Here is a 576,716-nt window from a genome sequence, read left to right as displayed (position 1 = left end):
ACTGCAGGTGAGTTTTTCTTGCCCTTGCTTCTGGTTGCAGGGAAGGAATTACTCAAGGCTGGTCTTGCCAATCAAGACAAGTCCATGGTTTCCCATCTCCCTTTGTTAATTATGTACCTGTAGAACCCTTTCTTGTTTCTTTTCACATGCCTTTCCAGATTCAACTCCAGGTTGTCCTTCACTTTCATAATCCTGTCCCTGTAAGATTAGAAAGCAACCTTACATTCCTTCTGGGTCACCTCTCCATGCTTCCACTCCTAGTACAATTGCTTTTTGTGTTTGAGCTCATTTAGGAGATTCTTGCTCATCCACACAGGCCTCCTGTAGCCTTTGCTTGACTTTCTGCTTGTTGAGCTGTATTTACTGACCCTGCAGGTGGTGATCCTTAAAGATACTCTAGTTCTCCTGGACTGCTCTTTCCTCCAAGGTGGTTTCCCGTGGATTCTTTCTTCCAAGCAGGTTTCTGAAGAGATTGAAGTCTGCTCAATCTGAAATCCATGGTTGTGGTCATGCTTTTTGTCCTGCTTCTGGTTATTAGGAGCCTGAGCTCCCACATACTGAAAGCATCTGTATGCATCCCTTGCTGTTAGATGCTTTTTTTTTTCCCTGAACGGCCTTATATAGGAAAAGCACTAAAGTTCACATACTGATTCCTGGAGTTCAGTTTTAAAGGTGTCTCAAAACTTACTTCTCTTTTGCCTTTCTATTGTCATCCCAAAGCATTCGGAAATAATCTTCTACTACTCTTCTCCTGATAATGGAAAATATTTATATCTCCTGTTTGGTTTATGCTTATCCTGTTAGTGCAAGAACTTGCCAAAACATATTTATCTTTTGGGGAGGGATACAGGTACCTGCTTCATTAGAATCTGGTTAGGTCTTAGAGAAATCTAGAGAAAAGTAGACAAGATATTCACTATTTTTTTTTTCTGTCATATCCTTGGTGGTAATTTCCACAGATCTTTTCCCAGCCATCTGTGTTTCGTGATCCACTGAAGAAGGAAGCAAAGCTGTCTTCTGTTTTTTTTCTTTCAGAATTACAGGGAAAATTAGTCCAGCCTGGGAATTAAAACTGTTCCAGCCTCCAGGTGTCCATCTGTATAAGGAACCAGATAACTCATTACACACTATTCCCTTTCTCAGTTTTGGTTCACTTTTCTGCTATTACAGCATCCTTCAGAATATATCAATGTTTTCTTACTCAGTTGTGAACAGTGACTACATTTCCTTGGGCAGCTCATACCCAGATTGCAGCTAGAGATGAGTTTTTCCAAAAGGCTTTATTCAGTTCTCATTCAGAACAATGAAAGTTTTCAACACCTGTGCAATGTTTTTATCTATTTTACGTACAGGGAAACTTAAATGTGCATACATCTAAAGGTAGAGATAATAAACTTAATTATATTCTTAAGGAAATAATGTCCAATTTTCAGTTAGGGTGCTAGCAACCTTGAATGTATTTTCAAAGCACAGTAAAATTTACTTGACTAGCTTGGGTAACACTGAATGGCTGTTTAACTAGAGTGATAGCTAAAGCAATCACTTCAAATGCTGTGTGAAGAGTGAATTGCATGATACGTGCTCTTGGCTTTAGTAGACACGAATAAAGTTATGGTGTAATTCATGACTGGTCTTCAAGTGCCTGTCAACAAAGATAAATATGCTATCTGAGTCAATAAAATAAATTAAAATTCTGTTAGAAAAAATAGGGGTTTTGAATTGAAAACTCCTCCTTTGTTTATATTGTATAATTACAAGAAAACTTAACATTTTGAAGATAAAGAGCCTGCTTCAATTAAAACAAAGGATAATATATTCTTGATGTTTGTAGCCTGTTTTAAAACTTTAGGAAGACAGTGTCTTAACAGCATTGTTCTTAACTGAGCTCATATAAAATGTTCAATGGGCTCTGAGTTAGTGGTTAGTTGCAGGTAATATTAAGCCAAGAAAGCCTTCCACATGGGGTGCTTATTTATAGAGAACATGTAAATTATTAAATCAAATTGCACATTGCTATTGGAAGACTTGTGCTTTCCAGTAATAGATGAGCAGGCTCTGTGCCAACGCTTCTGTCACTTCCTGCCTTCAGTGGATGTTGCATTAGACACAAGCTCTTTGCGTTAGATTTTGGGATTGCTCACTGTCACATCCATCAGGCTGTGAGATACATATATGTCCTGCTCAGCAGAGGAGCACAGCATATTTGTCATGGCTGAGTAGTTAGTGTTCACAGCATCCCATTAAACTTTTTCAAAATATTTTTGTTCTGGTCTTCCGATTGTCATGATTTTATATTTGTAGCAGGTGTTTGGTACAGAACTGTACAGCTTTGCCTTTATCCTGGGTAAAGAAGAAACCTGTACTTAATCCAAATATTTTTCGCCTTCTGGGAATAATTAGATATTTTGAATTGACTTTCAAGTCATGTGGAAGCAAAACTTTATGAGGAGAAAAGGGAGCAGGGAATTAAGTTTATGTTCCATATAGGCAAAAAGGTTCAAAATCAGGGACTACTTTTCTAAAGTCTTTCTTCTTGTGGGATAAATGATGTGATTAAAGTATTTGTATTGCGGTTTAGAGTAATAAATTCAAAGTAAAGCAGCATTATTTTATTAAGATCAGAATTTTATTTAAAATTTACATAGTTGTTTAAAGTAATCAGTCTGAAGAAAAGCAGCTACAACACTTGTTACAGGTTATTTCCAAGAGAAAAACCAATAAAGGCAGTTCACTGAAGTTAAATTGAAGATAGTCCTTAATTTGTCTTTCAGGCTTTCTGTGAAACTCTGGAGGAAACAAATTACCGCCTACAAAAAGAACTGCTTGAAAAACAAAGGGAGGTTGAATCACTGAAGAAATTATTAACTGAAAAGCAACTTCATATAGATGCTGTTGAAAGAAGAATTAGGTATGTAGAAATCGTATGGGTTTTAAGAGTTTTTCTTCATGAAATCATTTTCTGTCTAGTCACAGGCACCACCTTTAGCTGTATCTTGGAAACCATTTTTCCTACATAACCACATACAATGCAATATTTTCAGTAAGCTCTTTCTCATATGCTGGCTTAAACCGATTTAGTACAAATGACTGAGAAACTTGTCCTGTCTTCTCCCTCTAAAGTAACTGTGATTGTTTCCTAATCCTTTAAGTCTGTGAAGATAGAGCTAGATTCTGTTCTGCTTTTGAAATGTTGAAAATGGGAAATGCCCTGCTAGAGATGAGGGGAAAAATTGCTTTGAGTTATAAAAATCTGTCTGTACTCAAAGCTTTGACAGAGCATAGTGATCAAGCAATTATATGTCTGTAATAATGTCTTTAACTTTGTTCTGAATTGCTTGGAATGAGATGCTGCAGGTACCATTTAAATAGCATGGGAGATTTTGTCCATTTAAACCCAAGGGAGAAAATTGTGCCTATCTGCTGCATTTTGTAGCAGGAGCTGAGGAATTGATGTTGTGCTATCCAGTATCCCATTAAAGCTGCTGAGTCAGTATTGCAGCATTTTCTTAGCAAAAGAGTAAATTCCTATGGTCCCATTAGAGCTTCACAGAATTATTTAGGTTGGAAGGAACTGTAAAGATCATCCATTTCCCACTAGACCCAGTAGCTCAAGGCCCTGTCCAATGTGGCCTTGAACACTTCCAGGGATGGGGCATCCACAACTTCTCTGGCAGTGCCTCCCACCCTTACAGTAGAGAATTTCTTCCTCATACGAGTTCAGATGAAAAAACATCCCCTTTCTGTGTGTGTGTATGACCAGGAGCAGTGATGAATTTTCTTTTTCTAAATAAATTTTATTTTAATACTGCTTGGTTTGCTGAGTCCAGCATATCCAGGTTGACTAACAAATTGCACCTTACAAGGTTCAAGTGAAGTACCTTTGAAAAAGGATTTAAATGGAATTATTGTGGGTGACTGAAAATTCTGATCAGAATACCAGAAAATCAGAAAACATACTCAGTTTGTTGCTTAATCCTGAAGGCAAGTAAAATTACATTTGAAAGATGCTTTCCCTGTTTGATGAGAAAGTTATGCTGCTGGCTCAAATAGTGAAATAGTAAAAGTTAAAGAACTTGCATTTGGCTAAAACATCATGATAGGAAATTCTGCGTGACTAAAAATAAAAAGGTGGGAAATAGCAAAAGGGATTTTATTTTTTAGGGTTTTCCCTGAAGATAGGTAATGTTTTTTAAATACACAAACAAACTGCTAGTTTCCCAGGCATACAAAATTATTGAAAGTCAGCCAAGTAGTGTCTGAAGTCTTGATGGAAAATAACTTCTGTGACTTTTAGTTGTAAAAATTATCAAGTACACTTGTGATCTTGTTTAAGAACTTAAGGTTGTCTGATGGGAAATTAACCCAAAGGAAATGTCTGTCTTTGGCTTTGTTGAAGTAGAATTTTTATCTGATGAACTAACAAGAATTAAGCATCTACACACTCTAAAGGCAAGGTTCTTACAGTGTATGTGAGGTAGGAGGGGACAGTTAGACAAGTCATGAGACCTGTAGGCCTTTACATGTTGCTAGATTTGTCTCAAACATAGGCCAGTAGTCATGTTACAGAATACTGCTAAAACTTTACCTAAAATGCATGCATTAAAACAAAACAATAGAAACAGAAATTAGAGCAATTTTAAAAGAGAAAGTATAGTAGTATCCCTTTAAACACAAAATGGATCACAGGCTTTTTTTTCAATGCCAAATTGGTGTATGTTGTCCACATAGAGAAATGGTTTGGAAAAATGGATTTCTTTGGTCAATCTATATGACCATATTCCCATTTGTAGTCAAACTAGTTGGACCATTTTCTTGTGTTCCCATTAAGAAAAAAAAAATATCACTAATGGGAAAATTTATTGCTCTGAAACTTAGTGTGTCATTTTTTAAAGTTGCAGTGGAAAACTTGAGAAACTATTGAAGAAATCTATTTGTCATCCTGCCTGTCTTCCTTCTGACTATGTTTTGGTTATAATCCTTCTGCTGTTTGGGCAAGATGTGTGTGGCTTAGTCTGATTGTAATTTTTTACCTGAAGTCATACACAGTCCTCTGGGACTTGAATTTTTTAAAGCTACTAAATTGTCGTGCAACCAGAAAATGATAAAAGGGCCTGGCTTGGAAGGGACCTTAAAGATCATCTAATTCCAAAGCCCCTGCCATGAACAAGGACACCTTCCAATAGACCAGGTTGCTCAGAGCTCCATCCATCCTGGCCTTGAACGCTTCCAGGCATGGGGCATCCACAACTTGTCTGGGCAGCCTGTTCCAGTGCCTCAGCACCATGACAATAAACATTATTTTCCTAATATCCAATCTAAACCTACCCTCTTCCAGTTTGAAGCCATTCCCCCTTGGGTGGGGGTATAGTCCTGTCACTACAGGCTCTTCTAAAAAGTCTCTGCATCTTTCTTTCAGGTTCCCTTCAGGTACTAGATGGCCACAATTAGGTCGCCCCAAAGCCTTCTCTTTTCTAGGCTGAGCAATCCCAGTTCTCTGAGCCTTTCCTCATAGGAGAGGTGCTCCATCCCTCTAATCATCTTGGTGGCCCAGAGTTGTAGAGGACTGAATTTCGTTAAGGAATACACACCTGGAGCAAACTGTTTAAATAGCCACCCAGTGCAAGCCCTCCCATCTCTGTGCTAATGAAAGAAATGAGGCATGCAGGAGTGAGATTGAAAGGTTACTTTCAATCTTTTTGCACAAACTGCGAAGGTTAAAATGAAACAGTTCTTCAGTGACAAAATATTTGCTGTATGGAGTGGTGGTACTCTGTTCTTATCTGTTGTAGGGATTTATCTTTAGGAAAAATGACTCGTCAAATGTCAGGAGAAGAAAGTGAGTGCAGTGGTGAGGTGGAGTCTTCTGCAGTAGAAGCAGACCAGGGTACCCTGGGTGAGGACAGCTGGTAAATACTATTATTTTACTTATATTTTAGTTATTTTTAAAGTATGTTTTTTGAAATGCTTGGTCTTGCATAAATTCTGCACAGCTGAGAAATACAGCATTTTTACTGCACCTCTCTGCTGCCTAAAGGCCCTCAGGATAGATCATTTTAGATCTGGAATAAATTATAAGTTGAAAAAGCTTTGTAAATGTTTTGTGAATTGTCTGCATAAAACGGCTATAGAAAATCATACCAGTTTCCACTTATTGATCTGTCGTTGCAGCTCAGACAAAGAGAACCATGAGCCATGCTGGAGTGGCTCTTTGGCTGGAAATTCTGTCCCAGAAATTGAGGTTGCTGAAGTAGCCTATACTGCGGATGAAGAATAGCTGAGCAGCAGCTGCTGTTACCTGGGAAAGGTTCATGTTTGGGATGTATCTGTGGGTTGGAGCATGGAGCAGCTGTGAAGAATTGACAGCTAAGAGCAAGAATGCACATATTGAATGTTTACATAAATCCTTACAAATTATTAATGTAAGAAATATACCCAGTGCTGCTTTGATTTCAGTTTTTATCTAGCCTTTATATATTTAATATATTGAAGTTTAATAAGGGCTAAAATCAGCTAAAGTTTAGATAGTGTACATAGACAATTTGGCTGACTTTCTTAGCAGAATGACAGAAGTTTCACATTTAAATCGCAGAACACATCTAACTTGTATGTCATATATTGCCACTGTTGTGACACATTTGATGTGTTCATCTGTTTGGTATTTCTGTGTTCGTATTCTTATAGCCATAAAATAATGCTTGCTGAAGTAAAAATGGACTTGACTGTGTTTGAGAATGGAGAATGTATTGGTTTAAAATTCTAAAGCTGAAGAAAGTTTCTCTGGAAATTTTAATGCAATGCAATAGGAAAACTTCCAGTACCAAGAGAAAAGTACTTACAAAATGGGATCATAGTTGGACATTGTAAAATGGTCAATTTTGCTGAAGGAACTAATCTGAGACCCCCAAAACACTGTGTATTTTCATCCCAAGATAGCATGCTGTAATACTTTTTGTTCAGTAATGCTGCTTTGAAAATCTGGGATACCTTTGTTATATACCCATGTAATAATAAAACCTGTAAGTTTGCCTTTTACTCAGAACACTACCTCTTACCACCTTGCTAATGCATTCATGTTTGTTTAAAAATATTCCAGATTATATGGAGGTTATTGAAAGACTTGTAGAGAAGCCATATTTTTTCCTGCACAGTTCATAACTAGATTGAATCTAGTTGCAGTGTATTTTTGTTTCAATATATTGTACACATGGGGATGTTGGTACCTATGTTGTATAGCCTATTTTTCAAAATGTATTAAGACAGGAGATGCACTTTATAATTAAGACTCCATTGTGCCAAGTTCAGTTGGCTAATTGGTTGAGAAATGGGAGTTGCAGGGAGAGGATTATGTAGTGCCTTTTTGTATTTTACTTGTTCATTACTGCAGAATTTTGTTACAGTGCTCTGGGTCAGTTCTGTGGAATCTTTGATACAGCATGTTTCTGTTCTTTACTTATTTACTGAAAGTGCCTTGTTTTATTATGCTTTTTCAATAGGAAGAATGCTGTTTTGTTTTAAATTTTTTTTTGCCCTATACCACCCACATTGTTGTTTAATGTTGTCAATATGCAGTGTCTTTGTGCTGGAGTTTTCAAAGGGAGCTTTGTACTTCAGGCTGTGCATACAATGACCTTTATGCAGAACTGTATAAACCTTCCTGGTGAAATAAAACTATGGACAAAACACCTGTCTTCTTTTTTCACATTGTAGAAATAACCAAACATTTAATGCTTTGTATGGTAGAAGGATAAAATACTGCTAGAATGAGATATTTCTTCCCTCACTGATTTCCTGCATTTTCATTCAGATTTTGGTCTGAGTCCTCTTTGAACCAAAAATTGTCCGCATCAAAATGAATGCGACTGCTGTGACACCAGAAACCTTACTTGTGCTTTTGATGAAGATGAAAGTAAAAGTAAAAAAGGAACTGATTTTTTTTATCTTTATATCCTACATGAATCCTCATCGATGTTGAGTGAACTCAATAAAGTTTTGGCACATTATTGAAAATGCATAAAATCTTGTGTTAGATGTCACATATATTTGAAAAGACCAAACTTAGTTTATTGAAATATTGTTAGGTTTACAACTATAAGCATTTTAAAAATACTGAAAAGGTGCTTGGGTCATACATGCCAGGGATTTCTAAAGCACAGCAAGTAAATCTGCAAATCTAGACACTAAAGAAAGCATTAATATAATTTACAGTTTAGTCATGAGAGGGCAAAGGAATGAAAACTTAAAGATTTAAAAGGTATTCTGCTAACCCAAAATATTTAGTATCATATGAATCACATTTTTATTTAAGAGGACCTTGTTTTAACTAAACTGAGCTGAAAAAAGTGAATTTGTTCAGTGGCAGTGTGGTATCACTTTAGCTGTATTACTGGTAATGAAGGCTATCCCATGTAAAGGACATGCAGAATTTGAGGTGGACAACCCATCACAACCATGAACATCTTGCTTGAGGTGTATTCCAAGTCAATCCCATACTGAGATTTGGGGTTTTTTTCTGGTGCACTTGTGTCCATTCTGGCACTATTTTCCATGCATTTCCTTCTTTTTTGCACTCACTGCTGCAATTTCAGTACAGAAGGCAAGTTTCCATTGTTCCATTTGTAAGAATTTGACAGGAGTTCTGTGCTCTGTCCAGAGTGCAGATGAATATTCAAACTGGAATTGTAGCAGAATGAGCTAGTTACAAGAATTGCAACCAGTAACACATTGCTCTTTTCTGTTGTTGGTGATTGTCTTAATAGTTTAACTAGTGATTTACAACAGGGTGTTTTCCCCTTACTTTTAGATTTTAATATGTAGTGAATAATTTAATCTTATTGGTGTTGTTTGGGTTTTCTTTAATACTACATCTTTTAATCCTGCAAGATATTTCTTACCCTCCAAGGCACTTGCAGTCTGCCCACACCACTTCTTTGCTTTTGATTTGTGTACTGCAAAATCAGTTAAAATGCTGATTAGTATTGAATCAAGAATGAGTCTCTATAAAACTCCCACTCCATACTTTTCCCCCTGTGACAACCATAAGTTGGGTGTACAACACACAACACAACATTAGCTGTGAGTACAAAGGTCCCAATTGAACCAGCTTGAGGAGGGGAGGGAATTAATTCACTGAACTGCACCTGACAGTGGTAGGAAAGAGTAGCCTCTGTGGTGCACTTTCCAGTGGGCTGTTGTGCTCTCCTCTTTGTGTTAAGCGTCTTTGTTCTCAGGGGAAGGTCTTGGGGTCTTACAGTTGAAGTGAAAAGGGACAAGGAAAGCTCCTGTTCTAGGTGGCATGTCTGCCCCAGATTGTTTTTGCCCTCTGCATCTCATTAGAACACTAAGCAATTTGATTTTTGTCTCTGCAGTTTCTATTCCTTTTTTGAAGTATAGCTATGAATGAGCATCAATTATTCTGCTAGAAAAAATTCATTTTAAGTAGAACTTTCAATAGGAAATTTCATGTGGTTTGTTTGTGGAGGGCTTTTTGCTATGCTATGGCAGGCTCTGATGGGGAGGAGGGTGCAGGAATTCAAAAAGGTTACCTTCTGAAGTTGTTGCTGCAGGTTTTTTTAGAAATGTCAGATAACATAAATAAATAGACCAAGGTCACAAATCACCAAGGAATGGAAGAACCCTAGAGGAACCACTCTGGAATGCCAGGTCTAAAGGGCCTTTTTTCCTGTCATTCCTTTCTATATTTCAATTAAGTCTTTGTGCAAGAGATCAGAACATTCAGATTACTAGACAAGACCAACACTCCAATTTTATATTTCTCCTATAAAATGCAGGACTTGCTTTTAAGGGATGCTTGGGTAACTGAAATGTATCCTCACAACCATGTTGGTTTGAATCTGATAATGAATCTGAGAACTGACAATGCAGCCATCTCCAAAAGATGTCTCTTTTAAGTTTGGCTGAGCAGTCAGCTGACCAATGGAGTTGGTTGTTCTACATTTTTGTGATCTTTAACACATTGTTAATGCATCGGATCTTAACCTCCTGGAGCAAAGATGAGACAGAAGGGAAAAGGCAGAAGGGAGAGGGGATTGCCTTGTCCATAGTTTACACTTGGGCATTTTTTCCCTTTGAAAGTAAAAATTTGTTCACTCATTTGTTGACCAGAATTGCTTCTCCACTAAACGTTTGTTTCTATGTTGTGAGTGGTTTATATTCTGTGTTAATCATAACCCATTCAGGAATCTTTTTAAGGTTTCTTCTCCCATAGCACTGCTGTTACTTTGCCAGCCTCCTGGTGCTAACCTTTATCCCAGTCTTGTTTCAAAGGACAACCTTTTGTGTTCAGTCCTTCTCAGGTCGTGCATTGCAAGGAAAACACTGAGCCCAAGGCTTTTGTTCAGTCTTTTTGATCCGCCAAGATTTTAGTTACCTTTTGTTTCTGATGCAACTATACAGATTTGGTAGAGTGGAAAAATAGGACAAATGCAGTCCTTTACATTAAACAATAAAAAATTAATGCATCTTTATCTTGATATAATGTGTGTATATATATATATGTCATTTATATAGATATAAAGATATAAATTATATAAAGATATAAAGATATAGATATATGGATATAAATGATAAATTTATGTCATCCTCAGGGTAATAGTGACTGTTGTTCAGTTTACAGATGATTCTCCAGTTGGATAGCTTGAGTGTTATACTGGAATACAAAGTGTTTCTCTTGAAATTTCTCCTAAGGTTCATGAGTTCAGAACCATTCTGATGGTTGTTCTAGAGTCAGGAAAAGGTGGTCATGAGGTCATATCTAAGCATAACCCTGTGTCACATACAAAGCATCTTTTTTCTTCCAGTAGGCATATTCAAAAACCCCAAACTGCAGTTTGATCCAGCATCATCAAAACAAAGTGACTCTAGGAATGAAGAATCCTGCTTAGCAAGGGTCAGGCAGAGTTACAGTCAGGCTGCCCAGAGCACAGGATGTGCACAAGCGGGATGTTTCCAAGACAAGCATTTTTCACTGTCATGTAACAGGAAGGCTGAAGGAGCTCTGTAATTGGCTGAGTTCTCAAATGTAATTCTGCTTAGCTGGATAAATCAGAAAGCCTGATGGGTAGGCTGATGGGTAGGATGAGAATTTTTTACATTAAGTCTTTCTGCAACAGAACAGCACCTGACACTGAAATTAAAATTCAGGAAAGCTAGTGATGTTCTAACTCAACTGGCAAAGCTTTTTGTCCCTGTATACCTTTAAGCTCCACCTGACATTGAGAAAAGTAGTCTTCAGTGCATTTCTCTTGTGTATAACCCAGATCCTCACAGTCTTCCTGCCCTTGTTTGTATGATTTGTGCCTTTTCTGTCTCATTAATGATATCAGAGAATCCAGCCCAGGCTGGAATTCTGGTATGGCTTGTAAAGATTGCAAACTCCAAAGCAGGGCAGCATGGCTCTGGAGACAGAGGAGGCATGGACATGGGAGTGCTGAACTTGGAGTAATAATTTTAGTCCTCAGAAGTCACTGTTAGCCAGAGCTGAACCCTTCAGTTTTGGGAGACAGGGACATGCATCATCTATCATAGAAGAGATCACTCCCCACAGTGCCAAAGCCCTCAGCATGGTTGTTCCTTCCAGCAGGGGCTGAGGTTCATCTGCTTAAAGCACTGGCCTAATAACTGGGATTCTGGAATCAAATCTCAGCAGTAGCCAACTCTCATCTGTTTTGAGGGAAGTTAGCAGTTTCTGCACCTTAACCCTTTGCTAAGCCTTCAAAAGCACTCATCAATGTTTTCCCAGCTTTCAACACAATATTCATGGAGACCTTTCCCCTTTTTAGCCCTTTTAGGCTCTTCATGGAGACCTTCAAGGCTTGCTGATTCACACTCAGCCCTTCTTTGAGGATCACCAGAGTGCTCTCCAAACAAAGCTTGTCCCCAGTTTGTTTCTGAGAGATAGGTATTGTATTTCCCTCTGCTGTATAAATAAGGAACCTGAGGAAGAAAGCAATTACATGATTCACCCTAATTGCACAATAAGTCACTTGATGCAGTCCTAGTGTTACTGCTGATCCCCTTGACTTGTCAGAAGGTTAAAATTAGATGATTTGCTGATCCAGTGAGACTTTTGCCTGTACAGTACAGGAACTTTATTTTGGGATATCTCAACTGGATTTCAAGTAGATTTAAATATCCTTGCTTATAAATTATTAGCTGCTTCTAGATTTATAATATTCTTTTCTTCTACCAGTTCCAACTGAACACACTAGGACACTTGCAGTAATATGGTGGAGAAATAAGCTTCTGCTCTGTGAATCCCATGTGGATTAATGCTTTTCATCTAGAAGAAACCACAGCTGCCAGAGATGTTTTATGGAAATGTTGAGGGTGACTATGAAATGCTGCTTGGTTGTTTGTTTAGCAGTTAATATGGGTTTGTCAAGCATTGCTCATCTGGCAAGTGCCTACTGAGAGAAGATTGCACACTGACCTTTCAAGATCTCATTCTTGGTTTGCATGTCCAAAAAATGATAGATAGATAGATAGATAGACAGACAGACAGACAGATGATAGATAGATAGACAGATAGATAGATGATAGATAGATAGACAGATAGATAGATGATAGAAAGAAGCAGCTTAGGAAACAATTACAACATGTGGAAAAACTACAGGACCTCTCCCCCCAAATTTTCTGTAGCTCTTTTCTAGGCATTCTGGTAAGCAGGTTATGGGGTGGATTGTTTGTGGTGTGATGGAATTTCCCCCTCATTCTGCAGGATAAATACACCTCTTACAGGAATGAGCAGAGGCAATAGGCAAGAGCTCTACCCTATTATGGCAGCTGCTTTGTACATTTAGAAAGTCTTGCCCTGAGAAGTTTATTTTTTGTGTGTGGATGTGCAGTATTAATTTAAAAATCTTGCAGCATAGCTTGTAGGATAATTGTAAACTCAACCAAAAAATCAGGAGCTTCCTCTTAGATTTGAATTTGGCAAGGGGACAATAACTTGCATTGGAAAAAGCAGATGAGAAAACTGTCTCATTCGGTGTAATCTTTTAGGAAAAAAAGAGTAAGATTCAGTGAGATATTTAGGTGAGATATTTTTGCTCCTGTTTAGGTGTGCAAAAGCAGCCCAGAAAAATAAGTTTCTTGTGGAGATAAATGTGGAGAACACCAGTCAGATCTGACTTAGCTGTTCCTACCTAAACAGGTAATTAAAAAATACATTAAGAATGCAGCAAAATTAATGGACAAAGTCATATATTATGAAAGAGCATTAAACAGTCAAAAACTGAGCTCAACTTTGCTATGAATTAACATGAGAAACAGAACACATGCAAATAATTACTTTTATCTACTTTTGCTGTCAGCCTGCTGTAGTTCACTACTGGCATCTTCTGCAAGACAAGTTTCAGATCTGAATCTAGAAAACCACAGAAAGACCAACATCTTTCACTTTTCAAATGACGTGAGTTACACAAGACTCATGATTATCCAAAGGTCACAGCACAAGATCTCTCAACAAAGAGCCTTCTATGTTCTGCTCTGGTGAAGCAGCTGTTGGCTCAGATTTCAGTTTATTCAGACATAATATGTGCTCTAGACAGATTCTCAGGCTACATAAATTAATGTCTCAACTACTTATCATTTTCCCCCATCATTTTTTTTCTCCTATTGTCTTGTTTATAAAATAAAATGCTTTGTGTTCATCCACAAGTGTCTGATCCAATACAGATCTGTTCTCAGGTTAGTGCTATTACAAATCTTTTCCAGAACTACTTGGTGTCACATAGGGAGATTTTTTTTTCCCTAGCTCAGTAAACTGAGTTGACTAAAATATTTTGCTGACAGCTTGCAAAGCCTTGGGAGCGGAAGGTTTTAACCTGGAAAGTGCATGGGTCTCCAACCCATATTTATCTATGAACTTCTGAAACTGCATTACAGCCATAAGAAGGCATCAGTTCAGATGGAACTTCCTGTGCCAAATAAACCCTCTCCTTGGTAAAGTTATTTTTTAAGATCCAAATCCTCAATAAATCAAAGTGATTAATTTTACATATGAACATCTTCAACAGCTTCAAAACCAACAGCTGCAATACCTCCCCACAGGCATGTCCCACATGTTCCCACCTAAACCAAAGTAGCACTGACATTACCTCACAGTGACAGACATGCTCTGAACCCTCACAGGGGCTGAGAGACAGTTCAGTGTCCTCAGTGTGTTGCAATGACATCCAGCTTGCAGCCTGTCACTGCAAGGCACAGTTCACTGAATCAGTATTAAACTTCTTGAAAATGGGTACTTTTAACTGATTTAAAGCTTTGAAATTGGCCTTAGCTCTTTGCCCTGGCATGAGTGCATAGAGAAGGGGCTGGTGAACTGCTGCATGAAGATCTGCTTCTGAGCTCCTGCATCAGTCCAGAGCAGGGAATAAAGCTGGGTACCGAGGTGGCCAAACACAGGGGAAGGGAAGAAAACAGACAAAAGCCAGAAAAGCAGTCTAGAAGGTGAGCTAGTATTTAAATCAGAGCATTTTAGTGCTGAAAAAGTGGCGATTTGTGGGAGTGGGAACAGTGGGAGGGTTCCCCCTTGGTTTTTGAGCAGCACTTCCAGGCAGGCCTTTTCCTCCAGCACGAGCAATAGGAGTGAAATCAGGTCCTGTGAGAAAACTGCAGCCTTTCCAGCCTGCTGGAGTTTCTGCCGTACACTGAACCCAGAGCTCCTCCTGGAGGTCCACAGAGTCCCAGCCCTGCCACTGATGGAGCTCACCACTGCTGCTGGGAAGCAAAGCAGCTGCACCAGGCACTCTAACATCCCATAAACACACAGGGTACATACAATAGGTAGGTATAAGGTAATACAACAACCCTACACATGCCTATACACCCGCAGTCCTAGCTGAGTGTGGTTAGTTCAGCAGCTGCACCAAGGTCCCTTTAGTAAGCTGAGTTCGAAAGTAAAGCTAAGATATCTGGATATATTTATAAATTAAATATATCTGAACACTCACTTTACTCCTGAAGTGGATGTTTAATTTTTTGAGAAAAGCATGCTAAGCCCAGGGTAGAGTTGTGGTGTCTTGTGTAAATCCTCCCCATAAGACTTACATGGTGAAAGCTGTTGTCACAGCAATGGGAATGGGAGTTATTGACACTCATCACCTCCATGGGAGCAAACCACCAGCTCACACCATTGGCCTCCCACCTATTTTATTAAATTTAGCTCAAATTGCAGATCCTCAACCTGCCTTTCAGTCCTAGGAGAATCAGATGCCTGCCTTTGAGAAAGCCAGCTGAGGGGCACCTACCCTGCCCTGCTGCCCTAGAAACAGCCTGGGCGGCAGTGGCTGCTGAGACAGCACAGGCTGTGAGGGGCTGGGTGAGGGGCAAGCCCAAACTCCCCAAGATGGCATTTGCCCAAAGCATGTCTTGGTAAAGAGGAAGACGACAATCAACTGTAGTAAACACCAACCAGGGAATTATCATGAGACTTGTTGCAGGGGGAAAAGCCAGCCAAGCAGACATAAAGGCAAAAGACAAAAACACAAGGAAATGTAGTGTGCAGGAGAGGAGGGAAGCAGGGCAGCAGAGGGGCGAATGTGACCCTGCCAGACACAGCCATCCCAGGTATACAAGGCTGTTCAGAAATTTCTAGGCCTATATTAATATTTCATAACTATATCATCTAGTTTTATCTGCAGATACAGATCCTAAGTGTACAGTTCAGTGGTGACCACATAATTACACGCTGATAACAAAAGAATAAACCACTTAAACTATTATCAAAGTCACATCAACCAGCTATATTTGTCCTGCAATAAACACCTGACTGAACAGGGCTATGAAGGTGGGTCATGCCACAGTCTCTGCAATAGGGACAGATGCAAGAAAATATGACAGCTACGTAAGATTATACTACTTGTAATTTCTCAAAATGCTCAAAATAATCCCTGCTGCTAAATAATATTTGAGACTAAAGTTTACTCACGTTTCTTTAAAAAATACATCATTAATATAAGCTCTACATCATGAAAAATGGTGAGATTTTCTAAATATTTCCCACACACACTCACCCTGTCCTTCTACCCCACACCGCTATAGATACAGCCAGCATGTGTTTGTACCACAGCAGTTCCTTGGCATTTGGTGACAAAGCCTTTAGCAGCAAAGACAAGCTGCCCAAGCAATTCAGATCTTTCCACACCAGATAATGAATGGTGGTCCTCAATCACTGCTCCAGCACTTCATACAGACATGTGAATATAAGTGTGTGTACATAAAAGGTGAGACACCATGCACACACACACAGACTTAAAGAGATTCTAATAAGATGAATGAAAAAATGCATTTTATATTTGCCTCGCTTCATCCTTATCTATTGTATTTTTTTTTTCATTTTTAAAAGACCTGATCATTCTTCCCTTCAAATAAGGCCTGGAAAGTGAAAAACACATATTTCTGAAACAGTGATGAGATCTTTGGGTCACAGGGGAGGAGAGGGAGGTATTTTGGATATATTAAAATAAAAGAATCTCTTGCAACAGAATGGTTAAGTGTGAAGGAACACAGCTTACACTGGGGTGGGGTTTTTTGTTAGTTGTTTTTTTAAACCAAATCAACTTCAAAGAATTCTTGCATTCTAATTTGCTGCTGAAAGATTAATACATCAAAAAATGTTTCAAAATATTGTCACATCCTTTAAAAGAGTACTATATCCTAATGACAGTGTAAGGAGGGTACTTACAGTTCTGCCTGATAGGAAAAGAAATTTAGTACAATCATGTAACACAAACATTACACTAATGTATTTATTTACAGTGTGCATCTATATACATTGATGAATTATTTTTATTTTTTTAATATATTTTCCTTTTTAAAGTTATCCAAGTTAAAAATATCCAAGCCTGTTAGGAAAAAAAACTAATTTCAGAATAAATAAGCAACAAGAAAGTAAGTCAGTTATAGTACACCATCTGCTGCCACAGTCCTCCTGTAAAACGTTCCATTTAATAGGGTACATTTACAGTAACACGTTGACACTATTCACTCTTGACTGCTTACATACTAAACAAATACCATCTTGGCATGAAGAGAGACATATGTTGAAAAAAGAAAGAGCCATTTGTCCCAGTGATATCTGAATTTACACAGGAAAGAGCCACTCCCCCAGCTGATTTAAATCCCTACAACCTGTTTCCCTTTGAAGAAAACCAATACCCCAAACAAACACAGCAACAAGCACTCCAGTAATGGAGGTCCATGGTGAATTTTGGTATGTATACTATAATATTTCTGAGTACAGCTTCACCAACCACACATCCTGGCCTGTGAACTGGTACATGAATCTGTCCTTCAGGATCACCAGCCACAACATACAAGCTTTCAGAGCAGCTCACCCAAATATCCAGTTTCATTTTTTCACCTTTTGCAAATTCTGTTCCTAAAGTGCTTGGTCTGAGATCAATAAGCTGAAGACACCTGAAGCTTCCCAGGATAAACACTTGTCCAAAACATTGCTGGAGGTCAGCAGTCAAATGCTGGTTTGCAGAGAAGACCTTCTATAGGATTCTTTTCTCTCCTGTGAGGGGTATTCACATGGAAAGTTCTTACACAAAAACAGCAGGCATACATTTTCCAAAGCAGATTGAAAGTCACTTTAGTTTCCAAATGGAAGCTTAGAGACCTATTAGGTTGTAGAGCACTTCAAATTTGCCAAGTGCTACATAAGAGCCAAGCATTGTTAAGCTACTAATTTGACCAAGAACAGAGGCTAGAAGCCAGCTTTTCCAAGCTAACCATGGGACTGTGTTGTCATGGCCTCATATTTAGAAATTCCAAAAGTGTTGACAAGCACACTGCCAGCCTTGCACAGTCATGCAACCAGTGTGTGCTAATATGTTCTGTACCCAGTTCAGAGACTTGCAAAAATTGCTCACCTTAAACACAGGATTCAAGCCAGAAGAATTAGCAAATGGATTCAAAATAATTTAGAATATTTGCTATTTTACTAAATATTCCTGCTTTCAGCAAGCATCTTGTCCTGAATTTCAGCAAGCATTAAAACCAAGTAGTATTTTGCTAATATTTGGTTTCCTACTCCTTCAGAGTTCAAAATGTATTTTTAAATCTAAGGCATTTCTTTCTTTTTTTTTTCTGTTTTATTTTGTATTTAAAACAATAATTTAATAATTCCAGATTTTCTCTATACTCAACAAAGAGGGACATTTTTCTTGGTACCTCCAAATTTTAGGACAGAATTAACAAACTTCGTTTTTTCCAGTAAGAAATTTATCTGAAGTAAAGTGGCAAGGCTTGATTCAACTGTCATACAGATACAAACCAAAAGCAATTCCTCCACAGAGAATGAAAGATCTGAAAGAGTCAATGTCTCCACAGGGTTTATATGCTTTGGGTTTCATCCATGCGGCTCAACTTGAAATGTTCTGAACATGCCTTTAGAATAGAAACATGTATTTGCTTATGCTTAACCTAAAATCCATTAAGCTCAAGGCTATGGTAGCATGTCGAAGCTGAACACCCAGCAAATCACAGGCTAAGGCCTGCAGGAGAAAGGGTCAGTCTTCTGTTGCTGTAGATCTACAGAAACCAAGTCTCCCACTATTCCCCAGGTGGTTCAATCATCACTAAATTTAAATTAATTTGAAAACAAGAAACCTAATTACGGTCTCTGCTTCCTACACCCCAAAGAACTCCACAGTGTTTTACTATTTCCTTGTGATTGACAGCAGGTTACTAGCATAGAGCTTAAGTCTTATTTAATAAACTCTGTTAGTACAAAGCAGCCTATTTAAGGTTTGGTTTGTATTTGAACAGCAATTTCTCCATATATGTAGTAGTTTAGCACTCAAGAGTGGCATTTGTTCCTTAGGCGAAAAAGCCACCAGTTGGACAGTAACACGCCAACTTTACAAGTAATGCAGAATCAGTTTTTAACCAGGGTTAAAAAGGCACTGCAAATGAAACACACCCTGGTATTATTTTCATTTGCAAACTGAGTAAGAGAAAAAGAACCAAATGCTCAGAAATGGTAACTACTTTTAAATTGTGTAATTAAAAATGTATTGCTAATTCCTTTGAGGATGAGTATTATCATAGTAAGATTCAGCCTAGAAAGACAAGGTAGAGGAGAAGAACCCAGGAAGGTTAAATCTCTTCTGAATTTTTGACAGGGTTAATGGCAGTCAGTATTGTTCGGCAGGAATCCATAAGAACTTAGACACTCACTTTCCTTGATCACTGTAATTCTGTAAACAAGTCAGAAACAGTCCAAAATATAATTCAAGCTGACCTTTGGAAGTGCATGGGATATTTTGGCCAAAGTTAAAAAAAAGACAAATAACCTATCCCACTTCAAAAAGACTACAGAAGAGTTTCCTTTTAATATCTAGGACACCATAAGTTGCTCCAGGCAGACTGTTTGAATCTTCATGCCCAAATGAATAGTTACTAGCTCTTGGGCTCAAAGGAACTTGCAAGTCAGGACATGTACTAAGCTGTTTTGCTAATATTCAAACAGTCTGAACTAAATAGCCCTCTAGTTATAGGGCCCTGATGATTTATTTAACTTTCTCATTTCACAAATCAATCCAGCTTTGAGCGCAAGTGAGGCACACAGGTTTTACAAACCAACAGATACAGTAAGATAGTACCTAATAAAAACAGATACTAACATTAAAACAAATCTCTTGACAAGGCTGAAAAAAAATGATGCTTGAAGGTTTATGCAAGTACATTTTTTTGTTTGCTGGTTTTTAAGCTAGTTTTGTAATATGGCAGTAACACTAGTCTTAGCAAGAATTGCCATAAAAAACCCAGTCTGTATGAAATGTAACCACACTAAATCAGTAGTTATAAAACATCACTACAGCTCTTCCCATGTGCACTATAATGTTTGGCGTTACAAAAAGACCATGCTCTTATGAAGCCCAGGCAGCCAGCTTCTTCATTTCATCTTCATCCTCCGCTCTCTTCCTGGTCGATGCTGCAGACAAAGAGACAATAACGATCAACTAATGTAACAGTCAGAACCATTCTATCTGTTAGCACGAGGACTTGCTTTTCAGATCGAAGATTGCAGACCAATTTACTGAGTATGAAGCTCATAAGAGATGCAACTATTTTCCCCCATCATTAATTCCCATCGAACCCTAAAGTTCACAATATAGGTCTGATGCAATTCCTTCTGAAAGACTCACACAGAAAAAACATTTCATTTCTAAAGGTTGTCACAGCCAGAAAAAGCCCACAAGAGTGCTGTCAGTTCTCTCACCACAATGTAAACAGGGAAAAGTGACCTACCCTGGCCATTCTGCTACCTTTCTGCTACCTTTCCTTTCCTAAATAGTGCTGAGAGGTTCTGCACATGCAAGTCCAGTCTCTGAATGAACTCACCCCGTTTTAATGGGTGGTGTCATTAAAACAGAGAAAGAAATTCCTGAACTTTTTTGCTCAGGTGGCATCAGTTAACTGCTGTGTCCACAGCAATAGCAATTCCCAGCTTTGTATCAGGTCCTGCACACACTTCGTCCCTTTCTACCCAAATCTCCTATCACACATCATCTTCATTCACCAAACTAAAACCTCACTGAAATTGTCATTTGCTGCCCTACAGCCCAGCTTCAGCCTCAGGCTGCCTCCTCCATCTGTGGGCTGTGCATGCCAGGACTGGCATCCCTCCAGACGCCAATGAAACATTGTTACTGGGTGCAATACCTGTGTATGCATGTTTACAGCAGCCAGCTGCGGCAGCCGCAGGGCCAGGAGCCACCGCTTTGAGGGGTCAGCAACTACCACCTTCAGGGACCAAGGGTGGGAGAAGGACATGAGAGACCACAGCTTCAGTCCCTAGCCTGCAAGTGTCACTGGTTCACTGTGTGACTGGGGAAGGTCACTGTGCCTTGCTCCATTGCAGTTTCCTCATCTGCAAAATCAGGAGGGCAACATGCACCTCCAAGTAGAAGCATGATAGACCCATTAACTGTTCTGACTTTGCTGTTGCTGAGTAACAGTAAGCAGTGCATTTCAGAAAACATAAGCCAGCTTTGAACAGCCTTTAACTGTATAATTGTAACCAGCTCATTTTGCCTGAAGCAGCCATACAGACGGATGAAGTAGAAAATTTAAATAGTGAGAAGCACATGGATATGGTCTGGGTTTAATAAAAATGTCAACTGGCACAGCTGGATCTGGAAGACAATGTATGAACTAATCATAAATGGCCAGACTGAATTTTCAGTTTTTCTAAATCCCTTTTTTTTTTAAACTAGCTGTTCTGCAATTGACTTCAGTAGATGAGGCCATAGTCTCAGCTTGAACATTTTAAACTGCTTCTCAGGATTTAAGTGCCATCTGCCAAAACACATATAATAGTATCTGATTCTGCCCTAGGTAACCTGCTCTGCAACAGAAACCATAAACAACCTGTATCACATGTGTGTGTCCTTACCATCAAGTATTTATAACCTTTTACTAATGTCAGTACACAGTAAGTCTTTCAACTGACAATGAAAAGTGTAGTAGAAGTTGACTGCTTCTGGCTTAATTCAAAATGAACAGGCCAGAATTATAAAAAAGTAAAAGTACAGCTTAATACCAGGAATAAGCCTGTTCAGTATAAAGAAAGCAAAGGAATGAAAATATGTCTTCAAATATGCACTTCCTGCTGCCTCCTTCACTTCTAATTAAAATATCAGTGGAAAATATCAAACCACTGCCCTGCAAAGCTGGATCTTTATGACGTAAACATTTTGAATCTAGGTCAGACTCTAATTGAAAGAGACTAAGGATTTAATTGCCAAAAAGAAAAAAAAAAAAAAAGGCTTCCCATTCCTCAGTGATCTCACTACATTTCAGTAGGAGATTCATCAGTGTATGTGCAAGGTCAAGTTCCCTGAGTTTGTCTCCCCAAATCTACAGAGAATTTGGTCCTAAATGCTTTCATAGAGCAAAATGGAATTCCACTCTGCTTTTTCTCTTAAGCAGATACAAAAATAGGAAAAGGAATTTATAACATTTTTTAAATTAACAGAGTTAAATGCATATCTGAAGCCCTCTCTTCCTCTCCCCTTTCTCACAACATGGCTTAATCATGAGAAATGTACAATGGCAAGCAGGCATTTTACCAGGGTGAGAAGGCAGCGATGTGGATGGAACACTTGGCAACCTGACATCTCTCATTCCCTTGTTCAGTTCTTCCTGCTCCAGTTCTTCTAATTCTGCCATCAACTCATCCTAAATTCAAGGAAAACATTATTTACAAATACTGACAGTGATCACATGCAAGGGTACATTTAACCACCATGAAGCAAAGTACTACTGAAAAAACAGTTTACACCTGAAAGGACATATCAGGAAACAGTACATTAAAAGTGTGATTTTTACTAAGTATGGGCAATAACAGTAAAACTTATTTGAACATGGAAAATAGGACAATGGAAGTTAGAAACAGGACAAGGAATAAAATTGGAAAAAAAACTAACAGCAGTACAATACATGTCTAAAAGGCAAACACGGGAGTAAAAAGCCTCTCTGCTGTCCTCAGGTTTGTTCCAAATCTACGCCTGTACTCTTCAATGGATTCTAACTTTAATGTGCAATTTTTCCCATTTTCAAAACCAAACACCTTCCACTGACTATAAGGCAGACTGTCATTAAACATTATGCCTCAGCCCTATCACATAAGTCCAGGATTATATGTGATTTCAAAGCAGAACTGGAATCAAAACTGTCCTCCTGGGTCCTGCTATTCACTCTTGAAGCATGCAGCACTCCTGGCCTTTTAGGGGCAGAAGCTGATTTGGACAGATGACCTAATCCACTCGTACAATGCTAAAAATTAAAAGGCTGTACACTTTTTTAAAAAGCAAAGAACTTATTCCTTGGCTGAAGTTTCCCAAAGAAAGGAAGCTAAATGTCACATATTTGTAGAGAAGTGGACCTTTGCCACATCGATAAAATGGTTTAAAAAGAAACAATGGGCAAACACTGCTGGAGAGGGGCAGGGGAAGTGTCAAAAAAGTAGCAAAGTAAGAGCTGCTACCTATTGAAGTGGGCTTTGCCTACACATTTGTACTTTATCACCAATGCAGAAGTTAAAACAATAGTTGCATAACCAGCAGAGGACTTCACACCCAGATTTACTTTCTCATGGCTTTGTAATTTAAGGAAAATATACACTGTGGCAAAGCAGGGAGAAAAGAACCCTTATGTTTGTGCCTATCTGGAGTGAGAGAAATCACATGCTTCCATGGTCTCCTTACACCCATGGCACACATGTGACAAGAAAATGCATCCAAGTGCATGGAAAAAACATTCTTAAAAAAAAAAAAAGAAATACTACCCTCCAACATAAACCACCTTATATCTCAGCAGTTAAGCCATTGATTCTAGCACTCTGTAGCTGCGGTGGTCTGCAAACCAGGTTCCCCACTTACTGCCCAAGTGCTGTAAGTATTAGGCTCCTATGCAAAAGCTGGTACAATGATGCCCCAAATGACAGTGGCTTATTTCCCAAATAGGAACAAAGCACATCAGCTTCAACTAGTTTCTCTTAGGAACTGTCAGGTCAATCTACAACATGCTTACAAAGTCTAGACTCCAAAAAGTTAAGCACTGAAGAAAAGTAAGATACTGCACAGCTGTTTGGGATGGCAGTATGTTTTTCAATTGTTTGAAGCTCAGTTTACACTGAGCCAAATCCATTCTTTGTGCCAGTAATGACTAACCGTTTCTTGGAAAGTCTGTTTACACTTGAAGTGGAAAGACAGGAAAGTAGGTAATGGGAACAAAATAGAAAGAACCATTCTTAATTTCAACAAATTAGAACTGTTGAATGAAGCCTCCTCTTCATCCCAATCAAATAAATATGTGCAATATAATGTTTATATTTTTGTTTGTTGTCCATTTGGGCACATAAAAACAAATTAGTTGGGGACAGAGTGAATTGTGTGAGTATTCAGAACATTCTTCAAATGATCCTTGGTGCTTGAACATTGAAAATAGGACAACAGAAGTTAGAAACAGGACAAGGAATAAAATTAGGAAAAAAAGAACAAAATCAGAAACAAAAAAAAAAATGAAAAACAAAACCAAAACCAAAACTGTTGTGGTACTGAGCTTGATACCCATCTCTGCATTTCAGAGATTACAAGAATTTTGAGTATCCTTGACCTTTGAGTCCTCAACCATAGCTGGATCAGAAATAAGTAATACCCTGCTTAGATATACAAAAACAAATCTAGGGGCACTGGATGAAAGATTCTGAAAATTTGTTGCAGTAAGTCCTAAATGGGGGATTCAGAAAAAAAAAGAGCTCTAGGATGAAACCCCATTGCCTCCAACAGGTATCACTTCTAGCTAACAGATCTACTTCTGTGGAAAAACTGGACAACAGGAAAAGGACCTGCATCTCTGAGCACCAAAAAAGACCTTAAAAAATGGTCCAAATATTCTGAATTATGAACAGCAGCCTGTTCATGACATAGGGAAATGCACTTAGTCAGATGGATGTCTATTTGGAGCACAAAAGATTATATGTTTCAGTGTCCACTTGGAGTAGAACAAATTACATGTTTTAGTGACCTCCTTCTTCCGTGGCTCAAATGAGAAAAATAACTACAGGAGTGCAGCTAAAAATGCTTTTCTTAAAATTTATACAAAAATGAAAATAATTTTTATATTTTTACATGTAGAGATTTCTATTTTGTACATCATATTTTTTATATATTTTTAATTTAATTTTTATATTTATATTAAAATTATACAATTGTCCTAAATAGGGTATACTAGAACCAAGGAATTTCACATCCACACTTTTTGAGAAACAAACCACTGCCCTGCAAAATAACTATGGAGTTAAAACTCACAGGCCTGAAGCACTAACCTCATCAAACTCATCAGCAAAGCCGGCCCGGTTTGAGATAGCGTCTGAAATTTCCTGGGCAACATCTTGCTGTTCAGTGATATCTTGCATCAAATCATCAATTTTGTTCAAATCCCTGGCAAAGTAACATGGAAACATTTTTTTTAAAGATATATAATTCAAATCCAACAGAACAGGCTCAGTTGAACAGACCCTATTTTCTTTTTATGCCCATGACTCCATAAACAGCAGAATTCACAGGGAATAATGTTCCTCCCTACACCCAATCCAACTTCTTCTACATTGGGATTATAAAAGGTTAAACAGCAGCAAACTGCACAGTCCAACTGTGTCTCTCCCTCTCTGTGCTCCTCATACCTGTGCCAGCCAGTCAGACCCCTTTAGCTGATCCCCAAAGTCAGCATCTTTATAGGCCTTTTGGTACTTCAAGGGGGGTTACAAGAAAGATGGGGATAAACATTTTCATGGCTTGTTACAAAGGACAGAGGGTAATAGCTCTGACCTAAAGGAAGAAGCTCTTTACAAGGAGGGTGGGGAAACACTGGCACAGGTTGCCCAGAGATGGTGAATGTGCCAATCACTAGAAACATCCAAGGTTAGGTTGGACAGACTCTGAGCAACCTGATCTAGTTGAAGATGTTCCCATTCACTGCAGAGTGTTTGGACAAGATTACCTTTAAAGGTGCCTTTGAACCCAAACTATTCTATGATTTTATGGATCTTTTTTGATGTTAAGCTTTCACCAGAAGTGGGGGGAACTTAACAGAATTGTACCCCATTTAAAGGTTTCCCCTTATTGTGAACTTCATTATTGTTTCAGTTCCTGTTTACTTCTCCCAGAACAACCGTTCTGATTTAACTCTGTTTATTCAGGCAGAAAAACACCCTTTGTAACAATATAGGACATATAAAAAAAAAAAGGGGTAATTTTTTTATCCATGCAGGTGGGGGTGGGGGAGTTCAAGTCTAATTAGTATTTTGACTCCCACAGTCCAGCTTATGGACTCTGAGGAAAAGAGTACACTTAGTTTCTACAACTAAATTTTCTTCCTGACACACCAAGGGCAGAGGCTATGCTCCACTGCCAAGATAGACTTTAAAAAACAGATCTCACTAGTGAAGTGAACTTCCTTCCAGATTTATTGTTAAGAAAATATATTTTTCTGCCAAATATAATACTACAGCCCCAACAGCATTCCTGACATTGGATGCCCAAACCAAAAATGAAGTCAAAATTACCTAACTTAATACAACAGTCTGTAGTGATGGAACAACCTGAAAGTGGTTAACAAGTTAAACTTGGAAGCTATTAAAAAACACTTACATATTTTCATGTACTTTTTTCATAGCTTGTGCAGCATAACCCATATTCTTGAGCACTTCTGTGTTGGTATGGGAATTTTCCAATGCCTCTCTCTGAAACTCAATAGTTGAAAGTGTCCCATCAATTTGATTCAACTGTTTCTCATATCTCTTTTTCCTCTTCAGTGCTTGTAAGGCAGCTGGAATGGGAAGAGGCAAAGTGCACTGTGTATTTTCACAGCAAATTCAAGGACAAGTAGTTCAGCACCAAGCTGACCTGCAGAATTTGTAATTCTCACCCTCCTACCTTACTATTAGGGAGACAAACTTTGACCACACCAGATCAGCAGCCTGTTAATCACCAACATGCTGTTGCACGAACATGCTGGGAAGCCTCTTTTAGATTAACTCCTTTTAACACCACAGGGAAAAGCAGCTTCTTCCTCCACTGTGGGAGATCTTGAACTCCATCCTGTGCACACAGGCAAAGCAGGGAAGATGGGAAGCAAAAAGAAAAACATCAGAGAGAAGTCAGAAAGGATGAAACAGAAGAAAGAAGAAAAGAAGAAGCTGCGAAACATAAGTAAAACCTAAGGAAGATAGTGTAAGATCTGTCATGATAGCCACAACTCCACCAATCATGCTTTCTACACTTTGTCCCAGCAGTAACTGAAGTGCAACAGAGAGCCCAAAACGGCCCAGCCAGACAGGTGCATTGGATCAGAGGAGGATTTGCATTTCTGCAGCTTTTAGCTCATCTATTTCTTACAATCACTTAGAATTGTGATCACTGTGTTTAAAGATCACTGTGATCTTTAAACCTTAGAATTTGAAAACATACAGAACTTTGTAGACACAGGCACAGTCAAATCCAGCTACACCCCATTATCTTTGTAAATCGTCAAGATTATTCTTTTATATTCACTAAGTTATGAGCAGCATACTTTGCCCAGAGTAAATCATTACCAGAATAAAGGCACGTGACAAGCAGGAGGAGAAAATGACTTTTTCTTGGCCTCAGGGTGTGGAACACACACAATCTTGCCACAAGCATTTCCTGATGACTGTCCTTTCCAAACTACCCATGTGCCAGGCAAAAAAAACCCACCAAATAAAACCAAGAGACTGAGTTAACCCATTGCTTGAGTTTTTTCAATGCTATTAACACCCCTGTCCCCTCCTGTGTCTCCTACACTTGGTTTTTTAAATAGATTCAGAGCCTATAAGCACCAGCAGCCCTGCAGCCCCCCAAACTCAACCAACAGCAGCATCCTATTCAAATAATTGCCCATGTGCAATAACACTGAACCTTGACACTGGGGTACATAACTTTGCAAATGAAATTAGGATTGCCCCAAGGAGGGAGCATAGATTTATGGTGTGTAACAACACACTAAAAAATTAATGCTTTGTTGACATATGCTTGAATCAACATGATCAAAACTGGTCATCATGAGCTACACAAGGACAGGCATTCACACAGGCCTCCACCACCTGCAGTAAGATGTTTCAGGACAGCAAACTGCAATCACAACGAATTAACCATGGTACTCAAATTCAAGATTTTCCTAGGTTTTGGGGGACGGTCCAAAGATCATGCCTATTCTGAAGAAGATGCACATACACCAGATGATGTCATATGCCCAGCAAATGTTAGGTGTTAACACACTAGCCACTTCCTTTCTTAGCTTCCATTGAATCAGATTTGATCCTGGATTGTTAGGTTAGGAAGCTAGAGTTTCCAGACAAATATGAGTCTGAAACTGTGCATAACACCAGCTGTGCCAGAGAGGACTGTAAAGCCCTGTGGACTGAATAGCACTAACAAGCTGATGCAGAAAGCAGCTGGAGCAAGCACCTAACCACGGGGCAGTATTTCTAGTCAGTGTTATTCAGAAATGGGACTCTGCAATGGTGCTGTTATTATTGGCTGCTCACAAATGGATTTCCTCAGTTACACACAAAGCAGTTGTTTTCAAAATCCTGAAGACAATTTAATTAAACCACACCCAAATAAAGAAAACATAGGAGAAGCTAAACTCTCTGTGACTTCACCTATTCATAAACAGCTTTTCCTAATTATTGTAGTGTAACATATTATCTTCCTTCTGTTTAGTTTTACCAGTGACTTACAGAACAAAGCACTTCATAGGCAATTCATACTCCTTCCTTATCAACCAAGCCATTATAAAAATCTCACCCCACAGTATATTATTTTCCTGATTTGTATTAAATGAATGCCCTTTATTCCAGAGTACTTTGCTATAATAGCTCCTATAGCTAATTTATGAGAATTTCCTCATTATTTGAAATTTATTTTTCTGTGTTTTACAGGTTATCAACAGCTTTTAATGCTTGCAATGTGCAGTAGAAAAGCACTTTAAAAGTTGTGTGCATCTCCTAAGGATTGAAATACTACTTCTTTATAATGCTACTGCATTCGAATTACCAAATTGGAGAAGAACGTAGCTATTAAAATATAATGAAATTGAGCAGAGAACACAAACTTACTTCAATGAAGATCTAAGACCCCATTTCAAAGACCTCAAAGGAAGTCAGCCTGGGGAGGATGAGTTTGAGCAGAGGTAGAGTCTGAGGAAGTAAGTGTAAATAACACCAATTCATTCAGGAAGAGGTGGAAGGCTTCTCCAGGAAAAAAAAAAAAAAAAAAAAGAACCAAAAAACCAAAAGCAGTCTCATACACTTTTTCTGTTGTGCTCCAAAGAAGCCAATTCAACTCCTAAATTTCATAATGGTCATAACAGCACTTGGCTGGGCTTTAGCACCTTTCCTGTACTCCTGAGTCCAGTAATCAGGATACAGCTCATAGATTAAGAACCAATGCTTTTAATAAGAGTTTTTATTTTATAGTCAAGGTGTCTGGAACAACTGAAAACTATGATGTCAGTTTAAGTTTGCATATTAATGAACTACTATTATTAACATATAGAAGGGCACCTTTCCAATATGACTACAATGATGACACTTATTAAGGAAGCAGAAATGAACAGCTGGGCAGTAGGAACCCTGGCCACACTGACTATCCAGATTTCAAAAGGAGAAACAGAACTAATGACATAGCAAGAGTTGTGGCACCCTCCTCAGGGTTTCATGACAGATCAGAATGAAAAGAGACAATGCAGTAGTAACACCTTTACCTGTCAAGCCCACCACCAATACCCATCAGTACAGAAATCACCAATGATCTCGTCTTCTGAAGCAGAAATAAAAGGTTTGGCTGGTAATCGTTATAATCCCCAAGAGGAAACTGGTGAAGTAGGAAAAGAGTGTTTCTTCAGAAGACGTAACACCACTGTGAAAATAACAGATATTCTTGGATACAGTTCACAAACCTCCACCTCAGGCCTGTAAGAGATTGATGGACTTCTGATCTCCCTTACACCAGGGACAACCAAAGGCAATGAATGATGCTGAGCCCATAAAAAACATAGGACCCCAATTAGGCTCATTATTAGCATTCATAATCCTTAAAGCCCTGTGGAGGAAGCCCCATGCAGTTACAACTGAGGAGCTAAATCAAGTACAATAATGCACTGGACCAGTTATAAGTATTCCAGTTCATGGCAAGACAGTTGAAACGTGGGCATGCAAGTAAGAGAACAATCACTGTAAGTCGCAGAACAAAGATATACTAAGGGCTTCCTTTTATGACCCTGACAGAAACCCTCACTCCCAACCTGTCCCACAGCTTGCAGTAGACATGACTGGCATGTCCATCATAACACACAACTACCACATCGTTGTTTGGCTTCAACAGCCTTGTGGTTACACCTGCCTCACTACAAAGGAATGCTACATGGCTACATAAGCCCTGCCCAAACTTAACACACAGCACATTTAGCAGCATCTCCTTGTGAAACCCTCCCTGTTATTCCAACTTTTGTCCTCATTAGTACCATGTGGTTCTTTATGCTTAAGATTTATTCCTCTTCTAGATGGCTTATCTTAACTTTATTCTTTTTCTTAAGTTTTGGGGTTTTTTTAGGATTTGTGAAAGACACCAGGAGGAAACAACACACATTCATGTGTATGTTATTTTCACAATTACAGGCATACTTCAGAAAACACATTTCCTTTTAAACAAAGTTCTCAAATACTCAGTATCATTTCCTGTTCTTCAAATTTTTCTGTATGTCCTTCAAAATAATGGAGAAGGAAGCCCAGTTTGTAGATGGAGCTGGCAACTATGCACTGGCTGAAACTGAGATACCCCCAAAAAGTACAGCAAGAGATATAAAAAAGAGTGTGTGCTGGAATGGAGAGAGATTAGAAAGTCAGTGCTAATAGTGAAAAATTATTGCTTCTCATGACATAACCTCTGCAGGAGGAATTTCAGCAAACAAAAAACCCTGAAGCAGTCTAGCTACAATCAGATTTTAATGGGGAATGCTGGAAATGTATCACCTCAAAAGTATAGCTAATTTCAGATTAGGTACAGGAACTGCAGAGAGACTCACTTCATAAAGGAAAAGCCATGAGTATTTCAGCGATGTTTCACATCCATTGCATAGCTAATGCATTACAGCTTTTAAATCAAGTTAAGCCTACTGATGTCACCTGAAACCCATTCAAGAGTCATATGAAGTCATGAGAAATTGCTGCTGCTTAAATCTTCTATCTCTTGTGTTGTACAACTGACTCAGGCTCATGCACCTAAAAATCAAATGAGATCATGCTAATTTGGTGCATTTTCTATCCCTAGATACATATTACTCCAGTTGCAGACAGTCCCATTTTAGTTTCCATAGGCTTCTACACAGATGCAATTAAGAAAAAAACCCCAAAACATATTAAAAATTACCAGTTATGTTCCTCTGAAACATTCACTATAACAAGGCAAGGTAGATTAAAACCTTTATTCTCTCATTTGTGTGTATTTTTGCCTAATGTTACAAGAGATGCTGGTTAGCACAGATTTTCTCTGAGCTATACAGTACAGTACACCAGCTAATATGCTGTTATATCAACAGTAAATCAACAGTAATTAAACTGTAAAGCAATTGACATATCAAATGAAGACATATTATTGGGGATTTAAGTTCACTGACTATCCCGCTAAATTCAGGTACTTTGGCACAGCAAGGTTAGTTTAGGTTGTTTCTCCTCTGACTGTACTTACAGTATCCTATTTTGGTTTTAGATCCATTTTTGGCATGAGCAAAAACTGCCACACTGCATGTTTTGCCTTACCCTTGCCTCTTCACTGTCCTTAACGGCTGGTCTCTGAGCAAATGACAAAATAAAATGCAGTTATTTTTAACCACGGTCAGCTCAACAATCCAGTTTGCAATATGACTCCATAAACAATTTCACAGATAAAAGTAGGGTAATTGCACATTGAGCACTGCAGTGGAAACAACAATGTGGTAGAAAAGCTTCAGATACCCAATGCTGCATGCCTGAAGCAGAAGGCCAACAAACACCTGAAACTACCATCAACCAGCTGATTTAAAGGAGAAGCAGATCCACCTTTTCCCAAGAACTTCTCATTCCTGTCTCTGCACCACACTCTCCTTTGCAGGTGCATGAGCACTCATGCAGCTATCAGGTCAACTGGGTAAGTGGAACTTAAACTATCCTGGATATAAAAAATAACCCAGACAAAGAAAACCACAATATTTACAACATCCAGCTTTCTGAAACACGCCCGTCAGGGAGCTCTGCTAAGGGAAAGGAAGGGAGCAGCACAAGGGCAGGAGCAAAGCAGGAAATGTTTCTTCTTTCTGCAAATGTGCCAGCTTATAGTCCAGGTTTGGGATGAAGCTCCAGAGCAGCATGTCTGGATTTAACCAGGAATTGATACAGTCATAGGAACCAGCCTGTTTTCTTGCACCAGCCCTGCAGCTTGGGTTTTTGCACAATGAATTCACCCCCAGAAGCCACCTGGTCACTTTGTCCCACAGCAAATCGGCTTCCAGCTGGATCACCTTCCAGAACTAGCTCACTATGACAGCACAGAGGTGCCAGTACCTGGACAAGAGACCAAGAGACACTCCAGTTGAAGGCAGGGGAGTAGAAAGTGTGGAAGTGGGACAACCCTGACAGCTCCCATGCTCCAGAGCAGCTGGCTCAGTTGTGGTGCTCAGCTGGCTTTACTCCCTTTGAATGTGCCTTCAAATCTGTCCCATCCTGACCCATGATTTTAAATCCATTCTAATTAAAAGCTAGCTTAGTTAAACTGTCTTTTGCTAATAATCATTAAATGCTAAAGAATTACAAATATAGGGCTAACTAAAACACCTCTAACATGACACTCCTCACAACTTCTAAGTTACATGGCATTATTTCTTAAATTATTGAGTAACAGAAAGAGCAGGCAAAATACTGACTCTCTTGTTACATTACAAATATTTAATTCAAAACGTCCTTTTTCTGTTTTGAAGCATTTAAAGAAAAATACAGCTCAGAGTAGACAAACAGGTCTCCATGCGACTTCAGGAAGTAATTAACTTGTTTCTCTGAGACCTGTATATCCCCAAGACACTGGCTACCATCATTTGCTTCCCAGGGATGACATTAGCATACACAGGAGCCAGACCTTATAATCACTTAGCATCCTCTCCTTTGTAGCTAACAGCATCCCCAACTAGTAGTTACTAATGCTCTAAGCTATCATTCTTTTTTTGGTTGCACATATACTTCTTACATGATTTGGACAAATCATTGCATCATTTTGTTCCTCAGTTGTCAGCAATGGGGATAATGTGCATTTATTCATGAATATACAGAAGATCCTCACATCCTTTATTTCCATTGCCACCGGCCCAGCCATTACTGAGCCCCCAAACAGCAATTCCCTCCCCACACTGAACAGCAGCACTTTGCCCTCTATGTATCTAGCCAGTACCTGCATCGACTGTGGTGCAAAGCACGAACAGGAGCATCGCACAGGAAACCACAGACAGTACATTTGTGAGGAATAACAAATTCCCATCCCGCTACATGAAGCCACAGTTCATTAAACACTAATGGAAGCCGAAGACCCAAAACCACCATCCCGCCTCGCGTGCGGTGACACTTGCTCGGAGCTAATCACCCTGCACACCTGCGGAGCCAGGTGACCCGGCCCAGCCACAGCCCGGCGAGCCCGGCGTCCCCCCAGCACCCAGGGCGCTCCAGCCCCGGCATTTAGCCTGCGGGGCCCGCACTCACCTCGCTTGTTCTTGGTGCCGTGCTGCCGGGCTATCGCCAGCTCCCGCTCGATCCGCGTCTCCAGGTACTCCTGCTTCTTGCTGAGCATCTCCTCCGTCTCTCGCAGCCGGGCCAGCGCCTCCTGCGGCGAGGGACCCCCGCGGCCCTTGGAGGCGGCCGAGCCGCCCCCCTTGAAGAACTTGGAGATCTTGCTCATGGCGGCGATCCCGGCTCGGCACCCGCCGCCCGAAAGGTCTGGCTAGCCCGGTCCGCAGGAGCCTCCCCGCCCGGCACGCACCGTCACAGCACTCGCTGAGCTCACGGGCGGCGGCACCGCACCTGGCGGCGGGGCGGGACCGGGGGCGGCTCCGGGGAGGCCGAGCTGCCGCCGCTCTCCGCCAGCGCCGGGAGGAGTCGATGAGCTCGGCGGGGCAGCCGCAGGGTTCCGGGCCGGGCAGGCGCTGCGGAGACGGCTGCCGAGTTTGTGCTTTCCCCCTCTACTTTTTCCCCATGTCATAGAATCAGACAGAATGCACAGAATGCACAGTGGGTCACCTGGTCCAACCTCCCTGCTCAAGCAGAATCCTCCCAGGATCGCATCCAGGCGGTCCTTCAATATCTCCAGAGAGGGAGATTCCACAACCTCTCTGGGCAACCTGTTCGAGTGCGTGGTTACCCACACAGTAAAAAAGTTCTTTCTCATATTCAGGTGGAAATTCCTGTGCATCAGCTTCTGCTTGGCACGACTGAGAAGAGCCTGTCCCCAGCCTCTTGGCACCCTCCCCTCAGACGCCTACAGACATTGCTGAGGCCACCTCTCAGTCGTTTCTTCTCAAGGCTGAAGAGGCTCAACTCTCTCTGTCTCTCCTCCGAAGAGCGATGTTCCAGACCCTTGATCAGTTTTGTAGCTCTCTGCTGGATCCGCTCCAGGAGCTCAGTGTCTCTCTCGTCCTGAGAAGCTCAGAACTGGAGACATGCCGCAGGAAGGTGTTTTGGGAGGGCATCACCCTCGGGCACAGGCGTGCGCGCGGGTCAGGGCTGGGAAAGTAACACTAAATTCTGAAGGAACGTGGCTTTTTTATAAAAGCGGTGGGTGCGCCAAGGAAACCGCAGCGGCATCAACAGGTTACAGGGTGCACGAAGTGCTTCGGGAAACCTCCACACTGTCTGCGGGGACCGGCTCTGCACCGAGGGACGACGCAAATAGAGACACAAATAAGACACAAAACATGCCCTTTCCCCCCCTGTAACAGCCCAGGAGCACCAGCCGCGGCTCTGGGCCCGCTGAAGTCTGAGGCGTCTCTTGGGCCGTCAAGGGCTAGTCAGAGCATAGCCGACATAGCTGAGCCCGGTGTTGCAATGGCTCCCGCGAGCGCCCCGGCACCTCCGAGCCGGCGGGGCGGGGGCGGGCTCGGGCTCGGGCCCCGGCCCAGCCCGGCCCAGGCGGGTCCCCTCCGCCTCCGGCCCTGCCCGCCCCGGGGCGGACCCCGCCGGCCCCTCAGCAGCGCAGCCCCGCCCAGCCCTGTACGGCCCCGCCGCTTCTCCGCCTCCTGCGTACCGCGGCCATGGCGGAGCTGGAGGTGGGGCAGCACTGCGGGGTGCCCGACTGCCGCCAGCTCGGTAAGGGAGAGCGCGGCGGGTCCCGGCGATGGCGGGGCGGGGTTGCGAGGGGTGCCCCCCGCTCGGGGTGTCCTCCGTGCTGCTGCAGCCCTGCACGGTCCCGGGCCAGGGCCTGTCGCCTCGGCTGTGTCACTGGGTGGTTGATAGCTCCTTCCTCACACTTGCTTGCCTTCACTGATCTGGGAAAGTGTTACTAGAAATGTAGCCTCTGAGAAACAGGCAGCAGAACCGCCTGTACCGACAGCTTTCTGATGGGATCACTCAGATAAAGGGATCGTGATGATCATGACCTGAGCTCCGTGGTCCAGTTGCGTGGTGGTCTATTAACATAAAATCTGGAGGATGGAGAAGTGTAGTAATGGGTTGGAGCTGGCATTTGCTGCTCTTGGTGATGTGGTAGAGTTCGGCAGACAGCGAAGTGATTTTATCTGTAAGCATGTATGTGGTAGGCAGGGGATGTGTACAGAGGCTTAGGAAGTGTGTGAAGTTTAAATCACCCAAGGACAGTATGTATGATAAGATGTCAAGAAGGGGCAGGATCATCATGACTGTCCAATGGAGGAGGTGCTGTCCCTTCCAAAGAGACAGCATCTCCTCCAGTTGGCAACCCATAAAATAAAATGTAAGTTGTCCAGTGTCAGTAAACAGTGTTTTGAGTGGTCTCGCAATAAATTCAGTTTTTAACATAACTGGTAGTGTTGATGGCTAGACAAATGTTCCAGTGTCATAGTTTGATATTGAAAATAATTTGAATTTAAAGCCTAATTCAACTTCCGGAATGTAATTAAGTATAATTTAACTGGTCATATGTTTTTCTGTAACACTAATTAGGGGAGTTAACAAAATCCACTTAAGGTAAAGGATAGATGCATTTGCTAAGTTTTCTTATAAAGATACCTACCCTGTGATACCAGTAAGCAAAAGCTAATCATGTGAAAATTAAGCTAGAAATTATTAGTAAAACTACAACCATGTTGTTGTAACTGAAAACAAATCTCTTTGTTTCAGATTTTCTTCCCTTTGTATGTGATGGCTGTTCAGGTATCTTTTGGTAAGTTCATAGAATCACAGAGTATCTCAAGTTGAAAGGGTCCCACAAGGGTCAACAAGTCCAGCTCCCTACACCTCACAGGACTAAAACTAAAGCATACAACTAAGTGTTATTCAGACTCGCCCTGAACTCCAGCAGGCTTGGTGCCATGACTGCTTCCTCGGGGCAGACTGTTCCAGTGCCCAGCCACCTCTCTGAAGAACCTTGTCCTAATGCTCAGCCTGAGCTTCCCATGACGCAGCTTCTTTGCATTTCCTCATGTTGTATACTGGTCACCAGGATTTCCTCATCCCAGGTGAAGAATCCTGCACTTGCTCTTGTTAAATTTCATACACTTGGTGACTTGGTGACTGCCCAGCTCTCTAGTCTATCCAGAATCTCTTTGTATGACTTCTCCACCCTCAAAGGAGTCCACAGCTTCTCCTAGTTTATTATGATTGGCAAGCATAACATGTATCCAGTTCATTTATAAAAATATTAAAGAGCGCTGGCACTGATATTGTGCCCTCGGGAACTCCACTGGTGACTGGCCACCAGCCTGAAGCAATCACACTTCCTGTGACTCTCTGAGCCCAAACCATCAGCCAATTGCTCACCCATCGTACTATGGACTTGTCTAGCTGTGTGATGAACATTTTGTCCAGAAGTACACTCTGAGAGACAGTGTCGAAAGCTTTGCTAACATGCAAAACACCACATCTGCTGGCTTCCCAAAGTCAACTGAATGAGTGACCTTGTCATAAAAGGAGGTGGCTGCATATGTTTTCCTCTAGAAAAAAATTTGAAGTTTCTTGCAAGGTTGAAATTGGGGCCTGCACTTTGATTTACAGTTCAGATTAGCAGAGGGCAGCTGAGAAAAACTCAAAGAGATTGAGGGCAGATTTCGCTTCTAACATATCAGAAGCCTTCAAGGGATTTCTGCTGTTATAGAAGGTGATTGAAAATCTGTTATAACAGACAAACTCCAGTTGCTTTGAACTCTTAAGCATGCTAATATCTTCATTCTCATGAAATGGTTTGCTTATCTTGAGGCATAAGTGCTAAAAGCGAAATGTTTTAAATACTGAGAAAGAATATGATCTATCAATTCAAGATGTGAAATGCATAGGATAGAACAAACTGAGGAAAAGATTCATTATCTAATTCAAGTGTTCCCATGATAAAACTTTATCAGATTACTCTTTAAACACTTAAATGTTTTCACATACAGGTTTTTTTTTTTTCCCTGGAATGTTGATAACAGTGTGATATTTTCTTCTTTTTCCACAAAGCCTTCAGCACAGGAGTCGGGATGCTCATGGATGTTCTGAGGTAATTCAATAATATATGACTACCTTAAAATTAAAATTCATGCAACTTAGCTGTGTGTTTTCAGACAAGATGAATGCACATAGTATATAAGAATGAATTATTTAACTGAGAATGTGAAAAGCATAAAAAAATGAATCTACTCTTTTTCTGCCTCTCAGAAGTAAATCAACTTCAAGTAGAATGATGGTTCTTTTTCTACCTCTGAGCTAAACATAGCCATGGCAAAAGTAGGAGAGAATAGCTGGATCAGGTTTGCCCATAGAATCAAGAGCTAGCACAGATTTTTGAGAAAGTTGGGATGGTAACTTCTATCTGTAGTATCTCTTTATTTACACAAAATATTTTGTACTTATTCTAGGTGAATATAAGAAACAATGTTGTGAAACCTGATCAGCACAAGGCTTACCCATGCTCATACAAGGACTGCAATGGAAAGGAGCTTTTGCCAGTTTTATGTCCTTACTGTGAAAAACATTTTTGCCTCAGGTGAGTGGAACAGAGCATTTAAACATCAATATTCATTCATTAATGCATGGAAAAGGCAATAAAAGTTTTACATTGTTGCTTACAGACATCGTCATCAATCAGACCATGAATGTGAGAAGCTGGACACCCCAAAACCTCGAATGGCTGCCACACAGCAGCTCGTTCAACATATTATAGGCAAGTACAGAGGGCTATATATTCTTTTTCTTATATTTTCTTCAGAATGCTATTTGAGCTTCTGGCCTCCTTTGAAGGGTCAGGTTTGAACAAATAAGAAGACAGAATGGGGGTTTCTTGGTCAAATCGCCCCAAATTTACATGTCATCATTTAATACTGTTCATCTAAACTGAGACAAAACAACAGTATAAAAAAGAAACTGTAAAGAATAAATTAGGCACAGGGGATTTTTTTTAGCATTATTGCCTTGTTGTCATTCTACAAGTACTATAATATATTGAATTGTACTTAGTCATTATTACTTGCATATTAATTCGTGTGCAAAAATGCAGTTGTGTTGGATGTGCATGTCAGTCTGCTGGGATCACACTTACACAGACAAGACGGCCAGAAAAGTCTGATTCTACAATGTAATGTTTTGCAGATTTTAAACAAGCTTTAGGATGGGAAAGAGAGTAAACAGTACTGCCCAGTAGACAGTGGGGTTATATGTAGAAAGGAGGACCTGAAACTGTTGCCATATAAATGCTGTGATGGTCACAGGTGTAGAAACTTAAGAATTTGTATATATTTGGCTTTTGCAGGCTGTGTTCACATTATGATTGTGTTCATCTGTATTTCAGTGTAAAGGAATTCTGCTAGACCTGTAAAAATTCCAGATATTCTTGATTAGGAGTACCTGATACATAACCTTGGGAGGATATGAACAGACACAAAAGGGATAGGATCCTTGGAGATACAATGAGACCCAACAGACTAATTGGGTCTATGTCATATGATATACTCAGGAAACAGTCAGAATGATCACACTAACAGGAATAATATTGTTCTCAGATTCTAAAAAAAGTGAGGAAGCAAAAAGCAAAAAACGTAAAGGAGCAAAAAACAGTGAGACAGCAGCAAAAGTGGCATTAATGAAACTGAAAATGCACGCGTGTGGGGACAAGTCCTTGCCTCAGGTCAGTGATGTTTGTTTTCAATAACTGAATTCTCAAAGGAAATGGAAAGTTTTCTAAATTGCTTGATCTTCATCTAGTTCCCTCAACTTGGTTTTGGATTTAATTTTTCAAGATCATAGTCACTTAAATGTATATTTCAGCCTGGTACCCAAAAGCAATCTCACCAGTCTTAAGTCTGTTATAAGAGGTCTGTGTGGAGTTTGGAGCAGTCGAGTCAAATTCTATTATTTTATAGCAGAAATGTATTTGCCTGCCACATGGCTGTCACATAGCACTGCAGAGACAAACAGGGTCTTTTGGGGATTCTTGGCAGAATGATGACAGCACTAAGTTGTATTAAAGCTTATTATTTTAGCAGAATTTGGTGATCAGCAGTGCATAGAATTTTATTACTAGACTAGAACAGGATTTTTAGAATCGCTGCAGCACAATTTTGTGAGTAGTGCAGCACAGGATTTTATAGCACATCTTAGCTTGTGGTTCCTTTTCACTTGGACCATCTGCAGATTGTGTTAAATCTTAATACTTGCAATATCAATATTTCAGATCATATAGTCTTGAAACATGTAATTGCTTAGTTTTCACACGCAGGCTGAATTCATAAGTTGGGGCGTTGCAGTGGACAATGCAGTCTTATCATAAGAATGTGCCTTAAAACTTTGAGTTTGATAATTTGGAGGGTTGAGGGATGAGTATGCCATTTTAGATTGGTACCAAGATGTTTCAGGTGCAGGTTCATCTACTCACCCAGAATTAGTATCCGAAGATCAAGGGTTTTGTATATACAATACCATTTGTATGTGTAAAAAACCCATTTGAGAACTGATTTTCATAAACTGAATGACACGATTATCATCCCATTTGTGGAATAGGGAAGAAGGAGGTACAGACAAGGGTCAGTACAATACAGTGGGCATTGTGATAATCTTTTTACAGATGAGGTTTCTATGAAGGTAAAGTGATGATTCCTTGGGCACGCTCCAGGTTCCTTCAGTCCAAAGAATCTGGCTAAGTTTCACTCATCACCTGAAATGATAAGAAATTACTCATTCTTGGGAATTATCCCAACCTCAGTGAAAGGGAGTTCCCATTTAAAATCAGTTTTCCATGCGCCCTTAACTTAGGTAGTCAGTAAAGGGACAGGTATTTTAAACTTCATAGGGTAGTTAATAAGAACATTGTCACCCTGAGAAAAGAGAAGGGCTGACAATGGAGAGTTAATTAGAAATTTTACTGGCTGGAGAGCAGGAAAATGAGCTTGTTCCACTGGGGCATCTGCTGATTACTTGAAACATCAAACAACTTTAAGTAGGGCTTTACTCCATTTTTCCATGCGGAAACTTTGCCCTAGAGCTCACTTTAGTGGATCATTCCACTTCTTGACTGTGCCATTACTCTGAGGTTTGTAGGACAGGTGGAACATCCATTCAACTCCGTTATCTTCACACCATTCCTGGATTTTTTTTTTCATTTTAATGAATGCCATTGTCAGACTGCACAGCAGAGGGCATGGGAGTGTCAGCAAACCGTTGATTAAATGCTGACAGAGTGGTAAGACCATCAGCTTTACTACAAGCAAAAGTTTTCTCTAAGCCCTCCTTATTTTATCTTCAGTGAGAGTATAATGCCAGCCCTTGGGTATCCAAGGGAGAAGTCCAACATAATTAATTTGCCAAGTGGACCAGGAGGCTTATTTCCTGCCCACAATCCATTTGGTCCCCAGAAAAGGTGACCTCCTGTCTGGGGCTCTGACATTGTTTATTCATCAATTGTTTTAATAGCCTAGTTGGTGTTCCCCTGAATCCAGCTCACAGAATATCCATACTGAACGTATTTAGGTTTCCGGAGTGCATTTGCTGGTTTTGGGGTATGGAGGGAGACAAAAGGGAGTTCCAATTTTACCTTAACAACTGGATAAGAAACCACTGCTCAATTTACTCCAGTTACTATTTTCTGATGTTTCAGAGGAATAGTTCCAGGACATGATTCTGTTTGAATAATGACTAACTGTGCTGCAGTATCAATGAAAAAGTCACAATTTATGATTTACTACTGCCCAAAGGATGGGACTCAGTCCTCAAGTGGCAGAGGGTAGCGCCACTTTTACCTCTGCCAGTCTGATCCCCTTGCCTTGTTTACCTGATACTGCCCTCTATTTGGAGATAAATCAGGATGTTTTTGTGGTTTGAATGGGATGCCATTTATGGAAGGGTTACTAGGTAGGGATGTGAATAGTTTTTCCTCCTTCTCTCCTTCCTTCATTAGCAACTGTAGTTTTTTGTAAGCAAACTGTGAAGCCTTTAATTTCTTTGATTCTTGCAGTTTTTTACAGATTCCAAATTGCTTTTCACTGCCATGGCCAGTCACACCTGATGTTCAAGTCTTTTCCACTTACTAGGTTTAGAAATACCTTAATTCTTCCATCAAGTGTTTCACTTTAGATCTGCACTTATGCATTCTCTTAAAAGAACTGTTTTAAAATTACTTTTTCACCACATTGTTAAGTTGGAGCACACTAAGTTTAGGCTCTTACAATGATATTATAATATCTAAAACATTCTTTGTGATAGTATTATTTTAGGTTTTATCTTAGTATAGTACGTTTTGTAACATCATGGAATCATAGAACGCTTTGAATCGGAAGGGAGTTTAAAGATCATCTAGTTCCAACCCCCTTGCAAGCAGGGACACTTGCTACCATGCCAGGTTGCTCAGGGCCACACCCAGCCTGGCCTTGAACACTTCCAGATACTTTGGAATTCCAAATACACTGGAATTTAACTATTAAAAACAGCTACAGCTATTCCATTGTTGAGTCTTCTTATGAATTTTTCTTTATACTTGCTTAGAAACTAGATAACTCTGCTTAAGCAGTAGTCATAATACAAAGACCTGCTTGCAGCATTCTTCACAAATAGTATCACTGTAATAAATGTAGGTTAGGAGGAAAGTGAGTTATTTCAAATATTGTGGAACGGAATTTTAAAAACCCACCCTCAATACATATAAGAAAATTTTTAAAGTTGGTTTCTAATTCCTAAGCCAGTAAGCTCTCAATAGTGTAACACAAATCATTGTATGTGAATTTCTTTTACCAGTCATTTTCTCATTGGATATTAATTGATTAATCACCTAGGATAGCAATAAATCTCAGTGATAAATTGTCTGTTCACATTCAGCACATCTCTATTTAAGCATATCTCCTAGACCCCTTTTAGCCTTCTGCCCAGTTTGTTCCAGTTTGATGACAAATTTTTTAAATATGAGGTTTCTGGAATGCCTGTTAGGCATATTAGTTCACTTCATCACTGTGTAGAGAAGATTGACACATTTATCTCGGAGGTGCACAGCAAAAGGACAGGGGCAATAGGAACAGGCTGCAACTTGTGAAATTTCAATTAGGTAATAGGAAAAAAGATCACACAGTGAAGGTGGTCAGACTTTGGAACAAGCTGTTCTGAAAATTTGTGAAATCTACATCTGGGATGTTCAAGGTTGATCGAATCTGTCTTGGAGCAAACTGACATGCCTTTATAGTTAGGTCCAACTTTTAAATTCCCCCTACTTTGAGAATGATTTTGAACCATTTTGAACCTTTCTGATCTTTCTTATTCTATGTTCAGGAAAACCAGGATGTCTGAAAATATAATTTCTCTGGCCTCTTTTTTCCAATTAGCTTCTTTTGCCAATGACTGCTTCTTTCAGTGTCAGACTTGATGAGAGTTGTCCCTCTGGAGACTGACCAGCTCAAAACAGGAGGGCAATGCTGCAAAACACTGTTGTGTCCCTGAATGTATGGTGTTTTCTTAGATATGGCACAGAAATTCCAGGAGGCATATTCTCGCTATAGGCTCCATAGCTATAGGGATGCAACAGCAGAAAGTTTCCAACTTCACTTTTCCAAGCTGAACAACTCTCTCTAGTCATCCTGAGAACTGGAGGAGCAAGCATAGGAATGAGCTGGGATACTGACAGCAGTTGAGTTATGTTAGTATGTATCCATAATAGGGTGGCTGTTGGGTTAGCTGTCCTACAAGTTGTGGTCATTTACATATGAGGAAGACTCAGGTCCTGCTTCCTTGGCCCCTTTGTAATATTACTGGATGTTGAAGGTTTTCTTATGTGAGGATAACACTCAAATTTTGAGGAAAATGCGTAAGTTGAAATTCAGAGTCACTTTTATGAACATGGTTAAGGTAGTTCCATATGTTCCTAGGGAATACATAAATCAATCCTTTAAAAAGAAGATTTCTGTCTTGTTTGATAGTGTCTGGCTTTGACTCAGCAAGGATGATCCTAAATGATGAATATATAGCAGTCATACTTGCTATATTTTACCCCAGTCTCATTCAGATTCTCTCCCTCATAGATTACTCTTGACATAGATTATTCTTAAACAAATCTTCCAGTCTAGTAGAAAGAATGTTTAGTACATAAAAGGAGGATACAGTACAGTATAAAGGATTAGCTGGTCATGATCTGAATGTTGGTTTGGGAAGGAGGCATTTCTAGTACAGTGAACTGTTCTAACTGCTTTTGCATTCTAATTTGAGACACTGTACTGCTGCCAAAAACAAATACTGCTTATTCAAACTCACCTTTTTCTCCCAAGGGCAGATACCTTTTCATGTCTATCTATGTATAAGTGTAGCTGTGGGACTCATGGGAAAATATGTTCTCTCCACCATTAAGAACCTACTGTCCATCATACATGTGCCTGTAGCTGGAGAGGATTGGATTTTATGATCTTGGTTATTTGTATTTTGAGGTAAAATTGTCCTGATGGAATAAAACAAATTTCAGTTGGTAATTTTGGGGCTGAAGTTTGAAGTTTTTTTACTGAAAAACTGATAGATGCATATGACTGGAATGTGTTTCTTCTGTGGATAATTTTTTTGTTGTATTTTTCATGTTTTTCTAGACAGAAAGAATTTACTTGCAAGTATTTTTACCAAAAGGGAGCAAAGAGAAAAGCAAACCCATGTTCTTTTGCAGTAAGTGGAGTATTGGCAAAGTAGTAGATTTTGCAGCTTCCTTAGCAAGCCTTAAAAATGACAACAACAAATCAACGTCCCAGGTAAGTCAGCAATAACAAACATTTTCCAGGTTGTTGCATTTTGGTTTTAGTTTTCTTTAGCCTTTTGTCCCTCTCCCACCCCACTTCTTTCATCTTGGACAGGCAAATCTTGATGTTAATTTCTGTGCTATTTGTCTTACAGAAATTGAGGTTATGCCATACTGCCTCTGGAGAAGCCTTGCCATTTGAACACACACTGGAAACATGGCTATCTGATAAAGACTATCCACTGTACAATGGAGGGAATATAATTCTAGAGTATCTTGATAACAATGTTCTATTTATAGAAGATACAGAGTCCTACTTTAGTTAGTCAATAAATTATCACAAAACAAAAAAACCCGATATTTTTTAGAAGCATGGTATTCAAGCAAGTCCAGTTTTCTTTTAAAATCACTGGTATGCCAGAGTCTGTCTTCCATTGTAAAGACACACTTTCCATCAATTTCTCAGTTGCTCAACTGATGGAAGAACTATGTCCTGAAAGGAAAATTGTAATAACTAATATTACAGATATTGACATTCTCGGATAAATTCTTGCTCTATTGAGCTGTATAAAATCAAGAATGTTTTCTTAATTTTTTTATTTATTTTTGTGTAAATGGTGGGGACAGTATCTCTTAATAAACAATGAAAATGTAAACTTGCAGTGTGTCTCTGTTTTCTGAAGGAAAAAAGCAAATTACACCATCACAGCATCTCTTCTACATCTACAAGAACAGATTTGATTGAGTATGGAAACGAGCACTATCTACACACAAGGTCCACATTTTGTTCTTGTAATAGTTTAATGACATTTTGAAGGAAAGCTTTCTGGAGCAAAAGTGAATTCATACAGGTATCTTCCTGTTTGTAAATCTCGATGTGTGATTAGGTGAGGGATAAAAGAGAACTTGAAATAATTCTTATCTAATTCCTATGTAAAAGAAGAAGAAATATGGTAAGAGAGGAAGAAATACAGTTCAACTGGCAGGATAGCATTCAACAGCTTGCAGTTTCATCTGGGCATTTCCAACCTTAGGTAAATCTTTATTGTTTCCTCTTCAGCAGTCTGCAAGGTAGACTTACAAGTTTTAAAGTGGTTGTGTAAAGTGATTGTACATTAAAGAAGTTACACCTATAGGTGCATATGTCCTATACAATTGAAGACTTTCTCAGTTTTTGGTGTCTTGCTTAGCGCTTATTGAGAAGGTAACTCATAGTATCATTGGTTGGTAGACTCCAGAATTTGGATGTCTTTCAAAGCTGGATTGAAAATTCATAGCAAGGAAGAAACACAAGATTTTTTTATGAAAGATGAATTTTGATGTCTTTCAAAGCTGGATTGAAAATTCATAGCAAGGAAGAAACACAAGATTATGTTTATCACAGTTACAGCTGTTTTGAATTACTGAAACATAAAACTACAAATGTTAGAACCAGCACTCTCCTAACCATAAGTCCTGATTTATAACAAAGGAGCCTTGCTTTATCTGTCTGAACAGGCCTGTTAGAATCTAAAAACTCATAGTGCAGTGGCCTTTGAGCCTGTCTCAATTTAAGCTACAGGAGGAGAGCCCTTTCAAGACTCGTCCTTTGCTTTTACCTGTTGATGATTATTCAGTCAATGTCCTCCAATTAGGAGGTGGAAAAGCAATCCTGCAGTGACAGAAAGGATAGTGGATGAAGGGATGTGAACAGAGAGTGGAAGGCTCAAGCCTAAGCTTCATTTGCAAAGCTGTAGTGTGTTTCTGCTGCTCCATTGTGCTGTGCAGTGTGACTGAACTACTGAAGCAAACCTATTCATCAGATACTGCAGAGGCTTTAGCAAGATTTTCAGCTGAACCATGGAAGGTATGATCCATTGCTACCAAAATTACCTAATGGCTTGTGATTGGAGCACAGTATTCAGATCAAGTGGGAGAAATTTCTATCTCCCAGAGCCTGACTCACTGCTCAATGTATGACTCACCTTTCAGTAAGTTTGAAAAGGGAAGAGCTACCTTTCTTTTTCAGAAAATGAGGCCCTTTCGTTCAGGCAATTACCTTCATGTGCAGTTCTCATGTTTGCAAGGATGTTCCAGCTCTACGAGCACTGTGACTGAATGTACCCAGTAATGCTCAGAAATGTAACTGGGCCACAGGGAGACTGAATGTCTACACTGTTCAAAAATGTTATTATGATGCACTTCAGGGTCATTGTCCTGCCACTGCAAGACATACATGGAAATGGGGAGAAACCCTATGAAGAGGGTAGGGGGTATAAGGTTAAGAAATATTGGTAGTCCTGTGAGAAATGGACCTTTGGTTCAGAGAGCTGACATGAGGTGGAGAGATGTACTCAGACCTGCAAGTGGAGGTGCACAACACATCACAGTCACCTGAACATGCACAAATCTGGATTTGGTGTTTTGGCCCATTCAGCTACCACATTCAGTAACTGACAGTAAACTGTCAGGGTTTTTCTCCAGAGGGTGCTTGCCTAAAGGGAACCATTGTCCACTATCTGTAATATTAGATTGTGGTTCATTTGTCCCAGTTTGAAGACAGTCATGTGTGACATACCCATTCTAGGCACAGCTTCAATTAAAAAAAAAAAAAATCACAATGTAAGGGGGGTCTGCCTGGCATCTTCTTCAAAAGTACTCTCCATTGGCAGAATAGCAATGTGGTCTTGTTCAAGTGGCTGTAGGGTCAGAGTTTTCAGTACTGCTCAGTAATAGTTCCTTTGTAACAATTTAGGAATATATGTAGGATTACTAAGTATTGATTTGACTTGCATTCAACCCCAAAAAGAGCTCAGTAAGCCTGTCACTGTTGTTTCTTATTTTGCTTTATGGTACTCTTTACTGTAGCTTTAACATTACTTAGGTATGGATAAATTACTTTACTGGATGTGATGTGGACGTCACACAATGGAAGGTGGTTTTGGTTTCCATGAAGGAAAGAGTTTTCAGTGGTGGATATTTTGGATATCAACAAAAAGTACAGGAGGATCTTTCTGCTTTCCCCTGCCTGTCTCTCAGTTATCTTGCTTTCCAGTACACGAGGGACAGTCCTCTTTGCCCTTGTTATTAATTTTCCTCCCTTTCCTCTGCAATTGTCTATTCATCTTTCCTTTTATCTTACGCTACTCTGGTACAGAATATGCGGTAAGAGGCTAACCAACATTGTGGAACCAGTGAGCTGGGAAGAGCCTTACACAGAATTTGTTCCCCACACTGTTGCTACAAATATTAGTGAAAAATGCTGCTATGCAACAGGGTAATTTTCCTTTTTCAGCAGAAAATCCTCATTCTCTACTTACACCTTTCCTCTTGACTCTGATTTTTCTGCCCCAGCAGTTGCAGGCAAAATAATTGAAATAACTTTTTTTGTGGATAAAGAGAAAATAGACTTGGGATGCAGGAAATAAATCTTTGGGGAGACCTCAAAGGCTTTACCAGGGTGGTTGCTTTCATCAATCGCCAGTAATGGCTACGGGCTATCAGCCTGTAAATGACAGTACAAACATGGCAAGTCACAGTTCATAAGACTTCAAAAAGTTTTCACTATCATCTTATTCCAGGAATGTGTCTAGAATTGTACATAGAAGCTCATTCCATGTAGTTTTCAGAAACTGAGAATCAAAACCAAATTAAGCTAGTCTGACAGATAAATAATCGACAAGAGGTAAAAACTCCACCCTAATCAATGATAATAGGAACAAAAGCAGAAATTTTTCTGGATCTTCAGTATCTTGCCTAGGCTAGAATTGCTCTCATTTTACCTGTTTAGATTCAAACACATACTTACTAAGTATATATTTTTGGTGGGGTTTTTTTTTCTTAAACTTATTATCTTAGTACATTTTCATAGCGAAAGTTCAACAATTGTATTTGAAAAAAAAAAAACAACACTTTGGAGGAGTCACTTGGCATTTGAAACCACTGTTAATTTTACAGGCCTGTGTTTAGAAGGTGCTGAATTGTTTCACTTCGAAGTTAATAAATAAAATTTTAACCTCTAGTAGATGCAAAGAAAATGTATGTAAGATTATGCAAGTGAGAAGAGGAATTTATCAAGAGAAATACTTCCTGATTTTATAATAAACAGTGCTTCCAGCCAAACTACAAAAATAGGTGAATATCAAGCTTTTTGGTTGCTCTACCTGTAATTTTAGAGAATGTACAAACTCAAGGCTTTGCAAACATTTTGCTAGAGGCTCCTGGTAGCAGTTCCTGGCCTTGTTCCAGTTCAAACACTGCTACAAAGTTGCCTTGCACATATTTGTAATATATGCAACACAGTTTGGTAAGTGCTGTATTAACACCAGGGCTCAATTCTGCTTGGATACCTGACCTATTATATCAGCTGCGCAATGCTGTGTTAAATGAGAAATAATATATCACACTACAAAATCAGGCAGTAATCTCTTGTACTTTTATTTTCACCATTTGATGTTTCTGTGTCTGTTTTAGAAAAGTATGCATCCTGGGGTGTAATCAGTCTGGTTTGCAGACCTTTTTATCAATAGGTCATGTCTGTTCATCCAGTTTATCAGGTGACACATAAAAATACACCTTGCAGCTTAGTTCTCCTCCTAATAGCCTCATACATAAAACACAAAATTTCATTTCAACTGGAATAGAAATTGTGGTTTGGATAAGGGAAATTCTTATACTTGTTAGGAGAGAACTTCAGGCATTCCTGTTTTACTTCTGCTGATTTTAAGGTGAATGCAGAATTTGAAATCTCCTGTAAAACCCTGGCTGTGATGTTAAGTATACTATTAATGATGTCAAAGAAGCCATTTTTCATAACACTCATGCAGTCCTATATAGGTTGCACTAAGGCATGCTCAGCTGCTTGCCTCAACAAAAACCGAATCTGAGCCAAAGTGCCTCTTTCAACAGGCTGTATGCTTTTGGTATAACCTTGCAGAGAACAACTTGCAAAATAATCAGTAAAAGCACAGCTTATCATCTCTGTAGTTCTTTAACGACTGTAAACACTTTAAAAAGCAGGCTTATTCCTGTTTATGCGATTGGGAGGAGGAAATGTGGAATTGTACAGTGTTTTGTTTTACACAACAGGGTTGGTGAGAGTGGAAACTTTATCTTCATTGATGTGGAAAGGACACAACTAAGCCCATTCAGCCTATGTGTGGGCTGGATTGGCACTGGGGAAATGGGGTAAGACTGCTTCTTTTGGTGTTGTAGACATTTTATTATTATTTAAAGCATAAAGCAAATGGCAACCCTTGTCCTGTTTACCCAGATCACCATTTTATGTAAGACAGTAAATTTCATCAGTTGCAATTTGTGAGGACAAGCCAAGCCCTCAGTGTTTTGCCTTTACTCGATGACAGACAATACGCTCAAAAGACCACAGGGAAAAAAATTAAACTAGTGTCAGTCAGGCTTGGAAAGTTTTTTCCCTCTATATGATTTTAATTAATATTGAAAATGCATCAGTTGAACTGCAAATTGTTTTCAAAAACCTTTGAACTCCCGTGAGCTCTCGCTCCGTGAGGGTGGTGAGGCACTGACAGAGATAACGCAGCTGCCCCACCTCTGGAATGAACGCGGTCTGGCTGGATGGGCTCTGAGCAACCTGCTCTAGTGCGAGGTGTCCCTGGCCACGGCAGAGGGGCTCCTTATGACCTTTAAAGCTCTTTCCAACCCAAACCATCCTTTCAGTTCTATGATAAACTCCAATCGCGTGCTCCAGGGGAGAGCATTCACCGTATCTCCGCCCTGCCACGTCCAATTATCAACAAGAAGTCGACATCAAAGCCTGATTCCAACACTTCCCCTGCAAACCGACAGCGCCGGCCCCGGCACGGCGCGGGCTCCCTCACACGCAGGCGCGGCGGCACCGGGCGGCGGGGGCGGGCTCGGCTCGGGCTCGGGCTCGCGCTGGGGCCTCGCGCGGCGCCTGCGCCGGGGCGGGAGCGGCGCGGAGGCGGCGGTGAGTGCGGCTCGCGCCCCAGCCGCCATTTCGGGCGCCCTGAGGGGGCTGCGCGTGCCCGCGGCGCGCGGTGCGTGTCGTGCAGCCCGCGGCAGCGCGCAGCCTGGGCGGGGCGTGAGCGCAGCGCGTTTCCGCGTTCGGACCGTGCTTCAGAATTAACCGGGCAGCAAAAAATTTCCAGTTCGCCAAGAACCAAAAAACAAAGAAGCCATAGTAATTTTTCCGTGCACTTATCTCTCCTTTTGCTAGGCTGACTGTCTCGGAAAAGATGGCAGATCCCTGGCAAGAATGTATGGACTATGCAGTTGGTTTAGCAAGGAAAGCTGGGGAGGTATGTATAAGCTCTTTATAATAATAACAACATTATTTATTGAGTCTAATATGTATATAGCTTTTGAATGAGGTTGGTGTTGGAATTTCTTCTGGAGAATGTTTTGTCAAAAACCTAAATGGACATAGCAGTTTGTGGTGTTCAAGTGCAAGATTAGAGTGTCTTTCACGTTTGCAACTTGGTTAAATTAAGAAAACAACTCTGCACTTTTCTTTGGCCTGGGGTTCGATTAAAGACTAAGGAGTGGCCTTTGTTCCTTGAGTTTGGTTTAAAAAAATAGAATCGTGGTAAACAAAGAACATCTCAATTTTCCCCCTTAAACTTCTCCTGTCTACCTTATTATTTTACCCCCTGGAAGTTGGTGACAGTCTTTCTTGTGACCGCCTCAGTCGTCTTTATGCAGTGGCTTGTTGATGGCACACAGTATCGTATTTGTTCTCTCCATTCTTGGAAGTGTTCAAGGCCAGGTGGGATGGAGCTCTGGGTCTGGTCTAGTGAAAGATGTCCCTGCCCATGGCAACCAGATGGTCTTCAAGGCCCCTTCCAACCCAAACCACTCTGTGATTGTTTCTCTTCATGAAGACTGCTTTGCTTCTGCAAGAACCATCCCTTACAGTACTGATGTTTTGCCATTTGAGGCCTAAGATGGCTTAGAACAAGATGAAGTTTGTACATCTTGGCAAAGCCTTAGCAGGAGTGGTTACTGGATGTTCAGAAGCAGAAGCTTAGTAGTTCTGCTTGTTACATTTGAAGGCTGTGGCAGCCAGGCGAGATGGCACATGTGCTAATTCTGTCCCCTGGAGCTGCAGAATCTGGGGAACATTGTCTGTGCAACAACCTCATTAAAGTCTTCCCTCAGAAAATCTTTCTGAGTTATAGTAAAATAATTCCGTGGGCTGTGAAGCATGGATTCTTGCTTAAGCTGATGCTGGTAATTTTAAGATCGGATTTGAGTTAGGTGTTAGGTGTTTCGTTCAACTCTGGTATTTAAATTTGCAAATCTAAAACTTGTCCTAACAAAATGGACCCCAGTTTCATCTACCTGGAGATCTTCCTGTAGTACTTAGATTTAAGGCCATGTAAAACTTTGTACTGAGTAGAGACTAGAGATACAAGTCTTAGCTTCTGCAGTTAATTTCAGGTTATGTCACTGCTTGTGCTTGTGTTTGTGTGTGCAGTATAGAAAATGACTGTAAAAATGATTTTTTTTTAAACTAATATTTGCCATATTGTTAACAGTGAAAATTTTTTTTTCTTTTTGTTTTAACAGATAATCCGTGGAGCACTTAAGGAAGAAATATCTGTTATGACTAAAAGTTCACCTGTAGATCTAGTGACAGAAACTGATCAAAAAGTAGAAAACTTCATTATTTCTTTGATAAAAGAACAGTACCCTTCTCACAGGTATGGCTTTTTTACCAATATACTTTTGACAGAAGCAAAATTTAAAGTTAATGATTTTGCATGGTAAAATTTTATTACAGCTGGCATGCTGGAAAGTTGTAGCATTCTCTTTCACCTTCAATAAATTAAGTATTTTAGAGTACTAGTGGGTTGACATTTTGCCCGGAGCTGCTGTAGCAACAAAACAAGGTGTCCCCAGGTCTACTGACACAAGACAAAACTTAGGCTGAAAGTCACTTCCAGTTGAGCCAACTGTAAGAAACTTTTTGGTTATTGTGCTGGAAAACCAAAGCTGGCCCCAGGAGATCTGGAACCCAAATTTCTTGTTTGCTTTTGAAACTAGTGTGCCTTTGTTTTATTGGATAGGTCCTGTGGAACTGAGTGTGCCTTTGGCCAATTTCATACAGTTTGACAATATCAAACATCCTTGAAAGGAGACAGGATCCTCTTGTTCCATAAAATGGAAAGACTGGCATACAAAATACTGGTCTTAATTGCTCTTCCAGTTTTTTCCCTTCCCCTGACCATCTCTATAACTCTGTCCCCCACCCCCTGAAAAACATATTGTTGAAGGGTGATCTATATTATACTTAACATGGGTCTATCTTTACCATTTTGACATAATGGCTCAAGTTTGATACAGTTTCCTTAAAGTCAGTTTGCTATTTTTTTCTTTCATTTTCTTGGAGATTTTGCTATTGTAGCTGTAATGTGAGAAATCTGTGTAGAACTGGAACAGCTGAGTTGGTGCACAAGCTCAGTAACAATATTAGTATAAGCATACAGACTTGTGGAATGACCTTGAAATAACAGTTTCTGTGACACTGATTAACATTTTAGAATATTTTAGCTTCTTTTTATTTTAGGTAACCAATGTCACATTAGACATAACGGTGCTGAACTTCTCTTCCTAGTGAATTACTCATCCAGCTATATTCAGTCTCTTGTCTTTCTGAAGGTCTGCTGCATTTTGGAAGCATGCTGTTTCTTTCTGATTAGTCATCTTCACCTCTGTAGTTAATCATAAAACTCCTAATCAATATTAAAGGAACCATGTTGTTTCCTCTCAGCAGTTTTCATTTTACATGTTTGTGGAGGAAAGCATGTGTTTGCTGCAAACTTTTCATAGGTTGAGTAATGTGTGATAAATTGTGACAACCTGCAAAAGGCCTCCAAGAGAATTCCACCCACTTAGACTCATCCCAATAATTCTGCAGTCCAAAACAAACGCTTTCATGAGCTGCAAAAATGCAGAAATTTGGGGTGCTGTGGCACTGTGCCTTGTGTCCTTGTGGTTTAGTGCTGTGGTTGACCTTGTGCTCTTCTTCAGGAACTCTGGTTTGAATTTCATCCCTTTACCATGTTACCATTTTGTCATGCTTGCAAAACTGAAGTTGTAAGATTAACAACTTTCTGTCATATTTGGGTTGAAATCAGGTGTCAAATTTAACAGTTGTTGCAGAGTTCTAACCGGATATGTAAGACTACAAAGGCATTCTTCACTGAAAACAAAACCTAAAAAAATAATGTTGTGTAGCACAAATAAGCTAAAAGGCGTAAATAGCTATAGGTATTTTAAATAAAATTAGATGATGCTGTTACTGGAAAAAAATTATGAAAATGTCAGTGTTCTGAATGCTAAATTCTGGTATTACTCTAGTATATTCTGAATGCTAAATTCTGGTATTGTTTCTGTACTGAAACATAAAATTGTTTTTCCCCCTTTATTGTGCTTATCCTTGACATTATAAATATTGATATTGGTCAGATGTGGTTGGTGCTTTCTGGATAAATCATGTGTTTCTCAGCTTTTTGTGTATGATCATTGGTGGCACTCAAAACTTCATCTCGCGTCAAAGAATTTTAATGTCAAGGACAGTGTTGTAATTCAGACATTTTAAAGAATTTCTTTCTGTCTTTTAAATGTGTTTCTACTGTAGCTTTATCGGAGAAGAATCTGTTGCAGCTGGACAGGGCAGCATTCTGACAGATAACCCCACTTGGATTATAGACCCTATTGATGGAACTACCAACTTCGTACACAGGTCCACCTTTCATTTCTTTTATGTTAGCAACTCAACTGTTACCCTTTCGCTTTCTCCAGTTCTGTGAAAGTAAGGTTGTTTTGAATTTTTAAATTGCTTCAAAAGAGATTCTATGAACTTGTTAATAGTTACAGATTGCTACTTATTGAGAGCCATTGGGTAGTTTTTGTAAGCATTTTTATGTTCCTGTAAGTATAATAATAGCCTCACTCTGTTATCTGCATCAGTTGTTCCATAAGAGGCCCATATATAGCAGGGGTCAGCAGCTTTTGGCATAGATTCCAAAGGTAGGTGGGCAGATTTCACCAAAACAGATTTCAGCAATTAAGGAACAGGACTCAGAATCAGCAGTTGCAGCATCTTCAGAGAGGCAATCAGCTCCAGGTGCTGATTTCTAAGAAATTTCATATCCACTGCGATCTAGGAGCCCCAACTATAAAAGAAAGCAGGATATCACCAATAATTATCAGTGGCATTTTGCACTAAGATGAGGAGGGGACTTTCAGTGTAGTGCTGACAGCCTATTCCTTATGTCTTTGAAACGTGGTAGATTTTGTCCCTAGTGAACTTTCCTGAGTCTGTTTGATTTCAGTTTTGAAATGACTGCTGCTGTGTGTGCAATGGCTTTTAAACAGCTTCTGAATCCTGCTAAGTAACATGTTCAGAAAGTTATAAGACAATAACCCATTCTGCTGAATCTACAGGCTTAAAAGTTGGTATTTTTTGCAGATAGGAATAAAAGCAAATGTCTGGGAACTGGGGGAAAAAAGTAAAAAATAATTAAGTGGTTGATTGTTTCTAACTTAGACTGAGATGCAATCTACCACATCTTGTATTCTTCACTCTTCCTGCATTCTTCAATAACTGACTTTCTCATGGCTTTGATGGAGAAAGAGAAGGCTGGGGAGAGGTAACTTGGTTCTTTTCATGAGACCATTTTGACTAGCTTGTTCCTTCTAAGAAAGGTTAGTAGCATAGAGGCTTGGCTAAGAACAGCTGTAACAGGAGTGATAGTCCCTAGTGCATAGAAAGTTTGTGTTTCGAATCATTATCAGTGGTGTTGGCTTTATTTTCAACTAAACTGTGCAAATTCCAGAAAACTCTGTCCTATATAGTTAATTTTTGACATATACATTACATTTAACTGAACACTGTCTTTATTAAGAGTAAGAATGGTAATGAAAGACATTTAGTATCTGACCATAACATAGTAAAATGTTTTGTTTTGTAGGTTTCCATTTGTGGCAGTTTCAATTGGCTTTGTTGTAAACAAAAAGGTATACTTTTCTATTACTTAATATCTAATCAAACCCAAACTAATGGCTTGTTTCTAGATATCGTTAAGTTCTATTATTTCACAGTAGATAGGAAGAAAGGCAAAATCCCCTCTATGTATTTTTTCGTTTTCTTGCAGATAGAGTTTGGAATTGTATATAGTTGTATAGAAGACAAGATGTATACTGCCAGAAAAGGAAAAGGTGCATTTTGCAATGGTCAGAAACTTCAAGTATCGGGCCAAGAAGGTAAGCTGAACTGAGTAGCTTCTTTCTGATAATTACCAGATTGCAAATGAGACAGCAGAAGTTTCAGACCTGGATATATTGGTATTTCTTAGCTCATAATGTTGTTTTGCAAGACTTTCTTTGGCCATGGGCTGTTTAGTTTTGAGAAACATCTTTTATGTTCTCTTTCATGCATATGGTGTGATCTGTGCAAAACCAGGACTCAGCAGTTGAAGATACCATTCCCCATGTGTCTGTGTTGTGGTTTTGTTAGTTTGTTACTTTGCTTTTAATTCCCTTTATGTCTGTAATCTGTTTGAGATTGTTCTTTAGAGTGTAACAAATCTGCCAAACAATTCAGCTTCTCCCAGGTGTGATTTACTGGCTTAAATCAGTAGCACTCTTCCCTGCTCACGACCCTACATAAAGTAAAGTCCATGCTTCAAATGGGAAGTATCTCAGGACTGTTTTAATTTTTATAGCAATAGAATTTTACTTAGTACTGGCATTGATTAATGTGTATACACAGTTGAAGCAGATCATGCTTCTTTAATTGTATTTTATTTTTTGTCCCATTTTGCAAGTAATAATGTATTTTTCTGTTTGATACATGTAATATTTTATTAAGATGCCTCAGTTTTATTCAGTCTTGTAAGAAAGCAATGAAGTAAACTCTGCTAGCTACTATGACTTTTTACGTTGTGCTGTTGGAAGAGTGAGGTTTTGTTTCTTTTCCAGACATTACAAAATCCCTTTTAGTAACAGAATTGGGGTCAAATCGTGATCCAGAGGCTATAAAAATAATTCTTTCTAATATGGAAAGACTTCTCAGTATTCCTATTCATGGGTAAGATACTTTATATTTCTATATATCTGTTTATATGTAGTGACAGTGGCTAATATTGTAAATATGATGATTTTTAGAAAGCTTTGGGTGCATTGTATTTGGCACCTTAAATGTGAAATGTGATGTAAATGTTTCTGTCTAGTAGCTTCCACAGAGAAACTGTGTTAACATTTTCAAGCTGAGATATATAGAGGAGAACCCAAACAATCAGTAATGAGAAACAAATCATGTTTGGGCTTTTAGGACTACAAAGTGTTGTATTTACTAGTTAAAAAAATTAAATACAATTTTGTGCCTTTTTCCCCCCCTGGAAACACACAAGGAATAAAACTGGATGACCAGAAGCTATATTACATTTCTTAGTTTCCTTTTCTTGTAGCAATGAAACTTGTTGGTTTATATATATATATATATATATTTATACACCAGAAGATAAAAGTAGATCTTCCTTTCCTTTTTCAAAATCATACAGTTTTAACTTGTCCGAGTAGTTTAAATTGTCCATGAACTGCCCTTATTTTGGTTGCATTCCCTGCTTCCTCTCTTCCAGATAATCCAAAGTCTATATTTCCACAAACCATTTTGTATAAAGTTAGTTACAGTAGACAGTTTTTTGTTACTCAGCCATATTCATGTTTCTGATCTAACAAGTTTTATACTGAGATTCTCAGGATTCTTGTTTTGACACTTAACATGCAAATTTTTTTTCTACTTCCAAAAAGTCTTCTGATGTCGTTACAGAATATATGCTGAGATGTAAGTAGGGAATACATTTTAGGTGTGTTGTCAGTTCAGCTCTGGCATTTTATTTGTAAACAATAATTTGAGGTTGGAGTTTATGTAAGTTGCTTCTTGCAATAGTTTAGCTGCTATCAGTTATAATTTAGTGTACAGTTTACTGTTAATTGAAATAACTGCAGTTATTTGTACAAGTCATACTTACTGCTAAGTGCATTGACATTTCCAAAAGAAACTGGAATTTGTGATATGAGGATATGATGAAGTTACCCAGACCAAATGCATGCTGTATAATTTATTTTTTGTGATTATTATTATTAGAGGGTTTGGCAAGTCAGAGATGTTTACTGAGCATCACCTGAGAAACGGAAAAAAATGGCTTTTCTGCACTGAAAAGTGTACACTCTCCTTGAATTCTTGTATTCAAAGAGCAAAATAGACTATCTGTTACTGTTTCATGGGAAATATCTTCCAATAATATGTTTTAGTTTAAGAAATAATTTGATGTGTTTAAATCAAAATTGATTAACAGAATTTGTAAATACAATTTACAATACAATTTAGTTTTGTAAATACAGTTTACTGTGTCTGGAAAACTCTTCAAGCTACTTAAGCAATACTTCATTCTCTTTTTTTGTTTCACTGCAGCATTCCATCACACTTTCTCTTGCTCAGTTCACTTCCATCAATTTTTTCAATGCTTATTGTCATACCAACTTTTAATTTTCTCCATATATTAAACACTGTGTTTTCTGTGCAGTGTCACAGACACTAACTTTTTTGCAAGCTCTTCTCAGTTAAAACAACATCTTGTGTGTCCTTTAGGATTAGAGCTGTTGGTACAGCAGCTGTGAATATGTGCCTTGTGGCAACGGGTGGAGCTGATGCCTATTATGAAATGGGAATTCACTGCTGGGATATGGCAGGAGCTGGAATCATTATTACTGAAGCTGGTGGAGTACTGATGGATGTAACAGGTAAATACACAGGCCTGCATAATGCTCTTTTGTCCTTTTAAATGGCTAATAGGGAGCAAAATGTAACTGAAATGAGAAGGCAAGTTCTTTTCAGTCCTCTTTCCAGGCTACCACTACTGAACAGAATTCCCAACCCATTAATAGATGAAGAAAGGGTTAATTGTATGTTTATAAGCAACAAGACAACCTTTGCTTCCTTGGCTGGACACCTGGAAAAGTGAAAAAAGACAGCAAATGTACATTGAAGAGAATTTAAATGCAGCTCAAACAAGATACCTGTTGTGTTAAATGTATTTTTGTCCACAGGCCAAACTTGGTCCTAAATAGTAATGTATCATTTGCACTCAATTTTTTCAGCGCTTATTGTCATACCAACTTTTAATTTTCTCCATACATAAAACAGTTTTGTTTGCCATGATTTCTAGGTGGACCGTTTGATTTGATGTCTCGAAGAATAATCGCAGCAAGTAGTCGAGCTATCGGAGAGAGAATAGCCAAAGCACTTCAAGTAATTCCTCTGACAAGAGATGATGCCACCAACTGAACACCAAAGCTACACCATAAATGTAGTTGTCTAATGTTATCTCATATTTCCACGTGGTGGTTGTTCTACACCTTGAATAAATGGTAGTCTTTCAGTACTGGTGTGGCTGCTAAGTTGAGCTTTGAGACTGGAACAATGTTCTAAGTAAGCTTTAACTGTTAAGTATATTATTTAACGTTTTTATCAGATAAAAATCTAGAAAAAAGCAAATATATGCAGCTAGTATTTTCAAGTTTTATGCTACACTGGAACACATAGCAAGAGACTCTTTGATGTATAGATAAGTAAAAATCTCTAATTCTGTAAATGATAAAACAAAAACCACTGTCCTAACACCACGTCATCACATCTAATCCTGAGCCCAAAAAGATTAAGGCATTACTGTTTATCCAGTCTTAGTCTATCTGGTTTCCAGTGCATCCATTTCTTTACCCCATTGCAGTTTTTGTGGAGGTAGGTCACACATTTCTAAACTTACTAGTTGCTTTTGGCTACAGTTTAAAGCCTTCATTACTTCCCTGTCATTGTTTTTGTAGTCATCATTCTACCTTTCTTGTGGTAGACAGACACAGTCTTCTTTTTAGCTTCGTATGTGGCCAGTACACTTGCAAATCCATTACAATTTCAAAAGTAATAGTTACTGTGCCAGAAAATATATGAATCTCCCAAAATTAAGTTCTGATCACACCTATCATCAAATGTACTCACTCGGTATTAAGATGCAGTATGATCGGCATTTTATTAATTTTGTTTGGGTTTCTTCATGGATGAGTGTGTTTTGAAGTCTAAGGAATCACTAAATCCAAGAGAGTTTTCAGTTACTCAGCTGGCAAAAAAAAAGCTTATAGTCGATATTTTTTACATAATTTTCTGTAAGTTATGAAAGCTGTGACCAACCAGGCCCAGGTTTCCGTTGTGTAACAGAATGTAGACAGAAGAAGATACATACCTAAACGGTTTATGAATCTACGAAGTTTCAGTGATTTAACTCTAGGTGTCAGTTGTTGTAAGCTTTGAAAATTGTACTGGTTCTCTGCATTTTTGTATTTAAGATTGTTAAAAGCATCAGTGCACTGTTCAAATAATTAATGCACTTTAAAAAAGGATGTGACTCAGATTGGTTTTTAGACTGATTTTTTTTTTTTTTTTTTGTGTTCAAAAGAAAGTTGTCTCATTGATTGTTCAGTCAAGATACAGCAATGCTTTGGAAAGCCTGACTTTTTGTACTGCTGTCCCACTATTTTTATTTTAAAAAATGCTATAGCAAAGTTTCAACATATTGTATATTATAAATGTCAGGTTTTTATATCAGTTGATTTTTTTCAAATTTTCCAGAAATACTTAATTTGAAGATGTATGTAATGCCAGATGATTAATGTTAACAAGGTCAGCCTGCTATTTAAAGCCAGACTCACAATTATTTTAATTTTTAAATTCCTCTTGACAAGGATGGAAACTTTTGAGCATTTCACTGTAACTTTATTACTGTAAACAATGTGGGATCATGGTTATTTTTGAGATGTCTTCTTTCTCATTGCTGTATCTTTTGTATAACAAAATCTGCGTAACTTTATTTGTGAAATCAAGATATGTCTAAAAAATACTGAAGATGGGAGAACATTAGAAATAAATTCACTTTAGCAGCAGTGGCTTCAGCTGTGCTTCCTTTCTTAGCATTGATCAGGCTGCAGTGCTGTGACCCAGCAAGCTGGATCTGTGGGCCTCAAGTTGAACACTTGGCCTCTGATGTGCATAGATCATAACGGGTTGTGCCTTTAGATGTGGGATTTTCTATACACCTGCAGTTGGGTTTTGGAGTGAATATTTCAACCCCTTCCAGTGAGATCATGGTTCATTAATCATCTCCCACCTCAGACTCAAACTTTATGGATTATCTTACCTGTTTTTTGTGTTGGAGGTCCATCAAGTGGTTGAAGCATGTACCTTTCTCACTGTTAGCTTTCCTAATAATGCTGTCTGAGGAAAAATGTATATGAATTTCTTAACTTAGCCCTCTTCACTATTTTTGTTGGAGACTTGTAATTTTTTTTTACTCTAAATGGCAGTTTTTATCAACTGTCTGCTTTCTTTTTAATTTCAGCCACTGAGAAAGGAGTGGTCAAATAGATAACCCAAATCTATTTACACTCCAACCATCCTTATTTCTTTGATCTTTTATCCCTTCCACCAGCATGGCGCCCATCCAGGGCTGAAAGCTGGTAACAGTTCTGGCCTTGTGGATTCCCTTAATCTCATCAAGATAAGAGGGGGCAAAAGGAATCCGTTTGAAGCCAGCACAAGAAATCACTAATAATGTTAATGACTTATGAGAAGTAATTTGTATAACCACTCCTATTCTGGGGCATGTGATGAATATTCATGAATTTTACCTATAACACTGTGTGTTTGGAGGTGAGAATTCCCCCACACTCGGTGCACCGAATATAGCAAATACCCACTTCTCTGACTTGGTCTCTGAAGTGTCTCTGGGCTCAACTGGGGCGAATCACCATCTTTTCAGGAGGATGAGAAATCCTAGCTTGCCACTTCGCCAAGCATTATCTTCTCAGATACCTCTTTAATATGTGGCTGCTTCTTTTGTTATGTGAAAGGACACTGAAATGTAATTATTAATTTTAAAGACATCTTGTTTCTGTGCTAGCCTGCAATTTTGACAACTTTTTGTAATAAAACAGAAATCAAGATTGCTGTGTATTCAAAATGCTTTTGAGAGTTTATATATGAGGTAGCCACTGGATGTTCAAAGCTATAAAAAGTGTGGTTTTGTTGCTTTGAAAGATGGAGTGGCAGATTTAATCTGCTTAGAATTTTTTTCATAATTTAAGATAAAATTATACATTTACAAGATGGATTTTGCTGTGCAGTGAGACAATTGGGAAGAAAGGCCAGTTGCCACAGATTGAACAGACTGTCGGGGTTTGACCCTGACTAAACGCCAGGCATCTCAACTCTCTCTTGCTGCAAGGAAAAAAAAATTGTAAAAATACACACCAATCTCGTGAGTTAAATGAGATAGGACATTGCTAGAAGGATGCACGAAGAAAGGGCAAGCAGGCTCTAAACTTAAAGTTGATTAAGTGGGCAGAGTCAGCAATTGGAGCAAGTGAAAAAAATTTTTAAAAAATACTACTGGAAATTAAAGGACCATATGAGCAAATTTAACCAGTCCCTTTGCCTTTACTTTGACAATTTAAATGGTCAACATTGTTGCTATAGTTAGCACAGAGGCTACTGCTCCTCTTAACGAAAGCCTTTACAGTAGGGGACTGATTTTTAACCCAACACTAAAACAATTAGTGCTACAAAATAGGTAACGATGACTTCTAGCACTGATGTGTATGCAGGAGGGAAGGTAGCCTTTGTCTACCATGCTGGCTATCACCCATTACTGGCCCTCTTCATTTATGGATTTGCTGATAATTTGCAATTGTTTTATATGATGACTTGCAGAGCTTTATTTCAGCTGCAAAGCAGAGTATTCCAGTAGATTCAGTCCTGCAGAGCTTTTCAGAACATGAAATATTGCCAAAGTCACAAAAGGTTGCAGGCCCTTGTCCAGCGCTCTTCAGTAGTCCAGCAGAAAATCCTCCCTCCGCACACCCCCCTTATGGAATATGGACTATCCCTCTTAATATCTGTGACCTGAAGCTGTGGTTTAATTTTGCTTAGTCAAATGTCCGGATGTGAACTAGGCATTCTGACTAGATATAAAATGTCATACTGTGGCCTCGGTAATGAAGAATTTTAAATAAGGAACATCTCTCTTTTCCTGAGCTTCTTCCCATCCTCTCACAGCCAGCTGCTAATTCAGTTCTATTCATTACCTGCGAGGAAGGTAATTACTTTTTTCACAAGTCTGATCCTGTTGCTAAAGTGCTGGCAGGCAGCTCTCCAACAGCACACTGGTTTTGGATCTACAGCAGCTGGCATGGCTGCCTTTATTTGCACAAACTCCAAGCATCACAAGGATGTCAGTGATGTGACACCTCAGGAGTCAGCCACATCTCCTGGATGGCAAAATCTGTTTCATTTCTGGATTACTGCTTGCCCAGCACCAGAAACAACACTGAATGTAGTCTATCACATCGCTCTCCAGTTTGTACAATCTTCACACAAAAATCTGCAGCTTCCTAAAAATCAGCAGGAGTTTCTGAAATGTCCTCTGTGGTCACTATCTGCTGTCTGCCTGCTAAAACAACAGGGCAAAGAAAATTCGACACACTTCAAAGCCATGTGCAGCATTTGGAACAAACAAATTGGAGGACTGCGCTCAGCCGAGAGCACATTATGGCACTGTATGAAAGAGCTACAAACTCCTGCCTGTTTGAGGAGGAGAATGGATTAGAGAATGGAGTGCTCTCTCCCAAAGCAGAGCAGAATAAATCTTCTAGCACAATTCAAGCTATTAAGACGCTAAAAATAATGGTGAGTGTGCATCCTGTTCCAGAAGCTTATAGCCTCTGTTGGTGACTGGTACATTGGCTGCTTACACTGTGTCATGCTTCCTCCTGGCTTGCACAAATCCCAGTGATGATTTTTACACTGAGGTAATTCTCTCTATACAAAAGTTGCTGAGTTGGGAATTGGTCCTTCTGTACTCACATTAAAGTGGAAGGAAAAGAGGACGAAAATACAATAGCAATGGCTGTGCCACAGCAATAGGTAAGCCAACCCATCTTCCCCTTTTCATGCAGTGGAAGATTAAGGTTTATGTTTTGTTAGGTCTCTTCTTAGCTCAGTGAAGACTACGTTTACAGCCATGTGAAGCACTTTATTTAGAAGTGGTTGTACTGCAAATACTTGAGAAATAATTTCACAGGAGCTCTGCCTCAGGTTGCTGGGTTCCATCTTCCGCTGCTGGTGTCCCGGGAGAGGCAGGTCCGTGCTGTTTTATCCTGCCCGTGGACTCAGGCAGAGGGAGGTCTCCGGGAAGATGCAGAAACCCAAGGAGCCGCGCCCCTCACCGCTGCCGGCACAACGCTAGATGGCAGCCGGAGCCAGGGAAACGCCAGGAGGCTCAGGATTCCTGTGCTTCAGAGACCGTTCCCTTTTCCACGCCTCCGTTCCACCCTCCCTCTGCTCTGTATTTATTGTTGGATACAATAGCTGAGAACTATTCAGAAGAATTATGCCAAAATTATTTGAAGACTGGCTCTGTTTTTCTGTGACTTGAGAAGGAGTTTGAAACAGGACGGGTGCCAGCAGAGTTAATATTCCCTCCTTTTTAAAGTACGTTGAACATGGTGGTATCTATCACAAAAGATAGCAAGTCTGAATTCTAAAATAAGATAAAAACTGTACAATTCCTTACATTATACTGCATTTAAGACTGCAGTAATTTCCCCTGGATTTTTTGCTGTCATAAATTAGGACATGGCTTTTTAGAAGCTCTTTTTTAAAGCCTACCAGATAATCTTCTGGGCAAGCATGTATTAATCTGTATGCAGATACAACAGCCCTGGAACAACAAATCCAAACACAAATAAGTAGGTCTTTATGATTTTGGAGATGCAACTGGTTTATTTTCCAAAGAGAACACGAGCTCAATATTTTTCTTCCAAATGTGTTGGGATCGTGTAAAGGAACTTTAGTATCTGTGTCTCCACTCTCCCTGTACTGTATAGCATATTGAGACTATATTTGTCAAGATCTGCTGAAGCCCAGATAGGTAACTCATCCCCTTATTTCAAGGTTTCATGGGTCTCTGTGCTACATAATTTTAAAAGTTTATTTGTATTTATGACCTGAGCTACAAAGGCAGTGGCCTAGAGGTTAAGTGCCAATGCATTACTGACAAAAGGTTCACTCTGTCTCACTGTGGCTGTTGAGAGGTATTGACTGCCAGGAAAGGACTTTTCTCAGGAAAAGACCTTCCTGTCCTCCCTGTAATATATCTTGAGATGCCCTGCCAGGGCCCACAATGCAGAACATGCCCAGGATAAGGATGCTACCAAGCACATCTGCACAGGCTGTTGGGGAGGCCCTAAGATACTCTGCTTCCTAAAAGCAGGTGGCAAAAGGAGAGATATGTCCTGTAGTGTCTACAATGCCCTTTCAAAACAGGTCAGGGTGAATTAAAAGAGTCAATTACTCTAGTGGGGATCAGCATGGTGTATCTCTTTTCTACTATGACTTCTCTATGGTGTTGCAAGACAGCTGCACTCTCCTTCCTTCCTGAGTTGCAGATTCCCCTTTGGACAAGAGAAAAGTACCTAGTTCTGTTTCTAGAAGTGGGGTTCTATGACGAGGACAAATAGCTTCAGAAAGAGGGTCCCAGCTGAGATGTGTTGACCTGAGAATTGCTGAGCTGTGAGATCTTGGGGAAGACAGGAGAGGGTCTTGGCCAGAATAGGCTAACAGCAGCAGTGACAGGAGGTCCTAGTTTGGTACCAGTTTATGTTAGTACCTGCAGGGAAGCAGGGAATTTTTCTAGTTTTAGAAACATCATTCTTTTCCAGCTCTCATGACAAACAGGTATAATGACATCTATTCAGTCATATAGAAACCCTCTGTAGGGATTTTCAATATTCTATCGTTTTCCCAGAATTAAAACAGGTATGTTCAAGTGTAAAAGTTCACCAGGATGACTTTATTTATTATTAATGGCATAAACCTCGACTTTACTGGATGTTTGCATTGGCCTGTTGTAGGCAAACAATCACCTCACTACTGAAAGCTAAAAATAATAAAAACACCCTTTATTTCTGCTTCATTGTACTTGAAATTGTGGTTACAGTTCTCAGCAGTACTCCAGCAAAACACATTTAAAAGAGAGTAATGGTTAATGTTATTAGGAATTCCTGTTTCAATATTTATTTAGTTGTAATTAGCAATGTATTAGCTGTGTAAAAGTAAATTGTATCCCCCTTCATCTGTGCACCTTGTTCAGCTCACTGTGTTGAAATGGAATTCATAATGACAAACTGTCATAGCAGGGGGAGGCTAAAAGCTTTGATTCTGTAGGCACTTAGATGTTAATAGCAGTTTCCACTGAAAGGAAGTGCAAACCTGGGCATAATGATTCCCATCAGCAGTCATTTGTGACACTGAAAAACACTGCTATTCAGTCAGACGAATCAATTAGGAGAGAAAATATGTTTTCCACTAGTACACATTCCAGTTCACTTAATTGTGCCTATCTTTTATTTAAATATCATGGAATATTAATAACTAGTAGACTCTGTCAGAAGCATTTCTTTCTGCCTCTTGTACCTGCCAACTATTAAGCCTAATACCTGAGATTTTAGGAAATGCCATCCCAACTCTATACTCAAGTTAGTTCCTCCAGTTCAGCAGACTCTGTTACTAATGTTTATTTCTTCTTCCCAAAATTTTCATTGTAATCTTCAGTGCATCTCAGTTGAAGTCATGTGGATTATGTCTCCTTCTTAATCCAGAGTTGAGAGTTTACTACCTAGGGTTTTGTTTTGGTTTGGGGTTTTTTGTTTGTTTGTTTGTTTGTTTTTATTTAAATGAAAGAATTATGGACAAACCATGCAAAGGATGGGAAGCAGAGAGAAAAATCACAATCCAATTCTCTCTGTCAGGGAAAAATGTTCTTCACTGGAGTTCTTTAGGATGGGATATTCTCCTCTCTTCCCTTTTGGAATGACACAACTTCTAGAAGTGAAAGAAAAAAAAGACCACAAAAGTACATTTTTTATGTACTTGAAATGAGCACTAAATGCAGTTATTTCCAATTCCACACATGGCTCTACTCCAGAAGGGTCTGTACCTATGTGGAGCCCTGTGGATCTGATGTAATCCATAGCAAAATTTTTAGAGTGAGCTTTCTGGAAAACAGACACTTGCATCTATTTAAAAAATAATTTTACTTTAGCAGAACACCTAGGAAAATGAGTAATCAGTTGGTTTTTCCACAAATCCACAAATATTTAAAACTATTTAATTGGCTTAACTTTCACAAGAAAAGATACCATCTGCATAGAATACGGAACAGAAAATAAGAAAGCAGGAAAAAGTCAGTTACAGTTTTAACCCACAAAGAGACTAATGATTTTCTAAAAGTGGCATCAGTTACAATAAAAAACCCCAAATCAAATTATAGCTATTGAGATAATGTAGACAGTAAATCAAATAAAAGAAGATAGATTTTTCTGCTCTGTTCATCTTTATCTGAGCATGTTCATGAAAAATTTGTTCCATTTGAAGGTTTTTTTTCTCCCCACTTGCTTCATATCTTCCAACATATGTATGATGACACATGGAGGCAGTGTCTTGGATGTGTGACTCTTCCATTACAGTCCAGGAAAATTTATTCCTAGCATTTCCAAATGCAGTGCAGGAGCTGTAAATGCACTCCCACCCTGCCTGTTGCAATGTCTTCTATCAATGACTTCAGAGAGAGCATGAACTTAATGAACTCAGATGACAACATTATTGACAGGATGCATTTCATTTTGAAAAGGGCGTGTAAGGGGGGAACTGTCTTATGGTGGCAGAGATCTTGCAAGCTAATGGTAGAGAGGACAACTTCCAATAGCTTTCCACCAGAAGGAAGATATTTGGGTAAACAGAAGTTTCATGCAACAGAATTTGCTTGGTATGGTTTAATTTTGGCTCTTAGTTCACTGGTTTTTTAAAGCAGACACTTTCACAGCAGGTGTGTGGGTGGGCCTGAAGAGACATACAGCAGGTACTTTGTCACGTTAAACCAGATTGCAGCTGATGCAATTTGAGCTAATTAAGTAACTGGAGGCAGGGGAGGATACCTCGAGGGGCAAGGCAGCTCTGTGTGTAACTCTATTGATTTCATGCTGTCATATGCAGGAGCCACGGAAATGACTCCTTGGTAGCATGATGACAAAATGATATCTTAATCTACCAAATTCAATACATATATATTATACCTGTTTATTGCCTAGCCAGTGTCCACATATATAAAGAAAACAAAAATGGTTTGCAAAAGCTAAAATTCCTGTATAAATTAATGAATGATGGAGCTAAAATTTTTAAACTTTAATTTGCCAATTACTAATTTAACTTCTACCCATCAATTTGCTTTTTCCATAGCTAGGCTAGGAGACCTTGGGCCAAATACTTTCTGCTCATCACCACTGAAATACTTTACATCTCTGATCCTCCACTTTTAGAGTGAGAAACCAACACTGTGCCAGGGAGGAGGAGGTGGTTCTGGTAAACAGTCCCATTGCTCCAGGTTCTGAGGAGACAAGTGTTCAGAGCACCCACTTCGGACCTTGTGAGCGGCTGGGTGCTCAGCAGCTGAGCCCTGCAACAGCACAGATCTGAATGAAGAGAGCAGCCTATTCTCAAACATCTCCAGTGGATGACAAGCCATTTGATTCATGCAGCTCTATTTTGCCTTCTTTGAACCTCCTACGTGATCCTTTCTGTGGTGGGATGGTACTGATTTTTACAGCTTTAGCAAAACATTTTGTCACATGCTTACCTGTAGGGTCACTTGTATTCCCAATGGCACCATGGAGCATGCTTAAGAATCTAAGCACATGCCTGGGCATATGTCACAACCTAATGGGCTACCTGGCTTGTGGCTGCGTAGGGACATGACTGTGGTTTTTAGGATTCCATAATACACAAAGACACGGAGATGTTTGTCCACTAAATTTCTCTACCTTATTACAAATTAGCACAAATAGCACAAAAATCAACAACAGCAAGCTGATATGATTAATAAAGATATACATATATCAAGCTATTATAAATCAATCAATATTATAAAAGCAATCAATAACATGGTATCAATCATTAGTATGGGAGATAACATCAGCAGCCAGTTGTGTAGCAGCAACAAAGGAGTTATGTGTTATTACAGATTATTACAAACATAATTATTGAAGAAACTTATCAACAATATAGCAGCAGGTACACTTATAATAGATAACTTCAATGGGAATATAATACTGGCCAGTATCAAGTGAGTTAGACAGATTTCAGAAGGGGCCAAATCATCCCAAAGAAGAGGACAAACTGACCCTGGAGGGCTACCCAACCACTCCAGAGCTGGTAGGACAGCCCCCCAAAACTGTGCCCAAAGGGAGTCCAGTAAAATGATTATGCAGAGTTCTCACTTTGGAGATGCTTTGAGTCACTGAGCTTGGAGTCAGCCAAACATCCCTTGTGAGCATCCAAGTGCTTGTTGAAAGTTTGTGTGGGATTAAACCTGCTTGGGAAAGAAAAACAAATGAAGCATGAGAAATACTCAGAGAGTGGCTTCACTTTGGAGAAAAAGGCCTTTTAGATATAGAGGCATAAGGAGGTGTAGGACATCACCACCTCAAGCAGCCAATAGATGTCTGTTAATTTCCATTTTTTCACATGTAACAACAAACAGATGATGCTGTTTGCTGTTCCTGTAGAATCATTTCATTTTCCCAGAGTGTCTCCACTTTTTCAGACAATAAGTTTCTGTCACAGCTTCTTATTTCGGGGTCTATCAATAGTGTCTCAGGATGTCTCTGGTTTCTGGGTACCCAGCTGTACTTCAAAAATGTCAGCTGTTTTTCTCAAGCATGTTTCTCTTTCCCAAGCCTAGTATCCTGTATCACAGTCACAGGCTGTCAGGCTTTTCTCTGTCAGTATTTCTCAGCAGAACTTTTTCTTTTGCTCAGCAGTTTTCATCCTGCCACATTTATGGCTGTTCATATCAGGGCATGCAAAGACTTGAGGGTGTTGCTGCAACAGAGCCCTCCATCCCAGCAGGCAGCAGTGCACATGCTGAGTCTAAGGAGACAACACTGACATTTCTTTTTAGTAATTGGATCTCCTGAAGCTCTCTGTTATGTTCACTCATTGGAATTATTTTCTCCATGTTGCTGCTGCTTCTCTTGATAAATGCCTGCATTTCTATATAGCGCTTATTCTCCCACAACTCTTTTTTCTACTCTCTGCCATTAATGTTCATTCTTTAATTAACAGCACCAGAGACTATTAGGTGTCTCAGCTATGCCACAGCAAAGCAAGAAGCTTTAACATGAGCCACAACAGCAGTCCTGGAATTTAATTATGATTACAGCTGCTGGAAACAAAGATAAGATACAGATGAATAGTGATCTTCACATATATCACTGATATTTGATGTGATAGAGGCCTTGATTCTCAAAGCTGTGCAAGTGCATGACTCCATGAAGAGGATTCTTCTCTTTCTAGAGTTAGGAAAAATTATTTTTATTTTATTTCCAGTAAATTTTTTTTCTTTGAATGCTCCTAATCAAAGCAAAAAGAAGGGAGAGAAGAGTCAGAGTCAAATTCATCCCTGACAGATGTAGTGGCTTCAGTCTGAAAGAGAGTAGGTTTAGATTAGCTACAAGGAAGTGTTTTTCTTCCAGTTTCATCCTACCTGTGCCTCCTTAACATTCCTGTAAGAACATTGAAAGGGAGTGTTGAAAGCCCCTCTTAAAGGCAGGAGATGGCATATTACTTTTTCCTTAACCATAAGAAAAATTTTCCTTTTGAAGAAGAAAATGTTGAAATGACATAATTTGTTCTTGGCATCTAGTTTTGCAAGTAACAGAATTTTTTTTCTACACCCAGATATTTACAATTAGTTGTCCAATTGTGTAAGTAAGGCCCATTATTCCCTATCTCCCCTCCAGTTCTCTCCCTCCCTCCTAAGGGCAGGTGTTTTCACTAAACTTTTTTTCCCCTCCTGTATGTTCTCTACTGAGGTTGCGTCAGCCTGTCTTTAAATATCATACTGAACAATTTATCAGCCATGCTGAAGCCTCAAAGAATTTTACCTTCCAACATCTCCATATCCCATCCTTTACCTAGGCTGAAACCTTACACTTTTCTGACTGTTATTAATTATTACATACTTGCTCATCATTGAACTTTTTATGGAAAACAAAGTAAAAGAAAGAACAGAATATTTTGGCCTTCTCCACATCAAGCTGTTTTGCAAGTGAAGCAGAGGCCTTCCGCTTGCCTGATTCTTCCCTTACTAAGGCTGTTTGAAGCTAAATTTCTTGTTATTTGACATCTTCTACTCCTTGGTCTTTCGGATCCTGTCTGTAATTGCTCAAGCTCGTTCTTCTTTTCCTGTAACTATAAACATGACCTCCTTTTCATTTCTTTTTCCCCTTGAATTTGAGGGCAGTGGTGAAATGACAGAGAGGCAAGCTGCCTCTGTGTTCTGGTTGTTTCTGTATCTGTTCTTCCTATTGATCCTTTCTGAGTGACAGACATTCTTCTTAGCTTAACCTTCCCTCTCATCAACTTCCATGAAATTTTGATGATGCACTACCTTAATTTAGTCAAATCTGCCTTTTCAAGGTCTGTTGTTTTGCTTTCCTTATCTACCTTTTTCTTTGCCCCTTAATTGTGAATTCTCTTTCTTTTGTCCCCATTTATACAAGCTGATTTTAATATCAGATTCTCTCTATAGGTTGATGTTAATTTCCAGAATTAACTTCATGACAACAGAAATCAAAACAACAGAGATAAGAAACTCTGTGAGAATTAGGCTCTAAAATACTCCTGAATGGCTGAATTAGAAACATGCATCCTTAATTTATTCAGCACACCTAGCAATACCGCAGTCTGAAACTCCCTGGGGAAAAGTTTACAGTAAACTACTATAATTAGATAAAAATTATTTGATGAAGAGTAGTAAGAAGGTTACATTAATTAATTGGTGTCCTGATCTCTAAAACACAGGATAACAATTTTAAAAGCAGTCGACATCCTTTGAAACATTAGTGGTATAATAAGTTTCATTCACCAGGACATGAAAAATTTTCAGATTTATACTTTTCTTGTGCATTCTTAAGAAGACAATTTAAATTTAACTCCAGTTGTTTGCAGTAAATTTAACTCCAGTTGTTTAACCCTCAAGATCTGTGTTCATTAGTAATTCAGCATGAAGGAAGGTGGGTTTCTGCCATGGCCTTCATTCTGCAGCTCCATTTCTGGGCCCATTGGGATGGCTGAGCTGCCTGTCTGTCCCTCCAGACACTCCCCTGCCTGCCTTGTGGGCAGGCAAGGTCATGGTGAGCTCTCAGCCTTGGATCCACATGAAGCCCAATGGAAGCTGCTGTTTTCCTTCAAAATGCAGTAGGATGGAAAGTATTGAACATTCTGCAGCAATCACCGAGAACTGGGATACAGGGTTTGTTCTTCTTTTTGTGGGAAAGGATTAAAACCACCATTGCTCACCTTCCAAAGGGTGTGTAACCAAGGGCAGGGGAGTCTCTGCTTCACCTGCTGAACTTGTTCCACTGTGTGGAAAAGTTAAATGCTGAGTGAGTCACAGAAAGTAAGGATGATTCCTGAGAAAAGCAGTTAGGGGTGGAGGGTGATGCTTGCTCTTTGAGCCAAAGTTTGTGTTTGCATTTTGCATGAAATAAATATTGCATAAAATATTGATGCAATCCTTGTGGCCAGACCCCAACCAACTGTTCCAAGCTTCACTGTAAGAATCTAATTGCATGATTAAAAGTCACACTCTTGCTTTCCAGTACAATGAAACTTTTTTTCATGTCAAGCAGGGCATTGCAAAAGGGGAAAACTGTGAGCAATCTGAAGACAAGGCAACTGAGTGCAAATTATGTGTCAGGACTCATTAGGCAAAAGATGGCATTGAACCCAATTTTCCTCATCTTGCATGAGTGCTCCACAACAGAGTGATTTATAAAAAGAGTTTGTTCCTCCTGTGTTGAAGAAAGGGAGTGAGCTGTGCGTTTCCTGCCAAAGGAGATGCCCCAGGTGAAGGCTCAGAGCTGTGAAATCTGCATGGAGGGAAGCATCACTTCATAATACTGGCTAAGACATCGATGGCCCAGAGAGGGAGGAACTTTAGTAAAATGCCAGAGCTCAGCACTTCCAGCCACCTAGTTTGCATAACTCCCTCACAGTTCTGCTGCTGCCATGCTCAGATTCACGTACGTTTCTACACAGGTCTCTCTGGGTTAGTGCTTTCAAGATGTTTAAGTGTGTCACTCTCTTATTGCAGTTGTACTAGAGATAAATAGAAATATTACCTTTCTCTGATCATACTGCTTTCTTCTCTAAAGATAAGTTCTGCCCAAATTACACATTAGGAAAATGAGTGAGTGCAGTTAAGCACAGGAATAAATTGCCTGAGGAAATCTGTGAAAAGCTTTATCAGAGGAGACTTTTACCAAGACATTAGACAAATATCTGCCAGGAAAGTTGTAGGTAGAGTTTATCCAGTGTCTGGGTGGGAGTTAGAATGGCTGATCTGTGGAAGCTCTTTCCAGCCATAATTTTCTATGATTCAGACACCTCTGACTGTAAAGATTGCTTCACACTGTGTGTGCATAAAAGTCTCTCGATCTTGATAACAGCACTATTTCCAAGCCTATTATGTCATTTGCATTTTCACACTTCATAAACCTTTATTTAGTGAAAACAGCATCTAAAACCTTCCCAGCACAAGGAATTTATCCCTGTGTCCAGGCAGCAGATAAGTTGCACTGGAAAAAGTGAATATCTGTGGAGTTCTCAACAGTAGCTGTCTGCTGAATTGTCAGTGTAGGCAGAGGAATGCAGGCAATAAACATTTACAGGGAAGAGAACACATGAGGCAAATCCTGGGGGTGCTCTAAGCATTTCTCCCAGGTGACTGATTAAGCTGGCACTCAGTCTGCCTCACCAAGTGATTGCATGTCTCAGGAGCACAGGCATGGAACCAGCAGAAGCTCCTGCTTTGCTTTCTGGTAACAAAAAGAAAATATTCTGGTCATGGAGAAAATGTTCCAGGTAGTGTTTGAACACTTTTAACCAGATGAGTTTAGACTGAGCATTCAGTATGCTGTTCATACAGCTTCAAACAGCACCTTGTGTGTCTGCACGCTGCAACCCCCAAATCTCTCTGGTTATGACCATTAATGCTTCATTGGGAAACTCATTTCCCCAGATTCTGCTCATTTTCCTCATAAAGAACTTGTGTCTCTTTCTACACATAAATGGCTCATTAATTGCCTTTCCTCCTACTTGCAAGTCTGTACATGGAAGACTTTTGGAGCTCTTTACGCATAAATGTTGTTGTATTTCTGCCAGAAGGATGACTAAGAAAACAAAAGCCAAAGACTGTAACTATCCTTACAAGCTGGTTTTATACATCTCAGGATAAAAGTGTATTTTAAACTGGTTTCTGCAGAAGGACCAGCCACAGAGTCATATGAAATTTTTTTTGCTAGTCATTACTGAAAACTGTGCTAAGCATTGGCAGCAATAAAGAAGAAGCAAGTTAAAAAAGCTCATCTTACTGTGTTTGTCAGGGGAGGTCAGAAAAAGGCAACAGGAAGGATCAGGCACCTGAAAGACTTAGCCTATGAAGAAGGAAGATTGTTAAACAGAGATGAGAAAATTGGGGGCATATTTACATTACCTGAAATGGGCAAGCAGCTTCTGCAAAAAGTAAAAGAATAAACATTCAGTGAAGACAGGACAAGAAATCACAGATTTAAACTGCAGCAAGAAAGATTAGGTTTCACAAGAAAAAACATCTCAGAAAGAGTGGGAAATATCTACTTGCAAGTTGTCAAGAACATGTTATACATATACCCATGAAAAATGCAGTGTTAATGCTTATCCGTTCAGGGCCAAAGACCTCTCAAGGTCTTTTCCAGTCATATTGCCTGACTTCTATGATAAGATACAAATAAATGCAGATTTGACAAGAGAAATTAGCAACTGGAGGAAAATCCAGCTAAAAACTTTAGGAGGTTATTCTCCTTTGTTCCTTTGCCTCAGGACATTGAAAGTCCCTGAGACAGTGTCTGAATATAAAAAGCAAACAAACGTGGAAGCAGAAACCAAAACTTTTGCTTATACAATAAGTGCAAAGAGAGTTAGAAGTTGGAAACATTATCTACTTTCATTCCTCTTGGGCTTGCTGCAGAGTTGGAAGATGTATAAATATTTATAATAACAAGTAATAGTAGGTTTCTCATCTGCAGTGGCACCAGGAGGGAATGGAGAAGTTCTCTAATCATTGATGTGCAACACTACTACAGCAGTCAAGATTCCAACAGCTATTATGGCAGCACCACCAGGACCCTAGCTATCAATTCTGGAGTTAGTTAAACCTCCAACAAAATGGTAGAATTGAGGTCACATACAGAAAATACTGAATTTGAAAATGTGTGTTGCACCAAATGCAGTGACTTGATTTTTTTCCAGATGAAAGTGGGGAAAGTTGTTGTTAAGATATTAGTGACAGCAGCCAAAGGTGTCCCATTTTTTTCTGCAAGTTAGCTCATTGAGCTGCCAGATGTGAGCCACTGGGAAAAGAATGGAGCAGTTACACCACCTGGGCTCTGAAGTTTTTTCTTCTTTGTTGCTTCTCGCACACTCAGCAAAAAGCCTGTAGTGGATTCAACTGGCTTGTTAAAACAAGACCTGCTGATTTCTGATCTCAGGTTTTTGGATATTCTCCCTTTACTCTCAGCTACCTTTGCAGCAAAATGCATGTGGCCCAGCCCAGGCATTTTGTAATAAAACCAAACTCTCTACCTGTTATGCAATGCTGGAAAAATATAAAAAGATGCTCCTGTAAAATAAAAAAATAAAAAATTGTTCAGGGTCATGCTGACCTGAAAAAAAATTGAAACTGTAATTTTATAAGTATTCTGGAACAGCTGGATTGAACTAAAAGGGCTCAACTGGAGAATTAGGACCCAAGTTGCAAAGCAGGAACTGACATACACAGAAATACAGGTGCACACCTGAGCAGGATGTTGTGGTTCAGCCCCAGCCAGCAGCCAAGCCCCACACAGCCACTCACTCACACCAGAGATCAGGGACAGAATCAGAAGGTAGAAAACTCCTGGGTTGACATAAAGACAAAAAAGGCCAAAAGCCATGCACACAAGCAAGGCAAAACAAGGATGCAATTCACTGCTACCCTTGGGCAGGCAGCTGTTCAGCCATCTCCAGGAGAGCAGGGCTCCATCACTCATAACAGTGACTTGGGAAGACAAATGACCAGTCCAAATGTACCTTCCACCCCCCCTTCCTTCTTCTTCCCTCCATTTTATATACTGAGCAAGATGTCATGTGGTCTGGAATATCCCTTTGGTCAGTTGGGTTCACCTGTCCTGGCTGTGTCTCCTGCCAACCTCCCAAAAACCCCCAACTTCCTCGCCAGTGTGGCAGGAAGGAAAGCAGAAAAGGCCTTGGCTCTGTGCAAGCCCTGCTCAGCAATCAAAACATCTCTGTATTATCAGCCCTGTGTTCAGCACAAATCTAAACCACAGCCTCATACCAGCCACTGTGAAGAAAATTAGCTCTACCTCAGCCAAAATCAGCATACAGTGTGTCCCAACAGGCTCCAGGGACCCTGACTCCAGCTGCCTGGAGCTCACAGTGTCTTGTCTCAGGTCTCCCTCCTTTAGAAGTCAGCAGAGATGGTAGGGACAAAGAACAGGGGGAAAGGTAAGGCCATAGAGGTGGCACCCACAGGCAACTCAAAGTAGGCAAGGAGTGAAAGAATCCCCACACAGTTCGGATTTACCTGATTTTTAACCAGGTCAGGGAAAAGCTCATCCATCCAGTTAAATACTGATTCTTTTCTTGGAGTCAGATCATTTCTTGCTCATGCTAAAAAACAGCTAACAAGGAATCTTGGATAACCATATCTGACATAGATTGAAATGGGAAACCCAGGCTAAATTACTTTCTACCAAGGCCTCCTTTTAACACTGATGACCTAGTTGAAAAGCTGTAGGACATTGTGGAAGCCAGCTATCTCAGCCTACCTCTGTGATGATGATGTGCTGTGTATGAAGCACATTTTGGAGTGAAAAAGGAGAGCTAAAAATTACTGGGTAAGATCTTTGGGCCTCTGCTATTTTTAGGAAAATGTTTCTTCATAAAAATGCTGTTAAAATCTGTTGCTCCTAGCTACAAATGTTTTAATTACAAGTGACTGATACTGAGTGTGATGAATGCTCAGTAGTACTAGTATATAAGATGAAGGGAGAGATGCAGGTTTATAGGAATCTCCTGAGTTTAGACCCTTTGGTGCTTTTAAAACTAACCCACATCAGTAATTTCCAAAGGAAACCACACACAAGTTCACCTCTGTATGTGTGTTTGCCTGGATCAGACACTCCTGATCCAGCATGATGTGTGTTATTCAAGCTGTTTTAGAAGCCTTTCCTTGTCCAGGTATTTTGTAATTCATGCACAGTGAGCCAGGTCTTTTCTCTAGTGTTTCCTTTACTTTTTCTCCTTGTTTCTGATTTCCAGTTTGACAATAATATATGTCTTGTTTATCAAGATAAAATTTATTCCTGCCTAAACCGTCAGTCTGACAGCACCATTTGGCGTCATAAAAATTTGCTGCCTTCTTTTAATGGCTGCAGTACAGCAATGCTAATTGTATTGTTAACTGTACTGAGCTTATCTCAAGCTGAAGAATGTTTAATAAATTCTGTGCTTTCTTTCTTGGTTTTGAGGATTTTTTCCTTCTCAAAACCCAGTCAGAAGCCAAAAAATTGCACTTAAAACTTCAGTCTGAAGAATGTGCTTCTCACTCTCTTAGATGCGGAGAAATTCAGAATACTCTGAAGACACAGAGGTAAATGGAACAAAACCAAACTATAAAATGAAAATAGAGTTTATTTTAAGCTAATTTCATTTTAGGGGATGGTGAAAGAATATGGGAGGCAAGGGACTGGCTTTGAGTTTATTTTCTTCTGTTTGCTGAGTGCTCTGTCACTGTTTGTTTCCAAAGTCCAAAAATGCCTCCCCTTACTGGACAAAATTAGAGAGCAGTAGCTTGGGCTCTGTAGTTTTATTTTTCATGGAGTAACAAACAAAAGGCAAAGTTTAAAGAGCCTGGGAATTGGTTTTCAAATAAGCCACTTGGCTATTTGTGTATACATGCACAAATTTTGAAGATGAGAAATCCTTTCGAATCTGTCATTATGATGATATCAGAAAAGTATTGCTTTATCACCAGTAACTCTAAGGTTTCTTGGATAATGGGTCAGTAAGATTACAGGTCCTGTAGCTATAGCTTACCTTGTCTGCTCACCATCTTCCCATTGCCAGCTCACTGCATCTGCCTCTGAATCTGGGATCTGTCCTTGGGAGACGTCATTCTGCAGCAGAGGCTGCAGTGCCACCCGTGATGGGGCAGGGAGGGAGACACCATACACTGCTCACACTGCAAGTGCAAACAGGGAAAGCCAGGATGGGGAAAAGTCCAGAGTCATGACTACCCTGGCAATAATACACATAGCCAATGCTTATGGTACTGTTGGTCACTGTAGCTGCTCAGGATGACCACACTCCCTGTGGCTGGGAAGCTGTCCAGGTCTGGGAGTTGACACCTAATTCCCCTTGAATGAGCCACTGCCATGTCCAGCCCTAATGCCTGGTGGGAAGCTCTCCAGACACCAGTGAGCAACTCAGCTCACCAGGATCTTGATACAGCCTGCAGAGTTCATGGACACACTGAAAAAAATGCAAGGTTTGGAGCTGCTGTTAGGGTTCGTGTGATTTTAAGCAGAGGGCCTTTTGCCTCATGGGCAGTAGCCCACAGGGCTGAGGTACCTGTAGTCCTGTGCACATGAAAGACTGAAAATCAAAGACAACTTTGGGAGAGCTCATGGGATCAGAAGTTCATCCATTTTTTTTCCTACAGATCAGGTGGTCTGTAAACACAATTCTAACCCTTACAAACCCCAGCATTCTCTTACACATCTTTGTAGGTTTGTGTCAGCAGAAATTTATTTTCCTGATGCCACAAGACAGAGGAGACTATGTCAAACAACCAAAATTAGCAAAGACGTAGTCAGTCAGCCCTTCTATACCAAGCTCTTGACTAGTCACACTATGAATAAATAAATACGTATGTAAGAAAACTCAGTGTAGTCAGTACCCAACAGTAAAAAAAAAAACACAACAAACAATGGTGGCATCACATAGATAATTTAAAATATATGTATATTAAATCAATAAATTTGGTGGGGTTTTTTTTTTTCAAGTACACATCTTCAGTGGGGTTTTTTTGTTGTTTTTTTTTGTAGTCAGCAAAGCTATAAACTCAGATTTTGAATGAAAGCCTTTGTCTCCCATAGGACTTGAAGGCAGCTATGAAAGTTGAGAAACATGGGTAAACCCATCAGATGGAAACCACAGATAGCAGTGCAGAGATATTCTGTGCAGATAGTGTGGAGAATAACTCCAAAACTGGTGGAATCAGAAAATGGTCACATTTCTTAGAAAAAAAAAGTCTAAAGAAAGCTACAAGAAAGATCAGATTTAAAATAGTGCTTTGACTGTTTAGTGTTTGAAATGCATTCCAAAAAAGTTGATAATAGCATAGAATAACTCGTACTGAGAAAAATTAGCTGAATAACAGAAAGAATCAGCATCTGTTATAACAGAATTGCATATCTCCTTCTGTGAAGGCAAGAATGCTTGCTCTGATGTTGTTGTTGTACACAGCATGATAAAACATGTTTTGCTAGGGATGATAAATGGTAAGGTATTTTCTTTCAATCTTCTTTTTAAATTTTTTTTTTCCTTTTTACATTCACAGCTGGCCAATCTTAGCCGTGACAAGGCTTCCAGAGTGCTGTTATGCTCACCAAAGGTGAAGCCACCCAGCTACAGGCTATTTTCATCATCAGTTCTTGTCAGGGCTTTGGCACAGCTTGAATTGCTTTACTTAGCAAGGCACCTGCTGCATTTAAAAAACAAACAAACAAACAAAACTTAATTTCTCCGGAAAGAAAATGCTGTGGCAGCAATCTGCCAGCCTTGTTGGTAGAGCTGAGACTTTTATCAGCCAGCCCTGCCTGCACATGTTAGACTCCCATCAGGTACTGGAGGGTGCTTGTATTTTTCCAGATTTGTTCTCAAGGGCAAACTGCACATGTCTTGTGAAGATGTGGGAAGAGTGTTTGGACTGTTATGCCCTAATGGTGATAAACCCTCTGTCTAATGAGTCTCTTCTCTAAAAACAAGTTTTCACCACATTACAAAGATTTATCCATCACTGGGCAATATTCAGTGTTTTTTATACACAAAGTCTATGGCTCACTCGCTTCCCAGTTAAGGATTTCTTTTAAAACTTCAAACTCAGAGCAGTCTTCAATTTTGTCAGTACATTTCTACAGTTCCATACATTACATGATTGTCCAGGGTAGTGAGGAGAGCCCTTGGGGAAACATCAGCAGGTTGTCAAATTCCTTTTAATCCTATTCAGCAGAAGTAAACTAAATCTTAGTGACTTTCATATTTGTGAGATACCTTCATTTTTCTGTGTCTCAGCTCGTTGAAAAGATCAGTATTTTAATCTTGCTTTACCTGGTGCTACTCTCTCTCTTAAGAAATTGTTCAGAAAAAAATTTAGCAAAAAGAAGATTAGGGAAACGATGGAGAGCTTGGAGAGCTGCCCACCAGAAATAACACACTGGTAGCTTGAATAATTGGTCAGCATTAGCTGCAGTGGGATGCAGCTAATTGGGATCTCATTGGGATTAAGCTTTGATGCACCTGAGTTTCCCAGGTCCTTTCACAGAGACAACATTCACCTGGAAATACCAATCTTAGGACCTGTAATTGCTTGCATCACTCTTTGTTGCTTATATCACTTCCTGTTGGTTTGGCACAAGCCCTGTGTGTGTGTCCTGTCATTGCACAGTGCCCTGAGCAGAGGGCCACCCACCCTCACTGTCCCCAGGCAGGGGTCTAACAAAGCTTCCTGAATCTCCAGGGTGGTGGGTGGGCTGTGCCAAATTTTACAAAATGACAGGTTTGGACTGGCTAAAAAACTCTTCAACGTGACTCCCAAGCAAACAGTAGCTTTCAGCTGTGCTGTGGGATTATAAGTGACTCTGGAATCTGAATGTAACACACAGGGGAAAAAAGGTAATGTGGTAATACAGTCATCCAACAGTAAGAAATTCCTTTGAGAAAATCTTTGCTACCAAACCAACCTTAGTTTTTCCAATGGTTACATCTATTACAGATCTGAAGAAAAGTCTTATGAAAGTTGAAGTGTCCTTGTCTTTGTCCTCAATAATTTTAGTTGGTCTAGACTACCAAATAATAAAGATATTAAAGACATTACATCCCCATGGAAATAAGCCACTACAAAAACATGAAGCTTTTTGCCAAATTCTCAAGTAATTATTTGGTCAATTTCTTTGTTTTCATTCAGCAGACATTAAATATTAATTGATTTTAAAATGCTATGTGCCAGATGACCTACATTAAGTGAAATAGTTGGAAACCCAATCATGTGATGATAGTAAAAGCTCACAGAATGAGCTGCTGCCTCTAACACCAAGGAAGGACCTAAGCAATGGAAAGCACAAATTAGGTTTTCAGCACACCTCTGTACCCAGCAAACTTATTTGTTCTTCAGTTCTTCTATTGGAATCCTAGTCAGAGGTTAAATTATTCACCTTCTCAATGCCTATTGCAAAAAAGGCAACATTAACAAGTACTGTGGCACAAAATGCCTGGGATGAGCAAACAGGCTGATGGGACCTGCTGGTCTCCCTGCTCCAGCCCTTGTATGCCATAATGCAGAAGCAGGATCAAAAACATATAATGCCAGCAGAAGGCAAGGGCAGTTGTGTAGTTAATATTTAAACACGTATACAGCTTCCAGCGTTTGACAACAGTATCTCCATCAATTGCACGGAGAGCTCCTTGAATACTGCCTGGGTAACTCCCAACTCCTGTTCCTTCTGTGGATCTTTTAAGCTGTTTGGCAGGTTTTCCCCCAGCCACTCAGACTACTTGAGTTCTTAATGCTTGTTTTATTTTCGTTTCTGGTTGCTGCTAACATACAGAAGTGATTTCACCATTTCTCTATTTATAGCAGATCCCTGAATCTCCTCACCTCCTTTTCAATAGCAATCACTTCCTTGCCAGTGCCCCCAGATATTTCACCCCTGCTTTGTCTTTCAGATGTTCCAGAAAAAGTCTTTTGGCATTCTACAATCAAGTTCTCAAAGCTGCAAATTCTTATCTTTTGAACTCTCATTTCTTCCTCTGCTCTTTTCTTCAGCATCACTGTACATTAGCCTTAAGCCTTCCTCTGCCACATCTTAAACCCAGATGTATCCCCATGTCATGCAAGGTGACCCTCACTCCCTCCCTCTGACATTTCCTGCCAATTGCTGGTGCTCAGTCAAGGACCAGAGCACTGAACATCCATTGCCTCTGGGAAGCTGTACCAGCATCATCAGCCTCCCTCCAAAACTGCCAAGTCACCTATCAAGACTCGCCCTCTTATGCCTTTGAGAATGGAGCAGTGGAGTGGGAAGCAGATGAAGATTGTTAATGGGAATTCAGACTCAGCTGAATTGTTAATGGGAAAAGTGAAATACTGTGGGGTGAAGACAGAGATATGAGAGTAAAGGGCTTGTGGATTTGCTTCTGAGTCACTTTTGCTCATCAGCTCTGCCTAAGTAGCATGTGTCATCATTCACTAGAAAATTCTGGGCTTTATGTGTCACATGGATAGGGACACTTGGGGACAGATTGCAAATGAGTCTCCTTTTGGACCATGATAATGAAAAGGTTCTTTCTTTTTGTCCTTCACCTTATCCAGAAATGTCATCGATCATCTTTTGGGAACCTGAGATCAATCTCCTGCAAAAATTATTGCAATATATGAAAGAACTTGACAAGACATGGTTTTATGCATATTTTTCTATGCACACACACACACACACACACACACATATATATTTAAGTATAGAATATATGTGAGTGTCTGTATATATATGATATTATCTTTAAAAAAGCTCTTATCAACACCATTTAAAAATAGAAATAAGAGAAATAGGGATAGGAGAGAAAGGATGAAAGAGTTTCCTATCTTATTTGCAAGAATAAGGTGGCAATTATTATGAAGACATAGAATATCTACAAAATATCTTGAAGGGAAAGAAGGAATAATAGAAACAGCAAAAGCTGGAAATGAAACTGCAGGGAGTAACCTATTTTATGAGTAAACTGGCTGTATAATCTGCTTCACTTGGAAGAAACTCTCTGCTATTACATCCACTTACTAATAACCCATATGTCAGTCTTCTGACACAAGCAGTTTTGGTAAAAATTGTGTGTTTATCACAAAAATAGTGTTAAAAGATAAGCTAAGTTTTAATACCTTAAGAAAAATCTTTTTTTCATGAGAAAAAGTGGGAAATATTTTTGATGGGAAACATCAAAACCCTAATCAAAAGGATGAAATTTTGCATTTAGAAGGCAAAGAAACAATGTTTTAATGAAAATCCTTTTAAATACAAAGAACACTTAAAAGAGAGCCAACATTTGAAGGATATAGAAGATGAGAGCAGAGACACTTGTTCTTAATTTCTTAGAAATAAATAAATTACTTGGAAGGAGGGGGGGAGGCACTTGGGTTTAGTTGTTTTATTCTCTTTTGCAATGCTCCTGTAATCTAATATAGAGACATTTACAACTAATCTCAGACATCTATTCTATTTGGAGATATGTCTGTTCAACAATAGTTTTTCAAATCCACTTGGTTCTGGGAGGTGTTCCCTGAACACTGAGCTACTTCAGCTTAAGGGCACAGCTGCTTTTCATTCTTGAAAAATTTTGCTCTCCCAGAGGTGTAACAGAACATCCCTAGGGGATTGCAAGTAAGATCTTCCTGTGAGGGTCCTTCACTCAGACTTGTCTTTGTAAGGCATGAAGTTTGAAGAGTTATTTTGTCTCGGTTTTTATGAACTGTAAAGTCAGTGATATTTGCAGGAAAAAAATACTTGCAAAACTATTCTCTGTAAAACATTTTTGGCCAGCACTGAGCAAGCCAGACAGATAGAGCTCAGAACATACTAGCAATGCTCAGGAGAAGACCTAATCAAACAACAAACATAATGGCACTTGTCATAGCAGGAATTGTACATTATATATTTCATTTTTGCCCATCTCCCACTTTTGATAAACTAGTGCTGGAAATAAATGGAAATAAATAAAAGGCAGCAGTGATAGGCCAGGCTCTGGAGTAGGCTCCTAACAGTTTTCCACAAAGAGCACAGAGCTATAAATGTTGCAAATAGTTTTCTTTAGATTGATCAGCTGGAGTTGTTTCAGCTTGCTCAGTCTAATTAGCAGCTCTGGGAAATCCTGGATTTTTCCTTCAGGCTTGTGGTTCATCCCCAATCAGCTTGGGAGAGGTTTTGATTGCGCAGGTGCATGGCCAGGCAGATGCAGCCGTTTGCACAATGAAGTGCTGATGGGCAGGGACATCTCTGCAGGTGTGAACAGCCTCCAGTCTGCAGCACTGGTCACTGAGGGCCTCCTTGTCAGGGAGCATTCACAGCATTCACACATCTGTGACTACAGCATGCAGTGCATGGGATGTCTCTGTCTGTTTTCAGCTTTGGAACACCCAGGCATCTCGGATGTGACACCTTGGATGCAAGCTCAGGATAAAGTCTTCTGTTTCTTTTAACATCAGGCAAACTGGCAGTAGCTTACTTAGTATCAACCCCCAGAATTAGAAGGATGCTGCATTTTGCTCTTTCTCAGTACTTCATGGGTTCTACAGCCACTGTCCTTTTCTTCTGAGCACCAAATCTCTGTGAGACTCTGGCTTCTCTGACACAAGATCACAGAATCACAGAATTAGCTGAGTTAGAAGGGAAACACAAGGATCTTCGAGTCCAGCTCCTGGCCTTGCACAGGGCACCTCAAGTCACGCCATGTGCCCAAGAGCATTGTACAAATGTTTCTTGGACTCTGTCAGGCTTGGTGCTGTGGCCACTTCCCTGGGGCACCTGTTCTAATGACTAAACACACTGTATGTGAAAAACTTCACCCTGATATGCAACCTAAACCTCTGACACATCTTCAGGCCATTCCCTTGGATCCTGTCCCTGGTCACCACAGAGAAGAGATCAGTGTCTGCCCCTCCTCTTCCCCCCCATAAGGAAGTTGTAGACTGCAATGATGTCTGCCCTCAGACTCTTCCAGGCTGAACGACCAAGTGACCCCAGCCATTCCTCATATGGCTTCCCCCTTGAGGCCCTTCACCATCCTTGTGGCCCTCCTTTGGAGTCTGATAGTTAAACTCTCATAGTTTATTGTCTTTCTTAGATTGTGGCACCCAAAACTGCACACAGGACTCAAAGTGAGGCTGCCCCAGTGCAGAGCAGAGCGGGACAATCGCCTCCTTTGCCCGGCTGGTGATGTTGTGCTGGATGCACCCCAGGACACGGTTGTCCCATCTGGATTTTGTACTCCTTTCACATTTCAGTATGAAATTGGATGGGCTGCCTACAAGCTGCAGGTGAATACTGTACAGCAACAACATGTTTGCAAATTCATCTTTTCATGTAAGCAGCATCTCAGATAACAAGATTCAACTACTTGGCGTATTACATGATCATCTTTCTTTGGTTCTTTCCAGGCTCTAGAAGAGTGCTGTAGAAATGAGTCAATCTGCCTCTCACCTTGGCTTGTTTTCAGGCCTGTTGCTGGTTGGATGTTCAAATCCTCTATTTCAGCTTGCCTGGTCATAATCAGCTTTGGCAGTAAATGGAGCTGATGGGCAGAGTAAGTGTTACTATTCATGTGGTTTTCTTCACAGAGTCAGTACACATGTCAAAAGCATGTAGCCTTATGTGTGTCTGGTTCCCTGCTTAGTGCTCAGTTATTAGCACTATTTTATCCCTCTAGGAAAGCTGAAAAGGGGAATGCACTATTGCCCTTAACAATAATTCACATTATGCAGATGGTTTAATGTATGCCTTTACCCTAACCTCACGAAGTGCCTTCTGATCCCAACTGTAGGGTCAGTGTCACAGTTCAACATATGTGTAGAATATCCTACAAGACACTTCTAAGGCAGTTGTAAAAGACAGCAGTGGACTGCAGTGACCTGACAGTGATGGAAAATGTCTTTCCTACTTAGCAAATAAAAGTCACTGACTTTAATAAATGATAAATCACATCCTATCCTTGCCAGGAAATTGAATATTTCAGATGCTAAGAGCTCTTCAAGACTACATGCTGTTAAATGTTTGCATTGCCCATCAGTGCCATTTTTTTATTTACAAGACATTCAATTCCACAGGAGTTTGCTAATTTTTCTGGCAGAGATTACACAATTAGATTTTTTTTTCTTTATTTTTATTTTAGTTTTTGAGTGGTTTTATCCTCAAGGAAGCTAGTCAGGCTAGCCAAACCCAGCATGACAATCAGTGCTGAAAGGCATATGATCACCATCAAAACAAAAAATGCCTTCAAAGCAACACAATCGTCTTCATACTGGGTGAGAAGTTCAAACAAACCACACCACATGACTGTAAAACTGAAGTAAAAATGAAAAGTTTACACTAAATTTCCCATATTTCCAGAAAAGTAAGAAAAGACATGCAGCTTATCAGCAAAAACATTGCTAAAACCCAAGTGCTTTTGGAAAAAAATATGGAAATGGAAATAGGTATTCTATATCCAGGAACAGACATGACCATGGATTTTAATAAAACCATGAAAGGTATGTTTGCTGCATTAGATTCATAGAAGTTAAGGTATTCATCTGGCCAGATTTCTGTATTTCATAAATCATTCAACTTCACACAGTAGAGACTGCAAGTGGAATAGATAATTTGAATTTGACTAAAAAATATGTTCTGAAGACATGATGATGATGATGAAAATAACTGGTACTGACTTTTAAACAAGATACAGAGAAAATCTGTCAGGCTTTATTAACCTCAGTCGCTTAGGGAGTGTACCTAAATTCTATTTTTAATTTGTCCAGTTTCTGCTTTGAGACACAGGCTGTTGTTACGCCTTACGGTGAGGATCTATATCAACATAAGAGCAACTTTTTGCTGTGTGTTTGCAGTGAAGGCAAGATGACTATACTGCATTCAGCTTCCTTGTCAGTCTTTGTTTCTATATGCAACTCAAGCGCACATTTATCCAGGACACTCTCATCCACAGTATCAGCCAAACCACAGTAGTCGTAAAATACAAAATTATTAAGCTTTCTTTTACCAAGATTTAGGGTTAAATCCTCTATTTGACATAGGCTGGGGCCACCAGGACATAGTCCAAGTACAGATTGTTCTCTTGGTGGCCACAGAACAGATGGTGAATTGCCTATACTGCAGCTCAGCAAATTACAATCTTATGACTGAATTAAAGTCTTCTGCCTTTAATTATGACAGCTGAAGGTGAAGATCCAAGCCAACAACTCCTTCTGGTTTGCAGGTACATGCCACTACTCTGATACTGGGACATGCAGAAACAGGTGACTTACTGTGACATTTATTTCAGTGTTTTGAGAAATGGATTACTTAAAAGTCCAAATATTCTTGTGGATTGACCTTGGAGTTTAATTTTATCATGAGACTCTTTTATACATACTGGTTTATTGCAGCAATGTCACAACACAGAGCTTCCAGTAAGAATGTTAGGCACAAGCAAGTCACTCATCTTTTCCAGATGCCAGAAACTAAATACTGCTTTGAAGTAAATCCCTGGATAATCCCAAAAAAAACATTGCATTATAAAATGTAAGGAGTAAGAATATTCTTCCTTGTGCTTTAGAAATAGTTTTTCAGGGAACAGAAAAAGGCATGGGTGATTTTCTTGGTCCCTCTAGCTGGAAACACCTTCTACCATGTACTTGCTTCATTCCTTGGTGAGGTGAAAAAATCTGTGACATTTCCTTTACTCTCATGCCCCAGAAACCTAACCTGATTGTCAGGTTTTTCCTGAGAAGGGAAGCTGCTGCTTCCTCACCTATACTAAAAGAATTCTATAGAGTCAGGAAATGGGATAAAGCTATTTGAATTTGAAGGAAATTATATACCAAATTTGTAAAAGGCTTAATTTTACCATTCTGTTCAGAAAAAAAATAAAATTAGAATGTTCAGTAGCCTTGCCTTGCCTTGCCTTTATCCACCTTCATATGTTCACCCGATTATGTTCCTTATTTTATAGGCATGTGAAGGGAGGAAAAAAGTCACCACTACTTGAAAGAGAGATGCGAATATCTGGGCCTGAGGAAAGGCAGCAGAGACAAAGGCTCCAATACAAGGGTTTGAGTTTGGAGACCAGGAAGTGTAAGCAACTTTAAAAAGTATAAGCAACTTCATAGCACAAAAGGTTACGAATACACAGAGAGGAATAAATAGTGCAATGATTCTCTACTGTTTGGCCTTTGCCTTTTAACAAACTTGATTGAGAAACAATTAACTCAGTTTTCATCAGTCTCACTGATGTAGCTCTCTGGAGTCAATGCCTGCCATCCCATTCATGTTGATAGCATTAACAAGCCCTCATTTGAGAGTCACTTTCCTCTTTGAGCACTCTGGTTCCTGGCAGCATTCTGACCCTCTTGTTCACACTGTAAGGCAGGTTGTAGATGACCACAGACAGACACATCTTAAGTTCAACAACTGCCTTTTTTTTTTTTTCCAAAAGAGAAAGGTGTTGTCTGCCTGCTTTGTGGAATAGAGGAAAGAAAAGGAAAAGAGACAGAATCTTGTGTACTTTCTGCTTTTCAAAGAGGCTCATTAGTAGTGTAGTGTGACAGGCAGCAGAAACTAGGTTTTGAAGTGTGAGGGACATGCTTTCTGCAGAAGCTGTGTTAGGTATTAATTTAGCCCAGGTTGCCCAAACACAGACCACCCTCTTGCTTAAAAACAGATGGAAAACTTGGCCATCCAGCCACAGAGCTTTGAGTGAATAGTACTAACCCAAACAATCCAAAGAGATTTAGTTCAACCTTCAGAATTAATTTTTTCTATCAATGTGAAACATAACTTTTCCTATTCAAACATGTTCCTTTGAACAATAAAATCAAATTTGAAGATAGAAGGAAAGGTGAGGCAGGGGTCAGATCAACTTGCCTCTGATATGCACTAGAGAGAAATCTGAGACTGAAGTATTCTGGTTGCACTTGACACTCTCCCAGATGAATAGGAAAGTTGCCATTTCAGTATGAAGACTAAATTATGTAGTTGGTAACAGCTCTTGGCGGTTGTTGCACAAGAGCACTCAGTAAGGTGTTTCAACAGATTATTTTGGTCATTCAAGCAATATTCAATTTTGAGACTTCAGCTGAATGACATCACTGCAGACTCAAGTAACTAAAAGTCATTTTCTCTTCTTACACATTAAGCAAACCTTTCACCTGGAATTATCCTGGTGTGTGTGCTTGCAGACTCGAAACCCATTTATCTCAAATATGACATTAAATGACCTTTTTAGAATTAAATTTTTCTTTCAGTATGCAATGTTAATAAACTCACATTTGTCTTCATAATAGAAATATGGTACAAGGAGAATCATAGAATCACAGAATCATTAAGGTTGGAAAATGCATGTGAGATCATCAAGACCAAGTGGTAACTCAGCACCACCATGTTCACCACTAAACCATATCCCCAATGCCATATCCACATTTTTTTCTTGAACACTTAAGTAGAAACTAATCAGGATGGTGTTATCTGAATAACTTTAAAATAATGCTCTGCTAACCTACAGTATTCATATATTTAACATGTTGGTTTTTGTCATAGACACCAGAAAGTGAGGGAATCTCACAAATTTCAACTTATGTAAATGTGAATCCAAAGGCCACCTCTTCCTTTTCTGACTTATTCAGGTTGTTTATGAATGTAGGAATTTTAATCTAGATTCCACACTTGCCCAACTGTGTATGAAAGATACACACCTCTGGATAAGACTTTACTTACAGCTTCATCCCAATAACTTTGAAACAGGAGGGTCAGTCATGTCCTGGGGGGCATCAGGCACAGCATTACCAGTCAGTCAAGGGAGAGGATTGTCTTGCTCTGCTCTGCAGTCTCACCTTGAGTCCTGTGTGCAGTTTTGGGCACCACAATATTAAAAAACATTATGCTTTAGACAGTGTCCAAAGGAGAGCAAAGATGCTGAAGGGTCTGGACAGGAAGCTGAATGAGGAGCAGCTGAGGTTACTTGGTCTGTTCAGGCTGGAGGAGACTGAGGGGAGACCGCATTGCAATCTGCAACTTCCTCAAGTGAGGGGAAGACACTGATCTCTTCTGTCTGGTGACCAGTGATAGGATCCAAGGGAATGGCTTGAGACTATCTATGTCAGGGAAGGTTTAGGCTGTATATTAGAAAAACCTTTTCCACCCAGAGGGTGTTTGGGCACTGGAACAGCTCTCCAGGGAAGTGATCACAGCACCAAGCCTGACAGAGTTCAAGAAGTGAACTCTGTCATGTTCTCAGGCACATGTTGTGCCTCCTGGGGATGATGCTGTGCAGGGCCAGGAGTTGGACTCAATGATCCTTGTGGGTCCCTTCCAGCCCAGGATATTCTGTGATTCTGTAATTCTGTGAACAGCACTTTCAAGTGCCAGTGAGGATGCTGGGTTAAGGCTCTTCTGCTTTGATCCTAGAACTGCCTACCAAACAGAAAGATTTTTTTAAAACAGTTACCACAGTCAGGTTCTGTACCAGCAAATGTTCAGGAAACATATGGGTAATTTGCTGTACTAGTTGAGAAAGCAGTCTCCTATATTTTCTGCTTCACAAAGCAGATGATGTTATGCAGCTAGATTAGATCATATTAGGCACATAGTGTATTTGTGGTGCCAACCAGCTTGAGTTGTTTGGCTATAGAGAGCCATGCTCACCCAAGAATGAGCCAGTATGTTGACCTGGACTAGTCTGGATTTAGTTGCAGCTAAGCACTTCCAAGCACTTGACAGATGTGTACCACCACTTACCCTATGGAATCAGAGGGATGGTACGAGTTTTCTTAGTGGTGTCAATATGGTCTGCAAGACACAGTAGCTTCAGTCCTGTCCCAAATTGCACACCTTCTGACTAGCAGCAGGTAGTGTAAGTCTGATCATTATAATCCTAGACACTTGCTGGAACTGGCAAATAAATCTCTCTGTCTTGACTCTCCAAGATTGTGTTTTGCAGCCAAGTTCTTTTATTGCTAATGGGACCAAATGCTTAACACCATGTCGATGGAGAAACAGTTGTGAGGCAAGGCAAGAAGGATATTATGTTGTTTCCACTTCAGCAAATGTCTGTTTCTATAGGGGGTGAGATAGTAAAAATTAACTCTCTTCCTTTCTAAAGACAAAAAGAGTTCAGCCTAAGTAGATATCATGGTAATCAAGTAACCAAACCATGTAGTCTGCTAGGTTTGCAGCTGAAAATGCAGTCTTAGACTGAACTTGGATTGATGGGTTGAGGCCAGTGGTAGGAGGTTCAACAAGGCAAAGTTCCAGGTGCTGTACATTGTTTACAACAACCCCATGCAGTGTTACAGGCTGAGGGAAAAATGGCTGGAAAGCAGTCCAGTGGAAAAGGACCTGGGGGTGCTGGTCAATAGTAGCTGAACATGAGCCTGCAGTGCCCAGGTGGCCAGGAAGGCCAATGGCATCCTAGCTTGTGGCCAGCAAGATCAGGGCAGTGAGTGTCACCCTGTATTGGGCACTGGTGAGGCCACACCTCAAGTGCTGTGTTCAGTTTTGGGCCACACATAGCAAGGACACTGAGATGCTGGAGCATGGCCAGAGAAGGGCAATGGAGCTGGAGAAGGATCTGGAGCACAAGTCGTTTGAGGAGCAGCTGAGGGAGCTGGGGATGTTTAGCCTGGAGAAAAGGAGTCTCAGGGGAGACCTTATCACTCTTTACAAGGACCTGAAAGAAGGTTGTAGCCAGGTGGGGGTTGATCTCTTTTCCCAGGCAACCAGCGACAGGACAAGTTGACATGGCCTTGATCTGCATCAGGGGAGGTTCAGCTTGGACATCAGGAAAAATTTCTTCACAGGAAGGGTTGATAAACATTGGAATGGACTGCCCAGGGAGATGGTGGAGCCACCATCCCTGGAAAAATATCCAAGAATGGACATGGCACTTGGTGCTATGCTCTAAGTGAAGATCAGTCAAAAGTTGGACTCAATAATCTTAGAAGTCTCTTCCAATCTAAATGATTCTGTGATCTGTGGTTCTGTGAGGTGTTATATAGGCAGGGGACAACTGTATAACAACTTTAAGTAACCAAAACAGCTGAACAAAACTTCCCTATCTCCCACTCTCTGAGTATCGGGAGATGTAGCTCCAGCAGGCACTTCAGGCTGAGGGAATTCAAGCCTGCACACCCCACCTCCCACCAGCACACTCAATGTACCAGCTTTCTTGGGCAGGAGCTTCTTCACAGAGGATTTGGAGATTGTGCCAATGACTGGGCATAGTCCTGCCTTCATTGAGGTGAGCAGCTTGAAGGAGCAATAAGCCAGGCACTAAATTAAAAATTACAGAAGAGATTTTCAGATACTTTAGTACAATTTCAGCAAGTTAACACTGGCTTACCAGAAGTTCACGTTAACAAAGCTAATGCAGAAAATACCATTAGAACAGGGATACATACAACCTAAAGTCATATCAGACCATAAAAGCAATTAAGTTATGTTCAGCTTAAATAATTTTTCAGCAAGACTGAAATGATATCAGCGAATGAGCAGCCCATACCTGCAGGGGTTGAGGAAGAAACAGTTTCTGTTAGAATAGAGCATGAATCTAGCCTCATACCATGCATCTCCAATAGAGACATACAATTTCACATGCCTGCTAGCTGTGGTAGAATCCTTCAGAGTGGAAAAAGTAGAAGGCAGAGTGCATTTTAAAGTAATTTTTAGGCTCAGGGTAGCAGATTTAGAGACTGCGTATGAAAAATAAGGCTTGGATACAGTTAGGAATTTGGTCAAAAGAGCTGTAGGGACATTCCTTGCCCACATCTGCTGCAGATGTTGTTGGGAGGGATGCAGAACATGTAGAAGCAAACTCCAACCTCCCTGTGCAAACTGCCCTGTGCTTCCAGTCCCTCCACAGCATCTTAAACAAGGATCTGGATTGCAACCTTACATTAAGCAATGCATTTTACAGACACTCCCTTATTGGAGATGTGATGTGAGTTTTCACACGTTGAACATAAACAACATTGACTAGATCCTGGCAAGACAGCTGTCCAGAGCAGGAAGGGCAGGAATGATGGATGGATTGCTTTAGAAAACCTTAGCATTTCTTTCCTCAGAGATCCTTTTGATTTCCAACCTATAATATCTGGTATGAGATGAGATGAAACGAGATTGGCAGTGACAGTGAAATCCAACAGCAAGGCTGCAGTGAAAGCAGCTGCAGGAGAGCACTAGCCTAGGCAAGGTCAGTGGCTGGGCAGGAGCTGCTGGCTCCTTCTCCCTCCCTGCAGCTGGCAGCGGCCAGGGGCAGCAGCCAGCTGCAGAGGATTAGAGATCTGCTGTAGAGAACCAGAGAGCTGCCAGCCTGCACAGCCACCAGCTCCTCACCACGCTGGAGGGAGAGGGCTGCTCTCTGTCAGACTTCAGCTCAGAAGGGCTTTTTTTACTTTCCCTTACATAGAGCACTGGGTCTTTGGATGTGATCCAAATGCATCAGTAATAACAGATAGCCTTCTGGCAAATACAGAGAGGAGTTCACTGAAAGTTTCAGAGCAAGCTGTCAGATTGAAAGCATAGGAAGCCAGAAACTTCAGCATGCAGAAAGAAGACATGCATAAACACAGCAGCCAAACCCATATATATTTATTCAGAGTGCAGGTTCAGCAGAGCTTAAATGTTTTTAGTCTTGTTGAAATATTGCTCTACACTTTGTTCTCTCCTTGCTGTCTTAGAAACAAGTGAAATTCTGGAAGTGTTCTTGCTTCACAAGAGGGCAACTGCTAAGAGGACAACCACTGATAGGAATAGCTTAAACTTACAAACTTACAAGATATTACATTTTGCCTATATGCACTACCCTGTCATCTGTATTTGAAGATCTTTTTTACTCAGCTTGATAAAAAAAATATTTAAGGAGGAACAAAGAAACAAACCAGTGGAAGGATTCTAACTGCAGATCTGTGTGGAAATAAGACAGGTGGTATTGTATGAGCTGCAGTAACAAGGCAGAGCTGGGATGGAGACCTCTTGGGCAGTCCCAAAATGAATGTGACCAAGTCTTACTGCTTTGTTCAGATGGCGGCTTCATGGGAGGGTTTCAGCTGGATTATCTGGGATAATTCAGAAGAGCACCTGGGGGAGGAAAACAAAGGGATTTTCAGAACATTATTAGCAAGTCTAGTCTTCTGGCAAGTCTTCATATTGCTAGAAGAAACCCAGAAGTGCCTTGGGAAACATACTACTTTCTTCATTTGTAAGTCTGCCGCAATACCTACATTTAGAGAGAAGTTTAGGGATAAAGTAAGAACAGAAAAGCACATTTCTTTTTTGGGGGGTTGGGGGGAAGGTAGAGGGGAAGAACAACAAGGATTTATGTGCTCTGAGGGAAGTTCATGGACAAGACAAAGCAGGATTCAGAAAGAGGCTGAATTTCATTGTTCACCCTCAAGAGCAGAAGCCCTGATGTTAGATGCAAGATTTGTACAATACGTACAAAAGAGTTGGACAGATTTAAACATCAGAAATTTTAGACAACCTTAAATTTGTTATCAGGGAAATCCATAGGTAGTGAGAAACATGAAGCATCTACAGTGCCTACATTATAGCCAGCAAATCCAGATCATCTCTCATATAAACCTTCCTAAGTCATAAAGTTCAATTTATCACTAATCTCACTATGGCATTTGCTGAATACAGCATATGAGGTGGACCTCTGACATTTTGAATATTCTGGTCAAGAAATGTCAGCATTATGTTCTGGAAGCCTATCACCTGCATGTCTGTAGGAGCTAGTGTACCTTCATTTCTTCTCATTGTGATGAAATAAAACAACAAACTCAATGTGCAAGTACTCCTCCTTTCTTACTTTTCTGATATTCTGATATTCCTTTCAACTCACTCCCTGCAATTCATGGCATTCAGACTGCCAACTGCTTGCTCCAGGAATGAGTGACTTACATGTTAGAGGAGAGTTTGAGAAGTCCAGGTTTTCCTCAGGAATAGCACTCACCTGGTATGAGCCACAGATGTTTGAGAGCATGTATTATTGCCATGCCATCTGCTGAGAAAAGCCAGAATTTCATCTGTCTCTCAGGAGAAGGCAAGGGTCCAGAGGTTTGCTGTTCCCTCCAGACATACCTGCATTTTTTTCTTCATCTTTAAAGCAAGTTCAGAAAACATAATTATGCATATTTTAATTGCAAATTAATGGAGTCAACCACCAGGTTTTGTTTGGGGCTTGATCTTACTATGCCTCAAAGTTATGAGATTTCATTTCTGTTCTTAAAAGCTTTACCGCAACCTTAGCTTAGTGTTTCAGAAACACCTTAAAAATGTTTTCATTTTCATGGTCCTGCTTTCCGGAAACCTGTTGAAGGATGTGGAGACTCATCGGCTGGGCTAAAGTTCAGGAGGAAATAAAAGAACCCAGAATCACAAAAAGTAAAACACCAGGTTCTGGGGTGCATCAGCCTGGGGTGTCCAAATGTCACAGCCCAGCAGTGTGACTGGGTAGAGTGGTGCCAATGGCCACTTAAGGAAACAACAGTTCTGCTGTTGCTGGCAAATCTGACTTCTTCAATGAAATGACTATTTGCAACAATACCCTCAGTTCTGAGTGAGATCTGAAGCCACAATCACAAGCGTGGGAGCATCAGTTTGGAGCTGGGGACTGAGCACAGGGAAAAGGACCTGCATTTTCTCCTGTTCACCTCCTTCCCTGAAAGAGAGAAAAATAACACTGAAAACCTATTGGCCCCTTGAACTTTCAATCCAACAGAAGCCAGTATTTTGTAAAGTCAACGCCTCACATTATGAGCAGTGGAGCTTTATTCATACCTTTTCGTGACTAAGCAGAAGTACAAGGCAATTCACCTGTTTCAGATAGTAAACAGAAATAAAAGTAGCAACTTGGTAAGCAGAGACGGCCTTCCTTTACCTACTCCTGTCTGCTCTCCAGCATTAGATAACCTTTCTTGTAACTACCCTGGGGCCTTAGAACAGACTCCCAGTCTGGTACCCAGCCAGGCAATTTTTCTTAATACTTTTGCTTGATCTAAGGTGCAGCAGTACCAGGCAGTGTGACATGGCCCCTCATTCCTGACATGAGGGCTGTTGTAGCCCATCTTCTCAACAGGTGTTACTGTGCCTGAACAAGAAGCTTGCATCAAAGCCACAGTTCCTTCCCTGCTTAAGGAAAAATCCCCATTTTTATAGTTTTTGCATATTTTTTCTTACTATGAATATTGCCACCTGTGCCTCTACTGGCCATGTTTCTTTTAAAGAACTGTTCAACAGAAGTCATTGCCAATACCATCAGGCGTGGAGTTGAGCATGGATGCCTTTTCACACCTTTTCAGCTGTTGATTCAGAAAGTAACAGAGCTATGGAGACAAGTGCATAAGTAAAATACACTGCTGCTCATTGGTAGTCACCAGTTTGATAGCCAGAGCACTCAAAAGAGTTGTACTCTGTTGCCCTTCTGGGGCAAAGAAGAACTCAAAAAAGAAGCCTCCATTTAAGCAGTGTTGCTAGTAGTTTAGCAACTGTTAACTTATGTTTTCACATTCGAGAGTAAGATGTGTTTTCCCTTTGACAATTCCATACTTACATAAAATACCAGCGAAGGTTTAGCACAATTCTCAATTGAAAGGTCTCCTAAGTGGCAGATCTTCCCTACAGGAATAAACATCCTCTTTTCCTACATACTCCAGTGGAAGAGCGTCATTGCTCTGGCAAGCCCAAAAGAGTCAAAGGGAGGTTATTATTGTACTTATTTCTGTGAAAAGCCGTTTATCTCAAGTAGATCTCCACCACTGGTCTGTCTCACAGAGGAAGATTTTACCCATCATTGCTGCCTTCCCATCTACTGATTTCCCCTGCACAGCTGCTGCTTTGCTATTCCACTTCACAGAGCCACAGAATTCTGTCATCTGTGATCACGTCTGCATCTCCTGCATCAGGAACTACCCTCCCTCAAAGGTCACAGCACCTCAAGACCACATTGCAGACAGTGCATCATTGTTATTTGCAGACTTGAGCTGCATCAGTTCATATCAGGATTGAGATGAATTCCCTTTGCCAGTATTTCCTCACTGTGCTGGACCCTCACCAGCTTCCTTTTCTTGGTTTATCTCTTACCTGCTGTGGTTTCCTCAAAATTTCTGCTTATTTTGAAGGAGGTTTCTACACTTTCGAGGATGCCCTTGTTTTTGATGGTATTAGATCACATCAGTGCCAATAACCACAGGGCTGTTTAGCCAGATTGCCCAGATCTTGCTGTCAAGACATTTCTGCAAGTGACATGAATCACTTGCTTAAACTTCCAGGCTCAGAAGCCTCACTTATTTCTTCATGACCATTAAAAACTCCAGTCTTTATCAGCAGGTTGTATGCCTTTGCCCCAGAGAGCAGGCATGATTTGTGTTTGATGACATCAGTGCCACAAGTTTATCTCCTGCTACTGGAAGTGTCTCTGAGGGAAAGGATACTATTGGTAGGATACTTTCCAAGTGAGAGCCATAAGCATGCTCCCAGATAGTGCTTTCTTTGAAGTAAACATGTAAGTCAACCCACAAGCTGCCTTTCTTCTTGCATTTTTGAGTCATCACATTTGCAATGTATCTACAAATAGCTCAGATTTGCTTTAAATAAGTGCAAGTAATTGACTGCCTAGGGAGGGTGTACGTGTCTGCTCCAAATTGATTTGCATGGAAAGGAGCTTTGACTCCCCCCAAAAACTATTCCAATATCACAAGCATTGCAGAGAGCTGCTAACACCAAAGGAAGGCCAATTACCTCTCCCAGACTATAGTTTTGAAAACAAAAGCCCCATTTCTCCTCCAAACAAAGTAATTCTAATTCTAGTAAGCGATACACAGAACAGCTCCCAAAAGGCAAGAAAAGTACAAACAGGAACTGAGTTCATCCACATTGCATCCTTTCTATCTGGGCCACTGCAACAATCCTCACCTGGTACTTTCAGTTCTCAGCATTTAATTGCTGGATTTGAGTTTTCATGTTCTTACCATCTGCTCACACACAGTACAGTGTTTCTCAAGCCAATAATCCTATGTAAAAATACCTCAAGGTTATGACACAAACTTGAGGGACACTCAGAGTTTCCTTTTAAAGAACACTTGAGCATGTGACACTCTGACAAAACCAACCAGGAAGTTGTCAGCCACTTCATAACTAGAATAGTTTTATTTATTTTTAGATTAGGCCAAAGTCAGTGAGTATACAAAAAACCTCCAAAAAGAATAGGCCAAATCTAAGATTAGCTATTCTAGTCCCCGTAGACTGACGTCTTAAAGGCACAAGAGGGTAACTAACAACACATGTACAAATATGCTCAGCTCTCACGGCAATCCAGGCCAGGAACACACTGGCTAGAGAGAAGCCCTGCATAAAAGGCATTCAGGGTCCTGGTGGGCAGTGAGCTGAGACTTGGCATCAGAAGGGCCAAGAACATCCTGGGCTGTATCTTCAGAAGTGCAGCCAGTAGGTTGATGGAAGTGATTATTCCCCTCATCTCAGCACTCACTAGGCTGTATCCAGAGTACTGCATCCAGTTTTGGAATGAGTTCAACAGGATCCTTAGGAGTCTGGAGCACTTGCCCTGTGAGGAGAGGCTGTGAGACTGAAGTGGTTCATCCTGTTTAAGCTTTAGGAATGCTTACAATCAGCCTTCAACACATGCAGGAAAGTGAGTAAGGAGTTGGAGCCAGGCAGGGAATGGTGGGGGGATGAGAAACTGTGAAAAAAATCTGAAAGTAGAGAGGTTCAAAAGGAAGATAAGGACAGCCTTTGCCACTGGGGACAGCTGGGCAGGGGTGTGCGTTGCCCAGGGAAATGGCACTGGCTCCATCCTTGGAGTTTTCTGATCCACAAAAGCCCACAGCTCTAAGCAGCCTGATGTGAGCTGAGGTGATCTTGCCTGAGTGGAAGGATGCACTGGAGACCTCCTCAATTCACTTCCCTTACAAATATCCTTATGATCTTGCAATCCTATGTAAACAACTTTTCTGCTGCATTGTTACTTACGAAGGCAACAAGTACAAAATATGTAGTCCACAATACTTGATGCCTAGCAACAAGCAGAGTGATTCCTGGAAACCCACATGAAGAGAATTGCAGGGGCTGGACTATGCACTTATTAGCTGCTTTTTGCCATTGGAATAGTACATTGCAGACAAAGGAAGGTTTAAGAACTTGCTTGACTACTTTCTGATAGTTTTTTGTGAGCTGACATATGTCAGGGCTTAGATGAGCAGTCAAGATGGATCTCATTATGTCAGACCTGTACACAATTTGCCTCAAACAGATTGATGCCTGAACAGCACTAAGAGAAAACATATTAAGTGTCTAGTGACCTTTAGTGAGTTGATGCCTGAACAGCACAAACAGTAAACAAATGAATTGTTCAGGGACCTTTGGTGGGTCGATACTGGAGCCTAGCTTTATGCTGTAACTACTCATAATGTTAGTCATTGGGACATAGCTCTTCAAAAAGCAAGGGGGACAAATTCTCTGGGTTTTTTACTTTTCTTTTCACAGAGCCCCACATTCCCTCTCCATTACATAAAAGTATATTACAGACCTATTTTTCAATTGATTCAGGTGGTGCAATGACAAGGAGATCCCAATCAAGGAAGCGATTTTATTGCCTTAGCCTTCTATAACCCCAGCATTCTCTCTTTGTGCTCCAAGTCCACTTCTTCCTGCAATTCTGTATTTCTCTGGAGGAAATTTCTGACTGCAGGGGTGCAGAAAGGAAGCTAAATGATTCCAACGAGCCTTCTGGATCAGAAAGTCTAGGAACTGAGCTGTGTCCATTTCATATAGTGGACTGAAATGAAAGAGTATGGGAGAGAACATTAACCTTTGTGGGTTGAGCTTGAGCTTACCTTTTTATTCTGAAAGGTAATTTGATTTAATTATTTGCCTCTAAGGTAGAGTGTTCTTGAATGACAAAAATAATTAAATAAAAAACAAGACGGTGATCTTTGTGCTAGTAAGAGCATATGAATAATAGCACTATGACCTACTGGCAAAGGAGGGGTAGGGGAGGAAGAAAAACACTGGGCACTGGGACTCTGTCTTCATTGGTCATCCCAGAGCATCATGTGGCCATGGTTCCTTTTTAAAGATAAGTCCTCTTCTCCTGGAGCTCAGAATATCCTCTTGTCCTGCATTTCTGTTTGAACCTGTGGAAGACATCTATCAAGGCTGACAAAATGTGCGACCACTTTGTGGGCACCTGGAAGCTCCTTTCTAGCGAAAACTTTGAGGACTATATGAAAGAACTGGGTGAGATCAAGTTCTTGTATCTGGAACAGGGAAGGAATGTCAGCTTTTAACTTTATTCTTTACTTGCTTTTTCTGGCTGTTTATCAAGGGGGGGGGGTTAATGCACTGTTTTGATCAAGTGGTCTTAAACTGGAGAATATGTCTGTTTGAATTAGCGATGTTAAATTCCTATAAAGCAGAAAAACTTTGATAGATAGAAAAAATTCCAGGTAAGCTGCGTCTATGTATGCCTTATTAGCAGTGTTATAAATAGAGATAAAGCATATCACTGCAATATTTTGTGTGAATTAGCTTTTATCCTTGGACATGCAAATTGTTGTGATGCTAGAAAGCAGCAAGCTTTCTTATGTCTATAAGCAACACACCTAAACAACTTTATATTGCTACTGGATTAGGACACCACTTAATTGTCATGGCTATTACAGTGAATGTAACTCTGTAGCTGCCTCCAGTGAATTTTTACAAAGAAAATTCACGGTGGATTCATGCAGATACTTGCAAAGATTTGATGTGTAACACTTTTCTCTAGAGGTATAGACTTCTTGCTTAGAATTAAAACTGGGATTTAAAAGGCTTCAACATTCTGTTAGTGTGGGGGAAGCATGGGATAACTTGCACTGATTTAATTAGTATGTGCTAAAAAGCTGGGGGTTTATTTGCAGTTAAAGGGTAAAATACTTACTGTGACTTATCCTGACAGCTTTCAGTGAGTGAGACTCTTGCACTCCTAATCTTTACTCCAGATTTTACTCAGGACATAACCATTGCCAGCTATTTCTTAATCATTTCCTTATATTCAACACACCGACTGATAAATATAAAAAGTGCTTGCTTGTCTTCCCTTGTTTGTTTTGTTGCTTTTGTGGCTTGGAAACTGTCATATATTTATCTGCTTATTTACATTTAGACACAATTAGCATACCAGTTAGAGAACAAACTACCAGAGTTATTATGAACAAGTCTATGTGCAAATATTTGACATTAAAATCATCTCAGTCTTCAAAATATTGCTTTTATTATTTTGACAATGACAGGGTAGAGAATTTCCTTACATCAACCCATCCAGCTTGGTCTATAGCAGTACCAAGTGAGATTTTACAAAGTAATCTGTGTAACATAGAACTAATAACACTCAGAAAGCAATAAGGGAAAAAGCCCTGAGGATTTTGTTGTGTTTTTTTTCCAGCACGTAAGAGAAAATGATTGAGGAAAGATAAAAATTTCATAGTGCCCTATCTTATTTACAGGTGTGGGGTTTGCTACCAGGAAGATGGCTGGTGTGGCCAAGCCTAATGTAACTATCAGCATCAATGGTGATGTGATAACTATCAAAACAGAAAGTACTTTCAAAAATACAGAGATCTCTTTCAAGCTGGGTGAAGAGTTTGATGAGACCACAGCAGATGACAGAAAAACAAAGGTGAGTCTGGAAATGGCACTTTGCAAATACATATCTCAAAAGGGATGCAAGGGCAGAAGGGCAGAGTTGTGATTTTGACATCCAGTCCACGAATGCTGCCTCCACAGGTAGGACTGCTATGGATGCTTTGTCCTTAGTGCTCTTTGGACCTGGAGAGTCTTCTGTTCACACCAGAGCACTCTGATGAATTAGCCACACTTTGTTTTTTGTTTTTTTTTACTTTGGCAGAATGTCATAACCTTAGACAATGGTGTGCTGAACCAGGTGCAGAAGTGGGATGGAAAAGAGACTATCATAAAGAGAAAAGTGGTGGATGGGAATCTGGTGGTGGTGAGTTCATTTTTGTTACTTAACCACTGAATTCATTGTGAAGAATTCATGTTTGGCTGATGTATGACTTTGCATTCAAACATGGGGAGGGAAAGCATCTGAAAGGGCTCTGTGCACTTGGTGAGAAATCTCTCTGATTGAATCTGTAGTGTAGGTTAAAACTGAAGCGCTGTTAAACTTATGGAATGGTGTGGAGGTGCCTATTCTCCATTCATAACAAGACAAGGTTAGGAAAGTGTAGGAAGAAAAAAATTCAACATCCCTATGAGGGAGATTTTTTATATATCAGAATCTCGAAGTCCTAGACAGTACAGTGGAAGCATTAGCAAAGCTCACGTTAAATACATCCATTCTAGGCTGATGCAGAATACTCCTGTTCATCTTCAGCAGAGGCTTAACAGCCATCTGTGGGAACCCTGCTATGCATCACAAACAACTGTGTTAATAATATATTAGAGCAAAAAAGGAAACCTGTGTCCAACCTCTGCTGGTTGGTTTTATCTGGTCAGAGACTTTTGTGCTTGACTTGGTGCCAGTAAGGCCCACCTACAGTCTGGGGCTTCCCAGCTCTTCTCTACAGTTTTAGAAAACACACTTTGAAGAATCTAGGATAGGACTGAATCTATGTTCATAAAAGGCAGCTGGGATTCCTACATGCTGCAAAATACACACACACAAAATTCCTGAAGAGTTCTGCCCTCCCCTAGGGAAAAATAATATGTCCATAAATTTAATATTTAAATTTCTTTGGATAGAGACCAGAGGAGAAGAAATAGAAAGACTTTTTAATAACAACTTCATTAAGAAAGATTGAACAAAAACAGAGTTTGGTCTAACAGCAAGATAGATGAGGACAGAGCCTAACATGCAGAGGCTGACACTAGCAGCTGCAAGTCTGAAAGCTCTCTGTGTGTGCATGTGTTGTGCACACGTGTGGGAAGAACACAAGTCACAGCTGCAAAAGGTGAAAGAAAAAAAGGTTAATGCCCAGCTCCACGGTGCAGTCAGCATCCACAGAAGTCCTAGGAGCCTTCTTTTGAGATTTTTAGTAAAGATTAGAAATTCCTGGGGGTTGCTGGAGCAGTTCTTGAAAATGTCACTCCTGTGCTTGTTTTTTAGACTTCTGTTGCTGAAGGTCTCAAAACTGAGTTTCACTCTTTTGGCAATTGCCTTTAGAGGAGGAGAAAAGCAAATTTTTCTTTAACTGGTTCTCAGTAGATAAGTAATTCTCTACCTTCTGAATAACAAATATTTAGTGAGAGTTAAAAGCTGATTGAATTACCTTTTCTTTCCAGGAATGCACCATGAATAATGTTTCCTGCAAAAGGGTTTATGAAAAAGCATGAAGAAGCCACCTTCACACAGGATGAATGCTTAAAGCTGGAGTAAAACAACTTAACCAAAGGAGAAAAGCTCCACAGATCTGTTTTAAAGAGAACTGTACTTTTTTCAGATATATCCCAAAGCAGTTACACGCAGTTATTCTAATTTGTTGTGCCTAGTCAATAAAATGTTCTGCTTTCTACAATGTGTGCTTGTGCTGGAGTTTGTCAGGAAGGGGCTTGGGGGGATGCAGCGAGGGAAGGAATGCTGTGCAGGAAAGCATCCTATGAGATGCTCATCCTGTGAGATCCAATACCACACCCAGCAATGTGATCTCCCTGCAGAGAGAGCATCAGAAGCAGTCCAGTGAGTGGCACTTGTGTGACAGTGACAGATGCACACCTGAACACAGAAACATCCTCTGGTGAGGGCTGTGTGTAGGCAACCCACTGCAAGGAGTCTTGTGCACAGCTAGGGGAATAACGGGGCTGCTCTTCTCAGCTTCAAGTGGAGGTTGTTTTTCCCAGAACAGGGAGGAGGATAATTAGAGTGGATGCCCAGTGCTGGCTTCCAAACATGAGCAGGGTACCAGGCACCTCCTCTGTGCACAAATGCAGACCATTTTAAACCCAGGGGCCATTTGAAGTGCCTTGATCTTGTCCTTTTCCACCCCAAGTGTGAAATTATAGCTGTTGAAGCTTTCACCTGTGATTATTTTGACAATGTGCCTGTCTTGAACATCTCATTTTGTCCTAGATAGGCAAAAAGCATTGAATTAAGAATCATACATAGCTTAAAAAATACTCAAGTTTTCCAACAGCCTGTACAAGTGTGCTAGTGGTACAACCTCCTTTATTACCTACATGCATTTTCTCCTAACTCATAAGGCTTTATCAGTTTTGGGAACATGAGCCTTTCCACATGCAAAGCCCTCTGACACCATGTTTTTTTCAACTGCTTATTTTTGAACTACCATCCTTTACTACCCATAGGCCTGGTCTCCTATTTCAAAACTTATCATTTACAGAAGCCATGATTTCTGCACCCAGGAGCACTTAAATTGAGGACAAAAGAACAATTGAGATTTCTAGGGAAAACCTGGACAATAAGGATAAAAATATATGCCTTAACCATTAAATGGGGAAATGACCTTATCTCAAGCGATTAAGATCTGTGAACCAAATTCCATGTATTCCTGACATTCCTGAAGTCAGCTGTCAGAGGTGATGGTGCTGAGTCCCTAGTACTAGCAGCAGAGACCTCTCATACACTTGAACTTTCCTCTGCATAACTCAGATTGTTCCCAAGTTCTGCCACTATTTTTACAACCGGAGAGGGAAAAAGGAAGGATTTTTACATTCTACAAGAGCTGAGGAGTCATTTAAAAGCAATTCCAAAGACTATCAGTAAATTCTGCAGAAAATGTTTAAAAAGCCATGAACAAACAGCTCCTCTGTTTTAATCTTGGCTTCATTTCTTGTGAAATCTCACCAACTTAGAGAACGCTTCAGAGTACCCCATATACACAGTACTAAATCTACTTAGCACTTAACAAAACCAAACTTATTTATGAGAGTTAGGATACAACTACAGTTTAATGGTAGAAAATCTATATGAGAGTGATGGTTGTAAGAAGCAGAAACATTCACTTAAATAAACTACATTTAGACATTAAATATCAGCCCATAGTTAAATATATTCCATCATCCACAGATTTGGAAATACAATGTCTCAGAGGTAAAATTCACATATTCCAAAAATCATATAGCTTTAGACTATATATAGACTTTATTTTCCAGAAATCTTACATTCTTAATGTAGCCAGCAGTTACAATTCTAACATTCACGGCCTAATATTTCAAGAAATGGTAATCTCTTCTAAAAGCATTTATTTTAGTACCTGGTGAATGACTACAAACTTTATGAATGAATCAAGACACTTAAAACTTCAATATTTGGAAATTTCAATAAAGTGACATTCTATCCACAAACTTGAACAGGGATGGCACAACAACAAGGTATTAGTGATGCTTTTCTTAGGATATGAACATGTTTGGAATTCATTCTCTGAAGAAGGCCAAAATTTATTGTCTAAAAAAAAGGCAGCAGTCTAGTGACTGCTTGAATAAAGGGAGGTGATTCCTCTCTGGCAAGAAAAGGTGTGTGCTCTCAGACCTGGATGGAGGTGAGAGCACACATTTCTAAGGGCTAAAGTCAGAGCAGTGTCTTGTCCTTACCTGCAGAGCAGCACAGGTCTCCCTCTCTATTCTGTTGTGCTGAGCTATTCTCCAAAAATCAGTAACCACCCCAGAGCCTCCCTTTCTGCCAAAGAAGGATCTCACTAAACCCCTAGAAAGCCATGGGCAGCACACTTATCACAGCACACGCCTTGAGTGCTGACAGGAGGAGATCTCTGCCCCTTACCAAATTCACTCACTAGTCCTTTACAGGTTTCTTGAACAATAAGAAGGAAAGGCCATTCACACCCACAGATTTTTAGCAGTTCAGGAGAAAGATGAAAAGCATTGACCATTCAATTGTTCTTCTCCTTTTCTTTTAACTATTTGTTTCCACTGGAAAGAACTTGAAGGACTTTTGTGTCCTGGCCAGTCAAGTCCCTTGTGTGCAGTGCAGTCTGGACTCAGCCTGAGCCCACCTGTCCTGGTCTGGTCTTGTAGGATGCTCTAGCTAAGGAGACAAGAAGCTATTTGCACCCTCCAATGTAGCTTTTGGGAAGAGGCAGGCTGCTGGCCCCATGTTCAGAGTTGATCTTTCAGCTTCACAGAAGCAGTGCTAAAATATCCTTGGTGTCCTCACAGCAAGTTCCTCTCCGACCTCTGTTCTCCCCTTTTATTTTTGTTTTCTTTGTTGCTCTCCTGGGAATTTATTTAGACTTTTTTTGGCCCTAAATTTGCCCAGATCATCTTTCTTTTAGAGAAATTCACATAAATTTACTTTTTGTATTTCTTTAAATAGTATCTTTATTTCTAAATAATGTCTGAATTTTTAGTTCCTCATTTCTATCGAGTTTTAACTTTATCTCTTGTGCTGCTTCACAATCTCCAAGTTTAATGATTTCATATCCTGTTTTACACCAACCATAAGCAAAAATAGGGAATCAAGGCTACCCCTTATCATATGTACTCCCAGTCCTTGACACTTTTTTGCCCTTTAAACTTGAAGAAAAGCTTGGTTTCCACAATTAGTTCTACTGAGATATAATTCCCTGCTCTTGTTCTTTCTAAACTGTGTCCTTCAAATGAAAGTACTGATTTTTCTTAGTGACAAAGAGATAGATGGTAGCAATGTCAACATTGTTTGAGACTGCTTAAGACTGGGGTTTTGTCTGAATAAATAATTCTCTGTTAGTTTTGTTCTTAAGGTTACTGGTACTGCAGTGTAGCTGTTCTATTCTGACTAATTTGCTCTTCTTGAATTTCTTTGGGTCTGATTTTACAACATCCCAATCATCTTTTATTTCCCAAAGGCACCAGCCTTGTCTTGTTAAAGTGCCTTTATGTGGACAAGACAATTAAATAAAAGAACAAAGAATGCCTGAGGAGCAACGGTAGAATATTTTAATATTATTTCTTGAGAAATAATGGATAATTTCATTTAGGAGGAGTTTTCTGATTTCCAGAGACTGGATAAAAGACCTAACTATTCTTTACACAAAATGTGATACAATGCATCTCTGCTTTAGAAGAGTTTTGTGTGGACAACACCTTCAAAGACTGACATTTCTTTATGTATTACACAGCATCTGCTTCCTGCTGTGGTGGAGGAGGAGTTCTTTGCCTTGTGTTTGTTTTCAATCACTCCAGATTTATAGGTGCCATAACCCAGAAATTATAATCATATAAAAAAGGCAAACAGGTAACTATTGTTCAACCAAGTCAGAAAGAAGCCTCTAACATTTACGTGTAGCAAGCAATAATTTTCTCCAGAAAGATGGTTTAGGAAAGGGAAGGACAGAATTACATCTGATGTGGTTTTGCACTAAATAGTTTCAGATAGCTTGACATGTCTTGAATCACAACACATTGAATTCCTGTCTGTCACATACACTTGTGGTTCATGGATTTGTTCTTTGTGTCTGTTTTTTACTAACCATAAGACAATAGTTCTAATGTGGACTTATGAAAAAAACCGGTTTTGAATGTTGAAAAACTCAGATTTTTCAATCTTTCAATTTTGGCTTGGCAGAAAAGGTTCTGGCTGTCCTCGTGTACAGCAAGCTGAATATGAACCAGGAACATGTGTTGGCAGCAAAGGATGAGTGGTGTCCTGGGCTGCATTAGGAGTGTTTGAGGTTGAGGGAGATAATCCTTCCCCTCTACTCAGCACTGATCAGGCCACAGCTGGAATGCTGGGTCCAGTTCCTTCAGTACAAGCAAGACATAGACCTAAGAAGGTCATGGGACCTCTTCAAGGGAGCAGGGAAACATGAGAAAATCTGACAATTGTAGAACATATTTGAGTGCAATGCCTTACATGATTGTGCTGGTTTAAATCTTCCCTTTAGAGCAGACCAACTATCCATATGCCGAAACACAAAAAGAGAGCAGAATATACCCTCCTCCCAAGTCAGAAAAGCTTCTTGCCTCTCACTGAGTGACTTTGAACAAAGAATATGCACTTTAATGACTCGGCCTCTTTTCATGCCATCCACTGTCAAGCACAAGAGCTGATCTCCTCTGAGGTACTGACCTTCTGAATATGCCTGGATGTAAAAGGGAGCCAGTGAATGTTGGCTGCTTCTTCTTTTTGTGATCCTGCCTGGGATACATGCAGGGAAGAACACACAGCTTGGAATAATTTCTCTGGTGTAAAGGGAGAAAACAGAACAGTATAACTCAGTTCTGCCTTTAAATGATAAATGATACAGACCCTTTCCAGGATGGATCATGAAAGTAAACCCCAAACCCCCTCCCCCCAGACAGCTTTGCACATGATATTTTTGACAGTTCCTTCACAAAATCCACGTGGCTTTGATTTATCTGACTAGCACACAGATGGCAACAGTGGTAACACTCTACAGCTTCCTGAGGAGAAGTGGAAAAGGAGGTGCTGATCTCTTCTCTCTGGTATCCAGTGATAGGATGTGCAGCAATGGTTCAAAGCTGTGTCAAGGGAGGTTCAGATTTGTCATTAGGAAGCATTTCTTTAGTGGGAGAGTGGTCAAACACTGGAAGACTGGAAGCCAAACTCCATAGAGAGGTGGTCAAAGCCCCAGGCCCGCCAGTGTTTTAGAGGTATTTGAACAATGCCCTTAACAAGGTGCCTAAACTTTTGGTCAGCCCTGGACTGGTTAGGCAGCTGGATGAGATGGTTGTTATAGATTTCTATTCTACATAGTGATAGCAGGAGAGTGACACTGGGAGACAGTCAGAGCTGGGTTTTATAAGGCTGCAGTGCTGCTGTACTTGTCTCTGTGTTGCTGACACCCCACTGCAGTGTGCCCTGTGGGTGCAGCAGGAACGTCCCAGCCCCATCCCCATCCCCTGTGCCTCTCATGTCCTGCTGCACTCAGAGGAGGGAGCCAGGGCAGGCGTCACCCAGAGCCTTGGTACTGGCACGGCTGCCTTGGACAAGGTGCACATTGTCTCGCCTGGTACTGCCTCCTCTATTGGCCCATCCCGACTGCCACAGGGACTGCACCTCTTTAAAGGGAGACCACTGAACCCGAGCTGGGCACACAATCTCTCGGACTGTCACCAAGAGCTGCTGTGGCCACTGCCTGTCTCTGCAGGACCAGCGCCTCACAAAGCCTGTACGATGTGTAACCGATTTGTGGGAACCTGGAAGCTCATCTCCAGCGAAAATTTTGATGACTATATGAAAGAATTGGGTAAGAAATGTTCTGCGTTTGGGTTTTGTTTGTTGGTTGTTGATTTTTTTTTTTTTTTTTTTTTGTTAGTAAGTTTCCTTTGGGAATGCTTTGCTCATGGATAGTGCCTCCTTTCTGGCCAAAAAAGCACTTAATTACTTCTATGTCATATTTTAATTCTTTTCTTTACCATCTAAATTGGAAAAGGTAGGTGATGAATCACTATAATAAATCTACTTCTGTCTAAGTGATCTGAACTGATCTAATTTGTTTTGCTGTCATGAGAGTAATCTATGGAGCTGGAGATTTTTTTATGTTCCTCTTGATTGCACCATTAAACTCGTGACTTAGGATAATTTACAGTATATAATGGAGCTGATGTCTCATGACACGTTAGCTTCAGACATCTAAATACTATGAATGAATCTATCTGTTACTGAAGAATGCCAGGAATGTAATAAATTGGGCATTGTTTTTCATTTTAATGCTGGCTTCATTCCTACATAGCAAGTGCACAGAGAGTCAGCTACTGCATTGCTTTTGCTATATAAATGATTCACTGATTCTATTTATTTGAAATGTTAGACTGAATAGCAAAAGATTTGCAGTTAATTAATTAACCAGAGTGAACGTGGGATGAAAGTCCAGCTGCAGATATTTTTCTGAACATCTGAATGGAATTGTTTAGTACGGAATAATTACTGTAAATAGTGTTATACTTTGCAGACAACTTTATACCCATTTGTACAGATCTTTTCATCTGAGCATGGCATGAGCATTAACAAAGGCACTAACTACAGCTATCCCCTTTCTGCTTTACAAAGCAGTGATATATCACCAGTGGCTTCATTCCTACTTGCCCCAAGCCTCACAACCTGTAGACAATGAATTGGACTGGAAAGAACAAGGCAATACAAAAGGCTTTTGGCACGGGATTTTCCAGGAAGCTCTTTACAGCTCTTAATTCTTACACATTGACATTTTTTATACTTCATACTTGTATTTTTCACTGAGGTTCAGATGTAAGATCTTAAGGGATGTTAATAGCAACTTAGAAATTACCCAGTCTTCAGTATGTTTTAATGAACAAGCACAAGCATATTGGAGTTCAGTATCCAATGTCTTCCTTGTAACTATTAACAAGGGTGCAAATTCTCAAATTCATCAAGGATTTTTAAGAAGGATTTTTACACGTTTTTATGAGAAACAGACTCCTCCTCTGAATTTTTCTACCTATTTCATCTTTACAAAATCCATGCAGATTTGTAACAAACTATGTTTCTTCTTAGCTAAACATGAACAGATCTATAATTGTGTATACTTTTACTTCTTGCTGAAGGTGCACTCCATCAGATGGGGCTGCCTCAGCCCCTGAATGCTGAGGTCCCCATTTCTACCTCTGTCTCAGTAGTGTCTCAATAAATTTATAATTAGTGTTTCTTTTAAATCTGGCATTGAAGTATTCAAGAAGAAAGTCTTCCTTATTCTTCCATGGAAGAATCATGAGAGGATACTGAGTTTCTTTCTTCTAGAATATAATGATTGTTGTGTTTCTGATTTCTAGGAGTGGGCTTAGCTACCCGGAAACTAGGTGGCCTGGCAAGGCCTGATGTGATCATCAGTATGAAAGGGGACATAGTGACCATCAGGACTGAAAGCACCTTCAAAAATACAACCATCTCCTTCAAACTGGGCCAACAGTTTGATGAAACAACAGCAGATGACCGGAAAGTCAAGGTAAGGGGGCTTATGATCTTTGAGGAGTCTGAACATCTCCTAGAAGAACACCCGGAGAAATTTTACCTACTCCCTTAGTGCACCTCAAGTTTTCCAAACTATTTAAAGAAAGTACTGAAAGAAGAAACAGTATGGGGCTGAATATAATGTTACTGAGTATGTCATTATCCAAGAGCATGTATCTTGCTGAATGTGAATTGCTACTCTAATCTGCAAAGCTCAGACTGAAGATTGATTGAAACTCTTCTCTTGGACTTTGCAGAGTGTTGTAACCTTGGAGAAAGGGTCATTGGTGCAAGTGCAGAAGTGGAATGGCAAAGAGACCACGATAAAGAGAAGACTCGTTGATGGAAAGATGGTGGTGGTAAGATGGTGGTGGTATGCTGATAAAGGTCAGAAGGATGCAGCTTTCAGTACATTTCTGTCTAAACAGACTATCAATTTTTGCTTACTCCTTGAATTATGAGATAAATTTAAACGATAGGAAAGGGAACCAAGCTTAGAAAACAAGCTGAAAGGAAATAAATATTGTTCCATATAGTAACTTGTCTTTAAAGTGACTATATTGGCAGAGCTGCCATAAATTGACAGCATATTTTACTGCTCTCAACATTATCCTTCTAAAAAGGAATAAGGTTTAAAAATAAGAGAAACGTGCAAAACGTGAACAAAACCTTAAAGCTGGGTACTGCTGTCCCTGGAACAGCTCTTTCTTTTTTCCTATCTTGACCAAGCCAGGGAGATAACACATTTTAGGGACCCTAGTTATATAGGTCACTATTAAAATTAAGATTTCCCTTTGTTCATTAAAGTTTTTAAAGAGTGGAGTCAAACTAATTTTGGCAACTTGTTTGAAATAAGCAGCATTACACCTTTACATGTTAGCTTGTTCTGACTGTGTTTTGTTTTAAATTCTCACACATAGAATCATAGAATGGTTTGGGTTGAAATGAACCTTAGAAATCATCTGGTTCCAACCCACTGTCACGAACAGGTACACCTTCCACTAGATCAGGTCACCCAAAACCCCATCCAGTCTGGCCTTGAACATTTCCAGTGATGGGGCATTCATCCCTTCTCTGGAAAACCTGTTCCAGTACCTCACCATCTTCCTAGTAAAAAAATTATTCCTAATATCTAATCCAAACCTACCCTCTCTATGTGTAAAGCCATTCCCCCTTGTCCTGTCACTACATGCCCTTGTAAAAGTTCCATCTCCAGCTCACTTGAAGCTTCCCTTTAGGTAGGAAGTGTGATTTGCTTTTGCATCTCCTCATGGCTGCATTTCTGTGTAAGTTTTTTTCTAATTTTTAAACCCTCTCCATAAAGCAGAGAGGTAAGGTCCCTCTTCTGCTGGTGTCCTGCTCTCTGCCCCTTGTCTCACACAGGGTTGTAGAGGAGTCCTCATCTTTTTCAGGCGAAAGAAGTATTTTTTTAACATCCCGTCACCTTTGCCTCATGCATCCTATGGCTGTGAGTCATCAGCAGCCACTGAAGGCCACTGGGGTGAGAGGGTCAAGAGAAATATTTTGTGACTCAGAAGTGCAAAGTTTTTTAGGCCAGAAGACTGACTTATGAAGTACACAGGCTACTTCTTCTACTCAAAAAACCCCTCTACTTTGAAAATTTGAAAGTGTTGGTGGACCATGGTGTAAATACCTGGTGGGGCTAACATTTCTGACATGCCAGCAACAATACCAGGGAAGGTAAATTTGTTTGTGGAAGCTGAGCTTAATTTTGAAATCTCTTTGTCATTAAATGCCACTTAATGAAGTTTAAAGCTGTTAAAATAGAAGCAACTCTATTTGCAATATAAAAATAGCTTTGCTGTTTGCTCTAAAAGTTCTGTAAATATGTAGAGATATAAAACATGACATCTGGATTTTCATTGACTTCAGAGGTTACTGCAGCAGACACACCTGCTGTCAGCAAGAGGTTTACATTAATATTTTCCTTTATGCCTTAGGAATATGCCATGAAAGGGGTTGTCTGCACTAGAGTTTATGAAAGAGTGTGAAGAAGTTCCCTCTCTGCACTGGACCAGAACTGGTTCTAAAAACTCAGCTTAGTTCGGTGACCAAAGCCTCATGCACTGTGCTTCTTTATTTTATTTCCTTTTATTGGGAAAACGACGACACTGTAATTTGATATTTCAGAGCCATAGTGTAACTAATCCAAAATATTGTGGTTATCTAATAAAAGCATCTCAACACAGAAAACAGAGTGTTTGGCTCCACATGAATGACTTACATTTTCTTTCTTGATTGGCACTATGTTTTCTATTAATAGTGTCTGTACAGAAGGTCAGACTATTTCTGAGTAAAATGGTGAAACACAAGTAATCCATATCTGACTAACACTTCTTCTTTGACATGTGTAAAAAATATCATCTCCTGGACTCAATATTCCTTTCCTGCAAAAGATTTTATTGCTGAATAGCTCCTATAGGGAAAATTATCTTTACCACCAGAATTTTTCACTTTCAGTATGATTTATCATTGTAGCTTTATAGTCTTAGCACATCATTGTTTCATACTCATTCCCAAAAATTTATACTTCTTTCAGTACCAGGATTTATGTCATGGCATTTATTTGGAAGAAAATAGATACTGGAGGAAAAAAAATTGGAATATATTCCATATTTGTTTGCCAAAAGAGCAGATAAACCTGTGAAACAAAGTGTGGAGTAGGTGTGGATGAGCTCCAGAAGCCTTATGGCTATAAGGCTTCGTTTTAAAAGCACTCAGCAATCAAGCCTACTTCCAGCACAGTATTTAAGTGTATGCTTAATGTTAAGTACACAGAGAAGTTGACTTAGGTAGAGGTTCTGGCAAGCCTAACTGAGCATCCAAAGTGCTCATTCCTCCACTGCACTTACTCTGCTGTTATCTAAGGAAAAAACAGAAAAGATAAATCTAAACTTCTGGAAATATATATAACAAAAAAGCACCATAGCAGCTTATTAATATTTGCCTCCATTGGCCCATGTTCAGTATCACTGCTGCATTCACACTAACCACGTTATTTCATCCCCTGTGAGAGGCACACATGTTTATTTTGGCTCATTAGGAGCTGCAGAGCTGAGATGAACCTTTGCCTAGTGGTGTTACAGGCAAGAACACAAATTCTCAAGGTTAAGACAGATCCTGAACGTCAGAATCTAAACTGGGTTAGCCAAGCAGAGACTGAAGAGACAGATATCATGTGCAAATGAAGATAAAAAGGTCACCTTTCTTCTGTACCCACCACTGGAAAAGCTAGAATTTGGGCCCAGCTTTGGATACATTTTTATGTAGATGCAGTCTAAATGGAGGCAGCTGCCAGAAGGCAAACAGGACGAATCCAAGAAAATATGAGCAGTGAGAGAAAGCTGTGAGATTTATGGACAGCACTTTTAAGGAAAAATTTATCCTGGTCTCTAACCTAGATGGAAGGAAAAATGCCCCATCTTTAACCTTACCATTAAAACTCACCTCTGTCATTGTCAGAGTTTCTGTGACTCTCTCAGTGATTGTAACAAGGAATGGAGGCAGAATGATGCCTCTTGTATCCTCTTTTGCAAATGGAATTTAATCATGCATTTCAAGTGAAGATGTTCCACCAGGCTTCCGTAAGAACAGTCATACAGTGTGAACTCTTATTATACGTGGCCCTCCAGATTATTTTCCTAGTCTCTTAAGAGAGAGCCAAAGAGACATTTCTGACAGCTCAGAAACTGCCTGAAACAGACTTGTGAATCTGGAGTTTTGCTCTGCAGTTTCTTCATTCCCTTCCCTTGCAGTCCAACACGGTCCCAGTGAGGCTGCTGGAGCTGCTCACCCCAGCCTGGCTCTGGGAAGCTGGAACTTGTCCAGAGCCTTTTCAGCAGAGCTCACCTCCCACCCCTGAGCCACAGGCCAGGGAGAAGATACTGCTGCAAACAAGCTCTGTATTTCCTCGGTTTTTCCTGGCACCACATGTAAATGGTCCTTCCTAAAGCTTAAATGCAAAATTTTGTCTCCAATAGAATATTAGTTTTCAGCTTTTGATTTCCTTGGGCAAAGGAAATAAACACTCACTTCAGTACAAACCATAGTTTTTCCAGATCTGGAAACAGTAACAGAGTAAAAACAAAGGACTGCTCACCTGGTCTTCATTTATTTATTTACCATCATCTCCTTTTCTGCGACATAACCTATCTCTCTCTTCCTCTTCTTAAGAAACTTTTAGTTGCATTTATTTTTCCAGAGTTTTGGAATTAAAACTTTTTTTGTGGTTTTAAGTTACTAACTAAATGCAGATATGTTGTTTAGTAGCCCAGTATTTGGCACTTTCACTCTATGCAGAGGTCACTTAAAAATGTCATGAGACCTGGAGACTTTCCAAAACAGGAAAAGTGCAGCAGCACTGATAGTGTTGAAGGCAAAAACAATAGGGCAGGTGGTACAAATCCGCATAGAAATTGAGCACTTTGGGATGCTGCTGCCTGTGAAGCAATCCTTTGGGTCTCCAGGAGAATTTAGGGGGGATATGAATTTTTTAAACTCAAGATCTTTTTAATGTCTCACTGTAAATTAGTTTTTCTTCTTTCCTAAACCTTTTATACAGGCCAGATGCTTCTGGAATGTACATCTAGGCTGAGGTACAATGTCTGGGTCTTGAACTGTACTTTCACATTGACAAACAAGTCCCTTTGCTATTTTCCTAGCTTGCATATGTACTTAGCCTAGAAATACTGGCAGTCTGATGCTGGCATATAAACAACCTTATTTAAAGCAATCAGCTTGATCTAGCATGCACTCCAGGCAATGAAATCCTGTCTGATTTTAGAGTACCACACTCATACTCCTCTCCCATCGGTCACTCTTTCTGCAAGTGCTATAAGGCTCTGTCACACCTTGTTTCACCTGCATCTCTCAAGGCAGTTCAAATCACCTGCATGGGGTATTCATCTTCCAGTTTCTGCAGCCCTGCCAGCATTTCCTGCCTCTGCCCTCTCAGACGTCTGCTGGGGAAGGAGAAGCAAGCTGACACGGCGAGAGCTTCTCTCATCCCTGATCCTCCCACGGGGAGTGCTGAAATCAAATAAAAGCTGCACCTCGATTCCAGGTACCAAAGCTGTTTCCTTGGACTGAGCAGAATTTGGCAATTTGTGATAGAAAAGATCTCCTGGTGATGTATAGCTAAATCTGAAATACTGTACCCTGCATCCCAGTCCTTTCCATGTGGAGTGGAGCACAGAGTAAAGGCTCTCCAACAGCTTTGTACTTCCCTCATCCATTGCTCCGAAGTTCATTTTGGGAGTAACTGTATTCCTCTAAAGTGAATTCACACACAGCCCGGTGCCCAGTGCAAAGATTTGCTGCTGTTTTAAACAGAAACCTTGTCACCTGTTGGGACAGTTTGACTGGACATCAAACATGTAGATGGGCAGTTCTAGAAATGGCAAAGATTTGGGGAGGGGGATTGGGCTGTGTTATTAAAGCAATTGTGCTTCATAAGAAGTCCTCACACCACATTTTTTCTAAGAAGCAACTTGCTATGCTCGTAAACACTGTGCTGTTTAGAAATTGCTCAACTGTGCCTTTTAAGACACTGCTACCTTGCCTAATTTTAATTTTGCATTTAAGAAGTTCTGTTGCTGTCTGGGATACAAAAGAGTGAAAGGTTAGTGCTGAAGGGGTAATCAGTCGGAAACAAATAGGTTGATCCCATGAAAAAACTGCCCTCAGAAATCCTGGAATTTAGATGTAATCAAGGTCTTTGTTAGAGAGGCAATTAGAGCATATCCTCACCATTTCAATGAAAAATGTTCTGGCTGGCTATTGGCCATCTGCTGCAGATGAGAAACACAAGAAAATGTCATTGGGACTAAAGGGCACAACAACATTGGAAATAATACAGTGCCTGAGACACTGCAGAGAAGGAAAGTTGTGTTACCATTCATACAGTATTTTTAAAGGAAAGTAAGCTCTTTTTGCCTTACGAGTAGCAAATCAATATTTAAATATAATTTCCTCAGATGCTATGAAAAAATTTAAAACTAAAATTAGAACGAATGCAATCATTCAGAGATTAGGAAGGGTGGGGTGAATGAAAGGTTTACAGCTGGACTTGTTTTCACGTTCTCAGTGGAGAATTAATAAAAGTATTTAAAGATCTTTTTAATATTTGATATAATGTAATCACCAGTATCAATCATACTATTTGTGAGAAGCATAAGGAAAGAAGAAAGTTTATTATTTAATTTGAAATGAACATGCCCTCTAGCACACTCCCTTGTGGTTAAGACCTCCCAGAAGAGGCACCTGTGTTAGCAATGGGGTCAAAAACTCTGCAAGAATTCATCTTGTCTTTCAAGCTCATAGACATGGTGTCACAGCCAGAGCTTCATCAGGAGACATCTACAGTGGAGCTGTGGGACATGCCTGCTTCAAGTTTGACAGATCTTAGGGCTGCTTTGAGAAATTCGAAGATATAGTTATGGGGAAGGGAGATATTTAATGTGTCTAGCTACTGTACAATACCTATACATGCCAACAACAGTGTCATTTATCTCTCAGATAATAGTAAAATTTCCCGAGCTGAAATCTAATATAAATATGTAAGTTTTACTTGGAAGCTCTGCACACTTGAGATGAAAAAATCTGTGAGACAGCAAATGGGGGACCCTCAGTCTCCTTATATAATCTCTTAGCAGAGGTTCACAGCTTTGTATGGCATTGTGCCACCTTCTTGTATCTAGTACCATGTAGTGTTCAGAGTTTTGTAGCCTACTGACTCCTACGGATGTGAATAGGTAAATGCATTTGAAATTAATAGTAACTCCTTCACAAACCTCCTCTTCTTCTGAAGTGGGGAAGAAAAAAGACTACAAAGTAATTTGACACTGTAAGACATAACATTCCAGGCCCCTAATTACTCAGTCAACACAAATGTTTCCATTTAATTTATCAAGAGATAGTGCAGTCAGATTATGAAAGGCTAGGTACATAAATGTCTGTGCTTTCCAGATAGGAGCTAAGCCCTCTGGCCAAGAGCACAGGAACCAAGATTAGGACTCCCTGGTGCTTCCTCTTTCTGGGGATTTTGGTGTAATCACGAAGCATCACAACAGTTTATCCTGGCTCTGTCTCCAGTTGGGCAGAGAGCATGTTGTGAAATACAGAGGCAATCACTATGGTGTAAGTTAATGACTTCAGAAAACTAGTGTCAAGGAAGAAGATTTTTTTAAAGCACAGGGCCCATCTGGATAAGGCATTTCAAACCAATCTCATTTTCCTCTCACAGGGTAACAAGTCTTGCGGATGGAAAAAAACTTGTACTACTTGAAGTAGTACTCACCTATGTTGACTTCTGAAAGATTTTAACAACAAAACAGAAGACATCTGAAGCCTACAAGAAAATTGGAGAGAGACTTCTTTTTGCAAGGGCATGTAGTGACAGGACAAGGGAGAATGGCCTTAAAACGAAAGAGGGCAGCTTTAGACTGAACATAAGGAACAAATTCTTTACAGTGAGGGTGGTAAGGCACTGGCACAGCTTGTCCAGAGAAGCTGTGAATGTTCCATCCCTGGAAATGTTCGAGGCCACAATGGATGGGGCTTTGAGCAACTTGGTCTCATGGAAGGTGTCCCTACCCCTGGCAGGGGAGTTGGAACTGGATGACCTTCAGGGTCCCTTCAAAACCAAACAATTCTAGGATTTTATGTCCATAAAGGTGCTATAAATTAGGCCAGATAAAACTGCTGTTACAGAGAGGGTACAAACTGATGCAACAGCCATACTTCACCAGCCAGTGGTTCAAAGTGGAAGGATGTATCATGTGGACTTGGGGTGGTCCAGTCCTATTCAATCTCCTCCATAATAACCACGTTGTTATTTGTGGAGTGTACAGAGATGAGAGGAAGTGCAAGCATACCAGAGAGCAGGGTTCAAATTCAAATGATCTCAACAAACCCAGGAAATAGTTTGAAACACCAGGGGGACATTTAAGAGGGAAAAAATACACTAGCCAATATCACCAGAAGCACAAATACCAGATGGAGAACAAGCAAGAACTACAGCAAACACTGGGGCTCTACAGCAGATCACAGGCTGAATCTGAGTGGCAAATGTGGCCTTACCAAAAAAAGGCAAATGTCCTACTGGGAGGCACAGTCCAGAGGATAGCCAGCAAGCTGCAGCCATCCACATGCTCTGCTTGTCACTACTAAAACTCCTGGGATGCATTCTCAGTTCTGGACAATGCTGTGCAAAATTATTGGATCAATGGAGGGAGTTCAGAGAAAAGCAATGAGGCCAAAATACATCCTTTTAATCAAAATGTGAAATTACTAGGGAGTAATGTGAAATGGAAATGTGAAATTCAGGGAAGGGAGACTCATCAAGGGCACAGAAAGCTGTGTTGACACACCAAATTCCTTGGATAAGTAAGATGTACAATAAATGTAGATCTACACACATATAGATCTACCTATTAATACGGTTTTAGTCACATCCAGGGACACAGGACCAAGCTCCTGTTCTGACCTCTTAAACTGTCATGTAGTCAATGCAGCAGAGTCTAACTCACCTATGCAGTACCTGCTGTGAGAGTCACCCTTCAGTGCACATCTCCTCAGCTTCCCAAGTACATGTTCTCACAGGGAAACAGCTCAGCACATGAAGAAGAAGCAATTCGAACAAGAACTACAGCAAAAGAGTAGAATACTCAGAACACAAACAATACTTCTGATTTTCTCCTACTACTTACATTTTCTAACTGATTTGGCACAAAAAATAAGAGATTGAAGTTGCTTGTACCTGAAGCATATTGGCACAAGTTACTCCTTAGTCCAAGGCATATAAGCAGCTGGAGGTTAGACAGTTGAGAGGAAAAAAAGAAAAAGAACACAGAGAATCTGAAATTACCAAAAAAAATTTTGAAATTTCTCCTTGTTTCAGAACTGATGAAGTGCTTCCAAAGTAGAAGACACTGTATTTCCTGAAAAAACTGTGCATGCCACCCCGACACAGTTATGGATCAGGTGGTGATTAACTCAGTTGGTTAGTGCTTGGTGCTATTAACACCAAGGTTGTGGATTTGATCCCTGTATGGGTTATTCACTTAAGAGTTGGACTTGGTGATCCTTGTGGGTCCCTTCCAGCTTAGAATATTCTGTGATCTGGGAAGTGTCATCTTTCCAGTGTTTTTCTAGGATCAGGAAATAATTGTTGTATTGTTCTTTGATACAAGTTTCAGATTATTGATAGGAGCCTGTGAAAACAATTGCAGAATGTACCTTTGGACTTCATTTTAACTGTACTCCGAATGCAGTTCTTCCCTGAAATCCATAAGCCCTGAATTCTCAGAAGCTGCCTGTACAATACCTATGAGCACTTTGAGGTAGAAGATGTATATTGAACTAAATATATTCTCAAGCTCCACGTTAACAACAGCTCTTCCATCTAAAACCAGTTTGGAAACCCTCCTGACAGGTCCTGGTTGTCAACACAGGGGCATCAATATGATTTATATTTCTGATGTAAGGCTGAGGTCTCAGAATGAATATCTTAAAAAATAGTTAAAGTGATAAAGGAAATGGCCAAGATTATTTCTGATTGCTCAGAAAAGTTCAGTTACCTCTACTGTTGTCAACCACTACTGGGTATCTACTAAGCACCTGCTGGAGGCAGAGTTCAGAGGAGGGACTATCTCCAGACACTGGCAGAATACATAATTCCTAAAAAATACCCAGCATTGAAGATAGTGACTAGCCCAGTCCAAAATAACTCTCTGAAAAAAACCCTGTAGAGCTGAGGCTGAGCTGAGTGGATCAATACCCTCTGATCATGATGTGCACTGCTCCAGGTAGTGATCACAGGCAGTTTGCTTTCTCTGTGCCAGATCCTGCCCAGTACCTGCAGTACTTCACCTCTTATGGACAAAGGTCTGGGATGTGCCCACATTTAGGCTCAAAGTGCAGTTTCTGCTGCCTGACTCCATCCATACCTATCCAGGAAGGCTAGAGAGGGAGGGATTCAGCAGGGTTCCCCAGCAGCTTGCAGCATCCTGCTCTGGTGGAAACACCATCTTTGAATCTATTTTGCCAAAAAACCCCAAACCACCAAACAAAATAAATCCTTACAGAACATTTGGATGAGTAGCCATAAACACAAGGGGATTAAAGCACTTTTTTTCTCCTTTTTGCCTATAGCTTGTTCCTCCCAGCAACCACACTGCTCACAGTGCACTGTCCCAACATCTGTTTTTCCCAGACACACAGTTCACACCAGTTGTTCTCTGCCTCTTCTCCTAACTCCACATTTTTCATACCTGTTTAAATGACTGATTTAACTTAATGTCCCATTATGCACCTTCATTCTGGTCAGCAGGGAGGGAAACAGATCAGAACCTGCCCATGTTTGTGGGAGTGCTGAGCATTTCGCTCTGTGCTGGCCATGCATACAGGTGTATGCATAGCATGTTTGTGGCCACGTGTGCCTTTTGGCCAGACAAACTCTGTCTTGCTGCTGACTGTACCTGAGGCAGAGATCTGTGTCAGCCTCACCTTCGTGGGGTCACTGAATTCAGTAACCCCAGACAGACATCCTGTTCTGCCTCCTGTGACTCAGCCACGTCTTCCTGTATGTTGCCATCCCTCAGTCAAGTCCTGGTTTCACAATGAGTTTTAACATGTATATTACTTGATCTGGATCTAAGTGGATTGCTGAATTTAGCACTTCTCTCCTCTTGAATCCTGGCCTCCTCAACACAGTGTAGACATCTTCCCCCAGCCCACCATGGACATCAACATTTGAAATATATCCCTACTAAATCCTTGGAGAATGACAAAGACCTTTAGGAAATACTTTAGCTGATGTATTTTAAATTTCTTCTTTTGGAGATGAATAACAGCTTAGAAACATGCTTTCTTTTCACTGCCTGGTAAAGGATTTATTTTATTGTCTGATACTTGATGTAACAGCTCACTGAGCTGAAGATTTAGTAGCTCTCAACAGTATTATGGCTATCAGGTCTGCAGCTGAGGTCTCTCTGGTGTCAGAACTCTAAGGATCATACAGCTGGAGAGTGGTGGTGTGCTGCTGATGCAGTGAAAACTCTCACACATTTCTGACTGTGTGCCAATGACATACCCCAATATCCATCTGGGTAATTCAATCCATGTTCCCTAAACAAGATCAATTCTGTTAACAGGAGTGAAGATAATCTACTGAAGTGAGCAGAGAAGATGACCTGCTTCCTTCCGCACAGCTGTGAAAGCATGGTCCTGATCATATACAGGCATTTGTGGTTAAGTGTGGTGGTGGGTTTTTGCTCTGCTTTCCCGTGCTGTCTTGCTTGCTGCTGCCTCACATCCTGCTCTTTCAATGGCTTTGACAGCCTGTCCTGCCTCCTGGACTAAGTGGTTGGGCAGTACTGATGGCTATTTTCCAGCCAGTTTCCTATCCTAACTCAAAAGTAGCTTAATTTTGTTTTCAATTGTAATGTTAGGAAAATGTGTGGGAATCTGGGGAACTAGAAAGTCCTTCTTGACCAAATGAAATATGCTGTTGTATTGTTATAACCTAGTTTGGGCTCCCAGGAGACTCTCATGAATCTGACAAACACACAAAATACTGGAAGCAAAACTAACTTTGAATCTTTGTTCCTCATTTGTTTCTAAAAATACTGCAGTTTTTCTACTCATGTAGTAGTAACAAAAAATAGAAACAAGATTCTCAAGTTTCATTTCAGACCTTTCATCAGGAAATTACTCAGGACTCTCCCGAGAAGTCTTTGCATTGAGTTTCTCTTCTCTTCGAAGTCTGTGGAGAGAACTTTGAACCGATAGGAAAAAGGAGAAACATGGAAATGATGTTAGAGTTCAACAACAGCATATTGTTTATGTCCCAGAGAAAAGGGGAACATCACCTCAGGGACTTGAGCTGAGCATCCCCATTGTGATGACATGGTGGAACATTCAGATCCAAAGCCAGGCAATAGAAATGTGACCAGCGTCACTCCCAGGTGTGGTGCAAGGATGTACCACAGCCAAGAGGAAGGGAAGTCTTTTTTCAATAGCAGAAAATCCTCCAAGCACCATCTGGATTTGAATAGAAGTACTCGTTAAAGGAAATAACTTGTAAACGATTACACTACCCTTTGCAATTCACATGGCTTTCCACACACATCCTTTTCATAACACACAAACAAACACACAGACAGAGTTGATGTACTCCTACTGTTTACAAACCCAGTCTCTCAAACTGCGACAAAGAGAGGACATGGCCAAAAGACAAAAAACCTTAAGTATCTTCTCTAGCGTCTAAACATATGGTAGAAAGAGAGCATAAATCTGCTTTCCTTAGCTAACCCAAGCAATCTATTAGTTTTCCTCAGTTAACCCAAGCAATCCATTAGTTTTCCTTACTTAGCCTAAGAAATACATGAGCTTAAAATGCAGTAATTAGTGTGACTGCCTCCTGTGCAATGATTGATGGGGAAGAGGTGACCCTGAAGGCATAGCAAGACTATATCACTACATATCTTTAGTCTTTCCTTCCTCCTTTCCTTTAGTCCTTTCCTTCAGAGGCTACCCAGTCTTTGGTCTTACAAAAACCTTAAGAAGTCTCAAAATAGTGAGCTCAGTAAGAGTTTGTGGAAAAGTAAAAAGACTCAACAATATATATTGTTAATTCTTATAGTCTACAATGTAAATTGAAAATAACACTGCATTTTCTTTCCTTTTCTTGTGTATTTGACATCAGTCCATAGACTGTAAAACAGTTCTTCCTCTTTTTTGGGAACTTCATCTACAATTTCTATAGAAAAGATGCTCTTTTCCATCAAAATGTGTGAAGTTTTTTCTCTAAATATATTCTTATTTTTTTCTCCTGGATATGACAAGTCACTACACTAATAAGACAAAAAGTACAAGATGACAATATAAATAAACATTCCTGAAAAGGGTGCTTTGTCTGATGGAGTTATCTTGTGGCTAGTAATATGAAAGCAGACCAATTTGTTATCAGTTCTTCTGGCTAAATATAAGTGGAATTTGTAATCCAACTCCAATAAGATGAAACCAGGTCTAGCACCCTTTGCATTAAACTGTACTGACAGAGAGACAGTTTCTGTTCCAAGGAATTTATGGTACAAGGAGCTGGAGTATCATACATGTCTCTAAGAAGGCAGATATATTGCTATGTGACAACTAAATAGTAATGGAGAAAAAGTTGCTCCTTTTGTAACTGAGAGGGATTCTGAAGTAAATAAAAGCAATTTCCATAGGCTGGAGAATATTCACAAAGGTCAGGCTGCACACTTGTCTTTGCAAAACTGATTCCTTTCATCTTTTCAGAACTTATTCCTGTTGGGGTTTGTCCAACAGTGAGGGCCACTCCCTTGCTGGCACAGCCAAACTACAGCATCTTAGTGGAAGAATACCCAAAAATGTAACAAGCAACCACTGGTAGCTGCTAATCACAGCACCTGGGATGTGATGCTCATTTTGAAAAATGGCAGACTAGATTTGGCAGACAACATGTCCTCTCCCCTACCATCAGCACAAGATTTGCTGTTGTGCCATCATCTTGAGGGGCTCTGATCTGACTTTGTGTACCCATAGCAAGGCAAACTGGTTTTTACTGTCTTTTTCAGAATCAGACTCACAGAGGACAGTTGAGTCATAGTCTTAGAGGTGGAAACTGGAACAGGACAATTTGGTCACTACAAGTGAATGGTAGCTGTGGCAGACAGGTGAAAAGGATGGTGTGTCAAAATGCAGAGGGGAAAACTCTTTGGTATGTCATTTTGTAGAGAATCCATAATCAGAGTACCTTGAACTGACTTTTTTGTTGTTTGAACACACAGAAAACTCACTGCTTTTCTTTTCCACTTCAGTCAGCATGACAGTCTGTCTCCCAAGACACTTAACAAATTAGCTCTTAATCACATAAAAAAGTTGACATTGATTTCAAAGTGAAGGAAGAAAACCTCTTCAGTGAAAAGAATGAGTTTTTTCTATTTTTCCACTATTAATCCAAACAAAAGGATGTGCTCTGTAGTCTGGCTCTGTAGGTACTGGACCAGAAAGCACCTCAGATAATACTGGTCTTCAGCTTGGTAACTGAGTGTACATAGTCACCTGTGGCAGACAATAGCAGGAAATCTAGCCCTCAGGCAACGGAAGGCTCCAGCATTTAAAATCTAACATATTTATTATTTATTTCTACATTAGGCATGAAACACAAGATGGATGAATGGTGGAAGAGTAACTCTATGCAATGTTTGTAGGCAGGAAATAAAAGCTATTTATAAATGCTTAATAAGAACACTTTTTTTTTTTGGTTCAATATTAAAAGTTTCTGTGGTGAAATACTGGTGAAATACACCATACTGTTTTTGTCCTGTGAATGTTCTTTAATCTGAAAAAGAAAAATAATAATGAAAATTATGGCTGCATTTATTAAAAAGTATTACTGTTTAGACTGAAAATGCTCAGAGGAAAAAAACATTAATCAGCCATTTAAAACTACTCTTACTGAACAGGAAAAGGCAGAAAAGAATTCTCCTAGAGATCCCACTTCTGTTCAGTGCTAGTTTTACACTTTCCAACATATTTCACTTTAGAGTTTCATGCCAGTTTCTCCTTTGTCCAGGTAATGTACCCAAGCCCTTTCCCTCACTTGTGTACTGCCTTACTGCTGCATGTCATTCCTTGTCTCAGGTTTCCCTCTCACAGACTCTGAAGCTGACAAGTCTGGACATTGTGTTAAATGTTAAGGATTTCAGAGATTTCACTTGGATAGGACTTGATGTTTTATGTTGTATCATTTTGTAAGTTTTCCCACAGAACTCTCAGGTCAGAAATATGATCCAACATCTGGGACAGCTTCCTGTTCATATAGGTTTGCCTTCATTTTTGTGCAGGCCTTTTGGAGAGTGTGGAATGTCTTATGTGGTAGCTTATACACATGAATATTTAACAAAGACCTGTGAACTTTGGAGAGAATGGAGCAAATAAAGTGATTCCTTATTACTAGATTTTCCTGGAAGAAAGTAGTTTTGGATTAAATTGGAGAGGCCACAGACTCCAGAATATGGCAGCTTGAAGGTAAAATTCAGTGAAAAAAAATGAAAGAAATCTACACTACTAATAACTGAAAAAGGTAAAAATGCTTTGATGAAAATAAAAACAGTACTTGTAAAAGTCCATTTGCCTGGTCATGTTCAGCCTCTCTCATCAGCACCCCAAAGTCCTTCTCAGCAGGCCTGCTATCGATCTGTTCATCCACAGCCTGTGTTCATCCACAACCAGGGGCTGCCCTGACCCAGGTGCAGCACCTTGCACTTGGTTTTGTTAAACCTCATGAGGTTCCTATGGTCTCATTCCTGAAGCCTGCCCCAGTCCTTCTGGATGGCATCCCTTTCTTCTATCCAGTATAACATCCAGAGTCTGGTGCAATGAGTCTCAGGTAAGATGTCACCAGTGTTTTGTGGTCTCTTGACTGTGGTGTTGATATCTCTGAATGCTGCCCTGTCAGCACAGGACAAAGAGGACTGCTTTGTACACTATTATCTATAAGCAAACACCATCAAAATGTATTTAGGAGGTGATGAAGGTAATAATCTATGACAAACATTTGCTATCACTTGTAGAAAAAATGAAGACAATGCATATGACACATTGGTTGGTGGACATGGCGTTGCTATAACCAAAAGCAGGCAACACCAGTGGTCATTTGACAGAGTCCCTGCATAGCTCCACCTTATCAAATTACAAAATATTTTCATCCTCTTTACACAAAAATGTGCATAGACAGTCTTCATTCATACTCATATTTGTTTTAAAAGCTTCATTTCCTAGTTTGCTTTTGATGATTTTCTGAAGTTATCATCTTACTGTTTTGCTGTGTCTATTGGAAATTTTGTAAACTATTTTGAAAGACTTCTGAGACAACATGTTGTTGGAGGAAACTAGAATATTGTTCTCCAGCCGGATGTTTTAACACAGCTAGCTGCCTTTTATGTAGTACAGAGGCAGAGGAGGGTAATGACAGACCTGATGCCACCTTAGGGGAAGGAGAAGTTCCTGCAGTGCAGATCTAGCATGAGTTGCATGCCATTGCACAGAAACCCCAACTCTCAGAAGTGTTTAACTAGCCCTCATTAGTTCATTGTTATCAGCCCCAAACAAGAAAAACTCTAAGAAACTATCCAAAACCACTGTACTTCACAGCCCTTTCATTAGGTCCTTACTTTGCCAGTGATCACATTTTCAAGCTTTCTATGCTAATAGATTACTGATTATTTTGTTGTTTTTTACTAGTTATGTTGGTGTTTTTTTAAGAAATGGTGGCTCTCAGATATTAATATTATTCTGGGGGAGGCAGTTTAAAGAACAGAGGAGCAAAGTAATAAACATGTTTAAATCAAGTTAAAAGAAGATGTGCAAAGAAATCTGATTGACTCCATAGACACAAAAGCTAGACAAAGCCTACTTTTACATACATATAAATAAAGTGTTATGTGACAGCATTGATGGACTGTATGAATCTCACTGAACTGGAAGCTCTATTAAAAAAAGAACCCTGACATTTAATATTTTGTCTACTTTTTCTAGACAAGTCTTTCCGGGGCTCCTGAACCCACAGTGTGTATTGAAAGATCAACTATGCCTACCAGCATGACAAATCTAGGAATTCTCCTTTCTCTGTTTCTCTCTTTCTATTTACTGTGTGTGTTTGTGTATTTTGAAACAGTATTCATTGAGAGTGTATGGAAAGGCTCCCCAAGATGTGATATTCACAAAGTCTCACTGAAACACAGCAGTTTGGGAAAGGAAGTGAAAGAATTCGATTAAATAATAAAAATCAACAATAGCTTTTGGATGTAGAAGAACATTTTAAAAGCCATTAACAAGGTCAGCCCACGTGTTTTCTGAACATACTGCACATGCAGTGCTTGCCCCCAAATCTTCCTGACACAATGAGATTGAACACCTCTGAGGTAGTTTGCCATGAAAAGACAACAATTTGCAAAGTTGGATGTCCAACAGACATGCCTGTATCACTGTTCCATATAATATCTGTCTGGGATAAAAATCTCCTCAGGTCAGACTCGAGTGAGAAGTTGCACAGACACACTGATCCTAAAAACAGCCTTTGGAGGCTACATTAACCTTATCTGTCAGCACAGGACTTTGGTCTGTATTGCAAGGCAACTCCTGCATTTACAGACATTTTGTGTGCAATTCCCTTTCCCTGGGTGCCCAGGAAGATGGCATTTGCAGCTAGCAAAGCTGTCTGCAGGGCCTCCTAGGTGTGCAGTGCCACTGCCCTTTCACTGTGTGGAAGCCATTGGCACCTCCCTTCACTTCCACTACTACCCCTTCAATTACTTGGTTCTGTGAACAGAAGCATGTCACAAAGCATGTTAAAAACCTCAACATAATTCATGTGCAAATGCAAACCAGGGTGTTTCATATTCTGTCTTCATATATTCATTATTTTATAGCTATTTTTCTAGGAAAGCTTTGAACTGGTTTGCACTCTCCAGTTTAATGTGTGCTGGAAGGACCGGTATTGGGTGAAATCAGGGGGAAAAAAAAAAGTTTGGCATAAAATCAATCCCAGATTATAAAATTAATTTCCTGTCCATCAGTGAACAATGTCACAGAAGATCAGACAAAGCAGCTCCATGTATGAAGTGCTGGTTTTTTACTTGTACAAGAGAGGAAAATAGTAAATCAGTGATTACAAAGTCATGTACTTTTCTTGGTATTTTAAAAATGTATTAAATAATCATGTGAGTGCTTCAGTGCCCAGGATTAAGGCCTATGTTAAAAAGTCACATGCACCCTAAGCCAGGGACTGTTGATTGTAGTTATTCTTTTATTTTAAAGCTGTTTTGGGGAAGATGCAGTTAACGAAACAAAACTCACAAAGGCTTTGAAGCCAATAAACTGAATTACAGCATATTTCTATTGAATTTGTGTTGGTGGCTGATTAGAGAAACTTATATTCATCAAGAATCAGTGCTTTCCAACACTAACGATATGACTAACTGCCACACAGAGAGCTCAGCATGGTGCTAAGAAATGGGAGAAATTTCCTGATTCTGAGCAAGTTTATAGCTCAGCATCCCACAGGTACTACCTGTAATCAGACAGGCACACACATCAAGACCCTACATGACCCAAGACATCTAATACTTGCTTTTCAGCCTCCACTCTGAAGGTATCTGGAACTTGCAACAATATTTGCTGTTTTGAGACATATGTTCATTTTCACCCTGCCAGTTGCAACAGGGGCAAAAAAAAAACCCGGTCATGTGAAACACTTAGTTTGATGGGAAAGGAAGGAGTAGGATTTTGTTTATATACTCTTGAAAGTTTCAAATTACATGAGTAACCTATAAAGCAGTGGTAATGCATAACTTTATTTTCTTCCTCCATATCTTTTTATGTTAAATGACTGTCAAGGGCAAGAGGGCACTTAACTTTCTTCTAGATATAAATGCATAGTAGATAAGCATGAAGAAATGTGTAAGTTGACAAATAATTAAAAGAAAAAAAGGCCAGATTTTAGTGTTATCTTCATCACGCATCTATAATCCTCAGTGAACACTCTGAAGAATGTTTTTCAGCTAAAAAAACATTTTCTGAGTCATCACTCTCACTGACTGCATTGCACTGCTATTCTTAGTTATCCATGCGACAGCCTGACCTAATCAGTGCAGAGTGGGACAAATTTCCCCATATATGTTTTCTCTAAGTAAAAGTCATCACTGGCCTATTATTAGGATGCATATGCCTAATGAGACACCTAGTTCCTCTTACCACCCCTGGAAAGACATAGCAGATGATGCAAAACCTGGCACTATAGTAAGTCATACGGGAAATAGAAAATGTCCCTCAGTTCAGCCTCCTTCTGAGAGCTGATGATGAGAACAAGTCATCTGTGCTGGATTCCAGCTGGCAGGCCAGAAGTGCAAAGCCTACAGCTTACTTTCTGTGCCTTGAGTTATCTAGGCTTTATTAGGAGAGCAATGTATTGGTTATCCAGAGAGTGTTTTTAAACATTACAAAGAATGGTAAGAAGAAAATGGTCTGGAGTAGTGAGATTTTTGAACTGTTAGGACATGCTGGGATCTGCTTAATAAAAGTTCCACCACAGGTAGGGAGCTACAGGCACAGACTCAGCACAGCCACTGTGGCTGAAGTTGGGATGGGTGCTCTAGAGCCAGGTCTCACCAGACAGACCTTGGAAAACTGATTTCCTGGTCTGCCTGCATCAACACATGAGACCTTGCTCAGAGAAAACTGCAAGAAATGTCCCTAAAATTGTGACATCAAAATGGCAGTCGAAGAAATGTGGTTAGAGCACCTCCTTTCCTGCAGGAGACACCGGCCTGAGGCGAAGCAGTACCTTTCAAGAGGAACATTTTCACTGTCTCTCAGATATCACCTCTTCCAAAATACAACATATTTACTTGTGCAGTACTAAGAAGTCTGAAATTCAAGCACACAATCCTCCTTTCAGTACAATTCCTTTTCACAGTTGAAGTCTCCAGACAAAACAACCAAACAGTGCCAACACAGGAAAAGTGAAATACCTGCTTTTCTTTACCACAGCTGCCAACTCACTGATAAGCAGGACACCTTTTAAAATTAGAGAGCCCTGAGTCATCACTTTGTGCTTCATTCAAACATTCACAAGTTCACAGTCACCTTTTCTCTAGTCCCTAGGAAACAGTGCTGCTGCGTGCTCAGATGAGCCCAAAAATGTCAGCCATGGAAGCTGTGATTTCCCAGAGACAATGAAACATCATTACAGTTAGCAGACAGTGCATATTGGGTAAATGCCAGCATCCAAATCTGTCTTCCTGAGAGACCTGTATATCTGTTCCTCCATCTTTAAGTGAGGAAGTGAAACCACTGTGCATATAGGTAGGAGATACCCAGTAATATTTAATATCTATGGTGTTGGCTATTAAATGCTCATTCTTTTTTCCAACTGGGTTAATAAATATTCATGGACAGAAACTGATCTTTATTTTTGATACACTTTTATGGTCTTCCACAAAGAGTAGTCAGAAGAAGTAAAAACAACCCTCCAAATTTGATACCAATGGCAGTGTACTTGTACAGGCTCACGTCATTTTTAAGTTGCAAAGCAAAAATTACTGAAATCACCAAAGATGCATATCTTTGTTAAGAAACTCCCATAATTTCAGGGTTTTTGTTAAGTTAAGTGATATTTCAGTTTGTAAAAGGTACCTCTCACCTCCCATCTGGAGCATTGTGGAACAGTTTTGCATTTCAGAGCATCGGGAGCTCCTCTAAATCTCTGCATCTTCCCCACAAGCCACCTGGAAGCATCTCCCACAGGGATACCCCACACTGCACCTTCATCCAGCCCAGCCACAGGCCCTGTGATGGTCCCTGCCTGAGCTGCTGGAGAGTCCCTGGGACCAGCAGCAGCCCATGCTCCCTGCACTCATCCCCATGGCTGCACTGCAGTGTTCCAGAGACCACCTTCAGTCCAGGCCTCTTCCACACAGACTTGCAAGTCCAGCACAAACCCAGAGCACTGCTCAGTGTTGTGACACCTCACAGGAGTGCTGGCAAAAGGCAAGGAAGCCCGAAGCAAGGACGCTGGGATGTTAATGAGCCCACTTTCCTTTTCCAGGCTGTATTTTGCACAGGGTGGGGTGAAAGCAGCAGCTCTGGAAGGCAAAGGAAGCCAGTGAGCCCACCGCCCGCTCTCTTAGGACCGTTCACTGGGCTGGAGGTTAAAGCTGAACATCCTCATAGAAACCCTCAGTAAGTGGGGCCAGGACTGAAAGCCATTTCCTGAGCAGTTTGATAGCTTGTTCTAGCAGGGCAGAGCCTCCCTCCTCCATCTTTTCCCAGGGGTTTGGACCTGCCAAAGTGAGCCTGGCTCCTTGCCCCAGGGAAGCTGCTGTCAGCACCAAGAATGGGCTTCCTGCCCCGAGCCACACCAGTAGTGTTCCACTCCATTATGCCCCTATGTGGTTAATAAGCAGCTGTTCAGGTACTGTAAAAATGCAAGAAAAAGCAATTAAAATTCTTTATAAATAGATAACACCAATCAGCCTGGTTGGAAGCCTACTGAAGTCAATGGGAAGAGTTCTGCTGTCCTCAGTGGGCTTTGGATCATGCCCAAAGACTGTTAGGCATTAGATAAAGAGAGGTTTATGTCAGGACTATAAAACCTAATCTGTTTAGTAGCCAGATTAATTACACAATTAATTTTTCATTATTTATCTGAAATTGTCTTCCGTGATAGCTAGGATTAAATATTATGTCTTACAGTCTTACGGTCTGAAACAGTGAAGCATGTGCCTAACCTTGAAAATGCAAGTAGTACCCTGGAATTTGTGCCCTTGTTCCTATTTTAGAGAGCAGGAAGAGTTTGTAATGCTCTTGCCACTATGAACAATGGCTTTCACTGTTACAATACTAATTACAACACATAACTTGTCACTAGCATGCACACTCATGGTAGATGCCTATTTCTAGTGACCATGTAGTCATACTGGTCTTGCTGCTTGAAAAACAACAAGACTGAAAATATTGAATTTGAGGACAAACATGGGTGCAGGTGAAGGAAGGGAGAAGAGAACATTAAATAAACAAATGTTTAAAGAAGTGTCTGCCATTTCATTAACAGCCATTAAAAATGTTATAAAGTTCCTACTGAGAATATTTTTATTCTCTGACATAAAATTTGTCTGTTTATAGGGGTATCTCTATGGTTACTGACTGATGGTACTAGACAGAGAACAGAGCTTAAGAGACTAGGCAAAAATGGGAAGTTCTCTAACAAACAAATGAGGGAACTAATTTTCTGGGCTACTGATACCCACTAGGCTAAGAATGTAGTCAGTGGTGTAATACTCTTTGGGCAACTTCCAAACAATGCTGTGTTGTGGGAAGGAAGCTATAATGCAGTTGTGTCCCTGTCTTAAATTGACTTCTAGGTCAAACAAAGCCTGGAGTGATTTGGAATTCACTTGCTGTGCCACTGCTTACTGCAGCTAGTTTGTGAAGGGAGCTATTGTGGATGAAAGGGAGAAACAAAAAGCATTTGATCCTTACAGCCCTCATGAGACAGCTATGAATTTATGGCAATTTTTTTCTTTCCAGGCAGCAAAGGAACAGATAACTATCTGATTATAGATCAGCACTTTCACAAATGCTGAACAGCAAATGCTCCCTGGCATCGCTTACTAGGGATGTGAAAAGGAATTATTCAAATGACTTAGAAATTGCCTGACAGCACTTTTGAGATAAAGATGTATTAAAATAAATCTGTGTCTAGGCATTGCTTACCTAGAAATAACAAGATGGGAACTGCTGTACTGGTTCAGATTGAAAGTGCTTTTGAGACCTGATCTCTAGCAGTGGCTATCTATGGGTGATGAGAAAAGCATACAAGAGCAAGAAGGGCATGTACCCAGTGATCTTTTCCCCTCATACATCCCCCCAGACCTCAGACACCCTCAGATGAGGCACTGCTGGAGTTCACATACACATTCTAATGTTGAAGAGTCTGTTAATCTATAATCTACAAATCTACAAATTAATCTATACATGTGACCAACCCACCATTCTGGGACCTCAGTTTCCACCATATAAAAAATTTGAGTCACCACGTGAAAATCACAGTTATTTACTTATTTTTCACTGCTTGCCTGTTAGCTGTCTGAAATCCCTGAATTCTGCAAAAGGTGAAGAGAGAAAAACGACCATTCTCACTTTATGTTTGCCAGACCACAGATGACTTTGTAAGTATGCATCACATCTGACCTTGATTATTTTTTCACAAGATGGACTTTGAAAGATCAAATGACTAGTCAATCTTTCTATACCTCATTTTCTCCAATTAAAGAATAGGGTTTCTGACGTTGGACGCATTTCTAAGGTTTTATTGCCCCCTCCACCCCAATGTCCAGGAAAGCTCAGCTAAGAGAATGGTTTAAACTCTTCCTGATATTTTAGTAAACTTCCTGATATTGCAGGTTTAATGGAAACTACAGGATCCTCAGTTGCACTGAACACAGCAGTGTTGTACAGCAAATGCAACTGCTAACTGTCTTCACACAAGAAACTTTATAGATATGTTAGGGAGAAACAAACACCTGACTAAAAAAGAGCTCATGTTTTGATGTTCACTAAAATAGTGGAAAAAACTGCACAGAGATCACTCATTTACTTTTTTCAGCTTGTGTATCTGCGAAACAGAAAGCATGAATGGTCAGAAACACCTGTGTTAGATATAAACATATCAGCCATGTGCAGCAAAGGAATGAGAATGGCCTCTGCTGAGCTTAGTGAGCTAATCACTGGGAACGTGATCCTGTCTTCTTGATTCAGAGGCAAAATTCTTAGTTAAATTCCCAGGACAGTTTATGAATCTTAATGGGAAAACCATCCTTATAACAGGGGTGTGGTTTTATCTTTTTGAACGCCATCTTTCAAATTCCCTGTAGACTTCAGCAAAATTATTTTGACTTCTGAAATTTCACTTCCCCACAAGAACCTTCTCTAGTATGCTAACAGACTGCCTAGCCAGGCTGACTAAAACTTCAGCATCTCCCTCTCCAGAACCAGATGTGAAACCAAATAATTTGCTTTTTAACATAAATGGCAGAAGTTTCTTTAAAATAAAAAAAAAAGTATCTTGGCTCTCACCTTTCAATGAACTTCTATCTAATTATGACTTGTTACATTTCTTCAAACTCATAAAAATGCACCAAACAGCCCTGCCCCTTTACTTTAGTGAAATGGAAGCAGGCCGTCATTATTAGAAAATGACATGATTACCTATTGAAGGCTGAAGCATGTCCAGCAACAAAGGAAATCCCTGCCCAAAGCAGTAGGGAAGTACTTGACTTATGCCAGAAGACAGAACCATCAAACCTACTTATGTTTCCCTCTGTTGAGGTTGCTGTGACCTGAAACAGCTGAGGTCGCAGCAACCGTGGACTTCCTCATGTCTGAAAGCAGCCATTTCAGGACCTCTGCCTCATTTCAAATTCCCTTGTAAAATCTGGGACTATTTCCACCGAATTTATTTATTCCTCAGATTGATATTTAGACATATTACTTCAAATGTTTTGTTTAGGCAATAAATATGGGTCTGTATGTCCTTGCATTGCAAATAAAAAATTCTTACAAGCAATTGTTTTGCAGAAGTATTATTTGGATACTTGAAGAAAAGCACCAGTCCAAGACCGGAGTCTTTATTCTTGAATGCAAGAAGAATAGAGTAGGTGTAGGTTGAATGTTGCAAGTGTAACACTGTCGTGCACACCTTCTGTTTGCTCACAGCAGCATTACTGCACTCCCAGGGGTCATATTTGCCAGGAATGTGAAGATCCTGCAGGTCTATGGGTGGATGGAGGGAAGCATTTGCCAGAGTGTATACACCATTCTCCCTGACATGCTGAGCTTGCTCCCCAAAAACATCCCACCAGGGCACTGCAGGGCTGCTGCTCCTGAAGCATGCACAGGACGTAAAGCTGACAGCAGCTCTGCTTTGAAGTTACCTCCTGGCCACAGCATTTGAGGATTTAACCCTTAAGGAGATTGGGGTTATAATCATCGGCATGAGAATCCTAGATCCCTTCCAAGGACTCAATTAAATACGCCGCACAATAAAAGTGCATGCATAAGAGAGCGTTCGGGTTTGGCACCATGCATGGGACTGGAGTCTAATTAGGCCTTTATTGCTAACAATATCTGATTATAACACTGTCTGCATTTCACAACGACTGTTTTGCAAGGTCTCTCTGGGTTAGCTAACACCGGGATGCCTATGCCACAAAATGGTGCTTGATGCAGAAATCATCAAAGCAGCACTGACCAAAAACCGAATTGATGCACGAGTAAAAACCAGAGAGCTGTGATTCAGTTATGCCCACTGATATTAACAGTCCATGAAGTCTAATAACCAAAGAAGCTTTTGAGTCAGGTTGAAGGCACCAGTACTGTGGCCAATCTTGTGGTCAGATGAACTAATTAGTTTCTGAACTTTCACAGGGAATAAAAACATTTGGACCTTAGGTCACTTGGCACTGCCTGGGTTCTGAGAAAGGATGACTTAAAATCATTCAAAAGATGAACACATAATCTCACAATACTCTCACAGGGCCAAGTAGGCATGAACAAACTGGGAATTTTCTTTCAGGGCACATATTTCCCGCACAATTGATCACCTCAGATAAACTTTGCTTTCTCAAGATCATGAAAATTAATTTACAGGTTTCAGTCACACATAGCAAAATATTCTTGAAGGCTTATTTGTGTAGTTCCAAATAATTTAGCTTTATAGAAAGCAGCAGATATGGCATGCTTGACAGTCAGATCCTGCTGGGTACAGATTTAAATTGAGCCCTAGGGCTTTTGGCTTCTTACTGGTAACTGGAAGACTGGTAGTATTTGCCAAGTATAGCTTGAACTTAGGTGGTTGCTATTGAAACTAAGTGAGAATAGAGACATACAGTCAGACCAAGATAAAGTTTCATGCCCCATCAAAAAGAAGCAGATGCCTATTTTCACTCATTTATTTCTGAAATATTATTAAATGGCAAAAGAATTAAAAGAATTTTCAAGCTGGTACCATGGGAAAAGAATCATAAATTAGGAACTCTTTCTGAAGTGTGTCACCTGTGATTTTGTGGTAGTGCTTCTTCTATTGCTTTCCAGGTGGCACTTACTAGATGACTTTTTAATATCTACTATAATCCATTGTATTTTAATGAGATCTTAAACATTAATTTAATCTTTTATTTTAACTTTATTAATCTTTTGATAACAGCTTTTGCTTCATGTCACAAGGTAGTTGTAATTCCTTGATGGAAGCAGTTAAATGTCAAGCTTTTCAGAACCTGACAATCAATGTAACTACACTGATCTTACTCTAGCCCCAAGTATTTATTGGAGTCTTGAGATCATCAGCAAGTCAAACTACATAAATACTGCAAAAAAGGACTAAATGTTTGACAGGGGTATCCATTTATATGGAAACATTGTCTTTCTGGGAATGTTTTCTTAGTTTTTGTAAATCTACATAGCTTGAATGGCCTTACTGTGCACAGACTGGACTCTGAATTCTTTTCTTTTTTTTTTTAATGCATGGTACACACTCTTTTGATCAAGTCTACTTCTGAAACACAAAAACCAAAGACGGTTGAGGCCATATATTTAGTGAGCTTCAAAAAAAAATTTCAAACATTTCTATTAGGGCTTTATTTGTAATTCATATATTAAAGCAGCATAGATTTACACAAATATTGTGACTGCTCCCCTGAGACCAACTTATTCCTGGATTCTTTTAATCTATTGTATTCTTAATCTTCAAGCAGCGTAAAGACCATGAGGAATGTGTTTTACTTTCATGTGCTTATAATTTTCTCCATGTGAATACAAACATTGTAGTTACATGGGAATTTCACAGTGCAAAACACTCTTTGTATACTAGTAAAAAAGCCAGAAGGCTGACAATGGAAAATATGGTTAAGTTAGCTGAACCTATCTATTATAAATTGACTTACTACACAAAAATTGACCAGTTTGCAGGCCTTACATGTGTTTTCTAAACAGTGAAGACTATCTTAAATACTTCAAGAGGTTGTAAAGTTAAAAGTAAAGAACATTAACTTTTCATTTCTAATGACTTGCCTCATTTTGCAATAAAAATCCAATGCAACATAACCAAACAACTTTTTTTCCTTTGAACTCAAGCCCTCAGATTTTTTAAACAACATTTTATGAAAGACTAGTTTTAAATACTCTGGAATCCTTGCAGAAAGAGATGGGCAGCTGGATCACTTTAGGTATCATAGTGCAGGAGCTTTTAATTAGCGCTGTAAGAGGTGACCAGCTTCTGCTGTCTGAGATGTATTTTCTCATGAACGCCACCCAAGAAACAAATTTATGTATGCAATACACAGAGAAATGTATGTTCATTTTGGGAAAGGCAAGGTTAATGTCTGTGTTGTTGTCAAAGTAGAAACTGGATCTTAGCAAGTGTCTTTTGTTTCAAAGGAAGTCCATCCCACAGTTTGGAAACTGAGTATAAGAATGATTCTTATTGTCTAAATTGACAAAGGCTAAAGCCCTGTCTCAAGTGCAAATGATAAATTGTGGCTGTTCCCTTAATTTCACTGGGGGGTTGGGTTTTGTGGGGTTTTTTGCTTTTTTTAAGCTTATTTGCTAAATTCACCAGTCATTCTCTTAGCTTTAAAATTAGCCAGAATCATACTTTTAAAGGTCTCAAGGAATTTAATTTTAAATCAGAAAGCTTAACTTTTATTGCATCAATTCTTAAACATGTTATTTTGACTTTGTTCTGCTTGATAGTGCTCCTCTCCAGCCTTTCTAGAAATTAGTTTAACTACTACAAAATTATTGGGCCCTTGTTACTGAGTTCCTTCCTCAATCAGTATTGTTGCTGAGTTAACTGTCACTGAGAAAATTTACACCATGATTATACCAAATAGTTAACCACAAGAAACACAAATTCTGTGTTTAGAAATCCTTTTTGGAGTTTAGCTACATAATTAATCCAGTGTAATAACACTGACCTCTCTTTTTTAAAGCCGTAGAAACACTGCTTCAGAATTTGTAGACCACAGAGACAAAATTTTCTTGTATGTGACATATTTTTTGCGCAGACTGAGTAGAAGTCTTAAAAGCATCAAAAACTGCAGATGTGAGCTGGGGCAGACAGCCCAGACCAGAGTCAGTACACAGCATCTGGATGAGCAGGCTCTTTGAATATATCTCTTGCTAGTTATAAATCCATCTTCTAATTGATGACAACTGCCTCTGTTACAACATGGCAGCAGCCAAACCAAGCAATGCAAGAAGAGGCAATATGAGGAGTATAGGGAAAAGGAAATCAGAGATTGTATCTGTTGATTTTTGTCTAAATATGGAAATTCTTATACAATAGACCATCAAATGTAATTTCCTATGTCTTAGAGGACAAGCTGTGCATTTTTTAAAATAGTTCAAAAGGCTTACAAACTTGAGCTCAGGGTGTGGAAGTGGGAGGAGGGGGCCAGAGGAGCTCAAGAGAAAAAAATGGAGTACAGGATATCCCCCTCCTAAGCCTTTTTAAAAAATCCCTCAGTTTGAGATTTTTGTGTCCCAGACAGTCTGTCCACCTGACAGAACTGGGCCCACTGTGGATTGATAAGAGGGATATCTTTATATGGCAAAAGCAAGGGAAAGACACAATTTGTGCAAGGACAACTGAGAGATCCCTTGCTAGCTCCACATATGGGAGAAGACATTCAGTACCAGAGCTGCAGCACTTTCCTCATGCCATTCTGCATCATGTGCGGCAAAAAGGAGGAGCCAGTAATATCACAATAACTCTCTATCCTTTATTGTACTTTTTCTTCTCTGCTTGAAACTCCAGATGTGCTTTGGTCTGCCCCATCACAACCTTGCCCCTGCCTCACAGAACAGTGAGCTCACTGAGGGCCATAGCTCTGACCCTTTTTTTCACCAGGAGTGAATATAGCTAATCCTGATTCACTTCTTTTGCTATCTCATTTCCAAACACTTTTATCAAGTGAATTCAGAAAGCTGCCAGACTCTGCCTCATGGTTGCAAAACCTAGAAGAAACCACTGGGCAGTTTTAGGTCTTTGCTAGGTCAAAGAAGAAACAAAAAGGATTTCCAAAGAGCTAGAACAACCTTTCTCCCAGTACTGAAGAGTTGTGATTCTTTCTTGTCTGGTAATACTTGCTGAGTATGTGGTAATAGACTTGTACAGGCATTCTTGCCTAATGTCATGGGGACATTACAGTACTGAGAAAATCAATGCAACTTTACAGCTATTAAGCAAAGTGTTGACAGTAGCAGGCATATGGATTCCTTCAAAAACTCTCCTGGGAGACTTGACTGTGTCACATGCATCCCAGTGCTCAGCTTTGGAAATGAGTTTGTCTCAAACAACTTTTTTGGGTAAACCTGAGATCCCTGAACAAGGCACAAACTGAGAGGTAGAGATATTTTATGCAGAGGCACAGTCCTTCCCAGATTAGTGATAGAAGGTGACAGCTGGAAAGATCAACAGGAGTGATCTGTTTCCTTTTAGAGCTCAGGCTCATAAAGCCAGGTCCATCAGTAGGAGGGCTGAAATGAACAACAAAAACCATTTGTATAGGTAGAACACAATCATTTCGGCTGAACTGAAGAAGGAATTCAGAGCCTGAAATGTAACCTGACTTTTTCTCCTATATCAGCTAGTTTAATAAAGAACAAAGCTTACCCTGCAAATTTGGCTTCCTTATGTCCATACAGCATGACAGCTATGGAAACACTCTCACCATTCAGTGGACCTGTTCTTGTGAAATAACAGAAAGTTTTGGACGGGGGACCAGTAAGCAACATAAACATTTCCTATTCATTTTGGTAGGAGAAGCTGCCTGTTTTGATTTTAAATTTTAGACAAACTTTCAAAGCTGTCTGGAAGGGCAGAAAGCTGGGAAACAGAAGATGATCAAGTATTATTTTAAATTTTAATAAGCTAATTTTCTGTATTTATGGTAAGGTGGGATTGTGGAAATACAGACTTAGTTAAAATACAAGCTCAGATGTCTTTCTCTATGACCAGCTGCCCTCAGGAGCAAGCACCTATCTGGATTTGAACAGACCATTTCTCTACCCTCAGCAGCCTTGTGCTGATTTGCAAAAGGTGCAAATCCGACACCTGATGCAGAGGAAAAGGAAATAAAGGGTGAGATTTCCCTGCCAGCAGCCTCGTCTGGGTTAGTGTAACTTCAAAGTTACAGCACAAGCACTCTGAAGGCAGCTGGGAAGTTTTCTCAGCAGGAGGAAGTTCTGAGTAACACTGATGCACAGTGAGATTAGTATCCTTGAAGTTGACAGCAATGGTGCAGCATACCTGCAGGTAAGGAGAAAATGATATCAAAGCAGGAACACTGGAATGCAGGGAAGGGTCAATTTATGCACAAGGATTTCCACCACAGACACTTACATCCCCTGGAGTTTTTTGGAGTGGCTTCACAGCACACAGCAGTCTAAAGGAAAAAAACTGAGCAAGTGCCTGATGATGCACATTTTATGCACCAGATAATCTTGAGCCAGAGTGACAGTGGTGTCACCAGTTATTCTGGTAATGGCTGCTCTGATTCTTAGAGGCAGAATCAAACCACTTTCACTCTTGGCTTACAGTGATGTTATAGACAAGTAGGAATAATTTAAACAAGTAGGAATAGTAATGAGCACTTAGCCCATCTCTTCCTGTGAAATCTTACGTTATGTTCTTAAAAACCTCTGAGAAGAAGGTGTCCACACTTCTAAATTCCCATCTCAGTGAAAAAAACAGGATCATGCAATTTTATAGCTAGAAGAGAAAGTATTTTCCATGAGAAATTACTTGGCAGAAACATTTTAGAGCTATAGCCTCATCCTGAAATGTGTAGCAAGAGAAATTAATTGCTGGAAAAAGCTCAATAATACTGGATGGATAATAGGCCTTGGAAAAAATCATGAAAATAAAAGCAGTGAAACAAAAAGATGAAGCAATTTCACCTGAAACCAAATGCAGTCCTTAAAAAGAAAACTTCCTTTTCACAATACTGTCTTTCCAATTAAACTTGTAATAAAATTTTTTGACCTATTCATTAGCAACACTACCACACTATCTACAGGTGAATAACTCATGGATGCACTACAACACAGTTGCATTTGTTGTAATGATTTCTGAAGATAGGTAAAATATTATTGTAAGAGTATTTCTGCAGACTGGATGTTGGGCTGTACTGAATTCCTGTTCACTAGAGAAAGCAACTGGCCAGCATAGGAAATATATATGCATGGATTTTAAGAGAACAGTAGAACCAATAGTCATATTCTCTAAAAAGGCAGAAAAGAAGGAGAAAACTCATGGGTGGAAGTTAAGGAGTAAACCAGGACATGAAGCAGGGAGTGGAAGAACCACTGAGTAGCTGAGACAAGCTCAAAGGAGAGTTGCCTGTGGGACCTCTTTATCTCGGTAATGATGGGAGAGCTGAGTGTGACATGCCTGAAATGCTGATTTACAGGCATCACTACTGAAAAGTAAGAGCAATGGTCAGAGGAAGCTGCAGAAGATATAGCTTGGTGTGCTGTGCTCAACAGGAACCATAGGGACAGATTCTTCCAGCTGAGAATATAAGCACTTGAAAAATTCCTTTACTGGTGAAAATATCAGGGTCCTTAGCTCTCCCTGAAATCTTCTTTGAACTTCTGTGCAAGACAAAAATTCTGGATTTTAAATATCAAAAACAAGTTATTTCTTTTGATGTATTATACAAGATCAGGAGCAAACCTAAAAAACAATATGTCTGTCATTACCTAGGAAATAATTAGCTCCCTATTTTAATTTATTATGAAGACAAAGAATGATACGTTCTGTCCACCAAGGCGTATTTTATCATTTCCTTCAAATGTTTCATCTGCCTTGTTTGTGTCCAACACCAGTAATGCCTTCAGCAAGGTGTTGCCAAAGACCCCAAAACTATTCCATTCAGCTGACTGTTCTACCAGCGAATTGGGATATTTCTTTCTCAGTGATTCATTGGTGTAAGCCTTCTCACATGCCCTGCAAACATCACATTTAAATCCCCTCTCTTCAACGAACAGATCAGATGGCAACAAGGCAGGCATGCTTGGAAAGATTTAAAACATACTAGTAAGAGAGGAAGTCATCAGGAAAAGGATAGTTCCTCAAGCTAATGAATGTGTCCCAACAAAAATGTGTCTACTATATTTACTATTCTTTCATGAGAGCAGTTTTAGAACATTTATTCTGAGCTGTTCAGCAATATTTAGAAAAACATGCAATGTATTTGTTCATTTTTCTCCCAGGCTTTCACTTAACAATGGGCGGCATGAAGGTTTTCCTGAGTTCAACATTTGCTTTCCAGATTTGCAAGATTCTGATGGTTTGGAACTGTGACGTAATCTTAATGGTTTCCCCTTATTCTCCATTAGGCCATTCCACTGCTTAGGAGTATTGTGCTGCATTGATAATCACCTTGAGAAGACTTTAATGAAAGCCAGGTGGGTGTGGTGGTGTGAAACGTGGAGAGACGCAACGCTCCTCCAAAATGAGAACAAAACAAGGATTAAATGCTCCTGACTTGCAGCAAGAGAGTAGTAGGAGGCTTGGCATAGGGACCAGGATTGCATGGATATACCAGGGAAATACATCAGGAACTGATCACTTTTTAGTTCCTGAAGACCAGCGTGAACACATTAAACACAATATCTCTTTTAAAAAAAAACAAAAAACAAACAAACCAATGCTAGGCCATCCCTTACCAGGCAGGCAAAGAGTGATGTACATTCACAACAAAAACAAACAAAAAAAACCCAACCCAAACCAAACCAAACCAAAAAACCCCAAACAAACAAACAAAAAAACACCAATAAGAAAACCAACTAAACACACCAACAGAAAAAAACTAAAACAATAAAAACCCTAAAAATATATATGTTGAAAAAATAATGTCTCATACCCATTTATCAATTTCATTTGAGTGTAATCAAAGCCGGGTTACTAAAGAGCAACATGATTTAGTCAACTTCTTTTAGGATATGTGCCCCCTGTCAAAGGGTTGTCAAAGAGTCAGCTGTCTGCTTCAAGTTCTTGGCATCTGCTCGGTTCCACTTTGATTTGATTCTCAAATTTGATTTAGACTAGTTTTCATCAGCGAGGCATTTTGACAGGCCATTTAAGTAGCGCTGCTCAGCATTCTGTACAGAGGCACCATCCTATCAGAGCCCAGTTTACCTATATTCTTTTCCTGGTGGAATTATTTTGCCCTAACTTTGTTAGTCTTGGTGGAAATTGTCTAGGTATAATCTAGTAATTTGTGCACTCGCTATAACAAACAGCGAAAACCAAAAATCACTAGGGGACAACTGATCACATTTGCAAACGCTTGCTTAGGGTTACTGGGATCCTTGTCCATTGCCCATAGATGAGTCCTCAGTGGCTGTGCTGAACTCTTTTGTGTCTGTAGTTAAATGAAACACATTTCCACCTTGAACATAATTTTGATCCACCCTCCTGCATCACAGCTGCTGCATAAAGCTGCTTATTAAAGACCTGTCAAAACATCCAGTCTTCTTTGCTGATGAAACAAAACACAGAAGGTCATCTGATATTTGCCTTAAACAGGCCAAGGGTCACATGAGATAGGATAGAATACAATCATCAACTTATAGCAGGATTCACATGCCCAGCCTACTATTTCCAAGTGCATTGCAAAAGTCTGGCATTTTCATAATCAGGCCACAGATGACTAAAATCAATTACAAAGGTTAGTGCCTATGACAGTTCTTGCTGGTAGTAGATCTCAATTAATAATATTTTCCCTGCTGTTACAGTGACAATATGTAATTATAAATTAAGTCCTATGACCATTGAAATAAATTTTCATATTTCTTACCAACTGTAACAACTCAGAAATGAAGACACCTTTTTATTAACAAAATACAGCAACTATTTTTTACTCCATCCCTTTTTCTGCAATAAAACCTTGCTATATTGCAACAGCATTTTTCAAAGTAGCAAAATGTCATAGTTATTGCTATGTTTTAGTAGAGAACTCCTCCTTGATGTCAGCCTTTCAGAGATGCATCCATTCACCCTTTGGCTCTTGCTGAGGTACTTGGTGAAGAAACTTGTCTTTGGTGCAAGTCTGTGAGGATTTGCTAGCTAATGGGTCAAGGCAAAATTAGGAGGAAGTAACATAGCTAGAACTATTTTTCATAAGCTAAATTAACTTCTGAGTTATACCTTGTTTGTTGCCTTGTAAGAGAGAAAGTTTTGCCTGGTCAGTATTTGGACAACAATCTCTGTACTCCACAGGGATACCAAGGAGACGGTAGCTGCTCTGATTACAGGTTTCCTATGACAGGCAAAATTTAAGCAAATTAACTCCTTTAATATTTCTACCACAAACTGTGGCTATTTACTTGCATGAAAATATGATAAGGAAATCATAGCACTCATAACTGTATTCCACAGAGCTAAATCTTTTGCTTTACAGCTGATGGCACAATGGCTCCAAATTGTTGCACGAGTGCCACTACAGACAGTGCATACCTGGAACAGCTTCATGTACTCCATGAAGCAACAGAAGTGCTGAGAGAGGTGATTACCTTCTGCTTCCCCATCAGGAGTGGTGGGACACTGCCCCAGCCTGCCTGAGGCTCCTCAACTACACTGCCAGAGTCAGGGCTCAGCATTGCTCCCAGCACAACCAGAGTGCAAATTAGGTTTGTGGTCATGGTAAAGAATCTTTTAGACTGTTTCTCCTTTAAGATTACAGCAGCCAATAATCTTTTATCAACAGACGTGGAGCTCCTAGGGCGTGTCTCTGACAATTCATTAAATGCTCAGCATGTGGTGGTGCCCAGTTTTCTGCCAAGGTCAAAGAAATTAGTCACTGAAGAAGTACCTCTGGAAGCAAAAGATGTGAATTGACAAGAAAAAACTATGTCCAGCTAAATTGATATTACATAATAAAAGCAGTAAAATGCTTTTAAGAAAGGCCATTACTATAATATCCTCATTTTCTAGGCTCTGTTCTGTCACTTGAGACTGCTTTGTCTTTGCATACCTGAAAAACATGCAAAGCTATAGAAGAGGATCAAGGAGGCAGATCTGACCTGTTAACAGGCAGAGGAAGCAGGCTGACACCTTTTGCTCTTACTTTGCTACAGTGCCATAGTCAGTGCTCTGTTCAGCAGATGAGGTTATTAGAGCAGCTCTTCATGCAGGATGTCCAAAAGGACATCTCTTTCTGGATGGGTTGTAGCTCTTTGAAATCAAATAAGGCAACTAATAACACTATAATAAATGTTCGCTCACTGATTTTCCTTTCCTGAGACAAACACAACTTTTTTTCTTTTTTTTTTTAATAAAAAAGAACATGGCAAATCTCCTTCAGAAAGAATTCTACAATTCCTTGTAAGTAATTTTTTTTAAACTGCTAGTGATATTCTTTCTTGCCAAAAGGGAGACAGTCTACACTCCTCCCTCCCCAAATGTTCCCTCAGGGACACTTTGTACTTTCCCTTAACTGTTCACTACGTCCACTGGAGTCCAGCTGCAAAAAATGGCTCCACTTTACATCTGGATTTCCAATCAGTCACAAATTCATGGCTGTTTTCCCAGACAGAGAGCAATTAAATGAAACCTGTGAAACCCATTACTGAAACATCAGTTCAGCTAAACAAAATTGTTCTCAGTGTTTCTCAGCCTAAGCTTTCAGGATTAAAGTGAGATTTCATTAACATCTAAGGAGAAATCACTCCCAAGTTCATCTGTTGATTCTTTCCCCCTTCCCCTCTAGTTCACCAGTATTATGTTCCTTTTTTAAAATTTTGCTTTGTTTACATCTTACTTCCACTATACTGCAGACAACCAAGTGTGCTAGTGAATTTGTCCTGATCTGCAGGAAAAGCCACATTCAAGTGACATCCTTCTGAATATATGGTAGAGAAGAAACCTTTTCCTCTCTAAAAATAGAAGGTGGCATCTGCATAATGCCATGTTCCAGGTCTGCCCCTGAAACAATGTCTTGAGAGCTACTGTTAAGGTTTTGAAATCCTAAGTAATCTCAAAAACACTGTCAATCAACCAGCTGCAAAACAAAATGGTTCACCAAGTGTTCCCAAGACAAGATTTTCTTCTTTTTATACTCTGTGACCTAGGCTGACAGTGCCTTTTTTTTGTGCAGGGCCTATCCACCTTGCGAGCCTACAGCTACAATTGGTTTAGATAAAGGGGTTGATACACAGTTGCATCTTCTCAAGCACCATCAGTTTCACCACAAGAGTCAAACAAGAGTCAGCCCCCAGTCAATCCTGAAATTGTGCAGCATCTGCTGCTCCAGCTGGATCCCTAAAAATCTATGGGGCCCAATGGGATTCATCCAAGAATCCTTGAAGAGCTGGCTGATGTCATTGCAAAACCTCTCTCAATGATTTTTGAGTTGTCTTGGGAATCGAGAGAGCTCCCTGTTGACTGGAAGCTTTCAAGAAGACTGATTTTCAAGAATGGCAAGAAGGAGGACCCTGAAAACTACAGGCCTCTCAGTTGCACTTTAGTGCCTGGTAAAGTTAGGAGGAGAGACTTCACCACAGTCTAAAACTTCCTTGTGAAAGGAAAAGGAGGGACACTGATCTCTTCTCCGTGGTGACCAGTGACAGTACTCACAGGAATGGCCTGAAGTTGTGTCAGGGGAGATTTTGGTTGGATATAAGAAAAAGGTTTTTCACACAGAGGGTGGTTGGGCACTGGAACAGCTCTCTGGGGAAGTTGTCACAGCACCAAGCCTCACAGAGTTCAAGAAGTGTTTGGACAATGCTCTCAACAACATGGTGTGACTCTTGGGGATGGTCCTGTGCTGGGCCAGGAGCTGGACTCAATGATCATGATGAGTCCCTTCCAGCTTGGGATATTCTGTGATTCTGTGATTCAACATCAAGCCCACAAGTTCTGCCATAATTGAAGTGGTGACCACCCAGCTTTCTGGGAATGTGACCTTAACTAATATTCCCTATACCACTTCCCCACCTATAAAATAGTGACAGTGATAAAAATCTCATATGTCACTAAAGACCAAAAGAAGAAATACTCAAAACAACAGCAAGGTATTGCTACAGAATTATATAGATAACTTGCAGAAAGATATCAGGGCTTCCAACTATGTAGTGTGGCTTGAATTTTTTCTTTCAGACCAATAATTTTAAAAAAGGAGGACAGTTTTAGTGAGATTGGTTGTTATGGGGCTCAGAGAGGCAGAATAAGGATTAGAATAAATTTGTTGATACTAAAAATTTACGATAAAGTGAAAAATATGCATCAGTTAAGCACTAGAGTATCATTAAACATCTTCATCTATATTGTTCCTAAGATCATTTAGGTCCTAAAATGGGTATAATACTGATTTACTTAGTACAGAGTTGTAAAACCTCAAACCAATCAACTACATCTGGCTGGGCAAACTGGTTAATCTGGACCAGCTTTTCCTGCTTTCTTTCCCAAAGCTCCCACAATGTTAGGAGGGGACTGCTCCATAGCACCAAACCAACTGGTCTGTCCAAATCAGCCAGCCTTGGCCACCAGCCTTCCACCACGAGGACCTGCGATGCTTCCCATTGTAGGGTGACATCAGGGAATGGGCTGAATTCATTGCTTAGAAAATGTCAGCTTTCTCTTCTTAGGGTTTCCCAAAGATGGTCAAAAAGTCAGACAAACCAAGAAATGCTCACGTTTTAATAGTTATATTGCATGAATTCAAGTCTTGAAGACATTGCAACAACAGGAGGAGATGAGGTGAATGACTGTGTGTTTGTGCGGCTGAGTGTACAAAGATTGTGTGCTAGGGACTTAGTCCATAATCTATTTTATTGTTGTGGTTTTCGTTGCATTTATTTTTAATTAAAAGACAGCACACCCATTAGGAGTCATAAGACAGAATTTCAGCACTTAGACCAGAAATGGTACAAATTATACCATTAACATGTGCAAACCAATACCAGAAAATTTGCAGGTCTCTAAATGCAGAGAGGAGACAAAGGACTTCAGGCATATAAAAAAACGGTGGATGTAACCACCACATAGAGCATGTCCTAACCATTCAAGCAGCTAGAAAAAAGATATTTGTATTAACATTTTTAGTTTAAATGGTATTTGTTTGCCTCAATATAAATTTTCCACTGATGTGGGAGAAATATGCAGAAAATGAGCAGTTGCAGTCTTTGTGGTTTTAAGGAATTATTTAAGACTGTAATGCTGTGTGATGACGTCTCCCCATGTAGGCAGCACTGGAATATATAGCTAGGGTCAGCTTTTGTACGAATCCAGTCCCTTCTCAACTTTTCTATTGGTTCACAAAGCATCTTTCATGCCCCTGTTGAAGACTGCATTCTGTACGTTGGTGGCATTGTGACTGGACTCCTCCATCACAATCCAGCCCTGCCCTCACCTCATTTTGCTACCTCACACAGTCAGAGGCCTAAGCTATTGCAGTACATCTAGTAAAATTAGTAAAAGCCTACACAAAAGAAAGAAGTGTTCAATAGCCTTTTACTAGTCTAAACAGTCTGAACAAATGGGCATCTGAATAAATGAAATTTTTAAGAGGGTTGAATTTTCACATACATTCATACATGTAAGTCATACTAACTAGGCACATCCCTGTTCTGTGAGATAGAAGGAGAGAATGAAAAGAACGATGAATCAGTGAGGAGGTATTATGTTTTTTCTAAGAGGGTACCATTCAGAGTTCTTGACTCCGATGCCTTTTGAAATGCTGAGATCCCCAGATTTACATTCTTCCTTCATAGATTGCATTCCCCTTGGAGCAATGAGCATACAGCAGCTGTCTTCTTTCCATCAGCAAATACTGTACCAGACTTGCTAGATGGAGAATTTTGCTCTCTGCTGCAGGGTACTCTTTCACTGCTGGGAAAGGATCAACCAGGCTGATGTGGATACTCCCATTCTGGGCAGTAAATGGCACAGCACTGAGGATTACACCTTTGTTCACGCTACTGTGAGAGTAGTTGGTTTCAATCCCTTGTGGTCTCATGAGTAAAATTTATGGCTGCTGCTTCCTTGCCTATTTATCCTATAATCCACCAAGCAGATGTACTAAGCAATTCAGAGAAAACTGCTTTGCAAAATACAAAAGCTGGGTCATACTACAGTCCTCCTTCATGAGTATAGCATTTGTACAGTCTCCAACACTTTAATTTCTAAGGTCTTTAGTATTTTCAGAATATTCATTTGTCCCATTAGGTGCCTTAGTTGGAACACGGACATACCCACCTCCCTTTTCCCACTGTCTATGTTCGTTTTGTATGATCCCTGTAAATGCTCAGCAAAACCACATGCCTATCATTCTCAGGGCATCCTGGGGAACGTTCCCCCAAAGGGAGACAGCTGCATCCTTTGTGGAAATGTGAAAACAACTGCAGAGGGAGTAGGTGTTAGGAGAGCTTTCTCAGCCAAAACCTTTCCCAAGGCTCCTGCTGAGGCAGGGAGGTTCTGCACCACTTCCAGCACAGCCGGTATCACACCACGCTCTGCTGACTCAGGGCTGGGGCTCTGCTCCAGCAGCCTCTCACCTGGCTGATGCAATCACACTGTGCTTTCAAATCACTTCAACCACCTGCCTTTCACCTGGGAGATGCATGCAACATGGAGCGTGCACCACGAGGGCCTTGGGTAATTTTATTTCAGATTGTGAAATGCTGGATATTGTGCAATGATAAATCCACTTTAAGCCTCATTATTTCACTGCTTTAAGAAGTGAAAGCATGTCTGCAAGCATATCTGAATCACACTTCCAAAATGAGGACTGTTTTAAATAGAGCTGACTTACATCCCTGGAAAATCAGCTCCCCCTCCTCAAGTATATTGTCTCCTGATCAGTTTTTAAATGTGGTTATTGTCTCATTGCCTAAGCCTAGCAATCTCCATTTATGGCAAGCTGATTTCAAAGAGGCTTTGAAAGCAGTAACTTCATCATAATATTGGCATCATAAATACGGTCATAACGCAAGATGAAGTCTTTATGTACCATGCCCTCAAATGATCAAGTTATTCTTCCAGAAAAACAAATCGACATAGTTAAAAAACAAGTGACATGCAGACTTTTCAGTGTCATCAAAATGCCTTGACATGTGGCATTCCCTTTTCCTTTTGGGCCCCCTGATCTCTTCTGTTACCTCTTCTATATATCCCTGCTTGTTTTTGCTGCTTACGGAGAATATGAGTTAGAGAATACAGACAGGCCTCAAGGTTTTGGGGTTTTTATGAAGAACATTTTAAACCATTAAAAACTGCAATGTTTCACCATGAAGGTGAAAGCTAATTTAACATAACACCTTCCTGGCAAGGAGCTGAAGTGTCAGATGCAAAGTGAAGCATCACTCTGTTTTTAACTTCAAGGTTGCATCCTGTTCTGATGGCAAATATTCTCCACTCATAGTACCTGCTGGATTCCTGGTTGCTGTATTCAACTATTTCGTGGGACAGCATTTTGGGTCCCTTCCTGCTGAGGGCTTCAGTCTGTGCTTGACTCTAGACAACTTGCTCTAATATCATTCTTGCAGCACTGTACCTCTTCTAGGTGTCATTTCAGAGTGTCTTTTACATTCCCCTTTAAATTATGGATTTTTCACAGTTCAAAATGCTTCCTGTTCAGCTTCCCCAAAGTAGCACTAGATGTAAGTAGTGGGATTTGCCCTAGACATTCATTGTGAGAGCACAAAGATAGAAGGCATAGAGTGGGTCTAAAGAAAAAAAAAACAGTAGACACTTCAAGATAGAGATTGCCACCTCAATTCTCCTCTGCAGGGATGACTGAAATGAATAGGACACCTTTATGAATGAGGTTGCCAGAATTATAACCACCACAGTGCCTCAGTGCAAGCTACTGTGCAAACACTTATTACATAGAATCAATCCAGAACAGACTATAGAAAACCATATTATTATTGCAAACTTACTACTGTTCAAGTTGCACATGGCTCTCATTCCACAATTACAGTAGCTACAAAGCCTACAAAGGATATTCTCTAGATCTGCAGGTCAGAGAGCAGTTCAGATGTTGGACTGTGAGTCCATCCTAAAGCCAGTAAGTTTAACCCCACCCCATGGGCAAAAAGGTGGGACAGTGGATCTGCCAGAGGAGGATATGAGGAAGCTTACTGATGAGGGGAGAAAAAAAGAGGAGAGGAAACTTTAGTCAGAGTGAGAGTGTTAATCTGGCCCCAGCAGGCATCAGTTCCTTATTCTAAGGAGGGATTTGGCCTTTGGCCTGCGTTCATGGGGCCTTTGTAAGTGCCAGAGTTCAATTAGTCAGTCTAAAAATACCTTTATATAAAGGAAATTTTTTGCATCGCATTCTGATATTAAATATCCCTGCAGCCAGAACAGTGTCACCAGTGACCTGGTGACCCATGTGTTGAGGGACAGTCACCTGCCCTGCCAGCTCCCTTGCTCACTGTGCACTCAGTGCCACACTGCCAAAGCCCCATGGGTCTGCCAAGCAGCAGATTTGCAGAGGCTTATAACTACTGAAATCAAGTCCAGTTTTCACTGGCATAGTAAAAGACATTCCACTTCACTGGAGCTTGTGTCTGACTCACTCCAGGCTTTTTGGTTTTTTGGTGCCAGATTTGTTAAAAAAAAAAAAGTGTGTGAACATTGGGGAAGTTATTTTCTCATTCTTCCCATAAACCCCAGCCAACACAAAATACTTACAAGAGTAATTCTTTTGTTTGCTTGTTTGAAAGTCCAAATTCAAGGCACTTGAAAATAGATGAACATTTTTGAGAAATATTAATTGTTCCCCTCGTGAAATGGAACAAAAATGTGTAAGCAACCCCAGGAGTTACTGGTGCTCCAGTAACATTCCAGTAATGCTAGGCAGATTTGTGTGCATGTATGTAAAATGAACCTTCAAGTAAGTATGAATTTTCCTTTCAGATAAATTTGTCAGCTACCAGCAATGTGTATTATTACCAAAGAAAAACTGATTATAGAAGAAATAATAGAACTTTGCTATTAGATTTCTCTCTGATACGCAGTGAGTACACTATATACATAGCCTGTTTTCCTCTTTCCAAAAAAATTAACGTTCCTGAGAAAAAAATGCAATATTACTTTATCCACAAGAACATGCACGTAACATGAATGAGATGTTTATTGACCTTCCTGCTGAATGACACACAATTATCCAAGCTGTCAGTTCATATATCAGTTCTAACATTCCTTCCAAAAACATGCATAATACATGTGCAAACTACTCACCAACACGGCTGTTTTAGAAATAAGCTATCTTAGATAGTATGCCAATGCCTAGAGCTATGTCTCCAGCCCATTTGGATATGAATTAAATGGATGAGGAAAAAAATGTTTGATTAACATTAAACTACTGAAATAAAAGATTGAAAAAAAGAAAACATTTCTGTTAGTGAAGGTAAAAATCGATTATTCTGTCATCTGAAATTAACATCTTCGTTGCCATCAGCAGTCCATTTACTTGTATTACATTTAACCAATTTGATTCAGGACAAAATTAAAGATTTTTTTTAATTAAAAAATACTTATTCTTTATTTCATGTACTTGCATAATTGCAGTTTTTAATTTGGAAATGATATTTTGACATATGATTGAGCTAATTGTGTAATGGATGTCTAACTGTGCTCTGGATGGATGAATCCCTCCATGTTCAGCAGATATCTCCCTGGTACAGTTTGTAGAGCCTGTATTGCTAGTTAGCTGGCAGTAAATAGGGGTTTGCTTTAGGGTGAGATAGAACACCAGGCTCCACTGGCTCCTGGGCTAACGTGAGGCTCATTTCAGCTGCCTAAAACAGGCATCCAGTGCCACCACAGGTGCCTTGGGTATCTACCTGGCCTCCAGCTGCCTCCAGCAGTCCATAGAACTTCAGTAATTTCTCTGAAACTTTCCAAAGTCTTGTAAAAATTGAGTTAGCTAAAAACAAGCTTGTCTACTCAATGTCTCAGGGAAAATTTCCTTCAAGGGTATCTGAATGATCCAACCGTACAAAGCAGTATAAAGTCCCAATCCAACAATTTTCCCAAAAATTTGCTATAAATTTGGAATGCATTTTAAATACATTTTGGTGATTCATTTCCACTTGCTGAAAATTTCCAAGCTTTTCCTCATAACTATCACAAAGTAAGTATTTAACTTTTTTAAGTACTGCTTATGATATCATTCATTCTCCTGCCATATTATGAGCACTGTTTTTGCTTTTTTTTTTTTGAGTGCACAGGCCTCAATATCCAGTATTATAGCAAGAGATGCTTTTTAAACACTCCAAAAGCCACAAAGCTCAGTTCACAATCAAATCAATTTAAACCTGCCATTGATTTTAATAGGCACCAAATAGCTTTCAGCCTGTTTTGTATTCCTGAGATGTGTCTGATCAGTCGTCCTCCCTTTCACCATCAGAGAGTTTACAGGAGGTTGCAGATGTCTGACAACACAGAAACATGCTCCTTATCAAGGCAGAGTTTCTTCTTACACAAGAGTTAACCAAAAGATTAAATTAAAAGATTTTATTAAAAGATACGGCTAAATAGGCCAGGTGCTAAACTGAAAGACAACCACAGCTTGGAAAGATATTTCCATTGTTTTGGCTGGAGAACAAATAATGATACAAAATAAAGGCTTTTGGTGATAAGTTGTGTACTTGCAAGTGACTTTTCTCTGTTTTGGTTTTTTTAGGAAAAAGTGTTTTTGTCAAATGAACATGGAGCGCAGCTCCAAGAAGGAAGTGTGGCCTTGCTGGAGGGAGAAGGCAATGCTGGCTTCTCTAGTGCTCAGGACACAGGAGGCAGATTGGATCTCCCAGAGCCCTGGAGCCAAGGGACTCATGTCTTTCGAGACAGGAGGGAGTGCACAGGCCTTGATCCAGTAGAGCTGCTTGGAGATGGAGCAGTGGGTGCCACCAGGCCTCCAGCCATCTCCATCCAGCAGGGCCCAGGGCTCGTCCCTCTCCCAGCCCACGTGTCCCAGCCCATGGCAGTGCCTGCAGTGAGCCAAGGCACCTGAGCAGTGCCAGGTCCATGGAGAACTCCCCCAAAAGACCATCTGTCAGCTTCAGCCAGAGACAGCTAGGGCACCCACCGGCACAGAGGAGCCACTGCTGTCGGGAAGTCAGCTAAAACACAAAGAGTGTTTGCTGGGGCTGCTGCAGCAAGAGGGAGGTTTCCAGAGTTCCCATGGTTATTCAGTGGCACTTGTGCAATGGCAGCTATTGCTCCAGGCTCTGGAGGCCACCCAGCAGTGGGTGGAGGGCTCTTGACCCTCCTGCTGCTGCCTATTTCCAGGCCAACATGCCATCAAGAGACAACAGGAGCCTGAAAGTGCCTAAGCAGGGTTTTTGGATGGTCTGCCTCCATGCAGTCCTTCTGTGCTGGTGCTAGCCCTGGCCCAGCTGCTTTCCCACGGGCTCCTTGAGGGCCGAGGTCCAGCATCCATATCCAGCATCCAGCAGCTACACTAAGCCCTGCTGGTCTCTGCTCTGGGTACAGCCATCTCCACCCACAGGGCCAGCAGTTCCCCCTGTGGCCTGGCACAGCCACATCCCCAAGTGCCAGCTTGCAGGAATAGTCAGTTCCCTGCTCAGCACCCATGTAGGCTTCATGCCTTTCCCTTCCCAGCTAGGAGATGCCTGCATGGCATTGCAGCAAGGAGAGACATTGTAGAAATGGTGTCTCCTGTTTAGCAGTTTTTCCACAGAAGGTTTCCACAGAAAACCATGTTTTTGTCATGAATGGACTTCAGCACCAGTATGTGTCCCACAGGTCAAACTGCATCACAGAAGGGCCTCCACAGCATCTCCTAAATGTGGCACATTGGCAAAAAAGAACCTTCTCTCCTCTTGCTTCCTTAGATGCCATTGGTACACACACATAACTAGACACTCATCACTTCAGTTAAAATATCTAAGTAGAATTTACTTTGAACAACAGGAAAACAAGGTAAACATTTTGAGAAAAAGAAAAAAAATGTTTGTCCACTTTTATGGCTAGGAGAAAAAGGAGCTAAACTCAAATAGTCTTTTTCAAGGACAACTCTCAGTTTGAATGAGTTCAACAGAAGTGCATCTCCAGAGAGACAAAATGTTCCTTTCTAGACAGTAATGGCTTAAAAAAAAAAAAATAAAGACTGAGATTCTAACATTACCATAAATTCTGACCAAAAAGAAAAGAAACAAGACAACTGAATAAGCCCAGGTGGCTTTACTTGCATTGCAATCACAGGAAATACTTCACAGATTTGCTTGTAGAAACCAAGTGGAAAGTGAATGCTATGTATATTGCTCAGAGATTGAGATCTGGTTGAAATTGCAGCCTCATTTAAGTTTTACCTGTCTGTGCCATAGATTGCAATGTTAATAAAAAATCTGAAGGATTGATTTCTAAGGCTTAGTAGTATTTTTATTAAGGAGGTAAACCCCATTTTCATATCATCAAAGTCCTCATTTTCTAACTTTCACAGGCCAATTAAAAATTAAGTGTTGCTTGAATTCAAAATATCAAATTGATTTTACACAGAGGAATGAGTGTCATGGGGAAACAGTGTGAGCATTACAATTTCTTTTAATAGGAAATAAGAAATACCTATTGCTGTATATAGTCATTTAAAAAAGTAAAAAAAAAGTAACAAAGGATGTTTAATGGATAAGCTGACCAATGTTACCCCCATCTTCAAAAAGGACAAGGTGGAGGACATGAGAAAACACTGACCATTCAGCCTCACCACCATCCTTGGAAAGCAGATGTAACAGGGTATTCTGGAGGTTATCAACAAGCACAGAGATTAAAAGGAGGTCATCACGAGTAGTCAGCATGGATTCACCAAAGGGAAATCATGCTTGAACAATTTGATGGCCTTCTATGATGATGTGGCAGGATGGATTGACAAGGGGGGAGCAGTGACAGTATATCCCATAACATCCTTGTAGGGATATGAGTCAGGTAAATGGACAGTGAGGAAGATCAAGAATTGGCTGAAGGCAGAGCTCAGAGGGTCACAGTCAGCAAAGCAGAATCCACTTGGAGGTCTGTAGTCAGTGGTGTTCCTCAGGGATCCATAGTGGGTTCAGCCTTATTCCACTTGTTTATCAGTGACCTGGATGAAGGTCTAGAATGTACCTTCAGCAGGTTTGCTGATGATATGAAACTGAGGGAGTGGCTGATACACCTGAAGGCTGTGCTGCCATTCAGCAGGACCTTGATAGGCTGGAGAATTGGGCAGAGACAAAATTAATGAGGTTCAACAAGGGCAAATGCAGGGTCCTGCACCTGGGGAGGAATAACCTCCAAGTACCAGCACAGGCTGGGGAAGGACCTGCAAGAGAGCAGCTCTGTGGAGAAGGACCTGGGAGTCTTGGATGACAAGTTGACCATGTGCTGGCAGTGTGTTCTTGTGGCCAGGAGGGCCAATGGTATCCTGGGGTGCCTCAGGAAGAGAGTGGCCAGCAGGTCAAGGTGATCCTTCCCTCTGCTCAGCCCTAGTGAGGCCACATCTGGAGAGCTGTGGCCACTTCTGGGCTCCTCAGGACAAGAAAGACAAGGAGCTACTGGAGAGGGTCTGGCAGAGGCCACAAGGGGTCTGGAGCTTCTCTCTTATGAGGAGACACTGTGGGAGCTGGGCCTGTTTAGTCTGGAGAAGACTGAGAGGAATCTCATCAATACGTATAAATACCTCAAAGGTAGGTGCCAAGAGGATGGTGTCAGAGTGTTTTCAGTAATGTCCAGCAACAGGATGAGGAGCAATGGCTATAAATAAAAATACAAGAAGTTTCACCTCCTTTCATGTGGAAGAACTTTACTTTGAGGGTGGCAGAGCACTGGAACTGGCTGCCAAAGTGGAGTCTTCCTCTCCAGACACATTCAAAACCCACCTGGATGAGCTCCTCTTTCACCTGTTCCAGGTGACCCTGCCTTGGCAGGGGGGTTGGACTAAATCTCCAGAGGCCCCTTCCAACCCTAACAATTCTGTAATTCTCTGAAATTACTTATAGTCTTACAGCCTCAGTTTAGTGGTACAAATCAGGCATAGGCCAGTTGTGGGGAAAAGTTATTACATATATGATAGCAGCTCTTCTTTTATCCCTAAGCTGACATTGTTAGTTTTGACTCCTTTTTATATTAGGAATGAGACAACAAAAAAATCATCACTACATTTTGTACTGATTGAGAAAATCAGCAATAACCTGAGGGCTTCAGCTATGGAAAGCAAATTTGTGAAGTTTCCTTTGCAAATGGCGGTGGCTTGGAAGGCAACAGAGAGTTTTACTCGCTCTCTGTAGATAGAGGATCCGCTTCTGGGGCTGTATCATTTTTCCGCGTCCCCTTTAAGATAAATTTTTTCTTTGTTATAGAAAGCAATGTGTTAAGGGATATGCCACTTTCCAACTAGAAGAAATCTCTCCTGCCCAATTTTTGCGGAATTTGTGAAGGAAGATGAAAGTTATTAGGAACAAGAGAAGCATTCAGTAAGGCAAAAATTGGAGGTTGAAGAAACCTACTGAAAGTTTTACATGTGACACACCTACATTATAAATGACATTTTTCCTTCAAAGAGGAACACACAATTCAGTAATTCAGCCCCCTCCACCATAAGGCATTAGAAGCCAGCACTGCTTGTCCATTCATCCAAAAGTGCACATTCTCAGAAACTGGGAACTGCGTAGTTCCTAGTGGGCTGTCTGGATGATAATAGTAAGCTGTTTCCTTCTGAACCCACTTAATGGCAATTAGTACAGCTTTGGGGATGGTGATAATCATTTATTTATACTGTTCTCCAGTGGTAAAAGAGCCTTTAACAGTATTTACCAGAGAGCAGTAGCTGCAATATGCAGGTTACCTGGGGACAGCTGCACCTCTTGCACAGACCCTGCCTACAAAATGCCATTGATTTTATTTTGCCTAGAAGAATATTGGGCAGGCTATACTTGACAGTCCCTAGTGGCATATCACTTTTGCAATAATTATTACTAACTACCAAACCTCCACTCCTCTTTGGGTAAAATGTTCTCTGGAGGAAACAGTGAGAAGCTCTTGCCTCTGGCTTTGACCCTTGCCTGGTCAATGCAACTGAAGATGTTTCTTATACAGCATTCTACCTGCTGCCCAGCATAACAACAAACCAGTCTGGGTGTATTCAAATGATGTCACAACCTTGGACTTTTCAAGACCCAGCTAAAGCAAAGCTGTGACTGACTTGACACTGATAATGTGGTACCACTTGACAGTGGTAGTCCTACTTCAAACAGCAAGTTGGGCTAAATGACCGCCAGAAGGGCATCCACTGCTTGTATAAAGCTAAGGGTTCTATGTGTATAGAACCCTTAGATATTTAGAACATGACAGTTTTGCATTTGAATTGCAATTGTTTTGCAACTGAACCAAGAACCTTGTATTTAATAAAGGTGGTGCTATTCCAACGGTGTGTTCAGGACTTCTGATCACATATACAGTTGCACATCATACTTTTGTAGCTTGCCTATGCATTCCGTGGATTGCAGAGGTCTTTTGATTTCAAAATAGGAAAATGAAACATCAACAACTCAATATGGTTCCTCCCATGTAAGAAGGATGTAATTAACTTCAGTCACTGGCCTGACCTGAAAACAGAGGGCCACGGCATCACAGGAGCTTCTGGCAGTGGGTAGAGACTGGTGGAGGAATTTCCAATACCTTGCAAACAGGACAGAAGAGTGCAAAATAAGTTCTAAGGTTAAGTAGCCTGCTTTATTCTATTGGATGAAAATGCTTTGAAGTCTGTAAGAATATACCCATGTTATGTTTTTATTATTGAGGTATCATTTCCTCTGAAGAGCTAACAATGGCATCAGCCTGATCAGGACTGAAAGGGGAAAATGGTAAAGTCAAGATCCTTTTCATGTTGGGCACTTTCAGTTGTTCCCTGAGGGTGTTGTGTTAGCAGTACCTGGAGGCATTGCTGAGCACTGGAAACTTCCAGGAAAGCTGAAGGGAAAATTGTGAACACAAAAATTTCCTTGTTTTTCAGATCTGAATCTGAGGACAAAAATGCAGACTATTTCTGTTTCTGTGCATGCCACATTAATATTTCAGTGACTATAGGGGCAAAGAGTATCATTTAAGGTGAGTATCAATGGGGGGGGAGGAGTTGCATAGGTTTAAATAAAATTACTGGGAGGAAGTGATTAGCACAGATTTTTAAACAAATTACCAAGCCACTCTCCTTCTTACAGCCTTTTCCCTCAACTATTTCTATGACCCTGTTTTTTTAGTGTTGAACATTCTAACAAATGTCTGTGAGGTAGAGAAGTATTATCATTATATCTCTCAGATGACAAAGAAATGCAGAGATGACAAAATCATATGTTAAAAGACACGTAAACACATGGCTTTGAATGTCTAAGTAATTCCATTTGCTGAAAGCACTACAGAAAATTAGTGTCAGTGTATTCTAGTCTTGCTCACTACTCACTTTACAGTGTTCTTCTCTTTTATTTATTGTTGAGCAAACGAACATAATTAGGTGACCCCCAATATTTAAAAGCACTTACTCATTTGTCTGTATACGGAGTTGTTCTATTTATAGGCATTTTTCATTTTTTGTGCAATTTACTTGCAATAAGAAATATGCTAGCAATGCATTGAGAAATAAAAATCTAACCTTGACTTGGCTCTTTTTCATTGTCTGAGTCTGTTCTAAAAGCCAGTGGGAAATCCATGCACAAACCTAACACTGTATCATTCCCCAAGGCAAAAGCCAAGAGTGCTCCAGATTGTAACTCTGCAGAATTTAGGGCACAGACTAAATATTTCTCAAATTCACAGAATTTAAGTGACCTATCATTTAGATTCTCTTTATACCAGTTTACATCACCTATTTCCAGCAGACTCAAGCAATTGCCAGTGTGACATTTCTCTGACTGGCCTCTGTTACTAAAACATCTTTTAGTTTTCCACCTACAATATAGTTTAATTTTCATTCTTGATTGCAAATATTGATTTACTATTTTTCAAATCAAGTCTTTAAAAAAAAATCTCACTTAACAACTGTCTTCAGAGGAAATATTTTATTTTGAAGCTAATAAAGTGTAGTCCATTTAATCTATATAGTCGTCAATTAGCCATTCTTCAAGTCTTTTAGTTATGTTTCTGTGTACCTGTGTGTACTGGCCCTGCACACCATCTTTTTTTCTGTCCTATTTTTTAAATTTCATTCTCACTCATATTCCAAAACAGATTTTACTTCTTACATTTTCTCCATGCACCAGGACAAGATCCACCACACCTTTGCCACGTCAAGTTCTTATAAGAACAGACATGCTTCCAAAAATGCTGTTACTGGAGGTGCCAGCTGAACCCAAATTTGACCGTGGTCTCTTATAAAATCTGATGAAATCCTCTGTTAAACCTTGCCTAGATCCTGCATTACCTTCACAGCCTGCCTCTGATATATGGGCACAATATCCCTCATGTGATGTTTCAGCATGAAAGACAACATATCATCACTAATCACTTAGGCCTGAAGAGACTCTGGGAGGTCACCGTTCAATCCCCAATATCCAAATACTCACATCATTCAATACTCAAGAGGGGCAGCTCTGTCTTCATACCAGGCAGCTCAGGGCTTTGCCCTGTCTTGACATTAGAATCTCCAGGCTCAGAGATCTCGCAGTTCTGTGAGCAATTTCTTACACTGCATTGCTGTTCTCAGAGGGGAAACATTTTTCTTTCTATCCAGTCAGTCACTGTCCTATTTCAGATTATGATCATTGCATTTCATTATCCCACCACACAAGTTAGTATTGAGACTGACTCCCTTTTCTAGGTACTCTCATCAAAAATGTTGTAAGGGTGCACTTAGGTGCTCCCTAAGCCTTCTCTTCCCCAGCCTAAACATGCTTCAGTGGGTTATGAACCACACTAGCTGTGGGATTCAACTCAATTTTAAAAGTCCTCCTCTAAAACTTGGGTATCTCAGACAGGTTCTTGTCTAGCTAACCTCACCAATGGAGGAAGAAAGAGATACGTTCTTGGGCAAATATCCTCTTACAAAATAGGTGCGCGAGGGAGGTAGGATGAACTTGTCTCTGCAAATGTCTGAGATCTCCTACTAATAAGACAAGGAGACTAATTACTTAGCTAAAAGCAGAGGACTATCCAAATGGCAAATTCCAGGTGCAATGAACCTCACCAGTATGCACATGGACTCTTTCCCCTGGTCTTTGACTGCTATCTTTGTGTAGCACAGGCCAAGAAATGACACCTCTTCATTCTTTGTTTCCTCTATCTTAGAAGAAGAGAATGATGACTGATTTCAGCATTTTGCCAAGTGGTTTGATTTTCATGTACAAAAAGTGTCAGATGAATGGAAAGGGCGCTGGTCCAGCATAAAGCCTCAGGAGAAGTAATTACTGGGCAGAAATCATAATCCTTTTAAGTGGCACACCCCAGTGGCAGCAAAATGTAACATTCTTCTTTTTTTCAGTTATTGTTTCTGGTTGGCAAATAGAGGAAACATCCCTAAAAAGGCCAGGCCCCATAAGTGGAGATTGACAGATTTCTGTCTGGGAAATGCCTGTTCTTCACTGATTGCTGGGCAACAAAAGTCTTTTCTTGTTACAAAGCTACCTTAAAACCTGTATAAAACCAGCAGAAAGCTGGCACCTCCCTAATCTTATCTTTTTCATTGCACCTATTATGGTTCAGGACACACCTTCATTTAAATACAAGTTCAAAATCTTTTTGAATCAATCTGATTACTTATTTAAGTGTTGTAAGAAAATGATTCAACACTGCAATTACCTCCTGCCATAATTGATTGTATTTGTTTACGTGGTAGGTTATTAACAAAATATCATCTGGAACTGAACTCTACCTTTGAGCACAGTTTAGATTATTGCAGCAATATCCCAAACATAATGTCATAAACGTGCAGCAGGTGGCTACTTAATAACAGTTGGTAATATTCAGCATTCATTCTAAATAGCACATTTAGAACCAAATTAGCTGTCTTGAATGAATGATTAATTTGACTGATGATGAACTGTACAGCATGACTAGTAAGCATTATGCAGCCTTAGTAAGAAATAAACACGGCTACACTATGATGTTGATCTTTATCTTTGAAATACTATTTTAGAAAAGGAGTGAATGGTCTTTGCTTCTTTCAGGGTGATGCATTCTATTCTGGGAGAGTTGTGGAATACTTTTCAGTGCCTAAATTCACCATCTGATATAGCCCAAAGCCATTATGCTCTCATCTTGCCAGCTCAAAATGACAGTACAACAGGCCACTCCAGATTTATAACACTGTCTTTCTGTTTGGATGTCATGCAGTAATACAATATTTGATCAAGTCCCAAAGTGCATGCAATATTTTAGATTTCTGTGAGTAAAACTTTTCTAATTTTGAGAAAAATATTTTTTAAAAATATGGAAAAGGAGGAAAGGTGTATTTCTGAATACGCTCAGAACAGATCCATGGAAGCATTAAAACCTTTCATCAAGCCTGTTTCCCACACATCTCTCTTTATGCTATCTAACCAGTTAAAAATGCTAGAAGAAATTAATCCAGTGATGTGGCAGATAACAGAATACAGAGACATTGGCATGCATTTTACAGAGAATTTTTGAAATGAATGGAAAGGTTCTTACAGGAATTGGAGTGGTAAGAAACAAAGGGAATCCAGGCCCTACTGCAGTGCTTTCAGAATCCAGCTGCAAGATATAGGGTGATCTTGTAGTTTATAATACTAGCAACAGGATTCTCATTAGAATAATATTCATACCTACTCCTTTTGCCAAGTAGCTCTCATCACCTGTGCTCATCTCCTTCCACACCTCTGCCTTGCTGCAGCTTCAGACCTTGCTGATGTATGCAGGTGTCACCAGGAAGCTGCAAAAGCCTGTGGCTTCCACAGGACTCAGCTGAATTGAGGCCCCAGATGGAAAGATCTGGGTTTCCCTCCATTTACATAGAAAGTATTCTCTTGTGCTGTTTTTTCAGTGCACAGTATAATGGTGCACTGAGCCATGCCTCCAAAAGCAGCAAAAGGACAGGTAGTGCATGTGTAGGTGGATGTACTGTGTGCTGGGAGAGTACTGGAGGCTGTTTTTAGGTAGAAATGGAAAAAGCTGCCTATAATTGAAATAAATAAATAGTTCAGTCAATCAAATGAGGGTTTACAGAGTTACGATTTTGTGGCATTTGAAACAACTGAAATATTCTCTTCAGAAAAGATCAGTGTCTTGGGGTCCCAGAGAGTTAATTAGTGGTGTATTGTGATTCCCACAGGGTTGCTGAGACTATCCTCCCAGCTGGTGTAAAATTCGTACTGCCAGGCAAGAATGATAGATTAGTTTATAAACAGACAGGTTGAAAGTAGAGGGGGAAGAAAAGAAAGATATGTCTCATTATTGGCATATAAAACTCAGTTTTAGTTTGAAAATCATCTAAATATAACCAAAGGATTGTTCTGTTTCTTAACCATAAGCTTTTTTCAGGGTGGAGCTCTTTCTGTATTCTACTTCTACACGCCCTGTTCCACCAGCATATTTCCTTGTCTTAGACACAGTCTGCTGATCTTTCGGATCATATCCAATTTATAACTTTTCTCTGGTTAGCTGGATTAAGGTCCTTCAAAAAATAGATATAGCTCCCTAAAAAACAATATGGACCTGCTCTGTAAGCACCAGCTTGAAGCATGTGACTTTTTTATTACATCCAGCATCTCCCACATACACACCAGGTCTACACCAAAATCCTTGGACCCCTTGATTAGGGAAATATCAAGATGTCTGGAATTATATTTTAGGGGATTTTATAGTTTAGTTGTGAGTACTTGTGACACCTAGTGGTCCTGGCAGAAAAATGCCAATATTCTCAAGGAAGAGGAAGTAGGGGGTGGGTCAGGCAAAGGGGGAAGGGATTCAATATCCCTACTGGAAGATAGTCACTACAGTAATCTGAGAAAACACACTGCTCAACAAATTCTCTCCCTAGGATTGAGGCACACCTGTCTGAAGCAACCACCCTTTGGAAGCCATTACATAAACAATGGGAAAATTCAGCTATATGAAACACTTCTGAGGTGGGGTGGCATTAGATGATTATAGATGTTTGGGTAGGGTGGTCAGGCAATTATTCAAGTCCTCTTTGTGAAAGAGGAGGTGAGCACAGGAGCTGTGGCATCAACCCAGAATCAAGAGAACTACACCTGGGGTAGAGCAAAACTGTTGATTCTTCTACACCATGAAGAAAACCAAGGAAAGTATTACAGCCAGTTCATTTCTGTCTCTTTAAAAAGTCATCCTTTAAATGTGACACTTAGCACTGTGTCATCATCCAAGATGTTCTGTATATTCAACAGAAAAATGTGGGTGTTTCCCAAGGTGTGGACTCAGATGGACTGAACTGCTCTGTGAAGATGTCTGTGTCAATACCTTAATGAAATCCCTTGAATTGATGTCTCGAATGTCTCGAATGTCTCAAAAAGACCAGATCAAGAGCATAGACACACCTGATGTCAGTAAGTCAGCTGGCAGTCATGGTCAGATGCAGGGATAGCACAGCATAAACTCGAGGCTGGCACCTAGACAGGCAGAGCAAAGCTCTTCATCAGCTACCCAAGATACTGACCCAAGAGAACAAAATATCAAGAACCTCTTATGCTGGAGACTTCTAGGAGGAAACTACTTATGATAGTAGAGACAACATCCAATGGCTTTTAGAAGTCTCTAAAAGAAACCAAAACAATGGAGTCCAACATAACACAAAACTCCTCAGAGGCAGCTATTCACAGTTATTAATAACATTGCCTATTTCTGTGCCTCTGTCTGTTAACACAAAATACCCATCTAAAGATCTCTACCAGGGATAACAGAAAACAAAAACAATTGACTTCATAACTAAACAGTTTTTGCACAGCTAGACAAGAGATCTACTAAAACACAGCTTGTAAGCATGCAGTTCCAGCCATATACCTACACAGAGCTTGTATAGACTTATGGTCTTGTATAGACTTATGTGACTCATGGATTGAAGCATGTGCTGTGATTCACACAACTCCTGTGATGTTTGTGGGGTGAGGGGTAGGCTACATACCTCCTGCTGTATCATGGCTTCTAGTGCTAGAGTGGACCATGTATGTCTCTGGAAGACAAAAAAGTATGTTTGCAGCGGGCTTGGCAGTTTACTCCTCAGGCTCTGCCCCCTGGCATTTCCAGGTTATGTCTGCCCTTCTTCACTGCCAGAGCAGGAGCAAAGCATCTCAGCTTGGTCCTCCAGTTTAGGTTCGGTGAGAGGAGTCTGACCCCACAGTGTGCCTCAGTGGTTGTAACTCCTGACAGATGCTATTGCTAGGTTTGTACATAAATGAATAAAGCTCAAACCACAGTAACTGCATTATTTAAGTGTCTAAAAGAACTATGTGAACAAAAGATCCTATATCACTCCCCAGGGTGTTCTCAAACTTTGCAAATGATCATTTTGCTTGGATTGCTCAGTTGTAGGAACTTGTCTAAGGGAACTTTGTTAGGTGTCCCGTTGTAGATCACACTAAGAGAAATAAATGTGTTTTCCAATAGATCTGTTATTATTATGCATTGGTATAATGGCAGGAAGAAAACTGATCTCACCTAGTAATCAAGGTGTAAGCTACTATATGCCATCAAAGACAGAAGCAATTCTTCTCATGTGGAAACACTAATACATCAGATGGTGAAAATGAAACTATTTGGGATTCTCTACAGAACCATCTGTTTCTTCATCCCAACCTAAACAGCATAACTGCAGTTAAAAATGGAAACTGGATTGATTCATTCCACTCAGCACCATTTTTCCCACGTGAATCCTGAAGCTTGCAGGGGAGCCAAGAAATTGTGACCCACTGGGTCAGCAGAGAAGCAGAGTCACTGTGCAGGGCACGGCAGCACCAGTGACATGGGCAGCCTCAGTGAGCTGCTGTGCTACATCCCGAGTCTGAATAGACTCTGCATTACATAAACTCAGAGTAAACAGAACCCGGAGAAACAATCAGTTTGGTAGTAGGACCTTATCAGTCCCTGCTCATTGTCAACAATGCAAATAGCAGAACACCAGACAGAGTTGTCCTGCATGCACAGGCAGAGCCTGTAAGAAAGACAGAAGAAAAACCATGGAGCATAAGATCTTGAGAGGGTGTTGCCAAGAAAGCATTTGTCTGCTTGTGAAGAATGATAAGAAGAAAAACACCTTAATCAGGATGTTGGCTCCCACATCAACTTATGAAACAGAGGGCAGGGTCGAACTTTGCAAAAAGGACCTATCATTTTCCTTAGCAATATTTAAATATTCTACTAAGGAAGAATGTGGAATCTCGATTTGAGAATTGTTTTAATAATCACTTGACTGTTATTTCTCAGGGAAAACACAGACATACTTCAGAGTCATCCCAGAAAAAAGTAAAATTACACATTTGGCTTCAGTAGAGTAAAACTTCATTTGCACACTTATACTTGAGCTTCTGAGGCCTTTCACCTTTAAATTCCTTTCAATATTTAGAATAAACCTAGTATACAGCAGTAGAATGTTAAATACTCATAAAGAATCCTCTAGAAATTCTTTTACCAAGGTGGGAATATTAACTGCTAAAGAACCCATACAAAAGGAAAGTTGAATTAAATTCACTAAATCCGTCTTGTCACAGAACAAAAGAAGTAAGCAAAAGCATTCTAAACATCATAATATAAACATGAGCAAAATCAGTAAAATGTTCAAACGTACCTTTTGAAGAGGCCTTTCACTATGTCAAATGCTGGACCTAGCCTCACTGAAAGATAAAAAGGGGACAGAAGACATGCCTTGTTTACTTACCAGTTCTTCACAATTGTTTCCTTTTGAAACAAAATTGTTTCAAAAACCTTTGAACAGTGCATGTTGTTTTACTTCCGGGGGCAGTGAGTATTTTGGAGTCTGCATCTGAAGGAGAGCTGTATGGTTGGCCAAATCCGACACTGTTCTTTAGATAAGCCAATAACTTCTAAGGCACACTGGAATTCTTAAGAAGCACAGTTTTATTTGATAGAAAGTCAAAGTTATGAAGGTAGAGGTTATGCTGCTCTGCCCTACAAGAAATGTACCTGTAAAATGCACCTCTGAAGTGATGTGATGTGATAACATGAGAAAACTTGCACTGGCTCTTTTTGGCTTCAGCATTAAGAGTAATTGTGTTAATAAAATCATACTTTTATTCATGCAACCATTTTTCTCAAATAACATCTGAAATTGCATCAAATTACATCCAAGTGCATCTTTCAAAGACAACAATTGGAGTAATGAGAAATATCTCATATAGCATAATCCATAATTTTGCTGGTAATGAGACCCATACACTAGATTAATCTGGCTTTTCCAAATTTGTTGGATTCACAGTAATAACATAGCATAATTTTTTCCTTTTTCTCCTTGATGTATCTACATGCAACTTAACATGCAAATAAAGTTGCTCTGCTTATTAAATAATGGATGCTTTATTGAGCTAAGTTAATTTAAAGACTTGCAAGGCCAACGACCCATTGGATAAGGTAGTCATAAATTAATTACAGCCTTCTTTTATATGACATGAAGTAACTGTACAGGCATGATATTCTACAATATATTTTATTGGTGTTTTCTTCAAAAGATGTCCCAAGAAGTGCTAAATTAAAAAATCAAAATAGATTGAAGCTAACAGTGGAATGTTACCTGAATATTCTGATGGAACTGCATATTCTTCTTATCAAGGTCTGTTGATACTGTTGAAGGCAAATAAACTGGGCAAGGGAAGTATTTTCTCTCTAATAAGGTAATTAAATAACAATAACACCGAAGAATGAAATATATTTCATTCTCTACTCAATTCCATGTTACTCTTTATTCCAATAATAGGACAGTGAGAGCATAATAAAACCATACCAGCAACAGTGATTTCTCCTTTCTGCTGTATTAGGCTCATCAGAATAAATAAGTGAATATATGAATCTATCAAACTTTATGTGCCACTCAAATTGTGTTCCCAATGAACTCTATTCCCATCAGGTATTATAAACATCAATAAGGAAATTTTTATAATTTAAAGAGTCAGTAATGTTTCTTAAAATTAATTATTATTCTTGATCTCTAATATTGGTTTTCTAATGTTACCAAAAGCCTGATCCAATCATACGGTAGTAATGCAAGGCTTTCCATTGATACCAAAGGCTGTCCCTTCACAAGGTGCTCTCAGTGCCTCTATAACAAATGTGCTTAGCTCTTGATTTTAGCAGGAATCCAGCTCAGAAATCCAATTCAGTACAATTCAGCCTCAAAGCAGAAGTTAACTCTCTAGTAAAGTCTATAGAAGAAATTGCAGAAAAGTGCAAATCATCTCCTGACATTTAAAGACATTAGCACAACCCAATCAGAGAAATCTCACTAAACAGAGAAAAAATTTTGATTTTATCTGTAAGAAAACAGTCAATCACAGTGGAACAAAGACACAGCTGACCAAAAGCATTATCAGCTGGGGGAAGGGGAAATTCCAGTAGATGTCTGGACAACCTCTTACACAGACGGTGTTTTTAATCACTAGGAGGGATATCCAGCCAGTCCCAAGTAAGTCACTATCTACATGAATTAGAGCAATAGCTGATGACCTGAGTTTTCACAGCTTTATCTAAGATGTTTTAAACGTTCCTAAGGGTTTGGTACACTTTATTTTCCAAGGATAGGTAATTTTTCAGATCTGTGTTTTCCATGACAGAAAAGTCTCAGGGGAGATCTTTCTTCACAGACTTATTATTTTGAATATATTATATCAAAGCATATTTAATTTGAATTGTTCCTTCTTTCTCCCCTGCAGATCTATGACTGTGTCTCAAACATTGATCATAGGGTAAGGATTAATTGAGTAATTTCCCAAAGTAATATATGTTTGACAGACATAACTAACTGGGACCAGATCTAAAACATGAGGGAAAATCTCATAACCCTGTAAATTAAGATAGCAACAAGGCAGAAATCAGCAAAAATTAAGATAAAAATTTTTGCATTCCAACTTGAAACTTGAGTTCCAGTTCCATCCAGATATGATGAAACTTTTTCCAGGTCTGTGGAGCTTTAGCTGACAGATTAGTAAAGGAAAGTGATCTTTTCAGATTAAGTTGTTTATTTCATTTGATTGTCACAAATTACTTTCAGAAATTAGTAACACTGTAACTATTTTAAAATATTAATTCAGCAGAGATTTACTTTTTGGGTAAGCACATATCTATCTACTTTCTTAGGTCAGGACTATACTGATTTTGAAGAAAATTCTGCTTAAAACCACTTCAGCTCAAGCATAAGAGCAAAGAACATGTGAAAACAATGAAATCTTTGGCTAATATTGCTTAGACATTTACTGCTTTAAAATCAGACTTTCAAGATGGCTGTCATGGATAACATTGCATGTCACTGGAGTGGAAAGCTTTATACTTAGTTTTCATCATTTCCTTGGTGCTGAAAAACAGAGTGAAGGAAAAAAAACCTTAAAAGAAATTAAAAGGGAGAGACTGGAAAAAATACACAAGTTCTTATCTTTCTTAATCCCTGTTTCAGTTTACCACAACAGCTGGATGTTCAGAATCTGAATCCAAGAGACCTGATAATCTTAAAAAAAATAGGAAAAAAGAAGAATCTTTATGAAGTCAGCATACAGAAGGATAATGTTCAGGCTCAGTCAGATAAGCATGGATTGTGTTGTGCTGAAAACAAGGGGAAAGGGAAGTAAGGACATGAAGGTACTGAGGCACCTGTGATTTCTGTTTTATCCAATTGGCTTCCTTTCCTCTGTCACAGTTTCAGAAAAGCAACCAACAGTTAAGCTGGTCCTTTACAGAAGCACCACATTCCATGAAGTGGGCAATAATAATATGATTATTCAAACAATACCCCCAGCAGAGAAATGTAGCTTGCATTTTCATTCTGCATCTCGCCGATAGAAAAATATAAACATAAAAGGATAGAAATGTCTCATTTTCAGAACTTTATTTATATGCAATTAAATCTGTACAAAGCAAGGTGGTTTAGGAGAATGAGGTGAGACAATAGAAAGCTCTCACAGCAAATTCCAGTATCAGATACTGTTTTACATAGTTTAAGAGATAGTATTAATGATGTTTTGCTTTAATTACACTATTCAATAAAATAGGAATAATTCCTACTGGTATGCTTTACTGGGATACTTGTAGAATTAAATTGCAAAGCCATAACAAGGCCTGGCCATAATTTCTAGAGTGAAGAGTCAGTCTGAGTTGCCTTCAGCTCAACTTTCCATGTACCCAAGGAGCCTTTGTACTCTAGGAGTTTCCAGAAACTCCCTGCCATGGACTCTCTGATCTCAGTTCAAGGTTTCTCTTGAGGTCAAGCCATGCAGGCTATCCTGTTCTTTATGATTCCAAATATGCTGATCACAATCCAGGACTATATCACATGGCCCTAGAAGACCATGCCACAGACATTCAAACCACAGAGCAAGAATGCCCCTGGGGTGTGCAGCTGCAACTCACCACCATCCCAGCCTGAAAATTACTCTCACTCCCTCAATTTTCTGTTGGACACTTGCACTGCACAATGAGCTGAGCTCACCCTTAGCTAATGCCTTTTATGAAGGTAGACTCAATGATTTCAAGCAGCAATTCCCAAGGGAACTTGATACTCTGCATAGGGGAGCAAAAGTCCAGTCCTAGAGAAGTTGTATGCAAGGTCCTCAGACTGGGATATTTGGCTTCTGGTATTTAATTTCAGGGTGCACATCTGTGGTTGATGACAAACGTTATTTATCTTAAAGTGTCAACAATATTATTTGGGATTCAGCATATTTTTGTAGGACATTATCTGAAACTGGTTCTAGGTTGCATGTGTTGCTGAAACTTCACATTTCTTCTGAAACTATAGTGAACTTCACATGTAATTATCTTCAGGACAAAGTTAGGACCACCTGGAAGAGGGAATTGATTTTGGAAAAAATTTTGCTGGAAAGGAAGCCAAATTCATTCTTGGGAGCAGGGTCTCTCATAGTGTTTCCTTTTCCTCTGAAATAATAGTATGAAGTAAAACCATTCTGGGAAGTGTCAACAAAAACTTAATTTGATGTACAAGGGCTGAAAAGCCAAAGCTAGAAGGAGAACCATGGGACAAAAATGTGTTTACACAGATGCTGGATTTTCTCCAAATCCTATGAAAATAGTACTAAATCCTCTCAGGGCTGAACAATGGGACTGAAATTAGGCATCAAAGAATAATTAATATATGTTAACTTGCTCACACCCACTCTCACTCTGTGGGATTTTTTTCCCCCTACAATCATAAATAATCAACATAATGCAAAGGTTTCTAATCCATTCATTGTGTCAGCACATACTCAGGCAGGGAAGGAGTCACCAACAAAGGTCTGACTGGAACTGGTCTGCATTACCGCTTTTATTTTTGTTAAACCATTTTATGTAGAATATAAACAATATGGCAGTTCCTTCCAAGAAATTAGTTTAATGCATGAATTTCTGTTTAAAATCTGAAGATCTCTGAGATGAAGACTGATGCTCTGATAACCAGCTCAGGCACAGACTGACCCCCAGGCTGAGCTGAAATGGGGCTTCTGGGCAGGCACCCAGGTCTCTCTTAGGACCCTGAGAAATATTTACAGGGCACTTATTTTCAGCGTCTGACCTTAATAGAAGTTACTTTGAATGGACTGCTTTATGAAGCAACAGAATTCATGGGACATAATATTATGTAGGAGTAGATAAGGTGGTTCATACAATACTAGATTTTTAAGTCTTAACCTGGAAAAAAGTGCCTATTCAATGATTAATTTGCTTTTAGGATGTTTGAGTCTCAGTTAATACAGCCCAAGTGGTGAATTGCAGAGCAAAACTGTCTTCCTACACTTGATCTTCACACCTGAAGAAATAAGCACTCCTTTTTTTCTGGGCAGCTGACAGCTAACAGTGGGACCATAACCTCAGAAAACTGAGATGTTTCCTACCACTGACTTTGTTTTTTTTGAAAAAACTTTGATCTGAAGGGCATGTGTGAGGTAGGAAGGGGAGAGGAAGAGGAAAAGCCGGTGTTAATTGCAGAGATTGCAGGCAGAGTAGGATAACAAATTTGAAATAAATCATAAAACCAAACCATAACAGGAAAATCCTTGGTATTCTGAGCATTATACAGAGCCAATACAGACTCCACAAAGCACAGTGTCATTTCATTAGTGTTCCTGGAAAGCTTAAACACTAGATTTCACTAATGTGGTGAAATATCAGATCCAAATTACTGAACAACTTCATTTTCTACCCCTTTATCCCACTGCACTACCGGAAAAACTCCACCTATCCACCCACCCACCAATAAACAAACAAACCGGCAAACAGCAGTCTCTTCCATGAAAACAGAACTACACCAATTTGAGAAGACAATGAGATTTAAAGATATAAATTGGACACTGCTTGTAACTTTAAATGAATGTGTCTTGAAGTGGATATGGAAATGCTTCTCTTTGAGCATGAGTGGATATGCTTCTCTTTGAGCAAGTTCTACTTGCAGCTTTATTTGCTGAACATTATTTTTTATCTCTCCAAAGTATTTCAAAAAACATGCACTAAAATGTCATAACAAAACTTGTCTCCTTATTTATTTCTTTAGCATTATAAAGCAGTCCTGGCTGGATAATACACAACTTCTTTTTTCAGTTGTACTCTGAAGTCTTATTTTCTGCCATTTTATGTGATACAGTGAACTACAGTTATTAAAATGTCAAGACAATAGACTATTTTGTGCTGATGAGAATATTGTGCATATACACTCATAAGGAGTGAAACTTTTTTTCTTGTATAATAAATTATAGGAGGAAACTGGAAACTAAATATATTTTCAAGCCTTGAGCATTGTAAATCTTGGCTTGCAGTACTATAAAACTATTGTCATTTTAAGTGTATGGTCTAATCTAACACAAACAGGTTGTATATATGGTAGCTCTGGGTCACAGTACAATTACATTGAATTTACTGGCAACTGAAGCTGAAGCTAACATCAAAATAAAGCAAATAAATATGTGAGCCTAAGTAGTTCTGGAGAATTAGCTCTAAAGAATTCCTGTTTCCTCTTGATCTGCCTCTTACCATTGGTCAGCTTCTGTGCTTAAGATAACTTCTTATGAGTGCCAAGAGAGCTTGTTATGTTTTTCTTCCATTTAATGTCAAACAAAGTGTCACTTCCATGTGCAGTCTTTCCATCATCAAAGTATTTTAATGGTGCCTCTCTTTCATCACGCCACCTATTTTCATTACATTTGTGGAAGAATAGTTATCTTTGGGACCTCTAGCCTTTTCTTCACATGTGGCTGAATTTGGAGAGCACAGATACACAGACTTTATAAGCCTTGTTTCCAAAGGAAATTACTCTGAAAAGATACTCTTCTGCCTTTTGTTTTACAAGAAGTGATCTCATTGTAATCAAAACAGATGTCCTAGAAAAGACATTGGACAGGTTTCGCATTCAAATTAAAGATAAACAGTTAATACCAGCCAGGATCAGGAGAGTAAACAGGCTGGGGTAAGTGATAGACCAGTGACCCCAAAGAAGGCATAATGCCCAGTTGAAAGCAGTGATATTGTCTCTTGAGGAAGGGAGGCAGGATTTTCGTGTCATGCCTCTGCCATGGATTGGTGCACCCATTCTGCTGATGCTGTTAAGGGTATTTCTGATGTGAAACTTAGTAGTACCCTTATCAGATCAGTTAGTTTTCCATATTACTTCTATGGGTAGATTCCTTCAATTTCTCATATCTGTATGAGAATACACCCTGTATCATTAGGGTTCATGTTAAAATGAGGAAAAATACAACTAGAAAATAATGTAAAAAATAACAACTCAAAAAGGAGCCATGGAAAGAAATAGCAAGAAATGCTTTCAGATGACAGAGGTAAAGGAGATGACTCATAGTCAAGTAAAATTATGAAAAGGGTAAATGGTCCAAAATCATGGAAAAAGTCACTTTCTATAGTTAGCAGAATGAACACAAAAAACCAGATTTTTTTAATTTGAGTATGCTCAGTGATATGATACATGCACTAGCAGCTAAAATATCAGAATTAGCAGTGGATTCTGAAATGACTGATGCAGCAAATGGGAACTGCGTAATTGCAGGATCGCCCAGGCTCCTGACCTCATGGAAACCTTCCTGTCACCAAATGGTTTCACTTTTGGCTTGTCTGGTATCACAGAAATTCATCTAAACCTTCCTAATTTTTGTCTTATGTGACATCTCTTTATGTAGCATTAGAGTAGTATCATAGGTTCTGTTTCCCAACCAGTATAAAAGTAATACTCAAGACACTGATATTTCTGATTATTTATTATGGCACTTCAAAGCATATAAACTCCATTGCTAGGTGTTTCAAACAAGTTTAAAAAAAAAATGAGGTTTTAAGTTTTAGGCAGTATTTCAATACATTTTGGTTAAGAATTTTTAGAATGTTACTAGATATGGAATAAGAGTTTTGCTAGGAAAGCAGTCTTCTTAAAATAAGGCTTCCTTTCAAAAAGTGTGTATGTGCTTTGTGTTCATTGGCTTACTGGTGTGTATACATATATATTAAAAAACTGTGGATTTGAAACAAAAAAAAAAACAAACTAACCTTGAAAATTCATTTTTCTACTTAAACACCAATTAGGCTTGTCTCATATTTATACCCACCCAATTTTATTTACTTTGTAATATGGAAATTAGAAAAAAACATTCGAAATTCGGTCCCTGGAGTTTTTCCAGTTTCAGATTTTACTATCTTAGGAAGTTAGGATGTTGGTCAAAATTCAGCTTACTATTACCTGTTCTTTACCATATATTGTATTATCTTGTACTGAGGGTAGATTGTAGTAGAGCCTAAAACCAAATCAGTTTTTTATAAAACCTCACTGAAAATTCCACTATAGTAACAACGTTTCCACTTCATATATTTGACAATTTTATTTAATAGCCTAATATTCAGAATAGTTACATAATAGTTACATCACGGCTTTTAAAAAGAATTGCACTCAGCTACTCAGTCCATTGAAATACTAGAAAACAGGGAAAAGGAAAATACGGAGTGAAAAGGAGCTCGGTCCATTGAACTGAGTTGTTTGCAGCCACTTCCTACTGAACCTGAAGATGTCCTCATGCTTTCTGGTAGACTCTAACACACTTGATACCATTCATGTCACATTCCTAGAAGGTAAAGAGATGGATTAATTAATTTGCCTCTCAGTGCAGACCAACAGGGAAAGAACCCCACCTATTAGAGTTACATTTCAGGCTACCAACCAGCAGCACTTGGGGATCAGACAGTAGGACTGAACTCACCACCACCAATTGTCCCTCCACTAGCTTCCTTGTTATCGTGGTCTTCTTGCCATCCCATTCCTGCTCTTGAACCAATGACCCATCATCTTTTAAGCTGACAAGTGTCTGAAAGAAGAGCCCAACCATCAATATTTTCCCCACTTGGTCAGCACTGAGGCTTTCCAACACCTTTTTCCAAATGAAAGATTCCCACCCCAGCTCACTCAATAGTGATTTTATCATTGACATCTACAAAGCCAGATATTACCTTAAACATTTTACTGATCCTCTTTGTATGGTAACCAACACACTGCTCTGACACATTCCTGCATCAGACATACCTTTGAGAGCATCCACAATTTCAATTAACAGGAGCAGATGTTCTCTGTTCATCTCTTTGTACATGGACTTTGAGCTTTTGTGTAGCATTTATCTGATCTTGCAGTAATAAATTAATTGAAAGTGTGTGGCTGGAGAGTGGGGGAGGGGGTGATAAACAGCACTCATAGGAGGAAATGAAATGTATCGTTTGTGTTTTACCTCCTTGGGATAAATATTCTCCCTACTAGGTACAAGGAGAAACTCTTTGCCTTCTAAAACTGGAGTTCAGTGACTGTAATTCACATGGTTGCATTGCTGTCTCTGTTCCCACCCCACAGTGAGCCAGCCTCTCTTGTTATGCAAATATGAGACAGAACAGAAAGGTTAACCCTAGGGCTGAATTGCCTCTGATTAAACATCAATGGCATTTTTTCCACAGGCTTCAAATGAAATGGCATTTGGCTTTAACAGGGATTTAGAGGTCTGTTAGTTTTACTAAAAAAATGCTTCTGCTACAAAATGAAAACAGCAAAATACACAAGACTATTGATTGCAGCATTTTCCCTCTTTGGAATTTGCTTAATCCATGTAAAAAAAATATTTCTATGAGAGTTACAGAGACAGCTGCTCATCAAATAAAGCATTGTTATGGTGGACGTCAAAACTGATTTTAAAATAGCATCTTCTTCTGTAAAACACCCAAAGATTTGCATTTTTTCAACAGAAAGGCTGGTATACTGACCTGAGTTTTCCTGCCATCTAATGTATTTTCCTCAAATTTCTCACCAAGCTTGAAGCTGAACTGTGAAGTTTTGAAGGTGCTCTCTGTTTTTATGGTGACTGTGTCCCCATCCTTAATAATGTAAACATCTGGTTTGGCCATGCTTCCCATTTTTCTCATAGCCATACCCACACCTGCAAGGGAGAGGCACAGAGTGTCACAAAGTCAGTTAAACCCTGAGGCTTAGGGCCACACAAGAATTCAAATACCTAATTCTCATTTAATTAGGCACTTAAGTACACTTGAGAATCAAAGCTCAAGAGCCACAAAGAAAGAGGATGTTTTAAATTTTCCACTGATGAGGAAGGAAAAAAGCTTATTTGCAGAGTTACTCTTTTGTTTCCTCAGAGAGTTAAAGTTAGATTTATTTTGCCCTCTAGAGGATTCGTAGATATCCCAAAACTCAGCACTGATTTATTTTTTTTTCCCCCAACAGAAATAAATAGCACACAGGAAACAAACACAAAAGCTTAAACTAAAATAAAATAGTTCTCTTGAAATTCTGAAAACTTAGGAAAAAAATCTACAAAATATTTTTAATTGACAGATTAATCCACTTTATTTCAACTTATTCAATAAATACCCTTCCATCACTTTGTACATCATTGCAAACGTGCCATTTTTAATAAAACTTCATATTCTACATCCTGTTTACAAAGTATGGAGTTGTGAACTAGAAAATCACTATCATAAAAAATAGTGCTTACACACACATGCAAAACACAGGAATGGAGAACTGAACTTTGCAAATGGCTGAAAATTCATAATCTGGAGACAGCAGCCCTCAAAACTCTTCAGTTTTAGATTCAGCCTGCTTCAGCCCCTACATGCACTGTTTGAGGGGTTTCCTTGAATCTTTTTTATCTGAAGGATGAAAATACAAATAAGAGGGTAGCAGGCAACAAATGTGAGTCCATCAAACTGGAAAGTGCAGATCTGAGCCATTAATTGATATTCAACCAAGTGGAGCAGAAAGTGCCACCAAGTCAGTGAATGCCTGGGTTCTGCAGCTGGTGTAGTTAAAACATGTTGTAGGTATCAGCACAGCACTCCCTTGGTATGTACAGGTAAGGGTTGAGTCCTTGAGAAGGAAATAAAGTACTTTCCAAACACTGCTTCTCCAGACTCAAATGAAATTCCAGGACTGAGCCTTGATCTTGAGTTCACAGAGAAAAACAGCCATCCCTTCTGCCCAGCTTTTCAGATCAGAACTGGAAATTATTGCCACAGTAACCACCACACACACTCTGTTGCTGTCATCCAGGCCAGAGAAATCAGAGCTACAGCTTGGGATCCAACTAAATAGAGATGAGCTGCATATGTCTTCCATATGGCAAGAAGTGAAGTTCCAACTTCTTTGTCCTCAAATGTTCTGCACATAACGAGCAGAATCTGTATGATCTCATTTATGGTGCATCAATAGGATCAAAGACAGAGGGTTTCGCAAGTAGCCAGCAAGGGTGAAATCCAGTAAATGACTGGCTCCTAAAGTGTGACTTGGAGTAAATTTAATTGCCTAAATAGTAAATGTAAAAAGGAAAAGTGGTTTATGGTTTCAGTGTAAAACCAAACAACACTCAGTTGCTGCCTACACATGGGAGGTGCTCTGCAGTTTCAGCAGTTAATTTCTACTTTGAAGTTGCAACTTGGCACACGCCTAGGTCTGGTCATTGGACATAAGCACCAAGGCACCCTAATCCATGGCTCAACTGAGCTGAGCTTAAAATTCTTGAATTTCCTCCAAAGCGTCCCAAAGGGTTCAGTCCAAAAGGCTTTCTCATGTCATAACTATGACATACTGACAGGCCTCCCAAAATATAATTACAGCCACCACTGTCTGCAGAGTGTAAATGCAGTGATCCCTTTTGTATTTTACATGAAGAGCACAAGACCTAAATTCCTTCTTCTCCTCCCTCTAAAGATAAGGCTACATCTTCTGCCTCTTGAGAAAATATGATGCCTCTCATCAGTGAATAAATAGCAGAAAATCATAGCTCCTGGGCTATACAGACACTGCCAGGTATCTATCACCTCTCAGCCAGGATGCTCACAGGAAAGTGGTAAATCTGAGCTTGCAGACGAGGCTCCTGCTCTGTTAAGGTGTGTTCTTCATCCGGTAACTTCGTGTTACAAAATATAGAGCAACCTGGACGCAGGGACAACAAGCCAGGACCATTCCCCTGAGATAGAGGTGCTGCTACCCATGGAAGAAAACAGGCAAATAGCCTCCGGCAGACTGCCGGTTACCCACAGGCAGCTGATCCAGTTTGGCTTTCTCGGGAGGAGACACCCAAGGTGACTCCACGGGGAGGCAGCCCCGGCTCAGCAGGTCTGTGTGCGGCCGCCCCAGGCGGGGTGAGCCGGCCCGGCCCCGGCAGCAGCGCTGCATCTGCCACCCTCCAGGCCAGGGCAGCGCCGAGCCCCCGCAGCCCCCGCGCCGGGCATTACCCGAGGGAGGAGCGAACCGGCCTAATGGCAGCCGGGCTGCCGGCACCGGCTGGTAATCCCGGCTGCTGCGGAGGGAGGCGGCGGCGGGGAGGGCGCAGCACCGTGCGGCGGGAAGGTGACTGCTGGTGCCCGCACAGGCATCCCAGCGATTACGGTGCAAAACGGGCTGCTCACATCTTTAGGACGCGGAGCCGGAGGCGGCAGCTCTCCCGGGAGGAAAGGTCTGCTCCCGGCCAGCGCTCCTTTCCCGAAGCCGAGAGGGCTCGGAGCCCCCGGTGCTGCATCCCGGAGCATCCCGGCCTCGCCCCCGCAGCCGCCGCCGCCCACCCGTGGCTCACGGCCGGGCTGCATCCCACCCTCGGCCAGGCTCCGGGACCGCGTTCTCCGCGGACCTTGGACAGAGCCTCGCCGGCCGGCAGCGGCAGCACATCCCCGGGGCGGCATCCCGGCATCCATCCCTCCCTCCCGGGGGCGGGCAGCCGCCGGCTCCTTACCCAGCTCCTTCATGTACTCCTCGAAACCCTCGCTGGAGACGAGGCACCATTTGCCCAAAAGCGCGTCGATGGCCATGGCGGCTGCACTGGAGCTGGCGGCGTTCGTATAGAAACGTGAAAGCAGGAGGACAGGCTGCAGTGAGGCCGCGGCCGCCTTTATAGCGGGGCCGGCAACATGTGCTGCCGACAAGAGCCAATGGGGCTCCCGCCGCGCCCCAGCCCCTTCCCCGCCGAGCCCCCGCCCGGCGAGTCCCGCCCGCGGCGGCGGCGGCAAGAGCGGGCACGCCGCGGCACTGCCCGCCCTCCGCCCGCACACACAGACAGTCACAGTCACAGACACACAGACACACACAGAGACGCAGTCACAGGCACGCACTCACACACAGACAGAGACAGGCACAGAGACACAGTCACACTCGCACTCACGCACACAGACAGAGACAGACAGACACAGTCACACAGTCACACAGTCACACGCAGTCACGCACAGACACACAGACAGACACACAGACACAGTCACACATACTCACGCACACACAGACACATGCACTCGTGCACACAGACACACACAGACAGACACATGCAGACTCACATACAGACACACACACAGTCACACACACTCACACCCCCTCTTTGCACCCCAGCACGGGAACGCCCAGGAACGGTGGGACACTGACACAGCTGTCCCGCTGAGGGATATTGTGGCCTCAACGCTTCGAACACACATTCCGTCCAACACTTACCGTGGTGGAAGGGTCCAGCGTGCTGAGTGCTGGTACCGATGGGCTCCAGCCTAGACTGAATGCCAAATAATATATCTCAAATGTATCTCAAAGAGCATGATATATTATAAAGAGATAATAATATGATATCTCTTTATAATATATCATGCTCTTTGAAGGCTACTTCAGGAACAGAGAAGCATCGTATGGCACAGAGACAGAGCAGTAAGGCATCACCATCCCAAAGCAGTTTATTGAGTTTGATTGCCAGCCTTCCAACAACTTCCCAAATCCCACTGGTACATCACATGTTATTGAACTACAGCAATCCATAGCATGCTGCAACCCAGGAACAGACCTGCTACATACACACGGTGATCAGTTTAGCAAACGAGATCAATCAAAATACAGAACTAATGTGGGTTTTTGCAGTGCACAGGGAAAATCAAAGCCTGAATTCAACTTCACACCTTAGCACTGGAAAAATGGAGATGTGATACCTTGTTTTTAGTTCATACTGAACTGCAATTCATCCTTCTTAAAGGAAAACACTGCAGCTGGCACTATTGTATACTGGCACAGAAGTGCCGTCATAAAATATACACTGCCAACAGGCCCTGTGAGGTTTGGACCAATCTTTTGTCAAATTCTGTCTGGTGAGTGGAGAGATTTACTGTCATGTTCTGTGAGGAAGCTGCTGTTTCTAAGTCCGAGCAAAAATCCTGATTCAAATGTATCCCTAAAATTTGTTTCCAACATCAGGATCATGCCAATCTCTGCCTCTTTTGGCCTTTTCTCACACTGGATTAAATCTGCAGCTACTTTCTCCTGTCTGGAAAAAGAGAAATGTGAAGGTACATCTGGTATCTGGAGTTTTTTTAATGGAGTAACTGCTACTACACTTCTCTGCTAGTACTTTCATGAAGGAGTTTGAGATTAAAGTGTCAAAACCAGAGAAGACAGCAAGACAGGTCCTGTGCTGGTTCCAGCATTTCACAACATGAAAGTGCCACAAAGCCAAATATTTTGGGGCAAGGAGGATTTCTGCCTTTATGCTTTGCTGTGATACAACTTCACAGAACAGCTGGAAGTTTCAAGACTTTGTAGAAAGTCATATTTGTCATACACAAAATAAACAGATAATTTTTTAACTGATTTTTTAAAAAAAAAATCCTCTAACCATCCTTCCCTACAGAGCTGTCTTTAATTATTTTCTGCTTCTCTGACTATATGCTTGGTTTAAATATGCAAACAACATTATAGCATCAGCCCATAAGACAACAATTCACATTGCTTCTTTTTTGCGTTACTAAATAGGTACATTGAAACACTAGACTTTCAACATTCTTCTACTTTTATTTTTAATTTTTTAAAATCTTTTGTATGTGTATGTGTGTCTCGTGTACAAGATTTCAGAGTAAATGTTAAATTAGGGTGATGTTTACTGACTAATTCATGGTAGTTGAATCAACATGCTGTCCATCCGGCAGTTCTGCTCTGGTTGCTTACAGAAAGGATAAATGAAAAGCCATTAGATTAGGGATCAAACAGAATCATCCTTCAGGAATTAGGAAGCCTTCAGTCTTGTAAAGCAGGGACAATTTCTAGAAATAGAAATCTTGGCTTTACTCCATGTACACTAGCAAATAATTTTGGATCCACATTTCTGCAGTGCTGCCTGCAGATGGCTTACAATATGCAAATAGTATTCAGGTATAAGTGCCAATAATGGAACCGAAGATGTAAAATCCACTATTTCCATCTAGTGGTGAGACAGTATTCCTGGATCTGAAGTACCTGAAGATCCAGTTACCTAGCTGTGCACAACATTGCTACAGTTTTGAATTCTCCCACAAGTCATTTGGTTTGATTTATTCTCCTTACAAATTTTTCAGGTCCAGGCATGTAAGTTCATACAAGACATAAGAAGAAAAGCTACTCTTATCTCTGTTTTCTGCAATGCAGATTGTTGGGATACAGTGAAGAATCTATCTCAATTCTTAAAAAGTTCTAATGTTCTGGAAGTTAATCAATCCAGTGATATGGATTACTGGCTGTGGTATCATCAATGCTGCATCTCAAAACCTCTTTGAAACAGAATAGTGATGAAACTTTCTGTATAGCAAATAAAGTAACTAAAGGACCAGAGATGTATCCTTCTGGGTAGGGTACAAGTAGCCTGGGCTACAAAATATATATTGTTTCTTATCTTGACAGTAAAGTATATATATATATTTGCCAAATATGGCTCCTACTTTGGGAGGCAAACTAAAATATTCAGATATCCAGAGGTGCTTGAGCCACAGAGATTCATTCTGCCATCAATTCCTGCCTGTTTTGAGGCTGACATCAGAATCAGACCTTTTGTGTTTGTGTAGTCTCCTCTTTGGATATATGAAAAGAGAAGCAGCAAATACATGTACACCTACAGAAGGTGTTGAATTCCTATTCCGCATATTATTGTTTCAGCGCAGACAGATTAAATTTTCTGAAGTTTTGCTCATTTCCACATTGGACTATACATTGTTCAAGAAAAGGAGAATCAAATTTACAATGAGAAGTGTAAATTTTTCTGAGGAGATGAGCTGCACGGCAAGCACGTAGCCACATTTGGGAGCAACCACCACCTTGGCAGCTGGAGCCTATCAGGGTGAATACTTTCCAAGGGTAGTCAAACCCTTGCACCTTGTAGGAGAGGAGGATATTACAGTCCTTCATTACGAAGTGCAAAAAAAAAAAAAAAAAGGACCAAGGGAAAAGAGTGCACAGAGACCTTCATTCTATTCCTTCAGGCAGGTGTGTGTAGTGCAGTGTTTTCATCTGACGTGGAGCTAGGAAGCTGTGGCCAGCAGTGTTTCAGGTTTCTCTTCACGTAGCCGTAGATTCACCTACAGCATGCAAGCTAAGCCATGTTTTGTCTTTTGGAGTCACAATACCTGCTGCTTGGGCAGGGCCGAGCACCACCTCCACGTCTGCAACATTTCACTAATCAGGTTCCATAGGAGGTGTCACTTTTTCCCTAGACCTTTACTCATTAAACTGCCCATATGTTAAATTTGGAAGGAACCCAATCTGATAGCACTATGCTCTGCTGTGTAAGGGAGGATCTCACTTTCCCTCTAGTATACAGACATTGTGTATATGGACTACCTTTTCTAAATGGTAGGCTTCTTTTAGATAAGATTGCCTCTTGAGAAAGCCTTAAAAAATTGCCAGGAAAATTGGACACCACTGCCCAAATTTTACTCTTCAGCCTATCCCTAGCTGTGGAAAAAAGTTAAAGCAGTCCATGAATAATAGTTACTCACCCCCAAGGCATGGATGAGAAAAATTGCATAGGTAGCAGAGCTTTGTTTCTGTTTCCTTGTTGTACAAGTGTGGTTTTCCCTTCCCAGCCATGTCATCACTGGGCAGGCATGATGAAACATGTGCTACAGTTGCATAGCTGGCCTAAGGAAGCTTTACCACTCAAGTGACATTTGCTTGGGCAAGACTAGACCAGGGATTATGAAGCAACAACACACAAAGCTGAAAGTTTTCCTTTGTATATCAGTATGCACAAGACCTCCCAGCATATCAGCCTTTCATTAGCTCTGAGCTAGAAGAGTTGGGCATAGCCTGTTTTATCAATGAGCTTTGTGCAATACATCTGTTTTCAAGTAACAAAGCAAAGCCATATTGCCCTCCAGCATGGAGCATGGGTCCAAAGAGCCCTTGCTGTGGATCTGGAGACTGCTGCACGTGCCCTGGGTGGCCAGCTGTCGGGGTGGACAGGCTCACGTGTGCTGGCGTTCAGCGCCAAGCCAACCAGCGCCCGGTGCTCCTCCTGCCACAGAGCATTACTATAATGCAATTAGCGCGCCGGCAGCCTGAGCCCGCGTCCTCTACGTTGTCAGCAGCACGTTCAAAGCAAGGTTAAACGGAAATGCTTCTGGGGCAAAGTTTACTGTGGCAATGGTGTGACAGCTCACTCACTGTACCCTGCCTTAGTGATGAGAGAGAAAGTTCCAAAAGCCTGTGGTGACTCAAAAGAGGACTCCAGGATTAATTTTCTTCATTCTGGACAAAAGTGATCTGATGTCAGATCCAGCCCAGCTCACAGTGACTGCAGGTATGTGTATTCTAACTTTAAAAGCTTTGGAAAGTCCTTTTTATTTAGCAGCAGTATCTACCTTAAACAGCAAACATCCACACATTAGAATAAAAATATTTTTATTTATCTTCAGAATTTTATAATCAGCATAGACATTACAATGATAAAAAAGAGATCAGGGTGACTAAAAATCTTCCATAGCTGTAGTTTTAGCACTGAAAAACTTTGATCCACATAAAACAAAAGCACATTAACAGGGAATACCTGGTCACAGAAGAGACTTTCAGAAAGCAAATACTGTGGCACAGCTTTTAGAAACCTCAGATGCCCAAAAAAGCATCCCAAATGACGTCTCTATAAATAAAAACAATTAAAAACTCAACTTTGTCCTTTCTGTGGGGTTTGAAACAATAAGGACATAAGGGCAAGAACAAGGAATGTGGAAATTATTTGCAATAGATAAAACAAATATTTCTACTAATGATGAATACCTTATGAAATTTGGAATCACAAACTACAGGTGTACCCACTGGATTTTAAAAGGGTGTATAAACCTTCAGCCTTTTAATTGCATATCATAAGTAGAGTTTCATTACTAAGGATATTGATCAACCACTGTAAAGGGAACCTCAGGAAAAAGAAAAGGTTCTATTTCTAGTTATAACCATACTTTTCATTCTCAGAACATCACAAAGGAGATCATCACAGCTACAGAATTTTGAAGGGCAGACCAGACACTCATGCTCTACAAGAGGAAGAGTGTTCTCATTGTGACACAGATACCAACACCTTTCCAAGGAGAGCTGGAGAGGGGCTGCAATGCCTCCTCTTGTTGACCAAAACCATGTGGTAGGGTGCTAGGAATAAGTGTAGACTGTCTACCTGACCAGTGCTCCCAAAGGACTTCATGCTGGGGTGACAAGGGCTTAGGTGTGAAACACCTGGGGCACAGTTGATGGGGCTTCCTTTTCACCAAACAGCACAAACCTCCTCACAGCTGCACACAGCTGGAAGAGAGAGGCTCTCTGGGGTGCCACTCAATGTATTAGCTTCCAGTTCTGACTCACCTTTCAAGACCTCCTTTTTCATGGACTGTAGAACATCTTTGGGGAAAAACCCTTTGAAAGCTAAAGCTAGTTTTTACTATTATCCCATTCCCACTGCCAACATGCTAAGTTTGCCAAGAAGGTTGACTACATGACTTGTGTTCAAAAGTCTTCTAAGAAAATTCTTGCCTCTGGCATCTCAAGCAGCCATGCAGGACAAGCAGGTATTTTCCAGTTTGCTCTCCTAGACTTGAAAAGTCTCACAGTATTTGGGTTTACATCCCTGATTCCATCTCAAGATACGGTATTGCATATCTAAAAACTGGACCACAGAAAATCAGTACGGAAATAAGAAATTACATTGCAGTTCCCTGATTTTTTTCCTATGCTTCTGCCAAAAGTTTTTGGTACTCGTTCTTCCACCTTTTCTTCTATGTGCAGCTTAACTTGATACTAATCTAGCTATTTGAAGCAAAGGAAAAAGTACTAATCTGATTCTTAAATTTCTCATTCCCACTAAATACTCTGAAACTCATTTGAGGAGTGGATTTTGAAGTCAAGTTCTATAAAGCTTCATCTAGAAAAAGACACTTCAAAAACTCCACGAAAATACTTATAATTTCTTTTATTCATGGCTTGAACCACTCAGATTCCCCCGTAGTGAAAAGGCAATTCTGTGCATCCATGCAAGAACTGAGTTAGAGTGGACAAACTTGCTGGCTTTGCATGCTGACCACGCTATTTTTACAGTAAGGCTGGTCTTTGACTCCTTGTTGAAAAAGGGTGGAGGGGAGGGTTCAAAAGAAACAGAGTAGTGCTTGAGTAAGGAAGGAACCTGCTGCTTTGCCTCCTGCCTGTGATTGTCTGCCTAAATTGTAAAAATGTATTACTAAGGATTCTTTCCCAGGCTTTGCTCCCATTGACCAAGCATTCCCTTCATAAACAGGTCTGCTGGTCTACTTTTCCAGCTATTATGCCTGAAAAGAATTCTTCATATAGAAACAAGTCAAACTCACCTCTTCCAGTGAAGCACAACACAGAGATCTCCTTTGATGTGCTATTAACCTCTGCTATTAACACTGCCAGTACGTAGGAGAATGCTTTAAGTCAAGCAGAATCTCCAGGCTTGCCTTAACTCTGCTTTCAAGTACCACTTTGGAACTTCAAGAGACATGATCAAAACAGGTCAGCAGCTCCTTTGCCTTCATGCCCCTAGCATCTGCCCCAGGCACAGCCTTTGCTTTGTAAAATCCTGAGAAGACCAGCTCAGAGTAAAGATAATTTTTTGTTAAGGATCAGACGCAAAGTACCACCTCTACCTGTTCATGCTGCTCCATCCCAACATTTATGAGCTTACAGAGCAAGGTTGAGCAGGAAGCAGAGAACATGGGATGGTCTACCAGCAGCAGAGTACCTTGGCTACTTGAAGCTACTACACACTCTTGACAAACAATAAGGGCTCCGAAGAGTGACTCAGGCCTTCCAAAGAGAAAAGGGGAGACTGGATGAGATTAAACAGTAAGGAAAAAGACTGTTAAGACAGGAGATGGAGAAGGCAGGGAAGTGCATCTGGAAGAGGCTTCACTGATAGGCAACGTGTCAGTCTCAACGTGACTCCAAGCCACCCAGTGGAAAAGCAGGGCCTGGCATCCAGGGCAGCTGGTTGCACAAGGGGTTGGTGTGGTGAGCAGTGAGCAAGCAATTCTAAAAACTGCACTGAGTGTATACACGTGTAGGAGATACACTTGAAAGCATCTTGAGAACTGTTAAATACAACCCCAGGACATTAAACTTTTGAGATTTGTTGGGTTTTTTTTCTTTCTTTCTTTCTTATGCCATATAAACTCCCTGATCATTTAAAATTCAAACAAGCAGAGGTGAAGAACTCGCAATGTTCATTAACACTGCTGCTCCTAGTTGAAATCTTTTATAAAGATACCATCATCTTTTTCTAAAACCAATGCTGTGGATATTTAAAAAGGAAGTCCCTAAGCCAGGTTGTGTTGTATGAATGGCATATTAATCTGTTTCAGGACTATTTTTGCTACGCACTGGTAAGAACTTCTAAATAAATAGGTATTTGTACAATGAACAGATCTAAGATGATTCTAATTGTTAAATCTCCAGGCATTAGAGATTTAGCCATTTTAATGTCATCACATGCTATCCAGACACCCTGCGTGGCCATGGTGTTTGTATTTGGGCAATCTTAGTGTTTTCAGGGCCTGTTCTGGTTCCTTTTATAGTTGGACAAGCACCCCTATTTTTGGTGGGATACAGTAATCAAGATTAGTGGGCTAAAGAATAACAGCATGCAAAGTCAATGCTCAGCCAGACATGCTTTGTTCTGCATGAGTGACCTTAATACCCTGTACATCCCCAGCACTGGCCTGTGCATGTCAGGAAGCTGTCAGAGCTTTGTTTCAGTCAATCAGCAGCAGGAGCTGAGAGTACAGGAGCAGCGTGCAGCAAAGCTATCTAAATGCTCAGGGAAGAAAGTCATTACAGATTATCTTCAACATACTTGAAAAATAAATTCATACCTTTATCTCCACAGTACAGGGAAAGCAATTTTCTACATATTAGCACAATAATCATCAGAGGAGTGTCTTCTTGCCCATTTTGCTTGTTTATATCACTCCAGTATCTTGTAGTCTTGAGTATGCACATTTTTAGCTTGATTTTTCTGTCCTATAGGTTTTGCTTTCCATGTTGCATATTAAAAACCCAGTCATTACCTCTTTTCCATGCACAAAATGTATCAGAGCTTTATCACTGCAGCTCCCAGCACCCACAACAAAAGCAGCACCAGCCAACACCTCATCCACTGAATTGGTGGTGATCTCTCAATAGTGACACTGCAGGCCTTTGGCCTAACCTAAGCAGGAAGGTAGGACATCCCTGGATTAGAATGAAAGCACCTAGCAAAAGTGGGTGCTTACAGAGCAGGATGCCTATCCATCTGGTAAAGAAAAAAAATTAACTACCTTTCTTAGACAACAGAAGTAATTTATTTTGGTGATAAAAAACTTGCTAGGATCTTCATTTTTCTCCCTTTTCTATTCATAAATATAAGCCCCAATCTTGGGCTAAAATAAACACTGTAGAAATGTAATTATTATTAATAATTATTAATTACTTAACTCCTGGTTTACTCTATAAGTACTTACAGATGTCTAAGTATTTAAGGTGAATGTAGGCATTTCACATTAAAACACAAGTTGTATACACTGATATACAGACTGTCAAAGAAAGAAAAATAATCACAAAAATCATTGATATATTACAGTAACAGGGCTTTTGAGCATGTGAATACATGATTAACCAGGGAAAAAAAAATTCTACGTAGGTTTTCCACTTGAACAATTCTCACACTTCCTGCAAAGCCTTTTCAGGTGAAGTCATGGTATATGACGTTTTTCTAAACTGTGGGAAAAACAAAACAAAATAAAACAACAAAACAACCTGTCCTTCAAACATTCTTATTTCAGTTTGGTCCTCTTCTACTGTACTCTTCTAGCTTGACAGGATTTAAAATCCTCTGTTTCAGGTGTTCTCATAACCCCTCTGCTATACGGGAGCTCAGTAGAGGGTTCAGGAGCTCAGCACTCCAAAACGATTCTGAGGAGCTGGTGACCTAATAAAATAAAAGGGTTCCAACACAGAGAAGATATTTATCCCAGACAAAGCTATTCACATCTACTGTTCCCATGTCAAAATTTCATTGAATCATCTTATCTCACTATTTGTTGCAAACACATGGGAAACACTCAATGTCTTCAGCACAGCTCTCCTCCAATATAAGACATCGCCTTGACTTTGACATTCCGGTGAAGAAGTTGTGAACCTTTAAATAGCACCTTGACAGTGCTATTTAAAACAATCTTGTTTTCAGAAGGGACAGTGTCCATTTAAAAATCTTAGCAAAAGTCAGGTAAAACTAGTTTCAGATTTGTGTACTAAATCTGCTGCCAAGTTAACTTTGGAAATATATGTACTAGATTTAGAGAAATCAGGCATCTGCTTAACAACAGGCAGAACTAAAGACTCTCAAGAGTACTACACCTTCAATTCTCCAAACTGGAACTACATTTTCATTATGAACAAAACTGATGGATGTGTAACACACGTGCAGCTGACACCTTCACCTGCACAGCCTGAGGAGAGATTGACCCTTCCAAACCCACAGAGCTTTGCAATACAGATGAGACACCTAAGCAGTTACTTTAATAAATAATAGGGTTGGACATGGGACTATAAACACCACATAAAGCTCTCCCTTTGATCTTCATAAAATATTTCATGAAATATCCCAAAAGTGAGTGACAAAACCACTACAAAACTGAACTTCAAAGATATGCCTTTTCTCAAATTATCAAAAAATTAACCTACCTTTCCCTTTGAGCTAAACTTAGTTACTTTTATGCAAGATGAGTAGCTCTACTGTGTGTTGACAGTCCTATTATCTTGTTACTTTAATTGCTGAGCTAAATTTACATTCAGCAAATTTCCCACTTCATTCAAAACAAGAGGAAGAAAATGGCAGGGATTTAGCAACACATATATTATAAACATAGTATTACAAAACCACTCTGTATTTGCAGCCTGCTGTCCTTCAGCTAAGTCAATGATGAATACTTTTAGAAGTTTTCCTTAAATTTTTAATAAATTTAATAGCTTTCAAATAAGAATAACCACTCTAATATTGTTTTGCATTACATTGTATAGAAATTTTGGAGGAAATAATGTCCAAAAATATCTGGCTTCACTGCAGTATTAATTTAATAGCTAATGTGCATTATTCATATTGATATGCAAATACATGTGATACTAGTCCAACATGCAGCTGCTTAGAAAGATGCATTCATGCATCTTAAGCCACCATGACCCACTAGTGTTAGAAGACTTGTTGATCTATTATGTTCTCCTTCAAGGGAAGGCAGGGAACATTTAAAGTGGTGTGGCCATCTCTCCGATTTTGTTGCATAGGAAAAAGCTTTCTCTGCAGCCTGCTGTTTTTAACACACGCAGATGCAAACACACTTTGTTTTCCATTCTTCAGGGATTCTTCTTCTTTCTTTTCTGTTCTTCCTTAAGGTCTTTTGCATTACACCTGGACCCCAATGCTGTTAACATTTCCATTGCCGTCAGGTTGGCTCCCTTCATTATCAGTCGATCTCCATCAGCTGTAAATGAAGAAAATCTTAAGTCACAAAGTGACAATGACTCTAGCGTGCAGTTGTTTCGTACATGTAAATCCATGTTTTATACATGTAAATACCCTGTTCATCTTGTCTGATTAGAAAGTACTCCAGCTGCCAAGGAACCTGACTATGCACTACCGCTGAACAAACATATCAAACTGCCCACAATATGCATTTAATTTTCACTTCTGCACTGCATTATTGAAAAATCTGAAACATTTGTCTAGATATGCCTATAATAAGAAAACATTTTTTATGAGAATGGGTCATCCTATGCCCCTGAAGTCATCTCACAGAAGGCAAAGGCAGCATTGGAAGGCACATTTTCCATGCATGGCTAAGCGTTTTACTAGCCTGTTGTCTGTGGTCTGTCTAATATACTTCTTTAGTCAAAACAACTAATTGGTTCACACAATCTGGTGGTTATAATGTAAAAAAATACAGAGCGCTATCATTTCTGAAAGAATTTCTTTTAAAACAGGCAGGAAGCAATAGAAGTTGAGTATTGTACCCAAGTTAATTATTTTGCAAGATTTGCAAATACAAAACCCATACCCAAACCCATACAGTGCAATAGAATGCCTGGCATCCATATCCCAGCCCCATCTTTGCCAAATACAAAGGCTTCACTGGAGAAAATACAGCCCTTAGAAAATGAAGAGTTTAGAGGTGTCTTGGCATTAGTGAGATAAAACTGTTTTGGGTTTACACCTGAAAAAGCATTGAACTTCACTGCTTCAGTTTTAATAACATCACATCAGAATTGGAGACAAGGCTAGGAAAGACACAGGCATGGGGGAGAGAGAAACAAGCAATGTTAACATTGAAATAGGCTTTCCCAAGCAAAACAAAGAACATTCAACACTTTTGACATTTCCACCAATTCACGAAAAATATGAAAGTTTAAAGATAAGGGGGTAGCACGGATCAGTAAAAACGAAAACTTTAATGGGCTATACAACATATTAGTCCATTACAGCACAGCAGGAAAGAAGATGCAGCCAGAGAAAAGGACAAAAGCAGATTAGAGCCATCTGTTCATAGCCTAGAATCTGGGATGCTTCCAGAACTGATGAGATTTCCACCATCAATTCCCTGCCCTATCACTATACCCACAAAGGAAACCAATAAATTTGTATTATATAGTTGACCTCATTCTGAAGGTCCATCTGCACTTACATGGCCTCACCCATCTGAGCAGTTCCTTCAAATTACAGTTACTCAGTTGCATAAGCAACTAAAGGTATTCAGACTTCTGTTCTCAAGACTGAGATGCCTCCACTACAGGTAACATTAAAAAAATTACAGAAAGTAAACAGACTATTGTACAAAAACAGAGCTACATTTACTTGCCTGGAATTCTACCTGACTGCAAGGTCATATAAGCACATCACTACAAAAGTACACTCAGCTCCAAAGTTGTCAGTTTTGGATCTAAGATCCCTTAGATCTAATTGTAGTACAGAGACATATATACACATTTATCTAGACATCAGGCTGCTAGTGACACCCTCTTTCTTTCTTTCTTGCTCCCAGCTGCACAACATCTAGATATGGACCAGAGCCAAAAAAAAATCACAGTTAAAAAAAGCAAAATATAGAATATAGTAACATTGTAACAACACAAACCCAGGGGTTTTATGTTTGTTTAAAAACAAGCTCCTTACCGAACATAACATCTACAACTGGTTCCGATCCATCATGTCTCACATCAGTAGTCACTTCACAGTTTGTATTAGTAGCTTGGATTTTTTTATGGTAAATACATTGGAGAAATTTTCTGAAAGTATATTTAAAAATATGTTAAGTATGTTGCAGACAGAAATTTAAGTAAACATATCTCTAAAACTAACCTGCATATCTTGATATTGCTGGTCAACAAACTATAAACAAATTAGGATTTGTACTTAAGTTCAGACAGCTACTTCTTATGAGAGAACCACTCTTAAAAATCCAAATGGATATTCCTTATATACTAACATGTAAAAAGCATACCAAAGAACTATGTAAAACTTCAGTGTATATACTTTCAGTGCTTCTCTCAGCTAGATTAGTAACAATAAAAAAATAAGCAGCTACGGCTTTTTCACTTTTCTTTATACAATCATTTGCTTGCCAATGTTTTCTTGTTTGGGTTTGAGACAGCATTTATTTATATGACATCTTCGGTCTCCTGTAGATTTCTGAAATGCATGACAGCTAGCTACTATTCTGGCAGCTTAAAGATATTCTAAGCTAGGATGTGCCACTAAATTCATTTTATAAGTACGTGTGCCTGTAAAGACATTGCAAAACGACATTTTGCAATTGTTTGGTGTAGAACCTACATAGCTGGAGAGGCACAATCCCTTACACTTGTCCAACAATGAAGTACTGGGATAGAGAAGCTTCCCCGTTACCAGCACTTGGAGTGGCTACACACACTCACTACATGATTAGCCACCCAGGGTAACCCCCTGAGTACTCTGGTAAAGCTCAGTGCTTCACACGCCCATTTAAAAGGGTCTACAGCTGGGCACAGCCCCTCCGGACCCCAGCACAGAATGAATCCTGTGAGCCAAGAGACGAGCAGCACCCGCGACCCAGGAGGGCGCAGGAAGGGCGCACGGAGGGCGCTGGGGCGCCTATAGACATGGAGCCCGGACAGAGCGGGGCCGGGGCCGGGACCACCCCCGCAGCCCCCTCACCTCGTGCTCTCCACGTTGGGCTCGAAGGGGCAGAACCGGACGGCAATACTCTTCACCGGCCGCAGCACCACGCTGATCTTGGACGCCATTTTCTCCCCGGCCCCTACTACAGCTCCCAGCAGCCCCCGCGCAGCAGCGCTAGACGGCGGCAGCCGCGCCAGCCTGCCCCGCGGGCACCTGGGAACTGTAGTCCGTGCCGCGGCTGTTGGGGCGGGAGGCCCGCGGGTGCGCGCCGTTCGCTGGGGCGCTGCCGGCTCGACGAGCCTCATTGAATGGCCCGAGGCGCTCAGGGCCAGGCTGCTCCCTGGCTGTGGGGGGAGAGGGACCCGCTGGCCTGCCTGTGTCAGAGAATCACAGAATGGATTGGGTTGGAAGGGACCTTTCATTTCATCTAATTCCAAGAATTAGATTTCATCTAATTCCAAGAAAGGTGCAGGGACACCTTTCACTAGACCAGGTTGCTCAAAGCTTCATCCGATCTGGCCTTTAACACCTCCGAGGATGAAGCATCCTCAGCTTCTCTGTGGGCAACCTGTTCCAGTGCTTTACCACCCTCACATTAAAGAATTTTTTTTCCTAATATCTAATCTAAACTTACTCTCTTGGAGTTTGAAGCCATTCCCCCTTGTTCTGTCACTACACGGCCTTGTATAAAGTGCCTCTTCAGCTTTCATGTAGGCTCCCTTTGGTACTGGAAGGCCACAGAAAGGTCTCCCCGGAGACTCCTCCAGGCTGAACAACTGTGACTCTCTCAGCCTTTCCTCGTCAGACGGGTGCCCCATCCCTCTGATCATATCCATGGTGCTCCTCTGGAGTCACTCCAACAGGTCAATGTCCTTCAGGCGCTGAGGAACCCAGAGCTGGATGCAGCACTGCAGGTGGGTTTTCACAGGAGTGAAATAGAGGGGGAAGGTAAGGATCAGTAAGGAGCTGTCAATATAGCTAAAGATAAATTAGAGGCAATATTTTGCAATACATCAAGGAGGTGAGTGATTTGCAAGAGGCACTGCTGCTGCAAGTGAGCACATTTGGGTTTTGGTTTTTGATGGGTTATGTCCAGCAACTGCTTCTCAGCCCTTACACTAAGCCTGGAGAAGAGGAGGCTCAGGGGTGACTGATCACTCTCTACAACTCCCTGAAATGGGATCAGCCTCTTCTCCCAGGCAGCCAGTGACAGGACAAGAGGACACAGTCTTAAGCTGCACCAGGGAAGGTCCAGGTTGGGCATTAGGAAGAAATTCTTCAAGAAATGGAATTGGAATGAGCTGCCTAGAGAGGTGGAGGAGTCCACATCCCTGGATGTGCCTAAGGAAAGACTGGACGTGGCACTTGGTGCCGTGTTGTAGTTGACATGGTGGTGTTTGGTACAAGGTTGGACTCGATGATCTCAGAGGTCTTCTCCATCCTCATTGATTCTGTGACTGCCTGGGCGCCGGTGTCGCCGTGTGCCCGGGTGCCACTAGATGGCACGCACCTCCCTGGCAAGTGGCTCCGCAGCGCCGGGAGCTTGGTGAGGGCTGGGGACGGCAGCAGCGGCATTCAAACACACGTTGCGAATTTCTGTGCAATATTCAATACACACCCACCCCCCTGAACTACGGGAACTGCATTAAATATATAGCATCTCTTGGAATGGGTAACCTCTTTTTAGAAACTTATATTTGTTTATTCCAAGTCCTTTTCCTTAAAAAACTCACATAGTCATTGGGTAAAACCATCCTCTTCACTGAGATTTGGACAAGAAATTAACTAGCAAAACTAAGCACAGTAGAGTCTATATAGTTGTAATGGTTAAATTTTTTATTCTCTCTCTCAAGAGAATAAACACATATATATATATGTTATGTTATATGTATATATATATACATATATACATATATATGTTATATGTATATGTATATATATGTGTGTGTGTGTATATATATATGTTATGTGTAATAGTCTTCCCTTATGAAAAAAAATGGAAAAAATACATTATTGTGAGACAGCCTTTAAAAGACTTCACTGTAAACAATAAATAGCTGGTTCAAATATGAATTTTTCCTATATAATAGTCTTAGATACAGGGCCAGGTAAATAGAGTATTTTACATTCAGAAAGCAAAAGTAACTTATGAAATTTCAGCATCTCTTTCTTTGTTATAACACAAAGAGCTCAATGTATTCCATTCAAAATCTGTGGTAAAATTTCCATTGGCCTCTATGGTAACACTGAAAGAATACCAGTAAATGACAAGGAAGCAAGAATGATCACTGATTTTACTAAGGGCTCCATTCTTCATGCCTTTCTTCCAGTACTTGTTAGTACTGTGGCACTCACTGACTTAAAAATATGCATGGCCAAAACACTTTTATATTTGCTCTTGTTGCATTTTGATTGTAATTTAAGAAGAATGTTTAGCTTGCATTGCACAATTAAATGAAGAGAAAATTTTATTTACTCCTTTTCACACTCAGATTAGTTAATTTTTTGACTTTTATTATGAGCAGTAAAATTTGCATCTTTTCCCTTAAGCCATCTGTTTGGAGTAATTGAAAACCCTCTCTGCTTTTTCAAAGTAATTTTTAATTCTTTGAAGTCTGAGAGATTCCGAGTAACACCTTACAACAGGTATGTGGTAACTGGCAGGCTCTGTGTTTACTTCTCCCTTCAAAGAATGCTCTGTGTCTGTCAAAGGCAAGAGTTCCTACTCATCCCTACAAATAGGAATATCTCTTCCTTGGATGCTACCCCTACTTGTTGAGAACCAAGTCTTTCTCAACACTTACTCTAGATGCAGGAGTCTTAGCTGGTGGTAATTCTGGTGAGAACATGAACTTTCACAGTTACTAAATTAGATAAATAAGCAGCGAAGTGACACAACTATTAAAAAAAACCCTCAAGCATTTCTTCATCTCTCCTTAAACCCCAGTGATGGTTAATCACAGTACATTGGGCTACCCTCAGTTTATACCAGAGTAACTCCAACTGACCTCTGCCATTTCAGGAAAGCTGATAATTTAGCTGTGAAAGACTTCAAATTGGTCTCTCCAGTTCCAGCAGATAATCTGGGAAGTCTCAAGTCTCTGCATTTGTGACTGTTCTCCAAAGACATCCTTGGGAGTCTGAATGATTCATGATTCTTATACCTAGTGATAATCATACGCATTCCTAAAGCATAGTAACATGAAGAAGCGTCAAAAGATACATTATTATAATGGAAACTATTTTAGTATTCCTTTCGCTGGGTGGATCTTTTTTATTTTAAATACTGCCTCGTCCCAAGTCTACAGACTTTCATGTCATCAGTTTCACTGAAGTGTAGCCACGAGCCTGTAGATGATTTATAACTAAGCACCATACGCAGCAAGGAAAAACCGCAGCCATGCTTTTTACACTGTAGTTAGGCAGAGAAAAGATGCAGAAACAGTCATGCAGATAAAGGTCTGTAGTATTAATAACACTAAGTAAATATTCCTCCTGTCTCATTTATTATTCCAGATCTCTTAAATCCAGGGAAGATTCTTTTGCTTTTTCTCCTGTTTCTTACTTAACTGCTTAAATTTTCAATTACGTTTTCTGACTGTAGAAAGGTCCACAATTCAGAACTTTTGAAATCTTATTTCTCTGCTAAAAACATGCCTGGTTTTATCACCTTGGCACTGGCTTTTGATTGCTCTTCAGACACTGCATGAGAGAGGCTTCTCAGTGCTGCATTTCAGGTGTGGTGTAACACCTCTGTGTGTTTTTTTGGTTAAGGAGACTTGTATAATTCTCTCTGATTGTCCTCTGCTGACTTCCTCCTCTGCATCTTTATCCTTTTTCTGCTGAGTCTTCTCTGAGTCTTGTCACAAACGTCAATAGGCCTGGAATTTAGCAATCAGAATGTCATGTCTGCACATCTAGTTATAATGCTGTGTAGTCCAGGAATAAAATTTAATGCTGCCTTCAGGGCAGTAAGCAGTGCTGAGGAGAAGTGAGCCAACACAAAGCCAGCAGCCTGCCTGTTCTGCACTGAGGTGATGCTTCCAGATGGCCACCCAGAAGAGGCTCTTTGAGCAAGAGCCTGACAGGAGAAGCAAATTATTTCTGGAAAAAGAAAAACACTCTGACATGTGCAGTATCATGGAGCATATCTTTGAAAGAGCAATGGACAGAGACAGTCAAGATCACAAAGGATTTGCATCAAGTTGTTATAAAATACTAGTGCCACACTGAAGGACATGTTGGAATGAATTCCCTACCATACTGGAAGAACACTGCTTATAGTCATAAAAACATAAACCAGTCTGTGTTTTCTGTCTGGCTTTGTTTCTTCCTTTGAGCTGAATACTTTACACCATATGTCAGTTACTGAATTTTAAAAATATTTTCCCAAAGAGAAGAGCTGGTAAAGGTCCTTTATTCTCTGAAAATTGTAGAAGTCAAGCATAGTTTTATACTAATAGTACTACCAATTTTGCATTTTATTTATAAACCAACTAATAGCTGTGTGCTGTTAATATGGTTTTCAAAAATAAAAACAAAAAATAAAATCAACCAGCAAAGGTGCCACTTAAAATGAGCTTGGCTTTTAATTAATTCTGAAATAATAACTCTGCCTATCAGTTCAGAAAAGCTCTTATGGGAGTGAATAAACAGATTCCCTTGTTGCTCTTTACTCCTCTGCAAACATGTATTTCTGTTGCCTGAGGTTAACAACTTCCAGCAGAAATGTTTACTAAAATAATATGCAGCATTTAACTGGCTGAGAACATACTGTGCCAATTCCTGACTTGTAACTTAATTTCTTGAGCATAATACCTAAAGCTTTGTTTCATCTATTTTCTTCCCTAATAAATGCTACATTAAATATCTGCAGTTATCCTTTGGATTTTTGCGTTGATTTAAAATATTCACTTGCTTCCAGCGAAGAAATTTCATTATCATAATAGCAAAAAGCACAAAGGTGAGCTGAAATGAATGGTAACAACCCAAGGTTAGCACCTAAGTCCTTGAGGTCTGGAATCTGTTCTTGAAACTCCAGGTAGATTAAATGTATGTATTTTTACTTTAAAGGTCCTTGCACACAGTGGCTCACAGGTCACTGACAGAATCCCATTTGACAGATCTGACTCTAAAAGAGTTGTTATCATGGTTTAAGGGGGAACAGATTTTTCACAAGTGCAGAATTTGGGGAAAGCAGTTGTATTAAAATTTGATCTATATTTTCAAAGACTTCCTGAAGGTTTGTCTGTGCTTCAAATAACTTGGTAGAGGTTTTGAGGAGCTCAGCAGCATATTGACATTTGTACCACTTTGCTGAGGGCATGCTTCAGTGCTGTAAGTACCGTAAGCAAAGCAGTTTGTTTTCACTATGTTCTGCTAAGAATAGCCGTGCCTATAGATTGATGGTTTAAGTTATATGTATTGTCAGCAAAGTACAACAACACTGCTCAATTGAACATGGTGACCAGCCAAGAGAGTCTCAATGTACACTTTCATTTTTCCCATGTCAAGAACTTTCACTTTATGTTCTACAAGCTTATTTATACACCCATTTTAACTTCTATTTTATAGATTTCATGAATGTATCTAGGTGTGGCATACATGTAAACCATAGAATATCTTCTTAACACAGATAAAAGTTGAAATATAAAGTCTAGATTTTCAGACATAAAGGAACTAGATATCAAAATAGGGGGTTTTTATGCAACCATTTGCTGTGACAAGTTTCATATAATTTTATCTAAGCATTAACATAAGTAAAAGGTATCTCCTCAAGAGAGTTATTGTAAAGAATTCTTACCATCTATGTGACTAGAAGACCATCTTTCTTTAAACTTAAACACATATCAATATCAGTGATGCTACTAAATGTAGTATTGTAATTCCAGTATAAAGGTGGTTTGATTTACTGAGAGGCCATAATAAAAATATTCTTTGCTGTAAATTTAAATATGCCACAACATCCTTCATGTGAAGCTCATTCTACATCTGTACTCCTATGCTCAGTTACAAAAAATCCCACACCAAACCCCCTAGAAACTGCATCATAAATCTCTTGGTCTTACCTTGTACTTGAATAAAAGTGGTATGTTTGGTTAAAAGCCTGTATAGCACAGGAAGAGTATGATCCAGGTGGTGTCACACAAGAACTATGGGTGCAATGCAGTCAGTGTTATGCACTGACTTACTGCAGCAATTAATAGAATAAAGACCTGGGCCATTTGAAGTGTTTGTCAGATATCTCCTTATGTGATTACAATAGTAGTGTAATAATTACATTATTGTGTACTAATTGAAGTAACATCTCAGAAGATAGAGGAGAACAAATAAGATAATGCAAGAGTTGTTTGTTATGCATACAGAAGCTGCATTATAGAAACAATAGGAAGCAGATGACAATTTAGATAGACACTCCCAGGAAATTTATGTTACACTGATGAAATTAGGAATATAAAATGCCATATAAATAGCAAAACCAGTGAATTTTATTCAAACGTATATTACCAGTTAATCCAGGAGGGAAACAACTATCGGTTCTTGAAGCAGTGATTTTTGATCTATGGACCCTTTGTCTTCTGTGGCCTATGGGTTCATGAAGGATTATTTTTAAAAAATAGTAATTCTTGCTCTTGGCAGACTTTCAGTCAGGGTCAAGGAGTCTCAATCTCCCCTTGAACACTGTGAGGATCCACCATGTTACTGATATTTACGGATCAGTAAAGACTTATCACCAATCTGTCATTACTGTTCAGCCCTGATAAGAAGAGATAGAAGAGTATTGGTTACTAGGCTAGCTCCAAGTGGTCAGATTTTCCAGACAGAGATTCTTAAAGTTTAAAAAATATCAGAGATTATTCTCTGTATCATTCAAACCAGAGGAAATCATCACAATTTTTGTCTGGTCTTAAATTACTGACAATATATCCACATTTTATCCCCTTTGAACTAAATTAATTAACTGAAACGTCTCAGGGCCCTTACTATAACCAATTCAATTCTTACCTTTATCCAATTCCTTGTGTGACATATTAAACAGAGGGTGTGCTAATCAGAGATTTCAAACACTTGTGTTTAGTTTTCTGCATATAATACTTTTGTTCACATATTGAGATTGCTGGATCTAATTTTACTAAAGTCAGTCACATTTCTTTCTGTAGTGCTGATGGGTAAAAATTATCATGATGAATCAAAACTACTAAACCAGAAATATTTCCAGTACATTTATTTTTATGCCGTTTTCCCTTTCTCTTGATGAATGAGTGATGCATAAAGATAGGAGATTGATAACTACTATATATAAAAATATAGATAGAAATATATGTATAAATATATATATAAGATATAAAGTGTGTATATATATATATATATATATTTAAGGAATAACCACTTCAAACGGAAGATAGAGAAGCTATGAATTTAGCTATTTTATTCAATTTCCATCATGCCTGCAATGAGAGAGTACATTCATTTACTGTAGTCCCTCCCAGCAAATCCATATCATCAAAGAAAGGATAAAACATCAGTTTCCAAGGCAGCTTTTTCTGGCAAAATACATCAGTTCCATGTTGACCCCAAGTAAGGTAACAATGTGAGGTTGGGGGACACAAGCTTTCCTAGTCAATGTGTCCCTTGTACAGCAGTAGCAATACTAAAATTCAGGTGGTGTCTGACCATTTTCAGCCCATGCCCATGCTGCAGGCACAAAACAGGTTTGCCTCCACAGACGCTCCATTGTCCAAATTAATAAAAGTGATGTTTTTGCCGTGACAGCACAGAAAGGAACGCACCCTTTGAGAAAGGCAGCAGCACACAGCAAAGAGGCAACTGCCTGTGGATTCTCACAAAATACGTTTATGACAGGAGACAGCTCCTGAGGAACAGCTGTGATGAGCCAAAGGTCTCTGCCGCCGCACCCTGTGCTGCCCGCAGTAGCCATCAACACTGGCCTGCCTTTTGTGGGGCTTCTACCTACATGTCTGTAATCAAGCAGATTTCTTCTCCCAGTCTTAGACAAATACATACTTAATCTGTGTCAGTTATTGATTTGTTCTGTTGGGTAGCGACACATTTAAGTTTTAAATCCTCTGTGCTTCTCACTGCCTTAATAAGCTGCTGCTGTCTCCCCTTCTCTGGGGGCTTTTGGGACATAGTCAATACCTATAAACTCTAAAGATGAGAAAGGATGTTTCATCTCATTAAAGTGTTCCACGAGTGGAGATTTCTTTATTCCCTTTTGTGATTTGTGTCCACAATTTCTGACCTTTAATATCTGTGTTGTCTCACTTACACATTGTGTGCCTCTAGGGAATGTACTCAAGTATGTCACAGGACATACTAGCAGATTCTTGCTTTGTGTTATGCACCTTCCTTTTCCAATATCAGAGTATTCTCATCTGTTTATAGACCGTGCAATAGCTCAGTGAGTAAAATCGTTCTTCTACAAGACCAGGTTCTGTGAAAATTGCTTATGTTGCTTTCAGATATTGCTTCTCTACCAGATTTTTCACTGCACTTATGTCAATAATGCAATTTTTTACTCTTTAATGCTACAATTACTCAGTAAAAACCAATTATCTTTAGGAATATTGTAGCTGTCAGGTTTTTTTTTCCACAATGCTTATCATACCTGAGGTTCTGACTGTGTCATGTTGCTAAGGTTTCTGGAAACTGGGTTATGACTCAATGTCTTTCTCCCTCTTAGAGCTCCTCCAAGAGGCTTAAAGTGAGTCACAAAATAAAAATACAAGTGGAGGAACAGTTATCCAGCTTCTAACCCTACACGGAATCCACATACTTTAAAATGTCCTGGGACTATGGGCATGTGATGACAGTAGTTTCACAGGGCATCCCATTGCTCCTTTGCAAGCCAGCAGTGTCAGCTTCAGAAGTCTCCTATGGATCCCCTGCTGCTAAATATTCAAGTTGGCCGCATGGAGAACAGCCTCCCTCTGCTCACAAATACAGCCCCAGCATAACAAATTACACTTGAATAGCTTGAGAGCTGCAGGTGGCTAAAGAGTCCCCAAACTACCACCCACCATCTAACAGCAGCCAGCAGTTTCCAAATTTGTCGTAAATCCTTGCAGCTAGTCAGTACAAACATTCATCATTTTCTCCATCTAAAGAAATTAGGCTGCTGCCTTCTCATCCTAGAAATGTGGGGAGGGCTAGTCATAGAGGGCCTATGCTAAAAGGAGTCTCACAAAGACAAATGGGGCCAGAAAGAAGCTGTGCTCAAAGAAATATAAGTCTAAACCATTCTCCATTCTCTGTGTTGCTAAAATTTCATTTTACTAAGAGAAGTGTCTGATTAGGATTCCGATCCTCACCAGAAATTTGATTAAGCCACCGACAGCTTTACTAAAATACTAATTTTTGAGTGACGGTGCACACTCTTGCATAAAAATTCATTCTTTCTGTTGACATCGGGTTTAAATATATGCATAACTAGCTCCACTTGACTTGGGAACAATCAACTTCTTGGAGCAAAAATCAGGAAACTCCATAAAGCAAAGTGCCGTGGAAATGACAACATTATATGTATTTACGAAACTTTTCCATTAGGAAAAGTAGTCAAACATTAAGCAGTCTTGGTCTGCTTTTCCATAGAAGTTGCACAGCACAAGAGTGTTCATGAAGTTACATAGCATCGAGATGAAATAGAAAAGGGATATAAAACCCTTTGATTGGTATCAATACATAAAGGAATTGCTCTGCCCCTTTAGGGGCTTGGTGTGGTCTGAGCAGCACTAGTCAGACAGTGCTTAAAACCTTGGCTGAAAAGACTCATGCTTTGGTTTTTGGTAACCATTCCAGACAAACTCTGCATGCAGTGAGCTGAAAAAGTTATTTTTCAGCTCATACAATTCAATTCGATTCAGCTCACTCAGGTGACATTGAATAAAGAGATGTCTCAGTTAAATAGGTGCATATTAAAGCATTTGTATATTATATCAATCAGAGAATCAAAATGAAGAAGTTGCTTGAAAACTGCTGATTAATTGTAAAAGTTAATACTGGTGCAGCCAAGAGAAGCAAAGGATAAACTGCCAGCCTAATTCTTAACTTGTGATCAAGAAACTATTGTAGTCAGGTAACCAATAACGGTAGAGTAGGAAACAAAAAAAGCCCCCCATAATAATAAGACAATATCATGTTATATAATTTTTATACATTTGGTAAGGAAAGATGAAGTAACCACAACATACCTGGAAATACATGTGGCTGATGGTGCTTTGGAAATGCATCAGATGCCCCCGAGCACCTGTACTTTGGACCAGGGCTTGTGCAGAAGGATCTGATGCTTTCCATTCCTAATATTAATGGCAACAGGGATCCAGGCTTATGCAAGGATGCATTCATTGAAAGCACTGGTGTTCTGTGACAAATTGTAGCCCTGTCTGAAGAGGCCCATGGGGAAGTGACTCCATGGATGACCTTCTGAATCCATGGAAGTTGACTTCGTAGGGTCACTGTTTTGTTCAGCAAGAGCATTTGGGTCCATTCCCCTTCTGCTTCCCAGTGCTCAGGGAGTGATTTTTTTGTGCAAATAGGGGAGGAGAGATTAATCCAAAACTTTCTTCAAAAGATTCCCTGCATACGAGACCATATTTAGGCATTTTAACCTCTGTGCTTGTTTCTGGGATGGTGCTGACCAGCTACAAAACCTGCGCTCAGAATCAAAGGTTTGCTGCCATTAAATTTCTCCAGGTGACATTGGCTCAAAATTCTCATTGAAATTTCTGAATACAACTAAATAAATTCTCTTTAATGCCAGAATAGCCTTCTAACTAATATGAATTTAGTATTAATTCTTTTAGAAACACTGAGTGTTACAGAAATGATTAGACTGTGTCTAATTGTGCCAACACTATATGGAGCTCACTTACATGTTACAGCTAGGCAAGTCATATAAGATTTGCTTTAATGGATTTTCCCAGAAAGCATTTTCTCAAACTGGTGCACAGCTTAACAACCAGAGCTTGTGTAATTCTTCTCTTGGATGTTTCACAATGGCATTTTTTGGTCTTCTAAATGCGAGACTCCAACTAAAGTAACAGAGCAAGTAATGTTGGCAATAGAAGCAGGTAATGTGAAATTCATACCTCACACCTGCTTTTCTATGCCACTTAGTCTGTGCCAAAATGCTACTCTCTTGTTGGAAGCTAAGCAAATATCAGATGCCTTTCATTTCCCAGACATGTGTGCCACATGCCACAATGTGTTCCAAGTCTTATTTGCATTTGAAGAAGAAAGAATCAGTCTTTTGTGTGCTTTTATTGCAGTCATTGCTGTTGTAAGGATATCTTTTTCCTGGCAGGTATAGAAGGCTTAATTGGCCCTGTCCATCCAATTGTCTCTGTTTTTTTCTACATTATTATCCTGTTTGTAAGACTTGTGCTACCCTGATTTCCAACTCTCCTAAGCATACGTGACAATGATGAGAATATTGGTAAGGTGAAAAGAACAGTATATTTTTTTTATTTTGTTGTATTTCTTGCTTCTTCTGCTGGGTGCTGGCAGTTTTGCTTTGGGGGAACACTGGCCTACAGAACTCCAGAAAGTCTTCTATGACTTAAACTACTGCCAGTGCTGTGTGTTATAAGGATGCAGTACTGCCCTGCTGCCTTCTAACTTCCCTGTTTCTTACAGACACTGGCAGCCTGGAAACATTCTTGACTAAACTGCTGCCTTTGGATTTCTTTGGTGGAAGATGAAGGATCATGGCAGGAGAAAACTCGCTGATCACAGTGACATCCCCCTCTCTGCATTCATTTTCTTGAATGAGTTAATCTCTCTGCTGAACTCATCCAGAGATTCAAAGGGATCCAAGTGAAAAAAGAACTGGTAGAGTTCTGCACTCCTGGACAGGATTCAGCTGTCTGTCCATGGATGCTTACTGTTACTTAAGACAGTGGGGCATCTTGCCTGTTCTCCAGCTGCCCACCTTATGGGAAGGTCCATCTTTTCTCCTAAGCCCAGTGTCATATCTGCCAGCCCATGCTAATGACTTGGATATCCCAAACTACCTCCAAAGGTTGTCTTAAGAAGTGCACTTATATCCCTGGATTCTGTAAGTACAGCAAATAATTTAATTCATTGGATGTGGGAATAAGTTTGGACTGATACACAAAAATAATGGCTTTTCAAGTCAAGTTTTCAAGATTCTGGTATTAGGAAACCAAACAGAATTCAGTCTCATTAAACATCTCGCTGACAAGATCTGCAAAAGAGGAAATGAAAGAATATTTTAAATTTTCTTTTGATTTTCTGGGAATATGCTTTACTTTCTCCTGCTCCAACCTAACAAGCAGAACAAAAGTAAACAAATGGCATCAGCCCATGAGTCAGATTTTAGTGAAGTCAGCTGTTGACAAGTCAACCTAACTGCATTGCTAGAATTTAGCTGCTGGGTGATGTCAGAATGGCTGAACTTGCTGTCAGATTACCTCAGTTTACCACTTGCCTGCCATGCCCCACACCTCAGATATAAAATCTGTTAGTTCATTCTTGCCTGCCTAGGTGAATTTCATACTCTGTTATGAGAAAGTAAGATCTCTCCAGCTCCAACGGGAACCCATCTTTTAGTTCCCAAACCAATCTGTTCAGGTTTTTTTCTCCCTGACCTGGCCCAGTTGACCACTGTGGCCATTGCTATGCACAAGTAACTCACTAAGGTAAGAGTTATGTGAAGTTCTGAAGCAGTGTGGGCTTCACCTGCAAGACAACTCCTAGCCAAAGGCTCTCTTGTGACATATCCAGAAAGTTACTACAGGGCTGTACTGTACCAAGTATGGTTTTGTTCTGCTGAATAAAAGCTATGAATATTTCAATTCAAGCCAGTTTAAATGATTTTCAGAGGAGAATTTCAACTGCATGATGTTTCAACATTATGTGGCATCAGAAAACAAGTAGGGAGATATGAAGCAATAACATGGGTGTTAGGAAAGAAGAAATTGTGATACAGATTCAACAGGAAGAATAATGGAAGTTAACTACTCCATCATAAGAAACACACTTCAGACTCCCTTGGCCTTTTCAGGTCTAGCAACAAAATAGATTCAGTGCAGTAGTAGTAGGGAAGAGGCTTGGAAGGCACAGAAAGAAGAAACACATCTTTCCCCACTGGACTACTCCCAAAGAGATCTCGATATTGTTGGTTGCCACTATGAGAAGTTGTTATCTTGGGGCAAAGGTGCAGAAATGCCCTGATGTGCCCAGGAAGTTCTGCCCTGCCCTGGGATAGCAGTCCTTAAGCAGGGTGGACCAGCTCCTGTCCTAAAATGTGTCCACATTTACAGCTTCACAGTTCACAGCTTTCTTCATTCAGCTCTTATCCAGCAGGTTTTTGTTGTTGCTCTAACAAAGGGCTTTTGTACTCTTTGGATTGAATTAAACAATCAGATAATTTGATGAAGCACTGTAGGTGGAAACAGTATGTTTATTTTCTATTGCACATTGCTTAATAATAATAATAGTAATAATAATAGTAGTAATAATAGTAATAGTAATAATAATAATAATAATAATTTGTCATTATTAATAATTTGTCTGGTAATTTTTCGTTCTTCCTTTAATTTGCTCAAATGAATGCTCCCTAGGTAATTAGACTTCCAGGTTACTTAAATGTGGATCACTCCAGTGGCTACTTCAGCCATTTGGAAGAAGCACACAGCAGCTTCACACAGAGAGGGAAATAATATCAGCTTTGCTTTCCCCCAGGAAACAAACACAGATGTTCTCTGCTTGAAACTAGAGTAATTTATCATTTCCTGCGCACTACAAGACTGCTAGGTTCAACAAAAAGGTAAAGGTGGAACACTGAAACAAATCTGGAAGACCTTAGATGATACAAAATAGAAATTTTTGCTGCAAGGGACACACAGAACAGGAATAGTTTTTATTTATTTTTATTTTTTTATTTATTTTTATTTATTTTTATTTTTTATTCTTTGTCAGTATTTAAAACCAGAATGACAGTGGCAGTGTAGTGGTACTCTCTAGAGGGGGAAGTTGCTGTAGACAAAGGCAAAAATACATTGTTTAAATCTTTCCAGCTTTCACAAGAAAAGTTTTAACAGATTGATCCATTTTGGATGGACCACATCTGAAGAAATCCGTGTGACTTTAGCCGAATGTAATTGGCTATTTTCTGTTCCTGGAGAAATTCTGTTCATGTTCACATTTTCTTAAATTTATGTGACAAATTTTTTAGTGGTGGACTGCTGAAACTTGAGGGATAAGATTTTGTTATAATTGATCAGATTTGTCCCAAGGTATTCTCCAGCTGGGTGACTTAGGTATGAATGCAGTATTTCAATTACATATACACTTGTGAAACAACAGCTTTGAAATACACTCTCCAAACCTCTCTGCAGGCAGATAGAAATTTGTGGGGCTTTTTGCAAGTTTCACAGGGAGGAGCCGTAAAAGGGAGCTCAAAATTATAAACTATTTAAAAACAGGAGTAGGAAAAAATATGAAGAATAGGTTTACCAGGTGCTGTTAAGTACATCAGCTTTACTTCAGCCCTGCTCCCTTAACCCTTGACTACTGGAATGAACAAGTGCACAAGAGGGATCCCTCGATATTTGTGGCCTCCTTATATTTCATAAATTCATAGAATACCATGTTGGAAAGGACCTCAAGGATCATCTTAACCAACCTTTCTTGGCAAAAACACGGTCTAGAAAAGATGGCCCAGCACCCTGTCCAGCTGGATCTTAAAAGTGTCCAATGATGGGGAATCCACCATTTCACCATAGAGATTATACCAAAGGCTGTTTTTACTCATTGTGAAAAACTTTATTTCCAGTCAAAATCTCCCTAGTATTAACAGTACCCATCAACCCTCATCTTTTGCATGTGACTCATTGTAAAAAAATGGAGTGTCTATCTTTTTTGTGGCCATCTTTTAATTACTGGATGACAGTGATAAGGTGTCCCCTCTGTCATCTCTTCTCAAGGCTGAACAAACCCAATTCTGCTTTTCCTCAGATTGCAGACTTCCCAGTCCTTTGCCTGATGTGGCTGCCTGGCCACAGCTGAATTTGAGACTTGCTGGATCACCACAGGGATGTACTGGGCAGAATTCACTTGAGATCTGGAGAGTAACAAAGCATTAATTGTAGAGGTTAACGTTAGTGAAGCAGTAATAAAGTCAAGATGATTGTGTTATTCCTCTCTGAAGCCACCATCAGTCATGCAATTATCTGAAGAAAATGCCCACAACTAAATAAATCACTGTGTCAGAGCACCTCAAGACCCCAAGCCTGTATCCTTCTGGTAGCACCACTGTAAATGTAGTTTAATCCTTCTGCGTAAAAAATGCATTCCTCCTGATTTACAGTTATATAGGCTACAGGAAAATCTGCATCTATTTTTTCCCTCTATTTACCTACACACATTTTGATATGAGGTTTTTAGCAAGAAGCTTACTTCTGGAGTAAAGTTGTGTCCTTCTCTGGTATGTGACAATATTGTTTTCGGCCTGAACTGTGAAAATCAGGTCTCACATTGAAACTTGAAGGCCCTGGATTTAGAGATAGATCTTTACCTGTGTTTTACATCCATCTGTCTAAGTCACTGCTAGGTGAGACTGGCACAACCAAGCAAATTGTTCTTTGAGCAGCAGAACTAATGGTATTAATTTCCTCATGTTTAAGAAGATCTTAAAAGTATCTATCCAAGTATTTTCTGCACTTGAGGCAGATGTAATATTTCTTTGTGTGGATTCTCTAAATTAGGGATACAGTTATACTCTTCATGGTCAAGTCATTCCTGTAGAAAGGCTAAGAACAGCTTGTACCTTCCATCCAGCTGCTTATCTCCATGAAATTCATATGGATTTAAATAATTATCTGTCCTGTGTATTTCCAACTGGGCGCAGCATTCAGAATAAAAAGATGGGGGATTACAGGCAGATAGGCCCCACATGAAGACACCAGAAACACCAGAACCTCATTTCTAAATGAAAATGAGTTAAAAATGTCACGTAAGAACTACATTTTGACTGCTGTATGTAGGCATCAGAACTGCTCCAAAAATTCAGGATCTGACCTCAAGCCAGACACTCCCTATGTTGATGTTACATGAGATAGCACAAATCTCTGTGCCTGCAGAACCTTCTCCTTTCTTATCTGCTTTAAACAAGTGTGATTTAGTGTGCAGTAATTTATCTCTGAATAAAGATGAAAAGTTTCAGTCAAGTCCTTTTAACTAGAAATTTTTTAAGTGTGCAGAAACTGACACGTGCTACAGCTCTGAATTGTGCTCGAGGTGCAGTCAGGAACAAACTCTTTGAATGAAATTTGGATTCTTAAGTATTGGATGTCAACCAGGACTTGAAAATACAGCTTGATGAGCCATTACAGACCTGCTAATTAGGCTCCTGGTTACTCCAGAGAATCTTCAAAAGTTAATTGACAGCATAATATGACTAAAATAATACTATTGCTAGAAAAGCAAAAAAAGGAAATGTGATTTATTTATACATCTAATCAAAGCACATGTTTTTGTGTGATTTTAGCTTAAACTGATCATTTGCAATATACATATGGAGTGAGATAAGTAATTTACATAGTCATCTGTTGTATGTAGCATTGTGTGGCATAGGTCCACCCATTAATAAAAAGACTACCACAGAGAGTCCAGGCACTTTTCTGCTTTTCCTTATGTAGCCTTAGAATGTCTGCATGGCCTCTCTTACACTAATTAAAAATATCCAGTGTCACAAATATTTTCAAAGTCAGCCGCAGGAAGAGACTTCATTTACTTGAAGGAATATATTCCACATTCACAGATTCCATTTGAATCACTGGGATGTCTCCCGTATCACAGGATCCAGTACAATATTCTGCTGTACAAAGGCAGGTCCCTCAAACCACGTCGTCCCGAACACCCTGAGTAAATTATGCCTTGTACAACAAAAACCCTCTCACAAGGAAAAGCCATTGGGATCACACAATAAGCCCTTCATAAGGGTTCCTTCTGTAGTTTTCCAAACTCAGGCATAACCCAGCTGTTACCATCTGCTGGAAGGAGTTTTTGGCAGGAGGCACCTTACAAACGCCAGTCGAGCACCAGCCACTCAAGAAAATGGACCAGCCTAATTCTCTGAGGCTGAATCCCCTCTGGAGATGTGTCATTTCACTGGCCTGGGGGCAATTGCTACTGATGCTTGCTGCCCACCCAGCTCCAGGTGACTGTCTGATGGTAGCAGAAGACTTTAATGGGCTGAATCCATAAAAGTGAAATAGTAATTTTTCATGGGTAATTAGGAAAAGCTGTTTCAAATTTTAAACACAGGTACTGTCATCATTGCAAAAGCAAGACCTTTTGGGGACATCTAATTTCCTCTAAGCCACTTTAATAATCATAATGTTTTATTAAATTTCTAGCCCTAGTACTAAATGTTTGCATTGATTTAAAGAATAAACTACAGATTGAAATTTTTTTCACCATGATTTCATCCCAGTCTCATTTAAATACTGGAAACTGTCAAGCTACCAGCATGAAAAATAGTTAATCGGAGTCTAAAATTAAGCAGTTAAATTTATTTGCATAAATATAGATCAACATTTTTAATCTTACAGAGAAAAATCCATATTGCCAGTACCAGATCTTGTCATTTAAGATTACATTAGTGTTGAAGTATGGAGATCCTCTTAACATATGATTTATTTTTAATGCCTTCACTGAAATTATGAAACTATCACATTTTTCTTCAAGGGATTTAAGATTTTTTTTCTTTCCAGGTGCACATAAATGCTACACAAAAGCACAAGAATGTTGATGTATCACCTCTGGAGTAGTCTTTGAAAGAATAAATGATTGCTCAACTGGCATTCTAGGAATTTCCTTGGAAACACCCAGATAGCTGAATGTAAAATTCAAGAGAAGAGAACAAGGTAGCTGTAGAAGTAAACCATGTCATAGTCCAAAATGAAAAGTTCACCACATATTAAAATATAGATCAATAATTTATGCCCCCATAACTTAAGTTGCTTTGGATTTGTTTGTTTAAATGACAGAATTTAAGACACCAAGTTTTGAGTCTTATTCAGGGTATCATGTCTGTTGTAAACTCTGTAACTGAAGTCTTGATTTAAAGTGCTTGTCATTTATATACATGTAACTCCTCTTTGCATGACAAGTGTACACACTGCTTTAATACCTACATCTGTTCCAGCTCATTAAACCCAGCTGTTCTGTACTTTTCCTCTCTTTCCCTTATGGTTCAATGGTAGCGAAACCATTCTTCCCAGGCCATAAGCAAAAAGCAGAGAAGGCATTAGCTACAACCAGCCAGAAAAATACTATTATTACCACTTCCCTTGATCTTCCATGCTTAAGTGTAAATTGATCAGGGAAATATACTCATTGCATAGAAGCAGAGCCAATTTTACTCCAGAATGCAAAGCCATGCACAGAGCTATGCTGGCACACTTAGCAGCATACTGGTGAAAATGAAGGAGTTCTCCTGGACTAATGGAGAAATCCTGATCATATGCCAGCTTACATCCATTACTGACTGTACCCCTGCATTACCTATGGAGTGAAAGCCATGATAGACAAGTCTGATTCTAAAGCTGTCACACCTACTAATGCAATCCTGGTTTTATTCCCAACGAACAGTTTCTTACCTAAGTTTAGGTAGGGAGAAGAGAATCAGACTCATTCATCCATATGAGAAGTTATGTTCCCCCTCTGCTTTAATGAAAACTCTTAAAACCAAGTGGTGTTCCTGTGGCATTACAAGGCTGCCCTTGGTATCCTAGGACAAAGCATACCACATGGGCTATGAGCAGATTGAAGCTTATGTATCCTAAAATAAATTTCTATCAGTTCAAGTTCCTTAAAACTGTCACTGCTCCCCATGTCCCACTGAGAAAGAGGCCCCTTTTCCTGTGAAATGATTTAATTATATTTGTACATGACTTACTAGGATGTTCCCCCATCCCTGTGGTGGAAACAGCCTGTTGGACAGGAGGCATTTGTGCACACACGTGATGTAAGGAGCTCTGCAGGTGTCTTTCACTCCCCACAACACAAGCTTTCCTCAGAGCCCTTGCACCTGACTACACAGGTGTGGTAGGCCTCGAAGGGTGGCAAAGCAGCGGGAGGCTATGTGGGATAATAGACCTAAAATCTTGTGAAAGCTTTGTGATTGAAGCTTCCCTGTCGACATTGGGTTATTTGTAGTGTTACCACAGGCTTTTGTTTGGCTTTTACCCACACTGCACTATACCATCTGTCCATAAACATAGACTTTTGTTCCAGGCTGCTATTTCAGACTCTGCCTGCAAGCTAAGACATCAGGGATAATTTCCCTAATACCAGGTAACCAAAGGCTTCATCCAGCATGGGCCCCACAGCCATATTTGATGGCTGTTGTAGGCTACATGCATTTTTGACTGAGGATGGGACTAGTAGCAGTCTTAAAGCTCAGACAGGAGAAGAATCAGGATTTGATCCCAGTCTTCTGGGCAAAGGCTTTTTAGCACAGAAACACTTTTATGTGGGAGCTGAAAAAATATTGCCTTTTCACTCTTGCCATCTGCAATAAATTAAAACATGGATGGACTATGATGATAAGATCAGAATTGGTAGAAGAGATCATGTTTGAGTTTTGCCCAGACATTCTGCCAAGCTAAAAATTATTTTGTTAATTTTTATAAATACAACTGAAATCTTAAATCACTGCTATTGTTTTTGCTATTACATAACTTAGGTGGCAAACACTTCTGATAGACACATATTGAAAGAAGAAATAAAGGCTTAGTGGACTGTCACAGGTATCTAGCTGTGATCATGGTCTAGAAAAGATTATGAAAAGGTATTTTCTCTTGTTACTTTTTCAGGCCAAAGAAAATACTGTGATTTCTTTGTTGTAAAACAGGACTTGCACCTTTCCTAGACCACAACAGCCACTGAGGACTTTGGGGAAGGGGACCCCAACCACCAGGAGAGAGGAGAAAAACAAAGAAACTAAAACAATGCAGTGGTTGAGTCTGAGCTAAGGGACCTCTGTGAACAAGGAGCTAGAGGAGACAGGAACAGATTCTGTCTGTCTCTCTGGCTGATAACCAGAGAGGGTAAGGTGGTATCAGAGCATCACAAGTGTAGCTGAAGGGTGAGAAAACATGAGCAGAGAGGATCATGCAGCAGATCTCTCCAGCTCCCCCGGCATTTCTTTACTATTGCACTTCAACCTCAGAAACCCCCTGGAAAATGCTGTAGTGGGCAGGGGTCTGTCAGGACATTGGAACTGACAGGGGCTTGGACCTCTTCCTCTTCTGCCCACTGCAACAGTGAGGGGAAGAGCAGAAATACTGCTAACAAATAACCCTGTAACAGGGGAGGTGACCCTGCGTAGGGCTGGGATCCTCTCCACAGACAGAACTGCCAGCACTTTGCCCACATTTGCAAGCTTTGCTTGCTGTCTACTTAGTTCTTAACAAAGCCATATTCATTCTTTTAAAAAATCCTTTACTTGCTTAAATAAAGACCATAGCTCCACACTCTGTTGGCAAAAAAGTACTTAAGGAAACACAAGAAACAGGCAGGCTCATCCAAACTTTTAATAGATTTCAAGATTACATAAAGCAGTTGCCAGTTGGCACGGATGTGGCAAAGTAATGCAGCATCGTATTTCCTTACCCTGTTTCACTGTGCACTGTCACTTGCCACACAAAGCTCCAGGCACACAAAGCCCTTGCAATGCCTACCTCTTCTGGACTGCTCCCAATGATGACAGATGAGCTGTTTAGTTGTATGTGCCAGGCCTGCAAACTGATGGTGCTCTAAGCCCATGCCAATGAAAGCTCTTTGCGGTATCCTTGTAAATGTTGTGCCATTTACCTCCCACCCCACTACTTTGAAGAGCATCAGGCTTCCTGGCACCTCAGTTGGGTTACAGGTAGTGTCCATTTTGCTTTCAGTTTGCCTAAAACTGGTTCTGCATCCATTAAGCAGAAGATCAGTGCACAACTGAGCCATCTCCTGCCAGGTGCTCTCATAGCAGGGAATGGCCTCATCAGCCAGACTAGCAGAGGGTACACTGACCCCCCCCAAAATAACAGCAGTTACTCATATTTTTAAAGGCAAAAAGATGCTTTCATATTCAAATAGATTTGGGGCACATAGTACCATGCACGCTGCCAAGGTATCCCACAGCGGTGCTCGCAAAGTCTGTGTCTATAATAAAAAATTAGATGTGCCTAGGAATGCTCCCAGGTGCTGGGGCCAACTGGCATTGAGTGGCTTACATCTATGTTAATAAATTGCCTAATCCTCCCAAGCAGGGTTGCTGCAAGCAAACCACCCACACTGCTCTGGCCGTGCTCAGGCATTGCTCAGAAATGTGCTCGCTGCCATGGCCAGGCGTGGGCCAGGGATGGCTCTAATGGCTTACTAGGAGAGAGACTGGGAGCCATGCTGGGCATGCTGGGCACACTTGAAACTGCTCACACAGGAGCAGCTGATTTTGCCCACCTGGTCAAATAAGCCATTCTCAATGGTGTTACTCTTTCACACGGTTTTGTCCCCAGAGCCTCTGTAGTGGTGTTGGTGAGAATTATTAAAGTCCTGAATCTGTGTGGTAACATAAAAAGAGAGGAGGCTTGGATATCCTATTGGAATTAGTAGATAACTTCAGTACTACAGTAGTAGAGACAGGATGAGTGTCAATAAAATGAAAGGTCATAGATTTGAGAATAACATACCCCATGTGACAGCAAGGTCCTTACTGTTGCCATCCAGAGAGGAAGGCATGTGATTACAGACTGGAGAATGAACCACCACGAGGGGCAATCATGTGAAAAGCAACTGTGCTTGCAGGACATGTCGGCAGCAACAGGGTGTCCTGAACAGTCCTGCCTGCTGGGCTGGTCACTGGTTGGGAGAGCACATTGTAGTGGCAGGAAGGGCAGAGGAAGGGGCAGTCTCTCCTGTGAGAGAAGGCTGGTGACTCTTCACTTGGCCGTCCTAATAATGGTGGAGAGTAGGAGGTATATCTCACTTGTGGTTGTCTGTAATAGTACAATGGAGGTGAAGCAAGAACACTTTGGAAAAGGAACAGTTGGTACAAGCCAACATTTGCATGCTAGATATAAATACTGGTAGGCTGAGAATTAAAAAAATGTTCCTCTTCTCTAAACCAGTCCACTCTGGAGTAGCTATTTGAGTAAAGCAAGAACGACATGAAGGAAGGGATTTTTATGCAGTGCTACTTGAGTTCAAAAGAACAGCGTGACATACTCGCCTGTGAGGGCAGAGAACAGGGCCTGGCAATCCACATTCCCACTGTAAACCTTTTGTCCTACAATGGAGAAGTAGCAGTTTGAGCTTAAGCACGTCCTTGTCCCTGTGACCTGGGGAATGCAGAGAGCACCCGGAGAGGCTGCAGCCTGCGTCAGCAGTCTCAATGCATTCTCCTGAATGGCCTCTGTGTCATGGCATGCCCCACCTTCTGCTGTCCTCTAAGGATCTTTGCCAAGTTTCATATCCTTCATTTGCATCCATATTTGCATAACTGAGAAGTTTTTCTGTTTACTGCCCTATATGATTAAATTCATTGGTGGAAAATGAGATGAGCTCACGGCTGGAGTGCATTAGTTTGCCGTGTCAGAAGGCTGAGAAGTAACAGACAAACTGCACCGTGGGAGTAGGGACACCAGAATATGATCGCCAAAATCTGACCTGCCTGCCCTGCATTACAGTAGCAGCAGTTTGGACCTGAGGGCTGGTTGCGGACAGGAGTAAGGACTCCTGCAGGCTGCCTGGCTAATTTGGTTGCAGTGGCCAGGGAAGATCCTACATGACAGCTGCAAGGAGACTCTGCTGGCAGTCAAGCTCATGCCAGTATCGTGTGGAATCACTACAAGAAAAGCAAGCGGGAAAAATGCCTGCCCCAGTGGTCATCTCTCCCCATCAGAAAAGACCGAGTGTGTCTGAAGGCATAATTAAAAACCATCAAACAACCAGCAAAGCCCTGAGGCTTGTCAGTATGAAATGAAGTATCATTAATTGATACAAATAGTTTGTTAAGGAGTGACTCATTTGTCATGGCTTGCACAATGCCTTCGATGAAGAAAATCCTTAAAGACAGAATAAAACCATTTGCTGTAGTTGTGGAGGAGTCTCTGGAACAAGCTGCGCATATGCTTTCTAGCTCTGGTTGATGCCTGCCAGAGCAAGGCTTTTATTATTTCTTTGCTGGTACTAGAACGGATCTGAAGTGAGCAACCACCACAGTTGGTGACTGATGCCAGTTCTGGCAAAGAGGGATGTGCAGAGCTCTGACAGCAGAATCAGGGATGCATTGATTGAAACTCTCTTTGCTGACAGTGGTAGCAACACAGACTTTTCCAGAGAGCAGCATCCACAGTGGTCCTGCAGAGAAAGAGAGGGAATGGCACTGCCTGGAGCAGAGACATCCCAGCTTGCCGGGCAGTATTGCACTGTTGGGGTTCTGTTCCCTTGTGTGCAGCAAGGACAGTGGGGCATGGCCAGTAATGGTGACAGGCTCAGGTGCAGCAAGGACCACCAGATATGTCTGTATTGAGACAGCTGGGGCAAGGAAGGAAGTCACACTAGGTAGGGAGCTGAGCACAGGCACACCTCAGCTCAGGAGTGAGACTAGCAAGTACTTGCTAGGTAAGGAGAAGTAACAGACAGAGACTACTTCGAAAAATGGTTCATTACAATCCAACTGAAAACATGAAGATTTTTAAGTTGTGAATTGAGCAGGCAGTCAGCCTTAGTCATAGGTGTCTGTTTCAGAAGGGACAAAATACTGCTGAAGCACCTCACTAATCCTGAGCTTCACTCCAAGCTTCACCCCTGATACTGAGGACAGCAAAGTTTTCACACACTCCTGCTTCAACTTCCAGGTCTGACAACCAGATGTGCATCCTGGAGGACTCTACTAACCAACAATCTTTTATCATTTCAGTAATATGCCTGACATTTTTTTTGCAGGTGAATCTTTCAGGTCTGTAACCTAGCTGCTTCACTAGTTTTTCTCGGAGAGAGGAAGCCTGATGGTGGTGGCTCTGGTCAGTCACTACTTTCTGCAGGAAGCAGGCAATTTGACTTTGGAGACTGCTCCAAACACACAAAAAATGTTGAACTAATATAAAACTGGAAGTTTTAAAACTTCTGTTGGTGGTACACTGGATGGAGGCAGATAGTAATGTAAATTTTGTGAATGATTAAGGCAGGTGTTTGCATGAGATTCTGCTGTTATCACCAGGTTGTCCCCACGATGAACTTGCATACATTTGTCATCAATCTGGAACCTGCTGCTGCCCCTCTTTAACTGCTAAGATAGTTTCCAGAACAGCTCTCTTTTACTGCCTGTGACGGATTGCTTTCTGTTTCCCAGCAGTATCAGCTAGGCCTGAAGAAAGAGAATGGGGAAGAGCAGAATGACTGAGGATATGGGCTCCCAGACTAGTTTCTCCATGGCAAGGCTATGGTAAGTAGTTCCTCTTCTCCTTCTCAATCTTAGCCCCACCATCCCCTCAGCAGTGTCACCACAGGTCCCAGTGGACCAGATGGACAGATGGACCAGGGAAATGATCAGCATTAAAATATAACCTTTTCCTATTGAGACCATTTTGGCCACACCAGTTCACAGTGCCCGACCTGATAGCATGACCAAGGCTGCCTTTACCAGTCAGTGCACACCCACAGGTCCCCACCCTGCTGTCCTGCCCAGCTGTGCCATCCTCTTCCCAGCCCAGCCCTGTACCCTCACCCCTTCCTTCCCTTCTCTGGCAGCAGGGGAGCATCAGTGGGCTCTGGGCTGAGCCAGCCCTGCTGCCACCAGTGGGAAGGAGCAAGCAAGGTCCATCCTCCTCTTTCCATTCTTATAAAGAGGGATGGGAAGTCCTGCAAAGACCATGAGTTAAATGAAGGTTATGCTGACATTTGGTTTAGACCCCTCAAGTGAGACAAATACTGCAGTTTTATGGCAGTTTAAGGTGAAAGGTGGGAGGGAAAAGGTTTTACTTTCCCCTTGCTAACTGCCACTCCTGTGCTGTGGGTACCCACAGATCTGACACAGGGGAAAAAATGACTGTTTAGATGTGGCAGGAATTATGCAGAATATCCGTGACTGTGCAATAAATTACAGATATCCATCATAGATCAGTTCTGGATAACGTGCACAGCATAATGAAATGGTTCTCAGATTTCTGCTTTGCTGATTGTAGGAAATCAGAGATAACATATCAGGGCTCAATATATTCACTTGATCTTGTTCGGGTGAGGTCAAGCTACCATTGCTGTGCAGGAGCAATTACTGCTGCAAAGAGAAAACTCATTTCCACCTACAGAGCTCTGTGTTGTTGCAAGTTAAGATGAAGGTTTGAACTTAAATTGAACATACCAGTAAGAAATGTGTTAATATAAATCAGTCCTCATAAGCCAAATACAAATTATAACAGCAGTCATTAAAGCAACCCAGAGTACAAAAATATTACAGCTATGAAACCACATGTTGTAATTACTGGTGTTATCTCAGTGTTTTATATTCAAAGTTCTCTGTTCTGAATACTATTAATGAATATTGATTTGGAGAACAGAAAAAGAACTTCTCAATATTAAAAATGGTTCAGCTGTATTTAAACTGAGACAGTTCCTTTATTTTCTCTTTTTTTTTTTTTTCTGCCTTGGCTGTATCTTTCAACCCCCATCTAACAGCAGCTGTGATTTATTTTTAGCTTTTCTTCTTTGCATATTTAAAAGGGTGTTTCCGTATGGTGTGAAGCATAAGCTAGTGTAGCAATTAACTGGCAAAGAGACTGAGCTTTACAATTGCAAGTAAGTCAGAAAATAATTTTTGCTGTGAATCAAAGACATCTACACAAAGTGAACAGTACGCCTCTACTGTACACATATACTTTAGATCTCTTCATTCTGTGGGCCCAGTGGAGTATACAAACTGAATTCAAAAGAAGACATCTAGCAGTGAGTTTAAATGCTTATAACACCAAAATATTGGCTGTGTTGTAGAGATGTCTTTTTAATTCCTATTATATAAATCAAATATTGCAGAAATTTGCAATATCCTTTCAGAAGCATTACCCTAATCATCTAATGGAGATGATCCAAAGGCTACATTTGCATCTAAACACAATAACCCATGCAGAAAATATCTGGTTTTTATTTACAAATTGCAATGAACATTTCTTTTTCTACTCAGAATGGTTCTCTTTAAAGAAAAGGAAGCTTTGTCTTCCAAGAGATGATGAACAACTGATTTCATATTGTTTGGATAAGGTACAGTGATCCTGTCAGTCAAGACAAGTTACACATAAGGAGCTGAAAGACTGAGACTATATAAATGGCTTTGCCCTGCCATTTTCAACTAGGGAAGCAGCCTCCAGTAAATAAATGATGTGGGTACAGAGCAAACTCTTTTTACACTGCATCTTAATTAAGAATTAATTAACAAGTCCTCATAAAGAAATTATTGATTCCTGGATCTTCTATGCTTTTCTGTGGTATTATTTTAAACAAACGTCTGGGGTTTCAGCCCTAAAAGACACAAAAAGCATTTACAACCACAGAGCATCCTGATCTCTAATTTGTGCGCATTAGAATTTTAACAATATAAATCAGCGTTTGTTTGGGGTTTTTTCCATGGATATAAAACCTCTCAGACTTCTCTGTCTGGTAGTTCTCTTTCAGGCAGTTAGTTTCTGACCTCAGTGGCTTCATCAGCAGTGATGGGGAGGAAGGGCTTTGCTTCTCTATTCTGTTTAGCTTATTTATGGTGGTTTATTGGTTTAAACCCGCAGGCAGCCAAATACCTCCCAGCTGCTCACTCACTCCCCACCAGTGTGATGGGGGAGAGAAAGAAATAAAAGTAAAACTTGTGGGTTGAGATGAACAGTTTAATAGAACAGAAAAGGAAGGGAAAGTAGCAATAATGATAAAAGAATTTACAAACAAAATGATGCACAATGCAAATGCTCACCCCCCACTGAAACAATGCCCAGCCAGTCCCCAAGCAGGGGGCTGCCTCCAGCCAATTCCCTCCTGTTTTATCACTCAGCATGATGCCATATGGTATGGAATGTCCTTCTGGCCAGCTGGGGTCATGTGTCCCAGCTTCTTGTGCCCCACAGTCTCCGCGCTGGCAGGGCAGTATGAGACGCTGAAAAGTCCTTGACTTAGTGTAAGCAAGTGCTAAGCAACAACCAAAACATCAGTGTGTCATCAACATTATTCTCACCCAAAATCCAAAACAAAGCACTCTTTTGACTACTAAGAAGAAAATTAACTCTATCCCAGCCTAAACCAGGATAACTAACACTACAAAGTAGTTGAGCTTCTTCTCAAGGCAGACCAAGATTGCTCTAGGTCTCCTTCAGCCCTTTCCAAACAGGGCACCCCTTTACACAGCCAATTAATAAAGCAGCAGTGGAGCCTGCAGAGACTCAGCCAGACACAGAAACCTGCCTTCCACTAGAGCTCCCTGAGCCCTCAGCTATCACTTCTGCTTGGCCCCTCTCCAGGCTGGATTAGATGCACCCAGCAGGGACTGCACCCTGCCAGAGCCTCTTCGTTTCTGTCTAGCTCAGAAAGGGACAGAAAAGCCAGCTGTCTTCAGTGTGTAAAAATTAGGGACATCTTGGGGAAAGACCTCAGTAAATACTGGTTTTTAAACAATTGCCTACCATCATAGTAAATCTCTGGCATGTGGGATAGACTCTAATTCCTTCCTCGTTTGCAGCCACTCCCCTTTTCCTGTTCTGAGTATGTCTGCATTGCAGTCACTGTTCATAGAAATACTGCCAGACTGGGTTAAGCTCACTCAACTCCTGCAAACTGCTGCTGTAGCAGCAAAAACCTCTGTTATAAATTCTGCTTCAGCAGATTTCTGCATGGCTTTGTGTTTTAAACTATCCACAGTACAATTAGTCAGAACTTTTAAAAGTGGAGGTCTGTAGTCTGTCAGCTGAGCTGAGAACCCAGGAATTCAGAGGATCAGTCCTTAGATGCAGGTATTTTATTTGGGCATCTAATTTAAAAAAGCCCAAACCAAACCACAAAACCTAAAACACCACCAGTACAATTTTGTGAATTTCTATCTTTGAAAGGGTAGCAATTATCTTTGGTAATTTCATTCCCATGGTACATACTGCCTTTCTGCTTATCTCTGCTGAAATGCATTTTGCTAAACAAAACAAAGCTCACTAGTCCTTTTCCTCTCGCTACTCAACAGTTTCGAGTCTTGACCTTCAAGTGTAAAGGTGAATTTGTACACAGTGTTCTCCAAGTCTCTTTCTCTGTCACTACAGCTCTGTTTATCCCAGCTTCTTCAGGAACCTGTTCCCAGTTTTACTCCCTGGAGTGCTTCTCTGACAGTGGCAGGAACAGGAGAAACTCGAGGGAAAGAATTGGGATTTTCTATCCCAAATCCAGGACAAGTTTTGATTAAATTTAGACAATCTAGGACCAAAGTTTCTGTGCTCTGGCTGCCATACTAGAGACTTCCCTTATTGAAGTAGGAGGAGCCCTTCACACTTGTCAAAGTTCTGCAGAGTATCAGGTTCCTACAAACTGCTTTACATCTCTAGCAGGTTTATTGCATGTTGAAATTCCCCCCCAACACAGCACTGTGCTGCAGGTGTGCCACACGACAGGCAGCACAACCTGCCTCCACGGCGCATCGGTGTCCTGACTTGTATGCATTAAACTTTAACGCATTTTGTGTCTCCCTGACATCTGTGCAGATACAGGGCACAAGTATGTTGATCCTGCAAGTGTGAACCTTCAAGGTTCCATGGGTAGAGACCTGCTATGCATTTAGATTTCAGTTGGAATAGTTAACCCTGTCTTTCTTACTCGGCATAGTGTTGAGAGAAATCTTTTTATGGAGCAGCTTTCCTCATCCTTTTGTGAACAAATGCAGCATTCAGGGCCAGATGAGGACATAGAGGAGATTGCTACCATATTGCATGAGACAGGGGCTGGCAGGAGGACAAGAAGGAGGGGAATGCCACCTTGTTAGTAAAGCCAAGTCAAGTGCACCTTTGTACCATGCATCTTTCTACCAAGGTGGATGCTGCACATCAGCTAGTTCAGACATTCATGTCATCAAATGACAGTGGCCTGATGGACTAAAAACTTGTCTTCATGGGTGTCGGGTAGCAACTTGTGTTGCATGATGTAACTCACCACTTTTGCTCTTGATTCAGATGGCCAAGCAGAGCGACCTATAGTTTTTTTGAGGAAAAGGGGAACCATATTCTTCTGCTCCTCTCCCAACCATCTCCCATGTGATATCTGTGGCACTGGTACTTACCTGCTGTTGTTATGTACTGATGGGCTTGCTAAGGAAATGAAACCTCTGCCCTGTTGAAAAAGCTTCTTTGTTCATTCCCAGGTGATTAATTGTTTACATGGTCATCAAATTGCCCTCTGAGTGTGTGACAGGAAAATAAGTCCTGATGATAAAGCACATTGTCAAAACTGTCCTCATGTAGTTTTAATTACTTTGGGTGTTGCAGCAGACAATTATTCCACATATATTTTATTGCCGGTCAAGATGTACACATAAAATTAATTTATTTTAAATGGAATAAACTGCTTTTGTTAAGAAGTGTGCTTTTATGATTAAAGGAGGGAAGTAATTTATGAATGACAGCAGGAATGTAGTATTGAATAGCAATGCGCGGAGCATGCTAGTTACTGAAAATTAGAAAAATATTTTGAACATCTCATTGCATCTAGGTGGTGGCACTGTCAGGAGCTATTCTTCCATCCTTGCAGTCACGAACTTAATATGCAAAAACTTAATTACTGTCTTGTTATACAATTTCATCCATGGAAGAGCCCTGCCTGTGCTAGTATAATACGAAAAGCATATATTTCATCATTTCCATCCATGACTTAGTCTGCAAAGGTGAAAATGTCACTAGTTCTCTGTCTACTATGCTACCCACAAAAAAAAATCCCTAACACAGAGATGCCAAAAACCCCACCCATGTCAGAATAGGCATACCATCTTACCAGCCACTAGAGCACAGTCTCTTCATGGTGAGATGTAGGTTGGACCCAAACTACTTCGGTCTTTGTTGGGTTTTTCATCTTTCAGCCTCAAAAAGAAAATTTGAAGGTAGTGTCTTCCAAATATCTCCCTGGACCTAAGACGTAAACTTCTGGTGTCAATACATAATCATATCATAAACTATGTAAAAATACAGCTTCTTCACATGGTACGGATACAGGATTTCCAGCACCAGCTGCTTTGCTATACAAATCATTCTTACTGCTTGATATGACAGTCTACAGCACATGGACAAGTCAGCAGCAAACCACTGAAATCTGCTGTGCTTGCATGACTGAGAGGAGAAACAGAAATTGATAAAAAAGAGCCCTTATCTTCAGAGTGAGAAAACCCACAAGCACCGCTATCCGCCCTCACCCCCATCTGCCACCAAGCCTGGTGAAACTGCCTGCACAGGCTGCTTCTGTTCCCTCCCTGGAGGTATTTGCTGATGGTTACACCCACCTGTGCCTCTGCTGTGAGAACCACACCAAAAGCATTGAAAGGAAGGAAGACAGAAGTGACACTGCTCGAGTAGGAACTCTAGAAACAGAGGCCAGAAAACAGTGCTGCAATTAAATTTGACTGAATGTTTCTCAGGATAAGGTAACCTACAAGGACTAGCCCAGAAAACACAATGCTAAATCCATTTAGCTCTCGATCACTTACATTTACATAATGAAATTATTGGTATATTTCTCCTCAGTGACCTGGTTTTGGATTATTATCACTTTGAATTCTTTTGTACCTAAATTTATAAGAGCAAGTCAGAACGTCAGGCTTTCCTTACACAGTCAGGATATGATTTGCCTATAACCAGAGATATTCAGTTCCCTTGCTATTTACCCTCAATTTTAAATGTTTGCAAAATTGCAGTCAGCTTAAATACATTTTGAATTACACAGCTGTGTAATTCAACTCCACAACGCGTTAGCAAAGGGCGCCTTTAAAATAGTTGAGTAAATTTTAAAAATATGTGCATTTTCTTTCAAGCTTTTCCCATTCCTCTCAAAAGTCCAATGTGCCAGAACCTTGGGAGAAAGAATGCTTGATGGATCAAGTAAAACCATCTTGATTTGTACTAGCTGGGTAGCCAAACTGGCAACACTGATGCTGAACTGCTCCCAGACAACTAAATGCACAAGTTTCCTAAAGGTGTTGCAGATGTTCCATCCCTAGAACTGTTCAAGACCTGGCTGGATGAAGCTCTGAGCAACCTGGTCTAGTCCCTGTCCACATCAGGGGGCTTGGAACTAGATGATCTTAAATCCCTTCCAACCCAAACTGTTTTATTATTCTCTGCAACCATCTGCTGCCAGAGCACAATCATGAGGTGTTTGGTGTGGTGGAACAGCTTCCCTATATCGACTGCAAGACTGCAGCAGCTCCTTAGAGTACATGCAGGGTAGATGAGGTTTAGCAAAGATGATTTACCAGTGACACTGTGTAGGGGCTCACACTTGCAGACAGTGATCTGGTGAAACGCTTAAAAAACAGGAAGCTCTGGTGAGCAGGCAGCTGTTATGGTGTAAAAGACTTTTTAAAGCACACAGGCAAGGTAAAGATCAGTGAGATCCCCTCCCTGGCAACAATGTTAAACTCTAGGTGTTGATGGTCACCTCACTGCGGAAGAATTCCCAGGAAGAGTTGTGGAGAAAATCTCATGAGTGAAACATATTTTGTCACTGAATTGCTGATCTCTGCAAATACACACGGTTTCCTGCTTGATACCTTGAATTAGATGGATGAAAGAGCAACAAAGATAATATTTACACATATTTAGCTTCCTGTTCAGGGCTTCATAAGACTCTTATATTCTAACCTATAGTCAGTAACACTACATATCTGGTTGGATGCTTCTCCCAGGTGCTGCATCCACCAGCTGATGTTGTGGCTGTTTGTGTAAAATCCCTCCCATAACACACAAAACCCCATTGTCTGATGCTATTCATTCTGGTAACCATTCCCAGTCAACCAGACAGGTGTCAATCAAACTAATGCCTCTCAACATAAAGACAATCTGTCGAGGGTTGCAGTGTTTGAGTGAATTTAATTTAATTTATTAGAGTTGAAAGGAACCTTTGCCTCTGTGACAATGGGTGAGACAGTTTGTAATCATTCTCATTTAATTGATGAATGTAAACTTGGCACTTGACAATTAACCAGACGTATTAAGACACTAGGGATGAAATCCCAAGAGGATTTCACAAGCATCTACATGCTTCTAAGGTTTACTTTCCTATGGCAAATTCATCTGCAGCTTTTCTCTTTCGGGCAAAGCTGGAGCCATTGAGCTGTGTCTCACAGAAACCAACATCCTCCACTCAAAGAAAAAATCTTGCTGTGAAGGAGAAGGCCCCAAGTCTCCTCTGCTTTCAGTGTGACACTGCTGAAAATACACAGCCTGATGGCAATTCTGTAACCTCACGCAGGCCTACGATCCATGGACTTTTTGCAATTCATGCACAAGTGAGGAATATTAAAGTATGCATTAGCCACAAAAAGCCTACAATAAATTTATTATCTTACATAGGGCTGTTCTGAAGGAGAAATACTACTCTCTGGAAACACTTCTCTTTCCCACGTATTTTCTAGTGCTGAAACTTAACTTGTTTTTATAGCTTGTCCTTTATGGTTGCTTGATTTACCAACCCACTTTGATTAGCTTTTCACTGTTAATTAATACACATTTTCAACCCTTCTAATCACATATTGCTCAAGGGTGGTTATTCTAAAGTCATAGATTTTAAGTCCAGGGTGCATCATTGCAGGCTTTAGCATAACTCTGTAAGATCTCACCCTTTACCCTGGGAATGCAGTGCTGAACACCTCTCTGCTGTGCATGAGAGAATTTTTTTAAGGAAGGAAATCTAATCCTGATTTAAGGATTTAATGTGAGAGAGAAGCTAACCACATCCTGTCATGAGCTGTTTCACTGGTCAAGATCTACATTTTATTTTTAGCTCAAACTTACCCAGCTCCAGCTTCCACCCATAAAGTCTTTGTTAGAACTTTGTTTTCTGAACTGTGTTATTTATAGCCTGTGACAGATCACTTCAGCTTCTCCTCATTTACAAGCTAATTAGAGTTTTATAGATATTTCTAGCTCTCTCACCCAAAGAAAAGCCCTGGAGGACAGCTGTGGTTCTCTCACTCATGCCTCTACCTCTCAGCAGTGTCATCTGATCTGCACAGAAGCTGCTTTTTTCCAGTGCAGTCCCCTCTTCATCAGGACAAAATCTTTCAAGGCCATCAAACTGTCACAGCCCTCAGCACAGCCTGCTCTGCTGATTGTCCCAGCAGCACCAGCAATGGCACTGGTTGCCATCTTCCCACTGCCTTTCTGACACACAGTCTTTGAAGTCTGGATGTAACTTGGCTACTGTTGTGGTTACTGCTGTGTTTCTTCCCGTCATCTCCTGCTTCTTAGAGCTTGCTGTTAGTTCTCTGAAGCCACACATCCCACCAGGAGCTCGTGTTTACCCACCACCTAAGAGGTCACCAAGATCTTTGTATAACCCCTCATCTCGCCATCAGTCCCCATCTGAAGGAACCTACAGTTACTTGGGTATTTCTATTTTTATTTTAAGTTATTGGCACATAATTTTCTTTTTCCATCACATTAGTTCAAGGGCTTTTAGGTCAATGGGAACTGTTCTGGGTGTGATTCCATGCAATATATGTGAGCTTAGCGTGCTTGTCCCTGCTGTGTTTTCCAGTGTCAGTTCAATCTAAAAAGGCTTTAACATATAGTTTTAAAAGAGTTTACATGTTACATTATGTAATGCAATGTTTGCATTCATTCTGACGCACTTCAGATCTGCTCTCCCTCCTTCGCTCCATTTCCCTACCCATTTCTCTGCCTGCAGCCCACGCTTTCTGTCTGCCAGCTATAAAGAGACTTCAGAATTTTAAAAATAGCTATTTAAAAGCAACAAACCAAGGCTTAAATGAAATACAGCAGGAAAGAACTGCTCTAGGGAAACTCACTAAGTCAGAATACACCAGGGCTTTCCTGCAGGGTTTTAACAGTGACTTTGTGTAGCTGCTTGGACCTAAATCTACACATTTAGCTGAACCATCACCATGAGAGGTTTGTCCTTTATCTGAGTACAGCTAATTGCAGATTTACTTTGGGAAGAAGAATTCCAGATATAAATTAATTTAAATGATGTTTTATTACATATTCTTCTGTACCATGAAATTTTATTTTCCCCTCATGAGAATTTATAGGCTAAATCTGGATTTAGATGCCTCTGTTTAGACAAGCATGCTCAACAGATTTTGCCCCATGGTATTTAATGAAAAAGAAAATGTCATGAGGCCCTCCCCTTTGGAAATAACCAGTTAAGAAAAGATTAATGAAGATATATTTATGTCCACACTGTCCCCTGCAGTGAGGTTAGGAGGTATATTCATCATGTACATCAGGATTAACTCCATTTCTGCTGTAGCATTGCAATTCTCTTGAAACTGTAAAGCTACTGACCTACTTTTCAGGTGGTTTGGTGAAAGTCACTACAAATCCTTCTGGCATTTCAGCACCATAAAACTGTACTGTTTTACAGGAATAGAGCAACCTCTGAAATGGCAAAAAATACAAAACTAAGTCACAAAATGGAATTTGAATTCTCAATGTTGGGAAAAATAAGAATAGTTTTCATAACAAGTACACACAGGGAATGAGCTGACGTGGAAGTGCCCAACAGGAATTTGTCTCAAAGGGCAGTCTCTGCAACCCCAGATATGTTATAATCTTTGATGACCTTCTGCTTCTCTCCTTCTTTTTGTAAAAAAGTTACTGGAACATTCCCCCACACACACTTTTTTTTCATTCATGTGAAATAGCAGCTCTACTAAGACCAGGCTTATGTGTATATAGAATTACACCAGCTAAATGTTGCTCAGCACAGTCTAGCTCAGTTGAATATACTAATTCTTGAGGTTAAAATACACCAACTTTCTCCATAGCCCTTGCTCCCTGCTAAGGCAGCTTCTCAGGAAGGCAGTGTTGGAATATTTATCAAGAGGAAGGTAAAAGCCCAGGACAGACATGTTTGGCACCTTCCACCACTGTTTGCCCCTCAAGCTGTGGTAGATGGATGCTGTCAAACAAGGTGGAACAGGGCACCAGGCCTGGAGACACAAGCTTCTCACTCCAAAACAAAGACAAAGCAATACCTGAGTCTGATGCCAGCAGACAGAGATGTATGAGCTTATACAAAGCAAATCCTAAATCGCTCTCTCAAACACAAGAAAGACTTCTCACAAATTAAACCCAACCAGATTATCTTAAGATCTTAAAGGATTTGCTTCTGATTTCATAATATCAGCCTCAGTGAAAAGTGGAACAACATTTTCTGTAGCTGCATTGGGAAGTCCTGAAGTATGTTATTTTACAGCAGAATCTTGGACAGACATTGTAACTGCTGTATCACTACCACTATATTGGTAAAATGATCTCCTGCATTGCTTTAGTCCTTTGAGGACCTGGAGATTAGAGAGCATGTTTCTGCTTCCCTGCACCAGCTGTACAAGGGCTGCCCCAGAAAACAGAGCATGAACATAACACCCAGGCAGTTCAAAGCCCACATTGATTTGTCTTGCCCAGTAATTACATTAACGTCTCTGTGGTATGGTTATACAGTGCAGCCAGTGGGGAAGGGGAGGAAAAGGATCTAGTGAAGAAAAAAAGGACACAAGTGAGCAATTCAGCTGTTACACAGTAGTTTGACAGATACACAGGGAATTGCATATTGTTTTTTCATCAACTCTTAAGATCTGTTCACCAGTTAGAGGAATTGAGGACAGTAAAATTATCACATATTTAAAAATAATGATTGGGGCTCATTGATAGAAATCCTATGATAAGTCAAAAAGTGGTGGGACCAGCACAGCACTGAGCAAGGGAGCAGAGTGTTTCAGCACTGCTGTGGCTTGCTGCAGATGGAAGGAAAGCCTTTGTCGCTGTGTCTCCATTGCTGTGGTTAGGACCACTGACTGTGTGGAAGAGGGAAGGGTTTCTCTCCCTCTGCCACTCTTGCATTGTTTCCAGGCCCTGTCCAGACTAACACTGCATGGGAATTGATCTGATGGTATAGGAGAGGTGTTAGGCAGGCAAGACAGAGGGGAACCACCATGGTATATGCCAGCTAGATGACAGGGTTATAGGAATTTCTCTGAGTTTTTCTTCTGTTGCCCTATCTTGTAAGTTAGAGATTGGGAGATAAGATTTTACTGTAGTTGAAACACCCACACAACACCCCTAAAAAGTATGCCAGGGGGTACCCCATGGAGCATGTATATGGTGGCAAAGGCAGGAGCAGGCTATGTAGCCTGCAAGACCTGGAAGAAAATAGTGTCTGAAGATGCTAGAAAAAAAGGGGTTACATTCCAGGAATGTTCCAGCCAACGCAGGACAACTGATCCTCCTCTAAGAGGTCCCTTGGAAGTGAGTCAATATTAACCAAGAAAATAACTTGGCTTATTTTTTTATATTTGTTACAAAAATTTTTAAAAAAATTAAAAAGGTAGCAGACATTTTTGAGAGTGAATGTTGCATACTGATATAGGGTAATATCTGACAGTAGTTTAAAGACACTTCAGAAAATTGAGGATTAAATGTCTTTCCTAACATTAACATTGTACTAAATCAAAAGCTTTACTCTTCCTGAATGTGAAATAGCTTTAGCTATATTATTGAGCAGATAGCCTTTGAAACAGAAAGATCCTTTTATCAAAAAGGAAATAGTTCCTGAGTTTGCCTGAGGCAAGTGTCCTTCCACAAGATTTAAAAAGGTGGGAAAAGAAAGTGGAAAAATAATTAATCTAACTTATTTTAAAACATAGATATTACATTTTTGCATTTCAAATAATGACTTGTTTAAATTTTAGTCTGTCTGTAATTTCTGTCTATGTAATGGATTTTGTTTGCTTGTCATTTTAAATACATCCCTGTCTTGGGGCACCTGAGCTATGCATTTAGCTCAAATTAATTTCTGCAGTTTTAATTAATTATGATTCCTATATTAAAAATTATCTTCAAGATTATTTTTAAAAATCCTTTTTTCTTATTTGTAAAACATCAACAGAGACAGGAGATATACACACCCATAAAAATAATTCTCTAGGTCCAAAATTTATTAATTTTTTTCAGGTCTGGCTTCACTTCTGACTGCCTGACAACTCAAAGCCATTTGAGAAGCCTGAAAGAAAACCTATTACAGAATTCAAAGGTAAAAAGACTGTATGTATCTGGACTCCATGGTATCACAGCTGTGCACCAGGACTGGCTCAGCTCCCCCCCCTCGGGCTGCAGCTGCTTTCCAAGGCGCTGATGCCCTGTGGTCATTCCCCCCGCCTGCAGCCCTTGGGATGGTGCTTCTTTTCAGGCAGGGATGAGACCCATCCCACACGTGGAGTTTAGCATGCCATGGAACTCCCAACCTTTAATTTGACCTCCAGCTTCCTGGCAAGGGAGGTGGGAAAGGTCAACCACTTCAGGCTGTAATCCTTCAAACCTCTTCCTAAATGCAGTCAGCTGTGAAAAAAGTCACACTGGTGAAGCCTTTGTCATTCAAACTGAGCATTTGCCCAGACTCCTTTCACCCCCCATGACCTGAGCCCTTACTTGCCCAAACCATGAACCACTTAGACAGACCCTGCCCTTTCCTGTTTGGGGTGGGAAACTATTGCAGTACCTTGTTCACTAAGTTCTGATCTCAGAGCAGGACAATTTTCACCTTGAGAAATGTAATTCTCTTCATGCACCACCACAGCTCTTGCTCTGGACTAGGACCTCAGAACTTCTCGTTCCTGCTCTCCATATTTTTCAGGTGAGTAATAATTAATCATTCTTAGCCTAAAGGAAAAGAATTTTTTCTAGCCTTTGCAAGAATCAACCTTCTACCTCAGTATGTGAGACAGTGGCAAAGGCATTGATTTGCCTTTTAAAATTGCTTTGTTTTGGTTATTGTTTTGGGGGTTTTGTTTGACAAAAAGCTACTTTAGAGCATTAATGGTCACAATATGTTCAGGTTTGTTACACTTAGCAGGTGGGCTTTTAGTTGAAATGAGTATTAGTGAATTTGAAAAATCTTTTTTTTTTACTCAGTTTTGATTTGCTTCCAAATACCTGCCCTGTGGTCTGCCCTGTGGCCAGGATATGCATTTGTAATGGGCTCCTCTGTGGTAATGAATTTCTTGACAGGGTTTCTGGTACGTTTTTAAAGATCACTTCAGCCCCTACACGTGTGATGCAGCAGCATCTCTGTTCATATTTAGCAATGGGAAATCAGTCCTTAATTTCCCAAAGCCAGCACAATGTCCTGAACTTTGCTGCTGCAAACTAAAATTTATAGGTATAAATACAAATAGTGGGAGCTCAGATAAACTAAATTATTTGTAGATTCGAGCCTGATGCTTGTGACTGTCATTAGAAGCCAGTTTGACATCCTAGTAATTACATTCAGATGGGTTTGGGTCAAACTCACTGTATTTTTTTCTCCTAGAAAATGAGCTCAATGATCCTACATATTCTGGCAGTTTAAAAATATTGATGGAGGACTGTATTACAGCAGCCTTAAAGATTTTATTTAAGGTAGTTATGCAAAAAAAATACATTAATGAAAATAGTTGGTAACTGTGAATATAGATTGTCATTATTTTTAATACTAGCAACCAATTTTCTGACTAAATAATTTATATGCAGATTTCTAATACTTGTGGGGAAAAAGTATGATTTTGATGTAATTTTCTGAACCAAAATATTTTCTCAGTCTGTTACAGTCATTAGTTTTAATTTCTTATGTTCGTTTTCCTTCCCAACCATCATCTACAATCAATACTACTAATTAGTACCACTTCTCCAGTTTCCTAGTGAAAGTCTGATGGAAGAGAGTCCATTTGAGGGTGCAAGTGTTCCCCTTTGTCTTGTCCAGGCCATTCCTGAAGCTAAGAACAAGTAAAATGTTAAGAATAATCATATTTTCCAGTAACAATTCAAGATACAAAGAACAACAAAGTACTCCTGAATAACAATTCTGCAGCAGTGTCAGCTAAAATGCTGCCATGGGCACCTGCTCACTCTCTAAAAATACATTTCTGGACTGTGTCACCAGAATTAATGAGCCTAAAACATCTACTGTCTCATGACAATGGGATTCCTGGGTGGAAAGCTGCGTGTGGAAAAGTGCCAGGCAGATGTACCTCAGACCTTGCTCTGCTGCCCTGTAGCTGTGCTGCTGAGGAGCAATTGCCGCCAAGTCAAGGCACTCCAAGGCTGCTGCCCAGGTGAGTCAGAAGCCAAAGCTGGGGCCCACAGTGGGAGGATCAGTTATTTGCTAGGGCTGACCATGGGTCCAGGCACTGCTCAGCAGGTACAGCACTACTTTGGTCTTCTTCATTCTTGGTGAGCAGTATAGAAGTGAGCTACCCCCATGCTGGCATCCCAAGGAATGACTTTGGCTGTTTGACACATTTCTCTCCTTTGGAAAAAGCCTTGGCCCAACACTTCAGTCAGAAGACAGTTTATTTGCCCTCAAGGTCTCAGCATTAACCAGGCAGCAGCACTAACAACGACCATCTCACTCAGACAAATCAGCCTCGCCAGGAGCCACTGCTTTGACAGAGCTACTTTACATGCCTCAGCCATAATGTGATTTGTCACTGGTTTCAGAGACGCAGTGTGCAGCCATCCAGGCTTTCACAGGATTTTTTGGGCTGTAAGAAAGTTCTATTAGATTACTTACTCTGTCCCATTGACAGTGGCATCTTCTTACTGATGATCTCCTTGAATGGAAGCAATGCTTTCCTACAAGCCCCCACACATTCTTTCACATCTCCTTCCTATCCCTAATGGTTTGATTTCCAGAGGTGATGGTATCCTCAGGCCCTTTTGCTCCTTGAAGAAGTAGGACTGCTCAGATCTCTTGAAAACCAGGCCAGCGATGTACGTATAGGGGAGTAAGTGTTATCTTTGTGAGTAGCTCCAGGCCACGTCATAATACGCTCTGTTAAGTGAGGACAAAGTCCATGCTTGGGGGATGAGCAGTTAGGAGTGATGCCGGGCTGGCATGAAGAAAGAAACACATCAGTCTATTCAAACTTTATTTCCAGTGTGCAGCGAGAGGGAGCTTAGCAAGAATGAGCATCCTCCCTGTCTTAAGGCAGGTAGAGCACACTTCATCACAGCAACTGGCATGGGTGAGGGACACTGGAAAGGTTCATTTAAACACATGGTACTGCTCTGCATTAGGAACTCATGGGAAGTTGACACGTGTATGGTTTAAAGTTGCATTCTCTTTATCATGAGTTTTGCTTATGCTATGTGCAAATGATAATTAGGGGATGTACCTCAACATATCTTCAAAAGATAGTTGTTTCCTCAAAACGCAGAAGCCTGCAGCCTGAGAACTGATTTTTCTCCAATTATTTACTAAAACTTCTTTAATGATTATTTCTACTTAAATAAGAGATGTGGAACTAGGACTATGCTGTTACATAAAACAGGAGTGAATTTAAGGATTGCAGCCAGCTGCAGCGCTGCTGGCTCCTGCAGAGTTTGTATATTCCTGGTTTAACACGTGTAAATTGACCTCTAAAACTGCATCTGTGAGCACCTAAGCATATCCAGTGGCTTGATCTTGCCATAAGGGGGAAGTCTTGTTCCTTCTCCTTTTCCTCTGACCCAAACTTCTTCCCAGACACAGACCCTGCCTGCTCACTTGTGGTGGCTCTGGAGTTTATTTGACTCACCTGTGAGCTGATACAACTCAATGACACAGCAGAAAACCAGGCAGCTGCTTCTTTCAGGGTCACGTTTCTGCTTGGTTAGTGACCAACCCTGGTGACTGAAGGGCTTCATTCATTCACAGGTAGCTGGGCTTACGAAAGAGAGGTGATGGGATTGCGTGGCTGGGAACACAGCGTCCTCATTCTGGTGAAGATGAACTGCTGGCTTAGTGATTACCATCCTAGGAAACTGAAACCTAAGGTGTCAAACTTGAATACCAAAATCTGTTTTAGTCATCTGAAAATGCAGTTTAGTAAAACAACCTGTTTCGCACAAGTGCAGCTGAGGCCAGTCCTGTGCCTCTGGAGCAGAATGTCTCCTGCAGCTTGTACAAGCCCTGCTGACCCCCTGCCTGCCCCTGACACTCTTCCCACACTGGCTGGCAGGATATTTGTACGCCTTCCCTGGGAGCTAGGCTGGGAACTGGTCCAGCTGAAAAGGAACTTCTGTACCCAGCTCAGTTAGAAAGAGTTGTGACAGTACGATGCAGGGCAGAACAAGGGACAGAGATGGGCTATTCTAGGCTGGGTCAGAGCTAAGCTTGTACGTGTCCAGCTCCTCCTTGCTGCTGCTCTCATAGAATGCTACAGGTCAAAGGCTGTGACCCCCAGCAGCTCGTGCTGTGCTTCAGCTGTGCTGGTGTTAGCCTGCTGCCCTAACTACTGCCAGCAACTGGCCCTTGGACAAGAGATTAAATCGGGTGCTTGGGATTTCCTCATTCTAGAACGGGAAAACAAAAAGGCAATGGAGATGCCTGAGATGGAGGGTGGCTCACTGCTATGTGTGTATATTACTTGTATGTTATTTCCTTCTAACTATAACTGTGACACTGCATAACACAAACTACAATGTAGGCTTCCAAGGTTTCAGTTGTCCTTCCTCTCCCGGTCTCTTATAACATTTTTTACATTCCTTTGTTGCATTTTGGGTCTTGCTAAACTGTAAGGCCCTTGTGGCAGAGAGTGCATCACTGGTGTGCCAGCGCAGTGTCTCAGATAATGGAGCTCCAGCAGCAGTGGGGGCCTCTGGGAGCGCCTGTCACAGAAATGACAGGAGGGAATAGTTTCACTCTTGCAGAGTGCAGAATTAATCATGTCTAACAGTGCTTGGGTTTTGCCAGGCTTTTTGAAGGACTTCATCTCTGCCTGTGCAGTTTCTATCCCTCCATCTCTCCCAGCTACCCATTACCTTTACACCCCCCTCCTACTCTTCTGTTTTGACTCCATGGCTGATCCTTCCCGTTTGTGAAGAGATTGTAGGCTCCTGTCCCTCATTCTCTGCATCTCCCCTTTCTGACTTCTCTGACCTTCCTGGCCAGCCTGTCTGCTGACTAGGGCTGCAAATAAAGGTTAGGTAATGAGCAAACCCCACTTCCCCAGATTTAAAAGAGAAGCATCTAATAATTGTCTTCTTCCTAAATACAGAGGCAGATAAAATAAACCAAAAAGTATTTAGAGCTGGAGGGCAAAGTAAACATGAGAGGTGGGAGAGAAGAAAGGAAGAGGCAAACAAAAGCCATCCCTATCCTCTGGAGCCATCTTTGGGTTTGTTTCCATTTTAACAGGAGTACAGGTTAAGGTGAGAGTCCAAATTGCTGTGGTAATTCCCTTATATACCATATGTAGTGACTCTGTTCAAAAGCAAGTATATGGACTTGATTCAGCCTATGCTTTTGAAAGGTTTTTTTTCAACTAATTAAATCCAAATAAACTAACTCTCTGGAGGAACTGGGAATGTCTGCAGTAGGGTTAAAGAGATGGAAAATTCCTCTGGGTTTCAGTGTACTGTCATGCTTTGTACGTCCCTTGTGAAGACTCAACGAAAACTGTATTTTGCTGATGACATCGAACTGTGCCAAAAGATACAGCTGAAGGGGAGTAGCTGTTAGAACATTTGTTTCCAGTCTTTTTGGACCTGCACACTACTGTTAGCCTCCAAAATTTCCTACAAATCACAATTTGATTTCATACTTTAAACTGAAAACATTACAGAGGCACCAAATGGCTATGATGGCCTACTGCTCTTTATAGGACATCTACAAGGCTTGAGCAGAACAGAGGAACCACTGGTCTAGAATGAGGGACTGCAGAGGTGGAACAAAAGTGCTGATTCAAGACTCCACATGTGCAAATCTTCACTGATTACAGTAACTACAACCACAGTTGGAGGTGAAAGAGTTAAAGTCTCTTGGATAGTTAAGTTCATTGCAGAGTCACCATGTGTGATGTAGATACTGATGTTAGGGGTTTCACAAAGTCTTCTTGTTTGTAATGGAATGATTTGATGGGAACTTTCTGCAAGAACAACGGGTAAAGGAAACCAGAGAACAAAGTCTGAGAAAACATCATTAGTGTGCCAGTATAGTAGCATGTTAGGAACAGAGAAGAAAAGCAACACCAGAGTGGTAGAATGGCAACCATCAGCTGGATATTACAAGAACTGGCAGGTTACATGCTAGAATAATATGCATTTTGTTGCAGGGGCCATGTGGACAAACTGAGATGTGCTGGACTCTGCTAAGCATGGACTATGTCAACAAGTGCAGACAGAAGTTGCTGGGTAAAGAGCTCAAAGAAGGCTCAAAAATTTTTTTTTTAAAAAAGCAACAAATCAACAGAGGAACTCAACAGCTGGCAATAATGAAAGGTGGTATGAAGGATCAGCTCTGAGGATTCATTGGATGGATGTGCATAGAGATAATAAACTGATCTGTAATCTTGCCAAAGATTAGGTGAAAATGAAAATGCTGGTGGTATTGCTGTATTTGGATTACAAAAAAAACAAACCACCAAGCAATCCATCAAGCAACAAACCAGCACTTTCCTGTATAGGCAAATCCTTGCATGGAAAACACCAAATGCAGATCTGTCGCTGTTGAGCCACTAGCAGAGAAATAGAAACCCAGGTTCTCAGGCAAGAAAAGAGAGCTTTATTATTTTGATTTCCATATATATAGACTTTTCACAGGTCACCCAGATTGGTCAGTCAAAAACCTCCCCCTAGGCCTAATTGGCCAGGCCTGAACTGCCCAAATCTCGAGATCCTGTTTGCAAAAACATCCAAACTTTATCTTTGTTTATAAAACACAGCAAAATGTTCTCACGAGAGAGACCTGTGCTAGCCTCACAGATCCATGCTCAAATATTGAACCAGCCATGTATCTGACAGCAGTGCTACTGCAGAATGGCATATGGGGTTTGAACTTGTTCTCAGGAAGTAAGAGCTCACTGGGTGTTGTCAGTCCTTACATATGGGTGGAAACTTGTAGTAATTGTGCAATTTCCCTAAAAAATCCCCAGAGATCTCAGTTAGGTATTTTGCTTTTGCAGCCTTTTCTGCCTTTGCTCTTACAGTGCTTTTCACTTGCAGTCCTTGCGCTTCCCTTCATCACATAAAAATACAATTATTTCTTTCACTTAAAGAGCTTGGTGCAACATTAAAAAGCCACCAATAACCATGCCGAAGTCCCTTTTGCCGAAATACCTGTCTTCATTAGTCATGCTCACTTAACGACGGGGATAAAAAAAACAAAACCAGGATGCTTGGATTCCTCCTTTTTTCCTCCTTTCCAGGCCGGCCACCGGAGCATCCTCCAGCCGCGCAGCCCCGTGTGCAGCAATCGGGGCGGCGGCCCCAGCAACCGCCGCAGCGCCGGCCCGGCCCCAGCTGCTCCCCGCTGCTCGGGGGCGGCCAAGACCGCTCTCCCCCGGGGCCGCGGCAGTGCCGCAAGGTGGGCAGCGGAGCAAGGCGCTGCGGCGGCAGCCGTGCCCCCGCAGCCTCCGCAGGGCGCGCCGGGGCCGCGCTGAGCTGAGCTGCGCTGCGCTGAGCTGCGCTGAGCTGAGCTGAGCTGCGCTCGCTGCCTGCCCGCGGCGCCGCCGCAACCAGCGCTCCGCTGCCGGCTCCCGGCGGGCGCGGGGACATGCGCAGTGCCCGCGCCTGCCCGCGCCGCGCTCCGCGGCCGCGCTGCGACCCCTCCGCCGCCTCCCCCGACCCTCCTGCCGGGCGGAGGAGGGGGAGGGAGAGAGGGGGAGGAGGAGGAGGCGGGAGGGGAGAGAAAAGAAGAGGAGAGGAGAGAAGAGAGACGAGAGACGCGCCGCAACTTGCTGCCGCTCCTCCCTCCTCCCCTGGCCGCGCCGCTGCCCGGCCCCTGCGGGCTGCGCTCCGCGGGAGGTGGCATCCACGGGCGCAGCGCTCCGCGGGGCCGGCGCCTCCCGGTGAGTTGGGGCGGTGCGCGAAGTTGCCGTGGCGGTGTTTTGGGGGTGCCGGTGCGGTGGCCGCGGGGGCTTGGTGGCGGGGCCGCCGCAGGGCTGCGGGGCTCGGGCGGCGCGGCTGCCGGGCTGCCCCTGGCTGGCCGCGCTGCGGGCAGGCGCGGCGCACATGCGGTGCTGCGGGGGGAACCGGGCCGGAGCGGTCACAGGTGCGGGGCACAGCCCGGCGGGGACAGCTGTGCGGATCTCCGCGGCGCGGGGTTACCGCGCCTCCCCGCTCCCGCCTGCCAGCCCGTAACTGTATTTCCATTGAAATCCTATTACGCGGTGACAGGCTCCGGTTTGTTTCACAGTGGCGTCTGCTCTGGGGCTTGGAAAGTCTTTAAGAGGAAGGGGTGGCTGGGGCGAGCGGGGGCTGCTCCTCGAAGGGAGCTGCAAGCGCAGATTGTCCCTAATGTTAGCATCGTGTGCCGGGTGTGCTGCGCGGAGCTCTCGGCTCCCTTCGGGCTCCGGAGAGGGAAAGGAGAAACTGGCACACGGTCACACCAGAAAGTTGTGGAGCTTGAGATGTTACAGACGCTAATGGGACAATTATCTAAATAAATAAACGTGGTGATTTATAGGTGTGTAAACTATAATGCTTTGAACGATAGAGCTCTTTAACCTTTCTTTCTAGTCTATCCCTCAGAGATTTGGTTTTAAGGAGAGTAATATATCATCTGTGGTGCTGGATACGCGAGTTGATTACATTTATAAAAGGAATGGCCTTTGAAATAATACTGAGGCATTAAGCAATAAATGCAGAAAAAGAGTGAGGCAGAGAAAGAGCAAAGATAAAATTTTGGCAGAAAATCTTTTCCCCCTTCCTAGCAGCCTAAGAAGCCTAGCAGCTCTGCTTGATTAACTTTTATCAAGAGTTCTTATTTTATTAAATTAAACTTCAAAAAAACAAGCGCACTGTGTGAAACCAGAAGCAAATCCTCCTTAGTCCTCTCAAAGTCTGTCTGTGTTGCAGATAAGTGATGATTGGAGCAGCATCTGTTAAGAGAATTTGCAGAAGCAAACACTGCTAAAGATACCCAGTAGGTAAATGGAAGTACATTGTCATTCTATTTGTTTCTCTTAGGCAATATAGAATGAGACATTTCAAATTTCAGGGGGTTTTATTTAACATCTTTAAAAATTTGCAGGTAGATGGCTTCATTATGGTAAAAGTGCCTCCCCTAATTGGAAAAGTGATTAATTCAGGTCTTAGCTTGTTTAACAAAGACCAAATTCTGCAGCCTGTGGGGCATCTCCTGTAAGGGGTGAGTGTCTTTTGCGCTTGTTTAAAAAGAAAATAGTACGGCATGTGTAACACCTTGCAGGCCTCAAGTACAAGATCAATTTTGTCTTTAACCAGCATTTCAACACAGAATTTTATTAGCATAAAATCAATATTCAGGTCAGCAATGGGGATCTGCAACTTCCAAATGAGAACCTGGTCAGAAGGCAGCACATTGCATGTATGAGTAAAGGTTGTGGGACATGACAATCATCAAGCTCACCTATCTTTTGTTTGGTTCCTTTTTGAGATGTCATTTAATGAGGAAAAGAAACAGGTAAGCCATTGTGTTTTAAGACACAGTGCTCCTCATAAACCTCATTGCCAGGCATTTGAACACAAACGTGGCTTTAGATCATGTATTGTATAAAACTGACTACTGCTAGGTAACTTAAGTTCTGAATTTATTCTACTATTAAAGTTATGTTGATCCGAAAGTGGCAACTGGATTCCAAGTCCTAAACAAAAAATGATTCATTATCTTACAGTTAATTTATATTTTAGGGACCACTGAGGAATCCACAGGAAAAGCAATTGAGTTTTTCTTGCTGGATGTGCAGTGGCATTTAGCTTAGGCGCCCTCCTTCCTGGAGCTCTGGGAACTTCATTGACACACAAAGGAGTTAAATCTGTTTATCAGCTCATTGATGGCCATGGTAAAGTACTGTAGAGTTCAACCACTGGAACAGGACAGCTGTTTTCCTTTCAGTAAGGATGGGGATAGAGAAGTGAGGGGCTTTTTCAAAGTAGTTACAAACCCATATCACTTGTGACTGCAATGTATAATGCAAGAAAAAATTAATAGACCAAGAAGGCTCAAAAACATGTAACACTTAATTGAAACAATAAATCATTCAAATAACATTACCCAGTCTCCTACAGCAATGCCACAGCTTCCAGGTCCTGAGAATGGAGCAGGTTTCAGACACAAGATGCGAGGGCAGCTCAGGTCTGGAACAGCACTGGAGAGAGGGACAGGTATCCTGTAGTCTGGTGGTTGTGCTGTGGCTGGGAAGAAACCCAGGCAGGGTGGAGGAATGCAGAGTGCTGACACTCTGACATTCACCCTCATTCCTAGGTTGCTAAGCTGGGACCAGGAGTGACCCCCTCCCATGCTTGAGGGTCTGCTGAATGTATGGCCTCTGCTGTCTCAGGCCCTGTATGGAGCAGGGTAGAGCTGCTAGATGAGGTCCTGGCTGCACAGCCTGTAGCTTACAGGCAGGCTGCCCTGGCTGTTTGCTGCCCATCCTGGCATCCCAAGGATGCCATCAATTGCAGGCCTTATACTGTGTATAGTAATGCCAAAAAAATTCTGGTGAGGGAAGAAGCTCAAGCTTCTTACTTGGGAAAATGGTCCATTTCCAAATGTTCATGATAAGATACTGCTTGCATGGAGTGAAATGTGGAAGACACAAAGTAGTGCACACTCATTTGTGCAATACTACTAGTAGTAAACTCTAAATTTTGAAATCACTGTGCAATCATGTGGGCTCATGGAAGACCTCTGAAAGCTGCAACACAGATGAGGAAGCTGAAGCCTGATTTGGCTGCAAATTTACTGCAGGTAGTTGAGATGAATTTGGTTGCTGTTTCCCCGTCTCCATCCCAGTATCCCTCATTCCCTGAATTGCTGCTCTGTGCCACAGGTTCTCCATCAGTTGCTCCTTCCCCTTGGTCCCTCACCTCCAAAAACCTCCATGTGCCATGCAAGCAATGCTGCCCTGCTTGTGAACCAGGGTGAATGGCAGCCCCTAGGTGTTCAGTGACTCACTCAAGGCCCCAAGCTGCAAACCCCTCTGTAGTTTCGTTCTGCTTCTCTCCTGTGGTGATGCAGTTTTTTTTGGCAACACTGGGCCCCCAGGTACCTGTGCAGGGCTGGGCAAACTGCAGGTGGTGGGACCTCCAAAGCTTGCTCCTGAAAAGGTGCACCAAGCACAGCTGTGAGGTGGAGGTGATGAGTGACAGGAGGTGTGCCTGTGCTTCATGGATGTGATATAACCCAGTTTTAATTAAAGCAGCCGCAGTAGATTATTAGGGTAGATAAATACTGCCTTGTTACAGCCCTCTTGGGTCGTATGTAAGCAGTATTCGTTTTAGAAAGGATGAATGAATAGTCAGTGTGAAGGATAAAGATCAGCATTGTTAATCACTCTGGAAGTCTTCCGTGGGAAAGTGTTAACTCATGAGGAAAGATAGTGCCCATAAATGTCATTTAAATATTTAAATAACTTGAGGATAAATTTTTGATAATAAAGGCATGCAAATACCAAGTTATGTTTGGGTTCCTGTCAAAGATAACAAGGATTTGTACAGTTGGCTTTGGTCGGTGGTAGGCTGTACTTCTACGTAATACTAGCAGGAATGAAGAGCTCATCTTCAATGCCACCTGTGGGAAAAAAAAATCCAGTTTTTCTTGTCAAATCGCAGAGAAAAACTTTAGCAACTTGGGAGACTACATGTGCTTAAACTCTTGAGCTTCAAGAGGGGTTAACACCTCACCTATGGTGTTCATGGGTAAGTGGTGTGCCGGGTACCTTTACTGGGGCTTGAGTCATGGGGACTGAGCATCCAGCTGCAGTTTGTTGCTGTTGATACATCTGCAGGGTGAGAAGAATGACTCCAGGTGGGAAAGAGTGGGTTTCCACCCCCAGAAATAAGTGGAAATTATAGGAATTGTGCCTCTGCTGTTCCTTGATTTTGTAATTCTCACCAAAGTTTCTTTTGCCCTTTCCCAGCTCTCAGAATGCCTTACAACTGTTGAAAAAAAGTCTGTGTGCTTTCATGTAAATGTGATGAGGATGAGCCTTTGAAAATATATCTAGCTGATGCCGATGAATAAACAAACTTGGCCAGGGTAAATCTTTTCATCTAACTTCAAGAGCCACGCTGTAATGAAGTAAATATAGATGTACTTAATGGGCTTCTTTCATCCAAATACATAGCAAACCCTTTAAAGTAATGCAAACAAATCTAAAATGGATTTCTAAGTGGCTTTTTTTTGTTGTCTTGATATTGGAACAGTTTAGTCTACCCAGGCTAGGCCAAGAATGGAGCTTGTTCCTGGAGCTGTGCAGATGCTGAAGTGAATGCTGGCCTAAAGGGGAGAGGGAAAGTGAGAGACCTAGCTCCTCTCCTGTGGTTTTGTGCAATAAAGGCAGGGAGTGCTCATTCCATGTATAGTTTAAAATGTGTTATTTGATGAGTGTCTCCCTGGACGTGTCCCTTTGGAAGGCAGCTTGCAGACAAGGCTCCAAGAGGCAGGAGAACCTGCAGGGTCTGCTGCCTGTTCCCCTCAGCTGTGCTCAGCCTGGGCTGCACCAAGAAAGCTCCCCAAGCTCAGGATGACTGGCTGCCTTCCTCAGGGGCCACCTGTGCATGGTATGTCACTGCTTGGCCTGGTTCTTGCCCTCCAGGACATGTTCTGGCAGTGCCACAGGTGGGATTCTGGTTCACAGAGTACCTGAGCTGGGTGTTAAAGGTGGCCTCGGGGCCATCATGACAGCTGCCATAGGCACAGTCACTGAAGTGTGACTGCAGTGGTGATGGTGACTTTGGAAGCATCTTGTTTCTTGGAAGCTATGGGAAACTGGAGCTCAAATCACAGTTCTGCAGATCTGGTCATTCACTGCATGCCAGTGGATTGGGTTTCATTTCGAGACTTGCAGGATGACTGTTTTCAATGGTAGCATTTGTAAGCAAATTAATGACTTTTTGTGCAAAGCGTGTATTGTACAAACAACTGTTTGGTTTCACTGCCCTTGCTTGTGAAGAATGTGTAATGTTTTTCTTTCTCGTATCATGGAAAGAGTACTCAGATCTTCTCTTTAAAAAGCATAGTTGTAAAATAATTTTACTTTAAAAACAAGCCTTTGTTTTGAAAAAGATAAATCCTGCTCTGGGGAATAAGACCTTTACATGGTCTTTTCTTAGTAGGAGAAGTTCAGATCCATTTAATTCCATTGTGGAATAAAATTCCGTTCAGAGCTGGGCAGTATAACAATGTGAGTATTAGGATATTTAGACAACTATGTCAGCATAATTATAGAAATTCTTCAGGATGAGATTTTTCTTTGCTGAGATCTTGATGAATGGGAAATACTGTAAAGAATAGCTTCTGTGAGTGTTAAAGGAATTTTGTGGAAGAGATTTAAATCTAGGAGACACTTTTGAAAAATGTAATAGTGATTTGCTAATGTCCAGACTGAACTCACTGTTTGACACCTCGAATAATCAGACCAGTCCAGTTTAGCTCGTGTCTGGTTGTGTTGTGCTGTGTGTACAGAAGTGAAACGTATTAAAAACTGTTCAGCTTCGGATGTGTTCATCTGGGGATTTACTCATAAATAATTGATAACCCTCTGAAACCAAATCTCTTCATTACTCCATGGATTGCTCACCTCTTCCCTTCTGCGCTCATTGTTCTCGCAGGCAGGGAAGAAGGAGGTGCTGCTTTAATGAAGGTGCACATCAGCCTCTGCTGCTCCTTCCAAAGGTCATCCTGCTGAACAGTGGCAGTGAAATGCTTGACAACGATAAACATTTTATGGAGATATGTGGCATTCCAGTGTTTTAGAGGAACCACTAAGCTGCTGTATTTAGGACTTCTTTGCATCCTAGCATAGAAGCAGTGCTTATGATGAATTACTAAATCAATTAAATCTTTGCATCTGGTGCACTGCAGGACAGGACGTCAAAATAAGGGTCATTTGCTGTGCAGTACCAATTACAGCTGTGATATTTGGGCTTGATCTTTCATGATTTTACTGCTAAGGATACCATTGAGTATCCTTGCTCAGACTGTTTGCTGCAAATGGGACAAGTCTTGGTGAGCAATGCTTTCTCATTGGAGCAAGAGCAAGTTCCTATTTACCAGACACTGATGCATGGTGATGGATTTCCTTTTCTGCAAAAAAAAGAACTGTTCTGTGTCCACTGACTTAAAGTCTGAGTTGATCTAACAAAATCCTGTTTTAATGGAAGAAGTGTCTTAATGTAAGTTCAGTTCATCTTTCTGATGATTTGATCACTTTAGAGTTATTAGTTAAGTTCTGTAACAGTCTTTAAAAGTGCTAATACTTGATTGCATTTAATAGCCCTAACTCTTGCTAATGTACAGGAAATGTTCAAATCACATCATTGAGAGAGAACCCCAACAAATCTTACAACTCTTTTAATGTGAGGTTTCAGATATTTTAATTGAAAGGTGAATGCTATAAAGGCTTTGTCAGACTGCTGTTTCCAGATGACAGCACTTTCTGTGGAGTAACTGCAAGTCCTAGACTGCTGATCCCAGCTTTCAGCATTGGGATTCATAGCTCAAACTCTTCCTTTTTTTGACTTGGCAAAAGTGTGCATCTGTGGTGATGTCTGGATTTGTGTCTTCCAAAGAAATACTGGATCAATCAAAGAAAATGAGAAAGATTTTCTGAAATGGTAATCACATTCTGGCTGATACTGGAGAGAACAGAGCCTTCGCCCCCTCTCTAAACCACAAGATTAAGCTTGTTTATAAAGGATTAACAGAGCTCTCTTCTGTTAATTCGTAGTGGTGTAGTCGGAGTGCCCAATTCTACATCAGTGGAAAATCCATTATCAATCAATGGGAATTTTGCAGCTGAAGCCGAAGGGATTAGAGACTCGTCGTTCAGAAGTGACTGAAGGAGAGAAAGCCCTGGATATGCTTGTTGCCACACGGCTGTGAGCCACTGCTGAGGTGTGCCCACAAAAAATGGCAAAGGAAAATGTTGAGTTGCTTCAGGCAGGCTATTTCCAGAGTCTGTGAAAGGGCTCATGCCACTGTGCAGGGCTGCAGAGAAAGCTTATCTGTGTGCTGCCAATAGTGGGCTGTTCCTCATGGCCAAGCAAGGTGATTTCAAATTGGAAAAGGTACACAGAGAAAGATGACCTGAAGCCCTCTCCCACTGATGTGCTGTGGTGGGGGAGCATTAATGAGGAGGTCAGTGAGTGTAGGAGTGAGGAGCCATGGAAGAGGGGCTCAGGTTTGGGGATCACTTGTGCAGAACACTGGTACTCACACCATGCTGTGACACCTGCTGCTGCTCAGGTGGCCACCCAGGAGACTGGAGCATGACGGACAGACAGGAAGAAGCTGCTGAGGAGGCTGCTAAAGAATTTGCTGCTGATGGTGTTGAGGGTGATTTCCTAACAAGCTGCACTGCCTCCAGAAGTTTCTTCCTTCAATAGATAACAGCTACTTTTCCTTCTAGTGGAGTGCATAGACCAACATTCAGACTGTTAGAACCTGCAAACTAGAAAACTTGTGGCTGCAGGCTTACTTTAGTTTGGAATATTCACCAAGCACATTCCAAAATATAGTTTCTTTCTTTTGACAAGCTGTCATAGAGTTTAGCTTAAAAATAGTTCTGATCCTGAGCCTAGTTGTTGAAAAAGGACAATCTCCATGGCCTCCACTGCAAAATTTGGTTGTTACTTTTGCACAAAAGGAAGCTAATGCTTAAAAAAAAAACTCTTCAGAGTAAAAATTACACTTTTTATGACAACTTGGTAAATGTAAGGGTATTGTTTTGATCTGTTATAATAGGCAAGGTTGTGTAATTTAGTTTGGCAATTACAGAGATTAAATTAATTTAGTTTTCCTTTACTCTTGTTAAATGCAAAATAATTGAACACACATCATGGAAGGTTGGGGCTCTCCTGTTTGTAGCTTCATCATTTATTAATATAACACATTAAATGAGAGGCTTTATAGATTTGCTTGCCTAAGGAAAAAGAGGAAGAAAATCTGGAAAGGCCAAACTAGATGTGTGTGTATTCTGTCTCACACTTTGATGTGCTGTCAAATATTGCCTGATTTTGAGTACATTTTGTAAGAAAGGACAGTGCTTTGCTCCCAGAAGGGAAAATTGTGACCTGATGTTTAAATAGTCTGAGTAAGCTCATCTTTGTATAGGCGAAGTCACTCGTGCAGTTCCTCTCACACTGTTCGTATAGGAATGTAATGTAATTGGACAGGCAAAATAAACTACAAATGAGCACACCATAAAAAGATTTATTTTGGCACTATCTTGGCCATCTTAATTGACTCCCCTAGTTATAGGAGGGACTGTGCCTTCCCCTAGTTCAGCCTTTTCAGGAGATAGTGTTGGCAGTGGTGCAACAACAGCGCAGTGGGGGCAGACGTGCTCTTCTTTCTTACCTTCGTGTAGCTGGAGGGGATTTGAAAATTGGATATTTCTCTCTGTCTCTGCAGTTCCAAGTAGCCCTGACACTGCCAGCCATGGATTAGTGAAATAAATCCCTCATGTTCATACTGAAGTGGAAAGCATAAAGAGCATTTTCTGCCTTTTTTCCCCCTTTTTAATGTGTCATTTGCTAGCTGGCACAGTGACCTCCATTTCGTGACTTGTGTAGTGACTTGTCACAGAGCTTTTCTCTGTGGGTTAATCAATCGCTCAAGGGAGTAGCAGCATGTCACATTATACATGTGGAACTGAGGAGAACAGTTACCTATAGACCACCTATAGTGAATGTGTACTTCAAATATTATCTGTTAATGCACTTTGATTTTTCTAATATGATTTTTTTCCCTTTTGTTTTATCTTTTTTCTGAACTATGTCCTTGGTAATCAAAAGGGATGCAAACATCTAGTCACCTTTTGATGTTTATAAGTGTAACTGAATTTGGAAGAAAATACTCCTGGCTGTTTAGTACATGAAGTTTGCCAGTTCATTGGGAAATGGTTTTTTTCTAGTAATGTAGAGGTACAATAGTTTGGTTTTTCCAGGGTATCTTGGTGGAAAGTCTGTCAAGTCCTTTATATTGTTCCAGTCAATTATATTGACTGAAATGCAAGAGAGAATTAATTTATTTTTTCAATACTTGAAGATGCAATTTCATACTCTTGATTTACATTTCGGCATCAATTGTGTATTTTAATTTGTGTGAGTGAACCCTGAAGCTCTTACTCACTTTTGACTCCATCTTTAATTTTGCTTGACAAGTCCATCTCATTCCTAGAAAGCTAATACACCAGGAATTGATTAGCATTAACACTCAGGTAAATGACAGGGGAGGAGGTGATGTCTGGGTCTGGTGTGGGGCCTGACCAGTTATGCTGAATTAATGGATGCTGGTTTCCAGGTGATCCCATTATCATCCTCCTCAACAGGTTTGGCTAAAAACAGCCCTAGAGAAGAACTGGAGAAAGCAAACTAGAAGCAGAGGATTGGTTTCCCACCAAAATGTGAAGCCATTATTATGAGGAAATTAGCTATATTATTTATTTGGCAAAGCAGGCAGGCAGCAGATAACTCAGCATTTCTGTTTCACATTTCCTCAGCACTCAGGCATAGTGTACTCAAGTAATGTGGTGCAATCGGGTCTTGACAGGCACATCAACATCTGTAGCTGGTTTGGGAGGAGAAGCCCAGTCTGTGAAATGGGTGATGGAACTTCCAAACTCCTGTAGGGGTGGCCCAGGAACCTGGTTGTAGCTACCCTGCGTCATCAGAGCCCTGGAGGTTTGGACCTCATGGTTGGCAGTCTGGGAACCTGGAAAAATTTGCTGATTTTTGTCACTTTTTCCTTCTCCCAGATGCGGGAATTACTGAAATATTAGTTCTTGGACAGTGGTAAAATTGTTAGTTTTAATCATCAGTAAGTATTTTTTTATTCAAGAAACACAGTAAACAAGAAAAGTTGTTTTCCCTTGGTTTTCTGAGCTAGGCAGAAATTATACATTGCAGTGGTGTGATTCCCTGAAAAGCAGAATTTCAAAGTCTTGGCAGTTCCCATGTTTCAGCCAGCATGATGTGTGCCTTGCTCCACAGAGCAGTTGTATTTCCTATATTAAGTATTAGCTTCTGTAATTAATTACACTGATGCTTAAAAAACCCCAACCACTTTAAACAGCAAAAACAGCAAAGGCTTTCTTTCATTGGATTGCAGAGAAATGAGAAAAAACCCAACCAACAGCAACAACAACAACAAAAAAAAAAGAAAATCCAAACCCCCAAAACCAACCAAAAAAGTGCACACAGAAAACTCTTGGGAATTTCTGGGCTTGAGCTATCTGTTCATAGGCAATAGGAAATTGATTTTCTGAGGTATGTCTAATGTTTTAGTGTTCATCATTTGATAAAAATTATGCTCCCTGCAGTTCATCAGCAGCTGGCACTTAAAAGGACTGAATTCAGAAAAAATAAGTGTGAAGGTTGCTGTCGGTAAATTATCAGAACAAGAGCTGTGAGATTGACATCTTTTAAACACCTAGCTACCTGGTTTTATTAACACTCCAGTACCTGTGGTGTGTGTGTGCATCAGCCTGACTGTGTGCAGACAGGAAAAAGCTGTTGTGAAAAAATGAGTGCTGTTATGTCAGTTGTACGGTAAAGAGTGAGGTTTTGGTGTCAGGGAGAAGTGCAGTGCTGCTTCCTCTTCCTTCCTGTATCTGGTGTTTCAGTTTAGCAGTAAAGGAGTGCTGGGGCTGAAACTTAAACTAGGCTTGATCTCACTCTCCTCCATGATTCTTTCCAGTGCACTTTTGTCCCTCAGCCCCAGCAGTGATGGTGTTTGGGACAGGACAGGGTTAACTTCCAAAAGCACAGCCTGGCAATACAGTGCCTCTGGAGCTTTAAATGAGGCGATGCTGACATGGTACAGGCTGTAAAGTGGACCCTGCTGGAGCACATAGCCAAGATGGGATCAAGGATCACAGGTCATTTACATGGTGACCAGTCTGCCTTCTGCTGGGGCTGCCAAGCCTTGTGGCTGGCCCCAGCTGATCAATGCTGCATCCAGGGAGTGCCACCTTGTGCCCTACAGCAGGGAGCAGCTAGGAGCTATCCCACATCCAAAGCTGACCTTCTGAGTGGTAGGTACCGGGAGCAAGGAACCTCCTGTATTTCTGCCTTTGCCCACTGCCCCCTGCCTTGTCACTGGGCACCACTGAAAACACCATGGCTCTGTCCTTCACCCTTCAGGTGTTTCTACACATTGATGACATTCTCCCTGAACCTTCTCCAGGCTGAACAGTCCCAGCTCTCTGTCTCTCGTAAGAGAGTTGCTCTGGTCCCTTCAGCACCTTCATGGCCCTTTGTTGGACTCCCTCCAGAATGTCCATTTGTCTTCAGTACTGGGGATCTGAGAACTGGACCCAGCACTCCTGCCTAGAAGGGGCACAAAGGGAGTCCTACCACCCATCAAGCACAGCTGCTTAAAGAGTGCAGTTGGCACTGCACATCACAGAATCAGAGTGAGGTGGGAAGAAACCTTTGGAGGTCTCCTGATCCAACACCCCTGCTCAACTAGGGCCTCCCACAGCCAGTTGCCCAGGACCACGTCAGGGTGGGTTTTGAATACCTCCAAGGATGGAGATTCCACAGCCTCCCAGAGAAACCTGTGCCAGTACTCAGCCACCACCACAGTGGGAAAAGTGCATCTGGAACAAATAATGCTTATTGTGCAAATGCCTTGTCTTGCTTTTTTGAAGTATTTCCTTTCCTTTAAAGCCTGGTTCTTACTAGGTCTGTTTCCAAGCCATTTGTAGCTGGCGTTGTGTCCCATGTGCCTCCACAGCATAGCAGATGAGGTGCAGAGCTTAGATGCCATATTAATAGACCTTTAGCAGTATCGTACCCAGCACTCAAGGCAGGAAACTTTTATCAACACAGGCCTACAGACAGCACTTTGTAAACCACAGTGGTTAGGTGTGCCACTGCATGTTCCCTCCTTCTCGTGAGTTAACACCCCTGGAAACAAACCTCACCAAATGTGCTGCTTTTGATGCCCATGGGAGCAGCAGGGCTGTTATCAGTGACCTCAGCCTTCTCTCCTTGCCTTGCAGGCTAATTTTGTATTAATTACAGGCATAGCTTTAATCTTCGTCAACAGGATAGCAACAGTAGTGCTACCCTTTGACTGCTGATGTCCAATTTGTCTTTATCCCCTGACTCTCTGTTTGAAAAATTAGGGCGGAAGCATTATGCATATAAAATTATTTTGTATTCGTGATTTTTTAGATTCCCAGAGAGCCTGATCTTAGGCATACAAGTGCTGCCTTCTCAGTGTAAATATTACTGCTCTGGTGTAATCCTTGGAGACCGTAGGAGGCTTTCCAGGTCAGGGATAGTTTTTTGAGGCAAAAGATGAGCAGTCAGTGTAAATTGTTTGGTTCTCCCAAAGGAGAAGGAGCTTTCCCATTTTAGGACAGGATGAAATCCTACCCTTTACATAGGTCTTCTTCAATTAAAGGCATTCACAAGAGCTTATGTACCATTTAAGATTTGAATGTACTTGCAATAGCAAAGACTTCAAAAGAGAAACAGCTGCATGTGTGGCAGTGTGTCTAAGACCTCAGTCACCTGCAAAATGGGTGACAACTTCTTTTTACATGTGACCTAGGAAGTAGATGGAGATTTAGGTAGGAACAAGTTTAGCCAAGAGAGACATCCCTTCCTCTAGAAAAGAGATTTTGTTTTTTGGTTTTGGTGCCTGAAGTGTGTCATGTAAGAAGGAAAATGCTTGGGAGGATTGCAGTTCATATGATATTTTATATACATAATTTAAAATACTTAGGAAGGCTCAGAAACAGACTTTTGTTAACCACAAGGTTACAAATGTCGGCAGGCATAGGTGTACAAGAGCAATAGCTATTGAGAAGATTTCCATGATAACTGAAAATGTAGATTTCATGTCATTTTGTAATTTGCATTTTCATGCCCTGTTGTGGCTCTGGAGGGATTATACATACAAAGCTCTGGTGCAGAGAGGTAACTGCGTGGATGAAGTGACTCTTGGTGCTACATTTGCTCTTTATTATGCAAGTGTTACATTTATTTTTAGTTTTACTCATGTAAAAATGCTGCAGTCCTAAAGCTGAAACGAAATATTTTGGTATTTCTGTATTTTTATTGCAACCAATTGATACAAGTCAAAGATGCTAATATCTGTAGCTAATAATAAAATAAATCAGGTTCTTTTTCCTTTTGTATATTTTAATTGCCTTATGTGACTGCAGACGTGACACGAGCAATGAACTCAAGAATAACATTGCTGTTGCATCAGGGCAAACCTGTAATGCAAGGAAAATGCACTCCAAGACTTTGAAAAGTTTTGGAAAAATTCTGAATTAGCGTGTAAAAATGTGTATTTTAACCTTAAGGGCTTTTTATACACTGAAATACTTGTACCCCACCCAAATAACAGCAGATCAGTTGAAAACAGGAGAAAGTCAGAAGAGAGAAAATCAGTATCCTTGGGCTCAGCATGGGAAGCTGCTTAAACACATTGTAAAAGTCACTTAAGGCATCTGCATATAAGCAAGCAGAAACAGTGGTCTGCTGAGAGCACAAACGTTAGGAGTTGCTCAGACTACAGAAATATCCTCAAGCAGATGGGTATCTGCCCCTAATGATTTCAACAAAAAAAACCAGCCAGACTGTGTTGAATCGGATGCAAGCTGAGCATAAAGATCTGAAAAAGACTTTGAAGAGCAAAGAGTCTGCAACATAAAAGAAAATTATGAACTGTGTATATATCTATCAAAAGGTTGATACCTGTAGGAGCACTGGAAGGCATGCAGGGTCACCAAGCAGGACATCAGAAAAAAAAATTCAATTGAATTGGTCATTGCAGGAGAATTTGGGCAGGTGTTGCGTTGGGTAACAAAGATGAGAAGGTGTCAGGCTGCTGAGGTGTCACAACAGAAATGCTGAAGAAAGCTGGAGAATTGAAAATGAATACAGAGGTGTGACCACGTGTTGTACAGAGCAAGGCCAAGGCTCTGAAGAGGCAGCACTGCTGACAGAAAACACACCACGAGTCTGGATGCCACAGCTGTGATTTGTGAATATGAGGACTGGATTTCATTTTAAAAACCCTTACATATTTGATGGAAATTAGGTGGTGATTTTGAATAGGCTGGCAGTAACAGTCCTGGGAGGCTGTAAGTTACCAGGTGGACAACTTTCCTCATTCCACTCCAGCACCCTCCTTTTGACTTCTGATGCTTCCTTCGCAGGTGGGTGAGCACAGCAGCCCTGCTGCTTTCAGTTCCTGTCACACTGCCTGCAAGCCCATAACTATCTCCACCATCTAAGTCCATCCTCCCCCAAAACTAGCTCATTCTTGGTAAGATATTCATCTTCAGTTTCGTTGTGCTTTGTGGAAGTGGAGAAAAATAATGTGAAAAATAGGTGCTTGGCCTTCTGGATATTTCATGAGAAGGCTCTATTATTTTTAAATAATTTATGACTTTGAAGCTACACACTTTCTCCCCAGGTTATATGTCTTGTATAACTGAACTGTATGATTTACCTTAAATTGCCTATCTGCCATGCATCGTGAATCTCCATACAGTGCTGCTTCTCCTCTCCTGTACAGCCTTCACCCGTGCATGAGAGATTTGCATAAAATGATTTCTTCATGTAAATGTGATCAGACTGCAGCTCCAGCATGTTGTTGTAATGGATGTACCAATCCCCTTGAATAGGGCTGGTGTCTATCTCGGTAATTGAATCTATTTGTTTGTTGCTATAGTTTTGGGAATTAGCAGGGAGCAAGATGCTTGTACTGACATGCTTTTGCTTCAGCCTTCATAGCTTTACCTTATCATGAGGGTTTTTTGATAAAAACAAGATGAGAGCATTGGGATGGGGGTGGGCAGTGCTGCAGCTCAGGCAGGGGCTAGGATGAGAGCTAGGGCATCCCTGGAGACACCATGGTTATCAGTCTTGTCCTGAGCCAGAAAGCTGCCACCCCTCCCTGTGGGGGCAACCTGCCAAGGGCCCGGACAGCCAGTGTAATTAAAATGGTGCATAAGCCAGAGAGATAAGGAGCTCTGCCGCTTTGGTTGGTGTCATTCAGGCTATGACATGGGGCCTCTGAAGTGCCAGGCTGTGTGAAGCCCCTGCCTGAGAACAGAGCAACCAAAGCATCTCACAGACTTTTCCTGCACTCCTCTGCTCCCCATGCATTTCTTTGGGTTTTTTACTCCTAATCACTGGTTTTGACTGACCCTTTTCATTCATGTTCTCATGGTCTTGTCTCCTTTGCCTCACTTTCCTTGCTCTGATTTCTCCTTCTGTTCTTCCAGCTCCTTTTGTACCAACCTTGTCCCAGCTTCTGTGCTCTTCCTCACACCTCCTCTCTCTCCTCTACCTAAAGCATGAAAAACTGAGATAATGAGGCACAGGCCAATTTCCCCAATTGCTTTGTATACGTATGCATATGTATGGCCTCAGCCACTGCCTTGTCTCTCATCCTTCTGTCCTTTCCTACAGCAGTCTCTGGAGGATGGGATTATCTTTTCGTGTGTATTTAGCAAATTTTTGCTGTGACAGTGTGAATAGCATTGAGTAATGGTATACGTATTTTGAAAACCTAGAGTTGTGTTGTAGTATTCATGTGGGCTAATAATGCCTGACAAATGACCATGTAGCCTAGCTTGTCATCACCATCAGTAAGATATTTTCCTGCATCCAGGCTGTCATTGCATAGTTTTATATTTTTGAAGTTGGAAGGAAAGATAAATTAAGTCTGTATGGCCTCTAATAATTATTTCATGCTTTTTATACTAATGTTAATCTGTTCTGAATAATGCTTTATGGGAATTATCTGCTGATTTAGGTAATGCAGATAGTATTTTGATCAGGTGTGTAGTAAATGCTGAAGTTGGAGGGTATTTTTTGAAGGCTTCTCCATCCTTCTATAATTACCAGATAGATAATAGGAACTTGCCAGATTCAACATGCTAATGATTGCCTTCCAGCTTTGAGAGAGACAGAAATTATATGCTAGCAGTGTCTGAACGAGATTCTGCTTTGGTAGTGTAATAAAACATACAATACTGTGCTCTCTTGCCATTGCGTAAACATCCATGAATATATCCTCGGTCTTTCAATACAGAAAATAATGAAGATGAAGCTAAATTTAGGTTACTTTAGGAGTACTCAAATGGCTATTGATGGCTTAGGAATGCTGGGTTATCAATAGCAGATGAACTGCTTTGTTGTTGTCTGACACTTTGTAGGGCTGTCTCATGAATCACGTTTAGATAAAAGGTAAATGCTCTTACTGTCCCATTTTGTTGTTTTAAATTGCTACCTTTTCAGCTTTGTCCACCGATTTCCTGAAGCAAGCTGTCTGTGCCTGAGACACAGGGTATTTTCTTAGTGGTGCCTTTTTTGAACTGGCTCTGGACTGTGCTGCCTGATTAAAGGCAAGTCTTCTAAGATCCCAGCATGTGATGATGATCTGCTGTGCTCTCTGTTCCACAGGCAGCTTAGTACTGCTCTGTGCTGGGCCTTTAGGAGGACAGGAAAGAAAACTGTGTGTGGATACTATTCTTAAATATATCACCTACCCTTCATGCCTTGCAGTTGGGTCTAGACTAATGGGAAAGAGAGCACTTTGGGCATTGTGCCACTAGCTGTTCTATTAGTTGCCTCTTGCTGTATCTCACTTTTAAAGGAATAATTTGCAGCCCACAAATCCCTCTGGGATGCCGAGACTTCTGTCCAGTATTTTGTTCTAAAATTCAGTCAGTATGGTGGGTTAATTCAGAAGAACATGGAGACCTTTAATCTTTCATATTTATTACCATTTCATTGGGACTGTGTAGGCAACGGAGCAGTCTGAGGTAGCAGACAACCTTTGGGCAAAGGGAAAAAATAACAAAAAGTGGTATAAGCTGCAGCAATAGTGTTTCTAAATCTGCAGGAAATCATCTAATCCCCAGTTAATATCAAACATGCCTAAAATTACAAGATCTTTTGAAGGTGGTGTCTTTGTTTCAGAAGTAAGATGTGCAGCCCCAAGTGGTATGAATTTACTGGGATATTGCCACAGGAAGGTTACTGGAGATACAAGACAGGAACCTCACCTGTTTGGTTCAAGAACTGTGAACCAGATCACATGATGGTGTGTGGGTGTCTTGCATGGGAGAGAGGAGTTTTATGTGTTTGTGCAGTTTGACAGACTTTAAGATAGCTAGTTCCCCAAGACTTAGTCCCGTTCGCAAGATTCTTTGATATCTGGCCGATTTGTCTAAAAATACCTTTTATTAAACACAGAACATAACAAACATACAAACATAGAACAGGTTGACACACTTAGACACCCAATGAATACATTATTGCAACACTGTAATAGCTAAAAATGCAGTTATGGGGGAAAACCTTGCTTGAACTATAAAAATACTTAAAAATGCAAGAAATGCTTGCTTGAACTATAATGCAAGTTAAGAGATGCTTGCTTGAGCTAGCTGAAATGCAAGTTAAGAAAGGTACCTATTAGTTAGCCGGAATAATACAATTTAGGAAACTCAATGATCTCACCAAATCCAGTTTTTGGAGCTGGGGATACATCAGCGTCCTCACCCAATCCCTCGGGAAGTAACCACAGGGCTGCGTCCAGACCTGGGGAGAGGCTTACTTCACGCTCCGATGTCCATGTAGAAAGCTTCTACTTTTCTGAGATTCCGTGAGCTTTTTATAGGATAAAAGTGTGTATTTGTAGTCACTGAAAATTTTCTCACATTCTCTCTGCATTCCACAGGGGAGTGTCTTTTCAGACTTTCAGTCGCCAGCACCAGGTAGCCCTTGATTGGGTTATCAACCTAATCTGAGCCATCCATTTCCTCGGACCGATCAGAGAGAGAGAGAAGGGGGAGGGGGGTGTCCTGCCACAGTGGGGTTGGCATGTACTCTGCAGGAAATGGGGGAAATTCTGGGAGAAAGCTTTTGTAAACTTACTCTGACTTATTCAGAAAAATACGTCAATTAGATACTGCTATTAATGGTGTGTTATACTGGTCAGTGTTAGGAGTAAGAGGCAAGGCTCTTTCAAGAAAGAAATAACTCTCACCATCCTTTTTCCTGGGCTCTACATGGCAGTTCCATGTATTAAAATGGACAAAGAAAATACAGCATAAGGGGGTGGTTGTGTGGTAATAATTAAGGGCACCCTTAGATTAGTGGCCCCATGAGTACCAGATCTGGGTATACAGTGTGTGTGACGCATCAGAGTGAGACCGAGGCAGGTGTCCCAGCACTTCTTGTCTCTCTCCATCCATTACATCATGGTTTCTTCAGAAATAGTGCCTGGATGTGGGGTTCCAAATGAGCCCCCTACACCCTTGCTTTGCTTGCCAGCCTCTGGAAATCTGGGAAGAGCTGTAGTGACCAGAGCACCTAAGTATTTCTGGCAAGTTTTGGGCATTTATTTACTTAGTTTCTTTCCTCCGGACATCACAAGCACCAAAAAGATCTGGCCACCTGTCTCATGCAATTTTCCAGACATGTCCCTGTCTTTTCTTGCAGAAGCTAAGGGTCATTTTTTTCCCCAGCCCTGTGGTTGTACTTGGGAAGCACTAGCTATGCTGGAGGCACTTTAAGGATGGGAAGTGTCAGTATCGTGCTGAGCTGTAGCTGGCTTCTCACAGCCTCCTGCTGTCACTGGTATGAAAGATCACAGGGCAGGCCAGTCTGGTTTTCCATGGACAGGAAGGGCCCTATGGACCCTGGCAGACCCTTGAGCCACTAGCATATCTGAAGAAGTCAGTTTGAACAAAATCTGTAGCTCATGTATATTGGCATCCTTAACACGGACAGGGTGTTACTGTTTCACATTTTGAAAGAACTATCCTGTAATATCTGTTCATTTTACTGCTCCACTGCTTTGTGCTATTGGTGCCAGCAGAGATGAGAAATGAGGTAAAGCAAAAACTATGTTCTAATCCAGTTGTCCCTAAAGTGTATATTGTACTGTGGCTGCATAGCCACACTCAGTCATGGCCCTGGCCCTGGAGAAAAATATGCTTTAGTGATACAAACTCTTCTGTCTAGTTCTGCCAAAAGATGATCTCTTCTGACCTTCTGCTTTTGACTTAGACCTCTTTCTTTCTAACTGTATGTTGCTTGTCTTCTAAGCCTTGTTCTTGCATGTTTTCCTCATACTTACAGCTCCCCTAAGTGTATTTATCTCTGCAGCCACTCTTCCCAGCTTAACAGTCTGTATATTTTCACTTTTTTTGTCCCAAAGGACTTGCCTTTGCCACCCCATTGTTACCAGGTGCCCATCCAGCCTTCCAGATCTGTGCTGCTGCCTCCTTAGTCTGTGTCCTCCTGTCTCTGCTGAGCCAGTGCCAGTCTCCCCTTGTCCCAGCTGCATGTTGGATGGGTATCAGCTCACTCTGTTCTCATCCAAATAACCCCTGATATCACTCTCCTTTTTCACCCATTTTTTTCTTCTTGGATATTGCATAGACTGACTGACTTTCACCATCTTTATTCCTCACTCTCTTGCCCTCTTTCATCTTGCTTTTCTTCCAGGCTCCCCAGCCAAATTTTTCTTGCCTATTGTTATCCGTCATCTTGCCCATACATCTTTCAATCCCAGTTTTCCCCCTTTTTCCTTGTTTTTCTCCAATTTCCTCACTCTTGTTCCTGTTCTCACAGAAGTATGCCTTTCTCATTTCAGAAGGCAGTAAAAAGCATCTCTCTGACATAAAGCTTTTTCCTGTGTCTTGTCAATTCCTGTCTTCAAAGAGTAGAGATACTTGAGCTTCTCAAAGAAAAAGGATGCCAAGACCTTTTAACTTGTGCAGAGAAAAGTGCTTTTCTTTGGCTTTATTTTCAGAAGCATATTTTAGTGGAGATACCCAAATGCTAGCCTCACCCTGTGTAGTTACCATCAGGAAATGCCAATTTGACTTTGAATGTCTTCAAAGTCCTTTTTCACAACACGTTGGCAAATACATAGTCTTGGAAAGATTTAATATGATGTTGCAAATTTTACAAGGCTCCCAATAGAGTCAGCTGCCCAAGGAGGGGTCAATGCATGAGCAGTGAGCTGCTGCCTGCCTTGCTGCATTGTAAGAGTTATTTGAGGAGTGAGAGCCCCACTTTGGAGTTGGGCATGGTTTGTGAGTACCTTGATGGTAGAACTGCATGTGTCTGTGTGTGAATCTCCTAATCATCCTTCCTCTAAGACTAGTTCTATATATGTAAATCAAAAAATAAGATACCTCACAAATTACAGCAGCGTGCATTGCCATAGACTTACTATTTTATAGAAGGGCCAGACTGCGATGCTGATATCTGGGAGAGGATTGGTGATATGACAGAAAATACACAGCTGTTGAAATAGATATTTGAATTTTTAATGGATAAACTTGGAGGGCAGTTCCGCCAGCCTTACATTGTTCAAAGTCTGTCTCTGTCTATCATGTGCTTTTTCACACTAGAGTGAAGACATGATCCCCAGGGAGCTAATAATAATTCTTTCATCCTGGTGAAAAGAGTGAAAGGAAAAATGAGCTACATAAGATTTGCCTGTGACATTTAAAGTCCAAATCGGAGTTTGTCTGAGTAATTTATCTTTGGGTGTTTGCAGGAGGGAGTGTAGGAGAATATGAATGAGGGTGTCTTAGTTATTATGTCTGAGCTTTCTGATAGCTGAAGAGAATTTTTGGTGGCTCCATGTGGCTGGAAGGTCCATCTGTGGGATCTCTTCTCCAGCAGATGGAAGATAACATTAGGAGGAGTTCTTTAATTATCAAAGCATGGGAATTACTCCAGTGCAGTATCACCCTGAGACACCACTTTCTTTCAGATTGACAGGTGATGTGTTTCTGGGATGTTACAGAGAGCTCATTTCCTCCTGCTGCACTGAACACGTGTACACCACATTTTCTCTGGCAGTATTAAACCATCCACAATCTGTATCTGTTGCTGGTGAGGAAAGAAATGAAAATATAACATATCCTTGTAGAGAACATAACAAGTACAAAGGGGCTGAAGGAAGAGAGTGTGTTTTTCAATTTGATTTCTTTCACAGTCTGCTTAGATTCTTCGTGTTCCTGTGAATTACTTTTTGAAACATGTAAAAGATGATTAGACTGACATAAATTGAAAACTTCCTGCATGGAGAGATTTCTTTCTCAAAGCATGTAGCAATTTTTATTTCCCACTGCTGTTGGCTTTCTGCTTGCACAGGTGTTTGTGCAACTTCACACTTCCCTCAAGACTTCTCTTTGCAACATGCAATGTGGCATGTGAACCCACCAACAGTCCTGAATCCAGACCTTCCTTTAACTTCTAGGAATAACATTTAGTGTATTCTTGTGAGTATCAGGAGTTAACTAAGGGAGGCACAGACAGCCTTCTGTGAATTGCCTACAGCTCGGGCTTGTGACTTCTGTGTGTCTCTCGGGAGGCAGCTCTGAGTGTCAGCCCTTGCTTGGAGGGAGGATGAGGAAGGACTGTGCACCCATGAGAGTTGTGGTTCAGCGGGGTGTCCTATAGTGCCTGGGGAAATGTGGGCTGGGGAAGACAGTGGCTGCCCTTTTCTGCACTGGAGAATGTTCTGGTCAATAGGAGGAGCATCCACCTGCTGCATGGCCCTTTTGGGAGATTGCTGTGTTTCCAGCAGGCAAGACTGGAGCACTGTGTTTATTCATCAGCCTCTGCTTGTTTCTCGGCTGCTTTTCCCCACCTTTGCACATCGCCGACTCATTTGAAATATATCTTTTCCACCAGCTGTTTGCTGGTGAAAAGGCTGGAAGGAATGTCCCATAAGGAGCAGCTGAGGACTTTGGGCTTGTCTGGTTTGGAGAAAAGGAGGCTGCGGGGCAACTTCACTGCTCTGTACAACTTCTGAGCAGGGGAAGTGCAGAAGGTGGTGTGATCTCTTCTACCTGGCTTTCAGTGATAGGATGCATGGGAAATGTTTCAAAGGTGTGTCAAGGGAGGATCAGATTGGACAATAGGAAGTATTTCTTTACAAACAGGGTAGTCAAACACTGAAACAGGCTTCTTTGAGAGGTGGTTGATGCCCCAGGCCTGTCAGTGCCTAGGAGACACTTGGACAATGCCCTTAACGTTTAGTCAGCCCTGAACTGGTCAGGCAGATGGACTAGGTGATCATTGTAGTTGACTTTCAATTGAAATATTCAGTTCTATTCTAGTATTTTATACTCTGGACACTGGCAATAGAATTCACCTGTGCTAATGATACACAGCAGACCATGAGGTTAACCAAAGCCATGCCTGAGAAAATATTTGCCTCATTCACCACTCCTTTGGCTCTGGAGGAGGTCATTTGAGCCCTTTCCTACATGTAAGAAATGCATTTCCTAACCTATCTATGCTTATCAATGCAGATGAGGGTAGACAGTTTGTGTCTAAGTCACACCTCCATCCAAATTCATAAAGATGTTTAGAGATCTTGTTGATAGAAAATAGCCAGGTAGGTTGTCTCACTGTCCATCCATGTGGATCACAGTGTATGAGCTTGCCCCTTTTACCACATAACCAGTGTAGCCTCCCTGGTGGCATTAATTTATGTTTGTACAAGCAGTCTGTGCTTTGTTCCTCAGAAAGCTGGGGCAGATCAGGAACAGTCAGGCTTTGGGCTAGATTTCTGAAGTGAGGTGGAGAACTATTTTCTGTGGAACCTCCCTGCATAATTCACAGGTACATCTTGATATTTGCCCACTTAGAACCTGTATCACTACTACTTGCTCAATCCTGTTTTTCAGGGTGAACTTCCTAATCTTAGTCTACCTCATATCTTCAGGAAATACAGTAATCCCACTGCTGTTTTTGCCTGTCTTTTAGTGTTCACCAGCACCAAACTATAGAGATGGGACACAGCAAACTGTTGAGGTTCTGAATATCCAACCTCATGATCCTATTACAAAGAAGTTAAGACAGCAGATGGGTTACTCTACAAGATATGTTCAAGATGAATGTGTTCATTACTTCCTAAATATTTTCCTCATTTTGTTTTAATATTCATGAAACTTTTCCTGAGTTAAGTAACTTCTGTAAACTTACTTTTCTATTAATACCCTAACGTGGTTGTGTGTAATTGGCATGTGATTAATGCATTTAATGGAGTTTCGATCTTGAATGTGATTCCTTTGGCATGCTTTTCTGGCTTTTTTCTGAGGCATTTCGCTCTTTTTTTTTGGCATAACATTAATTTTTGTTTCATAGTTGATAGCATTATTATTTTATCAAATAACCTCATAAGTTGGTACAGCAGGACTGCAGCAGCAGTCAAAGCACTGATGCTTTCTAATGGTGCACTTTACCTCTGCTCTATTATTGCTGCCCATTTCATTATTTGCAAGTTGATTACAGCTGCATTTCTCAGGGGCTATGAAATATTCAGCAGCCTGGACTAGCCTGGGGAGAATTGCAGTCTTTGCAGTCAAACACCTGCCCTCAAAGGCAAAGAAAAACCAAAAAGTTCTTGTTTAAAAGTGATGGGGAAATTCCTTCTTTTCTTTGGCTTTCCCACAGCACTGACTATAGGTAGACACTAATTAAAAATTGCCACTTTACTTATGCTTGCTGTTGGATGGGGGGAGGAATAAGAATAAATGTATAACTATAGCATTTCTGCCATATTTTCCTGGCCACAGCAGAGAAGGAAAAAAACGCGCTGGTATAATTGGTTGCCTGTGTGTCAGTGTGAGGTTGTTGACGTTCAGGGTGGGGTTGGGAAAAAACATCTCTATTAAGAGCAAAAATGAACACTACTAGCTGTCTTCTCACACTGTGCCTCTCTGGGGGACTTGCCAGCAATGATTGACTGAAATGTGTAATATTTCACCACGTAGGAAACAGATAAGATTTTTATAAACAGGATACTTCATCATTAAAGTAAAGAAACAATTGCTTTGACCTTGTCACTGAATGAGTAAGGCCAGCATTGTGATAATTGAGAATGTAGCTAAGCAACAGTTCTCCAGGAGCATGCACTGCTTTATTTTTAGTAGAGTACACCAGTAAGGTGGGGGGGACGCACACATGGGTATGAATGAGCAAAACAATTGGTTAATGATAACAAAAGAAAAAATAATTATTTGTGCACAAAGTCTGGGTTGTACTATATGCTTATACCAATTTTAATTTGGCTTCACATCAAAAGAAAGTAATTGAATCAGTGTATCCTTCTGCGGTCTGAACAGGCAGATAGCCTGACAGTATCTCTGATTTCTTAAGCTGCTTTAGTAACTTGAGTCTCTTCTGAAAATTAATGGTGCAGAAGAAATGGCATATTCCTTCAGAAATAGTCTATTTTATATCTCTTTCTGCTTACTTAGATGGTAATTATGTTTCCTAATCTTACAGGTTAGTATTGCAGAGCCTAATTTATTTATTGCTCTGACTTTGGCTTAAACCACTGTTAAATACCCTGGTGAACTAGACCCCTACAAAGTTAAGGGTGTAAGACCCTTTAAATCTGAAATAAACATCCAGGGAATGGAAGGTACTTTCTTCTACTTAAGTTAATTTACAAACCAAGTTAGTTAATTTTTCACGTAGGCAACGGGGAAAAAACAAAGTCCGAAGTTAGTAATTTTTATTGTGTAGGCATTGCAGGACAAATTGCCACCATATGACTCCTCTGTTATCCAGTAAATAAAAGAATGTGTTACAAGGCTGGTGCCAAGGGAAAATTTGCCACCTCTTTACCCCTCTCTGTTTCTGGTAAATCTCTCATCACTGACCTGGATGCTCTTCCTTTAGGTATTAAACCAATACAATTTCTAAGTAACAGAGAGTTTTTACTTATCAAACCCAATCAGTGACAGAAATTTCCCTGAAGATACTGTGAATGCATGAGTATAAACTACCCTAACTTTACATGTAGGAGCCTTTAATTCTGATTTGGTCTATGAAATCTGTATTATTGGCAATATTGCATAGATGAGAGAATAAAAATGTCCTAATTCTCAGCCTAACTTCTTTATAAGCTCTTTAAAAGCCAGAAGGTAGTCTACAGATAAAAATAATGAAAAGGAATTTAAAGGTTGTATTAGTTACTCTTGGGTATCTTAAATATAGGAAGAAAACATTTTCCTAAGGTGCTTTCCTCTGGATATGATTTTAAATTTGATGAACCCAAGAATATCACGTATATTGTCATATTCTTAAAGTGTGGCATAATTGAATTTGGACTTGTGGATTTATTTTTTTTTTTTAATTTTTAAAATTTTTTTTTCTGCCTAGGAGGAAACGTCTGTCAATACTGTATCTCATTGAACATCAAGCCCTACAGAGACTACAAGGTAATTGTTTAGGCAGCTGCTTTCTGTTTCCTGTGGTGGTCAGCTTGACTTTAACTCAGTTTTCTGAAGACCACCATAATTTATGAGGATGCCAGTGCTAGGCAATTAAACTGGGTAGCAGCAATGTTAAAAGCAGCTTTTATAGAAACTGTTTCTTACAGCTTCATGATCCAGGATGAGCTGTGTGTGATTGCCAGTGTGTGTGTGTATCAAATAACAGTGGGATAAATTTTGAGAATGCACTTCTTGTCTTTGTGTCTTAAGAAGCAGTAGTAACAGTTCCAACTGAAAGGTAAAATCTGCTGAATATGGGTTTGTAGGTGATCATTCAAAAAGTTGTTCTTTGCCCCTAGCATTCCAGTCTTCTATCTGGTTTTCTTCCTGGAACTGTGTGAGAGGCATCTCATGTCCTGCAGTGCTGACACAGGTTTTCCTGCCCCGGGAAGGTAGCTTTGGTCACTGTAAATGTTTTAATGTTTTGGTCAAGCAAAGTGATGACCACCTCATCGGAAATCACTGTCCTAGCTCGCTTTGCTGAGTTGATAAAAGCTGTTTCTGCTGTTGCAGTTGTGGTAGATGCTGCAGATCTATACATCAATTTGCTTGTCTCAAAGCCTGTTTGAAAGCACAGCTAATGAGGTCACCATGGGTTTGTACAGCAACTAAACAAAACAGACTGCTGCATGAAATATTTCATGTTTAAGTTACAAAGCTCTTCCATTGCCCTGGGTGCAGAAAGGAGTATTGTGCTTAGGAAGTTGGTGTGGGCATGCAGTCTGCAGAGCAGAGCTGGTACCTCTACAACATCCAGCCTTCAGTAGGCAGGCTGGTGCTGCTTACATTCATTTACTGGAGGTCTGGTGAGGTTTGAGCATCACCAAATTTATGCTGGGTTGCCACTTTAGTGACGTCTCCCACCACCTGGCAGAAGGTAATTTTGAAACATGGAAGTTAATTTTAATTCCAAGTGTCCCAGCCCTTGCTGGGACAATAAAAACTGGCTGTTACCAGTAAGTGATGATACGGTACCAGACTGGACTTGACTTGGTTGTATTCAATGCACACAATTTCCCTGAGAAATACTGGGAAGATTTCAATTTACTTTCTTAGCGCAGTAAGAGCCTTGAAACTTTACAAGGAATCAGTGCTTTGTTACTGCATATTGGTAGTATTGCAGACAAAATCTTTCAGGGCAACCCCACAGTGCTAACTGACGTGCTGCATGTTCCTAGCTTTTCTTAAAGGAAAGTTGGATTGTTCAGACAAGCTTAACTTTTTTAACCCTAGTCAGGTTTAACTTTTCCTTTGCAAAATGGAGTGTACTTCTCTGGTGACATACTTGGTTATCACAGCTTGTCTGACCAGGTACCTCCTAAGATACAGTGACTGGTTGTATGAGTTTGTGTGAATACTCTGAGTCCCTCTCTGTCTCTTTCTGTTACCTCTGTATCGGACAGAGATGCTTCAGTCCCAGATTTTGAGCTCATGGGAGAGGCATAAATAAATACAACATGCATATGGTTCATAGAACCATTACTTCTTTGGAATAGCTGTCTTTAAAATGAATATAGAAATCCATGAGCTTGTACAGACACCTTAGAGATAAAATTAGTGTAAAATCAATTTATTACCACTCGTGCTTCTGGTGTCTTACCTTGTGGAGGCTAGACATCTGTGATAGTTGCCTTTAAATCTGTCAAAGATGAAGCGTTTTACTTCTGAACTCTCATTTTCTGTGAAAGATACTCAGATCAGGAAATGAAACACATCTCAAAGCTGAGGGTTTTCTCTCTCTCTTCTCTGTTGAGTAGCTCATCATTTTGGAAATTCTGTTTGCAATAAAAATGTGTTGATGACTCTGAAGCGTGTCTGATGGACCTTCATAATCTGAACTCTTTCACAGGAAATCAGAACTTGTGAACAGATATTATCATGCCACATAATCCTCCATCAGCATTAGACAGCAATACAGTGCCATCTGAGGGCAACTGCAGGTCCAGAGCATTATCATTTCAGTTAAAAACGGTGAACCTTAGAGCTGGGGGGAAAAAAAAAAGTTCTGTTTGGGGTCTAGGGTCAGATGGAGGTGGAGAAGGCAAGTGTGACAGGTGATAAAGGAGGTTGGTGAACTGAGGACTTTGTTCAGCCAGTCAGGAGCCACATCTCCAGGCACTGCATGCACAGATGGGTCTGGTGGTTCACAGAGAGGTTCCTCCCTGAGGTTCCTGTGGCTTTCAAAGGCAACATCAAGCCAATGTCACTTTTAGGAAGCATAATTACTCATTTAAATAGCATCAAAAGGATAAGAAAGAGTGGTCATGAGTCAAGTGTCCAAGGTCAAGTGGTCCTGTCTCCTGGGGGCTGGCAGAAATATGTGTTGTGAAGTGATTTTCTTAGAAACAGAGGAATGGCTTCTAACACAGATTCCCTGTGGTCGGTGGGGTGAGGGCCATGTGAGGGGTGAAGAGCAGGGTGGGGGTCTCTTGGGTGGGTCTCTATAGCAGGACAGAGGTGTTTGCAGGCCATCTGCTGTAACTGACATCTCACAAAGAACATGCAGGACTGGTTTGTTTCACGTGTGGTGTCCATGGAACAGCATCACACTGGTCTGCCCATGTTCCCAATGTCTGCTCTGGGTTGACTGGCCTGGCGTTGGCGTAGCAGAGGCACAGGGCCAGTGGCTGAAGGAAAATGTGTGATCCAAGTGCCAGCTGCAGAGGGCTTGCTGTCATCGGAGTGCTCATCAAGGTGGAGGGAGTGCTGCCAGGGACCTCGCCATGCCCCTTGCTGGAAAGGCAGCGAAAAGGGATGAAGGGGCACTTCACAGAGTGACATTGGTGCACAGGACACATGGTTTGGTGCTTTCAGTTGATAGCTTGCCTGGGTTGGAAATCACTGTTCTGCTTCCAGTTTTCTTTTCTGGCTGTTTTGAACCAAGCACCGGAGGATTGGGGTTTCTAAGCATTCAGAATAAGTAGAAATCCATACAAGCTTCAGCCTGAGGCTTCTCCTTTTTGCCTGTGTGGGTTTTGAGGAGTGGGTGTGGGGGGTTTTTTGTTAATTGGCTTTTTTTAGGTTGAGTTTGTTGGGGGGCCTTTTTTTGTTCCTTTTTCATTTGTTCTGAGAAGTCCCCTCTTCTTATCATTTCACTTTCTCTGAGTTGGCAAAAGCATTTTCTGTCAGCATTGATGTTAATGGGCTCCACCATGGTGGCTGGTGTGAGCCTGAAGATACCTTGTGCCTCCACCACAGTCAGTAGTAGCTTCTGCACGTCTGCAGGTTTCTTTGCTGGAGATGTCAGGTTTTCCCTCTGCTTTCCCAGGTCGCCCTTCCAGATGGCCAGCTCTCCTGCAGGAGTGAGCACCCCCAGGCAAGGGCGCTCAGCTGCAGCTCCTTAGTCTGAAAGGATCATAAATACATGAAGTTGGTGCTTTTCATTATACTGAATGTAACAGGAGGAGCTGCCTTGTCAGCAAGCTCCCAAGGGGAGGATCTGCACTGAAAGGTCTGCATAACAGCAGGGGGGTGAAAAAACACCCTTTGAGAGCAGTGTCCCTGACCTGAATGTTGGTGACTTGGAGTCAGGGATCTCAGAGGTCATCCATGGGTCTGACTGCAGCTTGCTAGTTTGTCTTTGCCTCTTTTTTTTTTCTGTTTGCCTGTCCATGCTGCTGAACCTGGGGTGCCTGTGGCTTTCATGAGGGCTCCTAGGAGCACTGGCAGCTTGCCCCTTGTCCCAAAACAACCTGTCCATCTCCTCACCATTTTCCAGCATGAGGTCTATGTTTTCAGGAACATGGTGGGAAGGCAGCATTTTTGAGGAGGTGAGGATGGGTGAGACTTCAGCCCTGCTGGCCATCAGTGCAGGGAGGGGAGATAATGTGCTGTCAGCAGCGGCTGAGTGCTGCTGCCTGGCACAGCCACAGATTTCCTGGTGCTGAAGGACACATAGAAGAAGGAAGGAGGTGTAGGAGTCAATCCTGTGCAAGTCCATCTTCAATAAGCTGTGGGAGAGCAAGTGAGCAGCAGTTCCTACAATGCTGCTGCTGCATGGTACAGTTAACACAGCCAGCCCTTCTCAGGCATAACGCAGAGGAATTTAGGAAGTGTCTTGTGACAGGAGTTAGGCCTGTTGATTCGGATGGGTCCTGTAGAAGTGAAGTGATTTGAACATTCTTGCGATGGGTTTGCATCTGTCTGTGGTGGGGACTGAACCAGGAACCGCGCCGACTGCAAAAATAGGCTTACGTTGCAGGAATGGCCAAGATGATTACAGAGCTGCATGAATGATTAATTTACCCTGCTTTTGTTTCACTTTTGATCCTGGGTCCTTTGGAAAAAAAAAAAAGGCGATTTTGGAAGATGTTTTTAAAATAACAAACAAGTCAGTTGTAATAACAGCTTTACTATGCAGATATGCACCAGCACTACCCCAAGAGGAACAGAATAAAAAAATCACTTGCTACCATTTCTCTGTAGCATGAATATTTGAAATTTGTAGACAATAATCACCAAATACTTTGCAATCAGAACATTTATCCACATTTTAGGAGAATAATATTTATCTTCAAATAGGATACACGGTGATGTATTGGTAGTGCTTTCTTAATAACCCTCTTTCAAGCTCAGTGCAGAAAGAATTTGTTTGTTATTAAAATTACTCCACATATTTGAGACAGACTTCAGCTGAACAACTGCCTAATATGTGCTAGACACATATTGATTTTTTTGTCTGAGCCCAACGTTTCCCCTGGGCATCATATTATTTATTCATAAAGCAGAAATGATGTCTGACAGGCAGTTAGAGGGGTGTAGAGCTATAGTCCAGAAACAATGTGAAAAGCTTTGCAAGGACCCCAAGAAATCAATGTGCTGATGCTAAAGAGCAGCCTTTTAATTCTGAGCACACATTCTTGCAATCATTCAGTGTGGAACAGGACATTTAAATAACAAATAGTTACTATTAAAACTGCAGGCCTAAATTTTCATTCATCTTTATTCCAATTATCCAAGCCAAGGTGGAAGTAGGCACTAAAAGTAGCTAGCCAAGCCAAGAGACCTCTTAGCCATAACACAGGCTTGCTGCTCTGATTTGCACATTTGTATGTAGATTTCTGTTGCAAGTAGGATATTTCTATCAATGAAGATTTAGAATCCTGACATTGTTCAGAGAGCCAAGACATTCCTAAAATGTGCATGATTCATCACCACTTACTCTAATTGAGTGTTAGACTGATGTCTGTACAGCAGAGTAAAATAATAAATAACTGGTATTTTTAGAATGTGAGTTGAAATATTTTGATAAATTAGTCATTGTGATAGACCTGTTTGGGGAAAAAAAAAACCAGGCCAAATGAGATTTGTTCTGCTTTTGTTCATTCAAAACTAGATCACCGCATACTATAAAGCAGTATTTGCTGGTGGAAGATATATTTTATTTCCAATAATGTTTTTTCGACTAAAAAAAAATTCAAGCTAACAGGTTATCTTAGGAAATTTTTAATCTGACCTTATACCTCTCTCAACAACATAAATAACTATTAAGGTATTATATTTGAAATGAGATGAATATCCAAACATCTGGTCCAATCAGGCCACTATGGAGTTTGTTTCTTGTTCTTTAAAACACAGATAATGCAGGCAAAAAATAGCATGTCATCATGTAATTAAATATTTCGTCTTGATGTATAAGCACAAGGGAGCTGAACTAAATTTGTTCTGGCATTTCTTGACTTTCTAGGACTTGACTTTGAACCTGAATCTTCTTTGATATATATTGGATTGGGAATTTCAACATTTGCTTTGCATATTTTGAGGGGGGAGGGGAAATGTAAGAAAATAATTCATTTCTACTCTATAGACATGAAAATTACTGTCTTTCTCTTGGTTAATAAGAAGGTTGTGTTACTTACAGTGAAACCAAGACACACATTAACCTTGTGAAGCTAAGAAGTTCATGTGTATTCCTTAAATTGGTGTGTGGAACACCTTATATTTGTTTTCCCCAGGGAATGCTTTAACCTCTTCAATCATGAACCTTCACAATAAATGCAATTTTAAATCACATAGATGGGACAGCATAATCTGTGTCCATCCAGAACAAGTAAGAGTGATGCACACATTTGTGTTCTTTCCCCTGGAAATGGTATGTTTTTGAAAAGAAGGGAAAAGTGGTGTCTTCTAGGAAATCAAATGTATGAACTTTCACACAGAGTGTTCTGACATACGATGGCATTGGGAAAGCACTGTAGTGTTTTACTATGCCTGTCTTTGATGGATTTGAAAACCTGATTTCAGTTGACTCAATCTGCAGAAAGTGTGGCAAACCCAACTTTGTTTTTCTGGGCTGTTGTACACAGTGCAATGGGCACAGTTTTGCTATTTGATGAGAACATGAAGTCATAAGACTACCTAATTTCCCAAAAATGGATGCATTTTCATTTGCTCTTTCCAGTACTTTTGAGTGCTGCTGATAACTTGCAAGAGTTGCTGTGTATTTACTGGTAGGTTTAAAATAACGAATTTGCAGCATAGCATTACAAGTGACAGTGCTATGTAGTGACTTTCAATTGTCGCTTTTCCAAATTGTTAAACTACAGCTGTAATAATAATTCTTTTAATCTATTTGGATAGCTGGTAGCCAATCAGTTAATGAGGTTTGTTCTTCAAAAGCTCTACTGAATTTCCCTGCTGCTCTCAACTCTTTTCTTAATTTAGTTCTGTCCTTACTGCTGTCAGGAACATAACTCTTGGCTTCTGACAGCTGAAGAGTACCCACCCCAGATAAAGCACTAAAACATGAATACATGCATTTTCTGCTTCACTCGTCTGGAGTGCTCTTCAGGACACTCAGGCAGAGGATGTCTGCACCAGAGATGTTTGCCCAAGGTCCAGCTCTAGTCAGCAGAGGGAAGTGGCTGCTCTTAGGACATGGTTCATTTAACATTTTTTGCAGGCTTATTGTATTGTATGGTGAGTTGTGTCTTGTAAAACCTTACAGGATGCTGTAGTCTGAGCGTAATGACCCAGCTGTGGGGTAAAGTTCAGTGTCAGGCTGACCCACACATGTTGAGATCCTCTCTGAGCAGCTGAGTCTTTGTGTGAGCTCAGCATCTCCCTTGGAGTCAGCGGGGATGTCATCCCTGGAGCCAGAGGAGCCTGGAAAGCCCTGCCACTCTCCCTGAGCCAGGCTCTGCATGGTGAAACCACTCACAATGGATGAAAGACTGGGCATGACATGACACAGTATTCATCAGGATACTGGGACTCCAACTGGTGTGCTTTTCCAGTGTACAGTGATTTGTGACAGCGGCACATAGCTAGCTAGTGTGTTACCTCCTGGCTTGCCTTCGGGTGTTGATTCTTACTAGCTTTTAGAGGACACAGTGAAAAGCACTGAACACTAAGCAAAATAATCAAAGGCAGGCCATATTTTTAGCAGGCATTTTGTTGTTAAGGTTTGCATGAATACAGTGCAGCACAGCAAAAAGGATTTTCTTACTTTGTGAAAAAGGATTTTCACAACTTTGTCATGTTGTTGCGTTCCTAAAATTGCTTTCTTATGATGCTTTGCTGGAACCTTTGCTGAAAGGTGGTTAATTTGTAAACCGCTGTTAAAAAGGTCTTGTATGGGAAGATGTCTGTTGCCATTTTCTAGTTTTTACCTTTTTGTTTCAATAATTTGCCTAATATGGCAATAATTTACCTAATGTCAACATATCTTCGGTAAAACACCTAGCCTTACCAAACAAACAGGTATTTTCAGAGGCTTAGTAAGGATGGCAAATATTAGCCCATATCACAGTCACTTGGATAAAAGGCTGTACTGCTGTTGAGATGTCATCTGCTGAGAGGCAAATGTATTTTAGGACCAAGGTTTGCTACTGAGCTCAAATGGGCCCCTTAGCCACTGCTCTTTCAACTTGGTAAATGGCTGAGCTAAGGAGGTGAGAGAAAAAAATACTGCCTTAAGTATTTTGTAGCAGAATTAGATAGTGAGTACATTTGTAAATTAGTTTATAAAAGACAAAATTATTAATGGAACACTGAAGTTTGCAACTGTTGTGTACAGATATTTTAGGAGTCATTAGAAGACAGCAACTCCTTAAAACAACCAGCATAGTTAATGATGTCATGATCTTAAAAAATGAGTCATGAAAGTTGTTGAATAAGGTGTGCTGCTTCCTCCAGAGATGTCTATGACTGAGACATGTTTAGGAGCCAGCCCTAGGGATGCCTGTGGCCATGAAGCAATGCCACCCCTCAGTCCACTGTCAAGCATGGTTCACTAATAGCTTGTGTAACTTTACCCTTGTTCAAACCTGCTGTTAAAAGAAATTTGTTTTCTTGTGAGCATTTCTTTAATGTTCCTGTATTTCTCTCGTAATAATGGTAGAAAGAAGCAGTCTGATTTCATATCCAAAGCCCTTCTGGCCCACACAGCCCTCCACTTCATTTGCAATGCCAGCTTTGGCACGGACCTGCTGTGTATTCAAAACAGCATCTGCAGGCTTTATTCATTGCTACGCTGAAGTTAAGGATGAGCTGTGGGCAGACATCAACACACTTAACCTCATTTTCTCCTTTTAAATCCCTTCTTAAAGTCTCCTCTGCCATAATCCCCGAGAGAAAAAAAAAAAAAAAAAGTAGGTTAGTGATGTGTTACAGCCACTGCCTCTTGTATTGATTGATGTGGTCTCTTTGTTTCCTCCTACTTTCTTTTCAACAGTCCATATCCACTTACTGGACTTTTTAAATGATGTTTAAATGTGGTTTTCCATGCAAGAATCATCTCTTTTGTTCTCACTGAGCAGAGCCTATAGTGTGCTTCTGCCCTGCCTGGGACTGCTAGGTGAGGTCCCCAGCACAAAAAGAACATGGAGCTGTTGGAGTGAGTCCAGAGGAGGGCCACCAAGTTGATTAGGGAGATGAAATACCTTTCCTAGGAGGAGAAGCTGAGAAAATTGGGTTTGTTTGGCCTGGAAAAGAGAAGGCTTTGGGGTGACTTAATTGTGGCCTTCCAGTACCTTAAGAGAGATTGCAAAACAGATGGAGAGGGATTTTTTACAAGAGCTTGTAGTGGTAGGAAAAGGAAGAGAGTAGGTTTAGATTAGATACTAGGAAAAAATTTTTTTGTTCAGGAGATGAGGCACTGGAACAGGCTGCCCAGAGAAGTTGTGGATGCCCCATCCCTGGATGTGTCCAAGGCCGTGTTGGATGCAGCTCTGAGCAGCCTGGTGTAGTGAAAGGTGTCCCTGCCTGTGGCAGAGGGTTGGAACTAGATCATCTTTAAGATCCCTTCCAACCCAGGCCCTTCTACTGATGCCTTGATGGGCTTACCTAAAACAGAGGGTAGACAGAATTAAGAGAATAAAAAGCAGTTACATTTATTGAAGGGCCTTCAAGGTGCATTTAGGGCAGACAAAACCCACCCACAGGGCTACACCCAAAATGGATGCTGGGTCATGAGTTTTTCATACTTTATAAGTTCTGTCCATTTGCAAATTGAGCATTAATCCTCCAGTTACAGCTTCAGGTAATGATGTCGATTTCTCCAATTTTGCTCCCCTAATTCACTGTTGTTTACGTATCTTGGGGCCTGAGACAGTAAGGTGTCCTTGAGGTTCGAGCTTAGAGAGGAATTGTTTTGTCTAAAAATGCTGGTAACAGGAGCTTATACATGAAAAATATGGAAGCTAGAATCCTAAAATATCACTATCATTCTTTGATTCCATGTTACCATAACATAGTGAAGAGAAAGTAACTGTGATGGCTCAGTGCTTCACAACTGTCAAGATTTTTTTACAGCACCATGTGAGGAAAACAAATGTTATCATATGGTATACGTGAAAAATGATGGCATATGTCCTTAATAAGGAATGCTTTTTAAATGTTTCTAATAATTATGAAATATCTAACCTGCAATATAGCTATCTCTTTCTTTTAAGAAAAGAAGGATTTGTGGCATTCCTTAGTATTTCAGATCTCTTGGAGCTTCCATTTGCAGGTGCATGTTCAGCACTGCTGCACATCAGGAACTCGGGACATGGAGGTTTGAGTATGGATGGGACATTAGCTCGGTGTTTTCCCAGGCATCTGTAGGAGCTCTTTGCCAGAACCTGTGTCACCAGTTTAATCCTAACACTTTCTCAGGTCTCCTGTGGTGCTGACTTTATGCCTTCCAGATTATAAGGCATCAGAAAGAAGGGAACACAATCCTATGGGCTGGAAACACTCAGAGAATTAGTAATAGAAGAGCCTTCACCTGCACCACTGTGGTCTACCACTGTGTAGACCACCAGCTTTGACATGAGGGCATGGTGTGTGCCTGGGCATCAGGAGCTGTGCTTTCAGGGCAGCGTGGCTTTTGCCACATCCAGGCACATGTGTGTGGGGCAAAGTCATGGGCTCTGTGTGCTGCCATGGCACTGGGCTGAGGCAGGGCGGCTGCTCTGCTTGGGAGAGCATCAGCCTGGGCAGATTTGGGTGGTTTTGCACTGGGCTCATGAAAGCTTCCTCCTCACCTGCAACATTTATGGAGGATTTTACACCAGTGCTATTGAAATATAAATAGAAATACACATGCACATGATTTTTTTTTTTTTACATAAAATACCTTAGAGCTGTTACTACTCAGTAGTTTTATTAAAATTTAGTTAAATTTTAGTATTTTTTTTAACTTCAGTAAGGGTTATGTTAATTTAAATGGCACATTTAGTCAGCAAATATTTATTGAGGGATAATAGCCTTCCTGTAGATTGTATACTCTGTAGTGTGCTGTTAAAGGCATTTGCTTCCTTTTATTGAAATGTAGGGCCTACACACAATACATGCCAGTGTAGGGTGGGATAAAGTTTTAGCTACCATTTGGGATAGGAATATTGTAATTGCTATTGAATCTATTTTTTAACATCTCCATTGGCAAATCTGGGACTTGTAGTCCTATTATACAGGGCTCCTTCCTCAAATCATGCTAAATCTCACTGTATGGCTTTTTAATTGTGTATATGAGCGTCATGCTTTTAAATATCACTGTCTGTGGCACTTTGGAAACAAGTATGGCCAGAAGAAACTAAAGTTCCTTTCCAGTAGTGTAAATCCTTTTCATGGTGTCTTTAGATGAGCTGTTGTTCCCTCTCAGTAAAACAGTTTCTGTTGGAAGCTTGTGTCTTTGGCATGGAGAGTGTCTCCATTTTGCATGACAGACAAGAGGAATGCGTCCTCAACAAGTTCAGTCATTTGATGATTGTGGATTGAGGTTGCTGGCTTATGCTGCCAGAGAAGCTTGTGAATGGGAGAAGTGCATAAACATTATTTTCATGTCTTCTGTATTTATGGAGTATTTGTCAATATGTGCACACATGCTGCATTTCTAATTGGTGCTTGAACAAACACAGAAAGGGTTACACTACTATACTTTGTACTGTTGTGAAAGAGGTTGTAGAATGAAAAGTTAAAATATAAAAAGCTCAGTTGTTTAAAGGAGATTAAATAATACATTTCTTGCTTATTGAGGAAGTTGTATACTTGGTCTGGAAATGTAAATAATTTAAACCCAGAAAATCAGAAGTATTAGGTCAAGCTTTCCCAAACTGAATTAAAATGCATTTGAAAGGAAGGTCTCTGAGATGCAACAAATTAAATTTATTTTTGTTTCTCGGGAGAGTCGGCACTGGGTATCCCTGTTCAGGGCTGAAGAGGAGTTCAGTACCTGTGGGGCTCCAGCTGCAGGGACTCTTCCCTGCAGACACTGTCAGCAAGGCTGCCCATCACGATGGCACTCTCTGTAGTGCACACACTGGGCTGCTCTCTGCCTGCTCAGAGCAGCCGTTCAGTTGAAGCAAACGTCGAGTCACAGCAGCTTGGGTCAGCAGTGATTTAACCCCTTGGTTATGCTCAGTGCTGTGACCAAAGCTCACTGTATTCTCTTCGAGCTATTTTATACATAACTGCCATTTGGGAATTTGGATTGGCTGTTGTTAATCAGTTTAATCAGTGAAATAGCCACATGATATTTACCTGATTCATCTAAATAAAGTATTCAGCACTCTGTCTCTGCCTTGACACCACCAGGAATGGGTGTAGGCTTGGGCTTTCAGCCTTGCCTCTGCATGTGTTTATGTCTGCATATTAAGAGACTGTATCTTTTCTGAAGCCATTTAACTTTTTAACTTTATGGCCATCTATTGAAAGAGAGAGCTGCAAACATCCATTGAATAGAAACTTTCTTCAGAGCTAACAGTGGGCTTTTTTCAGAGCTACTGAAGCTGTGGTCTGCAACTTGCTTTGAGGTAACAGAAAAAGAGAATTGTAAGACTCAGACCTATCAATATGCCATCACTATATTTCTATTGATAGGCCTTGTAAGTATGCCTTTGCAAATAATTGCCTTAAAGCTTTTAATGTTCTTGCACTGCAAGAAGCTGAGCAACGTTTTCAGTGCTTATTCATAGCATACACTCTTGGCATGTGTTCCTGCAGCCCACACCAGGCAGAATCCCCCTCGAATTAAATGGGCTTTTTGCCCAATACAGTCTCTCATTCGAACTGAATTAGTAGTAACAGACTTAAGTATAAATTATTTTTTACTCCAGGCACATTCTGTAATAATTACCCTCCACTAGTAAATACTTCACTGTATCAGGGAGATACAAAAGCTTTTAATTTTTTTAACTCAGCAATTGTCTTTTATTTCAGGACTGGTTCTGTTGGAAGAGGAATTAGGTTGGTTTTTATGGTAAGAAAGATCACATTTTAAAAAAATCCTGAGGGCATAATTAGGACATTGCCTTATGAAATTACTACCTTATAATACATAAAATTTGAAGTTCTTCCCCACTGAACACCTTGTGCTTTAGAGATTGGGGTGACTAGGTCTAGGTGGGCATGTTTTGTGGGGCTTTTTTAATGCTTTTGTTTTTCAGGTATGCATTAGGATTGAGAAGAGGCTGATTCATGCTGGACTACATTTTCAGTATGGATTGAATTCCACCCGGAATCAGAGTAGTGAAACGTGCTGCATGGCAGCTGGCACAACAACATTTTTAATCAAATAATAGATTGCAGCTGGTGGGGAGTCAACTGAGTTCTGAAGCAGACATGACTTAATGCAGATCTTCCTTATTTCTGCAATAAAATGCATTACCTTTGCATATGAAATAAGTGTAAGTGGAGGAGGGGAAGTGAAGGAAAGCAAGTTTGCAGGTTTATTAGAAAAAAACCTAGCCATTATAACCTCATAAGTTGAGTTAAATATAGGATAAAGGATAAATAAAGGATAATATGGGGTTCTAAGGTCAGAGTGACAAATCAACTTGAACTCTTCTCACATACCATGAAATGATTTCTGGTTTGCAGGTGAGCTTGTGATTGCAAGGGTCATTTTCTAGACTCTCTCCTTGGATATTGTATTTTGTGCTCTTTAGCTACCTACTGTTGTCACTGTCATGAGGAATCATTCCCACATTAGTTGTCAGTCTCTTCCCCCTACTTACCTGGCTAGGTTACAGTGCAGTGGTGTGAGCAATTAACCCCAGCAGCTGAGTGGGAGTCTTTTTGGTGTCACTGAACTGTATATTGTTTCAGACAGACCTTTTTCTCTGCTCTCTCAAGAAGTGTAAAGATATTGATAGAATTCAGATAATGAGGATCTTATCGATATGTAGAGCTGAAACCATAATTGTGCAGCAAAGCAAAATGTAATGGTACTGGAAAGGTCAGTGCATGTTGGAAAATGTCAACAGATCCTGCATTTTCAATGATTTTTTTAGTTAGTTTCTATCCCACTATCTATGCTCAGTGCTTAGCCAGGACAAGCAACTCATTCTTCACTTGATGCTTACTGGGGCTTAGTTCATGCTGTTGAAAGAAATGTCAAATGCCGCAAAATCCCCATACAGTGGCTAAGGGCTTTTCTTCTGGTTTTCTCTCTGTCTGAAAACTGTGAGTGATCTGTGCTAGCTGGTTGTCTTTCTGTTATTTCACTGTTGGATGTTCTCCAGAGAACCAAGGTGAAGTTGAGCACCACCTCAGCAGGTCCTGCTGTCCTGTCCACAGCTGAGAAGTGCAAACCTTTGAGCAGCTAATAATTCCCATCCCATTAGCTGGGGCTGCAGGGATATGATGTTTCACACAGTCCAGCCTGAAAATAAAGGGAGTTTGAAAAAGGCACGTCTGATGTGAGAAGTCCCTTTCTAAGATGCGTGATCCCCATTCCCTCAGAGTCCCTCCTGAGGTCACTTGTTTCAGTCAGGAGCTGCTGCATGATAGGAAGATCAAAGCATTTGAAAAGCAATCAGACCTTTTCATGACATTTGCTGAAAATGTGCTACAAGGTAGGTTTTCCCTTAAAAAAAAAAGGTAAAGTAAAAAATTTCTTTTTACTTTATTTGGTCAGAATGTCATCCTCAGTAAAAGTCCTATGGAAGAAGGATACTAAGTATTTTTATGAAGACATCTGCAATTAACATTAATCTATTAATCCAGCCTAGCAAGAGAGTATTGATTGCAATGTTTTTACACTTCTTCTGACAACTTTGAAAAGTGATGAGAGAAAAACAAAGCCAAATTGATCTCATAATTTCAGGAGTTGTCTTGAAAATAAAAATAAATATCCACATAGCTTCAGTTTATTGCCTGTATTATTTCCATGGTGTTTCTGTAGTTACTGTCTGTTTCTGACAACGTTACAGCATATTTTAGAGACTTTTGTGTTACATTTTGGTTTTGTCTGTCTCATTCCTCATGAAGCTTATTGATGCCATAAAAAACTCCAAAACCGTAAAAATGTTTCTGAATGTGGAAAATGCACAGCAAAAGGAAAAAGTAATCTGAGACATGGCAGATAGTAATCAGATGTTGGTGGAGATATTTAGGTAAGCTTTTATATTAAATGTTTTGAAAAGTTCATTTTAAGTTTCTGTTGTGCATTGGTAGTTTAGGAGATGCACTGGAAGTCTGGTTGGCTGTGGCTGTGACCAGTCAAACCCCACAATTTGTTTTGGCGCAGAGTGAGAGATCTGAATCTTACAGGGTTGGGTTTTTTTCATACAAAAGCAAAACTGGACCTTTTGGAAACAGTAATGAAACAATATGGAGAGAAATTCTTGCCAGAGCAGCCAAGTGTATTTTGGCCAGGCACTTTGCTGTAGCAACAGGAACCCAGCCTGGGGTCTCTTCTCTGGCACATCCTGGGCAAATGCTGTTTAATGCAGATGGTCAGTGGCTTTTGGTCAGGAGTGCACATCTCCCACTTTTGCCTGCTCTCTCTATTCATCTGGAAATCTTAACCCACATCTGGGAAATACATCTAACATCACCTTTCTTAGGAAGTGACATAGTAGTGCAAAACATTTCAGTCACCTTCTGTTTCCAACTGTATTTGATAAATTTAGAACCAGCTTTTAAACGAGGCTGTGTGAGCAGCGGATGTGTTCACATTTTCAGAAGGACCCTATGAGTTAACAGGCGTTACATTTTCTAAGGAGTATGCTGATGCACATCACACAGTTGAGGTTGTGATGACAGAGTTAGAGGTACTGGTTTGTCCTCAGCCTTGCTGACTGGAATGGCAGTAGACTGGTTTTCATTCAGATGTGTTGAGTTCCACATGCCATGTGCAAAGATCTGTGTGACATTTGTTGGTTTTAATGAGGTTGAGTCAGATTCGTAGGATTCATTTAAATGAAAACTGGTAAATGAAGGTTAACAGATTACTTATCAGCCATGTAGCTTAAGAAAGCAGCTATTTCAGAAATCATTATTCTATTTATGGAAAAAACTAATAATATTCTATTACTTGTTTGGTTCTTACAGTTGCTTGTGCTTGTAGATGCTAATTGCATGAGCAGAGCTCTGTACTTTGCATGGGCAGAGTTATATTTGTGTTGCAGTATTTGTTGTATTCATGCCAAAAAAACAACCAAAAAACCTCATTAAGTTCTGATCCTTTAAACGTGTGTGTGCTTAACTTGACTGCTCAAATAAGGTTGCTTTGGCAGTGTTGATTTCAATGCTTTGATCATGAAATACCTCATGTAAGGTGGTGGTGGTGGGGAATTAATACAGCACTACTGTTGATCTGTATAAACAGTCATTAATGAGTACACGTTGCACCCTTCCCTGGAGGCAGAAAACCATGTTTCTGCTGAGTTGATGAGTAAAATTAATTTGCTCACTAAAGATACTTACTGTCTTGAGATCCAGTGTGCTGCTGCTGTCTTAGCCCAAACTCGGACTTCAGAGTGACTGTTTCTGTACTTTGCTGGGCACAGATTTCCCTGGGTGTTCAGGCTTTCACTCCTGTCTGCTCTATTTCAGCTACCCCACCTTCGCCTCAGTTCCCTGAGCTGGACTATGGATAGCACAAAGACGTTTACAAAGGTAAACAAGGGTATTGTTTGAGTGTCTTTACAAACAACAGAAGATAATTTGTTTGCCCACCGGAAGAGGAATGTTTACTATTTAGCAAGGAAGGAAAAGTACTATCCCTTCAGGCTTTAGAGAACAGAAAAATTACTGCAGCTTAAAGCTGACTGGAGCCCCTGAACCTCTGATGTTAGATACCAGCAAGTCCTCAGCTGAGGTTCTGGGATACCAAAGAAGAGCCTGGGATCTAGCAGGGAATGGGCTAAGGTAAGATTAGGAGAGAAATGTGGGAATAAAAACAAAAAGCCACATAAATTGCATAAAAGAAGAGTGGGGAAAGGAGATCAACAAGAAGATGATAAGGGTGGATTTCTGTGATTGTTGCTCTGAAGAGTGGCTGGCAAACATTCCATCTGACAGCATTTCATATGCATTTTGCATAGCCAAAATTTCATTTATAATTATAACTAGGTATTTGAATTTCTTTTTCACTACTCCTGTGTGAAGTTGTTCCTGCATTGTTTTTCATGTTTATTTTCTCAAAGGAGAAAAAATTTGCAGACTCCCCAAATACTCAAAGAAGAAAAGCCAGCCGTTTATTTAAGCTGGCTCTCAATATGCAGAAAGTTGCCTCCAGAAGAAAATGCTAATATTTGGCTTTGGATTTCCTGGGAACACAAATAAACTGTTGTTTATTTTTTGTCTGTGGAGATTTTGTAGGTGTTTTTATTTCTTCCTTGTTCTTTTAAGTATTTCTACTTATCTAGCATCTTGCATAACTTTGATATTTATCTTTGCAATACAGTAATTTACATGAAGATATGCAGGTTTTAAGAATTTTTTTTTTTACTGGTAGACAGAAAAGGAAGTTAAAAATCATCTGTTTTCCATTCGGTATCTATTTTGCAGTGCATGTTGAAAGAGACATATGCTGCTGCATGTGTGATGAGGCTAATTCTGTCTTTGCCTTGGTGGAGTTGTTCACACAGCACTTGCATTCTGATGAATTAAATGAGAAGTCAGGAGTTTAGGTTCACAGTGGGCTCTCAGGAGGTTGCTTTGTCAGAGCACTGACTTTGCTCAAAGCTCTGTGAAACTCACCCAGCCTCAGGTCCACCCCAACCTTCTCCTTCCCTGTGCTCTGTTTCCTGAGGGTCATCCAGGGGAAACTAGGGGTGCTTGAAGGCTTCAGGAGACTCCAGCATGGCTTTGAGTATGGCCTTGCTGTGAAATTAAAATTGAGTCATGGTAAAGTGACAAAATCTCTTCTAGACCAGACTGTCCCCATCTCCCCCGGGTTTTGTTTTCTGAGGCTCGTGGTAGCACTCTCAGTAACTATGCATCAGAGACTTGTGAAAATAGAACATCTGTAAAGGTGAGAGTTCTTGAGTGGGAAGCTCCTCCTTGGCTCCACAGCATTTGCAGGTTATCAAAGTCAGGATATTGCTGAGGGTGGTCTGTGGCCTACCACATGGTCATTTGACTCCCTGCATCTGAGCCATAGTGAATGGCATTGAAGGATTCCTTTTTAATGGGCATGTTAAACACGGGACAAATTCAGTTTTAGTATTGTCATTTAAAGTCATTTCTGATACAGACGATTTGCTGGCAAATGAGACGTTAGGTCTGCCGTAATTTGGGGCTCATCCAAGTTTCTGTTCCTCTAAATGCAAGTGATCTAAGTGATGGTTCAGCTGTGCACCATGCTCTACAGTACTTTAATGCAGATGAGCCATTCTGACCATGATGATGAGTGCAATAGCTAAAACTCCTATACAGAAATAACACAATGTGCCTGCCATCACCTCCTTAAAAAAACCCTGAAATCCCAGCGTGGTTGGTTGTTACTTTCATCCACTGCAAGTGGAAACTGCTTAAAACAGACATGTATCTCAAAGTTTCCCATGGGCATTTTTAATGCAGAATGTAGTCTTAGTATCGAATATCTGAAAACATAATGGAAAAGGTGTATTTTAAAGAATAATTTAAAATTCACGAAAAATCTGAGTTGGTATCGAACAAAAGAAACTTAAGTCTTGAATGCACCCTGCTATAATGAGGCATATAATATTTTATAGAGTGATCACAGTGTATAAAATATTCTGACAAAATTTCAAGTTCAGGAAGTTCACTGTGACCTGGTATGTTAACAAAAATACTCATCATGGCTTTACTAGAGTAAGGATAGTAAAATTCTTGTAGAACCTAAATGTGTTTTGCATGTAGAGTAGAAATGTCTGTCATGAGATTGCATTGCACTTAGGTTCATGATGACCTGTCTTTTTTCTTTACTTTGATTTTCCCCTGACTTGTAGTTACTGAAGTCCCCAAGGATTACTAGGGCATAATGCCTAAAAGTGCTCTTTAACGCTTGACAGCATGGCTCTGACAGTGTTAGACACACATTTTAAGCATGCTAACAATTGAAGGATAATGCTGTACACAGTGTAGAGGGTTTACAGAAGAGGCAAATAGGGATTTTGCAGCTTAGAATAGAGAGTCTTTGATATAACAGTTTCAGAAATTAGATTAGGGTGTATATCATTTAAACCTCCTTTTCAGTTGTGCTGTAAATTTAATGGCAAGATTTGGTTGAAATGAGCTCTTGTGGTCTGCAAGGAAGAAAATCAATCAGGGTGCACCTTATCATTTTGCTATATCCTTGCTAGGGATGCAATTAAATTCAGTCTGAAAGGTCACAGTGTGGGGTATGCATTAACCTTACACTAACCCAGTGTATGATACTGCCACTGAGAATGAGTTAATAAGGATATCAGTTGGAGCTGCACATTTGTTCTCTTTTTTCCAAACATATCTGTGCTCACACACACTTCTAATTGCATCTTTGTGCATAATATTAGCAGATATCTGGAATATTTGCAGGGCTGTTAATTAGGTTGTAGGCTAGTGTACAGTGGAATGTACAGCAGAGTTCCACAGCTGGTTGCCAAACCCACTTAAACTCATTTGTTGGAGTTCCTGTTAATGCAGGAATATGTCAGTGAGACAAGGCTTTGTTTAATTTCCAGACTGATGATGTTTAAAACAGCAGCTGCATAAGTGGGTTTAGTTTTAAAGTACAGGAGAGTTTCTGAATTCCATTTGCATTATACTCGTTTGCTCCAGGTGACAGAAATTAAATTTCTTATTGAGAATTGGACAAGTACTTTGGTAGTGAAGAGACTCTTGACCTTTTTAACCTATTAAATTAAGTTATGGGGAGGTATTTGATTTTAGGTTTGATTTGAGAGGCCTCTTTAAAAGGAACCATGCTTCCCATGTTCTCTATTAAAGAAAACCATTTAAGAACAGCAGCACAGTTTCAGGGACAAGGCAGAGAAACAATATCCATCACTTCTTTTCCAGAGACTTGTAGTGAGAGGTTGTCAGATTTTACTTCTAAAAAGCTTTTTTGCTCCTCCCTGGAAAACCATTTTTTGTTCCAGGAGATTGCTGACTTTGTAATGAATATATTGAACACTGGGGCATGAGAATGAGAAATACAAAATGTAAACTGCAGATTTTGAAGTGGATTTGGGAAAATAACACCCTGTTAGGCCAGCCTCTAGAGTATATAATATTTTAGAACAAATGTTGAACAAGATAATAAAGTCAGGGTAGCTAATGGAAAATGGGATAAAATAAAAAATTATTAATAAATATTTTTGTGCCAAGGGTAGCTGTTTCATCTTCGTCAGTTCTGTTGCTAAATAAAAGCAATAGATGCGTTTCATCTCAATCTTGATAAAGAATTTGGATGTGGTAGCCACATGGAGATCTATCAGTATGATAAGAGAAAAACAAGTTTCATAGAAGAAATTTTAAATATGTAGATAATTGAATAAAGAGGAGATGTCAATATTCATCTTACAACAGGAGTGTTGGGCCAAAGGGAATCTGCTAATTAAATTCCTCGAAGGAGATGAAACATATTTAATATTTTCCTAGCATTGTGATAAATAAGCAGTAGTATGCTTATGAATTTGACAGGTGACAGAATTCTTATGAATTTATAGGTGACTCAAGAGTCACTGCCATTTCAGAAGAGGATCATAGCACCATACAAGGATTATGTTTTCTTCTGAGTTGGTGTGATAGATACGGCATGAAATGTAATGGTGCAAAGTGCAAGGCCATGCATTTTTCTATGGGTAAAGTGAGCCTAACCAATAAAAACCAGTCCCTGATTGTCTCAGAGGTTCATTAACAGCCTTTTCCATGTGTAGCAGAGGTAAAAATAAAGAGCAGCTTTAGGATGGAGCATCATGGAGTTCATAGAAGGGACTCATGAGTTTCCTTGTAGTCCTGTGCTCCTGTATTTATTTGAGGTGTTTCTCTTGAGGAATGGGATGTGCATGTGCCTCTCTGTGTGTGGATGTTTTAATTAAATTGCTAGCTGCTTCCACGTGTTTGAAGCTTTCCCCAGTGGTGTCTGTGTCTGTGCACGGCGAGCAGCGGGAAAGATGATGTGTTCTTGTGCACGCAGCTGCAGCACAGCAGGAAAAGGGAAGACTTGAGAGAGAGCAAACTCTGCAGCTCCTGGAGGAATGGTTGTCAGTCACATCCTCTCATCCCAGGCCCTTTGCTGCTGTGGGAATGTGCTGAGTTTCTGCTCCTCTTTGGATGATCAGCCATCATTGCTCATAAGCGCAACCTAAATATTAGCCTGACTGCAGAAAAATAGGAAAAAAATCCCTTTTTTCAGTGCATAAATTTTACTCTTGGAAGACAAGAGAGAGCTGTGTCCTGATGGTGGGGTAAGTGCCACGTCCCACTTCTTTGTAGTTTCCAAAAGCAGGCTGGAGCTCTTAAACTGATTGTTTGGTCGAGTTGATTTTCCATGCCAGGCACAATGTGGGTCAGGCTGAGCTCTGCTGAGCCACCTTCCAGCAGCATTTGATGCCAGGGGCAGGTATACACAGGTGCCCTTAGGTATTGTCACTGCGCCCTGAGCCAAGCTGCTTGCATACTGCCCTTGGGAGGGCAGCTTGGAGCATTGAGGAGGGAGCTGGAGTGTCAGAGGAGGATGTGGTGGGTGGTTTGCTGAGCCCCAGGAGCAGCCTGCAGCTGCACAGGCAGCAGCTCTGTGCCGCAGCTTGTGGTGCTTGGGTTGGTCAGGGCAGGTGCTGCTTCTTCCCTGCCCTTGTCACTGCTCATCTTCCCCCTCTTGCACGTGGTGCTTTGAGGTTTGGTGGGCTCTGTGAATTCCAGGAGAAAGCATGTGTCATTATTTCTGTTCTCCCTAATCTTGAAAAAGCAGAATTTAAGACTTCACAGAAAATCCAGCCATTAGTTTCATTTATTCATATGCTAATGCTTGTTTTGCCTTAACTATCACGCAGGGAATGAGTGGAGATGACAGTCTACTCCACTTAAGGCACATAAAGCTTGCTTTTTGGATTAGCCACGACAGTGGTTATCAGTAGTGGGATTGTATCCTGAAGTATCTGCTTCTTTTTATTTTCTTTTTCTTTTCATATTATTATCACCCAGTTTCCATGCTTACATTGTTTACCCTTGACATGAATGACTATTTCTTCCAAATATATTAAACACATTAATCAAGTTTCCATGGCTGAAGCAGATTTAATATGCATTTTTAGGAAAGTATTGGACAGATTTCAGTGTTGTTATTCCAAGAATTTTACTTGCTGATTTACAGTGCTTTGAGAGTGAGATTGTCTTTTGTGTCAGACGTGCAGCATGGCAAGCCAACAAACATGAGAATCAAGAGTGACTTGATGCTACAGACAAGAATGTGTGATTTTCTTTCCGTCATCTAGTTCTGTTTAATACCAACAGAAATGGCACATCTCCCACTTCCCTGTGAGTACAGCTTCTGCATTTCTGCAGTCAGTCCAGAAAATTTGATCAGGGCTTTCCCCAAGGGGACAGAGGAAGCTGTGGCACTGTCCACCAAAGCCACCGCTTCTCTGAGAAAAATCCACTTCACGGTCCAAATGAGTGGAAGGATTTTATTTTTCATGGCATAAAGACCTATGAATGTGCTTAGGGACCATACACTTCACTCTGTAATTTTCTACTTGATTATGCTTTAAAACTGTAGAGCAGTTGTATTATTTTTATATAGCAGTGTGGCTAGCACAGTTTTTCCCATGGGAAGTTTTCTTGTGTTTTTGTAAATAAAGATAAAGTTTGGATGTTTTGGAACAGTGTCCCAGAGCTTGGACAGTGCAGGCCTGGCCAATCAGGCCTGGGGGAAGGCTTCTGACTGACCAATCTGGGTAACTTTTGAGAACTCTATAAATGTGATGAAATCAAAACAATAAAGGTCATTCCTTCTTGCCACTAAGAACCGATGCATTCATTACTCTGCTAGCTGCTCAACAGCAACATAGCAGTATCATGAGAGTTCAAGAATACTTCTTAACTGGCATTGAACTTTAACCTGAACACTGAAGTTCATGAGTTTATTCACTTAATATCTCTTAATATTCACTGGTAATCACTGTCTGCCTTACTATTGCCTCTTCTTGAGGAAGGCAGAAAAAAATACAAACCAGTTTGTTCAAACTCCTGAGATGTGATGAATGTCCTCATAACCTCATTACACAAAAGTAAGAAAACTGGACCAGAAGTTCACATCCTAATTATTGCTGCAGCTATAATATAGTGTGGGAACTATTCCGTTCTAGGCAATAAGGGAATGCTTGCTCTTTCCATCAGAGGCCTTATTATCTTTGCATTGTTACTGTCAGCATCACAATTCTGCCAAATGAAAATATGTATCCAGACGTTACACGGTCATCTTGCTTTTCACAGTTCATTTTTTCTGTCTGTTGACGTGTGCAAGTTCTTTCACCATGATTTGAAGCTTCTTAATGGTGTCGACAAACAATTGTACATTCCCACACTGTAAAACAATAAATTTGTGGCTCTTCTTACCCGTGGGGTAGTTGAGGACCTAAGAAGATTATATAAAAGAAGATTGATTTCTGCACTTCATGTAAAAAGAAAATCTATTTCTAATCTGCTTTGGGATGAGAATTCATAGTGACCATCTGTGAGAAAATTTTACCCATAGTAATTTAATTTTTAAAAAAATCTGGCTCAAAATATCAGCTTTATTTTTCTTCTGCTTTTTTTTCTCTCCTCAAGTAAAGTTTCATAGTCTGGCATCACAAGGAAGAACATCTGCTTCAAAGATGTCTTTGGAGGTTCTGAGTTATTATTCCTTACCTTTTTAACAAGTTTTTCCATCATGCTGCCTCATACAGCCAGTGAGAAGTCTCTGGCTGTTACGGACAAGGTCTATAGTGTAAACATTTGTGTCACTTCATCAGAGATACAACTGTGCTTCACTCCTTAATATGAATGTCTTGTTCATCTTTTTCCTTAAAAAGAAAATTGATATTGTAATTTTCATTAACCATTCACAATTTTGACTGAATCTTTTTACTAAAAATTATCATGACTCACATTTCAGCCTATTAAAATTACAACAGAGTCAGACAGAAGGCTAATAATATTTAGGAAGTCCAGTTTGCACATGCTTTTTTCGTTATGATTGACAGCCTGTTTAGAAATTCCATGTTTGTAAGTTCCAGCCCAGATTTTCACCAGGTCTCAGTGAATATTTATTGGAATTCATAAATACTTCATAGTTAGGCTGTATTCTATCCCCACAGGAATGTTTTTCCACTGGACATTCACATAGTTATCTTTTATTCACATAAATACTTCAACAAATATTTAACATTCACATTACATTAAGTAATGTTCTTACATTTGCGTAATATATTGACATTAATCTCAATACAAATGTACAATGTTGGTTGGTTGTGCTTGGAGATTCTCACTGCAGCACTCTATTAGGTTAAGGATGCTACTGGGTATCAGAGGGGAGCACTGTTCCCAAAACTCTTTGACCTGGTTCACTGCTAGAAAGCAGTTAAAAGCCAACATGGAGATGAAAATATCTTTCACAGCTGTGACAGCACAACATATGTTACTACTTTGTGTGAAAATGAGCAGAGACAATTTAAACTCTGCATTTGGCTGATTAGTCTTATAGTGTCTTTTCTTTGACAATAAAGATGCCGTTGGCAAAACCTATCCAGAAAGGACAGAGTGGGTATTCCTGCAGAGACTGCCTAGTAGGTTGGGATGCTTCTGGCATACAGATAGTTGTAGCAGATGTTTCCAATTAACTGTAATAATTTTGAAAAATAAATGAACTTTCTTCAGGATCTCCTTGATGAATATTGATGTAGTGGCAGTCTCCTCAGCCTGAAAGTGCTCACAGTAGCTGTGCTTGGGGTGGAGAGGATTAAAAATTGGAAGGTGATGATTTGCCACAAAAGCTGAAGATTCAGATCCTTGCACAGGACAGAATGAAGAAAGAATTTTTGTCTCAATTTCTCTGTATGTCCTGGTTTTTCCCCTCCAGCAAGCCCTCCCGAGGCAGGCTGGGGGTGGTGGCCTGACCATGGGACACCACACCATGGGTCACACCCCAGGGGACATCCATTGCTACAGGCCAGTGTGGATGGTTGTGTTAAGCCCTGAGGTGAGCTTGGTGCCCAAGTTAAAGGATGAGTTCTGTGAGTGCTGGGGTTTGTGAGGAGCTCGATGTTGGTGGAGACATGAGCTCTTCAGGGATGCTGCAGCTCTCCACGCAGAGTTGCTTGGTTTGCTTGGAAACACTTCCAACGACATATGGAGAGCTGAACTTGGTGTGGCTGTGCTGTGGGATACCAGAGTGAGCCTGGAGGTTTCTGGTACAGATTTTCTCAGGGCTTCAGGACTCTTGTTGTGCACTGTCCACAAACAGATGGCAAGCTCTACTGTTTAATTTTTTTTTAAAAAGGGGGGCAAAGAGTCTTTCACAACTTGTATAGAATTTAATATGGCTTTATTTTAGCATAGTTACATTTCTTGTTAAGTCCATTTTGCTTTATTTTCCTTCTTCTAGGTGTATTTATTTTCATTCCTGTTGTAGCTAAGTCTTAAGTAGTTTTACTTTGAGCTTGATTATTTAAATTTTTTTTTAATGTACCAGTATTTTCCTGGTTCTATTTATTACTCTCTTTATAGCTTTGCTGCAAGACACATTTTTGCTCTGATTTCACCTAGTTCTTTCTTCACTCCTAAACTCTTGTATTTATAATTTTTCAGCTCATGTAATAGATTGCACTTCTTGACAGTGATTGCAAGCATTGCTAGTGTAATGTCTTTGCTTTTATTTTTATTCCTTTCAAAAGCTAAAGCCATGAATGAGGTTATTTGAATAAGGCATGCTTTGCTATATGTTTTCCACATTCAGCTCTCCAAATGCTCCTCATCTGTAGTGTTTGGAGGGTGTCCTGCTTGTGGTGTCGTAGAGTCAAGGTCCAGTTTGGAGTGGTGACCAACCTACCCACTGGGATCAAAACTTCCTGGCTGGTGTTGCTGCCCCAATAATATGCCTCTTAGCTGTAAAACCCACTGGGAATTAATCTTCCCTTTAATTCCTATTTTATGCAATGAGGGTATTAGTGCGGTTGCAATACCGACCCATTGTGTGAGGTCCTGCCTGCTGCTGTCCTTTGACACAAGCCTTCAGTTACTCCACACTTCTTCTTTTGGCTTCTAGAAACTCAGCTTCACAGGCTGTAAAGGGTCTGTGTAGTGTTTCTTTACAGAAAGCCCAACTGACTGTGTATAATCTTAAGCCACTTCATTTTCCGGTACTTTACCTAACATTATCTGCTTTCAGTAGAGACTTGCATGTTAAAGAGAAAAAACTTTAACACTGCCAAATAGTAGCCTGGCAAGGCTGTTTTCAAGGGAATTGTTTGCAAAGCAAACTTCCTTGCTGATTGTCACCATTTGGGAGTGTCTCTAGTTTACTACCTAGTCAGGAAAATACAGAAGATGGGGTCTCAGGAGTGGTAGGAGTCCTTCCCTGTGCACGTGTGCAGCTCTGTTTTATTTTCAAATGTGTACCTGCCCTTCAAACACTATTAGTGAAAGCATAAAATTATATGGAGGGGTAGGGCTGTTTCTTTTGTCTTTTTTATGTTAAGGCAAATTGCAGATAGGAGGATGATGCTGAGTCAAAATAATGATCTCTGTAACTCTTCTAGGGCTAGCGCTAAAATAAGAATGAGATGTGACAAGGGGTCTTGAGCAAATGGAAATTATAAAGCTGAAAACACAAATGTGAAAGACAAATGGTTCCTATGAACTCCCGTCTGTATCGAAAAAGACTGTGTCAAGAGCAGGGTTTAAATTCTTTTGGCTGCGTGCTTGCGTGGGACAGAATGTATTTAAAACAATTCCTGTAAAAGCTTCTTCCTAAGCAGGCATGTGTCTGGAGAAATAAAGGACTGACACAGCACTGCAGGCTCACAGTGCGTGAAGAGGTGTTGCTCCTGCACACAGGATCAGGTTCTGGCCTTTTCCACCTGCAGAAAGCAGAGCCTTCCTAATGATTTCAACCGAGCAATTGCACAAAGGTTTGTACAGGAAAAAATAGGATTGAAAGTGGCAAACATGATGGGAATACAGTCTTTCAGATCATTTGCTGTGATTTTTCCCATTTGTTTTAACCACTTCTTGGCTAGAGTGCTGCAAAAACAAAACCATGGTCCTCTAAAACAATTTTCTAGGCATTTTAAAATATGCTCTTGCAGCGTAGATGAAGCATTAATGTAGTGGTGCTTTGGTGTGCCTGGGGGGATTTATGTTGTGTTGATTCAGTGATGAATCAAGTAGGCAATATGTAGTGCTGTGAGAGCTACTGCTAATGCTGTCAGAGGAGAGGGGTTGGAGCAGCAGACAGGGGAAGGACAGGGATGCAGCAGTAGCAGAGGGATGGCTGTGGAACAGGAGCATGGAGCTGAATTCGGAGAAGGTAGGTCATAGGGAACAGCAGACCTTGACTGGTCTTGCCTTTGTATCCATGAACGGGGGATTTGAACATTGTTTATAGTGGGTGGTAAATATATACTTTGTCTGGAGGCATGACTTCAGGCCTTTATCCTTTTATGCTCTCCCCTCTGTTAAATATTGTTATAAAACCCCCAAATAGCATGGTGAGTGTTTTCTTTGTTTTTACTTTAAAAGGAGATATTGGCAATTATTATTATATCAGTGAGGAGCAACAGAAAAGCCAAAGCATTTGATGCCTTGCTTGCTTACTTGACAACATTAAATTAATGCAAAGAATGCCCCCTATTTAAATGAGCAAGTGTCTAAATGACTGCCTAACTTATTCACATTTTTGCATTAAGCTCTTCTTGTGTTTTATGATCTTATGACCAAGAAAAATAAGCTTTATCAGGATTTGGAATTAATTGAAAGACTGAACGTAAAAAAACAACTAACCAAACAGTAAAAGCTGCCTGATGAAGAGAGGCAAGGAGATTTCTCTGTGTGTACAAGACCTGTAATTTCTGAAAATGGATCTGCCAGCCCAGTTATATCTCTGTCCTAATAGGATCGCTTGGAAAATATCTGTAAATGTCTGGTATTTCACATTCCTAATGTCTGGGTTTTAGTTTTGAAGTGGCTGCACATGTGAAACACCAGCCATGCACATGAAATACCCTTATTTGAGTGTACTTTCTCTGTGTTCTATAAAATTAGGAAAGTAAAACAATGAAGAGATCCCCGTTAGTTGGCCCAACTGGGATTATCAGCTGAGATGCTTCTCATGTCAGGAAGTAGTGATTTGTTTCCCAGGGCATGCTTTCCAGGCTGATGTTCCTAGAAGATTTGTCCAAGCAAAGATATTCAGGCTTTGACTTATGGTGAATTCTGGTATCTAATGCATAGAGGATTCTAACAGCCACCTGAAAATTGGATTTTAAAAGTGATGGAAAAAGAGAATGAATGTTTTGTCTTTCCCTCCTTCAGTTAGTAAAAGCAAAGATGGGGAGGTTACAATTACCATTTTTTGAACATTATTTCTGAAACACTTCAGAGGGGGTGAGGCTTTCCTAAACATTCTACATGATGAATTTGTTTTGGCTGCCCTGCTGAATTGAAATGAAGTGCTTCTCCTTCTTTCAATATGTAAGGCACACTCATCTTGTCCCTGGCTGGAATGTGAGCAGTGCTTTGCTGCCCAGATTCCCATGGCAGCAGCAAGCAGTCTTGTGTGCAGTTAAGATGCTCTCCGTCATCATGGGACTGTCACTGGTGTCTCAGAGGCAGCAGGCAGGGTCCCAGTGGGGAAGCTCACAGCTGGCTGCAGCTGCTCTTTTGCCTTCTTCAGGGAGGGAGGAATGTACATGAAAAAGGAGAAAAACTGTAATGGAATCTATTAACAACTGTTAGGAAGGAAGGAAGCTTGTGTAGATGAATTTTAGTGGAACAAAAGCTATTTACACAAAGCCACCTTCTGTGTTGCAGTAACTGATGGCTGTGCCACAGGGTGACCCCTCTTCCCAGGGCCTTGCTGGATGGCAGGGCAGCAAAGGTGGGGACCTCTAGGCTTTTTCCTGCTCTGACACAGCATGGAGCACCCCAGGTGCACTGCCTGGCTGTGGTAGAGGTGCTGGCAGGAGTGCTGCCCACTGGCTGCCAGGCCACTGCTTTCTCCACAGTCAGGGGAAGGGAGCTCTGTGAAAACCAGGCTCACAGTGTGGGGGTGGGATGTACGCGCTGGACTTGGGGGGAAGCACATGGGGGCTGCTTTTCTTGTTCATTTCCCCTCAGGCTTAGCAGAAAATATTTTTCTCACATCCTTGTCTGTCCATCTGGCTGCTTTGGTGTGGGAGAAAACACATGCTGAAGCCCATACAATTTGCATGGATTTAATGCAAATACCAAAGCAGAATTTCAGGAGTTGGTTAAGTGTGGGTTTTTTTCTAAAAGGCTAATGTAATCTTCTGTGGTGTGTGATTACATGTTCTGGCAAAGCTTGCTTGATTAAGCAAATCCCATTTCTGGGATTTAGGGTTTTATGCTAGCATCTCTCCCAGTTGAATGAGTTGGCGTAGGCAATTCTGTTTAATGTCTTCTCCAGTGCATTTGTCCAGCATGGAGTCTGGAGGTGGTGAATAGGCACACTTACACTCTGGCTGTCTCAGCTACTCATGTAAATGAAGAAGTCACATTCAAAGAATAAAAAACCAAAAATCTTATCATCCACAAGTTACTGCAGGTTTCCTTTAAACGTCATATTCAATTCTCACTGTCAGAGTGATTTAAAAAGGTCATTTTCAAAAGAGAGAGACATACAAATGTTGTGGGGAGTCCTTGTCGGGTCCCTGGTCAGAGCAGTGACACTCTGCACTGTCCGTCAATCCACTCCACATGTCACCTCCATGCACAGGAGGAGGGTGGTAGGTGGTGGCACACAAAAGACAGCTACCTACAAAACTCAGCCACAGAAAGGGAGGTGAAGGCTGTCCGGTGGTGCTCTGCCTCAGCACCTTCCATTGGGCACAGCCTGCTTTATTGAGCCAAGCTCCTGTAGAGCCTTGATGTTACAGGGTCAAGTCTCCCTTGCAGATGGCTTTCATGTTCCATAGGCTGCAGGAGAAGGGGCATGCTACAAGCTGGGCCTCTGCTTGCTAGCTGGAATTCATTCTTGATGCTCAAGATAGTTTTCATTATATTGTTATTGGTTATTTTAAAAAACCTAAGCCAGCCAGCTTCTGTCACAGCCTTGCTGTGTGACCAGGGCAAAGCATTTATTAGCAGGTACTTTCAGAGCTTTTATGGAGCTCCCCTGGTGGACAGACACCTTTGCCTTATTGGGCCACTTCACTCTGAAGTGATTGTTGAAAGTACACTTCAGAGTCAGGGCAGGGTCTCGTTTCTCAGCACCCTTGTGTAACACTGGCTTTATCAGACACTTGAAAGATTTGTGCTTTTAGGTTCCTTTTTAAATACACTCTAAATTCGTTCAGTCCAGCCTTGTGAACCGACCTTGGTGAGGCTTTCACATATGTGCCAACCCATCCATGACAGGGGTCTCCAAGGGACAACAAAGTTATCAAAGGACAATATTAGATGTTAAAACAGGTCTGATCTCTCACAGGTAGTGTGGAGTCCAGACAAAAAGCATAAAATCCCACTACAACAATAGCAGAAAGAAGGTGGAAACACCATCTCTTACTGATCTGTTGTTCACCTCCTTCAGAAGCTGTATGAATTTGAAGGGCCTGCAGATCCTTTAGGATTTTTTCTCTTTTATTCCAGAAACACAGGTCAAAATTTGGGCCATATTGATAGATTTCAGTCTAGTGTCACATGAAGCATCTGCAGCGGTAGCTGGCTCACTATTCTGTCCTGTAGGTACTTAGGAGGACAGCACAAAGAGCATTAGTTGCATTAAGAAATGTTTGATATAATTATCCAGCTTTTTTTTGGAGTAGGTCTAAGGTTGTCCGTCTTGGTTTTCCTGATTTTTAAACCAGTTTTCACTGTGAAGGATACTGTGATAATCAAAGAGACTAAGAACTGTTAGCTTACAGTCTACATCCCATCCTGTTTTTCCTGAAATTAAACTTTGAGTATTAAATGCTATCTCAATTCACTGTGGTTAAACAAATGTTTCTATGAGTGGGGATTTTTCTTTTTTTTTTCATATTCCTTGTTTTATTAATAAATAAATGCTCTAGACACCTTTATCACTGATGCAGTACTTAAATGTGTTTACACAGTTTCTACAGGGCAGTGGCTGTGGGAAAGACATGTACAATTTGTGCAAATGCTTGTACAGAGAAAATCACATTTTAATAATTACTTTTCATAAATGCAATTTCCTGAGCACAAACAGTTTTATCTGGTATGCTTTTGCTGAGTAGGATGCCACCACTCATGGCAGGAAAAACTGGGATAATTCAAACAGGTCTGACAGGATCAGGACTCAGAAATGCAAGTCAGCCATGGGAGGCGAGATGCAGAGCAGTCGTGGATGGTGATGAAGAAGTGACAAACTTCTATCACAGCTTGTCAACAAATGACAGGAGGATGTTATTTTTTGTCTCTTGCATTTATAATCTCAAAATTAAACCCTTGTAAATAGATTTATATCTTCTGGTGGATGTTTTCCCAATTAGCGTGGTGTAACTTCCATTTCCAGAACTTCTGCCCACTAGTATCTCATAGTCTGATCAATTATTTTGAGCATACTGTAATAATATTCTACATTTTAAAAAAAAATTATGTTCCCTTGTGTGTTAGAGTTTAGCAATTTGATTTAGATAATCAGATCTTGTCATATATCCAAATAATTGAGGAGTGTTTCTCCTGGTTAGATATGACAATATAGGATAATGGATTTGCACAATTTTTTAACCAAATCTGAAAACATTTGGACATCTTGAGTCAGCAAGATCTTTGACCTGAAATTGAATTAAGGAGAGGAAAATAGGAAAAGTGGGTAGATGCAGGAGAGTATTAAACAAAAAAAGAGAAATTCTGTTCATTCAAGATTTTGATCCTGTTAAATGGTATAAAAAGCTCTTTGTCATAGAATTGTTGGGCCTTATAAATGGCATAAATTTGAAAATTAGGAAGAGTGGAAAATGAAAATTTAGTAATTTGATTTCTTTCTTCACTTTTAACAAAAATAAGCAAGCTGCAGGGAAGAATAAAAGACAGCTGAAGTCAAAGGAAGAACATTTGTAGCCATCTATGTCCTAATGAGTAACATTAGGAAACCATATGTAAGTATTTACTCTTGTCTGTAACGGATTGAATACATTTGGTCTTGTCTGGATGAAACAAGCCCAAATCTATCAAGTATGTGGGTGAAAAAACAGTTGGAAATTCTGGTTACTACAAATGGTAACCAAAGAGCCATGCTCAAATGCTTTCATTTCAGATGAAGTGAAAGTTTCAGTTCTACTGTCAGTGCTAATCAGGTGAGAAATAAATTTGCAAATGGCATCAGTTTTTCTTAAATACTTTGCTGGGTGTGTAGTAATTCATAATTACTGTAGTCTTGCAAACCAACTTCCAGAAGAAAAATTATTTTAGGAAATTATTTGAATTCTTGTAGTACAGAATATTAGTTTGTATTGGTACACTTCAGATCTCTGTCAGACTTTGTCTTGACTGCTTTGAGAAGGGGCTTTGGACATATGAAAGTTACACCAAATTAAAAATCCACACAGCCTGAGTTGGTCAAGAGTTCCAAGAGCTTTTAGCAGAGAACAGACCATAAACCCAAATGATCTGTGTCCAAGTAAAATACTTCAGTTTGATCAATAGCTCAAAATGAAACATAGACCTCTTAGCCGTGGGATCAGTCCATTTTGTGTTTGTCTTCAGCATGTGTAGGAGATATGCACTTCCCAGCACTGACAGGCTCCCAGCCTGAGCCAAAGGTGATGCTTGATTAAGTGTAAGTTTGTGTTTAGTCTCCCACAGATGGAGAGGACCTGGTACAATCCAGCATTTGTCTCAGGCAAGTAGAAGGACCTGATGAGGTGCCAATGCCACCTAACACTACAAATAAAACTGTCACTGAAAGTACTGCTCTTAGGGAGAAGGAATAGCAGTGACAAGTTTGACTGGAAAAACTGTAATTGAGGGAAGTCTAGAATAAGCAGTGTTATCAAATTGGTTTTCATCAACAGCTAATCCAAATTTAGCTAAGATCTCTAGGGTTCAGGCTTCATTATCACCTGGTGCAGGCTGAACACATCTATCCTGGACTAGCTGGAGATTTGATATAACACCTATTTAGAGAAGTAATTTACAAGTGTAAGTCTTATCTGTATGGCCAGAGATGTTAATAATTTGCTTAAAGATGTTTGCTTTGTGTTTGTAAAGATTAAATTTGCTATCAGGGTATTAGAGTGGCAACGACTAAGTCTTGGCATACTTCATTGGAGAAGAAATATTGTGGCCTTGTGTTTTCTGAAATCTGAATGTTGTGTTCCTCTTTCTCTTAGTTGTAGATACAAAGTGGGAGTCTGAACATGTGTGTGTTTAAAGTCCTGTAAGCAAACCAGATTTTTCATACTAGCATCATACTAAGAAATCTAACGTTTTTTCTACACCTACCTCCAAAGACACATATGGCACCTTCCTGTCTCTGCCAGTGTGTGCACTGTGCTCCTTCCTCTTGCATGATTTTATGGAAAAGATTTCTGAAACTTTCATTCTGTGGTTCCTTAATCCATCCCTCCCCTGAATGATAGAACTCTTCTGCCACCTAAGCTGCCCTGAGTAATATCCTTGTGATTTTATAGACTTTGAGAGCTAAGTACATGTGAGATAGAGGTGAGTGGTATCTCAGATGGATGGTGTACACCCAGAGGTACTGGAAGTTAATGGAATTGCTGTGAAATTACACCAGCAAAAGTGAGGTTTTCTTCTGTACTTCTAAAATAATTATGAGAATAGTCTGAAAGTATTATTTTTTTATGGCCCTGACAAATAATGGATCTTTACTTGCCATAGATGTGGGAAAAAAAGACAGTAAGGCCTTTAAAAATGAAAATCAAGTAGGATCACAAAGATTAAGAAATAGAAAAATCTCCAAGGAAAAAATCAATAAACCATGTCATATAAACCACTTACTTGTAAGAGATAAATCTCTTTACATCTGTTGACCAGTGTAAGGACTGAATTTTGGCTTTCCCATGAGTTTGTGTACATTAAGTACATGGTCCCTTAAGTAAAATCTAAATGTACAGCTTGGTAGAGATGAAGTGAGATGTCACAGGTGGGTTCCTCCACTCCAGACTCAAGATTTCCAAGAGAAATTACCATCTTTATTCTTCTGAACTACCTCCAAGCCCAAATACTCAATTTTTAGGGCACCTATTGATGTTATGTTGTGGTTTCTAAATGTTGTACAGTAAAAGACCAAAGTGATATGAGAAGAGCAACTCCAAGGACCACTGATTTATGTGCACTGGAAACTTAGGAGAAGCAGAAAAGGGAGGAGGAATAAAGCTGGCCTCTTGGACATTGCTCTTGATTATACTTGACCTGTTTTAGTTAAAGTAATTCTGCTTCCCTCTTGCCACAAGCATTTCCTAATGTATTTTACCATTAGATGTTGCGTCCTTTTTGAGTTCTTGAATGGTGTGTGTAGACTGACCCCTGCATAGTTCTCTTTTCAGGCATCCTTTTGACTCTGAATAACCACCTTAGCACTGGGTTTTAAAGGATAGTGGTATATGGAGTTTTTAGATTTCTTATGTAATTCTGCAAAATGAGATGTATCCTGTGAAACTGACTGTGGAAGCTACTCTGAAATGTTCTAGATGTTTGCAGTATTTGGCCAAAGAACATCTGATTTTATTTACTGCCATGGAGTTGTGGGGCTCTGCTGATATAAAACACTCTTGATCCTGCATAAGTCCATTTGACAAGATGCTTAAGACAAATTTTGTCTTATTAATAGATAAAAGGAAGTAGTATTCTTAAGAATTGTTATTAAAAATAAAATTAGAAAAGGTGATTGCTTGTTTACTGTCATCACTTTAATTTTGAGTACAAGATGCAGAGTTTTACTGGTCTATTACTATCCAGATGCTGAACTGAGCACTGCTGCTCAGTCCTCCTGAAAATTATTATGGAGTTTAGCCTCAGCTAAATGTTTTGAAACAACATACTTTTTAAAAAATGCTTATATATTCCCTCTAGAAGTCACCCTCTTACTTTGCTGTCTCATGTTACAAAGTCAAATGTGTTAACTTGGAAGAGGCGTATCTTTGATTGTTCATTACTCAAGATAACCCTTGCCAAAGTCCCCGAAAATTTATGACCAAGGAGAGCTCTGAGAGGTGGGGCAGCATGGTGGCTGCCTGGTCCTGATGATCAGCTCAAGCCTGATCTGGTAGGACTGGCTGAACGGGTGAGCAAGGGCCCCTGGCAGATGGCCAGCAAATACCAATTAATACTAATTGCATGGGAAAATACTGTAATGCTGCAATGGTTCATCAGGAACCTGGAATGAGTTCATAGCTGTGCTGCACCCAAGGGCTGTGTGTCCCTTGGTGTTTACTTCAAGAAGAAAATGCATTGTTGCTTGCTGCTCCATTCACTTGAAATGTTATAAGATCTCAACTATAGTTAATGGGGAGGAATGTGGAACATCTCACATCTATCTTAGAGCTTTGCTTGGGAATATTTGAGTTAAACTGTAATATTCTAATTGGTTTCAGCAGAGATCATCACTGTCTTATCTTGAGCCAGACATTGCTTCACGTTATCTGGATAGGAAAGAAAACAAAGCTGAAATTGTATGAAATACAACTTCAGGACATGATAGTCCTTTCAAAACAAGAAAACTATGGACATCTGATTTAAAAGAGTTTTCAGCTTTGCCTGTCTGATTTCCACGGAAAGCTTTGCAGAAAACTGAGATTTAAGGTGCTGCTGTCTTCTCCTCTGTCTAGTGACAGCTGTAAACATCTGCTGAGGATGTCGTTTATTGTCTCATCCTGTAGTTGCTCATGAAGATCATGAAGCATCGTGCCTCCTTGAAAATTGGACAGGTAGTGCTGTGGTGCAGGAGCGAACAGCCAGCGTGCTCGGAGGCTCTTGCCTGTGGTTCCCGAGGGGTCGAGAGCAGCTGCTGTGTCTGTTCTCCATCCCACGGATCACACCCAGGCGGGGAGAGGTGCTTTCCCGGGAAGTTTGGAGAGGCAGGTGGCAGCAGGCGGGGTGGGAAGGGCACGTTGCTCTGTCAGTGCTCTGCAATTCCGCCTCTTCGTCGTGCTCTCGAAAAGGCAGGCAAGGCTTCCAAGTCCTAAATTGCATTTTGTCTAACTCCTCCCCTATTCCGGCTGCTTGCTCATGCAGCCACCCACGGATCCGAAACAAAAATGTGCGAAGCGAGGCAGGGAGTGCTCTTGCCAGTGCAGATTCCATCTCCCCTCCAGGCGCCGGGGTGCCTGTCGTGCACTGACTCTGTGTCGCTCCCGGACACGGAGCAGCTTTGGCTAATCGCAAATACATGAGCGTTTTTCTCCCATCCGTTCTCGTCACCCTGTACTCCAAGAAGAAGCAGAAGAACAAAAAAAGGAAACGTCCGGGGCTGTGGATGAGCGTGTCTTTGTGCCACTGCTCGTAGGGCGGGCTGACAGAGGCGGCATTGTTCGCAGGCTGTGCCCAGCTTGGCAGCCGGAGAAGGTGCGATCTGCGCTGTGCATACGGAATCGGTGAGCGGCCGGGGACAGCGGCTGAGGAGCTCTGAGAGCTGCATGAACGCCCGGAGGGAGTTTTAGAGCACTGCAAAAATAGCTGCTCCTTGTGTCTTCTGCACAATGCAAACAGGGTCTAGGATGAGGAGCCCTTGATAATCAAAGGTAATATTTTTGTCTTTAGAGTAGCATAAGATAGTGGCGATAGCTGCTGTTTGGTTGTTTATTAAAATATGAGTGATGTAACAGGGAGGAAAGTTGTGAAGTCCTGTGTGCTCCTTGGGAGAATAAAGGTTCATGGTGGCATTGTGCTGTGGTGTTGAAGTCTATCTGTTCCCCTTTATGTGGGCTGATTTTGCAAAGCTAGTAGTAAGAAAATCTGTATGTGTTCCCATCAGAGGAAGAAAAGACTATTTTGTTTCCTTCTCTATCTTACTTGTTAAGCCAAAAGTTACTATTTATATGCAATATTAAATTGATTCTGCTAATAGAAATACATTGACATATAGCCATTAGGCAAGGTAAGTACTTCCTATTACCAGAGACAGTTCCTCACCCCTCAAGGTACTCCCTGGGGTACAAACATCCTGTACAGTGGCAAAAAAAATTAACATTTATTTCGCATACCTCAGCAGAAAGAAAAATCATTGTTGCATTTGTTTTTCCAGCTACTTTGCAATAATTTGTGATTGCACAGACTGTGCCAAACAGATTTTACATTGTTGTGCCATGTGTTCTTAGTACTTTGATCCTATTTTTGGTGGGTTTTAAATGACTGGGTTTTTTTAGTTTCTGAGTAAAGATACATTTTGTCCGAGTGTTTGCTGTTTGTATTGCTGTCTGTTCTTCATGATTGTTAAATCTTTGAGAGTGTGTACTGCTATCTGGGGATGATAACGAACATGGTCTTAAAAGCACAAGCCTTGTGGCTGTTGTTCATTTCGTGTGCCCAGGCTGACTTGGTTTTGAGGTGAACGGGCTGAGCTGCACTGGAGACCAAACACACAACTCCAGATCTGGAGCTCCTAATGACACAAGTGGTGTTTGAAAGTTTTTGTCTAAGAAGAGGTTAAAATGAGCAGAGTGTAGTTTGTGTGCTGAAGAACTTCACTCAGTTGAGTTCTGTCAGTGCAGCACCGTTTGTTCTGTGTCACTTGGGAGAACACAGCTTGTACCTCCTGTTTGCCCGATGGCACGTAGCAGCCCCAGAGGACACACGCTGCTTTTGTGCTCCTGTTCGCTTTTAATCTTTAGGGAGCAACTGTTTCAAAGAACAAACACATTGCCTCGCAGGAGAAACTCCAGGAAACATCCTGCTAGTGACAGCGACAGCCGCTGCCCATCATCCTGGGCGTTCCTCTGCCAAGAACGGCGGGGCTTTGTGGGCTGGGAGCTGCAAACTGTGTAGTCCCGAGGATGGCCAAAGGAAATCACGTTTCCAAGTGCTGAATTACAGCTGTGAGGCTGCTGGCTCAAAATGCAGAATCTGTGTTTATCCTGGGCCTCAGCCCAGGGATCTGTGGCATCCCCTTTCTGCAGGAGTGTCCACCCCACTAATCCCTGTGCACCCCTCTTGGCAGTGGGGCTGGCTCGGGCACCAGGTAATGAGCCTGTTCACTCCCTCCATGCAGGCTTTCTCTGCCTCTCCTCACTGAGGGAGAGGGAAACTGAGGATTCCCAGTGTCCCCCCTCCTCAGCCCCCTTGGTTGGGCAGCAGGCTTGGATGATGCTGGATTCCACATCCTGCCATTTGGGTACCAGCATTTTACTGATACCCTTTACATCAGGGAGACAGGTTCCAGAAAACACCTTCTATAGTGGAAGGACATTTTAAAGCAATAGTAGATATATTTCGTCCTGCCTAATAGTTTTTCAGCCTGTTGAATGAGAGATATTTAGGGTCATTACCTCCATGAGAGAAAGCATTGAGACACTATATTAAATTCTCTGTCTTTCAATTATTTTCTTGTGCTTGACGAGGACAAGCAAGTCCCAGTTGGAAATCCCAAATCAGAGCTTGTCTGCATAAGCAAAAACATGAAACCAGAATAATTAAGGGGTTGCAATTTCCATCAGTTTTTCAGTGAGTGCTTTACTAAAGGCACTCATATCAGGAAATAAAAATGTATGTACATCAATGTGGTTTAAGTTAAATCACAACTGATTTTTTATGGTTTTGAATACACAGCCTTATACTGGTGTAGGACCTGTTACTTTTCTTTTACTGATGGGTTTTAACTGGCAAAGTTTCATTTGCTGTTAGTTTAAAAAAGTGGAGTAAATACATCTCCCACACATAAAATAAGCATGCATACTGTTAATTTGCCAGATGTTGCATACCTCACTTATGCAGACATTTATAACCCATATCCTCCAGAGAACATGACACTAGGTGGGCAGGGTCAATTTAAAATAAATAGCTTTTGCTTGTGAAGTCGACTTCAATCTATTGTATACATTTCTGTAAACAAAAATATGCAGCAGAGTTTGCGATGGTTATAAGCACAGGCAGGGATTTTGAAGTAATGTCTTAACCAGTGCTTCATCATTTTTTCAGCCCAGAAGCTTTTGCTTCCTCCCTGGGAGAGCCTGTATGAAGACTTGCGTGGATGATGTTATAAGGTAAGGAATGCACCTTAAGTGTGTTCTTTCAGACTTTATTTTACATTGCTACAGAGTTTCTGTGTGAGAAGTTGCTACACTCTGCATCCAATTTCCTCTCAGAGAGACTTGCATATGGTTCTCCGTTGTTTGGTAGGAACAAATACATGAGCAAGACCAACTGTTTGCTGTGTAGATGATGATATGTCTTAAATGGTGTTGAATTTCAGTTTATCTCCTGTGGGCCTCAAACTGTCCCTTTGGGCAAAGGATCGTGCTGTGTGTCTGGAGGACCTCTTCGTGCAGCATCACTTGCAGTGTTATATTCAACTTGGTAGTGTTACATGAAAACAGGAGCATCCAGTGTGTTTTCTGATTGCCAGAAATACTGTCACTTTGTGGCCTTCTGCTGCCAGCTTTAGTGTCACCTTTCCTTCTGCACTCTTTTCTGTCTGGGTAGGAGCTCCCCTCATCTCTGTTTCCCTGCAGACACAGTGCATTCAAGGCTTTTATCCACAGGCAGACTGGTGATCAACAAAGAGCTCCATTCTTACCTCCTCTCCCAGGGCCTATGTCTGTCGTGTTTTACTCTCCCTCACACACTGAGTGACCAAGTAAATTGTCAGTAAATGAAGAATCTATGTTAAATTCAATGACTAGAAAACATGGAAGTCTTCTGAATCTAAAAGACAGGCTTTCATGCAGTGCTAGGCAGTTCACACAGCCTGCATGCATGACAAAGTCCAGCAGTGTTAGTATGGTATAGCTGTGCTGCATATTTCCTTAATCTGCTTGTTTAGAGACACCCAGAATATTCATCTTAATAATTTCTGCTGCATCATAGGTACAGGAGGAAATACCAGGGAAAGCCCTGTCACTGGGAAAATGCATCATTTGAATGTGTAATGTAAATATTTTAACTAACCAAATGTAAACACTATTTGCCTTTAGGATGGGAAAAGACTGTCGCAGTCAGAAACGAGCTGACATAAGAGTGACCCTGTATAGATGAGATACAAAATTGTGTTCACACATTTTGGTAATCAAAACAGAGCCCTTAATGAATTGCCTAGTGTGAAAGGAATTACAAACACAAATGTGCCTGACACAAGGCATTCGGAAGTTGCTGCTGTATTAGCGTTAGAATGAAGGACTTTTCAGAATTCATGGGGATCCAAGGTCTGTGGGGAGGATGATGTGAGATGTGCTATGGTAAGAGCTAAACAAAGGCTGGAGACTCTCTGGAGGGAAACCCAAACTTGTAAGTATGTTCTGAATATCCATGCTCCTCCATGCCACTGACTATGAGTTGTGTTCACCGTGCCAGGATGATGAGTTCAGAAGTTTCCAAGGATTAGAAAATGGTAGAAGCAGCAAATGTACTAGATACAGCAAGAAACACCTTATTGCATTCCCAGATGTGCTGTGGTTTTTTCAGCTAGTGGATTAAAAAGAAAGCAGAGTTCTTGGGGAGCTCAGAGTGGTTACTCATTGGCTCTGCCTAAACTGGCTTCGTAAGTACGTGAAAACTTATGTTCAGGTGGTGCTTGATAGAAACCAAACACATGATTTAGCTTTTGGTACTGAATGTGGTCCTGAAAAACAGCACAGGATCCAGAATCCCCCCAGATTCTGCTTGACTTTATTGTGCAGTAAATGATCTTTGGGCATTCATCAGATCGTTAAGCAGAAGAAACATCTGGAGATGATTTCATTTGCTGTATGTTCCAGCCCATGAATTGTTAATACCAGAAGAGGAGAAACGACACAGAGGATTGGTCTAGACTCCGTGGATTGCAATATACTAGTTAGATCTTATTTCTGCAGGCACAGGTACGTGTAAATGCCCAAGCGAGTAACTTTCATTACTGGAATGGCTGGGGGATTGTTTTAAAGCTGATTTTTGCTAGTATTACCAACAGTGGATAATATATTAACATCTGCCTCACATTTGCTATTTCTTTGTTCTAACAGCTGGAAATTTACATTTACACATAGGCCTCAGAGCTAAAAATGTCATTCCCTAGGTTAAAAACCCATAATGATTTTTGTTGTTCTCCTTGATAGGAAAGGAGAACTGAAAGCACAGGGAAAAGACAAATGGGAAGGGTACCCCCAGATGATAAATGCTCTCAGTTGGAGCAAAGATTAATCATGTATAGTGTAGACTTTAAAGTACCATTGTCTGCCACCACTACAGCAATTTAGCTATAGCCAAAAGAGCAAATCTATTAAATTATCCAAAGAAAGCAGAAGAAACCAAGTATTAAATGTCATCAGTGAAGAGAAAATACAATGGCATTTTTTTCAGTACAGAGGAAATTAAGAGCCCCTCTTGTGTGGATGAGAAGTATTTTGCATAGATGAGAATAACTTTAACATTATCACAGAATCAAACTTGTGTTGCTAGAAAATCGAATCATTTTATGCAATAACTTCATATAATTATTCTCTTGAATACAGATAATCCAAATCTCCTTTATCTCCCAGACAGATGTATCAATTTTCATGGGAAAGCATGAATACAGTAAAAAATTAGAGCTTTGTTGTTTTTTTTTCCTTTATGAGTAGGAAGCTCATACACTTTTGTTAAAGGACTGTATTGTGCCTTTAAAAAAATCTAAAATTAGATTCTGTGTTTTAGCACAGGGAAAAAGGTAAGAACAGATTGCTCTGTAGTGTTGAATTCACAGCATCATTTTTCTAAAATAAAGTCACGTTATTAGAAAGCTGATGAGAGAGAGGGAATTTAAGAGAAGGGAAGTGCAGTTGAAAAATTTTTGGAAGGCAATTGTAAACTTCAGGGCAGAAGGGAATTAGATAAAAGAATCTGTGAGAGTGGGAATAATAATGTGAAGAGGAACAAGCTGTGCTGGTGATATCTTTTGGCCAAGGTTTTGAAAATAATTCAGAATATGATCTACAATCTTTGTCTTTGAGGAGGGGAATGGGAAATTTTCCATTTACAGTAAAGCCGAGTAAGAATGTCTTGCTCCAGCTGTTAAAATATTTTGAAATCTACTTCAAACTGATTATTTATTGCAGTGTTAAAGTATAGACCATTGTGGACAGAAGAAAATGAGAAATTGGAATCAATCCCAAAAAGTGGGTTGAAAGCATAATTTATGCTTCCCTGAGAGTGAATGGGACTGCTAGTCCAGTTCAGCTCATTCTAGCTCAGTTCTCTGAGGCTGTGTTTTAGGAAGCCTCTTTGGATAGATATAGCTGGAAGTGAACAAATCTCAAGGTTCGTATCTTGAACCTTGAAGGGAAACTTGGAAGCCTCTGTCAAAGCCAGGGGTAAATAGGATGCATATTTTGAGGCTGAAAGTGCCATCTGAGTGTGACTTTACAATGCACATGAGGACCATGGCATCCCAAGCATCTCTGGCATACACTTGAGAGCTGACTTGAGTGAGGCAGAGTTTCTGCAGAAGGTAGGTGGCTACATGTGCTGCTCCTGTGCCTGCAGCTTTGCCTGAAGCCACTTTTTCATTTAAGGTACAGAGCAGTCCATGATCTTTGCCTGTTCAGTCATGTCTGTGTAACATAGTCTTCACATGCATATCTACATAGAGCCAGTTCCAAATGAACAGCAATAACTTTCAGCATTAGGTAAATATGTCTGTGAAATGAGTTTATACTTGTGCTGTTTGGACTGTCAGTAGCCTTGCACAATCTGCTGTCATCAGACTGCCTTGGGTTCTTAGTTTTGCTCTTGTGGCACAGCCAATACTATTTCAGTGTATGTGAATTAAAGAGTATGCTCTAATAATATTTTATATTTACACGGCACATCTCATCCCAGAGCACTTTATAAATCATGTATATTCAACACCTCTGACCTTTCGTAGTCCCTTCAGAGCAGGAGAACAAGCGTTTTACAAAAGCAATAAAACCATAGGAATTTTTTCTCTGTAATACTGGGGGGAACTCATTAATTACAGAATGAATTTTATGTTCCCAAAGCTACAGCTTCAGTTTGTAAAGACCTTTACTGAAAATTTCTTCAAGATAAGATGCATGATCCTACATTTTGTGTACACCACAAAGAGCTAATCCATCCTTTTCAGACTGGATCCCTGAAAATATTTCACTCTTGCATCTAAACAATCATAAAAGTGTCACTACCTCTATACCTTGGCTGTCATTTTATCAGTAAATTGTTACCTCTTCCTGAAGTATCTGCCCAAAATGCTATAGTCTGCATTCCCCCTCAGCTGCTGCAGATCCTCCCGTCACAGTATGAGAAATACAGCAAAATAGATGCATCAGAAAACCTATTTACTTGCTTTTGAGGGATTCAAATGTAACTGATCCTTTGAGGAATCAAGCTGAAGAAATACAGCATGTCTATGCATTGGGTCAAAAAATGCAGAGGAGGGATGAGCAAGGCTAAAGGAACAAGGAGGATGAGGAGGATGGTGATGAATTAATCTCCCTGGCATTGAGTGCCTCTTCCTGTAAATATTAGGAGGATGACCCAAAGCCTGTGGGTATCAGTTAGTGTCTGTCCGTGCAGCACTGGGTTAGTGAGGAAGAGTGTGGGGTCCTTTGTCTCCCCAGGGCATCCTTCTTGTGGTACACAGAGGCTCAGCTTGTATGCAGGACTGCCTCTACCTCAGTGGGGTCAGATTCCCTCCACTTTGAGGAAAAACTCCAGAGGAACTACTTTCCTGAATTTTAAAGAAGAAAGTAAATATTCTAGTATCATCTAGTATGGTCTTTGTCAGGCCTTTTTGTGTGTTAATTTGGGCCTTATTTAGTCTGTTGTTTTAAACAGAAGGACAGCAACATTTCTATTTTAGTTGTACAATTCCACAAATGGATTGCAAAACCACAGTTAACTGTGAACGTCATGGATGGTAACTCAGTTAATAATAGATTAAAAGAATCTTTAAGTTTTCCTTGTATTGTTTTGCCATTTGTCTCTCTTTGTAGCTTGTCTGGGTTTAATGTAGTTTATTCCATTTAGGAGCATTACTGAGACAAACCCCATTAAGGCAGGCATTATAGTCCTTGTTTTGATTAGCACTCAAGGCCACTAGATAATGATGCTAAAAAAAAAATCTCGTATTTCTCTCATGGTCATTAGCACTGTGATCATTGCCAACCTTCATACAACAGTGTAAGTTGATTTTTTTTCCTAAATCTCAGAGCCAATTGTGAATGTCTGTAATATAGTCTGTGACATTTGAACTGTATCATTTGTCTAAAAAATACCCCAGTTCTTGCTCTTTCCGTGCTCCTACTTGTAAGAAATTGGATCTTTATATATAAGACAGTCAAAAACTAACTAGCTAACATTTTTCAAAGCTATTTTATTGGGGTGATTTCTTTTTTTTTTTTTTAGTTTTATTTTATGGTGAGGCTTTCTAGACATTCAGGTATGTACACTTTCTTCTCAAACAACACCCTGACCAGAGAAAGACATTTGCACCACTCTGAACAATACAAGACCATTTCAGCCCTGGACTAATACGGGCAATTAAGATAATTTCCACACATCATGTTTAAACCAGTGACATGTAATTCTAGGACAAAGCCTCTCAGCACCTCTTTCCAATATTCGTCTGCACTCAGAGGATAAGCAGCTGCTATTACATGCTAATGTCTTTTGAGGGTGAATGGCCATTTTCGGGCATGTTATTAACTCTGTGCAGATCAGTGCATTTTCCATCTTAGTGTACAGAGTTGACTTCATATTCTGTTCCCTTTGTGGATTTTAGTTCTGTTAACCAAAAAGAAAAATGAGAAAAATTATGCATTTGATGAGTTTGAGTTGGCATCTTGAAGGATGGGGAATGTCCATCTGTAATTAGATGCTCAGACTGTGGCGACCAGACCTCTCACCTTACAGGCTTGTGAAGTTGCAGGTCTCCAAGGGCAGAAGGCCATCCAGGACAATTAACATTTCTAATAACACAGTCAACTTATTTGACTGTTACTGCTGTGTTTTACCTATAGGTTTACGCTGGGGTGCCTGAAAAGAAGCACTCAAGCTAGTGTTTGTCTTTTATTCTTGCAGACCCAAGTCACACTGGGTTCTCATTAACTTGCCAGGTCCAGATGTGGGAGCCCAGCAGCCCCCTGAGGTCCTTTGAGCTGCTCATTGAATCCTCAAAACAGGCTAAATGCTTGTTTGCATCGACATACTTCTTTATTGAGATAAAAATGCTCACTTTTCCCCCATTTCTCTTCCACCTGAAAAGGAAAAAAATGAGTGCACAGAGAAAAAAAAAAAAAAAGGTATAGCATACAAAGCTTTAGCATGTACTTGCTTTGGCTTAAGACTGGTTTGTTACTGCCAATTGTGTGTTTGTTGCTGTGGCCATGATCCCGCAGCCCCTGCTGCAAAATACAGGGGAGTTGTGGGATGAGTGGCCAGGAGTGCCAAATGTATAAAATACTAATTTTTGTTGAACTGTTTCATGATTCTCCAAACCTTCTGAGCACAGAAGCCTTTTTTATCATATTGCAGCCCAAACCACCTAATCTGTACTTTTCTGGTTTAGGCATTTTTAAATGGGTTTTGCTCACTAAGGCATCCAGTTCTGTTCCTACAATTTGTTTTGTCTAGCCTTGCTCAGAGTAGATAATTAATGCAGTAGTTAAAATACCATCATCTTAATGCTCTTTAACATGGATGAAAACCTGCTTGCCTCTGAAGAAATGAGCTTCAGAGTGGAATAACCCTGGATTTGTTATTCAACCAGTGACCACACAAATTTGGTTTTTCCTGTTACTATTATTTTTACCTAAATAGTTGCTGCACTTGAAAGGCATCTCCCAATTTCTGAAACAGAGGAGAGAGCCAGATCTCTGGAAGATCTTTTTAAAAATCCATTTTAAAAATATGTAAATACTCACTTGTGAATTTCTGATAAATGCAGAATAAATTCCCACAGTTCATAATTTCTTGTTATTTATTTAATTTATGCGCCGTTATAACTGTGAATGAGGCTTAACAAAACCACAGGGACACAATCTTTGCCCTAAAGAGATTGTAGCTGAAATTAGACACAACATATAACCAATTACTTCAATAGACAAAGCAGGATTACACCAAATAAAAATGGTTCGTGTTGCCTATCTTGTGTATGTTGTAAGCTTGTAATAATACAGTTATTTGGAAAAGACCTGTTTGTCCCCCTGAATGTGGTGATTCGGAACAAAGCTCTGGAAAGAAGCCATTGTTAGTGTTTGCTGGTTTAAACCAGAAAACGTGAGACACTAATGACTAATCATTGCTTTCCTACAGGCAATTTAATTAAAGAGCTGGATTTACTGGAGGATGTATTCAGTGTTCATTTCTAGATGCTGTGGCCTCCAAGGATCTTTAGTCCATTTTTAGACCCATCTTGAAGATATTGCTTGCCTGGTGTGTTTCATTGCATGGTGAAGGTAGAGCCTCTTGGAGGCTCTAACAGGACACCACAGTTTCTTTACCCGAATCTTGGGCACCCAGTTAATAAAAAGATCTGTCTGAATTTTAAGTAAAGAAGTGTCTTCCTCTATACACACAGTGCTCTTTTCCTACTATTTAGTTACAAGTGCCAGTGTAATATTTAGTTTCCTGGAATAAGCCATAATTGTGCAGTACATCATTGTTCAAGTGTTCCTCAGCAGAAGAGGCTACCATCCTCATGTCAATACTGCATGCACTTGTGTCAAATCCTCAGGCTTTATTTTGACATTTGTGTGTCTAGACCTTTTGCTTGACAGGACTTTAGCTAATGAATTGAGGTTTGCCCACCGTTTCCAGAGCTCTGCTCATGAAGAGCTCATCTCATCCCCTCTCCAGGTTAGGCAGGATGTCAGTGGTGGGAGCAGTGTGGGCTGGGTGAGGGGAATGGGGCTGGAAACCTCCCCACCTGTTTATCCCTGCAGCAGGTAAGGGTTGGGGTTTTACTTCCCAGCAATTTGCTCAGATAGAAAGGGGGCTAGTGTACCTGCTTGCCTACCCCACAGCATTCTGGTGTGGCTAATTAGGCTATATTTGCACAGCTTCGAGAATACGCGTTAAAGTGCCAATTATGAATTATAATTATCTTCTGAAGATGATTGGGAGTCCACGTTTGCATGTTGATGTGGGCCACAGGAGTGAGTCTTTCAAATAACAGATCTTATTTAAATGCCTTACTTATTCCTTATCTCATGTTGTGTGTTTTTTTAAGGATGATGAGAAACATTAGTTTACCCTCAGGAAAGACCAGGTCTGACTGTTTTTAATAATGAGTTATGTACTTAGTCACAGCAGGTAAATTTACAAACCAAGCAGGACACACTTGGAGATCGATTCTGTCTGTTCAGCAGATGGTTTTACACAAAACGTTCAGCAGGACAAGCCTGCTGAGACTTTAAAACAAATACTGCTAAGTAACATTGCCATGGGCCTGTTAATATGGTGGCAATGCCTGTTTTACACTCTGCACAGCTCCTACTTTATTTATATCTCATGTATTTACTGAAGTGTAATAGATTTACTCTGGGAAGAGACTTGATCTTGGCAGATTTACTTTGAAGGCTGACATTTTCTGTTGTAACTTTCAAAAAATAGTAACTAGTCCTCAGCACTAACTGCAGGACGTGTAGCTTTTTTATTAATAACAGCACATCAGTATTAAAGACAAAGCAATAATAGCCTACAAAAGAAGTCCATGACTGGACTTAAAATTTTTGAAATTCCTGAAAACTTTCTGTTGCAGCAGAAGTATTTTTTTATTTTTCTTAAGGGCTCTGCATTTTTGTGCAGCTTTATAAATGTTGCTGGTCTCTTTAACTGGATAGTAAGAGGCTTTATTATTTATTTGACTTTTATGTGAGCTAAATGGAGAAGTGTTGCCTGTGATTTGGTTTTAATATTTGAGTCTGTATATCTGTATGTTATTGTTCCATTAAATAAAAGGAAATCTACAACTGTACATAATTGTACAGAGAGAAAAAAATTCTGCCTTTAGTTACTATACAAGAGCAACTGGGAACAAAATTGGGCCAGAAGTTCCCTGCATGCTATGTCTTAGCAGTAACATAAAATTTTAATGGGGAAAAATTACAGGAAAAAAGAACACTTTGTTTAAAAATGTTCATAAAGGGAGAAGAACTTTTTTTTTTCCCTGAATAGATGTCTTTTGATAGTTGTTTGCTACTTTTATGCTTACACATGTGCTCAGTAGTTGCATAGGGACATTTAATACAGTGTTGATATGAGCCCACACACTGATGCTCCAGCAGAGAAGTCTTAAATATTCATATAATGGCTAGATTTGTGTTGTTTTATTTGCTTCTTTTCTTCTCTACCCAGAGTTCTAAGCACCATCAGATAATTAAACATTACAGGGTCTTTGATAGCAAATGTTTCTGAAAGTCTGGACATTAATTTTGTGTCCTGTCAGCTGGAAGGACCGTGATGCTCTGGCGTTTTTCTACTTGGAGAAAAGCGTTTTTCTGATATTAGACTAAAACATTTCATCCTTGCATAAATCCTTATGACTTTCTGAGAAGAATTTAGTACTAAGAGCATTCAGCCTTGTGTAGGAAATAATTTTAGAGGATGATGTTTGTACCTGTGTAACTGTAAAGCATAGTGTTACTGGTGTGAGATTCAAGGGCAAATGAAAACTCCTAGATTTAGGCAGGTATCTGCAAGGCACCTTCAGGCCCCATTATAGCCAGTAGCAATCAAAGCCCCCTTCAGTTGCTCATGCAGAAGGAGCTGGTGCCATTTGAGGTGCCCTGGTACATTTTCCATAGTTTCTAATTGCTATTTGAGAAGCATGAGAGATTGTCCTGTGCCATGTCTCCTGACCACATCCAGGTGCAGGTTTAATCTGCCTAAAGAGAAGTCATTGAATGGTGTTTGAAATGCCATACACTGTGCCCTTTGGCCTCCATCTGCCACTCCAGAAGGGCACAAATCTCCTGCAGTTCATGCATCAAGTTGTTCATCTCTGTGGACATATCTGCATAAACATCCAGATACCTTGTGGATGGCTTTAGGCAGCTCGGGTGGTTCCAGCTGCCAGAGTTGAGGCACCTAAATGGCATCCCCTGGGCTGGTCAGCTGCATCCTTTCTGAGGCTCCATTGCCTGGCACCCCTGGAAACACAGGAGGCTCAGACACCTCACTCACATAGAGACTTGCTTGGGCATCTTGTGCACCTCATGAGGAGTGGCTGGCTGCCACACGTCATGTCACAAGTGGTACATCTCACTGAGCCTGCAGTGCTGCCTGGGACTTGGTTGATAGAAAACAAAAAACTACAGAAGGGCTGAGGAAGGACAGAAAACTAGTTCTGCCCATGCTAGTGGTGTGCTGTGCTCTGTAACTCAGCTGGTGAGACATGCTGTGGATTTGATCTGTTGTCTCCCAGTCCTCCTGCCTTATCTGCACAGCCACAAAATGGCCACTGGGCAATCAAGCTAAGTCAGAAAGCTGCACCAGGGGGACATCAGTGGCCTGAGGCTTGATCACTGGGCAGCACCAGCACAGTGGAATAAATTGTGTATCCTGAAATGGCTCAAATGACTGTCCTTCTGAGGCAGCAGTACCCTATGGTAACTGGCTTGTTTTCTCCATCTCTTTGGGCCGACATCATTTCCCAACATCATTTTGCCTTTTGCTTTCCTTCGCTTCACCTGCGCTTGCCAGCAGTGCTGTCTTTGCCTATTAGCAGTTGTGTACCAGCTGCTGTGCTTTTCCTTTTTTTGGCAGTTTCCGTGCAGACTGTGCTTCCTTTTTTTTGCCCCAAACCTTTTTGGTGCATGTCAGCATTTTATCTGTTCGCATGCACTAGGGAATGATAGGAGCCATGATCTATTTGGGTCAGTGCATGTCTGTAACAATTCCAAAAGGAGGGATTTTCTAAGAATAAATTCTCCAATGCCAATCTAGTTCTCATTCTTACCCACATAATATCTGTTAGCACCTTCTGCTATTTTTATACTTGTGAAACTGGGGTAGCGTGATGAGTCTTTCTGTTGTTTTTGCTTTCTTCCAGATGAACTAAGTCTTGCAATTCTCCTGTTGGTTGAATAACTCATGGAAACACATAGCAAAGCCAGTAGTTTAGCAGCTGCCCCAAACTCAGGTCTGTGATCATATGTTTCAAGTCACCTGAAAATTCAAAAAGGACTCTCTAAAAGGATGACATGGTTGTTTTTCTGAACGTAGCACATCAATTTGATATTGAATCTAAATAATTGCAGAGCTGGATGACCTTTGTTCTTCAGGCAGTTTGCCAGGTGTTCGTTGTAGTCGAGAAAAATGTTCAACAAAAGGAAAAATTAATTTGCTATCACTGCCATCAAATCAACCTGTAAATGTTTCAGCTTTCAATAACTAATGGTCAGTCTATTGACCTATAAATGGTTTCCTTGAAAACTGTATCCTTCTGTAGAATCTGATTGCTTTGCAATAAAACTGTGTCCCTAAGTGATGAAAAAGGATAAAAAAGTTTTTTTCACCATATAGCATTAGGTTATCCTTTAAATTGAGCCATGTTCAGGAGGTATTACAAGAGGCCTAAGCATGGCACATTTCTCAAAGAATAAAGCAGATGAAATCCAGACTGCTTGCTTCAGGAAAATCTCACCTGAACAGGGTGTTATAACAGTGGTGTAATGGTAAATTGTAAAAAAGAAGTAGCTGTTGAAATTACTGGGCAGGATGTGGTATATTGTAGCTGTGTATGTTCTTCAACTGACTTCTCATTGTCAAGTATGTTTGTGTCTGGTATAATGCTTAAGGTTATCACATTTTAGGTGAGCACTTCTATTGCCTAATTCTTACCTTTTCAACTGAGAGAATGTTTTCATATATTTCTCAGCGTCTGCTCTTTGTATTTCTGACATGCCCTGTCTTTTTTCACCACTTGGGCATTCTGATACTAATAGGCCATAACCACAGTAATCAATATATGTTGTTATCAGTACTGATAGTTTTATAAGGAGTTTGTGTGGGTGTTTGATTGGTACATTATCACAGAAAAATAATTCAAAGGAGAAGAAGTGCTAAACCGAAAAGGCTGCCCAGGGTAGGAAGTACTCAGTGAATAGTGAGGGTGGCTGTGCTCTCTGCTAGAAGCAGCAAGCCTCAAGGTGGCTGTGGAACTGATGGCAGCTCGTGGAGCTGTGGCACTGTGGCAACACTGGCATGGTTTCTGGAAAGGAGGAGGAGGAGGCAGTTGTGGAAGGAAGAACCAGGTTCCATGGGTTGAGAGGGTGGCTGGAGGTGACAAGAGGAGACAAGATGACAGAGATGGAGGCTTCCTGGCCATACAGGAGCTGAGGCAGGACCTGCTTTTGTGGTGAGTGCATGTGGGTGTGGGCTCAGGCCTCCAGGGCATGTGCATGTGCATGTTCCTGCTGTGGTCACATCTGCACAGCTGGAAGACTTTTCTCAGCTGCTGGAGGAATGAGACGTGCTTGCTGCCGATCAGTCGTACAGAGGTTTGGAGCTTGTTATCTGCTCTTCCCTCATACATCACTAGTGAAAGACTGTTCTTACCTGGTCTGTCTCTTCTGTCCCTGGAGAGCAGTTATCCTGTATCCTGACAGGCTTTCATCAAATCTCAGTCTTATTCTTCTCTTTCAAAACCTTAACAAGACCACATTCTGTGGGGAAGAAGTAATGATTCGGGTCAGCACAGCAGAGAAACCTGGAAGAAGCAAAGCCCAGTTGGTTATTGATTGCATGAAGTGATGTGATGCTCTGCTTATCTTGCTTACCAGCCATTGCTTCTCTGTCATCACACTGTGGCAGCTCGTAACTCAAAGCAATAGCAAAACTTTTTGCAGGAGGTATGATGTATTTATCTTTCTCTCTGCAGTGCTGCCCATATTGTAGAGCTTCCTGTGAAAATAATGCTAATGATCGTAACATGGGAAGGCACAGAGGCAGGGGAAGTCTCACAGCATTAGTGATGCTTAAACTGCAGAAAAGGCTATGCCAACAGGCAGCAAGAAGGAGAGACTGGAGCAAGGGAGAAAAAGGTTTTTTGTTTGTTTGTTTGTTTGTTTTATGTTTGGTTGTTGTTGGGGTTTTTTTGTTTTATTTTTAGTTATTTGTTATTCAGCAAATCTGAGTTTACAAGCTATAGGCCAAACTCTGTCTTCTGATTCTTGCTTTAATGCAAGAGGAGGGTATTTTTACTAAGGATCGTGATTTATTCATGTTAAGGAAATGTTCTGTTTATGCCAAGTTCAGACTACAAAGTGGTAGTTAGTAGATGACAAAATGGAGATTTCCCTTGAAACAATGTGAGAAAGTGTTTGTTTTCTGAAGTCCATTTCCCCTCACAGATAGTTTCCTACCATGAAATAGCCAACAGTCAGGAGAAAGAGCCCAATCGTGTGGCAGGCTGGATATGTAAATGCAATATTCATACACAGCTTTGTGGAGCGTTTCTTTTCCATGGTGTATGAACCAAACATCTCAATTAAATCACGAAGGGGAAGACCTGGTTTTCATTAGCTGTGAAGACTTTCAGAATTACATTAGTTGCAGTTGATTAGATCTTATAATTGTATTTGCTGTGTGTCAGGATGAGGGAGTAAGGGGTTTGGGTGTGTTGAGGGGGGCGGTACCCAGCCCATAGATCACTCCTGCAGGACTCATGATTAGCTTCTGCTGCCTTGGTCTGTTGGGATCAAGCCCAGAGTTTTATATTTCTCTCTCCAGAGCAGGAGAGAAGGTGGATAAAATGCACCACATATCACAGTGTTGGTGGGGGGGCAGGACACAGCTGGGTTTGCCTCCCTACTCCATGCTGCTGGAAGTGGTATGCAGGACACTGGGTATGTGAATCCACAAGATATTCTGGACTGTCAAAAGCAAGTGGTGTTTTCATTTACCCCAGCTCTGCTTCCAACTGAAAGGCCAGAATGATGTCATTATGCTGGTCTCAGTGAGAAATTGCAATGATATTGTGCCATGGCGTGAGGCTTTGAAAAGGTGTGGTCTGTCAGTGCCCAAAGGCTTAGTTACCCACATTGTCTGGTCTGGTGGATCAGCTGAGGAAGTCAGATCAGAGGAATGCATCTGAGGCACTTCCCAGCAGGTCAGCACACATTAACCTCCCCTGCTTCTGTCCATGATTTATAGATATCTCCTCTCCTAATTCAAGTGTCTGAAAGTTCACTGGTCTGTATGAGGAGATGAGGTATGACCTTCACAGCTGACTCTGAAGGTACCCCTCACTCCACAGGCAAAAGTGAGTCTTTACTGATCATGCAGAGCATACAGGCAGCCAGATTAGGTTTAGATTATGTAGATTATTTTTACATGATTGAAGTTAAGGTGGCACCTTCCCTTAAGGAACACGTGGCTGTGTTTCCAACTCAATGGAGAAAACAAAGGTCACATAGAGGCAGCACTGGGTGGGGATATCAGGTGTCTGGATAAGTTGAAAGAGCTCTTCAAAAAACCCCAAATCCATCTTTATATTGGACATTTTTTCATGGAAAGGAAGTTATTTAGACAGAGATTCTCTTGCATGCTGTCTTGGTCTTATCTTGACAAAAAGTAAATTCTTCAAGACAGGGACCATCTCCAGAAAATGAAGAAAGCTCTGCGTATGTGCACCAAGTACTTAAGAAAAGCTGACAGTCCTAATGAGATACAAATGCTAAAAAGTTTAAAATTATTTTATTGAGTCAATTAAAATGAAATGAAATTTGGGCTTGAAGAGGCCCTTCACCTTTACAAAGCAGGTGAAGGTGAACACTGTTTTGTTCAAATTGATCTGTCCCCAAGTTAAACGACTGCTGCCTCTCTTGCTGTGGGATATCACACAGCTCAATTCTCACTAATTCCTTTTGTTTCAAGATTACTTAATCTTAAATATAAGAGGCCTTTCTGATTTAATTTGTATTCTACCGCCAAGGACCATCACTTAGCTTCCCTGGAACACTCCTGTCTTCCAGACATTTATATCCATAGATTTTATTATAGCATTAGCACTCAGTTATCTGGACTGTTTAGATTTTAAATTATTTTGATTAATTTTTTTTTTAAATTAGGATGATTTTTCATGTGCTTCATTTTGCAGGGGGGGCATCTCACTCAAGGCACATTAGAAGGCTGTAATGTCCTGACAATTGGATACAAGACATTTTCTTAATTTCTCATTTTAGGTATTCTCACTATAATTAATAAAAGTTGAGCAATCTAAAACTTCAGTATTAGTGGAATTCTCTTAGTCTTCTCCTGTGATGGGAGCAGAGGTGAGATCTCTGGTGGGACCCTATAGATAGCATCTGAGTGAACAAAAGCCTGGTTTTATAAATGTAAGCATACAAAAATGGAATCCCATTTTAAGTAGGAGTCTCTTTTATTTAGAAAAAAAAAAGCAATATTTCACTGGGGATAATCAGAGCAATGCGTTTTGCTGCTGCGTATTTTGCAGCCTTTTGTAATTTTATGTTTGGGGTCCTTTGGAAACTGGAAGAAGCCTCTGGAAAAGTACCATCTATTTGTTGTGTTTCATGGGCCTGATTCAAATACCAGTTTGAGAAGAAGTACAATTGCCATGGATTTTAGAGGTCTTTTAGGTCAGATGACTGCAGCAATCTCTGTGTGGGCCTCCTTCCCGGGCTAGGGGGAATTTCTCAGTTTCCATTATTATTACCTGAGTTCGCAAAAGGGTTGCATGAAATGTTGTTGCACTGCAAAAAACTGAAAGGGGACTTGGCATGGTAGAATTACATAAACAGCGAAGTGCAATTATGAGCAGGCCTTGTTTAATATGAAAGGGCATCTAGTTCCAGGAAAAGCAAAGCTATCAGGAGTAGTTGTGTCAGAGCTGGAAAACACTTCACAAAGACAGCTTTCATTTCTATATGCTCTAAAGTATGCAGTAATCGTGGTCTAATTACCTCACTGCAGCCAGAAAGCAATATGGGATATTGTGGGGGTGTGGGAAAGAACATAATAATGCTACAATTAAGCTGTAATCTTTGGCATGGTCACTCAGCAGATAAAGCTTTTCTGCTGTCGCATTTGAGACAGTCATTATTTGGCTGCTAAAGCCTGGGGAAAATATGTGGTGCTGTTCGTAGGAGCTGTTGCACAGAGGCTTCATTATGGGTTTCTTCCTCAGCAGCTGGCCAAGCCCAGCCAGTGCTCTGCATTTGAGAGCTGTGGCCTCAGCTCTCCCATGCTCCCTGCTTGTGCTTGGGGAGGTTTGTGCTGCTGGTAGTGGAATGGGGGGGAACCTTATTAGCCACTGTGGAATTAAATTGTGCGCTTTAAGTTATTGGATAAAAAGCTGTTTGCTCAGGGCCTGATTTATAATGGAAGCTACCTTTGGCAGAGATTGCAAGCATATGGTTTATACACAGAAAGACCTTGTGAATGTGGGAAATAAATGTGATAGCTCTGTGACAAGTTAGGTGCATAATTATGCATGTGTATTAACCCCAGGATGCAGACTGCATTTCACGGGGACATAATCACATTCACATGCAATTATGCTCACCTTCCTTTGCAAATCTAGTTTCACAGCCTGCTAGAAAACCTTGCTAGTGACATCTCTTATTTTCTGAAATTCTCCACCATTTTAAGAAAATTATTCCACTGTCTTGAATCAAGCTCTTGAATTCACACACTTAATTGCTCACACAACTTTCCTGATTCTTTCCATTTTCCCAAATTTATTTCTTTCTAAGGAGAGGCTGCTTGCACTGCAGGCTTGTGTGGACTTGCTAAAATTCTAGTAGGAATAGAAAGGAAAGAGAGGCAGGAGAAGTCAGGTCAAATTTGAGTACATTAACCTTAAGGTGACATGGTCTGACAAGGCATGAAAGGGTTGCTTAGAGTACGAATACAGATTGTGATGTAGATCTGCCTTTACTGCTGCAAGAGGCTTTTTAGTTTTCTGCAGTGCCACAGATAGATGAGTTCAGAGAGATGTGGTTTCTGTCTAGAAGATGCTAATGCATAGGAGGGGTTAAAAGTGACCAGTGGTTTGGGACTGTTCAGTTTTGTCTTAGATCTGGTTTTGCATTATGGAACAAAAATCACACATCCTTTGATAAACCAGCCATGGTTTCTGAAAAAGTAGGTACAGTGGGGAATTAGATCAGAACCTCATTATTCTGCTGCTTCACAAAACGGAAACATGAACTATTCTGAAGGCTTATGGCATGCACAGTCTCTGCAAGCCTCATCTGACAGCCTGCAAGAGCAGCTCAGTCCATGTCAGTAATTCCTTCCAGCATCAGGCTTTCAGGACCAGACCTTAATTATGTGCACATCTGGTCTTCACTGCTTGGAATGAGATGTGTGTGTCTTGAACTGTTCTCATTAAATGGGTGCTGCCAAGCCAAGCAGTTCAAAACACAACTACACCAGAAGAGCTTTAACCTGTTGTAGGAAAGGATTTGTCCTGATTTAGTGCACAGGAAACCCAAAAGCAAAATGCACTAGGTACTGCGTGAGAAAGGTGATCTTGGCCTTAAGGTTTGTGTAGTTCAGTACTGGATCTACATTTAAACAGCTAGAAGCCAAAAGAAGGCACTGCAGATGCAGAAACAGCAAATTGTCCAGTTACAAATGCGTTTTACAACTTTTTTGCAATGCATTTGAAGAAACTTCACAATCTTGACTCTAGTGACGCTGTGGTGTTACTAGAGGTTCTGCCAGGCAGCACCTCAGTCCAAACAGCAATCCTGTTGCCTACTGTCTCCAGAAGCACTTAGCTGCAATTGCTCTTATTCACTTAACACCAATGTAAAGCAAGGATCATGTTTGTGTATTCAGGCTGTTCCATAGTATAAGTTGTTTTAATGTGGCAATGCCTGAGAATTATCTGAAATGTCTCTTTTTGACAAAATTTCAACATCTTTTATTACGTTCTCATGCATGCTTATTCCTATTTTGGTATCTTAATATAGTCTTTGTCACCTACAGCAGAGGTGGTTGCCTCGTGTAGCAAACAGAACTGGGAACTGAGAGAGAAGGAGGAGCTGGAGTGGGTAGAAAGCTGGATATGTCCTGTGGTGGTGAAGTACTGAGAGAAGTATCTCTGGCACAGGGGGATTAAGGTCCAAAGGACCCACTGTTATCAGATGCCCAGCCTGAAACATAAAATATGTGGTTTTACCAAGCTAGAACAACCTGAAGCATAATTTTGGCTACAGTCAAAATGCTCTTTCCCAAAATGAGTCCCATGCACCACTCAGAAGTTAGCTCTGGTCAGGGACCAATGCTGAAGATCATACAACCATCATTCAGTGGAGAACAGGAAAGTTTAAGAGTGTGGGCTTGGGCTGTACAAGACAATTATCTCTGACATGTTGCATTTACTGCAATGAGCCCAACCTTAATGTTCAAAGCTCAGCTCCCAAGACTCCAAAACAGGACTTGCAGTAGGAGATACCTATGAAAAGTTTGACCCGAGTATTTTGCCCACACAAGAACAAATGAAGCCCTGATGATGTCACAAAATATGTGTGTAATGCCATATCAGGTCATGCTGTCAGGAATCCACCAACTGTGGCAAGTTACAGAAAGGAGACAGGAGTTGCCTCCAGTTGCTCTGCTGTTAAAGCTTGGTTAGGCCACATAGTGGAAAAAGTCAAAGAACACATTCAATTTAAAGTGAAGAGGTTTACAGAAGGGTTATTTGGGTGAAGGAAGGGTGCTTTAATTTCATTTTAACACAGTTCAGCAGAGTGCTTCTCTTTCAGGAGTATGAATGACATTTCTCTGCCAGCACCATAGTATTTCCTTGCATTTCCATGCAGAAAACAGTCCTGACATGGAAATAGTTCCAGATTGAGCAAAGTGCATCTGCCATGCCCTCCCCCTTCTCTAGATGAGGTGTGTAGTTTGGTGTGAGCTTTTGTGGGTGCAGGAGTGAATTGCCTGCCTTTGGATGTTTCTTTAGGGTGGCCTGAGGGTGTCACATACAAGGGGTATGCTCAGTCTTTGGGCACTTGGATACTGTGCCTGCGGGTGCTTGACGTGGGTGTAAAGTTGCAGAGGGAATTTTCTGGAGCGGGAGTAAGAAAGTCCTCAGGTCTCTAGTTGGATGCTATCTTCATAGAGAAAATCTGTTTTCAGGATTTAGAGGAACAGAAGATGGAGGTGGGAGGTGTTAGTCACACATGCAGGACAATTTCTGCTGTTGCCTGTTTGTTGTAGCCCAGGTTTCTGGTCTGGTTTTGTGGTTGAATGACAGCATTTGCAGCTGGATGGCAACAAGAGGACATTAGCTTCATACTTCTCAGCTCCCTTCTGTTTGTGGGTCCACATATCTTGTACAATTTTCTGGTTTAATGCAGCTCTCTGGGGGATTGCTACCAGAGTAATAAAAATCTCATATAAAAATTCCAACCTTCTTTCCCTCTCTTGCCACTCCTTGCCAGGTCTGTGCAGTGGGGTGGAGGGGATCTTCCAGACCATCGCATCTCCCTGATCTGTTTTGCAGTTTAGCAGTGGGTAATGAAAGCCCTGGGTGCCGGAGGGATGGCAAGGAGTAGAGAGCAGTAGGAGACTGAGCAGTTCACAAGGGAGCCTGTAACCAAAGCTCGGGGGTGAGCATGGGAAGCACCTGGGCAGTGCCCCCGTTAGCTGAACACAGCCTGACAGCCCAGGACAGGGAGTCGCCATCCCCACAGCCTCCACGAGTCTCTCCTGTCCTGTCGCGTTTGGCTTCTCACATTCAAAGTCGCTCAGTTGTCAGAACAATTCAGTCTCTTGCCCACGCTCCATCTATAATTCATTAAGAAACCCAGAGAGGTGAAGCTGTTGACATTTCCCACTCTTTTCCCTCTGGAAGGCGTGGGCCGAGCGTTGTTTGCAGCAGGACATGAATGAAAGTGCTGTAAACCCAGAAGCCAAGGAAGGGGAAGGTGGCAGGAGGGGGACACGCTGCCATCTCCTGCTGGGACACCGAGCATGGCGTCTGCCCCTCGCAAGCACATCCTGTACAAGCATCACCATAAACTCGGGCAGGACTTTGCTCAGGAAATCCTGGACCTGAAGTGCACTGGGTCTTTTGGATGCTAGTCTTCAAAGGTGTTCAGGTCTCACTCCAGACTTTTGCAGCAGCTTCCCCACCAGTTAAAATTTATGCTCCGTGTGCTCCCCAAAGTTGCAGACTGTGTCTCTGGTTCACTCCAGATACAGGTTTTTTGGGACCAAAATTGCATTCTCCTTATCATCAAGTCAAGATGAACTGCCTCAGCTCTGCTTTATCCCTGCAACAGCTGCCAGCAAAAATAACATTATTCACCATTAATGTATGGATTATACAACAAAAATATCTGTCATTCTGAAACCACAAATGTAATTGGGCATTTAAGTGCAATTTTGAGGAATGGCTACAGGCATAATTTATCATATGGGTTCCAATAATGGCAAATATTGATGTCTAGAAAGGATTTCCCACAAGAAGAAATTTTATCCCATATAGTGTAAAGATTAGTTTTCTGAACTGGTAGTGACTTTGAAATGACAATGCAGACTATTGTTTAAATTTTGCCATAGATTAAATAACCAGGTTTCTTACCTGGGTGTTCCAGGCCTGTCCCTGTTATTCTTTTTTCAGAGTTCAGCATATCCAGCAACGTGTGTAGAGGGTTCTGTGGAAAGGGTACAGTGAAAAAGATCTGCATCTCTAAAGAATCATCACACAGGAAAATAATTTTAAAAACCCCAAACAGTTCTATAGACAATTATTCTGTCTCAGCAATGTCTCTCTGCAAAGTTGAACTGTTTGAGTCTGACAGTCTTCCAAGGGTGCAGGTAGGACTGTTTTGAGCCCAACAGATGAAGGGCACAAAGTGAACTCCATCTGTAGCAGCAAGCTCTGAAGCACCCTCATAAGAGGCACAGATCCCAGTTCCTGAATGGAGAGATTCACCAGAGGGCAGCACAATATCACTTTCTATTGTAAAAGCAGGAGTTAATAATTTCCACTGCCAGAGAGCTCTTAGAAATGAGCTGTTTGTTCCATTGTTATGATTTCAAGTAAGTTTCTCTTTAAAGCTATCCTCTGGAGCAGCTCCTAAATCCAAGGTATTAGGCATTAATGTTTCAGTGTCCAGGCATTCACCTAGTGGAAGCAAAGGGAGTTCATGTGTATCTTTGCCAGGTTTCTGTCCAGGGCTGCCTGGGGCAGCTGATGGGTGCTGGTGCAGCTTCAAGCATTTCAGAAACTCCTGTGTTAAAGCACGAGCCTGGGTGAATATTATTTCAGCCTTATTTTTTGGGAAGCATTAAACAGAAGGAGTAAGCCTTCTGATGTCACTACATGATAAGGGTTCACAGAGGGTGAATCTAGAACCATAGAATCACAGAATGGCCTGGATTGGAAGGGACATTAAAGATCATCCAGTTCCAGCCCACCTGCTGGGGCAGGGACACTTTTCACTTGACAAGGCTGCTCAAAGTCCTGTCCAGCTGGACCTGGAACACTTCCAGGGATGGGGCATCCACAGCGTCTCTGGGCAACCTGTTCCAGTGACTCAGCACCCTCACTGTAAAAAAATTTCTTTCTAATATCTAATCTAAACCTACTCTGAGCTACCCCTTGCTCAATCACTACATGCCCCTTTAAAAAGTCCCTCACCAGTTTTCTTGTAGGTCCCCTTTAGGTACTGGAAGGCTGGGATGTTTTTGCATTATAATTGTATTTACTTCTGGTTGTCCTGTGTGCTGAGCAGCTTCTAGGTCCTCTAGCACTTATGCCAACTCCTGCCGTTCAAGGAGCTAAGAGGAGTCATTAGTCACATTTTGCCTGTTCAGCTTCCTTCATTCAGGGCTTCACCTGTCATCAGTCTGTTTGTAGTTATTACTCTGTTCTGTTTGCACAGGTGCCTCCCATGATCACCTCCCCTGGTTCAAGTGCCATTGTGCTTTTCTGTCCTTTTCTGACCTCTTTCTCTCAACATACAGTCAAAGCATTTCATGCTCTTTTCCTGTAAATTAACTGCATTTTCTAGCCTTGGTCATTCCTTTTGCTACTTTGACTTCTGCCTGGTGGGATGCCTCATGTGTAGCATCAGACTTGTGCTTCACTCCTGACATCACACATAGAGGTCTCCCTTGACTGACTGTTTCTGATCTCACTCCTTTTGAAGTTCAGTCTGAACTCCATCTGCTCTGGCTCATCCTAACACTTCCTAACTCTGTACTGAAGCCTTCAAAGGCAGCTTTTCCATGGGGCTGCTCCCCATGAATCCTCAGCTTTCCTTGGCTCAAATAGTATCTTTATTTAAAGTCCAGGAGCCTTACGAATATATATTTAGAATAAAAGAGACTCTTTTCTTACAGTATGAGCTTAAGTTACATTACTTGGTCTTCTGAGAGGAGTATAGTATCATTCTTCAGAGTAGGTACAAAATTATGAACTTAGTAGTAGAAACAATTTAAAAAACTTTTAAGTCAGCTCTGTGTCTGCTCTAAAAGAAAATAAACGTGTTTCTGTTTTAAGAAAAATATTTTTAAATCCCTGATCTTTTTTTCATCTTTTTCTTTGCCCAGTATGTGGGAAATGTGGTTTTTTTATTTTCATTTGCATTCTTTTTATTTCTCGGGAAAACCAAAGAAGAAAAGACAACAAAAATGCTGAAAAAAAGATTTGGTTTGGTTTCCTTTGTTTTTACATTCCATTTTTATTTCATCATTTTTTTCCCTAGGAAAAAGGAAAATTAGAAGTTCTTGAAGGTAAAAGGATTGGACAAAAGAAATTAAAAGATCTTCTAAGAATTTTCTTTAGGTTTTAACAGGGCAGAAAATGGCTTTGAAGATTCACCAAAGAAATGAAGGTTTAAAAGGGAATTATTTTCTGTTCAACCCTCTTAACAAGGGTTTGGAGCTAGTTAAGGCAGCCAGCACAGTGTGCTTTGTAATACTTTCTGAATGAAGACAGTCCATCACCTTTACAGGAATCACTCCAATGCACAGTGCCCTTGCATGCCATCGCAGACGTCTTTGTTGGCTTTACACCAAGTTTTCTCCTGACTAAATCTGATTCAGTTTCTCATAAGGTCTCTCCATTTCATACTCAGTGATATGACTCAGTGTAGAAATAACCCAACTTGTGCTTTAAAATAGGGATGAGGCAGGGCTGTATCATCTGCTGTATACATAATTTTTAGAGTGATCTGCCACTGCTTTTAAATGTTTAATTTGTGAGGCTCTGCCAGGATAACCAGAGAGACACATTGCTTGGCAGTGATCATCCCTGGAGAGAGGTGCCTCTTTGGTGTTTGTGCTCAAGGCTACCAGTAAGATATATTTCTTGGCCAAGGTGTGTGGCACGTCATCCTCCTGTGTATTTAGGGGTTTGGAGAAGTTACACATTGTCTGGCTTTCTTGTTACTTGGCCAAACAAAAATATTTAACTACACCTTCTTCCCATTTCAATTTATATCCATGCCATAATTATCTAAAAGAAAAAAAAAAACTAAAAGCTTTTATCTACTGTGGATAAATTAGTAAGGGTTGGTTTTTGGAAGGTGTTCAGAAGTCTGATCCTGCATGGTTGAAATCAATGAGCCCATTTTATGCAGGAACAGAAATGTCACATGTAAGAGCTACCTAGTCACATAACTTAGTTGTTAAATATCTTCTCCACCAGATTTCCTTTGATCTGAATGGCCTTTTTCTGGAAATAAATCTTTCTTTCTCATAAGATTTCAATAACAAAGTGGTGTTATGTGTTTATATACAAGTATTATATTAGTACTGACTTGAATTTGTTTTTACAAAGGATGCTTCTGCTGCAAAGAAATAAATATATATACATACATATTTCATATAGAAAAAATGTATCTATGAAAATATATGTATTAAAGTAAGTTGTTAGTGGCTTTAGACATTGTTCAATCTTATATTTGTGCTATTTTTTCATTCCCAAAATATATCTGCTCATTTCCTAGCCATTGTGTTCTATTTCAGTTTTTATCAATCTTGAGTCAGGCTGAAAGCCTGTAAATAGGCTTTGCATAACCTGTTCCTAAATGATGGAGAAATTGATATCTTCAGCAGTGAAGATAACTTGTTTTTAATTTTGCCATGTCAACAATGTATTGCATTAAAAATACGTACAGAATTTTGGAATATATTGTATACCAAAACTTGTATATCATAAATAGAGTTTACCCAGGATGCTTTCTCAGGGGCTCCTGTACTGTAGCTAAAGTTGTGTTTATTCAAGTTTTTAAAAAACACCCTGTTTACTTTGCTCTGTTGTTTTCTCAGCCTCGGGTGGGGAGAAGCTAAAAAAGAAAGTTCAGTATTGTTACTTTGCAGACATACTATTAAGAAAACAAGCATGTCACAGAGAAATAAGACTAGATCTTATCTGCTGTGAGAAGGGTTTCTGTGGTTTCTTACCTAGCTTATTTGTCATTTTACTTTAAGCCTCAGATCATGTGCAGGCAGGAGAAACTGAGAGGAAAGGAGGTGAATGTCTACTGCAGCTCTCTTTTAGGCTTGTTAACTTTGCAGAAGTTGTAGTTGGTTTTGAAAGCTCCCTTTTCATGAAATTTACAAATATGACCACAAAATAGATTACTCTGTCCCTCAAAGAGGATTTATCTTTTCCTGAAAATACGAGTACAGGGATGCTGTACTACCTTTATTCACGTTGAGCTTGTAGATAGGTAACAGCTTGCGTTAATATTTGACAAATCTGTTCCATGTTGCTGTCAGAAATGTAGCTGAAAATCTCTTTGGCTGGCTGGCTTGTACTTGAAACTGGTTTTCATAAGATCTGGATTTGAAAATCTCTCCTGCCAGACTTGTAGGTGTCAGATTCATTATCTTCAAAATTTCTCTTAACCTCTGGTGGTGGGTTTTTTTTCCTGCAGAAACAGAAGGTGCATGCAGCACAGATGTCAGCCTTCTTCAAGGAGTAAGCTCTTCAACCCCAAGTGATACCAGCTCCTGCTAGTACCATGGGGCCAGAGGGTGGTTTTTTGGGCAGTGGGCAGATCCACGTGATCCTGTGGGGAAGTTTGGCAGCCATGACGACACTCTTGTTCCTCACCTTCCTCATCTTCCTTTGCTCCAGCTGCAATGGGTAAGGCTCCAGGGCTTAATGGTTCTTGATTCACTTTCTACAGGGATTGACATAACTTCACATATAAATAGTTAGCAGGAAATACTAAGGACTTATGTACAGAAATAAAAAAGGTACTGTTTTCAGAGCAAACCTGAATTTTAACAGTTCTATTCATTCTAAAATCTAAGTATTTTTTTCCTTTTGCTGTGGAGGAGGTACACCATTGTTTCCCCTAAGCAGAAGCCTGGAGCACAGGTGGACACTGAGTATTAGCAGATCACATCCCTAAGCTGAAACTGAGAACATTAGGTGGGTTGAACAGGACAAAAAAAGTATAGGTAAAAAGGAAAGGGAAGTGATTACACTTCACCTTTGCTTTGGCCATTCCTGAGGTATAGGGAATTGATCCTGCCTTTCAAGCAAAAATGAGTAAGGATCAAATGGTGATACTAATTAATGTCTTATATCTTATACTTACTTTCTTCTTCATAAGAGGATTCAATTTCACCAGTACAGGCACTTCTACTGACTTTGTTTATTCACATTTAAAGACTCCTTCATGGCATGTAAGCTGAGCCCTGCTGACTGCACAGAGAAGCTGGGCAGCCTGAGCTTTGTCCATGGTGCCCTTCCACCAGACCAGACCAGTCCCACTATGAGGAGTGGGACTGCTGTGGTCCATATTGCTATATTGTGAAAGCATAGCTCAATCAGCCAAGTATATGGGGGAAAAAATCCAGTAAAGCACCAAAATCTGCAGTTTGGATGGATATGCCTGTACAAAGCATGTGCTTTCACTCCTTCAGCTTTGAGAGCATTGAAGAAGCTGTGCAGCCATAAAATGCTGCCACATGTTTTGGCACAAGATGTGTCTACAGGGGAAGGCCCTGGTTTTCAGCAGGATTTATCTAGTGCCCACCATGCAAAAAACACTTGTGGGCAAAAACAGGCCCCAAAAGTCAGTTGAAATCCTAAGAAGCCTAAGTTGGAACTTCTAATTTCATGTAATTCAGGAGAAACACTTTTGTAAACTGTAAGTTGACACTTCAGTATCTTCTTATTGTCACAGTTTCCTGTGATACCTGTGTAAAAAAATAGCAGAAATAAATATTTTTTAAAATTTCTTTAAAAGTATAAAGCTTATCTTAAACATTCCTTAGCCCACAAACATTGCATTTAGGTAGTGTGTATCATGTTTAAGGCCTTTTCCAGCCCAAATGATTCTATAATTCTGTGTTTTGCTTTGTAACACACCAGTCCTTGAAACATCTTTAGAAAGATGAGTGAAACCACTGAGTAGCCTCTGCAGTCACAGAGGTACATTGTCTGAAACATTCTGGTGATGTTCTTTAATAAATTCTTGTGTCGCTAGCTTGGACATAGAATCTTTTGTTTCAGGTCATTCTGTAGGGCAGGTTGTTTATGCATAAATGCAATTATGCAGAATTTCTTCCTGGCTTACTCTTCAAAAATGGATGAGGACATAGAAAACTGAATAAAATTTGCTCTTTCTAAAATATCAGTCTGAAAAACTTCCAGAGAGGAAATTCAGCTTTTAACTTTCTGTGCTCTGCGTTGGTGCAGGCTCACTTGCTGTTTTGTTATTTTTCAATTAGATAGAATTTTAACAGTTGCTAATGTGGAAATACAGTTCCCTGCAGACTTTAGAAGCAGCACAGATTTCATACTGTCAATATTTTCTCAGCTTTTTACTTGACTTTTTATCCAGGGGAAGGACTAACATTATTTTAAGCTCATACTTTATTGCAGTATTTCTGAATAAGATCTGTATTTCCCAAATGGTAAAAACTGGAAACATGATCCATGCTTAGACTCCTGTGAAGGACCCAGGGAAGCAGAATTTCTTTAAAAATGTAGGCCTCTGCTGCTGTGAAATTCGTAGGCCTTTTTGAACTGCTCAGGCGTATTATTAATTTGACTAGCATTTTTAGTGGAAATTGGCTGGACTTTTTTGGCCTTTTCTAATTCCTCATAGGATACACACTTCTTACTGACACAGTTTAAGGATCTTCCAAAGTTGTCTGTCACCAAAATGTGTATCTGAGAATTTCAGATATGATTAAATTGAAGATAATAATATTTTTATTCTCATAGAATCGTAGAATGGCCTGGGTTGGAAGGGACCTTAAAGATCATCTAGTTTCCTCTCGTGGTCAAGGACATCTTTCACTAGACCAGGTTGCTCAGAGCCCCATCCAGTCTGGCCTTGACCACTGCCAGGGATGGGGCATCCACAAGTAGTTGCTTCTCTGAGCAACCTGTTCCAGTGGCTCACCACCCTCACAGTAAAGAATTTTTTCCTAATTTTTAATTTAAACCTACTCCCTTTCAGTTTGAAGCCATTCCCCCTTGTCCTGTCTCTACATAATTATTCACATTATAATGTAACTATCATCAGTCACTCCTCACTGTGATCTTACACTGAATGAGAAATAGGATTGTGGGTTTTTTTTGTACCTCTTCAGTTATGCTTATCACCATCCTGCCTCAATGGTGTCCTTACACAGAGGTCATACCAGTCCCTGTAATAATCTTCAGTTATTCCATTTTCAATATTACTGTGAATCATAGTTCTGTTCCTTGCAGGAGTGTAAGGTCTATTAATAACTGGCATTTGTATATTAGCATAATTTGTAGTAAAAATTCCTGTGCCTTTTTCATTAAGGGAAAAGAAGGCCAAAAATCAGAATGGAGATCATGAAAATCTGATGAATGTGGTAAGTATTTATTTCTGGCAGCTTGTGTCTGTGTTGTGGTTGGTTTGCACCAAGCTCCTTGCAAAATACCACAGATTAGAAAAAGCTCAGGAATTTCGAGATGGTTGAGCATGGGAAACTTTAAAAGTTGCAGAACAGGAAGAGGAGGAAAACTTGTATAGATCCTGATAATGTGCACTTTCTCTGTGCCCTTTCTGCCTCCCCTGCACTCCAGCTCTCCTCCCTTTCCTTCATTCCATTGACAGCACAAGTGCAATGTACTCTTTGTCAGCTGCTGTCTTCTCATGGGTTAAAGCCATAGTAATGTCTGTTACCATAAAGCTTGGAAAGAACAACACTTGGGACATCTTTGCATTTATTTTTTTTTTAACATCTGTAAACACAGGCACTTAGATCTTTGAATCCAGTTGGCATAGTTTGGCTCTCCTGCTAATAATGCCTGTGAGTCAGAGCTCTGGAGATCAGAATGAAATTCATGGCATGGCTATTCACGTGAACATTTATTCTGATCCAGTGGTCACTGATTTGTGTTGCAGCCTTCTGAGAAGGAGGTTTTCAGCCATTCCATCACCAGTTCGGTTACAGAGCCTCCTCCAATCAGTGAACAGAATGGAGCACTCAGCAACGGTGAGGGTGAGTAGTGGCAGCCCCTGCGGGTGGGGTGAGCGAGCAGCCCCTTCCCAGTGCTCACAGCTCCCACCTTAGCTGCACGCTGCTGATCCCTCAGGTTTCAGGTTTCTAGCCATCAGCTTTCCAAGCACACGGTCAAGCCATTTGTCTGAATACTCTGTGCACCTCTGCAGGTCTGACACCAGATCACACAGAACTTACAGCCAGGTTAAAAAATGCCATGAAGTCGTTTGCCTTGCTGGGATGTCAGTGGAGATGATCATCCTATAGAGAGTGGTTTAGGCTGCATCTCCACTTCACTACTGGACGTTCTCTGGTGCAGCCCTACACCCCCACTCCCAGTCCTCCACTCCAGCCAGCACTGGGAGGTGCTGAGGTCCTTTCCTGGGTCACTAGGTTTGGGTCACCAAGCCATAGCTGCAGATTGACAAGGCCATCAGGCAAAGAATGGGACATTTCCTAATCTTCATAAGATGTGGAACTGGAGTAAAACCAGAAGATGAAATTGCACCTTAGAGCTTCAGAAGTGCTCCAGGAGGCTGTGGAAATATTTCAGGTCCTCTTCCAGGGATTACAGTTTTGGATCACAGTCCTGTGCTGTGCTGTCATGTATACTTTTGTATTTTAGAAAACAGGCAACATAAATAGGCTTCCTTTTTTTTTTCTTTAGTCTTTGCTTTGCTGAACACTCAAAATTATTCACCCTGAAGTATCACTGGAAAATATTTTACTCAGCTGCACCTAAAAATAAACTCATTCTCAGCTCAGAGCCACTGGGACCCAACTGTTGTCTTCACACGAACACCAACACCAGGGGCTGCACTCCAACTTACAGCTCTCCTCCTCATCTGCATCCAGAGGCTAAGCTATTCTAACTTTACCCCTTAGAGAGAAGTAACCAAAGTATTTTTTTAAACTTTGTTTTTGCAGCTAATTGCTGCTCCCATCCATTAGCTTGTTGTGTAAGTAGGTGTGTGATTCCCTGAGGGACTTGATGTGCAGAGCAAAGCCCTGCAGAATGGAAGTATTTCTCTCTGCCATGAATCACCACATGTGCTGCTGTCAGAGCTGCTACTGAAAGGTGTGCTGTCAACCAGCAGACAGTTTTCAGACTGTCTGATATTATACTCAGCTTACACTCTGCATAACAGCCCCTCTGAATAACAGGAACCCCTGTGCTTTAATTTCTTACTTATACTTTATGCACTTGTGTTAATAGTTATTTTTATTACTGTTTCTGCTGTATTTTTATTACTGTTTCTGCTGTATTTTTATTACTGTTTCTCAAAAAGCAGGGGTGGGGCTATGGAAGCGGAGCCATCAAATGCTGGGTTTTTTTCATTTACCCAACCTGCCAGCATTGTCTTATCTATGCGGGACCCTCAGCTACACCAACCCCTTCTGTGCTACTAGCCATAACCACAGAAGCACAGAAACTTGAGCTCTCGTTGCTTTTGATTATCCCCTGCAGGCTGAATGAGGTGTGTGTGCTGTGGCTTCTCTGAGGGTGCTCTGCACAGCACAGAAATCCCTGGAATCAAGGACCAGAAAGGCAAAACTCCCATCTTCCATTCAGTCAGTGATTCAGTCACTGTCTTACACCTTCAGTTGTGTCCTGAGTTTTGCAGTCAGGGTATGGCTCCCTGCAGGTGCTGACTGCATCTGCATGCCCTGACCACAAGAGAAAGCAATGTCCATGGCAACCACCAAATCAAGGCATTGATTGCTTTGGCAACACTTTTATCACCGTGTCAAACACACTGAAGGAGACAGAAAAATGGGTTGTTCTTGTTGAGACAGTACCATAGGAACTGCACTCAGAAAAGTAAAGCTCTTCAGGAGCGATTTTTGAAAGAAATGGTGTGAGGTAAAGTTACATACCATAGCACTACCTGAAACATGCTTGTATATGCCCATGAATGCATGCGAATGTCATACGTGTGTGGTGTAAGATGAGAAGCCCCATTCAGTCCCTATACCCTCTAGTGACAGTGACATGTGTCCCGCTTCTGGGACCTAAAACAACATGTTCTGCCTAACACTACCTTCTGAAGTCTAGTCTTCTCTCTTGTGCATATGGCCAGCTCGTTAGTAGGTTGTCAGCCTGCATTATGTGCTGCGAGACTAGGAGAAGCATGGCACAGCCTTCCAGTGAGGAGCTGCTGGTGTCGCGTGCAGGGAGGGCTGAGCGAGCTGCAATCCCAACCAGAATTTGGGCAGCATGTTAAACAAGCTGAGGGATGGTAGGGAGGAAGTAGGAATGCTTTCCTTTTGATTCCAAAGAATGGGGAAATGCAAAGAGGAAAATCTAACAAGGATTTGTTTGAGGCACTTGGTTTGAGGCCTCCCGTTTCCCATCTGAGCCTACTGAGCACTCTGTAATCATTCAGTGAAACTGAGTACAAGGCAGCTGAATATCCATGCACAGCTACCCTCCCATTCCCTGTTCTGACAGTGAATGCTGTTGCCATATAATGTGACTTGGGGGTGTACAGACTATTTTAGAAGTTGTGAGAAAGATATTTAACAGTGGAGTGAAAAAGTGTCTGTAGCTGAAACCTTTTGATAAGCAAAAAGCATATTGATCACTAGGCATTTCCAAGCATTAGTATCTTTTACCCTTTCTGCGTGTCACAAAAACAAAGTGATGTAGAGAGTACCAAATCACACTTTTTAGTTATGCACTTGTTTGTAATCCTTCTCTGTATTTTTTAGTTCTTTCTGAGGACAGTACAGCTGCCTGTATCCAGCCTTATGAAGAAGTACAGACATCTGATCTACTAGATCAACAGGATAGTCTTGGAAAGTCTATAAAATGTCACCAGAGCCGTGAACTACCCAGTATTCCCCCTAACAACCCTATGGAAACTATCATCTCATCTAGAAATGCAGAAAATGATCAAGGTCTTGGAATGGAAGGGCCTTATGAAGTCTTGAAAGACAGCTCCTCTCAGGAGAACATAGTTGAAGACTGCTTGTATGAAACTGTGAAGGAAATTAAAGATGTTGGAGCAGTAGTCAGCATGGAAGGGAACTCTAGCAGCAAATTAAAGGCTTCATTGACAGTTTCTGAAGGTCAGAATCAGATTCCTGAGTGCAGAATTGAGTCAGCAGAATATGCATCTGTTGACCGAAATAAGAAGAGTCGCCAAAGTGCAAATTCAGAAAGTCCTCTTGACAACATACCACACGTAGAGGATGAGCTTCCCCCTCCAGTACCCATGAAACTTCTTGATGAGAATGAGAATGTGCAAGAAAAAGAAGTGGAAGAAGAAGTGACAGAAGGAGCAAGTAAACCAGAAAAGGTAAATACTGCAAATATCTGTCCTCATCAAACAGCCAAATAATGATAGAGAATGTATGGGTAGGAGAGGATTTTATTTTTCAGTAACAAAAAATAACAAGAAAAAAACCCACTCAAGATGAAGCAAGACTGTAAGTGGAAATATGATATGTACAGTATAGTCTTTGCATTAGAGGCATGTGCTCATTCTGTTGCAGCTGATATTTTTGATTGTTGCAGTTATACAGTACATAAGGCTTTTCCCAAATATTATCCAGGAATTGCATAGGAGGCCTGTTCTTGTTTGTTTGGTGGAATTATACTTGTGGAAGCTTTTACAAAGGGTATCCAGTATCTCTGTCAGGATCTATACCTCGTTGAGAATCTCTCTCTTCTCTTTTTTCTAATGAAACCGCAACTTGAAAAAAGGAGAGGACAGCATCTTGGTGGATGTCCTAACTTTAGATGTGCTTCCTTTGTTGGGCCACCTTGATTTAGCTGTGCAAGTGTCAGGCACTTGCTCAAAGTGATTCACCTTGTCTTTTGCTGTAGGAGAGAGGGATAGAAAGAGAGAGATATTGCAGCTGTGTGCTTTTATATTTGTCAAATTCTGTACATCACATATAAACAGACTAAGGAATTTCTAAGTGCTGAAATCGCAGTCAAAAGTTACGTTTTCTCAGCAGCTTATGCTTCCTTTCTAGGAGCAAGTTGTGGTGAACTCCTTGAAAAACAGAATTATGACATTTTCAACAGTTTATTTTCCCATTTGTAGTTTTTAGTTGGAAGTCATTTTAAGGATGCTTTCAGATCATAGCAGAGACTTTTCATAAACTGTTGATTTTGCATTTTTCAGAATGTTTAGATTTCTTGTTATTTATTGTGAACAAAGGAACTGTAGGTTTAGCAGATTTTTGGTGTCTGAGTCATCAAGTAATATTAGGTAGATATTGATGAAAGTTTCAAAAAAAGTCTTAAGATGCAATGTGACTTTTTAATGTAATCATTTACCTGAAAAATCACAGCAGAGCTGAGGTATTGTTACTTGTTTCTGGTTGTTCTCTTATTTGAAAAATTTCAGTAATCCAGGAAACAGGCAGAAGAATGTCTTGTTAAATAAATAACTAACCATGTAACCTGTGAAGCACAATAGAGTCCAAATGAATAAACTGAAGACGATTCACAATATAAAAATTATTTAGCTGGACTCTTCCGTGCACATTCTTACAAATAATGAGCTCATTAAGTTAAAAATTAAGATGTTATTTTCAATAGTAATCCAGCAACACTACTCCCTCCCACATTCAGGCCACAGGTAATTTCTCATTAAACTTTTAGATAAACAGCTTTGCGTAACAGTGACATTTTTCCTACCAGGTGTGAAAAGACTTGCAGAAAGTAATTGTGTTTCCCAGGCACCGATACAAAGGAAAAGCCTTTGCCGCTCTGTAGCTCCCCAGCACACCATGTACGCAGTATCAGTAACTGCAAGGAGTGGGAATTGATTAAAATGGTTCTGGTTTTGAAGGATTAATCAAGAGATGACACATGCAGTCCCCTAAGTGCCAGAAAAAAGGTTTTTGTCTAATTAAAATTTATTCAGAGCTGAAGCCACCCCGAGTTAAGCTTGGGCAGCATCAGATCGTTGTGGCGCTCGCAGTGCTGCTGGGTACATGCATTATGCATCGAGGCACGCGCCTGTCCTGTCCTTGAGAGCTACAGCTGCAGCAGAGTTGGAAATGGTAATTGATGGAATATATAAATGTCATTACTGTTGGCATTGTGTGGGGAGGTGGTTGTGGGATTGTTTTTCTGTTGTGATGATGATAATTTTTCCCTTTATTTTGCTGTTTCAAGCAATGCAGACCAATGCCTGTTTTTTTCAATGTGGCAACCAAAAACAAGGTGTTTAAGGAAATGCATGTTATATTGGTAACTTTTTTAGTTGGACTCCATAGGTGTTTCTGGTTTTGCTTCTTCTTCTGTGAGTCTACTTAGCTGCTCTGTTTAGCATGACATCTGTATCACAAACTCTTCAACCTTCTGCCCTGACCCTCATGAAGACACAGGTTGTGTGTAAGTCGTGCAAGTCTTCCTAACTACAATGAGGGCACAAAGAAGGGACAGGCAGGGAGGCCACCTGTGTAACCAAGACTTGTACCTGCCAGCCGAGAGGATAGACAGTGTCCAAGCTGTTTCAGTGTCACTGTCTAAAAGAGGGCAGCCAGGGTGATCCCCAGCCCATGCCAGTTCCTGAGGCACACAAATCTGGGAGAGAACTAGGTGGACCAAGCCAGAGACCATTCCCATATATAACAGCATGAAAAGGACAAAGCATCCTTTTAAGAGTCAGGTTAATGGGTGAAAATTCACCTAAAGTGGTTATTGGCTGTGACCCAGCCAAACCCTTTGGAAGGACTTGGTGAAGAAAGACACCTGTAAAAACTTAATCATAGTTCTTCTAATAAAACTGGAAAAGCAGAATCAATTTTCTTAGTTCTTTCTTTTATTTAAAACAGAAAGGAAATATGGATCTCCTTTTTCACCCAGAGTGAGCCCTGGAAGAAATTATCTCTTTGTGTTCATCTGGCTGCTGCCATCTGATTTCAGCCTTGCACAGCCTGAAGATGGGCAAAGCATCTCTTAAAAATGCACCAGAGGAGAATGTTCTTCTTGTTCTGGTGCCCAAGTCAGGAGCAGCAGCTGAGCCAAAGAGCAAAAAATCAAGTGCTGTTGAGGAACAAAAGGGAAGTGGAAGGGAACTAAGGACACATGTTGTTTGTGTTGCTACTGTTGAGGTTTCAAACATAGTTTATAATACCAGGTAAAATGTTTAGGAGCAAGTGGGGTTTTTGAAAGTTTCCAAGATAACAATGTCTTCCAAAATTGATGTGTCACAAGCTTCACATTTAGAAGAAAGAATGCTATATCCAGAGGAACAGTGCAGGATGGCAAACACCCTGGGGTATTTATCAGTACTTGAGTGGGAAACTGTTGAAGGGGTCCTGACACATGGTGCTTACAGGCACACTGATGACAAAAAAATCACTGAAGAATTTTGTGAGCACATGCTTGTTTTAATGTGTGAGGATTAAATTAGTAACTTACTCCCCAGCACAAAAAATATGCTGCAAATAAGAAAGACTAAGTTGCTGTAGTGAAGCAGATCTAATACAAGGCCAACATACATTAAATATATTTGAACTTTTCCTTTCCTTTCCTTTCCTTTCCTTTCCTTTCCTTTCCTTTCCTTTCCTTTCCTCTTTCCTTTCCTTTCCTTTCCTTTCTTTTTTTAATTTTTTTTAGTGTAAACAAACCACAGGTTAAAGAGTGCTGTTCTCCAGACAGAGAGAAAGAAGCAAGGGAGTTTACCAGTGTGAGGGAAGCTCCTGGAGAGCAGCAGGCAGACTTCAGTGTGCTTTGGGCCAGGGTTTGTCAGAAGTGGCCAGGAACTTGAAGTTTGGTATTTACCAGAAGTAAAAACAATGAGAAAATGGAAGAAGGAAAGAATCTATCATAATGAGCCTCTGTGGAAAAAAAAAAGAAAGAAAACAAGTGCTGTGTGCCTGGAAGTGGTATTTCACTGACTGTGCCATAAATAGCTCTACTCCTCCATGTTGGCTTGCCCTGCAGGTGGTGTGAAGTATTTTAGTTGGAGAAGTTGTATGAAAGTCCAAAATACAACCTTTTACAATGCTGGAAGGCTCCCTCTGAATCACTGTGGAGCAGGAGTCCAGCAAAGCCTTCTTTCCCCAGGGAGGAGGCATCCCACGGCTGCAGTGTAGCAGGAGGCTCTGTATTGTTATAAAGGTCCTAAGGCATTTCTCATAAGAGCAAAATGCTTTTCCCCTGATGTTTCATGGCCTGTTTTCCACAGAACACTTTACATGCTTGAAGTTAAACCTGGTTCTAAACCAAGCCCTCCATCCTTCAGCTCAGGGTGGGCTGCAGCAGGTCTGAGTGGTTGTGAGCCTGGGCTGCTGAGCACCTCTACACAGGGGCTGCATTCCAGGGGTGGGCAGGACACAGCTCTCCTGTGCAGCACTTCCAGGATCCACAGAATGAAGGATAACAATCATCAGGAAGGTGTCAGCTGAGTATTGTTCTTTTGTCATCTAATAGCATATCTGAAAATCTTGTGAAAGGGCAACGGGTGTATTGCAACAGCTGACTTCTAATTGTTCAGAAGCCTCTGCAGACACTTCATAAGAAGTGTAAAGGTGGGGGTACAGCAGGGCAGAGTTGTTTTAACCATTACATTATTTTTGCCTTTTTCAGGTCAGGACAAGAGCAGATACATTAAAAAGCTTTACTAACCTCAGGGTTGTCATCTCCAGAGAAGTATTCTGAATAGTGGGGATATTTGATATATATAATGGAACTTGAGAGCAAATGACCATAAAATATAATGTATTGATTGCAATGGGAGCATTTTGTTATAGACTTCACACTGCTGATGGGTAATGAGCCTTTTATTTTCTTTCTTTCTTCCTTTTTTACAGAGGCTTAGTTCAGTGTCTTACAAGTCTCGAGAGGAAGATCCATCTCTTACAGAAGATGAGGTAGGTTTCTTGCGTGAAATTCAGTAACTAACTAGAGACCAATTTTTAGGCAGAAATTAGCATAACCTCTGCGTGATTAAGCAGAATCTAAGAAAGGTGGAACTTCTGTGAAGGGAAAATGAAAGCCCAAGATTCTCTGCACAGAGTTTGTACTGCCACATTCCTAAAATCAGAAGTATTCTAACATATGGCTGTATCAGGCCTATAGGTTGAAAAAGGTGTTAGAAAATAATAGGAGGCCACAATTAGTTGATTGTTAGGGTAATTTCTTGATTTGGATGACAAGATTTTCTTAGGAAGAATAACCAGCAGCTTTTTGAAACGTATGCTCCACCTTCCCCATGCAAAGTGTTTGGGGCTCTGGAAAGTAAACTGAAGCACAGTAAAAGCACTGGAGCATAAATTGTTCTTTAAAATGTCTGTTGGTCAAATAAATGGAGGAGATTTAAACAAAGAGAATAGTTAAACAGAAATAAGGCTGTTTATGATCATCTCCAATACACCCATGCCATTTATATGTTCTCTGGACATAAAAGTAAACACAAACTTGGCAATGAGCTAAGTGAGCTAACGCCTTCTGCCTGGGAGAAGCATTCCCAGGCATTAATGAATAAACTGATCTTGAACTGGGTTAATGTAATCTAATACTGAGAAGAGTTGAAGAGCAGAAAAACTATTTTTTGTTTGGTTAGCTGAAATCAGTAAAAAGTAAGAAGAATTGCCATCTCCAAGTCGATGTCCCTCTAAAGAAAAAATAAACAAAAACCAACCAGACCCAAAAACTCCAACCAACCAACCTCCCCCCCACCACCACACACACAAAAAGCCATCCCAGAATTATCAGAAGTGGTCTGGTTCATCTACATGAGTCTGTGTTGCCTAATGGTAATGGACATTTTCATGCCAATCTACTCTTCTGATTGGAATGATACGAACCCAGAGTGGCTTTGCATGCTTGGGAAGGACTTTAAATGTAATAGAAAAGCGATTGTGATATTGTGATACTGGGTACCTGAGAAGCAGTGCAGGGAATTTCAGCCATCTGTCCTGTGCAAGGGCTAGTATCCATTTGGACTGGGAGAAGGAGTCAAGACTGATCCCTGTGCTTGGCACGAGCCCAGGTAAATTCTGAGCAGAAGAACATGTGTGGATGTGGGCTTCTCCTCACCCTTTCATGAAGGGCCACTTTCATGCACTTGAAGTGTAGCACCTCACCAGAGGGGATTTTTAGAGTTAGGAGTGAAATGCTCCCTTTCTGGTGCTTACAGCTGAGAGGTTTCAGTCTCCAGTACAAAGTCCAGATATTCAATGCCTGAGCAGCAGCTCTTCTTTGTTGGCAGAATGTAGTCAACAGAGCAGACTATGCAGATCAGTATTGGCACTGACTGTTTGCTGTTTTCTGGTGTGAGTAACCTATCTACAGGTTTTTAATGTTGTCTTGACATGACTTGGTACCTATATAGTCCTGCCTATAAAAACAGCAATTAACTATTCTCCTATTGCAGTGTCTCTAAAAGCAGAAAAGTAGCCACTACCATTAAAAACAGTAACAATAATAATTTTAAAAACCCTAACGATCAGACAGCACCCTTCTCCTTCATTACAACAGTTCAACCTGATCCTTCCTTCGATGTCTATCTCCCTATTGATTCCAAGTTGACTCCAAGACCATAGCAAAACTTGCAAGAGCTCCTGCTCACAAAGCCAGTCCCTATTGCCCAGGTCTAATTTTCTCACCAGGGATTTATAGTCAAAGAAGTTTTACATTTATAAACTTACTTTATAAAGCATTCTTTTTTTGAAAGAGAGTCAATTTATGAATGCATGCCAGAAAAGGATTTCTAATAAATAATTTTTATATTTTTTCAAGAATAAAACCATATCCTTTTAATAAAGGATATGTTTTTATCAGAAGATCCTGTCTTTTCTTAAGTAATCAATATATTTGTAGTACAAGGGTACAGACTGGTGCACAAGCTTTATGCCATGCTTCATACTCAGCAGGTGTCTCCTTTTCCTAGATCTCAGCCATGTACTCGTCGGTGAGTAAGCCAGGACAGGCCATCAAGGCACTGGATTCTCCTTACACCTGTATTCAAGAAATTGCATCTCAGAGGTCCCCATCTATTTGCAGTGGCCTCTATGCAAGTGTGAAGGACTTTGAAAACACCCTAAATTCCACCACAGTGCCTCAGTCAGCAGACAGACCAAACGGGGAGCTGGAACCGGACTATGAAGCTATCCAGTCAGTGAGCCAAGAAGAAGACAGGACCTTGTCCGTGCCTAACACAAACCACACTGCTCTTTCAGGAGAGAACGACTATGAGAGCATAGGGGACTTGCAGCACCACAGGGAATTCACCAGACTTTAATTATTCTGGCAGCAGATTGCTCCGCTGTTATTTTCGAAGGAACAAGTGAAACATGGAGAGGGAAATGCTTCTCTGAGGAACAAAGCTAAGTCTAGAACACAAGTTGAGAAGAAGCAGTGTTTCAGCCAGGGTGTGATACCTGCTGGTTTTTCTGAGTGGTGAATTGAGGCCCATGGGAAAGAGTATGTCAGGTCAGAATGATGACCAGGACAACGTACAGGTTTCTTTATTAGCTCCAAGGCAAATGTAATTTGGTAAGGAGTGCCATGCTTGTCATCCTGATAGGATTATGTACCAAAAAGACTGCCTTTACACAAAACTAGCTTCTCATTTTAAGAGATTATTTTATGTAATTTTCTTCAAAGTGTTTTTCGAGCATAATTTTTCATTCAAGTTTTGGCATCCACAATGTCGAGCAAACCACGGATCATTGTACCTCAACTCAGACTTTGCAGGGCTGGGGAAGGTGCACTCACTTCTGTGTCTTTTGGGGAGCTCTGTCCACATCACTGCAACTAAACTGCAAACAACAGTACTTCACAAGGGATTGACTCCAAATGTACTTGAATTAATTCTGCTGGCATTTTCTCTTCTTTTTTTTTTTAATGCCAAGGGCTGTAGAATGTGACTTGCAGTATTTGAGATGTGTACTGGTGTTTGTAGGGGGTTTGTTTGATTATTTGTGAAATATCCCTTTAAAATGGCAACAGTCACCCTTAGTGTTCTTGCACCATTTCCCTCAAATGGACATAAACACCTACACATTCACACCCCAGACAATTGTCATGTTGCAAAAAGTTGTGCAAATGAATGCATTGGCATAATGTGTAGTCCAACCTTAATAGTTAGCAGAATTTTTCCCTTTTTAAGACTTAAAATATTTTAATATGTTTGTCTAGTTTCTTATATAGGAAAATTTATGTACTCTGTTGAGTGGATAATATTGTTATTTTTTACAACATATTTTTCATCTTCAAAGTTTTTGTAGATTAACTTACTGGGTTTTGTAATAGGAGGAATGCCATTCCTTATTTGGGATTTATTTGTTTTTTTATTATTTTCTTCCTATTTCAGAAGTAGATAAATGAAAATTGCTTTGGGGTTGTTTTGTTGGCTTTTTCTGTCTCCTTGAGCAGGTATATGGAACATACCTTGCTGTTTTAAGTTCAAAATAACGGAGCCTATGTAAAAGAACACTGCCAAAGGGCAAAAATGAGGCAAAAGAAACAGTGGGATTTAGTAAGGCATAGCCACTGGTCCTCCTTGTCCTTCTGCTAAAAGGAGCAGGAGGGCAACCAAGACCTTCTTGGGTCTCTGGCAAGCAGTTTGAAAGCCACTGGCTTTTCAAAAATGCCGAGTTATTCTGTTACTGTGAAAAACAAAGTACAGTGCTTGGATGAAGTAAGTAGGTACTGGATTGGTACGTTTTTTCCTTCAAGAATAGTACAATAAATGGTACAATGGTACAAGAATAGTCCAACGGTAGGGACCTGGCATTGTGTGACATGCATTTGCACATATCCCCATGTATATAAGCATACACTTGTAATTTGGACACAGGTATTAGTCCAAGTTTGGTAACATTCACATACGTAATATCTGGCATGTGCTTGAAGAGCAGTTTATTTTTAATTCAGAATAAACAGTACATAAACTGAAGTTGGCTTATTCTGTAGTAAGCAAAAGAGGTTTACTTTCAGCTCAGTTGGTGCTGGGTTTTGATATACCAGGTTGAGCCTCTCTCAGATCCTTGGTCGATGCTCAACATTACTTGGTACTATAAAGAGCAAACATAGATCTGGTTACACACATTTATTAGAAATAACTTCATAACTGAAAGAAGTGTGCTGATTTATGGGCTTCGCCTGTAAGTAGTACAGCTCTGAGGAGCAGTGCAAGTGTGCAGTCAAACTCTGCCCACAGGGTGGTTCAAACTGCATGGATCCTGACCTTGTGCGACAGCGCAGCACGTTTGATCTATGGCTCTCTTCCTTGGAGGAGAAGCAGTTCAGACCAGTCTACATCCATCTTGTTCTTGACCATGCTGCCATGTTTTGACAGCTGCAGCAAACCCTTTGCTTCCACTTCACTTCAGTGCTTTTTAAGGATGACTTGGGTTTTGCATTCTGGAGTTTCTCCCTTTATGAAAGTTTCTGTTTCCTTGAATGTGAATTCATGAAGTTCACCTTTGACTGTTCTCTCCTTCTACTTCACACTGTTTAAGGCCAAAGATAAGATGCACCACATTTCAGAAGATCTGTTGTGCTAAGTCTGGAGAATTTCTTTCGTCTTTAACTATGTGTTTGCTGTCTGTTCCTTGCTCAGGGGTACCAGTTGGTATATGCAGTCCTCCGTCTGACTCCTGCAGCTTAGTGGCAGGCATACCTCAACGTCTGAAATTCCCAAATACATCTCCAGATGTAGTTATCCTTTTACATGGATGACTGCTTTTGAAGAAACAGTAGCAAAGTGAGGTTTGCCAGGTTCACCAGATTCAATTTAAAGACCAGTTCAAAGATAGTATCAGTTGATAGCAAAGAATAACACTGAACTCTTGACTGTAAAATTTCAAGGTGCAAAAGAAGAAGAAAAGCAAACATCACTCTACAAGTGCCCCCATTGAGATCAGCAGGTCAAAGGATGGTGGAGGACTGTCCAGTCATTCTGTTGTCTTTCACAGCCAGAGCAAGAATGTTGGTTTGTAGGAAGAAACACAAGGTGTGGCTCCTTCATTCCTTTCTTTCCTCTGTTCTGACAACTGCTCCTGAGATCCCGCCAGACTTCCCTTTTTCACAGTGAAAGAAAAAATTGCCTCCCCCTATCTTCTTTCTTTGGTTTCTGTTTTTACCTGTCCCATACAGCCTTGCACTGGGAGCTGGTACCATGTCTGCAGTCTTGTGGCAGTGGCACACTTCTTCCTGTTTAAATGACTCTCAGGCTGGTCACAACCTTTTCATGGTCCATCAGACCTCAGTCTCATGGAGAAGCAGTTCACATTTTGGATTGCTGCTTCTGGGATGTGTACCTGCCCTCAGCCTTGAGACCCACACATACTGGACTTAAAAGCTGCAAAAAAGAATCACCCCCAATACGTATGTACAGGGGAGTCCATAACTCCCCTGCAATCTCCATTATGTAGTCTAGTGCTAAAGGAAAATGTTTTAGAATTCAATCCAAAGTTCTTAAGTGAATAATTACATTTCTTGACAAAGAATCAAGCTTCTGGTTTAGTTCCCTCTTCCCCGAAATAAGATCTGTGCCTTTATGGCTGTCATCAATGCTTCCTTTTCACTAATGTATTCGATAGAAAGGTTTTTCCAACAGTAATCCCTGAATAGATAAATCTGACTGTAAAGAAAAGGGAGTCTCTTCTATTTGTCTCTTCACTTCTATTTTTTACTCTTTCACCATATGCCAAAATAAAATGTCAACATTCAAAATCAAGTATTTGTTACCTGGTGAAGTTTTCTGGGGAAGCTTCACAGTCTGTTTCTTTGCCTCCATTTTTTGACACAACTGTATAGTAAGATCTCAAATCAAATTGCCACAGTAAGGCCAAGAGAAGCTTCTAATGTGTATATAACTGCACTAGTGAAAAGGTCTATTTGATTTCCCTCTGGCAACTGGTAGAAAATAGGAAATACAGTTCAGACATCTCCTCCTTGATTCTGTGTCACCCATGAGAGTTGTTCTTACCAGATACCTAAACCAGTGCTAATCCTGTATGTAAACCAGTCATCGTCTTCTAGCATGAGTGTAGAATTACTTTCTCAGTCACAGAGAGAAATATTTCTTTGCAAATACCTGTAGCACAGGCATGTACCTAGTTACCACAGTTAGATCAGATATAGTGCCTTTTCTACACTAGTACTCCATAGTCTTTTCCATACTGTATGTGTTTAACACAAAACTACAAAGGGACAATGCCAACATTTACTTGTCCCAAGTTGGAAGCATCTTTATAGAGACACATTTAATGTACTGGACCTCAGTTAGCCCTACAATAGCAATAGTCACTCACAAATATCCACTAAAAAGCCCAGTAATGTAGCTATGATGACTGAGCTTTGCAATAAGAATTATCAGTCTTCTTTTGAAGAGCCTAAGTTTTTCAACAGTGAGCATTCAGGGAGGTGGTGTTCATGTCAACTGTGAACAATTAGTTGCTTCAGTCTTTCTATTAATATAAATTGCAGGCTTGCTTACATGTAGCAGGATCCATGGAGTGAGGGATGAGTAGGTGTGGGGATTCGTATTCATGAGTAACCCAGAGTTAGGCCATCCCCACAGTTTCAACTGGCTGATGACCAGCTCCCTTGTTCTCTAAGCCCTCATCTATCGTGCCTTCAAGGAATCCATCCTGCAGGGATGCTTCTGGGCTGCATGCTTCTCCATGGCTCCCTGAACAGCTCCTGTCTGCTGTTTTGAACACAATTCCATATACGTGGTGCTCTCTTTCAATGGTGCTTTTATAAGATGCTGGATAAATGGTTTGCATGTGCTTTCTGAAAGCTGACGTGTAAAGCTGTGACTCAGAGTGCTTTCTGGTATTGTCTGCTTCCCAGAACTTTGTGTTAACTGTGCTACTCTTGACTACAAAAGCTGACAGTGCTGCCCTGTCCCTTGTTCATCTCACCGCAGCCAGAGTGGAGTCACCACGTGTGACAAGCCTGCCTAGGCTGGCACACAGGCGTTTAAAAGCAGCCATTCAGGCCAGGCAATTTGGCTTGGAAGCAGCTAGAGCCGTGACTCTCGTCTGTGAACTGTGGGACTGGAAACATTATAGCCCAGCTCAAGGACCTTTTTTCAGTCTCCTGTTGTGCATATACATTTGTTTGCCATGTGACTGTAAGAAATCTGTTTCTGCAACAAACCATTTTAATTTGGACCACATTCCAGTGAGGAACTTTTGCTCTTAGGCAAATAACCGGTTATTTCAGATAAGTGTTTTTTATTGAGGTTGGAATATGCCTGAATAAGGCTTTTACATGCCTCACAAGAAATTTGGTGTGGTAGTCTGCTGCAAAACAGAAGAATGCAGAAAGATGCTCAGCCTGACAGATGCTCCTTTGGTGGTGTGCTGAAGATATTCAAGGGCAGGTCTCTTCCTGGGAGCAGGGAAAATAATTACTGTTAATATGATTTCATACCCTGGTGCTGAAGTTGATTTGTAGCATCTCTTCTGGGAGGGTGGTGGCTGAAGACATTGCCAGAGCAGATCTCAGACTGAGAAAGGAAAAAATATATAAAATATATGTCCCTTGCTAGCTAGCAACATGTCTTCAGGATTATGCTGAAGATAAAGGCTGCGAATGGAACATCACAGAGCTAAAAATACAGGGTTCCCTTTCTTCCAGGAGAGAGAACCCCCTTTAGTTGGGTCAGCATTAAATATCCCAGGCGTACAAAATTATTAAACAAATTAATTGCCTATGTGGTAATTTTCCAGGAAGGCATTAGGATATCACATACAATAGACATTATTTTTTTCCATAACAGCAGAAAGATGAGAACTTATTTGTAAAGTTCCCACTGATTAATTGATAAAACTTAATTTACATATAATCCAAAGGTCAGCAAGAGTATCTACACAATGTAGATATATTTTAGCTCTGGCACCCCAATTTCCATAGCAAATGCACAGATTATCTTTGCATTACATAACAATTGGTCTGTACCCTGTCTATGGATAATATAAATCTTACAGTTCTGTTTTTTCAAGCTGTGAGGTTTTGTTTCTGGAGGTCCTCACTTTTAAACTGGCCAGAAGGACAGTCACTACAAACATGATAACAAAGTGCCTAAAAAAAAAGATGTTTCTGTAAAGATAAACATGCTCACTGTTATTGCACAGCCACTTGACTACTGTATGTGGTACTCTCTCACCATACACATTCCTAAATATTGGCTTTCATTTGTGATGTTCATCTCTTGTTATAATAGCACAGTCTGACACGGGTTTTGTCCCTGCAAATTCACTGGCTCATTTTAACTACCACATGTTTGTACAGAAAATACAAAATGAGATTTTGTTTCATTTAAAAAGCAGCTACGTTTTTTCTTATAGTTTATGACAACGCAACAATCAGCTTAGATTATTTATAAAATATATAAATATCACTTGACTTCAAAATGCTTCATTTGAGATTTCAGAATGCCTCTTGCTCACTACAAGACAATATAACTGACTCTTGTCCTTTTAATCTTGTTATATTGGGGAGGGGGGGCTTAAACCATACAAATCTTATTAGCTAAAAAAAAAAAAAAAAAGGACAGTGCTGATGTTTTCAATTCCTACTGTCTACAGAGAGAACAATTTTAACTCGTATTTTAACTTTCAGCATAGGTTGGATTTGGACTACCCTCTTATTTATGGAACTGCTCTTCCTCACTATGTTCAGCTGTCACCATCTGAGTATCTCTTTTGTCCTTAGTAAAACATGACAATTGTACAGAGGACACAGAAACTGCATCACATAACACTTCTGAATGGGACCTTTTAAATGTGCCTGTGAGATTTAGGAGCCTGGACTTCAGTCAGGTATTTTGGGGTAATCACATCCTGTCTGGAGGACATCTGTGGAGGTCTTCACTTTCTTTCAAGGCAAGAAATTCTGTCACTTGCAAGTACTCACGTGACATTCAAAGACATATAAGATGTGCACTGTCACAGCGTTTAAATATATTACTAAAGAAACACCTAAGAGCACAAGAACCTTCTTTCTTATATGTCTGAGGATACTGAAATTTGCTCTTTATATCTGAGACTGAGAAGAGTCATGTAACCAGTCTCCACAGAACATCCTACCAGCAGACAGGTCTTTGAATGAGCCAGTGTGGTGGCTCCTGAGTTTCTGCATGTACTACCTTCATGATTTCCAGCAGGGACTATCTCATCTCATGTCATCTCTGTGGTGGTTACTACTTATGAAGGGCCCTTTCCTTCACAGTCCCAAACCCTTTAATTTAAAGAAGAGGATGTGAGCTGCTTCTCCTCAGTCTGACTGGTCTTTCTAGATGAAAGTATGCTAAGAGCTCATCTTCAGACCCAGAAAAGAGCATTCACTGTCAGGGCAAGATAGGTACAGCCCACTGCAGCAGCTAGGTAGAAAGAGGTAAAGGAACAATCACTAAGTTTCATTTGCACTTCCCCCATCTCACAGACCACGTGTTTCAAAAGATTTTTAAAGTAGAAAAGGTTACAGTGAAGGGACAAGTTGCTGTGAATCTCAGAGGAGACAGATAGGATTGTTTATTCTTCTCAGTATTCCCATACACAGAGAGGCAGGGGCAAGTAATCTCCACCCAGCCATGATGCAGCTGGGTTATCTTTTGTCAAGCCTCTGTATCAACAGAACTGAAATGAATAAATAAATTTTAAATACATGGTTTTGTTCTATTATGAACCAAACATGGGCAAATGTAAATGCACTAATGTAAGTACCGTGTGTAAATCTGGACTTGCATGATGGGGGTTTTTAGCAAAAAAAACCAGAACCAAAAATCAACCAAACAAAAAACCAACTCTAACTGGATTATTTTGTTTAAATAGAATTCTTTGCATGAGCCAAGGCTGCAGGATTGGGCCCTAAGAGTTTAGAAGTTTGGTTTAGTGATAGGTACTTTGTATTTCCAGTGAAATATATTTCCTTTCTTTTATATTACTGAATTGATATTACTTCCATAAGAACAACAAAAAATAGTCTGTTATATGGATAATTATGTCTAATAGCTAATTATTAAAATAATTCCTCACTAAGAGTCACTTAAAATTGGGTGCTATACGAGCTTCAGCATAAAATTGCTTTACAAATGGAACACTGCATACTAAGTACATAGTGGATAATAATTTGTAATTCTTATTACAAATAAGAATTACAACGCTTTTGTTTATTTTATGCATTGCTTTATAATGGAAAAAATATGTATTACTGGAATATGTCCCAGCAAACCTCTCTTACATAGTGTCCTAGCAACAAAATGTGTTTTCTGGACAACCATTTGAGTCTCTGATCACTGACACAGAACTGCAAAACATCCTCAAACCAGTATGAGCTTGTGAAAAGAGAGGCTTAGTACTGTCCCACCTGTCTTAGAATGGATACAGTTAAGTATACTGAAGTTCAGATCCATGGCATTGGGAACAGCTCAGAGATTCAATGACTCTGCTAACTACACCTGGAGTCAATGCATGCAGACTTCCAAGATGGCATTAGCTAAGGCTTGTTTGCTACATGAAGGGTTATTTGGCTTGCTACCTGTTTGAAATCAATATAGTTTTATCCACACCACTGCAAACACTGAAATACTGTCGTTTGCAGAATGTATGTTCCATAAATTGTAGCTTAAGTGTAATTGCAGGGCTTACCCTACTATTAGAGCAGTTCAGATCCAACACTAAATTGCATTTTGTAAATTAAAAAATGCCATTAAATTCCTCTCAACATTTTGTAATAGTATAGATGAGTTGATGTAATTTAGCCATACCTTTGTTCCAAGAATCTTCATCAGATGTTTCTATAGCCAATTCAGCTTTTGGCTGCTGAAAGCACAGTAGGAAATTATGGTTATTTACTGTAAATGTAGACAAGTTTTATGTAAATATTTCTGGGGGGAAAATGCTACATGAACATATGAAGCAGTTATCTAAAAGTAAGAACATAGGTCAATAATATAAAATACAGGTTTTATTTATGTACAATAGTATCCTAATATTTACTTGTTTATATGCAGAAAAAAATCATATGATTCTGTACTGTATTCTCTGAAAGCATTTAAAAGAGGCTCTGCCATTTTCTCTGTTTAATATATTTGCAAATAACTTTTGAATTCATTGGAAATCCATGTAAATGATGCCAAATGATGTCACATTGCAATGAAATTAATTTAATTCCAAAATCCTGGCAAAATTCATTGGATTGAAACCTATATATAAATTCTATAGCCAGACAAAATAAACCACAATAAAGAAGCTTTGTCTTTTGTTTTAGTGTTTGTTTGTTTGTTTTTTACCTGTGCCACTTTTTGTTCTTTTCTTAACAAATATATTATTCAGTCCTTGCAGTCACTTCATCCTGCAGGTCTTAAAATCTGCATTATTTTATAGAATTTTGTTTGTTCCAGGCATTTTGTGCTGATTTCATTATCTGACAAGAACTCCTAAGAGTTTTTTGTGTTGTATAGCACCTTACCCCTCCAAAAGCCACAATCCTGTCAAGATTCAAGCATGCACACAACAACAGCATAAATTTTGTCTCTAGACCAAAGCAGAGACTCCCATGAATGTAGTGGCACTATGCTCTTTAATGCAGATAAAAATACTGGCTTTGAGCCTTTGAAAGTTGCACGGCTTTCAGCATTTTTAAAATGTGGCAATTACCAGCCCTATGGATTATCCTCTGAAATTGCCATGGCATTTGATTCCTTTTCCTGTGTTAAAGATGCTCTCTCTAATGTTCCCCAGCCATTTGCTTCACTGCTCTGTCAATAGCAAGACTCTGATTTGTGTAGAAATACTGTAAGAGCATCCTGAAGCATTTCAGAGGCAGGTGACTTAGGAGCACTGCTGAATATGTAACAAAGATTCTGCATGTGAGTCTAACACAAAGAAATGTCATCTTTTAAGCATATCATTGGAACAAGGCTTCTTTGTACACTAGAGCATGAGGCCGAAATAGTACCCAACCTTTTGGGGCTTGCATTCTCTATGACTTGCACCTTCCTTCTCATTATCTTTAATTACAGATAGGAAAAGAGCAACTTTACCCATTTAATACGAAGTAGTTACTGATGAACAGGTTCCTGGAAAATTCACAGTGCAGACAGGGATTAGTTATGGCAAGCTGGGAGGCTGAAGAAGTAAGACAGAGACAGACAAATAGTATCTGTTCACTGTCAAAGTGATGGCTCTTTAATCTGGGTAAATATATTTCAATATTCAAAAGATACAAGGTTATAGGTCAAATAGAGAATTTCTAAAAGTAAGGAATATCTCACATGCAAAATCATTCAGGATTAGTAAGTGTAAAAAAACACTTTTTTACTGGACATTTGTTCATGGGCCAAGAAGCTGCAAAATACGTAATTTGACATAAATTTTTTATTAAGTAACTGCTGAATATTATCCAGTACAGGCTGTTCTTCTGAAAAAAAAATTGCATGCAGCATTATTAAGATAACTGTTTCACAGTTTTTTAAATTTTTTTTTATTTTTCATTCTGAACAGTTGCTATCAGCCATAAAATAGCACTGTTACAATGGTTAGCTTCAGGTTTGAGGCCAATCCCACAGAACTATAAATGTGGCTGGTTGAAATATTGACCAATTTACCCAGATTCTCGCTAGTCATGTAGCTGCATGCACACACTTGGGAACAGAGACTACGAGCAGCTTTGTTCTCCACTGAGCTTTGACATCACTTAGAAGTAAAGCTTTAACCTAATGGGAGCTCAGTGCAGAAATCACTACAGTGACACCTGGTGTTTAAAATAGTAGTATTCCCTGTGAAGTGTGGCTGACAATTTACATTTAATTGGGTATATATTCACTCAAAGACTTACAGTTCACCCTATGTTCATGGAGAATAGCATTATATTGAACTAGAAAGCATTGGAGCTAAAGAGTGGCTTGACATTGCTTCGTAGAAAATGTGTCTGACAGATCTGTTTCAAAAGCCCAAAATTGCAGTGACATGATCTTCCTAGCACTGTAGCTGGCAAGATACTTTAGCACTACTTCTTCTCAGTTGGCTATTACATAAATGAGATTGACCCTTCATATAACTCACACAACTGGAATTTCTGTTCAGCCTTTGTGGAAGGACTGATAGGCAAGAACAGAGAACTGTCAGTTCAGGCAGAAGACAGGGATCCTGTGTGTGTCGTGGTGCTAGAAAGCATATTAGAGCTACAATAGATTCTTCTGAAACAGCTCCTGCTAAAGAGCTTATTGACCAAAGTAGTCAAGATCTGCATATCTCAAGATATGACTGAAATGGCATGTAAATCCCATCATCAGTTAATGTAATTAAGGATTATTAGAATAATATAAGATCACAATAACGAGGATCATTATTAAGGATTTCAGTTTGACACAAGATGAAGAAAAAATAGGGAAGCTCTGGTAGCAATCTCTAATCTGGACTGATGGATTGTTTATATTATGGAGAAGTTTTGTGTCACCTGTTTGGAAAAACACATACATGTTCCACACTTAGGTAGTTAATCCTTAAAATCTGGCAAGGATAAAACTCTAAGGTTAGCATTCCGGTTTTCCTTTATGGCACAAAATTCTATTAAGGGGTTGGCTGAGCTACAAAAGTAAGATTATCCTAAAAGTCATTGGGTTTTTTTTTCCTTAATTTTTTTTTTTAATTATGGGAGCCTGTAAAAACAAATACACATGAACCTGAACTTTCTAAGGCTGCACTTACATTGCATGTCAACCAGCAGAGAGCCATGCCTTGTCCAGCAGATATTTGAAGGTTAGCACTCAAACTAGCATTCAGAGGTCTTTCTACTTTGTCACTTGCAGCTTATTTTCAGCAGCAAAGTACAAAGGGGAAAAAAAAAAAAGGATCTGGGCAAAATAAAGTCTGGATGGGTTCTGAAGGAAGCAAACAGCTGCTGCTCCAAGTAATGCAATGAATCTTGCAACCCAGCAGCAGAACCAGCGTTGTGCTGTTTCTGGGTTAGAGGGCTGAGGCTGTTACAGGCTGGAGAAGAGAGTCATTGGTAGCTTGTCTTTAAAACACCTACTTCCTTGGGTAGTCCTTTAGGTTATTTTGCAACTTAGAGTGACATGTGCTTCCCCCCAGTTTTCATGCACCTCTCCAAGTCACCATGATCATTCAAGGATAATCAAAATGCAATGACATCAGCAAGCTCCCTCAGCATTTTTGGGTGCATCTCACTGGGGTCTATGTCCAATTTGCTTAAGTATTCTGTAACCTGATCCTCTTCCACCGCGGGTATGTATTCCTTGCTTCAAACTTTCCCTCTGTTGCCCGGTCCTTGGATTGCTGAAGGCAGGTCTTCCTGGCAGAGACTGAGGTTAAGAAGGCATTCAGTACCTCAGTCTTTTCTATGTCCTATGTCACCAGGGCCCCTGCCACCTTCAGCAGCAGTAGGCTCACATTTTCCCTAGTCCTTCTTTTGTAACTGATATAATCACAGAAGCCCTTCTTGTTGCTTTTGACACCCCTCACCAGATTCAATTCCACTTGGTCTTTGGCTTTCCTGTGTCTTGCAGGCTTGGACAGTGTCTCTATATCCTTCATAGGTCTCATGTCCCTGCTTCCACCTTCTATATGCTTCATTTTTGTGTTTTAATTTTGCCAGGATCTCCTTGTGCATTCATGCACGTCTAGCATTTTTGCTTCCTTAAGATGCACCACTGTTGACCTTGGAGGAGGTGAAGCTTGAATATCAATCAACTTTCTTGGATGCCTCCAAAGCCTTATTGTCCCTTTGCACTCTTCCAAGCAGATCCCATCCAGCCACCTCATTCACCAAATAAGAGAGTTTTTGTGGAAAAGTAGTATTGTGATCCTCTTTGCAATGACTTTAATTGCTTGATCGGGTGTGGGGTTTTGTGGCCCACAGAAACTGTCTCAGTAGTTTTAAGCATAAAAAATAGCACAAAACTGTACAAAGTAAGTGAAGATATTTGTAAATCTGAGGTTTCTTTCCCTCCAGATTTTGTAGCTTAGGCAACCCTTGAAGGTTTGGTACATGATTGAAAGATGTTGATTGCCACTTGTCTGCGACACATCTGTTGGTGACACTATAAAGACTGGTGAGTGGAAAGATAAGATGACAAGGATCCTGTCCTTTATAATTTGCTGCTAAAATACTCACTGGGCAGATGAGTGCAAAGAGATGAGTAGGAGTATCCATTCTCTGTTGTTCATTGTAAAAGGATTTTTGTGATACTGCGAGCAGTGAGATTATTTTTTCCATGGCTCCCAAATTCCCAGTAGATCCTCCTAGGTTCATCTACAGTGCTCTCCAATACACGTGGTGTCTAGCAAGCCTCCTAGCCCAGGCACAGCCTACTTCTGCAGCCTGTGTTACCAGAATAAACAGTTGGCTCTGACATATGGGGCAACACCCCCTAAGATGCTTCAGCACAGCTCAAGCCTTGGTCCTGCAGGTCTAGCTCCAAGCCTCAGCTAATGAGCCTGCACAGAATGCAGATCTGCAGATGGAACTCATATGTCTCTGTATCAGCACTGTGGTTTGACCAAAAACTTGGTAATTACCCCATGTAAGGGAGATAAATAGGTGGGTGTATTTCTTTAACAAGGTGTGTGCATGGGTGTCAAGGAGAAAGGAGAAGACAAAGAATCAAAGGTTTGAGATCACATAACTTCCCTTTTCAAAACTCTTCTTATGCACTTTCCCACTCGGAATTGTCTGAGCAATGACCTATAGTGAAAATTGGCCAGAAACTCATGACAGAAAGATTTCAGGTTGTTTGTGGTCAGTTGTGTGGTTCACAGAAAAAGAGAGTTTGGAAGAGAGGACTCTCCCACTGGAAAAGTGTGAGCTGGAGGAACATCACCATGAGGCACTACAGCAACAGGAAGCTCTTCATGAAGAGAACATGGCCTGGGGCTTAGCCCACGCCTTTCAGCCTCGTAGATTACTAAATTAAAACCAAAATTACTATCTTGGTGCCTGAGGTGGCTGTACTGGCATGTTCTTAATAAATTACGTAATTTTAGATTAATCTAAAAAAACCCCTTCAAAATACAAATTACTCCTTTTTGGACCCGAGCCGAGCAACTTTCCGTTTGCTTTCAAAAAAACCTCCAAAACACTAAAACATGTATGGAGAGTACTTGTGAGGCTATTATAGCCCTAGATGCTTACCACAAAATAAGAGCTGAGTGTTTGGGTTCCCTGAAGCACTAGTAGAGTTAGGTGACTTCAACAGGCAATGTACTGAGAACAAACTACTTGAAGTAGTCATTGAGGAACACAGAGGACGATATTAAGAGTTTGCCCACCCAGTGTAGGACAGGCAGGTACTTCCTGGCACTCATCTTTCACAGACACAAACCATTCCAGCATGTTCTGACAGCTCGTGTCTTGAAACCTGTGTGCTGGGTGAGATGATGACAACTACTATTTGTAGCATGAAAAAATTAGCCTGAAGAAATACTTAGCACATGTTCTCTTCTGGAGAAGTGCATATGAACTCATTCACAGACTAAGCAACCATGACCGCATCCGTATGGGGAGCACATGTCCTTTCAGTTAAAAACATCTCTGTGCACCATTGCCCTCTTGGCAAATCTGCATAAATCCAACACTTTAAAGCATGTGTCATCTCCATTATAGTATGGTGGGAAACATAAAGTGCTGTGTACACTTTAGGCTGCATTCAGAATTGATTTAGAGGAGTGCTTGAACTCATTTGAGATTAAATGTGGTCAGGCCAGGACATCTCTCATTGATAACACTGAAGTCCAGATTTCCCTCTGGTATTTCAGAAGTAGCAACAGAAACTGCATCTTGAGGGACTTACCTCCAGTGATGCATGTGCAATTTTCATACTGCAGGATGAAGAAAGTTGCAGCACTGATAGCCAAACAGTGCCATCTGAAGTGTAGTTAATTCATGATTAAGCTAATTCACTTGTTCCTCTGTAAATACATTTGCAACAAAGGAGAAAGAATGAGAATAGTATCACATCACAAGGGGTTCTTGCTACTTATTCTTCTCAGAGAAAGAGATAGTTTAAGATAGGTGAAAAAATTACGGGAATTTTCTTCAGACAGACTTTGCCAACATCTGCCATGTTACTACACCCAGCTTGTGGATTTGACACCAAAGGCCTATCAAGTAAGTGCTGTTGCATGTTTACCTCACTATACAGAAAAAGTGTCCTCTTTTTCCTAGACAGCTGCAAGCCCTTGGCATGATTGGCTCTGGATCCATCAGTGGTCTCCACAGGGTCCAAAACTTCAAATGCTTTTCTCATCCTTGTAGGTAGGTTTTGGGGCCCCCTCATAGCTTTTGTCAGGGCTGTTTAAGTCATGAATTGCACACCCTGCTGGGGCAGAAATTAAAATATTGTCATTAATTTGCCTAATTCCCTTATTCATTTCTGTACCAAATGAACAGATTCAGTAGCAAAAGGATGAGAAGAGAAGCAATCCCCAGAATCCATGGGCTTGGACAGCTTTAGCATACTTGCTGTTTATACAACATTATACAACATGCATCTGCTTGTAGGAACAGCCACTAGTGAACAACTTCTGTTCCTGCTCATTTTACTCAGTAATATTTGTTCTGCAAGAGATGTACCCCTCACTCTAGTTACCACAAAAGAAGGCATATGTCCCAGAGACAATTTTGGATCAGCATGGCCATCCAGGAAGACTGCCAAATGTTCTGTTCCTAACGGGAAAAAGGTGGGTACTGCAGGCTACAAGAAACTCTATTGTTTGTGTCTGATGGGGTGGAAGAGCCAGAAGGGGAAGGAAAACGATGGGAGACAGAATACAGTCAGGATAATTTTCATTTCTAAGATCGCAAAACTGAATCTATGATTAACATTTCAGTCCTGGGCTCTGGCAGATATGCAGGGCAGCAAGCACCCACCATACAGATGTCGCAGAGTTCCAGGAGGTTTTAAGTTCAAAACAGCAACTTCAGCATTCAATAGCCCTGGCAAGTGTTAAGAGGAAAACTCTGGCATGTGTTAAGGATCTCAAAAAGAGGGGGAGTGATACTGCTGCCAAAAGCTCTCCATTTTGAACTTAGTTTTTCTCAGAAACTCAGTTTCTATTCCTGTTCATTAATGCTGCAATTTCTATACCTGAGGGGGGAAAAAAGATGCAAAGGACAGGGACAGGACAAGACTTAATTTTGAACAACTGTTCACTTCTTGCATTCCCACCCTCAGGTTTTTGACAGTACATTTTTAATTGAAATAATTTTTTACTATGCTTCCCAACTTGAGTTTGGTTTAGGCAGCAACAAAGGCATTTTTGGCAATTAGGCTTAATCTAGAAACTGAAAACAAAGCTCAATGTTCCTTAAAAACAAACAATGTTCTTACTGTTTGTTAAGGGAGGTTGTTTTTTTTTCCTCTGGTGCTATTTTGAGTTCTAGCATGTCTATTGTACACAGGCTGGAGCATTCACTCTGGTTGTTTACAACAATTTCCCTCATGTTGCCAGGCTTTTCTTCTATGAAGCATAATTTTGTAGGCAATGTACAAAACATGCTGCAGTGTAAATAAACTGAGTATGTGTGAGAAATGTTGGCCCAACACTCCTCAAATTTGTCTCTAGCCCTGAAACTGTCTTGAGAGCATTGAACACTCATGACAAGTCAAAAACACAGTAGGTACCTCCTTGGATTACATGTTAAAGGATTGTTTCATTTGTGCAAATTTGGAACTGAAAATATTTCTCTAATTTCCGTCTTTAGGGTAGGCTTTGGTGGCGGCCCAGATTTCAATTTGGGTCTGCTGAACTCACTGCTGTCACAGATGTTGTTGCCACCAACATGCCTGAGATCACTGATTTTAGCACTGGAAGGAGACTTTTTTGGTGGCAGTAGCTAGAAATTATTTTTTGTGGGGCAGCCATGAGTGGCTGGCCACATCTGGGAGCTAATAGGGGATAGAAGCACTTTCTACCATTACATCTTCATATTCTCCACAAAAGGAGATCTCTCACAGTATCTCCCATACTTGATGTATACACCTGGGAGAGTCATATGATCATAGGACAAAACCAATAGTTTTTTTACTCTTTTTAAACTTTGGTGGGAGTGGGTTAAGTAATACAACATCTCACTGTGATGTGGTTACTGTGGAGAAACAAGCAAAAATTGAAGCAATGGGGAGTGCTCTTACTGTCAGTTCCTTCACCCTCTAAGATGGCTTGGTAGGTGGCTACAGCACAGCACCCCCCCAGCCATGTAATCCATCACACACATCAGACAATCTGGTATGTGCATGCAAGTGTATATGCATAACACAAGGGAGATTCAAGACAAAAACTGCACAAAATCATATTGAAAAAAAATCCTTAACACACTGAATCATACAGTTATATTATAAATTCTCCCTACTAGCTTCATGATCAAAATGAGAGGCCAGTAGACAGAAGCTTGTGTTACCCTATGCTGCGCCTCTTTTCACAGCTGTCACATGCTCATTCCTGCAAGCCTGGGGACAGCCACTGAAATCCTCACTGATAGCTACTGCACAGACACATTTTCATTCCTTGTCATAACCAGACTGGTGTAAAAGTTAGCCAAGAAACACAGCTCTTGTGAATGGGTGTCTCATCTCCTCCACGTGCTAACTAACATACACCTTCTTCCCAGCACTGGTGAAAAATCTGACTCAAGTGCACCACCACAAGTGGACAAGAACTCTGTCATGTATTTAAGAGTTAGGAAATTTGTTACAAATCATTATTAAAACAGAAAGAGAAAAGAAGGTATTAGCAAGGCTCATAAATTTCTCACTAGTATGGATGCCACTGGTAAGGACTGCCTCAACTTGAGCAGACTCAGACTTCTCTGAAAAAGTTTCTGAATGCCCAAAAATAGTCACTTCTGGAATTATCTTCCTCTGGATCTGAAACAATTAGGCAGGACCCCAAAATGGATAAGTAACTTGGAAATGGTGTTTTGATAGACTGGATGATCACACAAGCCATCACAGAATGTAAGATCCCTTTCTATTGCTTAAGAGATGGGTAATAACACTGTCCAGTCTCCTGATGAGCTGCTGAACAACTGTGTTCAGGACCTCTGAGAAGTGGCAGTTGTAAAGCATCTCAGACTGCCTTAAGAAAGAGCTCATCTGCACTGTGACACGACACCTAACATTAGAAAGAATCACAACTACTGCCCATGAGATTCCCCAAATAGAACATATACATATGCTATGTGGAACATAGGCAAGATAAATCCAAAACTTCAGGGATAACTCAGATTTTCTGAAAGGCTGCAACAGGCTCCATGTTTCCTAGAGGTGTCAGAGGCATTATGTGTGCTGCATGGCTGATATGCCCATGTGCTGGATATAGCTGAGTTTGAAAAAAAGAAGAGTTGTTTTGTTTAGCTCAAATTGGCATGGACTTTTTGGTGAATGTTTGCTGCTGTTAGTCCAGTTTCCTAACCAGAATTCTACACTTCTACTCATCTCCTCAAATGAATGCTGTAATTTACTTTCAATATGCATTTTTCCACTTCTGTGGAAAGCTGAGTGGTGCTTTGCCTCTAGAGAGGAGGAAGCTTTCCAGGAAGGAATTAGAGTGAATTGCTTGAGGAAGCCAGTGGCCTGCCAAGCTGGGGACTTCAAAAGTAAAAGAGAACTGGATTCCTCTTCCTTCTCCTCCTCCTTTTTCCTTACTACTAAGTCTAAAAAAGAAAGTTCAAATCATAGTGAGACAATTATTTTAAGTCTATCACTGAATCATTCTATGAGTTTTTCAGTTGTAAGAGCTATCCAACTAGCAGTGACATGTAAAAGAACTTTATTTCTCTAAGCACCACTTGGTGTGGCTAAGGAATACAGTAAAACTGAGACTAATTTGCTGTGAATGTTGGTGCACTAGACCATGAGGCTCTGTGTCAGTAGAAAGCTGCATGTGACATGCAGATTACAGGCTATTTTTTATTGTCAAACTCAGTCCTTCATTCAAACAAATACATTGTCAGAACCCTAATTATTTCTGATAGAAGCACTGCAGCTTGTTATAAAGGGGCATAAAGTCTTTCTCTGCAAATTCTTGATCATTGCATTAAAATTCCAAACCATTTGTGAAATACACCGTTTAATTTACAGCCTGTTTCTCTCTATGGGGGCTCTGATTACAGAATCATCAATCATTATAGAGTATTAGCCCTGTGATGAACCATGCACTGGATTGGTTTTTTTTCACTCTGGTCCGAAATTAATGCCATTAGTTTCTTCCTCATTATCTCCTGTTCCTTATAATTGCTGACAGGCAAACTGGAAAATCTTGCCTTTTATTCTATCATCTTGCTCTTTAGAGCAGTGGGAATTTTGGGTAGATACAGTAACAATCCTTCTGGCTTCATCTAGTACTACAAAGTTTCACAGACAGGTTTCAAAATTATTCATTATCAAGCAAATGTTCTGTTCATGCTTTGGAAGCTGCTTCCCTGACTATAACTGAATGAAATTCAAGTTTGATCAATGGAAAAATTTCTACAGGCCTAGTGCCTGTTAGTACATGTCTACATGCAAAACTCGTGGGTTATAATTATGTGTTGAGGGAAGAAACACACCAAAATAGTAACATCTCTTGCCCGTGCTGGCATCTTCAGACCAGGTCAGAACACTGGAATCAAGGTGATTGGAACACAATCAGAAATTAGGGATTAGAGGTCTGTATTTTTTTATCTGGGATGGAAATGCCAGAAGATGTTTTAACTACATTTGTGCTGGAAGCTACATAAATCTGTAAAGGTGATGGGATCCATCTGGAGCACAGCTCAAAACAAGCATGTGGAAACCCTGGGTCTGGTAAGAAGAGCTGGAGGTGGCTACCTGAGAGGCAAAGACCAGAGTCATACTTCAGCAAAGTGTCTATTTGAGTACAAAAACAAGAGCAAGCTTTTAAACACTTTATAATGATACAAATCCCACCAAGCAAGATTTACTACATCCCTGGGCAAATAATGATGCAGGGTGACTCCACATTGCTGGGTGGCAGTTCAGACACCACCTTTAGTGAAACCTTGCCCTAGATTTAACAGCCTGAGGCCAGGTATCTTTCCTGACCAACATCATGAACAGCATGTGGAAGTGATCAGTGGCTCACAGTTCAGACTTATCCAGCACCTGGAGCTAGAGAAGTGACAGCAATTCTTCCAGGCAGGCTGCTCCCCCCAAACACATTCTTTGTGGCTTATTGCTGTGAATGTAGCACAGCACTGACACAGCTTTCTTGAAAGGTTTTTGTGCCACCCACTTTGGTTTTGTGTTGCTGATGTCAGAGTGTGTTATGTACAGAAGCCAAGGCCCTGGCTGATCCACTGGATTCATCAGTGGAAATTTGTACCTCAGAGAACAGTACAGGCTGTTGGAATGCAGATAAAGATACTGAGTAGGACAAATCTTCAATGATTCACATAGAAAAAGTTTCTGAAATACTATGAATAAATTATGTCCTTTGCTGTGCATGGATTGTGAGTATAACAGCCAAATCCTGAACTAGGAGCAACTTCATTGTAAAGAAAGTACCACCAAGGTCTATTTGGGTTTTTTCCAGCATTTCTTAATACTTCTCTCACCTATTTTATGTCTATGTTATTGGATCTGAATCTTCTGTAAACTGAGCTCTGAACACTTTTGCTTTTACTCTTTTAAGGAATTTGGCTTAGTAAATTTCTTTAGTTTAATAAGGCGTTCACTACGCTCATCCATTTTCTGAAACCAAACCCAACTTTGGAGATTAATTGCTGTTCTTTTGGAACAACTAAAAGAGAAGTCCACAGCTTGACCTGGCAGCAACACAAGGCTTTTGGAATTTGTCCACTTCTGAAAAACTTAGCCCTCTGTTTTTTAAGGATTTATCACTTTCTTTCATATATCAAGATAAAGTCATACTCCGTAAGAAATTTTCAGGAAAGAGAAAAAGGCTGAACACCAGTCTGAGAAAATTTAAAATCTGTCATTTCAGGATCCTGCTTTATTATATAAGGTTTTGTTCAATGCATTCACAGAAGTAATATGATAAACATCCATGTAAGACATTGTTTAGCCACAAGGTATTAGTAACATGAATGACAGTAAACCCCAAATTGCAAATAAAAGCAAAGAGGTGAAGGAGAGTTGAATTCAAGGATTAAAACCACAAACAACTGTGTTTGTGTATCTCAAAGCAACAACATATGAGTGAAGAGAAGTTTTGAATTTAAACCCTTTTGAATGGAATGGAGACTCAAATAGCAATAGGAAGCAGAACTACTAAGGTATTATCCATTCAAAGGCAAGAACATGCATGAAAATGACTACTAAATCCATTGTCACAAATGTCTTTGAGATCAGTGAAGCGGAGATATTTAGTGACTTGGCATTGCTCAAAACCCACTAATCTCCATGAGCAGACTGAGATTCAAAGCAGACCAGAGAGCAATCCTTTGTTCATCATAATAAAGAATTTGCTGTATTCAAATGAAGTCACAGCAAAGTGGATGCATGCCAGTGCAGCACCAGTGTTCCAAGAGAAAGGCAAGCTAGGAAATTATAGACCTTTCATCTCAATGTCTGCAATTTGCAAAATAAAGAATACAACCAAGAAGAACATTTGCAAAATGCATGTGCAAATCATTCCCTGTAATCTACTTGTAGATAACTAGCAAGGTTAGGTGGTGTCGGTTAACTAATCTCCTTTTTGAAAGAACTATGCTACACTTTAATTATTAAAATTAAAACACTCAGAATAATAATTCATGTAACAGGCTGTTCACCTAATGCTTTGTGGCAGAAGAGGTTAATTCTCCTCTAAAATCAGTGCCGTTATTCTGTAAGAACTTGAGGAAAATGGTAATCTAAGTCCCAAGTCTCCTAAGTCTGGGTTTTGCAGACAGCTGAACTGAGCAGCACAAAGAGCAATGTGACCATGAAATAGAGACAAAAAAGGAAAACAATCCAAACTTTTAACAACAGGTATCAGGTAACCTCAGTACACTTACCTCTGTCATGAGTAATTATCCCAAGCCTCTTTCACAAGGGTGTCTAGTCCTCTTCTCCTCTGTCCCAGCAAACTATTCATGAAGAGTGACGTTCAAGGAAAAACTGTGAGGAAATACGTATTAGAAACAAAATTCTTGGTTTCATCAACATCTCTGCTATCATTCACTGCCTCGGGGATAGCCTCCCATTCCTACTACTTGATCCCCCTGCCCTTCCACTCTCCTGCTCTCTTTCCTCTGTGACTAGAACCATCCTCTGCCATTCCAGTTCCTTCTTTTCCATGCCGTGCTGAGCTGCTTCTCAAACTCTGCCTTTGTTTTCCACTTTGAGAATGCATTTATCCAAGTAACATGTTCCAAATTACTAACTCAGACAAGGCAGTAGATGCTTCATTAAGCTCTAGCTCAAGTAAAACTCTTTATCTTGCCATCTACACCAAACTTGTACATTGTGGTAGCACCTTTTGGCCAATTACCATTAATAGCAATAGGATGGAAAACCACCAGGAAGACTCGTGCTGGCTTCTCCCTCTGACCTGCTCTTCCCTGCTGCTCCATTCCTCCCACAATAAAGCCTGACTTGACAGTTCATTCAAATTTTTAAAAAATTATATACAAATAAGTTTGTTCTATAAACACTTGAAAAGAACCCTTTGTATTTAGTAACACGTTAGTACCCGCAAGGTTTTCTTTTTGCTTACATAAATCATAGATTAAAATACAGCACACCTCTACCACAGGAAGCCAGCGGAACGGAACAGATGAAGTGTTTCTAAACAAAGCCCAACCATTTAGAAACCGAAAAAATACTTTAAAAGACTTAGAAAATCAAGCCAAAGCATTACAGTTGAAAAGATAATCACAAGAAAGTGCTTAAAACACCACCACTTCAAAATTCAGTTTTTGTCTTACTACATCTTCCCTCTGAAAACAAAACCAAAGCCCTAATCTCCAGGAAGAGAAATGAGTGAGATTTAGTACATGGAACTTAAGACCTTTTCCTGTTTCCTAGGGGGATTGCTGCAGTTGAATTGAACTTGCCACAGCCATTAGCTGCGACCTTGAGTGCATTTTACATTAAGTGTATTGTACCCAAATCCCACTGGGTGTTTAGCAGCACACGCTTGCATTTGTATTGAGCCTGTACAGCAGGTAACTGCTCGAGTACAAATGGTCCCAACCGCACTCACCTCAGGAGCTCCCTGACCATCAATTTTAGCTCAACGCTCACGAGGTGTGACAGATCCAAGTTTGGGTCATTTTATGTATTTGCCGATTTCCAAGCTCTTGTATAAAAGTTTCTAAAAATTATTCCCCCTCACAGAGGAAGATTACAACGGCTTTATTTGGATTTTTTTTTTTTAAGGAAGCTGAAAGTCTTACACAACCCTCCGACGTGTAAGCAGCGGGGACTTTACGGTGTTTATTTATAACCCGCTGCGGCACCGATCACTGCAGAGCCCGAACCGCACGGGGCCACGGAGAGGGGCAGAGGGGAGGCGGCTGGCGGGGGTGGCGTTCCGAGCCGGGACCAGCGCCCGCCTCTGCCACACGTAGGAAATACGCAGAGCCGCCGCCGGCGGGACAGGGCCCTGCTTCCCTCTCGGGGGCCCAGCCCTCGGGCCTGCCCTTCCGAGGGGCCGGGCGGGGCCGGGGGCGTCCCTGCGCCGCCGCCGAGCTCCCCGCGCCCCCTCCCGCGGAGCTCCGGGCGGCACGGCGGCCCCGCCGCGCGTGTTTATGCGCCGCGCTCCGCCGGCGGGAGCAGCGGGAATCCGAGGCAAAAGCCGAACAGGATCGCGGGCGGGAGCATGGAGCGGGGGCTGCCGGAGCTCGTTTGGCCCTCAGCAGCCGGGGCGGGGCGGGGAGCGGGCTGTCAGCTGCGGCGTGACGGCGAGAGGCACGGTGCCGGGGGGGACGGCCCGCCTCCTTGCCGCTCCGCTTCAGCTGTGCGTGCCCAGCTCCGAGTGTGTGTGGATTGTTTGTTTACTCGGGGTTTTTCTGCATGGAGGAGAGCAGGGTGGGAGAGGCAGGAAGAGGTCAGCCGCGTTTCCACATGGAGAACGGGACAGCTTGATCCCGAAGGAGGACGGAAGAGTAAAGCGGAACAAACAGTCTGTGGTCTCGTTCAGTCTTTTAAGGAAAAACGGGCGATCAGAACCGTCCCTTTTTTCTGGACGCTCCCAAGGAGTTGATTTGAAGGAGAACTTCCAGAGTTACTTCCATTTTTTCAGGGAGCTTCCTTGAAAAAAACACCAAAACAACCAAACCCAACCAACCAGAAAACTCCACCAGCACCAAAAATTAGCTTTCATAAACCACTGCACTCACTAGAAAGTAGGAACACGTACAACACAGAAAATGCCTCCTCCCTCTCCAGCTAGTGAACTGGCTTTCAGCTGATTATTGAAGGAATCTTTCAGGTGTGGGTGATCCTCAAGTTATCTGGCAATCTGGTGTTTCACTTAAATTTTGGTTACAGCGGTGTTTACTTACTGGAGCCTTCTGGGTTGATGTCAGTGTGGCAGGCAAGCCAAAAACTGTGGAGTGCCTTCTTTCAAATGAAAGTATTCATCTCAAAGAATTTATGTAAATAAAACTATACTACCTTATGATAAGTAGCAAGATGAACAAAATAAAATTGTACCCATTGCTTAATTTATTGGTGTAAATATTTTTATTGCTGGTGTTGACTGGTAGTTATGTAGTCCAGTTTTTCTTGCTTCCACAAGACTTTCTAGGGAGTTTCCATGTAAAGAGTGAGACTGAAAGACATTGTATGAGTCCTGTAATATTTATGTTTTTCTGAGTGCCTGATCTAATTTGTTCATTTTTAAGGAACAGCTAGTTATTTCCCTTGTAATTGCTACCTCTGCAAATTCAGCTTTGACTTTCAGAATCAAGCTGAGTTCTTTGACACTTCACTGAGAAAGAGGAAGTTGACATGCCAATCTTGCCGTTTTCTTAGTATGTATTTAAACTAATTTGCATGGGAAGTTTCACCTGAATTAAGACAATTAATGAATACACTAGCTTAAAATAGCATTTTAATTACCATCTTTCATTTCCTATATCCTTCCTTTAATTCTGATGTCATTTCAGGGATTGTTATTAACACACATTACTGTTACCCCGTGTGAATGAGCACAAACAACTTAGAAACTCCCTCAAAAAGCTTTTTCTATGTGTGTGTGAAAAAAAATAACCCAACTACATATATATGGTTATTTCTATTTTGTGCTCAAACATTTGCATTACAGAGGCCTAAATGTCCTGTGTGTCTGCCCTCAATGTAGTCTTTGGGTTTTTTGTCCTGCACTGCTTTTGTTAAGAAAAAGTATTTTCTCTCTCAGGTTTTTTTTCCTTCATGTTCAGTCAGCTAATTGAGTAGGGAAAATGTTAGTCTTACTTCTTTCAAGTTCATCCCTTTATTTTTCTCAGACTAGTTAATTTGTAAAAAGGGGAACTACAGTCATTCTATTAGCACTAGCATGAAACTCCAATGAGCTCACCTCTTTTTTCAGGGGGGAAACAAAACCTTTTAAGAGACATAAACATGTAAATTGTGTAAAAGTACTGATGGCCACAGGAAGACCTCTGGGGAGGGGTTTTTAAAAAGCCATGCAGGTCTGGTTGGAGTTTATTCTCTCACAGTCCAAGGATGGACTGTCTGAAATTCCTTTCGTTTCTGTAACACTAGTTCAGACCTAGTCAATATTTCAGAGTGGTAACTGAAAAGTAATGTGTAATGTCTGGTGAATTTTTCCACTTCATTCCAACGCATGGCTGGCACTGGAACATCCTTCACGCGGAAGGCACAGCCTTGTCTCCAGGGTGGCATTTCGCTGCACAACAGCCAGACGCAGAAGTGACCCTGTGCTCCCCACTCAGCTGACAAGTGGGGCAGAGGCGTGTCACAGAAGCGATGATTTCGCGTACTGAGAAGGGGGTCGGAAGGTTGCCACCTCTCCTTTTGAGCAGCATCTGGTAGACAATTTTCTGCCTAATATTGTCAATCATTCCCTTGTTCTTGAAGGTGCCTGGCTGTCCTCCCAGCTGGAGTGAGAACTTCAATGATCACTAGAAAGCAAAACAAATGCAAAGTTTACAAAGGGAGTGTGGAGAAGGCAGGTCCCCGAATAAAGAAGTTGGCAGGGGCTCAAATGCCTGGGATTATGAGGGAAGTGGAACACACACACACAGTTAGTGCACATGCTGGTTTGAATAACCGAAACTCAAACAAATACATTCGTTGCACACTAAAAAGTGAAAACTGAATGACTACTTCAGTAGGTTATATTTGAAAAAAATGTAATTAAATGTGCAGTAAATTGAAGGTTTCTTTGCTTCCTATTGCTGATAGAATTTTTTAAAGGCAAGAACTGAAGCACAGCATCAGTCTGGGAGGAGGCAGGAGTAGGGGGGGTCTTGCCTCTAGTGATAAAATCTGGCATTCATGGACAAGGGGAAAAAATATTCAGATATTTAAGAAAATAACAAAAAATGTATTCTTCTCTTCAAGGCATATTAAAGAAAAAAAAATGTGAATAAAAGAAGGAAAAAAAGGAGAGCTAGCTGAGGCAGGATTCTGGGTGGTCCAATAAAATGCCTGCTGTGATGTAGCCACCTGCTCCTATGAGGCAAACTAAAGCACACCCATACTAGCGCTTGTTAGCTGTGGTTAGTGCTTGTCCCTGCTGGAAGCTGCATTGCTGAGTGATGGTCCCTGGTAGAAGCAGTTCTGGGGCCAGCGAGGAGGGAGGTTACAGAGTAGTGCCTCCTTCAGCATTACAGAAGAATCTCTGCTTTTTTAAGTAAAAGGAACTTGTTCCCTTGATGTGATGTCAGGCAAGCTTTGCCTGCAGTCATGATCACAGTACAAAGTAGCAGCTGCTGAATAGAACAAAATGTCAAACAGATCAGTAAATAATTTTATTAAAAATGAGAGTAATAATTAGCTATGGACTGAATAACATGTTTGGGAAAAATATGTATCATAACACAATTCCATTTGATGTTAATCAGCACAGACTATTTAAGGCAGTGCTAGGGAAAGCTAGATTATTTTTCTGTGGCTAGTGCACAGGGCTGCCCAGTGGGTATACTGAAAGAAGTTAGACAATAGTTATTCAAGATGAATTGAAAAGCTGCCAGTGTAATTCACCTTCACAGATTGCTCTTGAAGAACTAGTAGAGGGAGATACACATGCTTATATGTACTTACCATTCGCATTGTCTCATATGTCTTCAGAGAGAGAAACTTCATTTTTGGAAGTATGAACTGATTGTTAAGGTTAGAGGTAAAGAAGCATCTGAAACATTTCTGGTGTGTTGGAGAGCTGTGTACACAAAGGGAGTGTGAATGTGCACATTAACTTTTAATAAGCATGAAAATCATTGACATGTAAACAGCTCTTACTCCAGTCAGAGCCTGTACTTGCGTTAGAAGCATATTATGCGGTGGTACAATGATGAGATTTCTCTGTTGCACTAAGTGATACCATATTACCCCATATATCAGAAGAATTTACTTGATGTCAAGTCATGGCTATGGGCCAGAATTGTTCAGCAGATCACCCCAAGAGTGCTAAGGCTGAGTCTCAGGCAAAAAAATGTTGATGTGTGATAGTGGATTATGGCCTGTGTTTGACTCTTAAGTATTTGTGAATGCAAAGATATAGAAGACTGTATCTAGGAATCCCTGACTTTTGCCATAATTTAGCTCCCCTGGGAAGCACTGGAAGGACACGAAGGGTTCACCTTCAGCTCCATTCATACTGCAAGTCAGACAGACTGGGAGAAATGGAGCAAACAGTTATTTCTATCTTTTGTTTGTATCAAATATTGTGAGAAAAGTTATTCCTACTACAGCTCCAATCTGGCTCGCCTGAGAAGTGCTAGAAATCTTTAACCGATCTGCTATAGAGTTGTCAACACTGGCTTCTCATTGCATTTGATAACCCAGCAGGAGTAAAAAGCATTAGCAGCTCAGATTACTAATGGAAAATCAGTCTTCTCTGAACCCCTTTCTGGGATTGCCCTGGCCATCAGCCTAGTAAACTCTGGATTGTTATTCCCTCTGGACCCCAAAACTATTTTGGCACCTCTCCCTCCACCAGAATTTGGTTACACTCTTCCTCTGTCACCCTGACCAACTCTTGCACGGCTCGCCTGTTGTCCTACTCTGTTTTGACATCTGATGGGCCATGATCTGGTGGAGTCCTGTGGAGAAGAGACAGCATTTTGAGGGCCGGTGCATCCTCGTGCAGGCAGGCAGGCTTGGGATGTTTTGTGTGTTCCTGAGAAACTGCCTGAGCCTCTCTGCCTCCTGCCACCATGCTCCCAAAACAGAGGACCCAGCTAAGTAATTTTTGAAACAATTGTTGAACTTACAACTAAAAGCCTGATAGTTGGTTAACAATCTCTGCTTTTATGTTCTCCCATCAAACCTCAGGGCAAGAGGTGTCAAGTCAGCTGTACCTTATAGCAAGTTGGAGAACAAACCTGGCAAGAAGTCTGAATAGGGAGTTCAAACAGAGGCTGAAGTGTGAGCTGTCATGGGAGTTAACAGATGTGCCTGTACAAGCCCAGCGATCCTTTATCACCACTGTTTTCTTCAAGAGATCCTTTGCTTTCTATTCTGTTATACATGATGTTCATGCTAGCACAAATAATCCAATTCAGTGATAACACACTTGCTGCATATGATTTCTAACTTTGGTTTTGGTTTTGCTGCAATTAAAGCATATAGGACTTTAAAAAGTTGTCTTTCAGTGTATATCCCAGTATGTGGCAGATAGGAATGGGACCCTTAGTAACACAATTATAATTCAAGTAACTGTAAACACAGACCACTACAAAAGATCACAACTAGATTCAGGTTGTATTGAAATTATACAAAACATTTCAAATAATTTGAAGACTAGAAGATATTGGAATGATTCTATTTCCATGCCTTTGAGGTATAAGGAACTATGAATATCATTGAAATGCATGTTTAAGGTAAAACCTAAGCATAACTTAATTATGTCAAATCTAAACTCTAAATCTGAACATTCAGTGTAGGAATAAAACCAAAAGAAGTGTTTTGGTTTTTTGGGGTTTTTTTATTGGTTTGTTTTTTGTTGTTATGTTTTTGGTTTTTCAGATTCTTTTTCTGCCCTAGATCTCTCCTTTATGTAACATCAGCTTCAAAAAACTATGACTGATCCATTCAGCCAGGCATCAAGAAGCTAAGTACACATGTAGTGGGCAGGAAAAAAAGACAGAACATCTTGTGGCAGCATGTACCAGGAGTTTTGGCTGCTGTTCTGCTGAGATGGGCTGAACCGACATTGCAGTGCAGCTGGTCAAAGCAGTAGCAAAACATCTGGAAAAGACACTTTCGGATGGGTGGGGAACTACTGCTGGAAGACCTGACATGCCAGAATTTGCCGGCGTATTTTGTTGTGGATCTTGATCAGATTTCTTGAACTAGATCTCTTGGGAACCTTGAAATAATGAATGAAAACAACTGGTTTGTAGGTTGGGTTGAGAAAATTCCAACAATTTACATAGTTTGACATGAAAAGTAACTTCAACATTTAAGAATGAGTACTGTACTATCTAAAATGTCTTGCCTAAAAAGTGCTGTATGCTATATTCCAGAATGAAAAATACCATTATTTTTTGACAGGGACAAATTAACCTAGGGTGAAGCTTGGCCCTATGCTGACAATATATGTACATTTGGTCCTTTGGCAGGTCTTTAGAACAGAATGTGCAAAGAAAAAGGTACTGAACACCGAGAACGGAATTACTGTAATTCACTTGTAAACGGAAAAGAATATACATATGGCTCGAACATAACATGTAAATGCAGACTTAAGACTTACAGAGGAAGAGTTTAGAGAAAGCATGTGACAACCTTAAGTATAATTCAATCTCAGGAGGCATTAATGAGGGCATAGAAGCCTGTAGTAAATTTAAATGCTGACCGTAGTAACTTCAAACTGTTTAGAAACTATTTTAATTTAAAAAAAAAAAAAACTTTTCAGAAAGGTATTTTAAAGCTTATAGCACAGAAGTGCTACAATTTAAACCAGAATTATTTCCCTAACTGCTCCAGATAATTTTCTTCTCAACAGGGTATAGATAGCACTGCTTCAATTACTGACCTTGAAAACACCCAAACTATTTCTTCAATTTTTTTTTCTCCAAAAGTTCCATTTTCTCCCCATTTATCTTTTTCAGGGGGGAGAAGTGAAATAATTTTATTTTACTGAGGCTCGAGAAATCTGGCAGCCTGTCCTGCAGGTGAAGGTTGTCGCAGGATCACAGAATCAATTAGGCTGGAAAAGACCTTTTGAGTTCATAGAATCCAACATATGACAGAACACCACCACGTCAACTAAATTACAGCACCAAGTGCCATCTCCAGTCCTTCCTCTAACACCTCCAGGGACGGTGACTCTCTCCACCACCTCCCTGTGCAGCTCAGTCCCATGTCTAAACACCTTTTTTATGAAGAAATTCCTCCTGATGTCCAACCCAAACATCCCCTGGCATAGTTAAAGACTCGTTTCATCCTGTCACTGCGTATCTGAGAGAACAGGCCGCCTTTCCACCTGGCTACAACCTCCTTTCAGGGACTTGCAGGGAACAGTGAGGTTACCCTGAGCCTCCTTTTCTCCATCCTAAACAACTCCAGTTCCCTCAGCCACTCCTCACAGGACTCTGCTCCAGACCCTTTTCCAGCTTTGTCGCCCTTCTCTGGACACGCTCCAGCCCCTCAATGTCCTGTCGGGCACTCCCGGCCCTCCTGCCGTGTACCCAGGGCTCAGGCGGGCACGGCCGGCCCGACGCGCCGCTCCCCCGGCAGGGCGCACCCGGGGCGAGGCGGGTGGGCGGCGGGGGCGGCCCTGCCCGGCAGCGAAACCCGCCCGCGGCTCCGGGGAAGGCAGCGCGGCCCCAGCGCCCCGCGCCTGGCGGAGCCGCGGCCGGCGGGAATCCAGTCCGGGTTTTGGCGCCGGGGACCGGTGGCGGCGAGGAAGGGCGAGCAGGAGGGGACCGCGCGCCGCGCCCGACAGCCGGGCCGGGCCGGGCCGGGCGGGCAGCCGGCGGAGGAGGAGGGCGCCGGGAGCAGGTGGGCGAGCGGCGGGGCGGCCGTGCCGGCTCCGGGCCCGCCTGGCCGCGGTCGCGGGCCCCCATGGCCGCGGCGCGCCCGCCGCACACACCCACCGCCGCCCCCCGGTGAGCGCCGCCGCCGCCCCTTGGGCACCTCGGCGGGGCCGCTGCCCGCGGCCGGGGCTGAGCGCGGCGGGAGGCGGCCGGGCCGGGCCGGCCGGGCGAAGGCACCATGCAGGCGCGGCGCTTGGCCAAGCGCTCCAGCATGGGCAGCCGGCGGCTGAGCGCGGCGGCGGCGCAGGTGGACGCGGTCCGGCCCCCCAAGCCCGAGAGCGCCTGGAGGCCGCCCCGGCGGGAGGGCTCCGCTGCGGCGCTGGAGGAAGAGGACGAAGACGAGGACGTGGTGGTTGAGGTGGAGGAGGAAGAGGAGGAGGAGGAGGGCGGCCTGGGGAGCGCCCCCCCGGCGCTGGCCGGCCACGGCAAGGGCCCTCTCCGGGGGAGCCTGAAGGTGCGTCCCGGGAGGGCGTGGGGCGGGGGCGGTCGAGGGGCCCGGGTTGGGGTGCGGGGCCGGTGAGACGAGCCGGGCCGGGCGGCGACCGGGGCCGGGCAGGGAGCTCTAGGGGCGGCCTGGGACTGGCGGCGGGGCTGGGAGCGGGCTGGCGCCGGGGGGCTGCGGGGACTCCGGCGGCGGGCGGGCCGGCCCTCCGCAAGTCCCAGCGAGGCGGGCGGCGGGGGCGGCTGGGTTAAAGCGGGAGGGGGGCGTGGGGAGCCTCCGGGGTCTGAAGGAGTTTGAGCATTGAGAGTGGAGACTTGGCTGGGTGAAGCGCGCGGCTGGCGGGGGTTGGAAGGATGTTCGACCCGGCCGTGTGCGCAGAGGTGTTCGGAGAACTGTGCCTGCGGGGCGTGTGAGCTGCCGGAGCCGGGCAGGGCTCCTGCGAGCGCGGGCGGTCGTGGTCCCGAGGCCTGGGTGGGCGACCTGTGGAAAGTTTAGGAATGCAGCCGTTCTGTGCAGAGGCCCGATTCAAATCCTATCGAAGCGTGCGCGGGCAGTGCGCTGAAATCGGTGCGGTTTGGAACAACCTGATGAACACACCCACCGGCTGAGATCCCGCAGATTTAGGCTTAATGATTTTATTATGAAGCGTTTTCTGTAATTACTTTTCTCTTGGGATTAAATCTGTGTGTAGTTCCGTAGAGGATTCGTGTGGTAGATGTGCCCTGTTTATGGAAAATAAATGTGAATGGAAGTTTGAAGGGCACCCATTTGAATTGATTTTTGTTTTTTTAAGTGTAGGTAATAATTCTTACTTAATAAGAGTTTGGGGTTGGATAATTAGTAGTGTTCTGTTACCATTGGGATCTTTCCTGTATCCACAGATGGGGGGAAGAAAGGAAACAAATACAAAACAAACAACACACAAAAAGAAAATCCCTTTTAGCAGCAGAAATGCAAGTTACCCCCATATTACTTCAGAGCAATTTTGTTACAGTACTGAGAGAATCAATCTGACACAGTTGGGTCATTGGACCCTGTCTCTGGCTTTTCGCTGAGTCTGTCAAAGGCCATGAGTTGTGGTTATGGTGTCTGGGTCAGACCATCCATGGTACTGAGGCCTGACGGGCTGGAACAACTTTGTTGCTACAGAGCCAGCACTTGACATTTGAGTGGTAGTCTTAGGATGAAGAGCACCATAATGGGATTCTGGTCCCATCATTCTCCCCTTTGTACTGAAAATCTTAAGTGGTAGAAGAGGCTTAGAGGCACTTCCCGTGTGTACCTAATAGGAAAAAAGAGTGAAATTCTCAAGTGGTGCACAATAATCTGAAATACAACTGGATTGCTTAGGTAAAATCTGCATATAATGGGGGAGTGTACTGTTTTCTTTGTCAACCCTCAACATGCTTTCAAGTTGTAGGACTGCTAGAGGTTGTAGAATTTTCTGCCTTACACTTAGAAGCATGTGTGCATACAAAAATACTGTGTTTGCATGTATTTACTTCCTTGAATAATAAACCTACTTCATAGATAAGATGAGCGTAGTAATGCCTATTAGGTTACTTTTAGTGTATGTAATAAACTGTCGAGTCACCTTTGGTAACCAGGTGCACATATTTACCCTCTTTGGAGGAATATTTCTAACTGTCATTACCTGCTCAGTTTCTGCTTTCTCTGTTTATCCTTTTGAGTACTATAAACTAAGAAGGCTTTAAATTTAACATTGTAAATAAATAATCTTTGGTTTCTGTGTATTTCTTTAGAAATTGTTAGTGTGGGCGTTCTCAAAGCCTAATCTGAGGGTTCTTCCAGGTAATTTTAAAGCAACAGATTAAACTCCTCTGCCTTTGGCATTGTGTTTCTGAGTGCTTTTAAGCCTGAAGTGACTGAACTGTAAAGGTGCTTCCCAAAAGTAGCTCTGGCTGTGTGGCCCTGAGTGTGTGAGGAGGGCAGGTGGGTTTTCCAAGTGGGTTGTATTTCTGCTAATGAGAGAAGCAGACATAAAATGAATAGATGTCCAACACCAAAACATTGGGAGGGTAATAGGACTGGCACAGTCTGGTTGTGATTTGTCAACTGGAATTCCCTCCAAATGGAGAAGTGGCATGGAGTCAGCAGCATTTGACTCCCAGACTTGGGCTTCTGAACTGGGGACTGGGAGCAAAGTATATTGAAGGGGTGTTCGCTCCTGAGAGGTGGCATAAGTTGTTGCAGTGTCTGATACTTTTCCGAGTAAGAGACATCATTAAGAGCTCCAGAATTTATTTGGACTTGAAAGCAAAGTTTTCTGGGTGCAGGTTTTGCAGTGTATGCTACCTGGATAATGCAATTAAAAAGCATCACACAGTGTTCTGGTGTGTATTCACATATACAGTGGATGTCTGTGCCCTTGAGTGGAATGACGTTTTAAAGCTGGAGGTTTCAGGGGCTTGTGACAAAGCCACTTCCATGGACATACGTAGATGAAAGCATCATAGGGTCAGCAGTGAAATTAATATTGTTGAAAGGTGCCTGAGAATTTGGTCCACTGGTCAAGATAGCAAAGTACTGGTGCTATTAGGTCTTACAGCCATATTCTCTGCTCCAGAAAGCAGTATGCTGTGTGGCTGCGCCATTGGTAGTCTGGTTCTGACCCTCACTTTTAAGCATCCGGACAGAGAGGAAGAAGTACTTTATAAAGATAGATATTATTTCTTCAGTTTCTGAAATCTTGGAAAGAGAGAATATACATGACAAAAAAGAGAGACTGACAATCATGGGGAAGATTAAGAAATTGTGTCTTTATGTTGCTCTAGCTGTGTAGATGTCCAGGAGGAGGACACTGGAGAACTTTTTTGTGCTTTTTCTCCCCTACTGTGCTAACATGCTAGAAGAGGCACAGATGTGCTGTGTGTGGCTGGTGGGTAATGGCAGAATAGATGGAGAGCCTGTAAAACCTTGTTGAGAAGTGTTTCCTTACTTTGTCAGAACTAGCTCATTAATCTCTGTAGGGAAACAAATAACACCAAGGTGCTGATTATGCAGACTCTTTTTGCATGTGAATCTCTTTTTGTGCAGCCGATATTTGCTTTGGCTGCGTTTGGATTTTCAGCCATTTGAAATGAGATGAAAAAGTATAAATAGTGTAATCATTAAAATTTTGTCTTGAAGCGTGGGTTAAGTCCTTGTTTTAATTTTAAGTAATTTTAAGATGTTTGGTTCATCTTTTGTTCAGAGCCTAGTTCAGATGTCACAAACAGCCAGGCTAGTACCATGCTGGGGTTAATGCAGTCTGTGGAAACTGCTGGGTTTGGTGATCTGGAAAAGAGGTTTTGAAGTAGGGTCCATCTGCAGTCTCCGATGCTGAGTTTATCAGGTACTTAGAAGAAAACCTCACTTCAAGTAGCAGAACTTTGCTAATTTCTCTGTAAACCATTAGAGTGCTATGATTGAGAATGTGGGTTAGTAGTGAACAAGGGCTTGTGATAACATGCCAGCATGTTGCAATGTTTTCTCTTCTGTTGTGAATAGTAAAGGGGTTAGTGCTTTCTTCTGTTTAGCCCAGTCGAGCTGACAGTTTATCTCCAGCCCAATTTCTGTCTCCAGGCTTAGAGTATGGACACAGGACATTCCTAATCTGGCTGACTGCAAGTTCTGCGCCTGTTCCTCACTGATAGAACTACCTGTTCCAGATACTGACTTGTTTGTGAGCACCTCTTGGTAGTTCAGAAGGATGAATTTCCCACAGTTTGTCCCTACAAATACATCACTCCTAAAATGATAGAAGAGGATCAGATGAAGAGTGTGAAAACTAAAGGCCCAGAGAGCTGTGCAGTGACGGTAGAGGAATACAAAAGCCCAAGCAGTGTAAGCAAGACTAACTTCATGCTTCCACTTAAACACTTCAACATCGGGCTCAGTTTTACCCACCTTATGAAGTGAAATTTGTGACAGATACAAAGTACAGAGCATGTATGAGTCTGTGCCAGAGGTTTCAGAGGCGGGATGGCAGATGTTAGTAGGAATTCATGAGAATTATGCTTTTGAACACAATTTTTTGTGGTTTGTTATGTTTTGGGTTGATTTTTTCACCCTTTCTTTGTTTTTCAAAGATAAAGACATGTATGTGATGTATGGGATGCAGAAGAATCTTCAGATGTGGAGTTTGTGTGGAAAAAATCAGTTGTCTGTTACTTATATGTGTTGTTCAGCTGGGTTGAATTGACTCTCTCAAAAGGAGCTCTTTTGCTCCTTTCTCTGCATTCTTTCTAAAGCAAGGTGTGAATTCATTGCTGTCCTTTAAATCGTACTTTCAGCTTTGCTGTTTGAATAGGCTCATTGTGGACAAAAAAAGTGGGTTCTCCTACTTAATTAGCTAAGTGTTACTTAATTTAACTTTCATATGTGTGTGCAAATGTATTGTAACATGCAATTTGCAAAATACAAGCTTCAAATACCAGATTTGCTTAGTGGAGGAGAGACGTAGTAACACATAGTAAGAACTTAAGAGAAAAATTGAGTGTTCCCTTTTAGACTAATAATGATAACTTTATTCTTATAAATACTGCTAATTATTTGAACACCAGAACTTGTGTTCTGAGCTTGGAGCCTGTTAGTCTAGGCTGTGTACAAACTCAGACAGAACAAGCATGATCCTGCTCTAGACACTTTTGTAAAGAGCAACACAAGATTGTGAATGGACAGTGATGGATTGTGAGGAACAGCTAAAGGGTGACACAAGAGAGGCAGATAAACACCAGCAGCTTAAGTATATTTTTGTAAGTAGATAAAATTAATTAATTTTTAAATTTCAAACTTCATTCACTTTCTTGTTGTTCTTGAGTGAAAACTGGCCTAGTGAAGTTCTTGTGGAAACTTCATAACTAGACTTGGGATTTTTTAATTCTTCCTTATGAAAAATTTAAAAAGTTTATACATACCATGGGTTACTGGAGGCAGAGCTGGGGGTAGTGAGAAAGTAAGATAGTATTTTTTTCTCCACTCTCCCCTGATAAAGAGTGAATGGGACTAATTTGCTGAGGATTTTGTCCTGTAATTTTGTTGTTGTCATTGTTTGGACACAGACCAAAATGTAACTGCTTTGCCTCTAAAAGGAATTGTATTAGAAAACTGTAACTACGTAAGAATAAAGGTGAAGCCACTAGCAGTTCTGATCTTTATTTGCTATATTCTTTTCAGTCTAGAATGAGGTCAGTTGAGAACAATCAGTTGACAGCCTTCAGGTATTCAGTACATACCAGTGGGTAGAGATGTGCTGCTCAGTCTTTATCACAGAATGTTTGAGGTGGGAAGGGACCCCTGGAGATCATCTGGTCCAGCCCCCTTGCTCAGGTAGGGTCATGTAGAGCTGATTGCCCAGGACTGTGTCCAGATGGGTTTTGAATATCTTCAAGGAGAGAGACTGCACGGCCTCTCTGGGCAACCTGGGCCAGTGCTGGGTCACCATCACAATGCAGAAGTGTTTCCTGATGTTCAGAGGGAGCCTCCTGTGTTTCAGTGTGTGCTCATCGTCCCTGGTCCTGGCACTGGGCACCACTGAGAAGAGCCTGGCTCTGTGTTCCTTCCACTCAGGTGTTTATAGACATTTTTAAGATTCCCCTAAGCCCTCTCTCCTCCTGGCTGAACTCTCTGAGTTGAGGAGAGATAATCCAGTCTCTTAATCACAGAATCATAGAACTATTTGGAATGGAAAGGACCTTAAAGAACATTTAGTTCCAAGCCTCTTGCCATGGGCAGGGATGTCACTAACTAGACCAGGTTACTCAGAGTTCCATCCAACCTGGCCTTAAACACTTGAGGGCTGGGACATCCCCCACTTCTCTGGGCACTTGTTCCAGTGCTTCACCACCCTCTGAGTTAAGAATTTCTTCTTAACAGCTACTCTAAACCTGCCCGCTTTTCACTTTAAAACAGTTGCTATTCATCTTGTCACTATCTGCCCGTATAAAAAATCTCCCTTCTTTTTATAAGTCCCCTTGAGGTACTGGAACTGTAATGAGGTTTCACCAAAGCCTTCTCTTCTGCTTGTTGAAATCATGCTGGTGGCCTTTTGCTGCGCTTTCTCTGCTATGTCCATGTCTTTCCTGTATTTGGGATCCCAGAACTGAAGCTGTAATTCCAGGTGTGGCATCTCCAGTGCCTCAGTAGAGGGGCATGATCACCTGCCTCCCTCTGCTGTCAATACTTTGTCTAATGCAGCCCAGGACATGGTTCAGCTGTTTCCCAGAAGGGCTTATTGCTGGCCTATGTTCAGCTTGGTGTCCACCATGAACCCAGGGCCTTTTCTGCAGAGCTGTTTTTCAGATGGGTGGCCTCCAGCACAAACTAGTCCCTGGTGTTGTTCCACCCCAGGTCTGGGATTTCACTTTTCCCCTGGTTGAATTTCTCAAGGCTCCTGTTGGCTCATTTCTCTAACCTGCTTTCTAACCTAAGGTTTCTCTGGGTTGGCAGCATGACTGTCCAGTGTATCATCCACTCCTCCCTGTGTTGTGATCCATTCCCAGGGATCAAGGTGAGGCTGACCAGCCAGCCTGTAGTTCCCTGGGACTTCCTTGGAGATAGAAGTGGCTTTTTTTTTTTTTTAATCTGAAAACTAAATATTGAGAAAGTGCTTTTCATGGGCTGGTAATTAACATTTGTAATGTGTCCTGTGACAAGTGCAGATGCGCAGACCATCTGTGCCTTTCTTGATCCTGTGCTCTTCCAAGCTTTCTTCAGACCCAGGGTTACAAAGAAGTCTAAGAGTCCTGTAGATCAGCTTTGAACCCTCGAGTCCTACTGTGTTTTCCCAGCTGCTAGATTAGAAATTCCAGTGTTGAAAGAGCACCAGAGAGCTCTTACTAGACTGTGGGATAAATCGGAGCCTCAAAGATTAGAGCTTGGCTGCTTGGCCAGCGAGGAGCATGCTGGTCCTTGCTGGTGTCTGCTCTGTAAATACTGCTGCGGATTGAGCAATGATGCTTTTTTATTTTTTTTCCCCTCAGAATGAGAGTCCCCATTGGCTTTATAATACTTTCAAGTGATTTATTGAATTGCTTATTTCTAAAAATAGTGAGCAGCTTGACTATTACTGCAGCTTAAGGCCAGCCCAAAGACTACAGAAGGGCGATAGGTTAAAAGAGAAACTCTTAAGTGTTTTTGTTTATTTCCAGAAATTGAACAGGAAATATAAGATGAATGAAAAGAATGTTTATTAGCTCCTCTGGTAATCAGCTTTAATTTCATGAACTTGTGTTCATGTTTTTCACTGTAGCATGTTGCTGAACAGAGCATGTAGGAATTTAATGCTACCGCTGCTGCTGCTGAACAATCTGTGATGGGATCACTTTCACTGCTTTGGCACCTTGCCAAACTTTCCAATCTCAAATGATGATTACAGTGACATTTGTCTTATTGTATTAAAAAGTACATGTGTGGGTGGTATTTGTTGTTTGACAACAAAACTAATGAAGACAGGAAACTGAACAACTTCTGTTGCTTGAACTTTGGATAAAAATACAGATCTTTTTATTTGTGCTCTTGCAAAACATAGCCTAATTTCCATAAAATTCTGACCTGGCAGAAGTTGAAGGAAAAGTCCTGCTAGTTTAAGGAGATTTAGGATTTCAGCCCAATTACTTAAACACAAATATGAACCTACTAGTCTCCTAAAACCTTTTCACAGTAGTCCTAATAATTATAAAGACTTATGATCACTGAACACAGAATCAGAGGGAAGGTAAAATGCCTCAGTGATCAGATGCTGAAGTGTGAAATTATATAGCTCATTGTTTTACCATCTTTAATGTATTTTTTTAACACGGTGGATAAAAGGTTATTTGAACTTTAGATGGGCAGTGCTGTTAAAACAAGCAGTCAAGATTGGATAGTTACTTGAATTTTATTTTCTGCTTCAACAGATAAGGAGGCTGATGCCTACATCATACTGACATAGAGAGCAAATAGTACAATCACCTTCTATAAACTGGACTGTGAAAAGCTGGAGAGATGAACATTTGAGCCAGCTTGATCTTTTATGCATATATGCATATCCCTTTCAAATGGTGTAAAAAAACTCTCTTTGGATCAAAAATGGTTTTTATTTCATATTTCTCGGCAATTTTCTTTCTGTAATGTTATGATTACAAATGTGAGAACTTCCAGAGGGAAAAAAAATCTGTTTTTTCTACTTTATAATACTTTGAGGAGAGCACTTTGATGCAGTTCTTGCTGCCTTTCTTGCTGCAGTTCTTGCTCCTTTAGGTGAATGGTGATCCACAAGGCCATGGAAAGGCATTCATATCTGGCATACAGAGCTATATGGAAAAAGCAGTGAAATGAATAAGGGTGAATATTGGTGGTTGCTAAGGATTTACAGTGATATTTTGCTTCAAGATATGTGGCCACCACTGTTTCACACAACTGTCCTAATTTCTCAGAGCAGGAGAGAAGTGGTTGGTCTTGCAGGTGTTTCTTTTTCCATGCTGGTAATTCCATCTGCTGGAGAAGCAACATGGGTAGCATAGAGCACTTTGTGCCTGGGCACTGGATGAAATAGAGTTTGTGGATTTTACGTTTCATCAGTTGCAGAAAGGGTAAAGCATTCCCCTTTCTGTCCTTCCTCCAGCTCCCAGTTACTCACAGGCAACCTTGAGCTTGCACCAGAATTCATTGTATGCTTTTGTGGGCTACTGAAACAGTGGGAGATGTGCAGCAGAGTCTGTAGACTCTGTGGTGTCCTTCAGTTATGGTGGATTAAGGAAGGGCTTGCCAAGTATCTCGATAGTGCAGAGGAAAAGATGGGATATGACAGCTAGGACAGGCCTACAGAGGAAAGGGAAGGTTAGAAATGGATCAAGCCTTCATCCTTTAGAAGACAGAAGTCATGTGGCAGTTGGACTGTGCTTAACTTCTGGCTTGATGGTCCTTCGGGTTATTTGTGAAGGCTCTTCTCCCATGAGATATTATTGCATCCCTGTAGTGGTTTGATAGAAGGCTGTTTTCTGCAGTGGCTGAAGAAGAGAAGGTTGTGTTTGGCCTCTAAATGTTTTTACTAATGTTATTCTCTTGCTTGCAGGGGTAATGAGTTGTAACTCTGTGGTACTGTTTATTGTATAGTCAGACACGAAAACAAACTCCTTTTTTTGGCACCTGTCCTAACCTGAACAGGAAAACTGCTACATGTTGTTGTCTGGAGCTGAACCCAGACTTGGGAGAATCTTATACTGGAGGCAGTGCTTCTTGTTTGTTTACCTCTGCTGAGGAATCACGTTTTCTGCTTCCAGGCTCTAGTTAGAGGAGATAAGGACTTTTGCTTAATTATTACCCTATAATACCTTCTCCAGGCTTTCAGCATCAGGGATCAGCATTGGCCCTTCCATTCACAGCATCTGTTTCATTCAGAAGTTAAAACAGTTGCATACATCTGTGTTTAATTGCACTGAAATGCCATAATTTAAACAAACAAGTAAAAAAGAGCATAAAACCAGGATGTTAAAGCAAACGGATTAAATTTCTGTACTCTTTTATGTGATCTAAGATCTGCAGTATCTTGTCTTAGCTGGCTGCTTTCAAAGTCAGACAATGACTTCTGGCCTCAGAAGTCTCACACCTCTGTGTCTTATTTGCAAGAGAGCTTGAAAACAAAGCCAACCTGTTCTTATTTTCAGTAAAAATATCCTACTATGTATCTATCCAGTCAAGAGGAGGAGGGCTTTCAAATGCAGATGAACCAATCAAGTTTTTTTTACTGAGGATCAGTGAGGCAGCATTTCCAAAACTTTCTGCTAAGTGTGGGCAGTTCCCCACTGCCTCTGTAGTTTGATTTTTGTGAGCTCTTACTTGCTTGATCCTGAATGAGATTATAGAAATGGTAATACTTCTTTGAGCTGCTGCCATCCTTACTGATCCCAGACCGCCAGCAGATGAAGAGAGAAACAAGTAGAGTTTCTTGTACATCTTCAGCAATGGTCTTGAAATAGTTAAAAGATATTTGCACATTAAATTCAGGTAGTAAAGGCCATATTGATATATCAGTAGGACAGTCCATACACAAGGCTGTATTAAGCTACATAAGCTGTTGTGTACAACTTTTCAATCTAGACTGAATCAATATTAGGGGAGCAAAGACAGTAGATACTTTACCACTAGGTTCTAGGACCCTCTTTGCATCTCTTACAAGTAGGAAAAATCACCATTTCTTAGAAAATAGATACTCATAGGCATACCATAGAAAATACCCTGAAATGAGGTTTCAGAACTTCAGCTAGTGCAGTGAGAACACTTGGTTTGATGTCGCTCGCTACTTGCAGCTTGTCATTACATCCAGTAATGCAATAGAAATAAGAACAGAAAAGGTTTGTTTGAACTTCCCTGCTACTCCACATAAGCATGCTTGGTTTTGTCTCCAATTCCAGGTTTTCTTAAGCTTCCCTAGAGGTGACCAGTGAGACCCAAGTGTATCCTCCTCTTTTCACCTTCTGTGCACCTTGGCCAGCTCAGGGCACACATTTCCAGGCCCTCACCTGGAAATGTGGCCTCAAGTTGCCCTTGTGACATTGGCCATTGCTTACACTGCTTGCACTGCAGGAGAGGTGAGGGGAACCTGCTGCCTGGCAGGAACCTTCCTTCCCACTTGCAGGGCCAGGCACGTAGGTCCCTGTGAGAAAAAATATGTGATAATTGGTTTAGTTCATTTTAAATTCACTTTATGTGAAACCACTAATTGGGAGGGCGATTATGGCTGCCTATTCCTGGCCTACAAGTCTTTTTGAGCATGGTGGAGTACCAAGCACTCAATGGTGAGCATGCTTAGCAAAGATTAAAGTGCAGCAACAGAATTCCTAAATAAAAAATGAACCTGTTTTTTGCAACTATGATCCTCCACTTTCCTTCTGTTTAAGGCTTTCCAAGGTAGTGTCTATATTTTTAGATGTTTAGAGGCAATGTGTTTCTCAGGCACTTGTTTTATTTAAGAAAAAGGAAGCAGGGCTGCAATCCCTCTGCTGAGATCTTGGCAGTGATGCCAAACCTGGGGACCAATGTCCAGTTGGAACCCAAGTAGCCAGGTTTGCAGGGCAGGGACTGCAGGTCATCACCTTCTGTGTACAGCATAGCCAGAACACAGAGTTACTTCTTTGAAACTTAAACATTGCAAGCAAATTTTGAAGGTACGTGCTTTCAGTAATTAGTATTAAAATTTGGTATCTGTTAGTAATTGGTGTCTGATAATCTTAGAAGTTATGTCAGGTACTTTTCTGTGAGGAATTTACTATGCCTGCATATAGGATAGGAAAAAAAGCTACCATGCTTCCACATCTTAATTAATTTGTTGATGTGGTGGAGAGAAAAAGGTACAAATATCTGTGAATGATTTTTGTTTAGACCGGAAAATGGTGTATGGGAAGGACCATGGATTCCCAGTGTTCCTTGCTGTCTCCCCTTGTAATCTTAGTGAGACCTTTCTATCCAATTTTGATAACATTTATGCTTGTTGTGCCAGTTAGTGCAGTATTTCAGATGTCACAAGTTGGTGGTTGTTCTATTTGGGGTTCAGCAGGTACCTGGCTGGGTATTGGATTTAAAATGTGGGAGTGAAGGTTTCTGTCATTCATCTGGATAATTTCTCTATAACTGAGAAACACCTTAAACTGGTGCTGGGATACATGTTTTTTTAGATGAGTTAGATTCAGCCAGGTAAGTACTGACATACAAACGATGGTGGGAGGGTTGAAGCCTCTTCCTGACTCCAGTTCTTGCTGCATAAAACTGTATTGTGAATCCAGGCAACTTAAAATGCTTAGAATTGTATTTTAATACATAGAAAATATATTCTGTGAATGGTTTTCTATATTCAGTCAAATACAGAGATAGGGACTTTGTCCTAGCCTGTCTGAAAATGAATAGTACATTACTATAAATTAATATGTACTATATATTGTAAAGAACACTTACAGTGACCTTAAAATGCATTATCTTCTATATTGTTAGAGACCAACAATTTACAAATGCTTAGAGTGATTAGATTGATGTGATTTATGTGTAATGAGCAACTGCTGGTGAAGCGAGTAATTAAATGCAAAGTATACTCGAAAATGTAATAATACATTGAAATTCAGGGCAGATTATTTCCAAGCATCATTACGAGAATCTGTCTTATCTCTTTGTGTTCCAGTATGAATAGAGATTTCTGGCAAAATGGAAATTTGATGCATTCTTTCCTTCCATTGAGGCCACTGTTTTAGAATGTCAAAAATTAAAGCCTTTTTACGTAAAAAACCCCGTCTGTTACAGGAGCTTGAACTGGAAATACTATGAGTGAACCAAAAATCTTTGTTCTTCCAGGGATTTAATTGAAATATTTTTTTACTTGCATGTAATTTTGGTAGCAGGTTTGGTGTTTCTCATTTTCACTTGTTGTGTTTTGCTATGAACTTTACTCCTGATTTCTTTCTTGTTGAGAAAAGTGGCTTATCCCTGTCCCTAGAGCATTGCCTGGCTGTTCAGGCTGGCCTGAAAAGGGCCTTGCAGTTACTGGGGTCTTGTTTTGGCTGAATGTATTAAATCTGTGTCATGTTATATATACACATTTCATTATTGTCTCCCATTAACATGCTAGGCTGAAATATATTGATTTTTTTCTTTTGCTTCCCCCATTGAGCTGCCTGTTTGTTCTGTAATGGATCAAAAATGTTGCTGAAGCCTTGTTAAAAAAAATCCTGGGACTTTTGTTTTCTTAACAGTTGGGAGCTTTATTGGCAGTCTCTAACACTTAGGATGATTACTTCTATTTCAGAAAATGGAAAGAGATGGTCACAAAGCCAGTAACAAAAAACTGTTTATAAAAAGCAGCAGAGTTATACAGCAGGTTGGCTGGTTCTAAACCATCTCATAGCTGATCTGTCTAATCTGGTGGTTTTTTAATTGGTGTTTAATCTAAAGAGTTTTTTGATGGAATTAGATCAGCTGATTACATAGTAAATCCGATGGAGATCAAAAATCCTCATCTAAAACTGTGTCTTCCTTATCAGCTGTGTAGTGTTAATATTGTGCATAGGCCTAGGACTCACAAGTAAAAATTATTTATCTATTGACAATGCAAATAGCCAGAACTGGAGCAGTGAGTTGGGTGATTGCTGGTGGAGTGGGGTTTTTTGGATACGTTTTTTTAATTAGCATGTTACACCCTCTAAACCCCCACCACCACCTCCCCCAGACTGGAAAGCAGCCCAGTGTGGCTTGTGAGGGATATTGTTGTTTTTGGAATGAAGTGACACCAGAGTTGAGTCCAATTACAGTGGTCTGTAAGTGAAGTAAAGGAAATACAACTTTATGGGTTGAGGGAGAAAAAGAAGTTTGTACAGAAATGGATACATGACAATGGCTTCAGGATTATTAGATAAGGTGGGGTTACTCTAAGCTAGTTTCTCCAAAATGTGTTTCCACTAGCGTGTTTTTTTAATAGGGAGCTTTGGATGCTGTCAGCTTTTGTACAAATACTTCCCTCACCCTTGTAAAATAGTTCTACTGGATTTTTAGAGGTACTTTAATTGCAAAATTAGCTTTATTATCTGTACGACCAAAACATAATGGCACAAAGTAGGCCACAGTTGGAAGATTATTTACTTTACCCAGTCCTGTAAGATTCAAAGTGTGCATGGAGGGGACATGCTTAACTTTCTCAGATTCCAGGAGACATTGTAAGGAGAAACAGCAGTTAGCCTGTGTTCCTCCAGAAGGTTAGGGGAGCCAGCTGGGCTCTCACTGCTGTGCTGCCTGACAGTGAGCTGCAAGCCTCTCTCTTCTGAGGCTGTGATTGCAGGCCTGCTTCTTTGGAGGCAAGTGCAGTCACACTTGTGGTAAGATCTTATTCATCTGGTGTAAATCAGCGAAGTTTCGTGGAAGGTGCTGCATCGAGTCACAGGATGGGAGGCAGTGCTTTGTTGTGCTGGGCAGCTGCCTTGTGGAAATCAGCCCCTGAGTTGTTTATAAAAAGTGTCAGCAAAGTAGGCATGGTATGTGGTGTGGCAATTCTTTCGATATTTTTTTGTATTTCCTTCTGTCTGTGTAATCTATTACAAGGCCTGTTAAAAATTCTGTTCCTGCTGTGCCCATCTGAATCCACAGGTTCGGCACAAAAAAATAGGAAATTTGAAAGAACATAGGTAAGAGTCAGTTTTTCACATCTGAAGATATATTTCTATTCAGTTGGATCACATAGAGGCAAATGATGTTAATATTCTTGGGAGTTTAATGCTTTCCATTGTATAGGAAACACAGACATCTTTGTGCCTGTTAAATGGTAGTGAGCTATTTGAAAATAAATAACTTCAGTTTTTAAGCAGCAGTGCACCAAAAGCAAGGGAAGACTATAAAGTCCAGTCAGGTTGTACTCAAGGGATGACATACATAATCTGTCAAATCTAAGTTTCTGTGTTTGCATATAAATATGATAGTCTATTTACTCTAGTGTTTGCTGATCCTTTGAGTAGGCAATTCAGTGCCTATGTTGCCTGTTTGATCAATCATTTTTTTAGCTGTTCAGGGCAAAATCCAAGCTGAAATTTAACTGAAATTGGAGAACACTGAGGTTTGACTGCAATGTCAATGTCCTGTCAGGACTTGCTTTTGGGTATAGCAAAAATTGACTGCACATAAACTAAAGCCTAAACTACTGAAAAATTACAGCCTGCACATCATCTGTAAGGAATAACGAAAAATTTCTTTAAATTCCTCCATATTTGTGTCAGTGTCAAGCATGCTCATTTTAGACAGGACTCACATTGCAACACATGGTCTTGATGTGGAATTTGGGATCAGCAATTTGGTTATGACAAAATACCACCACATAAAAGTTTCTATAGGCAGTCTGAGATGGGTTTTGCAATGAAAAATTATTAATACACTAATGAAAATAGTAACTGTGCTAATCATTTGGCTGTCACATGGATTATTAAACTTTGTCATTTAATAAGAATGAATCAAGCTTAAAAGTAAAACCCTTAACTTAAAAGTAAAACCCTAAGTCTAAATATATACCATTGTCTTGACAACTTCGAAACAGAAGTTGAAAGGCTTTCTTAATAAAGTTTTTACTTACAAACCAAAGAAAGAAATGGCTTTCAGTTTTTGCAGGATGATTACCAAAGGAGTAATGCCACACCAGACCCTAGCTCTGGCACTGCCCCATGCTTGAGCTCCAGTGGGGAAGGCATGGGTAATACCATTGTTTCCAAGCAGCAGAGTATCAAAAGTTTCCCTTGCCCAATAGAGATGGAAGGGTGGTTGTCAAAGGCAGGAAAAGGTAACTTCAGAGAGAAACAAAGCCAGTTTTTAAAATTTACAGGTGTTTTTTAACTCCTGTTTCTGTGACTGAACGTCCAAGTGATGTTGGTTGCCTGAGGCCATGTTGTAAAGAACTCTGTTGAAAGTAAGATGAAGGTTGCTAATGGCTTAAGGGTGAAAATACGCAATGAATTGCATAGAAAAACAGCCTATTATCAAGTGGCTTGTATGAATGATAATTCATTAAGTTCATGAAAAAGACATAAGTTTTATGAGCAATACTGGAGGCAATAAGGTCGCAAATTAGAAGGTATGATGACGAGAAAAGCTGAACCATTAGGAAACCACATACTCTTGGAATTTGAGAACAGCAAAGGATGGAGAAATGTGAAGTATTGGAAGTAAGCTGAAATAAAATGGTGGTGTAGGCTTACCCTCTGTCTGTCTGTGAGACAGGCCTAGTCAGGTTGGACTAGATCTTCACAAAATTTTTGGTGAAATATTGTGGACTTAAAGGACCACTATAAGCCTCACGTGGTTAAGAGAATAAGAGTGATCTATGAAAAAAAAATTAAATTACTGATAAAATATTACAGAACAGTTAGCTGTCTGGAAAGATATATTGGAAATTGTCTGTGTTATCTCTGAGCTATGAGTGCTGGCGAAGTAGAGCTTGAAATCAGAGCGGTCCTGGTCATTAACCAATGTGCTTGCCAGGAAGTGAGGAACCTGATCGTTCAAGTGACTGGCCCTCAGCACTCCCCACACCAATGGCTGCTTGTGTAGGGGTTGAATTCCCAGCAAAAGACCCCGTATGCTTCCAGACAGGGCAGATGTCTCCAATGAAAATTGCTTCCATATACATGGATAAACTAAAACAGAAAAACTGCCTGTGGAGCTGGAGAAAGCCCACCAAGAAAAACTTGTTTTTCTCTCATGATCACCTGCTTCTAAAGCAGAAAAGATTCTCTATATGCAGTCACTCTCAAGGGAAAGTTTAGAAAGAGGTTAATATTTCCAAGCATCTGTTGAAAACCGAAGAAGAGGAGGAGAGTTAGTCTCAGTATTGGATTTGGTCTTATGCATTTCCAGGCCATTGGCTGAACAACCTGAACTGCTTCTGCAACCTGAGTATTTGCTCTGTGATTTTTGTCTTTCCTCATTTCCATATGCTTGCACAGGGCTGGCTATTAATTGTGGCATATTGACATATGAAATGTGTTTGAACTGGATGTGGATAAATTTGATATATAAGAATAGGTTATCTGGTATCGCAGTACAAGTATTCTGCTATTTATGCTTTAGGTTTTATTTTACAGCTGTAGTCTGAGCCTGCAACCTTCTGTCCTCACTGCTTATGCTGTAAAGAAAACTCAGCAATGTATGGCACAATATATTTGCTGAAACTGAATAAAATCCTACCATTTCAAAACTGAAGACAAAAATACCTTTTTTTGCTTTGGTACAGTCATGCACATAGTCCATTAAAAGAATTATTAAAACCATCCTGATGAAAACAGAGTTCAGTCTGGCATTGAAGAGTAGGGAATGAGGGAGTCTACTCCTCTCCCATGCTCTTGGCACTTTCTACACTAAGGACTGTAGAGGGTAAGGAGGCGACTGCTGGTGCTGCATTTGTGCTTGGGCTCATCAGCACCCCTGCCATGCACAGTGCAAGGAGCTGCTGCTGCCCTGCACTGACCCCTCCTCAGCACCGGATGAGGTGGAAATCCTGGGCAAGGAGGAAGGGAGATGTGGTCATGCAACGGAAGATCACGTGGCAGTGGAGGGGATGGAATTCAAGTCTTATATATACAATTGTTTGGCATTATATAGTTTCTAGGGGCTGGATATTGGAACGTGGGTATTTTCAGGTTTTTTTGTTACTTCAGTGCATCACTTCTAAGTCAGTTTTAATGAAAATGGAAGGCAACTCAGCATTTCAGTTTCTCAGAGATTCTCAGGCAGTCAGAAAAGGCTTATTGTAAATCTAAGAAGTTTTTTAAAAGGTAATCATTGAATCAGAATTCAGTTTATCTTGTTCATATGTCTTCTCCTAATTCTGTGTGATCACATGCTGACTGTTTTGTCATCCAGGCAGATTTTCTTGGTAATGTGTCATCTGTTTGTGCATGAAGAAGTGTAAAGTGATTAATTCTTTCTACTGTTTACATTCATAAAGTAATAACTCTTGTTTTGTTCTTGAAGCAACTGCTAAAAGCCCCTCAGTGGAAGCACTAGAAACAATTAAATCATCAGTCCTAAATATTTATGCGTTAACGATGTGATACACTTACAGAACAAAGGAAAATTACTTTGGCAAGTATGTCTTTCCTGTGAACCTAAAATTGCTTGCATCATTTTTATAACTGCCAAGGTTTGAAATCGATAAACAGAGGTCTGTGGAAAGAGGTATATATTTTAATGCATAAATATATACATTGATTACTTTTTTTTGGATGATGAAAAGAAGGAGTAAGTCAGAAGAGTTGACACAGGAATTTCATTTTATTGGTGCTGCTGCTATCAGAGGACAACACGACTTGGATATCTCCACTGTAAAGATCGGCAATAATTTACAAATACTTTAAAATCCAGTTTGCCAGCTGTAAAAGACTCCTGGGTTTCTCCAAGTGACTGCATGTGGTGTGGAAGTACCTCTGCTTAAGGCAGAAACTGCCACTTCGTTGGGCTGTATTTTGCTTGGCTGTTTGGGTTGGTTGGAGGGGTTGCCTGACAGATGGGTCTGCTTCCATGAAGCTGGGGAAGCGTAGCTGTCCAGGGAGTGGATTTCACAGGAAAGTCTAGGTCATGTGCTTTGTTTTGCTTGCTGGGAAGATGGAGTGGCTTGGTTCTGATGACTTTTCAGGATCTTCCCTGCAACCCTGCAATAGTTTGCTTTAAAAACAGCAGCACATTGTATTCCAGAGTGGTAGTGTATTTGTTAAGACACCTATTTGCTTGGGAAGTCTTTGCTTATGGGAAGCAACAGACCCGCAGATCTGGGAAGGCAAAGAGACAACCTGGCGCTGCTGCTGCTGCGTGTGTCCCTGCTCATCATTGCTGGACTGGCTCCTCACAGAGATCCTGCCAGCATCATTTGCTCCCCTTTGCCTTCTGGAAGACAAGTTTGATCATAGCAAATTATTTTTCTGCTCCTGGAAAAATCCTCCTTTACAAGTAGAGCTATTAAAGATTCCATTATGTGGCTGTGAGAAGCACTTCAATTTCTTGGTTCTCTTTAATCTGGATAAATTCTGACTTTTTTTTCTGGAATTTTAGGAGAAAGCCACCTAGGATTTCTTTTGCATAGCTATGCAGCAGAGATGTGTGTACATTAAAGATATATTGTTTATAATGTGGTTTCCAACATTCTAATTCAAATACTTTTTTGATGTAACATAAAGAGGTTGATGGCTTTATCAAATGAACAAGAATTGCTTATTTTCCTGGATAGTCATTGTTGAGAAATTAATGACAGTTTCAGAATTTATGAAGGGCAAAGAAATGGTATTCACTAATTCAAGTAACTAATTAGAAGTAAATGCCTGTGGGTATTGGGTTGTTTCCCATTTTAGGAGAATTAGAGGAAAATTTAATAATTGTTTTCAATTTTTCAGGCAGCCAACATCAAGCGTGAAATGACCTTCCCTGCATTTCAACAGGAGGATGCAAAAAGTGACATCAGTCAAAAACTGCCAGACCAACAGTTTCTCCTGTTCACCACAAAGGAGGAAGATTTAAAAACAGCAGAGACCAAAAAACTAAGCAGAGCTCATGAGTATGAAAAGGAAAACACTCGTTCTGTTTGCCTTCTGGAGCAGAAGCGCAAGGTTGTTTCTTCAAATATTGATGTGCCTCCAGCAAGGTAAGGAGAGTTGGATTTTTTTATTGTTTTGTTTTAAGCTTTATTCCTTTTTCTTCCCTGCCATTTTTAATGGGATATTGGATACAAGTTTGGTAAACAGCACTATGAACTGCTAAGACTAGTGTTCGTGCCCAGGCAGTCCGAAGTCAATAACTACCTTCCTATTGGAGAGATCTGCTAGAAAATGAAAAACCATAGTACCAGAAACTGAGACCACCTGCAGAGTTGGACTTCATATTGCTTTTGCATTGTTTCTGCTTTTAGAATATGCTGCAGCTGAGGTACTTGCAGAAGAGTATATGTCTTAGGAAGAGATTGTTGACTCAGCTTCACCGTGAGAAAAAACATTCTAAATTAGACACAGAATCATCTTACCTGCTAGCAATTTATTTTTCAAATTTTTTTCCTGTCATACTTGCAAACACTTTATGCTAATTGGGTATTCTGTGTTGCAAGATGACAAGTACTTTTTTTTTTTCTTGTTCATTTTCATGTTAGCATCAGTCTATCTGCAAAGATTTTTTGCTTAACCTGCCTGGTAAATTCACTTGCACATAATTCAGTGAAAGGCCTTTCAAGTTCATGATGCCACTTAAGAAATCTGTAGTCAAAACAGATGTTTTGTTTTTCTGTTTGTTTGCTTTCTGAAAACCAACATAACCGGCGGATTCTACCACATCATCCACATCAGGATGACTTCTTGTTTTTCTCTGGCTGTCATAGATGTCACTTGTAAAAACCACTGAGTCCAGGAGCATTTTCAGAGATTTCCCCCTCCATGTATATGTAGTAAAAAGCTATGTATTAAAACCTTGAAAATGTTTGGATACTTATTTGGGATTTTCACACGTAATCAACCCTATAATGTGTGACTGCCCTTCTCATTCATCCTGTGTGTCTCAAAGCAAATAGGATCACCAGAAAATTTAGGTCAGGAGGGACCTCAGGAAGTCACCTAGGCTAACCTTCTGCTCAAACCATATGTTAGCATTTCCATTTAACAGCTCAGGCGGCTAAGGTACAGGATTTAAGTGCATTTTTGTGTGACTTCATGCAGATAATCCACTTGAAGTAGTAGTTGAGCTCCCATTTTCTATAGCTACAAGATCATCCTTCCTTGGAGGGATGGATATTTTTTCCCCAATGAGCTGGAAAAGTGGATGAATAAACATCTTTAATGCCTTCCTAAGGCTAATTGTGACACCAGTTGTGAGCACAGGATACTTAAGATGATAGGAAACAAGTTTATTTATGAAGGTGTCTTCTAAAGTTGTTCTTTCCTTCTGCATGTATTTTGTGGGAACATAAAAATTACTTTATTATGTTGTGAGTTTTCAGACATGCAGGTTGAACTCCTGCATTAGCAGAATTAAAGAATGAGGTAGGGAAGAAACCAGGAGTTTAAATTCAGTAGCATAATAAACATTTTGGTCATTCTTGCTACATATTTCTAGCTTAGGTTTCGCTTTGAAGGTAAGGTGAATTACTGGGCCATTTCTCCACAACTGATGGGACAAACCCTTAAACCTTTGCTTGGAGATCTTCCTAAATATTTGCTGTTGTAATGAAGGAGAGTGCCCAGTCTCTCTTCCTCAGCAGCATGGTTTGACCTCTAAGTCACATTTTCCAAGAAGATTCCTTGCACTTAAACTTTCCTTGCCTCTTTCTAGGCCCCTTCAAGTCTTCTGTCTAGGACTGTGCTGAGAGAGTTGCATGTTCCCCAGAGGTGAATTTCCCTTCCCTTTGCCTACTGGCAGGACCTGTTGGGTTAACTGTCCTCTCTTCTGATGAGAACATCCACCCACCTTTGCAGTTTTGTTGTAACCAGTTGTGGAAGGTCCTCTTGAATTAATCAGATAATGTTTACAATTTTGTGGGAGAAATAAGGGCTTTAATATGGTCTTAATTTCTTGTTGCTACATACACTCTCTGTACGAAAAAAAACCCATAGGAAAGTGCTATGAAAGTGAAGCTTGCTATTTATTTTGTTTTAAAACCTTAGTGGAACTGAGAAGGTTATCCATTTCATTTCAGATGCCGAAGTGAAAGACGGCATTAAATTTTGCAGTATCCAACTAAACCCAAGACAATATTCAAGTGACTTTGAGAGAGAAATTTATCGTAACTTCAGATTCATTATTAAAAGGGGCATATGAGTATGTCCAAAAGAGCGGTTAAGAGATGGACAATATACTTGACTTAGACCACAAAATGAAACAAAGGCCATCCCTTCTTAGCTGCTTTAAAGATTCAATGAATAAGAATGGAAATCTTTGTGAGGCAGTGTATCTAAAATAACAGTTCAGAAAATACCAGCAAAATGTTTATTTGAGGCATTCAGCTTCAGGGCTTTCATTATTGCTTATGCACTCTGAAATATTAGAAATGCAAAAATGTCTTAACTGAGTCCTAGTGTTTCCTGTGATTGGTAGTCAGGTGCATGGAAATCACAGTACATATAACTGTGGGCATCTGATGTGCACATTCAGGAAAATGAAAAACCACTAGAAAAAGTGACACTTCAGAGTTTTACTTTTCAGTTATATTTGGAGAGAAGGGGTGGATCCACACTAATTAGCAGCCCAACAGTTACACACTTAACCTGGAACCTGGTAGGTGTGGGTTTGGGATCTTCTGCTGTTGCATTTGGAAGAAGGACCTGAATTGGGAAGTCTGCTGGAAAAAAGAAAATGTCTTCATCATCAAAGCCCTGACGTATTCAAGGTGCTTCACAGGGCAGCTCTTTATAGTGCCAGGCTAAGTGCAGACCTGAAATAAGTATTTTATTGCATGCAAGATTTTTAAGTTAATTGTTTACATTTTCTGTTTCATGTTGTGAAAATACTGCAGACCTTTCTCTCTACATTATTGTTCTGCCAACTGATGGGGGCAATTTAAAGAATGCAGACACCAATGGAAAGAATGGTCTTATTTTGCTATGAATATTAAGGGAACACAGTAGTGAAATGGTTCATTCAATAAAACTACACACTTGGCTTTAGCAACAAGCAAAACTAAGCAAGGTAATGCACCTAATCATTACTATGCAAGAGAAAGGATAGTGATTGAGAAAGATACATCACCAATTGCTTAAATATTTTACCGTCATTCAGACTCTGGAGTCTCTGTTTCATAGCAAGGACCTGGAGAACCCTTCCCAGCAACTGCGAAAATCCTGCGCGATACTCACCCATTGGTGAGGTCTCCAAATTCACCCCAAAAGTGGGTCCAGCTTTTATTGGCCCAAATCAGCAAGTCAAAGCAACTTGATTTTTAGCACAGAAACACCTGTCGCTGTTGAGCCGCTAGCAGAGTAAAGAAGCCAGTTCTCAGTGGCAAGAAGGAAAGACCTTTATTGTTTTGATTTCGTCATATATATAGAGTTTTCAAAGGTCACCCAGATTGGTCAGTCAGAAACCTCCCCCTAGGCCTGACTGGCCAGGCCTGCACCGTCCAGATCTTGGGACACTGTTTTTAATAACATCCAAACCTTATCTTTATTTATAAAACACAAAAAGAATTCTCATGGGAAAGACCTGTGCTAGCCACAAACACCTGGATCTGATGGCACACTTCCTGACCAACCAGAGCTTGGCCAGAGCCCAGGGCTTGACTGGGAGGGTTTTCCCCTAAGGTACCCTACAAACAAGCGTCTATTCATGTCAGCTGGGAAAGTTTCTTAAAATGATACATTTAGTGCAGATAACTACACGAGGTTATAAAGGGCTAGCATAAGTGTCTTTGTCATCTATTTTTAGCTAAATAGTGCTGCTGGTATATGTCACACAGTGCCCAGGATCCATGTTGTAAGTCAACTCTGGCTGAGGCTTGCTGCTCAGTGCATCAATTATGTCCTGTACTGGAAGTGTCTTTTGGATTAAGACAGGAGGAGACCATGACTTTTTTTCCTAATGATCTTTATTTTTGGAATGCAAAAATGAAATGACAGTTAACAGCATTAATTCTTTTCCCTTTTCAGATTTCTTCATTTGGTCACTTTGAACAAAATTTGTCTGAGCCAAATAGCATTCTGACTTCTGAAACTCATTTAAGCATAATGCAACTATTCAGCTTGAGTAAATTAATTATTTGATATAATGAAGAAACTTTATTTTATTATATGAATTCTTTATTTTTCCTTTAAATATTGAGGTTTTTGTCAGTTTTGATGCATAAAGGACTGCAGTCTTAGAGAAAGGGGTCTGACTTTGAACTGTAATTATCTCTGAGAATTAAGATGTTATCTGTAGAAGAGAGAAAAATACCCTTCAGGTTGATCTCCAGTTCAAAAAGGAGCAGTCAAACACAGCCAGGTCTGTGGATCTGAGTAGTGAAAGGCTGTTTTGTAAAAAGAGAGTGATATCGCTGTGGGACTAATCACCTTGTCTGGTGGGCAGAATCAAGCCCAGGTCTGACAGTGTTTCAGACAGCTACATCTGTAGAGCTCAGATGTAATCAGAGATGATGTCCCCAGTGGGCAGAGGTGTGGAAGTTTACAGGGCCTTCTTGCTCATTTGTGTTTTCATCAGTTACTTACCATCATGTAGACATCATAGTTCCAAAGCGCGTCAATAAGAAAGATGTGAAAAGGCTTGGACTGCTGATACAGTGAGGATGGGAGGAGGGAACCAGTGCAGGCCAGGTACAGGGAATGGCTTCTACCTCTTGGAGGAATGAGGATAGAAGGGTGGGCAGGGAATGAAGTTTCCTTCTTTTGAATAACATGTGAGAACAGATGTCTGAAAATGGTGATGGTGTTAAAGGTCCTTTAAGAATGATGTGTTTTGACCAATGATAATTGGAAACCCTTCAAAACTGAAATGCATTAGTGTCAGAGGAGATCCTTTCAAGTGTTCCAGAAGCACTAGGCAGGCATCACTTCTACCCTTCTGATGGGTAGGAGTGTTTGAATAAATAAACAGCTTTTCTTTTGTTAATCTGCTGCTAGGTGACCTCAGAATACTGTGAAATTTGTGTTATCCTCTTGATACATCATTCTCCTTTTCCCCAGTCCTCCTGTACTCCATTGTCTCTGAAGAAAAGATAAAAAATAAATTTTCTAACTGCCTAATTTTTTGTACATAGTTTGTGTTCCTAAAGGACAAGCAACAGCTAAATGTCAGCTGCTCAAACACTTCCTTATAGTGTTAAAATAGTCGTTGTGCAATAAACCCTAGTTGCTGTGCTCTTCTGTTTCATGCTGTTAAGCAGTGACATTTGCCATGACAATAATGTATTGGATTTTGCTATATTGTGATGTTTTTATATTAAAAAAGCTGCTCTGTTACTGTGAAATTAATTTTTATTTGTGTATCTATATTTTATCTGCTGATTATTTTATAATTTAATGCAAAAATATGTGAAGTAATTGAAATAAAGTAAATGAAATATCTATAGGAATTCTCTCCAACATTGTCTCTTTAGATCTTTGTAGAAAAGCTACAGAAAGCTGGGGCAAAATGAATTTCAGCCACTTTTTCTGACCATCATTATAAAGAAATAGCACAGATGGTGATACGTTTTCATCCCTAAATGATTTTCTTGCCTGGTCTCTCCAGGAACACAGCTCTGGGCAGCCTTCTGATTAGAGTGTGTTGTTGATCTGTAGGGCCTGCTGGGCATGATTGATTATGCACCATGCATTCCAATGGCAACATTTGCATATTTTCATAGCCAATACTCTCCAGGAGCCTTGACTCCAAGATCAAAAGCAGTATCTGCTTAACTAAGATAACCTCACTGGAAGGGCTTCCCAATCTACTTGCAGAGGGAAGAACTGGTGATCAAGTTGTGCTTTTCTGTTTATACAGAGGTGGTGTTTATTCTGAGATTGTCTTCTGTTATTATTCTCCATCTGTTTTAGACAGGTCCTCAGTTCTCTTGGGGGAGCTCCTTTGCTGTATCTCTCACAGTTTTCGCTGAGGGGGTTGATGGGGCAACTTCAGAGGGCATCAAGTTTTCTTTGGCTGCTGAGGCTTTTCAGTCTAATTGGGTGAAAAAAAAAAGGCCAGAAAACCAGGCTGTGCTTCAGGTTTACTGACTGTAGCTCAGTGAGCTGGTGAGCTCTCTAGTTTCCTGTTAGCCCAAAAGCACTTCATGGAGGTGTGATGTTTTCTCCCAAGCTTTTTCACAGTCCTGTAGATTAAGTGCTCCTGTTCCTTAAGTTTCATTTTCTGTACATCCATGCTAGTTTGCAACTTTGATAACAGTTGTTTTATGTAACAAAAACTACTCCCACAGTCATTCCATTATATCAGAGCTTCTGTAAAAATCCTGATAGTTGGCGATACCATGTGTTTAAAAGCAGCTTCTTCAAATACATTCCAGTTTATTATTGAAGTAGTAAATTGTTGCTTTGTTTTGCTAGACTTGTTTAGTTAAATATGTGTGTGCAGCTCGATTGAATTTTACCCAATTATTCATTAGAGCTTAATTATGTTTAATATTGATGGTAAACTGCTTGTCATGGTCTGCTGCAAAATGGCGTAGTGCCTTCTAGGATCAAATTGTTGGTGAGAAAAAAAGTCTTATCCAAAGAGCAATCAGAGAATAGGTCTTTTGGCATATTGTGAAGTAAAAACCTGTATATTTCTTGATGCTGTTTTCTAATGCTACATTTCCTTTGCATTCTAGAGGGGCTTTATATGTCCTTTGAGTTCTGGATGCCTTTCATCTGCTTGCAGTATGCAAAAGCAGTGTAGCAGAAACTTCTTTGAAAACTGTAGATTAAACTGCAAATAAAATCTCTGCAGGTAGTTGTCACAGAACCAAACCAGAGCTCCGAAAGTCACCTTGCTCATCTGGAAGGCCATCTTCAGCCTGGGTGTGCAGAGTGTTTGTTGCCCTGATAGCTGACCCAACTTCTCATGATGTTGAGACAGATTGCAGCATTTCTGACAGCTTGTGACCTGTTGGAAAATCACCTTTCAAGTGGTGAGATGCATCAGGTCTCAAGCATGCTGGGGAATAGAGTAGGGCTGTCCCATTTGAAGAGTGGCTGATCTCTGGGATGGTTGAGCTTGTTATAAATAAGCTTGTATTTCATAGCTGGTGGTGTGGACTCGGGCATTACCATTCAGAAGTGCCCAAGGAGCCACAGCAATATGCTGGATAGGATTGTTGAAAAAGGTGTAACATTACCAGCAGTAATTAGCTGGTAATGCTACAGAAAAAAAATAGCTCTAAAATGGTGCATAATGTATCTTTATTTTTCAGTGTATCTTTGTCAGTTCCTCCATTTCTCTCCTGTGTGCTGTGCTGTGTGCAGATGGGAGACTTTCAGGATATCTCATACTTGACTTTGTTACTGACATTCCCACATCAATCAGTTGCAGCTTATAGAGGAGGCAATTACGTGACCAGTACAATTTATTATTTCATCACTGGTCTTGGATACGCTGGCTGGCCTATCCAATGGGATTTTGCCAACATAATTTTTTTGTTAAAGCATAAATTTTGGATTTGTTAACATTAATCTTGAGGTATTTTTTCCCAATAATGTTCAAAGCAGAAGGAATATTAATCTCCTTAATAAAGAAACGTGCTTTTGCTGTTCTTTACTTGTCGCTGTTGAGCCGCTAGCAGAGAAAAAGACCCGAGTTCTCAATGTGGCAAGAAAAGAGAGATTTATTATTTTGATTCCAACTTATATAGACTTTCCAGAGGTCACCCAGATTGGTCAGTCAGAAACCTCCCCCTAGGCCTGGTTGGTCAGGCCTGAACTGTCCAAATCTCGAGACACTGTTTTAATAACATCCAAACTTTATCTTTGTTTATAAAACACAGGAGGAAGTTCTCACGGGACAGACCTGTGCTTGCCACATTTACTTGTAATGTTTTATATTAAATAGGGATTCTCATGCAGTGGGGTGTAATGGCAGCTGCATGATTGTAGGTTTGGAGCTTGGTTTATTATAATTAATCCTGTGAGACCTGGATGTGATTTAAGAGTGATAGACCTAACAAGGATACAGATGAAGTTTACTTCTCATGAAAAAGTGATTTTTTGTGTGGCAGGACCTTATGTAGCACCTGGTCATCACACAGACCTCTTAGTTGATTGTTCCCAGGTTTCCATAGTATTAATGTTAGAAGACGGAACTTTAACACCACATGATGACTTTAGCCATCTGGATTTTTGGCCAGTGTTAGTTACCATTTTTAAAGTGCAGACTTGCTACCCAGTGAAAAATATAATGTGTGAAAATTTGACCACAATTAAGTGTGGTAAAGTTAAGTTGTTCTTCTGCCTGACATTGGAGTCTGTATTATTTTAGGTGACTATTATTTTCAGGAGAAAGCTTTGCTTGTGCATGTGTATATGTATACACATATAAATAAGTTGCCAATTTGTCTAGGAAATCCCATATTTAAAGCACTGCTTTGAAGATTTGTCTTCATCTGTTGAAGTATTAACTACTTCCCTTTAAAATCTTCTTCCACTTGTAGCCAGTACAAAAGACTACATAATATTATCTGTGTTGGAAGTTGCCAACAGACAGTGTTCTCATTACGAAGCAAATTTCAATGAATTCCTCTAAAGTGGCACAGAGGAAAAACGTGTCCCTAATCTGCAGCGACCATTAGGCGCTGGTTCCTGAAGAGCTGCATTCAGTCAGCACTGCTGCTCTCTCTGTTAGCCATTGATGTGAATGCATGGCTTGTTCTCAGCTCTTCAGTTCCCTTAAAAAATGGAGTGTAATTTCAAAACACTCTTCAACAGCAGGCAATATTCAATAAGAGTAATTTCTTTGTGGTTTCTGTTAGCTGTGGCACAAAAAAAATTCCTCTTGAAATGCCATCTGTGCTGAGAAAAAGAAAAAAGTCAATGGGTGCATGGTTTGTAACTAGTGTATCTGTGAAACGTGCAAGAATGGGCTACTGTATATATGGTTACACAGATTACACGCATCATGGCTATGTTCATAGCTATAATTTTATTTAAATGCTATAAAATATTCTAGTTTCTTCAGTGGTATTTGATGTTGTATCACTGAGGTCATCAGACACAAAGCCTCCCTTTCTGAGAGAAGTTGTAGCACTGACATTTATTTGTAAAATATTTTTAGAAGTTTCTGTCTTAAATCCTTTAGCATCATATGCGTGAAAACATTAATTTTACACATTTTGAAAAAGGGAGATAGAAAGTGTTGCTTTTCTCCATTTATAGTAATATGCTTGCACTGTGTGTATACGGTTTTATTAGCATTTTGTTTGTACCCCTAAGACCACTGCAATGAAACTCCTGTGACTCTTTTATTCATGTGGTATGTAAGCTTTATAATTGGTTTGTATAGATGAAAGACTGTTTTAAACTGTCTTTTGTTAATAACTACAGGAAATATTTAAATGATTATTTATATGCATGAGATACCTGTTTTGCCTATTACTACTTCAGGTTTTGTGACAATAAGAATGCTGTCAAAGAAGGGAGCGCCTAATCACTTTAAAATATCACTATCTCAATTAGGAGGTATATGTAAATTAGATTTTTCTAAAGTGCTATTTTTAATTGAAGTGGAACCACATCTTCTTATGGTTTTACTAATCTGTGTGGTTGAATATAATCTATGACTCTTCCTTCTCAAATCCCTGATCATTTTGAGAAAACGGTGGAACAGAAGTGATGTCTGCATGAAGCCTCTGCAAGTTTTGGTCAGCTGTTAGTCTTTCAAAAGAGATGCCATCTGATTTTGTTACTGCAGCAGCACTCAGTAACATGGTATTGCACCACACCTTGTACTGCACGTGACTTGCAAGCATGGCTTTTGTTCCCTGTGGACAGCCTGGCTCTGTCCACAGGGAAACAGAAGCTCTTTGGAAGCTTGCAGAAGTTTAACCTGATCAGTTTTCTCAAGCCAGCAATAAAAAATACTTTTTCTTCTTCAAGTATGATCGTCGAGCTCAACACATAAAGAGCTTTGCAATTTTGCATTGGTCTCTATTTTAAGTTCTTCCTTAAGAATTCCTGCAGGTGATCTGCTACTGTGACATTGGCCCATTTGTGCTTGGTACCAAGGGACCAGAACAGAGGTAGTAGCATCTTCAGGGGACTGGGGACTGTGCTTAGAATATGAACTTCTGCTACGTTGTCCCAGCAGAGGAGGTAGATCCCTAAGTACTTTGCTACTTTGCTCTTCCATCAATAGAGTAAAAATTGTATGAGGCATTTTGCTAGAAATATTTAATGTTCTCAAGCAAATGTATGTTTACACTTTGCATAAAACCAATGTTTAGAAACATTTGTTTGTTCTCATTTTGGAATTAAACATTCTCTGTTAGTGGCTGCGTATGTGATAGCCCCCTTGGGAAACTGAGAGAAAAGCATAGAATAACATTGCCAAAATACAGTAGCAGAGTGTTTCCTTAATTATACATTATACTAAATTCTAGGTAACTGAGTGTTGCCCTGCCTTCTCTCCAGGGGCCTACCAGAAGCTTGGCTGGGCACCTGAGCTGTGTTATCCTATGGAAACAGTAGTCCTCTGCAGCATCAATGCCAGTGTGCTGTGTTGAGGCTGTTGCTGTGTTCACACATGTACTTTTTGATAGTCATGGCATTATTACAGATGGTAAATGAAGTCAGTAACCAATTGATGCTTTTAGTAAGTTGTTCTTATATTCTAAGTTGTTGTAACTGTTGCTACTAATTCAATTTGGCTTGTTACCCAAAACTTAATATCGTCGCTGTTGGTTTGAGAAGAACAGAGGGTGGTATTTCCACCAGTGGCAGACATACTCTCATTATCATCAGCTTTAGTGTAGAGTGTGTGTTTACGGATGCATTCCCTTAAATACTTTGTAGTGTTAATTTTGTACATGAAGGACATTCTTCATCCCATACTGTATTCCCAAGTTTATGCTCCCTGATGTGTGTCTTAACTTGGGTCATCTCTTTTGTTTTCATTGTGTGTGTCCAATTGGTTCCTCCCTTGAAGCTGAGTCAGGCAGTGACACAAGATATTAAAAAGAGGCACTTAATTCTTTCCTGTACACACACAGTGCCGTGTACTGCACTGTCACCTGGTGGCTTGGTCTGAGGAGTTTCCTCACTTGGCTGAGTGAGGAAGCAAGATAATTAAGAGAATGTGCTGGACCTATTTTGATATTTTTTTTCTCATGAAGAGTGTCTGTGAAAAAAAGGTTTGATGTCACTTCCTTATAAGCCTGTGCTCATGATTTAGGAAGAATATTTTGGCTGCTATTTCCTAGCTTAACTCCTCAGAATTGCACCCTGAAATCATGGACCTTTGTCAATGTCCTCTTGGTCTAAATGATTTATTCTTCTCTCTTATCTCTCCTAATAGAGAGGCAATATTAGTATGGGGAATGTTCATGTTATGTATTGCATCTCAGTGTTGCTTAATTTATTTTATATGATGGTGGTTGCTTTTGTGGGGTTCATTGGGCCCTTGGCTCCAAGATTACAGATGAGTAGTTCTCATAGTAAGTGCAGAGTAGCTATTAAATAATATGTTTGTGGATGTATACACACATGCACATATATATTTTAATATATATTTAAATATATATTTAAAATTGGGGCTTAAGCATATGTTTGACAAACTTGCATGCTCATCTCTAGATCTTGAAAAATGTCTTCCTGATGTTTAATGTTTCTAAATTAATGTTTCTGCTTCAAGTACCTATCTAGAGTACTTTTAGATCACAGGAATAATAACAGCAGTAGTAAAGATCTAATCAATGTTGAAAGCCATTTAAAATATGTCACATAAAAAGGCTTGTGGTTACACTTATTTGCATTTTGTGGTATGTATTTTATGATGATGTTGACAGAAATTCAGAGTATTAGAAAGGAAGATACATTACTCTCTTGGTAATCTCTGGAGGAATTATTTGCAGGGGAATGCACGATTTTGTAATTTCATTATGTTCTCATCTGAATAAGAAGCTTGAAGAGAAAATCTACATTGAATGGATAATACGGGTCTTACCAAACTAGATAGGTATTCTGCTTATAATAAATCATTAACATTAAAGCAGTTCAAAACCAAAAGCAGTTTCACATCTTGATTTAAGACATAATAAACATGTCTTGTGTTGGTCCTACAGATAGAAGGTTTGAGTTACATTGTGCAACAAATATTCTTAGTTATCTTTGGTTGGTTTTTTTTCCTTGGGAGGGTTTTTTTTTGGCAACGTGTTGTGCAGACATCCAAACTGCTCACAGTGTTAATTGAGTTTGCCTGTTATTATTATGGCAGAGGAATATAACAGACAGTATTTCTACAGTGAGGAGTTATATTTGAGAGCCAGGGAAAAATACAGTCGCTGTGAAAGAAACCATGAGGGCTCAGTAGGCTCCCACCTACCAGTACTACCCATCAGGCTGTGACTTCCTTCTATGGGACAAGGATTGAGGGCTCAGCAGCTGCTGCCCCAAAGTCGTGGTTGCAGCTAAGCCTCCCGAGCAGTAGATGTTGGCCTCATTTTCACCAGTGAAATCCCGCAGGATGGAGGAGTCTGCTTGAGTACAGCTGTGGAGACTCTGGTGCCTAGGTAGTTTTAGCATATATGCCTGGTAAAATACAACCCTTATAATGGGGCTGCAGTTCATCACAGTATTTCAGTGTCATCAGTACCTTTTAAAGTACTGTTGACTGTTATTTGCCTGTCAGAGGTCTTAGAAGGATGGCTTGCTTACTTGGTACAAATATACCAGAAACAGGTAATACGGAATAAAATCTTCAGTCAGACTTCAAAACTGAAAACAAGTTGTCCTGTTTATTCCTTATATTGGGGCAAATACTTAGCCATTCTCTGTGTTTCTGCCTTTCTTACCTACCTTTTAAAACTAAAGCTTGAGTGGGCTAAATGTATCCCTTGAAGTCATGAGAACTTGAAAAGCATCTGGCCTAGAGTGCCCTCCTGCTTTATAAAATCTGACTCACTGTGCTCTACAGCCTCCCATCCTTTGCTGTGTATTCTTCTCCTCCCATTTGTTTTCCCCAGGTTTCTTCTGTGAGTATGCCTCTTCTCTAGCCATCCCTTAAGACCACCAGCAACTCTCCAACCTCACCTTCTTTGAAATATTTGACATTTCTCATAGTCACTCTTCTAAAGCATTCCCTTCAGTTCCAGTGAGGAAAAAATTTTTCCTCTGCTGCAGAAGATATACCTCAAGTTAGTTTATGCTTCTGTGATATATTCTATAAAGAGTGTATGGGATAAATTGTATTATGCTTAATTAAAGAATTACATAGTTTCCATATTATTCACTAAGTGTATTTGAGTGCCTCGAAAATATCCAAGTAACCTTTGCCTGCCTCACCACATTGTGAAGGAAGGCTCCTGAGAGCTATGCAAGCTCATGGAGGGAAGGAAGTAGCTGGGAAAAAGCAAATCTGGCTAACTACATACATGAACCCAGTCATCATTTTTTCACTACTATTTTCATTAAATTATCAACATTTGGTATATAAGCTGATTACACCGAATTTTTATTTGGGAGAGAACTGAACAACAGACAAAAGTTCAGAATCTGCTTTGGTTGGTGGAAAGTATCTTCATGTCTGTGAGCTAGCCAAAACTAACAGACTTTAATAAGCAAGGGCAGATGTGTATACATGCTAGGATATGTTTTTACACAACACTAAATCACCAACAGGATAATTAAAATTTGCCGAGTAATGCCTGTGGTGAGGCCACAAACAACATGCACATTATTTTCTTTATGTAAGCAATGAGGGACAAATTGTTTCCCATTTCTGTAAGCAGTACAACCTAAAGAAAACATTAGGCTTTGAAGAAGCTTATCTTTCTAACTACAAACAAACAGAATTAAAAAAAGAAAAAAACAAACTAAAAAATGCCAAACACAAAATCCCAAACCAAGCCCCACAAGCCAAGCAAAAGATAGACAGCCAAAAGCCTGGAGAACAACCATTATGAGCACATGGCTAATTTCCTCTGTTCCTAAACCAGTTTTGTCAGTGTATATTGCTAAGTCTGATGAGTTGGGTTTTGTTCACGCTATACGCACAGTTATCTCTAGACAGTGACAGGAGCCCGCCAATCTGCCAGTTCTGCACAAATGTGAGTGGGTATCTGTTATGGAAATTATGTGTATCAGGCTTGAGGGAACCTTGCTTCCTCCCAGCACACAAAACTGAGCCCTTTCTAGGCTATTGGGAAGTGTTGTTCGTTGTAACTCGGTAGGGCAGGGACTGGAAGACACTAAGTCTGTACAGTAAGACTGTAACTGAAAGACAGGGACTGGAGCGGGGAGTGTAACACTCGTTGGGCTGCTCTTGCTGTGCTGAAGCAAAGGGACTCTACTGCTGTGCAGCTTCCGTACTTGATCTCAGTGAAAGCAAGGTCTGACCATAGTCTGCAGCACTCAGCTTGCAGAGAAAGGTTATGGGACTTATAAAAGACGTTACAGAAATCTAGCTGGTGGTTGGTAAAGATTTGCCTTGGAACATATCTGTGTATATGTACATAGAGTAAACTCTTTATGTTAGAGTTTATCTAACAAATACTGGCAAAATGGATATGCTGTCATTACTGCAGAGCCTTGCCTTGTTGATAGAATTGCTGTTGTTTTAATGGAAAATATTTGAACAGATTTTAACAACCTTAAACTCATACCATGTTCTGTTTAAAAAATATGCCCAAACTCTATCTTTTAGGATGTGCATGACTGCATATTTTATTTCTGGTGTATTGCCAGATTTCCTGTATCATCATCTATGCCAAATAATTGCTCACTTGCTACACTAGTAGCTTAAATACTGTTGCCTCAGAGATGTGTTTAGAAGATATGATAGATATTGGCATATATCTATCATATGTGATTTATAGCATTGGGACTGGAAAAACATAGGTTAGAAGTCCTCCACGGGACGTACAGCACTTGCAAGATCCAGTTGTATTTACCGCTTTTGGTAACTGTTTGTCTAATCTGGTCTTCAAAGTCTTTATCTGTTGGCAAGTCATCATTTAGAAGGACAACCAGTTCCAGGATTTAATTTTTTTTCTGCTGTAATTTTTTCCAGTTACTGCTAAAACCTCCTTCATTGCTTTTTGCATGCATTGCATCTTTCCCATACCCCAGTGGGCATGGAGAACAATATAACCTCTTCTTTATATTTATTTTTTTATTTTCTCAGCCACCATTTTATATAGTGGAAGGGACGCCTTTTATCCAATTGCTGTTTAATATAGATTGCATGAATAAAGTTGAAAATGGGCATCCCATGGGGGATCATCCCATTTCATTGTGGCATAGATGTTGAGGCTCTGGCCTTCTGCCAAGGGCAAGGAATTGAAGCACCCTCTGGGAAGCTGGGGGGGGTTCAGGTTTGGGATGGGGTGGGGTGGGAACGGGACTGACACTAGTCAGCAGAGACACATAGCAGCAGAAACCCATGAGCACCTTGCAGGCAGGAACCAAAGGTGCCTGTGGCTTCTGTGTTGCTCATGAGGAATTTTGCTGATCATGCCTTTTAAGTATCTATATTTTCTGTGGTTTTATTATTATTTTTCCACCTCTGCCTCTTTTCTCTAGTTTTAACACAGAAGGTAAAATAGTGACGGAGAGGATTAGAGGGGCTGCACAGCTGGTTCAGTTTGTGTGTGAGGTTAGTGAGTAGAATAACCAGGTGAGACTGATGGCATTTTAGTGTGCTGATAGAAGTAACCTGTTCTGAAAACTGATTCCAGCACTTATTTTTCCACATTGATGCACTGTATGGGCACAGCTTGGACCAAACCCAATCTGCTGTAGTTCATGCATGGTTGGAAGCCAAGAAAAGCACTTTTATCCACCAAAGAATGGCGCTAAAACTAGTTTGGAGAGGGCATATCTGTTGTTCACTTGCAAAAACAATAGTCTTGTTGCTGCTGCTAGCTCTGCAATTTAAACTGTTGTCTCTTTTTTATAATGCTTAATATGCTTCAGCTGCTCTTTCTGCCCATACCCCTTCCTTCTGTGTTCCCCAAAATGTATGTAGGCTCCTGACAGCAGAGTACTGCTGGAGGGAGGGAGGCTTGCTTTGAGGATTCAGCGCTTTGAACATAGTTTGTTTACAGCAGGTATAAAGCAGAAGCATTGTTTTACACTGTAAAGGAACCGGGAAGTTGGCAACCATCCATCTGTGCAGCTTTGAAACTTGATTACTGTTTGTTTGAATAGTGATGCACTAGATAGGTTTTGACAAACTCCAGATTGTAAAACAGTGTTGATGAAGCATACATTTATGTAAGTGTGTGTATGTGTGTGTGGTATAGATGAATATATACATATCTGTAAAGCCTTGTGCACATGAATTCAAAAACTCTGTGGTTTAGCTGAGTCTCGAGGGTCACTTCTGTTTTCCCTTCTCCCCATCTGAGAATACTTTGGTGTCTTCTGTGGGAATTGGGTTGAAGTTAGACCTGGAAATGGTTGAACAGATGACCCACTGTTAAAAGTGAAGGACCATTTTCCAGGTATTTTCAAGTGCATTAGCCACTTGAAACTTATGTCATCCAGGAATTAATCACTCTGAGAATGGCTGCTTTACTGGCTGCATTTTGTGCAAATAATTTCCCATTTATTTTCCCTTGTCTGTGTCTGCACGCAGTTATGTACTTATGTACTGCAGCACAGCTAATTAATGTGGTGTGTAATTTAGGAGAGATGATTTTTTGCTTTTTAACTGAACTTCAGGAATGCACAGATATGGCTGTTTAAGGGAAAAAAGTCTTCAGTGTGTATAGGATAGCAATTGTGCTGACAGTAAAAGTAATAGCTCTTTGTACAGCATTTTTATGATTCAGTGCTGTACAGACACAAACATGTTCTAAACTTAGAACACTGAGCAAAACCACTTTAAAGATGTTCAAGAAGTAATACAGCAGGAGAAAGTGGCTGCCCAGCAAGGCAGGGGCTGTACTAGGATTAGAATTGGAGACTTCCTGACTGCTAGCCCTGCTCTCCTCCTTCTTCACGCAGCTTCTGTTTCTGACTTTTATGCCCCATTTACACATCCCATCTAAGGTCCATTGTTCAAAATTCTGCCTCAAAGTTGACTTGAAAAATAGGGAAAAACCTCTGATCCAAACACAAAGCAAAATACCTTCTACTGAATATGAAATCTTACACTCTTTAAAAAAAAAATCTGTGTCATTCCTGCTTTGTATGCTTAATGGCTTTGAAAAAGTCCCTGGTTTCTCTTAGATGTTAAATTACTTTTTCTTTTCTCCTATTTGGATTCAAATAATGATCAAAAGCATGTATTCTGAAAATGTCATTTATTTATTTAAAACCTTTTGTCTTTGGGTGTTTGACAGAAGTCATGTGAAGTGTGGTTTTAAAGCAGCTGAGCATCCAGACTTACAGTTGTCCCAGGCATTTTGTGGTAAGACTTGTGCATGAGTTTATCAAATGTGAATCATCCACTTTCTGAAAATGGTGGGCTAAGTGCATTTTCTAGATTGACACAAGGGAGTTGCTAGCCTTGGTAGTAGATTCTGACTCTCTGTCCTGCTGCACATAGCAATTTTAGGTTATTGCCAGTCTCTCTTATCAGTCCAGACGAGGTGTTAAACAGCAAATTTTAATAGTGGTCTGGCAATGAAGAGCTGAGATTTTTATGTTTTTATCTGGTTTAAAGCCCATTTTGCAGTCAGATTGGTCTTCAGACAGAAGTGTGATTCATAGCAGTTGAGATTTAAAAGAGAAATAAAAGCGTCATTCATTCTTTTATTGTAGCTTACTTTATGAAGAGCTTAGCATCTGTGGTACCAACCCTTACACCTCACTTACCCAAATATAAAAGGAAATAGCAGAATGTACATTTTTTCAGTAAGAAAATACATGTTCATGAGTTTGATGTTCTCCACAGCTCAAGCCACAAGGATGAGCTGGATGATTCCTCTGTCACTGTAAGATGAGGGGATTTCAAAGCAAGTGTACTGTTTTCAGCACTTATCAACCTAAGCCACATGAAGAATTACTAGAAATGGGAGAGTTAAAATGGAGTGTAGCGCATGTGTGTGTATTTTATAAGTATATAGAAATAAACAGTACTACAGAAGAATACATGTCAGTCACAGTCACAGTGGTAGAAGTGGCTCTGTTACAGCATCAGTGGTTCCTACACCATATGTTGCTGGTTGCTTGCAGTGCTTTGCTTTTGTTCAGCGAGACTCTCCAAACTGAGCATCCCATCATAAGGATTGACTAGCATGAAAATGCTTAAAAGACTCTAATCTCATTAGATAAACTCCTCGGTTTTAGTCCGCATAATGGAAGCTTCTGAGCCAAAGAAAATAAAATTGTGTTTGAAATATGACTGTCTGCTGTTAGAGGAAAGAAGCAGGGATAAATCAGCCAAAGAGAATGTCGTGTTTAATGACTGATGTGATGGTCTGAAGTAGTGTATTAGTGTCCTGCAGTTGTTTATCTAGCAGCAAATATTATATTAAGTTTGGAGTAATGGAGGTCTCCCAGAGTATTGCCTTATCTTATTGAAACTGGAAAAGCTGTGTTTAACCAAAGTGAATCTTCTCTTACAGCAGAAGTCAGGGACAGACAGAGCTTAGAAGAGCAGAGAAAGCTTTTTCCTAATTATGCTGGTACTATTTATCTCTAACTGGAGAGCAAGCATATTTAGAACCAACAGTAACTTGACTGTGTTTTACGTTGTGTAGAGCTGTGCTTTGGTGAAATGATGATTTTCCCTGATGAACCAGGCCAGCACAAGAACTGAGCTGATTTTTTTTTTTCTCTTTTATTAGTAATATTTAATAATGCTTCACTAGCACATTGACGAGAAACTGTAAAGGCAGAAAAATGAAATGTCTGGTGAGGAGGTACAATTTTGTCTTCTCTGATGGTTTCTGAAAACCTGCACTAGCCAGGGAGCCCTTCTGCTCTGCCCATTGTCGTTTCAGCACCTCTGCTGGAGCCTCCACATCTCATCAAGGTTTGTTCTACAGGTTACATGTATTGTTCCCTGGGGATCTGTTCTCTCCCATTTTCACATCTGGATATGTTTTGTGGTGCACTGGGACCTATGCTGGGGTGAAAATTCTGTTCTCAGCCATGATTTTACTTTCACCTCTCACCTGGCACAAAGGTTATCCTTTGTTTTCCACTTCTGTTTACTTCTAACCATGATAGCTCTTGAAGTTTTTCTGGTTATTTCATCCAAAAGTCCTTTCGTTACATATTCTGTATATACTTTCTTTATACCCAGCTGTGTGTTTTCCATGGCTTGCACAAACAGATTTGTTCCAGAGATCGTTAGATATTCCTTAAACTGCCACTTCTGCCTGATGTTACACCACAGCTTGACCTCTTCTGGTTTTGGGCATGCTTCCTCTTTTGCAGCTGGTGCTGGTGCACCTGCCCATCTTGCATCTTACGGATTAGAAGCCTGCCTGCGAGAAACTGGCAGCAGTCCTTGGCTCTGAGCTTGTGTTATGCAGATCAAAGAAATGTAAATTAACACATCCCATTATTAAAAAAGCCACATAAGCAAGTCTTGCATGCAATTATGGTACTTCTGGAAGGTTTTTTTAAGCCATCCTTTAAAATGTTGTAAATAAGTTGCATTTGCCTGTACACAGTCCCCAGAAAAGATGTTTTATATTCCATAGGTTTTCAGAATAACTTTCACAGAATTAGATTATTCTATAAAGATTAATAAGTAATGAAAGTGCACTATCATTTCGACTATCCAAGTGGCTGTCATTCTGTATATCCTTTGAAAGCCACAAAAATAAAAAGTCTTCTACATCAATAGAATTTTTCCATATTGTAACTCTTCATGAATATATTTTCTGCTTGGAGGGGCTTATCAAGCACTAAGGGCTAAATTTTTTTCCTGAATTATAAATCTAAAATTTCTGCTTTTAAGCAGAGGCATTACTGGCACATTTTCTTACCATCTTCTGGGGCTAAGTAATAGCATGGAGGGATCACACAATCTGTTGTTTCATCTAAACTTTTTGGTTAGACTTTGTCCAGATTAACTCCAAGCATCCAGTTTGTGGGGGGAAGGGTGTGCAAGCGAGAAGGAGGAGGGAGAGGTACAAGCTGTTTGACATTATAAGTAGAGTAAATATTGAAAGATAAGTATGTATCCTCAAACTGTGGTAGAATGAAGCTACAGAATTTGGATCTGGGGGATAATTGCCAAAGACTTTGATGCTAACATGGGAGATTTCCAAACAATTCTTCATAATACAGCGTCTGTTTACAACATTCAAAATCTGCGCTAGGATTAGAAGGGGTGTTTTGGCTTTTTTTCCTCTGCTGAAATCTTATTTTCTGAAATCTTGAGCGTATCAATGTGCAGCTGTTTACATAGAAAGGCTAGGCAGGGTTCCTTGGAACAGGAGATTGAAGGAAGAGCCTAAGTGTTTGTGCAGGCACTGTTTTATGGCATCGTGTTTGTACATGGCCCCAAGTCCTACAGAAATTCCCCCTCTGAGAGGGTCAGGCCTTGCCTTACTGTGCCCTGCTGTGAAATGAGACTCTGATGTTTCACTTGCCAATCACCAAAAGTGCTATAAACTGCTCCACCTGATGGGTAACCCCAGTGGGAGAATGTAAGAGCTGTAGCACAGCTTGCAGTCCTTTGCTTGCACTTGGTGTTGTGTAGTAGCACTTACCTTTGCAGTGCTATAGCTAAAGTATGGTTTTGTTAATGTATTTAGTATTTTCTGGGTGTATGTATTATAGGTTTCTTAATCTCATAGCTGAAAATGTAATTGGGACTTAAATTAGTTTGGAATAACAAGGTGTTCTGCTTGCTAATGGGAAAATTAGTTCACAGTTTATTGAGCAAAGAACCTCTTTTTTGTTTTTCTGTTGGTTTCTGAAAATGGTCCTAGTCAAGGAATGACACCACTGTGTTTAACACTAAAAATACTTACGCAAAGTTATAGTACTGAAGTTCTCTAAGCTAAAAAAGTCCTCTAGCCTTAGAGTTAGGCTTTTTACCTCCTCTGCTTTTGCACCTGGCAGGTTGTGTCAGGCTGTAATGGTCCTTTGCCTCTCTGCAACTCCTCTCCATGTGACATCTAACCAATTCCTTCAGTTTGTTTTCAAATGCTTCTCAACCATTTCTAACACTTCGAAACCCCCCAGCTGTGTTCCCCAGGGAGCAGCCATGAGTTCTGCATGGCTTGGAGACCCCTCTTGTTGTGGTGCGTCTTTTATCTTGGCTTAGGCCCTGTGGTAGTGTCTTCTGGGTGCACCCTGCTGTCGTGCATCCTTCATCACTGTCAAGTGTGCTGCTTCTGCTGCTTGTCTGTATATGATTTCTTCTCATTTTCTATTTTTCCTGTGCATTTAAAAAGCGATACTCTTTTCCTTCAGAGGCCTGTTTCAGTTCTCATCTCTGTAAAGCACTTCAGACATTACTGAGAATCCACTGTGTGCCTGGCTTTTTTCTCCGTACTATGGATTTTAGAAAGCCTAGTTCAACAGGCTACATGAAGCACAGAAAATCCAGGAGTGTGGAAATATAACTAGCAAATCTGTAACCTTCTGCAGCCAAATTCTGTCATTCTCACGTGAAGCAGGAACTTTTGTTTTGATCTGGACTGAAAGACAGGTGATAGTGCATTTTAAAACAATGTTACTTTGCTTTGGGTTTGTTAACTTCAGTTGTGTGTTTAAAGACTTTTATAAAAGGGAAAAAAAGGTAAGATTTCAAAATTGCAGAAAGCATACTTTTTGTGTGTTTTCTGAGGAAGACGTGATGATAGAGTTTAAAATCTTCCCTAGATTATATTTCTTCCCCATTATATTCACATATGGGAGTTTATATAGTATGTCCTTACTCGGTGCGAACGGAGAAACCTGATCTTTGTGTGGGCTGTTTACCAGACCAGTGGATGCTATGAGACTGAGAGGTGTTTCCAATTTAGTTTCATTGAGTGGTATGCTGACTGCATCAGACAGCCAAGCTGGGCTTTCTACTGCACTCAGTAATTTTATAAACTTCTCCAGTGAATAGTGACTTTAGTTGTTGAAGAGTATGAAATAGAGCTAAATGAGCTTGTTAATATTAATGCTTACTGTACTTTCTGAAGTTACTAAGCTTGTTATGGACCTGGGCTAACATATTCATAAGAGTAAACAAATGCAGCTGGCCTTTCTGTTCATGGAAAAATAGGAAAACACTTCGGATTTCTGCAGGTTAGTATCAAAACTGTTCTTGGAGAATTTCTTTCCCATTAATTACTTCTCCCCATGGGCTTTTTAGTAACTGTTTCGTTTGTCGGTTACCCATTATTAATAGTTTCTGACTATTCATCTGTATTGCCTATTTTTATATCTGTGCCTTAAGTGTCTTGTGGCTAATTGAAGCAGGGTTAGAGGAATGAGAAATTCCAACAGCATGGCTGTATGAACATTTTCTTTTACAAACACGTTTCTTTGAGGCCTGGTTTTGAATGTTTTTGCAATCCAAAGGTTACCAAATTGCATGCTCGATGAGAAAACAAGTAGAACTGATCCTTTGAAAAGTATTGTGAATTTTATTCAAAGACATGTTTCTAATGTTTTTTAAGTGTTTTTTCCAGCTGGTCTGATAAATACGCAATTTCATTCTTTTTTAAATAGAAAGATGTATCTTTCGTATCTGTGCTGGAGCTGTGACAGATGTAAGAGGACAAACCCCATGATTTTAGTGCAGGTTCTCCAGCTTCTGTTCCTTCTACCTGCAGATATCTGTAACGATCTTTCTGGGGAAAAAAGCTGTTTGAAAAAGTAGGAGAAATCCTGTGTGGGGAGGAGGAGACAGGGAGCAGTGTGAGTGCACCCGCGGCTTTGCAAGCATGATGTCATTCTAATTTGCACTGCTAGGGGATGAGCTCATCGGGGAGGGGCCTTGCAGATTTACAGCTGTGCCAATTCATCTCTGATTTGATTAACATTCTCCAGGCTCCCTCCTTGAACTAAACAACAGGCACTGCGTTATGAATTATTTAAAGACCTATGAGAGCTTCTACTAAATAAAAACAAGCATCAGTGCAAAACAAAAGAGTGAACTCTCTATGTTCTTCCACAATGTTGTTAGAGAATGGCATGTCTACCATTCCCAAAAGGATAAGCAGGAATTTTTTTTTTCTCCCCCCCTTCCTGCTCCTCAACGTTTTTGCACTAGCTCTCAGCAGCAATCTGAGTTGCCTTTTTGTAGAAGATGGGTATGTAGACCTAATGTGTGGATGCACATGTGTTTCTTGTTTACATGCAGTGTAGCATTGGCAAAGCTGTATTATTCTTCTCAATAATTGGGTTTTAATTTCTAATAGGTATTTAAATATAAAAATTGGGCTGTTAGAAAAAACCAAACGTTTATGTTCTATTCTAGAGTCCACAATAAGACCAGTATTTTTTGTTTAAATAACCCACAGTAAAGTACCTGAGAACTAAATAGGTTTGCCTTTCAGTATTTTAAGGAATTTGATTGTGTTTGATATAAGATAGGGTAGGCTTTTCCATACACAAATAAAAAAAAAATTAAAATTCTGCTTCCACTGTGGAGGAAATTAGCTTCCTAAAAGATCTCAAGATCCAGTCTGGGTGTTTGTCAGAAACCCTGCCTTTTTGCAGATGGGTCAGAGCAGCTATTTGAAAATCAGATAAAATACCTTAACGTACCTGGGAACTGCATCTGCTGTACTCTGCCTCCTGCATGGCTGCAGGCTAGAGGTGTTAGTGCATTTGTGTACTTAGATTCAGTGAAATTTGTCTCAGAAATGTGTTTTAACAGATTTTTCTAAAGATTAAGATGCTAGGTTGAGATGTCATGTTCAAAGGGTGAATTGTGCCTAGCATCTGGAAACTACTTCAGGATCTCTCTAAAAAATGAGATAAGTCTTCAACATTATTTTGGTTTCTTGTAGGTACCTTGTACCTTCTCCGTTAGTGTGACATCTGCCCTCTGAGATGGGGATGGGGTGAACTGATGTTCTTCTAAACTTTAACTATTGCTGCTGTCTGTCACAGCTTTGTAGGATTATTCACTCCTGTTGGAAAGTACTTGAGCCACTTGTTAGATGCATCTGTCTTGGTAGCTGTAGGACAGTAAGCAATACATGTACAGGGAAATCTGAAATTAAGTAGAGGTTGGGTTTGAGTTTGGGTAAGCAGTGGTTTGCTCTAAAATCACTGTCCTCCTTTCAGATTTGCAATTGAGGTCTGGGGAGACTGAAGAAGTGAAGAAACAGATTAATGTTTTGCTGGACAATAGTACTAAAAAGCTTGTTGCTAGGGAAAATAAATCAGTCCAAAGGCCAAACTGGTTTGTCTGTCAGTTCACCAAAAGGCGGCGCAGTAAGAAAATAATTATTTTCTAAAAATTACTGCAGCCTGTTAGAGCATGGCAATTCTGCACTAGCTATCCTCTTCTCTGAACAGAAGAATATAAAGAATAATATTCTCTGTATACAGTACTAAAGTTAGGTTTTCAAAAAACTGCTACTGAAGGTTTGGAAGGACTTGGTATAATTCTTGTAGTCTAACTTGAACAGATAGTGAAGCGGGATACTTTTTAACTTCATGAAAGTATTCTAGAAGCATGGGCAGCAGGTAACAGCTCTTCAGCACTTTAAATGCTTTAGCTGGGAGCCTGCTAGTGCTCCCTGTCCTTCTCCCACTCCAGGAGCATTAGGAAAGTCTGGAGAAAAGCAAATAGGCTTGCAGTTTGAGTGCTTATTTCCTTATAGTCAGTTTTATCTGCGGCAGACAAGTTGTATACTATGCCAGCTTGTATACTTTCAAAATAGTAATCTTTTAATTTCACACCTTGAATGGGAGCAGTGCTGAAATACAGTTATTCAGGGGTGAACTCAAAATGGCTTCAGTATTACAACCCAACATGTCCCACTGTAAAAAACAATAATCTTCAGTACACACTTTTTAGTTACCAGTATTTTACAGCATGTTATGTACAGTTGTTCACAAGGATGAACTTAATCTTTGCATTCAGAGACAAAAGCAAATCTAAGCCTGCTACCCAAATTTAGAAGTTTTGAGACAAACCCACACCTTGATTTTGTGGAAGTAAAGTTTAATTAATTGCTTTGTAAAGTTGCCTTGAAATGCTGTTGGGGATGCTATTGGTTCTAGCAGTAGTGAAGGAGAGGAATCTGCTCTGTGTTTCACTACTGAATTGGTAGCACCAGCTGATTGTGGTGGTGTAGCTGATGCTGGGCAAACTCCTTTGCTCCATGTGCAATGTTGGGACTATTTTGCAATACTGAAAAATCAAATTAAGAATGGGATCTTCCTTTCAGAGGGCTGAACATTAGGTGTCTTGTGTAAGCTGTTGTGGTCAGGATATTTCCTCAATAGAAGCCCATTGACTTAAAGGTCAATTAATCTTACCCTGCAGGAAACACAAAGTGGGAGATGGAGTTGGCCAGACACAAACATCCAGTGCCATATTAGGTGCCATCAGGAATTTGAGATGCCTGTGAGGAGCTCTGGGTGGTACTCATGCTGCAGCTAATGACTGCTGGGGGTTAGGGGAGGGGGCAGGGGCTATGTCAGACAGCTCTGCATGTATTTCTAACCCATCCTTTAACTGAAGCTCAGTGTCATGTATCCCGTGTATGTTACCTCAAAAAAACCTCAAAAGGAGTGTTTTAAAAACATACTTATTGCTTATGGCAGTGGATTCTAAAACTTATGGATGCGTTAAAGGCATTTTGTTTCCAAATGTGAGAAGGCTTCTGTGAGAGAAGAGTTTCTGGACAGAAACCAGCACTTCTGTTGCAGATCCTACAGCTGGAGCAGTTCTAGGCACTGAAAATAAAATGTGGAGCTTTGAGCAGGGGGATGCAGAGGGAGAGGTAGTGCTGCTTTCCTCCTAGCCTTGATAAAGATACACATTGGTCTCAGAGCTGTGACAAAAAAGCATCCTTCAATTACACTAGTTAAGCATATGGAAACTGCAAATCGAATGTGATTGCAAGTGGCTTGCAGGAGAGTGGGAATAATCAGTGCTTTCAACTATACCCTTTCTGTACCCAGAAAGCTGAATAATTGAGCTGCAGGCAATATTTTACTACATTTGAAAGCTTAAATACAGGCATGAATGTCCTAGATTTGTTACCAGAGCCACCTGAATATTTTTTCTGGGTTTTGCTGTTTTTTTAAAGATATTGCTGACTATAGGTGTCATGGGAGAAGACGGGTCTGAGGGTGCAAGGAGGGAAACAATCACTTGGTTTCCCAAATTAACAAACTCAACAGAGTGCAGTTTGCAAACTTGAGGCTGTGTTTTGATTTCCTGAGGTGCAGCTGAGATTTCCAGATTCCTGCAGTTGTAAGCACTTTGTCTGAAAGATGGGGGATGCAAGTTTGAAATTACTGGCATCATGCCCAGTGGTCCCTTGCCTGGGCCTAACCCTGAGCTCTCTGTTAATGGAAAGCAGCGGTGCTGTTGTGTTGCGTTCTCCCCAGCACTGAACATCTTACCTGGGGACCTCAGCTTGCTGACTTGGAGCTGACTTGTATGTGTGTGTGTATAAATAAATAAATGTTGTTGTACAGATGTATTTTAACTTGTGCTCCTGTTTAGTTATTATTTCAGGAGCTCACGTTTTGAAAATGATTGTTTCAGAGTGAACTGACTGTGCACATTTTCATTTCTAGTACTCAGTTTCCAGAGTGATGCTTTAAATTAATGGAAGCATTTTTACCTGGTTTAGAAATGCATGGCAATTTATCCACTCAACTGTTGCTTAATACTGCATTTCATTTACCTAAATAGATAGATAAATAAATAAATTTGAAGTAATTAATCAAACTCCCTTTTATAGGGCTAAAGTCATAATACCAATGCATTTTAATCCTATAATAAATGCCAAACAGGCATTTTCTGGTTTGATGGAGGTTCTGTTTTAAAAGGGGCAAAAAAAATTAATTTTGTTAGAATTCATGGTGCAAATGAAATTTTGCAGGATTAGATGCTTGATATTTATGACAATTTGAAGAAAATAAGTAGTTTTCATTAGCTGACAATTTGATTTTTTTTTATTTGGGAACTTCGTAAAACATTTAATGCAGTGCAGTGCTGGTACCCTGTGTTTTGGTTGTTTACTCGAGGCTTGGAATAGCCAGATGTGCAAAAGCATCGATTTTAGCACATTTAGCTTAAAAACTGCACAGGGCAAAGGATTACTTGGGTAAAGGAGCCAAATATTTGCAGAAACTCCTTGTTGAATCTTTTGTGTTCCCTGCTGGGAGTTTCTTCAGTAGAAAATTAATTGAAATTAAATCAAGTAGGAGCTCACCAGGGCTGTCAGCTGATTTCTGGCTGGAGCAGGTATTTATTTCCTCTTTCCACCAATAACTATATTCTTGTCACTGCTATAAATGAATTCTAAAAAGCATTATACATTCAATTACTATTGTGCATTAGCAAGCTGAGGTTCACCTTGTTAAACTTCCCTTGTCAAATTATATCTTAACTAAGAGAAGAAAAACAACAAAAAGAGAAGAAAACCAACAAAAAACAAAAGAAAAGCAACATATAACTTACTGAAGTATTTCCTGCATACAAGTATGGGGGCAAAAAAGGGTATCCCTTTTATCATGTCTGGTTTTTGTTTACAAAAACAGTGGGCTACGGAAACAAAATTTCAGCTATTAATTTCTCTCAGCAATCTAATGTGGAAAAATGCAGTAAGTAATTGTGCTGAAATCCTCTGGACTATAGATGTAAATTTGCAGTGTCATCTTCTAAGATGAATTACTTTCATCTGAAAAAACCTTCCATTGGAAAAAAAGTTGGGAAAATGGATACTCCAGAAGTGGATTTAAAAGTACAGTTAAAATTCTGGCTGCAAAAAAGCTTCTCTAAATGTTTGTTTTTTACAGACTTCTGTTCATTGAAGCTGAAGTGAGGCTCGAGTTGACAAAAATAAATATTGACCCCACAGATTTTGTCCCCATGATTTAGGTTTGGGAACAGACGTTATGCATCTGTGCCAGAAATCATTAGATAAAGTCTTTCTTTAAAAGCGGTTTCTCTTCTACCAGTTTTTGAAGCAAATGCCCCTTTTCATAAATGATGTTGTAATAACCCCCAACCCACTCATAATGACTCAGAAATACTGGATATTACTTTTGTAGACATTTTGCAGTGTTAGAGAACATATTGCACATACTTGTACTTGTAGAAGTACTGTTTCATGTTATATTTAGTGAGAATACAGCCTTTGCTTGCTGTATTATATTCTAAACTTAGGTTACTTGTGAAAGTTTATGTGAAGGCAACTTTTAAAGTCGCATGTTCTCTGATTCTAGTGAATCTTCTTTGATTCTTTCAATAATGGTATTTTTTTAAAATCAGCTGAAAAAGAAACTGCTTATTCTAGAGGAATAAAAAAGTAGGAGAATAATCAAAAAACGAAGGCTGTGATTGCTTCTTTGATTACTGTGTTCGATTTATCTGAAAATCTTGTCTGTTCACCGTGACAAAAATACTACAGCCGAGTTGTGCTAGACATTTGGGCTTCCCTGAATAACTCAGATGCCCTCTAGGCTAAAATGTGAAGCCAGTTTTACTTCTACACATCTCTGATTCAAGAGTGATCCATGAAGCTCTGTTGATCGCATTGTCTGATTGCAATAACTGATTGCAATGAGGGTTTTTTTTTAACTTTTTTTTTTTTAAGTTTTTACCTTAACATTTCGCTGAAAAACTGGTTCTTACAATGTTGGGCTAGGTTGTGTGTCCCAAATTACTGGTTATTCTAGAAGAAGCATGAGTGGACACACATGCAACAGAGTTTTATTTTGCTTTAGATTTTCATGAAGCATTTTGAAAAGATAATATTTTCGATAGATCTTTGACCATCAAGTGATTAAGATGGTTCAGGCATGGTCCTCTTGAGTCGGTGTACCAAAATAACATGTGTCTGCTGAAGCTGACAGCACATGAAATGTTTAAACACCTCAACACAGGTAGCTTATGGTACGGTTGTCTCTTCTCACAGTAATAGGTAGATGTTTAAATTTGTCTCAGGTATGTTGCTTGGGAACGAGGTATGCTGAAGGAAGGTGTGAATTACAGAAGTTGGCCAAAGCCTTTTTCTTTTATTAAGTATATTTGACTGTGTTTGCACTCAGCCCTATCTAGTTTAAACTCTTTGTTTTTTAATTATTCACCTATGACTAAGGTGTGGGTGTTACTTAGGAGTGTGTTTATCTAAATACTGCTAAACTGGGGACAAATCTTTGCAGTTACCTGCAGTTTCATTACCTGGGCAGAATCACAGAAACCAGACCAGTTCAAATCAATGGGAGTCTTAGACATTCCCATGCTGGTATGCTTGGGCCACTGACAGACAAGTGGGAGCAGGAGGGAGCAGCTTTCTCTTTCTCCTCCTGGGCTGGGTCTCTGTTCAGCCAGAAACATGCTTGGTCATCAGATGTCAGCCTGGATGATGAGGAGTCAGGCAAAATAAAATGCTCAGGGATGAAGCCGTTGCTTTTTCACATCCTGTTCTGTTGGGTGGTGTTGTTTTGGTTGGGTTTTTTTGATGTTTTTTTTTTTTTTTTTTTTTGCTGGGTTTCTGCTTTGGAAAGACAGAATTTTCCCTGTTCCCAGTACTGCAGTCCCAGGGGCAATGCAATTGGTGTTGTACTGCCAGGACTCCGTGCACTGCTCTTCCTGAGCCAGGTATGGCAGCGAGGAGTCACACAAACGTCATCCTTGGAGTTATTTAAAGAACAAGGAGAGTCTTTACAAAGCAAGACTGCTGACACTCTTGGCTTTCCTAAGGCGAGCAGTCAATGCCAGCAGAGGAACCACAGATGGACGCATTGCATAACAGCCTTGCTGGTCGGCTGGTTGATGTATCCCTTGTGACAGAGCATCCCTTCAGCGCAGCAGTGAGCAGGGTGGGCAGGCAGGAGAGCAGGCGTACGGAAACTGTCACTAGCTGAATCTGCCCTTGAGTTTATCTTCAAATCTTCAAAACAAGTCCCTGGTTGCAAACCGAGACCGAGAGAAATCAGTCTGAAAGCATGTGTTATTGTTTTAATAATACTTTTGCTTGTGAAATGTTCTTTGGAGGCTGTGTCATTACAGATGCTTGCTTGAAAGTGATTTATCATGCTCTGCATATTGCTGTTTGTAGCTGAATATCTTTTGTTAGGAAATCCGTTTGTAGATCATTACAGACACAAACGTGACTGTGATTTTTTTTCCAGCTTTATAAGTTAGTGCTTATCTTTTTAAAATACCCCTTTAAAGTGAAGGACAAATACACATCGGGTGCATGATTTTTTATCTTATTTTTTATATAATCAATTAATTTAAAAAGTCAACTATAAGGTTTTACACAAGAGGGTGGAATATGAAATGTAAAGCAACAACAAAAAAGAAAGAATTTGATAAAATTGTACTTTTTAATTTTGTGTGCTCATGTGCTTTCCCCCCCCATTTTGCCCTAGTTTGATTATATGCATTATCACAACACATTTTTTAGTAAAAATATCCAGCTGTTGTAGTCAGTGGTTCTGCCATGTATTTCTTCATGGTTAACAGTCATCCCTGAAGCACAGAAGTGCCACCTTTTTTTTTTTTTTTTGCTGAACTGTTTGTCATAAATATGGTTTTAATCAGTTTTAGTTGACCAGGTTGCAAGACCCATGGTTCTCAAAGTCCCAAGTCAAGCAGTTCTATTCCTTTTGTCTGTATGGAGTAGTGCCTGAAGCACACAGATATTTTGGGAAGGGATCTGTCTGTGCTGTCAGAGATCAATGCCCTTGTGATAATGCAGAGCAAGGCATGAGTTGAACCTGGTATTGAAGCTGCAGCCACAATGATCCAGGCTGTAAGAGTAGCATCATCTATATTCAAATAAAAGGAAACACCGTACTAAGATACACTTGGTATCACTTGGGTTTCCTTACTCCCAGCATGCTGTAAAGAAAATTGCTGGCCTAAATTTCCTCCTCTGCTTAGATCTGCCATACAAACAGCAAAATCCTGTCTCATAGAGGATAGAGAGCAATTCCTACTGCCCAGGGGAGGAGCTCTTAGCTAGGCAAGTTGTCAGACACATCTCCTTAGTTACTTGTGTCAGGTAGATCATACTGGGGACCCAGGAATACTTTCCTACCTACATCTTTTCTTTAATGTCAAGTTATATGAGGACTTTGTGCTGGAGGTGAAATAAGGCAAAAACTGTCTTAAGCAAGCCAGGGCAATCAGTGACCTGCTGGGTTGTGCTTGGTAAGGAAAGAGTCAAAGTTGTGTGTGTGTAAGAAAAGATAGTTGAAGAGAAGTGAGAGTAATGATGATTGATCTATTTTAAAAAGTCAAAGGGTGATGGTAGAGATGAGAGTGCCATCAGCTCCACTGGAGAGTTGCAGCTGTATTGCAGTTTTAACATCTGTATTGAGATGTGTAATGGAAAAAGAATAATTTCAGTCACCCTCGTTTTTCTGGGGGGAAAAATGGTCAGAAGTTATGTACAGTCTAAAGATAGGTTATTCCTTAAATAAATCTGGTAAGTTTTCAAAATGCAGTGGTGTTCCGCAAAGATAATATATAGCTGCAGTGCTCCAGCTTGCAAAAAATACAGTGTATCTACAAGATAGTAATGTGATCCGCCTGTGGAAGTGTTTGTGTTTGTGTTGTATTAAAACCTGCTGTCAGGTGAATGCTGCTTTCAGTGACTCACGGAGAAGTAACTCACTGTCCATGAAGGCCACGTCTCCTTTGTCCAGAGTAGCTAACACGCTAACTGGGGGCTCCCCAGAGAGCAGCGAGGAGGAGGCTGTGGTTGTCCAGGACTGCAGAGAGGAGTCAATGAAGGCAGATGTTAACCAGGCTCCAAACCCTGACTGCCAGCTGCTCACAGGCTGAAGCTTCTCCTTTTCATCTGCTTTATGAAAAGATTTGTCTATTTGGTAATGGCTTTATTTGCCTTAACCTTAGAGTTTTCATTAAATCGTAGGGGTTTTCTTCTCCCTGAAATTCTTTGATGGCTGTTGGAAAAGACAGGCGTAGTTGGGGAAGTCTGGTGTCAGGAAGAAAAGGGAGTGTAGAAAGACTGGAGCAGAGCATCACAGAGGGACTAAAATGAGGGGGGAGGATGTTTGAATTTATGAAAACTATGGACAGTCTGCCTGACAGTGTGCAGAGTGGGATGTGACTGCATTTGCTGTTCTCCCAGGTTTCCAAGCCTGTGTTTCTAGTGGATATGATTTTAAGAGTAAACTAATAACAGTGCTCCTCTGGGACTCCTTTCTAAAGAAAGAGGTGCCATTCTCTCTGTTGTGTACAGAGGGAATTCTTTAAATAATTTTAGTGAAAAGTTTAAATGTCAATGCCTCTGTGACTATAAATACTCTCATTCATTAGTGTGGAACATTCCACATGCTTGGCCTCTTCTACATTTGTCATCTGAAGACAAAGAAACTAGACCATTAGGCCATTGCAAATTGTATGAAAATAGAAAAAGAAAATACAGAAAATGTTGTACTTCGTTGACTAATAGTGGAAAAGAGTCGACTTCTTTTTCTGGGAGGAGGAAGAGAGTTGAATTCTATAATGGAAAATGATGCCTTCTTGTCATTAAAGTCTGTGTTGTCTTTGATAGATGGAAACAGAAATGAGGTTAGTAGTATCAACTGTAACACGGACATTTCAGTAAGAGTGGTTGATTTTTACTACATGCGTCTATAGTTTAATGCAGGATACTGCTTGCATAGGACAGTATGGAAAGTGGTGAAGGTGTGAATGAAGTTAACTTTTTCTGTGAGTCCTTTTGGTGACTGTTAGGATTGTTCTTGTACCTCTCTCAGCAGCAGGAGTAACTTTATGGAAGTCCGAGAATGGATGACACAAGCATAATACCAGACCCACAATAAGTGACTGGCTATTTCATGTCATGGTAATTATCACTTGTAATATTTGTTAAAGCAGCGTTTTCCTAGACAAACATAATAATAATAACAATATTAATAATAATCATAATAATAACAATAAAAAGGTGGTCAGCAGGTTTTGCTATGTAATTTGAAAACTACAAGAACATATTCAGCAACTGAGTCTGTACAGCACTGTTGTATTGTGGCTTTATAAACAGCTACTAACACAAATACATACATTACCAAGGAGAGTGTTTCTGTCTCTCAGAACAAACTGGGGAACAAGCTGGACCTAGTACTGGCCAGAGGCTGGGCCGTGTATTCTCAGTTTCCCTTTGATACATGCAGGCCACACTTTTGGTAGCTTCTTGAAATGAAGAAAAAGTTTGAATTCAGAACAAGAACACTAAAGATGACAGCAGAGTTAAGCCAGATGCATTTTTCTGCTACCACATATTTTGTCAGTGGTTTAATTCTTTTTAATACAAAGCATTCAAGTAATTAAAACCAAACAAAAACAGAACAAAAAGCCGACCGCTGGACTTATGAAGTAAACATATTATATAGCACAATGAATGTTTAGTGTTAAAAGCATCTTGGAAAAACATTTAGATCAGGAGTACTTATAAACATTCCTGATACCTCCCTTCAGTTTTATTCCATCTAAATTGACCGTCTTTTATGCTTACAGTGCTTTACCAAAAATAAGTTTCATAGGACTTCTTAATCCATTTTTATTTTTATAATGTTCTGCCTTCATTTCACTCAAAGTGTAAATACGTATTTTGGTTATTATTTTCTGTAGTGGTGTTACAGATCATAGGTAAACTGTCTGGAAACAAATGACAGAAAGTGCAGTAATTTGCAGACCAGTTTTGCCCAAATCTCCTACCATCCCAATAGAACCATATGTGATAATTGCTGCCTCCAGCTCTTTCTGGAGGCATCCTGTACCACTTCAGATGGTGTTTTATATATTGCCACTTGCAAGTTATTGAAGATCAGCCTTCCTCTGCTCTTAAATTGTGTGTTATCCACCCTGTGCTTGACTGTGCAACTGTTATTTTTTGATGATTTGATATTGTTGCAGTTGTCTCAGTTACTGGGTCAGATTCTAACTTCTGGTCTAGTTTGTTCCACCTGGATTGTTGCACGTAGTTTAAAAATATAACCAACATAGCTCTGAGCAGCCTGGTCTAGTGAAAGATGATGTCTCTGCCTGTGGCAAAGGTGCTGGAACTAGGTGATCTTTAAGGTCCCTTCCAACTCAGGCCATTCCATGATTCTGTGATATGAAAACCATATTTTCTTTTGTGTTTCATTGACATCTCTCCATAAAAGGGCAGTGCTTTCACTTCCTTCAAAGAAGGGAATCAAAGATGAGAAACTAGAGCTCAGAAATTTCATGAGGGGTTGAATAACTTCCTGGTAGCTTTAAAGAGAAACCAGTGGGTATATCCATAACTGTCATGAATTATCACTCATGCTACTAGTTTTTGGTTGCTAGAACTATTTATAAGTAAATAAATCTACTTTAAATGGTGGTAAAAGGTGAAATGCTTATTTAATTGAAGATAGATCTGAAGGTGGGATATAGATACAATAACTACACTTACTACGTGTAAGTGAACTGTCTCATCTTGCTTGATGGTCTTAGTGCAGTGTAATGCAGAGTCGTGGTGCATGGTACTGTTTTTCCTACCATGACAAACCTTTTCTGTTCATGTTATTGGCAGCAAGAGTGATAATTCTCATCTGCAGTGTTGCCAGATTTATGTGTGAAACATCCCTTTTCACGCTGGGACAGGTACCCATGGTATACTTAAAAGCAAAACTCTAGGTCTGGTGTTGCGGTTTTTAACTCTCATTATTTGGAATGCTGGACGCTTAACATGAGAAGGAAGAAAAATGATGACTAATCTGCTACCACTGCTTCTTGCAAACATCTGTGAGTTGGAAAATTATACCCTAGGACAACATCCTGAACTGGGAAATACAGAAACAATTTTAATCGTTTACAGGCTAGAGAGGGGCCTTCTACAGGAGATTATTGTAAACACATCTTCAGTGAGATTGTTAAGGAAGAGCATCTTTAGTGCAATAGTTAGTGTCGGATGGTGAAGAAATATATATGGTCGTGGAATCTAGTATCTGTTATCAGTGAACACTGGCTGCTGTCTAGGATAGATACTCTAGATGCTCCATACTTTCACATTTTCTTGTTGGTATTACTCTGCTGTACGCAGAGATCTAAATTCTTGTGCAGTTATTCCTGCCTGGGATTTCTTTGGCAGTCAGATGCACGTGCTGTACAGTGTACATGCAGGGGACAGTGCTCTTGGGAAGCCCTGACTTCTCCACACGTCAGCTGTGCAGATGGCTTGCTCGGCCACAGAAAGCTGGCAACGCTAGTGATGCTTTAACATGGATGTGTAGTGTCAGGCACCTTTGGCTCATGCCTGGTAGGTCCTAATCTGCCCATAAGCTCCCGTGGGATTTCCTTACTGTCCATTCATCTTCTTGAATCTTATTGTAGTGTCTGTTTTTATATCCATCATTTTTAAAGTATCTTCAGTTCTTATCTGTGCAGCAAAAGTTTAACTCATGGGATGAGAAGATGGCTATCTACAAGGTTGTGTTTGGCTCCTCTGGAAGAAATTAAGTTATTTAAGACCTCTGAGAGGTTTGACGAGTTGTTTAAAAAGTGGGAAGAAAGATGGGTGTTTGACTTAAATATATTTCTTCTTTATAAGAGAAGGTTCAGTGAAGAGATGGCTTTGTGCCCTATTTGTTTCAAGGTCAGATGCTGTTGTTAAAGGTGCTCTGTTGGTTAGGCATGGAGTGGTGGTACTTCACAGTTCATAATGTTAAATTGAAATTTCAGGTGCTGACCAAACAACAGAAACCTCTCATCTTAAATTGTGAGATTTAAAAAAAAAGCAACCTCTATGAAAAGTCTGAAAGACGTAATGGTAAACTATGTGTCACCTGAAACAAGTTTATACAGAGTATGTGCAAGATGGTGATGCATACTGCACAACATCTTTTTAATGTGGTGGTATCAATTTCAGTCTGTAATCTAGCACTCTCTTTCCTAAAACGGAAGGACTCAGGCCTTCTTTAGCTCTTCAGCACATTGCCAATGTGTTGTCAGAACATCATCTTGTCTCTTGAGTCATCATGGCATAAAATTGGTGAAGGCAGTTTCTTGTCGCTGGAATAGCCTCGGGGGCTTTGTATCTCTCGTGTGTAATTTGGAGAACTGTGGGTTCCTTTAAAGTGGATCAATCAGTGGCTGGATCTCTGGCTGACTGAGACATTCTCATTCTGAAACTCCTTTATGTCTCAGCAATGGGATGTATCCTCAACTGTGGCTTGATAAACATGGAAGGAGGTTGATGTAAAGAAATGCTGAAGTTTCTGTGTATGTTCACATCAAAAAGGCAATTGATAGGAGGCAATATCATAGCAAATAAAGTACTGATGAGCTTGGAGCTTCTGCTCTCTATGTCTGGTAGCTTGAAAACAACAGAACAGTCACAGAAGTAACTAAATCAAACCTGCTACAAGATAGTATTTGTCTCCTGAATAATGTAACTAGATTTTTGTGCTCCTTACCCTGGAACATGACTGAAGCCCAGACATGAGGATAATGTACAGCGGAAGGAGAAAATGAGGAAGAGTATCCAGAGCCATAGCTGATAGAATATGTGGAATATCTAGACTGCTCTGTTTGTGCTTTTTTAATCTGGTCACAGAGTATAAGGAAATTTGTAGTTCATGGGGATAGGATGATGTATTAATTGTGGGAAAAGTCCCTATTGCACCTTCCATTGAAACAGTCAGTGCTGGCTGCAGAGTACTGGACTAAGCAGTCTGTAGATTCCCACATATAAAGTATGAGAGTTTATGTGTTATTGATGTTTGTATCATACACCCTGCCACTCTACCTGAGAAGTATCCGAAGTGCTGCTATCTCAATAATGATCTTTCCTGAGACAGGCAAAACCGAGAAAGGAAAAGCATTAAAATCCAACCTAAAATTAGGCTGGATGTAAAGATAAATGTCAGTTGTGTATGTCACTATATTTAGAAGGAAACATTTTCATCACCCTTTCACAGCAAAAAAGTTCATTTGCATCAAATAATTCCAGTTTCATTAGCTGTAAACAAGCAATGAAAGAACAGCAGTGGGGTTCTACTGCTCATTACAGGTGAGTGAGCTATTCTTGTGAGTCAAATCATAGAGACTTCAACAGGGACAGGGTAATAACACTGTCCTTGTAGAAGATGTGGGCAATGCCATATTAATAATACTTGGAGCAGCTTTGCTCATGATGTATGTACTCTTATTAACAAGGGATGAACATAGACTTGTAGGATGATCAGGCAAGTGGAAAGAGAACCCATCTGAGAAGTGTACCTGGATGTTCTCCATGGAACATGTGTCCATAGACAAAGTAGCTCTGAATTTGCTATCACAGGTCCTGTTGTCCATGTAGCCATGCAGCACTGGTCCAAGGACATGGAGATGAAGGGAAGTCAGGTCTGGAGAGGGCAAGATGAGCTAACTCTGTGCCTTCCCTGTTCTGAAGCAGATTTCTAATGGATGGTGAAGGACAGAAATCCAACTAGTTGGGAGGTGAACCATGGCGTGTGTCTCCTGAATGACTGCAATAGCAAATAAACCCCTGGAAGATAGTTTACAGTGCTGTGACCTTTTGGCCATAGAAACAATGGCTTAATGTTTCCACTCTTTAGGATACACAATCTTACTTCAGCAGGAAGCGGAGGATCATCTCAGAGTTGTTTCTTGCCATATTGTTCACATTAGTACATATGTGTAGCAACAGAACAACATGCCTGTGGATCTTTGATTTGCTGAGATGAGGACTTGCAGGTTTTTTTGTGTTTCATCAATGTATATTTTATTTAAAAAATTACAATGTGTGGCAGAAAAAAGTTAAATACTATTTTAAACTTGACTTCCAGCAACTTTTTAGAGATAAATTGTGCTGAACAAATTATCCATGTATGTGCATTAGGACTATATATATGCAGTAATATTATGAAACATATTTTGGGAGTATTAGACATCCATACAGTGTGGGAATCGTGCTGTTTGCAATAGATAAAGGGGGAAAGAAGAAGGAAGAGCAAAACATTTCTGATCTTGCGTTTTCTCTTACTTTGGGAAAGACAAAGTTCCAGTAGTATCTGCTGTAAGGATATCTTCAGCTAATCATTCTTCTCAAAAGTTAAGGAAGATTTATGAACTCTTTGTTTTGTTATTTCCATCCTTTTTCATGTCCAGCATGATAATTTGTATTGCATTGAGCAGGCATTGTAGCAAGTGGTCCAGCCTCTTTCCCTGAGGAAAGCATCAGAGGTGTGAAGTTTTCTTTCTGTAAACGCTACCCTATCAAAGTGATCTCATGTATGAGTGGGGATGTACCTGTGAACAAGCTAGAACAGTAGCATAAGGCAAAGGCAGAAAAGGGATGGAACATGAATATTTTGGATAACATTTGGAATAACTGCTCTGTTGCTGCAGGGCACTGTTGAGACTTGGTTTGCCGACAGAGTGATTTATTGCATCAGCAAGTGGCCTTTAAAGGAGAGAAAATGGAACAGAAAATCTTATCCAAAAATCTTCAAGGTTTGTGGATGACCATAAGGGATAACTGTTCTCTACAGTGTTCTGTTACTCCTTTCTGAATTTTAGTTTTGCTTTGCACTCATAATCTATCGAGTGATTACCCTTTATTTGATTACTCTGTTTTGAAGCAGACAATTTCTGTGTCATACTCCTACTTCAGCTTCAGTCGTTGCCCGAAGGGCTCTTTGCCAGATAAGTTTTCCTGATAGGTTGCAGCTGTTTGAAAAGTAAAAATTATTCATTGGATCAACTTTTTCAATATATAGAATAAATGGTTCCTGTAAACTGCATCTTATCTCCCAGTATGGAATTTGTCTTGCCTCACTGTTCCTGTTTATGCAGAGCATTTAAAACTGTAGATCTTATCACTGGCCAATGATGAGAGCAGTGTTTTACTAACCAGCCTCTCCCTCCCCACTCCCAGCACACTGTATCCTATATTTTGTAAATCAGATAGCAAGATCTAGAGTTCAGTGCTGTTTCCATATGGATAGGTTTGAAATTTCAGTTATCTTTAGGAAGTCAGACAAGTTGCTCAAAAAGCAGTGATACAAAAGTTTCTGTGAAAAAGGCATTTTCCATCTGTTTTGCAAAATTTAAGCAAACTTTGCTGGGAAGCCTTTGGGGACAAAGGAGCTATTCCAGCCGCTGGTCTGCAGAGGGGGCAGCAGCAGCAGAGCATGTCCATGGGATGTGTTTACACCAGACAGCAGAAATCACATTGATTTGACGTCCTCTTCATTGCTGGTTCAGCTCTGCCAGCACTCCCTGGAGAGGTTTGGTGTGGTGGTAGCCTCCGTAGCAGCCAGGGTAGCATCACTGGATTGTACCTCCACAGGGAAGAGAGGGCACTGGGAAAGGGTGCTCCAAGAACTGGGAACACACCTGGCTTGGGAAGCTGTCTAGCTTGAGAAGGTGGCAGGAGCAGCAGAGGAAGAGACAAGTGAGAGCACTGTGTGTGGGAGAGTGCATCAGCCAACCTTTGGAACCAAATACTTAAATTTCTTGGATATCTACATGTACAAAATGGTTGTAGAAATGAATGGATTCTCTTCTGTCAGGTTTTAGTGGGTTTAGTGATAATGGAGACAATAAAGAAATATGTGTTTGTAAAAACAGGCCTGCTCTTTGTGGAGCAGTGCTAGATGTGAGTTCAAATAAAACACTTTGGGAAACATGCCTTCATTACACACCACTTTCTCTTCAGTCCTTTTAAATGTGTTTTCTACTCCAAGATGCTGAGAACCACTCTGTGAATGTGTCCCATGCATTAGGACTGATGTACAGAGACTTTTTATTGTCTTTAAGCCATTACAGTCCAAACAGAAGGTCAGTCACTGAGGACTCCTGTCAAGTGCTCTCAGGCTCTAACACACCAGCTAGACTTCCAAAGGCCCTTTGAATAACTGAATCACAAAATCTATTAGCTTGGCTAGGAGGAGGTGGAGAGCTTTGAAGTGGCCTTTGATGGATTTTTCTTCCTTTTTCCTTGAGAAGTTCAGGTACATATGTGTTTATTAGAAGAAAAATTCCTATATTTGTACAATAATTAATTTCTAGTAGCTGTCAGTATAAAAAAAATTGCTTGTGTATAACAAGGACAACAGAAACAAAGAAAGGCTCTTCATTTTGCATATGAATTAATCTGCAAATATAAAGTTAGTGTGGAAAATGTTCATTTTATATTTGGCCACAGTGAGCAAAGGCAGAAATCCCTAGCTTCTAATTAGTGCATTGTTATTGTATCTCTCCTTCAGATATCAAACACCAGTTCTCTTTTTAAATATTTAAATAGTAACTCTCTCAATGTTTTGAGATGTATCATTATAGTACTATGCTGATTTAATATAATACTTGGAAATATTTCCCCTTGCTTTTTGCTTTATTGTGAAATGTTACGGCTTTTACCAAAGAATACTGGGGATCTTGAATTTTTTATATGGATCATTCTCTCTGTAATTTTTGGTTTTGTCTTAGGCAAGTAAGTAATTTTTAATCTCCATAATCAGCAACCACACATAAGAGCAAGAAGTAAGATCATTTATTTATCTGTACTGTCAGTATTTTGAGTTCTTAGATGGTAACCAAGTATTATTGTATGTGCAGAGTATCGCATGGACTAAGAATATTTTGTAACATGGTGTATATCTTTACTCGTTATAGAGCAGTGGTTGTAGTACTTTAGGTACATGGAGTCACACCCAAATACATGGATTTTCTTGCTGGTTCTTTTGTAGGATGTTGTTTTTACCACTAGTTGAATTGAAGAAAATAGAAATATTTTTGTTTTACCTGTAGAATGTAATTTAGGATTTTTATTTCTTTCAGGAGTGCTTCTGTTATTACTAATGCACTGATTACAATGATTCATTATATGGTGAATAACATTTTTGGTGTCAAAAACATCTAACAACATATTTATCAGTATTGATTCAGTGCTCAGTGTGACATTATCAGTGTGATGTGGCTATAATCAAGTGATGAGAGTCAGATTTCAGAGGTCACTTTATGAGAATTTAGCATATTTAAGTACGGGAGGGAGAGAGCAATTTAAATATACTGTTATTTTGTCACAGTTATAGCTTATGAATGCACATATACTTATATGGTGCTTTCTTAAAAAAAGGTCCAGTGTTTTGTCAACCACTGTCACAAGCTGGATTTTTGGGTGGAGGACAGTAGCCAGTTAACATGGAATAACAGCATTTTCGTGCTTGACTGCTTCTCTTCTTATCAATCCTATGGGGGTTTTTTAAAATTTTTTTTTTATCACGTCACTCTTGTGAGGGTAGCAGTAAGAAATAGATAAGCTCATGACTGCTGAAACAAAGGAAAATGTAAACCTTTTAGTGAATCAGAATGTTTAGGGCCTGTGGGCTTCAGGTGGTTATTTAGAAAGAAGGAAAAAGGCAGGCTCAGCAATGCTGGAAAGCAGGGGTATGTGATTCTAGAGAAGGTTGGTTCTGTGACCATCAGCTTTTGTAGCCAACATCCACTTGAAGTAATTGCAAATATCATTCCCTTTCCCCTCCCCGTGGGCTCTTCTGTTGCTGCAGTTTCTACCCCCTTGCAGCCTGGTCCTGCCAGCTGCAGGATGGTGCTGTCCCTCTCATTGTTTGGTGGCAGTGGAGCTCTGGGGAGGAAACTCTGCCTGGCACACACTCAGGTTGTGCTGGGGCAGCTCTGAAACATAGGAGAGCCCTTTCAGTACAGTGAGCCAGTGCCTCACTGCTTTCAGCGTTACAGCACTGGAGTGAGAGGTTTCTGGTCTGGTCAGGGAATTACTAACTGAAAGCTATAGAGTTGTGGGCAGGGAAAATGATTTTTTTTTTTTTTCCTTGCTGCAGGTGAACTTGGTTGTTCTTTTCCATAGGGTCAATTTTATCAAAAGCACCTGCTACCACTACCAGTTTCTCTGCTCTAAGAATATTCTCTAGGACCCTTAAAATGTGCTTGGGTAAAGTACTGACTTGAAACGTATCCAAGAGGAAGGACTGCAGGCTTTTTTGATCTAAGCCAGGCAAGTAATAAATAGTAGACTAAAGACTTAAAAACTAGAATAAATTTTGTATTTCTAAAGATTTATTTGAGAGCCAGTTAAAAACATAGAAGGAAAAATAGAAGTGGGGTGTAGGTGTGTCCAGATGGGAATAATACTTAGTAGGGAGTTTGAAGGTAGCAGTGGCCGGGAGCTGGCAAAGGGAATGGGACAGTAGGAGATTGGATGTTGCATTGGTTTGGAGCACTTGCATAGCCTTGGACTTGTCTTGGACCCTCTTTTTCTCATCTTTTGGAACTTAAACCCAACCTTTCCTTGTAGAGAGCTTTGCTGGGGAGAATGTGATGATTGCTTAACATTGATAAATTATTATTAAAAAAGCAATGAATTCATCAGCAAAATCAAGCAAAGGATTGATCAAAAGTAAGTGTAATAACCAAGTCTGATTTGGTCTTGATTGTTAAAGAAAGGGACACTTTTAAAGGCCAGGCTTGCTAGATTAGTGTATTGCAGTAATCCAGTGAAACCACTCTCCCTGCTGAAGAAGCAGGGAGATATGAAACTGAGAGGCCTGGAGTGGTGGTAAAAAGTCTGCCCCAAGGACCTGTAACTTCTGCTGCTAATATCTCAGCTGATGCATTGTAATTTGGCTATTTCATGTGTTTGGATTTATAAACACTTGGAAAGAAAGGATCCAAAACTGCTTGGTTCTCAAATGCAGACTGGGCTAACACAAGTACATCCATCCAGAAGTTGGGAGATGGCATTTGGAGACTGGGATGTGGGATTAGAGAAAAGAAGAAATCTTCATAGTTGATGTAGTAGATGATCTTACAGCTGATTTAAATTTCATTACGCCTAATAACATAACATCAGGGCTTATGATTCCAGTCCACAGAAAATCGCCTTAGCAATGGTGGGATAAATGTTTTGGGAACAGTTGATGTGTAACAAACAAGTTATTCTCCCCACTGAGTGCAAATGCTGTTGAACAGCTGTGTGCAGCTTCAGTTTTCCAGCAGAGAAAGCTGGAAAGTACTGAGGCAGTCTTAAGGCATCAACTCACATGTGATGCTGACTAAATGCAGATGGCTTAAGTGGTTCCTGTCTTCAGTTTTATGCCTTGCCTGTCTCTCGAAGGCGACTGCTGCTGCTGCAGTACTGGCTGAGTGATATAAGAAATATGTGTGTTTACATTTATGAGCCAAACTGTAAAAATGGAGCAGAGTCACATAAGCCAGCACTTGTAGCTGCTAAAATTCTTGTACCTGGGAAGTATGAGTGGAGTGTTCCTTGTTTGCTGGATGCAGCTGGGGAGCGGTGAGTTGTAAAAATGACTGTCATTCAAAATGGACAGAGAAGGAGTCCAAAGTTTGTTTTATATGGGCTGTTAGATTGTTAAATTGGATCAGGTAGAAAAAAGGATTCCAGTAATTTAAGAGTGTGGTTTAAGCATGGCTAGAAATGGCAAGGATTCTCATGACTCTTCCTGTTCTTTGCCTGCTAGGGAAAACCTTCACCTTAGGCACAGATGCCAATGCTGACAATTTTGAGACACTGTAAAATTATTTGGAGCAAGGGTTAGATCTTCAGAGCAGCAGTACTTGTCATTGTCGAGGGGAGGAAAAAAAATCAGGAAAGCTAGAAGAAGTTAAAGTTATAAACTACTTGTGGAAACTTTGGGATTAGCTCCGGGTCTAGACTCTGACATCCTGACACCACTTTGGCAAACATTTGCAACAACTGCTGTAGTGTGATTTTGCAATCCTTCAGACGCCTGGATGGGAACATGTTAGTCCTGTTGCCACACACACAGAAAAGCCTTGTTGGAAGGCTGATTGCAAACACTAGGGATCGTCTTCTCCATCATATCAGGAACTTGTGCTCATTTTGTCCTCATGTGTTGCAGAAATGCAGATATTAATGGTTAATTCACAACTGGATAAAGTCATAGGGACAGTTGATGTAGTCTGGGAGGAATGGGCTACAGAGCAACTGAAGCCTTCTCAGAAACTGGATTTTCATACTGGGATATTAGGTAATTGGAAAATCATCTGACACTGTTGGCCTTGAGAAAGTCCAACATGGCTTGAGAAAGCATCTCCACATCAACCCCAAGGAAGGGTCTTCTGAGCCCAGAGGAATTTGGCTTTGTGAGTGAAACACTCCTCTGCAGGCATGAGTAGCTCATGGATTCAGGATCAGCTGATTATAGCAGATATCTGAGGGCTTTCCAGTACTTGATGATGACCATATGGCTGCTGTGCTCTTTGCAAAAGCCTTGGCAGAAGGAAAGAAGGGTTTCTACAGATATAATCAGAACACAGCAGGAACCATCATCAGCATTTCGGTTCCAGGCGCTGATGTGCTGCAGAAGACAGTTGTGAGAGTTAAGCTGTTGTGCGGCGTGGGAGAGTGTTCATCAGCATCTGTGTGGGTCCTTGCATCAGCCAGAAGGCAGCTGTGAACAGTTTCATGGGCAAGTTCAAGGTTTTCTCACTAAAATGTCAAGAGCCTTTGACTGTAGCATAGTTTCCAGTTAATGAGCCTTCCACCTGATGGGTGAGATGGGATTCCAGAAAAGGGAGTGCACCCAGCCCTTCCTATTCCTCTTGGTGACATACCAACCAACAGTTGATGGGAAGCATCAGGTAGCTGGCCACTCCTTGTCTTGGACCTTAAATTAGATTCAACCTGATCTGTTTAATAGAGCTCCTGGCAAGGCACAGAGTCAATTTCAGAGTCCCACTATGCAGAATAGAGGGAGGGAAAGTGTCCTTTTGTAAGAACAAATTTACCTTGATCTCTAGGAATTGAGAAGATGATTTTGGGTGGTCAGTCAATGTTTGAAAGCAAACATTTTAAAAAAACTGTCTGCTTCGATTCCACCCCCAAGGTGGAAATCCCACAAGGATTTCCAACCCACAAGGATGGAAAGCAAAAGTCTACTAAATGTAGTGGGTTTGGTAGTTTTATTTTGGTGCATCGACTCTTTAGAAATTTTACATTGTGAGAAAGAGAGTTACTCGTGGGAGCAAAAGACAGTATTTAATTTTTACAGACCAAAAAAAAAATCCTTCATTGCCTAGAAAAACCCCCATGACTCCTTGAGCAGTGGATCACTGAATCCTGGTTCCTGGTGGCATTTGCTGTTATCCAGATAATCTCCTTTCCCTGGAAAGATGGCTGTTCTGCTTTCCCTTATTACTCTTCTTCATGTCCTCACCTCTGGCTTACACAGGTTCCCAGCTAGACCTGGCTGAGGCAGCGATGGGCCCTTGTGCCATCACACCTGCAAAACAATCTTCTTTCTCTCTCTCTCTCCCTCTCCCCCACTCTCCTACCCTTCCTGCATCATTTTTATGCCAGTTTCCTAATTACATAAAATACTTGGTTTATAATCTGATCAGGAAAAATTCAGGACCGCATTTTGGGAGAGAGTAAGGGAAGGTTAATAGTGTTAAGCAGAAGCAACAAATTCACATCCCTTAATTCCAGTTCATGGTTTTTCTTTAGCCTACAGAGTAATGTATGTTATTAATGGTGCTAGTAATCTTATCCAATTTTGCATTGTTATGCCTTCATCCAAGAAAAAGAAACATCTTAAGAACACACTTAGCTCTAGTAATATGAATAACTGAAATTCTCAAAAATAAAAGAGGAACAAAGTCAAAGTTTGAGGTTCACAGTAATCCTGAGCATTTTATACAAAGATACATTCTCTTTTCCCACTTCTTTTCCTATTTACACTGAGTTAGTTTGCTTGTAGGAGCCTCTTGATATGCTCAGGTTGCAAGAAGACCAAAGCTTAAGAGAACTCTGTGCAGTGGCTTGTTTTTGTTACTGTGCTGTGCTGGCTTAGGATTTGAGATGGTATTAAAAAAAAATATTAATACTAGAAAAAAGTTATATATTTTCTGATGTGTTTCCTGCCTCCCACTCACTGTGTTTCAGGAAATCTTTGGAAGAACTGGACATGGATAAAGTAACAGCAGCCATGGTACTCACCAGTTTATCCACCAGCCCTTTGGTCCGCAGCCCTCCTGTCCGACCCAACGGTAAGCCTTTGGAGCCAGGGCCTGCGGGAAGGGGTGCCAGGGCCCTTTCTTTGGGGGCTTGTTTCCAGGAGTTGTGCCATGGTGGAGAACAAGTGGTGAGTGGCTGTCTTCTGGTATGCTGGGAATCATACTGAGCTTTGCTCCAACCTAGTCAAAGTCTTTGGTGTTCATTGGCAGAAATGAAAAGAAACATTTTCTTTAATTGTAGAGCAGCTCCAGTTTATGAAATGGGAGATGACTATTCCATAAATGGGATATGAGCACTGCAAAAGGTCTGACCTCACTGAAACAATTTTTTCAAAGAGCTTTGCATTTGCATGTATACGGACCTGGAATTGTAGAATGGTTAGGATTGGGAAAGACCTAAGATGACCAAGTCCAGTCATCAACCTGGCACCACCACCATGTTCACCTCCAAACCATATCCTGAGTTTCTTATCCAGGAAGCATGATAGCAGTTGTTCTTGTCCTCCACTCAGTGGAAATGAGATCAGATTTAACCCAAACCCACAATAAGGAAAAGCACTGCCAGATCACAGCTCTTGGCTGAGAGGCCATGCAGTAGCAATATTCACAGTGACAGGTCTGCTTCTGCTGATGTAGGATTAGGCTCTCAATTCTTGTGCTCTCTGTGACTTTCTGATGGTCTTCCATCAAATCCATAATCCCTTTAAAGACTACTTCATTCATGATGTAGCAGAAGACACACTAATGAAAATAAATATAAAAAGTTTCAGGTAGTAAAGTGATTGGTAATGAAATGTAATTGATCTATGCAAGATTGAGTGGAGTTACAATAAATTTTTAAGAGTGTTTCTTTTAAGGAATAATTTCAATTCGGTCACCCTTGTTAGGGTACCTTCAGCATTGTTTGTATGACTCCAGCTTTTCTTACTCACTTGTAACTGCTAAAAAACACTAAATGCCCTCCTGTTGTCATAATTGGAAGACTGAGGGATGCTTGCTTTTCTTCATGGGAACAGGCAGGATCTGCTAAATGGTGTTCTTAAAGGAATTCATAGCAAATGTCCCATCTTCAAACATTTTTGAACAAACACTGTGGTTTTACCATTTATTTTCAGAAGATGTAGGTTTTATCAATTTAGTTGGAATTCTGGCTGTGAACACCCATGACTCTTGTTTATGTGCTTTCCAGTGTTGAAAGCCAGGAGTGTTTATGGAGTGCCACTGCTCTGAGGAGCCCTGGGAAACCTCAGGCAGTGACATCCCTGGTGACTGTGATGCCTCAGGACAGGATGTTGCCAGCCCCTGGGGAAGGCCAGCAGGAGGGTAAAAGCATACCTGCTTTCAGCTGCTCAGCTCACAGACAAAGCCACAGCTGGAGATGGATCTGTGCTGATGTGGCCAAGGCACACACATGCCCCCTGCTGCATCCCTGTCCCAGGCTGTGGGTAAAGCAGTATCTGCCACTTTGACAGTCTGAGCAGGTGACACTTGTCAGGGGCAGCAGTGCACATTAGCTGCAGCTGTCGATTGGAAGGATCTTCCAAACAAGCCGTTTGGGATTGCTAATAGGTAAATGGTGGCTGTTTAACTGTCTTTGATATCTCTTAGCATAGTCTGAGTGCTCTTTGATATTTCTTCTCATAGCTTGTCTGCTTGTTTCCCAAAATCTGGAAAGACTAGCCCGAAAAAGTATTCACATGTTTTCAGTAGTCACAGACAAGATCTTGAAGCTGGTTTTGGGCACCTTCTCCCTGAATATCTTAGTTTTTGCCTAAGTCAAGGCTTACTAAAGACTTAAATAAAAGTGTAAAGACTTGATAATTTAAAGCTTATTTGGTGTTACAAGGCTTGGCTCTGATCCTAGTAATAGGAGCAATAAATGTATTAGTGATTAGTAGTTCTTTCTACATGCTTTTCCAAAAAAGGGCAATAAGTAGCAGTATAATTAAAGGAACATTTGTTAAAACAAATGGAATTTTGCCTAGAAGTAAAAAAAAATATAACATTAGCATTAATATTAGAGTCAGATCTGTACTGGAATTCCTGGGGATGATCACCCATGTAAACTGGATCAGAGTTTGGCCCTTGTTTCCCTGCAGCTGAATAATATTTGGTCTGGTTCTCTTTCACGCAACTCCAGCAATGTGAAAAGAGCCCCAAAATAAGAGTAAGTTGCATTTATTTATATATTAAACTTCTTTACATTAACAGATTTGTTAGTATTAATGAGAACCAGTGTTTGGTTTTTTTTCCTTCCTGTTGTCAGACTCATTCAGTCTTTTCCATACTACTTTAAATATGTTCTTGATTTACATCTCTTTCTCAGCAAGGTAAGGAGAAGCTGTAAATGCTGAGAATACAAAGTAACGCCATAAATGTGTCAGAAAGTAGTAGTTGAAAGAGTGTTCATTTGTTTTTCTGAAGATGTGGAAATTTTAAGCTATGCTAAGGTCACAAGTTGATACCAGATGTATTTTTTGGCTTTGGCACAAGACTGAAGTACCAAATATTTAAAAGAAACAAAACCCACCTTCATTACAGTCACATGAAGGTTGTAATCATGAGACAAAACATGGCATTTTCGTACCTTAACTTGGGAGCTACCAGAAATGTGTATGTCCTTTTCCAAAGAGGAGCTGGGGGGGTGGAGGGGGAGGGTCAATTCCATTTATGCTGTGTGGCCCTGATCAGTAAATCAGTACTGATGCCTACTCAAGGGGGCACTGCATTCTGTTTTTTCAAGCAGCCAATGTTAATCATTAAGGATTTTGTCCAAAACCAACTGAATTAGGAGAAAAAAACCAAAGATTCATTGGTTTGGGGGTAAGCTTTTGATAGCTCACTTTCTTGTCAATATCATTAGTTAAATTTATCTGTAGGAGATTGAGAAAGAATGAAGGAGTGACATCTGCATATCTCTTAAAGGCAGGTGCTGGCTTGAAAAGACTTGTCTCACACTTAAATATTGTTTCATGGACAGATAAGATATTATTTGCTTACCAGCTCCAAAGTCAGGTATTGCACGATACTCAGGCACCTGTGGTGTCATTGGAGAAAGCTTCCATTGCCTGAGTTAGGGAGAAGCCACACCTGAACCATCCCTGCACATTTGCCCAAGTCCTGTGAGAACCTGAGGGTTCTGGCAGAGCGGCCTGTGACTGCACCCTGGATGTGCTCAGGCCATGCCTTCCCTGAGCTGATGACCTACATACTCTTCTGCTGCCAGAAGCCCTTCAGGGACTGGGAAGAGTGACATGCCAGCCGCTAATGCCTGAGGACCTCAGCATGTGAGGCATGGCTCAAGCTGTGCCTCAGACTGCACAGGCAGTGCTGTTATTCCCACCCATGGTGTTGCAGAGTTTAAGCTGTTAGTTTGAGTTTCTCCTTACCACATAATGTTAGGGGAGCTGCTCCACCGAGGAGGCGGTTCCTTCAGTGAGTAGGTGTGGAGGTGATCCAGTGTCTGTTTGTTGCAGTTATGAAACCAGATGCCTTTAAATCTGTATGAGGAAAATGGAGTATCCCAAGGGATACATACCACCTCGTGTAGACATTCAGATTAGGCAGAGGTGTGTGTACTGAGAGGTTATAAAAATACAGAGCATAACTGTGGTTTTCTGTGGTGTTTTAGTACTGGGAAGATGATTGTGTTTTTGTGGATCTGCTTAGTGTTCTGGGGCTCAGTGTATTCCCAGGGGAATCTCCTGTTGGCTGTACAGTGGCTTGGAGCTTGCTCTGATGCCTGTTGAAAGTTGAGGATGTATTTAGAATCATAGAATAGTTTGGGTTTGCAGAGACCTTTAAAGGTCAATTTAAATGTTTTCCTTAAATCATGCATGCAATATCTGACTGTTTTTTTGCTGTTTATGCTCCAGAATGTTATTTTCTCAAATGCAACATTTCTTTTAAGAAAAATATTTTGCTGCTTTTGTTTGTTTGTTTGTTTGTTTGTTTTAAATAAAGTAAAAATTAAGTGTGGAATATGTAATTTGTGTGCAGTGGGGTAGATATGGTTGTCCTCTCTACATCCAATGCTTTCACTTTACTGAATGTACAGTCAATTACTAACATGGCATCTATACCTTAGAAAAAAGAGCTCCCCTTAGCCCTATCACAATGATACTGTTGTAATGATGGTTGTTGTTGTTTTTGACAGAATCCCTGAATGGATCTTGGAAAGAAGGAGGATTTGTGCCTTCTAGTACCAGCAGCAGTGGATACTGGAGCTGGAATGCTCCCAGTGACCAGTCCAACCCATCCACCCCATCTCCACCTCTGTCAGCTGATAGCTTCAAAGCTTTTCGGACACCTTCCCAGCCAGATGATGGTATTGATGAAGGTGAAACAAGCAACCTTCTCTTCGATGAACCCATTCCTAGGAAAAGAAAGGTTAGCCTCATGTTAAATTCCATACCTACGGGCAGATAGGATGTTGATAGGCTTATTTTGGTGCGAGAAAGGAGCAGGTCACCCAAACAGCTCTGCTTGTGTATCCTTCCTTGGCATCCAGTTAATGTAGAGACTTCGCCTAGTCACTGTCTCATTCAACCTGGTCACCTCCTGAACACACATGCTGCCATCAGCACCACATATTTCTTGCCAGATGGTGAGGTGCTACAGAGCCTCCTGATCAGGAAGCACTAGAGTGATTTCCAGAAGGTGTTGCCTCTGGCCATTCAAGGGATTTCTGTCCTACTTTGACAAATTCTCTGTGTGCAGGATGCAACAGGCAGCCTTTACATGTCATCACAAAAACTGAATATGGCCTTAATACTCCTTGTTCCCTGAAAGTGCTGCTTGTCTGACAGCGTGTCAGATACCTTAATACTGTGAAGCTTTCTCTGCACAAACATATGGAATGAAAAAAGGAGAGAGAGAGCTCAAACCCGATGGCTTTTGATGATATAGTATTACCCAAATTTATCCTCAGTCGGAGTGCAAAAGCAGACTAAATAAAACATTACAGTATTTAAAAAAAAAAAAAGGTCCAAAACTAACCCAAAAAAGCACTGTTGCTAGCCTGCAAGTTTCTCTGGAAGAAAAAGAAAACAAAGAGATGGCACTAATCCAAGTTTCCTTCCCTCCCAGCGCAACAGGACAGATTTTACATAGCAAGATGTAAAAGGGCTTTTTGTAAAGAGAAAAAACAGAGAATTTATTCCCTTAGTGGATTTGTTTCTGGCTCAGTCTGAGACAGTTAATTGCTTCATCACCAGCAGGAAGAAGTTTTAATGATTGTTTAATCCTGTTCAGATTTATCCTCTTGCTCCAGAAGCTGCTTATTTGCTGACCCATGCAGTTCTTCCCTTGTTCATGGGAAAGGGGTGTAAAATGTTTGTGCATCTTGCTAAGAAGGAAAAAAGTACTTTGGAAGACACCTTTGTTATTATAAATTAGAAGTTAGAGCTGAGTGTTAGACTAAAGAGGGAGACAATTTGGGGGTGTCTGCGACAGGAGGAGTAGGAGTACAGAAGTATCCTGGTTTGCCTTCTACTTCTCAGTTAACCTTCATCTTACTAGCATCACTCTTACTGCTCAGCTGTGATGAGACAGATGGGTTTGCAGCTGCCATCTTTATTGTTTTGTAAGTTGCTTTCAAATATTTCTCTTTATGTACCCACCACAGGTCTATTACACTATCTGTTCTAGTTCACAGGGATGTTGCTTGGTATGGCAACTGTTTTATTTAGATAAACAATAACATTCCATTCCAAACTTGGTTTTATAAATTAACTTGCTTTCCTGCAGGTTTTTTTTTTTTTTATTCTTCAGAATGGTACTTGATCGCAGTATAATTTAAAAGCTTTAGAAGCTGAAATAGGAATGTTCAGGTTATTTCTTCTTCAGGGCTTCAAAAGTCAGAAGGAGTAAACCTGGAAATAGAGTGATTGATAATCTTACTACTTGCTTAAAAGTTTCCTCTAAGGTAGTTATTCCTCATAAAACTATTTATGTTCCATTATTTTCTTAAATAAAACATTAAGCCTGAATAGGTAATTTTTGGAAAGGAAATGGAAGAAATGTAAGCATGTTCTTTATTTCTACTGAGTGAGCTTTCACTTGATTATGTTAAAGTGCATGGGTTTTTGCAAACTCCTACCACTGGCAATAAATCCAAAACCACAGTGGAGCTAGGAGACTGATTTTACCGTCAAACTTGGGATGGATGTTAAACCATTCTGTATTCATAAAGATGCATATGGTGTTCATGATGTCATATTGGAATTCCTAGGGTGTAAGTGACAAGTATGGCCTTCATCTTGTTGCCATAGTCGGTCGTTGGTTGTGTGGTTTTGAGTTGATAATAGTATTTAGTATTATATTATAAAAGTAAGAAAAGTATTGGTTAGAATTGCTAGATAATGTTTGAGAAAAGAAAAAGAGTTGTATATCTATTTTACTGTTAGTTGTATTATCAAATTAAAAAATTGGCAATTTATGTGCAATTTATTCCAAAGTAGTTTTTCATACAAAGAGTATGATCAGGTACCTCAAATCTCAAAGCCCTAAGCATTCATACTTTAAAACTGGAGATGTTAGACTGCAGGGTCTGAACAGTTTTGTAACTGTTCATCTGTTTTGGGGTTTTTTCTGCCTTCCCAGAATTACAAAAATGTTTAAGTTGGAAAAGACCTGTAAGAGTCCAGCCCTTAAGCCAGCACTAAACCATGTCCCCAGGCAGCACATCTACATCTTTTAAATACCTCCAGGTTTGGTGACTCAGCCATTTCCCAGGGCACCCTGTTCCAATGCTTGACAACGGTTTCATGGAAGAAATTCTTCCTTATGTCCATACAACTAATGTTGCTTTATTCATAATTTTCAGAACTCCATGAAGGTGATGTTCAAATGCCTGTGGAAAAACTGTGGGAAGGTACTGAGCACAGCTGCAGGGATTCAGAAACACATACGGACCATTCACCTTGGGTAAGTGAGCAGTCTTTTTGGAAGTCTAAAAGATTTGGTATAGAAGGGCAGCAATTGCCCTTGGCTGGGGAGATGAACTGTATTGTGCTTGGCTTCTCGGTCTCACATCCCTTGGTTTCTGAGGAAATTGCAGAATAGTCCATCAAGGTGAATTCCAATAAGGTGCCTCACTTATTCCAACAGTGAGGCACTTTCTCTCCTGAAATTCTGTGAACTTTGCTAGAAGGTCAAATAGAACTTGAGGTCACACTGCACCTCCCTGCCAGCTGCACAGCTCAGTGCCATTATGTCGTATGTGCTGTCTGCACATCATGCCTGGGATGACACACTGTGGAAGACAAGTTCAGGGTTTTGCATGAATACTTTTCAGCTTTGTTTCACATCAGGTCAGTGATGTGAAATAGTGGTGCTTGTGCGAGTTCTGAGTTGAATAAATGCAAAAAATATATATACGTTAATGCAAAAAAACCCACCAAAACCACAAACCACATAAGAAACTGAAAAAAAAAAGAAACTGAGCTGCATGCTGTTGTGGTTTGACCCTCATCGGCAGCTAAGTGCCACAAAGCTGCTCACTCAGTACCCCCTTCCTTCCCTGGTAGGGAGGAGAATCAAAGGAAAAAGAGTAAACCTCATGGGTTGAGACCCGAACAGTTTAATGGCTTAAACAAAATAACTAGTAACACTAATGATAATAACAGTAATACTAATGACTCTAATAATAATGGTTGTAATGAAAGGGGGAGAGAGAGCGAAATTAAACTGAAGAGTAACAAGTGATGCACATTAGTTTCTCACCACCTGCTGACCAATGCCCAGCCTGTCCCCAAGTAGTGATCAGCACCTCCAATGTATTCATTTAATGTGACATTCTGTGGTGGGGAATATCCCTTTGTCCTGGCTGTACTCCCTCCCAGCTTCTTGTGCACCTGCTCACTTGCAGAGCATGGGAAACTGAAAAGTTCTTGATTTAGAGTAAGCACTGCTGAGCATCAACTAAAATATCAGTATGTTACCAACATTATTCTCATCCTAAATACAAAAGACATCTCTGTGCCAGCTGCTCAGAAGAAAATTGACTCCAGCCCAGATGAAACCAGGACACACATGTATATTACTTGGACAAAGCAAATGAATCTTTTAGGACACAAGTTTGTTGCAGGGCTTCTGAGTTTGCAGCTGAACTTGCCTGTGTAATTCACTGAGTAACGTACCTGTGTCGTATAATAATTACAGTGGGGAATCATGGTCTTCACCTGTTAGGTGAAAATACATCTCTGTTGTGTAGGGGTACATTACCCACTGCTTAAAAATAAAAGCCACCACAAGAAAGGTCTGGAGCTCAGGACAAAGGTCATAGCAATTACTGTTGGGTTTAAGAGTAAGGCTGTGGGAAACAGAGAAAATCTCTGTCAACAGGAATTTAGGAATGTTGCTTTGTGCTTTATATTATGGGGACATCCTCTTTGTGGTGTGGGAGAGGGAGAAGTAAACAGCAAAACCTGTCTGGAATTTGGTGGAGTTAGCAACTTTGCTGGAGAGAGGAGTTCCAGGGAGTGACTGGCTGCATTCTGATGGATGATACTTCTGGTAGAGCCTTTCAAACCTGCTGGATCTACATTCTCTCAACAAGTTCTGGTTTGAACTTCAAGATAACATGTCGTCTACTGGGAGCTACTGCTTTGACTGGGCTGCTTCACTGTTAGCACTTGTGCTCAAGTGCACATCAGATGAAACTAAGACAAAGCTTCTATATCCCCTCCTTCAGTAAGTCTGCTTCTGTAGTGCAGGACCAGAAAGTCCTGGTCCTGGCAAGCCAGGCCATGTGAGTCCTTTCTCTCTGTCTGAGTTGCATGGTGAGACTGTTTTCTAGCAAATTCTTCTGTCATGCTACAGAAAGTTACGATGAATGGCAGCCATAACTATATTTGGGTTAATTAAGTATAGTGTGACATGATTACATATTGTTTGCTGTAACATGAATGAAGTATATCTTGCCGTAACTATAATCTTTGCTGTGACTTCTGAAGACTGAATGCATTAAGATTCTTGTTAACTTTGCAATAGTTACAAATGAGAAGCTAATACTTGACCTGAAGAAGTCAAATATCTACTCCAAGGTCAAAGAGTTAGTCAAGAATAACACAGAGAGGAAAAAAAATGTAATTCCTACTTTTTTTCTCTTCAGACTAGATGATTTTCCTCTCCTCCTTTCCAGCAGCCAGAATGCAGATAAAGTAGAAGAGGGTTGAAACTGCAAATATTCATTTATTGACAGTATGAATATATTTGCTCATGCATCTAGAACTTAAAATTTACCTCGGGGTTCTTGCTTTCATTTAATCAATTCTTATTTCTTTGTCTTGATACAGACGTGTAGGAGAGTCTGACTACAGTGATGGAGAGGAGGATTTTTACTATACAGAAATCAGGCTCAACACGGACTCAGTAGCTGATGGCTTAAGCAGTCTTTCCCCAGTCTCTCCATCTTTAGCATCTCCTCCTTCCTTTCCCACCCAAGATGCAATCCGTCCTGATACTTCCTGTGCCAAAACTGAGACTAAATTGATGACACCTCTGAGCCGCTCAGCTCCTACCAACCTCTACCTCGTACACACGGACCATGCTTACCAGGTAACACCAGTGGGATGAGCTCCAGTGATTACACTGATGTCACCAACATGTAAAGAAATGTCACATCACAATGTTTGGGTTTTATGGGCTGGAAAGTTTTCAGGGCAGTCAGAGGCATTTGTTTTATTTAAATTGAGATGTGTTCTTCTGAGCTCATTGTTTGTGTGCCTACCACAGCTGGTGGATTTTGGGGTGCTATTTATCCAGCCACGCATAGGTGCATACTTCAGGTTGAGAAGAGTTGCTCTGTCTATCCCACTGCCTACATCAGTTCAATTTTCACTGACCACAGGGAGGACCCAAGGTGACATGCTCACATGGGGTCTCCTGCATTGCAAAAATTCCCATCCAGTCAGCCAAATCCCTCCCAGAGTCTTCATTTCAGCTCTGCTTTTATTGAACAAGTACAAGCTCTGCTTGAACTGTCAAGTACCCAAAGGATGCCAAGAACAGTTAATTTCCTCTTTTTGTACAGTGTGAGATGTCAGTGTACAGATGTGAAGCAGAGCAGGAAGAATGAAAAAGCTAATATGGTACCCTCCTATTTTTGGAGGTAATGCTTTTCAAATGGCAAAAACTGCTGTCCCAAAACATTCTGTCTGAGTTTGGACAGAAAGCATTAATTATAAAACTGCACTAAAACTTGACATGTTTTGATCTGAATACCATAAGAGAAAAGAGGAATAGAGGCTTTGAAGTAGTGTGGTCCATGACCTGCATGTGCACTGGAGAACTGAACTCTGTTAAATTTATCAGATGCAATAACTCATATATAGTGTAGTGCAGATAAAACTTTAATTGTGTTTGGAGCAGATCCACTAGAAGGTAAGAGGAAACTATAGAGAATTCACAGGCTTGTTCTAGACTTCTGTGCATTTAGAAAAGTGTGGGTAGAAGCTTGGTATCACAGGTGGAAGCTGCGTCAGGTAGCATGCCAACCTGGGGTCTGATGAAGCCAGCTAGGAGAAAGACTTGCTTCTCAGTGTAGCTTAAGCCCTGCCTCAGAGAGTGAGGCAACAAGTCTCAGCTGCTGAGAAGTTTTGCTTCATTTGGGATTTGCAGTCATGGCACTCTGCCCTGCTCTTTGGAGACCCACTCAACCCTTTTTCACAAGCAGCCTCTGAGTAAAGCTCTTGCCTAAGGAAGTCCTAATTCAAGTGTTTAAGGCCCTTGAATTGGATTTGAATTGATGTATTCCAGGACACAAGACTACAAGAAGGGCCTGAGCCCCGTCTGCTTTTCAGATTGCTCTGGTTTCAATGCGTTGTTTCATCAGTGAGCAGTGACACAGTCTGCACTGTTTACAGCTTGCTAATTGGAAGCAGGAGACAGGGTCCCTGCTCAAGCATTCAGGCTGTCCTGGCAAAGGAAGCAGCTTCTGTAGAGCAGGTCAGTGGCATCCTCTGCCAGGATCCCTCCAGCCCTGCAAGAAGAGCCAGCAGGAAGGGTGGAGATTCAGATCTCCCCAGCAAAGGAGAAAGTGGAGATTACTTCATTGGGAGCAGCTCAAGGAACTTGGATCAGGGAGACTCAATATTGTTCATCCCAGATTCCTGTTAAAAAAAGGGTGGGGGGAAATACAGAACCCAAAGCTGGGTCACAAGAATCCTAAGGAGATTTGTTAATTGCCATTTCCTGCGTGACTGGAAAACATCAAATAGGCTACTTGTAGTATAAAAGATATGAAGGGAGAGTGAGCAGACAAGTCCTGATGCTCTTCCCTGACCCAGTCCTTTGGTTGAGGAAAGATTTCAAAGAGTAATTGAAGAAATTCTGGAAAGTACAGCAGTTGAGGTGAACTGCAGTGGGGGAAGCCCAGAGAAAGATAGTGCTAGAACAGCCTAGGAAGCAGTAGAGAGCAAATCCCTCTGGATTCAAGGAGAGCATTTGATCTTAAAACATACAGGCAGTATTTGTTAAGCTAAAGATTAAATATTGTATAGGAGGAGGAGCTGGAAGGTCACGGAAAACAGCAGGAGTTATTTTGAAAGGGCTTTTGAATGTCATTAGTGGAGTTAAATGAAAAGCTGTTCTTGGCCCTGATCTCATTTTCATTTAATCATTTTGGTAATACACAAATACTATAATAAACTTTGTTGATAACACACTTGGGAGGCATCAGCAGTAAGGAAGTTATATATCAAGCTTATGTGACTGGGTGATCTTAAGAATAATACGTTTTGGATGCTGTTTAATGTTGGAACATGGAAAGTCCTGCACCTGAGGAACTAATGAGATTTTTCTGCTATAAACTAGGATAAGTTGGAAAATTACATGAGAAGGAAACTATGGTCATTAATCAAGCACAGAGTGGCCATGAGCCAACAGCAGCAGAGCTGTGAAGGGGGCAAAAAAATAGTTGTCAGCTCTCTTGGGTAAGAAATATCTAGGAGAGACAGGGGTTTTTAATGCCATTATACAAGACCCCCACATAACTTCAACTGAAATCCTGAGTAGAGTTCTGGTCAGCCAAATTCAGTGTGGTGGGCTCCAGCCAGAAAAAGTACAAAGAACGTCATCAGTGTTGAAGAAAGAGGGCAGAGAGGACATGGGTGGCCTCTCCAGCTCTGGGATTGATATCTCAGGCAAAGCAAGGGACAAAGAGAGGATGGAATTGCTGCCTGGGAAGAAAGTGAGAGGACAAGTGTGACAGGGGAAGAGGATGAAGAAAGGCTATTTCAGACATAAGGGTAATGTTGGTACAAATAAATAAGTACAAATCTTTCATTAATGCATTTTGATTGGCAATTAGATGGAGGTCTCTAAGCAAATTAAGGTTGGGGTTTAGAACCTCTTCAGTTTGTTCTGATGATATGGTTGCCTACCTTATGGAAGAGATTGACTAAAATGTTAGCCTGAAAATACTGACTATGTTCAATGAGTGAAGACAGACATCTAGGAAACAAGTGAACAAGGTGATTTACTATCTAAGTCTGATCGTGTCTGAGGGAGATACTTAGGCACTGGGAAAAAAGAATTGAGCACTATGGTATTTCAGATAACTGCAAATTGTATCAGTTTTAAAATTCATGTTTCTTCACAAAACTATTGCCTGTACTTGTTAAATTTAGCTACAGAGGAACTACAGGCAGGCTCTTTCAGCATCTAGGAGGATTTCCCTTCCAGGTCTAATTCAAATACCTGAGGAAGTTGTTGTGCTGACCCTGGGTTGGAGCTGACATCTTTGTGGTATGCTAAGCAGAGGCTGTGCTGCCTCACTGCTCATCCAGCTCTCTCTGGCTGTTTCTGTCTGGAGCTGTGGTCATTTACTCCTTCCCATTTGAACAGGGCTGTGATGAAGAACTACTGGTACCATTTGAAGTTGCCAAATCATTCTTGATGCCTTTCAGAGAGGTTTTTATATTTTATGGAGCTCAGTGGATGTTTGCTCTGCATGTCAGTGTGCATTCTCTTGGAACTGTCAGCAGCCTGGCAGCCCGCAGAGTATCGCTGCCATACACGGAGGCATCTGGTGGTCTCGCCATCCTTTTCCTGGAGAGGCTCTAGGGGATTGCTTCAACCCTTGTTGACTTGGAGGATTATCTTTAATGGGGACTATCAGGTTGTAGTTTGTCATCACTCCTCTCTGCTAGGTGGCTCAAGGAAGCACTCTCTTCCCTGAAGCAGTGAGACAATTTCAGCAGCCACAAACACTGCTTAAATCAGTGCATTGTGTTACTGTCACGTACAGTCAACTGAAAGGCAGAAGTGAAAACTCATTTTAGCAAATTCTTTGTAAGTTTAAACCAGGGAGGGGTTTTTGTGGTGAAAGCTTGAAATTCAAGGGTCAAAGTGAGGCTTTGTTCATGGTGGCTGCTCACACTCCTGCTAGGCAGGGTAGCCACACAGCTATGAATTTTCTGATTCTGAAAATTAAATGGGATTCAAAAAGAGGCAGGGGATAATTAAATGGGATTCAAAAAGAGGCAGGGGATAATTCATGGGAACTCACAGCCCAGTGAGAAAGCCAAAGGAAAGGCACAAGATGAAAGATGCTCAACAGTCTGAGCTCAGGTCATTGGATTTACACCCCAGGACTGCACGTTACAGCCCAGATGGGAAGAACATAGGAGTTCAAGGAGCCCAGGAGTTCTTCAAATACTTGCTTTAGTTTAGTATTTCAAGAGCTGTTTTCTGAATCCAAAGAATGATTTACAGCTCCTTGTTTTTAATAGGCAAAACTGTTTTAATTGAGATGACTCTTAACATTTTTCTGATAAATGAGAAATGGCCAACCCTTACTGTGGATTGGTTCCATCCAAGAAACCTTGCTATCTTGCTTCAATTGTGTAAAACAGCTGCCATGACTTTAAGTATGGCCTTGTTTATCAAACAGGTGATCACCTGTAGTATTTTTTGCTTCTTGCTGGCATTATCTGAAAAGTTATTGGTATGTGATATTTGATTATGTCTGGTTTTACAATAGATCTAGCTCTTAAGGGTTTTTTATGGGTTCTTTTGACAGCAATCATCTTTCTCTAAATGAGGTTTAGGAACACTGGTGTATATATATAACTCTGTCCTTTCCTTACTAGCTTATCCATGATTATCCCTCTCACAAGGGTAAAATGCTTGTCACCATGGAGTTTTTTTCTACCTTGGAAAATCTCTCACAGATTTACTGTTTCAAGGAATGAAAGATCCCTTGAAATGGTTTGGAAGAGGAATGGTTCTTCTTGCTGGAATAATACTTTCTTTTCACACAGGCCACTCCTCCGGTGAACATTCCAGGGTCAGCAAAATTCACTCCCAATGGCAGTAGCTTTAGCATCTCTTGGCAGTCACCTCCAGTTACCTTCACCGGCATTCCAGTAAGTGCACATCAAAAAAGGAAAGAAGGGGAAAAAGTTTTTTAGATCTTTTTGCTTTGTTTCACAGTGTGTAATGATAGAAATGTGACATAAAAAATACCAAAAAGAAACAAACGTGTGCCTCAGTTTGCCAGCATGGCTGTTTTTAACACCTCTGTTACTCTCTTTATCAGTACAGTTAGGTTATTTTTGCATCAGCGTCTACAAGCAGACAATTGAATCTATAGTATATATTTTTTAAGCTATATGCTTACAAAAGAACATTCTGGTAGGTGCAGAGCCTGGCACTTTGTGCTCCTTTTTGTGCCACTAAAAGGTTTCTTTAAAAACTAGATGGAAAACCAGCCTGGTAATGGTTATGCTAACAGGCCAGTTGGATTCAGGCAGTGGGGCTGATACCTAAATGAACTCTGAAGATGAAGTGTATTTGAAAGGCAACTGAAAGAAACAGTAAGATGAAATGCTGAGTCCCATTTTAGAAGACTACAAGTATGTAGACCCTCCTGATAGCAGAAAATTGTTGTTTTATACTGAAAATATGTTCAGTATCTATTGCATTTTGTTATTAATACCTATTGCAGTTTGACAGCTTTTTAATGAGGATGTATTAGATGGAAATTCAACATTGACCCTTTCTTCAAAAAAGCTGGTGTACAAGGCCTAATTCCCTGAACACAACTGCAGAAAGGTGATCTTTGCTTAAACACAGAATTGCAGTTGTTCTAAACCTACCACAGTGTAGGTGTGGGTACTGTGTGGGGAGTGAAAAACCTTCATGAAGAGTTGCAAGGGATTCAGCTTGTAGTGTCTGGTGTGGGAACTGCTGAAATTAAATGTAAATCACTGTTTATAAGTCGTGAATAAGTATAATGAATATAAATAAATATTAATGTAAAGTATCCTCATTTTATTAGAAAGCACTGTTTTCATGATAAATTGATATTCTCTAATCATAAACCTTCTTGATATCATAACATCTCATTTAATATTACGCTGTATGAATCTATGAATTTTTAAAGTGTGTTATATAAGGCACATTTCTCATCCAGAAAACCATATAGCTTTTTTTTCTCCTGTCAGTGAATATTAGACAAGGCGATAAGAGATACTGTTTCCCTCCCTTCTCTTCACCAAGTGAATCTCCAAAGCTTCTTACTGTCAACCTTTGGCAAATCTTGGAGATTTTCTGCAGAGGCTGTGGCATCCTGCAGAGCTGATAAAAATGAAAGTGACTGAATCAATTACACTGCACTCTGCCAATGAATATTTATTAAATTCCATCAAGGAACAACTAACAGTGAAAGACATCATGCTGGCAGCAATTTCAACAAGAGTGCCTTAACTGAGTGTGCTATCCGCAAAGTTCCCTGAGAATTTGATTTCCCAACAATGGGGTTGATACGGAGTAATTATGAAACTGGCTCCTTTTGTGGAGTAGCAGAAACTGGTGCCAGGAGTGTTGGGAGTCTAAAAATGCAATTAGTCACATTGTAAATCAGACACTTAGGAGGACAGGATTAGACACGTATGCGTCAAGTTTACTTGTTCAGGCAACAACACTGATCTGTGGCTGTAGAGCGGAGAGTTCTCGATAGAATTCAAGAAATGCCAAATCACTTTCTGAGAATTCTATGGGGATGGCAATGATTTAAGTACAATTTGAAAGTAATCTCAATACAAAAACCCGAGGAAGCTGTGATGCAGAATTATGAACTGCTCAGGGAACTATGTGAACTGCCATTATATCTCTAACAACATTTATAACAAAGACAAAAAATAATAAGAAGAGAAAAACCTTCCAGGTTTGCGTATATTTGACTACTTTGTCATCAGTTTGATCATTTATGAATTACAAAGGCTTGCCTGCAGTGAAAAATTATGTGCAGTAATTGAGGGTGCAAATGCAAATTTATATTAAATGTATATTAAATTAAAGTTTTATTTCTGTTTCAAAGTAAATTAGATATTGCTTTACAAAAACAAGGCTCTGGGAATTCCCACCCTTCCAGTGAGTGTAGGTACTTCAGGAAAGGTAGAGTATAGGGGATTTTCTCCTTCTCTGATGGGGTTTATTTAAGTCCAGACTATGTGACAGAGCCAGCATAAAGTAAACTCATGCAATTGTGACATACATGGTCCCTGACATGAGACACAAGTCCATACCACCCAAGGGAACTTCAGAGAGTAAGTCTGAACCATTACCTTTTGCCTAAAAGTTCATATTTATGCAAGCAGTTTTCTAAAATGGCTTTTGAATATTTTTCTGGCTTGAACAAACCACTGGGCAGGAAAAGGTTAGGCACAGATTTTCAAAAGTGCTTAGATCTACACATTTTTTCATGTTACTAGTGGTGTTGGAATGGGGCTGTTCTGCCCTTGACCCATTAGAGGGCTGTTGAATCCTGGTTTTGAACAGCCTTCTTTCTAGACCTGTATGTCGGTAGTTAAGACCATGAGAGAAACAAAATTTCAAAGTAGTCTCCTTTTGCATTTATTTTTTGATACACACAGTAGTGTTTCCTGCTTTCATTCATGTGGACACTGAATTTCAATGATACTGAGCACTTCCTGCCTTTTGTCCTGGGAACTGGGGTGGTCAAACACCATGAGTTGCATTAAGTCCTTGTTTCCAGAACGTCTTTAGCAGAGCAGCACCAAAAGGCCTTTGTGAATATGGGTGTGCTTATCAACAACTAGCTGAGCACCTCAAAACAAGCCATACCTACTGCTGGATCAGCTGGGCTCAGTATGTGACTGCTCTAGGCTCAGGAGTATTCACAGCATCTAAACATTGTCATTTATTTAGGAGTCTTGTAGTCGTAAGGGAGGAGAAGTGGCTGAGGTCACTTGGTCTGTTCAGCCCAGAGGAGAGGAGACTGAGGGGAGACCTTATTGGAGTCTGCAACTTTCTTGTGAGGGGAAGAGGAGGGACAGACACTGATCTCTTCTCTGTGGTGACCAGTGACAGGACCTGAGGGAATGGCCTGAAGGATATTGGATATTAGAAAAAGGTTCTTCACCCAGAGGGTATTTGGGCACTGGAACAGCTTTTCAGGGAAGTGGTCACAGCACCAAGCCTCACAGAGTTCAAGAAGTGTTTGGACAATGCTCCCAGGCACATGGTGTGACTGTTGGGAGTTCTTCTGTGCAGGGCCAGGAGTTGGACTCGATCTTTGTGGGTCCCTTCCAATGCAGGTTACTTGCTCTCTGGTTCTGTTATTAGGGGAACCTCCAAACTCCTTTGTGCTCTGAATCATGCACAAGTTAGATTCCAAGGCACATAGAAAATACACTTTTTCATACCATTTTCGTAAGATAACTTTGCAGGTGAAAGGCTGAATGTTGGAACAGCTAAGAGCCATTGTGAAGTGCTCTTACTCTGCATGAAGCAGAAAGGACAGGCTGATGTTTGTTCTACCAATTGAGACTGAACTAGGAGAATAAATCAGGCACAGCCTAGAGATGCATGAGGAGAGTGAATTAAGTGATGCAAATGGAATGAACCATGGTGAAGTCCATGTCTCGGTAGTGGAGGAGTTAACAAAATGGACATATACTTCCACTCCTATGTAATGTAGGGCAAAAGTCTTCCTGAGTGTCAGTGTGATCTCTGCCATGTGATACCGACTTTTATCTGCCTGCCCATAAGACCCAAAAAGGTTGAGCAGGCAAGATCTTTGATAATCTGATGTGTACAGATCACAGATCATCTCTGTAAACACAGTTTCCCCCCAGGAGTTGTAACTGGAAACTCCAGATCCTTGCTTCAAACAAACACCGTCATTTTACTCTGTTAGACAGCACTTCAGACGTGAAAAGCCTCCAAAGGCAAGGATTGCCTTCTCAGGGCTTGCTCTTAATCTGCTCTTAGTGTTCCCTACAGTTGAGAACAGCTGACTGGTATTTTTCAGACCTGCTGCAAAACCTGTCAATACACTAAAGCTCAGCTTCAGTGCTATTTAGCTGACTTGGTGTGCCAGTCTGTGGAAGCATCATGCAGAGACTCTCTCCAGAGAATGCGAGGGAGAGGAGTCTGCACACTGCAGTTACTGCTCCAGCCTGATCTCTGTTTGGAAATAGGCAGGATAATTGCTTATAACATAGGAGGCCATCCGAGTACTCTTCTGTTTAATGACAACCACCTAATATATTGCGTGTCAGTTACTAGTGATAGACACAAAACAATTTTAGGTGTTTTAAATGTTTCTGAACCCTAGCACAGTGACTAGAGATCTCTGGTTGCTGGTAATGACTGAAAAACTGTACAGTGTCTGGTAAATACCAAATACTAGAAAAATGCTATTGCTTTGCATTTTGTCTCCCATTTTTATCTCTTTTACAAGGAAAGTGGTTGATAAAAATTTGGAAAAAAGTAGAGAACATGCTGGCCTTGGTATTCTGGAGGGATACAACAAAAGGAGCTAGTGTGGTTTCTGGATGTACAAAACATGGTAAGCTGGTAGAGAGAGGGGAAATTTCTTTCAGGTTTTGCAGATATATTTCATATATAGTGATAGTAAGTTTGTTCAGAGTGTGAGCCATATACACAGTTAAATCAGAAATTTCTCTTGCTACCAGCCAAGAGTAAAAGTTGAAAGAGTGCCTGTACTCAATTACAAGCGTTAGTTTTTTGCTGCTATGGAGTAGCTTTAAAATAGACTTTGTATCAGAAATCAAAGCATATACAGTGACTCTCTTCAAGTCAGGTCAGTCAGTTCCCACTTTTCCAAATATTGTAAGACTTCAGGAGGGCAGGAGGGAAAAGTCATAGCAGTGCAGAGAACTATATCTGCAGATATAGATGCCCAAATGAAGCTTGCTACATTCCATACACAACAAAAAATAAATGAGCATTCAGAAATTTTTTCATGTGTTTTAGATGTAAAGTGGTTGTGGCTTTGACACAGAAGCAAAATAAGACCGTAGTAAAATAATTTAGGTATTATTTAAGGCCAAGCTTTATTCCATGTGATTGAATAATGTTGCCAAGCCCCATGCTCATGTAAGAGGCTTCTTTGGAAAGTCTCAGAAGACCAAACTATACCCTTCCCTTGGAAACACTCACAAAGAGGAGACCTGCTGAGAAGGTTTACTGTGCAGAGTAGGGAGATACATCTTGTTAGGAGCTTTGATCAGAAGGGCTGCAATTGCACTCCCTGCCTGTTAAACCTCGAGGGGCCACACTGTAAGTGCCCTTCAACAAACCCCTTTCTCCAAGGGTATCTCTCCACAAAGAGTGCTAAGTCACAGATAGAAGCAATAAGTGAAATGTCTTTATTTCATAGGAGGTTATTGGTATTGATCCCAGCACAGGACAGAGTTTATTTTTCCAGTTATTTTCTTTGCTTAAATTGGAGAAGGTTTTTCTATGTGCTGTTCAGTTTTAAAATAAGAATGAATGTGTTTCTTGTCTTTCCCAAAACCTGCGGTGATGCTGATCTGTATCTGGTTTGCTCTAGGAGGATGACTGGAAATATAGGGAAACAAAGAGAAGCTAATACAATGTCCCTAACGCTAAATAGACCTATAGCTTAATTATGTTTATTTGTTATATAGTCACCTTTCCTGGGTATTTTTGCCACCATGTGTCATAATTTGCATTTTCTGGGAAAAACTGTTTATACTGCATTCATATGTGTATGTTCTTCATAAGCAGCTTTTTTGTCTGTATTGACAGGTCTCGCCAACCCATAATCGTCCTGCAGGGAGTGGAGAGCAGAAACAGTCCCACACAGTTCTTTCATCACCGCCTAGAGTAGCATTTGGCTTGAGGTATGGGACCATTAGCTCCTGCTGACACACCACAGCCTCACAACCCTGAGGGCATTCAGTAAATGAGATGTCAGAGGCCATAGAAACTGAAAAAGCCCACCGCCAAACCTGATTGCAGTTGTCAGGAAGGTTCTTACTAGAATGCTTCAAAGTAAGCGTTCAGAACCTATTTTTCTTTTCACTACCATCAAAGGTAAAGTTCAGCCTTACTGTCTTGCTTTGCACTTTTCCCTGAAAGGCTGGACTGTCTTATGTCTTCATCACCATTCAGTCAGAATGGTATTTAGCTTTAATTGAATTATAAGAAGCCCTGTCATACAACAAATTATATCAAGGCAAAGCTTTTTATGCCTTGTCTTCCTACATATAAGGAATTCATTTCCATTAAATCTAACTGATACTTGACCAGATTCTACTTTCAAAGTGTTTAGGAAGTTATTTTAAAAAATCAAACTGCAATGCTAGATTTCTTGCAGTAAAGAAACTCCTTATATCTCATAGTCCTAAAGGTGACTGTACTCTAAAATGAGACAAAAAAATTCATGCTTTTCATTTTCTTCATGACTCTCAGATCATTGCATATGCTACAAACCAAACTTAGGATCTTCCCAATTCATGGATTGTGCCCATTAATTAATGTTCAGTAATCAGAAAATGTGTGAGTGGGCAAGAGAGGAGTCACCAGGCAATTGCCATGCATGCCATGCAACATGCAGGAGAGGTATTAAACAGTTCTGTTGGTACAGTTACTTCATTTAAATATGCCAGGACAGATGGCATTGCTATCGTGAATGTTGGGTTGCTTGGTGAAGCATTGCTCCTCAGCAAGCTTGCTGTGTGTTGAATAAAAGAAGTTCCATTTTAACAGTTACTTGGATAATTTTCTAAACTTGTGATCTTTTGAATGTAGTTGTAAGATGGAAAATAGGACAATTGTTACAGCTTTAAAAGCAGGTGCTGCCCACCTTGCTGGCTTAGGGGAACACAGAGAAGGAGCACACATGCATGTGCTGCAAGTGACGGCAAGGGTTAAAACTTGTCACTGACTTGGTGGTTCTTCAGTCAGTGAGCTCAGAGCGAACTGTGCAGGAAGGACCAGCGAGGTTAGGAGCTGGTAGCTTTTCTCCCCTTTGGCATAGTTGATACCTGCTGCTGGTCAAGGTCTGCTGCTCTGAGCTATGCCAAATATTTTTACCACAGCTCTGCAGCACTTTAGCCTGACATGGCCTAGCCTGTATTGTACAACAGCTATGACTGCCCATTATTGGCTAGGCACTTCATGTATAATTTATCTGGTCCAGGTTTAGTTGCTGGCTAAAGTCAGGGCTGTATGTTCCTGGGATCATCCCAGGAGCAGGGGAGCAGGCTGTGGAAGCCAGGCAAGGAGAAAGCCTGGTCCCTGAGAATGGTGGAGTCATGGTCATACATCTGTCTGCTGCTTCATCAGCTCCCAGCTGATACAAAAACAGCCCAAATCCCGTGGAACACCCACAGTTCTCTGCTTGCTGCGCTCCATTGAGTTTGTTGTCAGGATCTTAGGGTGAAAAGCAAAGCTACTAAAGCATCTCGTTAACGAGCTTCCCTTTCTCTCTGACAGGAAGCCTAGAGGGGAGGGGAAAAAGTGTCGGAAGGTCTATGGGATGGAGAACAGAGATATGTGGTGCACTGCCTGCCGATGGAAGAAGGCCTGCCAAAGGTTCATCGACTAACGATTGAAATTATGCAGAGCATTTGGGGAGGGGGAGGACAACAGCAGAACGAGATTGCTGCAGCTGCACTGTATCACTTCCCATTTTCCCCTCCAGTGATGTGGTGTTGGGCGTTTTGGTTTTTTGGGGTGGGGTTTTTTTGTTTTCTTGGGGTTTTTTGAAGAGCTTTGTATTTCAAAGTGAAGCACTTGTAGCCAAGGAGAAGCACTAATTAAAACCTGTGTGGAGCAATAGAGCAAAAAAAAAAAAAAAGCAAAACCAAGACCACACAACAAAATCTGTCTTAGTAAGTGTGGAAACCAGAGCAGCTATTAGTGTTCTTCTGTAAAAGAAAGGAAAAAGTTAATTATTTTGCTAACTCTGTGAGCTACTTGCTCTTTAGGATCACTTTTAACCATTTCAGTCTCTCTGCTGTGAACGTCTGTATTTGCTAAACTGAACAATTTTTGTTTTCCTGAAACGAAGATCTCTTTTTGAAAGCTTTCTAATAAACACTTCAGAGTCATATAAGCTACAGTTTTCTCAACAAAAGCTGTACTAAGACTGGAGACTGCTAAATAATTCTCCTGATACAAATGATGATGATTATATTTTTGAAAAGGGGATTGTGGGGAAGAGTTGGGATTTTCATTTGTTTGTTTATAGGAGAAAAGCAAAGTCTGAACAAGCAGCATTCCTGGAAGATTTTTAAACGAGGCACAGATCAGTGGAGTGGAACAAAGTAATTTAAGTACCGAATTGGATTTTGATCCTCTAGAGGAAGAAAAGCAGCAATGGCAAGTCACCAGCAGATATTGTCATGAGAAGTTTGGGGAAAGAAATCCAGTGATGCTTGATTGAAACCCACAAGAATATAATAGGGTTCCAGTAGCTTTTCTTACTACTCTCCCCTTTCTGAGGGGGGATAAACAGTTGGACCAGCACAGCTGTTGCTGCAGGAGGCCTATGAAGAACTGGTAAATGCAGCCACTAGGATTATATGTAATACCTATTCAGGGACACGACCCAGCCCAGCAGTTCTGCTTTTGCTTCCTTTTCTCTTATTTGAGAGATTGTTGTTAAGATAATGGTTTGTTAAGCTTTTTCTACTAAAGCTACCAAGATCTATTTGATGCAAAAAATTGGTAGAGAAAACACCCCTTTTCCACAGCAACATCTCAGAAAAAGAAGTACAACCGCAAAGGAGCAACATATTTGTGGTAAAAGACCATTTCTTAACTCATTTTGATATACGAATTAACAAGTTTCTCTGCTTGAAGTATTTGGATTGATTTGGGTACTTCAGTTCTCTGTCCATTAGGAAGTATACACTGGAATGAGGCAACTTGGTGTTCTGTGTCCACTTGTTTCAAATTACTGTTAATTAATGATTATTCCAATGCAAAAATAAAGGAAGGATTTACTAGGAAATGAATGTATATGGTGAAATAATACTTGCCTGTTAAAGAAAGCAAGACACCTTAGAAAAATCAAAGACAGAGAAGCAAAACTTTGCCTATTAATAGAAACATGAAGGGCCACAAATGCCTGGGTTATTTTTTTTTCATAACATTTGAACTAATTGAAATTAGACCAAATCTTACTCTACTTTTTTTTTTTTTTAATTGTCTAAGCTGGTTCATTCTCACAAGGACTTCTAAGTATCTGTACTTAAGTATTTTTTAACTTTCTAAAATCTGGTCCAAAGTTCACTTTATAGCTTTATTAAGTGTGCAGCACTGCTTGTGTCTATGTAAAAGCACAAAATAACAATGCAGTTGTTTGGAATATACACTGAGGATTCCGTAAGGTAGCATTGGAAAGAAAAATCTATAATAGGAGCTACTGAAAGTTACCATCTGATTTTCTATGATTAAGTTAATTGGGCAATCAGGGCCTAATTTGAGCATGCTATTTCTGCAGTTATTTACAAATTGAGTAATTTACATGCACAAGTGGCAAGATACGCTTGCATGCATGCAATTACTTGATTTTTTGCCCAATTGTGTTCCCTAATAATTAAAAAACAAGACCCTGAAATCCAGGAAGACCCTGAGATATATACACACGAGTGTGTATGAGTATTTTTTTCTGTGCGTGTATGTATATATACATGTAAAGCTATATATATGATATAGTTTTATATGTGTATATGAAATCTGGGATTAACAGGGAGGAGAAGGATTGTTTTCTGTACAAATAGAAAAAAGACACTAAGGGTCAGTGGATATGCATAGACTCTGTATTATCTTCTGTCCTCTTAGTAAAATATGGGGTTTCTTTACATGTTATATTTTTTCAATTTCCACAATAAAATACCTCGTAGTAATTTGCAGACATTTCATCTTCAAACACTGGGCTTGCTGATGGTGTACTTAGTTTTATAGAACTTTAAAAATTTGAGACTTTCCCAAGATACTCCTGCCAATTTGTTCCCCACCTCCCATTTTTACAAGCACTCCAAGACTATAAAGCATTCCATAATTAATTTCACTGTTGTTAGACTAACAGTACATGCCTATATATTTGTTGTTCCCCTCCTTTTTGCTTTGGAGGATTTTTTTTTTTTAAATAATATGTCAGATTGTATATTGTTTCTATAATGTCATGGCATTGTGAGCGCCTTTCCTGAGGGCCCTTTACAAATCATTGTAATAAGATTATTCTTTATAAATTTCTGCACAGAAGAATGGTTTTGTTGCCAGACCAGATTGCCCTCTGGTACAAATTGGATATGGATTATGTAAGAGACTAAAACCACAAACCATCAAAACAGGAGAGAGAGTTGATGTTAACAAGGCAGATAACAGAACAGTATTGATAAATCCTGCCAGGACAAAGCTAAATTACCAGTATTTTTACACAACCATTAATCAGTGGTTTGTATTAAATCAGTTTTGGATCTTAAGGCTGTGACATTTTGATTTGTAAGCAGGCACTTGTCAAAGTACCATGTCTGAACCAAGGCTGGCGATAATGCGACGGTCCAGCCACCTGGCCCTGCATAAAGCATTCTGCAGTTGCTTTGTGCTTTGAACTCAAATTAATTCCTGTTGCACGAGCAGTTCAGTGCCTGCTGAGATCCCCTTCGTGATCCTCACACAGCCATCAAGAACAGAAGTGCTGGCAAAGCCTTCCTTCTGCTGGCAGTACTAATCATAATCTGGAGTAGTCTCTTCCATTTTTCATGCTCTTGCTTCCATGTTGCTTTGGGCTGCATCGCTGTCCTCCTGACACCTGCTTTATCTCACACTTCTGCACACTCCAAAATGGTCAGATTTCTTTGTTCTCCTGAGGAAGAGCTAGTCTGAATGCTGTGGTCTTTTATTGTCATCACTACATGCCAGTTCTGGTTTTCAGTTTCTCTGGGGGAGGTAGGTCATTGTCTCTGACCTCCCAGAGAAGTCAGAAAGAATGTCCTGAAGACATCATGCAGTCTCTGTGTGCTACAGGGATTTGGACATGGGTTCATCTATGTCAAGAGCTAGAACCTGACATAAAAATATAAGGATCTGTTTTATTGTTAATAGTGTTGATGTTGCTAACAGAAATTCCCAATATCAGTATCAGAGTGGAGATCAACTGTATTGATCCCAAATATTTTTCCTTAGAACAAAGCTGTTTCCCAATTCCCCATTCACCCTATCCCCCAGAAGATCTGGAAAATGAGATAATTTTAGAAGTGGAAAATTTTAATGGCAGTTTTTAATACTGACTGTTCTCCAACTGCTCCTCTATGAAGCTATTGAACATTAAAACTCAGATCATCTTAGTCGTAAAACGGTTTCTACGCAAAACAATGTGCCTGATTCTCTAGTGCCTTGCACAAATGCAACAGGATATACAAGATGCTAAGTGAGTAAAACGTCTTCTGTTCCAATTTGCAAGTTTACACGTTTAACCAATACCAGTCATCACCTAGCATGTACCTGTTGGCAGTTCAGCCCTGCTTGTGTGAATAAGGTGAGCAGAATGCCTGTCTGTCCAATTACTTTTTCCAAAATCCTTAGCCTGGAATGAACGGTAGCTGTCTAATTATCTACAAGTTCCTTGCAGCCATTGGCTATCACCGACATCACTGTATTCCTTCTCCCTTTAAGCTTTCACAGTAATGACTAGATAGGCAGCACAACAGGAGGTAAAGCTTTAACCAAAAGCTCTTGTAGAACCTCCATGTTAGATTCCAGTCCCAGATGCTCTGGGCACTGATTTGATTTTGTCATTCATTCTGGTCCAGTACGTTGGGATGGTTTTCTATTGCTTGCTGTGGCCAGCGAACAGCTAAAATTGCCCTGTCAAGAATCCAGGACAATCAGTGAAAGTGTGACAATACAAAGTGATTTCTTTTTTCTCCTGCCTGTAAATGTGTTGAAACATCATCCCAGAAACAGGACATAGAATTAGAAGCTTGCCTGCCATTTGCAGAGGTGCTGGAGCTTCCAACTCCAACTTCCAGTGAGGCTTCCTTCTGTCAGTTCAAAGTTAGAGGCATCTGCTGGAGAAAGTTGTGCTGCGCCTTTTTTTAGAAAGTTTTTGATATGGAATCATTTGTAAATTGTATTTTATTCACTTTTCCTATGAGGTGGTAGCACTGGAACTGTATGGAGTATGGAATTTATTCTGCATTTGTCAGTTTTTTTCTGATAGTTAACCAGGGAGTTGTGAAGCATCATAGTATAGATTTTTTTCTCATATAAGTTCAGCAGAGTTTTATGGCACCTTTAGAAAATACCTAGAAGGAAGTCATGGGCAGAAATCAAGCTGAGGGTTTAAATACCCACTCTGTCTGCTAGATGTGAGCAGCCTTTCTTTGCATCCATATGGAGCTGGAAAATCTTCAAGATTGCGAAACAGCCATTGTACACCTATACTTGGGAGTGCCCACTTGAACTGCTCTTTCTGTCTTGGACTACAGTGCTTTCACACAGTGCTCTCAGTTCTATCCAAATGCAGGATTTAAGGAGGTGTGCATCTTCACTTGCAACTTTTTGAATTTATTGCTCAGTACAAAAAACACTCATCCTGTTCTTTGTGCTCCATGCAGACCATTTGTAACAGCAATGCAGAAAGACCCTGAGAACAGAAATCAGCCAGTTTCTGATGGCACCAGGCAGAAGAAAGTACAGGTTGCTCTGGTGCTTGCTCACACAGCAAGAAGTCATTCAGCTGATGAAATAGAAGGGAATAGATAAATTTAGTAACAAGCCAGTGTTCTGCTGGTTTTTTTGACACATCTTAACACCAAGAATGTTTCTCCTTCTGTGTTTGAATCTGAATGTGAGATCTCTAATAACACCCTTGAGGGAAATAAATTTAGCAATATAAATGCTCTTTCAGCATTAAATCTGAATTCTTAATGTAATTAAAAACTGAAGATGGACTTGAACATTCTAAAATCTTTGAATGTTGTTATTTACTGTTTGCCAATCTGCTTACAAATTCAGGTTTGATTCTGGATTCCTTATCATAGTGTGTGATACCCAGCATCAATTAGCATATGATGTGTAATGGCAATGGCCAGATAAACAAAGTTACAGATAAACAAAGTTACTAAAATGGTTGTTAAAAAAGGCTTCTGGAAGACAGGAAAAAAGAAGAGTTAATACAGATTTCCTCAGGGAAGGTAAGAGGGCTGTAAAGGTAGGATGCGAGTTTATTTGAATGAAAGATGGCTAAGAAAATGATTTTTTTTCTATTTTAGGCAAAATTGAGCAATATGTCACTACTTGAATTACTAAAATTAGAATGAAGCACTAGTTGATGAACATGATCTCACTTAATGCTGTAGCTTAGGAAGTTCCAAATAAAAAAACAATTATATAAAAATACAGAAAATTAGCTTGAACCATAACCTAATTATAATGTAGATCTATACATTTGTGTAAATCTTTTCAGGATCTACTGTAAATATAAAGGCTTCTTGTCTATAAAGTTGCTTGGTCAAAATATGCTTTGTCTATAATTAAATTACTTCTTACCAAATGACTTCAGCAAGCAAAAAAGCAGTATGTCAGCATGATATCCTGGAGAGTTGCGTACTGCACTTTGCAAAGGGCTAAATCTACATGGAATTAAAAGAAAATGTGTCATCACATATTTTTTGTCATACCTGCGAAGGTATCGGCTTCAGTACACCCAGAGGTTTGAACTGTGCTCTAGGATTTTGAAATTCTGCGAGTTTTGCAAATTCAATCCATAATAATTTTTCCTATCAATTCTTTAGTCCAGGCACTCTGTTTTGCATCTTCCCAAATTTGTATACTGAAATGAATAAAAATCAGGATCTTCAGTATTATGACCTACAAATGTAAATAGCATTTACATGGTATCAGAATTTTTAGTATCAGTGTTTAACTGTAGTAATTAATTCTTACACTGATGCCAACAGATCTTTCAGGGAAGGGGAGCACATAGTCTATAAATTAGGAAGTATGACTGCACAGACATAGAACTGCTGGTATTACAAGAATAGAATGTAGGCTTAGGTTCATCAGAGCACTCCAGTATCTGTTTACCTCCACTTGGTGGAGTTTGTTGATGAAGCTCCTTGTGTTTCTAAGGTTTGTCACACATTTTTGAGCTCCTCTGAAATCAGGCCTTGGCAAGGGCAGATACTCCTATAGCTTTGTTTGAAATATGCACTTTGTGGGACAATCTACCTTTTCTTGGGTTTATGCAATTTATCTTGTATTTAGAAGACCAGACAAATTTAGAGAATTCTTTTTTTATTATGATTTTTTGCATTGCAAAATGGAAGGTGAGAAAGAGACAAGTTCAGCTATACATTTCAGTATGTGAAAGCATTGGTTAGGTTTGAAAAAGGTGTGTATTTGACAACAAGCTCAAAGAAACTTAATTGAGCATATTGAAAAAAAAGCACGATAAGCAGGTCACATTAAATCAGTTTCTCTTGTTCCATCTGTATTCCCTGTACACTCAATACTCCTCCTGGCAACTGGAGGCATAGGAGCTCTTGAGTATGCAAGGAAATAAATGAGTTTACCTAAAAACTTTAGGAATACTGTGTTTTTAAGCCACAAATTATCTTGCCTAGGTGTAATTTTTAGTGTTAGAAGAAAATAGATAGTAGCCTTATTAACCAGGTGCAATACTTACAAAGGGCTAAATTAGGGAAGCAAGTGATGTGTGTACATCACTGCAAATGTGCACTCTCTGAAAACTGAGTTTTTATCTTATTACCTCTCTGAAATTATAATGTTGGTATAATTTTATAATTGTTCATTATACATTATGAAGCAGGATTTGGGAATTCCTGACAACCAAAAGGAGGAGAGGGGAAATTGTAAATCACATAGACTAGTGGTATGTTACTTTACATGAGAAAGTAAAGCACCTTTACAAAGCCATACAAATTCTGGATTCTTGAAAAATAATCTACTGCCCTTGGTTACAGAGATAGTTTAGTCTGAAATTTCCCTTGATTTGTCTCTTGCATTTTCTCACAGGATTTTTTTTTTTTTGTATTCTGATAGTGAAAACATTCCTGAATTACCAGTATTTGGCTTGAATGGTATTATTTTGAAAAAAAGTTTTGAAATTGAGTTCTTCATGATACTGTACAGTCTGAATGAGATCATGCAACATGATCTGCTCTAACTTGAGTGTTCATACAAGCAGATTAGAGGAAAAGGTTGTGTTCAGGATTCATTGTTCAGTTATGAAAAAGATTTGAACAATCAAACTAAAATACACATATTTCTTCTCTCCACGTACACTGTAGGGTTGGTGGAATACAGGCTGCCAAGTATGGTGTATCTGGCTATCTAACCGCTGTTGGGGTTTTTATTTGGCTGATAAATAATGAAATACACATCATTGTCCCATCTCTTGCCACTTTTGTCTTGTGCTCTGAGTCCAGGATTAACTGAAAGACAGAAATAATCAGGTCTGTTGAACAGAGGCTGTTTGGTTGTTTCCCTGATTGACTGACTTCTAACAAAGGGCCAAAGTGCAAACTCAGAGACATTAGTCTAAAGAGGCTTGAGTCAGTTAGGCAAGATCTGAAAAAAAGTGTTCAGAATTGGATCCCAGTAGGAGAAAAACAATGTTGAGCAGTCAATTACAGAAGTTCTGTGGTTCATTTTTGGTGGTTTGGGGCTTTTTAAATCATAAATTACAAGCCTGATAAAAAGTCGTATTACACAATTAAGAACAGGATGCAGATGACGTTGTAATGAGCTGAGCCCTCAAAGCTGAACAGATTTTCTCAGGAGAGTTCCAATTATTCCCATGAATAACTTCATTGACAAGGGCTGCTCACACAGGTGATGGTTGTAGAATAAAGGCGCATAAGGGCTCTTTTGTGTACTTCCCACTGGCATTGGGACTGTGAAATTGTGAATCTCCCTTTCTGAGGGCTTGAGAATTGTCCATTCAGTTTTGTAAGAGGGATGGATACAATGGATACCTCAGCACATGTGCAGGGCTCTTGGAAGAGTTTGTAGTAAAACCAAAGTGGACGTACTCTGGATGTGTCAGTGACAGATTTAAAAGCAGTTAGGCAGGTGGTATTAGCCTGTAATCCATCTTACTGATATCAGCCCCAGGAGGAAGGGAGTTCCTCAGTATGGGATCCAGGATAGCCAGCCTGCTGTGAAGGGAGTCACCATGATTGTCCATGTGCTGTTGGCTCAAGTGCTGCCTTTGCTGTGTCCAGCTTGAGGGAGCTTGGTTATCCCCATTCATTCACAACACGTTCATAGTACAGAGCACTCTTTTGAAGAATATTCTCTTTTTCAGTGATTAAAATAAAACCAGGGAATCACTTTTATCTTACAGGAAGTCACTGGATAAGTCCCAGCATTGTCAGACTTTGAATCAGACAAATGGTTGCTTCCCTCTTTCCAGAGCCATGCTGCAGCTGCTGTGGGGCTCTCACAGAGCCCTGTAACCTTAACCAGGTTTTTCCCAAAGATTTGGTGAAACCCAGCACTGAGCCCTAAACCAAGTTTGACCCCCAGGGTAAAGGAGGCTCTTTGCAACTCTTTCCCACCTCTTAGACTTCCTGTTTTATTAGTAGACATTTATAAGGGGCACATTGCCCCATCACTTTCCTCTGGCATTTTCTAACACAGCACCAATCCACTGCTGTGTTTGCAAGGAGCCAGACATTCTCTTGTTCAGTTATGGGGTTTGGGAATATTATTTTAGATTTAGACCTCTGCATTTTGCCTCACACTGCAATTCCACAGCAGGTTAAGGTGACATAAGCTTGTGCTGCTGTTGAAAAAGATCTTCCTACCCCTGGCAGAGGCATTTCTAGAGAGAAATATCCTGAGTTATTCTGGCTTGAGCCTTTCCTGTGAGTGTAGGTCTGTATAAAATGCTAGATAGCTTGTGGCCTGCTGGGTCTGTGCCTCTGCTCTTTCATGTGGCAGGCATGGTAGTACTGCCTTTATCCCACTCTCTCTTGTCTGGCATCTCATTAAGGACCTGGACTTGCACATACTCCTACAGCAGCAAGCTCAGGAGAACTCCACTTATGGCTGGTGGCATTGATTTTGATATGAAATGAAATATATAGGGGAAGAGAGAGGAGTTAGATCAATAATTGGACATGCAATGAGTCTCAAGACTACATCTTAACAGTGCCATGGTTTTGCTAAGCAGATACTGGAGGAGCTAAGGGACATGAAAAACAACCTTACTAAACCTTGCTCCTCTCTGGAACCAGTCTGGAATTATTCAGGGTAATTTCAGGCCCTGTAAAGTTCATTTGGGGGCTGGGAAGTCATGGACTCCATAGACCTCTGGGCCACAGAGAACCAGGATATACTTGTTACCCAGACTTGGTAGCAAATAGGAAAGGTCCTCGGCTGCTTTGCTAGGCACAGTTTCTCAGCCTCATTTTATTACAGCATCAATTTAATAGTGATGGGAATGCTGGGGAAGAGGTCATCAGGTAACTGAAGAAGGAAGACCATCAGCATCAATTGCACTGGGGGGTTCTTTTAACTCTGAAAAAGCAAGCTTGTTTTCTTGTCACCTGCTACTCATTATCTCATGTAAGAAAAGTATTTCCATCATAGAAGGGGGTGAATTTAGCACAGGTTAAACAGCTATGGGAAACTAAAAACCCAACTGCCCAGTTTTTATGAGTAGGGGATTTCTAAAACATTCTGCTTGCAGAAAATGGCAGTATTTAGATCCACACATCCTTTTGTCTTGCTTCAGTCATAGAAGAGAAATACCTGCCTGCATACATTGTTCTTCCTTTGTTTCCTATCAAATCTTGTTTCAGAGAGTATGAAGTAAATCTTAAGTTCTTTTTTTAAAACTTTTTTCCCAGTAATTATTTTTAGAACCAGAGCATTTCCTCTTTCAATTCAGTGTAAAATTACTGAGCTTTAATTTGTTCTGCATTGCACTTTATATATTCTTTTCACTTTTTGGGCAATGTATATTTGATAAAAACAGTAAAGGTTTTATTAATCTACTTTTAACTTGAAACTAACCATGAAACTAAGATGTTTTTATAAAAATGTGAGTTCCATAAAATACAGTAAATAATCTGTTTGGATAGAGACATTTTTGATGATACATTGAGAAATATTATAGCTTCTGAAATTATTTATCATTTGGTAAATTCGATACATGAATGGATATCATGGTTTGAAATGGAATGTGAATAAGGAGACAAAGTTTTACAAGGTAGATTTCCTTATATGCAAAACCTGCATTAGTTTAATCAATAAGGGTTTAAAAAATAGCCTAATCTAGTTTATAAAGAAGTGTGAAACTGTTTAATAGGCAAGTTTAAAATGCAAAGAGCTCATAGAAATTTGGAACTGAGTTTAACCTAAGCACCCAAGAGCTGTGTTTCTCCCCATGCTGATGCAGTGCTGTGCAGTGGGAGCAAAGCCCCTGGGCTCTGCAGGGGCTGAACTCATGCCAGTACAAGGCACCAGCAGAAGCCATAGGAGAGCATGGATTCTCCTGCTTTAAACAGCAGCTCTCCAAACTTGGAGCCCCACTGCTGGGCTGGCAATAATGTTTCCATTTCGTTTTTCCTGACTTCATCCCCACTAGTTTTGGGGACTAGTGTCCTAAAGACAATCCTTTTGTTCCTAAGTGAGCTAATGAGCTCATCTTCCCTTTGATTTTGGTGTTAAGCTTACAGCACTCACACTCTATTGCATGTAGTTAATCTTAATTTGTAGATGCCAGTTTCAGCATTTTAAACAAAGAACAGCTACTCTGCCCCAGCACAGAATCCTATTAAATCTTGTGGAGTATGTTGAAAAATAAAGACCTTTTTGACTTCCAGTTTGTCCAAACTGTTTATTCCTAATCACACCTAGAAAAGTGGGGAAAACAAGGCTCATGGCAGTGGAGAGGGGAGAGAGAGACAGTGATGCTTGTTTTCTTCCCAGGATGAGTTGTCCTTGGGCTCCCCTCTCCCAGGCTGAGCATGGACCATGCACAGCTCAGAAGTTGTGTGAAATCCATCCTTGCAAAAGCTCTTAGCTAGTCACTTCCCAGAGACCCCAGTTTCTTTTCAGAGGCTTCCAGACATTCTGCTCATTTCTACATCCATAGGTAAAAGTAAAAGCTGCCTGCTGCTCCAATAGCCTGGATATAGTTCACTTTGAACTGTAAATACATCACCTTGCCATTTTTAATCAAGCTGCAGTCCTTCCTACAAAGGGTGGGCCTGATCCAGGTATTTGTGCATGCTGCAAAGCTGCTGTGTCCTTCCAGGGACCACAGGGAGTCCCTGGAGTGAGGCAAGCATACTGCCAGTCGTTTGGAAGCTTTGTGTTTAACAGCAGTGATACCTGGGCTGAAGAGAAGCATGGACTGATGTCACCTGTCCATCCTACCACAGAGATGAGGGCTGCACAGCCCAGCTCAGCTCTTGGAATTATGGGGCAAATTAGGCTTAAAACTTTATAGTAAGCACAGGGTGTCTCTGAAAACAGTGTGTGTTCAGCTCAGGAACAAGAGCAGTGACAGGCCCCCTCCAAGGCTGTGGTCTGTCAGGTAGCTCAAAAAACAGCTCTGTGGCCTGACTGGTTGCTGTATTTCCGTGCATGTTTGAAGAAAGGCTTAGAAGAGAAGACTTGTAGATGCTATTCCTTCTCAGTGTGGTTTGATTCTGCCCTCTGGGGGCAGCCTGTGGGCCGGCACAGCACATTTAGATCAGGGGCTTCCACTGACAGTGACTTGCACACAGCAAAAAACCTGTTTCTTGTAAGAAGCAGGTGCTTTTCTCTTTCTTAAAATACTAAAAACACAAAACAAAATGCCACCGTGCAGACCTTAGTCAAACTCTCACAGTCCCCTGTAACACCAGCAGCTGGGGAGAACTCAAGAATTCAGAGGACCTTGGCCATAACTCATGAAAAAAACTCTACAATCTGTTGCCACTGAAAATGATTTGGTGTTGGATCAAATCCACATGGACTTGGGCCCTCCAAAATTCCTCTGAGAATTTTGCTCTTCTTTCATATGAAAAAAAAGTGTTAAAATATTTGTGTCTGCATGCCAGTTAATTCTGCCTGCTGAACCAAGAGCACTTCCAATGGACTTCAGATATCTAGGGAGTAATTCTCAGTACAAGTCAGGACACTCAAAACATTTCAGATGTTTTGCTTAAATTAACAACATTTGCAAAACTAGTAATGTGCATATTAATGCCTAAAAGTCAATGAAAATAGTTAAGGTACTGAGAAGTGTCTGCTTGCACTTGAAATTTTAAAGAATGACTACTTCCTGATTTGTTAAGCATGAGCTCCTGAGTTTTATTAACACACAAAACCAGCTTTGTGCAGAGTAACATTATAAAAATTAAGAAGGTTTGTTTTTTTCTCAAGTTACTCAAGTAGTTCAGGTAACGAATAATTTGTTTCTGGTCAATGCATTTTAGAATGAGCAAATCTCATCCTCTTGCACTTCTAATATTCATTGTTTGTATGGCAAAAAAATCTTCTACTTTTCCATTTCTCAGTGAATGATCAGTTCACTAAGCAACAGGCAATGTTTCTTGACTCTGGATTGCAAAATATGCTTAGATAATTTTACTCTCCTCCATGTGAATCCTGGTTACCTGATTATTACTTTTTTCTATCTTCAAAAATATTTTTGTGCAATTTCCATAGATATGGTTGACTAAAACTTGCAAGGAGGAATCTAAGTTAAATGCCAGGTAAAAATCAAGTACACGAAACAAACATAAAAAAAGTATCATGAGAAAAGTCAATCCATTGCTGAATTAAATATTTATAGAACATGTTGATTAGCAGAGAATACTCATCTTTGTTAAAGTTATATTTAGCAGCAAACCACTGTGTTTTAGTGTTACAAGTGACAAAGCAATTTTTCTTCAGAAAAACTGCAAATGGAAAACAACATTAAAATAGATAATTTAGACCAAGATTTTCTCAATATAAGCCCATCCTGCCTGGTATATTACTCTTGTATGTTCAGAGAAGCTCAGGACAACAGACTTTCCTCGTGGGAAGCAGCTAGGTTCCAAAGTGTCAACTGAATAAAAGGAAAGTGAGCAAACTCATAGGATTTTCTCAATACTAGCTCAGCCATTGCAAAAAAACCCAAACAAACAAACAAATCAGAAAACCCAAAACAACAAAAAAGCACTACTCACTACTGAAGCAGAATTTTAGCAGTTGAAAAGAACCATTATCTAGTTCACACACCATAGCTTGACCAGGTTTCTGTTGGTTTGCTTGTTTGTCTTACAGGGCTTTTACTTCTAAAGAACCCTCAAAGCAGGGTCTGTCATTACTGAGATGACCATGGTTGAATAGGAATCTCTTGAAATCCTAAAATACATGATTAGAGAAATAACAGGCTTCAAATGAAAAACTACTTTAAATTATCTCAAAAAAGCAAAAGGAGAAGTTAATTCTCTATCTGGGAAATGCCATTTAGCTAGCATTAACTCCCAAGCTGTGTGTTTAACTGACCTCCTGTAGCTTTGTCAGCTCACATTGTTGTTAAAGCAGATGGTGATTAAACTACATAGCAAAGGACCTTCCTTTGGTCTTTGGAAATGAATGTATACATACAAACTATGCATTTTCACACAGCTGCATACTATGTCTTGAATCAGTTCAACCTTTCCCCTAGCTTAGAAACCCTCAAACTTTAGGAGCTGAAGGTGCTCCCATCTCCTTTAGCATATGCTTGTCTCCTGTCTTGTTTCTGCTCTCCAAAAACCTTCGATGCAGGACAGAGGAATGCTGAACTGCACAGCTCAAGGAGCAGAGTGGCTGGGGACCTGTGGAAGGGAGCAGGAAAGAAAATGGATGTCTTGTTCTTCTAGCTGCTTTTAATAATTATCAAGTAAAGGAAAAAGATATTGCATGCAACATTTCTTACTTAAATTTTGGGTTGTTGCTGTAATACACATCAGCCCAGTCTACTCAATGAATGAAGTGTGTTTCTTACGCTTTATCCTACAGGAAGAAAGACCAAAAAAGTAGAACTATTAAGAATATCCTTGCTTTAGAATAAAGCAAGCATGGACTCAACAACAAAGAAAGATTTTGTTTATATGCAAACTCTTTAAATATTTGATACCAGTATGAAGGCAGTCATATTCTTATGTATCCAGAGATTTGCACTCATCTAGGTTATGTTTAATTGAAAAATATTTTTGTGATATGTATATGTATTTGAGGGGCTAACTCTTTAATTTTATATTCTTTACAAGAATTAGTGTGGCAATTACATTTTTCCATTTACTGAGCTATCTGCCCATGCTAGTTGTTCATTTGCATAAAGAATGTTTCCACTACTTCCGAGGTTTTTGGGTTGTTGTTTTCAAAGGGAACCTGCCCCAGAGGGTTGCACAGGGTTGTCCAGTGTGAGTGGGAGGCTCTCTGGAGCAGCAGGTCACCCTTACCAGGACGTGGCTTGTCACTGCAACAGACAGACACGGATTCATTTCCCTGCAATCTGCAACTGCCTGGTGGGCCTGAGGTAGTTCCAGCTGCAGCCCCTCAAATCAAAGCTCTGACTGACACTGTCAGTCCTTTGCTCTCACTTACTATCACAAAGTTAACTTTTTACTATGAGAAAGAGCTTCCAACTCTGGCACTGATGGAAATACTGAATACTTTTAATATATATACATATATATATATATTTGGAAAGTATTTGAACAAAGTGTTTTGTCTTTTTTTATACAACTTTTAGCCAAATAGAAGAATTCTGATTATTACTTCTGTGGATATGTGTCCACTTGTAAATAAACTCATATATTCAGGTACACAAACCTGAAGAAAATAAATAATAAAGACTGTTCAGTGGCTATGCGCTTTGCTAGCTCCTGGTTCCTTTGTACATAAGAGGTAACTGTTTAAATGTTGGGTGGGGTTTTTTTAATTTACTTGTTGTTCCTCTAAAGAAAGAAGAAGAAAAAAACTTTTGACTTTGTTTTCTCTTTTCTGAGTTAATACAAAGATTTTCTAACTTTTTACTGCAGAAATGGATAAATACCTGGTGCTAAGTGAATGTGAGTCAAACTGGCCATAGCAGACACACCAGTTAGAATGCACTTTTCCTGTGGCACACAATGTATTTTCTCAGAAGGGACTTTCAAAGAACTGTCAGATGTTTACATTTCTTCTTGTTGCCCCAAATAGTTTTAAATATTCAAATAGTTTCCAAAAATAAAGTCATGGTCCATTACCTATGCGATGAATACTTACATTTAAGTATCTACAACAGCTTTGTACAAATACCATTTTAGAGATAGTTGAAATATCGGGCTTTCATACTTTGTAATGCTTTGATGTGACAATAATTATGCTGTTGCTATCTAGTCTAACCTCATTGTAGACCTGTAACTCCCTGTTTCTGGTTATGTCATGAATTGCACTGGCTTGAATTCAGCCAAATACTGACTGTTCAGCTGAAATACTCCGACTGTTATGATGTCCACAAAACATTAATTAAATGCACTTGTATCCGACTACCATGGAGTATGTCAAATTATTCATGTAATAAAACTCTCGTGTATAACTTTTTTTAGTTGTTATGTGAATTTCAGTTCTTTCACAGCCATGAATGCCTGTGCATCAACCAAGGACCAGCCGGAGTCAGTGATAGCCTTCCCATCGACTTCCTGACAAACAGGGCTGATTTCCTTTCCTGTGATCAGAGGGTTGATGTTCACACACCGTGAGCTAAGACACCCAGGACCGGGATGTTGAATTCTGTTTTGCCCCTGTGAATCTGAAGTGCAGCCTTTAGCTGTTGACTGTGGTTTCCCACTTCCAGGCTTACGCTGGTCTTCCTGATGTCTTCTGCAAGCAACACTTTCCCTGTCCTGCTCTTGCCTGGCAGCCAAGGAGCAGCTTCCCTGTGCACAAGGAACACTCCTGATAGCAAAGGATCATTTGACCACGATGTGCCTTTGCCATAGTAAAGCTAATGAAGCTACTGCCTGAAACTTGCAAGTTGGAGATGCAGCCCTGAAACGAGTAGTTTCTTTAAAAAAAAAAAAGCAAATATAAACTAACACCATATCTGTCCATGTTGTTGACTCCCCTTCTAGCTTTGTTAGGTCATACTTAGATTTTCCGTTGGCTAATGCATTCCTACCCACTGCTGCAATGCCAGCTCCAACATAAATAGCAAGGCTATTAAATTTAATGAGTGGTTTAATCACTCTTCTCGCTCGCATTTTCCTCCCTCCAAGCAGCACCTTCTCACCACACACGAGCTCACTCGGTCACCTCTCCCGAAAAGGAAATCTGTGAACGAACCTGTTCTCTGAGCCGGAGGGGAAACAGCTCTGGCCAAGCGGCCCCGCCCTGCTGCCCACCAAGGGGTACCGGCACTCACAGTCGGGCATGTCCCAGCCATCCCTCTGGAGCTTCCATTGATCCAGCAGATCTCAGGCACTGCTGGAGCGAGCAGCATTCCTTGCAGCTGCTTTTGGAAGAGCCAGTTGTCTTCACAGCTCTGCTCCTGCCAGGCAGGTACTCAAAGCTGTCTGACTTGTATCATTAGAGTAGAGAATCCTATGGCTGATTCCTGTAGATGCAAAAAGGAAGGGATTTGAAGTCATATAATTACCGAAGAAGCATTTAAGTGATATTTCAGACTAAATTCCATTAATTAAATGCCACTTTCAGATGGAATAATCCCTGCTGTAATTGATGTTTCTGAAGGTAGATGAGCTGTCTTCAGAATTAGAGTTCTCGTCATGTTTTCTACATTAAAGGGATTCCATTTTAGACCAAAATTCAGTACCTTTGCTTCCCTCTCTCCCTCCACTAAGAAATTACTAGCTTAGGTGCATTTGTTTTAGAAATACCTCACATCTTCATGTACTTCCCACAGAAAATTTTGAGACAGAATGATTCAGTCTCTACCTGCATCAGTAACTTCCTCCAACTTAACTCCTTTTAGTAAAATAATACACTAGATTCAAATTTAGACTTCAAATAATCTTAGCTGCAAGAAAATAATTTCTGTTTAAATGACCTGTGCATTTTGTACTTTGCATGCTGCCATCATCTTGCTTTATGCCACTACCATTGAGATCTGTTCTCCAAATGTGGCCATACAGAATCATTATATTATAATATTATTTTTGATGTGAGGTCCTAATGGAAATCTGATGCACCAGAAGCAACTTTTCAGCAATGCAAATGTTACTTAGAGAACAATATTACTTTGGCGCCCTTAGCCAAACATATTATTTTCTAGTTTATTTGCTTAAACTGCCAGCTTTTTTTTCCCTCTCCCACACACTCATTTTTATGATGCCAAGAAAAACATTTACGTTATAAAAATTGTTTGAAGACTAAGCTACATTTCTCCTTTTTGCTTACAAAATAAAAAGCAAACATTATGCTAAGATTTGTGTTCTAAATTTAGCTTTGGAGAGGAAAAAGAATTTGCACCTTCCTGAATTATATTTCGCTTGTTTATCCCCAGATGATACCACCATGAACAGACACAGCTCTTTTGTTTTTTTCTTTTACAGTTTCTGGGGAAGGAGAAGAGTTTTCAAACACATTTATTTCAATGCAAGGCAAAAGACAAGCAAATTTCTCGTTACTCTGTCTCAGCTTTGCCTTGTGATCACTGCAGTACCAGTGTCTTCCTCTGAGACAAGAATTCATTGATTTTTTTGACAGGTTATAAAAAACCAAAAGTTACGGATGGTGTGAAACAGAGGAACCACTACCAAGGACTGGATTAAACCACCAAGGTTGTTTTTAACCAAGCAAAGGCCATAGTTTTAAGGGTCTTGGTCTGACTGTGATGATCACTTGTCCATCAAACGTTCATTTCAGTATTTTTCATTAATATCAACATTCCCTTTTGGCTATTCACTAAAAGCAAACTTACCCATCCTTCCCAGACTTTTAAACTAGCTTTGCAGGCTTTTTAGTTTGCCTTCTAAATATATATATAAAAGATACATGTGATAATATATATGTGTGTCTGTATATACATATATATCGTGTGTGTATATATATATGTATATATATGTGTTTCAGAGATTCTTTTCACAAAATTAGTTTTTGTAGTGAGAACATTCAGAAAAAGGTGTGGGGGGGGGAACTAGAAAACAGTCCTTAGGAGAAATGAGAATAAAAATATGTGCAGCCTAAAATTGTATTACATACAACTATTACCAAAAGCAATGCGGTGCTCACCAGGTTTATTGAAACAAGTGGAAACTGCAGAGTCTCGAGATCGACACATTTTTTCCACCCATTCAGAGGAGGTAAAAACTTATCCCGTGCTGACCTCCTGTGGTACGTAGGGAATCTGCAGTCGCCAAAAATAGTAGCTAAAAGTCAACATCACGGCGAGGTTGGAGAAATAGCGATAGGCTGATCCTCCAGTCCCACAAAGAGCACGTCCCAGGGGACACACAACCCATACCCCTTTAAACTTCCGTGTTTAACTCTCGAGCACACAAAATCCTAAATCTTACACAACACTTAAACATGGTGAATCAATCAGGTAAACACAGTTCCTAAATTTGAGAAGGATTCATCTAAATTTCTTGCAAAGATACATGGACAGCTTTAGCTGGGAATCTTGTTCTTCATCCTTGCAGGCCAGAGCTGTGTTTGTACCAACACCAATACTGAGTTATCTCACTGTGTACAAGGCATGGAGCATCCCTTCCTCACTACTTGTGGTTGAGAGCATTGACTAATTAACCTGTGGAAAGCCAAGTCTTTTGTCTCATTTCTGATACCTTTGTTGTTGCTCCATTCCCCACCAGCATGGTGGACATGGCAGCTGTCACAGGGAGGTGATACCCATGCTCTACATCTCAATATTCACTCCTCTAAGCGCTTGCTCATATCATTCAAATCACTTCACCCACTCCATTTAGGCTCCAGAGGATCAGAAAATGAGTCAGTAAGTGGGAACCCAAATATGTTTAATACCATCCCTCAATGGTGAGCCCATTTATGGTTACCGGAAGCAGACACTACTAGCTCTGCCAGCAGTGAACTGTCAAAGCCTGCAGGCTGGGACAAGAACAGGATGATCATATTCTTACTCCACTCTGAAGTCCAGCTGAACTAGGTACCCTTTCATTTTGGTACGCCTATACCTGTCCCACTAGACCTGCTTCCCAGTCCCTGGGATACACTTCACCTACTCTCCAGGTGATGCAGGGCATTCCCTACCCTCAAAGACACAAGGCTCTCACTAACAGTGCCTGTACAAGTATTCAGTAAAAAGGGGGTTCTGAGTCCTACCTCAGAAAGGGGAACAACTTCATTCCTGCATCTTCGCTCTTTTGTCACTGGCAGAAAAGCACTATGAACAAAGCAGGCCTTCCCAGTGCACCCTCTGAAATCAGGGCACACTGAGGATGCCTTCATCTTCCCACACAGCTGGAACTGCTACTCAAACACAAACACGAGTCCTTCTAGCTGCAGATCCTGTGCTTTAAAGTCTCACCCCCTCACAGTAAGCAGAGAGGAAGCCACCCCCAGAAATCACTGCCAGATATGCTTTTTAAGTATTTGCTAGGCCACCGACACACCTTCTAGCCATCGTAGAGGAGAAACTGTCCCTTTATTTTTGCTTCTCATTATTTCTTCCCTCTTTTGCGCTCTGGTGTCTCTCAGCATCGCCGCCGTTCCTTCCCGTCGTGCCTGTGGTATGAAGTCAGTGAAGTGGTGACTCACGTAACCAAGTTTAGCCTGAGTTTTTAGCCAGGGCTGACCAGGCTTTCTACAGTGCTGTAGTGCAGAGATTTCTGTTTGGAGACTCAAATGACATCCTCTTTAGAAAAGGGCCGGTTCCTTCCTTCTGGTCCCAGACCTCTTGACCTGTGAAACCAAACAGGATACAGAAAAAGGGAAGGAAGGAGGAAGGAAAATGTTTTTTTACTTCCGCAGCTTTGGTAAAAATCAGAAATTACCAAAAATACTTGCAAAATCCCACTCCCAGGCTGCTTCTTTCTTGGGTTCTCTTTTCTTTAAATATTTGCATTTTCTCCCAGAACAGTGGTGAGGAGTTTTGGCATTTTAGGCTGAACTTTGACCATTTGTCTCACTACATGGGGTGATTTTCTGTGTTTCTCCCCCTGCCAGATCTGTTGCTTCCCAAAGTCAGCAGCAAAATGAGAAGTACAATCCCTCACTGAAGAAGTTTCATATTTAGAACCAGCACTTGATAAAGATGTATCCTGCACTGTACTGCTACAAGACATGTGGAGTGAGGCAGAGAGGGTGTGGTGTCAGGGTAGGGGAGCTAGAAAGCTATCAGAGGAAAGCAAGATGAAAGTGGAAGGGAAATGAAGTAAGTGGGTGATAAAATAATTCTGTTATATTGGAGCAAGCCAGAAGGATCAAAGGATCTCTTTTATTTGCATTTTATCCTCATTTCTGTTCCTTGCCATTTCCTTCCTCTGCTGTATATTATTATCACCTCCATTATAAAACTTTCTGGTTGCTTGCAATTATCCCCCCTTTAATCTCATGCTAGGCTCTTCCTCTTTGATCCACTGCAGTCCATGCCTTCTTGCCATATGACTGATTGTGTGAATGCTGCATATATATGTAAAAACATACATTTATTTCATTTCTCCATTGTGTCTCCACATTAAGTCTCTAAAGGCCAGGCAAAGTCCAAGCAAAAAATCCATTCTGCTTACCTCAGTTAGGCTTGATTCAGCTCCCAGTAAACTGTTGCAAATTATTTTTGAACAAGATACAGTTACAATTTTATACAATAAAAGAACACAATCTACAGAGAGGGATGCCTTATTATGCTCTTCATGGCAAGAGTTCAGTAAAGAGACAAACCTGTTGCTGACAGACCCTTGATTCTTTCTCTTCTTTTTTTATTAAAAAAAAAAACACAAAAACCCCCCACTTTCTTCTTCTGCTCACTCCCTTGCCTCCCTCCTACCAGCCTCTCCTGGGACCACTGCTTCCCCTGTCCCTGCAAACTGGACTTGGTGGCAGGGCTGAAGCATTCCCTGAGATGATAGAGTAGAGCAGAATAGTCAGAAATAGTCAGAATAGAGCAGAGTCAGTTGGAAAGTCAATAGGAAGGATGCTCCTTCTCTGGTGTAGGCAGAGAGACAAGGCAGAGCTGCCCAGCCCAGCCTGGCCCCATCCCTCTACAGAGGAAGGGCAGCTCCACACCCAGGGCAGATGCTCTCTCACAGGGCTGACAGCAGGCAAGAACACCTGAAATCCTGCGTGCCTTTTCTCTCCTCGCTGGTTTTAGGTAATATTTTCTTAGCTGTGCTAAATCCCTTCAAGTGTATGGAATGCACTGACTCTGGATGGCAAGAAATTCTTGTCTTCTTCTCCAAAGGGAACACTTGAAGGAACAGCCTGGATGGTCTGAACTAGTCAGCTGCATGTATGTATTCTATACTTATGAATGTGATAAAGAGCATCGAAAAATACCGAACTCCACAAAATATTTAAGCAGCTTGTAGCATGAGTATTGTTAATTAAACATCTTAAATTTAAAAGGAACATAGAATATGATGGAAAAATTCTTCTATCCCTTGTTCACTGGATTCCCGGAAAACAGCTACAAATAATCACCTCAAGAGCTTGGGGAAAAAAGAGCCACTGAAATCAGCCACAGAAAGGAACTAGGAGAGCACCTAAACTGTCATTTTCATCCTGGCCTACACAAGTCTTCCATGAGGTAACACATCTTCCAGAAAAATCAAGCTTTTATTCTCCTTGGCTATAAAGAGCATCTGCTCTTCATGTCCCCCAGAGTATCAGCCCCATTTTGTCCTCACTATCCCCTTCCTTGTGAACAGGAGAGCTATTTGAGATTCTAAAAGAGCAACAAGTGATTTCATTTTGTTTTCCTTTGCGTGAGTTTTGTGCTAATAAGCACTGAACAAAGCATCTGCAGAGATGAGAATGACAAGATGCATTTAAATTTTTTAGCTTTAAGCTCTTGCATGTGCAGTATTGTCTCTCTGGAATTAAACGGGATTGTAGTTGTTTCTTACACTGCCCTGTATTAAAAGAAATACATTAGTAGCAACACAAGATGCAGCACCTCATTGTTTTGTATTCTTAGATCACAACATGACCTTGAACATCTTTCCACTACCACCCTCACAGGCTACACTGCAGACACACAAATGATCTGCATGTTATTGCATTAGAAAAGAGGTCTCAGAATGTTGCTACCTCACATCCTTCACCTGCACTACTCTCCTCAACACACCATCACATCTCAGGTGATCTTTAACAACAGTGAATTAATTGATGCCCCCTGTGTTCCCTGGTGATCAGTTACAATTCATCACCAGGGAACACCCACCCAACACCTGTGATTAATTACATTTCCCTCTGAGGAATATACTTCATATATTGTTGAAGATTCTAGCATTGAGAGAAAGAAACTGGATCTTGCTCTGCAGAGCCAAAAAGCCCTGCACTAAAACACCTTTTGCAGCTGTGAGTATCAACACCCACTCACCACGTCGCATTTTCAACCTTCTCTTTAGTAAGAGAATTAGTCAGACTCTTGAAATAAGCGCCTTCAGGGCTTGTTTTTTGTTCTTGTGGTTCTCCTTTGAACTTAAGCCAGCCTGTGCCTTCCCAAAACATTAACAACTGTAGTAATAAATACATCTGATAAAAGTTCATAGAGAATTAGCATCAGCAAGCCAACAAATGGCTACCAAGTGCTGGAGAGCATTATGTGCAGGGGATATATCACAGGTTGTGGAGGCTCTTTAAGACTTCCAAAGGGCAGCTGCCCTCCTGGGGAGCGCGGATGGGCACAGCTGACATGAATTGACTCACAGGGCTGCACGTCCCAGCCTCAAAGACTTCAAAAGCTTCTGCTTTGGGAGAAGAATAGATTGTCTTGGTGATTCAAGTTTCTTATGATTGACCAGAGAGAAAGAGAAGGAAAGACTGACTGACTCTGATTTGGTTGATTTATTTTTGCTGGGTAGTGGTGTTCTGATTTCCTAGGCTTTAAGAGAGAAATAGTGTTTTATGTGTATGGCAACTGAAATAATAGTGGTAGCACTTATCTCAGTAGGCTGGTAAGAGATATGATGAGTGGTCAGTCTGCTAGATCGCAGCACAAACAAGAAGATGTAGACAGATTGTGGGGTTGGAGCCAGAATTTGCAGAGCACTGATGAAATGTGTGCACAAATGCGTGCTTTGTCTCATGTGGTGATATGCCTGACACCCACAGAGTAGAGGCAGATTGTTCAGGATACTTTCTGCTGTTGCTCCCATGAGATGTTGGCTCTGGGGTTCTCTGCTCAGCCTGCCCTGTGTTGGCAGCACAAGGGCTCTCTCATGCCATTCTAGCAGCTTGGATTTCCTGGGGTGTCAGAACTTCCTCGGCAGCCTCCTGCTAGCAGGAGCCCCAAATTGTGAATGACTAGCTGCCGAGGTCTGACTTGGGTTTTGATGTTTTTCTCTTCTGATCTTAAGGTGTGATCCAGAGTTTGTGTGGTGCGTGTTTCATCAGGAATCAAGTTTCAGAAGCAGATGTAAGTGATTTTCCTTTTTCATAGACGAAAGACTCAAGGCTGCGCTCAGTCTGTTCAGATGCTGTTTATGTTTCATCAGATACAAAAAGGCTATCCACTATATTCTTGCTGTATCTTAATTACCCAGCTAACTACATGGCAAGCTCTAGAGGGAAGTGAATTGTTCACTGTGTCTAGTTAAGTCTGCAAAGGGGATACAGACAAGCGTAGTGTAATTATCCAAAGCGGAAGCTGGACAGAGCACAAGTCCATGACTCCTCCCTGTTAATCCAGTTTTCGTCTGCGGGAAGGGGAGAATGTGCAGGAAACAGCAATCCCTCAGTTCAGAAAGGAGGTTCTGCAGTGTGTATTGTTCACCTGCTGACTTCAAACACTGTGTCAGAGCACAGATAAAAAGGCTGTGGGGGAGAAGGGTGCACATGGACTGAGAGGATACACTTGGCTACCATAGCTCTTGAGACAGACAGACTGGAAGAATTATTGAATTCTCATTGTAGGGATCTTAAATGGAAATTCAGTGCAGCTGTCTTAAGGCACGGGCAAAGACAAGTCAAACTAGAAAAGAGATACCTCCAACTGAGATACACTCAGCAGTGAGAGTCTCTAAACAGGAACTGACATTTCTAATGACTTGTGACAGAAAATGAAAATACAGATTTTATATAGTGAAAGCCACAGTATTGAGGACTTCTGCTTCAATTTCACATAACACTTCCTTGCCATTTGATTTATTTTAAACTAATATGGCTTCTTGTAACTTCTGAATGGTCTCCTTCAACCTCAGCCTTTCTTCTGAGACTTTATTATTATTTTGAGCAGACAATTTGTGGCCGTGCTGATTTCATTCTTTCACAACAGAGCTCTTCTGCTTGTACTGCAGCCAGTACTCAGTGACTGGAAGGGGTGATCAACACTGGGGGAGACTCAAGTTGGAAGTGACATTTCTGTCCAGAAAACTATGGAAGAGATTAATCCAATTTATAGTAGTACTGTTTAGTAAATATTTTAATATTTTCTTTCTCAACCAAAACTTTGAAGAGTTGAAGCTGGGTGTTTTTAGTCTATATTAAGGTCCATAAATAAGAGCATGATTGTCAAATATATCACATTTTACAGCTGCTTTAAAACTTGCACCAAAAAAAAATTACAGGAAAATGCAATAGTGTAGAAGTTAACATTTGTCTCCTAGAAGAATGAACTATTTGATCTATGACTTTATATCTTAATTCAAGCATGGCTTGTTGGAACACAAGAAAAACAAGTTTGGGATGGTGGTTCTCATCAAGGTGGATTTTTTCCCTCACTGCATTCTATTCTCTGGCTGGAATGACGCACTAGGAGAACTGTGATGGTGTTGAGTGGGATTTAGATCCCAAGGACTGTAAAGCAGTAAAAGCACCGGTGAGTATACATCTCCATGTGAAACAAAGCCAAAATGAATTAGTTTGAATTGGAAGATTTCAAAATGTAACTTTCCACATAAGAACATTTCTGCATATTTCACTGGGAGGTGGGGGTCATTTTTTTCACTTTTCATCCTGAACATGAGACAAAAACATTGTGTTGAAATATTAGAACTGGAAGTGTTCCGGCTACTTGTTCAGCACAGTGAAGGCCAGTGTGCAAGTAAACCATTTCTGAGGATATCAGAATCCTGGCCTGGCAGGTTACAGCAGGCTGAGAATTTTGTGCTGTAAACTGAGTGAATGACTACCTCTGAGAACAGGCCACCAGACATTTTAAGTTACCTAGCTTCTGATTAAAAAACAGACTTTTTAAAATCTGTCAAAGATGTCTGGTGGCAACTTCTTTGATCTGTCCCTGTCAAAACACAATTCAAGGTGATGAATTAAATCTAGATGGGAGATGAAGTATGGTGTTAGGGAGCAAGTGATGGTGCAATTAAACAGGGCTCTGGTTAGATGTCCAAGGTGTCTACCTTGTTTATTCAGGTAATCACAATTTTTACTCTGAGAATGCTTCTGTTATTTGTGCCATTCATGTCAATGTAATTCACATCTTAGTACAATTCTCTGTTTGCTATAGGGAGGTAAAATAGGAAGCACCATTTTGTTGGCCCTGCTTTTTGAAAGGCTGGTGCTTGTTGGCCTGCTGTAAAGATAAACTTCTGAGTCCTAATGCACTTCATTATACCTTAATAGCTGGGTCCTGCTTTTGACACAAGCTGAAGTAGAAAATTGAAGAATGGGCTTGTAGTGACAGCAGCCACAGGGAAGGAGCAGATAAATTATAAGACAGTCTGTGCTCATCACAGAGCTGTGCTTAGATGCAGTGGAGATGTTTTACGCTGGCAACAATTTCTGCTTCTTTGATCTGCCAATGTACAGTTGAGGGAAATGTAAGAAGAGAGGCTTCAAAACTGAAGGCATTCCTAATGTAGTGCTTTCTAAAATATCTCAAAATTATCTGAGAGATGTGATCAGACACAGAAAGGTAAAGGGTTAGAAAGTAGGGGACAGCTAACAAGGACTTTGTGTGGAGTAAAAAGGACAGAGAGTAGGGACTTTCCAAGGGGGTCCAGGTGAAGGAGTGAAAGACAGTGAAATCTTTGGCTTAGATGGCATTGTAAGTGAGTATGGTGGAAGCCAAGATTTTTTGAGGGTCTGGCTGACAAAATCTGTAAAGCATTGCCACAAAACCCAATGCCATATAATAGGCACACAAGTGCTTTACTGACAGTGTCTTAAAATTGTCTTCTGTTGTTTCTTTTTTGTCCTTTCTTCAGTCCTTCTGTACCATCTTAGCCTCTTCTATACTTGATGGGTACACTGCTGTCTACTGCAGTTCATCCCTTTACCATGTTCAGGCCTTCTCTCCTTGCCACTCCCTTTCATGTCATAAGACTCTACAGAAAGAGTTTAACAAGTTCAGTCCACTGACCTTTTAAAAGAGGGATGGGAGACGTTGCTACCATCTAAAATGTGGGCTGTTCCAAGGGGCTGGTGGCTTGGCCACACAGTGTAAAGGAGTGTTTATTCTGTAAAGGACAGAACATATCAACTCAGGTTTGAAAGGCAAGAAGTCAGCAAATAAACAAGATAAAGCGTAAATATCAGTTTCTTTCAATTCAGTGTCTAATACACTAATTTCACCACAAAATACAAGATGTTGGAAGTACCCCAGGAACTACAAAAAAGGAGAAACAGGCGTGTTTTCTTCTAGAAGTGGTTTTCATGTGAAGTTACAAAGATTAAGTGCATTTTTAACTACTGATTAGCTTTAGAACTACATTATTCAAAAATCCACTTGAATTTCCTGTAAGATATTCTTTCATTTCACAGACAGATTTTTCTACTGTTTTTATATTTGATTACTAGAATTGCTTGGGGAAATTTAATAATATTTCTGTACTCTGAGGTTCCAAGAAAAGACTGAAATAAAAAGGGGAATAGAGAGTTATGTGGCTGTGGATTTTAGGCTGGAGGCTTTTGACACTTATAAGGCCAGGCACAGAAAGCATTCCACTTAAGAGCAATGCAAAAGTAGTGACAATTCATTTCTGAAGAACTGAACATTTCTTTGGGTCAAGCCAGGTTGGCCCTCCTTGTAAGATAAAGAGTAGGATCAACAAATATTTCAGGGTGTTTTCCCTCCTCCATGCTGATGAGGAAAGCCTAGCACATTTGAAAGCTAATTTAGAAAAGCACAGTAGCTGGAGTTGTTCAAGAATCCCAGAATGGTTTGTGTTGGAATAGCTTTATAGCTTCCTTATATTGTGGTGCCCCAAACTGCACACAATACCTCATGCATACTACCTTTTTCTTAACATTTGTGTTTTTCCCGCCTTAAAAAAGACCTATCCTAAGTATCCTGAGCTTGTTACCTGACTTTAAAGGCTTATCAACTGCACAGCCCACCTGCTCTTCTACAGACAGCTGTTGCAGGGTATAAGGATAATGCTCTGGTGAGGCTTCAGGTCATCAAGACACTTAGCCAATGAAACTCTCTGTGATTTAAAGACCTCAGGTATTCATACAGCCTAACAGGAGGAGGGAGGAGCAAAACCTCAGGGATTTTAAAGCATAGCTATTTGAGAAGTGAGAGCTTGCATTCACTGTCTTGTTTTTAAGCAAGGCAATTTTAAGGTGCATATGGGTCCTCATGTTCTTTTTCCAAACTCAACTAGACTTTACTGTTTTCAGATGTGACAATCCATGAATCAGACTAACTAAATGTCTTGAAGCTAACTGCATAGGCAGACTTCTTGCTTGAACAAACATATCCAACCCTAAATGTGGTCTTAGCCCTGCGAAAATGTCAGTAATTGCTTTCAATCTTAAGTGATGTGATAGCTTAGGATGAAGTACTGCCTGGTTTTCCCCTGACTCTCTGCTCAGGCTACTTAGTAAAAGGGCAGTTCTAGGTGAGACCTCTAGTCTCCTCTGGTCTTTTTTTCCATTCCCTATTTCTGTTCTTATTATCACAGAGCACTGAGGGAACACAGTCATTCCTATGAAATTACTGTGGTAAGTGGAAACTTTGCAAATAACCTAAATGGGTGACCACAGACATTATTTAGGGAGAACCCGGGGGGCTTAGGGAGGGAGAGGAAGGGAAGCTGGAATTTATTTTGTTGTTTTACAGCTAAATCCCTAAGTTTAGTGGCTGAATAGCTGAAGTGACATACTGAAGGAGAGAGGTTCCTGACATCTCCCTTCTCCTTTCAGTTGAAGTTGGTCTCTCACAAATGCTGGCAGGCTTAGCAGTAATGTCTAAGGCATAAAAGTGCCCAGCTGACACAACACTCACTGCCAGAGGTTACAGACTTGTAGTAGGAGAATAAAATACAAATTTTATCCATCTTCTTTCTCCCTTTACCTTGTAGCTTATATTTCACATGCTAGAGGAAATACACATTTTTCTGATAAAAATGGGACTAGTCAGATATATCTGGCACAGCTGAAATCTGCATTTTTTTACTTAAATCACTATATACTCTACAAAGAATCCAGGCAACTACCTCCATACACCCTATATGTTCTACCAGCTTGACACCCTCCTAGCACATTCTGCACAGGACCAGTACCATTACACAGGACAGCTAAGTACCTAATGAAGCTGAAATTTGTGATAGCTCTTCCTACTAATTACCTGATCACAGTTACATCTGCGTTAGACTGGACAGGTTTAGTGTCTGTCCTCTGACTCTAAAGGCCAGTGACACTGCCCGGCTTGTGTCCATGTGGCAGCATTCTCCTTCTCTCCTCAAACAAGTCTCCATGATGTCTCCTGGGAACAGTTTCTGGCTTGTGTCTGGGCACTGTCTGAGAAATATGGGCTGCATGGACCAAAGCCATCCCAAGAAGCATGCTGTCAGCATGAACTCATCAGCCGCCACTTGTGCCCTGTTTAGCTCATTATTTTTGTATTGTAGTTATTAAAAAAAAAAAAAAAAGGAAGTGCTCTTCAGAAGAGAACAAAGTAGTTATGAAAACAATTCATTTGAATACAGACTTACAGGCAACTGTGTAACAGTGAAGCAGCGTATGGAGTGCTGTGGGGACACAATGAACGAGTCCTTCCAAAACCATACAACAGTTCAATCTGCATTTTAGGAGGTTTTTAGACCATGATTTTAGGAGCAACTGGAGAGAAAAAAAAATAAAAAAGAAAGAAAAAAAAAAAAAGAAAAAACTCCCCAAAACAAAGTAACCACGCCTGGCAGCCTAACTCTTATTTACTGGGAACTGTAAAATAAACTCTGGAGGCAATGTTATGTTCTTAAGGAGTCACTGTCAAATTAAAAACAATAGAAAACACACTTGCATTTCAAATCTATCTGTCTCCTGGTGCTGTATGTCACATAAACTTCAAAACAGATGCTATTAGTAGTATTTTATTATTTTGCCTGGTGTATTGGCAATCTTCAGAGCTATTTTGGTGGATCTTCCACACAGCAACAGGAATGAGAGAACATTTTTGAAAGTGTGATTGTAAAACCACAAAATACTGACTTGGGAGCTTGGTCACTTGTCCCTGAAGCTGTCCTTATTTCAAACCAAAAGGAACCCAACAGACATGCACTAAACTCTCTAGATTCCCCACCCTTACTAGTCACCATTTCCTCAGCTTTAGACAAACTTAAAACAGTCTGGTTTAAAACTGTCACTACTGCATGGGCTGCGCTACTCTGTAAATAAGGAGTTTATTCCCTTCTCTATATCCAGAATCCTTAAACCTATTTGCTTGTCTATTTTTTCCACAAGACAAACAGAACAAAGGAAACTTCTGGCTTTGCCAGTGCCTGCTCCCTGCTCTGCTGAAGCATATTGATCTCTGGCTGGGCAAGCCATCCTCTCACAGGCCCCAGCTGCCCTGTTCTCTCACTGCCCTCTGGCAAGAGTCTCCCCCAGAAAATCATTAATGTATCCCAGAGCCTGACTTTTCCTGCGGAATGCAGCCTGTCTCTCTCCACCCATGCAGCTCAGGAGAAAGAAATGAAGGCAGCAGCCAGGTCTGGCTGAAGCGATGGGTGGGCTGGGCTGTCCTAGCAGCAGGCAGGACTTGGGCTGCCAAATCAGCTTACTGCCACTCCTCAGGCCCCAGGATGCTGCTCACTGTCTGTAGCACCCTCCCTGCCTCAGTCAGGCAGGTTGAAATGGAAAAACAGCCATCCTGACCAGGCCTAAATGGGAAGAGAGGTATTTTTGGAAAAACAGAATATCTCAAAGGATATTACTATTTTAGTCAAATCCTGGGTTAAGAACTGTGCCTCTTGCACAACTGTGTGAGGAAGCAGTCTGTAATTATATGTGATGTTCTAAGGTGGTTTTTTCCTGTGGGATTCTAGCATCATTGGTGAGCAGAACAGCCAGTGACCGCTTGGTGAGCGCCTGCACAGTAATTTGATTTCTCCTCTGTTCTGCCTGTGTTTGTGTGTCTTCATATGCCAAATGCTGCCCCAACTGTGTTCTGCAGAGGATTATTCACTGAGGTTCCTCAGGGGCTCAGAGGGCAGTGTCACTCGCCAGCAGTAGATACTGTTACACACCTTCAGGAGATGGGCAAGTTTTCACATCACTGTCACTACTTGACTTACGACAGGCTCACAGTGCTGTTACAGGAAAATTTCCTCCCATGACAAAAGCAGATGAAGACATTCCCTGCCTCTTGGCTCGTGTCTTCAGCTGCCCACTCCCACTCTGGCAGCACAGTTTGCTGCATCCATAGTACTACTGATACAACAATTTACAAGGTTGCCCTGTAAATCATTTGCACTGCAAGCCCACAGACAATTTTGTTAGTGCATTTGTGGAGCTAGTGGCTGCCACATAGAGGCAGAGAACAGCATAAGGGCAGATATGACATGAAGGAACAGAATCTAGCTTTGATATTGCAGAGAATCTTCATTTAACTAAATCTCATGGCTGATAACATGAACAAAGGATGTGGTACTTTGGATTCTCAGTCTGAGACACTTCCAACTTTTATTTTGCTTACTTTTTCAGAGTATTTAGCTTTTTTTTTTTTTTTCCCCACTCACTTTATTGGGACTAGAGGTCTGGTGATCTCAGCTATAGCTGTGACAGTGCAGGCTGAATATCTGAGAATGGGGCACATACCTGCAGTGGTCAGCAAGCTGGAGTTTAAGCTCCAGCCCAGAGTTGTGCAAGCAGCTCTGTCATGCAGGCAAAAAGAGATTCCAGTAAGTGGCACTTAACTATCTTGCTCCTCAGACCATCCCATCTCCATCATACCTCGCTCACATTGTTTACTATACATGGTCCAATTTTTCCAAAATGAGAACAGGAGCCACCCAGATAACATCCGTATTCAGTGCCCAACTACAATTCATCCCCAGAGCACCATCCACCTCATGCACTGAGGAACAGAGGCACCCTGTGGAAAACAACACACAACCCACTACTGAAACCTACAACATGCTGAATATATGCAGGAAGAGGATAAATTAAGAACAAGTCCTGCAGCATAATCTTTCAGGTTGTATTAAAACCAAAGTGAGGACACTCATCATCTGAATTCATGTATGTCACCACAAGATCATTAGCAGGCTTGATGAATGCTGTAACTCCACAACATGGCCTTCTGCCATTTGAACTGGAGGATTAACCTCTGTCAGTGGCAAATTGCCATCTTTTACACAGATGAGCAGTGCAAAGGCTTGATGGTTTCTCGCTGTTATTTGTTGACAGCAGAGGAATAGCAAATCGTGGCTGCTGCTCCACGTTTCCAGCCCAGCTGGTCCATCAGCAGAGGATGTCCCACTCCGGTCAACACTGCAAGAGTGATGAGCCCCTCCACCACTCTGCTTCCTTGCCCTGGTTGTGGGCAGGATTAGCAGAGGGCAGTGCACAGCATGAGGAGAGATGGTGAGAGCTGGAGGCAGAGGTCCGAGCAGCAGCTGTCCCTGGGCTACCCTGGCTATGGTCAGTCAGCCCCTGAGGGGCAATGGGCCCCGCCAAGCTCGGGAGGAGTTGATGAAGAGTAGTCTTGCTGCCTTTGTACTTCCCAGGCACACTTCAGATCCCTCCCCTTCAACCCCCTGGCTACCTTTGCCTTGCTCAGAAACCCTGTTTGTACATTCCTTCTGTGTCTATCTCGCCATGCACACCGCGTCCCCCCGCGCAGCTGCGGCCCCCACACTCCGGTGCTTCCAGACACCGAAGGAGGAGACTTACAGCACCATCTGCTTACATCGGATCCCGCCCGCCTTCTTCCCACCGCTCCAGCCGCCCCTACCCTCCCTGCCGCCTGTCCCGGCCCGTCCCGCCGCCTGCCCTCAGCGCTGCCTCTCCCCACTGCCTCTCCCCGCTCACGTACAATTCGTCCCTTTTCACCCAGGAGAGAAAAACCCTACCAGCTCGGCCCGCTGCCGCTTTCCTAGATTATTAAAATTAAATAAATGTAACAAATGGTGACTTAATGCTGACTAAATTTGGACGATTCCTCCCCCTCCGAAAAAAAAAACCCAAACCAACAACTCCCCCCCCAACCAAAACAACAAAAAAACCCCACCAAACAACAACAACAACAGTCAACCAGACCCCTCAGCGCTGCGTGGCGCTGATTTCTCTGAGTCTGGGGCTAAGTTCCCTGGGGCTCTCAGCCCCTCAGCGGGCCGGCAATGCCGTGCCCCGGGCAGCCGCCTCAGCGATCGCGTCTCTATGGCGGCGGCGGCCGCTGAGGCGCCCGGCGCTCCCTCCCGCTGCGGGCGGGCGAGGCGGGAGCGGGGCGGCACGGCCGGCCCTGACATTCCGCCTGCAGGCCTCTCCGACGAGTCGGAAGGGAAAACTTGAGGGAAACTGAGAGCTGACAGGGGAAAATCTTTGTTTTTCACCCCAGAGGATACGCAAGCTCTGGGAATGGCCTGGGAGAGGGGCTGAGCTCCTCAGTGCAGCCCTTTCCAAGCCAGGAGTTTTCCCCATCCCTGGTGGACTAGCAACGACAGGCTGTTTTTTCCAAGGGGAGGCTGTTTTTCCCCAGGATATTTCTGTGTCCCCGTGGAAAACACACCTGGTGGCTTCCCAGGACCAGGAGTGTAAAGTCGTGGCCAGCAGACAAGCATGTTCCGTGCCAGGGAAAGGGTCTGTGGCCTGTGTCTGAGCCACTGGGAGCACAGGGCTCCAGCACAGCTCTGTTCCAAGTGCAGTTCAATACTCTGCTCTCAACCATTCAAGATTTTACTAAAATAAGTTTATTTTGTGGAAATTTCAGTGATTAGTATCTCCTCAAAGGTCCCACTGCTGATCAGTGGGGGGGATGACATTATAGTCAGATTGGTCTGAAACAAAAGTTTTTGTTCATTCAAGGATATCTCCAGTTTTTTTACATGTAAGTAGCATTTCAGACACAAGAAAGACCAGAAGCCACAGCAACACTGTTAACTCTTTTCATTTTGGTCGCAATTTTGATACTGAAATCTTCCAGTAAATTGAGAATGGAGAACAAATAGTTTTTACAAACATGAGGGTTATTGAAATTCTTTATGACATCATTTAACTTTAAAAATCCAGACCATTAAGTATAGGCATCAACAGTGTATTGCTAGTGCTCTGTAACTGCATGTATTATGTCATGTCTTATTCTAGGAAATTCAGGGAAATCCATTGCTTCCAAATTATTCACTCCTCCAACCTGGCACCCAGTTTGAAGTGAGTACTGCAGAAGAGTAACACATCCTACACATTGCCTACAAACTTTGTTTAAAAGTCAACTTCAGGAATCAGGGATGGGCGATGCTTTGCCACAGCCAAACTATATACAGATACTGCCTTGTGCAGAAGCCCACTTGGCTATGCAACTGTACCAACTTGTTTGATATTTTGATTATTATGTTTCTGCTAAGAACTCTCACCCAAATTAAATAGTTTCAGAGAGTTGCTTTCCAAGCATGTGTGAAGATTAGAAGCCCCTTGAGGTTCCATTTATGGGCTATTAATTATTATTATTATTTATGTAATTCTCTTCTGTGCTAAGTACTTGTGACTATGTGCTTAAGGAGCTTACTGGAGGGATTCCAAAGCAAGGATGTTGCAAAGGAGGAGAGGGAAGAAAAAGCCTGCTGCTCCTTAGAGGAAAACAGCATGTTATGTAGGTCTTATGGAAGAAGCTGATATATTGAAACATATAAAAGGTGGAAAGCATAAGAAGAAGGGACAGTAGATGGGTTTCAGGTGTGTGCAAAGACAGTAGGAATGAGAAGATAAATTCACACTGTGATGTAAAAAATGCCAGCACTCCTTTGAAGCACCTTAGCTTTTAACTGATAGCAACCACAGATTTGAAATAAGAGACCTGTTTCCTTCTGAAATGCTGAATGTCAGCAAACTGAACAGGGATCTTTCTGAAACAGCTGTGGGAAATGCTAAGAAGAGAGCCACAAGTTAACCCCAAGGGGCTTAGGCTCAGATCCTTAAAGGTAATTAGGTACCTTTAAATACAAGTTAGACATCTAAATCTTTGAGGCTCAGGATCTTACTTAAGTAACTCTGGACTGGAGGAAGTCTCCTTAATGGATTCACAGCCATGAACCCTTTCCTGGATTTGGATCTTGTTTTGTCTTTCAGAAACCGAACAGGGCATAGTTTTATGATGACAATTAGACTGGCGTGATGGGGACAAATACTCTCCAGGAAACAAGAGACAGAAATGTGGGGTGGATAGGAAATGTATAATCATTGGTCTCTTGTGGGGAAAAAAAAAACCTACCTTGCTTTTTTGTCAGCAATGAGATTTTCTTAATGTAAGAAAGCCAGTAAAAGTACAGAGAAAAAGGCTTAATTTATCGTGCCATGGAGCAGAGTCTCAGAATTCTCAGAGGCCCTTTATTTTGATGGACGTTGCTCATTTCACAGCTATATTCCTGTATTCTGAGAACACAGCAAACTTGCTTTTATTCATCTCAGGCATAAAGAGCCTTGAAACTGCAGTAACAATAATTTACACTACACACAGGAATCTCATAGTATTTATAATTTATTCCTTGAAGTATTTGTATGTGTTCTTTGGTTTGGGCCTCTGGCATATATTGCATTCCACACACAACTCTTGAAGGATTCAAAAGGTTTCTGAGAGCTACATTATTAGAAACAAAGTAATATATTTGCTTCTGTAAAATATTCAGCTTTTAATAAATTACTTTCTCTCTTTGTCTCTCTTTCTTGTCCCTGTTGCCTACTGTCATAAAACTACAGTTTTTCTCTTTAGGAATTTCAACATTCATTGTTTTGACATTATTTGTGGTGTAATACTCAGTATTTATGAACCCTTTCCTGCTGTAATGTTATGAGGTAAATAAAGAAGAGCTAAATTTAAAAGCATCAAAGCTCATTTTTGTACCATGTGAGAAATTCATAGTAATAGAAATGTTTCTGTGATTTAAATCCAATGGAAACTGGTTTTTTCAAGTTCCCTGAAGCATTTACAGCCCAAACATTACAGTTTTACAACATTAAATGACATACCTGCTAGAAATAGAATGTGAAAATATTTGTTTCCTTTCAGTCACGTACGGAGTGAGAGTCTGGAAAATTGGTTTGATTTTTTTGCATTTCCATTTTTAATAACTTGGAATACAGCAAATTGACCCAGTCACCTCTTGAATAATGATGCATTGAACTAATTCTCTTTTTTCTTAAAAAAATATGTCAAGAAGGAGTCTGAAGCATACTCCTCTTTCTTGCTGAGCTTCCATTGCAACATCTCCTCCCAAAGTTCTGCAGCTCTCTGCAGCTCCTTTCCTGATCTCCACACAGCTACACAGCTCACCTCTTCCTGCCCCTTCTCCCCACTTCTTTCTGTCTTACAGGCCTTTGCACCCTCCACACCTGGTTAGGCTAGAGCTGTGTATTTGTCCTCATGCTCTGCACCAGGGAACAGCATAAGCCCTGTCAGTGGCTAAAGATCACATCAAGGCTGGGCCACAGCAGCTGAAGAATTACGAAGGAACACAATGGGAGCAGAGAACTGTCACATCTTGAGCACTGTTTAGCACAGTCATAAACACTCCCACACCAGTAGTTGCTGTGCAGGAAGTGTTCACTGTGGTGACTCTTATGTACTATTGGGGCTGCTGGAATGAATTAAAGGAATTCAAGGGCTGCTAAAACAGATTCAGTTCGTCATGTGTGCTGATCCCCTGGAACCCAAGCAGAAAAAGAGCTGCCGAGGTAGGTTAAGTCACTTCTGCATCCCCTCCCCCATCTGTGCCTTTGAGAGATGATACAGCTCAGCATTTGGTGTCTCATTATCCAAGTGAGCAGATCTGGTATAAATCTAAAAGGTGTTCATGGCAGGAAGTGGTAGGTGGAGATATCCTAAGGGCTGGAGCAGGGCTAAGACACAGCTGCCAGGGAAACTCGGGTGGGTGAGTGGGGGGGAGGAGGCAAAAACATCCTGGCAAGAAAGTGCCTTCTCAGAGACGAACACAGCCGAGAGAGAGAGTGATGGAGTAACTGTGCAGCAGTGGTTGGGGTGGGCTTTGTTCAGTGCTCACTTTCAGACTAGATCTGGAACGCAACACCCTCCATTGTGTTGGAGAGAAGTGAAACAGGAGAACTGTCAATCTCCTCTCTTACCTCTCCACCTTTCCCCACTCTCCAAGGAGAAGAGGAAAACTTATGGAATGAGGGCATTATTTCCTTAAAGTGAAAAACAACCTTTTCTCTCCATCCAGTATTCCTTTCACATTGTTAATTGATTGTGCTATTATAACCAGCAGAAAAATGTCTGAGGAGCTCCAGTCTCCGCTGGAGCAGAAATATGTTCTGAACTGAGACCTAGCCCTCAAGCGTAGAGATGGAAAGTGAGTGTCAGATTACATGCTTGGAAATTCCAGCTGTGTCACCTTCTTTACAGGGCCTAGCTCTATTTGTTCTTGAAAGCAACTCTGAGGAAGCATCACTAGGAGGCTGCTGGCACCTTCCAAGGGCTGAGTCAGATGGAGCAGCTAGCAGCCACTGCTGCCTATGAGGGTATTAGGAGACTGTTTAGGATGTAGGCTGGTCAGTGGCCATGCTCCCCCTAAATCTGATTGTTTACCAACTTCTCCAAGGGAAGACAATCACTAATAGTTTGGTCCTGATTTTACTGGGAGATCTAACAACAGTAATTGAGAGGTCTGCCTGTGGGCTAGAACAGCTCTTAAGAAAGTTGCAAGTAAGAACTTGATATAAAACACTTGTATAGGAGAATAATCTTAATTCCAGGTGGCAACTATAGATTTGCATGTAGCTGACATTGTCAGCTCAGTCCAGGTGCTCACAAGCTGGCATTACAAGTAACATAGAGGCAGAGGTATCTTTGCTGAACTGGAATGCAAGGGCATATCAGCTCTGGGTTCTAAGGCAGTTTTTCACTCGTGAGTGTAACAATCTTTGACCTTGGTTGTAAGAGGTTCCTAAAGCCTGTTACTCAGCAAAAGGCTAATAGAGCAAAAGCAGATTAGACAGTGGTTAGGACTATTTTTTCCCCCTTTCCTAAATGAGTTGTACACATCTGGGTTTGGTTCCTTTTTTCTGGGAGCAGTAGCAAATATTTGTCACATGAACATACTCTCTACAGTCTTCAAAAAGATAGTTTTAATCTAAAAAAGAGTGCTTTTCAGTCTGTCACCACAGACAAGCAGGTTCTCCCAAATGAAGTGGGGCAGACAATATAAAGAAGCTAGAGAAACAAGTCTGCCTACTGGGACTTGAGACTTCGTTTCTGTCTCCTTTTGCAAAAACAAAACTGAAAGCGCAGGTCCTTCAAAATGCTGAAGTGAATGTGTTCATCTAGGAAAGTGTATTTAAGTCTCTTCTAGGGGAAAAATGATTCATTTTACTTACAGTAGGAAAAGTGGATGATTTCCTTTGTTTAAGACTCCATGGAGAATTCCTTATTTGGAAACTGTGCAGTTCCCCATATTTGGGAGAATCTGTTTGCTGTTTCCTAAGGGTGTGTTTCTAACTGTGAGAACTGCCTAGATTTTAAAAGCAGAGGGCTTTCTTCCTGCTAGGAATGCAGTCTACCAAGCTGCTTCAGCTGCTTTTCTGTCCAACTGAACATTTGTCTTGCATTTGAATATTGAATTTAGTTATCTGTTTGGAGAACACAGATTAAATGACCATCTTGTTACTAGGTCCTCTTTGGACTGTAAACTTTAAACAGTAATTTTAGCCGTTTATCTGAAACAACAGGTGGTTTGATTAGGAAAGTATACAGGACATAGCAATGGACAAGAAATTATGCAGCTGGAATAAATTGTCTCCATGTAAAAGTCTGTATTTACCATGGCTCCAGGAGTGTTTTGCATTCATTCACTAAAGTGATAGCATGGGATTTTGCAGAATGATGTTTTTATGCATGGCAGAAAACTAGTAAATGTTGATGTGACTGGGAAAATTCCTTAGGATTTATGTTTTGACTTAATGTTTAATCAGACTTTGCAAAAACCAACCAGTCTGATAGAGTGGTGAGATAGGAGTAAGGTCAGACACAAAATCCCTATTATAACATCAGTAGTAACATAGCACTATAACGAGTAGCTTTGTTTTCAAAGTAGGCTGTAAAATGTGCTCTGAGTTGAAATGTAGTGTATGTAATTAAATTTTCCTGCAAAACTTGTTTCTGGAGGGCTAATATTCCCAGCTGCTCCAGGTAAAGAAAAAAAAAAAAAAAAGTAAAAAGTAAAAAGAAAAAGAAAGGAATTCAGAGAAGAGCTATAGAAAACACATCAGAGCTCCATGCAGAAGGGAAAAAACAAAGTTTGCAATTTTCATGGTCTAATTAACCTCTAGGTACTTCTGACTTCTCCATCTCTGCAGTGTCAGAGTATGGCTGCATCTCACTGCTCACCAAAAAATTGCTGGTATCAAATATAAAATAACTGTTTGACTTCATCAGAATTGCATTGCATATTTGCATATTACTGTTTGGATCACTGTATTTTCTCCTTGTGTGGCTGTGGCATTCCTTGGAGGGGATCTACAAGCCTAAGAGCTGGATGGTGGAATCTGGGCAGATGCCAGGGGTTGGAAGGGTAGAGGGAACTTGTGCAGGTAAGCTGGGGGTCATGCTGTGCTGTCAGTGCCCCCGAGGACTGAAGGGGAAATTAGTCATCTACAGTGGAGCAGCAAAAAGATGATAAACAAAACCAAAGTCACATTTTTTTTTTTAAATTTCTAAACCTGTACTTTCTTCTGGTGGGAGAATCAGAGGCCATGGATTTTGAGGGGAAGAGAGATATAAAATCATCCTGTTTAATATTTTTACTGATGACCTGGAGGAGGGGATTGAGTTCACCCTTAGTAAGTTGGCAGAGAACACCAAATTGCTTGGAAGTATTGATCTGTTGGAGGGCAGGAAGGCTCTGCACAGGGATCCAGACAGGCTGGATTAATGGGCTGAGCCCACCTGTGTGAGGTTCAAGAAGGCCAAGTTCTGGGTCCTGCACCAGGGTCATGACAACCCTATGCAGTGCTACAGGCTTGGGAAAGAGTGGCTGGAAAGCAACCCAGTGGAAAGGGACCTGGGGGTGCTTATTGAGAACCAAAAGAACATGCATCAGCATGTGCCCAGGTGGCCAAGAAGGCCAATGGCATCCTGGCCTGGATCAGAAGTGTGGCCAGCAGGACCAGGGCAGTGATTGTTACTCTGTACTCGGCACGGGTGAGGCTGCACCGAACTGTATGCAGTTTTGGGCACCTCACTGCAAGACATTGAGGTGCTGGAGTGTGTCCAGAGAAGGGCAATGGAGCTGGGAAAGGGTTTGCAGCACAAGTCCTCTGAGGAGCATCTGAGGGAGCTGGGGATGTTTAGCCTGGAGAAAAGGAGGCTCAGGGGAAACTTTATCACTCTCTACAAGCACCTGAAAGGAGGCTATAGCCAGGTGGGGATTGGTCTCTTCTCCAAGGCAACCAGCGACAGTACAAGAGGATATAACCTCAGTCATAACCAGGGAGGTCATCAGGAGGAATTTCTTCACTTATAGAGTGGTTTAAGCACTGGATAAAGCAGCCCAGGGAAGTGGTAGAATTGCTGAGTCACCATCCCTGGAAGTGTTCAAGAAATGACTGGCACTTAGTGCTATGCTTTAGTTGGCATGGTGCTGTTTGGTTAAAGTTTGGACTCAACTTGGAGGACTTTTCCAACTTAAATGATTCTATGATTCTGTGATTCTGTGATAATTGTAGGTGACCATGGCTCTTTCTGCTCTCCTCTTCAGTGGAGTATTGCAATTTCTTTTTTCCTTTCCGCACATCAGATTGAGTGAACCAAAGACTATCTGTACTGCTGCAGAGAAATGTGAAAAATAAGTTACAGCCTCACATTACCTGGAGCCCACAGGCTCCCTGCATCACTTGGCAGCCAGGCAGAGCAAGGCTGTACCCACCCATGCTGGGGGCACAGTTTTGCCTTTAGAACTCTGTAGTTAAAATATAAATATGTTTCCTAGATTCCTCCTTATGATAGCATGAAAATACCAGAAACTTTGCAGTATATGATACTTAAGTATTCTGCTGCTTACACTTGGCAAGTCTCTTCATTACTAGTTCTTCCAATAGTTCATGCTTTCTCACAGATTTGGCCCTCTAAATCAGTTTTGTGTTTCTGCTAGTTTTTCATTACAGCTATTATTTTCCTTTCGAAGAAATTGCATAAATTACCTCAATGCAAAAATCTCTCAATGTAAATAAGTCTCCTTGTTTTTATGAGTTTTCAGTTTTGGCAGTATTGGTGATTTTCAAAGAGATCAGAGACTTTTGAGTCTTTAATATACAACTGTTAATTAGATTCTGCTGCAATTAAATCTAAATAAAGATTTGCTGTCTAAGCTATTCCGCTTTGTTAAGACAGTTCAGGCATCAAATAAATGTATTATGTTCTTATACCCAAACAGCATAGGTCACAAAGATTCAAAAAAGCCTCTAGGACTGTTGCTTCAGCTTCACACCTAAGAAAGAAATGTAAAGTTGCACTCTTCATCAAGTTCTGATCAAATGAATATGGGCCTGAGCAGATAGTACTTCTCACAAAATGAGGGCTATACTAGGTTTATGTGGCAAGTTTTTGGTAGCAGGGAGGATACAGGGAGGCTTCTACGAGATGTTTGAAGCTTACCCTTGTCCAACTGAGCTGATGCCAGCTGGCTCCAAGATGGACCCCCCGCTGGCCAAGCCTAAGCCCATCAGCCATGGTGGTAGCATCTCTGGGGTAATGTATTTTAGAAAGGGTAGAAAAGCCAAAACAACAAATTCAGCTGGGAGGGAGGAATGAGAATATGTGAGAGAAGCAGCTTTGCAGACACTCAGGTCAGTGCAGAAGGAGATCCTCCAGGCACCAGAGCTGAGATTCCTGCAGCTCATGGAGCAGCCCATGGTGTGAGGCAGCTGTGCCCTGCAGCCCATGGAGAATCACAGGGATGCACAGATCCACCTGCAGCCTGTGGAGGAGATGTGTGCCAGAGCAGGTGGATGCCCGAAGGAGGTTGTCACCCCATGGGAAGCCTGAAGTGGAGCAGGCTCCTAGCAGGACCTGTGGCCCCATGGAGAGAGAAGCCCACGTTGGAGCAGGTTTCCTGGAAGGACTTGTGACCCTGTGGAGGACCCGTGCTGGAGCAGCTCCTGAAGAACTGTAGCCCATGGGAAGGACCCATATTGGAGAAGCTGATGGAGGACTGTCTCCCAAGGGAGGGGTTCCATGCTGGAGCAGGGGAAGAATGAGAGGAGTCTTCTCCCTGAGGGGTAAGTGGCAGAGACAATGTTTGATGAACTGACCTCAATCCCCATTACTGTCCCTCTGTGCTGCTGGGAGAGAGGAGGGAGGGAAAATGGGGAGTAAGGTTAAGTCCAGGAAGGGGGGTTAGTGTGCAGGACAGTTTAAGATGTGTCAAGATTTAGTTTTTATTTCTCATTATCCTATTCTGATTTGATTGGCAATAAATTATACAAATGTCCCCGAGGTGGGTCTGTTCTGCACATGATGGTAACTGATGAGTGATCTCTCCCTGTCCTTATCTCAACCCATGAGCCTTTTATTACATTTTTTTCTTCCCTGTCCAGCTGAGGAGTGGAGTATTAGAGCAGCCTTGGTGGGCAACTGGCATCCAGCCAGGGTCAACCCCCCACATTGTTTTTCAAGTTTGTCAGCACTTTAGACAGAAGTAACTTTTTAGACAGTTATAATCTGAAGTGAGAAATGTGAGGTGATGATTAAGGCTGGCTGAACTGTAAGAACAAACTTACTGTCATAATGTTCCTCAAGCCCTCCGGAAATAGCCCCCGCTCAGTTATTTTCAGAGCACATATTTGTGTCTCTATTAGGTCTACTTGTTTGGTCTAAGTTAGGAGTGTTAAACTTTTGTTGGTTTGAGCCAGTAATTCTGACATCTACTTAACAGTTTGCTCAGTGTTCATATGATCACCTTCTTTAGCCTAATATACCATCTTGATATTAAAATGTTACAAGCCAGAACTAACCCATGGAACAAATATAAAGAAATAATATGACATTTCCTGACAAATTTTGGCAGAGTTGCTCAAACAGTTGCCATGAGTATGAAAGCTTTTAGAAGATGAGCACATTTACTTGTTACCAGCTGTCATTGTTTTATCCTTAGTCTTGCACCACAAGTGGGTTTTTTTCCCCATAAAAGCACAAACTCCATAATTTCAGCTAAGATTATGCAGGAATTTAGCCTTTTATTTTCTTTGCCGTTGATAATTCTAATGGTTGCAAAGAAAAAAATTGTATGCCATAAAACATTGAAATTTAGAAAGAAAATAGCAATGCTTAAAGTTTTCATGGCTTCTGATTTAGGGAGGCCTGACTTACTGTGACTGAGCAATACACATGGCTGCACAGGCACCATGATGGCAGAGAAGCCATGGAAGGAAGTTTACTAATTAGTTTTACAACAGTATGAAGTGCTCATATTTCTCTGTATGCATTTTTCATAGTAGCTGTAGCTGATTCTGAGATTAAAATAAAGTGGTTGGATAAACAGATTCCCTGTATTTCAATAGGTTTGTTTGGCATTTAAGTCACTTCTTTGAGGAACACTTACCTGTGACAGATTACCATGACTGCTAATTTATGTCTCAGGCTGTTTTACATTAGCTGTCCCTTCCTGACTCCAATAACAATTTGTTTGTTTAGTTTGTAGCAGATGTGCCAAGCTTGAGGATTAAAAAAATGAATAACTTCTCCTCCACACATCCCCCAGTTAGGTGCCTCCACACTGTGGTTATTTATTTTGGGCAACATTTTTAGGTCCTTTTATTTGCTTTCTGGTTTCTGAGCTTAAGAGTGGACCTGACTCACATTTTCCAAGCACTGTGCAAGTGCTAGGAGGGATTGTTTGGGGTTTTTTTCCATTAGCAAAGTTCTGTTCTACTGTTGTCTCTCTATTCCTGCAACCCAAATATTGAGAAAGAAAACCTATTATAAAATGAGGTGCAACAAATCTACAGAAATTGGCATCTCACTGTTGTGCATTTCTTAAACAAGACAGAGAGCTCAGAAGCAATGTGTGGTGGTCTGTGTGTTGCAAGATGAGAAAGGTAGGTATCCATATTAATTGCTGTATCAAAATATTATGTTTTAGCCAGAAGTAAGAAAATTACAGCTGGTATGTGATTCCACTGATCATGTGATCTTTGGAAAAAACAAACCTGTACTGCTCTATGGCCAAGCCAACAATTCAACAGCCTGAGCAGTAATTTACAATGAAAGCAGGCCAGAAAGGCTATCAGCATCCAGCCACAACCCACCACACATGCAGAACAAGACTTGCAGAAGGTGAAGGTAATTTTTTAATTCTAAGTACTTGCAGCTCCCTGTTGTATTAAGTCTCTGAAGTGTGACTCCACAGCTCACTGACAGGGGCCTCTTTCCCCTCGAGATGTTGGTTCTCTGGTGGCTACCCCCTGCTACACTGCACCCTCCTCCCCAACCACTTTGACAAGGCTGTACAATCACCTCCAGTCCCTCCAGCCTGACTGGCCTCATTTGTTCAAGGAACTGTTACAATTCTGGCTACAAAGCTATTATTCTGTAAAGAATCTGGGAATAAAAACTTTCATCCAAGTGTACACAGTGAATTTCCACTCTCTCAGATGAAACAGTTTAGTAGAATTCATTCCCTCCCCTTTCCTGAGATGCAAGTGGGAAAAATATATTTCAGTCTATCAGATTCAGGAAAATTGCTGGAGGATGTAGAGATTTTCCTTCAGTCTGGTCCCAATTACATTTTTTTTCTACTTTAAGTGTGACCTGGTGTGCTCATAGTATTTTCAGTGCTAGAGTGCTCTGTTGTGGTCCCTAATAGAGCTTTGTATCTCCCAGCTCCATTTTGAGATTCCTACAGTCACATATACTGGCCCAATTTTTTCTTCATGTTAGACACTGAGAGCCTAAAAGCCTGAAACCAAAGCATCAAACCATTACAAACTCATTAGAAGAGAACGTTTGGAGATGTAATTGTTATTGCTAAATCAGCTATTGGTCAAAATTTGGAACATTGCTCACAATTTGCTACATTGGTCTAATTCCAGGTAATTTCTGGTTTCATTTGTCTTCCTCCAGCGTAAATCCACCTTAAAGAAAAAAAAAACAGCACACCTGCATGGGCTGTTCTGCATGTAATATGCTGCAGAGCTGTGACATTAGGCATATGAGCCCATATGTTTCTTTGAATATAAACCAGGACTGTCATTCCCCATGGCTGAGGAAAGTAAGTTGTGTCTGTGTCTGCATGCAGAAACATAAAAAACAGAAATAAAATACTGAGAAATGGCTGCAAAAAACCCTAGCCTTGCTTTGGCCAACCTTCTGGAGCCTCCCAGCCACAATACTAAAATCTTAATACAAATCAACAGTCACAAGCAACATACTGTATTTACTTTGCCATCAGGACTGAGAATGTGCTAGAAACGGCTTGTGAGGAGGAAATGGTCCTGCTCAGAATTTCCATTGATTTATTGCAGGAGGAGCCAGGCTGGTGATGCATTCGGGTCTCAGTGCCATTCTGCAGAATTAGCTAAAACCAGCGTGGCTGATTCCCTCCTTCCTGCGGAGTGTCAATAGGCCCATACTCAGAAAATCACAGAACCTCAGAATTGGTTCTATGAAAGAGACCTTAAAGATCATCTCATTCCAAGCCCCCTGGAAAGGGCAATGACACCTTCCACCAGACCAGGTTGCTGTTTCAACTACCTCTGGGCTGAGTGGATTAAAACACATAAAAGAAGTGCTACTAAAGACACAGGTGAGGGCTTGGATCTCCAAATCCACTTTTAAATCCCTTGGTATAGGAGTTCAGTATTTGTTCTGCAGAGGATGCCAGTACCAGTGGCAAAGTACATGGTAAACCTCAAGTTTTTCCTTCCGGCAGCTACAGCAAATCTATTCCATGACTGGGAGATGGAAGCTGGTAGGCAAATGATTCCACTTCCAGCCACCTAAAAGATGAAGTGAAGAATAAAAGTTTAGGAAAGTTATGACTTCTCTTACCTATAGTGCCACTGTTTTCTAAATTTCTTCACATCTCATTTTGATAAATACAATCTAAACCTTCTTAAAACCAAATTTTTAACTCATCAGCAGAACACATACTGTCCTTTGAAATGGGGACAAGATGGTTAGCAGACAAGAGAGGTCCACACAAGGGGCACGGTATTTTAAACTCACTCTTGTTTTGTCTAACTTAGAAAATACATTATAAAATTGAAACTGAAGTTCTGATGGAGTTTGCAGTGGAACTAGTATGACCAGTCCTTTTTTAAAGAATTATACATCAGAAGCTTCAATAACTGTACATAATTTTATGGAAATAGTTAACATGTGCACTAGGAAAACTGAGACCTTCATCCAGGTTTGGTGATGACCACAGCCCCTTGTCACTGTTGATATATCTTTATAACACTGTTAGGAAGAGAAAAGAGTTTCAGATACCAGTATTTCAGCTTATTTTGTCTTTTTATGGTACTGTATCTAGAACTCAGAGAGAAAAGCATTGCTAGTAAGGTTCAAGTTTGCTCCAATCATTCAAAAGCTTTGTGAAATGCTGAGAGAGTAAGCCCTGGCTTTTTTTTTTTTTTTTTTTTAAAAAGCCCTTGGCAGGTCATAAATAAAGCATGAGAGAAACAAAGGAAGTAAAATTGTGCCAGCCTCCAAAGCACCTTAAGGTTCATTTAATTACCAGAAGTATTTTCCCGGTGAAGGAAAACTGCTTGTGTAAAGCCAGATGCAAAGCAATCAATACTGGCAGCATTCAGTTAGCCTATGTCTTACACATTTTGTTTCATTTTACTGTATCACCATTTTTTTTCAGATCTTAGCAGCTGCAAACACAGTAAGTTCGGGTTAGATTAGTAATAAACAAACCCTTAGAAATTCTACTGGTTTTACTGTTGTGAGCAGTCAAATACATCATGATCAAACATGGATTGGATAGTTAAACACTTTTAATAAATCAAGCATGAGGCTGGGGCAACCTACATCTTTGTAAAATGGACTGACTGTTGCAGTATGGACTGTTCAGCAACAGTGTTTATCCTGCAAAAAACCCCACAACTCAAAACTGAGGAAATTTTCATATCAGTCAATCCAGCCATTTTTGCATCCATGATATGTCAGTTTGTTTTTATACAATTTAGTTTTACATAAATTCCTCCATTTGGTTTATTGAATGCTAGAAGGAAATACCCAGCACAAAAGATGTTCATGACAGATTTCTGTCTGTTCTATATAACTTGTGGTGCCTGATTCTGTGAAAAATGTCAGTCAATTTAAACTAATGGTAGTGTGGAAAGAACCCTTCACCACTAGTCTGAAAAAATGCAAAAAAGTTTTTGCAAGGTAGTTTGCATGTTTTTAAAAGAACTTTGGTCCGCAGCACAGATAATGGAAAATTTAGATATACAGAACCAAAATTAATCATCAGGCTACAGGTACAAAATTTTGTTGACTCCAAAGTGCAACTGAGAATTAAACTACTATCCTAGATTTAAGCCTGTTCCATAGGCTTTTATTCTGATTATTTTTTGCTATGAATCTGCTGGTGTGCCTTCATTCATCATCAGCTTATCCATGTCTGTCATGAGCTATCTGTATATTGTGTATAATACCTACTTGGATCTAGAAGACCCAGAAGAAAGACCCTGTGCTGGTTCAAATAGCATCTGTTTTCCCTGTGAAGTCTTATGATTTATTTTCTGGCAATGCAACAGTAACCAGCAGTTTTAGTTCTCAGTCTCGAGAACCTGCTTAAAAAGCTTTACATTTTTGCACTATTTCAGCCAAGTCAGAGGCACAGACTTCTGGTGGGACTTAAGTGTTCTCCTGCTTTTAAAAGATGAAAGCTGTAATAACAACTTTTGTTTGAAAAGGAATGAAGAGCAAAGAGTTTTACATATTTTTACAATTGTACTGTGGTATTCTAGGACTGCACTGTTACATACCTCGGTTTCTAGAAGAAATGCGTGAGACTGTGCATGTTAAAGCTTCTTTATTAGACATTTTATGAGAAGGTATGACAGACTTGACAAGAAATTAATGGCTAAATATAATTTTACAGCTACACGTATTTTTACAGCTTCCTGAAAGCTGAAGTTTGTACAGACTTGCTTTAATTACCTAATTATAAAACAATTCATAATGCCAAAAAGCTATCAGTTTACATTATCTGTGTATGTCAGCACCAGTTTGTTTCACTGAGCTTTTGCTTAACTCCTGACTCCCTTTAATTGTTATACTCTATGGATCTATCAAAGGTAAACAATACAGCTTTGCCCACAATAAGATACTATGATATTTTCTGCATATCAGTGTTAAGAATCTCATCATAAGCAGCAGCCACTTCTAGAGAAGTTCTGATCTAAAGAATTGGATTCCAATCTGAGAATTTCCTTGGCAGATGTAGCATTGCCTGATTTTCTGTGGCACTGTTTGCCACGGCTAACCCATACACACATAAAAATTGTTATACCCCATTGTTTCGTTAAATGAAGAATAAGGATAAAGGATAGGTAAGTCTTACTCTTCAGCCCAAGCAGCTAAAAAAACGTGGAGTGCTCTGGATTTGTGAAGACAGCAGTGGAGTGGCTTTTCCATGCATCTCTGTATACTTAACAAGCCCTGTTTCCCTCAGCAGAGAACAGGAGGGAGCACCACTGTAAATAAAGCACTTAGCTGACAATAAAGCTTTTCCAGGTCTTTCTCAAGGTGCTGTTGCTCTGGGTTTCTGGCCATCAAGCCAAACTCCATCCTGTGGAATCAATTCAGTATTTCAGTTCTTCAAACACCTATATGGAAGAGGCTGATACCGTGTGGGAGCTGTAAGTCACCCACACACCTGACCAGCAGATGAAGGCCAAGTGAAGTACCCTCAAACATCTGAAATCAAGCATCTGGATCGAGGCCTAGCTCCCTTCATGTGAAAGGGGTTTCTTTTATAACCAGTAAGAATGCATAAGCAGCTCCTGGGTTAAGTTTATCATGTTTTAAAGCAGACATGTGAAATGGATGAGGTGAACATAGAGAGCTTGGGTGAGATGCAATCCAGTGCTGGCATCAATCTTGCATGTGCCTTTGATTGGGTGGAAAAGCATGCCTGTGTTAAGTGGAGAGATTGTGAATGTTTCATATACATCACCATAAATTAAGAGTAGCAGCCACATTCTCCAATTCTAATTAAATTTAACTCTTTCAGTCTTTCCAGCACATGCAACCACATTCTTTAGCTAAAAAAATGTTGCCTGCATGCTTTCTCTTGCTTCTTTTTACTTAAGTTTATTGTTTGTTAGAATGCCTGACCTCTTTCCAGAAGGAAGAAGCTTTGATGACTCTCCTGCTGGCACAACTCAGAGAAACACGTGGAACTTTTGTTCTTCATTTCCATCGTAGCAGCAGCAGTCAGAAATAATGTCCAGCTAACACTTAGAAAGAATGACAGCCACACAAAGGTTTTAGGGACAGAAATATCAAACTCTATGAAAATGTCTGTCAGGGATTTAAACACCATTCCGGAGACAGCCTTTATCTGGGGGCTCCAAAAAGATGTTTTGTTTATCAGAGGATCACTTTTATTTAAGATATGAGTGTATATATTAAGATAATTAAATACAGAGGAGAGAAACTATTTGAGCTAGTTGTGTCCAACGTAGGGCAAAAAAGCTGGTGAAGGGTCTGGAGCACAGGTCCTGTGAGGAGCAGCTGAAGGAGTGTCACACTCTTCAGCGAGAGCCAAAAGCAGTTGCATGGATACAGGCGTGGGAGCAACACGGGATATGCCACATTTCCCTGGAAGCAACAGCAGCTCAGGGACTGGAGAGTATGAGACAGCACTGCATAGAGGATCACAACAGTGTGATTCCACAACATGGGTAGTTTTAAAATCAGTACTGGCTTTTGGTAAAAAAGTAGACTAAAGATAAATGGATTTTTTGTAATTTCACCATGGTAATTTATAAAAGAAAAGTGAAAGACAAAGGACTGGTCTTGCTTCTTCTTCATTTAGATGCTTATACCTGGGTCCATGAAGATTCCTGCAAATCAAAGTTACTGTTCCTACTTCACTTCTTGAAGAAGATCTAAAACAAATGTGTTCTGAGGAGATGCTTGTAAGGGAACAGAGTAGGATTTCAGGAAGATATCTATCTCGGAAAAAAGAACTAATTGTTCAATTAAAATTAACTCGAAAAGTGACTTAAAAAGAAGTCTCTGTAGCATTCTATAACACATGCTAATTTAATTGCAAACACTGTTTTTCTTTCCCTCCATCTCATTTTCCAAATACCTATTCAATAGAGCAATTTAATGAAAAAATTTTATTTGAGAATTCTTTGTGCCAATCTAAAGAACACAGATTAGAATCAATGCAACAGCTATCTGGATGACTGAATATTTTGCACAAATGCAAATGATGGCCAAGCTCTTTCTAATGCAAGGTGCTACATGGCTGAAGATGGTTGGAATTTCCCTTCAAGACATTTCACAAATAAAGAAAATACCAGCAAGAACCACACAAAACCATCAACTATCAAAAAAACCGTGAAGAACGTGGCATCCATCTTTTCAAAAATGGAGTTATATAATCTCTTCACCACAATTCCTAAATTAACTTTCATGGATTGTTATGAGCTGGAAATAGAATGCTCAGGCTAAAGTATACCAGCCAACCTAGTTAGAAAGCATTTGGAGAGCAAAGGTCTTCCCTACATCCTTTGACTGATGCTTGTAACTATCTTTTAGATTAGATTTTTTTTTTCTCTGTACTATATTGAAATCTTTGCAAACTCTTAGGACAGTCAAGTAATCCCCAAGACTCTGTGTGACTTGAGGTAGTAAATATTTGAATAGGAGTTCAGCATTTAGAGCTATGCAGTAAATTTTTTTTTTGACTGGCCACTATCTTAGCATCCTCAGTGATCAGTATCACTGGATCAGCCCCCCAGATACTTACATGGATTAAGACCTAGATGTTTGAAGACACTTAAGGCAAAACTCAAATGCTTTGAACAATCAGGGTCTATAAACTTGTCAGATTTAATGAAACATTTGACTAAGGTTGTTCAGATTAAAGAACTTGCACTTTAAGAAGTTGAAATAATGATCCAGAATTAAATATTTGCTTTGGATTTACCAATTATCAAGAGTAACTGATAAGAACAGTAAATCTGTGTAAGAGTGTGCATGACCAGACAAACTGGAGTGTTTTAATTCTATTAAAAATAAAGCCACTCAAAGTCAAGGTTGCTGTTTTCAGAACATCTCATTGTAGATGCTGCTCCTGGCTGTTGCTGCTTTACAGTGACAGACATCCTTCACTGGCTTATAAGGGAATCACAGAACAACTTATATATCTTCAAAAAGATGATGATAGCTAAAATGATTTTTCATGCAGGCATAAAGACCCACCACTGTCACATCCAGAGCTGCATAACTAAGCTAAGCCACCAAGGCTAAACTGGGCATGCCTCTTGCTGGAGTAGGCTGGAGGGCAGGGCTATGACATGAGAACTCAGAACTGCAAAAACCCCCAGACCACTCCTCCCTGAAAACATACCAGCAGCAGAACAGTCACAAACTGCCACAATCAAATATGGGATTGAACTTCATCCCCTGTATTTGCATCAGGTCCATTTGTGAGAAGAAAAATACCATTTGTCCTGCTTAATCCAAGTTTCACCCTAGCCCAGCATCTTTTGGAGGGCAAACACTTTTGATCCTGGTGGGTAACAGACACTTCCACAGTTAATTCAACATCTGTTCACCACTTTGAGTCACACCTAACAGATGGGCCACATCAGCTGGGAAAAAAAAAAATTAAATGGAAAGGGCACCTCATCAGTTCCCTGACTGAAACACTTTGTGACATATTGCAAATGGCTATTAAAAAAGAAGGGAGACAGCTGTAGGGGTGGATGTTATCTATAAATTGTACCAATTGATACTGTGCAGGTAGGAAAAAACTCAGACTTTTTGTTTCAAATCCTGTATACCAAAGCCATCCCTTTCCCCCTCCTCTCTCCTAACCTCATTCTCTTGACCTGGCAAAAGGTGGCAACTTGCTCCCTACCCTTCAGGTAGGAATTCCACCCTCCATCACGGAGGTATGCCTGTTTTGCATTATCATGGTACAAACAATTTGATCTCTGGAAGGTGCCTAACTTGCTTAAAATATGTCTATGAAACCCGGCTGATGAAGTTTCCTACTTTGCATGATCAATGAGAGTTTGATTAGTGATTTTTGTGACATCAGAATAATTAGATGGCTAGTTTCCAAGCTAACTTTTGTTTTGAGCACACACAATTGTACTTTGAGCAACTGGGCACAAGAACAACCAAGTATAGCTTAGCTTCTCACATTACCAGTCATCTCTTTCATTCTCAACCGCTTCATAAACATTAATGATTGCCTGTCAAAATGTAGCTTGTACAAGTGTGATAAAGATTTAATCAGATTGAAGAAAGATTACAATCAGTGTTATTGTGAGCACTTAATGTGACAGAGAGAGAATGTAGAAGGTTTCTGAACAAGTTCTGCACTGTATAAATGCACTCCCTTGTGTTAAGTGACAATCTGTCAAAATACCTTAAGTAATTTGTTGTCCTTCCTAGGACCCAACCTTGCAATTCCCAGAATAAGAAGGAAAATGACAGCTTGAGAAATGGTACTTTATCCAAGGGACAGGACATAAAAGCCAACTTGGCTTTTTGTCAAGAGATTTATAGAGGAAAAAAAGGATTCTAGGCAATTCCAATCAGGGGCCTAAAGAGCCGCTGAGTTTCATCAGCTTTAGCTTTGTGCCTACAATTGATTTTGTAATTGTTTCAGTTCACCTTCCCCAGACTGGTCTGTTATGGACAGCAGACACAGAACAGGGACTCAGGCCACTCCAGACAGCTCCTTGTGCATGCATGACTCACCTGGACACTGCTTGTGCTGCTCTCTCTCAACCAAAATTACAACACAGGGCACAAGGAAGTATCGCAATTGGGTCCCGTATTCAGTCAGTGCAATTCCAAGTGGTATTTACCATACAGCAATACAAAAGGGCTAAGTGAGGGTTTCCATTGTGGCAATATCTGTTGCCCAGATAGCTTTCTTCAGCAATATGCTCAGCAAAGCAAGCATTCATAAGCAAACAATTTTATCCTTAATGTTTTTCAGAGGAATATTGGAGGTCCCTATGAGAGCAGAGCCAGTGCAACACCCCATGAATAGTTTCCTGAAAAGCTCTAGAACAGTGGTTGTGATTTCTTCCTCTGCACCATGTTAGAAATAGGCTACAAAAAACCACATCCACAACTTAGAGAGACCTAATCCTGCTATCAGCACTGTGACTCCCCCACCTTAGTTGGTCACTGCTTCCAGTAAAGACACTATGCTGCACCAAAAGAGTTCTAAAATGAAATGTAAAGATTTTAGCATTTAAAGACATTTTGTTGGTTGCAGCTTCAATAAAAAACCCCTAAGCCACAGCAGGATCCTGAGACAAGGCAAAATTATTGAGGACATGCAAGATTGCAGGTACTACATCATCAGCAGGAAGAGAAACACACCTCTCACTCTGAGCCTGCACAGCATCACACTGCTAAAGAACTTGGGTAGGAAAAACTGCCTAGTTTGTAAATAGCTTTTTTTTCAGTAATTATTTTGGAAGCTAAGAAATTCTGCGTCTTTATTTTGGTCTTTGGTGGAGTTGATGTAAGCAAAAGTAGCACAGCTTTAGGGTAGCACCATTTGACTATGCCTTTTAGTTCTGCGATCCCATAAAAGCAGATTTGTTAAACAATTGTCAATTCTATGCAGATTTCAAGAAAATTTTCTCTTTAATTAGCTTTTATTTGGTCCTGCAGACAGGGAAGCACTTGTGGTTGGAGAATGCCAGGAACACTCCTGAAGTATGCCTTCAATTAATTTTGTCCAAAAGGAATTCAATGAAGTGTTCAGGGAGCTCTGCAATAAAAACCACAGGTGGGTAAGTGGGGGTGATTGAGAGCTCTTCTTCAGGAGTGACCTCCTGATCTAAACTAACTCAGGACTTGGATGCAGTTACTTTGGCTTTGGCAGATTGCATGGGAAAGCAGCACCTTTTCTTTATCCAAACATACACTGAACAAGTTGAAATGTCTGCACCTTGACTCTGCAAGAGCTACAGGACTGCTCAAGTCCTCTTTCTTGCCATCCCAGAAACAGCCCAGGGAAATGAAGATGAGCACTGGGGGTGGGTGAAGTTCTAACAGGATCTGGTTGGAAGATCTTCATTGTTCCTCCCAGCACCAGTTTTAGACAGTCACGTTTTCTTCAGTTGCAGAAAGAACCTGGAAAGCAATCTTTTTGTCTCCTCATCCCTTTGGATATGAGTTACTAATAGGCAGATAGGGCCCAAGATATTCAAGAACATGAGCAAAAAAGCCCAACCTTAGGGTGGGTTGTTGTATTGTGGTGTTTTTTGTTGGTTGGTGTTGTTTTTTTTCCTAAACTTGGCATTTATTGGCAGTTCCCTTTGGCAAGGTGAAAAAATTAGATCCAAATGTCAGTTTTCAAGTTAAATGAGAATGTGGTTCATGCAGTATTTCAGAACAATACATCACTTGAATTGATATACTTAGTAAGGAAGCCAAAAAAGTTCTGAAAACAGATCAAAGAAAGTAAGGGGGTGGGAGAATAAGACTAAAAAAGGGGTTGTAATTGTTTTACAATTTGCTGGAAACAAAAAAGAGTGGTCACAACTACGCAAGAAACTTGGCATGAATAAATTTTCAGAAACCAATGCTTGTTATTCTGAAAAGAAAGGTGTCAGTACAGTAACTTCTAGCCAAGCTAGACCCGAGTAACAGCAGAATTGCTCTTTTTATAGCATCTGTGCCAACTCCATTATTTGTTTTACATCATAATGATGTGACAAAGCTGATTTGTACTTTCCTTGGCTTTGACAACAATAGTAGCAAACTGATAAAGGTTAAGAATAAAGTAGCTTATTAGCACTGGCAGCTTAGCCAGCAAACTTCATAAAACGGACTTAAATCAGATATTGCATCTGTGCCCCTTGCTTCTGGCTGATAACAGCAAAATACAGGATACCAACAAATCAACCACATCAATCACCAACTCTGCTAAATCTGACAAGGAGCAAGATTAGTACAGACCCGACCCAAAATCTGCCAATACTGAGCCTGTTATCCCTATCACCCACATTAAGTGTCATCTGTATTAAAAGGTATGGGAGAGCTTGTCAAATTGAGAGAGGTATGAGGGAGGTGTCAAATTTGAAAAGCTGAACATAAACCACTTCTCATGACAGATTTTACTAAATATCTGAAGCCTCAACAGTGTCATACCCTGCCCCACACTATTCAAAGAAGTGTGCAAGGGAAATAACAGCAAGTTCAAAAGAATAACCCTCTCCCCTGGGGAGAACATTGGGCACCTGGTGCACTTGCCTTTTGTCCCTCAGGATGATGCCCAGGAGAAAGCCACACACTGTAGAGGATGAGCAATGCTTGGTAGACAGCAAACACAGACCTGACCAAGCTTTCCCAAAAGCTTTCCATGTCACAAGGCTGGTGATATTTGTGTCCCAGCAGCCCACAGCCTTAACAATGCCTTGATTTCTTCCACTTCACTTGCCAAAAAAGTCTGCTGCACTTTTTTAATACAACTGCATTCTGTACCATGTTTTATTCATAATTACAGTTGTGTCTGAAGGCACACACCTCAGCATGGAACCACAAGAAATTGCTTCAAGGCGAAGTTGGCAATAAATTAATATTACATGCATTAATAAGATATTCCTTTGGCCATCCTAAACACAGAGAGGTCAAATGCTCAGGAACAATCTCTATTTCAGCACCTGAAAAACAACACACGGCTTTCTTTCTTCTTCTTTTGACAGAAGTTACGTAAAAGTGTAAAAAATACCAAGTTTCAAACTGTGTTCTTACCAAATAAAGCTAAACATGGTATGAGGAGTTAGATGTTTGACTTGGGACAGGAAAAGCAGTTGAGAGAGGTGGAGAGCAGCTGCATTTCAAAGGGAAATCCTAGAGTCCTCACAGGAACAAAGGGACACAACCTGAGCTCCAGCTTACTTATTTAATAATTGCAAGATGAAAAACAAAGCTCGGTTGCATGTGAAAATGTACTGCATATTTTCTCTTTTATGTATCAATTGCATTCAACACTGAATACATACAGGGTATCAAACAGTGGATTTTCAAATGCTCAATTAAAAAGACAATTTAAAAAAATAAATCCCCAACTTAGAGGTTAATTAAGTCACACTAAACCCAAAATCTAACCTGCACATGGCAACAACAGGTTGCAGACTTATTGCTCCAATGCACTAAGCTCTTATATACTGTTAAAAGCGATGCAGGGTAAGCTCAGGCTTGGAATCATCGAAGCGCCCTAGCACAAAAGTTCAAATTCCAACCGGGCTGACTCAGTCCTTCCGCCTTCCAAAGTACATAAATCCAATTCCATGCAGTTTTACTGTGAAAGGAACTCTAAAAAGCAGGGGTCCTCCTCCCTGCTGTGTCAAAACTGAGGATTCCCTCTCCTACAATATTTTCAGTCATTCTTCATGGAAGAACTGGCTAGCAGGCTCTATGTTGGATCCAGCAATCAGGAGGTTTCTTATTGATATTAAACATGATGCTTTGAGAGCCCAATATCAAGTTATAGAAATACAAATGACCTGCTGCATTAATTTACAGTTAGTGTGATATATCTCCCAAAATTGGTGATGTAAAAGTACCCTAACTGCACTTTAAGATGCATAACCTAAAACATTGTAGAACAGTGGCATCAAATCCAAAATTAAAAGTTACTGTTTGTTCTCTTACATATACTTTGCTTACTAAAAAGTCTTCTAGAATGCTAGCAGTATTCAGGAAACACCAAATTTGCAGGCAATGTACAGGCAGAATTGTCTGCCCAATGTCCATGATGCAGTTACTAAGGATTTACTGTAACTGTTCTATCTTCAGTAGGAGATGTGGGGAAAGCCAATGATCTTCATTAACATCAGTAAAAGCAAGACAACATCACAAACAAAATGTAGAAAAGATTCTAATATTAAATATTTTCCTTATCCTTTTTCCATCAAGTGGTTTTTGTAACTATCAGCTGATGTTGAACAGACCCAGATCTCCCTAACTGCACCGAGGTTCTTCCGACAGAAACTGATTTTCAGCATTTTTGCATCTCCAGCAAGGAAGTAAGACAATAGATCTAGAGAGACAATCACTTCAGAGCTAGCTAACAGAAGTGCAGAAAAGATAATTATGTGCTCAATTGAAGCATTCTTGCAAGTAAGGAAAAAAAAAAAAAAAGAGTAGCTGGTGCAATATCAACAGGTAGAAGTGTTTCTGAGAGAATGGTTGTTTGAGATTTTATCCTGTAATGATAAAGAAATGAGTCATCATCTATCACTATGACTAAACTCTAAAGTTAAATCATTTGATGTGGTAACTTAAAACCACATTCAGTTTTAGATCCTTTTCTAAACCTACATCAAAGGACAGGAACTTTGAATAATTCTCATTAAACACCACAGATTTACACTCCCCCTTTACCAATTACCTCGATTTCTGAGAAAGATAATAAAAATGCATGACATATTATATCCTATGACCCCAGTGGTGTGGTGCAGACTCCAAGTGGATGCAGAGGACAACTTGCAGAAAGATGGCATGACAGCATCTAAAGAGCACATGCAGGTCACTCACTATTTTCACTAAGGAAAATAGTTACTTAAAGAATCTTTCCATTAAGGCACTCCTTCACAAATTTATTGCATACATTTCAGCAATGTGAAAAAAAAGAAACACATTCCCAGGTAAGATGCATTTTGTGACACTTTTCACTGATGTTTTGCAACCTAAACCCAGGAGGAGTAACTTAAGGCTACCTTGAATAAGATGTAACCTGTGCAGACAGTATTTCAGGAGAATGCAGCACACTGACTCATAAAAGCAACCCTTTCAAGCTCGAGGCATCTAAAGTTTATAGAAGTGGGATGCAGTTACCATTTCTTGTCAAGCTGACAATTTTGGCATTCAATATCAATAAAATCTTTGAAGGACCTGGACTAGTACTATGCCTCTACTGTATGAATTTTCAAAAATAAATGCATTGAAGTGGTATAATCACTTACATGCTAAAAAAATCTCCTTCATTTGATCTGAAAATAATCTGGCCTGTTTCTCAGCATAAGCTTAGTATCTCTTAACAGTTAATCCTGTATGCATTTCCCAGCTAAAGGGCTAAAAGGAGGCTGACTACTTGAAGGTTTGATGTTAGGTCTATCCTTTAAAGGCCAGCATTTCAAGTGCTAAGGGTTTTACAGCAACACCAACTGAGCCATGCTGCAAGATAAGCACCTTTTCTGGTCCTTGCTGAATGCAGCCAGACTTCAGGCCTATTAACAAACCTGCTACATTCATGCAGCACTGGCTTTTTTCACTACCCTCCCTCTAACTTTGCAGTTCATCTTCTACAGCTCCTTGCTGTCCCAATGTTAATTTTAATTAGATTAAATTTGATGAATTTTAACACATATTTCTTCTACTGCTTCTTTCTAGCTACAAAGTTAACACTGTTCTGTGGAATCTGAAGTTCCTTCCCTAACATATTTAGACAAAATGTCGTAGTTCCTATACATTTAGCAAAAGAAATCAAATTACTGTATCACACTTTAATTAACAAGCTTAAAATATATTTTAAGTCTGAAGACAATTCTCTGAAAAAAAAGCATTCAAATAATTAAAAATAATGATGAAGTTTGTTCAATGGCCTAGAAGTTGTTTTCCAAACTGGAGCTATAGTCCCCCACAAGACATTTCCTTACATTCCCTAGCTACAATCAGATGTGCAGTGTGCAGATCCAGGGAATAGGAAAAGCTAATTGGATAGAGGCCTTTGGTCTTCAGTGACCCCTGGCATCCGAGTCAAGACACACAAGCAGACTTGCCTGTCCAGGGTATCAAACCTAAAGCTTTCTCTACAGGGCAAACAGAAAATTTTGAAGCATTCAAATCCTTCAGAGAACCAAAGGGCTGATCATTTTCTAACTGAAGAAACCTACTTGCATATAACCTACCAAAAATAACCCACATCTAGAAGATAACAGAAGCCAAAGCACCAGTTTAAACATGTAACCAGCATTATTCAGTCAAGAAGCTTTTGACAAACCCAGCTAAAAGCACTTGTTCCAAAATTCTCGGGTTGGTGGAGCCAGAGGGAGGGAACAAAACAGCATGAGAAAGCTTTTGGGCAGACACAGTACTACTGCATTTCTGAGGGGATCCAAACCTTATGCTATGCACTAGACCGGGGCTGAAGTACCCCTTCTGTGACCTGCTCAGCTTTGCTTTGCAATTTGTCTAAAATCCAGTTTTAGGTATAACCACCTCATCTGGATTCTGCTTTTTGGAAACTGATCATCTTAAGGTTAACTGCCTTATTATGAGAGAAGTTTAAAAATACAACTTAAAACAACAGCTATTTTCTATAAATTCTGTGTCAGAAGCAGAAATTATTTGCAGCAAGTTATTTTTTTGTTATTATTGAAAGTTAACACGTAGCCATCCAAAGAAATCTCTGCATCTTCTTGCAGAGGGTGAGGAGGCAAGGCACAGAAAAATAGATAGAATAAAATGGTTATTTCTTAAATTTATTTGCAGCATGGTAACTGAAAGACTGGTGCACATAGCATTAGAAGTCTTGAAATTACACTTACATACCAAAATGTTAGTGAGAAGTTACTTATATCTGTATCCTGAAGTGGCTAATGCAAATTGATTCAGGTAAGAAACATTACGTATAGCTTATTTTAAACATTCATTTCAAATGGCAAAAATGTCAAATACAAACTACTTGATAAGCCAATTTTATTTTCAAGTTTAAATCGTAAGATCTTTCTAGTGTAGTTTTAAGTTTTTTTCCACATAAAAGTATTTTTAAAACCCATGGTGAATTATACATGGAATCTTCAATGGTGAAGGGTTCTGCTCAGCAACACCCCTTCTCCTGGATTTGAAACCTGTATTTTCTTTATTACAAATGAATTATTTTATTACAGGTTTGTGAAAAGATACTAAGTGAAAACCAACTTGTTTCTTTTTATCCATTGTGTCAATATTTAAACTTGACCTGATAAGTGATGCACAGTAATGTGCTATTAAATTGTATAAAAGGCAAAGGAGCAAACATTTATCAAATAAAAAAAATGGGTAACATCACACAGTGAAGAGGGATGCTATAACAGAAGGGTCTACAGTAAAATATCTACAGAAAGCTCCTCAGTGCTACTATCTCTGCAGAGCCTGAACCACATTCTGAAGACAAAAACTCAAAACTGGGCTTCTTGCATAGCTTCGTCATCAGAAGGTTATAATCAAATAGTGCTAGAGAAAAGTACAGTGAATTGTCCAAAACATTCAAGTAACAAACCAGAAGAATTGTAACAACGCAAATCCAACAGCCTTTTTCTTATCACTTAGCACTCCACATTTTCCTCCTTTCTCACTCTCTTTTGGCACAAGTTTTTTGGGCTGGTGGTGGTGTCAATTGTCTTGCCTTTATTTCTGTTACCAGTTTCTAAAGCCATTTCAATACAACAAAGTAAAAAAGGAACAGCAAACAAGGTACAGTACTTCCAAAAGTGAATTTTGCATCTGTGTGGAACCAGCAGACTACAAAAATATTTCAGAATAGGTGGGAGACTTGTTACTGGGTGGCAAGAACAAGAAAAAATCAAGTGAAACAAAACTTAAAAGCAAGCTAACAACTGAGATTGGCCTCATTAAAGCAAATCCTATTAAAAGCCTTACCAACTTAAAGCTAGGCAAGGAAAGCATCTTCCGCTAACAGCATTACTGCTGTGACCCACAACTAGGAGCATACCTCATGCCAGTGTCCAACTTTTCTTCACTTGATAATGCTTGTCCTTGTCAGAAGAAAGAGGGACATTTAGTGATTCCTGAAAACTGCATTTGCAGAAGGCCACACATCTCAAAAACTAGGTTACATTATGGGAACCAGTGGTTGCAACTCATGCTTCTTAGGATGCATAGTGACAACTAAATACAACTTATAGTTTTCAACACTGATTTCACGTAAAAAATTATTTTACTAGAGGATTAGTTTGCATGCTGAACTACAAAATTTGTCTAAGTAATTGGAAAATGCCATTTTCCCTGCAAGATGCATCTGTCATTGCAATTGAAAAATGCTTTCTAATGAACTACTGCAACATTGGCATAAGACAAATACATTGTATGTTGTATATCTTCCTTACATCATGCCTACTTTGACCAGGACTTCTAATTGTGAATCTAAAGTGAATTTCTGTACTAATCCAACTTGTCCTGAATCACAATGCCCTGCCAGAAAGTGCTCTGTATGATTAACTCTAGAAGATACCCACCAGAAAGTAAAAAAAACCCACAGACAAAAGGGCAATCCCAACATGAGAACTTTGCTTGTTTTAGTAACATACATGATTCTTGCTATAAAACTATGTGTGTGGCATTGCCCAAATACAAATCTCAGACATTTGGGTTGAAAATTATTTCATCAGAAGACAAAATGAAAGACTGGGTGTCTTTTCATTCGATAAATATGACGTTTTAAGGGCATTAGTCTTTTTAAATGGGAAAAAAAAAAAATCTCAAAACAGACAAAATCTACTGCTGTGTTACTACACTGCAACTTCAGTATTTCTTGAGGGAAAATATTTTTAGCACAAAGAGAAATCTTTTCCTACTTCTTATAAAGGTGAAGAAATTTGAGCTGTCCCTCAAAAACTAGTTCTTTAGAAATTTCATTTTATTAATTTAGAACTACCCAATCAAGCCAACACATTTAAAATAACTTCTAAATAAAACAACTCAGAGAAGCCAGACTGCAGATAGCATCCGAATTGTTTTGGTTCTACAAAACAAGAACAGTGGACCTTCATTGAAGTATTTCACACACATTTGCTAAAGACAGTCATCATCCCTCTCTCTCCAACCTACCAGGGCAATTACATGCAACTTCTAAAAGCAAGCAGTTAAACTTTACCAAGGAAATTATGATTGTCACAATGCAACAGAATATTAAGGCCAGTGAATATTAACTGAATAGTTATAAATAACATAAATGTCTACTACAGCCTGCTTTTCCAAATAGAACCAGAACAAAAGCACAACAATTCTGTAGTGTACCAAGTGTATATTTCAATTTACTGTAATGCAGTCTAACAACAAATTTGGTCATAATTTACCAGATATACATAAATGATTTAAGTAGTAAAAGAAGATTCAGTTCCAAGAGAATAAGTTCATACCTTGAGGAAAAAAATCCCAACAAAACGAAAGAGGAAAAAAAAAAAAAGGAAAATACAGTAAGAATGTAGAGCCAGGTCCAGTTTCTAAGCATTAAGTGAGCAGTATTCTAATAAAGCAGATTTAGGTGAATTTCAGATATATATATATTTATATATATAGACAGATCTACCAATTGTAAACTATGGTTTTAAAAGGGATAAACGGGATGGAAAAATCTTTATGCTATACTTACATATTCACAAAGCAGAACATTACTTTAACGTTTAAAATACTTTTTCATTCATATCATCTTTGCCCAACTAATTTCTACTTTGGACCCCACCAGAATTACACATTACTCATTTCAGTCTAGAACAATGAGAATAAAATGTATTCTTCAGTGTAAAAAAAGGCAACCCGCCCCCCCACCCTCCCCAAAAAAACTATTCATGTCAGGTTTACAATGATGTGGAAACTACCAATGAAACAAGTGGATGATAAAAAAAAGCATTTTAATTCCCATATAACCGTAGTTCAAACTTATCATCTCAGTTTCAATCAGCAAAAACAATGTCTTACCATTATGTTACTGTTCTATGGACAACAGTAAAGCTTTGTCTCTTAAATACATACCAACTTTGATCAGATGGAGCACCAGTAAGATTCTGTCCATCAAAGCATAATTCAAAGTTATCCACACAACTACCATAATTTAGTTACCTGATATAAAATAGGAAAAAATATACTCATTTTAAAATTAAACAAAGTTGAAAAATATGGTGACCCTCAATTTTTTTTTATACAGTACTGTCACACTGGCCTAGCTATGTGTCATGACAAATGCTCTGCATATTTACTCACTGTGACATAATAGTACATCAGACTTATTGTTCCAATGATTGCCTGAATTCACTTGCATTAGGCTTGACAACACAGAGGAGTTTAAGGTGAAGGTGTAATGCCCTCCCCTCCCTATGAAAGGGGCCTGAAATCATTGGTACAATATTACAAGCTTAGGAAAAAACCCCAAAATCTATGTGGCTACAAAAATTCAAGTTTCAATGCCTCTTAGAAAATCTGAAACAAAGAGCATAGGGAGCATATCCTCCTGAAAAGGAGACAACTCAAAAAGCATTATTTTGCTTTGGACTTTTTTTCTTAAAAAAAAAAAAAAATTCCAGCAAATGAACAAGTTAAATGTAATTTGTTTATATTAAATAGTAACAACAACCCATGAAGTACAAAAGAATAAAAAATAGTTTGTGTTCAATTATGAATGATGGGCACAATAGCCTAGTGTCCAATTCACATCACATTCCATTAATTCAAATTCAATGAATTTGAATTTTTTATCGTCAAACTAGCCAAAAAACGGACAAGTAAGAAATTATTGACCAAAAAGTTGTTTTAATATGACACTTTCTCCATTCCTTGTATTTTTATTCTGTGGGACTGAGGTATACACCACGGAAACCAAAAAATTCTGAGAGAAGGGGGGCCTTAAAGGGAAGAAACATTATTACATCAGATACCTTTTAGCATGACTGTCTCTTTTGACTAAGTGGCACAAGAGTTACCCATGCTCTGATCAGTCTATCATTTTCATTACTGGTCACTTCTGCATTATCATTTTGAAACTGATGAATTAACAACAACCTTCTTTTTAAAAACAGACGCTAAATTAATGCCATTAACAACTTCTCCAGTGCTTATCACCCATAGCACCTGCCAGCACAGAGCCAAAAGTTTTCAACCCAAATTTCAATACGGTGTTGGCAATATCTGTGACACATATTTAAATTATTGGCTTTCACCTATCAGATTATGGGAGAGGTAAGGTTTGTATGGCAAAGACATGCTTGTGGAAAACAAGAGCCACTAGCTCAAATTAGCTTCACTGACTCACTGACAAAAGTATGAGTGGATTTGGGAAAGCTGTCTTTGTATTTCCATACCAAGTTGCAATTTTCTTCATTCATGTTAACAGATACATGAATGTGTAACATAATTACAGTTACTATGATGTCTGAATAGGACCCAAGTAGCTATAGCCTATAAATAATAAAAAATACATTTTTCTTTTGATAACTGACTGTAGATGTGAGGACTCTGTATAATTCAACCAAATGGTTGTATGCTGTACAGTCCTGTGCAAATATCATAAAAAAATTAATAATCCTTTTTTGCTATAAGGCTTTGACCCTACATTTTTCACAGCAACGTTAACTACCATCCAGCCTGTACCATATTTCGCAAGCCTTCAGTCCAAAAATTCAAACAGTCAATCCATACAGTGTCCATTTGCAGCACCCTGAAGTTATATGCTTTGTCAGTCATCTAAAGGCATACAAACTTCCCCGGTTTCATCCCATCGAGACTGGTCATTCTGTTCTTCTGCATCATCACCGAGCTCCTCATCACCTTCTCCCACTTCATTTTCTTCGTATTCTTCATCCCTAGGGAAATCTGTGTCCTGTGCCTGGTCTGCTCCCTCTTGCCCTCCAGGCTGAGATTTATCTGCACAGTCTACACAAACTCCGTAACGCCGTGATCCATGTCTTATTCCAACGCTGGCTGCGAGCATGAAAATCTTCTTACACACCATACACTTATACTTTTTATCCTTTTTATGCACCTATGGAAGAGAAATTTTAACAGCTGAAAATATGCATATCAGATTACATTTGCATACAGTTCTAGAAAACTATTAATAATAACAATAATAATTATTAATATAAAAATTCCTATTTTTAACTTTTCCAAAAGCTACCCAACACCACTCGGAGTAAGAGAGGACTGCTGGAGATCTATTTATGTATTCCTCAACAGACATGAGCTCTTGCCCACAACCGAAGGACCTCCCTGGAGCTCAGCAGATCACTTGTTCTGTACATAGGTGAGTGTTCAGTTCATGACTGCTCACAGTACTGAACAAGACACAGAAACAATGGGGGCAGTGTAAACCCTTACACTGCGTGCAGGATAACATCTCATTTAGAAATTGCTTTTACAATTTTAAATCCTAGAAATATTAAAAACAAGCAAGAGTTATTAAATTCTGTGTGAATTCAAAGAGCAAAATTCTTCTGCAATTTCTGCCTCCCAACACAATCAAAACCAACATCAACTTTCCAGGTCCCTTTTGTAAATTTTTTCTGTCCTGTATTTGAGTCTTTGTGTAAAATTAGAAGGCTGTTGTTGATTAACCATAAATTTTGATCTTGAATTTGAATTTGGAGGTACGTTGCTTGTACAAGTAACTGAATTCAGTAACCATGTATATTAGTTATTATCTAGGAAAAAATTAAGTTGAAGGCTTCCTTCTCTGTCTGGCATCCCTGCAACAGATTACAACTAGGTGCTTAAACATCTCATTTGAGGTCCCATTGAAAAAGTTGCCATTTTAGATAAAAGAGAAATTATCACCCAGATGAGGGGAAAAAAAATAGGTCAGATACAAATAGTTATTTCAGTTCTGCTGTATAATCTGTGTAGCTGATACATGTATTTTCCTCAGCCTCTAGACTTGTTATGATAATACTTCACACAAGGCAGAATGTTTGGGTGTTTGTTGAACTGAAAGGGGAAAGGAGGGGGGAAAAAAGAACCAGAAAGAAAAGTGTTCTGACTTCAGAGAAAGGACACTTCAGTTAAAGCACAGAACTACACTGAGCTCACTCCACAGCTATTTTCACACTGTCTGACTTCATCTACTTTCCTGGAGGGAAAAAAATCTTCAGCTACAAGTCCTGGTTAGATACTGCAGGACAGAAAACTGAAGTCTCACTCTACTCTTCCTGGTGGATAAACTAACACCCACTATTGCTGTCTTCTCTAGTGAGCCACAAAGGAAGGAGCAGCTGCTGGGCATGGCCATCAATGAGGCAATAATGCCCCAAATCTCTCAGCCTTAATTCATATGAGAGATGCTCCATCTCTCCAATCATTTTCATAGCCCTCTGGAGTAGCTCCATGTCCTTCCCATGCTGGGGACCCCAGAGCTGGATGCAGTGCTCCAAGTGTGGTCTCATGATGGGCAGAATGCCTTTTCTCACCTGCTGGCCATGCTGCTTTTGATGCAGTCCAGGATACATTTGGCTCTCTGGGATGCAAGAGCACATTGCCAGCTCATGCCCAGCCTCTCACCCACCAGTACCCCAAGCCCTTCCTGGCAGGGCTGCTCTTGACCTGTTCATCCAACAGCCTCTATTGATAGCAAGGGTTGCTCCAACCCAGCTGCAGCACACTGGGTAGGTGCAATTTACCCCACTCCATATACTAAACTATTCTGTCTATCTACAAAACATCTTGCTAATTGAGGCAGTTTTTAAAATCACAACTTGGAAAAATATTATTACTTTCTCACCACCAATATGATCTTGCTTTTATTACTGCTCTAAAACACACCTTGGACTTCATATAGTATACATTATAATGAAGTCTTAATTTCCTTATGGACTAGATAGAAAGTACCTACAAAATACCCAAGAGAGATAATACTTTCTCTGGATCCTCAGATAAACAAATAACTCAAATCCTGAGTTGTGCAACAGGCACGGGATAGGGTAAGCTGAACTGCTGGTTATGGTGCTGGTAGAATGCAAGTCAGACAGATGTTTACTTTCTGCATCAGATATTTTTCATTCTTTCCTAATCTTAAAGCAGATACTATACTATAGCTTTGTCTAGTTGTGAAATAAACATTTTAGAACTGCCCCAAGATACTGTGCAATTGCTGAATTAACAGGGTGCCCTCACAGAAAATGGTGATGGAGCATCGCAGATCAAGATGTGCTGTTCTACTGCAGTAAAGCTAAGCCAAAACTGCTGTTCATTATCTACAGAATATTTATATACACTGCATCCCTTTATCACATCACTTTCAAAAACTTGAAATTACTGTCTCCATTGACACTGCATTTTCCATTAAGAAAACAAGAGGTACAGTTATCACAAAGAGATGTCTATCTTCATCCATTTTAGACTAAGATAAGACTATTTACATTATGACAAATCAGAGAATAGTTTCTTCCAACTATCAAAACACCTGAAAAACCCCATAAAACTCCACTCGTACATGTGCATACATATACATGTACACTTAAGATTACCTACCAAGGAATGTCTCTTTACATGCTCTCTTCGTGTAAACAGCTTCCCACAGATGTCACAACTGAAAGATCTCACGCCTGTGTGAATGAGCAAGTGTCTCTTTAGTGTTCTTCTGTATTTGGCTACATAATTACAGTGTGGACACTTCAACTTGTTCATGATTAAAGCAGAGGAATCGCCTACAAGATAATAAGCCAACAGGAGAAAAGATGATGAAACACACAAAAAAAATATTTCAGTATGTTCTGCCTGGTGCATAGAAATAAACAGGTGGCAAAACAATAAAGAGAAACACATGACTTTTTATCATCCAAATAAAGATAATGCCTGTCTGCAGAAATCACAAATGCTGGTAAGTTTGACATGCACAATTCTACTAGAAAATATCTCCTTGTAACCAAGGTATTTTTACCACAGAATTCTTATTTCATGATTTGGAGTAAGTTAACTACAATTTACCAATGTTTAATTTTCCTAGAGGTCAGTTATACCAAAAAACACTTTCTTCTGGGTTAGAAACCCTCTAACTCTGCAGCATTTAGACAGTTGCATTCTTCTCTCCCAATACTGTATTTAGAATTACACACAGGAACCGCCTGCCAAGATCTGACTTGACAAATCAATAAAAAGAAAATATAACTAAGTTAGAAAAAATATTGACAAAAGGAGTAGGACACTAAGAAGTAGAAAAATTCTGAAATTCTCAAAAAAGAGGTTAGTGGTTCAGATTTGACCTATTTTCTACTTTGAGCTAACTTTATAAAAATAAAAAGAGCAGTAAAAACTTCTGGAAGTAGCAATATCTCACTTCTTTATGATGGAAGAGAACTCTTAACATAGTTTCCTCAAAGGATATATGCAAAACAGGTTTACTACAGCTGCCTGTTACTGTGTGAAAAAGAACACAAGATGCTATGGCATGGAGAAGGACACACAGGAATACAAGGATGATTTTGACAATAGCATACTGACTCAGCTCACTACATGTGAGAATTTATGAACATAATCATAACCATCTAGAAGCATCAAAAAAGCACTGGCTAAGGGTACATTATTATGTGCAAGAGTTTCAAATGTTCAGGCTGGCAGGAAGAAAACGTAAGTAATCGTGTGTTATGTACACATGCCCACAGCCTGTATCTAGAGCTGCCTCCTTGGAGCTTCAAAATCCATCATAACATGGAAATTATATTTTGCTAATATTCACAAGTTTGCATTGCTATATTGGAGCACTCATGTGAGCTGCATGTCAACATAGTGGCTTACACAAAGAAAAGTCCTGTACAGGCAGACATCAGGGCTGTACGATAAACGGGAATTTAATGGTTTAAGAATAAGCAGACCTCCTTAAGAACAAGCAGACTTCCTAAGACCCAGGTTCTAATTCCTTGACTGCTAGCAAATTTCACCTTCTGTGACCAAATTTCTTCTACTGTAAACCCCAAAATATTTAAGATAAACCATAAGCCACATCCCAGTAACAGCTCAAAGTTACAGAGAACAGGTAAGCATTACTATTACCCAGTCCTTGATATCTTATTTTTACTGAAGACTTTATGTATTTTAAGGATCTAGCTACAATTATTTTAGATGTGGTAGCGTTTTCAGATAGAAAAATAATTACAGATAATTGCTTGCTTGAACTTACAGAAGGAGGCTCAATTACAGCTGCACTGAACCAAAAACACTTATTGCAATGAACTTTTTATTTTTAATAGGAAGACATATGCTGAGATCTCCTTTTAAAATTATATTTAGTTCCATATCTTCACCATCCAAGTGCTCAGTTTCAAAGGCCATTTATCTGTATTAGCTTAGTAAAGGCGGGGAAGCTATCAGGTCTTTAAAGACATCAGGTATCTTCATACTCAGTCACAATACAAGAACCAACAAAAATCACATTCTGGTTTTACTCTTCCATACAACTGAACTCCTCTTCCTCCCTCCAAGTACTCCAAGTAATGTAAAAAGTACTTTTTACATTATCCAAAAAGGCAAATGATATGGAAAAAGAATAAATGTATTAAATATTACAAGCAGAAACACAAAAGATTAAGAATCCCTATCAGAGGAAAAATACCCAACCTACTTTCCATCAGATACGCTTACCATTTTCCCAAGTTTCTTTTGGCCAAGATTCTGGCAGCAATCCATACTTGAAATCACTTGAAGTACCGGGTAGCAGTCCATACTTGAAGTCACTTGAAGTACCCGGCAGCAATCCGTACTTGAAGTCATTTGAAGTACCCGGCAACAGTCCATACTTGAAGTCACTTGAAGTAGCTATTAAAGACACAGTCTTACTTTAGCTTCCTGGGTTCTAATCAATCATCAATCTAATCTGTTTAGCAAAATATATATCCTTTTAAAACTGCGACAAAAAAGTTTCTAACCTTAAAATAGTAATTATAGTTTTTTTTCACATAGTATTCAATACTAAAACTAAGAAAGAACTGTATTCCTAATTGCAATGAAATGAGACCTTTGAACTACTCTCCACAGCACCATTTCTTCTCCCCATCCTGAGAAAAATTCAAAGCCCTTTTCATACTACAGGGACTTCAATGGTAAGGATCTGTATTCCCTCACTATCATCACGAGGGGGCTGAAAGGTTTTCCATTGGATTCTCTTTACAATTGCTCCGTGCAGTGACTTCACCCAGACTGCCACAGGCAGTCCAGCTGGTACAAAAGTATTTTCTACTGGAGGCATGATTTTTTTTATTGCTTTAAAATATCTCTGTGGTACATATATAGTGCTTTAAATACCTTTATTTATATAAAGTATCCTACAGCTATGTCTAAATCCTTTTCTGAATAAGCATCTCCATTACTCCACAACCACATCAATTCAAGAGACCATAATTACTTGGAATATAACATCTTAAAAGACTAGTTTGCATATTTACATTTGCTCTTTAGACAAGATCTTCTGCAGTTCACCTCGTCTTTGTACCCCTTTTTCCTCTTTAAAAGAATAAAACCATTCAGAAGTGAACAATGCCTTAAAAAGATCTTTGCTTGTTTAATTCTATACTTTATAACAAGTGAGAATTGTATCAGTGAACATGGAATCACATGGAATTACAGAGCACAGAGAACTATAAATACTACACAACAAAGCTGCACTAAGAATTCAACAAAATTATATTTGTTGGGCAAAACTCTTCTGGCAATAGTGCAAATCAATGTTCCCCCCAATACCCAAGACAGGAGTTTGCTGGAAAACATGGACTCATAAATCCATTACTTTCCTAACAGGCAAACAGTTGTTAAATAAACAAACTGCAGTGGAAACTGGCAGACTTCCTATTATTTCTCTGGATGGTACTAGGGTCCTCACACTGGATTCCCAATATCATCACTCTGAAAAGTCTTGAGGAGATGCATTTTTGCTTTCAAGCCTGAAATTCTGCATTTTAATAGTACAAAGACTCTTTTTTTATCCCTACACTGTTCATTCTAAGGATTTTTTCGGGAAAGGAAATTCTCTTAGGCTAAACTGGAATTTCATGCAGCTAGCGGCAGGCTGCATATTTAAACACTCCCAACTTGCAGTTTTAGTGGAAAAAAGTACAGATTACAAACCCTCACAGCATGAGATATATACAGTAACTTCATTTACTGTGCAGGCAGTGTTACCATTGGCAGCAGTGATTTTGTCTGCAACGTAAGACAACAGTTCAAAAGGATATCACTTAACAAGCAGGAAGCTTATAATTCTATCCTATCCATTAGACAATGGCAAACAACAAGCAAAGCTGGATCACTATTGCCTAACTAGGCATTCCATCAGAGCTTTTAAAAAGCAGAGCTTGAGTGAATGAAGAAGAGAAATAGAAGTATTTTAGCTCATCTAACTACCTATTTTGGTATAAAAGAAAGAAGAGGGAAGGGCATAAATCTCCCTCTCCTTTAAAAAACAAAGTAGTGAGAAATTTTTTTTTTTTTTTTAATTACTGACTCTAATAGCTGTTATGTCCAAAAGAGGCAAGAACTCCTTATGCTAATTTGGAGTGATGGACTCCAGCAATGGCATCTCAACAGCTGAAGGAACAGAACACAGACACACTATAGACACGCCAGCTACACATTCCTTTGAGGTGAGGAGGAAGACTTCCTTCAGTAATACACAAGAAAGGATTAGTGAGGAAGCAGCATTATAGAGTCTGGGCAAGAGCAAAGATGACTTGATCATAAGGCTAAAAGCCTCCAAATTAAAGCAGGCTTCAGGATCTAACAAAGGAAAAAAATAAAACCACTTTTATAATTTTTAAATCCTTAGACCTTTTCTTTATAGATTTTCCTCCCTATAACAGAACTGCAGCTGAACAGTGACAGGTCAGTCAGTGATAACATATTTTAATCACTTTTCCCCTCCTTGTAGGATGTATCGCTGTAAGATGAACAGACCAAGTCTTTACTGCACGCAGATGTAACGTTAGGCTGCATACAGGCAATATCGTATATCTTCCTTCAGAATAAGCATACACCTAAGACTGACCATAGGTAAGCTGAACACATTTGGACCTTTGGACAAAGCTGAATACATTTATTACACCGTCACTTTGACAATTCTTCCGTATTTAAGAGAACACAAATTAAATTTCACTAGGAACATTTATGCACACAGCTGCTATTTAAGTTTGGGGAAACTTAGGAGCTCAAACCCCTGCATAGTTCTAGATCTTTGCACAAGACTCAGCAGAGAGCCAAATAGATTTAAGAGCTGTCATCTAGCGTAGGTAGTAGCTACTAAATCTTTCAGCATCCAGTTGGAAGAGAAGACCCATTATAACATGAAAGAACACCAGCACAGATACCACAAGAGATAAGAGGTTGCTACATAGCTTCAGTCCCTCCACAGTACATGACTAAGTAGATAATAATTAAACCTAATGCTTATTCTTAGAATAATTCGTTGACCTAGAAAACCTGCTTTCTAGATTAAGCACACATTTAATGTGTTCAAAACAAAACCATGAAAAAGGCATCTTTAGTGTGTAATTGCTCATCGAAACAGGACAGACTTGAATTACACACAGACTGGAAGCTGGAAGTGCAATACCTAGCCTCTACTACCTTCCCCAGCTGGATATAGAGCCTACAGTCAGGTAAGCTTCCAGAACGCAACATATTACAGAACCCTGTGGCTCATGATATCTTCTCCCATTCCTCCTGTCACCCAGGCTACTGCCCCCTGAAACCTGCTTGCAAAACTAGACATAATCAGCATCTGACCTGTTCTGGTCAACCTAAACCCAGATGCTCTTGATAGGAGGCTGAAAGCAACTATGGGTGCAGTTGTACTGGTAGTAGATGGGGGTGGGCTGCAAAGAGGGAAAGTATAGACAGGTAAGGCAGATCTTTGGTGAGGAAAAAAGAAAGCTAATTAGAAGCAATAATATTCTGTGTCTCCAGACCAAGCCATCTGACCAGTTTCTTTATGGTCTAAGGTTACCTTTTTACACTTTAGTTGGTTTCTAAGTGGTGTAAGTTAATAATTCAAGTGTTAATTAGCCTCAAACATTTACCCACTCTTCTAGCCTGCCCGGATAAAAGGCTATCAGTAACCTGATCTTTAATAAAAGTCAACAACAAGTAAAGCCAAAATAATAAGAAATAGAATACAAAGAAGCTGATTAACTATCAGCATTAAAATTCACACCATGTTGATTTGAAAAAACATAAGGACAGTGTGAAATAAAATTAAATGGTTGTGTAGGCTTTTACACCACTAACACAAACTAAAAAAAAACATTGTGAAGGGATTTTATGTTCTACTGCATTTGTTCTCAGGAAAAAGGATAACCAGAAGCCAGACAGCATGATTTTCAGTTTTGAAGGCAAAAGGTAGGGGTGCACCACCGGAAAGAGAGAACACGTCTAAGCCAGAAACATCCCTAGTTTGACAAGTTTTGCTTCTTTCTGCAACTAGAAATATGCTGATTTAGGGGGCATAAAAGGAAACATTACTGAGTAGGGGATGATATGGGAAATAATGAGATGTTCACTGACAGAAGCCAGTGAACAGGGCATTATAGAAAAGGATACAGACATACGGTGCGCTGAGGGAAAAGATACAAAACTGCATTAGGTACAGCTGTCTGTAGTGAACTTAAAAGTCTGTTTTCTTTACATATATTAGCACTGGAAACAGTGCCAAAATAAGAGAAAAAGAAATACTACTTTTTCACGACATTTTCTGACATTGACTGCTCATCCAGATCAATTAAAAAAGACAGAAAGTAGACAGGATAAGCGATTAGGCCATAGCTTTCAAGGATTGTAAAGAAAGCAGTGGTAATCTACTGATACAATCTGGATTGCTATTACAGAGCTGGATTTGTTGCTTACGTTAGGTAACATGACAGAGGAAACAGCACTGCCAAGACTGACATACTAGGAAGGTGGGGAAAATAAAGTATCTTGCATTCCCTTTCTTCCCAGAGTATTCCTCACATCTTCAACCTTGAATCTTCTGAAAAGGCTTATTCTAGAAGCACATTACTGTTCAACTGCCTCTAGCAACAGAGGGCTCAGACATACTTAAGACATTTTACCAATGCAATCTTACTCATACTCTATCTATAGCTCCCGACAGCTCTCAATTTTTACTATTTTTCATTCATGAAAAAGTGGTTTATTGCCTTGGAGTCAGATCTAGCATCAACTAACCCTGCCAGAAGACCACCAGCTGATGTCAAATACGTTATTCACTTCTTTTCAACTTGATTATCACACCTTCCCTAGAAAGTATCATTCCTTCCCAAGAAAGTGAAACCTATTTTGCTGATTTTCTCCAACAACTACACCAGTGAAACAAAAGAAAGAACTTTCCTCATGCAGACAATTTACTTGCAGGGGAGTTAATTATTCTCATAGACCACTTTTATTTATGGAGTTGCTCCCATCATCATCATCATCACTATTTCCCAAGTGAAAAAACCAGCACTTCAGATTGGTATTTTTTTAGTAAGTCAATGCATCGCATTTGGACTGGAAAGGTTTTTCAGGCAGAGAAAGTCTGTAGACACAAAAAAACCTTCATCCCTAACCCATTAAAAAAAAAGAAAAAAAAAAAAGAAAAAAGAAGAAAAAAGAAAAAAACCCACAAATTCACAACAAATATAATATACAAAACAATGCCTGAAGTTGTAGGCTCAGTGACAGACCACACCATGAGAATGTGTACCATCTGTTTGTCTTTGAGATCATCCCTGGGAGAGGTATATTTAATGAATGGGAAAGAGGTTGACTCTCAGATGTTGCAGTGTTTTCAGATGACTTCTAAAAACCTATGATGTCTTCAATAGCAGATTACATAGGGAATGGGGCAAGCAAAGTGGTTAACAGTCCACCAAGGAACTTAAATCTTTCAATCAGGGTATCAGCTTGAGGTCTAAAGAAAATCTGAGAGTTATAATACCATGGAAAAGTAGGAAAAATACACAATTCCTTTTTCTTTTGTAACACAGTCAGTCAAGTGTACAAGAAACAGTCCAGTTTCTTGTGACAAGATATATATGTGTCCTGCTAAGTCCACCAATCTTAATTTCTTCAAATACAAAGCTACCTACCTTTACCGTAAAGTCCTAATCAAGTTGTGTTATGCTCGTCCCCTGCGTCATGACAGAAGCTGTGACCAGCACAACATTTTTTGTAAGTGGGCTCAGCTGCTGTTTGCATCCTTCTGAAAAGTAGTTGCTTCTACAGCAAGCTGAATTAAATTCCTTAAGAACCCCTACAAAACCAATCAGGAACCCTCTTGTTCCACCAAGGGCTGTTTTAATCTTGCACTTGTTACCCTTTCTCTCACCCCCACAACAGTACATGACAGCATTATCTAGCCTGAAAATCACAGTGACAAGTGACTGAATTGTCACAAAGTTACTGGGATATTGCATGCAAGTCTCCTTCAAAATCAACACAGCCAGTTACAAAAAGCATAAACAATACTTCACAGCTGCATTCTGAAGTCTGAGGATAGGACACTTACACTCAAAAAAAAATGGCCCAGATGAAAGACATACACAGGAAGTGATGAAAATGAAGAAAACAACCCTGGGACCAGACATGAGGAATATGATGGATTATGTTCACTGAGCTTTTATGAACTAGAAATTGACTGTGAGATGCTGACTGACTATGGCATGGTTATTTTCACTATGGTAAGTGGTTAATTGTAGGATGCGTGATGGCTGTAAAAAACAAAGACTTTTTTAGCAGATTAACAACTAGGAGGAAAAATACTGAGATAGGTGGTAACATTCAGTGTTTTAGTTAAACAGCTACTTTAATTAATATAGCTAAAACTGGAGAAGTTTTGAAAGCTTAAGTAAAATGTAAGTAAATGTAAGTCAGTACATGGAATTTCAAACCCATCCTAAATATATGGAACTTTTTTAAAGCTCACCAAAGTGCTACTTTTACAGGGAAGGTGTTAAATATAAACTCACTGGCAATATAGGGTGAGAGAAAGAAGAAGCAGCTGACATATCCTTATGGATACCTGTAGAAGAACCTCACATTCAGCAAGGAGCAGTTTAACATATTTGCTTTACGGAACAAGAGGGGTAGCAGGTGCTTCAGAAAGTTTTTACTCTTCATTATTTAATACTTACCTAGCTGTACCCCACTGGAAAACTAATTTACTATAGAATTCAAGGAAGTGGCTTCAGGAATAAATTTTTGTAGTGAGGAGTGTTCCTAAATAGGCTTCCCTTCCACCACATCTACAGCGATTCTTTCCCATCACAAAAGCACCAGATCAACCCAAACCTAAATCAAAGGCACAGAAACTCACTCTGCATGTAATTGACAGCTCATAACCACAGCTGGTGTTGGTTAAACCCATCAGAACATGACAAAGCATAATAGTAGAAGCTCATTGTTTCCCTTGTAGCAACCAATGGGACAGCACACTCCTTAGCTCTGAATATAAAAATTTACTGTTCTTTATTTTTCATGCCACAGCATTGTCTGTAAGTAGAAAAATAAAGAACAGTAAAGAAAAAAATTAAAAACATCTATTCCAGATGACATTCTTATGCTTTTTTACCTCTTGGTGCCTATTATTTTGGTAGTTTTTCATCTGCACAAGAAATTTAATCCAAAACTAAAAAGTTATTGTATAACCTGTAGGTTACTCTACAACTCATTCTTGACATTCTTCCAACACTCCACTCCTCCCTCTTCCACCTTTTCTTCAGCATAGAGGGAGCAGCTAAAATAAGAGTGTTTAAGAGTGGAATCTACCTCCAAAGCAAAGAAAAAGAGCAAACACAAGAGAAAGAATACCAAAAACTAAAGCACAAACTATAGCTGAAATTAAGCTATACCAAGCCCTACTTCAGTTACTCTTCTTGTTCCAAATAATATGCATGCATACAAGAACTTAATAGAAGTAAAGGTATTATTAAAAAAATACTAGATATAGCTTCCAAAAGAGTTCATACACTGACAGAAAATGTAACCATGTACTTGGGAACACATGCTATGCACTGAAAATACCAAGGAGATCAATGGTTGACTAGTATTTTACAGCTCAGTAAAATAAACTTCCCCCTGCAATCACAGAACTTTCAATGGTTTTGAACTGACACCACAACACATGTCCACTATGCTCTGTCTCCAATACAGTTCTTTTCATCAAGATGCTACATAGATGTATTTTGTAATTTAATTCTTCAGCATAACAAGTTACTGGAAACATTGGTGCTTCTGTCAAAAAAAAAAAAATTAACAAGGACTAGACATACTGCACTGCCCATATCCTCCATTATTTCTCCAAGAAATCTTCACAGCACACATACAAATTCCACAGCATCCAAGTAAGTAGTTACATCTGTTGTTGGTGCCATCACACAGTAGACCTATTTTCTCTATTTCTATCAGTAAAAGAGGCTGAATATTTACCCCATATAAATCACCAACAGAAATCACAAGCTAAATTGTGTCAGAAATTTGGTATTTGTGCAGCTAATACACATGTCCTTGGCTCCTGCTCCAGACCCTTTGTTGTCCTTTCCCACGGCACTGCAACTACAGCAAGCATAGATCAGCACAGGCAGAATTGTGTGGGTGGTGAGGACTCACATGCCCCGCTAGCCACATCTAAAGGTCCTTTACTTAGGCTCGATCTAACCTGGTGCTGTGGACCTGGGGCCTACTAGCGACTGGCAGGTTTCTGAAAATCAGCTTCTATTGTCAGTTCAACCAGAAGGAATCCTGTGCAGTCTAACAAAGCTCAGCACAGTGTGTAGGTTTTGCTTGGCTCGCTTTTTGGTAGTCGGGGGGCCACAAAGATGGCTCCTGGGAGAAGCTGCTAGAAGCTTCCACCATGTCCAGCAGAGCCAATCCCTGATGGCCCTGAAGATGGACATGCTGCTGCCCAAGGCTGGGCCAATTAGAGATGGTGGTTATGCCTCTGTGATGACATATTTAAGAAGAAATCAAAACAAAGTGCACTTGCAATTGTTTCTAGCCAGAGGAGGAAGAGGTGAGGAAACAACATGGAGACACCAAAGTCAGTAGAGAATGAAGGGGAGGAGGTGCTCCAGGCACCAGAGCTGGCATTGCTTTGCAAGCCATGGTGAAGACCATGGTGGAGCAGCTGTGCCCCTGCAGCCCATGGGGTCCCCAGGGGATGCACAGATCCCCTCACAGCCCGTGGGGAGGTGCCCACACCGGAGCGGGTGGATGCCTAGAGGAGGCTGCGTTCCAGCAGGAGACCCATGGAGGGAGACCTTGCTCCCAAGATGGAACAGCCTGTCCTTGGAGGTCTGCACCCTGTGGGTGAGTGACCCACGCCACAGCAGTTTGGGAACAACTGTCTGCCCGTGGGGGATTCATGTTGCAGCAGGTTTGGGAGGACTGCTGCTCATGAGATGGACACATGCTGGAGAGGTTAGCAGAGAACTGTCTCCCGTGGGAGGGATCCCACGGCAATGCAGGAGAAGGACTTCTCTCCCTGAGCAGCAGCAGATGATCCTGGTGATGGACTGAGCTAAAACCCCACACCCTGCCCCCACTGCACTGTCAGTGGGAAGGACAATGGGGTTGGGGGAAGAAAGGGTTTATGGGCTTGTTCTACTTCTCATTATCTTCATCTGTCTCTGTTAGTAATAGATTCACTTTGCAACTCTAAGTTGAGCCTGTTTTGCCCTTGGAATGTTTTCTTCCCAGTCCTTCATCTTGACTCATGAACCCTTTATTAAGTTTTTTTTTTTCTCTCCTCTGCCCAGCTGTGGCAGGGGAGAGAACAAGTGAGCAGCTGCCATGGGTGCCTGGCCTTTGGCCAGGGTCAAACCACACCACCTAGTAAGAGAAGTACAAGAAATTCACTTCACAAGTGTACCCTCCCAAGCAAAGCTAAAGCAGACCTACCCAGAGTTCAGAGATGAACACCAGAGGTAAGTAACCTCCCTGACGCATTTGAAGTGCTCCTCAGTACAGCTGCTTGTCCAGAACTGCTCTGTTGCGTCACACTCCTCACTAAGCACATGACGGTCTCTCTACTGGAGGAACACATCCCCAGCCCACTGTGCTCTGTACTGGCTCATGTCACCGCAGTGCTCAGGTGCTGCTGGCACCACACAGCACAGCCATGGGTCCCCATGTGCCCCCTGAGGGACCATTACTCGACTGTTTCCCCCAGCCCCGCAGGCAGGGGCAGAGCAGGGTCCCTGGAGGAGACAGGATATCCACAGTGCCTTGATGTTTCAAGTAGGCATACATTTTAAACTGCTTTAGAAACAAGACACATCTAAAGAACTTTGATCCAGCTGTGTCTCAGATCCACCTTTAATTTGGCTTGTGAATTGCAATAAGTTTTCAAAACCACTAATTCATCAAAAAGTGAGGCAGGTAAATGATGGTACTTCAAATGCATACTTCAACTATTCATACAGCATAATAATTTAAGAAATAGAAAACTGAACATTACATTGCCCTAAATGACAATTACACTGCAAAGAGTCTGCTGCTTATAATTCTTTGTGTGACCGTATTTGTTCAGCAAACAGATATTTAATCTTATTCTACCATTTACATTAACCATAGATCCTTAAGGAAAAAAATCTTATTAATTCTGTCACTCTCAGGATTTGTTTAAAGCATAGTTCAACAAAAATATATTCCCCTCTAATATATGTCATTGTGGCATCTCTTTCCAATGTTTCATAAGCCTGCTCGAAGTGTTTCTATTATAGTAGCCAGCATTATTCTATCTTGTAGCTTCCCAGATATATTAACAATAAGAATCAGCAGCATGTTTCTGGGTGACACTCAGGTGAAGATCACCTTACTAGTGTAGGGAAGGAAATGATAAAGGCCCTTGCTGTCTGTGCGATCAGCTAACACTATCTTCCAGTTATCACTCCTTGAGCTCGTGCTGAATAGTTGCCACAGATTAAATGTAAATGTAAGACTTTTTGTTTCTACCAGCTGATAAGGATCCCCATTTCAAGCGTCAAATGCAAACAGCACACTACATACTGCATGGCATAGCCATTCCCTTCTCTAGCTAATGATCTGGTGCTGTGCCCCAAGGCAGAACATCAGATTACCAATTTAGTAACCTGAAAGGTGTGCTGACTTTACTAATCCAATCCAACGTACCTTTACAAAAGTTGCAGTCAGGTGCTTCATTCAATACTTTAATTTTCAAATTACATAACTGATATTAAGCAACATATTTACCTGTTTCTTCTTTAATAAATGACAAGTCTTCTTCTGGATATGGGACTGATGGTTGCAATGCTGAGCAATCTTCAGAGTTCTCTTCAGTGTTAGGTGGTATATTATAAATAAATCTTTTTGCTGTTTGGTTTTTCCTTCTTGCTTTTCCAGGTTCTTGAGCTGATTGTCCCTGTGCACCCACGTCATTCCACACAAAAACCTTTCCCTCACCTTGAGATTCATTTTCAGCCATTTCAGGTGAGCTGTCCTGGACCCAACTGCAGTCATTCATTTGGTAGCTTTCCATTTGGCCCTCATCAATAGGGTAGGGATCATTCTCAGTTTTTATGCTACTTGCCAAGTTGGTAAGATTTCGTGTTGCCCAGAAGCTGGCAACTTTTTGATCCCTTGGAGATAAACCATCCCTACTAACAGATCTTCTGTTGTAATCCACTACAACAGTCTCTGGAGCTTCTGATTTTATACTTATGTTTAAGGCATCTTTAATGAAGTTGCGGCAGGACTGGACAACCTCCGTCATCTGAAGGTAGCTGGCCACCGACATCACTTCAATGGCGTTTTGGCTCGTAAGCACGAGGTTACCAGAATATAAGAAGTCCAAGATGACAGAAAAACCTTGAACAGCAACAACGTCTAAATAGGTAACAGTGGTTTGGTTACGGCTTTCTTTGTTTGTAAAGCAATACAGAGTCTTAAAGAAGCGGCTGCCTGCAACCAGGATGTTCTTGTGAGCTCTGAAGACCCTCCCACTCACCACAATATTAACATCACAAAGAATGCCTTTCTTCCTCTGCTCGTTGAGCTCTTGCAGGAGCTGATAGCAGTAAGAGTTCTCGTTTGGCCTGCTGTTAAAATCACAGTATCCTTCATTATTCAGTTCTGACGGTAACTCTGCCTCCTGCAATTAAAAAAACCCACAAACATAATTAGATCAATGGATGCTCTCCTTAGTTCTCCAGCACTAGGATAGTAGATAGCAATAAGGTTATGAAAAGAAACTAAAGAAAATAATTTTAATGAAACTATTTTTTGTTACTTATGTTCTTGGTCCCAAAGACAGACAAGAATATATAAGTAACAAAACACTGCTGGAAACTAAAAATCACACTCTCATTCTGCACCTTCCATCCCCAAGTTTGAAACAAACAGAACTAGCAGATTTGCCTTCAGGGAAAAGGAAGGGAAATTTCAGCCAAAAGTAAGGAAAGACATAGTTGAATGTGAAGTACTCGTTATTCTTAACCCACATATATTAAAGATTCAGGAGCCTCTCTTTCCAAAGATTTAACTAGATGATTCTTACATATCCAACTTCTTGTTCTTCCCCAGAAATCTCCACTTAAACAATTAAGCAGAATCCGGATAACTGAGTCAACATTTTCGTCATGCTCACATATAAATACATACAGACCTAATTTTTATGTCCCAATCTGTCTTGAACATTTTAAAGAAAATATATTGCTAAAGTAGATACAATGGCAAATATATTTCTTACACAGTTTTGCAAATTAAACATTTATCCTTTGTTTTTTAACTGTAGCAGGCTGAGGATTAAACAGCTGTATCACATGACAAGCAGACAAAATACTGCAGATGACAAAAAAACCCCAACTTAAGCTTCTATTATAATACTGAACTAATACTTTTCTGAAATAAGCCTCACTGAAACTTTCCAGCGGCAGCACTGGCACTTACTTGTTATGCAGACGCAATGTTTTTAAGATGTGACCTCAAACACAGCTCCAAAATTTTACTAAAACCTGATACTTTCAGACAATCCAAAACCAAGACATGATTTGTTATTAATGATTAGTTCAGACCGTGAGTGGTCAAGAGATCTGAACTAGATTTCAGAGCACGTAGAAGACTTCTAACTCATGTTTAGGTAATGATGATTCAGAGATGCTACCCAGCAGCAGCTAGGAGAAATCAGAAAACACAGACTGGTATATTTGAGACCATACTTATATGGGTTGACATATGTTGCCATCAAGAGCAGCAACGACAGTCTGTTTCATACTGGATCTCCCAAGATTCTCTCTTCTTCCCTAGCAAATAAGGAAAGTTCAAAACTGGATGGCTCCAAGCCCAATCATTATTTTCTTCTCTCATGTCCTAAAACACCTCACTGATTTGGGAGCTAGGTGTTGTTAAAGCTCACCTGCCTCAACATTACAGGTCAAAATCACTATTAAGAAGGCAATGTTTTAGCACTGTCATGAGCTCAAAATCTATTCTGGGGCTAAAATACACATTGCAGGAAAGTATTACTCTTAATCTGGGACTATGGCAGAAACCAGCTATATATATATATATGTGTGTGTGTAAAAAGTCACTTTCCACCACACAGGAATTAGTGGATTAAATCAGTACTCACCTCAAGTTATAATCCCAGTGTGCATTGCTGGAATGACAATTGAGGCTGTAACTACATCTAAAATGGTGTTTACATCTATAAGCAGCAAATAATGCCTAGTATAGCCAAAAGAGAAACTGTGCCATTTCAGCATCTCCTGCAGAGAAATTGCAGCTTGCTGTCACATTTAAGTTGCTTCTGAATCTCTACCCTTGTCAGAGAAACACTTCATTGAAGAAGAAATAAGAGCAATTAGGCTTTTATGTGACAACAAGCAATAGATCTTTGGCCAACCTCAGCTTAATTTTTTTCTGTGTACTTTCTGACACACCCCAAGTACTCCCTCAGATCAAGGCTGTGAAACAGAGTTTGCCCCAAACTGTGACAGCTAAGTCTGTCACTCTAAGTTCTAAGTGGATTTCACTTCTGGACTAGCTTCCTGTCACTTCAGCAAAAGAGCACTGTGTAGTTTCAAAACACCAATTACACTGACACTGGATCAGATTAAGATGGAAAATTATGGTACCCTAAAGTGTTGTCAAGATCGTCAATCATCAGTGATTTGCACCTCACACAGTAAATGTTAGGTAGATGCTATGACAGCTGCCAATTTCATTCTCTGAGAACACATTAAACATTGTATAAAATTTAAAAAAACAATCTGCAGCAGTTCTTTTGTTTTTACAAATGTCTCATTAAATAATGGCGATAGAATACATTTTAAGTGAGCAAGTATAAGTACCCAATCAAACTGGGACAAAAACCAGACTGATATTTACAGTGTGGGTTTTTTGTTTCCTGAGAACAGGATAAGCCAACATGGTGGGGAGGAGCTACAGATGAGAAATGTGCTACAAAAAACAAGACTGAAATCATTATGACAAGACCAGAAGATTGAGTGGAAAAATGAGACATTATGAGACTTGTGCCCAAGCTACAGGGGTGTGTGCTGGGGAAAGAGATCAATCATTATTACAGCTTTAATTATTATTACAGCTTTACAGAAATGGGTGCATAAACTTCTCTAAAACTAACTGCAGCATTAAAAACAACTGTTTCACTGCTGGTATGGTATAACAGCTTACCCTAGTGCCACAGCTCAAATTAAGTACTTACATCTGAACAGTTATCAAGTCTATGTACACCATGCGTGACTAGTGGAATTGACATTTATTATGAGAAAAATGAATAAAATATTACTTGGAGAGATTCAGACATCGATACAGGAAAAAATACAGTTCAACAGGAGGCAAGGTGGAGAAAATAATTACAGAAGAAAGTCTATTTGCAAACTTCTGTTACTTATATGACACATCACAAGGATTCTGTTTTTCTATTACGAACCACAAACTAATGATATTTGCTTAGACAAATTATATTTTCAGAATACAGACCCCATATTCTCATCAACTAAGCTACCTCGACACCAAACCACCTTAGCCTTTAATAAACACTAGTAAAAAATGAAAGATAAAAATCAGGACACTTTCATTTCAATTTGTGGAATCTACAGTGTTAAGTCAAAAACTTCTCTCTGTGGGTGAGACTAAGAAGTGCTGTAAAAGAACAGAGACTGTTCAAGGAAACTAATACTGCGCTCAGTTTCAAATAGTCTTATCTGAATACACACAAAGATAAATTACTACTTTATATGTATCATTCATTAATTAAACTTGCCCAAAAGCTAACAGGAACAGAAACAGATGATCAAAAATTGCTACCAGAAGTTTAGTTTTCTTTCTCCTCCTGTTCCATCAGCATACTCTGTCCCTGGGAGGAAGAACAGTGAAGGCAGGAAGAATTTAAAAAACACCCAAACCAATCTAACCACAGATTCCATCTCAGCTGCATGTATATGAAAAGTACTTATGCCACATTTTTTTAATCCCTTCCCCACTACCACATCTTGCTCTACAGCAGTTCCCTGTGCCCCAAATTAATTCTTACCCTGGTAAATTGATCTTCTAACAAAGTAAGCTATCAGTAGCTTCTTAACCATGTGCAGAAGAAAATTATCTCAAAATATGATCCCATCAGCTGCACACGATGCTCCACTGCCACTGCACACACACAGCATCACTCACAGAAAACTCAGCAATTTCGAATTGTTTCATTAATTGCCTAATATCAAATTGAGTCGTTTGAGGTCTGGCAAAAACACTACATGAAACAGTAATATCACACTACATATCACAGTAAGTGATAGTCTTTACTCTGAGGCCTGACTTCCTCCTCAACTTCTTTGCTCCACTAAGTCAAGAAGTTAACTTAAAACACTGTAATGTAACTCTTACATCCAAAGCATGACTTCCATTCATCACTGCTCACATAATGCAAACAATTCCAGTTCACATGGAAAAAATAACACATCAAAGGCCTTCCTCCTTTTGGAGAGCTTCTCCTTTAAACCAACATGCCTGTTAGACTGGAGAAAGCTTTTCTGGCAGTATTTCCAAAGCTTAGCTTCAAATTATGTCCAGGGAGAAAACGTTTTAAGAAGACGGTTCGAGGGAGAAACCCCCATCAGCCAATAAATCTGCATGTTATGGACCCAAATTCATCAAAGAATTAAAATATTTTGCCGTGATTTCCCAGTAAGCATCCATTTCTTAAGATTCTTGCAACACAATAGTCTGTTTACTGAAAAAACAAAGGTAGTTTAAAGCTGATGTTAGATTTTCTTAAGTTTTAATATGGAGGCAGATTATTTTAAAAACCAGAATAGAAAAGGATTCAAGAATTTGGTCTTAGAAAGAAGCATCGGCTGACAGCTCAATACCCTTGAATTACAGCAGCTGCAACCACTTGTGATGTATTTTGGCATTCCAAATTAAACATATCCCAAAAATAAACTGAAATCATCACTCATTTCTTCATGAGTGTAATATCCAACAGACCTATAGAAATTTCCACTGCTTTACTGTCTTAACACCTACAATTTCCTTTCTGCACTTGAGCGGTGGCACTATGCCATATGTTTATTAGCAGCTGCTAAACATGCCCTGCAGTTGAGGCTTGTCAAGTCCATAATACATGTGTGCTGTCTCTAACACAAAGGCTGAAAGATCTCTCCCAAGTTTCATTAAATCTAAACGGCTTTGCTGCCTCATTATGTATGTTGGAAGTACGGTCAGGGTACAAATTACCTACTTTTGTTCCAAGTATCTGGTATCACGGCATTAAGAAAAAAATAGGGCTCTTGTTTTGGTATTAATTTAAACATATGTATCAAAAGAAATTCAAGTGCCATTAAGAGTATGAAAGGATACGGAAATTAAACATAGAAGGGAAAGAAAACAGAGATTCTTAATCAGGCTTTTGATAAAGCAACTGTAACGCAAAAGTGCGCCACAAAGAAAACTACACTGACTCCTGAAAAACTGCAATTCCTTCCCTCGTGAGAAGTTTCTAACTGAAATGTAATTGGAGAGTGATGCACAAAGCACTGTTCTCCACTCAAAAAAACAATCTCTGTACAGCTACCTTTGTCCCAACCTTATCTTTAATACAGCGCAAAAGAACCACTGACTCATCTATCCTACTGTTTCATTTATTATTACAGTTACTACAAATATTTTTTCTTAAACGATCAGTGGTATAAAAGCAGAGATTAATTTTTACAAATATTCCCATGACAATGAAAGGTCTTCAAATAAACACAATCTTCAAATAATCTTACATTAACTTGTAGGCTACTGTGATAACAAGCCAATATTCTGCCCTCCCTTCCACCCTCCGGGTATTTAACAGTTTTACAACAGAATGAGGATAAGAGGACAGGCAAAAAAATAGTAAACTAAGTATGGAAAAAAATGCTTGGAATAGCTTTTATTTAAACGCAGCTCAAACGGAGTGAGAGAAGCTTCCAAGTGTGGCAGGGATTAGCAGTATCCACTAACAGGAGGCTACACAGTGACAGAACATAACCAGATACAAAGTAATCATTCACAACTCAAAGTTAGAACCTAGGCAACAAGATCGTAAGGAATATACTGCAACAGCATTATGAGAAATGGGAACATTTTCAAAGACATGAAGAAGTAAAAGAAACTAAGAATGAAAGTTTCTTAATTAGAAACAACTAATTGAAAGCAAGTTTGGCTAAAACACTGCAGAGTGAATAGCAAACCCCAGAAGACTAGAGAAAACTGGTAAGATGACCTACTACCACGAAACATCTCTAACAGTAGCTGCTATAAAACTACACTCACTGAAATGGTAGTATTAATCATCTTGAAGGTGAATGTTGCATTTATAAATCCAAAAATAATATTTTTGATAACTGGTATTTATGCACCATAAGGTTTCCCTTGCAGTTCTGCAATGGTTTCACATAAAACTTGCATACCTTTTACACGTAGTTCTAAGGAAACTATCATTCACCTAACGTTTTATCAGTCATCCTGATATGCTGCCTGAACATTTGACTAGCAGCTCTTGTCCAAGGTACCCCGAGCTCCTTAGACTGCTCAAGCCACAACCTCAGTCTAACTACCGCACTATATTTCAGACTCCAAGACAAAGCTATCCAACCAAGGTGGGTGTTTTTAATTACAACTGAGTTCTAAATGCGCAAAAACTGCGTGACTAATTAACGAATTCCGGCTAACAGCCTAACAATTCAAGGACTAGCCTAACCTGAAGCAACACTAGCCAATGCCTGCAGGCAAGCTTAACGCCAGCGAGGAGATCAGGAGATCGAGCAAACTCTCGAAGCGCAGGCATATCTAGGAAAAAGGCTGCAGAAGGCTGCGGATTCAACACAAGTAGTCTTTAGGGACTTTTAATCCACATATGTTCTCGGGCCAGCCACGCATGAGCCCTGTCTCATGCGTGAAAGCAGCCAGGAAACAAAGTGATTTTAAGTTTAGCGGGGAACGTGAAGAGTTTCAGTACTCCTAAAGCGTTAGAAGAGCGCTGGCATAGTAACACGGCTTTCAGGAAACCACATGTTTATCTCAAACACACACCAAGCGATTGCAGAGTTCTTGCTCAGCAACTCAATCTAAAGCAACGCAATCGGGAAAAAAAGATTTCAGCGCGAAGAACTTGAGTACACAGAGTTATCCGATTAGTGCACCGGGGCCACACCGCTAAGCACGGCAGAGAGATTCCAATTTCACGCAGGCGAGTCCCCATTTCACAAGCGGTCGCTGGCCGGACACTGCCCTCCCTCCGCCTGTACCGCAGGAGGAAGTTGTAACGAGCGTATTTAAATCAGTGCTGTGACACTAGGATTCGTACGCAACGTTTTTCCCACATCGCCGGTTTGTCTTCACGGGATAAACATATGAACTAATGAAAGCGGCACCCGCCAGCGCCGGACGGATAACGGGAACGGCGTTCAGCCACAAACAACAGCTCCTGCTGTGTTTGTGTGCCTGCCTAGATCCACTGGGAGAGTCACCCCAAACCCCAGCGGAGGCTCAACTCCTGCTCCGGACACGGCGAGCAAGACCAGCACGGCATGTCCAGCCCGCCGGGCAACAACCACGAGCAGCCATTTAAAGAAGTTCACACACGTGGGCACAGGAAAACCTCACCTATGAAAAAGGGGAAGCCGGGACCGCCCCTCCCTCCCCACCGCCCCCTCCCCGTCCCATGCCGTACCTGCTCGGCGCTGCCGGGCTCGTTGAGGCGATGCTCGGCGGAGAGGTGGTGTCGCAGGAGCAGGGTGCGCTTGTAGTTGCGAGTGCCCTTGCAGAGCTCGTCGTGCCCCCCGGGCAGGGGCGCGCCGGACATGATCACCTCGGGGGGCGCGGCGGCGGCGGCGGCCGCGGTGCACCAGGCGCAGGACATGAGGCCAGTCTCCTGGCAGTAGTAGAGCCAAGGAAACTCCTTAAGCCAGGAGCCCTGGAAGGAGATGTGCAGCTTCTGCAGCAAGGACTTGGGCCTGGCCAGCGGGAAGTGCCGGATGCTCTCCCCCTCGCCGCTGCCCTCCGCCTCGTCCCCGCCGTCGCCCCCCGACCGCCGGCTGCTGCTGCAGCTGCCGCCCTCGGCGCCGCTGCCGTCGCCCAGGCTGCCCCCTTCGCCGTCCTCCTCGTCGTCGCTGCTGTCACTCAGCGAGCCCCCGTCCTGGACCAGCTCCTTGCCCTCCAGCAGCCCCTCCGTCTCCAGTCCCTCCGCGCCCTCCAGCTCCATCTCCTCGTCCGCCCCCCGCCCATTGAAGTGCTTCCGCGGCCAGGCCGCGGCCTCGCAGCCATTGTTGGCGGCGGGGTGGGCGGCCAGGAGCCCCCCGCCGCCGCGGAAGGCCAGAGTCCGGCGGTTCCTCTCGGCGAACATGGGGCCGGCGGCGGCGGCGGGGGGCGACGCCGCGTCCTGGGGCAGCAGCAGCTCCTTCTCCTCGGTGGCGGCGGCCTCCAGCTCCTCGGCCTCCAGCCCCTCCAGCTCCGCCTCCTCGTCCGCCCCGCGCCCGTTCAGCGCCTCGGGGTCCTGCCGCTCCCAGGCCTCGGACCCCGCCGCCGAGGCGGCCGCCGCGGGGGTGACGAGACCGCCGCCGCGGAACGCGAGCGTCCGCCGGTTTATCTCCGCGAACATGGCGGGCGCGCCCCGCGCCCCCCGCCCGGCCGAGCGCTCCGTCCGCCGCGGGAACGGGGCGGGGGAAGGAGGCGCCCGGCTGCCGTGCGGGGGCGGTGGCCGCGAGAAACGAAGTCCGGCCGCTCGCTCCCCGCTCCCCCGAGTCCGGCCTGGATCGCGGCGGGCGCGGGGCTGCCCACAATGGATCCCGCTCGATCGCTCAGCGGCGGCGCTTCCGTCCCGACAGGCCCCGGATCGGGTCGGGTGGCAAATGAACAACGGGCTGCCCACAATGCACCGCGGCCGCCGCCCGCCGCCGCCGCAGGGGAGGGGAGGGAGGGGGGGCGCGAGCGGGGGGCGGGCAGGAGGCAGGGGGGGCCGGCGGGGGGCGGGCGCGCGCTGCGGCCATGCCGCGTCACGCGCCGCCCGCCCCGCCCCGCCCCGCCCCGCCCAATGTGGGGCGGAGGGGGGGCAACGGGGTCGACCCTCTCTCTCGGTCACTCCTTTCCTTCCCCCCGCATCTCCCCGTGCCGAGGGGCCGCAGCCCGTCCTCTCCGCTGCCGGAAGCAGGGAGGGAAGGGGGACACCGCGGGTCCCGAGGGGCGAGCGGCGGCGACGGCCGCGGAGCAGCGGCCGAGCCTCCCCGGGGCCGAGAGCGGCGGTACCGTTATAGGCGCGCGGGGCGGCGCGAGCGTCTCCCGCACGTGCCGGCGGGGCGGGTCCCTCTGCCGGGCGTGAGGCGCGAGGCGCGGCGCGCGGTAACGCCGCGGGGCGGGAGCGGGAACGGGAACGGGAACGGGAGCGGAGCTGGAGCGGCCGGAGGAGCACGGGCAGGTGCTGTGGGGTGACCCCGCCGCGCTGCACAGTATCGTAGAATGGGAAAAGTTGGGAGGGACCGCAGTGGGTCATCTGGTCCGGCCGCCCTGCTCAAGCAGGGTCAGCCCAGAGCACATTGCTCAGGATGGCTTCCAGACGGTTCTTGAGTAACAGGGAGACTCCATGGGCAACCTGTTCCAGTGTGTGGTCCTCACGTAAAAAAGTTCTTCCTGTTCCTCATAGTCAGGTGGAACTTTCTGTGCATCAGTTTCTGCTGGTTGCCTGTTGTCCTGCTGCTTGGTACCACCAAGAAGAGCTTGGCTCCATCCTCTGGCCACCCTCCCTTCAGATATACCTACTCCACCAGGCAACTCAGCACTGCACCACCACTTGCTCACTTCTTCCCCACGGCCAGTGTAGGGGGAAACAGAAAAGGAAAAGCTGGGAAACTCTTAGGTCAAGTTACAGAATAACTCAGTAAGTGAAAAAATTAGAGAGAAGAAAACTAGAATAAGTGCTCAGGCAGTCACTGCCCACTCCTCAGGGGTGTGCCAGTTCCCAAGAAAAAGATAGTTAATTTCCCTAAATACTCTTCTCTGTGCTCTGCCGTGGAGCTCAGTGTTACGCAGCATGGAGTCCTGCTGTCCTTGGTTCAGTAGTGCCATCTCCCCACCTCTGTGGCACCCCCAGTGTGTTCACTGGGGCAAGAGAGTAAGTAACAGAAAAGGCCTCGATGCTGTGCGAGCACTGTGCAGCTATCAGGTCTGGACCACAGCCCATCCACCCGCTACAAAGAAGATTTAGTCAGATCCAGTAGTACAGATAACAAAGCATCTTAGAGAAGGGCAGGTGATGGAGTCCTCCAGCTGAAGAAGTGCAATGTTGTTGGTGTCATGTAATGCTCATACATATATTCTGTAGTAAAAAATACACCACCCTGTGTGTTGGCCTGGAAATACTCAGGGGTTTGGGATAGCTGACCTTAAGCTTTTGAGGAGACTTTGCAAGAATGCTAGAAAAGTTCTAGGAACAAAAATTATTTCCTCCTTCCAAAGAACTGCTTTGGTAAAGGAGCTACTTGGTAGAATATTAATTTATATTCTGGGAAAATTAAGAAAATTTTTCTAAAATTCGTGGGGGAGGGGAGAGGAGAGTCAGAGAAACTGAGTGGAGAAACTGTAAAAGGCACTATCAGATTTCCAGGAGGGGAGCAAAAATATAGGAAACGGGACAAAGGAATGACGGGAGATAAAAGAATTTTTAAATTTGCCGTGCCTCACAGGGGCACAGGGTGGAGGTAATGATTCAGGTCTGGGTCCATTGAAGCGAAGGGTTCCCAATTTTACAGCCTCCATACAACACAAAACGCATCTGTACTCATAAAGTTTTAGGTTTTGTGGCGTATCCATAATTTTGCATTCCTATGGTACTTGATTCTTACCTGCTGGCATTTGTCAACTAACTCAGCCCTTACCTACATTAGAATTTCTTACCCATTTTATATTGTTTTTAAAGAAATATTTCGTGGTGTAGATTCTTCCTTGCTACTTGTTTAAATCAGTGCAGATTGCAGTCAGTGTATAGAGAATGTTTGCGTGAAGAATCCCTGCTGGGATTCACATTTACAGAGCAGACTGCTTGTGATCTCCAGAACATAAAGTGCACCCTGGACTGGTCTGTTAAAAACCTGCTCAGTGGGCATCCAGGAATGAGCTGCCAAATACACAGGAGGAATGGTGGATAACAAGCTGTAGGGCTTCTGTTCTGAAGTGCAGGTAGGTGTTACTTGATTGCAGCAGGTAATCTCGAGTGGTAATGAATCGATACCGAATCATAAAATGATTTAGATTGGAGGCAGCCTCTGTAGTTCACTCAGTTCAAAGCAGGGCCAGCCTTAAAGTTACAGTAAATTTCTCAGGGACACCCAGACTCTCCCAGAGTGCTGACCTTCCGCAGTAGCTCCTCCCAAATGGTCTCATCATGCCTTTGTTGTCAGCTTACTATGAGAGATTCCACTGCTATGCAGTGCTCTCAGTAAAGGGAACTTAACTGAATCATTGTTGCTAATTTAATTGTTCTGTAATGGCTCTGCCACACTAGAATCAAGTTTGCATTGCTCTATTTAATAATTCCATTTCACTCAGTGTGTTCATAGACACAGGTCTTCCTAGGTAATCTTAACTTTTGCACGACGTTCTTTTTGTTGCTGAGTAATTTGCAAAAATTTACAAACCACCTAATCTTCATGGCAGAAATTCTAATTTTCAGACTGTTGTGTCGCAAATGAGGTTTCATATTGTGTTCATGGTAGGACAAAATATTTAAAAAATCATCCTGAGGTGCTGTATCAAAAATGCATTTATTTTGTAGCAACATTGCAGTTTCTTCTTCAAATTTTCAGTTCCTCTATCAAACCCACATGCTACTAAGGCTCATAATTAAAAAACAACCATTGATGTAAACCTCCTGGTAATTTTTTAACATACCTTTTTCACCCTCAGTCTCTTGAGAGTCAGTAGTGTTTACTGCCAAAGTTCACACGTTGCACAACAGCCAGGATATCTTTGCTTTTCTACACTTTAATGGGACAGTGTAGGTAAGAAATCTTTAGAGGTTAACTGTCCTAGTCCTGTAGATGGAAAATGCAGTTTTATTCAGTCTGAAATCTAATCCTCCAGACACAACAATGGAGCTTCCTTACTTTATGTCTCTGATAGTCCTTTGGTTCTTTCTGCTTCTTTCTCCTGTATTATGGAAAGATGTAGAAATCTCCCACTGTTCAGAAGGAAAGAATCATAAACTGGTTCAACTTCCTCCAAATGAAAAGCTACTGCCTCACACAAGACAACAGAATTAATAATTGATACATCAATGCATCAATGCAATACCACAGTGTGGTATTTTGCTCCAAATCTAGAAAAATCCAAGTATAACTATGCAGCTGCCACTCACTGGTACTACTTTGTGCAGGGGACACCATCTAGGAAGGCATTACTTGTTACTTATTTTTGTTTTGTCCAATATTTAAAAAGAAATAGTCATAATGCTGTGAAAGGGAGTGAGCATCACATAAAATCCTGTTCATCACTCCAGCTGTATATATATCTGGAGAGAATGGTTTATAAAACTCCTATTTGAGTGAATATCATCAGTAATGTATTCCATATTTAATACTACTTAAAGCCCGTTCTATCAAAACTTTTAAATGTGTGTTTGTATATACTGCTGAATTAGGTTTTCAGTGAACAAATTGCAAGCTCCCACACAAAAGCGTAGGATCATTTGCTTTTAGATGATAAAACCTGTTGTGCAAGACTCTAAGGATTAAATTCTCATACTTGTATGATTGATGACTGTGTTATCCATAAAATCATAGCATAGTTTTGTTGAGGACCTTAAGTATCGCGTAATTCCAAGCCCCCCACCAGGGCCAGTGAGCTTGTTACATGTATCCAGTGTGTCCTTTTGTTGCAGCTGAGCAGAGTTTTTAAATCTGATATAACTCTTACAGAAACGAGTGAGAAATAGACATGTCATGAGAAACATCATGCTGTTCCACTGTATACCAATCATAAGCATTTTCAACAAAATGCTACTGATACTAATAGCATGTTATAACTGGAATTATTTGTGTCCTGAAATTCCTGCTGTGACCTAAGAAACACTTTCATGAGGAGGCTGACTCTTCCAAGACAGCTTCTGAAACTGATGGATTGTCATCCTATCCCTGGAGCACATCTCTGCAAACCATTTTCAGTAAGGAAGATTCAAGATTTCTTCAAAGAAAGCTCAAGGCTCATGAACATGATTTTTGTGTTATTGAAGTATATATTCCTATGTATGTGAAAGTTTCAGTTCAAATACTCCTGTGTGTTGAGGGATTTTGGAAGCTGGAAGTTCACTGACAGGAGAGAAGGCACTCTCGCCTCTCAAGCAAAAGCATTTCTCTGCAAAATAGGCTCATCTGCTGTGGGGCTCACACAGCAAAGTGAATGTATTAGAATTAGAGCCTTATTATCAGGGCAGGAACAAGTGCACGTTTTTCCTGGTACTCCAGAAGTGGAAAAATAGATAATAGCAGAAAACAAACAGTATAAGCTGTCACTTTGTAGTTTGAACTGCGCTGCTGCACAGAACAGGTACCAGGAAGAGAATACAATGATCTAAGCTAATGAGGAAGAACTCAGAAACCTTGATGCCATCCTTAGCCTGCAGTTCTGCTTATGCTGCCTGCTCAGGTGCCACTGAAGTACATATACCAAAGAAGATTTTGGTGCCACGTGTTCAGCTGCCTAGGAAGCACAGAATGCCTTGGGAAGACTTGTGTGGGCCAGAATTTCATTGCTGTCCAACCTGGCACAGGTAAATCTGGTCATCTCACAATCCTTGTTTCCAGATTACAATTGGAGAAGACTTGAAAGTGTAATTCCTAATAGTAGAAAATCTCACTTTGGCAGTGCCAGCACAATGTTTGGACTAAATTGGCAGCTGTTTCTGAGATAAGATTAACTCAATTGAGTTGGTGCAATAATTTGTCTTGCAACTACCTTGGAAGTGATATTTGGTAAAGTAAATCACGACCTTTTTCACGTCAATTATTTAATTTAGAGCAATTGTGTGTTGTGACCTTAGGCTAGGAAGGTATAATGAGTGAAAGCTGACCATCCATTCATTGTCTGATATCTGTTTCCTTGCATGCTTTTAGTACACAACAAATATGAGATAATGTGCTTTAACTTAGCCCACGGTGGAAGAATTTTCAGTGTAATTGCATTAACTTCATATTTGCTGAAAAATAAAATACACACGTGGGCAGGTGTTGTGTGTGTGTAAGATGCTATAACTTGTGCTTACTTTTAAAGCTCTGGACAAACAGTGGGTTCTAGATCTAACCGTGCCACTTGAAGAATTTGCCAATTTGTACCCACATGCTTCCCCTCTGATGCTGCAGTTACTGCTGCCATAGCTCAGCTGGTAAAAAGGTTTGTTTGAGAGCACTTTCATTTGCTTCAGGCAAAGCGAGCAGGTTGGTTTAAACCCTCTTTGTTGACTAATCCATCTGACTTGTTGGAAGCACACGAGGGAGCACTCACTTAATTCCTTCTGCCAACAGAGCTGCGGGGGTGGAAACTCTCAGCAGAGGAGTGGTAAGAAACAACTGGAAGAATGATAATGTCACCGAGCAGCCGGCACACCTGTCTGTGAGCTGAGTGCCAGCGCATGACTTACTCCTGTCTGCGCCGTGGGTATTGTAGCTCTTCCAAACAGCCTTCTCTGTTACACGTTCCTGGCTTAAATCTTTTTCTTATTAAGTACTTTTATACCACTCTGACAATAGAAAACAATTTGAAAGCATCCAGAGGTGTTAAAGCCACCTTATTCAACAAACTATGTCAGATGGTCTAATGGGTGGATATCAGTGATTAGTCTTGCAAAATTAAATGCATCATTTCCTTATCCTGAACCTCAGCTGTTCCTGTCAAGGATGCCAGATGCACAGGCAGCACCTGAATGCAGGGTGGCAGTGCTGCCCCTTGGCCGAGGGACAGTCTGTTCTGGGGATCTGTCACACTGATTTTACACTACTGGGGGAAGTTCACATCCAGCGAGGGGGTGCCAGCCTGTATTCCCAGTTTGTACATTGTCTCATGGTCATGTGAATGACTTCCTGTTACTCTTAAATCTAGAGGGTTCCAGTTGCCCACAGGCCTCTGAGAGGAGTTTTGTCTACCTGGCTGTGAAGAGCTGTCCTTGCCACCCTCTTTCCAGGTGTGTCCTTCCTGCTGTAGAGCCCTCTCCTATAGCTGCATCATCAGCTGGCCTGAAAGGCCCATGGGATGCGTAGTGGCTTCCCTTCTTTCATGGATCCTCCACACTGTTTCTTCCCAATCTCTTTAGATTCTATTTTCTCATGTTTTCATGTTGAGTTTCTAAACATCCTTATGAAGAGATTGTGCTCTATCCACCACTGTTGTTATTATGTCTACTAACTATCACGTCTTTTGGAAAATTCTGCTTAGTCTGACCTTAATGTTGCATCTTCACATGACTGGTTTTTGTTGTTTCTTTTTTTTCCATTTTTTTTATCCTACACAAGTACAGCACTGCTATTTGTTTCAGTCAGTCACCTGCAGACTAAATGAATTTTCTTTTCCAGTGAAGCACTTGAACATGTATTTACCTCTAGATAAGTGTGTTTTCATGTGCTTCCATGAAGAAAGGACATAGGATTTTCCTTAAAAAAATAATATTTTTCTGAAATAGAACTGAAAGACCTGATTTGAAGCATGCTGCAGGAGGTTGAAATCTGCTCACTTATTGGGGCCAACTGCTCAGATGATGAAGGGTTTCTCTTTTTTTTTTTTTTTTTTGTTCCTATGGCTACAGTTATGGCCAGTTTACACTTCTCAAAGCAAGGCTTCAACCTCTTTTAAAGTAATTTAGCATGTTTACACCTAAGATTATTTATTCTTTCTTATTCACAGGTTTCAGATCCTTTTGTCTATCTGTGTTAGGTGTCTGTTTTGAATGATGGTCAGTTCTGAAAGCATCTGGTTTTCAACATTTTCCTGACTGGAAAAATAGTACCCTTCTTCTCTTTCATGTAATTTGTTTCTTTGGTGGGCCTCCATAGTAATTCTGTACTTTTCAGTCTGCAGCTTGGATAGAAGTGCTTTATCAGGCAGTGAATGAGCTGTCAAAGATACATTCTAATCAGGAAGGGAATTAAGTCTTTCTGGGTACTTAAACAACTGCATTTTCCCTGTGACTTTGATCAGTGCCCCTTCAGTCAGGTTACAGCCTCCTCATAACTGACTGCTGACTGGGTAATCCAATGTATCTTTTTATCCAACTATCCAACTCTTGTTTTTCAGGATAATCTTACACATTTTTCCTACTTCTAGATCTGCTAGATGGTACTCTCCATCTTAAGTTACAAAAGTTCACAGAAGGCATATATCTCCATTCAGCCTTCTTCATACAGATTACCAAGCAGCTAGTAACAGTTATCATGGGCTGCAGAATCTCAGCTGGATGGAGTTAGTCCACAGTGTTGAACAGGAGTGAAACTTGAAAATTTCGCTTATTAAAATGTCCTTCTTGTAGGACAATGTTTGTGGATTCCTTTCTTGGGAGGAGATAAAGAAACTACACGAACCAAATAGTTGTTGGCACACTTTGCTAATCCTGCAATTCTATACAGCAGCCATAATTATAACTGTTTTTGCTGGAGGGAATTAAAATTATTCATTCGAATATTGTATATAGGATATCTTTAATCACTCTGAAAATCAAATTTAAACCAAAACTCCTAAAATTGAGTGAAATCTACCAGCAAAGATGCTAATGCCAGGTCAGTAAGGAACAGGGCTAGCACTCTCCAATGTTTTTACTGCCGAACTCATTATAGGATGTTGCAATTTCTGCCATTGCCAATGCCAGACACAGTCATGCAAATATTTTCCTCTGGCAGTCTGGCAGGCAATGCACAGGCAAGGCTGCAGTGCCACTGCAGTGTAACAGAGGCAGAGACTAAAGGGAAGAGAAAAGTGAAGATAATCAACTTAGAAACAAGTTCCAGGAGAAGGAGGAGCAGCCCTGGCCAAAGCTACCCTGCTTTGCTTTCGGTAAGCATTTTCCTCAAGGTCACCACCTGCAGTGTCTCTGAGTTGGCCCTGAGCCCAGACAGCCAAATCCCCAGGAAGATGGGAGTGAGCTCAAGACCCTGGTACACTATTTTGTCCTTAGAAAGCTCCCCTGCCTACTTCGCCAGCCGTTCCCTGAGCTAATGCTCCCTTTTTGTTTTTCCCAAAGCAGGCTAGTGCAAGCAAGGAAAGGACTCCACAGCAACACTGACTGCCTTTGCACTGCCCTCCTGCCATCCTTCTCTCTAATGCACATTTTCCCAAAGCAAAATCATCAAAGCCCTCAGCTGTGCCAAAACATTTCTCTCTAGTGCTACAAGGGGTTCCTACATTCGATGTTGATGACCTTACACCTAATGCGTTTCCCTATCTGAATCAGAATCCTAGTAGGAACAGCCATGGATACCTTGGACACTTTCTTTAAGGCCTGACAAAGTGTTGCCTAAATGTTGGTGGCTGTTCCCTTCACTATGGCATGGTCGTAGACTGTGTCTCAGAAGCATCAACACCTCGGGCACCTCCCTGAAATGTTCTTGCCCAACATCCTATTTTTCCCTCCTCTTCCTCCTCTTTGTGGTATGGACAAGCCGTTGTCCTAATCTGCTACATCTTAACAGCCATAAGTCCTGTGGGGACCATTGTTGCTAAATGGGTGTTTCAGAAAGGCACCCCTTATTTTCGTTAGGAACTCCTCCCACATCCCCCCATTTCTATAGTATTGCTAAAGTGTGAATTCTGATGCTTTGTGAAAACCTGGTTCAGTCGGGAAAACTTCAGGCTTACCTCAGTATAATTACTAGGCTTTTCTGGAAGGTGTAAGTAAACTGGAAAATATTTAGTTGCTTTTGTATGCAGAGAATGGGTGAAGATATAGTACCATTGAGATTAAATCAAAGTGGCTACTTCAAAAAAAGTATTGCAGACACATCTGTGCATGTGGATTTTCAAAACTACAGTTAATATCTTTGTAATAATTTGATTTAATCTAGGGAGGCTACATTTTCAAAACCAGGTGCTAATGGTAAAGCACTTAGCACAGGTCACCCAACCACATCAGCACTCTTATCAGCAGCTCCATTGTGTTTTCAAGGACATGACATAAAGGTATCAGCTCTTGAGTCAGAAGTCTCTGCAAGACAGAAGAGGTCCTCAGAGAAATTACTTTTGAAGGGTTTACATGTCCACTGCAGTTTCCTTGGTGTGAATGCACAAACCCACAGCCATTTCAGTCCACGCTTTGGGAGCAATTCTGGGTTTTGTGCTGGTACCCAAAAGGAAACTCGTTAAGCCAGCAATGTTTAATCATTCCTGGCCAGGATACTCCTGTGTTGGCAGATCTGTTGTGCTCTATTCTCATATTTCTTACACCTCTTGGTTAGAGCACAGCTACATGCTATTTCTGCTGGAGATTCTTGGCACCAGGGAAATCCATGTGGTATAGCAAGGTTGTAGCAACTCTCCACAACAACAGCAGTTCTTTAAGTATGCTTGACAGATATATTAGTGCGTTTTTTGCATTGACTTATGAATACTGATCAAAATTTGTGATCTCCATGTTATTCGGGTGCAGTATCATTAGAGGACTGCTCCCTAGAACAGTGGTCTCAAAATGTTTTGGTAGTGTACCCCTATCACTAAAAAAATTTTGAGCATGCATCTCCAAAATATTTGGATTTTTTATTTATGAATTATATATGTGTAGTGTCATCCTGATATATTGTGTAAATTAGAAAACATAGACAAAATAGAAATTAAAGAAGGATAAGCTAAAGATAAAATGTATTAATTCGTTTATTAATGGCACAAAATGTATTTCTTGCTGCACCCCAATGGATTCTCCTGTACACCCCATGAGTCCACACACCTCACTTTCAAAACCAGTGATCTAGAAGATGGGCTAAAACTCAAGATGAAAAAAACAAGATAAAAATGAAGGAAAAAAAATATTTACCCCTTGGCCTTAATGCACCACCTTAATGCAGGTGGTTAAAAACTTTTAAAGCCTGGCCCAAGACTAAGGAATTAATTCCCTCAGGAGCCAAGACTATCGCAAACATCATCATCCAAATGTAAACAAGGTTCTTTAACCTGTCTTTATGACATAAATACATTGCAACATATACATTAAAGAAAAGCATCCAAATTATCAAAGCAAATCATCCTACAAACGTCTTGCCTGGGGCAGAGGAAGAGAGAACAAAAGGAGGTGTTGCTTCATGCACTACTGGAAAGCAATTGGGTGCTGCTGCAATGGGATGAGAACGTGAATAGACTAGCGTGTGATAGAAAACTGAATCTGTTACTGTTTCTACTCAATTAAAAAACTGCACCAGTGTGAATTAAATGTTCATTTCAGGTCAACAGGCATTATATATTCATTTTCTAATTGGGTACTACTTGTTTCAGACTTTTCTATTGTTTTCTTCCTTCCACAGTGGCATCCTGACTGTAGAACCATGAGTAAATTACAATAAATCATTGACTTTAGCTGTGTCTGGCTGTAAAATAACCTAATTTCTTGAATTCACTTCAAGAGGCTTTCTTGGGTAATATTTCAGTGCAGCTGGATTGCTTTGTTGGCACAGCTCTAAATATAGATCAACCTTTAAATTCCTTGCTCCCAAAACTGGTTCAAAAAAGTATTCTGAGTTGTAAATTGAGTTAATACACAGGATGATGAATCCCAACCTTCCTGGAGGTACAGTACTGTCTTACCTAAGGGTGGCATTTATTTAATCTTTGCTGCCTGGCTAACTACCCTACTTGCTGTGGTGGGACAAAGCTGGAGTCAAGAATTTCTCTGCTCTTGTGTCCTTTGCACAAGGGAAAGTACCAGAAAACACAGATTGCACATTCCCACCTCATTTATATACAAGTCATTCACCCGGGATCTGTTTCCCAGATGCATGTAGGAATGGGAAGAGATTAACTTTGTACTTCATCCAATGCTTTCCTGATTATGACAAGAAAGCAGTCTAGGTTTTTGAAGTGATTAGGGCTGGCTAGAAACTTCTGTTCTACATTGGAAAATGTACATTCTGGGAAAAAAACTGAAGTTTTATAGGCAATTTTTTACTTTGTCATGATATGGTTATTTGGCTGATGTTCCTCAGAAAAGACATCTCTCGCTGCAGCACAGGGTTTTCCCTCTGACTGCCCTGGCTGGTATGTTATGAAAGATGTAGTTTGGCCAGCTTGCTCTGTCAGTGGGAAAGAATGGGACAACTTTACTTGAAACAACTAACTCTTTTTAACTATGTAGCTAGACTGCAAGGGTAAATGAAAGTTTAACACCAAAATGATTGGAAGCAAAGACTTTTAGCCTTGTTTCAATGTGATTTTCTACCTTGATGTTTCCTAATCGAAAGCTTTGGAATTCATGTCCTGTGCTTCTCCAGGAAGTACCTTGGAACAGAACCTTTAAAAAGTCAAATACAGATATTGATGTATTTGAGTAAGAAAGAATAACAATTGGTGGAAAATACAAGCAACTTGTTTGGCTAGTATAACCATAAGTAAAACTGCGGCAGAATTTATATATCTGTTAATAGATTCAGAGAATCACAGAATGGAAGGGACCTTTAAGATTGTTCAGTTCCAACTCCCCTGCCATGGTCAGGGACATATTCCACTAGACCAGGTTGTTCAAAGCCCCATCCAGCCTGGCCATGAACACCTCCAGAGATGAGGAGTTCACAACTTCTCTGGGCAACCCTTTCAAGTGTGCCATCACGCTCATCATAACAAAGTGTTTCATGGTATCCAATCTAGACCTCTTTCAGTTTAAAAATATTGTCTCTTGTCCTGTCACTCGTAGATCCTACCAAAAAATATCTCACCAACTTTTTTTTGTAAGCCACTTCTGAATATTGGGAGGCCACGTTAAGGTCTCCCCAGAACCTTCTCCTTCCCAGAGGGAACAACCCCAGCTCTCTGAGTCTGTCTGCACAGGAGAGGTGCCCCAGCCCTCTGATCATCTTCATCCACTCCTCTAAACCCACTTCAACAAATTTTTGTGCTGCCCATTGCTGAAGTCTTGTCCTTGGGGATTACTAAGTGCTTTTTTTCATGTAAGAAATGCAGGGATGTCAACTGTCTTTGGGATCATAAAACTGGATGAAAAATAATAATGACACTTCCCAATTTCCTGGAGGAAGGGGAGTCTGAATTTAGCTTGATGTAAAACAAGATCTTCCTTGACTAGTTTTTCATAAACCTATCACTTAACTTTTCTCAGTATTAAGTGCTTCTGAAGCTGATCTGAGTGTGAAATAGGGCGTTTTACTAACACTTCCATAACATGGTGTGTAATAGCTTAGGAACTAAACTAGCAACTTGCCTCTTGTCCACTCTTTTATAAATAATGCATGTTTTGTATTGAAGCCAATATTTTAAATCTACAACAGACATAGAAGGCACAAACAAATGTTCATGTGGGAAAACAAAAATGCAGGATTAACTCTGTTGGTATGAACTATTTGAATCTTGAATATATTAAACCTTATTTCTGAGCAACTGTTAACTTTGAAAGTAAAAGGTTAAAGTAAAAAATAAGCTGTGGTATGATGGCAAGTAGGCTGAAAAATTTGTGATTAGAAAAATTATGACTTTCTAGTATTTCAAGAAGCGTGCCTGAAGAAATCAGTGAATATTATTGAGAGTTACCATATTGCTCAAAGGGCTGTTACAGAAATGTGTCTTCATTTTTTTTTTTTAAGTTCTTGGCCAAAATATCACCACTAGCCTTATTTGGTTATATTTCTCGATTTACAAATATGCTTGATGAATTTTTCTACTCTTTCAAGTGAATTAATTAATTGATGCTTGTGCAGTGTTTTCAAGACAGAACCACCTACAATGTTACCTACAATGTTGCCCCATAGTCAGTAACCCGTGACTGCTGCTGAAAATCTAATCAAAATTCTATTTTTCATAACTAATCTGCAAATGATGCTCAGTAATAGTAGGATTTTACACCATGCATGTTTTGCTTCAGACTTCTGGAAGACTCATTGCTGAATGTTCCTGCAAATCTAATATCAATTTGACCTTTACCCTCATAATAAAAAAAGTCATATTGTCAAGTCATATAGGTAATTAAAAACATACAAAATTTCCTACTCTTGTTCCTTCATCTATCAGCACAGGTGGTTTTGCACTTATTACCAGGAGGCTTTTGGCTGATGTGTGCAACCCAACAGACACAGATGCTGACTGAGTCCCATGAACTGCAGCTAAGCACAGCTGCTGTTGGAGCTGGAAGCACAGGCACAGAACATTCTAGCATTACATGGCCTGGAGAGCATGTTAAACCAGCTAGTGCTCATGGGGAGAAGAGGACTGCAGAGCCTTTAGCTACTCCCTTCCCTTCCAAATACACATATCCTTCAGCATTGTTGTTGATGATAATAAATAGCTCTTACTGTGGTCCTGTTGTTATGTTCAGGAAGAATAAAATTGCAAATTTGAGTGTCCTGTCCAATTATACATTCAATAGCATGAAGTATGGCTAGATATTCACATTACTGAAAACAAGCAAAGACTCAATCAGGCAATGTCTCAGCTTCACTTTGATCCCACTGCATGTGAAGCACCTTCATCCCTTAGCATGTGGACTCACAAAGTTACTCTGATGTTATCACTCAATGTCCCAGTCTGTATCACAGCATAAGGCATGCATGCTGCTGTTACATAGTTTACAGTACGTTTTCAGCTCTGAGTCTTTAAAAAGTGACTGATGTTCCACCGTGGTACACACATCTGACTTGCCAGCCTTCCAGGCAGCAGCAGCAACCTGCTCCTCAGCTGAGAAGGTGTTCCTAGTAGCCTCCTCCAATGTTAGACGATTGAATTATATGTTTGCCTGTAAGTTCTGAAGGTGCTGTTAACTCTGTCAAATTTTCAGGACAGTGGAACTGCACTTCTCTGAGGTTATGACTCTACACCAAAGCTGGGAATTAGCATGGACAAAAGTCTAAAAACCTGCATCTTATATCTTCAATCTGCCACATCACCAGCAAACGCCCATGACTTGCCTTCAGAGGTCAGTTATCATTGCTAACACACCCACTCCCTGTCCTGGATGTCTGATTTAAACCCTTATGAGATACCAGGATAGTTACATGCAGGAACAGATCAGTTTCCTGTGTGGATCCATGGAAGACAGAAGGGAGAATAGAAGTGTGATGAGCCTGCAGACTGTGTCAGCAAACACTGGTGGACTTGGAACCTTCTGCCCTGGGATCAACAAGGATAGACCAACTCTCTCACAACAACTAAAATGCTCTAGCTGCTTTAATATCATCCCTCCCTTTCCTTTTTTTGCTGTGGGCTCTAGCAACATGTCTTCAGCAAAGCTGGCAAATAATATTTTATCTGTGGCATTCAGCTTCTGGTCTCCACTGGGGATGTGTGGCATGCAGGGTCACAAGCAGAATGCCACATCTCTCAAGAAGAGTTTTGGCCACTGAATCAGACCACTTGTGGTTCAACTCCTTTTAAATGACACCGCAGACTAGAAAAATTTCTGTATGAAACTCTCCCTCAACATCCTTGTCCTAGAATTTCCTGCAAATAACATGGTGACCTGGGGTAGGCAGAGTAGCTGTTTATATACTTTGTGTGTCTTACTGTTGTAATTCCTTGTCTTCAGTCTTCTTGTTTCACATTCTGCCATCTGTGACACTCCTTAGCATAGACTGGTTTCTGCTTTTCATCTTGCTCACACCTTCAGCTGTTGAATGGAGCTGGAGAAAGTCCAGGCTTTTCCCAAGTGCCTAATTCTTCAAATCAAATCCATCTTTGCAGGTTTGGTTTTGGCTTTTATTTTTGGCTAGCGAGGATAGTGGTACCAGCGTTGCTAACAATGATGTCATCTTCATGAAATTGTTTCTACCTTTCTGCCACTCTTTTCCAAGGTCTTTCTTTTGTCTTCAGTCTTCTGTTGTGCACATGCATTTTATTGCATTTTTAACTGTTACTCTTTCTTTCCTGTCTGAGCTCTTCTGTTTATAGCCTATGTCAAAGAATTTGTCCTTTATAGGGTTGTCCCGGTCCCATATCCAGCAAAATTCTAATAACATCTTCAGCAGGCAGAGTCAGTGTAACAGTCTGTGCCCTGTAAGGGATCCTGGCAAAAAGATCTTTGTCAGGAAGCGATTCCTGTGTCCCAGCTGCTCAAATGGTTGAGAGACTTCCCACACACCTTCTCAGTTTTGTGGTTATCTCAGTTCAAAGGCAAAGATGAACCTGGCCATGTGTCCTATGACAGTTTTTCTTCTCCATGGACAAGTTCTTCTATACCTTTCCTATTTTCAGAGTCTTGCCCTTGAAATAAACCCAACTTTATTTTTGCATGTGCATCTGAATATTTTCTGCCTTGTCTTTATCTTCTCCACCCAGTGGGAAGATGCGTTTTTTACTTCTCCAAGAATCTGTCATAGGCTGAACAATAATTGCCTAATCTTCCTTCCTTCCTCTTCAGGTTAGAGGCTTCACAGTTTTCAGTCTTTGTTCCATGCCATTTCCTCTCAGAAATCCCCGTGAGCCAGACTTTATTTCAAGATATTTTTTGAAGATGTGATTGCATTTTCTTTAGAGTACTTCCTTAAATAAATTTCTCATTTATTCATATCCTTCTCAATCTTTCAGCTGTTACTATCTGTCATGGGCTGCTTATGTCCACCTTTCCCTTAGCTAGATAATATCTTTTATTCATGCATCCCATCTTACATTTCTAACTAGTCCATCTCCATGACCTGCACTGATGAAGCTTTCTCTGTGTGGTTATGTTCCCTTTCTTTTCTTCCATTCATAGCCATTCCTCTGATGTAAGTCACTCCAGATTTTCTTAAGGCTGTTTTATAGGCTGTTGGCACTTGGGTATTCTTTTATTTTCATTCACATGAGCTCTTCTACATATTTTTAGTTATTTTTCACAAAACATCTGGCTTCCCTAAAATCTTCATGCTATAACTTCTTTAAATAGTTAGCTGTTGTAGCACTACTATCCACAGTATACTTACAAAGTGAATACCCTACATTTGAAGTAAAATGTTTGCATGATTTGCAAAGGCTTTGACTTTTAAACTTGTAAGCTGTGGTCCATTGTCTACCACTGCCATTATCAGTGTGCTATTTCTGGCAAATACCTTGACTGTGACGTAGATTATATGCTCATCAGCCGTGTCATGTTTCTGGATAGAAGAAATCATAACTTAGAGACAGCAAGTACATTTTTTCCACATGCAATCACAGAGCAGACAGCCTCTCTGCAAACTGTGTGGTCAAAGTGGGGTCAGCTAGAGCAGGTACCCCCAGGACCCCCGGGGTACCCCCAGTGATTGGCCTCCAGCTGGGACTTGTGCCTCCCATCACAGCCCTCTGAGCACAGGTTGCAGCCAAGGGACAAATGTGAATCCATCAGTACGAATATTTTTTCTAGAATATTAGTATGTGTAACACTGGATTCTGGTCTTTGCTCTAACTTTTTCAAGTCACACTTTGTAGCGGCAAAATTTTATCCATTTGCTATTTATCTCCTTCTTGTAGATTTGCGGGGCTTTTCCCCCATAATTTCTGTACTTGTATTTAGTGTTGGTTTTTCTTGTCCTCATGGGCCTGTCTGGCTATGATGAGTGCTCTGCTCCAGACATCAAGGGATCAGGGTTATTTTGCTGATACCCAGAGTGTCCTAACTGGCATGTGAGACATCTACATTCACTGATGGACAAAGCATGGGGTCTACAGGACAGCCATGTCCTGCTGGAGGAGTAGATGAGGTCAGACAGAGAACTCTGTAAGACACTCTGAGAGCAGTAAATTACTTGTTTATGTAACTCAATTGAGTCCTTATTACTAAACTCATGTTTTTCAACCCTTCCCACTTGCTGAAATGACTACAAGCATTTTTTCCCAAAATAACTGTTTTCCCACACTCTAAATTATATTAGTAGTCCGTAGCCAGCACACCTAGATTTTCTCTGCAAAGTCTGGACTGTAACTGCAGATACCAGAACAACCTGCCTGAAATTTTTGCAGAAAATAATTTTAGTCTTGTAAATATAGCAGCTGTGGGGAGCCGGGTGCTGCTGATCTGAGCCTGTTTCTAGGCTGCAGGCAAGTCTTTATCCTGCTTCTGGCAAAACAGTCTTCTTGCCTTGTGAAGCCTCTCCCTAATCTTTCACTTTTGCTCTAGCTGCATATGCCGTGTATCAATCTGTGGTTTGCTAATTTAAACTGCTGTTTGTTTATCTCCTCTGTCCTTCAGAATTTGCTCTGGGTTTTTTGCCAGGCTGCAGAGCATATATGCTGCTTTGTGGAAAAAAGATATTTAAATCCAGGTTTAAGTCAAGAGCTTTTTCATTGTCTTGATTCTCTCCTTCCTATTGCTACAGATGACATAGATCTTCTGTGGGCACTGAACCAAGAAGTAGCTAATCTGTTGTAAATGGCTTTAAAGTGTTTGACTCTTCTATGTTTATATTTGTGTGTATATATATACATACCTTAAAGAGATATTATATGTATAAAATATATGTTTTTATCCCAAATTCAGTTATTGTAGTTCTGCAGTATCCTTGAGGGTATGTCATGTCAAAATCTTCTCTTCCTGCAGCTGCATTGCAGGTCTATCCTTTATCCACTCTGTCTGCCACCCAAGAGGAGGTGGACCCTAATGGATTGTCCTGCTCACTTCTCTCACACACTAGGAATGAGTGGGAGATAATACAATCATATCATCACTTGCGTTGGAAGGCACCTTAGGGTCCTTCTAGTTCCAACCCCCTGCCATGGCCAGGGACACCTTCCACTAGATGAAGTTGCTCAGAACCTTGTCCAGCCTGTCCTTGAACACTTCCAGGGATGGGACATCCACAATTTCTCTGGGCAACCTGTTCCAGTGCCTCACCACCCTCACAGTAAAGAATTTCTTCCTAACCTCTAATCTAAACATACTGCCTTTCAGTTTGAATCCATTCCCCTTGTCCTGTCACTACATGCTCTTGTAAATCATTGATGGCCAAATCTCAGCCTGACCAAGGACGGACAGTAAAAGCCCCCACTAGCCTGGTAATGCAAAAACAAAACAGGAAAGTGTGGTGAGCTGTGATGGCCTTTGGTCCCCCAATTCTCTGCCTGGCAGGTATCAGTCCCAGTCTCACCTGGGAATGACAGAAGGGATCATATGGGAAATTACAAAAGCATTTGTTGTCAAACATCTTTGCTGAGGAAATACAGTGTTGATGGGCTAACAAGAATGACTTCAACAGGATTCTGTTAACAAAAGCCTGAAGCTAAAGCTGGGCTTTCAGTACAAATCAGCTGATATAAAACCTTTTTAGCATATTTCTGTCAGAAGGGCTCCTGTAGCCAAAAAGAAAAAAAAAAGAAATGTTTTCCTGATCAGCTTCCCCTTCTGTAAATAGAAGAGGTCATTAGTTGTAAAATTATAACTGAATGCAGGATGTATGTTGGCATACACAAAGCAATAAGGGCAATAATACATATTCTGTCTAAATCTCTGCTTAGAGAGAGGTTTAGGTAACACGCTTCACAAGGTTTTCTTGTCTGGAGTGAATGGCAACAGATCAATAGGACAGAGGGGTTTCTTTACCACCAGTAGACACACATTCTTGTGTACAAAACAGGTGTTGCCTAGAGCTCCTGTCAATAAAGGAAGAGTTTTATGATCTTTCTCACTGGAAAAACATAAGGCCCTCGAGCCTGATTTTCCCCTGTAATGACAGAAGGAGGGTTAGAGTTAACTGATCCCACTGTCCTGTGCCACAGCCTCAGTTGTGACACTGTTTTGAACAGAAGTTATGCCAGATTCATTTGTCTCAGTAGCAGCAACCATTTTGCTGCTGTGAGCACTTTTATTGAGTTATAATTTGGAGTCCAGCATATCCAACCTCCTGCTGTGCTGCCTTTCTCTTGCCATGTTGAGCTGCTGTGGGTGAAACTCTGGTCTTCTGCATTCTTGCAGTTTTTTAAGTGGAAAGATGTGAGCTATCCTGGCTGAGATTTTGAGGTAATTGTCCACCACAGTTCCCTTCAGCAAATTGTAGAGTTTGATTACCAAGTAGCTGACAAAGTGGCTGTTAACAGGGCTGTAAAAATGGTCCATGTCTTGTAAAGGCAATAGGGTACCAGGAATTTGAGACCTTTTCTTATGAAGACCCTCAGCCAACAGTTATCTTGGGGAAAAACATCAATGGCAATGATCAAGGTGAGGAAAGCCATCCCAGGGGGTCCCTCATGGCAGCTGGCTCACCAGGCTGGTGCCACTCAGGCCACTATGGCTGAAGAGAGAAACTCAGCCTGTACTGCGGATTTGGTGAGAAGGAGCCTCAAGGCCATATATTACTGCTTTGCTCAGAAGCTGACAGCAGAGCCTGGAACATTTCAATTTCTCTTTATGTACACAGGGCATGAAAGTGAGCCGCAGGCAAAATGGTCTTTATAAGGCAACGATTCTGGGGCGGCCAGGGCAGCACTCAGGGGATGATCTGTGTTGTGCCACAGCGCAGCTGCAGCTGCAGGAAGGATCCTCGCACTCCCCAGGACTTATTTCCCCCCCAGGGATTTGAGCATTTGAGGTGAGGGGGAGCTTGGGGTCCTGCAGATCGGTGTTCTGGCAGCCACTGTGGAGAAGGAGCCAAGACTGGATTGTAGCTGAGGGAATATGAGAGAAAAGTAGTTTGCAACCTAAATTCTTGGCAGCAGCAGAAGCTGAACAAAATGCTATCAGCATTGCTGCAGCAGTGGTCTCTGAGCTGTGGAGAAGCCAGGATCCCCACCACATTTGCAACTAAATTCTTGCTACATGACTGGCTTGCTGTCTTCTGCCCTTAGCCTGTGCTGTGGCCACTTACACAGAGGTACAGTATAGGGCTCTGCTGGGACCATTTTTTTGTCCCTGACAGGTTTGGTTTGGTCACAGTAACCAGAGGCTTCAGTCATTTTTCAAAGCTATTTGGTATCACTCACCCTTATATTGTGGTGCCCAAAACTGCACAGAATATTCAAGGTGAGGTTGTCCCAGAGCAGAGTGGGACAGTCCCCTCTGTTGCCTGGCTGGCAATGCTGTGCCTGATGCACCCCAGGACACAGGTTCTAGAACTCATTGGGGAAAACATAAAAGCCCATTATTACCACTTTCAATGTAATTTTCTGAACTTTTCTGCACTCACTCTGTAGCATTTATTTTCACATTTCTTACTCTAGATTACATGTTCTCTTAATGAGATTAAAGTGTCTGTGCATGGGAGTAAAACACCCAGATTGGAAACCTAACTGCTCTTCATGTTAGAAAATTAAATTTCCAACTTTAGAAACAGGTCAGATTTAATAATTTTATATCTATACAGTTTCCCAAGGAGTGAGAACATGAAACAGTTGTCTTTTGTCACAGGAGTTTGTAAAGATTCTGAAAATGGCTCAAGAAAGTTCAGCTCCTGTGAGAGAGAGTCTAGGGTGTTTCATAACTAGGAGAGTTTGATTCTGCATTTACTCAGCCTAGTATTATTATTAACTTCAGGAGAGTTAATCCTTATATACTCCCACACATGTAATAACATAAGCAAACATTTTTGCATCCCCTGAGACTAACAAAATGCTCCTGAACAGATTAATAGATGTGACTCAATACTTAGGAGTTAAGAGTTTTTTGCACATGTACACGTAGCAATGCTTCCTACCTGATTGCATGGAAAAGTAAATATTTTTCCCATTTTTCTGCTTAGAAGAGGGGCACAAAGAGATTCAGCAACCTGCCAAAGGTGAAGGTGACAATTGTTGAAAGAACTTGGAACAAGATCTATTTCTTGTGACTTTGGAGTCCTCTGTGCATAGAGACACCTTAGAGTATGTCAGGACACGGATCTGCTTTGGTTAAGACTGTGAATAACCACCCACTAACTACCCTAATGCAGGTCTGCTGTGAACTCATGATTGTTTTTCTGTTGAATTACTCAGGGTAGTAATGTTAATACCATCTGGACGAGGACAGATTACACCTGATCAGGAAAAAAAAAAAAAAGAGAAGAAAAGAAAGGCTTTAGGGACAAAACTGCTCCTTCAAACTTATTTTGAACATACTTGAACTGGCAGAAGGATTTTGCACCACTTCAACACCTTTTGTCAGATAGCTGTGAGGCATTTGAGCTGGCATCAGGAGCTCTCCCAGAGGAAATAGCACCCCATGGAGTCACTGCTGGGTGTGACAGCCCTGGAAGCAAAGGAGCAATCAAATGCCAAGCCTATCTGATGTTTTTTTTCCATCTGTTTCTCTCCTAGCCTGCAACATGCAACTCGCCACCGTTTCAAGGGAAGCAAATTTGTGTGATCACCTCTATGTCTGCATTTCTCTACCATCACCTTCTTTCAGCTACTGCCTGCTTTGACCACACTTAATACAAGGATATATGCCTTGATATAAAACTATTTTCCTGCGTAACCCTGTATAAATAAGTTACCAGGGAGAAGAGAGAACTGAATTTGAGTGGGCATGAGCCCTTCATAGTGGCTTCTGATCCTGATGTCTGAATCAAACAGCTGAGCTTGGTATAGAGCACAAAGCTGACAACCATGTGTGCCATGTGTTAAGATTTTATCTATACAAGACAACCAGTCAAGAAACAAAAATCCTCAAGATAAAGGACTCATTAATTACACTATAAATGGAACCTGTTGGGGAAGAACTGACATAATGAATGTAATGAACAGTGGATTAAAGGTCCACATCACATTGTTTTTTTATCAATATTTGTTTTTTATAATGTTATAATTACATTGTTTTTCAAGCTGTTTCACATATCTTAGCTTTTAGCCTATAGTATCCCCCACAGAGTTTGAGATAGGAAGGTGCTTAAAGAGTCCAACTGTACGTACTTAATTGTAACTAACTAACTAGCTAACCTATTTACTCAGAAGAGTAAGTGTTCAGGAATGTCTTTACTGATGAAAATCACATGTTGTCCACTGAATATGTGTTCTTTCTCTGAGCATAAAGGTTTGAATATTTTTAATGAAGAACAAAGACATTCAGACTGTATTTTGAGGCGAAAAAACCTGAAGTTTGAGAGAGATATTTTAGGTTACCTCCTTCACTTAGCACACATGCTCCTATTTTAGAGTTTCTCCAGGAATAAAATGATACTGGAGACACCAAACCTTCTTTCACTCTTCAACTCCTAATCAGAAAGAAGTGGACAGACTCACATCAAATGGATATGGTCTGTGGTCCTGCTACCTAATTACAGTGTGTGTCAGCAGCAACATGTACAGCAGAAGCTTTCTGATGTTTGCACATGGGAGGAGTATCAGATCAGACTTTACAATGACACTCCTTTGGTCTTGATCCAGGGCTCTACAAACCCCCCACAGCTTTAAGGGTGGAGCTTTCCTTCTTGGTGGTTACTGTCAGTCTTTAATCTCAGTCCAATATACAAGGTTCATAGCTGCAAATGCTGCCGATATTTCAGTGGGGAGAGGTTCTACGGATGGGAAGGAAGAGAGGGAGAGAGGAAGGAAGAGGGAAATTAGAGGAGTGACAGAGGAAGGGTGGGAGGAAGACTGGTGCACCATTATTAGATTAAAAAGACAAGTGCTTAGACAACGAAATTATTTTATTGCTTGTGCCACTGTAATTATTTCCCCTCAGTGCATGCTTAGAATGCTGCTGATTTTAATGTCAGAACCATAATTAAGGCAAATAATTTGTGTTCTCACTGATAGGACAGCACAAAATAAATTTAAAAGAGAACAAAATTGCAATTGCACAGATCTATTATTTCCTAACTTCTAAGTCCCTGAATTTACCATCCAAGCATCAGTAGTTTTAAATAGATTGAGTTTACTGAGTCAATGCAGCTTATAAAGCTCTTGGGATCAGAAGAAGGCAGAGAAGCCTCTCAAGTACAGTGCCAGAAAGCTTCACAGCCAAAGCAGTGACAGCTGGAGGTGGGGATTTGAGGCTGCTGTCAGTTTTTGAAAGATTGATGTGTTTGGAGAGCAGGACATCATGTCAGTGGCAGAAAAGAAGCAATCTTTTATCCCACGGTGAGTAGTTTGATGCAGAAAGTAGCACCTGAACATTAGCTCTGCTATGCCATAAGCAAAGCAACCCAGCTTCTAGGCTATCACGAGGATCCCTCTGAGCAGCTTTTGCCTGGTCCCCCAGACTTCAATTGCTGTCTGGCTTCCAAAGGGCAGCCATGAGTGTGTTCACCCAGAGGGTCCTGCCCAGCTGGTTAAAGATCTCTTCTGACTTAGGGTTCAGTGGAGTGTACAGATTCTTAAAAACACAGCCTCTAACTCCTGTACTTTCAAGGACAGTAACTGTGTAAGTTTCAGCTGTTGTCTTCCTGGCACCTGTCCTTGAAGGAGGCCCTGTGGCCATGATTCCAAATGGATGAAGGGGCGTGACTTTGTCCAGGTTGTTTGAGAAGGAGGTAAACAACACACCCAAGCAGACTGAGCTGCTGCTGGGGTGCACACAGTGCCTGTGCTGTGTTGTCAGAGGAGAGGGGGAAGTGTCTGAACTTGATTACTCTGCAGTGATTGTACAGAGTGTCTGAGCAATATGTCACATGGATTGGATTGCTTCCCAGGGCCGAGTGCTTAAAATTATGATGAAGTGGCATCTATATTCCACCTCTTGTTTTTTGCCTTCCCACAGAACCTTTCTTACAGGATTTGCCAAACGGAGAAGACAGTTTCCTTTTCTGCACTTCAAAGGCGTATGGGCTTCAGTGTGAGCAGCTAAAATGGTGTTTTCTTATCCACCATGCCATTCCTGAAATTTGATCTTGCACTGTGTTTGTAGGGACAGTACTGCTGTTCCATGAAGCATTAATGCTTTCAAATAACTTTAAGGAGAAAGGGTGGGCCTTGAGGTCAAATGCATGCTGGAGTTAGGGCCAGCACTGAGCAAACCACCAAGGCCATAAAGAGAAACCAAACAAATTGTACAAATCAATGGGTTTTGTGGTGAGGCAGGATGTCCTATCAATGCAGAGAAATACCTGATGGGGGAATATAACTAAGACATAATAATATAACATGAAAGATAGTGACATGTCTAATATTCACATCATAACATTATGACATATTATGTTTTATTATGACATAAAACATAATAAAAATACATAAGAACAAATACCAGAGACAGTCTCTCATGAGTATCCAGTGAAAGGAAGGAAGAAATAGCCACAAATTGAAATACAACTAACTCTGTTTAAACATAAGAAAGAACTTTCTTCACCGTGAGGAAGATCAAACCCTGGCACATGGTGCCCAGGGAGGTTTTGGAGTCTTTCCTTGGAGGTATTCAAACCCCAAAGAGGCATTTTTCTAGGGAACCAGTTCTAGGTGGCTGCTTTGAGCAGGGGATTGGAATGGAAGACCTCTGTGATTCTGTGTCTCTGTGAAATTTACTTACGAAGCAGATGAAATGTGGCAGCCTTAGCAGCACTGTCCCCAGTAACAGCTAAATCATCACACTGAGACTCTAGAAGCCACAGGTTGAATGCTGAAAGGCATCAATGCACACTGGAAATCCTGCATTAGTGATGTGATATAATGCTTTCATTAAATAGCTTATGAAGAATCATGGAAAACAACAGGTCAAAGATCTCTTCTGTCCCTGAATTGTGGGATTTGATCACAAATAAGTAGCATGGAAAAATAATAGGCCTGTGTACTGATCAAAACAGCATAAAATAGAAGTAGAAATCCATGCTTTGCTCACTGTCCTGGGCTTCAGTATCAGTACACACAGCTATGATTCCTGCTTAGCCGTTAATGAAATACAAGCACTGAAAACAGCAGAAAATGCTTTTAAAAAATGCTGCTAGGGAATACTGTGCTTAAAATATGATGTGTGTGTTGTCACAGTGACTTCTTGGGCACAGCTTGATGGAAATTGTGCAGTGTTTCAGTGCCTGCAGTTTGTGAGGCAGAATCATCATTAGTTAAGGAACCTTGAATTTTGGGGTAATTTTTAATGATGTATTTCAATGAATGTCATTTTAATGGAGCATGCATATACGAATAAAATCTGTGTACCCTCTTTTTTCACTCTGTGTGTTCTCAGCCTGAAGATCTTCTTTCTTGTAATTTTTCAATGAGGTTTAAATTCCTTTCTGTATCTTGTCTCACCCTTCCATCATTCCTTAGATACCAGAGCATCCTATGAAATTTGATCCTGTTGGCTTTAATCTTTGCCTGGCCATTTATGTACTGAATGGACAGGCAGAGCAAACTACAAACAAAAGCTAGGATCATAATGGGGAGGCAAGAAGAGGCAGAACTTTGTGGGTTTTTCCTCTTTTTTATTTTATTTTTTTAAAGACTTTTTACACTTAAAGCCTTAACTTCTGTGTGGTTTAGTTACTTGACATTGGAAGTAGCAAAGGGCTCACTGGCTACCCCTTGGTGTTACACAGCAGTATTAACAGTAACATACTTGTTTATAATAGAAAACTTTTCTTTGACAGCAAACACCTTTATGTTGAACTTCATGGTGGCTGTTGTGAATACAGTTACCTCAGTCTTTCCATTAGTCTTTGATGCTAATCTATCATAATTGCCAGATATTAACCATAGTGTTAAAATAGATTACTGAGACAAAGCCCATTAAAGTAATCAGTGTTTGATCTTAGACAAAAGAAACTTCAGCTGCCAGCATTTGGAGGCGAGAGGGTGAATTCACTGAACACAGTGACACTTAAATTGTATCATTAGCATTTATGGACTAATCGTGTTTATTTTGTGCTGAAAGGGCTTATTTCCGTTCTGGTATCGCTGCTAATTTGGAAGAACTCCAGCATCCATATGAGGTCAGAGCCACTGCAGGAGGTGGCACCTGTGGTTAAGGCACTGAACTGGGAGTTGGAAAATCAAAGACTGATCTCCTACTCTACATCATATTTCCTGTGAAAATTCTTTATACAGCCCAATCCAGAAAAGCAATCAGATGCCTAATGTGCAACCCAGGTGGAATCTGGCCACCTGGATGCAAGTCTGCTTCATCCCAGAGTATCTACTCTTCTGGGACACCTGTGTTTTCACCTGTAAAATTTCTTTGGTGTCTTCTTCGGCAAGTCTATGGTGGCCATGTTGTTATTTTATTTCCATTTTTGGTCTCACAAACTGCACATCCCTGCCCTTCAAAGGGACCGTTCTGATAGGTGATTTTGCCTAATTCAGACCGTTCAGAGTCAGCAGCAAGGACAGGCATACACATTAGAATGTATCCTGATGTAGAGCTGCTGGTGGTGCCAGTAATGCTTTTTTAAAATTAAATACCTTTGTCTACAATCCTTAACCCTTTTCCCACAGGGTAGCAAATGTGAGGCAGTATGGCAAAAGCTTTTGTTTACATGACTTGGTCAGAATTAAAGTCTTGCTTGTTTAAAACTTCCAGCACCAGATATCCTCACCAGCTTTGCTTCATGAGTGCTACCAGTACACCTCCCAGAGACATCACTCAGGCCACTTTCCAGCTGGTCTGGTCAGTTTTCCTGTTGGCAGAGATGACTGAAGTTACTGGTTTTTAGGCAGAAATTCTGATATTCGATAGAGGTCTATATGCAGTAACCCCATGTCTGTGCAGATAGTACATGCAGAGGAGGTCTCTGCTCCTCCAGCAATCTCCTCCAGGGACAGCTGGTTTTTACAAATCCCTCCAAAGTATCCCAGTGACTGTCCTGATGGCAAATCTGCACTGCAAACTGCTGAAACCTTTTCACCATAGATCTGTGTGATAAGACTGCAAGGAATATCCCTGTCAGACAATTTCAGCAGTTACAGAGAGATAAAGCCTGGAGGAGAATGTGCTATTTCAAATGCATGCACATATATTCATTTTCTAATTTGCTAAGGTTTAAGATTATGCAGATACACAGCAGTGGTTTAGCCTGGAGTTAAGGCAGCTATGGAGCGTGTGCAAACATAAAAGGGTGTGTTGTTCTGGCTTCTTGTTTAGAAAAGTTATTAAGGTTTGAGGGTTGTTTTTTTTCTTCTGAAAGACACGCTTTAGGAAGAATAAAGACTGGCACATTGCTATATAGAGCTGATTTTAAAGAGTCATTTGAGGAACCAGTGCTCTCCCCTGACTGCTCTTGCTGAGTGCTTCGCCAGGCAACTGAGCCCCCATGGCTCTCACCCATCATTGCTGCAAAGCCCTGCCAGCTGAATGGCCATTGGAACTGAGGAGCCAAAAGATTGCTCTGAAATGCCATGAGCATGATAGGAAGGAGGCACTTTTAAAATGTGTCTAATGGTCTTCAACTGTGTTATCAAACTTTGTTTTGTTTTATTAACTGCAAAGGCCCATGCACATTTAAACACTGTAGGGTAAGGCCTATGTCCTTGCACATGGAAGTTCTCCGAGCTAACAGGCAATCCAGGAGCAGACTGGGCATTAAACAGCATAATACATAAATAAGTAACCAACTAAATTATCATCCCAGGGACTTACAGTTAGTGGCTAAGCTTTCAGGCTTCATTAATAATTTCAGATTCTGTGGGAGAAGTAACTTCTGCATCCTGACTGCAGCAGAGCAGGGAGGTTGTGAACTCCACCCACTGGTGACCTACATTTTGGCTGTCTAGTCCCCCTCTTCCCAAGAACTACCTACCACAGGCAGCCACTGGCAAATTACTGAGCCTGCATCCAACACTCCTAACCACACACAAAACAGCTCAGTTTAGGAGAGTCTTGCCAAAATAAGCACATCCTCATTCCCATTGGAATGGCTGTCTGAAGGCAAAGGCAGTTAAATATTTCTCTGGAAGATGTTTTTCTCTTGCTGGAAGGTAAAAAGTCCTCATTTCCATGTTGATGCACTTCCAAACTCCATCAATTTCATGCAGAAATCCTTGTTCTGGGATACACATTGAGCAGCTTGACCTTTGGGTCCCTTTTTTCCTTACACAGAGCTAGGTGGAGTGAAGGCATCTTTTAAGG

General features: G+C 40.7%; 11 protein-coding genes and 4 long non-coding RNA genes across 25 annotated transcripts in view; 8 read left to right on the top strand and 7 right to left on the bottom strand.

Annotated features, from left to right (window-relative positions):
* SNX16 (sorting nexin 16) overlaps nucleotides 1–7,680 on the top strand; it is a 20,596-nt gene extending 12,916 nt beyond the window's left edge. The window contains exons 5-7 of one of the 2 annotated variants that reach the window (XM_085053108.1): nucleotides 2,772–2,908; nucleotides 5,790–5,906; nucleotides 6,169–7,680. In XM_085053108.1, coding sequence (XP_084909234.1) covers nucleotides 2,772–2,908; nucleotides 5,790–5,906; nucleotides 6,169–6,274 — 360 coding nt within the window. In that variant the 3' untranslated portion in view covers nucleotides 6,275–7,680. The remainder of the gene's footprint in view (nucleotides 1–2,771; nucleotides 2,909–5,789; nucleotides 5,907–6,168) is intronic. The other variant, XM_085053109.1, reaches the window with a different exon arrangement.
* A 9,075-nt stretch (nucleotides 7,681–16,755) lies between these two features.
* On the bottom strand, nucleotides 16,756–34,656 carry CHMP4C (charged multivesicular body protein 4C). The gene is made up of 5 exons (XM_085053107.1): nucleotides 33,338–34,656; nucleotides 26,187–26,364; nucleotides 24,863–24,977; nucleotides 22,104–22,212; nucleotides 16,756–19,963 (listed from the first exon to the last, which is right to left on the bottom strand). The coding sequence occupies exons 1-5, from the start codon at nucleotides 33,531–33,533 to the stop codon at nucleotides 19,899–19,901; spliced, it is 663 nt and encodes a 220-aa protein (XP_084909233.1). The 5' UTR covers nucleotides 33,534–34,656; the 3' UTR covers nucleotides 16,756–19,898.
* Nucleotides 34,657–34,831: 175 nt separating this feature from the next.
* ZFAND1 (zinc finger AN1-type containing 1) lies at nucleotides 34,832–44,641 on the top strand. Its single transcript, XM_085053106.1, has 8 exons — nucleotides 34,832–34,936; nucleotides 35,945–35,987; nucleotides 37,259–37,298; nucleotides 37,657–37,784; nucleotides 37,870–37,971; nucleotides 38,795–38,921; nucleotides 43,843–43,998; nucleotides 44,141–44,641. Exons 1-8 carry the CDS (start codon nucleotides 34,882–34,884, stop codon nucleotides 44,309–44,311), a joined length of 822 nt encoding a protein of 273 aa, XP_084909232.1. The 5' UTR covers nucleotides 34,832–34,881; the 3' UTR covers nucleotides 44,312–44,641.
* Nucleotides 44,642–50,118: 5,477 nt separating this feature from the next.
* On the top strand, nucleotides 50,119–59,963 carry IMPA1 (inositol monophosphatase 1). Its single transcript, XM_085053110.1, has 8 exons — nucleotides 50,119–50,260; nucleotides 51,531–51,664; nucleotides 53,605–53,709; nucleotides 54,941–54,986; nucleotides 55,124–55,232; nucleotides 55,950–56,058; nucleotides 57,622–57,773; nucleotides 58,199–59,963. The coding sequence occupies exons 1-8, from the start codon at nucleotides 50,198–50,200 to the stop codon at nucleotides 58,315–58,317; spliced, it is 837 nt and encodes a 278-aa protein (XP_084909236.1). The 5' UTR covers nucleotides 50,119–50,197; the 3' UTR covers nucleotides 58,318–59,963.
* Nucleotides 59,964–99,403: 39,440 nt separating this feature from the next.
* Nucleotides 99,404–102,838, top strand: LOC146442172 (fatty acid-binding protein, adipocyte). Its single transcript, XM_085053103.1, has 4 exons — nucleotides 99,404–99,560; nucleotides 100,808–100,980; nucleotides 101,209–101,310; nucleotides 102,606–102,838. Exons 1-4 carry the CDS (start codon nucleotides 99,488–99,490, stop codon nucleotides 102,654–102,656), a joined length of 399 nt encoding a protein of 132 aa, XP_084909229.1. The 5' UTR covers nucleotides 99,404–99,487; the 3' UTR covers nucleotides 102,657–102,838.
* A 5,433-nt stretch (nucleotides 102,839–108,271) lies between these two features.
* LOC146442171 (myelin P2 protein-like) lies at nucleotides 108,272–112,421 on the top strand. Its single transcript, XM_085053105.1, has 4 exons — nucleotides 108,272–108,484; nucleotides 110,028–110,200; nucleotides 110,463–110,564; nucleotides 112,167–112,421. Exons 1-4 carry the CDS (start codon nucleotides 108,412–108,414, stop codon nucleotides 112,215–112,217), a joined length of 399 nt encoding a protein of 132 aa, XP_084909231.1. The 5' UTR covers nucleotides 108,272–108,411; the 3' UTR covers nucleotides 112,218–112,421.
* A 61,750-nt stretch (nucleotides 112,422–174,171) lies between these two features.
* LOC146442170 (fatty acid-binding protein 5) lies at nucleotides 174,172–179,439 on the bottom strand. Its single transcript, XM_085053102.1, has 4 exons — nucleotides 179,200–179,439; nucleotides 176,219–176,391; nucleotides 175,177–175,281; nucleotides 174,172–175,041 (listed from the first exon to the last, which is right to left on the bottom strand). Exons 1-4 carry the CDS (start codon nucleotides 179,273–179,275, stop codon nucleotides 174,991–174,993), a joined length of 405 nt encoding a protein of 134 aa, XP_084909228.1. The 5' UTR covers nucleotides 179,276–179,439; the 3' UTR covers nucleotides 174,172–174,990.
* A 10,379-nt stretch (nucleotides 179,440–189,818) lies between these two features.
* Nucleotides 189,819–193,090, bottom strand: MRPL53 (mitochondrial ribosomal protein L53). The gene is made up of 3 exons (XM_085053101.1): nucleotides 192,952–193,090; nucleotides 191,932–192,044; nucleotides 189,819–190,246 (listed from the first exon to the last, which is right to left on the bottom strand). Exons 1-3 carry the CDS (start codon nucleotides 193,038–193,040, stop codon nucleotides 190,119–190,121), a joined length of 330 nt encoding a protein of 109 aa, XP_084909227.1. The 5' UTR covers nucleotides 193,041–193,090; the 3' UTR covers nucleotides 189,819–190,118.
* A 44,607-nt stretch (nucleotides 193,091–237,697) lies between these two features.
* Nucleotides 237,698–350,002, top strand: PAG1 (phosphoprotein membrane anchor with glycosphingolipid microdomains 1). 6 transcript variants are annotated; one of them, XM_085053095.1, is made up of 10 exons: nucleotides 237,699–237,991; nucleotides 252,311–252,420; nucleotides 263,316–263,374; nucleotides 302,366–302,430; nucleotides 327,235–327,446; nucleotides 330,115–330,166; nucleotides 330,703–330,799; nucleotides 333,512–334,101; nucleotides 338,582–338,641; nucleotides 340,663–350,002. In XM_085053095.1, exons 5-10 carry the CDS (start codon nucleotides 327,322–327,324, stop codon nucleotides 341,011–341,013), a joined length of 1,275 nt encoding a protein of 424 aa, XP_084909221.1. In that variant the 5' UTR covers nucleotides 237,699–237,991; nucleotides 252,311–252,420; nucleotides 263,316–263,374; nucleotides 302,366–302,430; nucleotides 327,235–327,321; the 3' UTR covers nucleotides 341,014–350,002. The 6 variants fall into 6 exon arrangements, with proteins under 6 accessions (XP_084909226.1, XP_084909221.1, XP_084909220.1 ...); XM_085053100.1 differs by lacking the exon at nucleotides 252,311–252,420 and having other exon boundaries at nucleotides 237,698–237,991; nucleotides 330,703–330,793; XM_085053094.1 differs by lacking the exon at nucleotides 252,311–252,420.
* On the bottom strand, nucleotides 345,945–351,039 carry LOC146442167 (uncharacterized). The gene is made up of 2 exons (XR_014850176.1): nucleotides 349,501–351,039; nucleotides 345,945–346,239 (listed from the first exon to the last, which is right to left on the bottom strand). It is a non-coding gene; the product is annotated as an uncharacterized LOC146442167 (long non-coding RNA).
* Nucleotides 351,040–351,076: 37 nt separating this feature from the next.
* Nucleotides 351,077–365,358, bottom strand: LOC146442166 (uncharacterized). 2 transcript variants are annotated; one of them, XR_014850175.1, is made up of 4 exons: nucleotides 364,098–365,358; nucleotides 362,715–362,773; nucleotides 355,885–356,073; nucleotides 351,077–355,663 (listed from the first exon to the last, which is right to left on the bottom strand). It is a non-coding gene; the product is annotated as an uncharacterized LOC146442166 (long non-coding RNA). The 2 variants fall into 2 exon arrangements; XR_014850174.1 differs by lacking the exons at nucleotides 351,077–355,663; nucleotides 355,885–356,073 and adding an exon at nucleotides 360,422–360,603.
* Nucleotides 365,359–371,624: 6,266 nt separating this feature from the next.
* Nucleotides 371,625–475,335, top strand: ZNF704 (zinc finger protein 704). Of its 3 annotated transcripts, XM_085053091.1 has the most exons (10): nucleotides 371,630–372,324; nucleotides 391,194–391,441; nucleotides 437,417–437,520; nucleotides 441,644–441,876; nucleotides 444,314–444,414; nucleotides 446,787–447,048; nucleotides 451,755–451,859; nucleotides 457,537–457,631; nucleotides 459,229–459,327; nucleotides 459,986–475,335. In XM_085053091.1, exons 1-10 carry the CDS (start codon nucleotides 372,049–372,051, stop codon nucleotides 460,029–460,031), a joined length of 1,569 nt encoding a protein of 522 aa, XP_084909217.1. In that variant the 5' UTR covers nucleotides 371,630–372,048; the 3' UTR covers nucleotides 460,032–475,335. The 3 variants fall into 3 exon arrangements, with proteins under 3 accessions (XP_084909219.1, XP_084909217.1, XP_084909218.1); XM_085053093.1 differs by lacking the exon at nucleotides 451,755–451,859 and having other exon boundaries at nucleotides 371,625–372,324; XM_085053092.1 differs by having other exon boundaries at nucleotides 371,631–372,324; nucleotides 459,229–475,335.
* Nucleotides 469,603–480,167, bottom strand: LOC146442164 (uncharacterized). Of its 2 annotated transcripts, XR_014850178.1 has the most exons (3): nucleotides 479,343–480,167; nucleotides 476,077–476,347; nucleotides 469,603–475,798 (listed from the first exon to the last, which is right to left on the bottom strand). It is a non-coding gene; the product is annotated as an uncharacterized LOC146442164 (long non-coding RNA). The 2 variants fall into 2 exon arrangements; XR_014850177.1 differs by having other exon boundaries at nucleotides 469,603–476,347.
* A 41,311-nt stretch (nucleotides 480,168–521,478) lies between these two features.
* On the bottom strand, nucleotides 521,479–548,581 carry ZBTB10 (zinc finger and BTB domain containing 10). The gene is made up of 5 exons (XM_085053090.1): nucleotides 547,374–548,581; nucleotides 539,408–540,305; nucleotides 528,815–528,988; nucleotides 526,709–526,884; nucleotides 521,479–524,228 (listed from the first exon to the last, which is right to left on the bottom strand). Exons 1-5 carry the CDS (start codon nucleotides 548,298–548,300, stop codon nucleotides 523,923–523,925), a joined length of 2,481 nt encoding a protein of 826 aa, XP_084909216.1. The 5' UTR covers nucleotides 548,301–548,581; the 3' UTR covers nucleotides 521,479–523,922.
* A 142-nt stretch (nucleotides 548,582–548,723) lies between these two features.
* LOC146442162 (uncharacterized) lies at nucleotides 548,724–562,081 on the top strand. Its single transcript, XR_014850173.1, has 3 exons — nucleotides 548,724–554,341; nucleotides 556,570–556,723; nucleotides 561,884–562,081. It is a non-coding gene; the product is annotated as an uncharacterized LOC146442162 (long non-coding RNA).
* Nucleotides 562,082–576,716: the final 14,635 nt, after the last annotated feature.

Source organism: Lichenostomus cassidix, chromosome 2, assembly GCF_008360975.1.
Source record: "Lichenostomus cassidix isolate B80296 chromosome 2, HeHo_3.0, whole genome shotgun sequence".
Taxonomy (NCBI): domain Eukaryota; kingdom Metazoa; phylum Chordata; class Aves; order Passeriformes; family Meliphagidae; genus Lichenostomus; species Lichenostomus cassidix.
This window is presented reverse-complemented; position numbering and strand designations above follow the sequence as displayed.

Excerpts from the sequence above, each read along its gene's own strand:
- CHMP4C (XM_085053107.1), bottom strand. The coding sequence starts at position 33,533 with ATGAGCAAGATCTCCAAGTTCTTCAAGGGGGGCGGCTCGGCCGCCTCC. Across the intron at positions 22,213-24,862 it reads TTGCTGATGAGTTTGATGAG|GATGAGTTGATGGCAGAATT; the intron begins GTTAGTGCTTCA and ends CCTTGAATTTAG. Across the intron at positions 19,964-22,103 it reads ATCGCTGCCTTCTCACCCTG|CATCGACCAGGAAGAGAGCG; the intron begins GTAAAATGCCTG and ends CTTTGTCTGCAG.
- ZFAND1 (XM_085053106.1), top strand. The coding sequence starts at position 34,882 with ATGGCGGAGCTGGAGGTGGGGCAGCACTGCGGGGTGCCCGACTGCCGC. Across the intron at positions 35,988-37,258 it reads GGCTGTTCAGGTATCTTTTG|CCTTCAGCACAGGAGTCGGG; the intron begins GTAAGTTCATAG and ends TTTTCCACAAAG. Across the intron at positions 38,922-43,842 it reads GGGACAAGTCCTTGCCTCAG|ACAGAAAGAATTTACTTGCA; the intron begins GTCAGTGATGTT and ends ATGTTTTTCTAG.
- IMPA1 (XM_085053110.1), top strand. The coding sequence starts at position 50,198 with ATGGCAGATCCCTGGCAAGAATGTATGGACTATGCAGTTGGTTTAGCA. Across the intron at positions 54,987-55,123 it reads GCTTTGTTGTAAACAAAAAG|ATAGAGTTTGGAATTGTATA; the intron begins GTATACTTTTCT and ends GTTTTCTTGCAG. Across the intron at positions 56,059-57,621 it reads CTCAGTATTCCTATTCATGG|GATTAGAGCTGTTGGTACAG; the intron begins GTAAGATACTTT and ends TGTGTCCTTTAG.
- LOC146442172 (XM_085053103.1), top strand. The coding sequence starts at position 99,488 with ATGTGCGACCACTTTGTGGGCACCTGGAAGCTCCTTTCTAGCGAAAAC. Across the intron at positions 99,561-100,807 it reads GGACTATATGAAAGAACTGG|GTGTGGGGTTTGCTACCAGG; the intron begins GTGAGATCAAGT and ends TCTTATTTACAG. Across the intron at positions 100,981-101,208 it reads CAGATGACAGAAAAACAAAG|AATGTCATAACCTTAGACAA; the intron begins GTGAGTCTGGAA and ends TTACTTTGGCAG.
- LOC146442171 (XM_085053105.1), top strand. The coding sequence starts at position 108,412 with ATGTGTAACCGATTTGTGGGAACCTGGAAGCTCATCTCCAGCGAAAAT. Across the intron at positions 108,485-110,027 it reads TGACTATATGAAAGAATTGG|GAGTGGGCTTAGCTACCCGG; the intron begins GTAAGAAATGTT and ends TCTGATTTCTAG. Across the intron at positions 110,565-112,166 it reads TTGATGGAAAGATGGTGGTG|GAATATGCCATGAAAGGGGT; the intron begins GTAAGATGGTGG and ends TTTATGCCTTAG.
- LOC146442170 (XM_085053102.1), bottom strand. The coding sequence starts at position 179,275 with ATGGCCATCGACGCGCTTTTGGGCAAATGGTGCCTCGTCTCCAGCGAG. Across the intron at positions 176,392-179,199 it reads GGAGTACATGAAGGAGCTGG|GTGTGGGTATGGCTATGAGA; the intron begins GTAAGGAGCCGG and ends TCTCCCTTGCAG. Across the intron at positions 175,282-176,218 it reads TAGATGGCAGGAAAACTCAG|ACACTTGTCAGCTTAAAAGA; the intron begins GTCAGTATACCA and ends CTCTTCTTTCAG.
- MRPL53 (XM_085053101.1), bottom strand. The coding sequence starts at position 193,040 with ATGGCGTCCAAGATCAGCGTGGTGCTGCGGCCGGTGAAGAGTATTGCC. Across the intron at positions 192,045-192,951 it reads CCCAACGTGGAGAGCACGAG|AAAATTTCTCCAATGTATTT; the intron begins GTGAGGGGGCTG and ends ATATACTTTCAG. Across the intron at positions 190,247-191,931 it reads AGTTGTAGATGTTATGTTCG|CTGATGGAGATCGACTGATA; the intron begins GTAAGGAGCTTG and ends CTTCATTTACAG.
- PAG1 (XM_085053094.1), top strand. The coding sequence starts at position 327,322 with ATGGGGCCAGAGGGTGGTTTTTTGGGCAGTGGGCAGATCCACGTGATC. Across the intron at positions 330,167-330,702 it reads ATGAAAATCTGATGAATGTG|CCTTCTGAGAAGGAGGTTTT; the intron begins GTAAGTATTTAT and ends TTTGTGTTGCAG. Across the intron at positions 338,642-340,662 it reads CATCTCTTACAGAAGATGAG|ATCTCAGCCATGTACTCGTC; the intron begins GTAGGTTTCTTG and ends TCCTTTTCCTAG.
- ZNF704 (XM_085053091.1), top strand. The coding sequence starts at position 372,049 with ATGCAGGCGCGGCGCTTGGCCAAGCGCTCCAGCATGGGCAGCCGGCGG. Across the intron at positions 372,325-391,193 it reads CTCTCCGGGGGAGCCTGAAG|GCAGCCAACATCAAGCGTGA; the intron begins GTGCGTCCCGGG and ends TCAATTTTTCAG. Across the intron at positions 437,521-441,643 it reads CCCTCCTGTCCGACCCAACG|AATCCCTGAATGGATCTTGG; the intron begins GTAAGCCTTTGG and ends TGTTTTTGACAG.
- ZBTB10 (XM_085053090.1), bottom strand. The coding sequence starts at position 548,300 with ATGTTCGCGGAGATAAACCGGCGGACGCTCGCGTTCCGCGGCGGCGGT. Across the intron at positions 528,989-539,407 it reads ATTTATTAAAGAAGAAACAG|CTACTTCAAGTGACTTCAAG; the intron begins GTAAATATGTTG and ends TGTCTTTAATAG. Across the intron at positions 524,229-526,708 it reads ATGTAAAGAGACATTCCTTG|GTGCATAAAAAGGATAAAAA; the intron begins GTAGGTAATCTT and ends TCTCTTCCATAG.